The 544542-nt window shown below is 41.2% G+C and overlaps 3 protein-coding genes, 1 long non-coding RNA gene and 2 other non-coding genes across 11 annotated transcripts; 4 read left to right on the forward strand and 2 right to left on the reverse strand.

Moving 5' to 3' along the window:
* Positions 1–19864: 19864 nt before the first annotated feature.
* On the forward strand, positions 19865–42178 carry LOC149324189 (cilia- and flagella-associated protein 53-like). 2 transcript variants are annotated; one of them, XM_089497420.1, is made up of 8 exons: positions 19865–19989; positions 21633–21862; positions 24033–24206; positions 30564–30867; positions 31632–31850; positions 35143–35359; positions 35861–35963; positions 41752–42178. In XM_089497420.1, exons 1-8 carry the CDS (start codon positions 19924–19926, stop codon positions 41978–41980), a joined length of 1542 nt encoding a protein of 513 aa, XP_089353546.1. In that variant the 5' UTR covers positions 19865–19923; the 3' UTR covers positions 41981–42178. The 2 variants fall into 2 exon arrangements, with proteins under 2 accessions (XP_089353546.1, XP_089353554.1); XM_089497428.1 differs by lacking the exon at positions 19865–19989 and adding an exon at positions 23772–23860 and having other exon boundaries at positions 21774–21862.
* A 7507-nt stretch (positions 42179–49685) lies between these two features.
* On the forward strand, positions 49686–424053 carry MYO5B (myosin VB). Of its 2 annotated transcripts, XM_089497439.1 has the most exons (40): positions 49686–49776; positions 162605–162715; positions 175236–175407; positions 176239–176383; positions 240485–240641; positions 251070–251213; positions 253366–253447; positions 258925–259032; positions 262368–262477; positions 267854–268119; positions 284289–284370; positions 287945–288085; positions 294431–294553; positions 299051–299134; positions 312409–312561; positions 312792–312889; positions 318200–318286; positions 348263–348377; positions 349033–349244; positions 353002–353158; positions 355594–355833; positions 364382–364618; positions 368167–368251; positions 369750–369898; positions 373108–373227; positions 374681–374818; positions 383231–383296; positions 386016–386255; positions 389171–389271; positions 395055–395132; positions 401525–401723; positions 407441–407534; positions 412498–412641; positions 413512–413663; positions 414442–414531; positions 416578–416728; positions 418731–419016; positions 420487–420661; positions 421730–421810; positions 423665–424053. In XM_089497439.1, the coding sequence occupies exons 1-40, from the start codon at positions 49750–49752 to the stop codon at positions 423815–423817; spliced, it is 5553 nt and encodes a 1850-aa protein (XP_089353565.1). In that variant the 5' UTR covers positions 49686–49749; the 3' UTR covers positions 423818–424053. The 2 variants fall into 2 exon arrangements, with proteins under 2 accessions (XP_089353565.1, XP_089353573.1); XM_089497447.1 differs by lacking the exon at positions 395055–395132.
* LOC149324191 (U5 spliceosomal RNA) lies at positions 419378–419491 on the forward strand. Its single transcript, XR_016279503.1, has one exon. It is a non-coding gene; the product is annotated as a U5 spliceosomal RNA (small nuclear RNA).
* LOC149324192 (uncharacterized) lies at positions 424048–434107 on the reverse strand. 3 transcript variants are annotated; one of them, XR_016277917.1, is made up of 5 exons: positions 433922–434107; positions 431624–431741; positions 430128–430192; positions 426894–426995; positions 424048–425457 (listed from the first exon to the last, which is right to left on the reverse strand). It is a non-coding gene; the product is annotated as an uncharacterized LOC149324192 (long non-coding RNA). The 3 variants fall into 3 exon arrangements; XR_016277918.1 differs by having other exon boundaries at positions 430067–430192; XR_016277916.1 differs by having other exon boundaries at positions 426894–430192.
* On the reverse strand, positions 432361–432446 carry LOC149324193 (small Cajal body-specific RNA 18). The gene has a single exon (XR_016279586.1).
* A 35-nt stretch (positions 434108–434142) lies between the features above and the next one.
* ACAA2 (acetyl-CoA acyltransferase 2) lies at positions 434143–463107 on the forward strand. Of its 2 annotated transcripts, XM_089497457.1 has the most exons (10): positions 434143–434230; positions 439532–439698; positions 445663–445791; positions 447041–447157; positions 448517–448664; positions 450704–450879; positions 458589–458718; positions 460057–460127; positions 460792–460946; positions 462807–463107. In XM_089497457.1, the coding sequence occupies exons 1-10, from the start codon at positions 434215–434217 to the stop codon at positions 462889–462891; spliced, it is 1194 nt and encodes a 397-aa protein (XP_089353583.1). In that variant the 5' UTR covers positions 434143–434214; the 3' UTR covers positions 462892–463107. The 2 variants fall into 2 exon arrangements, with proteins under 2 accessions (XP_089353583.1, XP_089353589.1); XM_089497463.1 differs by lacking the exons at positions 434143–434230; positions 439532–439698 and adding an exon at positions 444411–444933 and having other exon boundaries at positions 462807–463105.
* Positions 463108–544542: the final 81435 nt, after the last annotated feature.

Consider the following 544542-nt stretch of genomic DNA (forward strand, 5'->3'; position numbering starts at 1 on the left):
CATTTCAGATTCCCTCCTCTTGGTATCCTCTGCTGTCTCCCCTTTTCCCATCCCAGAATGCAATCTCTTCTTCTCTTTTCCTTTGCATCCTCTTGCTTTCTCTCCTTTTCCCATCCCAGAATGCAATCTCCTCTCTTCCTTTGCATTCTCTGCTTTTTCTCCTTTTCCCATCCCAGAATGCAATATCTCCTTCTCTTTTCCTTTGCATCCTCTTGCTTTCCCTCCGTTTCCCACACATATGTAGCACAAGCTTTCACACACTGTATCAATTTGCCAAACTGAAAGAGAAACATTTGTAGCACAAACATTTGCATATTCTGTCACATACACAAAAAAATAATTTTAAAAAATGCTACTTGGAAAGTGACATGCCATGCTGGCAGCAAGCAAACAAAAGGGAAATGTAGCACAAGCAGACATATTCTATCAATATGTATCAACCTGTAGCACAAGCATGCGCATAATCTGTCAAAAATAAAAAATTACAAAAAGAGAGAGAGAGAAAGCTGCTTGCGAGAGGGGAGGCGTATTCCACCCACTGGCCTCCCTCTGACCTATATCCCTCCCCTGAACTTGACCCAATCATGACCGGGGCCAAGTTCACATTTACCGGCAGCAGGGAAGAAACAGGTTTTCCAAAAAGAAATAGGAAATAATCCACTTTTGGAAAATCCATTCTAAGAGGGACTTGCCATTGATCTGGTGTGCAAGACCCTGATCCTGATGTGTTAAAACTGGTGCCGGGGGAAATTCCCACTTTTAATCCGGGCTACAGTTTGGTACAAAAGGTAGTCTGGATGGCCCCTAACAGGTGCTATGACAGCCCTGTTTAAGTATTTGAAGGGGTGCCATAATATTGTTATCGAGTTTGGATTTATATAAATTTTGGGTACCAAGCGATCAAAAATCATGACCCCTGACTGACCCCATCGCAGCCGCCATTATCCCAAAGGTGAGCTGACCATGTAGCCAGGCAACCTTGCAAGGCATGGCTATAGCAAAAGGTAGATTTAAACCTTAAAGAAACCAGTTCTGGGAGTTGCCCTTCCAGTTTCGCCGGCAACCCTAAAGAATGAGGACAAAATAAGTTTGCCTCACCTATTGATGGCATTAAGTACTCAGCCATCTAGATAGTGGTCCTCTCCCAAAGAAGTGGCAGACCCTTTTTGCATATCCATTGTTTAACTTTAGACTTAGTCAATAGATAGCCATCAAGACCTTTGTTCCTCAGGCAGCTATAGCCTGCAGACATGCTTTGCAGTATAAATAAGACCCAGATTCCAGCCCTCCCTTGGGCTTGTGAGCTGAAGTTCCAAACCTCAGACTCTGTTGAGCAACTGCTCCAGAGCTCTCTTGGGCACTGCGCCCTGCTGAAATCACTTGGGCAAGCCAAAGCCCAAAGTCTCTCTCGGGCCTCCTGTTAGTTTAGCCCGCTGGAAATTAGCTCCTAGCCACTGCGGTCGCCGCTTGCTTTCCCCGTTCCCCACGGCCGTGTTTACCTTCCAACATTCCTCACATCCGTCGCTTGGAGAAGACTCCTAAGGTAATTATTTCAACGGTGCCTCTATCCTTTCTCCTTTACTCCCAAACTCTCCCCCTCCCTTGCTTTAGCATTGATTGTGTTTGTGCGTGTATGATCCCTTTTGTTGTGTGGCTTTAATAAACGTTTATATTTTTATTGCAACCCATTGGCATTGGAGTCTCTGTTTCTTGGGGTTGGACTAGATGACCTCTGGTATACACATAGGGACACAATCCGCCCCATGCGTTGTTAGGACACGCCTCTCATAAATTTGAGCTAATTAAATTCCCCTAATTCGATCCTTCCTAACAATATGGATGGAGCAAGCTTGTTTTCTGCTGCTCCAGAGACTAGGACATGAAGATGCACCCACTGTCAGAGAGCTCTGGTGCCACAACAAACTATAAATTCCAGGATTCCATAGGATGGAGCCATGACAGATAGAGAGGTGTCACACTGCTTAACTGATGCAGTACGGGAGCAGCCTGAGTTCAAAACCCCGTAAATTTAGGGAAGGGTATCACAGCCCTCTGAATGTTCTGTGACTGCATATTCCAGCAGCTGGATATGTTTAGCCTCAAGAAAAGAAGATTAAGAGGCACTATAATAGCCCTGTTTAGGTATTTGAAGGGGTGTCATAATATGGATGGAGCAAGCTTGTTTTCTGCTGCTCCAGAAACTAGGACATGGAGCAATGGATGCAAGCTACAGGAAAAGATATTCCACATCAACATTAGGAGAAACTTCCTGACAGTAAGAGCTATTTGACAGTAGAAAACTATGGTGGAGTCTCCTTCTTTGGAGGTCTTTAAACAGAGGCTGGATGGCCATCTGATGGGGGTGCTTTGATTGTGATTTCCTGCATGGCAGAATGGGGTTGGACTGGATGGTCCTTGTGGTCTCTTCCAACTCTAGGAAGTTTATCACACAGGGACTGACTCTGACATTAAAGAGAGATTAAAGTGCATTTAACGCATCCCATAAGCGAAGCAGAAATGGCATACAATTGTGCAAATAAAGTGATACTGGAAATGTATTGTCGCTGATCCCAAAACTAAAAGCTATGTGTTAATGCTGCTGTGTGACGTCATGTGAAATCGTTATGCGTAATTGCACAATTTCCCCAGGATATTCACGGGATAAACTCCCATTATCCTTCATGTGATAAATTCCTAGGATTTTATTTTACCAAATTTTCACCTTAATTACTATGCAAAGACACAGCCACATTAGTCTGCGAAGGCCTTTGAGGCTCACTGAAATAAGAGAAGTTGGTAGCATGAGCTTTCTTTATTTTATATATATAAAACAATTTTATTGATCCAGTATAAAATGATCACATATACACCACTCAGAATGTGAAGGAAACCTACCAGACAATCCATACATATCCATATATAAAATGATATAAATGTAACCAGACCAGAAATAAGCAAAATGGGCACATTATAAATAAAGCCTTTTTTGAATGCAATGCCTATCTTTGCAAGCAGCCATTCAGACAACTCTTTCTCAGTGCAGTCTAAGAACATAAGTACAGGCAAAGGCAACTTGCTACAGAAATTAAAAATTGCCTCACGCTCTTAATAAACTTCCCAGCTGAGTCCAACACAAACAAACTGATCTGAATTGTTGGTAATAAATAGATTGCCTTTGGAGCTGAAAAAATGTTGTTACCGTATTTCCTTCAATGTCCTCCCTGTTATTTTAACATTAGTATTTAAGTGCCTTTTTTTTCTTCTGGAAAGGGCTCCATACTTTTCATCAGATTTTCAAGGTCTCTGTGGCTCCAAAAAGTTTAGGAACAGCTGCAGAGGACTCAATCCAGAAAGGAGCTTTCATGTGCATGACAGTTACACGCTCTGAGAGTTTGACGTATGGCAAAGGATATCCTCAACATACATTTGACAAAGCAGTTGTTTGCTCTTGGGGATCTGAGAACAAAGAGATCTTAATCTAGAAATCCTCAGTACTATCATGCTTTATGATGCTGGTCACTTGAAACTAGCTGAAAGCATGTGGAACTGGATGACCAACTGATCGAAGTAGACTATACCATCTGTTTTATTTTTGAAAAAAAATATTAATTCAAAGTTTCCAATGTAATCACGGACATATTGCTAAAGTATCACTCCTCTAAGTCTCTACAGAATGCATATAGTCAAAGCTAGAAAAAGTGACCTTTCCAGATTATAGCTCCAAGAACCCTCCAGCCAGGACCGTCAACATGTTCACTGGGGGAGTTTTAGTCCAAAGCTTTTTCCAGGTTATCCATATAATACCAAGAAATCAGTAATACACTATCACAATAACAATGGACAGAATCATATATGGGAGAGTCTTTACGTGGCCAGGTGCTATTCCAGGAAGGCCTGCCAGAAGAAATCCGTCTTGACAGCTTTCTTAAAACTAAGTTAGTAATTTGACCGATCTCATTCAGCAGGCCATTCCATAAGGTGGGAGCGGTTGCAGAGAAAGTCCTCTGGGAGGTCGCAGTCAGTCTGGTCTTTAAGGACTGCAATAGATTCCTCCCAGAAGACCTGAGTGCATTGCAAAAACCAAGTCTTGAGGTTACCAGTGCATGTACTACAGTTTTGAGGTCACCCGGTTCCAGGAAAGGGTGCAGCTGGCATATCAGTGGAAGCTGATAACAGGCACTCTTTACCGTCGCCTTCACCTGATTTCTCATGTGAAGCGATAAATTGAGAAGCACCCCCAGACTGTAAACACAGTCCTTTGAGGGGAGCGTGAGCCCCTCTAGGACCAGAGGTTGCAACCCAATACTTGGTTTAGGAGCCCCTACCGTAAGTACCTCCGTTTTGTCAGGATTCAACTTGAGCTTGTTTTCCCTCATCCAATTCATAACTGCCTCTAGACACTGACTGAGGTGAGAAATGCCTTCTGTTGTCATCGCCGATGCCCAAGACATAGAGAGAGAGATTTGGATGTCATCAGCGCACTGATAACCCTTGCATCTACAGCATGGCCGGTCGAGAAAGACTGTTCTAAGAAAGATGTTCACTTAAGTTCAACTACATTGGGCTGAATCAATAGGTTAAAGCAAAGCTATTTCACATAAAGCAAAGTTGTATTAAAACTTTTGAAAATGATCACAATCTTCTTTGGCATTTTGAGAAGAGCAAGCCAACATTTTCTTTGCAAGGCATATTTTCCATGTCCATTTAATTCACGTAAGACCAAAAGGAAAGTCACTCTCCGTCATCCGGTCATGCAAATACTCCTGGATTTAAAGGTTGGAAACCATCACTTTTTCTCTTGCAAACCAGCACACAGACACTAAGCATTCCAAAGAACTGAAATTGAGGGGGGGGGATAATTTTTTAAGCAATGGGTCATAACTGAGTAAAAAATGTACAATTCAAAAATATAAACTTTTTAAAAAATTATACAAACTTTCAAACGATTTCAACAGTTAACCTCTCTGCCTCTGTCTTATTTTTTAAAAAACATCATTAGAGCTAACAAATCCTGTTATCACACTGCAGAATTAATGCTGTTTTACACCGTTTCAACTGTGATGGCTCTATCCTATGGAGTCCTGGGATTTGCAGTTTGTTGTGGCACGAGACCCTTCTGGCAGAGAAGGCTAAATATCTCACAAAACTACTAATTCTGAAATTCCATAGCACTGAGCCATTGCTGTTCAAGCAATATCAAACTGCTCTAGTTGTTCAGTGTAGATGCAGCCTGACAAGTCTTAAATTACCACTGAAGGTAGTTTGTGCACTTATATTTTTGCTTGTCTGAAGATGGCGATGTTGCTTTATTTTGCTATATAGCACTTTCTCATTCACAGCAAACCAGGGAAAGCAGCCAATAGAAGAAATGGAATAAGAAATTAGTCAGCTTCCAAACACATATTTCTATTAAGAACAAGGAGGGGGACCTAAAAAAATGGCCATTTCTCCTATCTGTAGGCTGACCATATTTCCTTGAGACAAAAACGGGACATTGGGATGGTAAAACTGGATGAGGTTATGTAATATTCAATATTCATGAAAAAGTAAGACAATAACAGAAGTTTTATTACATGAAAATACTGAACTAACAATTATTTTTCAGTGACAGAAAAAAAGTTTAACTAGGCACAGAGGGGGGTTATATCTCCAAAATGATCATACCATGAATCTGATGAATTAATTTAACACAGCAAATTTGGGTCTTTCAACACCTTCTCATAAAACCTCTCACACTCCATGACACAATTTTCGTTTGTTGTTTTGGGGTTGTTGTTTTTTATTACAACAATTTCAAACAATGTTCTTCAAATGATTTTCACAACCTGACAGGCCATTTTTCTTGGAAATGGGACAAACCAGACAGCTTTATTAAAGCAATGGCACGGTTTGGAAATATTTTAAAAACTGTCCCGTCCCACTTAAACCAGTAGGTATGGTGAGTCTATCTATGTGGCCTTTGAGCAATACAGCACCAGCACAGTTGAAGTCCAGTTGCTCAGGAGCAGTATGGTCAAGGATAAAACCTCAAAGCTCTGTGGGATAAAATGTGTTCGTCTAACCCCTGTCAATAATGTTTGGTTTGGTTCAGTGCATGGAGAAATAATAAAGGAAGGGTTATTCTTATTAGGTGAGTTCAGAAAGAGAGAGGAAAAGCTGGAGAGGAAAGGAGCTGTAGTTGCCAAGAGTAAGGATTAGGCACTTTTCATTCTGTAGAAGATAGCGAGATTTTTCAATTATGTATTTGGATGGATTCAAAAGGTTTATCACACAAAGGAGATTGGGAGTATATCCTATGAATATCTTGGAAAAATCATGTAATTACTTGAAACCATTTCACACAACATTGCACAAAACTCGCTATTAAAGTGGTCAAAAGAAGCATTAACACACATCTTTTAATTTTCAGAATGTCAGTGACAATCCATTTCTGATATCATTTTATTTGTGCAATTGCGTGTGATAATCATTCACACAATTATTCAACATTTTCGCTTTATTTGCAGGATGCTTTAAGTGCGCTTTAATATCTCTTTAATGCTGAAATTAGCTTCAGTGTGATAAACTCCATAGTCTGTAGGATCAGTATATAGAAAGATCTTGTAGCACCTTTGAGATGAACTGAAAGAAAGTAGTTGGCAGCATGAGCTTTTGTAGACTAAAGTCTACTTCCTCAAATGCATTTGGATTTGGGAGGGGACAACAAAAGAGTAGAAATTTTATAGTGAAATTTCTGTTATGCATTTGCATCTATTGTTGTATCTTTTACTTAGGATGCAGATGGGAACTTACAGCAAAGGGATCTTTGAGACTGAGAGAAAGAAGTTGGTAGAATAAATTTTCATAGAGTAAGTGTACTTCAACATATGTATGGAGCATAGGAGAAAGCATCTATCTAGGCACATCCTGCATCGTTGCGTAAATCTGTCTTAATCTCATAGGCAACCACTCAGATGTTATAAAATTGCATCATTAAGTCAGGGCCTGTGCTGAGTATCAGCATTTAAAAAAAAATTCCTTCCTACTCCTGCTGAAGTTTCACCAACCACCCTGTTAAATGTATATTTAAACTTTGGAAATACCTTCACAATGGCAAAGCTGAGGATGATAACCATAGTATAGATAAGGGCACGCTGTAGAACAGATTTCACTTTGTCTTCACAGCCCTGCAGGGACATAGAAGGAGGGATACAGATACAGCTCACATTCATTCATACCATTTCCTCCAGGACAAATAAAGAAAGAACCTGAGGCAAGTTGTGCAGCCATCATGCATGTGGTCCATTGGGATGTCTCCTTCAGAGACGATCAACAAAAGAGCCAGAAACTCTTACTTCAACCCTAGTGAATTCCCAAACACCTTAATTTCTCAGTTCCAGTTTAACTGGTGTACACAGTCCTTAATTTTAATTGTATTATTATTGCTTTTCATTACATCTAATAAAAACAGGCAGAATAAACCAGACATTACAGAAAAACAAAGATTCACTATAGTCAGATTAAGTCTTTACCCATCTGTATCTTGTTAAACATATTTGTATTGAATCAAATCTTATATTCACTGCAACTGAAGATTAGAAAAATTCTACATATTTAACTTCCTTTGTTGTTGTTATCCATTCAGATGAAGAGATTCTTCATTCATGTATATTCTGCCTACAAATACACAATCTTTAGTATATCAAGTATTTCCCCAACCACCTCGATTTATACATTTATCACATAAAAAAGTAAAAGGTAACATAAAATAAATAAATCAAAATATCCTGATTCAGCCTTGAATTATCATTAATTACAGAACCTAAGCATATATTTTGCTAAATCTTACTTAGATTATATTGTCCAACTCCGACAATAAGGACCTTGAAGCAGTGGTACTTGTACTGCTAATCTCTCGCCTTGATTTCTGTAATGCGCTCTACATGGGGCTACCCTTGTACTAAGTTTGGAAGTTTCAATTAGTACAAAACATGGCAGTGGTCACTGGTTTTTCAAAATATGACCATATAACACCTATTTTGAAAGCTCTTCATTGGCTACCTGTTAGCTTCCGGGCGCAATACAAGGTGTTGGTTATCACCTATAAAGCCCTACATGGCTCAGGCCCAAGTTACTTAAAGGAACGCCTCTCCCTGTATCATCCGCCCCGCATTCTCAGAGCCTCCGGGGAAAATCTGTTGGAAGTACATCCAACCAGACTGGTCTCAACTTCCCAAAGAACCTTTACCTCAGTGGCTTCTAAATTATGGAACAACCTCCCAGAAGAGCTCCGTCTTATTACCTCCTTGGAGGGTTTCAAGAGGGCAGTTAAGATGGATCTCTTCCGGCAAGCCTATCCACCCAATCTTCTGTAATGACATCATTCACTCTTCTATCCAGGATCAGAACATTTTATCTTATCAATGTTGACTGCACTGTTTTTAACTGTTTTAATCATTGAAATTATATGTTTTATTCTTGTATTTTATTGTTACTGTTGGGTTGTAATCCCACCTCGATCCACCTGGGAGAGGAGGGAAAATACAAATAAAATTATTTATTTATTTATTTATTTATTTCAAGTATTTTTATCCTACTTGTCAGTCTGGGCTATGTATTGAAGGATAGTAGCAATAGCAAAAGCAAGTACATTTCTATACTGCTTATGAGTGTGTACTCAAGCATTCCCTAAGCGGTTTACAAAGTGTAAGCCAATTGCCCCCAACAAGCTGGGTACTAATTTTAGATATAAACAGCTATGATTGCATGATCCACTCCCAGTTACATGCTGCCTTATGGACAGTGCAAAACAACACTCACTGCAGCCTCTTATTGCTCTCCAAAACCTCATCATTTATTGTGACTAATACGGCTACCGTAAACCCTCTGGAAGGGCTGCCTAAACAAAAGGTAAGTGCCATATCATTTCTAATAGCAGCTCCAAACTGATGAGACTAGGAAATTCTGGAAACCGAAAAAGCAATTTATTTCCTCCTTCTGAACACTGTTCTCATCTATCTTAAGTATTATTATTATTATTATTATTATTATTATTATTTTCTTATATCCTGTCTTTCTTATTTTACCTAAGAAAACACCTTTCTAGAAATCTCCAGGTCCTCCAGGACATCTGTCAGAAGTTGATCATAGAATAATACTGGAAGACCTACAAATGCCTAGAGAAGTGTTTTCTCTAGGAACTTCTAGGTTCTCCAGCACAACTCTATAGTCAACTTCTGGCAGAATAGCGCCAGAGGACTTTGAGATTCCCAGACTGAACGTATTACTCAAAACTGCAAATAATCAAATCCACAAAAGGCAAAGCCATAAATGTGGAAGGCCAACTATAACGTGGTTCTTGGTTTTTCCTGAACACTGTTCTCATCTATCCTAAGTAGAAAGAAACTGAATCAAAATAAACAGGTGGACTTAGTACAGTAGTTAATTTGTCTAATTATCAACTGAGTGCAGAGGAGAGATAGCAATAGCAAATACATTTCTATACCGCTTATCAGTGTACTTAAGCACTCCTTAAACGGTTTACAAATTGTAATCTAATTGCCCCCAACAATCTGGGTATTCATTTAGTAATCTCCTCAGAAGGATGCAAGCCTGAGTCGAGCTTGAGCCCTTTTGCTGGTATTGAACTCACAACCTTATGGTTTGTGTGTGGGTGGCTACAATACAGGCATTTAACCACTGTGCCACCAGGGCGCCTATCACTGATGAATTTGGGTTTATCATTTGTGCCTAACTCAAAGTATACAGTAATTTATTCCGGACACAAGTGGAATATACGGAGATAAAAATGAATCTAAATATTGTGTACCCATGGTTGAATAAAGATAAAAAAATACATCACTATTCCAGGAGATGGGTCAGATTTCTGGACCTGCAAACTAGAGACAGTTTTGATGACACCAGAGGAGATGAGAGGGGCTTCTCATCAGATAGCTCTACCAGGGATGGGTCAACTTGGGGTTGCTTTCTCAGACCCACCACTAACATTTCATTCCTCCAGAAACTGTGTGGTCCTCGTAGAGCTGTGTTTTTCGGGAGGGCATTTCTGCAGCTGTTCTCTGAAGCGAGGCTTTTATCAGCAGATGTTGGTGATAATGATTATCATGATATATATATTAAATGCTTATTTCTTTAGATTAAATTCCATGACAGATAAAAAAGAGTGGGCTAGGAGTATCCTTTTTCTGGGTTGCTCTTGACTATCAACCTTACTCCTAATCCCGAAACCTCAGAACTCATGGTTATATTAGGATGGAGGCAACAGTAAACGTCCACATATAAAGTGTGTATATCAATTGATCCTTTGCCTGTTTTTCTCACCTGCAAAACCTACTATCAGTGGAGACTGGTTCTGGTAAATGGTTCTGGTTTTGGTGTAGATTGAGGCTGGGGAACATCTGGCCCATGGAAGGGTCCCCATCAAGTCACAAGCATCTTTTGACATCCCAAAATGTATATATAAAGTCTGTTAAAATATTACATGGAACTGAGCTTGCATTATAGCCCAGGTAATTGTTGCATTAGGATTTACTTCTGAGCAGACATAAAAAGAACTGCACTGTGCTTTTCCTGCTTAGTGGGAAAAGGTCCAAACCAGTACGATTTGCTTCTGAGCCCTTCCCATTTCCTTAGCCCCACTCCCTATTGCAAGAGTCTTCCCAGAGTGGAATTTGGCCTCAGGGACTGAATCTGCACTGTAGAATGAAAGCAGTTTGACACCTCTTTAACAGCCTTGGCATAATATGATGGAATGCTGGGATTTGTAGTTTTGTGAGATATTTAGCCTGCTCTGGGTTCATCTACACTGTAGACATAATACAGTCTGACACCATTTTAAGTGCTGTGGCTCCATCCTATGGAATCCTGGGATCTGTAGTTTTAAAAAGTCTGTAGCCTTCTCTGCGAAAGAGTGCTGGTGCCTCACCAAACTACCAATCCCAAGATTCTGTAGGACTCATGGAAGTTAAAGTGATGTCAAACTGCATTATTTCTACAGTGTAGATGTGCCCACTGTCAGAGAGCTCTAATGCCACAGAAAGCTACAAACCCCAGGATTCCATAGGATGGAGCCATGACAAATAGAGTGGCGTCACACTGCATAACTGATGCAGTGCGGGAGCAGCCTAAGTTCAAAACCTAAATTCAAGTTAGGGAAGGATATCACAGCCCTCTGAATGTTCTTTGACTGCATGCAGCTAATGGTGGAGAAAACTGGGGGTTGTGCTCCATCATTTGTAAGGCTGTGTGTTCCCACTCTTGCCTCCAAACTCTGGTGCTTATCACACTATACTCTTATAGTGCTACTATTCCACTTTGACTGCTCTAGCTGCCTCCTGTTGCATTCTGGGATTTGCAGTTTTAATGAGGGGTATTTAGAATTCTCAGGGAGAGAACTTCTCTGCCTGAGAATTCTAAATACCCCTCCTTAAAACTGCCAATACCAGAATGCAACAGGAGGCAGCTAGAGCAGTCAAAGTGGAATAGTAGCACTATAAGAGTATAGTGTGATAAACATCTGTTTTCTGCATGCAGTTATCAGAGGCATTTATCAAACGGAGGTTTACCAGCTCAGATCCGGGGTGACTGCGAATCCAATGATGCGGATTCACGTTATAACATTAATGTATTTTCACACTTGGTTCTTTTCAATGGGAGCTCCTTCCATGGTGCTTCTGTGGTGCTTCCAAAGTGAATCCTTACTGGCTCCTCATTTTGGAGAATTCGCTTAAAAAGTGAGTTGACAGGATTCGCATTGAGGCTCGGTTCGAATTCACTGCTGATGGGTCTGGTGTGGAATGCCAGTTTGCTTGTGCTCTGGAACAGCACCACAAAACCACCGGGTTGCAAATTTCCCCTGATGCCGTGCTGCAATTTTGCCCCATTTGCTTCCGGTGCTCCCCCCTGAATGAATGCATTCACGTTTTAATGTGGACAGGAGACATGCTGGCGAGGAGGGGGGAGAGCGAAAGGGAAAAGAGGGGAGCAAAGAGAGAGAGTCGGGTTATGTAAAGTTTCTAAAGGACTCTTTGGGGGTGGGGGCAGGACGTCCTCCAAAGTGGGGCCAAGGTGGAGGCAGGATTTACTTCCAAGTAGAACTGCAGTTTCTACACTGATTATTTTGCAGTGAAAGAAATTTATTATTGTTATTAATAATAATAATAATAATAATAAAATATTTCACTGCAAAATAATAATAACAATAACAATAATTGTTTTGTCCCAAGAGCGATGCTATGGACTTTGGGTGTAGTAAGGCCTCTGGCTCTCGGGATCACAGCCAGAACAAAAGCCTTGTCCACAAATTTCTTAAGTTTCCAAAAGCTTTACTGGTTATAACACAAAAAACACAAAACCGATCTCCTTTTTTTCAATAGTCCTTCCTAAATACCTTGCTCTCTTCTTGGTGGATTCTATCTTTCTTCTTTTGAGGACTATCTTTATTCTTCTGTGGACTTATCTTTTTTTCAAAGGAAAATACTCTCTCCAGGTCTGACTTGGCTGAAATCTTACTACACACAGAAACTAACTAGAGGGAGACAGCATAAGACCCTGGGATTTCCCACAATCTTGTCTTTCTTAAAGCTGTAGATTTTCCCTTCTAAACTAATACATAGAAAAGCTAATATAATCTCAACTAAATATATGTCTCAAGAGCATCAAAGATGCTCTGGAGGCATGACAATAATTTTGCCGGTGGGTGATACATTCAGATGAAGCAGAGGGAATTTAGAGATAGGTGACATTCCCTATCATTCACATGAGGCTAGGGATGGAGGGTAGATCCAGATGACAGATGTGAAGGGAAAGAAACAGGAGGCTGGAGGGAGAGATGGAACTCCCAGAATTCCATAGCCTCAAGCCAAGGACCCCACAACAAGCTCCAACTCCAATAATAATAATAATAATAATAAATTTTTAAAATAATAATAATAATAATAATAATAATAATAATGTAAGTTATTAGTTTGCTGAGGCACCAGAGCTCTCTGGCAGAGAAGGCTCAATGTCTCAGGACAGTACAATTCCCAGAATTCCATAGCACTGAGCCAGGACAGTTAAAGTGAAGTCAAACTGGATTATTTCCCAGTGCAGATGCAGAAGCTAGCATTCACATGAAACTGGAAAGGGATGGAGGGTAGATTTCAGTCCAGATGACAGATGTGAAGGAAATGAAACAGGAGGCTGGAGGGAGAGATGGTACTCCCAGAATTCCATAGCCTCAAGCCAGGGACCCCACAACAAACTCCAATTCCAATAGTAATAATAATAATAATAATAATAATAATAATAATAATAATAATATTGTGGTAATACAATTTGCACTCACTCCATTTTGCCTGAATCCACATCACGTGACTTGCCTTGGATTCGATACCCCCTCGATTCGGAAGGGCAACCAGGTGTGATAAAACACTCACGTTATAACGTCAGTTTGCATCATTCGACTAACAAAAATTCAAAACACGAAAACAGACAAGTTTGTTTGTTGTAAACTCAAGACGACTGGCGTTCCTTTTTGTGGCACCAAGGGTAAGGTGGGTGGGTGCCGAGAGGAGAGGGCACTGTTGACCTTGAGGTTACATTCAAGGCGCATGTGGAAGGCGGATGATGTACCATGTGACTGTACCATGGACACAGGGGGGCGCACATTTATGTTTTGGCCATTGTACAAAGAAACCGTCATACGGTAGCTTGCTTTTATGTCACTTGCTGTAATGAGTTTTCACTTTAATATTGTTTAATTATGCAAAAAATTATACAAAAAAGCCGCCCCAAAATGTTGCCATCCTAGGCAGCTGCCTAGTTTGCCTATATGGATGAGCCAGCCCTGAACAGGACAGAACTGCGTTCAACTGTTTCAAAGCTTATCTTTGATGAGGAGGCAGGTGAGCACCTTTCAGATCAGAACCGGAGTCTTCTCCAGACCTGAGTATCACACTTCTAAGAAACACTAGCAGAAATAAAATAAGCCCTCCATATCCATAGATTCTGCACGGATTCAAACTAATTTTTCTAAAAAATTCCTTACCAAACCCCAGCAAATACCAAGAGCCTAGTGTACTACTACTACTACTACTACTACTAATAATAGGATTTATTTATATACCGCCCAATCACTGGGAATCCGAGCGATTTACAACAGAGGGGATAATAGACAGTTCCCTGCCCTCAGGCTTACAATCTAAAAGACACGACACAAAAGGAGAAGAGAATGGTGAGGGGGCGAGGGAATCAGGTCCAGCAGTTCTTCTCTCCCTCTGAGGCCTGTACCAAGGCAGATGTACCGGAGGGAGGGCTCTTCTTCTTCAGGCTGGCCCTGATGGAGCTGAGCCAGCCTAGTCTCTCCTTCACAAGCCAAAAGATGACAGTTATGGAGGGAGGGCTCTCTATCTTCAGGCTGGCCCTGATGGAACTGAGCCAGCCTATTCTCTCCCTCACAGGCCAAAAGATGACAGTTATGGAGGAAGGGCTCTCTATCTTCAGGCTGGCCCTGATAGAACTGAGCCAGCCTATTCTCTCCTTCACAGGCCAAAAGATGACAGTTATGGAGGGAGGGCGCTTTATCTTCAGGGTGGCCCTGATAGAACTGAGCCAGCCTAGTCTCTCCTTCACAGGCCAAAAGATGACAGTTATGGAGGGAGGGCTCTCTATCTTCAGGCTGGCCCTGATGGAGCTAAGCCAGCCTATTCTCTCCCTCACAGGCCAAAAGATGACAGTTATGGAGGGAGGGCTCTCTATCTTCAGGCTGGCCCTGATGGAACTGAGCTATTCTCTCCCTCACAGGCCAAAAGATGACAGTTATGGAGGGAGGGCGCTTTATCTTCAGGGTAGCCTTGATGGAACTGAGCCAGCCTATTCTCTCCTTCACAGAAAGCTGACAGTTATGGAGGGAGGGCTCTCTATCTTCAGGCTGGCCCTGATGGAACTGAGCCAGCCTATTCTCTCCCTCACAGGCCAAAAGATGACAGTTATGGAGGGAGGGCTCTCTATCTTCAGGCTGGCCCTGATAGAACTGAGCCAGCCTATTCTCTCCCTCACAGGCCAAAAGATGACAGTTATGGAGGGAGGGCGCTTTATCTTCAGGGTAGCCTTGATGGAACTGAGCCAGCCTATTCTCTCCTTCACAGGTCAAAAGATGACAGTTATGGAGGAAGGGCTCTCTATCTTCAGGCTGGCCCTGATGGAGCTGAGCCAGCCTATTCTCTCCCTCACAGGCCAAAAGATGACAGTTATGGAGGGAGGGCGCTTTATCTTCAGGGTAGCCTTGATGGAACTGAGCCAGCCTATTCTCTCCTTCACAGGCCAAAAGATGACAGTTATGGAGGGAGGGCGCTTTATCTTCAGGGTGGCCCTGATAGAACTGAGCCAGCTTATTCTCTCCTTCACAGGCGAAAAGATGACAGTTATGGAGGGAGGGCTCTCTATCTTCAGGCTGGCCCTGATAGAACTGAGCCAGCCTATTCTCTCCCTCACAGGCCAAAAGATGACAGTTATGGAGGGAGGGCTCTCTACCTTCAGGCTGGCCCTGATGGAGCTGAGCTATTCTCTCCCTCACAGGCCAAAAGATGACAGTTATGGAGGGAGGGCACTTTATCTTCAGGGTAGCCTTGATGGAACTGAGCCAGCCTATTCTCTCCTTCACAGGCCAAAAGATGACAGTTATGGAGGGAGGGCGCTTTATCTTCAGGGTCGCCCTGATAGAACTGAGCCAGTGTATTTTCTCCTTCACAGGCCAAAAGATGACAGTTATGGAGGTAGGGCGCTTTATCTTCAGGGTCGCCCTGATAGAACTGAGCCAGCCTATTCTCTCCCTCACAGGCCAAAAGATGACAGTTATGGAGGGAGGGCTCTCTATCTTCAGGCTGGCCCTGATGGAACTGAGCTTGAAATAGGGGGGGAAACTTAGTTGTCCCTTCTGAATTACCTTACTATTCCTTTTCTTTCCCTCTGTTCTTCTTTCTTTCTCTCATGCATGATACACACACTCTCTCTTTCTTTGATGTTTTTGTCTCTCTTAATTCAGCCTTTCACCTTGCTTTATTGCTTATTCTCTCTCCCTGCTTCCAGATAGCAGCACTCTCTCTTTGCACTATTTGAAAATTTGGCTGGCATGGGCTGCAAAGGATGGTGCCACATAGATCTGTCTAGACTAGGCTCTGTGGATAAAGGTATCTCCCAGTCCTGTGTTTAGCTTTTGTTTTTGCAGGAGGTGCCATCCTGCAAGATATACCACTCCATATCATATGAACTGAGAACAAAAACAGCAAAATGCAGGCCTAGGACTACCATCTTCCATTTCCCCTCTCCTGTATGGGAGCCCCTCCTTGCCTGATGAAGAAGCCAGTGGAGCGTCAAAAGCTTGCAACACGTATACTGTGCATTTTGGTTGGACTATTAAAGCTATCACTCTTTGGTGGATTTATGGTGTTATTGGATCTGTTTTTCCTGGCTAGGGATGTTCTGGCACCTAGTGCCTGTGGTTGGCAATGCATGCTATAGCCAGATTTCAATTAAATAAAATGAATGAATCTGTTTAAAAAATAACCCTAAAGTATATATCTCAAATGTTCCCTTACTATCCATGCCACGGTTCAGGTGTTTAGGTGTTCTGGTTTTAGAAACATGACGCACAGTCTCTTTTTTATTATTATAGATAAGGACAAATCTGAACAAGTTCTGAGGTGGGCAGTGAAGATGGTCAGCACATGGAAAACAAACATTTTAAGCATTGAAGGAAATGGGTATGTTTAGACTGCAGAACATATAACTGAAGTTGATGAGAGCCCTCCAGAGTATTCTTCATATTTGAAAATACATATAAAAGTGTTGTTATTGTTGTTGTGTGCCCTCAAGTTGTTTCCGACTTATTATTATTATTATTAACCTTTATTTATAAAGTGCTGTAAATTTACACAGCGCTGTACATACAATCTTTTTAATTGGACGGTTCCCTGCCCTCAGGCTTACAATCTAAAAAGACACGACACAAAAGGAGAAGGGAGTATGGCAACTCTAATGTAAATCTATCATGGCATTTTCTTGGCAAGTTTCTTTAGAGGTGGTGGGTTTGCCATTGCCATCCTCTGAGGCTGAGAGAGTGTGACTCGCCCAGGGGTCAAGCCGGGATTCGAACTGTGGTCTCCAGTGTCATAGTCCAATGCTCAAACCATTACGCTGGCTCTCAGGTAAGAAATCAAAAGTACTCACCATAAGTTACAGGAGAAGAGGTTCTTCTTGATGTTGGAATAACAGTTAACAATGTGACTATTTGCCGAGATACGGGGTAGGCTTTCTATCTCTTTAAACCGAGTTTATACAGCCTATTGATGGTGTTTGCTTTAGCTTTGGATTTCCTGCCTTGAATTTGGGTAGTAGTGAACTAAATGGAGGAAGAAATCCAACTCTATAATAACTCTGTGACCATAGTTCTCCCACTCTGGACTGCCAAGATTCTTGTTTTCATATGCAGCTTTGTCCATGCACTCTTGCCGCCCCATGCCAAACGCATGCCTATGCATGTCTGCTCAGAAATAAGTCTAATTTAATTAAATGATGAACTCACTGGTAAGTATGTGTAGAATTGCTGGGGAGCCTGTTTTCCTCCATAGGTTGGTGAACTACCACATCTATTATCTCTCGCTATTGACCAGGGGCTGATGGGTTCTGCATTAACTAGAACTAAGAGGAGAGATTCCAATGTGAAGTTGAAGGCTTTCACAGCTGGCATCCATAGCTTTTTGTGGGGGGTTTTGGGCTATGTGGCCATGTTCTAGAAGAGTTTATTCCTGATGTTTCACTGGCATATGAAGATGCCAGCCACAGATGTAGGAATAAACTCTGCTAGAATATGGCCACATAGCCCGAACCCCCCCCCCAAAAAAAAAAACTTAGGAAAGATTCCCTTGCTGCGGCGTATAGGATTACAGCAAGAAAGCTATGTACTCCAAAAGCTTGCATATGACATTGGTTTGAGAACTGGACTCAATGATTCCTTGTTGTTGGGTGCCTTCAAGTGGGGTCCCTTATGGCAATACTAAGGCAAAGCTATCACAGGATTTTATTGGCAAGAGTTGTTCCAAGGTGGAATGACTTTGCCTTCCTTTGAGGCTGAGAGAGTGTAACTTGCCAAAGGTCACCCAGTAGGTTTCTGTGGCCGAGTGGGGATTTGAACCCTGGTCTCCAGAGTAATATTTCAACTTTCAACCCATTAAGCCCATCTCAGGTATTTCTGAGAGAGAGGGTTATGTTCTTTGTCTTTCTTAGTTTACAGTTGTAAACAGTTTAAACACTGTTAGTTCAGTATGAAGCAGTATATAATCAAAGCTGTTTGTTTGTTGTTTTATTGTATACAAGTTAGTATTATTTTAGAGATAGTTTATTATTATTGATTATTTATTGATTATTTATTTATTTTCATCATGTAATGTTGTTGTTTTAGATTGCACGCCACTTGGCAGGTTTTTATTCTCCCCCCCCTTTCTTATTTTATTTGACTCTTACTATATAAAGCGCTGTGCAAACTTTACAGCACTCTATAAATAAATAACAACTTAATAATAATAATAATAATAATAATGTTCTGCATTTTTAGGTATAATTTAAGACATGATATCAACACCAGCTAAGGGTTATTTTTTAATAACCCTAGTCCTTTCAAGAAAAAAGTAGGTAAGAACTGGCTTAAATAAAAACAACAATGAAAAGTATAGCCCCTCACAATGTAACCCATCATCCACAAGATGGCAATAAGGCTCTACCAAAAGGAATTAATAGAGGAGACTGCTGTAAGGTATATTTTGAGCCATGTCTACTTAAAGTCAATGGAACATAATACTTCTCAGCAGACATGCCCAGAATCACAATGAAATCCCAAGTGCCTTTAAGTTTCTTTAACATGGCCAGAGATGATGACAGTGCCTTGCTTCTTCCCATGCCTTCTCACACAGGGGTTCATTTTGCTATCCATTTTCATTAAGTTCATTTGTTAATAATAGCAAAATAAACCCAGTATTTGAAGAAGGCATGGATGGGGAGGAGGAGCAAGGCACTTTCATGTCTTCCAGTGTTACAGAAATGGCAAAGTACACCAACATCCCACATCCACCAAACAGCGACACCTTTGTCGGACCGACCAAAAGGCACAAAAGCGTGCAACGTGGATATTGTGCCATAGTTTTTGGCCGGCCCCATAAAAGTGTTGTGGATTTTGGGTGTTACTGTACTTTCCCTCCAAAGAACAAACACGCCAAAAAACACTTTGAGAAAACGCACGCCTCTGACACTGTCGAACCATTTATTTTTCTTTAGGCATACACTATGTATGTATGATATTTTACACCTTTTGCCTGCTGTGAAGAAGCTTTGTGCACCATGTATTTTGTGAATTTTGGATTGACTAATCAAAGTATCCCTGTTTTGTGGATTCTGGGTGTTGTTGTGCTTGCTACACAGCTACTCCAATAACAGTATCCCTATGTTGTGGATTCTGGGCGTTATTGTACTTTGCTATATGGCCAAGACAGCTATTCCTGAAACAGTTTACAGAAGCTCATTCCAAAGGGCTGCTTCCAAGAGGACTGACACAAAAGGCCCTTCCCTCTTCAGCTCCAGAGAGGCCCAACTTTGTGGTTCACTCCTTCCTTCCTTCCTTCCTTCCTTCCTATGGCCTTTCCCTCCGCGCATGCGCCCTGCTTCCTTTCTCTCTGGGAGCGGCGCTGGAATGTTCAGGGGAAAGAAAAGACAGAGCACCGCTCTTTTAAGAAGCCGTGCGCACGGGGGGCGGGTCTTCTCTCTTGCGTGATGACGTCGCCACGCAGCGGTGCCGCCCACCCGCTCTCGCTCGCTCTCTCTCTGTGTGGTTGCCGTGGCAACGGGTAGCACTCTGAGGCCTGGTGGTAAACAAACAGCTCGGCCTGGAGAAAGATGGCGAAGGAAGGGGGCCGGGTGGTGCGGGAAGTGAAGGGACCCAAGCCGTTTTCGTACGCCGTAGTGAGTTCCAGGGGCCTGGGAATGATCATCCTCATCATCATAATCCTTATTTCTTTGTGTTGCGCTCTGGCTCCATCCCTGTGGAATCCTGGGATTTGTAGTTTTGCAAGGTCTGCCCTATAAAAAGGGGCGCTGGGTGATGCCTCACCAAACTACACATCCCAGGATTTTGTCGGAAGGAGCCGTGGGAGCCGAAAGTGGTGCCGAACTGCGTTATTGGCACAGTGTGGATGCGCCCTTGATGTCAAGATCTGGCATCTCTCTCTGGATCCTGTTACGTTTCGCTCCATGCTCTGAGGACGGCGTGAATATGCTCCAGTTCGAACCCTGGTCTCCAGAAAAATCACAGGGCTAGCTCTTAAACATAGGCCCAAAACACACTGCAGAGATAATCCGGTTTGAGGCCGCTTTAACTGCCCTGGCTCAGTGCTAAGGAATCCTGGGAGCTGTAGTTCATTGCGGCACCAGAGCTCTCTCTTTCTCTGACAGAGAAGGCTAAGTGTCTCACCAAACTACAGTTCCCAGGATTCCCTAGCACTGAGCCAGGGCAGTTAAAGCGCTCTCAAACTGGATTATCTCTGCAGTGTGTTTTGGACCCTTGTTTCCTGTAATGGCCGGCCAAATGATTCTCAAGGCATGAAGGCGATGGTGGCCATCTCTTGCTTCCTCTGGGGGCTAAAGGCCCACTCCTCTGAACAGGGACACTCCCCTTGGCCATGCTGCCATTGATCCCGTCTGCATGAACTGGAAATCATTCTCAGTCAGTCCCCAACCATGCATTCTGTGGCAGTGAATCCTGTCTGGCCAGCTCTGAAGCATGTTTATATGGAGAAGCTGGAGCGTGACCAAAGGAGGGCGGCAAAAATGGTGAAGTGTCCGGAAACCATGTCCTATGAGGAGAGACTTGGGAAGCTGGGGATGTTCAGCCTGGAGAAGAGAAGGCTAAGAGGTGATATCATAGCCCTGTTTAGGCATTTGAAGGGACAATGGATGCAAACTGCAGGAAAAACAGTCCCACCTGACAGTAAGGGCTGCTTGAGGGTGGCACTCTCTCGCCTGGAGAGTGGTGCAGTCTCCTCCTTTGGAGGTTTTTGAACAGAGGCTGGATGGCTATTTGTCGGGGATGCCTTGATTGAGATTTCCTGCATGGCAGAATGGGGTTGGACTGGATGGTCCTTGGGGTCTTCTCCAACTCTGTGATTCTATGACTTGTCTTGAACCTTCAGGGCAGGCTGAGCTATAAACGTAATTATTATTCTTATTAGACATTATCATCCCTGGCTCCACACAAACGGACCCAGCACCATAAATCCTTGTGTGAGAGCTGTGCTGATAAAACTGCTGTGTGTTCGTATATCTGCCTTCATCGCCTGCCACAGCTTTTCTCACCCTTGGTTGTGTTGGTGAGTGCTGTGGGGAATGGCGGTTCAACAGTTTCTCGGTGACTACACAACTCCCACTATTGAATTTTGCTACAGCCTGCTGGTTCTTTCTCAGCAATGAGGTTTCTGATCATTGGCCATAAGTTCCCATTCTTCTTTCTCCTCTTATTATCCTGCATGAGTTCTCCTCTAGAAAAGGAGGCCTGGTGTAAAATCTGAATCTGCTTCCTATGACTAAAGGCATGCTTTCTTCTGTTACAGCGGGCCACATTTCCAAAGCCAAATGTCCTTGGAAAGCAACTTCTTCTTTGGAGGGACGAAGAAATAAAGCGCCATGAAGCTGAGTTGCACGTAAAGGCCCATCTTGTCGGCCGCCAGATCAATGAAAGGGAGGAACTGGATGAACGCAAACGGCTCAATCGTCTTGTCCAGAAGAGGGTTGATGAGGAAATGCAGGCCTACCTGACAGGGGAAGAGGAGAGGAGAGAGAGGTAATCCTCAGTTTTTTGCCCATGTTTAGAGGTGGACAGAATAGTTTTCATCGTTTTTAGAACAAATATGGCCTTCCAGGGGTCATTAGACTCCAATGCCTCTCTCCCCCAGTCCTCTTGGCCAGTTGGGTGAGTTGATGGGAATTGTAGTTTATCAGCATCTGGAGGTCCACAACAATATGATCAAGTGCTACCCACTAGTTTTCAAAGGGTAAAAATATTATACAGTATGTATTGTTAAGTTTCTGGTAACATCATCAGAGTAAGATGCACTTTAAAAGATGGACAAGTTGTTGCCTTGAGATGCTCCTTGTTCAGTGGTAAACGATTTGCATTCAGAAGGTCTCAGGTTCAGTTCCTGGCATCTGAAATTTAAAGGATAAGGGGACACCTGTGTCTGAGACCCTGGAGAATTGTTGCCACTCAATGCAGATCAGACATAAGGAATTTTTTGGTCTGAGTATCAAATTCCAATTAAGGAAATATCTTGGGAGCTGCATTATAGCATGTGAGTGGAGCTAAGTGTAAACGTGGAGTGGGGAAGGAGTAGCAAAGAGAACATTGGCAGGGCCAGATGCAGGTCTTATGAATTTGGACATTTTCTCACTAAGCGTACAAAAGACAGCTCAGTTCTATGTCTGTTCAGAGGTACTCCCCACTTTCACAGCTTCCCTGACTCTTTAACTTCATAAGACAACTTTTCCAATCCCTTGGTTACAGGTGGCAGTTTTTCTGCCTGCAAACTGCAACTTTTACCATTATTATTATTATTATTATTATTATTTAAATTTTAGATAGACTTCTTATCTTTGGGCTCATTCAAACAGTTGAAAAGCCTTAGGATTTGACAGACATTGTACTTGTTCAGTTGGGCTAATATGAAGAAGAGTCCAGTTAAAATTATGATTCATCCATGAGGTTTACTGCATGCTTATGGATTAATTACACTCAGCTTCATCTACCTCAGATTATTTGTGAGGACAAAATGGAGACAGACCATGCATACTATCTCAAACTCCTTAGACAATTTAGAAAAACGTCTAATGGAATAAATAAAGTGGTTATGCCAAGGGATTCACATTTTTCATAAAAGAGTTTTGAGGATTATTATGAATATTCCTGGTTGTCCAGCACATGAAGAGTAGATTGACCCTACAGAGTTTGGCTATTGATGGTTTAGAGGATTGCATTAATTAAGCAAGCCTCACTGCATTAGACATCACAACTTTGTTTCCATGCTTAAAGTGAAAGTGTTTGAAGTGTAATTCATTTGAAATGAGTCCAAAAGTATGATCTGAACCCAGAATTAAAATTTTATCATTTAAAAATATTTTAAAACTTTTTAAAGTCTTAAATTCATCAGTACAGTTATTTGGAGTTTTCATATCTGTCTATTAATCAGTGTTCTTCAAGGGGCTCATACTATGCATAAAATATATCAAAATGTCTGTCTGTCAGTGCATGTGCCTTCAAGTCACCTGTTACCTTATGGTGACCTCGTGAATTTCAAAGGGTTTTCCTAGGCCAGAAATACTTAGATGTAGTTTTGCCATAGATAAGAGCTATAAGAGAAGGGTATAGACATTCCTCACTCCTTAATTTTGGGTGTTCCAGCTGCCACTCTGTTTCTAAATTAGAATAGTTAGATATTAAAGAGGACAGGGCTCTTGAACTTTTATACTAGTTTCTTCTGAAATGGCCAGTTCTGCACAGTTATGAAAAGTGCAAGAGCCCTGACATCTGTTTTATCTGTCTGTTTATTCTGAAATTCTAGTATATGTCAGATTTCAAAGAAAATAACTAGAAATGTCTAGAAATGGCTGCCAGTGCAGCCAAAAGTTAGTCCTTTATGGAGCAGGTTTTCGATATACAGGTTGCTGCTGCTGACTTTTGCAATTTTGGTTTCTAGTGACAGATGCCAGAGGCTCTAGGAAAGCAAAATAATGCCACTTCTAGACAGCTCTTAAATGTTCAGTCACTGGCCACTGAACATTACAGGTACATTTTGCATTGTCAGGTTCTTTTCTCAAAGTAGAGACTTCTTTCTTCTGATTTGTAGTGCTATTCTTCTTTTTCACACAAACTCAGCATTCTGAAGCATTCTCTAAAATATCTTGGTTCACTTTGAAAAGTGTCAACTGTCACTGGATTCTTAATTGACAATATCCAGGCTCAGAAATCTCCTGGAAGAAGAGGAAAAAGGTTACTTTGCTGAAATAGAATTACGAGAAGAAAACATGGAGGACCGGCAGACCAATATGAGAGTAAGAGCAAAACAACTAAGAGAGAAGCGAGAGGAAGCTAGGCGGAAAGTTGTGGCAGAAAAAAAGGAGCAGCAGTTCAGGTATGTTGGTCATAAGCACAGGTGCCCCTGGCAAGAGCCAGGGGAGGTGGTTTCCTCAGCCTTTGAATGTCTGCTATTGAGGGTGGGCAGGTGGAGGGACTCTTCATACCAGTACATGAAAGGAAAGCAAGATCAAGACCACAGGTTTATAGTTGTATACACAGAGCTCTTTATCACTAATAGCCATTGAATAGCTAGTACAGGGGTAGGAATTGTTTGTCCCGTGGGCTGCATGTTGCCCTTGGAGGAGAGGTCCCGTGCAGTCCTTGGGACCCTGACCAAACTCCCAAGGTCCTCAGCACACCACCATTTCATTTTGGCTGAAAAATCATTCACCTTGGCTTTATAATATTTCTCAGAGAGTCCATCTCTAAATAGCAACATCCCCCAAGGGCCAGAAAGGGTACTGGAAGTCCCAGTTTTGGGGAAAGGTTGGAAATAAGTCAGAGGTGGGCATCATGCAGTCTGTGGATCACAGGGAACCTTTGGATTTTACTTTGTGGTACCAGAAACCTCACAACTCTCATTTTTTAAAAATGGCATGATTTGGGGGCAGTGAAAATACCCCTGCTCCACTCCCACAAGCACTCCAAGACCTATGGTGCCCCCAGATACCCCCATTTTCCTCTGCAGACCCTCTCAAAATGGCAAGAAGAAGTGACATTTTGAAAGGGAGTGCAGAGGAAAGTGGAAGTATTTGCACTTGCTGTGAAGAGGAATGCAGCCCAGATGCCCTCTGTAATGTGTACTGTAGAGAAGGGGAAGCTTTTACCCTTCAGAGGTCTGAAACTTCATTACCCTTGCCTGGTATAGGAAATGGTAAGGAGTTTCATGATTGAGGATGTCCCAGACATCTGGAAGACTAAAGGGTCCCTATCCCAGTTGTTTTGCATAGTGCTTTTCTCTTTTGACGTAAACAGATGTATTGTATCCAGAGGTGGGAGTTCTAATTTCTGCTTCCCTGAACAATGCTTATTTTCCTGTGCGGGTGATAGGAGAAATGGCTTTGTGGTTCTCTTAAATACATCACATGAACATTCTGTTTTATTTGCTCTTCCTGTACTACAGAAATTTTCATTTAAAACCTCTCTATTCTAGCCTTTGGGAGCATTTTGTATTTATATGTCTATATTAAAGAAAATTAGAATTAGTTGTAAACTGCCCGGATTGGTTCGCCACAGGGCGGTATATAAATAAAATTTATTATTATTATTATTATTATTATTATTATTATTAGAATTCCCTTTAAAAAGGCATAACAGTATATCATTCTCTCTTTTTTAGTATAACGTTTGTCATTTTTTGCAGAGGAGATGGGAGCCTCAATGATTCTGCTGTGGTCCATAAAAATGGATAAATGTTGGTGAAGGGCACTAATTTGGCTCCTGACTTTAGGAAGCGACATTAAAATTGTCGCTTGCTCTGTAGCAAAGGCGCTTAGGACAGCAAAGTGAGAAAGTCCAACAACCATCTGGGGGAGCAGATGTTTATTGGTGGCTGTAAAAGCTGTTTTGGAGAATTTACTTTGATAGAATTGAGGAGCAATTGCAGAGTTGTTTTGTACAGTAGTAGAAATTCACTGCTTTAGCTAGCTTTTTAATTTAACTTTTATTTTTACTTTTAGATGTCTAATACATTCCTAAATCACTGGAATATTGTACTTCTTGTTACATGGAGAATGTTTTTATTAGGCCCAGCCAAGAGGTCACAGGATAGTGAGCAGAGTTTTTCACTAAAACTCCATGGTGTCTTTTGCATTGTGAGTTTGAGGAAGAGTTCTGGAAAATTTAAATATTTGCTGACTATTTTTTGACATTCCTGTTGGTTCTAATGAGGATACTACACAACTGTAGATTTTACAGATTTTCTTATATGCCAACATAAGTTTATATGCTTAGATTGGTGTATAGTATCTTCATGTGGAACTGGATAACAAAGTTTTATCCAGTCCTCTGCATATTCTTCCTGGGAGTAAACCCCATTGAACACAATGGATCATTTAGGCTGAAAACAGACAGTCCTAAAGGGGCGGCGTCACACTACCTCTTTTAGGTGCTGGATTGGGGCCGCGGCAACTGCATGCCACAGTCCCAATCTGGCCTTTTCCCTGCACAAAAAGGAGTTGTAGAAAGCTGCCTCTTTTTGTGTCAGAAAAAGGGCACCCCTTTTGTCGCTGCTGTGGCTCTTCTCTGCTCCTGCGGCATGCGGCATCTGGTTGCTGCGCCACAGGGCATTCTCACACTGCCGTCGTCTGGTCGGGCAGATAGCGTGAAGCCGGATTGGTGGCGGAGTCAGAGTGTGCAGTGTGCAGTTGCCATGCCCCCACACCACCGCCAAGTTGGCTCTTATTGCTGGTCTATTTTGCCCCTTAGTTTCTGTTAATGGGATTTTGAACCCTTCATACTTTCTTGGAGTACCATGATTTCTAATGTTTTCAAACTGCATAACTGCTTCTAGATTGTGGTAAAATTGGTACAAGTAGGAGAGAAAGCTTAATATTTTCAGCATTCAAATTGTACTAAAGAAGCCAAAATTACAGGTTATTTGAAAATAAATCTTGTATTAGCAACAGCAGATGAATGTAAGAAATTGCCTTATGCTCCAGGGCAAACTGAATGTGTTGTTGTTCACATCTTTTTTTACTTATTCAATAATGACCTTGTGTTACTGTCATTCATTTTAAGCAATAGCCAGAGCAGAACCTAAAATTGATTGCTTGCTCAGTTTGCAGTGTCCATTCCTTTTAGTACATCATAATTATTTATGCCAAAATGGTGTATTTTTTTATGTTGCTTCCTTATGTCATTGTTAAAAACGGCATCCTATTGATCAACAGTGAAGCTCTTGATTTTTATTTGCAGAGTCAAACTCTGGCACCTGCAAATTAAATCTAAACTGAGAACAGATCATAACCATATTCCTGTTTCAGTAGCCTCTAACCCAGAAAACAGCAGTGTAAGGATTTGTAAAAGTGTTCTCCAAATTTGCTCTAGCTGAGTTAGCTGATACACTATTTGATTTGCCAGAATATTTAGTTGAAACATAAATGGGTTCAAAACTTGCAAAGTTAGGCCCGTTACACACGGGCTTAAAAGTACGCGCAGAGCGCGTACTAGGGTTAAGACAGGGTGGTGCTTCTGCACCGCCCTAACCTTAGTGTGCGCTATGCGCGCACAAAATGGCAGCAGCCGTTCCACACGGCCGCCGTCATCGATACGTCACGGCTGCGCCACCTCCAAACGAGATGGCACGGTTGTGACGTATTGGGGTCACGGCAGGGCGCCTAGGGCGCCTCCGTTTCAGAGCTCCTTCCTGGTTTGGTCCGCTGGGTGCAGCCTTCAGACGGCTGCGCCCAGCGGACCAAAGGAGAAAGGGGCCAAGCGGCCCCTTTCTCCTTCTCCTCGCCGCCGCGGGGTGTCCTTGGGGCTTGAAGCCCCAAGGACACCCCTTTCCAGGCTGCGGGGAAGGGGCCTTTTGTCGCTTCCCCGCAGCCCGGAAAGCGGCGGATCGGGGCTTCAGCGGCTGCTGCTCTGGCCGCTGAGGCCCCGATCCGGCGAGGAAAGGTGCGCCTACAGGCTGCCCCAAAGGGGTGGTCTGTAACGCGCCTTAGTTTTTGAATTCCAGCTCCCAGAATCCAGCAAGCATATCCAAGCTCTAGAGATGATAGGTGCAAAACGGTCAATTAAAAAAACTTTCAGATCATTTTGGGTTCCAGATTTTGGAGAACTGGTGGGTAAGACCCTCTCAGTGCAATCTCCTCATCGTTGCCCTTCTCACTGCTACTTCTGTTGTTACTTATTCACTTTTCTTTCCTTTCCTTCTGTGCCCAACCTGCACATCTCCCAGAGGGAGAGGAAATGGTGTAGCATGCTTGCTGGTTTGCTTACTTGTTGGCTTGGAGAGAACAGGTCAAGAGCAAGTAAAAGTACCAGCAGGTGCAAGAGGATGCAGGATTTATGATGAGCCCCCTAGTAGAGAGAGCGAGCATGGTGTAGTGGTTGAGCTTTAGACTATTATTTGAATACAGGGTTCAAATCCCTGCTCAAACATGGAAACCCACTGAATGACCTTAGGCAAATCACACTCTCTCAGCTTCAAAGGAGGGCAAAGGCAAACCTCCTCTGCCAAGAAAACTCCATAATAGGTTCACCTTATGGTTGCCATAACTTGAAAATAACTTGAAGGCACACAACAACAATAACCCCTAGCACAGTGAGGGCCTTAGAAGTATCCTGAAATGCTTACTTGAAACCATCTCTGTGTCAGTTAAGAGGCAGATGTGTTCACTCAACCTTCATATTGCCCACACACGCATGTTGTTCTTCTTGTCCTCGAGTAGCATGCTGTTGATGACCAAAGAGGGCATCTTGCCAGCTCAAGCAAAAGAATCAAGAGTCAGTTAATTTATTAGAATTATTCCTTTAAAATGTTTTTGTGTATTCTCCTAAGGTTAGTAAAATGTGTTAAAGCTGCTGTTTTGGCTTCTCACTTACTTGGGTAATGAAGACTCCAGCACTAAGTTCCTGTTATTGGTTCGAATGACAAGCCTCATTAAATCAACATTGGTGTTGGTGCTTTATGTTTCCTCTTTATTTGCTCAGATGGAGAGAGAGATCGGACGTGTAAGTCCTGAAGGGTTGCCTGGTTTTGAGACACAATCAAGGATGTCCAGAGCAGAAGATACTTAATAGATCAGCCTGTTTGCTGATATTAACCAGCAAACCTAGGACAAGGAATACAGGCAGGGAATTGATATTGGCATCACTGGGTATCAGCTGTAGTTTTCCCCTAAGAGGATCCCCATAACAGACCCCTCCAAACTTGCTTTGTTAATTGTCCCCCTCCAGATGAGTCGGAAGTAACAAGAGTGAAGAGGAGGTGTAGCCTCCTGTCATTTAGCCCTCTTCTTCTGTATGGATTGGGCCCTGATATGTCAACAAAGACAGCCCATTGAAAGCATCTTGCCCTTTGCCTCCCCAAAATCCTAAATCTGCTTTGTGCCGTGGTGAGCAATTTATCACATATAACGCATTCTCGTATTAAAATTTATTCAGTTCATAAAAATGTATGAAAAGTTTTTTCAGTGATATTGCCCAAAGCAATATAAAATGGGAAAGTGAAACAGTAATGAAATATAGACAAGGCAAGAACTAGGAAAAAGTGGAAGAGAAACAAAGAGGCAGTATACTTACTAAACAGAAATTGAGTGGCGATGTGGCTGGTTCTAGAGAGCAAAGTATATGCCCAGGGATAGGGACAAGGGAAAGGCTCTTAGATCAGGGCAACTTCACTGGGTCCAGGAACAAATTTTCTTCTCTAGGATCCTCCAGGGTCCTCACCAGGGACCCTAAAATACCAACAACAGAAAACCCAGATACTTCTGATTTTGAAATCTGGTTGTTGTTTTTTGTTGTTGATTATATTAAATAGGAGAGAGATGGCTTGCAATCTGTTTAAAATATAAAGTGCCTGTCCAGAAGGCTTCCAGGAGATTCAATTCACTCTTGTTGTGGCCAGAAAACAGGTGTTTTGGGGAGTCTGGAAGCATCACTGTTTCCTCATCTCTGGGATAGATCTTAGATGGTATGAGTATCCATAAGTGTGGACTTCTCTGCTCTGAGTCCAAAAAACAAAAGGGCTGTCATGTTGTTCCTTCCTAGTCAGTCAAATACCAGGAGAGACCTATTGCTTATGGGTCTCTTGTCTGGGCAATTCTCTCACTTCCTTAGCTAGCTGCAGGTACTGTCACTTAGGACCACTTCTTGATGTCGAGAAATGAGACCTGGCAAAACAGAATGGATGAATGACTTGTGCTTCTTCTCACTATGCATCTGGGTCACATCCAAAGGGGACTGCATTCTGCACACTTTTCTTTTGTCTAAGGCAAAAGAATGGGACCAAAAACATCAGCATATTTTAGGTTGAAACTCTTACTGCATATAACTAAGCCCTAGGGAAAGTATTTCAATTTTGCAGAATGGAGAAAAAGCATGTACAAAACCTGGGAAAGTACCACATGTTCATGTCTTGGAGAGGTGGGCATGTCCATGTGGGGAACCCAGGAAAGCTGGTTTTGACCTCGGGGTTTCATGTTCCCTACCTAATTTTAAAATCAAAAAAATTGCAGAATACCATTTAGTGAGCTGACTGTTATGATGTCAGAATCTGGACTGCATGCCATTTTCCCCCATTGCACACTATTCATCTATGGAATAACTACTTTTTAGGTCATGTCTTGACATGTATTTTCTAGCCATAGTGTAGGTATGACTTTTATGTATGCAATGCATTTAAAATAAACTAGATACTTATGCATCTAAAGAAATTTATTTACTTTTCTCACTACCCATGGCTTAGAGAAACCTGTGAGCAGTTGCGGACACAGTTGAACAAGAGACACTTGTTGGAGGTGTGTGAAGACCGCCTGGCCCAGCTGGCCCTGAAAGAGGAACTAAAGAAGCAAAAAGAGCGGGAGGAGGCAATCTTTGCAGCTCTCTGGGAAGAGGACAGATTGGCCAAGGAGAAACGGGAAATGCAGGAAGCCCAGAAAAGATCCAGACGGGATGGTGAAATGATTAATATCCTTAACACTCAGCGGGCTATAGTAGAGGCTCAGAGGCAGGAGGAAAAACGACTGAAGGAAGAAGAGGCTAAGCTGATGGTAAAGTAGCCAGTTTTCCTACTGCTATTGTCAGAAGGGATTCTTTTGTATACACATGAGTATACATTACTTCATTTTCTTTATGTGCTTGAAAGCTTTTCCAGTTACTATGTTTTAGGAAATCACTGATAGTACAATTTATATGTCAATGCATCAGGGATCACTGGAAGTGACTACAAGTGACTACAAAGTCATCCCATCCAGGTCAATGCCTGAAAGAAGACCCAACCATTCAACACAAAATATAAGAAAGCAGAAATTGACAGCAAGGTGCCTGTGTAAATCTGGTCTCTGCATGGTTTGAGCTATGTTCCATGCATGAAAAGCCTCCCCACCCCACCCCCATAAGGCTGAGAAAGCCAATCTGAAATGAATTGAAATTCCCTTCTGGCCTCAGCTGTAACAACCCAAATTGTATAAGCATGAGCAATCTCTGACCAGAGAGTTATTCTGCAAGAAGATGAATGGAATGTGGGCAGTATAACTCAATATCCTGTTCAAAGTTGAGATGGTTCCTAATGCTCCAGAAGCAGAAATGGGTGAGGGGATTTTCATGATGTTAGATGGGAGGAAAGAGGTTTCCTAGTCACAGAGTGTCAAAAGGTGAACTTACTTATCACTCTGATCTGAGAAAGGTTTGCTCTGCGCAACAAATTGCACCTTTTTTTACATTACTGTTTTAATAAACTAAATCCATCCCACTGTTCCATTGAAAGGATAAGACAAAAGGTATGAATTAATAGCCCCTCTCAACATTGTTGTAGGAAGAGGAACGGCAGCTCATGAAACTAGAGGATGAACGTGCTGAGATAGAGAGACGGAGGAAATTGAGAGAGTGTAGAGACATGTTGCTGGATTCCATGAAAGAAAAGAGGAAGCGTCTCAATGAAGAAAAGCAAGAGGAGCTGGCTTTAGAAATGAAGATTGTGGATCATGCCCTTCAAGCATCCCTGGAGGACACTGAGAGCCAAAGGCAAAGGAAAGTAAGGCAAATCATTGATTGAGATTGTGTGCTACATGCAAATGATGTGTGTCATGATTGAACTAATACCTTTAGGTCCTAGAGTAGTGAATAGCAAAATATAATGTCATTCTTACACATCCATGTAGCTGCAACTAGCAGAGTGATTTGATTTAATACAGCTACAGCAGCATCCTAGACCAGGCAGCTAAAGGCATATCTGCCCTATAATGTTCCCTGTCAGTCAGAACCCAATTGTAGGCAATCACAAGAATATTTTTGCCTCAGAAGGGTGTGCAGTATAGCCATCCCTTTTGTGGTATGATTGTCATTGTGGTACCTCTAAAGGGCCCTGCTCTTCTTAAATGCCCTGAAAAATCAACTATATGTTGAAAGCAGACATAATGGGCTGGCAGCCTTTCAAACTGCCTGCTTTCCCGTGAGCATTCCCACATAACTTTATCTGCCTAGAAAGAATGTCTCTAGGTCAGCCAAAAAATTCCTTACATTGCACAGGATTGGAGGTGCATAGGAGGTGCCACTCTCCATTCATGTATTGTTTGGGTAAGTTGCTGTCCCACGTGTGTATGTATGTGGCAGACAGTGGACTGTTTGGGTTTTGGCTCTGCCACTGTAAGCCTATTTTTACTGAAGAGCCCTCAGTAAACTTCCAACAAAGCTTAGGCTCATGAGCAAAAAGCATGTTCTAAATTCTGCATACATATTTGAATTTTTTTTTAAAAAAATCATGCTTTTTCACTGACTTGCAAAACTTTTAAAGGAGAGAGCAATATTTAAAATATTGATTAAGCATCCAACCCAATAGCAAAATCTGAATCATCAACAGTATCTTAACAGCAGGGAGAATAAAACAAACCCAGATAGACTCCATCAGGCTTGGACGTTCACAGCTTGCTTAAAAATAAATGCTTTAATTAACAGCTCATCTCAATGAGTAAAACCCTTGGATATGGAAAATGTCATGTAAAGAAAAGAGATTCCCAAGGTAGACCATTTTTTGTGCTATCTCCATAGCATGCCTTCCACCCCTCCACATCACAAGGAATTTCTCAGTGGCTGTTTTATTCTGCAGCCTGCCAGGGCCAGACTGAGATTTTTGCCGCTTTAAGCAAAGGACAAGGGGATTCCTTTTTTAGGTACAAAGGTTGGAAGGTGTTGAGATTAATTCTTATTGCAGCAGTACGATAGCATCCATGACATCCAAGGGCAGCAGGTTAGTTTTGGTAGTACAGCTCAGGACATGAGGCAGGCAGACACAAGTCTCTCCATAAAGAGAAGAAATGGTCGGAGAGCTTCAAAGGAATGGTTCCCCAGCATCTGCTGCCTGATGTGGTTGTCCCATTTTGCCAATTGTAAGATTGGCCCTCCATCCAGCCTGTCTTGTCTTTTCACTCACAATAATAACAGCTGCACTGTTCATTTGCACTCCTGACAATATAGTGCCAATGCGATTTTAGGCTGCATCAATAGAGGTATAGTGTCTAGATCTTGAGGGGGAGAGAGGCCTGGCCTGAAAGACTTAAGAGCCCTTCTTCCGACCACCATCTTGAGGGAGCGTGTCCAAAGGAGGGTGACTAAAATGGTGAAGGGTCTTGAATCATGCCCTATGAGGAACGCCTTAGGGAGCTGGGGATGTTTAGCTTGGAGAAGGTTAAGAGGTGATATGATAGCCCTGTTTAAATACTTGAATGAATGTCATATTGAGGACGGAGCAAGCTTGTTTTCTGCTGCTCCAGAGAACAGGACCTGGAACAATGGATGCAAGCTACAGGAAAAGAGATTCCACCTCAACATTAGGAGGAACTTCCTGACAGTAAGGGCTGTTTGACAGTGGAACACACTTTGTCTCAGAGTGGTGGAGTCTCCCTCCTTGGAGGTCTTTAAACAGAGGCTGGATGGCCTTCCGTCGGGGTGTGCTTTGATTGAGAGTTCCTGCATGGCACGGGGTTGGACTGGATGGCCCTTGTGATCTCTTCCAACTCTATGATTCTGTAATTCTATGCTTGTTTTCTGAAAACAGAATTACTGAGTTAGCATGACTAATTATTTTATCAGGGTCCTTAGTTGCCCCCCTCCAAAAATAAATAAATTAGATAGTATTTAATTCTTCCAGTCCTAATGTACTTTGTCCCTCCAACTTCTGGTCTCCAAAAGGATACTGTCTCCATTATTAGAAGTTTCCTTTAGCTACCAGCAACTGAAAAAAATATAACCCATTAACTTCTCTAATTCTTCCTTAAAGCTATTGAAGGTACTAGTCATGATGTCATGGCAGTGAATTCAAAAAGGTGGTTGTGCATCATATCAAGAAATATTTCTCTCCTTTCTCAACAGCTATTCCATTTCACTAGTTGATCTTCGGTTTGTGAGTTGGGAGAGCAATCAAAAGATTTAGCTCTCTATTTCTGTCACACCAGGCATAACTGCATAAGCCTGTGTCAAGTTCCCTCCAAGTCATATTTTTCTAAATTGATTCCACCCCCAACATTTCAGGGTTTTTTTTTCTTATGGCAAATTTATTTCCATACCTCAAATATTTTAATTGCCTTTTACTGTCTTTTTTCTGGTTTTGTTTTATACTTTTTGAGATGGGGCAATCAAAGTTATACATATACAAAGTTAATACATATGGATGCAGTCATCTAAATATGGCTGAATCATAGATTTGTATGAAACAAGGATGGGGAACATGTGACACTCCAACTTCCGTCACAGCCAATGCTTAAGGATACATTAGAATAATATCTAGAGAGCCACACATCCTCACTTCTGGTATAAAGGCATTAGGTTGCTAACTGACTGCTCTTTTACCTAATAGTATTTACTGCCTCTGCTCATGAGGTTAATGTTTTTCAGGTAGTCGTGTTTTTCACTTGGGCTCAAATATATATGTATATATTTTCTTGGCTAGTTGCAGGCATCTCAGATCCCAACATTGTATATCTTAAGTAAGAATTTCTGCCACAAAGTGATCAAACGTTGATCCAATCAAATCCTGGCAAGATGCAGGGAGTCTGCTGACCTGCCTGTTTACTCCCCTCATGCCCTGATCAACTCACACAATTTGGACTATGCCACAGAAATTAAAACAAGTAGACAGCTAGTGTGGTTTGGCTGATAATATATCATTCCCCAAGGGAATGAGATGCTGATTTGCTAAACTCCATGAATTTTCAAATTAATCAACAGGGATGTTGTCAATAATTCATAACTTTGGAGGCTTTGTGGTTAAAATGCCTTTTCCTTTTCCTTCCTTTTTATCTGACCACTTGTCCCTTGTCTGCATTTTGCAGAAAGAGCTCTTGAAAGAACAGCAGATCTATCAGGCATACCTGGCTCAACAGATGGAAGAGGAGAAGCAACGGGAAAAAGAAATGGACAAGCTGCGGGCAGAGGAGATAGCCAAGATGTGGGCAAAGAGGGCTGCAAAGGAGAAGACAATGAAAGCTGCCAGAGATGCTTTACTGAAAGAGGTCATGGATACAAGGCGGCTTCAAATTGAGGAGAAGAGTAAGGCCCTTACAGAGACACATTATTAACTAGAGCAGTCTTGCTCAACTTGGTGCCTTTCGTTTGTGTTGGACTACAACTCTCATTATCCCCCACCCAGCATGGCATATGTTGTAATACAACACATTGAGAGGGCACCAGGTTGAGCAAGGGTGATGTATCTCATTGCTCTCCTTTTCAGTCCATTCAGAATTGCTGGGTTGTGACAGTGGAAGCAGAACACTACACAGGGCCATGTGTAGGATTAAAATCCTCAGCCACACAGCTCTTTGTATGATCTTTCAGACTGTTCTGCCTCACAGAATTATCTTGAGGTTAAAACTAAGAAGAATATTTTACATGTTGCTTTCTATTCTTTCAAGAAAGAATAGAAAAGAAATAGTAAAATCAATGTAGTAATTAAGCAAATATCTGGAATAGGCCCGAACAGGCTCTTTTGATGTTATTTAATTGACTTTCAGTATTAGCCAATTACTTGTCCTGTTTATGTTAACTTTCTAGTGCAAAGAAATGCCCGTGAACAAGAGAAACTTATTTGGGACAGGGAATTGTTAAATGCAGCCATTCAAGAATACAAGCATCTAGAAGAGGAAAGATATGCAAGGTAATTTCTCCTGAGCTGAATGTATGCTGCCTTTGAAAAGTATCTAGAAGCTTCAGCTGGTTCAGAATCTGGTGGTGAGCCTGTTGATTGGAACTGATCATAGGAAGAGTTGGAAGTAATGGGCAGAGATCCTGTCACTTTAATAGTTGTGTAGAAGAGGGAATTTTAGCAGGTGACCCCCCCCCCCAAAAAAAAAAAACCTGCTGAAGATCCCTCTTCTACACAACAATTAAAGAGCTATGAGTCCTGACTATTACTTCACTTGGCACCCCAGTTATACTGAACATATGGCTCCTTGTTACAAGTGTGTCACTGATTGCCAGTTTATTTCCAGACACTATTGGCAATTCTGGTTAAGAGCTATATAGCCTTATACAGCTTGAGGCAAGGCTGTATGAAAGACTGTATCCTACTGTATCAGCCTCCCTAGGTTTCCAGATGTTCTGTGGAAGCTCTTCTCTTGTTCCTGCCACTATCAGAGGCTACTTTCACATTGTGAAACACCCTGCTAAGATGATCCTTTCTCTGGCCTGTTACAGACTGCCAAAATAAAGCTGCTTCGAGTCTCTTTGGAAGTATGCCATTTAAATAATGCATGGGTTCTAAGAGTCCGGAGGTCACGCCAAAGCCCCACTCCATTCCTAAGCACTGGAGTGCAACTTTTGGTGCAGCTTCCGGATTCTTAGGATGCATGCATCATTTAAACAGCATACCTCCAAAGAGACCCGAAGCAGCTTTATTTTGGCAGTCTGTAACAGGCCTCTGTTACCTTTAGGGCTGTCAGACTGAGAATTAGATAGGGCTCATGTACTTTTAATGGTTGTATAAGAGAGGGAGTTAAAGCAGGTGTTGCTTATTTCCTAGTTGTGTGGCAAGCAACACCTGCTGAAATATTCTTTTCTACACAGCCCTTAAAGCTCCAGGAATCTTCTCTAGTTTTCTCTCTGGTAACCATAAGGATATCAGAGAGGAAAGCAGTTCAGCAGGATTTTTCACAGGGTTCTTCTGCCAGCATGGGAAGATATTTTAGACAGAACTTTTAGTGTTTAAACTGGTCATGCTTGGTGAGGTTTAAACTGGTTGTTAAATATAAATATAAAGTACACAATATAATTTGTGTACTTAAGCAGTTTTATGTTTTACCTTTGTTTCTGCTTTTATCTGAATTATTATTAAGGTTAGGAACCTTGAGAAGGAGGTTTTGGGAATGAAGTCAAAATACTGTTTTAATAAGACCTAAATCCAACTATTAAGTCACAGCAAAAGTAGATTCATTAAATAAATGGAAACATGGTAAAGCAACATTTATGTGAGTTCCATTGATAAAAGCAGATCTATTCTAGACTAGAAATTGGATTTAGACTTCAAACCACACAAAACTAGAGTTCTCTGTGCAGTGTGCAAAATTTTTAGAAGAAGATATAAACATCTATGGTTAGAAAGAGCAATGAAGTATATGGGGCTGAGGGGACTGGGGAACCATAACTTAGGTCCAAAACACACTGCAGAAATAATCCAGTTTGTGGCCGTTTCAACTGCCTTGGCTCAGTGCTAGGAAATCCTGGAAATTGTAGTTTATTGTGCCACCAGAGCTCTCTGACAGAGACTGCTAAATGTCTCACAAAATAGTTCCCCAAATTCCCTAGCATTGAGCCAGAGCAGTTAAAGTGGTCTCAAACTGGATTATTTCTGCAGTGTGTTTTGGACCTTAGCTTCCAGAATCTGTAGGGCTATGCAGTCATCATCTGAAGGTACATTCTGTGAACAACTTTTCTGATCTGGTCAACAGCGGGATGGGAGGTTTCCTTGGACCGTGCCCCACCCAGACCTTACATCTACACTGCTTTGGGTTCATGATAGAAGAAAGTTTGGTATAACTGTAATAAAGATCTTGAGGTTATTTCTGATGTGAAACAAAGACTTGAATTCTATTGGTAGTATCAAGTAGTGTTGGGTTTTGAATCACCACTTCTATAAGCCTCACTTATTCAATGAGTCAAGTCTAATGAGGGTCACAATTCAAATTCAGGTATTAAAATTATTTTTGAAGGCATTATTCTAGGCTCTGTCATTGTATACTACAAATTGGATCTTGCTTGTGGTTTTAGTCATTTTGTCAGTCATGTATCTCTGCCTCATTCTCCTTGTCATGTTCAGATCTGCTACTAACAAAACTGTCGTCAGTTCTCAACTTTGGTGGCAATCACCTGTTAGTTGAATATAAAAGAGGCAAAGTGTGAAATGCATCAATGGGATTTGAGGAATCCCAACTTCAGTATCAGTTGAAAAATAACACTTCTTTGTTGCAATAGTTTGATTTAACTCAAGATTTGTATGGTATCTATATTTTATGGGATAGCTGCTGGGAGCTCTAGTGTGTTTACACTTCTGTGTTGTGTCTGTGTTAATTTCTCCATCAAAATTAGTACCTTCTAAAAGATACCTTCTTTTGCAGTGTTCCTCATTGCAGAAGCAGACATTAATGAGGAACATTTGAAATGACTGGAAAGAAGTGCACACTTGTTATTTAGTAGTATTTATCTTGCACTTGCGGAACTGCCCAGCTTCATAGAGATAAGAAAACCCATAATTTTTACCCAACTGCTCTTCCTCTCCTTCTGTTCTTTATCGTATTTCCTGTTGTTGCTTACTGTCTTCCTTTTTGTTTCTTCCTGGTTTTTGTCTGATGCTTACTCAGTTTTCCTTCTGCTTATTCCGTTCTCCACTTCTATACTTGCTACCAGGATTTTTCTTTCTTTCCCCCTTCTCCCATTTAAATTGTGTGAATTTTTAGGTGTCTGCAAAAGGAAATATTACACAGCATTTGGCAGGGGCCCTCTAAGGAATTCAGTATGGCAGCCCTACTTCTAGGGAAGATTAAGGAATTCTGCCACTTAGTGACTGAAGATGATACTGCAGATTACATGCAAACTGTAATTACTCAACTAATTGTAAAAAAAAAAGACAAAAACTCCAAGGTGCACATTTGAGGGGCTTCATAGTATCCAATTTTCAGGCATCTTAGTTCATTATCTGGAACTTATAACAGAAACAAATACACATATGAGCACATATATAACCAGCCCGCCATATCCATGGATATTTTTATCCACGGAGTCAACCATCCATGGTTTGAAAATATTAAAAATATATATAAAGCCCCTCACTTCTGGAACCTTCTTCCCCCATGAGTACAGGTCTTCACTTCTTTAACTAGTTTTAAAACTAAGTTGAAGACCATCCTGTTCAGGGAAGTGTTCCTAGGCATTGTGTGATTATTTATCTGATATTTGATTTGATGTTTTTAATTGTTGCCTGCTTATTTTATCTAATTCTATCCTGTATTATTACCTATTGTTTTATATGTATTTTGTAGAATGTGTGCCATTGGCTGGTTTCATTTTTATCAATTTTATTATTTCTATGTACAGCGCTGTGCAAATCTACAGTGCTATGTAAATAAACTATAATAATAATAATAATAATAATAATAATAATAATAATAATATGATACACTTCAGTTAACAAAGCTATAACAGTCATGCTTTTTTAAAATGAAGGGTTTTTTATGCCTACCCACTTTTTCCCTCCTCATTGTCTGTGTAGCTGGAGGCTTTCTCTGTTTTGGTTATTGAACATCAAAACAGAGAAAAGAGGGGAGAACAGATAAGCCTGTCCCAACAGCTACCCTAACATTTTAAGAAACCATAGTTTGGCCACCAAAATGGAAGAAGGATTCACATGGCCTCTAAAAGGTTCAAAATGATTTGTTTACTTATATAAGGTTTACTTGACCAGTCCCCCTCCCCCCCCCCCCCAATTTCACATGTACATATTTTTATGTTTAGATAAAAACTTTGCTGAAATGTTTTGACCTGTTCTTTTTTGTTTTTGTGATGTTAGGAACCCATCCCTGTTCTTTCCATGTTATTTCTGTCTCTGGTTTCAATTTTTGTTTTAGAGAAGTCTGAAAGGGCTTGTGGAAAAACAGGACAAGCAAACAAACAACGTAAATGTCATAGTGCTGTATTAATGGGGAGAACTAGGAGAAGGCTGTTGTTGGTTTTTTCTGAAACCACTGCTGGTACAGAAGCCACTATCCCTTATTGCAACATATAGAGAATAATGCTGAAAATATATTCCACTACCCAATTGTTCTCCCACTTGCCTGATCACATGTGAGCCATGGACTCTTGACATAACCTTAGGCCAGCCACTGTTCTCTCAAAGTTCTTGGCACAATATGGGAGCTAACTATTCTGGCCTTCCTTCCAGCTCATTGTAAAGAATACTAAGAAAGTGTCTGCAAGTTGTATTCAAACCTGGCTCCAGAACTGAGGAGGGTCCTGCAGAGGTTTTCCTCATGGTTAGCAATAATGACAGCAAGTAGCAACAGTGCTGCAACCAGTGCCAAGTGGCTATGACCTACCTAATGCTTTAATCATGTGTTTCTGATATCATCATTCCAGGTTGTTGTCCAGCTCTAGCTTGTGATATTATTTATTTATTTATTTATTTAGGTAGGTAGGTAGGTAGGTATTTATATCCTGCCCTTCAGCCCTAATGGCTCTCAGGGCGGCTTACAATTAATATTTTTAATCAGACAGTTCCTTGCCCTCAGGCTTACAATCTAAAAGACACGAAACAAAAGGAGAAGGGAATGATGGAGGGAAAGGGGATGAGGTCCAGTGGTTCTTCTCTCCCTCTGAGGCCTGGACCAAGGCAGATGGATTGGAGGGAGGGCTCTTCCCTGGCATTATGGGTAATTAAAATGTCAGACAAGTGGCAAATCCAGTTGTCTAGAGCTGATGGTAGAGTATTTGGGACACTGCCACTTGCCGAAGGATGCAGGTGTAAGTGCTGACTCTAGGTGTATTGATTTTATTATATGTATTTACATTCCACCTTTCCTAGAGGGAGCTCAAAATGGCATACCTGGGATTACCAGGAGTCTTGTCATCCAGCCAAGGTTGACAGGTTTTCAAAGTCAGACACTCAAAACTTTTGACACACCATGAAGAAGGTTGAGAAGAAAGTAGACCTGGTCCTACAATATCCTTGCAACTCAGCTGCCAGTTCAAGATTCGCTGGGACATGTGAATTAGGTCTGTGTAAGACCAACCTCAGGTCTTACAAGAGGAGGTGCTGGACTCCTAAGACATCTCAAACCTCAGGAAAATCCCAAACCCTGGAAATCTTGTGATGGTAGGCCAGCAAATATGAAGTAAGGAATTTTACTTCTGTGAGTACACCATATGCACTGACAACAGATGGACTTTCCAGCACTTGGTATGTACGTGAAGCCATTTCTGTCTTCCAATGGCAACAGGTCCATCTGTTGTGAGTGCAATTGTCATCTGCTCTTCCTAATCACAGCACAAGTCAAGTGGAATGTGGGATTTGGGGCACTACTAAAATAAAGACTATTTGGACTAATGGTCAGATTTTTGCATGGAAAGACACAAATTTTTTTTGGTAACCAAAATCCTGATCTCAGCATTCTTTAATTCTATGTGTGTTATTTTACTTCAATGGGTACATAAGCTGAAGATCCATATGGAACAGCTTTTGCAGCCCCTAAACATGGGCCATTCTGCATGAAACATGCAAACACTTGGCATTCTTTCATCCAGGTACAGTACTAAGTTAGTCCATACTGGTTTAGCTTCAATCAGGAAACCTGCATTGTTCATCTTCAGACCATATCCGAGAATGTGTTAAGAATGCTTGAAGTACTAGGTGTTCTGCTGTTGGTGATTTATATAACATTTTATTATGTTACCTACAGGTCTATGCAGCAAGCAAAGAAATATCAGGAAGAACTCCAAGCTCAGATCAAACACAACAAGCAGACCCATGAATCTGAAAAGGAGGAGGAGCACCAAGAATATACAAGAGCATTGGAAGCAGAAAGGCTTTTCCAGCAAAGGATAGCAGATGTCCTATCAAGACCTTACATGAGAATGAAAAATCTCCATCCTTTACGGAGGCATCTTGTCTGTAATTCACAGTCTTAGTATCAGTTTAAATCTAGATATATTGTATTTATAACTCACTGCATTTAAAACTGTCACGTGGCTGATCAAGCCTATTTGGGATATGTTTAGTGACTGATGGGAAGATTATTTCCTCAAAGGTTACATGTGTTTTTTCCCCACATGGAATGTGGTTAGAGCTTTTAGAGTTTAAATAAAGAATATGAAACTAACTTTAAACTCTTGAAGATTTTTTTTGAAATAAAATGACACTTGAATGATACATCCTGCCACTCCTGGCATCACATAGAATTACAGAGTTAGAAAGAATTGTGAGGGCCATCTAGTCTAACGTCCTATCAAGCAAAAATACAAAACAAAAACACCCCCAAAAGATGGCCATCTCTGTGGATTGTAATCTGGGGCATGCATTGAAACTCACACTAAAAAAATCAATTTTGCAAGATAACATGTGCTCACAACACTGAGCAACTAGCTGGGGAACATTTTGTCCCATTTCAATCTTTATATTGGTACCCAGCTGAGCAGGTTGCTTTTGTGCATTTTCCTACCAACACTGGATATTTTCACCTCATTAATGCTGTTATGCCCCTTCCCACTCACACCCTTTTATCTCACCCAGTCACAGTAAGATGATTTACTTCCATTATAAGGTTGCCTTGAGTGAGAGATTACTAAATCCTAAACACAGTGATTAATCTGTTTTCCAGTAGCATAACACATTGGCATTAATCATTTTACGCACACACATATATAAAGATACGTACTTAGCATTGCAAAATCCCTTGGCAGATAATCTGCCTCTTCACAATACATAGGGAAATTGGACAAACAAGTATAAAATGACTTAAAATTTAATAAAATGACATAATGTAATACTGTGACCAAAAATACATCTGTGAATATGAGAAGCAAAGATCTCTCTTGCTTGCCCTTTCTGTTTCTGTCTTATATGGTAATACACCAGATCTAAAATTGCTCCAAAACAAGCATGCCCTGAACTCACAAACCCAATAATTATCATAATTAATGGTTGCTAATTTAGCAATGAAGGCTGTATATCCAGTGAGGAGAAGGTAGATCTGGTTCAACTGGCAGATCTTTGAGTGTAAAACAGCAAGTAGTAGAGTAGTAGAACGGCAAGAATTTCTGATTCTCTGATTTAACAGCAGCAGCATCCAAATGTTACATCTCTAAATTATACTGCTAAAATGAAGCATGCTTGGACTAATGGACAGATTTTTTTGTGTAGAAAGGCTTTGAACTCCATTCAGTTTTGATACCCAAAGGAAATTCCTGATCTTAGCAGTCTTTAATTCTAAATGTTTTTATACTTTCTTTATGCAAGCCTTGAGTCTAGCCATCTTGCGATATATTACCAGTGCTGGACTGATGTAGGTGGACATCTGAAATCATCTTATACCAGTACCTCCATCTGAGAATGAGAGAGTGTGACTTGCCCAAGATTGTATGTGTGTCGTGTGCCTTCAAGTCTTTTCCAACTTATGGCAATCCTAAAGCAGATCTATCACAGGGTTTTCTTGACAAGATTTGTTCAGGAGAACTTTGCTGTTGCTTACCCAGTGGGTTTTCATGGCTGAGGTGACTGTCTCCCAGAGTCCTAGGCCAACACTCAAACCACTATATATACCATGTTAGTTTTCCAGTGATGGAGGTGGAAACACCCTTCATTTTCTTTTTTTTAATTAATTTTTATTAAACTTACAAAACAAAAACAAACATAGACAAACATTTCTAATCACAATACATAATACATTTAGTGTTCCTTTCCTTCTTTACATTAAAACCTACTGCCTTTCATATACAAACGTTATAGCGTTGCTACCTTCTCTTCATTCTCTTCCTTCTTTCTCTCCTTTATTTCTTTAATCGATCCACTTCTCTTCTTTACTATTCAAACGTCTTTCACTTACGCTTTCCTTCTTCAGCATACTAAAACATTCTTTCTTCTACGCATTCTACTCAATCAAACTTTCAAAAACAAACTACACTAACTAAACATAAAATCAACTTCTATCTACATGTCCTACACATAACTAACACAATCCTTCCTATCTTGTACATGGAAATAATCTTTAACATTTCATTTGTGATCCTTTTTATCTATTTCTTTATTTACTACATTCTGTATGCTACATCTCAATAAAAGCTTTCAAGAAAGACTCTAGTTTCCTATTAATTCTTCATGGCCATTCTATTAAACTATTGACATGTTCTAATCAATGTTTTAATTCTATTATACTCATTACTATTACTTAAGATTACTTTAATCTTTGAAGCCTTCTATACATAGTTCCTTTTCTTCTTGGTGTAGGAAATTATCACACTTTCCCATTCTTTAAAGAAGTCCTCCATATTTTCGTCGTTTAATAGTCTTGTCAATTTGTCCATTTCGGCCAGTTCGTATATTTTTTCTGTCCATTCTTTTATGTCTGGAGTATTTTCTTCTTTCCATTTTCGTGCCAATACTTTCCACATTTACATGCCACCACTATTGGGTTGCCTTGAATCAAAAGAGACTTCCTTGGATCAAAAGGGGCTTTGTTGTATTTTCTATCTAATAAATGAAAAGGAAGACCATTGCATTTTGCCAAGGAGAAGGCTGTCCTTCATTTGGGAATAGTAAACCAGCCCAAATAAGTTCACAGTTGTTATCTCCCTGCTCTGTTGAATACATACAGTGCCAACTGAGTTTATGTATTTGGGAACATGATTATAGTTCTCAGTAACGTTTTCTATCATTATAACCTAAATCTTCTGGCACCTAAACTATGGCATATATTATTTGGCATAAATGTTTGTAGACTACAGCTGCCAAATAAAAGTTCTTAAGGTGTCACAAGACTTCTCCCCCCCCCCCCCCACCGCAACAGACTAGCAGGGCTACCCACTTAGACTTTGTCCTAATAAATGTGTTGCTATTAATTGTTCCTTCATTTGTTTCTATCCCACCTTTTCTCCAGTCTAGGATTCAAGGCATTAAAAGATCTGGCTAGAAATGCATGTCATACTAAAGTTGAAATATATCCAGTAACATCAAAAACCCACCAAACAGTGACACCTTTCGTGGGCCAACCAAAATGCACAATATTACATGTTTCAAGCTTTGAAAGCTCTGTCTTCTTCATCCGGCAAGTTGTTAAAAATCATACAGCAGAAAAAAGTTAAAGATGTTAGTCATAGGCCTGCATTTTGCTGTTTTTGTTCTCGGTTCACATGGTATGGAGAGGTATTACCTCCTCCTTCTGACCATGTGGCTGCTGGGAGATTCTCAAAGTCCAAGAAATTTAACATCCATTTACAACACAAAGAGATACTTCCTTTGCAATCCAATATGTCTCCATCCTTGTAAGGCCACAGGTCCCTTTGTTAGGCAGAGGACAATGAGTTTCTCAATAAGCCTTCATGCTTTTGCATCAGGAAAACTTTGGATGGTGTTGAGGTAAAACATGCCAATCTAGTCCCAATTTAAGAAAAAAAAAGTTTTACCTTTGTTGGAGGTAGAAGCCTCAAATAGTAAAGTCCCAGCCCACTGGCTCTCTCATTAAGATTCCCTGTTGCGGCTATAATTTGGTATCTTGTAATCAGTTGAAAAGTTGAAATATAAACTAGACAGAATCAAAAACAATTTAAAAGCATACCTATTGAATTTTGTTTTAAAAGTACCAATATGAAAAATGAAGAACATTATTAAAGACTCTTTACCCATGGGTAATCAATCATCCAAGGATCGCCAAAACAAACAAACAAAAAAAAATTACGTTCCTACGGAAGGATAGCAAGTAGCCCCATCCTTGCATCTCTAGGAAGGGAATTCTAGAGCCTCAACCATGGAGAAGGCCCTCTCCTGTATTCCCACAAGATGTACCTGTGTGTGTGGTGGGACAAAAAGAAAGGTCTCCTCTAAAAATCTCAAGATAGGCTCACATGATAGCCTGGACCTGAGCCGTGTGTGGCTATAAACAACACTTTGAATTCATCTTTACTTTTCTATTTACAAATGGTTTTAAAAGAGCCAGCATGAGGTAGTGGTTTGAGAACTACAACTGGAGATCAGGATCCAAATCCCTGCTCAGCCATGGATAAGCCACTGGATGATCTTGGGAAAGCCATACTCTCAGTCTCAGAGGCAGGGGCATTTCTGCAGGGGATGCGGACTACACTGGGTGACATCTCAGAATTTGCCTTCTGGTGTGGGGTGAACTGCTGTGCCTCTGCAGGTAGATCAGGATTTCCAGAGACTGAAGGTCCTGGAAATGAACTGGCCCACCTGACTGAAGGTGGTGAGGAAGCTGGCTGGGACACTGTTGGCATGCCATGGTGAATTCCTGGAGGCCTCTCCCATTGCTGAATGGTACCTGAACCCTGAACGACTTAGGGACCTGGAGATGTTTAGCCTGGAGAAGAGATGGTTAAGAGGTGATATGATAGCCCTGTTTAAATACCTGAAGGGATGTTGTATTGAGGAGGGAGCAAGCTTGTTTGCTGCTGCTCCAGAGAACAGGACCCGGAACAATGGATGCAAGCTCCAGGAAAAGAGATTCCACCTCAACATTAGGAGGAACCTCCTGACAGTAAGGGCTGTCTGACAGTGGAACAAACTCCCTCGGAGTGTAGTGGAGTCTCCTTCTCTGGAGGTCTTTAAGCAGAGCCTGGATGGCCATCTGTCGGGGATGCTTTGATTTGGATTTCCTGCATGGCAGGGGGTTGGACTGGATGGTCCTTGTGGTCTCTTCCAATGCTATGATTCTAACCTCTTTGGTACGTGGAAACAAGGCAGGTAGACCGCAACAACCCGGAATACAGACAGGCCCTTTGAGTACTCCAGTCCACCACATGTTGACAGCAAGTAGACCAGAGTCTTTCTCTTCCATAGCAGCCCGGTCTACTCCTGAGGGATCACTGGCCTGGTGACATCGAGTCTGAGGGTGACAGCATGAGTTATTGCACTGGGAAGTCACCACCACCTAGTAATTCAGCTGTTCAGAGGAAGGCAAAGGCAAAACTCTGAACAAATCTTGCCAAGAAAACCCATGATAGGTTTGTTTTTGGGTTGCCATAAGTTGGAAACTACTAAAAGACACACAGCAACAGCAACAACCATTTTGTAAACTTTATGTACAACATATTAACACATCAAACAGTCCTTATGGTTTGGAGCTTTCTATTTCCCCCCTACTCCAGTTTTTCTCTCAGAGAAATGAGAAGGAAGGAGTCTTCTTCTCTGTTTTGTGAAGACACAGGAAATAGCTCAAATTGCTAAAATGTTCAATGGGTTTTTGGCCCTTTGAATTATTCCGCATTCTTTTCAAACAAAATATTTATATATTGTTTCAAACTGATTTCAGTACTGGAATGACCTATTGTGATACTGGATGGGGTATACATATTTAGATAAATAAGAAAATAATAATAAGTAGTAAAGTCAGAAACGGTGAGAGCTAATATTGTGTAGTAAAGCTATATACCTCAGTTAACAGTGTAGTTGTGTCCCTGGGCTTTACTTCTTTCTTTCTTTACTTCTTTACTTTCTTTTGGTCCTAGAGGTAGAAATAACAGGGAAAGCACTGGGATAGGTTCCAGCACCACCAAAAAGAAGATCAATTCAATAAGTTTCAACAAAGTTTTTATGCAAAAATTAACAATTATGCACATGTGAACAACTAGGGCTTCTGCCACACAGCAGAAATAATGCAGTTTGACACCACTTTAACTACTGTGGCTATTCCATCCTATGGACTTCTGGGATTTGTAGTTTCTTGTGGCGCCAGAGCTCTCTGACAGAACTACAAACCGCACTATTCCATAGCATTGAGCCATGCCAGTTAAAGTGGTGTCAAACTGCCTTATTCCTGCAGTGTGGATGCAGCCTTAGGTGAGAAAAGCCTCTCCAAGGGGCTGGGGTGGGGTTGAGTGGGTGGATTCTGGGAGCTGAGAGCCAGCATGGCCTAGTGGTCTGAGTGTTGGACTATGACTCTGGAGCCCAAGGCTTGATTCTCACTCAGCCATGAATCTCACGGGGTGACCTTGGGCAAGTCATACTCTCACAGCCTCGGGAATGCAAAGGCAAACTCCTCTGAAGAAATCTTGCCAAGAAAACCCCACAATAGGTTTGCCTTAGGGTTGCCATAACTTGGCAAAGCCTTGAAGGCACACAACACAATCCAAAAGAGCAATTTGCAGATGACTCCAAAGTAGGAGGAGCAGCTAATACTCCAGAGGAGAAGATCAAAATTCAAAATGACTTTCATAGATTAGAAAGCTGAGCTAAATCTAACAAAATGAACTTCAACAGGGAGAAATGTAAGGTACTCCACTTAGGACAAAAAAAAAGAAGAAATGCATAGATATAGGATGGCTTGACAACAGTACATGTGAAAAGGATCTAGGAATCCTGGAAGATCATGAGTGAACAGTGTGATGCGGCAGCTAAAAAAGCCAATGCAGTTGTAGGCTGGATCAATAGAAATATTGTAGTAGATATTGTATTAATATTATATTAATATTGTAGTAAATATTATAGTAGATTGAGGGAAGTAATAGTTATGCTCTATTCTATTTTGGCCATGGCTCTCCTAGAATACTGTGTCCGGATCTGGGCCCCACAATTCCAAAAGGATGTTGAGAAGCTGGAGTGTGGCCAAAGGAGGGCCACCAAAATGGTGAAGGGTCTGGAAACCATGCCTTCTGAGGAACAACTTAAGGAGCTGGGGATGTTTCGCCTACAGAGGCCTGTGGCCTCACAGGAATGGAGACTGACTGGACTGCAAAGGAGGAGTCCTGGCTGAGATGCAAATGGACTCCTGAGGCTGGCCAGAAGGAGGAGGAGCCAGCCTCAGGAGATGCCCTCCCTGTGCCATCTTAACTAAGGGCAGAAACAACAAAATGCAGAAGACATTCCGGGGGAGCTGTGTTGGCCTTTTAACACATCCAAACAAAAATCCACAACTGGGCCCCATACAGACAGGCCCAAATAAAGCTGCTTTGGCTCACTTTGGAAGTATGCTGTTTAAATGACACATTTCACCTTGAGTTTCCATTGTTTATAAGGGACACCCTTTTGCTCTGTCATGATATTTAATGGGACTTGAGCATCCACGGATTGTGTTCTCCAGGGGGATCCTGGAACCAAACCCCTGCGGAGAACAAGGGCCCACTGTACTACTTTTTGGCCCCAGGTTGTGGAGGGCTGCTGGATGGGGGGAAATGGGAGCAGGAGGAGGAGGAGGAGGAGGTCAATGGAGGGTGTGTGTCTGTGTCAGGGGGGTGTCCCCGGGGTTTCCTGCCCTGGTGACCCCAGCAGCCCTAGGGATGCCAGGGCTTCAGGTGGCAGGGGGCCAAGCAGGCGGAGGCAGTGGCCAGCAGAGGGCGAGCCCGGCTTCTCCTTTGCCAGCCACTGATCTTCCCAGCTGCAGCTGAGGCACCTGCGAAGAAGAAAGAGAAGGAGGAGGAGCAGACCAAGGCAGCCGCCTTCCCTCCTCCTCCTCCCTTACCTGGGAAGGGAGAGTCCAGCCCGGCCAGCCCTCCTTCTCCTTCCTCCCTTGGAAGAACTTTCCCCCGAAAGCAGGAGGGAGAGGAGGCTGCTCTGCTGCTGCTGCTGTGCCAAAGGTCTCTCCTCCTCCTCTCCTGCCCAGGCAGCAGCCCCCTCAGCCTCCCGGACTTGCCTCCCGCTGCTGCTGCTGCTGCTGCTGCTGCTTCTGCCCGGGCCCTTTGGGGACTTTGGAGCCGGGCTTGGCTTCCCTGGGCTTTCTGCTTCGGATGCGGAGGAGATGTCGGTGGCCGAGCTCTACACCCGGGTAAGGCAGGGCAGGGCAGGGAAAGCCAAGGCCCCCCAAAGACACCCCCCCCCAAGAGGAGCCGGCGCTACTTTGCCACTCCTTCCCTCCTCTTCCTTTCTTTTTTCTCTCTTCCTCTCTCTTTTCTTTCTCTTTCCTTCTTTCTTTTCCTTCCTCCTTTTATCCTCCCTGCCCCGCTTTCCCTCCTTTTCCCTCTGTCTCTCTCCTCTCCTCGGGCTTTTCTGGGGGGCTCTGGGGATAGCGAGGCGGAGGGCAAGCCTTGGGCCGCCTCGGTGGCCCCTGAGGCCGCCGCCTGCCTGGCCTTCCAGCGGCCTCGGCCTGGGCCCCAGAAGGAGCCCCTCTCGGCTGGAGCCCTTGAAGGGGAAGGGGCCCTGAGGCGGAGAGCAGGAGGGAAGGCATGCAGCTGAGGAAGGGGAGGATGCTGGAGGCCAGGCTGGTCCCTTCTTGATCAGCCTCCAGGGCCTTGCGCTTGTTTTTCTTGACTGCGCCTACCTTGCAGGGCTGTGGCGAGGATCCTAGGGCAAACTCCCTCCCTCTCAGTGTAAGGGGAGGAAGCATGCCCTTTGACACCGCTTTTTAAGCACTCTAGCTCCATTTTACAAAGGTCTTTAGCCTTCTTTGCCAAAGAGTGCTGGGGCCTCACAACACTACAGATCCCAGGATTTTGCAGAATGGAGCTGTGACGACTAAAGTGGTGTCGAACTGCATCATTTCCACAGTGTAGATGCACCCTCAGAGATTTGAACCCAGCCTTCTGTCCTGGGGAACTCTGTGTGTGCCGTCTGCCTTCAAGTCATTTCTGACTTATGGGGACCCTAAGGTGAGCCTATTTTCTTGGCAAGATTGGTTCAGAGGAGGTTTGCCATTGCCTTCCCCTGAGGCTGAGAGAGTGTGACATGCAGAGGGTCACCCAGTGGGTTTATATGGCTGAGCATATTAGCAGTCAATGCACCACAACATTCTTGGATTAAAAGCCACATTTGATAGGAAAAGCAACACAGAACAAAACGTCTAAATATGTGACCAGTGGCTTTCCTGGCCAAGCAGGATTCAAACCCTGGTCTCCAGAGTCATAGTCCAACACTCAAACCATTGCAGTTCCCTGCCTTCCACTTTCTGCCTTCAGTCACTGGCCTGCTTGCTGCTATTGAGGGTTGTGTGTCTGTGTCTGTGTTTATGGCAGTCAAAACTTTTTGTTGCTAGGAGGCACCAGAAACTTGCAACTTTCCTCCTCTGGCTGCTGGTTACCTGACTCAATTCAGCTTGCGCTGTTTCCGGAAAGTCCTGTGCCACCCCTGCAGTATGCGGCGGCTTTCCCACTCTGGGAAAATGGCTCACATTGCCCTGCGAAGTATTGTGGGGATGCTGCCATATCTCTCACCTGTCAGTGAGTTTGGCAACAGCGTCTTCATCTGGAAAGGAACACCCCTGGAGTCTGTGCCGTGTTCAGAGCGTTCAGGAGCACTCCTCCTTCAGCGTCAGTTATCCATTTGAGCTTTCAGTGCTCCTTGGTGCCCTGTTGGGGTCAACGAAATGAACATTTCCCTTTGCTCTCTCTGTGTGTGCATGCGTGTGTGTTTTAATTTTTCTTTCTGGTGCAGGGGGTTGCCTCGGATAATACACCAGTTGGCCTTCTTTTCCAGCCCATAGATTCTTTCTTTCAAGCACCCACAACTTTAAAATATTTCCAAAAGCAGTGGCCTCACTAGGGGGGTGCAGGGGGTGCAGAGCGCACCAGGTGACACCCTAAAAGTGGGTCATAGAATTATAGAGTTGGAAAAGATCACAAGGGCCATCCAGTCCAACCCCATTCTGCCATGCAGGAACTCACCATCAATGCATCCCTGAAAGATGGCCATCTAGCCTCTGTTTAAAGAAGGAGACTCCACTACACTCTGAGGGAGTGTGTTCCACTGTCGAACAGCTCTGAATGGGGTGAAGCTCAGTGAGAGGAGAAAGGAGAGCCCCCCACCAAATTTTTAATATTAAAATTGCAAATTTCTAAATTTCTAAAGATTTTTTAAAATTGATTTTTAAAAAAAAATATCTTTTTTTTCTTTTAAAAAAAAATCACATTTTAACCAAATCTTCACTATGTATATGTAAATACATTTAGATCATGCTTATGATATTGTAATTTGAAGGTACAATTTTAATTTGTCTAGTTTATGTCACAACTATTAGCATTACACTCAGTAGTATATGGGAATTATCATTTACGAGTAACATTAGTGCAAAAAAGCATTGCTAAGGATTCTGCATGGTGTGAAATGGGAGATCAATGGGGAGTGTGACACCATGAGAGATTGCGCTGGGTGACACCAACCCTAGGGAAGCCACTGCCCAAAAGATATAAACTCCAAAAAGCAAACCTACATTTTGCCATTTTATATAAAGGTCAGCGTTTTATTATGCCATTAAAAATATTCCCCAAAGATATACATTCTAAAGAGCAAACCTACCTTTTGACATTTTATATAAGGGACTCCATTTTACTATGAGATTATATTTAATGGGACTTGAGCACCCATGGATTTGGGTATCCATGAGGGGTCCTGGGACCAAATTCCAGCAGATACCAAGGGTCCACTGTATGTGGGGCTGTGGGTTTCACCTCTAAAACGTCCATGAGGGAAAATGTGAGAATGGGCTTTCATCCAGGGTGAAAGTCACATTTACAGGTAGGAAGGCACTCCCCTTTACTCCACCTTGTTGTAGTTCTGTGCTTTCAAGTCATTTCAGACTTAAGGCAACCCTATCATGAAGTTTCCTTGACTAGATTCATGAACTTCCCTTGCTTGTGGGGTTCATTTTTTTTTTCTGCTTAGGGGCACTTAGATGGTGAGAACCCACAGAATTAAGTATTTATAAGGCTACAGTAAAGCAGGAGAAAGAGCCAGCATGGTGTAGTGGTTTCGCATTGGACTAGGACTCTGGAGATCAAGGTTTGATTCCCCACTTAGCCATGAAAAGTCACCAGGTGACATTGGGCGAGTCATACTCTCTCAACCCCAGAAAGCCCTGTGATAGGTTTGCCTTAGGGTCGCCGTACGTTGGAAATGATTTGAAAGCACACAACAACAAAAAGTGGGAGAGCCAGTGTAGTGTGGTGGTTGGACTAGAACTGTGTGAAATGACGGTTCAAATCCCAACTCAGCCATGGAAATGCCCTGGATGACCTTGAGCAAGTCTCACTCTCTCAGCCTCAGATGAAGGCCATGGCAATCCCCTTTGGAATAATAAAATGTGTCAAGAAAACCCTGTGATAGGGTTATCGCAAGTCGGAGTTGCCTCAAAGGCACATAAGAGCAACACAAAGCTGGAGAGAAGGCATTCACAGGTTCTGCAGTCTTCTTATTTTTCCCTAGATTGCTGCTCAAAGTAGTGACCATGGATCGGTATTGGTCCATGAGCCGTAACAGCTGGTCCCTGGAGAGTTTCCAGGAAAGAAAGAAACAGCTGGAGCCAATCTAAAATGTGCAAAAGAGTACAATATCACACTTGCTCCATGATAAGTTTGCTAAAAGTTGGAAATGACTTGAAACCACAAAAAATCACAATGGACCATGATTAAACCAAGGATCTGAGCAGCGATTGGACATCATGGTCAAGGTAGGAATGGATGGAGAAATTAGGAAAGGTATTTGGATAATCAAGTACCACCTATGAAATTGGGGAGTACAGACTCTGCCTTATAGCTTCAGCCACCTGGCATCCTCCAAATGTGTTTGACAACAACAACTGTCATTCCCACCCAGTATAATATCGAGAGTAGTGACTGGGGATGATGGGTGTTGTTTTCTGTACACCTGGATGGTGCTGGCCTGGGGAAGGGAGGCTGTTTCCTCAAGTTGAGAAGATGTTCTTTTCTGTGTGAGGACTGTTATTCAATTGTGTGCCTTTGGTGATGATGTCCACAGCAGAACCACGTTTGTGTGATTCTCTAAATGGGGAGTTGTTGTTGTTCTGTGCCTTCAAGTTGCTTCTAACTTATGGCAACCCTATCACCATTTTTTTTTGGGGGGGGGGGGAGATTGGCAGAATTTGTTTAGAGTGGGTTTGCCCTTGGTGTCCTCTGGCTGAGAGAGTATGATTTGCCAAACTTCATCCACTGGGTTTCCATAGCTGAGTGGGGATTCGAACCCTGGTCTTTCAGTGTCCTAGTCCAGTGCTCAAACCACTACACCATTCTGGCTCGAATCTTATTCTCCATACCTTGAAATATCGACTTATTTTGGTGGTTCCTAAATGAAATTAAGTCTTTTGCTTGTTTGCTGCTCAATGAAGCACACAAGGCAGGGTTTTGTTCCACTTGGCAGCTGATTTGCTCGTGTAGGGAAATGTTGACAGTCCCTTGTTTCCTGCTGTTGGTTTTATTTTCATGCAAGGTGGGGCCAGTGAGATCATGAACTTCCTGGGAAACCTGTAGTTACTTACCTCATTGCTATTTATAAGTGAAGAACTGAGAGCAAATGAAACAACCTGTGGCAGAATTGTGATTTACGTATAATGAATGAGAGAAGAAATATAATTTACCAGCAGATAACAAGTAGAACTCCTTACCCGTCCTACTTAACTTTTTAAAGAAGAGATACAACATTTCCTATAATGGATTCATAGATTATGTGAAATAATAAAATGAACATTACCAAACAAAGTAGGTGAGATGTCCATATTTTGATTAATCTGGGCATGCATATAATTTGAGAAGAGCTGCCTTTTACAGTCCTGTAAGAGCCAGCATGGCATAATTGTTTATGTGTTGGACTACGACTATGAAGAAGAGGGGTTGATTTCTGGCTCGGCCATGAAACCCACTGACTCTGGGCAAGTCACACTCTCTCAGCCTCAGAGGATGGCAATGGCAACTCCCTTCTGAAGAAACTTGCCAAGAAAGCCTCATGATAGATTAATCTTAGGGTCGCTGTAAGTCGGAAACAACTTGAAGGCACACAACACACACAACTATGTGTGTGTGTGGCTGATATAGATGCACTGATTGCTATCGTACCCAGTTTTTAATTTGTGTGTGTGTGTGTCCAGCCACTATTATAAATACAGTGCAGCAGGGCCAGTTTCATTTTTAAAAAATGCCTACCACTAATGATTCAATGTTTAAAATTGTATTCTACTGCATGTATCTGCCAGTTTTTGGTCTTTCTGAACACAGGAACACCCGTCTTTCCCCCTCTAGGCTCTTTTTACAATTGCCCATTCTCCCAGCAGTGAGCTAGCTAATCCAAAAGCTTTGCTCCTTATCTTGCTCTAACCTCGAAACACTGAATGTGACTCTATGTGTATGCATGTGTGGCATCTTGATTCAGCAACACCATGCCTGAAGAAGAGTTCTGTGTAAACTGCAAGTCTGTATAATACCTCAGTGATGGAAAATTGGCAGGCTGTGCATTTCTTCTTGTCATGATTAACACTGAAACCTTTCTTAACATGCATTATGTTGTGAAGTCTATGCGTTTGTTTGTAGGAATGCAGTGTATCAAATAATACCCATCCGATAGTGTTTTAGCAACCAGTTTGTGGGGTTTTTGTTGTTGAATATTTTCAAGTTCTGAGTGGTTGAATCTGTGAAAACAGAATCCATCGATAGGATGGCTGACTGTACTGTTTTAATCACAACTTTCTGCATGTTTTTAACCATATGACTTTTTAAAACTGATACTATCCTTTGTTTAGCCGGTTTGAGTCCCAGTTTGGGAAAAAGGTGGGCTGCAAATACAATGATGGGTGGATAGGTGGATGGCTTAGAGCAAACAAAGTTCAACTACTGCATTTTGGTGCTTTTTGATAGTGGCTTGGATGATTTTTACTCAGTTCTTTGAATTAAAAACAAAACTATGAAGGGGTTTCCAGGATTTTTTAAAAAATATCCTGGAGCTTCAAAAATGGAGTTAGGATGACATATGTGCCTCTTTGGCAAAATTTTCCTTACCCCTGCTCTAATGTATCACTTTCTCTGATAGCAGCCTTACTTGGTGAGTGCCAACAGGATTAGAGCAAAAACAGGTCATCTGAGAAACAGGAGGGAAGACATTGCCATGGTTGTGTGGAGACTTTGAAGACATCCAGTGTATTTAGATCAAACAAATAAGTGGATCTAAAGAGGGATAGTCCATTGGAGGCGGAGCGTGCTTAGTAACAGTAGAATGCTGAATGTCATTTAGAGCAGAAAAACATAGGAGCTTCTTGAGAATCCAAAAATGTTGTATGGAAGACAATGTGAATTGAATTTTTGACCCCAAATGCAGTGATTGCAGGACTGTCAGTGGAGAGGATTGAACAGGATGCCTTGATTGCACATTTTGATTGTGGAAGCCAAGCCATCTTGCATACAACCAAGATCTGCTGAAATGATTTTGCTCTTGTGATGAAAATAATATTTTTTTTATTATGTCTCCCAATTCCTATTGCTTGATATCCACAGGCTTGCCTCTGGGCATCTGTTTTGAAGGGAACACAGGGGATGCCTGTCCAGTGGCTAATAGCATAAAATCAAGTGAAACCTGTTTCAGTTCCAAAACATACATGGTCTGAATACTGCTACATTTTCATAGTTATATGAAAGACAATTTATGCATATATCCGTATGCATATCTGTATTCATTGATTGGCCTTCTACAAAAGTTTGTGCAAATCTCACCCACTAAACTGGGATCCAGCTGATGGTATATTAGAGATGCTCGCTTAAATGGTAAAAATGTGTGTGTTGTTTTTTATCAGACTTTAAACACATTACCCTATGATGTCACACATCCTCATAATAAATGTTTACTTTGCCTGTTTAATCTGACTTTGGGTAAAAGGAATTGAGTTTCCGCATGGTTCCACCTTACCCTTTTTGAATGCAAGTAAGGCAATTTTATGAAAATCATTGTTTTAACAAGGTCTAGTTCACTTGATAGGAATTGATTCCTAATTTAAATAACTTATGGGCATTTTAGAAAGAAATGCCCTTTAGGAGTAGGCTGGAATTACCAAGAGACCTGCTGGAATCTTGGAATCTCCCCATAATTATATGACTTTCCACTTGTGTTTACAGATGGCCATCTACCTATGCAAATGTATCTGTTACGCCATTGTTTGGATGTACCATTATTTGTTTTTTTTATAACATGACACTTTCAACTTGTGTCTTAAAGTTCATTTAGTATCTAGTATACTAAGGAGCCATAATATAGGTCATATACAATAGTTACCCAGTTCTTCCAATGATAGATTTGGTGATGATATCCAGTTGGACCATCTTGATTGCGTAAATGAAAAAGTGATTTTCTAAATAGGAAGTTGTTGTACTTTTGTGCCTTCAAGCCATTTCTGACTTATGTTGATCCCAAGATTACCCTATCACAGGATTTTCTTGGCATGATTTGTTCAGAGGAAGTTTACCTTTGCCTTCCTCAGAGGCTGAGAGTATGTGACTTGCCCAGGATCTCCCAGTGGGTTTCCATGGCTGAGCCGTGGTCTCCAGAGTATCCAACACTGAAACCACTACAGCATGCTGGCTCTTCTAAATACTGTAGAAAGTTCTAAGGAATATTTAATCAGTGTGAAGTCGAAGGCTTTCATGGCGGGCATCCATAGTTTTTTGTGTTTTTTTTTCGGGCTATGTGGCCATGTTCTAGCAGAGTTTCTTCCTGATGTTTCACCAGCATCTGTGGCTGGCATCTTCAGAGAATAGTTAATCAGTGTTAGCTGATTTGGGGATGTTTCTAAAACTAAGGTCCAAAATGCAGAAACAATCCACTTTGAGACTGCTTTAACTGTCCTGTCTCGATGCTGGGGAATGCTGGAAATTGTAGCCTTATTGTGGCACCAGAGCTCTCTGACAGAAAAGGCTAAATATCTCACAAAACTACAGTTCCAAGAATTCCCTAGCATTGTGCCAGGGCAGCTAAAGTGTATTTTGGACCTAAGTCTGCCAGGCTTAGTCTTAGTAGGTGGAATTTAATGGCATTCATTGTATCTTGAATACTCTTTTTTCTAATTTTGAATTTTGCATGTTGAAAAATCCTTTGTACAAAACAAGGCCTATTAATCATTGCACTGCTAGCCTCTAGGGTGGTGTCATTAAAAGTGACTGGCAGGAATAGCTGCAGCTTTCAACAGATATTCAACATTTCTTATCAGTCTTAACTATCCTATCTTAGTCATGTACAGTACTGGACTTTTGTGCATTGGATGTAGTATTGGGAAAAAGTATCCTGCTAGGAAAAAAATGTGTTTAAACAGGAACTAGGATCTGATGAAGAGATTTTGAGGACTATTGCTGATCTGAAAGACTAGGCAGAGCTTGGGAAAACTGACTTACTTGGACTACAACTCCCAGACATCCCTACTTGGAAGAGTCTGGAAGTTGTAGTCAGAACATTACGTGTCCATGCGCTGAGCGTATGGGCAGTAACATGACTCACCTCAACTGGACTCTGAGCAGAAACAATCAATAAAACTTTTATTGAACTGTTTTGAGGAAGATGATTGGGAGAGTATGGTGTCTTGTGTATGGATGGAAGAGGAGTCACTTGTGTAGAGGAAATTATTAGCCCGTTGTAGAGAAGGGTAAGTTTGAATTTTCAGAGTTTTTTTAAAATAGTGTAAGAGGTGTTCAGACATGCAAACTCTGCCTCCTCTCTTGTTTTGTACGTTTGCAGGCAGTAAGCTGGATGTCACTTAGTCTTTAAGCATGTTACAGTGGGAATGATGGCTTTGAACCTGTCATCTTGCATTTAAAGGCATCAGTATTCACTATCCTTCACAGCCCTGTTACTGAGATCTTTTGGAAATCCAGAGAATTGATACCTGAACCTTCTGTGTGCCAACGATGAAGCATAGCATAATCATCATCTTTGCAAAGAATTGCTAGCCTTTTCTGCAGATGCAGAGATTTCTCCCTCTCTCCCTCTTAGATGTTCCTTTTGGAGGTATGGGAAACCTGAGAATGCCTGCAGCGGATGTGCTGGATCTCTTCCAGCTCTGATTCCATCCTTTCTTCCCTGCTGAGTTTGCTTTTTCCAAGCACCTCTGAAGGGTGATCATTACTTCATCTGGGCACCACAGGTGCTTCCCAGGAGGAGATGTGATTTGCTCAGCTGCCCTTTGAAAAAAACAGAACAGGGTTCTGCTGAAGAAAAAGTTATAGGTGGAGATGACAGAGAATGGATCTTTATGGTTAGCTTTACAGCATAGAACTCTGCCCTGATACTCTCGCTATTTACAAAACTCAGGACATAATGTTTCCCTCAGTAAGAAAGTGGGGAATACAGAGCAGGTTCCTGTTAGTGGGGTATATGCATGTAAGCGGCAAGCCAGTGTGGTGGATTGATCATTGGACTACAAGTCTGGAGACCAGAGTTCAAATCCCTGCTTGGCCATGGAAACCTACTGGGTTACCTTGGTCAAATCACACTCTTTCAGCCCAAGAGAAATGTAAAGGCAAACCCCCTCTGAACAAATTCTGCCAATAAAACCTCCTGATAGGTTTGCCATATGGTGGCGATAAGTTGGAAACGGCTTGGAGGCACACAACAACAATGCACATAAGTATGGCTTGTGTGTGTGTGTACCTTCAAGTCGCATTCAACTTCTGATGACCCCATTAATTTTATATGGTTTTCTTAGGCAAGGAATAGTCAGAAGTGGTTTTGTCAGTTCCTTCCTCTGAAATATAGCCCACGTACCTGGTATTCAGAGAGCCAGTGTGGTGTAGTTGTTTGAGTGTTGGACTATAATAATAATTTGTTTTATTTATATACCGCTATTCCAAAGATCATAGCGGTGAACAGCAAGTAAGCTAATTTGCCCCCAACAGTCTGGGTACTCATTTTAGTGACCTCGGAAGGATGCAAGCCTGAGTCGAGCTTGGGCCCTTTTGCTGGTCTTGAACTCGCAACCTTGTGGTTTTGAGTGAATGGCTGCAGTACAGGCATTTAACCACTGCGCCACCAGGGCTATGACTCTGTAGACCAGGGTTTGATCCCCTGCTTGGTTATGAAACCCACTGGGTGACCTTGAGCAAGTCACCATAAGTCAAAAATCACTTGGAGGCACACACCAACAACAAACCTGGCATTCACTGTCAGTCTCCCATCCAAGAACTAACCAAAGCTGACCTTGCTTACTTTCCAAGATCAGACGGGATCTGGTGCCTTTCAGCTTACTGCATTGTATGCTCCTTTTTGGATGGAGCTCTTTAGTTCTTTCTGCCCCAGACAAAATCTCCTCCATAGCAGCTGTTAAGCCCCAGGAATTGTCACTGCTGCTGCTGCTTATTTGTGAAGAGGGCAGGGAGGGCAGTCAAGTGAAGCAGGATCTGCTGCCTTTCAGCTTGGTCTGGACTTTGAGGGGAAGTAAAATGAGGATGCATTCCATTCATGAGTGTATAAAGTACTTGTGCTTTCTCCTCTCCAAGCAGAGACCAGTTGCTGCTGTTTCTGTGAATTGTCTCCCACTCCCTTCCCTCCCACCAGTAAGCAGCAGCAGGAGGGACCCTTCCTGGGTTGACCACTATAGGGGCAAAGAGAAGATATACAGCTGTGCAGACTAGGAAGGGTTGCTCTCCACCTGCTTTATGTAGGATCTTGGCCTTTTGTGGTTGTAGTATGCCTTCAAGTTGTTTCTAATTTATGGTGACCCTAAGGTGAACCTGCCATGGGGTTTTCTTGGCAAGGCTTGTTCAGAGGAGATTTCCCATTACCTTCCCCTGAGACTGAGCGCATGCAACTTGCCCAAGGTCACCCAATGAGTTTTATGCCCAAGTGGGGAATTGAACCCTGGTCTCCAGAGTCCTCGTTCAACTCTCAAACCACTGTGTCATGAAGGCTCTCATCTAGGCTAGTAAAAAAAAAAGTATCAAATATGCCAGATGCTGGTTAAAACCAGCCTGCGACTGGTTCAGGAATAATGCTGGCCAGGAAATGAAGCCACTTTGATTGCCAAAGGGTGATGCATTGTAAAAATTACCACCCTCCCTACCTTCCCTAAATGTGGACCTGCTCCTTTTGCTCTTACATAGCAATAAAAAATGTGTTGCTCCCTCCCTCCCAGAAAAGACTCAGGAGGATGCTTGTTTTTTTGTTATTTCTCCCCCCACTCCCCATCTGTAAAGATGTTTTAACATCTCTTTTTCTTTGCAGTTGGAGAGATGATTCTCACTATCCTTGTCCTATTTGGAGCTATCCAGTAATCCCTCTTTCAGTCTCCCTTGCCAGTGCCTGGCTTGATTTGGTGTTCTGGCAACTCATTTTCCGTCTGTTTTAGCAAGTTGATATGACTGATGATGTAATGTGATGGTGTCAGCAATTTGGATGGGTTTGACATTAATTTTCCCCCCTGCTCCAGCATGCCCTATCATGCTAGGTGACTGGCTGTAGCCAGTTTTAATTTCCCATGATGCCCTGGCCTTAACATCCCTGTTGGGAATTGTGGGAGCTTAGAAGGATGGGTAGAAACAGGACACCTGGCAAAACTGCGGCCCCTCATACTACACACTTATAACACTATGATTTAATTTAGCTGTCACTGCTGCATCTTGTTGAATCCTGGGATTTGTAGTTTGGGTAGGCACTGCAGTGTTCTGGCTGTGAATTTTAAATGTCATTGTTGTGTGCCTTCAAGTTGTTTCCAATTTATGGCAGTCCTAAAGTGAACCTTGTTCTTGTTTTGTTTTTTAGTTTCCAGTCTATGGCGACCCTGTCATGGGGTTTTCTTGGCAAGTTTCTTCAGAGGGGGTTTACCATTGCCATCCTTTTAAGGTGGGAGAGTGTGACTTGCTCTTGATCATCCAGTGGATTTACATGGCCAAGCTGGGATTTGAACCCAGGTCTGCAATCCAGTGCTCAAACCACTAGCCCATGCTGGCTCCCCTTCCTCTGAGGCTGGGAGAGTGTGACTTGCCCAGCGGGTTTCATGACCAAACAGGGAATCGAACCCTGGTCTCCAGTGTCATAGTCCAATGCTCAAATCACTCCACCACACTGACTTTGAGAAATACCTCTTCCTAAACTGCTAGGATTTCATAGGATATTGCCATGGCAGTGAAGGTGAAATCATAACACTTTAATACTGTAGTGTGAAAGGGCTTCTAAAGTCAGGCCTGTTGTTGCCCAAAGATGCCTGTTGATTCTGAGTGCTGCTTTACACATCACCTGTCGACACTTTGAAATTATTCGTTCATGTGTATAAGTTGCTTTTCCCTATTTTATACTGAAGAACTTTTTGGATGTAGCACTCACTGTTTTATGACAAGATGACCTTGGATAAACCCACCCTAACACTTATAATTTGGTTTTAAAAATACAGCTTACTTTTTGTTGAGTATAAAATACTGGAGTGCTTTTCAAATACAAAACTGTGTCCAGCAATTTTATGAACAGTTTATTATAGATTTTTATTTTCGGAAGGAGGGAGGGCATCCAGTTATAATATGACCAGAAGTAATGTTGTATTTGAAATATATTCTAGTACTGAATAGCTGGTGAAAAGTAGGTTTGCACAAGTGACCAAACAACAAGGAGAATCTGCTCCTCCTTTTTCTTTACATTGTACAGTTTTAGCAGTATGATTCCACTTTAACTGTCATGGCAGCAATTTATGAAGTCCTGGGATTTGCAGTTTAGGAAGGGATATTTAGAATTCTCTGTTCTAGTGCCTCAACAATTCCAAGATATTGTAGTGCTATAAATGTCTAGTTTTCATATTATTATATGGATGGAGGGAGTTGGATAAAAAGCTGAAAGGGCACCAGATCCCATCTGATCTTGGAAACTAAGCAGGGTCAGCACTGAATAGTATTTGGATGGGAGGTCACCAAAGATTACCAGGTGGTGATCAAAAATTGACCGGCAGCTTGAAGGCCTGTGTGCACACACACTCACACAGTTTAATAAACCAGAAAAATGCCATTTAAAAAGGATTAGTGGAGTTCAGTCCTTATTCTTGTGAATTGTATGTAGGTAGGTGGTAACAAAGCAACTGAAAGTAATCTGTTATTCTGAAAGAAAAAATGTAGCCAACTATTGTTGTTTTGGCAACTGCAGATTTGGTGTTGCATACTGTTCTTACTGGTTGTGCATAGGGCTGCCATAATTGTCCACTTTTACCAGGGACAAAATGTAGGACAAATTCAAGACCAAACTGTAGGGCAACTGCAGGACAAAACTCAGCTCAAAATGTAGGACATTTAAGGTCCACCATTTTTCTTCAATGTCCTACATTTTGGGCTGAGTTTTGTCCTGCAGTTGTCCTACAGTTTGGTCTTGAATTTGTTCCACATTTTGTCCCTGGTAAAAGTGGACAATTATGGCAACCCTAGTTGTGCAGCATGTAATGGCAGTAGGAGTAATTACACCATCTTGGCATGTGTGCATGTATTTTTGTACTGTTTAATCCTTGGAAAAAGAGCAACAAAAAGCTTGCAATACATTAAGCGGCTTTCTAAAAATACAGTGAGTAGTTCTGGATATTTGTGAGTAGTTCTGGATATTTGGCTCTTGTTTCATATGCTTTTCAGATAGCCAAGTTGGCTATCGTTCCCTGCTGGGATTCCAGACAGGTGTGCTTTCCGTGGAGGAAATGTTCTGAAGGCACCTGTATAATACACATAGTGCAAATGTGCGTTCATCACTTCCATTTGTTTGTCAACACTAAATTACCACCACAACACTCTGCCACCTGATCTCATCTGAATTTGGAAATTAAGCAGGACCTGCTGTGGTTGGGATTTGGATGGGAGACCACAAGGCAATACCAGGAATCTATAGGTAGGGTTGTAAAAGCCTGGAGAGGACGGCCAGTTAGAGCTGACATGCTGGCTTAAATGGATCAGTGGTATGACTCAATATAAGGCACCTTCTTACGTTCTTCACTCTTCAAGGATGAATCCATTTAAACACCTCTTAAGTTACATAGGTTTAAGAAGTGGGAGAGACACAAGGCTGCACTTTTGATGACTTAATTTGGACTTTTGTGCTGACACAAACAGGATTGCACAGTTAAATATATGCTGGCAATGTGTCTTTCATTTACCTCTTCCCCTTTAATTTGATTAATTAAAAAAATTAAATGCCCAGCCTGAAGAACTCTATTGAAAAACTATAGGCAGTAGGTGCTGCACGCTATATTTCAGAGGAATGAACAGACAAACTACTACTGAGTATTCCTTGCCTGAGAAATCCTATGAAATTCATGGGGTTGCCATAGTCGACACAGTCAGATGCCTGCCTGGTTATTATTATTTTTTTAAGGAAAAAATTGAAACCTATGAGACTTACAAGTACTTAGCTTTGAGGGGCATGTGTCCAACTGAAAATGTGTGAAGAGACTGATTTGAAATCTCCTGGAATATTAAGAAATCTTTCTCAATCTCTTTTTTGCTAAGTTATTTTAGTGTGCCTAGCAAAAGTTGTTGTAGAAAAGTGGGGTAAACAGGTCCAGAAATCTCTGAATTGAGAATAAAGTCAGAACATAATTTCTTAATGCAAATTATGTTTGTTCATTTACAACATAATTCTGTATCATGTCTTTTTGAAAATAACTCCCATTTTGATTTCAGTTGGACTTTCTGCTTTTTAAAAACCACAAAAGAGACTTGGGCCACCTTTAACACATTTATAAATGTATCCACCCAGGTATTAATCTGTAAAGTGTGACATAATCTCTTTTTGCTGCAGCAGACTATCACACCTGGGTAACTGTCACTCTCCAGTGTGTGCTCAGAATTGCACCTGTAAATGAGAATATTCACAAACTGTGTCTGTTATTGTTTAGGGGCCATTTAGCAACCTTTTTCCATTTGCTCAAACAACACTCTCATCTCAAATATTGCCACGAAATACCTTTAATCTGATCATTGCAATGCTGAGTGCTGAACCAGGGGAAATCAAACATTAATCACAGAAGGTTCCTACCTCCCATTGACTTGGCCTGATTGTTAAACTGCAGTGGATTGATCCAAACAAAGACTGGCTCAGCGGGTCATTCTGAACTGGCTCTGAGCAATGAATCAACAAGAAAATGCTTCACATAATTCACTAAGATGTTGTCTCAGAAATGACCTGCCAAGCGGAAAGCTCTCACTCCATACACATACCCTGGGATGCTGAAGATCATGAAAGGAAACTTGCACCGTTTTAGGCTGCATCAATGGAAGTATAGTGTCTAGATCAAGGGAAGTAATAGTGCCACTCTATTCTGTTCTGGGCATGCCCCACCTGGAACATTGTGTCCAGTTCTGGGCACCACAATTAAAAAAGGATGTTGAAAAACTGGAGCCAAAAGAGGGTGACTAAAATGGTGAAGGGTCTGGAAACCATGCCCTATGAGGAATGACTTAGGGAGCTGGGGATGTTTAGCCTGGAGAAGAGAAGGTTAAAAGGCGATATGATAGCCCTGTTTAAATATTTGAAGGGATATCATGTTGAGGAGGGAGCAAGCTTGTTTTCTGCTGCTCCAGAGACTAGGACCCGGAACAATGGATGCAAGCTCCAGGAAAAGAGATTCCACCTCAACATTAGGAGGAACCTCCTGACAGTAAGGGCTGTTTGACAGTGGAACAAACTCCCTTGGAGTGTAGTGGAGTCTCCATCCTTGGAGGTCTTTAAGCAGAAGCTGGATGGCCATCTGTCATTGGCCATGCTTTGATTGGGATTTCCTGCATGGCAGGGGGTTGGACTGGATGGCCCTTGCAGTCTCTTCCAACTCTATGATTCTATGATAAAGAATCTGTGGATATGGAGGGCCAGCTATACAAGGAAGATGATAAGAGCTGTTTGAACAAAACCTAAAAAGACGATTAGTTATCACTAGAATACTTCTTAAAAAGCCAGGACTTCATTCAACAAATGACAAAAAATAAATTAAAAATAATAATGTAGTACAGTGATGGATGAATTCAAGAGTCTCCAAATAAGGTTTTTAAACCAGAAATGTGTGTCTTTGTGGGCTACAACCAGAGAGTAACTTCTTTTGAAAAAAAAAAGATGCTTTTTAGACTCTCCCCAATGTTGTTCATTGATATGAACTTAATTATAGCTGCCCTATGGATGTCATATTTAAATAACCATTGTATACTCCAGCCACCTTCTGCTGAGCGTTGGCAGTTATAATATTAGAAAGAAATGCTCTTTCTGTTAGCAAAGGATTTGGCTGCCTACTTGCATCTCTTGTTTGTTTACAGGATCAGGACTGTTTCATACACTAGCATCTCTAATTGCTTCCTTGGTTAAGCCCTGAGGCAAAGAAATGTTCATTCCAAGATAGGTTTTTTTAAAATGTCTAAGAGGAACTTCCACTTAAGATAGATTTGTGTTAGGAAAGCAGATCTGCAAACATATGTAAACAAAATAACAGAAGCATCTAAATATATTTGTGTGATCTGTTTTGGTTTTCTGACAAACTCTATTTACCTTATATACTTGACTATAATTTGATCTCATGTATAAGTTGAGGGCAGGTTGTGGGGCCAAAACTATGGATTTTGATCTCATCTTTGGATAAATCAAGGGTAAAATTTAGGGGCATGTAACAAAGGATCTAAAGGATGAAGCAAAAGAAAACAATGCCAAAGAAGTTAAAAAATTCCAGCAAGCATAACTGTTTGTGCTCACATGAAAGGCTGGATGGTGCATCCAGGACAGGTTACACTCTTGCCTTTCACCAAGGAATGGTTCCTTTTTTGATAAGAGTTAAAGGTCCCTGGTTAAAGTACAGTACTTAAATTGACCTGTAGATAAGTCCACTCAGGTTTTTCCCCAATTTTTGGACTAAAATTTCTAGACTTATACATGAGTATATACAGTAAATAACAAGTTTTTGTGCTTCCTTGTCAGGGCTGGTCCTCATATAGGTATAATATATGGGTACAGCATTAGGTTTGGGTCAGATGGAAACATACTGTAGTCAAGCCAAGCCAATGTGGTGTACAGAGGTCTATTCTTTCCACACAATGATATCACTGTATTTCACGTCAACTGCCATGGCTACATCCTATAGAATCCTGGGATTTGTAGTTGAAAGAGGGGCATTTAGGTTGTTACCTCTTTTGGAGCATAAGTGTCTACTCCAGTTCAAATCTGTCCATCAGCTTGAGAGAAGTCCTTTTTCTATTTTTGGGACATGTGAAATTTTTTTATGAATCTCTTTCCAGAATGAACTCTACTTGATACTTTTGCTGCTACTTTCAGACACAAATCCGTCTTAGCCTTGGCGGCTCAGGCTTTTGGTGCATTAACTTTATTGTTTTCTTTTTAATGACACATTGCTTCATTTAGTCTTGCTTTCTATGGATCCGTTTAGAGGTTCTTTTAAGCTGCTCCACTCACTTTGTGTAGATGGTGTAAATTGGGTTTTTTAACAGTTTGTTTTTAGGGTGTCTGCATTATGTGAATTCCTAGGGATGCTAACAATGGCAAAAAGATGGCATATATGTTTTAAAAATAAAACTATTTTCTTTGCGATTGAGCCTTTAGCACTCTGGCTTCGTCTTTTGAGTGTCAAAGAATGGCTGCTGTTACATGCTGTTTCAGTTAGGTGTGTGCCATTAGTCTCCATAGTAGCAAGAGGGTTGCCAGAAAGAGGGAAATCAAGTTCATTCCCTTTTTATGGCAGGTCTTTATTGTTGGCAAATCTGCTACTTTTTTCTGCATGATTTAGTGATTGTTCAGAGTTGTTCTCCTTTCTCAAATCTGTGTTATAATAGACAGAGCTGACATAATGAAAGCAGGCCCATTTGTGTTTTCCCTGGTTGCTTGCTGTTTGCTTTGTGCAAAGCAATCTTCATTTGAACATGGGAGAAATATTTGTAGCTCTGCTGAGCTCATGGAAAGAAGGGCAACAGACAGTGAAGAGAGGCGGCTTGTAAAGGGAAAACAATGGCACTGTCAAGAATCAGGGAAGAGCAGGCTTATTCATTATTTTAAGGAGAAACATCAGAAGGGCTATGGTGGATCTGATTAAAGGCCCATCCAGTCTTAGCTCTTTCTGGGAAGAGTTTATGTTCATGAAGTGGTCGACTAAATGTCTATGAGTTGCCCACAAGTAGGATATGCATGCAGAGGGTATATTATATTTGACATTTGGTGTGGAGCATTTTTAATGACCCCCCTCAACTTTTCAACAGCCTTTCCAGATCTGATGAAGTTGTTGGCTGGGTAGAAGGAGAGGACTCACTTTCCCACCTGGCCAGCAAAGCCATCAGACCTAGAATTTAGGCACCCCTTCTCATCAATGCACCAGATGACACTCCCCTATGAGGTGTCACCAAGTGCAGCCCACACACCCCTACTGATGCCCTTGCTCCATCTCATGTTTCCTGACAACTGATATACAGAGACCATATCTGAAAGACCACATCTCCCAATGTTAGTCTGTCCACGTTTTAAGATCTTCAGGGAAGACTTTCTCTTGGCTCACCACCACTGCAGGCCCATCTGGTGAGTACATGGTAGAGAATCTTCTCAGTGGCTGCTCCCACATTCTGGAATTCCCTACCACAGGGAGCTATTTTAGTCCACTGTCTGCTTTTGCTTCCACCGACATTTGAAGACCTTTCTGTTTATCCAGGCCTTTGAATTATAAGTGGTGCGAAAGGTCTTTTCACAAGGTTGTGCTGGATTAATATTTGTGGGCTGAAATTGTGTCCTGTGGAATCCTGGGGTTTGCAGTTTGCTGATGACCTAGAGGTCCCTGGTTAAAAATTCTTCTTGTAGCTTCCTATGGTAGTCTCTTTTACAACAGGCCTCCTTGGAAACTCAATGCCACAGGTATTGATGGATGGTCAAGGAAGAAAAACATATGACGCTTTCAGAATTTGGAAGCATTGTGACTAGTGCCACACTTGGAAATAATGTAGGCCATACCTCTCATGATGTTATGTGCAGGCAAACATGCATTTACTTAGAAGGTTATGCCAAGTAATATAAAGCTATCTGAATATTCTTGACTAAGCATATTTATATCATTTGAGGCACCTTTGTCCTTTGGAGTTAGCCTCCTGATGGATAACATCCCTGCAGATTATGCTGCAGGTTATCTGCATAAATGGACTGCCACAGTGTTTATCCTGATTTCTCTTATTCCATGCTGTTCATATAGTTTCAGTATGTCTGTGCTATTGAGGTTACCCTACTTTCTACAAGTACGTACCTCCAGCATGTTCTCTGTCTTTTTTCAGCTCACTATAATAAAGAATTTCACCTGTAACTTAGGCCTGTTACAGACTGCCAAAATAAAGCTGCTTCGGGTCTCTTTGGAGGTATGCTGTTTAAATGATGCATGGGTCCTAAGAGTCCGGAGGTCGCGCCAAAGCCACACTCCATTCCTAAGCACTGGAGTGCAGCTTTGGTGCAGCTTCCGGATTCTTAGGATGCATGCATCATTTAAACAGCATATCTCCAAAGAGACCCGAAGCAGCTTTATTTTGGCAGTCTGTAACAGGCCTTAGATAACTTATAATACTGTTTGTCTTTTGAACTTCTGCTGTGCCTCCCTGTCTCTTCTTCTGTCAGTTTCAGGTTTCTTGTCCCATAGTCTTTAATATTTGACTACCAGACAAAATTGTCACTCATTTTTCCTTGGGACAGATGATTACATAGTTATCTAAGGCAAACAATCCTGAGTATTGGTGTTCTTTTTGGTATACAAGTTTAAAGGTGTTTTAAAAAAACTTGCGAAGACCAGGATGTGGTATCTTTCTGTTTTTGTGGTAATTAAAAAAAATTGAGCCTGTTCTAGGGGGTTGACTTTTCCATTCTATAAGGACATGGTGTGCTGTGTGATCCCAGATTATTCAGTCTAGATGTGACAAAATATCTTCCTTTTTATGCATATGTACAGAGGTAAAATAAACGTATAAATCAGATGGGAACCTGGTGTCCAGATATTGTTGCTGGACTCCAGCTCCCATCAGCAGTCATAGTGAGGAATGCTAGGAGATGCAAGCCAGTGACATCTGAAGGGTTGCAGTTCAAACCCATTCTAAAGTTTGATTGTGGGAACTATCCCATCCTGGATAGGCTTGCACTCACACTGGAAGGTCAGGTTCCCAGATAGGGGGTCCTCTTTGACCCAGTGTTGTGCCAAGAAGGCCAGGTCAGTTGTAGAGCTTTGTTCTGCTCCAGCTGATGTACACAGGGAAGGTAGATCTCGCAACTGTGGTTCTTGCTTTAATTACCTCCCAGTTGGACTTTGTTGTTAACTACCCTGGAGTTGACTTCAACTCATGTCAGCTATCTGGATGAGACATCCCCAAGTCCCCCCCCCCTCATCCTCCACTGCTCTGCTTAGTTCTTATAGATTCATGATGGTGACCTCCCTAATTGAGTCTATCCATCAAGTGTAGGGTCTTCCTCTCTTTCTTCTGCCCTCCACATGTCCTAGCATTATTTTCTTTTCTAAGGAGTCGTGCCTTCTCAGGCCAAAGTATGACAGCCTGAATTTATTTTGGCTTCTAGGTATTTCAGGTTTGCTCTGTTCAGTGACCAATTTGTTTGTCTTTTTGGCTGTCCATTGTACAGCAACCCTAGAAAGAAATTTTTAACACGCTTCCTGACAAACAAAAGTGGGAGCTCTACTGTTGATTTGGTCCAATTCCTTTTGAGTGACATCAATGACTGTGTAACACATAGAGTGGCTCTTTTTGTCATGGCTGCAAAAAAGATTAGAAAGAGAGAGTTAAATAAAATTGCCATAAATTGCCAGGTAGACGCCAAGTATTAATTAGATTTTATGATTATATCATATTTGTTTACTAATATCCAGGAAAGATGTCTCTTTTTCCATTTGTCCTTTTTAACAGTTAACTATTTTTAACTGCACATTAAATGTTGGGACATTTTTTGTCCTTTATATTCTGTGCCTTTTGTTTTAAATGTTAAATGTTTTATGCTTTTGATAAGCTCATTTTGTCATGGCCTTTGGCTAGTACAATAAACTTACATATTAATCTGTGTGTTGGTCTGTTGGTGAATGGCCAGTCCTCAGGGTGGGAGGAATATGCGAGAAGGCTTTGTGTGAATCATAGAATAATAGAGTTGGAAGAGACCACAAGGGCCATCCAGTCCGACCCCCCTGCCATGCAGGAAATCTCAATCAAAGCATCCCCGGCAGATGGCCATCCAGCCTCTGTTTAAGGACCTCCAAGGAAGGAGATTCCATTACACTCTGAGGGAGTGTGCTTCCAGGTTTAATTCAAGGTGCTGGTTGTGACTTAGAAAGCCCTAAATGGCTAGACAGCACCTCCTCCCATATGAGTCTTATGCAGAGGTCCAGTTGCATGTGCCAGCACCATGCAATCCATGATGGGTATATGCGACAGAGCCTTTTCCCTGTAGCAGCACTATAACCATGGAACACTTTCTCAAAGGAAATCAGATTGGCTCCATTCCTCAATTTTGGGAGTTTCTAGCAGTCAACTGAGGCTGTGTTTTTTCTCATGTCCCATAAAACCAGGGATGGGTAGGGTACTCTATTCTCACTGTCTGTGATTCTAAAAATATTTTAAAGGATAGTTTAAGTCTGTATATAAATATACTTATTTATGTATTTAATGTTTTAAATTTTTTCATCCATTACCCATCACCTCAGTGAGCCACCTTCATCCATGAAAATTAATTTGAAAGTTAGACTTCTAGGATTTATGCAGCCCCGAAGATATGGAGGGATTGCCACAATATTTTAGAGTGAATTCTCTTCTTCCATGCTGTTCATTAGCTTCAGGAAGCATGTGGTGAGGAGGTTTCTCCACATCCTTATCTCTACATGTATTAAGATGCAGCGCATTACCCTGCCACATCCTAAGGAATGTGTGCATAGTGCATATCTGAAATAGCTGGTAATTATTTCTTTCTATATCGATTCTCACCAACCTGGTACCCTTCAGATATATTGGGATACAAACCAGATTAGCCCCAGCCAACATTGCCAACAGCCATTACTGTCTGGGTATGATATGAAATGTAGTCTGACATATGTAGAAGGCACTTGATTGGAGAAGAATAGAACTGTAGTGTTGGAGGGACCCCTAGGATCATACAATCCAACCCTCTTCTGCCATGCAGGAACACACAATCAAAACACTCCCTCTGACAGATGGCCATCCAACCTCTGTTTTTAAACTTCCAAAGAAGGAGACTCCACCACACTCTGATGCAGTGTATTCCACCATTGAACAGCTCTTACTGTCAAGAAGCTCTTCCTAATGTTTAGGTGGGATCTCTTTTCTGTGTATCTAGACTGTTCTATGTTTGAAGATAGTAAGGGCTTTAGAGGACACTATTTCTCTGTTTACTAATATAAAATAAATCCATTCCCAGCTGCTGTTGGGAGCCTCACATGCATCTGCTGCAGCCTGTGGAAGCTAAACCTTGCATGCCCTGTGCTGGAGTTTTGGTTGCTTATGATGGGGCAAATTTCATATCTTCATTTTTTTTAATAAAGGAGGCAATAATGCCTTTGATAGTTATATTTCTTCTTACAACTACTTAGCCTCCCTTTTTCTTCCCATCGTCTGTCTAGTTGGTAGTTTTTAAGTAGCATCTCGATTGTGAGGATGGTGGAGGAGGGCTGGAGAAACAGAGACGTCCAGTGTCAGGCTGCAGCAGATTGAATGCAGTAAACAATGCAACAAAGATTGACTAGGGAAAGGATGGGTTTCTGATCTAGCTGATCCTATTTCAGCAATGTGTGCCTGCTTACAACAAGCAAGGTAAACAGCAGCTGCCTCCAGAGTTCCTTACTGAGCATGTATGAATACCATAACAGAGAAAAGAAGAGTCAAGATTTCCATACTAACTACCTCTACCACGTTTTTAAAAATCTATAGATTTATAAGGATGGCCACCAGAATGGAAATAATAAAAAATGTGGAGGCTAGTAAAATAAAGTCACCCTTCCATGTAATTTGGAAGAAGCCTTCAAATGGTCTCTAGATTGATTCAGAATGTTTTTGTTTGATTATGGAAGGCTTAGCTGACCTGGTTGTTTCCATTCTCTTGTGTGTATTTAGTTCTGAATAAAAATTTTGCTCAAACATGTTGAATTGCTCTTCCTCATCCTTTGTGGGTTATTTTTTTTTTTTACCCTCTGGTACCAATTTTTTTTTGTTAAAGTAATGCCTAGGAATATGCCTATTTTGTTAACCAAGGTATAGCTGTAAGTTTGTGGTCCTTGCAAGTGAATTATTTGGACCCAAATCTGAATAGAATCATAGAGTTGGAAGAGATCACAGGAGCCATCCAGCCCAACTCCCTGCCATGCAGGAAGACCCAATCATTTCAGTGGACGGTATTTCAGTTTTTATATTACTGTACTTGCCTTTCAGATGTAGAGGGCTCTGCAACACACCCAGTCAAGAAGTCAGTTAGTTTGTTGCCTTAGCAGGAATTCTTGTGCTCAAATCTACATTAGCCTTTCACATGCCTCCAGATATTTTGGATTACAGTTTTTAGCACAGATTACCATTGACCCTCCTGGCTGGGACTGATTGAAGTTATAATCCAAAACATCTGGAAGGCACTAGGTTAAATAAAAGTGCTACTTCATTGGCTTCCCAGGAGGATACAAGTGTTGACTGCCTCTCGTTGGGATGTTTCTTATAATTGCCATTTACAGCATAGAACCAGTTGTAGCAAGGAAGCAGGGCCAGAATATTAATGGTTCAATTGGTGCAATTTCCTCCCCGCTCCTAACTGGCTGTGTGCATAATACTAATGGAAAGGGTTAGCTTGGTTTCCTTTTTTTCCCTTTGTGTATGCATGTTCTTTCTAGTTGCCTGTTGAATTCTGGTGACCACATGAATTTCATAGGGTTTTCTTAAGGAAGGTATACTCAGGGTGGTTTTGCCAGTTCCTTCCTCTGAAATAAAGCTGTTGGTGGTTTTCCCATCCAAGTGCTAACCAAGGCTAACCCTGCTTAGCTTCCAAGTTCAAACAGGATCTGGTGCCTTTGAGGTAAATTTTCCAGTGTTCCCGTTATCAGTATTTTTTGTGTTAGTTTAATGATTGAGTAAAGCTGCTTAGGAGAGCCAGCATGACATAGTGTTTTGAGTGCTGGTCTAGGACATGGAAACCCATTGGGTGACCTTGGGTGAGTCTCACTGTCACAGCCTCAGAGGAAAGGCAATGTCTCTGATACTGCTGGTAGAAAGTACTTCTGACTGTACACTTCAGATTGTGTCATGCAATGCACAGTTCCTTAAGTGAGGAAAGCTGTCCAGTTGAAGCAGCCTTTTTGGCTGGCGGATTCTTGGGTCTGTAGTCCAGGAGAGTAAGAGCCAGTGTCGCTTGAATGCTGGATTAGGAATCTGGGAAACCAAGCTGCAAATCATACTCTCTCAGCCCCTGAGGAAGGCAATGGGAAACACCAATGAACAAATCCTGCCAAGAAAACATCATTTTGTGATTCTATGATAGGTTCTCCTTTGTGTCACCTTAAATTGGAAATGATTTGAAGGCATTCAGCAGCAGCAACAACAAGCCTGCATGATATCAGGCTGTTTGTTAGTCTCTTTGAGGTTTCAGGGCTAGAAATAACTTCACACATTAATATTTTTTGTACTGCTAGTTGTTGTACTTTGTATTTTATTTATTGTTTATTCATTTGTGTGTTTAAATTTGGTGCCACTGCTCATAGAACAGGCTTAACATGTGCATAAAAGAATTATCTTATTGGAAATGCCTCAGGCCCCCAATCACTTTATTCCTGTCTTGATGTGGAACACTTTTATTTCTACATCCATCTAATGATGTGAAGAGTGTGATGGCTTCCTAGTATATATATAAAGTTGCAGCCTTTCAAATCCCATTGCAGAAATATTATTTAAATGATAAAATATTCAACTCAACTAACTGGAAATAAATTTTAGAAACTCGTGGTAACCATCCTGGTGTTGTTCTGTAGGCTCTACAAAGTACTTGCAGTGGGAATTGGAAAAAAAAAATCCCTGTACATGCTGTGGATGCATTTGCAGCTTGTGTGGCATTAATGAAATATGCTGTGACATGAGAGAAGCCTTGCAAGCATTATGGGACTCCAGGGATTAGCTGTATTGCTTCTGCCTTGAATTACTGCTGAGGATTTCCTTCTGTCAGGAAAGTGACAGCTGTAAATAAATAGATCCTGCCTACAGCCAGTCTTGTGCAGAAGGTAGTGTAATGTGGGGAACTCTCTTTGACTTTGTTAGTTCAATTGTTATTCTCTCAAGCAATTTACTCCAGGCTTCCTACTGGGACTACTGTTAGGTGCTGCACATCTGTATCCATGGAGTTTACATTTTCCCTTGTGGGTGGATGGTGTGGATTCATTTTATCTGATAACCTCTTGTTGTTTATTGTGTGTCTTTAATTTGTTTCTTACTTAATGGCAACCCTAAGGCAACTATAATACAGGGTTTTCTTGGCAAGATTTGTTCAGAGGAGGTTTTGCCAGTGCCTTCTTCTGAGCTTGAGAGAATGTGACTTGCCTGTGGGTTTCCATGGCCAAACAGGGATTTGAACCCTGGTCTCCAGAGTCATAGTCCAATGCTTAAATCACTACACCACGCTGGCTTCTATATCCATGGAGTTTATATTTTCCCTTGTGGGGGAGTGGTGTGCATTCATTTTATCTAAAGACCTCTACTTTTAAAAAAAATAAAGCTTTGGGGAAATTAATTCCTAAAATTATTGAAAATGTCAGTTTCCCATAACTTTAAGACATAGTTTATCCAAAACATGGTTTTCTCTTACCTGCCTAAAAGCCACTGTGGTGCATTAAGTTCTCCCATGTAAGTCATGACCAGGGCTAACCCTGCTTAGGGTTTTAAAGCCCAGATAGCAAAACATTTAATCTTTCCCCCCAAAAAAACTGCAATATCGTGTGGTGAAGGGGAGAGAGTTTGGTACTTGGAGAAGTTTCTACATGATGTCACATGCAGCTGGCCTTGGGCACTATGCCATTTGATTTGGGAGAGGGATCTTCACTGTTATGCCCGAAGCAGCAAAATATTGTGTACCAGCTCTGTCTCCTGTCCTATCTGTGTCTTCCAAATTCCTACCCCCCCCCCCCGTTCTAAAACATTTATAGTTGTTTAAGTGGTTGGCTAGCCACCTTGAGCATTTGAAAATGAAATAGGCAGGTGCACAGTAAATATATGAATGGATAGATGGTTGAATGAATGAAGCTGTCTGCTCATTGCTTTGAGATTCTTTATGCTAAATATGGCATACATATTAATCATGGTGTGGAGGAGGAAGGAGATGATAGTACAGAGTTCAGAGAATGTCTCACTTGACCAAGGGTTTCATGTTCCTGAGGAAGGAGAACTGATTACAAATGGAGACTTGGGCAGGTTATAGACCGCCATGAAAGTACGGAGTCAGTCCGTACTAGGGTTAGGAAGGTGCGGTGCTTCCGCACCCCCCTAACCCTAGTACAGAGTCCGTACAAAATGGCGGCTCCCCTTCCACATGGGGGCCGCCATGACGACGTCAGGACCGCGCCGCCTCTATATGGGGCGGCGCGGACGTGACGTTGGTCTGCACCAGGGCGCTTAGTTCGCCCTTTGTGCAGACCAGGAAGGAGCTCCGTTTTGGAGCTCCTTCCTGGTTTGCGGTGCAGCTTTGCGTCGCTGGGCGCAGCCTTCAGATGGCTGCGCCCAGCGAAGCAAGGGAGAAAGGGGCCAAGCGGCCCCTTTCTCCTCCTCCCCACCGCCGCGTGGTGTCCTTGGGGCTTCAAGCCCCAAGGACACCCCTTTTCAGGCTGCGGGGAAGCAGCCTTTTGCTGCTTCCCCGCAGCCTGCAAAGCGGTGGATCGGGGCCTCGTAGGCTGCCGGTCTGGCAGCTGAGGCCCCGATACACCAGGGGAAGGAGCGGGTGCAGCCCGCCCCAAACAGACAGTCTGTAACCTGCCTTGGGCTTAGAAGATTTTGTCAATTCAGCATGTCAGAAAGGGGCATGAGAGAGGATAATTGGGGTAAAGTCCTTTTACAAAGAAGGATCTCAGAGACCAATTCTGTTCTGCTTGGTCTCATCCTGGGATATGACTATTTATGTGTAGGCCTAGAGCCCTTCTCAGAATCATTGATGGAAAATTTCCCAAGGGTGGTGTCGGCTGATGTAGAGCTATCCTCCAAGGCACATTAGCTAAGAAGGATTGAACTTTAATCTTGGGCAATTTAGTTCAAGAATCTCTTTCTCCGGTTCTGGGGTTGTGGACGTCTAATATAAGGACACGAACCTTTTAATGAATTACTTTCTGTGCACTTCCAAGCACCAGGTGTTCAGCTGCAGCCATCTGGGAGCTAGAAAATTGGCTCTGATTTGTCTGTTAACGTAATTTGCCTTTTGAAAGCTGCTGCCAGGTGATCTGTCACATCCTGCCTCACCTGCTGCTGTTTCTTGCTGACTAAGAAGTTCAAAAGTATGATTCAACATCTTGAAATGATGTGAATTGTGATTTTAAATGCTACTCTTTCAATGGGAACTGCGAAGGTATTGAAACTAAATGGGCTTTTTTATAGTGAAAGCTTGAGGTTCAGTGGTGTATGACTGGTTGTAGTAGTAGTAGTAAAAGTTTGCGGAGGAACAAGAAAAAAACAGGCCTTACGTTTCGGAATAAAGAATCTGAAATTAAACCCAAGGGAGACAACAGAGGCAGAGAGGATGAAGACAAAGATAAACTAGAAGAGCAGTATATACATCATTTAATTTCATGACGGTGTAACCATTTAAAGAAAACATATCCAGGGTAAATGTGTTGACCATACAGCAAAATACAATAACATCCAAAATCCACAAAACAGCAATACTTTTATTGGACCAACCAGAAATGCTCAAAATACATCATGCAAGCTTTTGAAGTTCTACTGGCTTCTTCAAGTAAAGGTGTTAAAAATCATGCAGGAAATGAAATGATAGTGTTAGAGTCACAGGACTACATTTTCTGAAGATACTGTTCTTGTTGTTGTCAACTAGGATGGCCTGGAGGAGTATGAGTGCAGGCAGAGGCCACTTCTTTCTTTGGCCATGTGGACTCTGGGAGACAGACAGTTGTAAAATCCAGGCAATAAAATTTAAACTTCATTAGCAGTAGAAAAAGGAACTTCCCTTGAGATCCCAACTTAAAAATGTTAATGTCTGATGAATTCCCTTTGGCTTCAGTTGTTAAAAATAAAAATGAGTTGGTTCCAGGGTAGACAGTTTAGAACTGTCCTGGAGTGCGGCCAGCACACATCCAAACAAACGCAGATAAGGGTGGCTCAACAAGAAAGGAGCTGGGAGACAGTCTACAGACCTTATTGTTAGTCCGAGAGAAGCACACCAGAAACAAAGCCAAGGTCAGGATACTGGAGTTCACGGAAGTCAGGGCAGCCAGGAGGTAACAAGAGTCCAGTTTGTTCCAATGTCAAAGGTCCAAAGCAAACAAGGGTTCAAGGAAGCAAAAAGCCAGTGCTGACAGCAATCACCAAGAAGGATACTGCAATAATTGCTGGCAAAGGGTCAGCGTTCTGCAGCTGGTTTAAATGCAAGACAACCTCCCTTGTGGCAGCTGTGGCTTATCAACACCTTGTTTCTCAGCAAGCCTCCTGGATCGACGCACGCAAGCACTCTCAACTCTCCGCTGCCTAAAGGAAGGAACCTCCAGGCTTGGTTCTTCCCCAGAGTCACCACTAGGCTGCTGAGCCTCAGGAGGAATCCCCATAGTGCTAGGACCTGGCTGAGCTGCAACCCCTGGGGCTGGGAGATCAGGGCTGGGGTCTGGCAGGGCAGGATTAGGACCTGGTAGAGCCTCAATCTCCCCTTGCATCTGAGGAGCCACAGTTTCCTCCTCGTCCTCCTCTTGGCTGGTCATGACAAGAACAGTACTTTGGATGGCTGTTAAGCATCATAGTTTACTTGAAAGGAAACAACTGGATCCATGCAAGATGCAAGTTACTTTAGGCAAGTTTGTTCTGGAGTCTAGAAGGATGCCATTAATAACTGATATTACACATTTTTAATAGCGATTAAGAAGCAGAACTTTATAAATACATTAGCAAAACATTTGGGCTTCTGCTTTCCTTGGTAGATGTTGTCGTCAAAGCAATTAGACAGAAATACTTCCAAATTTCATGACATAAATTAGAATTGGAAACATATTCCTCATCCCCACATTTTATGCAGTCAAGATGAGCTATATGTAAAGAAATTGCATTGAGTTCATATACCCTGCTACAGTTCCCTTTTGAAAAATGGGGTTACTTGGGCAGGATCATTTAAGATTCGTTGCAATGTTCAGCAGGTCTTCCTATCAAGCCCTCTTGCATGAAGATGTAAACACTGCCAAGGACACCTCCATATTCCTCCCCTGGGATCAGGATGTTTAGAAATTTGCTGATCTTTGCAAGTTGAATAGAGTTGATGACTATACGAAGTTGAGCAGCAGATGGCATATCTCAGGACTGTACAGAGGTGCTATAGATTGCCTTATGGTTTCCAGTTCAAGATGCTTGTTGCAGCCTTTAAAGTCTAAACCAGCTTGCACCCAGGCTCTAGGGGCAATCAGTTTAATTGAAACTAAAATTAAGTGGCAATTTTCAGTAAGGTAATTGTTTTGATTGTAATAATAAAATAATAAAAATAACACGGTTGGTATATGTTTATAATGAATTAAAAGAAATGTTAAAATAATTAATTTTTAATTATATAAAGAGCATTCCAAAACTCAGAATGTGGCCCACACTTTTCACACAGTTGCCTGCTCTAGGAAATGTCTCTCTCTCTCCCAGGTAACTTTTTCCTGTCAGGCAAAGAAAACATGTTTTTTTTGTGTGTGTGTGTGTGTGGGGGGGCTGCTTGCCTGAGTTTTTATATCTTCAGGGGAATATTTTTTCTTAGAGCCTTATCACATGAGAAAACAAAGCGGAAATGGAGCCAGAGAGTAGCAACTCTCTCCATGCCTTACCGCACGATGTCATAATACTCCAGTTCGATTCTTGAGACATATGGTTGTAAAAGCATTTCTTTTGTTGAATAGATTTTTCCACCTAGAAAAAATATGCTCTTTTACAGGAAGAGAACTGAAGCACCACCACATCACCATGCAGAGAAATGCCTCATCATTAATAACAAAATAGGCTGTGTTTTGTTTTAATTTATATTGTAAACTGCCTTGAGCCCTGCACCAGGTGAAGATGGGATATAAATTAAACAAACAAATTGTAGGTCTGTTCTAAGAGGTAAAATATCATTGAGATTTTAGTTCCTACACACATTTTGGAGTGAGGGTGGCTATAACTATGTAGAATTGGTTGGCTAGGTGTGTGTTTACATAGCCCCATTGGTATGGCTAAGTCTACTAATAGTCCATATACCTTCACATTCCAACTTTGGAATGCTTGATTCTATGTCAATGAGTGGAAAAGGAACTCATTGTGAATTGACAACACAGCCTCTGGACTTCCTTCCTCTGTTCTTCCCTTTGCCCAGGGAAAGCCCTGCTGCACATCTATGATTGAGCCCTTGAGCATGTATACTTTTTAATGAAATGGATAAACCTCTGATTAATTATGGACACGTTGTTGTTTTGTGCCTTCCAATTGTTTCCAACTTGTGGTCACCCTATAGCAATTCTATCGTATGATTTTCATGGTAAGATTAGCTCAGAGATGGTTTGCACTTGCCTTCCTCCCAGGCTAAGAGAATGTGACTTGAGTTTTCATGGCCAAGTGGGGATTCAAACCTTGGTCTCCCACAGTCCTAGTCAAGCACTCAAACTACAACTCCATGCTGGCTCTCAAGGCCCAAATGTATAGCCAGTCATCACACTTTTAAAGTAGGGGTGCAATGTGCTGTGATACGAAGTGTAGGGACAGATTGGTACCTTTCTTCCTACCTTCATGTTCAACAGAACAATGTAAAAAAACATTTTCCTCCGTGTTTGATTCCCTCTCAGTGGGTGGGTTCCCTCTCAAATGAGTGGGTTAACTCTCTCCAAAGAGAGAGAGAGATGGCTAAAAGAAGGGTGAGGACCAGATTCAATTCCCACCCCTAATTATTCATATTGAACTTTAACATACTCCCTCATCTCACATAGACCTACACATGCACCAATTATAGGAATGTGGAGGCAGACTAGAATGAGATTATCTATCATTTCAACTGTATCATAAAAGGGGGGGGGGGGATGGAGTGAGGCAAGAAGTAATTGAGAGTGAAGGTATTCATCAGAAATCCTTCAGGTGTTGCAAAAGTGGTGTTTAGGGTTATATGTGGCTGGTGGGTCACACTTTCCCAACTCCTGATTTAAGAGATCTTTCTTCACATGACCTTGGACAGCAGTTTTACTCGCAGTCTGGTATGTAGGAGTGCCAGATTACAACTCCCATCATTGGATAGGGATACGCTATCTGGAGATAATGAAGCATGTAACCCATTACTCCTGAGCAGCACATGTTTTTGGAAAAGATGTTACAGATGCTATAAAATATCATTGTTTAAGCAAGCTATTACATGTGTTCAAAGGATGTAATCTTATTTTGAACTCCGTGCACTAAAACGTGTTAGTGTCCCAGAATGACATTTTCTTGCAAAATCCACATGGGAGGAAGTGCTCAGAGTAGGTTATCTGTGACATTGTCACCTAAACAGTAATAATAATGTTTCTAAATTTCAACCACTTCCTGTGTCTTGTTTTTTGTTTTATTTTGTTTGTTTTTTTAACAAAGGAAAAACAGCTGGGACAAAAATGCCTCCATAAATATATTCTGTTTTTTGGCAAAACTTTAATGAAGTCAAGGTTGGTCCGCATTCAGACTAAATTGAAACTTGTGCTATTGCGGTTTTCATTGAGGTCAGGAAATACCCCCATGTTTCAGGGTTTTTTAAAAAGTTCTTGGAGCATGAGATTAAAATAAATTTTACTAGTATTTGTTCAGTATGTGTGATTCTGTTATTTATATGTTGCTGTCAGATTTTTTAAAAAAAGACAAAAAGTGATTCCCTACTTTAAAAGAAATGTTTTACTCAATGATAAAGAGAAAAATTCATTTCCCCCCAAAACAGCTATTGCTATAGCCCTTTTCCTGCTCATACTTTAGGGAATCCCCCATGAGCAAAAGGTGTGCTTTCTCTGTCAGTTCTCTCCAAACAAAACAGCTCAGGCAAAACCTGTTTAGCAGCTTGCATCTTGCCACTCCAGTTCTTGGAGTGCCACCTGCCACTTTGCTTAGTCACATCTTTGAACATGCACAATTAGGTCAACTGTAATTGGCAGCCTTTTAGGTTAGGAATAAGGTTTCCATTGGAATGTGGAATCAAAGTAGAACAATTTCCTCCTTTTCTCTTTTCTTTAAAAACAAGATTTGGAGCTAGTGGAACTGCATATGTGCAGTTATTTGTAGCTGCAAATCCCACAGACAATTCATCTCCCCCCCCCCCAAAAAAAAAAAATTCTCATGTGCCCTTAGTCTTCATGATAAACCAACTCTCCACAGCATCTGAACATTTTCTGTTGATCTGCCTGGTATTTTCAGGCTCTGAAACTGCCACATATTGAATCAGGCCAGTTGTCTCTAGCAAAGTAGTATCTACACCAAGGATGGGCCACATGAGCCCAGGGGTGACACATGGCCCCAAAATATGTTTCTGTGGGCCTCTATACCCACACGCCACAACCCAAGCAAAATCGAACCCTTTCAGTTTCCTAGGGGTTATAATAATAGAATAAAAGAGTTGGAAGAGACCTCAAGGGTCATCCAGTCAAACCCATTGCTATGTGGGAATACACAATCGAAGAACTTCTGACAGATGGCCATCCAGCTTCTGTTTAAAACTTACAAAGAAGGAGACTCCAGCACTCTCCAAGGTAGTACATTTCACTCTCAAAACAGCTCTTACTGTCAGGAAGTTCTTCTTCATGTTGAGGTGGAATCTCTTTTCCTGTATGACTTACAGACTTATGAGACATTTTGGGTCAAAACGGTTTTCCTTGTAAATTTTTCCTTTGGCAGGGGTGAGAGACATGTGGGATATACATGGTTCTCCAAGGTCTCCTGAGGGACCAAGGCAGTTCCCAACCTTTGACAGTTGCTCATCTCTGGTCTACACTGATGTCCTCTGGCTCTTAAGGTTTTCAAGCCAGACTGTTTCACAGCTAAATAAACAAAATAGGCAAGAAAATCCTAACACAATATATACTGGAAATCTCATTAGGGCCAGAAAATACACCACAACTCACACGATACGATACAAGTTGTGGAGTGTTCTGTGCATCGAACCTGGGACCTTCTGCATATTCTCTGCCAGTGAATTATGGCTGTTTCCAGCAGCCAGTTTTTACCTACTACGAAGACATTATTGGGAATCAGGAATCCTCCAGAGTCAGAAATGCAAATGTTTCTTCATATGAGGAAATGGGCTCTTTGCATACTGGCCATTTTTTCAAAAATCTGTTTATGGATCTATTGATTGCATTTTCTAATTCCTATGCAAATTAATTTATGACAAAACAGATTTATGTTGTCTTTTGCATAGTTCTTTCAATAACCTTTCTGGCACTTCAAAACAAGTTTTCAGAAAATACTGCTTGCAATCACTAAAATGAGATCTGGGCCAGATTGTCTTTGGCATGAAATAGCAGAAGCTGGATTGTGTGTGCACTTTCTGAAACACAGGTTGAATCACTGTTATCTCCACTCTGTTTCCCAAGTAAGGAATATTTGCTGATGTTGGAGGCAGAGATTTATAATGGGCTGCTAGAGCATAGCAGGATGGAAATGGAACATTGTAGAATGAAAACTATGTCAGTGTGGATTTTTCTTTTCAGAGAAAACTGGAATTATTTTTTTAAAAGATCTGATAGTCTTATCAGGAGAAAAAAAAGAGAAGAATCTCCCACCCCCACAGCAACAGTACACTAAAGATGGGAAGTAGGTAGTATTTTTGGTGAGCAAGGTCCCATACAGACAGGCCAAAATAAAGCTGGTTTGGGTCACTTTGGAAGTATGCTGTTTAAATTATGTATGCGTCCTAAGAGTCCGGAAGCCGCACCAAAGTCACAATCCAGTCCTAAGGACTGGAGTGCAGCTTTGGCACAGCTTCTGGACTCTTAGGACGCATGCATCATTTAAACAGCATACCTCCAAAGTGACCCGAAGCAGCTTTATTTTGGCAATCTGTATGGGGCCCAAGTTATGAAAAAAGAGATGAATGCATTGATTTTTGAAGGAAAGATGTAAGAAACAATACTGACTCATTGAAAAAGCTTTGAAATGGCAGTTTGATATTTTTATCCATTCTCTTTCTAAAGGGAATTACTGGTACAGAATAAGTAGCTTTTAAAAAAATGAGAACAGTAATACATTTTAAAATGCAATGTGTGATAAAAACAACAGTAACAACAAGGAGTCAATTTCTCAAGGTACATGATAACATTAAGTGTAGCTATTTAAAGAAAACTTAATGAGTAATTTTCAGAGGTATCACAGGGGTTGTGACAGAGTCCCATTTGAAACTCTCTTTCAAGCATATCTGACATTCATTTTCTAAACCAGTAAGATGTAAACATGAACATTAATGTGAATTTTAGTGGCATGGTTTTGGACGCAGTGCTTGTTGAGTTCTTTGTCAATGAAGGTTGAGTGCCAGTGCCTTGTGTTCAATATTAACTTCTTTGTAAAATAATACTGATAGTTTGGGGCTGAGATCCTGTGTTGGAGTTGTGTAGTGTAAATCTGCATGCAGAGTTGCATATTGATTGTGTTGAATGGTAACATTGTGTAACCTGAATCAAAACTGAAGAAGTACAGTATTATCTTCCATTTCAGAAATGGAGATATATAGGCATTGACTGAGAATATGTCTCCACGTGAGCAATGAGTACCATTCACTTCCAAGACGTAAACTTAATGGGCACATTCTGCATCAGACAAAATTGTCCAACTGTTGCCATAGATGTACTTATACACAAATAAGACACCAACAGGATTCCAGCCCAGAAGTTTTGGACTACAACTCCTCTAATTCTTGACCATTGGCCATGTCATCCTTAAACTCCTAGACATTCTGGAGGGAATTACGGCGATTTCTAAGGTACCTGTTCTGTGATTTAAAAAAGGAGAAGTGGTGATCTACAAAGTCATAGCAGGCTGGAAGTGGGAAATATGGGTGGAAATGAGCAACTATTTGTACACTGAATGGACAGTCTGCCAACAATCTACTAGCCTGCAGCTTCGCAGAGAAAAATGAGCTACAAAAGTGTATATGCATGAAAAATGAAAATGCGTATTATTTATTTATTTGATTTATAGCCTTCTTTTCCCCATATAGGATCCAAGGCAGCTTTGTCATGTTGTTGTTTTGTTCAATGAAAGGTTTTATGATGATGTCTACACCTTGATTGTGTTACTAAAAAGATGATTCACTAGATAGGGAGTTGCTGTTGGGTGCCTTCAAGTCATTTCTGACTTATGATGATCCCCAGACAAACTCATTTATCTGCAAAGTGCTATGCAAACTTTAAACAGTGGGCTGTGAGTGATTTATATACTGCTCTTGTGGGGCAGAAAGTAAAAGGCCCCTGGTTTTGGTGCGTGACCAGTTTCCTCCTGGACTTCAGCACATAATCTTTTAATTTCTTCCCTCTTCTGCCTCTCTGGTAGGAGCGTAAATTTGGATGACGGTTATACTTATGGGTTTTCCCTTAAGTCTTAACGATATTATTCAGTCAGGCTTTGCAATATACAGTATCTTGTGACTGCTTTTGCTACATCTCTACAATGCTACCCCATTTCTTCTTGGATTTTCATTTCCTGAGTAAAAACCCTTTGTTATTATCTGACTCAACATGTCCCATTCCTGCCCACTTTTGCTCGTTCAGCCTGGGTATTGCAATGTTTGTAACTCCATTTCTTGTTTTACTCTGTCTTGCTTCCTCTTATTCATGCTTCTCACATTCTATATTTCTGTAACGTGTTGTGCAGCTTCAAGTTGTCCTTTCACTTCTGAACATGTGAATATTTGAATGTCCTTTTGGCTTGAGTCCAGTTGCATCATTAGCCACAGTGCACCTGTAGTTGTCCTCTGCCTTTACCCAGTAACTTGTTGAGTGATTTTTGAGCTGGCATGGCAGTCTCATCTTCTGACACTGTCTCTTATATTATTTTGGGTTGTCTCATTATACAGTTTTCATGGTAAAAGACATTCAGAAGGGCTTTACTGTTCATCTATCTATGCAGTAATAACAAGTGTTAGCTTTGGTGCCACTGCTGTTGTCTCTAGACTCTGAGAGATCCACCATCAGCGTCAACCCTCACTGCTGTTGCTACCCGGTAGCTATTTGGCACATTTAGTCTCTCTCCTCAACAAAAGCCTGTCTGACATGGGCAACCCTACTAGCAAAACTGCTGTCATCAGCATAGCTTCTCGCCTCACAGGAGAACACAAAGCCATCCCCATGGAAAGGAATGTATTACAAAATTTATACATTCTAAGATGATGAACCCCCTTAAATGACTACAAAGTCTGAGGAGAGTTGAGACGGTGTGGAATTGTAAGGGCACTACTCCCCAAATCCCAAGTGCTCTCTGCCCTTGCTAACTAGCTGTCTTGGAATAAAGACGCATACTACCTTGCTCCCTTGTTGTTTTCTTTTCTTGCTAGTGCTGTTTAACTGGTATCCCCTGGCCTGAGCTGTACACCTCCACATTCCTCCTCCTGTACTAGCAACACCAAATTGTTAACATGCTTTCAAATGCAAAGCTGCACCAGTCCTCCTTTGCCTGATCTTCTGCTTTCACCAAGCTCCAGAGCACCAATGTGTTTCCTCATTTGATCACAACAAGAACTTGATGTGAACTCTGTCCAGGACCAAAGATTGAGGCATGGGTTCAGCAAATGTCATGCTACAACAGCAGGCAGGGAGACTGAAAACTCTTCAGGGAAATGTACTTTTTGTAGAGCACAAGTCCTTCCTAAGGTAATTTGAGTTGCATTTTTCAAGCTGAGTCCTAGGCAGGAGCCCATAAATTCAGCCAGTCAGTGACATAACAAATTGGCCCCTTATCAAATAAATCATAAACCCTGAGGAATTACATATCCATATGATTACTTTATGCATTTTCTTTCTGTTTACCTACCTTTCCATTTTGATTAGAACTTTTAACAACATTTCTGTTTGGGTGAAGTGTGATGTGCTCGTCTGAATGCTGTAGAAAATGGGTTGGTTGCCTTGGCTTCTTTTAGGCCCTTTGTAAAATAAAGTCTTGTTATGTAAGATCTTTTGAACAGAAATTGGTTGGGGTCCAATCAGAATCAGCACTCCAGCATGGGTGGGTCCATGTAATTGCAAGGGTGGATCAATGCAATTAAATCATTTCACTTCAGGTATTATGTTTAGAGGCCTAAATACTCTAGAAACTCTGCAGAAACCACCTGATTGTGTGTTTTAGGCAAGTTTTCCTTGCCTTAAAATCCCTATGAAATTCATGGGGTCACTGTAAGTTGACAGGCAACTTGGAGGCTGTTGTGCACATCCTTTTAGTGGGCTCCTTGCCTTTTGGAAACAATCCAAATTCCATTTAGATTGTCAAGGTGACATGGTCTCATAAGTGCGACAGGTTGAGTCTTCTTTACCTGAAATGTATGGGACCAGAGGTGTTTTGAATTTCAGGTTTTTGTTTTTGTAATATCCGTATTTGCATACATGTGCATAATGGATGTCTTGGTGATGGGACCCAAGTCTAAACAGAAAATTCATGTATGTTTCATAGACACCTTATAAGTTTGTGAACACTAAACCATCAGAAAGCAAAGCCACCCATTAAAAAAGTTTCAGTTTCTGGAATATTTCTGATTTTGGAATTCCGAATATGGGAGACTCAACCTGTATATATCTACTCAGTCAAAAGCCATTTCTTAGCATTGCATTAAACTTTCTTCTGAATCTTGTTTATATCATAATTTTGAAGTTTAGACATTTTCAGTGGTGATCTCAGCCAAAAATCTTGGAAATCCTGGCACATCTCTCCAAAACAAAAGTTCCTGAAAGGAGCCCATTTCTCGCTTTCAACCCCCACCGACACACTTCATGCTTTAGCAAATAACTACCAGTGCATCAGTGCCTTTCACACTCACGGCCTCATTATTCTGCAAATTGTGAAAACATCTGTAGAAAAATTAATCGGTGGTAAGAAATGCAATGGCAATTTTGAAATGTGTGCAAGAAAACCAAATTGCTGAGTGGGTTTTAAATGCAGGTTCTCTTGATTACAACATTTTATTTTCAGAACTAGGCATCTGAGCCAAAGATGAATCTTCTCACTGATCTCCTAAGCAGTCCCCCATGAATAATTACTTGTTTATATTTTAGCAATCAACAGTGTTTAGTTGATGTGATGCAGCCAATAGTATCTTTGCCTGAAGCAACATGGATTATGTATGAAGCATTTGCTGGTCTTTTATCCCACTGACATGTTGCATTATAGGAATCTCTTGTGGATGAGCTGTTCTCTTTATTTTCTGTTTAATTTTTTATAGCTCTTGATTAAAATTGTAATTAAGGCCTTTAAAATATGAAGGTGATTTTGATTCAGAGCAAAAGAATAGTTGGGTTGGACCAAACCAAATGTCTACCTGGTTTGGTATTTTCTTTCTCACAATGCTTATGGGAAATCTAAAAGATGACATAAGGACAAGAGCACCTTCCTACAAATATTCTCCAATAACTGGCATTAAGTGTACAAGAGGTATGGCATCATGAATAATAGCTGTTGAGAGCTCTGCCATTATTATGTGTCTGTAAGTCAATTTATGGCAATCCTATAAATGAGAGGTCTCCACATGTCCCTGTTATTATATAAGTCAACCTCATATATAAGTTGAGGGCAGGTTTGGGGGCCAAAAGTATGGATTTTTATATGATCGATGCATAAGTCAAGGGTAAAACTTTGGGGCATGTAATGAAGGATGTAAAGGGTGAAGCAAAAGAAAATGATGCCAAAGAACTTACAAAATTATGGTAGGCATAACTGTTTGCACATCCTAAAGGCTGGATGAATGAGGAGGGAACCACAGTAAAAGGTGGCTGTTTGATGTGTGGAAGAGATGCCCATGTGGAGGTAGGCTAAGAAAACACACACATGACAAAACACTATACATCCAATATACATTCACATAGGATCCTGAGGAGGGGGTTAAATCCCATCTTAGGACCGACTAGAGTAGACTCACATTAATGAATAGCATTTGTTTGTCACTACTTAAATGCAGCATGCCCCATTGATTCCAGTGGATCTGCACTAGTTGAGTCTAAAATTGGATTTAGCTCCAGATGTTTATCTGAATCCTAATGTGCAGTTCCATGTACTATTGAGAGTTGAATGTTGTCACTGGTTTTTCTACAGTCATATACGCCATGCTAAGATTTTATTGTTCTCCCCATGCTAAAAATTAAGCAAAGACATGATCAAAACTGGGAGAACAAGAGTGATATAGTTGTTAAGAGTGCTGAACTGGGGCTTGGGATATTTAGGTTGGTCACTCTCTAACTGTATCAGAAGTTGCTTTTGAAATTGCTGTTTGTGTGGGATTCATGTCAGTGTTGGGAAGTCCATCTCTAAACTCTCTTTATACTTTCTACTTCCCAAGAGTCTCATGTATATTGGCCTGAATCTCACTAGTGGAAAGATGGGATAGAGATGCTGATGATGCTGATGATGAGAAGGATGGTAATAATAGTAGTAGTTGTAGTAGTAGTAATAGAAGTGATATTAATATTTCCTTACCTTAGCTGCAGGTGGTGAAATGGATCCTTTACTGTCCTGGTCTTGTTGGGAGTTTTTCTTCCATTGTTCTGGTTGTTGTTGTTGTTGTTGTGTGCTTCCAAGTCATTTTTAACTTATGGCAACCCTAAGGTGACTCTTATCATAGGGTTTTATTGGTAAATTTCTTCAGAGGGAGTTTGCCATTCCCATCCTTTGAGGCTCAGAGAGTGTGACTTGCACAAGGTCACCAAGTGGTGTTTTTTTTTGTACTGGTTTTTGCAGTCATTGGGTATGTGTGTATGGCTCTAGGGGTATTTGTGAGGGACCATGCTCCAGAATCTGGAGGGCCACATCACCCAATTTCCAGCTGCGTATGATACTATGGCCACTGTTTTAGATGAGAGCTGTCTGTGCCATTCCTGATTGTCTTTTGGGATGATTTCTATTTTCTTTTCTGATGTTTCAGGGTACCTGGGGGGGGGGGAACATTCTTCTGACACTGCTGTTCTTTCCTTAGGTGGGAGAGCAGTTTTTCAGCTGAATTTTTTGGGGTATGTAGGGGCATGGGTGGGATTTGAAGGGCCATACTGGGTCCTGTTGAGGGCCACATGAAGCTTGTATGTCGCACAATTCCCACCTCTGGTTTAAAAGGCAGAAGAAGTTTAGAAAAGAGGCAAGAGTCCAAAGTGTAATTTGCACTGGATTACATCCAAAACTGTGATCAGAGTTCACAGGAACACTGGAGTGTGATTCTGAGGTAGAGAAACCTGGATCTGCCTGTCTAAACTATGGACGTAAACATTTTAATAGTTGTTTCTTTACTTCTGGGAACTATAGTTCTGTAGGGCTGAATTTGGAGTTTACAAATTTTAACTTTTGGATTACTCTTTTCGGAATCTCCCAGCCATTATGGATCTACAGTCCAGAAAACAACTTTTCCAAGCTCTGTGGGTGGGGGATTAGGGCTCCCTAATAGGGAATTCCCAGTGTTTTATAGGCCTGTTACAGACAGCCAAAATAAAGCTGCTTCAAGTCACAGTGGAGGTACAGTGTTTCAATGATGCATGCGTCCTAAGAGTCCAGAAGCCACACCAAAGCCACGCTCCAGTCTGGAGCATGGCTTTGGTGCGACTTCTGGACTCTTAGGACGCATGCATCATTGAAACACCGTACCTCCACTGTGACTCGAAGCAGCTTTATTTTGGCTGTCTGTAACAGGCCATAGTTTGCAAAAATGTTGGGCAATATTTATTTATTTATTGTGTATCTCACCTTTCTTTCAAATTGGACCCAAGGTGGTATACAGTGTAAGATTGCAACAAAATACACTGAAAGGAGTGTATGGTATTCGGGCAAGTTATATGCTCTCAACCTCTGGGAAAGGTAGTGTCTTCTGAACAAATCTTGCCATGAAAACCCCATGGTAGGTTTGTCTTAGAGTTGCCATGAGTCAGAAAGGACTTGAAAGCACACAGCAACAGCAATAGTACAAAGGTTTTAAAAAACTCATTAAATATGCCATTTTATTAATATATTTGATAGGCAGCATAGTGTAGTGGTTTGAGCATTGGACTATGACTCTGAAAACCAGGGGTCGAATCCCCACTTGGCCACGGAAACCCACTGGACAAGTCACACACTCTCAGCCTCAGAGGTTGGCAAAGGCAATCTCCCTCTGAATATATCTTGCCAAGAAAACTGCAATAGGTTTACCTTAGGGACTCCATCATAAGTTAGAAACGACTTCAAGGCACACAGTAGCAACAACAACAAATTAATATCTTTAAAACTGGCTTTTTCTAAATCAACTTTGTTCTTTTCCAGAGAATAGCCATTCATCTAAGGAAGTAGACTATAGTCTATGAAAGCTCATGCCACTACCTTTGTACTTTTTGTTCCTTTTATTTAAAACTCTTTACAATATTACACTTTTATGAAATACATTTTTCTAAAACTGTCATGTTTAGAAGGATGTTTCAGTTTTTCTATGGAGTGGATAATATCCTCCTTTGGCCTAATGGCAGACGGATAAAGGTCATTACTACACAAAATGGCTGAAGGTCGTTACCACATGAAAGAACAGGATGACATGCGAAACAAATACATAGCCAGTTAGTTGTCCCAGTAGTTTTTAATTATCTAAGGCCACACTATCAATTAAGTGTTGCCCTTGTCCCCCAATTAAAGAGGTGGCATCCCATTAGCAATTCTGTCAGATAGCACCCTACTTTATTGCTCATAGTAAAGATTTGCATGAATGAGCCATGGCTATATGTATGGTAATCTAGTGCTTCCAAAATGATAACCACTCCTATTTGTGATTGTAATCATCCCTTATCATTTTTTGCTTTTGCTTCCTTGATTGCTTATATCCTGAATTCAAAATAATACTCTCTTTTCAAAAACAAACAAACAAAAAAACCTAAATGTTTGCTCTCAGTTTGCTGTCATATACTGTAGGAGCCAGATAGTGTCATGGTTTGAGCATTGGACTATGACTCTGGAGAACAGGGTTCAAGTCCGTGCTCAGCTGTGGAAACCCTCTGGATGACCTTGGGCAAGTCACACTCTCTCAGCCTCAGATGAAGGCAAAGGGAATCCTCTCTCTGAACAAATCTTACCAAGAAAACCCCATGATAGATTTGACTTAAGAGTCACCATAGGTCAGAAGCAATCTGAATGCACACAACAACAGCAAACATACCAAATGCTGAAAGCTTTGGACATTATTTTTTGTAAAGCAGTTTGTTCCTATTTGCCTGTTACTTTTTCAGAGTCACAGATATTAGGCATTTTTAAAAAATTAATTTGTTGCTGATGATGTGTTACCTTTTATTCACATTTTAATTCGTTGTTTTCAAAAAAAATATACTTATGAAAACAAAACTGGCTCCAAAATGTCTTGATAAATGCAACATTTTAAGAGTAATGAATATATGTGACAGCATGAACTTAAATCTGCTTCCTCAGATGCATTTAGTGGAGTGGAAAGCCAGGGCCTTAGTTGCAGTGTTCAGTTGCCTGTTGTGGTGACATGGTTTCTCTTTGCAAATATTGTTTCTTATGGCTGATGTCCACAAGTGAATATTCCCCAGTTGAAGCTCAGGCGAACTCCTGAGGCAATCTTGTAAGGCTGTCCAGAGTGTGACCTGGCTTTGTGTAAGTAGCCTGTGTTTGGCATGTTGGTCAGGGGTAGAAAATGATGATCATAAAGAGCATCAGCTTCTACAGGAACAAAATGGTTCCTCTTTTAAAGAATCCCCAGCCTGGGTTTCCAGAACTGGAAGTTATTAAGCCATTGGTCCTTCTGGAAGTATAATAAATAATAAAAAAGGAAATAATACATGTATGCAGCGAGCCATTACAGAAGCAGAAAGCAACAGCGAGATAACAACTATGGATTTAAAACACTTGGCACCCTCACATGCATGCTTGTAATGAGGCACATTAATTGCTATTTGTGAATTACAATGAAGCAGTGTTAACAAATGTGCAGCATTTAAGGCTATTTTCTTTTCTTGAGCTGTTTTTCATTTGTTTCTAATAACACTGCTAGTGGTTTCTGCGTGCTTTGTTAAATGATCAAATTGTTACTTTTGCTGGCTTTTACAAATGAGTGTGACCAGATTCAGAGGAAAAGGGAAAAGCACATTAAACTTTGTAATGGTTTAGTCATATCAGGGTGTCCTTCCGGCTTGCATGCTGCTCTTTTTGTAGAGCACCCCCTTCCAGTATGCTGGAAGCAGGAAAACCTGCAGGCATTTTAGAGATTATTGCTACTTCCAGTCCTCTTCAACCCACACTTCAGTTTGCTGTGAACTTGTTCTTGCTGTTCCTCAAATAAACATTGAGTTGTTAACCCTGGCTAATTGTCCATGAAACTCACAGTTAAAGGATTAGAACATCTACTCCTTGATACTGACACCTACACAGTGCTCTTAGCACAGTAATCCTGCAACACCTTTAAAAAAACAGCAACCAAAAGCTGGATCTTCAAATTGCGCTTTTAGTTTGCTAAATGTTGTACATAGACCAGTTATTAACTGGGTGATGCTTTTAACTCTGCATCTCTATCAGGAGCTTCTTGACGTGCTCTGTTCTTTAATGTCTGTGTTTAATGTCCTTCATGCTGGTACGTAATGCTTCAAGAAGATGACAGGTTTAACTCAGTGTGACTAATTGTTCCTTTTTGTGACACACATGCTTTCTGCCTTTATCTAAAGGACTTGTATATTATTGACAGTGTTCCCAGGCTGTGTACCGCACCCATTGGCCAAGCCCCCAAGCAGTTGCTGTTCTCCCTCATTGATTCCCCTCATGACTATCCATTTTCTCCCCATGGCATGATTGGGATTGGATTAGAAATGGGCAGGAATGGGTAGAAGGATACCTGAGAAGATGTAGCAGGGTACTCTGGTCTACACTGTGCTGGTATGTGCTGTTAATACTCTGGATGACCAGATGTCATAGCTGCAAAGAAGGACAAGACCTTGCAAAATGTAGTACATCAAAAAAATGTAGGACATTAAAAATAAAAGCTAAAAATACTCATATAAATATATAAATGATTTATTTACAGCTATATTACATATACTGCATCTTATTATGTACTCAGCCATATTTTCCTGATGAACATATTTTCATGAAAATGCCTTGGTGGCTTGTAATATACTTGTAGAACTCTAAGCAGGACAAATGCTTAAAATTGTACTTTGTGAGCAACAAGCCCTTCACTGAATCTACATTAAAATTATTCCTTTTGTTTGTCCATTGTGCTGAAATTAAGGAAAAAATCCTTTCAGCATTTGCACTGTATCCTCAAGCAGCCCATTGCCTAACAAGTTTGCTGTCCTTTTCTCCTCCAAGAAACAAATGTGTCCTGAATTCTGCAGGCAAGTCCTGCTTGCTGCTACTCCTAGGAAAAAAGAATTAGAGGCCTCATTCCCACTTACAAATTATTTGGTTTCTGATCCGAATCGATGGATCGGTTCCCTCCCTGCATCTGATCTCGCTTTACCCTCAATGGCAGGGGTGAGACAGGTGACCGCAGAAGACAGCAGCGGCTCGTTGGAGGGGGACCACTGGCCTTTTCAGCAAGAGGGAGGATATCCCTACACCAGACAATTGTCGCCATGCCACCGCCTGTCCCTTGAGGTACCTGGGGATGTTCAGAGGGCTCCTCACTGAGTACGGAGGGGAACTCCTGGGAGGAAGAAATGGTGGTTAGGGAAGTGGCGGCGGCAGCCAAGGCCATTGCAGTAGCTACATATGGGTGGCTAGGGCCCCCGGGAAGTTTGGGAAGAGGGGCAAGCCCACCTCACCCTCACCCACAGTACGCAAGTCAACAATTACATAACAGGGAGCAGATTCAAATGGACACTTTGAATGGCTGAATCGCTTTATCGCTAAAGATGCGGAAAAAATGAACACCAAAATGATGCACATTATATGGGTCTAGCATAGGACCCCCCTCTCCAAACCACTTCAGCGATTTGGATCAAGTGCGAACCAAGGTCATTTAAACTGCTTCAACGAATGTAGTGGGAATGAGGCCTTAGAAGGATGAATTCTATCCCCCAATTAGCAATAAGGACAGCATGCCAAGTAGATGCATTTCTCAAAGGGGTGCAGAAAATGTGGAGCTTCTCAGTCATGCTTAAAATAGAGGGCATTGTGGAATTCCTCCTGGACAAAAGGTAAAATGTAGGCTATGTCCTGGAAAGGTCACAGTAGACCATATTAGTGACTGATGCTGGTCCTGCAGTGGTTTGAAGTTGCTTTCTGGCCACTGCTGCCTTGCAGTTTTGGGCTATGCCAGGGACCAAAGGAGCCATGTTTGTGTTGGTGGAAGAGGAGCATCAGGCTCATTGGAGCCAGGCATGGTAGCCACACCCTTATCAGCATGGGTGTTGCACTTTTTAAAATATCATTACTAATCAGATGATTCTATAGTGATTCATGGATCACATGTAGCAGCCAGAAAGTAGGTAGCCTATTTCATGTTTTTGTGACTTAGGCCTTCTTGCCGTGAGAAATGTCACTGTATTGGCTATGGAATATGAAAAATTGTGAAATCAGTGAGGAACCCAGAGGGTGATATCCGATGATGATGGTGATGACGACGACCTGGAATTCCAAAATCCAAAATATTCCAAAAACCAAAACATTTTTCATGGGTGGCTGAGATAGTGACACATTCACTTTCTGATGGTCCAGTATATGGAGACTTTGTTTCATGCACAAAATTATTAAAACCTATTGTAAGGTAAAACTACCTTAAGGTTATGTGTATAAGGTGTAAATGAATTTTATGTTTAGACTTGGGTCCTATTGCCAAGATATCTTGTTATGTACATATATGCAAACACGGGTATTCCAAAATTTAAAAAATAGTTCCAAAATCCAAAACACTTCTGGTCCCAAGCATTTTGGCATAAGGGAAACTCAACCTGTATTTAGAAGGAGTCTACTGGAGTAAAGATTTACATACGCACTGCATCTAGTTATACAAGTGGAAGTGCAGTTTGGAAATGTTTTGTGCTACTAATGACCAGGATCCCATTTTTATGACCTTATGGGAGTGGTAGTGTAAAGGATGACATTACTAAGCTCTGGGAAGGAGTGGCACATTTCCATCTTTAAATTTCCTCTTTCTCTCCTGTATTACATTTTACACTTGTACTTTCTGAATATGGGGGAATGAAAGAACCTCTGTAAGATTAAACCCAAAAGATGGTAACTGATGGATTTATCAAAAGCTCTGTCTGTCTAGCCTTTGCAGCCCTCCTTGCTTTGAACTTAGTGATTTATGATTCATAAGATTTATGAAAAAAATGTTTTTAGCTATATCAACCTGTCTCCTCCTGAATCAAGTGGGAGGAGTTGGATGCAATATCTGTGCCCGAGTTCCGGCTTCTTTTCTGCCATGTGGAGGGCTGCCTTGGCAAAGAGCAATAATGAAATATTTAGAAGTCTGTTTTGCTGCAGATCGGCAAGAAATAGTAAAAACTAGGCCAAAGCAGGCAGATGGAAGGTTCTCCATTTCCCATTATGGAGGTGGATGTGTAGAAGGATTACCAATTAGCATTCTGTTACAAATGCAATATTTGTAGATGGCAGCTTTTTAAGCTTAATTTGCATGGCACAAGGGAAATCTTTGAAAAATAACATTTGTTATAAATGTATTTAATAAGGCTTGCCAGGGCCATGAGATACTATCTACCAGCTGCACTGTGTATATATGTTGTCCTTATGTACTACAACTCTTACTTTGGTTTCATCCTGTGCTTTAACCCTGCCTTGGAGCTCATAATTCCAGCTTTTCACTATCTGGTTGTTCTCAGATTCAAATATTCCTATAGTAAATCAAAAAGCCCCTGATTCATAATTATTTCAATGTGGATATGTTTGATTTGTTCAAAACTGTACTAAACTCACTGGGTGACCTTGGGCAAGTCATACTCTCTCAGCCTCTGAGGAGGGCAATGGTAAACCATATCTGAATAAATCATGTCAAGAAAATCTTTGAGCTGACATATAACAACATATGTCACTCTTAAAACCCTGATAACATGGAGGTATGCAGCACCAGAAGACCACAGATAGACTTTTATTTTATTTTATTTTATTTGGCATGTATGGATTCCTTCTTTCATTAACCCTTCTCTCTCCTAATAATAATAATAATAATAATAATAATAATAATAATGTATCCCGCCCCTCTGAGAACAATCGGGGCGGCTAACAAAGTTAAAAATACAGAACATATAAAATCCCTGGTACCCTCCCTTCCTTAAAAAAGTATTAAATCCAATGCAGAATTAAAAACAAACAAACAAACAAAAAACATACGAGTTAAAAACTGACTAGAAGGTCAACAACATCACATCAGGAAACGATCAATGGGAGCAGCAGTATCTTATTCCCAGACGTTTTTCTGAGGCCGGGTTCTCTATTCCGGGAAGGCCTGCCGGAAGAGATCCATCTTAACAGCCTTTTTAAAGCTGTCTAAGGAAGTAAGTAGACGGATTTCATCTGGCAGGCCGTTCCACAGTCTGGGGGCGATGATGGAAAATGCCCTCTGGGAGGTAGCTACACAGATTTAAATATTCCTCTGGTAAATCAACAAGTCCCTAATGTCTGATTATTGTTCTAAGGTGGCCATGTAGATGTCAGCACAACTGCTGCGTCCAACAACCACTGTCAGCAACTCAAACGAACCCTGTGGTTAAATCAGACCTTGAGCAGAGCAAGCCGGCAATTTTCAGCAGAAACGTGGTTCCAGAGCCAGATGAGATAACAGCAGCTGGATGTCTTCCAGGAACAGAAGCAATGAAGGAACCTCCGGGGACACACAGCAAAATGATGCCAGACTTCTACTGATAAATGACCAGAGAAGCCAAGTCTCCCAAAGTGCTCTTTATTCACAGTGCTATAACACAAATACAGATCTTCAAAATGCATACCAACTCCTACTACAAACCCACAAGCTATCACTTGAAACCCCTGGGTTTATATAGACTCCAGACCATGTGGTCTCCCAAACGCAGTGAGGTCAGGTGTGTAACCATGACATGTGTCCCCTGTGTAATCCAGACACATTGTTTCATCATCCATGGCTACGTGCACTTAGACACCAAAGTGTTCTTGAGCCTATGAGCACCAGCTGTGCAAATCAGCCTCGTCTTTCTGCTGAATGCTCATGGCCAAACACACACACATCAAGCATTTCCCTGTGTGCTGTTTTACTCCTTAATACTCCAACAGTAGATATGTTTGATTTGTTAGTCAGCTGGAGGAAACTGTTTAAAAGTAGATTATGAATGATTAAAATAAAGATGAGAAGTGCTGTGGCGTAGTGGTTTGAAGTGGGACTAGGACTCCAGGAGACCTGGAATTGGATCATGGCTCAGTCATGGAAATCCACTGAGTGACAGTGGGCAAGGCATATTCTGTCAGCCTCAGAGGAAGGAAATAGCAAATCTCTGAATAATTTTTTTCAAGGAAACTCCATGAAATCCCTTAGGGTTGCCATGAACTGAAAAGAACTTGAAGGTACCTAACATGACAACAATGTCAACAACAATACAATCACTAAAAAGATTGCCTATGTAAAGTGCTCTGTAAGCCTGTCTATCAGCTAGGACACAACTCAGCACACACACACACACACACACACATAAATGGGGAAAGAAGGCAGCAAAAACAAACTTGGGCATCAATTCAAATAAGTAAAATGGGGCAGAACATAGTATACACAGATCCATACAATGCCAATAGGATGGCCACATCTGAGGACAACATTGTGGATGTTTCAATGACTGCTATTGTGCACAGGTAGAGGGAAGACTTGCTTGCACACTTGGGTGGTATTATATTACAAATATATAATCTAAGAATTGAAGACTAATGACATTAAATCTAATTAACTGAAAGTATTTCCATTGGAAATTAGTTTCCCAAGGTGTTAGCCCTTTGGGGGAAAATGTGAAATCTTAAACTGTTGGGAATCAACCTTGCTTTTAGCAGAATGATGGTAAGTATGCTTCAATCTCACGTTGTTTCCCTTAACTGAAACTGATTAAAAATAAACAAGGCAGGCAATCTCAGGTCACAAACTTAGAAAAAACTTTACTGATGGCTTTTTCATTTGCATATGCATGAAGAGCCTACATCCTATCTAGTTCATGAAAATATTGTGGTAGGTAAAAGGAACAACTTCATTTTTAACTGACCATCTTGTTGATGAAGAAACCAAAGGATAGGAGACATGTTTGAAGAAGAGGAAAGGAATTGAAATAGTGGAGATTAAGAAGAAGGGAGTCTTTACATGGCCATTGACCCTAGGAAATTTCCTGGGTCAAACAGTCTGATTTCTTGGATACACAAGGGTATTTATGACCATGCATTTCAATAGATAGAAAGTGCAAATAGGGAGACTTTAGAGGAGAAAGCTGAAACATAGAATCATAGAGTTGGAAGAGACCGCAAGGGCATCCAGTCCAACCCTCGCCATGCAGGAAATCTCAATCAAAGCTTCCCTGACAGATGGCCATCCAGCCTCTGCTTAAAGACCTCCAAGGAAGGAGACGCCACTACACTCCGACGAAGTTGCTGGAGCGGAGGAGGTCACTTCACATACACAGGAGGCAGACAGCTGGAGGAATATCACACAGAGAACTAGACCAAGAAGGGATTGTTCTGGGAGCTTGCAGCTAGAGAATCAATTCGAAGCTCTTTACCTTATCAAGGAGGACAAGGAAGAGCAGCATGGACAGACTTCAGGGACAGAGCAGGGGAGCCTGAGAGTCCCACCCGAGGAACAGTCACTGCTAAGCCTCGGAGGAGGCGTGTGGTCGTAGTGGGGGACTCCTTGCTGAGGGGTACAGAAGCAGTGATTTGTAGGCCTGACAAGATGTCTCAAGAGGTGTGTTGTCTCCCAGGGGCAAAGATCCGTGATGTGACAGAGAGGCTGACAAGACTGGTCAACCCTACTGACCAATACCCCTTCCTTTTGGTCCACGTGGGAACCAATGATACTGTAAGACACAGCCTTCAGAACATCAGAAGAGATTACGAGGCTCTTGGTAGGAAGCTGAAAGGAACGGATGCGCAAGTTGTCATCTCGTCTCTTCTGCCAGTCGAAGGGCATGGTCCAGGAAGGGAGAGGAAAATAGCAGATGTGAACAACTGGCTTCGCAGATGGTGCCGCAGAGAATGATCTGGATTCTTTGATCATGGGCTGCGGTTCCATGAGGAGGGACTTCTTGCAACGGATGGGTTGCATCTCATGCCAGTTGGAAGAGATGTTTTTGCCAACAGTCTCAAGAATTTGATCAGGAGGGCTTTAAACTGAGTTCCAAGGGGAAGGGAGACAATATTAAGGAAGGCGAAAGGGCTGGAGAAAATAGTCAAACTGACATAGAGGAAACAAGACAAATAGTACAAGGACCCAACAGTGGGAGGCAAAAAAACTTGCACAGGCAGCAAGTAAATGGGACCCATGGTCTGCAGTGTCTACACTAGTGCACAGAGCATGGGAAATAAGCAAGATGAACTCGAACTCCTAGTACAACAAAGCAAATATAATATAATAGGCATCACTGAAACCTGGTGGGATAAGTCTCATGATTGGAATGTGGAAATAGAGGGGTATAACTTTTTTAAGAGAAATAGGCCAAACAGGAAAGGAGGAGGAATATGTCAGAGATATTTACACCAGTGAAGAGATCCAGGACATCAATACTGCAAGCCAGGTGGAGAGCCTCTGGATAAAAATTAAAGGGGAGGGAAACAACAGGGATGTTATTGTGGGAGTCTACTAGAGATCCCCCCCCCCCGTCAGATGGAGGAATTTGATGACGCCTTTCTAGAACAGATGACTACACACTCAGAAAGGAGAGATATAGTAGTGATGAGTGACTTCAACTATCTTGATATTTGCTGGAAGTCAAACTCAGCAAAATCCTCAAGGTCTAGCAAATTCCTCATTTGCCTGGAAGACAATTTCATTGTCCAAAAGGTGGAAGAGGGCAACAAGGGGGTCAGCTATTTTAGATCTGATCCTAACCAACAAGGATGACTTGGTTAATGGGGTGCAAGTGGTGGGGTCATTAAGTGGAAGTGACCATGTTCTCCTGGAGTTTGTTATACAGTGGAAAGGAGAAGCCAGGCATAGTCAGACACACATTCTAGACTTTAAGAGAGCGGATTTCAATAAACTTAAGAGAAGTATTGAGGGTGATCCCGTGGTCAGAAATACTAAAAGAGAAGGGAGTTCAGGATGGATGGGAGTTTCTCAAAAGGGAGATACTGAAGGCACAATTTCAGACAGTTCCAATGACACTATACTTCTATTGATGCAGCCTAAAATCGCATTGGGCTTGTTAGCTGCTGCATTGCACTGTTGACTCATGTTCAATTTGTGGTCTACTTGGACTCCTGGATCCCTTTCACATGTAAGTGCAGTACCTTACATTTCTCCGTGTTGAAATTCATTTTGTTAGCTTTGGCCCAGCTTTCTAATCTATTAAGATCATTTTGAATTTTGATCCTGTCCTCTGAGGTATTAGCTACTCCTCCTAATTTGGTGTCATCTGCAAATTTGATAAGTATACCCCCAATTCTGTCATCCAAGAAATTGATAATGATGTTGAATAACACTTGGCCCAGGACAGAGCCCTGTGGGACCCCACTGGTCACTTCTCTCCAGGATGAAAAAGAACCATTGTTGAGCACCCTTTGGGTTCGGTCGGTCAACCAATTACAAATCCATGTAACAGTTACTTTGTCTAGCCCACATTTTACAAGCTTGTTTGCAAGAATGTCATGGGGAACCCTGTCAAAGGCCTTACTGAAATCAAGATATACTATATCCACAGCATTCCCTTCATCTACCAAGCTGAAGGGTTTTTATGCAGGAAATTCTGTCCTATCTAAAGCCCAGTTGCTCTAACAAGAGATTGGGGTGAGAGAGAATGGAACTTAATGCATATTGGGTGTGTTTCATGTCAAGCTATCATCTGAGCCACCTAATTATTGAAAAAGTATGTTGTTTACTATCTGGCTATACATTACTTACAAGAAAAGAATGTGTGGTGTATCTGGTACAGCTGTCATGATAGAACACTGCCTGAGGGAATGCATTATATTAATGCATTTGAGATTATGCTTATTAATTGTTTATCTACATAGGAGGTTCAATTTTGTTTGTTTGTTTACTTATGCAAGGCTGACCTGATGTGGTTGATAAAGTGATCTTGTAGCACCTTTGAGACTAACTGAAAGAAAGGAGTTGTTAGCCTTTCTTTCAGTTAGTCTCAGCGGTGCTACAAGATCCCTTTGCATACTGATTTTCCAGAGTAATACCTTTGATTTCTGATCTGGTTGTTTCATTCCGCATGTGCATATTGTCAGTTTACTGAAATATGTTGTAGTTTGTGTGTGTTTGTGGTGTGGGAACCTGTCCCTTTTCTTTCCATGTTAATTCTGTATCTGGTATCAAATGTTCTGTAAAGAAGCAATGCCCAGGAACACAACTGCTTAGATAATTGAGGTGTGCCAATTCTCTTCTTGGTAATAGAGACCTAATGGATACCATTCTATTGGATTCTCACCCTGGCTTTTGTCTTAACAAAATGTCCCACCAGAAATATGGGAGCAGAGAATAAAGGAAAGAAATGTGTCTGCCTGCTGTTAACTTTTGAGCACAAATGAACGATTGGCAAAAACCAATGTTTCTGCTCTTTCCCGATATTGGGAAGTTATATTAGAACATCGTCTTTTTAAACCAGCCTAGCTGAGAGCATAGGCATTTTTCCTCCTCCGGTATGGGTGTCAAGTCCAGTGTGCTCATGAATTCATAAACAGCCTGGTGAGATCTCAGAAATACATAATTCTCTTTCTTTTCTTGCTTTATACCTAAAAGGATCTGAAGCTAGAAGAGCTTTTGAAACTTTCACCAGTAGATATATTGGGGTTCCTTAGAGAATCATTCTGCATAAGGAACAGAAACAAAGACTTCAGCTTTTCTTTACAGAAACTTCCTTTTCTCTTCAACCCTTTCTGTTTTGTTTTGTTTTTTTCTTTCCCAGTAGGTGCATATTTTGTGCTAGCAATGTTTTGTAGGGGGAAAAACCCTTTCCTTGAGATTTTGTTGTAAAATGATCAGGACAGATGTTTGTTTTGATAATATCACAGTGGTAAATAATACCTTGAAACAATGGTTGCTTTAGACATATGCTATTTTTCAGCACAGTGTAACACATCTGTAGTTGCTGTGGTGTATGTCTTTGTGTGTGTAGGTCTGTATGTGAATGCTATCTCAAATATTATATCATTCACTGCTTTTACAGTAGTACCTTTTCCATAGTTCCTTCACCATTTGTGTATGTGTGTATTTCTGTGTTACGTTTTTGTATCTCAATAAAAAGGAAAGTGTTGGCAAGGAGAGCAATTTAATTATGGTTTTACATATGCATCAGATTTCAACCACTGTATTATGGTACATTTGTGTGTCATGAAAGGCCCACAGGTTGCCACATCAGTGAGCCACAAGCAAATGATGGGAAGCATTGCACAGACTGAAAACCACTGGGTTGAGTGTTTCTTTGAATTTAAGGAAAGGGTTGTAGGAACTGCACGGTTTGAACAACTGCTTTAAATAACAGATAAACGAGTGAAAATGCGAGTGAGAAGGGAAAGAAGCACCTTCTCCTCCTTTCCTTCTCACTCCTTTCTTTGTTCCTCTGTCCCCAGTCAATAGCAGGGGAAATATGAGAGGTGCACGCCAGAGACAAGTGTGCATTTGAACCAAGGGCTACATTCAAATATGACAGGTGGTGGTGGTCAAAGATATGCTGTAGCTATGACTATCCTGCTAGATATTACACCTCCATAGCCTCCAGAAAGTAGAAATTCAAGGAAGCAGTCAAGCAGCTGTGTGTGTGTGTGTGTGTGTGTGTAGGAATATGTGGTAAGAAAGAAACTGGTGAAGGAAGTGTGTGATGAGAATAAGTGGGTGATGGGGAAAGTTGACTGAGGCACGTTACAGACAGGCCCACGAGGCGCTGTCGTTACGTGTGAGGGGCGGTGCTTCCTGACGCGCCTTGCCCCTCGCGTGTAACAAGTGCGTCAAAATGGCGGCACCCTATACAGATGGGTGCCGCCATTTTGACGTCACGGATGCATAGTGTCCGGATGTTGCGCAGCGGAAGTGACGCCACGAGTGCATGCCTCACGCGTTGCGGCGCCACTTCCGGGGCGCAGGACAAAGTGCCATTTTGGCGCTTATTTCTTGCTGTGCCCAGGAACTGCACGGTTTGGCTGCTGCAGTTCCCGGATGCAGCAACCGGCAGCGGCGCGAGACTGCCCATTTTGGGTGGTCTGTAACATGCCTGAGGGTCTGACAAGAGAAATATTACTTATGGGAGACAAGACAGCGTCTTGCACTTCAAGAAGTGTGGGAGGGAAGGAAGGGAAGAAACGTGTGCTCCTGTAGTGCATTGGTAAAGGTAAATCAGTTAACCATGGGCAGTGCTGCTAACTGTACATTTGCTGCTAGGTTACTTTCTTGAATTTCTACTTTCTGGAAGCCATTGTGGTGTAATGACTGAATGACCTAGCAGGAGAGTCATAGCTTGAGCATATCTTCTGGGGCTCTGACCACCAGAAGATATCCCCTAATTTTTCAGCTTGCTTCTTAAAATCTTTTTCTTTTTCCTTGTACTGCATGGCCCCTGTATGTGTCGGATTGCACACAATCAAGAATCTCCCTGACAAGTTGGAGGATGTGACATAATATGGTGACATAACTATGACTGAGAAAAAGAAAGGTTGGATTATGGATGTAACAATTCTGAGGAAATTGCAGAATAAAAGAGTGAACAATTATGAAATATCAAGCCCTAGAAATTGAAATTCAGTGCTTCTGGGAAAAGAAGACAACTGTGGTTCTAGTAGTGATAGATGTTGTGGGGGCAATTCCAATAGGATTGAGAAAAACATCCAAATGATGTCACCATTCATATGTTAAAATACAGTATGATCCCCATATACTTATGGGATACATTCCCAGACTTACCATACAAAAGCATACCATAAAATCGCATGAGAGGACCTAAAAATGCTTAGAGGGAAGACTTTTCTAAGAATCTCTGGGACTTCCAGCATGACACTGTGGTCAACATCTGGTGGAAGCATATCCTAGAATCTTATTTATATCCCACCTCTCTCTACAGAGAATTAGCCTAGCCTTAGGCTTCTATTTAGAAGTCAGCAGTGCACTGTACATGAGGCTGCCTTTGAATATTGGTACAGAAAATTCAGTTAGTACAGAATAATGCTGCAAGAGTTAACTGGGACTGGATAGTACAAGCATGTTATACTGCAGATATATCAGCTTTTCTGGTTTCCAGTTTTTATTGATGGCACCCCTCCACAGAGATAGTAACCTCTGTATAATCTTTCTTTCTATCTGTATGATTTTTATCTGATTTTTTTTAATGCTCTGTCATATTTTATTATTTGCCACTTCATTTTTAATTTTGTTTCATATTATGTTGCCCTTATCTTTTTTTTTTTTGCTAAAGGTAGGCCTATAAATATTTTAAGAGCTGGTGTGATATAGTGGTTTGTGTGCTGGATTAGGGCTCTGGGGGGGGCAGGGTTCAAATCTCTGGTCACCCACAGAAACTCATTGGGTGACCTTGGGGAAGTCACACGCATCCTGAGAGGAAGGCAGTGGCAAATTTCCTCTGAATAAATCTTACCAGGAGGACCCTAGGATAGGGTTGCCATAATGGAGGACCTCGAAACCGGGACAAATGTAGGACAAGGTTTGAAAATGTAGGACATTTTTTTTTTTTAATTTCCTGGCTAGGAAATTAAAAAAAAAAGTCCTAGATTTTTAAACCTTGTCCTCCTCCTCCTCCTCCTGGCCTGGGAGGGAGCCTAGGCTGGCTCCCAGGCCGAGAAGGGCGAGGGGAAGCCTGGCATCGCGGCGATCGCCACGGTGCCAGGATTCCTCCTCCCGGCCTGGGAGGGAGCCTAGGCTGGCTCCCAGGCCAAGAAGGGCGGGGGGAAGCCTGGCATCGCGGCGATCGCCACGGTGCCAGGCTTCCTCCTCCTCCTCCCGGCCTGGGAGGGAGCCTAGGCCGGCTCCCAGGCCGAGAAGGGCGGGGGGAAGCCTGGCATCGCGGCGATCGCCACGGTGCCAGGCTTCCTCCTCCTCCTCTCGGCCTGGGAGGGAGCCTAGGCCGGCTCCCAGGCCGAGAAGGGCGGGGGGAAGCCTGGCATCGCGGCGATCGCCACGGTGCCAGGCTTCCTCCTCCTCCTCCCGGCCTGGGAGGGAGCCTAGGCCGGCTCCCAGGCCGAGAAGGGCGGGGGGAAGCCTGGCATCGCGGCGATCGCCACGGTGCCAGGCTTCCTCCTCCTCCTCCCGGCCTGGGAGGGAGCCTAGGCCGGCTCCCAGGCCGAGAAGGGCGAGGGGAAGCCTGGCATCGCGGCGATCGCCACGGTGCCAGGCTTCCTCCTCCTCCTCCCGGCCTGGGAGGGAGCCTAGGCCGGCTCCCAGGCCGAGAAGGGCGGGGGGAAGCCTGGCATCGCGGCGATCGCCACGGTGCCAGGCTTCCTCCTCCTCCTCTCGGCCTGGGAGGGAGCCTAGGCCGGCTCCCAGGCCGGGAAAGAGGCGGAGGCTGCTCCTCATCGCGGCGATCGCCGCGGTGGGAAGCGGCCTGCTCCTCCTCCCGGCCTGGGAAGAAGCCTCGGCCGGCTCCCAGGCCGGGAAGGAGGCGGGGGCCGTCCCTCATCGCGGCGATCGCCGCGGTGGGAAGCGGCCTCCTCCTCCTCCCTGGCCTCGTGGAGGCCTTGAGGACCCCGCGGCCGGAGCTCCGACCGCGGAGCTGCCTCCAAGGCCTCGCTGGGGCGCGGGAGGGAGCGTCTCCGCGGCTGGAGCTCCAACCGCGGAGAGCCTTCCCAGGCCTCAGCAAGGCCTTGGAGCTGCCGTGGGGCCTGAGGTGGCCGCGGTGGGCGGGGCCGTCCCGGTTTGGGCCCCAAACCGGGCCGGGACCGGGACAGCACCGCCCAAACCGGGATTGTCCCGCCCCCCCGGCGGGATATGGCAACCCTACCCTAGGAGTGGGTCTCCATAAGTGAAGAATTGAGTTGAAGGCACAGAAAAATAGCATAAATATTGTAAAAAGATGTGTTGTGGAAGCTTTAAATATTCAGTTATATTATTCAGTATCACATAGCATTCATTTAGTGAGCAGCTGGTTGGAATCTTGCACACTTTTTCTTACACCTCTGCAAGCCCTAGAGGTTTGAGCTGTAATCCTTTAATTTGTTCCTGGGAATAAGACTCATTGAAAGGGATGGGACTTCAGAGGTATATATAAGACTGCGGTGTTAGTGGATTATTTTTAAATGAGAGCTGCAGGAAAAGAGAAAATTTCTAAGGGTTGTCAAAGGTGTCCATGTGGTAAAGCCCTGCAGGTATGTTTGAAATGAAACAGCTTTCTGCTTTGCTGGTCTTAAGAACTGGCACAGCAAGCCTGAATGGTGTCTCCTTTCTCATGAGCAGAGTTAAAAGCAGCTCAGGAAAGCCTCAGTCCTCGTTATATTTAAAATAAATACATTACTGTTTGGATATATCCTCAAGGCTGTGTTGTCTAATGCAAAGCAATTAAAATCCTGCCACATGGCCATGCAAAATGCAGGACGTAGGTATACGCTGTGTGTGTATATACGGTCATGCAACTTTGACTCATACTCATTTAGCTGCTTCCAAATGCATTGATTTCAATATTAAACTAGACATTAGTGTGAATTAGCAAAAGTGGTTATAGTTACTGTAAGCATTTATTGCCCATATCTTCAAAATATATGCTGCAAACATTCTGGAAGAAATCCATTTTTATATGATTTGTCCCTTTGTCCAAGTTTCAGGAACTGTGCCAAGATGTAGAGACGAATTGACCACTCCTATCCACTCAGCCTGTCCTTCTCTGGCTTTTTAAATAAGCCAAGAAAGGCAAGGATCTAGCATATATGTAGTGGTTGTCGTCTCTCCAAGAACCTTGTTCACATCTTCAATTAATCAATTAAAACTAGACACATGGAGGCCAAAACCACATCTGTTGGGTCTCTATTAAGTATAGCATCCACATCAATATGGATCCAAGTGATTTTATCGGCAGGTTGTCTACAATAGACAAATAACTTGTCAGATCTTCAATACTGTGCACCCTGGCTCAGAGGAAAGGTATTATTTTCCACTATATTTCAGGCATTAGCTTGGCTTGGAGCCTGAATCTCTGGGCTATAGCATCAGCAAAAGAAATATTCAGGATAGAGAATGGTGGTATATCTGCCCGTGTTCTGAGGCTTTGGATGGTGCCATGAGGCAGTTGAGGGATTTTCAGGACAGTTTAAACATCAATGCTATGTAGTGGCTAAGAGTGTGAGTGGGGACCATCCTATGTTTCTATCCTATTTCAGTTTTAAGCTTATCATCTTATCATTTTAAGCTTACTAGGCACTTCCTCTTCCCCAGGTTTATGCTACATGTCCCAGTCACAATATAAGGAGAATGGGACTGCCTTCTTGTTGTTCGTGCTCTTCATAAAGATTATGCAAATAACATCATTTGGCACACAGCATGTAATTTGTACATTGTGTATCCAGTCAGGCTATGTTGTGAAAAATGTAAGAGATTACACTCTCATGTACAATCTACCAATGTAAATTGCAATGCTCGTGATGCTCTACCAGTCCTATAGCTCCTGTTTGTGCGAATTGCTGAGAACTGAATGTTAACTGTGAAATGATGGCATCTGGAAATATATGGTTGGTTCCCTAATTGGAAGAGATTCCCAGTTCCGCTCCTCTCATTGTCTTTGTAAATGGCTTTATTTGAGCCCAGGGACCTGGTGTGCAGCTTGTATAGCTTTTAAATGAATCTATAATTAAATGCTAAGCTTTTATTTTTTAAAGGAGCTACCACTGCTGCTACACAAAACATAGTGATTTCCACCCCTATATTCATCTAAAGAGCTGTCTTTCTTTTTCTCTTTCATCACTGAAACACCTTAATGTCTAATGCCTGATTATGCCTTGTAACACTTCTCCACTGAAAAGCAGGGAGGTATTTGTTGACAAATGAGCAGCAATGTAAATTACATGAAATGGGAGTGAAGTTAAACATTAGAAACAATAAGGTAGATAACCAGTAAGCAATCACATAAGCTTTCTAGGGAGACTTAGGGGCTGGACAGACCACCCCTTTGGAGCGCCACCCCTTTCCTCACTGGATTGGGGCTGTGGCAACTGCACACTGCAAAATGCTTCTCCTTTTAACGCTGGTAAAAAAGCATCCTTGCTGCTGTGGCGATGGCTTTTTGGTGTTCCTTTGGTGTGGCGTGTCTACACGCTGCCCCAACAGAGCGCTGTGACACCCCCTGCTATGAGGTCGTGCACGCGGCATGATGCCAGTGTATCACTGGTGTCAGGATGCGCAGACTCAGTAATAATAATAATAATAATAATAATAATAGGGTTTATTTATATGCTGCCCAATCACTGGGAATCCGGGCACCTTACAACAGAGGGGATAATAGCCAGTTCCCTGCCCTCAGGCTTACAATCTAAAAAGACACGACACAAAAGGAGAAGGGAATGGTGGGGGGGGGGATTAGGTCCAGCATTCTTCTCTCCCCCTGAGGCCTGGACCAAGGCAGATGGACTGGAGGGAGGGCTCTTCTTCTTCAGGCTAGCCATGCCCCCACTCCACCCCAATGCTGGTGTTTAATACCGGTCTGTTTAGCCCCTTTATTTATATTGGAAAGTTATTTCCCCCTGTTTGATTGGAATTATTCTTTGGTGGTTTTCACACAATAGTTTGTATCAGTACAAAAACTGACCCACTCCACTCAAATACTTTTGGTGTCGTTGTGTTCCTTCAAGTTGTTTCCCACATGTGGTGAATATTCATAGGGTTTTCTTGGTAGGTTTCTTCGGAGAGGGTTTTCCATTGCCATCCTCTGAGACTAGAGAGTGTGGCTAGCCCAAGGTCAACCAGAGGGTTTTCATGGCTAAGCAGGAATTCGAACCCTGGCCTCTCAGTGTCCTTATCTGATGCTCAAAACATACAACTGGTGAAATTCACAAAAACAAACACACAGGAGATTATCGCACTGCGTTCTGAGAACGTTCCGTATCATCACGTGATGAGAACGTTCCTGGAACAGATATTACTGCATTAGTAAACTAGAACGTGATCAGAACGTGATCAGAACTGCATTTTACCGCACAGCGATTCCTGAAACCGTTCCGAGAACATATTCCACCAAGGCCGCCTCCGTCTCCTGATTGGCTGAAAGAATGACAGGCAGGGAGGCAGGGAAGCAGGCAGGCGAGAGACTGCAGTGAGGGAAGGGGTGTGTGTGTGAGAGAGAGGGGGGAAAGGAGGAGGGAGGGAAGGGAGGGAAGAAGGAGGGATCGGGAGGAAGGCAGGGAGAAAGAGAAATGGGGAGAGATGAGCCTTGCAAGTTACATCCCAAACCTCCTTTGCAAGGCTGGGAAGAAGGAGGAGCTCCATGCAGGTCTCTTCAAGCCGAAGGAAAGCAAGTTGCCAGGGAGGGACTGGGCCAGTGGCAGAGCCCCGGCAGCCATAGCAGCTCTTTAAACCAGTTAGAAAAGAAGAGTCCTCTGCTGTCATCCCAATTCCCCATTTTGGCTGCTTGCCACCCTTTTGCCTCCTGTGTGTGTGCGTATATAATGTGTGCCTTCATAGAATCATAGAATCATAGAGTTGGAAGAGACCACAAGGGCCATCCAGTCCAACCCCATTCTGCCATGCTGGAAATCACAATCAAAGCATCCCCAACAGATGGCCATCCAGCCTCTGCTTCAAGACCTGCAAGGAAGGAGACTCCACTACACTCTGAGGAAAGAGTGTGTTCCACTGTCGAACAGCCCTTACTCTCAGGAAGTTCCTCCTAATATTGAGGTGGGATCTCTTTTCCTGGAGCTTGCATCCATTGCTCCGGGTCCTAGTCTCTGGAGCAGCAGAAAACAAGCTTGCTCCTTCCTCAACATGACATCCCTTCAAATATTTAAACAGGGCTATCATATCACCTCTTAATCTTCTTTTCTCCAGGCTAAACATCCCCAGCTCCCTGAGTCGTTCCTCATAGGGCAAGGTTTCCAGACCTTTCACCATTTTAGTCGCCCTCCTTTGGACACGCTCCAGTTTCTCAATGTCCTTTTTGAATTGTGGTGCCCAGAACTGGACACAATATTCCAGGTGGGGCCTGTGAGCTTCCCTCCCCGCTTTAATTCTTGTCTGGCTCTTTGCTATGGAATTCTGGGAGTTGTTTGCTTGCTTTTGTGTGTTGCTCCAAACAGAGGAGCTTTTGTGGGTTCCTTCCTGGAGGGAAGAAGGAGAAGGTCCTGGGCATCCCTGCCATCCTTGCCTCCTGCAGGCTGCCAACACAGGAGCGCCGCTGGACATGACACTAGAGGCCCCTGCAGAAGCAGCCAGACCCTCTCCCTCTTGCTCTCTGCTCTGGCCCCCCTTGTTTCCCTCTCTCTTTCTCTCTCTTTCCCTTCTTTCCTCTTCTCTCACTTGTCCCAACTTTCCTCCCTTCCCTCCCTCCTTCTTTCCCCCCTCACACACACACACCTTCCCTCACTGCAGTCGCTCGCCTGCCTGCCTCCCTCCCTGCCTGTCATTCTTTCAGCCAATCAGGAGACGGAGGAATGAGAGAACAGATTTTAGAACGGATAAGAATACCGCACACACCTCTGTTGGAACGTTCTCATCACGTTTCAGCTCTCTGGGAACACATTCAATCTGTACCCTCCTGGAACACATTTGGAACACATTTAAACGTTCTGAGAACCCGATTGGAACACATACGTGTGGTATACTCAAATGCGTTCCGTTCTCATCACGTGATGAGAACGTTCTCAGAACGCAGTGCGATAATCTTCTTAGTCTTCTGACTGATGGATGTGTGTTTTCCCTTGGTTGTGCAGTCCCAGAGTGAAAAATTAAATAAAATTGGGAATCATATGGCCCTTCTGATGTGGTTGGACTGCAACTCCTGCCATTCTTCACAATTTTCTATGCTGGCTAGGACTGCTGGGGCTTGCAGTCCAACATCTGGAGGGCCAAGTGATTCTGAAAACAGAACTTAACCAGAGGCCATGGGAATAGCCAACAACCTATTCAGTATAATACTGTGCCATGCAGTGATCATAAAACTGACCTGTCTTGAGACATCATGGTCTGTTCACTTCTCTACTCAGTTGTGACTCTTGTAACTAAAACAACAATTCTAGGCATATGGAAGCTTTGCATATTTCACATTATTGTTCTTCTTTTTCAAAGAATAAAAAATACTATAGAATGTAAGCCTCAACCAGGAACAAAGGGGGGGGGGGGGGTAAATTAAGTACAATCCTGTTTACTCAGGAGAAAGTCCCACTTGCTCTGAGGTAAGGATGTCTAGGTTGCCCAAAATTTATGATGAAAACTTTGCCAGTTATGTATTTCTGTCGCAATCCCCCCCCCCAAAAAAAGCATCCAGTTTGACTCATCTTTTGCCATCTCACATGAAAGCTGCACATGTATAGAAATTAAGCAGTTTGGTTTCATTAGGATTGCCCTTAACCAGAATGCTGACGAAGATTATGATAAATCTTCTTAGGTGCTTGTTTCATGATGAATTCTTCTTAATGATTAATTTGGTACTTTATCATTTCTTTTAGCTTTGGCTCTTCTTCTGCCAAACTATTCGATCTGTGTGAACAGGGTAGCAGGTTAGGAAATAAAGCGGGCATCACAACAAGTTGTTGACTATTAACTTTTGTACACCTATTGCAAGATTGATATAGGCTGTTGTGTCAAAAAGCAGGGGCTTGGGGCTAGATCATCTGTCAGAAACTTTCCAGGTCTATAATTGTAGGGCAAACAACAAGCTGTGTGATCCTATTTCAGTCTGTGTACACTTCCTGTGCCTGTTAAATTGGAATTGGCTTGCAGTACCAGTCTTTTGCTGGGAGCAGAAATTCCACTTCCCATACAAACAAGAATTGTCTGTGGTAATACATTGAGACTATCGCTAAAATATTGATAAAGGACCATGCTTCAACCTCTTAGTAAGCTCTTTTGGGAAATCTCTTTAACTCTCACTTGTTCTTTTGGTTGCACAAAAGAGGTCACTTTTGATTTGCATGAATAAAAGCTAGTGAGTATAGAGCAGTGGTCCCCAAATTTTGGTCCTCCAGATGTTTTGGACTTCAGCTCCCAGAATTCCTCACTGTTGGCCAATCTGGCTGGGAACTCTGGGAGTTGAAGTCCAAAATACCCGGAGTACCAGAGTTTAGGAACCACAGGTGTAGAGTCTGCCTTGGACTTGAACTACTGATTGACACATCTGTAACATGGGCAAAACTAGTGGTAAGATGGAGTTTTTCTCCACTGTTTTTTATATGAATGAGTTAATTATGTTTCTGTTGTTCAGCATTGGATCTTAAAGAATCCTTATCAGCAATGGTTCCCAGCTTTGGGTCCTCATTTTTTGCTGTTGTTGAAAAAGACATTCTTAAATAAACAAAACAACCAGAATCCCAGAATACATCGGCTATGTTTTATGAAGCCTAATAACATCTGGGGACCCAAGGTTGGGAACCAGTGGTCTGCATGAAGCCATTGGGAGTTGTTGTCAGGAAATTTGGAGAATGGAGCCGTCAGTATGCTGATGACGCTCAATTGTTTTTCCGTTAACATCAGAATCAGGAGTGACTGTGCAGATCCTGGATCAGTGTCTTGATGCATGGTCGGCTAGATCAGTTAACTGAGACTGATCCAGGTAAGATGTAGGTCTAAAGGAGGGAATCCACAGTCCCAAAATTGTGCCTCTTCTTGATGCATTCCTTCTGAAAGAGCAGGTATATAGTTGGGTTGCTTTCATATCATTCACTAGAGGCCCAAGTTGCTGCATTTACTAGGATCACCTTTTACCAGATTTATCTGCTCCAGCAATGGCTATTCCTGGACAGGGACAGCTTAGCAACAGTGACCCATGCATTAATAATCTTATATGTTCACTGTGGTAACTCATTCTGCATATTGGGCTGCCCTTCTGTGTGGTCCAGCAGATACAGCTCATACATGACACAGTCTAGGAAGATTTTCTCACTGGTGCTTACCATGGGTTAAGTGCTGTCAAAGTGCCAGTAAAACGTTCCTGAAGTGCAAGGGTGTGAAAGCTGGTCGTGCTTCTAAAACATCAGTGAAGCGTCCCCTCACCTCTACCATCCTTGAAACATTCACGGAGCAGCCATTTCCTATTAATGCAAAGTCCCTTGCCATGTAACACAATTGGTTAAAGAACAGGATTGGACTACCAGTTTGCTATCCATTCATATTTATGGTCTTGATATTAATGTCCTCTCCTGTGTGGAGGAGCCTAACTGCTGCAGTACTAATGAGAGGTCTGGGGGGAAATGGTAGGGGAGGGGTGAGGGAAAGAGAAACAGCAGAGGCAGCAGTGAGGAGGAACACTCGCCATCCATTGTCCCCTACCTGCCTCGCTGCTCCTGGCCTGGCCTGGCCTGGCATACTACTGCCCACCTTGCCTTTCATTCCCACCTGTTGCCCTTCCCTGGGCCAAGAAATCAAATGGTGGGTTAATTTAAAAAATACCTTTCAACATGTGGCTAAACAAGATTACTTCTGGGGAAGGGGAGAGGTTTGTGACTGCCACGTCCTCCTCCTTTTCCTGGCCCAACCAGCAGCCCTTCCAGATCCAGGGGCTGGCAGATGGCAGCAGCACCCCACCCTCACCAGTGGCTGCAGCAGATGGCTGGCAGAAGTGTCCTGGGCAGCAAAAGGAGTGGTTGAGACGGTAAGCAAATACCCAGTCCTCTGAATCAGGGCTGGGGAGTAGGAGTAAGGACTAAGGAGTAAAGAAGTAAGAGGTTTTTATAGGTTTGGGGTTGGAGTAACATTAAGAAAAAAAAATCTTATTCTGGAGTAGAAGTAAGCCCAAAATCACCACTACTCCCCACCCCTGCTTCTGACAGTGTCACCCAGTGTGGTCCACTTCCTTGCCTGCCCCCAATGATGCCACTGCTGTCTTAATTCCCAAACTAGGGAAGAAGTGGGATATAATAATGATAACAGTAACAATAATGATATGACAACAATAAGAACAATTCTGATCGTGTTTAGCCACATGTTGAAAGCTTTTTTAAATTAACCCACCATTTGATTTATGATGCCTGTCATTTTGATTTGTAGCCTACTACTTTTGCTATTGTTTGTGTATTTCTTGTGGTTTAATTGCTTCACACTGCCTGGATATGCTATGCATGACAGTCAACCTAGAAGCATTTGAAAAGAAATAATGTATTCTCTGTGTCTCATCCTAGTTAAAAGTTAGACCACAGGGTTCTGTGCCTCTTGTAGATTCCAAGTGTCAAAGGATTAAGTATTCTTGTTTGAATTTGATTTAAGTTAGTATCTTTATATATTTGCATATTCTTCCCCCCCCTCCCAACCTTAGCATTGTCCCAGAGGGGAATTTAGGCTTTAATCCAGTCTGCTTTGCTTATAGATATTTCATTTAGATTTATTTCAGAAGGCTCTGAGATTATTTCTAAGTTTCAGAATGATTTTTCTTGTGGTTGCCTCCATGTTTGCTTTTAGTACTTTGCCCTCAAGCAGCGAAAGCGGCTCAAATTCTTTTCCACAGCTAATGGTTTGTCAGCATGAGTAACCACTGGAAAGAGTTTTCTTGCTGAGTAGTTTTTGAAATGGTTTACCAGCCTTCCAAGATGTCAAGAAATTATCCATCTTTTAACTTTAGTGTGCCAGAAACAAATTCCAGCAGGCATTTAATGCTTTTTGAAATTTATCTTTATCACTGGCTTTCAACATCTTTACAGAACTGGCTGCTGTATTTGTTTTGGTTGTGATTGTATTCATTATTCGGAAAGGACATTTCCAAACTGGGCCTTCTATACAATTAATAAATCAATAAGAAGGGATGTTACGATTTCTGTTTGGATTGAGACAAGAGAATGGTTTGGAATGTTGTGAATATACATAATGAGTGGGCAACCTAAAATCCCCTCACTTTTATTGGGGGGGGGGGGGATTAAATATTGAAAATATTTAATCAGGAAGTACTGTTTTCCTTTAAGGCAAAGTGCAAACCACTGGTCAAAGACATAGCCTTGGGTAAAAGGAAGTTCAAAATATGATTATTGTTTTTCCCCCTCAAACAAGATGAACTGGATTAAGACTCCATCATGTTTTGGTGGGAGCTGGGGTTGCAAGAGTGAAAACTGGAGAGGACTCCTGTACCATTAATGGATGTGTAGAAGAGGGAATTTCAGTGTTCCTTGTAACCTGGTTGCATGACAAGCCAACACCTGCTGAAATTCTCTTGTCTACATAACCATTAAAGGTAGAAAAGCTTTCTCTAGTTTTCACTCTGACAAATCCCATGTTGGAGGATAGTGCAGCCTGCAGTGGGTCCTTGTGTGTATGTGTATGTATGCATATGCATATGTATGTATAAAATTGCCCTCTGGATCATCTGAAATTGTCCTCCTTGAAATATACAAAAAGAGGAGCTGCTGGTGGTATATTAACGTTTCTGAGATTTAGCCCCATGTGTGTAGTATACCCTTTGAGTGTCTTTATAGGGGAGAGTTGGGATGTACAGGCTGAGATATTAAGCGTTGTAGATACTTTTCAAAGGCGCGTTCCAGACGGACCCTATGGGGCGCTGGCGTTACGTGCGAGGGGTGGCGCTTCCTGATGCGCCTTGCCCCTCGCGCGTAACGACTATGTCAAAATGGCAGCGCCGCGTACAGATCGGCGCCACCATTTTGACGTCGTGGAGGCGCACCATCCGGACATTGTGCACTGGAAGTGGCACCGCGAGTGTGCACCTCGCGCCTTGCGGTGCCTCTTCCGGGGCGCAGGAAGAAGCGCAATTTTGGCGCTTCTTTGTTGCTGCGCCTGGGAACCGCACGGTTTGGCTGTTGCGGTTCCCAGACGCAGCAATCGGCAGCGGCACGAGACCGCCCATTTTGGGTGGTCTGTAACGCGCCAAAGTATGTTCTAAATGTATTTAATTACACTGAGGCTTCTTGGTTCTTTTTGGTTTTTTTCAGACAACACACAGCAGTCAGGAATTACTTCTTTTGATTTTGCCCTTGCAGTAGGGTTTGGTTTTGTTCTAGTGTCTGAAGCAAGTTCCTATAATTCACGGGGTGGCACTTCAGGTATATTTGGATTGTGACTCCCAGCATCTTCCACCATCTGCTAGGCAGGCTAGCGCTGCTGAGAGTTGTAGTCCAATAACATCTGGTGGGCCAGAATTCCTGCCCCACCCCCATAAGAAGAGAAACTAAAGCCTCTTGAAGCACCAATTTCTCTCTACCCTGCAAACAATGAACATTATGTAAGGGGAGAATTGGGCATTGTTTGTCTATCCCAGTGGTTCCCAACCTTCCTAATGCTGCGACCCTTTAATACAGTTAAATAAATAAATAAATAAAATTTTTATTTATATCCCGCCCTTCTAGAAATCAGGGCGGCTTACAGCATGGATTAAAATACAATCAATATACACATTAAGAGTTAAAATGCAATACAATAATTATACAGAAAAATAACCAACAAAAGCCCCATAGCCCAACCTCTTGGCCGCGGAAGAGGAGGGAGGCCCACAGGATTTTATTCGGGGAATGCCTGTTGGAACAGGAAGGTCTTTAAATCCTTCCTGAATTGGGCCAGGGTGGTAGACGAGCGGAGCTCGGTGGGCAGCGTATTCCAAAGGGCTGGGGCAGCTGTGGAGAATGACCTCCGTGTAGTGGAGGCCAACCTAGCCCCAGGCACCTTCAGTAATTGCTGCCCAGACGTTCTGAGGGTGCGAGGCGGAATGTATGGGGAGAGGCGGTTCTTCAGGTATCCCAGGCCCAAGCCATTTAGGGCTTTATAGGTAATTACCAACGCCTTATATTGGGCTCGGAAGCGAATGGGCAGCCAGTGGAGGTCTTTCAAAACCGGTGTTATGTGGCTGGTCCTGGAAGCACCAGTGACCAGCCGGGCTGCCATATTCTGCACCATTTGCAGCTTCCGAGTTTGGTATAAGGGTTGCCCCATGTAGAGTACATTGCAGAAATCCAGTCTCGAAGTTACCAGAGCATGTACAACAGTTTCTAGGTCCCTCTGGGCCAGGTATGGGCGCAGCTGGCGAATCAGCCGAAGCTGATAACAGGTGCTCTTGACCGTGGCATTCACCTGAGCAGTCAGGTGAAGCGACGAGTCAAGAAGCACCCCCAGACTGCGCACGGAGTCCTTCACAGGGAGCGTGACCCCGTTCAGGACAGGTGGAACCACCGCCATACCTGGACCAGGGGAGCCTATCACTAGTACCTCCGTTTTCTCTGGATTCAATTTGAGTTCCTCATGTTGTGGTGACCCAAACCCATTAAATTATTTTCATTGATACTTCATAACTGTAATTAAATAGGTGTTTTCCAATGGCCTTAGGCGACCCCCATGAAAGGGTCATTCGACCCCCAAAGGGGTCCCGACCCACAGGTTGGGAACCACTGGTCAATCCAGTGGTTACCAAGCCTTCATCTTCCAGATGATTTGAACTTCAGATCTCGTAATTCCTGACTGGACATCTAGGAGATGAAGTCCAAAACAAATGGAGGACCAAAGGTTGTGAATCCCTGCTGTATCCCCATTCTTGCTTGGCTTCATCATCTTCCAGTCTTCCATATGTGGATAGGTGATAGCCTCCCTGAGTGATATGAGTTCAGAAAACATGTGGGGTGTCCACATGAGTAGAGTCCCCACCAGAGCTTGGGGGTGGGGGTGGGAATACTTCTTTTGGATTACAACTCTCAGAATCCTCCTACTGTCATGTTTGGTCTTGCTAGCTAAGGGATTCTTGGAGATATGCTCTCTTCAAAAGTAACTTCTCCAAGCTCTGATCCCCAGTGCCAAAGTTAATATTCCAGTGCCAAAATAACTGGAACAAATATACTAACTCACACTTTATTTGTGCTAATAAATCAACCAAAACTTAAATTGATTGGTCTACAAATCATACTGTTGAAAGCCTATAACCTTAAGTTAAAACTATTGACAGGATAGCATGGTTTTGGGGAGTAAGATTCCAGGCACTAGAAAGAGCAGGACATGTTTTGTGTTTTGCTGTTGTAGTTTATATTTATTGTTTCATACTTTTAAATTTGACTTTTTCTTCCAGACCTTAGTTGGTACTGATTTATTAGTGAATTTATCTACACACATACATGTGGGTATGTCTGGACAGGAGGATGGAGTTTAAAAAACCAGATTATATGGGAAGGACAGAAATTCCCAGGGTATTTGTGATAATTAATATTGAGCGGTGTACACAGCTATTAATCCTGATTGATTGGAACTGAAGGTTCCTCATCCTCTTGTATTCATAAATAAGAGGTCTGAGTCAATACTTGTTTAATTGAATTAAACTCTTTGAAGGTTTGGTTTTGACCTCAGGATTCAAACTGCACTGAATTTTCTTGTGTTTGAACAATTACCAGCAGTATTTCTTTTCTGGTTTGTGGAAATGAAATGCCTCCGTCAAAGGAGTTCTTCTAAATTAATATAGGAATTAGACATTTGCTACTTTGGCTAGGAAGCAAGGCATCCAAATATAGCTTCTAATGATATTCCCACTAATTTCAAGCTGCAGGAAAAAGAGATTCCACCTCAACATTAGGAGGAACTTTCTGACAGTAAGGGCTGTTTGACAGTGGAACAAACTCCCTCGGAGTGTAGTGGAGTCTCCTTCCTTAGAGGTCTTTAAGCAGAAGCTGGATGGCCATCTGTCGGGGATGCTTTGATTGGGAGTTCCTGCATGGTAGGGGTGTGGACTGGATGGCCCTTCTGGTCTCTTCCAACTCTACGATTCTATGATTCATCCCTAAGACTCAGGCTGCTGCCAAACTGTAGAATGAATGCAGTTTGACTTGGTTTAAGTCGTTTCCGACTTATGACAATGGAGTTCTTGGCAAGATTAGTTCAGAAGGGTTTTGCCCTTGCATCCCTCTGAGGCTGAGAGAATGTAACTTGCCCAATGTTACCAGTGCGTTTCCATGGCTGAGTGAGGATTTGAACTCTGGTCTCTAGAGTTATAGTCCAGCACTCAAAGTACTGTACCACACGGGCTCATTTGACCTGGATATGTTTATTTTATTTGAAAGGTGGTCATTTCACTCTAGAATACTCTATGTGTTGTATAGTGCCGATTATGATTTTTTCTTTCTTTATATTGTATAAAGTTGTTAAAAATAAATAAAACCTTTGGGAAAAAGGGGAAAAAAATAAGTCATTGCTTGCCCATGTCCTGGTCAAAAATACCTTTCTTATTTTTCAGTCTATATCCAGCTTTGTTTTCCAACATTTAAAGTAGGAAATCCCAAACTGAATCACCTCTTGGAAATAGTTTCACATTCTTGTAACTGGGCTTTTTATAGACAGAGATGATTATTTTGTAACTATGGAATTTAATAGTAGAGTTTAATTCAATGAATGATTAATGTAACACATGATCTTTCTACCACCACAAACAAATGTGGCAGGGAGAGCTATGGGTACATACTCGCCAGAGTTTGGGAAGGCTATAGCCAGTGGCCATTATGATTGCATGGTTCTCAGAGTTGTAGTCCAAAAAAGTAGCTTTTCCAGTCTATGATGTATTATATCATAATCTTAGCATGGGACATAAAATTATCAATATAGGAGTCTGTCCTCTGCCTGGTGGTACTACTCTGTTTTTATATGCCAGGATTTTTTACTCTGAGTAGAAGTGGTTTTACAGGATCTGAGGCAGAGGTTTTTCTTGTGATCTGCTATCTGATCTTATTAAATCAGAGGTGGGAATCTGTGGGTTGTTAGGGGGCTGCATTAGCTCCCTAGGAAACCTCGAGGGGCCAGCCTCACTGCAAAAAAAAAATCCCCCCAATGCCCTTCAGGAGCTGTGAGGAGGGGATTTCATTATGTTTTTAGGGCCTCATGGTTTTAGGTCCACTGTGTTTTTGTGAGTGAACATAACAGCAATATATTTACTAAACTACAGCCTGTAGGCCAGAAGTGGCCCCCAAGTAGGGTTGCCATAAGTCAAGACCTCCAAACCGGGACAAATGTAGGACAACATTTTCAAATGTAGGACACATATTTTTTTGAAATGGAGGACACACTAAAAAACCCTGAGCTATAAAAGAGTCAGGGCTTGGGTTCTGGTCCCCACAGCACACTCCAGCTCCCAGAATTCCACAGCCTTGGGTCAGAAAAGAGTTAAAGCATTGCCAGCCAAACTGGGTTATTTCTCCAGTGTGGATGCAGCGTGATGGTGCCACTCCCGTCCCTCCCTCCCTCCTGGGCTCCCTTTTGCCTGGTGCCTCCCCCTCAGCTCCCCTCCCCCATGGCCCCCACGAGTCTTGGCTTCCCTCTTGTTGGCAAATGCAGGCCTGGCCAAGGAGGGAGTTGGGCACACACAACAACACAGCAGCAGCAGCAGAGGCAGAAGGGGGGAGGAGGAGAAAAAAGAAAGGAATGAGAAAGAAGGAAAGGAGGAGAAAGAAGAATAGGAAAAAAGGTAAAAAGAGGAGGAGGAAGAGGAGGGGGGGAAGAGGAAGAGGAGAAGAAAAATAATAGGAGGAGAAGGAGAAAGAAGAAGAGAAAGAGGGGAAAAAACGAAGAGGAAGCACCGTGTTGGTAAACCCCTCTCCATGCTGCTCAGCCTTGGGTCCGCACGGGGAGGAAGAGAAGCTCCTCCTCTGGAGGCTGGCTGGCCAATGGGAGAGTGGAGCTGGAACGGCCCTGCCCCCTGCTAGCATTCACAGGCTCCTGCAGCAGGGACGGGCTGTCCAGCTATTGGCCAGCCAGACTGAAGAGCAGGAGCCCCTGCTCAGCTCATGGAACAACTCGGAGGGCAGCCCAGGGAGCAAAATGGAAGTGCCAGAGGGCTGCAAAGGCTGCAGCAGGAGCGGCTGCAAGAATGGCCATGTTGGGGGCAGACTAGCAGTCGGCAGCAATAGCTGCAGAGCGGCGGCTGCTGCTGTTGCTGCTGCTGCTCCTGCTGCTGCTGTTGAGGCAGGGACCAATTCAACCCGAGGCAAACCCGGGGGAGGGGCAAAAACGTGACGTGACCGTGCCAGGGGGCCAAAAAATGGGAAAGTCACGCCCCCAGGAGGGTTATGGCATCCCTACCCCCAAGGCCTGCTTTTGTGGCCCCTTGTTACCCAAAGAATGATGGGGGGAACTGGGGGGGTCCCCACCAACTGTGTCAGCATCTTTCAACTGGGGGGGGGGAATTAAGCTGTGCAAGAGACTGGGAAACATTTAGGACTGTTGGCCCCTGTGTATACTGGCAATAATTGAGGAAAACTACAGGATTGACCAAATTAAGTAGGTTTTATTTAGAAAAATGTTGGCCTGTTACAGACTGCCAAAATAAAGCTGCTTCGGGTCTCTTTGGAGGTATGCTATTTAAATGATGCATGGGTCCTAAGAGTCCGGAGGTTGCACCAAAGCCACACTCCATTCCTAAGCACCGGAGTGCAGCTTTTGGTGCAGCTTCCGGATTCTTAGGATGCATGCATCATTTAAACAGCATACCTCCAAAGAGACCCGAAGCAGCTTTATTTTGGCAGTCTGTAACAGGCCGTAGAATGCAATCACACACACATGATAGGAATTCAAACAGATACAATATTCAGAGCTAACTGAAAATGAGGTTTGGAAGTTGGATGGTGGAGTTTGTGGGGATTAAAGAGGGTGATATTTACCTGTCTGATGAGTAGAGCATGGAAAGCAGGAAGTGGATCAATCCGGGGTCTGAGGGTAACAAAACTCATACATGGAGTACAAACTGTATGCCTATTGTGTGCACAGAGCCTAGGTTTGGGGGATCCATATTTATAGCAGAAACTAGCCTCTGGAGGTGTGCTCTCTCGCAAAGTAACAAATACTTCATGGCTTTTCAAGGACTCGACAGTGGGATTCCGGACTGGTTGATGTTTTTAACTTTAGGGTTCCAAAAACATGGCGTTTATCAGATGAGCTTTCTTCAGCTCAGATCTGGGGCTTTTGCGGATTGGGCCATTCGCATTGACGTTATAACGAGAATGTATTTTCATACCTGGTTGCTTTACATGTGAGCCCTTTCCGCAGACCTTCCAAACTGAATTCTTACTGGCTCCTCATTTTGGCGCGATTTGGCGAGTTCGCTAAATAAGTGGATTGACGCAATTCACATTGGGGCTCTGTTCGATCTCACTGCGAATTGGTCTGGTGTGGAATCCCAATCCTGAACACGATCGCAAGACCCCCAGGTTGCAAATCTCCCATGATGCCCTGATGCAATTTGTCCCATTTACTTCCGGTGGCTCTTTTTGATTTCAGGGCAACCGGGGCTCCATTGGAGCTCTTTCTCTGCTTCCCCCCTCTTCCTCGATGCAACTTCGGCAGAGCAACCAGGCTAGCAGTGCCTTTCTCCCTCTCTGCCTCTTTCTCTCTCACTCACACATATCCCTGGCAGCCAAGTTCAAAGGGATCCTGTATCAGAGCCCCATCCATTTCATCCTCATGTACATCTATCCTCCTGTCAATCTCCGCATCTCTCATACATGCACACACACAGACACAGACACAGACACACACACAGACACAGACACACACACACACATCCGATTGGTTACATTCATTTGCAATCCAGCAGTCATTCCAAAGGAAAAAATATGCGCATAGACGGAGAAAAATAATTTTAAAAAAATTAACATCAAAGGGAAAAGGTCCCTGATGGATAGGAGAGGCTTGTCTTGCTCTGCCCGCCCCCACCTGCACTGAATTGCCATGAACATGCACATTTTTGCCAAAAATAATTTATTATTTTATAATAATAATAATAATAATAATAATAATTTAGGTTACTAGTTGGCCAAGGCACCAGAACTCTCTGGCAGAGAAAGCTCAATGTCTCTGGACACTACAGTTCCCAGAATTCCATAGCACTGAGCCAGGACAGTTAAAGTGGAGTTAAACTGGATTATCTCCCCAGTGTGGATGCAACCTAAGAGAAGGCAACTGAATGATAGGAGGATGGATGTAGATATATAGAGATATAGATATAGCACTTTAACGGCTTTTGGACTTCAGCTCCCAGAATCCCAGGCTATTGGCCAACGTGGCTGAGGCTTCTGGGAGCTGAAGTCCAGGATTCTTTAAAGGGCACAGTTTGGGGACCACTGGGATAGATATAGATGTGGAGGAATTGGATCGGGGCTCTGACACGGAAGACCCCTTGAAATTGGCTGCCAGGGAAGGGAAAGTAGAAGGGAGGAAGAAAAAAGGGGCAGCTGTCATTGACGTGAGGCTAGCATTCGCATGAAAGTGGAGCCAGACTCCCTTCTTCACCCTGGAAGTGCAAAGGTTCAGGATGCCTTCAGAGCCCCACTGAGCATGTGCAAGGGTCCCAATTCGAATCGTTGAATCCCCATGGTATGCAAAGGTGTGGAAATACAATTTGCACTCACTCCACTTTCCCTGATTCCGCATCATGTGACTTCCTTCGATTCGATTTCGCATCAGTTCGGAAGGGTAATGGAAGGGCAACCAGGTATGAAAATACATTCTCGTTATCACGTCAATGCGAATGGCCCAATCCACAAAACCCCCAGATCTGAGCTCGTCTGATAAACACCCATGATTGAAATAGGAGAACTTCATGATAAATGGACAAGGAGGTTGGCTGAAATAATGGCAGCAGGTAGGCAGAAAGAGCTGGCTTATTGTTTTAGTTCAATGAGACCTCCTTTGTCTCTCCAGGCAAGAGGAAATGCAAAAGAGCCCAGGGTGAGGAAGTAGTTAGCACACCCATTTTGTGTTAATTGTAGCATTACCCAGATCATGCACATGCCCTTGAGTCTTCACTCCTTCCTCATGGGAGCTTCACCTAGGGTTCCACAAGGTCACTGTGACCTCTCAAGAACATGCTGGCTCCAGATATGAAATATGAAAATGTGGAGACCCCAAAATATAGTGCTGAAAGTAAAGGCAAAGAATGCTCTTGGCTTGCAAAATACAGTGCATTGACACCAAAACACATTCTGCCCTATTTTTATTTTGCTTTAAAAGACTAGAAAAAGCTTTGCATGTACAGGGGTATGCAGTCTGTGCCACACCCTGAAACCACAGACTAGTCCTCCTAACCCTCAATGCTTAAAAAGCATTTTTAGAGCAATTTTCAGGCAGTTCATTCAACCTATGCAGAAAGCCCCTTAAGCATGTGTAAACATAAAACAGTGCCCTTATTCCATCCCCACATGTACTCTGGAATCTCTGTATTACCTTGAAATAAATCTGTTTTCTTCTGCAATCCCTCCCCAAAACATTTTGCAGAGGAAAACAGGTGTTTAGTCTTTTTTGGGGGTGGGGGGTGGGGAGGCTGGTCATGAGGGAGTTGGAGCAGAATTGGTCCCTGCTGCCCCTACAGTGGCCTACATCTGGACTAATGTTTGTGGTCATGAGAATCAGTTGGTGTTTTCGTGTCCAAAAAGGAAAGGTGAATTCACCTGAACAGAGCCTGATAATATTATCTTTTTGTTTCACACTGACCACAATGCTTTTAGGATTCTGGAAATTATGCCCCCCCCCCCCACACACACACATAAAGGAATATTATCGAGATCACCCTATTCTGTATGTAACATGGCTGGAACAGCTTGAAGGCAACTCAGCACTCCTTAAAAAGTGAACGGAGTCATTAGTTTACACAGGATTTACACAGGAGGTCTTTATCCAGGCCTCCTAACTTGAAATTTTTCATTCCTCCCCTTCTGAAAGGCATCAGATCCTGTTGGATGTTGGAAGCTAAGCAGAGTCAGCCCTGGTTAGTACTTGGATGAGAGACTACCAAAGAATACCAAATGCTGTAGGCTATATTTCAGAGGAAGGAACTGTCAAAACCACCTCTGAGAATTCCTTGCCTAAGAAAGCCCTATGAAATTCATGGGGTTGCCATAAATGCACAGGCAACCTGAAGGCATGTATACCCCCCTCCCATTAGCACTTTCTGTCTTTTTTTTTTTAAAGCATTAGGTATGATTTGATGGGAAATACCTTTTTCTTGCTGTAATCTTGCCAGATGCTTTTAAAGCAATCATACTTTAAACATTATTGGCTATGTCTAGAAATGAATTACAACACCCTAGCTGTGTTAGTGGTGGTTTTTCAAGAATCTCCTCTACTCAGCAGTCTGCTCGACAAGGAGGTTCCTGGAAGGGTGGCTGCTGCTAATTGTCTGAAATCTTCTCTGTAATATGAATGCCACTTCTCTGGCAGGAAGTCTTGTCATTTAACCTGTGTCCCTTGTAGTCTGGCATTCTTGCTTTTGAATCAGATTTTGCTGTCATTAATAAAAGTGTCATAGTGGCCTGGTTCCAAATTAAGTGGGGAGCTATCATTTTGAGCTGAGGTAAGCCCACATGTTGAAATTGTACAGCATGGTCTTCATATGTAGAAGACCCCAGGTTTGATTTCTGACATACTTTTTGAGATCTGCTCCAAGTATTATTATCATTATTATCATCATTATTATTATCATTATTATTATTTTGAGTTGAGGAATATCTTTTCCATACCAACACAGAGCTGACATACCCTCTAATATTTCATAATTGAAGATTGGGACATTGTGTGCAAACTTCACAGCACTCTATAAATAAATGTTAATAATATGTGGCCAAACAAGATTGGAGTGTGGTCGCAAAAGGAAAAAATAATGGTGAAGAAGAAACAGCCTGGGAGACACTGAATCAGTTTTCTTTTAATAATAACTTTATTACGGCCAATTGGCCAGCACGTCAGTTTTCTTTTGCCTGAGTTTTCTGAGAAGGGCAGGATTCAATGTATTTTGCACCTTTTGGTTGGCCTAATAAAGATTTCCCATACCTTGGATCAAACATTGATCAGAGAGACTGTAGTCAAGAAATCAGAAGAATAGGAATGGGAAGGGCAGCTGTGAAAGAGTTAGACAAGATTCTAAAGTACAAACATATACAACTGAACACTAACGTTAGAAGCCATTGTATTCCCCATTGCTATGTATGGATATGAGAACTGGACGGTGAAGAAAGCTGATAAAAGAAAAATCAGCTTATTTGAGAAATGGTGCTGGAGAAAACTGCTGGGGATAAAAAGACAAACAAATGGATCTTAGAACAGATCAAGCCCATACTCTCCCTGAAAGCCATGATGACTAAATTGAGGCTTTTGTACTTTGGACACAGCATGAGTAGGTATGACAGATTAGAAAGGACAATGATGCTGGGAAAGGTAGAAGATAGTAGAAAGAGAGGCCCCATGCCAGATGTCTAGACTCAATAAAGAACGTCAGAGGTCTGAACCTGCAGGACCTGAGCAGAGGCTGAGAATAGGCGGTCAGGGAGATGTCTCATCCACAGGGTTGCCATGAGTTGAGGTCAACTTGAAGGTAATTAACAACAACAATAAATGTATTTATATAATCAGTGGCATCACTAGAGTTGGTGTCTTCTTGTGGGGGTAACTCATGGTACCCTTCCCATTGACTTCCTCCCACACCACACCATACAGAATCCTTAGCAATGTTTTTGTACAAATGTTTCTCATAAATTATATTTCTTTTTTCCCCCCATAATCTTTATTAAATGTATTCAAAATAAGCCACAGCAAAACATAGTTCAATCTATACATCATTAAATCATACTCCACATCCATGTACATTTGTCCATATTCTTCAACAGTTTTCAGAACGATAATCAAATACACTAAAAAAAACCTTCCTTCCGAGCGTTAAAGAAATATCTTTTCATTCTATCTTCTATCCTTGTTTTATCTTGCATATCTCTTTCTTTTTGGTATTAAACCTTACATTGCTACAATTTCTCACATATAAAAATCCCTTTATTTACGGATAATTTTATTTACATATACATCCACTTAACTACAGTTACTTGCCCAAAAAAAACCCACAAACCCTCAATTACTAATATCTACACATACATATAAGTATCCGTACGATCTCCCACTCACTTATATAGACATATATGCTTATACATACATGCAAACCCCTATATATATATATATTATATTGTATAATTTCCTCACAGCTCCACGTCCCATTTTCTTTTCATATAGTTCCGGATAGGGTCCCATTCCTTATCTCTTTTCATTTTCTCCATGGAATTCTCATTGTATGTTGACGTAGCACAATCCATATCTTTAATCTCTAAAACCCTTAACAACCATTCATCTATAGTAGGTACATAGAGTAGTTTCCAATTTTTTGCCAGAAGGATTCTAGCACAAGTAATTAGGTTCAATAATATTCTCCAATATTTTTTTTCATTTACCGTATCCACAAATGAGGTCATGTTCAATAAATAGACTTCTGGTATAAACGGGAAATCAATTTTCAAAATTTGCTTAATGTTTTTATGAATTTTTAACCAATATCTTTTAATTAACGGGCAAGCCCACCACATATGAAAATATGTCCCTTTTTCCTTTCGGCATTTCCAGCATTTGTTATCCCTCAGTTTATATATTTTTGCAATTCTTGCAGGTGTATAGTACCACCTATTAGTGACCTTCATACAGTTTTCTTTTAATTCCTGTGAAATTGTGAATTTATTAGACCTTTCCCAAGCAGTTTCCCAGTGTTCAAGAGGTATTTCATGACCTATTTCAGAGGCCCAGGTTATCATATGGGTGGATACAGTATCCTGCTCCAATTCCCTGGTCAAAAACAAGTTATATAATTTCGCGATTTTCCCTTTTTCCTTTGCTCCTAAAATTTTTTCTAAGTCATTTGGTTCTTTTTCAAATCCTTCTTTTTGAGCGTCTTCCTTGAACCTTTGTCTGATCTGATAATACCCGAACCAACTTATATTTTTTCCTTTGGCAATTAGATCTTCCCTTGAAATAAGATTTATTTTGTTGTTGTAATCCATTTTTATTAAGTCTTTATATCTAACCCAATTAGGGTTCCCCTCCCATCTCCCGAAAAATGCCTCCTGCGTGGATATCCAGTTAGGTATCCCTAAATAAAATTTTCCCTTAATCTTTTCCCATGTTTGAAATAGGGCCTTTCTGATGGAGTGATTATGGAAGTCTTTGTTTATTTTATCTTTGTTGTACCATATGTAAGCATGCCAACCGAATCTTAAGTTAGCGGCTTCTAAGTTTAATAGGTTTCTCTTCTCTAAATTTATCCAATCTTGAATCCAAGTCATACAGCATGCCCTAATAACTTAGGTTTTATTAAGATCTTTTTATGTATTCTTGATCTTTTTCCTCTCCATACAAAATTCAAGATATTCCTTTCCCAGTCCTTAAATATTTTTTCGTTAATAATAACCGGTAAATTTATGAATAAAAACATCAACTTCGGTAGTATTGTCATTTTTACAGTGGCTACCCTGCCCAATATTGATAAGTCATAGTTCTTCCATTTCATCAAATCTTTAGAGATCTTTTGCCATATTGGTTTATAATTATTCTCGAAGAGATTTGTATTCCTATCAGTTAACCATATACCTAAATATCTTATTTTCTTTTCTATTTTCAAACCAGATCTGAGATATAATTCTTTTATTTCTTTATCCTTCATATTTTTTGTTAACATAAATGTTTTATCTTTATTTATCTTAAATCCAGATACTTTCCCGAATTCATTTAATTCTTCCAATAATCAGTTTATAGAAGTGCGTGGGTCCTCTACTATAACACAGATGTCATCCGCGTATGCTCTCAATTTTTGCTCGTTTCCCTTGATTTTTAATCCTTTAATTTTTTTGTTAGCCCTTATTGAGTTATTTAAGACTTCCAGAACAGTAATAAAAAGAAGTGGGGAAAGTGGACCTAAACAACAACCAAAATTAAAAGTATATCTTTAAATTACAGTATCATACACACAGCCTAAATATCTTTACATGTACATAGTTTAATTTTTTTTAATTTTAATTTTAATTAACTTTAAAAAAAACCTGGGACTTCTCCTTTCTCCTTCCACTGACCCTTGCCGACCCACACCATCTCTTCAGTGCTTTAAAGGGAAGCAGAAAATACCACAACCCATTGTCGCGAAAAGGCAGGTGCTTGAGTAGCAGTGGTATCACCTTCCCCCTAGGATGTCACCTGGTGTGGCCAAACCCACCGCACCCCATTGTACCCCTGGACACAGTGGGTATTTTTATTTTGTTTAATGGTCAACATCTCTTCAGGAGTTTACTCTGTGACTGGATTAACTGAAAGGGGGAGGGCAGAGGTTTCTTGGGTAGGTTCACCTAGAATGCAGTCTATGTAAGGGCTTGATTTGAGGTTCACAGATAGAAATTGAGAATTTTTGAAAGATAGACTTTGGGGTTCTGCTACTGGTGTAAAAAAAGACAGTGCTGGAATCTGTGAGAAGGTAGCTGCAGTGTAAATTCATGCAGTACTTAGTGCCAAGTGTAAATAAGGCTATATTCCTTTACATTCACAGTACTGTACATCACATTTACGTTATACTGTGAAAGCCTTAATACACAGCTCTACTATATCACCTGAAGAACAGTAACACTTAATAGTCTCTCAGGGGTGTTGTAAGCACTAATTGAAGCTGGTTAAAAAAAAACTATGAGAAATTTGGACTGAGGGTTTGCGGTGACTGCCAAGTATTTAAAGCACACATTGATATGTTTAAGAAGTCTGTATGTTTACATAGATATTACTAATCTTTCTTTGCACTGATAATGGAAATGGGATGAAATGGCTCTTAGGATGCTCATCTTTTAACTTTACCTCTCGCCCAATATCCCTAGTCTAAATTTTCTGGAGTTCTCAGTTGTTCGTTTAAAAAGCTATGTTGGACTTGTGTTTGGCTCTGTTGTCTTTCAGATGTTTGTACATTTATGGGTGTCTCTTCTAATGTACCCCATGTTATAAAAATACCATATTGTATGGAGTACTGAAACAAAACTCGTTGCCATGAAGTTCTTGCAAAATAATATTATAGTGAGAACATACTGGAAGCTGTAGCTTATAGATAGCTCTGAAAGCATAGACTCTTCAGAATGATTGTGTTGTCTAAGGCTGCATCCGCACTGCAGTAATAATCCAGTTTGACACTAGTTTAATTGCCATGGCTGAATGCTCTGGAATTCTGGGAACTGTAGTTTTAGCCATCTCTGCCAGAGAGCTCTGGTGCCACAGCAAACTACAAATCCCAGGATTATAATTTAAAAAACTGGGTGGAGGAGGTTATCCTTTAAATACTGTATGAATTTAAAACAGTTTAAACACATTTAAAACATAGCAGTAAGAATAAAAGTAAAACACCTCCCATTAGAAGACTTTCTCCAACAAACAGTTAATAGTCAAAAACCTTTCAAAATGGAAAAGCCTTGGCTTGCTGGTGAAAAGAGAGCGGGCTAGGAGTCAACCTGGGTTCCTGTGACAAGGGGTTTCCTAGCTTTGGAGCAGCCACTGAGAAGGCCATGTCCTATGCCCTCATTTCACCAAATATGCTGTGATCATGTTGGGACCAAGAAAAGGCCCTCCTCTGAAGATCATGAAACTTCGACTATAGGGAGGGCCAGTCTTTCATACAGTCTAGACCCAAGTTGTATTGGGTTTTGTAGGTCATAACCAGCACTTGTAAATAGTAAAGTTGTTTCAACCAGGTAGTTTATTTTCCATATCACCATCCCTGGTCAGTGGTCTGGATGCAGTATTTTGAACTCAGTGAAGTTTTGGTAGCCCTATGGAAAGTTTGATCCAAATGAGATGTAATCAAGGCATGTGTCATTGTAGCAAGATCTGACATGTCCAGGAATAGGTACAGTTGGTGCACGTATCTGTGCAAATGTACTCCTGTTCACTACTGGAACCTGCATGTCTAGGCTTGGGGCCGAGTCCAAGACAGGAAATCTCAGGAAGAATATAACATCCTCCAGCCCAAGCTCAGCCTCTATTTCCTGATCTGCCTTTCAGCTGCCCAGAAGCACCTCTTCCTTTTCTGGATCAAGCTTCAGTTTGTTTATCCTAGTTGAATTACTAATTTCAGACATAGGTTTAGTACTGAAAAGCTTTCTTGGAATTGGATGGAAAGGAGAGAGAAGGGACTGTCATTGGCATACTGTTGACATCAAACATCAAATTTCCACACAACTACTTTCAGTGATTTCATGTATATATTAAATTGCATGGTCAACTAAACTCAGCTGTGAGGGACTCTGCAGGCTAACGGCCAATATGTTGAGCAGGAATCCCCCAGCACTAAAACCTGCGCCTGCCCCTCTAAAAAGGACAGGAATCACTGTAGACCAATTTCTCCAAGTTCCATCTCATGGCCGCTGTTAATGAAAGCGACTGTGAGGTCTTGTCAAAACCTGCCCACTCCCTTGGGTTCAGTAAATCAGTTTTCTGTATTCCAACAGTAAAACTTTATTTCAGTAACCAATGAAGTAACAGTGAGACTTTTGTAGACAGAACGAACATAATTCCCAAACATAAGCATAGAATAAGCAATGCCTCACCCTGTAAACTCGTGGTCTTTACCTTGATTTGTTCATAAACCAAAATATTCTTTCATCCCTTCTAGATTACCCATGCCTCCCATATATTTCCACTTTAGGCCCCTACAGGTTTCCCATGAGAGTGGCCTTGATGGAACCCAGTACCAGTATCCTTCCACACACATCTGGACATCCTCTAACCAAGCAATTATTTTTCCCCAGAAGAAACACTACAACTCCCATCAGCTAAACTAATAAGCTTCTGTAATATGTCTTGCCTAATTTAATGTGTCTAATTTTCAATCCAACACTTTTATAGATAATATGTATTACCAATATGGAAAGGAAAAGAATGTCAGTAATTAAAACAACAGCAAACCATTACTTATGACAGAATTTGTCAGAATCCTGACAGGTCTAGCAGAAGTATTAGGGACACGTTCCCACATCCCGGTCGAAGAGTAGGTCATCCACCAAAGTTTTGTCCAAAAACCATGGGTTCTTTCATGCTATACAGTTACAGAAGGCAGTGAAATATGCTGCTTGGAGTGTAGTAGAATTGTAGTAGAAGATTTTTAAACAGAGGCTGGATGGTCATCTTTTGGGGATACTCTGACTGTGTAATCTTGTATGGCAGGAGGTTGGATTTAATGACCCTTGAGGTTTCTTCCAACTCTATGATTCTATGACTCCATGAAATTAGGCACTGTGATTCCACAATAGCTGCCATGGCTGCTTTCTGTGGAATCTTCAGTGAAGCACTGGGATGCTCTAGAAAACAATTATGAATGCTTTATGAAACTGAAGATCCCAGAATTCCATAGGATGGAGCCACGGCAGTTAGAAAGTGCAAAAATTGTGCAGTATGAAAGGGACCAGAGCCAGAGTGAGATGGAGCCCAACTGAGATGATTCTAGATAATCCCTTTTATCCAGGCAAACCTGGAGATGGAAGGCCACCATGAACTGCAGAACTTCGTCCAAAAAAGAGACTGTTTCCCATTGCCTATCTGGGGAATTTCATAGTATGACTTGGTATTTAACCTCATTTTATTGGCGAATATGTGGCCTAATTTATGGTTAAAGTAATACCTCACCATTAGAATAAAGAGTTGTTCTCTTTTCTTCAGTGATTCCTCTTTCCATTGGAAGAGCACTTTAACAAGGTCTGTGGGTTAGATCTCTTTAAAAGTATTGTGCAGTTATTATATTGCAGTCTCATCACAGAGCAGTAACAGTCTGAAAGATTTTTATACTGCAGGAAAGTTTCAAAAATAAGTCAAATGCTGGATAGTGCTGATACATTCTTAACTGTACTGACTTACTGTCTTTCTATCCAGAGACTTGGAAGTCTTTACGCATCCATCATCCAGTTGTTTGATTTTTGAATTTTTCTACTAATGGAGTAAAAGGTGCTGATGCAGTGTTCATATTATCTGAGCTGCTATTATAGAGAGAACTTTCCTTTGTTAACAGTTTCATTTTTAACCATTTCACTGGCCACCTATTATGTGTCTGTCAACCTCAGGAGTTTTCATATGTATCTTTTCCCCAGATCAGGGATGGGCAAGCTCAGAGCTTTGAATGCTGCTTTCAATAGCTAAGGTATTAGCATTGGTATTACTTTTAAAAACAATGTTTTAGTCATTGCTTACACATTAATTCTGGAAGACAAGTGGGGTGCCTTAGCTGTTCAGGATGCCTTGGAAGACCTCAACACCCCCCTGCATGTGCCCCCCAAAAGTAATTCTATTGCCCCCCCAAACCCTCTAAAGGTCATTGTTACGCCCAAAAGATGGAGGGCACAAGGTGGTGGTCCCCACCAACTATGTCAGCATCTTTTAAGTTGGGGGAATTGCTTAGCTCAAAGAATGCTTGTTAGAGACTGGATAATATGAGGATTGTTTCCACCTATATATATATCTGTGGTAACTGATGGAGAACTCAATGTTTGACTAATAAAGATGATTTTTATTTAGAAATAACAAAGCCTTGGTGGTCGTCTTCATGGAATGACAGTGGGATTCTGGAATGACCGATGGATTTAACTTTAAAGTAACAAAAGCAATGATTGGATTATAGGGAAGTTGTCTGGGAACCTGGCAGAGGATTGGTAGGAAGTGTTGGCTTATTTGCTTTCATCTTTGTCTTTAGAGCCGGGGGGCGGGGGGGGGGACTGAGCAATCAGCAAACCCATTCAGCTTTTATTTTGGTGTTACCTGGGCCCTTCACACGTCTTTGGGTCTATGCTCCTTTTCCATAGTAAATTTCTCTGTGTTCCAAAAGTCATCATGATCTCCTAAGAATGTGCCTGGTTCCATATGAAAATGAGTATGTCGCTTATTCTGGTGGTGCAGTGGTTAAATGCCTGTACTGCAGCCACCCACTCACAAACCATAAGGCTGTGAGTTCAATACCAGCCAGGGCTCAAGCTTCACTCAGGCTTTTATCCTTCTGAGGTCACTAAAATGAATACCCAGCTTGTTGGGGGTAATTAGCTTACAGTTGTAAACCACTTAGAGACTGCTTAGGTGGTATGAAGAGGTAGATACATGAAGCTGCTATTGCTAACAGCATGGAGGATGTTTTGCCATGTTTTTAGGTCCTGCTGGGCCTTTTTAGGCTCCAGAGAAGCCTCTTCTCTTTTAGCAACAGAAAATGAGAGAAATAACTTCATGCTCACATCCTTTTTTTAAAAGGGTGTCTCCTAGATCTTGGTTGACCCAGAGCCCCCCAACCTAAAATGTGTCCCCCTCCCACTGTCTAGAGGAAATTTGGGGACATTTTGGACTAAAACATATTTTTAGATTTTTTTTTATCCCCGAGGGCCTTGCTGGACACAAAAATGGCCCTGTCGGCCTCATGCAGCCCACACACCAAACTTTACTCACACTTGGATGATAATGATATTAGAATTATTACTTCTTATTTGTTTATCTTCAGTTTAAAAAACAAAAAGTGCCCCCCTCCCAAGGTTTTTGAGTAATGAATACATAGAGTAATGGACTACAGACATTACTTATGTTGAAACATTAGCACTATAGATTAATACATTATGTCTAAAATTATGTTATGCCTGCATTACTTCAGAATGTGTTGCAAACAGCATTATTTTTAACATACAATGTAGATTTTGGTCTTGTGGGATTTTAAAATTTATTTATTTTACTGGAACTTTGAGGCCCACTAACTGGAGTCAAGTCCAAAAGACATATAGTGTAGTTAGAATAAAAGAAAACCTGTCTAGGAACTTTATTATGAGTTTCCACATTCTTTCCCCAGAAAATTCCATTTGCGGTTGCCCCCTTCTTAATTTCAACAGTTAATTTACATGTCTGTGTGTCATTTTTACTCTACAGTGTGCCCTTCCCTTATTCAGGGGATCTGTTCCGGACTCCCCCCCCCCCCCCGCATAAGGAAAATACTGCATATGGTGGAGCCCCATTGAAAACAGTGGGCTCGTGCCTGTAATGCAGTGCCACACAGCGTGCATGCCATGGGCATGCACGCCATTGCCTTTTTCAGCTTGTGGCTTTCAGCGTAAGTTGAAAGCCATATATGGCGCACCTGCATATGATGCATATGACGCAGACGCACTATAGTTAAATAAACGAGAGGCCAAAATCCTTTCAGTTCAGCCAAATATCTACCAGCAAGCAGATCCCAACTACCTTGTGCCTACCTCTGCCCCAGAAGAAAGACACATTTATGGCTGGCTACTTTCGTTTAAGACATTTTAAAATGTAGATATATCATCATCATCATCATCATCACCATCATCATCATCATCATGACAGATTATTTACATAACTTTAAAGTAGATGATGAAGACATTGAAATACTTCAAGATTTCCCGAACCTTGGCTCAGTCATTAATCAGAATGGAGACTGGAGTGAAGAAATCAAAAGAAGAGTAGTGTTTGGAAGGACAGCTCTGAAGGAACTAGACAAAATCTTCTCATTCATGGTATTGCCATAAGTCAACCGTCACTTGACGGCAGTAAACTACAATAGCATGTGTAGAGACCCCATGTGGTGTAGTGGTTTGAGAGTTAGACTAGGGCTCCAGGAGACTAGGGTTTGAATTCTTGCTGTTATGAAAATCTACTTTATGACTTTAGGCAAGTCACACTCTCTCAACCTCAGCAAAAGGCAATGGCAAACCCCCTTGAACAATAATTCTCAAAATCCCCTGCCAATCACCAGGCTGACTGAGGAGGGAGTTCCCAGAGTTGTAGTAAATTTTTCAAGACATGTTTCTGCTTTAATGCTTGGAATGGCACATGGGAGTGGGAGGAATACTTCAGAATTTTGTACTCAGTGACAGCAAACTGTCCAGCAAATGCTAACTGTCAATCTTTATGAAATATTGGGCTTTCAGCATTATTTGGATGGAAGTATATAACCTGACTATATACATGTCTCATCTCCATTTTCCCAGGGTTTGAAAGCTGTGGCTTCATAAGGGAATCTGTGAAAAAATGAGTTTTGGTCACTCATAATGAATCACTTTCTGCACTTGCCCACCTTTCCTGCATGCCAATATTCATAATATTATTCTGTAACACATGGCATAATTAATGAATTCCTTTTGGATGCTTTAGCATTATGTATAAGTTGGTAATCAGTCATTTTAGGGGTGACCTGCAAAATGGTAAAACATAGTAGACAGTGGTTAGCTGTTTCAGTTTCCCCCAGCCTGATCCCTCCATAATGTATTGGAACTAAAATGCTTACCCTCTTGAGTCAGATGTGGGAAGACAACGGTGAAGTCCAGCACATTTTGAAGATATAGTAAAGATCAAGATAGCAGCAATCACACTTTTATTTGACCCAGTCAAAGTCAAAGAGTTGGGCTAACTTTTCTGTTTCGCAGAACTCTTCCTCTGGTTAGTTGTTAAATAGAAAAGTTTGGCAGAGATACAGAGAAGGACATGAGGAAAAAGAAGTGTTTTAAAGGTATGACTCCTCTGAAATACCAGCATTTTTTTAAAAAAAGAAAAAAGACCTTGTTGTCTGTTTACAGACTAATTAAATTAGTATATATACCAAACAGTGATCATAGCCGAAGTGTCTCTCCCCATTTGGCTTTTAAAAGAATATCATGGCTCTTCCTTAAATTGCCAGTGGAAAACATTATTGAGAAATGCTCAAAGGCTGCTGTAGAAGAACGTGCCATTTCTTAATAAGACTGCAATATTGATTATTTAACTTCCTGTGAGAAAAAGAAATTGCATTACAAACAAGGAAAGTAGAGCAGGAATTCACCTGAGAACCCCAAAATGTATCTTATGACTTTTTTGTGTGCCGCCATTCCCAGGAAATATAGCATTGAACAAAATTAATGACATTTACGCAGAGTGTATGGGTGACTTTCCCTCCTCCCATTGAGATAAGTAAGCTCCAGAAGACCAAGAGAATTGTTATAGATAATACACTCATGGTGAAACAATTTTAGTTATAATTTATTGAGAGATTTGGTGATAGATGAGAAGTAACTCTTGGCAAGGGCTGCTTGTGCTGCTTGTGTGTCATAAGGAAATGATGCAAGTTGAAAGTCATTGTCTGCCATTGATGCTATAGAAGGAAACTACAAGCAGAAGGCTCCATAGTTGGAGAAGCAGAAGATGCTGTTGTGTGGGAACCTATTAGGCCAAGACAGAGAGGGGATGACAAAACCCTTTTTTGTCACGGAATGTAAACAGGATGTGATTTCTACTCCTTATTGTTTAAAAAAAATATCTTTCCTGGGCCTTAAATGGTGAGTTTTCATGGCTCCTGGGACTTAAATGGCCCGGGAAGCGGGTTGTAGGAGGTATAATCCAAAATGTTACTTTTCTAAGCTCTTGTGAAAAAGGACCACACAGTGCTTAAGGCCCCATTCATACTGACCTTTTTGCGCTGGAAGGAACTGGGAAGATTCGTGCTCCCCCCCTCCCCGAATCCCTCCGGAAGCAAGTGCCCACTACCTTGATCAGGGTATTTTAACCCTGAATGCTGTTGTAGCTCCTGTGGAGAAATCAGTTTAAAATGAAGGCGCCTTTGCTGTCAATCAAATTCAGTTCCGCTTTCGTCATAGGTGATGTTTCCTGCACCCATTGGACAATCGGAAGTATGCTTCCACCTCCTTTTTAAAAAAAACAAAAACAAACAGGCACCAGTATGCACATATTGTGTCAAATTTAAAAACCTCCTCTGTGTGTGTGTGTGTGTTGTGGGTATTTAATAATAATATAATAATAATAATATTTATTTGTATACTGCCCTATGGCAAACCAATTTGGGTCACTGCAGGTTATGGATCTTCTCTTGGCCCCATTTTCAACCCCAAAATGCAATCTAATGCCATCTCTGCATCCTGCATCCTCCCTCCTTGCCACCCCAGAGTGCCTCATACACATGTAATAATAATAATAATTATTATTATTACTATTATTATTAATTCTTCACCTCGGAATGCCAGAAAAGGATGCCATGCAGCCTTTGCTTTCCCTCAGCTACCCCTGAATTCCTTACAGACAGTAGCAAAAGCATTCTGTATCAATTTGCCAAATTGGAAACAGAAATGTTTGTAACATTCGCATTGTAGCATTTGCAAAGAAAAAAAAGCCTCCTGCAAAGTGCCTTGCTGCTGGAAGCAAGGAAATGAAAGGGAAGGTGAACAGGCAGGCAGCCACATTCTATCTATATATCTATCTACCTGTAGCAAAAAACATACGCATAGTCTGTCAAAAATAATTTAAAAAAAATAAAAAGAGAGAGAGAAAGCTGCCTGGTGCGAGAGGGAAGCTTGTTCCATTCTGTGCCCTCCCTCTGACCTAATTCCCTTCCCTGAACTTGACCCTTCGTCCTTCTCCTTCCTTCTCCTCCTCCTGCTCCATTACCCAGATTGCTCTCCATGGCCCCCTTCTTCCCTCTGGCTCCTTCATCCTCTTCCTCCTCCTGCTCCTTCTCTGTCACCGATTCTCTTGGCACCCTTTGGCTCCTTCCTTCTCCGCCTGCTCCTGTTCCGTTAACCTGATTGCCCTCCATGGCCCCCTTCTTCCCCCCTGGCTCCTTCATCCTCCTCCTCCTCCTCCTCCTCCTTCATCACTCTTGCCACCCTTTCTCCAGTTCCGCCCTCTGACCTCCCTCTGACCTAAATCCCTCCCCTGAACTTGCCCTGATCATGATCGGGGACAAGTTCATATTCACCGAACCCGTTTTTTAAAAAACCATACAGCTTATACTCCGCTTCCAGATGACCCACGCTAAGGGGCATTTGCCCTGAAACTGTTGTGGAAGCCTTGGATTCACTTGTGGGAGATTCAGGGCAAATATGAACTTCACATTCAAGATTCGTTTCCTGATCCGGGGTAAAAGGTAGTCTGAATGGCCCCTAAGTGAATGCAGCATAGTGCTAATGTGCACAGATTAGCTTTCACCTGCTTGCACAGCTGCCAGTATGTCAGTAGGTTTGGTTAACTGAAAGTTAAACACCTGTCTCAGTGTCGTCTTCTCAAGAGCAAACAAATGAGGCAGAATAGAAGAATCAGTTGGACAGGCAGAAAAGCTGAAGGAGGAGTTGCCATCTGATGCCCAGACTTCAGTCATGTTGCAGCTGCCACAAACCATTCTAAGATGAGGAAGAAACACTCAAAGAACTGAAATTAAGTTATTGATTTCATTTTCAGAAACCCAGGAAGGCCATTGAGAGCACTTCATAAATCACATCTGAGCGCTTTTAAAAGGCAAGCCTTCCTGAATGTCAGTCTTGGCAGCCCTCCTGATGCCATTGAGCCCCCCCCCCCCAAAAAAAAACCTCTTTCCTGGGTTTCTTTTTGTAGCCATTTTGGCTTACTAAAATTGCATATAAAACAATAGATTTCCTTTCTCTTTAGCGTTTTTGGTCTTGCATATCCATGCTGTTCTCCAGTCCTACTGGATCTGAAAGAAGGATGAAAATGACTTTGGTTGTTGCTACACTGCCAAATGAATGCACTTTGACAATGATCCATGGTTTCATCCTGTAGAATCCTGAGATTTGTAGTTTGTTGTGATACCAGAGCTCTCTGACAGAGAAGGCTAAATAGCTCACAAAACTAGAAATCCCAGAATTCCATAGCATTCAGCCATTGGAATTAAAATGGTATCAAACTGCATTAATTCTACAGTATACAGTAGATGCAGCCTCTGCTGGCTGAGATGAGAGCCATTCTTCCAGGGTTGTTATGGGATTCCACTCAAAAATTCACCATCTAACTCTGATGGCTTAACGTGCATGCTAGATCAGCCAGTGAAAAGATGATGACTATCCATAACCTCCTTCAGGAAGAATGTGCTCACCTGCTGTGTATAACTGAAACCCGTGAATAAATCAGAAGGTTGTAATAAAAACTCAGGATGTGGCCACCTAGTTTCCAGGCTTGACTTCAGGTAGTGAAGGATCAGAATGACCTTTTCCTATAGCAGGGGTGAGCAACCATTGGGATTTGGAGTCCATACTGCCTTCTTCCCCAGAATGCACTGGGGGGTGGGTACACCCTTGCACTGTTGCCAAAGGGTCAGTGCCATTTCTCTGACTGCTCAAACCCACTGATTGTACTAGAAAAAAGGATCTGTGAGATGCATGGCCTTTTGTTTGTCAAATTGCTTTAACTAATCCTAGGAAATGCATATTCTCTGTTTTCTGAGATTACTGTTTTCTGGAGATCCATCATTTTGGTGGCTGTGGATTTGAGGGGCCAAAGCCTTTCCTAGCTCCCATTGATCCCATTTCCAAGATCTCTGTTTTCTCACTGGCGTTAACAGTGGAGAAACATGTACTATGATTATGACTGCTAGGGGATGGGCAAAGCTTTGATTTCCACCATCCTCAGCAATCCCTATACATTTAAATTGTGTGCAAGTGTTGGAGAGGAGCAGTTGCTTGGTACTTGTATGTTGTGAATGCATGCACAGTGCTCCTTCCTCCAGCTAGCAAGTTTAGTTATCTTGGGTTTTAGGGAGTTTTCAGGCCTGATTTGCTCTCGGCCCATTTGTTTGGTTTTTGTTAGTCTGTATTTGTACAAGTCTCATCTGACAGCACATTTCAAATGAGTTGATCTTCCTATCTGCTTTCTTCAACTATCCAGTCACTAGAATTAATGGCTTGGATGATTCTGACTTTGGTATTTACACTTAAGGATCTTATGTAGTTCCTTCATAACTGCCCTTCCAGGTCTTATTCTTCTTCATATCCAGCCAAAAATCCTGGTTTAATAAAGCAAGTGACGTGAACTTGCATTAAGTCCTTTTCCTACTGCTTCCCTTTCTTTCTCTGTGAGAGCTAACAGACTGGTTTTTGACAGAGCATATTATGGTTTGTAATTTGCATACTGTGGTTAAGTGCTTGTAAACAAGCCAGAACGTGGAAACCTAGTTTAAACCAAGGTTTAATTCTGGCTGGTTTGGGAGCATATAACCACACTCTTGCTCTTGTTAATCACAGGAAGCTCTGCTTAAGTGCAAAGTCCTGACTTCTTTACCTGTATATTGTAATCGTAGAGTGAAACAGTATGGAAGAGGCTGAATGCAGGTGCCCCAAAATGTTTGTTTACTATAGTGGTTTACTGTGACATCTAAACACAGCTATTTTGTTAACATCCTGAATGCTGCTTGAAACATCAAGCTGTGTTAGGGCATTGCACATCATGAATAGTCCAGTCTTGTCTGATCAGTAATGCACACAAAGCTGGATTTTACATATAGCTACAGATGGCCCTGGGTAAGTAGTGATTAACACATTCTAAATTGGTCATGTATTTGCATCCTGCAACTATGCATGTTTATTTGGGGACTGCTTGCATTGATATGTGATAGGAGACTAGAAATATTTGAACATTTTTCCTCAGAGAAATATAAGAGATGCAATGATTGGGAATCACAGTAATAAAAACAGAGAGTTAAAAGAAAAGAAATCCCATATAGCCAGAATAATGATTTTCTTTGCTACCTAGTAAATTGTAATTTTTTTGTAAAGTGATAAAACAGTGGTTATTACCAAGTGTCTGTAAGCATCTTGAGATTTATAGAACCATAAAACATGTGGATGATAACTGTATGAAGATTAGCCTGATTTAACTGCTTTATATTATGGATCATATAACTGTTGTTATAAAGGTCTGATGGAGTTGCAGTTTTAGCTTTGATAAATACATTCACGATCAGCCACTTTATAGAAAAGGTGCAAGGAAAGACCATGCAAAACTTCATTATTTAAAATAATAATAATAATTACTCCCACCGTCCCCGGTTAGCTTGCCTGATCCCATAGGCTAAGCAGCTACCATCACATTAAAAGATCTGCTTTATAAAACTGCTAATTAAAATTGGTATGATAGAATAGAACAAATATTGACATAACACACTTTCCATCCTCTGAAAACCTTTAATTAAGAAGCAGCTAGGTGAATCTTAAAATGCTTTTGAAAAATGCTCTGGCACGTTCCTAAGAAACAATGCTGCACTGACCATTCAGTCTATCAAGGTGTAGTTATCTGCAACTTTCCATTGAAATGTATGGAAAATTTAAAGGAGTGGGTACACACTTAAGTTGCATCCATATCCAGAGCTGGCCAGTGCATCCTTCCAACCTCTGCACCATAAAAGAAAGTGGAGCAGACTCTATCAGGTGACAGGATTTAGGGGACAGCTGAGGACAGGGATTGATAGTTGAACTGTGCAGCAAGATTCATGCCCCAGCATGTAGAAGAGAGCTATTTAATGCTCCCTCTTAATAAAACATCTTGGACCTCTGCTGCCCAAAATGAAATTCAAAGTGCAAAGAGTTTTGAGGGACTTCTTCCAGTGATGACAGAAGATTTTCAAAGGAGCATCTGTTCTGAGAGAGCCAGCATGGTGTAGTGGTTTGAGTGTTAGACTATGACTCTGGAGAGCAGGATTCAAATCCCTGCTCGGACATGGAAACGTATTGAGTGAACTTAGTCCAATCATGTTCTCACAGCTTCAGAGTGTGGCAATGACAACCCTGCTGTGAAGAAACTTGCAAAGAAAACCCCATGCTAAGTTCATCTTAGGGTCACCATAAGTCAGAAATGACTTAAAGGCAAACAACAACAGCAACAAAGCTGTCCTGTGTGGGTGAAAATAAGTACTACCTGTACGGTCATTTCTAATAGGAGTCTAGCAGTGCTGGCATAATTTTATAGGGTTGTTGTAAGATAGGGGTCAGAATCCTGTCCATACGTTTCATATGTGTAAGCTCCCCTATGGAAACAATTGGACATTTTTCTCCAATTCACAATGGTCACAATGGTCAGACCAAGGATGTGGAAGCTTAGTTGTGCATGTGGCACCATTACACATGGTTGCCTGTTGCCCATGGATGTGCATGTGCATTTGGCTACACATTTGGTATCCTGGTTCAGTTACGTAACATTGCCATGGTACCCAAGGGTTGCATAGTGCAGTTAAGCATAACTTACTATGTAACCCCAATGTAGAATATGTTGAAGTCCTCTCCTGTCTTCTCCTGATGTTGACAGTGGTGATCATAGCTGAATCTTTGGAGGAAAATGCTTTGTACACAGTGGGAACAGTGCTTCTGCAAAGTTTTTCTTATAGGGCAAGTTATTCTTAAAGATGCACTGGGGCAGAGTCTCTCTTAAAGTTGTCAGAGTTCTGTATGCTTCTAATGTGCAACAAATGGGCAACATTTTCAGTAACTGGATGTAGGTGTGCTTCGCCCTTTTCTAGTATTGTATTTTATGAGAGAAGATTAAATAGGAAGCTGTATTTATTCCCTGTTTTGGCATTCCACAAGCCCCATTGATATTCCCGGATTAAGTTTTACTTGCAACAGTGGCTTTTCTGCCCCTTGTCATCTGTGTGTCCCATCTGTGAGACAAATGCTGATAGTAATTAGGTCAATCTCCTCAATGCTAGTAGCAAAACCTCATTCCAGAGAACCCACCATCTCATTTCTGGCTAAATGATCTCTCCACTTGCTTTTCAAATGTTTTTGTATGCTGGTGACTGGCTGTGTAGTCTTTCACAACTCAGTACATTATGAATAAACCAGCAAAACTGTAAGAAACTTTAACCTCAGGATGCAATGAACTCTCTCTCTGATTCATTCATTCTTATCCATTCTCTCTCTCTCTCTCTCCCCCCCCCCCCCCGGTGGCAGTGGGGTGTTAATGGTGTTGATGATAGGAGAAAAAAGACAGCTTAAATAAAATTGTCTTAGATTTCAGCCCAGCATTGTCATTAAATGGAAGAGGGTTTGGGTTGTTTTATGTGCCAGATTTCATCTATCAAACAAATTCCACTAGTGAAGTATTCCTTGGACATGAAAATTTGAAGTCCTTGGACATGATTTTTTTTTAATTTCAAGGAAAATTTGGAAGCTATTCTTGATGTCATTCCATTATCCCAGCATTCACTTTGTGTGAAGAGGTGTTTTGGTGATGGCAGATCTCAGCTGTTTGAATCACCCTGAAGGTGATAAAATGACAACTGTGTGTTGGCTTTCACACTGACTTGGTTTACAGCTGCCATCATGGAGAGGTTCCATTTTGAAGTGGAAAGGCCAAAATCCTGTCACATATACAAACTGCCAACGTTTTTTCTGTGAGATACATGCATTTCTGAATGCAAAAATAATAGTTCAGTAAGCCAATGTAATGTTTGAGTTTTGGACTGACTCTGGAGACCAGGATTTGAATCAGCCATGGAAACCCACTTGGGCAAGTCACTGCCAGTCAGTGTTGACAGCCCTAAATTAAATGGACCAATCCTCTGATGGGAAAACTACTGTTTTAAAAGGAGATAGTTCAAGTGTGGTTGGAGTGTTGTGCTATGACTCTGGAGACCAGGGTCTGCATCCCTGCTCAGATAGGAAAACTAATCAGGTGAAAGTTACATTCTCTCAGCCTCAGAGGAAGGCAGTGGCAAATCTCTGAACAAATCTTGCCAAGAATACCCCATGATAGGCTCACCTTAGGGTCACCATAAGTTGGAAATGAGCTGAAGGCACACAAAAACAAGTTCAAGGCACACAAAAACAAGTTCAAGTGTAACAATATATCAGTAGATACAAAAATCAGAATCATTCATACCATAGTGTTTCTGATTTCTATGTATCGTTGAGAAGGTTGGCCGGTGAAGAAAGCTGGCAGGAAGATAATCAACACTTCTGAAGTGTGGTGTTGGATGAGAGTTCTGCAGATACTATGGATTGCTAAAAGGACAAATGAATGAGTCTTAGAGCAAATGAAGCCCAAGCTCTCCTTAGAAGCTAAAATAACTGAACTGAGACTGTTGTACTTTGTCCATATCATGAGGAGACATGATTCACTAGAAAAGCCCTTGTGAACCTCAGAACAGTGGTCCTTGACCAAAAAACCCACCAAGGAAGTTTGGAAAGAGAAACAGCAGGATTGGAATATATCCACAAACAGTAGTCCATCAAAAATGGGCTGAAGATAACGGTTTCCTGGCACACTCCACATGTTATAATGCTAGCTAACCCCCCAGATTCATGGAGGTTTTCTTGGCCAGTTCATCACATTATCTTTTTGGTTCTCACACTACATCCCGATTCATATGGTTATCAACTCAACTTTTCTTTAAGCAATATTCACTTGCCTTGTCCCTCAAAAACCATAGTTAAAACTAAACTTGTTACTTCATCTCCACATCCACAAAGTTTTGCATTCCTATGGATATTCTCACACAGAGACTGCTATAAAGGTCTGTCCTTGGGCTTTCCACTCCACTACGTGCATATGAAGAAGTAGATGCAAATCTATGAAAGCTCATGCTACCAGCTTCTTTCAGTTAATCTCAAAGGTGCTACAAAATCCCTTTGCATAGAAAAGACAGTATTACTTGGTAAAGTAGAAGGCAGTGGGAGAAGAAGACTGTATTACAGATGAATAGATTCAGTAAAGGAAGCTTCAGTCCTGAGTATGGAAAACCGGAACAGAGCAGTTCGTGTCTCAGGGTCTTGGAAGTCTCTCATTTGTAGGGTTGCCATGAGTCAAAGCTGACTTGGCGGGAAATAACAACACAGTTACAGATATACACGTGTCCCTCCGTATTCGCTAGGGTTAGGGGCACAAGACCCCCGTGAATATGGAAAAACTGCAAATAACAAAACCATCATGTTTTTACCTGAGAGGACACCTCTCCAGAAATCTCTAGGGTCCTCCGGTGCAACTCTGTGGTCAACGTCCGACAGAAATTGATCATAGAACTGCACTGGAGGAGCTACAGATGCCTAGTACAGTATTCTCTCTAGGTCTTTCAGTGCAACATTTAGTTAAAGTTGATGATAGAGTTGCCCTAGAGGACCTAGATATTGCTAGAGAGAACACATTACTTAAATCCGTGAATAATCAAATCCGCAAATATGGAGGGATGAGTGTAGTTCCAAGGACCCTGGAAGATGGTGACTTGGACTGTGCAAAGTAAGTGTTTAGACTGTGTGCTGATACACATGCTTGATCAGCAGACTATTGATAATAGGCCAGAGTTGGCCTGGTATAACTCATCATCCCAATATAAGCCTTATTTTGCTTATGGGTAGAAACAAATAGGACCTATGTGTTTTGGTGGATATTTGTTCCCTTCCTGTGGCTGAGACTGTATCTACACTGCATGGTTATAGAAGTTTGATATCATTTCAGTCATTCTGGATCCATCCTGCAGAGTCCAGGGATTTGTACTTTGGCTGAGTTCCTTAGAATTCTCCAGTAAAAATATTGATCCATTAAATTACACTGGAGTTCTCCAGAAGAGAATTCTGAAAAACACACCAAACTATGAGTCCCAGGAACAAATACAGCTTTCATGGCCTCAAGGGATCAAGTACAAATATGTATTAACTTCAAAAAGTGTGTGTGTGTGTGTGTGTGTGTGTGTGCATGCACATGCCAAGAAGGAACAACCTCATTGATATTCAGCGGTAGACAAATGCAATCTTCTGTGGAATGTTGTGCAAAATACTCCTTCTATTCACTGCCTTTTTGGGAAGAACTCTAATCCATTCTTCTCTCCCTAGTTGTCAGCCAGCAATCTCTGTCTATTGACCATGCCTGTCCCTCAATGACCTGTTTTCCAGACCACCAATTTCTCCTCCTAAACCCCTACTCCCTTTTGGGTCCTTCTGGTCTGCTTTAATCCACATCCAAACAATAAGTTCATTGTTCATGTAGAGGATGGACTTTCTGGACAAAATAATTGCTAAGCAATGTATGAATCATTTTTATCTTTCTGTTTTTTTTGCTAATGTTGACTAATCTCTCCCCCAAGAATGTGAAACCTGTTCCGGTTTGTTTTGATTGCTCTCTGTGCTCCTTGACCTTGTTTGATGCTCTCCCATGTAGTGACATCCTGATATTTTTGCATGCCCAAGGCCTTTCAGGCTTAACATCAGAGAATAGGATTGCTCCTGTTATTACTGGGCCTTAGCAGCAGCCAACATGCCTCTGCATGTAGGATTAAACATGTGACTTTTCCTAATAATGAGCAAACAGGGGGAGAGTGAAAATTGTGTTTCATTAGCTGATGTCATCTGTGGCTTGGAAAATGAACTAGTGACCCAAATAACTTGTTCAACTTTTCCTGTTAAGGAAAAGTGCTTGACTGAACTGAAGACTAATCCAGCTTTAGCTGAGACTCCTAAAACTCAAAATCTTTAATATTTTAAATGAAGGCATGGGATACGGATGACCACAAAAGAACTGGATTGTAGAGTCCACTCTTCGACTATTTCATATATCAAAGACATTTATTTTATTTATTAAAATGTTTCTTGCCATCCTTGACTCTGGGCAGGATTTAATCAATACAACAGTCAGAATTAACAATTAGGAAATACTTTTTAAAGCTAAACCAACGTGGCAGAAAAACTTCAAGCTTCCAAGTGCTCTAAAAATCTTTCTTAGGCTTGACAGTACAAAAAATAAAGCGAGCTTGTATACTTTTATGGTGTTTGGTTCCTAATAAATGTATCGTCTTACTGTTGATTTTTAAAAAAATATCCTTCTGACCAGTGTGGTCATAGTTTTTTTTAATAAATGAAATTAGTGGGGTAGCTAATATCACAGAGGACAGGATCAGAATTCAAAATGACTTTAAGAGATTAGAAAGCTGGACTAAAGCTATCAAAATGAATTTCAGCAGGAAGAAATGTAGGATACTACATGTAGGCAGTAAAAATGAAATGTGCAGATACAGGATGAGTGACACCTGGCTTGATGGCAGTAATGTGAAAAGGGTCTAGGAGTCTTAGTGGACCATAGGCTGTACATGAGTCAGTAATGTGATGCAGCAGCTAAGAAAGCCAGTGCAATTCTAGGCTGCATCATTAGGAGTACAATGTTTAGATCGAAGAAGGTAATAGAACAATTCTATTCTGGTGTGTGGAAAAATGGATTTTTTTTTTAATTCTTGATAACAGATGATGGATATTTGCAGTGTTGATGTCTTCCATTTTTTGGGTCTGTGTTTAAGCAATTGTTAAGCAACTTGTTTTCTGTAGAAACAGTGTAGAAGAAGTATGCAGTGCTTTATAGCTCTTCTGTGAAATGCACTTGGGAGGAGGCTTGGATGTGGTTTCTAACACGATTCCCTTCCTTTTGGTTGGAGCATAACTCTCATCATCCCTAATCCACATGGCCAGCTTTCTGGACTTTGGAACCCCCAGAATTGCCCATCTTTGTTAAGTCTGAGTACAAAGCAAAGTCAGAACACTATATCATACAGAAGAACAGCAAGAAACCTCCTGTTTGTTTGGGTGGGTGGTTTGCATTCACAGATAACCTCTGACAAGTAGCTTAATGTATTTCTATTGGCATACCTCTGTGTTCCAGCACATAGTTTGTGAATTAACTGTTATTAGCATGAGAATTGAGATGGCAGGGTGCACTATGGTACAGCAAACCTTGCTATCCACTTGAACAGTTCCTGAACTTTATATGTTAGCTCTTAAAGAGTAACTTTAAATCCTTTTTAGAGACGGATTTAGTGCCAGGAACTGTCTCTGGGTACGGCCTGCTCTTTCAGATTCCTCTTGAGGCTTGTGCTCACACAACTGCACTTCTTTCAAGAAAAGGTCTTTATGCATTAACTGCTTCTCACTCATCCTATTTAAAATGGTTAACATCAGAGGCACAGATTATGTGCTCATCCTTAAGTGTTTTGTTTTTGTGTCAAAGTCCTGGTACTCCAGTCTGTTATCCAGAAGCCAGTGGGAACATTTATTAATGTGGGTGTTCTTCAAAATACTCATTAGGTCATCTTTTATGAAGTGTGATTCATAACAAATTGCTCTGACAACACTCTGTGCAGGCAGTTTGCTCTTCTGTTGATACAAATAATAGAAGTGGAAATGAATGCAAAATGGCAAGGATTTGGCATGTTGTTGTTTTTTTAAGAGAGATGGGGCAGCTTGAGAAACATGGCACTGTACTGTCAAGCCTGTGGGCTTGGTGATATTGTTAGCATGTATATTGTGAGGTTACCATGGGATTCTGCGAAGGTTCTGTTAGTCTGGAAAATTAGTATGCAAAGGTATCTTGTAGCACCTTTGAGACTAACTGAAAATTGGTCAGTTAGTCTCAAAGGTGCTACAAGATCCTTGTGCTTACCAAAAATTGGAAGGTTTACTTTTTTTGAACTAAAGCTCTCAGAATCCAACAGACAACATCATCACTGGTCATGGAAGCTGGAGGTTTGTGGTTCAAAAAAGTAGCTTTTTGAAGTTCTGGGACAAATGTCCATTTTGGGAAGGCAGAACTGTTATAGCACAGGTTGAATCTACCTTATGCAAAATTCTGAAATTGGAAATACTCCAAAACCAAAACATTTTTGATGAGTGGCTGAGATAGTGACACCTTTGCTTTCTGATGGTTCAGTGCACACAGACTTGGTTTCATGCACAAAATTATTTAAAATATTGTAAAAAAAAATTGTAAAAAACACAAATGCTATGTGTATAAATTGTATACAAAACATAAAGGAAATTTGTGTTTAAACTTGAGTCCCATCTCCAAGATACCTCTTTATGTACGTATATGGAAATACAGGTATTACCAAATCTAAAAAAAATTTTTTTTTAAAAAATCCCCAATCCAAAAACACTTCTGGTCCCAATTTCAGAGGAGGGAGACTCAACCTGTATTAAAGCACATAGTAAAGACTGTTTTATGAAGCTGTGAATGCATTACAGAAAGTAAGAATATGGAGAACAGCATGATATAAATCAAAATATTTTTCAAGGATTTATATCACACCTTTCTCCCACAATGGGATTCATTTAATATATGAATATATGAATGAGTTTAGTTTGCCCAGTTATTAACCAAAGTTGCAGGGCTCAGCTTCCCTTGGTTTTAATTGCCCTTTCCCTTCTATTTCTTTGATTGGTATATGCAGAGGTGTTGCAAAGGTACTATAGTTTTCCAGGGGTCTTCATCTGTTTATGTGAAGTTGGGTCAGATGAAGACTCTCACCTTTATGGCAAGTGTGATGAACTTTATAAGCCTTTTTGAAATTCCTCTCTTACTTTTGATTTGTCACTCTCACCCAGAGCTGCTTTCCCTGTGCATTGATTTCAGCACGCCATTTGTTCTGCAGTTTTCATGTTAGTAGTATATGACACATCTTGTGCTCTTTTATGAAATTGCCATTTATCAAAGAGCGTAAAACATATAACATTTGCTAAAACATTAGGAAGGGGGCTTCATGGTGAAGGCAAAATAATATGTGCACCCATACATACCCATTAGTTACAAACTCTCATATGTGGAGCTATTTTGAAAAGAATAAGGGGAAAATGAGTATTAACAGGCAAACATATTTTAGCTTCCCTCTCCAAGAATTCCCTGCTGTCCAATTCCACTAACACAGAATTTGGATTTTTTTACACACACATACACACAGTATTTGAGAATAATTTATTCCTGTTACCCATTATAGTGTTTGAAAAGTAATTCATTATTACACCTTATAGTGTTCAAAAAAGGAGCTCATTGTAGTGATTGATGTGTTTCACATTACATTTTCATCATTTTGTGTAATGTACTTTTTTAAAAAAAGAACTCTTCGGCTTATCTGAAAATGGCATAAAACCTTATCTCAAAATGCCTCGTAACAAACCCTTTATTAGTAATTTCTAAAAGAGACAATGAAACATAGCATTCTTTTTTTTTTTAAACTTTATTAAAACAACTACCGGTACTTATTGTATTTGCATAACAAGACTAATAAAGCAAAGACAAACAAAAAAAAAAATTCTTTCAGTCTCCATTATTACCACATTGTCTATTACTCTTATCTTTCCATAATTCAAATACCTTTTCCCATTTTTTGATGTATTTTTTAGTTAAACTTGTACGCCGCTTTGATCAAAATTGGAAAAGCAGGATATAAATAAACTATTTATTATTATTATTATTATTATTATTATCATCATATTGCTGTGAAATTCTATCATTTTTAGACATTGAAATCATATCTAATATAGCTAAACACTCCACTCATTTGATGTTGGGACAGTTTTGGATCTCCAATACTTCGCATATAACAATCGGGCAGTTGTAATCATGTATAGCAAAACACTCACTTCATCGTGGACCAAATTATCAGGTATTACATCACTTATATTCAACAAAAATAATTCAGGTTTCAATGGAAAAATTTTTTAGTGTGTTTTATGTATCTGTTTCCAATTTTTTTTGTGTGTTTTACTTTACTGCACTGCCACCAAAGATGATACAAAGAACCACTTTTCTGATTGCACTTCCAACAATTTGTATTACCATGTTTGCCTATTTGGGCAAGTCTAGTTGGAGTCATATACCATCTAAAGAGCAATTTATCATAGTTTTCTTTTAAGTTATTAAATTTGGTAAAGCATTCTCAGTAAAGTTACATCATCCTCACTCATAGCATTAATTTTGAAATGTAACTTTATTTTTCCTTCATGACTAAACTGAGTAACTTCCTACAGGCAACAACCTTACTTCTGCAGCTTGTGACACTTGGTTGGCAACTGGAGCCCTTTCACACCACACAATTATAGCACTATGATTCCACTTGAACTTCCATAGTTCATGGAATTACCAATTTAGAGAGGGGTATTAAGAATTCTCCTCCAAAGAAGAACCAGTGTGCTATTGTGATTGTAGTGTTGGATTCGGTCTCTGGGAGACCAGGGTTCAGATCCCTCTTTAACCTTGGAAACGTACTGGGTGATCTTGGGTAAGTCTTAGCCTCTGAGGAAGGCAATGGCAAACCTCTGAAGAAATCAGCTTCGCCTTAGGGTTGCTATAAGTTGGAAACAACTTGGAGGCACGCCAGAACAACAAGGCGAACCTCTCACAGGGTTTGCCATTGCCTTCTTCTGAGGCTGAGAGAGTATGACTTGTCCAAAGCCACCCACTGGATGACCAGAGATTCAAACTTTGGTCTCCAAAACTGTAGTTCAGTGCTTAGACCACTACAACATTCTGGCAATACAGGTTTAGAGTTGCCAGAAGACAGAATTGACTTGAAGGCACACAACAGTAAACTAGAAGACTCTAGTGCCTCACTAGACTACAAACCCCAAGATACCGTATTGCAGTGGCTGTTTAAATAGAATGGTAGCACTATAATTGTATAGTGTGAATGAATACCTGGTGAGAGGAGGAAGTTTCTGATGGATTGCATCTACTAACAATGAGATTGTAGTACAGTATTTCTGTCCAACCAAAATTGTTTCTTACTTCCCTTTGTCACAATTTATTCTCCCCTCTCACAACTGATGGATGATACACTTTAAGAATAATTCCTTGAAGCATGGGGGGTGGGGCATGACAAAATACAGTGATGTGGCTCTGAACATCTGGCATACAAATCTAAAGCATTTGCTCTTAATCTAGACTAATTCCCTATTCAAGGCTGAGGCACGAGGAAATGGGATGTGTCATTGGGGGGAAGTGGAAATAAATAATTGCAGGAGGTCAGGCTAGGCTGCTTACCTTCTTTAAAACAAAACCTTAATGTGAAGTTGAAGGCTTTCAAGGCTGGCATTCATAGTTTTTTGTAGGTTTTTTGGGCGATGAAACCGTGTTCTAGAAGAGTTTATTCCTGACGCTTCGCCAGCAGTTGTGGCTGGCATCTTCAGAGAATGCTGGCATGGAAGAGAGTGGGGTGTATATACTGTTGGTTGAGAGGTAGCGATTTGCATGTTAATCTGTGTATTGGTCTCTTGTTGAATGGCAAAGTCTCAGGGTGTCTATTTAATTAATGATCCATTGTCTGCTGGGAATCCCCCTCACCCTGGGTGGTTTTCATTTGTATTTGCTGAGTCTTTTTTTTTGTGTTTTTCAGGACTGGTAGCCAAACTTTGTTTACTTTAAGGATTTCTTCTTTCCTGTTGAAGTTGTCCAGGTGTTTATGGATTTCAATGGCTTCCCTGTGTGTTCTGACCTGATAGATGGCATGAAGGACAGGAAAGATCCTCTCATGTGTTCCACCTTTTTTCTAGTCTGGAGCTGCTGCCAGACTACAGAATTAATGCAATTAGAGACCACTTTAACTGTCATTCATGGCTACATCCGATGGAATCCTGGGATTTGTGGTTTGCTGTGGCACCAGAGCTCTCTGACAGAGAAGGCTAAATATCTCATGAAATGACAAATCCTAGATTTCCATAGCATGGAGCCATGGCAGTTAAAACGGTGTCAAGCTACATTAATTCTATAGTGTAGATGCAGCCTGAGACTCAAGGCAGCTTTAAAAAGTAACAGATTTCAAATGCATCTGAGTAAGTAGACTGAAGTCTATGAAAGCTCATGCTGCCAATTTCTTTCTTTCAGTTAGTCTCAAAGGTGCTACAAGACCACCTCAGTCCTAATTGGAGTAGGCGGGTTACAAATAAAGTTGTTGTTATTATTATCATCTCTCTATGTACTGATTCTACAAACTAACATGGCTATATCTTTAGATTTCAAATGAGTATCATAGAAAAATTAAACTAAAAGTATTCTTGAAAGGGCCTGGGTTGTCAGCTATTGAAGTCCTGCTGAAGCAAAATGGTGTTCCCCTGCCTACAAAAGGTTAGCAGGGAGAGCACTAGTCCAGCCTCTCTAGGAAGGAAGTTCAAATACAGATAAGGGTACTGCTACTGACCATACCCCGACCCAAGGTTCCTTGAGTTGTCTGGGAAGATTTCTAAAACCCTCCTTAACAGAGATTTTCTAAGTATTTCTAATGTTCAGGGACTAATCCTGGAGAACATTGAAACTTCTGTGGATTCACCACATTGCCCACGTATTGCAGAACTCTCCTTTTGAGCACCGGGGACTAGAAAGTTGTGTATGTGTGTTTTTCTGTTGTTTTGTAATTGAATCAGGGTGGTGGTTTTTTTGGATGGGGGGAATGGCTGGCCAGCCTCCAATTTTGGCTCAGGACTCACAGAAGGAAAACAGCCTAGCACTGTGATTAAATGGACCCACTGTGAACAATAAATGTCAACATGCTTAGAGGCAAATTTTCGATGGCAATTAAAAGTAGGAACCCTGACAGCATCTGCAGAGCTTGGAGGTGCTGAGAGGTACAGAATGAGGTGTAGTAGCACTGTGGAGTTGCATGCACATCCTTCCTCCACTCCTTTTTTCCCCCTTTCCCCTCCCCTCTGCCTTTACAATGGGAAAACTGCTGCTCTGGCAATACATTTGGATAGCTTCATTAACAGGTTCCTGCTGCTCTAGCTATTGTGCAACCGTAAAAATAATTACACATCATACTTGTAAAGAATCCATTGCCATTGAGTTGCAATTTTTAAAAAAATCCACCATTGCTATTTCATTAAGGCTTGATGACATTTCAGTTACCATTGCATGTTACCCCTGTTTTGTTGTTCAAGTGGGTTAGTGCCTAGTTTAATGTTCAAAGCAGCTGCCTCTGCATTCAGAACCCAGTGTGGTGTTTAGCGTTTTGGTGGGGGGGAATGACACCGTGGAAATCTCTGGGGTTGCTCAGTAGCATACTTAACAAATGTGGCACTGAACTTTGCAGGCTCCAGAACCCCATAGAAATCGTCTTATAGATTCCTGGATCTCCCCATACCTCCAAATACTCCAGTTCCCTGAAGCAGGCCCAATCTTCTATTTTTATCAGCTGATTTTGAAATGTCCCAGTTTCTCTTTCTTCCTACTTCTTTCCCCCTTTGTCTTCAGCTTACTTCAGTTGCTGCAAACTGAGTTCAACATAGAAAAGTAGTTTGTCCACAAGTAACTCAGGGAAGAGGAGAGGAGGAGGCAGAATCTTGTCCTTTGCACTAGGTTCAGAAAAGAACAAACTGATACAGCCACTCTGGCTTATCTGTTCTTCATTAGTAACACATGTCCCAGTTGTCATCTGTGAAATAAAGGAAAGTATGGCTGCATCCACACTGCAGAAATAGTCTGGTCTGACACTGCTTTAACTTGCATGGTTCAGTGTTATGGAATCCTGGGAATGGTAGTTTGCTTGGCACTTAAAGTGGTGTCATACTGGATTATTTCTGCAGTGTGGAGGACTCCGTGGTGTTTATCACATGAAGGAGACCAGGAGTTTATCCTGTGAATATCCCAGAAAAATAGCATAATTACATGAAATGATTTCACACAATGTTGCACAAGACCAGCCATTAAAGTGGTCACAAAAAAAAACATTAACACGCATCTTTTTACTTTTTGTATTCTAGCAACAATGCATTTCTGCTATCACTTTATTTGTGCAATTGCGTGTGATCATCATTCACTCAATTACTCGCCATTTTTGCTTTATTTGCGGGATGCTTTAAATGTGCTTTAATCTCTCTTTAATGCCGAAATTACCCCCAGTGTGATAAAATCCTGTCTCCTTTAGATCCTTACTCCAAAATTGTGGTGATATTGGCCACTCTTCAGTCTTCTGGTACAGAAGGTGATCTTGGGGTCATATATATTTTACTTAGAAGATCAGAAATTTTACTTTTCAGGTCTTGAAGAACTCTGGAGGGAGTATCTTCTAAACCTATTATTTTCTTTGTTAATAAGTTAATGAGGTCTTAGAGTTTCTCCTTTGGCACTCCTATTTGCCCCAGCTCCTTCCCTCCTGGATACTTTAGTTCAGAGCATGGATGTTTTCCCTACATCATCAGCACCAAACACTGATGAAAAGAATTTATTCAATTTCTCTTTAATATCTTTCAGGATCCCTTTAATCTTTGTTCCTGCTTCTAATGTATTTAAAGAATTCTTTATTGTCAGTGTTGATGTTATTTGTTATGCTCATCACCCCCCCCTTTTTTTTGCATCCATAATTTTCTGCTTGTATTTCCTTTGTGCAAATTAGTGTCTGTTTTTTTTAAAGTTTACCTCATTTGACAAGACTTTCAGTTTCTGAAAGATGCCTTTTTATCTCTAATAGCTTTCTTCACTCGGCTTGTTAATCATGCTAAACCTCTTAGACTTTGTATTTTCCTTTCTGAACTTTGGCATGCTTTATATTATTTATTTATTTATTTTAGCAAAACCTCCATTAAACATCATCCCCCTCCAATTTCTTTTTTTCTTTTTCTTTTTTGCCAGTTCCCTGATTTTACATAAGTTACCACTTTTGAAGTGAAATATGACTGTGTTGGAATTTCATGGCACTTTCCCATTAAATTTGATATTGTTGTGGTTAATGTTTCCAAGCGATCCAACGAGATGAATACTCAGCAATGGTATCTGTGTGTTCATTCCCTTTGTCTGAATCCTTGACAGATCCTGTCTCAAAATATATTGCTGTTTGTTTTTCCCTCTGTTTGTCATTGAGTTGTTGTCTTTGCGTATACAGTTGGCCTGCTGTATCCACAGATTCTTTATCCACAGATTCAACCATCTATGGCTTGAACACACACACACACACACCCCACCTTGATTTTGCTATTTTAGAAGGGAGGCCATTTTACTATGTCAGTGGGACTTGAGCATCCACAGATTTTGTTATCCATGGTGGGGTGGTCTTAGAACCAAACCCCAGTGGATACCAAAGGCGCACTGTAGTATACTTAAGCACTACTATAGTGGCACATATATAAAGTATGAGGAATTAGGTCGTAGTGTATGATGGGATATGTGGTGTCTGTATAGGTGAAAAGAAATACCTGAATGGATAAATAGCAGGTGTGTGGAGGAGAGCTCTGGTACTAGCTTCCACCAAGTCTCATGGTTGATCAGGGAAGAGAAGGATCACCAAGGCCTGAGTCAAGGAAGGAAGAAAGCATGAGTGGGCATTTTGGAAAATGAGCAAAATTTTGTAGAATTTTTTGGAAACTTCTGGAGAATAAGCAAATGGGTAGAAGACCATGAAATGCTGAGAGGGTGCACTATTTTCTATATGCTGAGGATTATGGTAATTTGGTCTGCAGAAGTCAAGTTGTTAATTCCTTTTGGTTACTATGTTAGGATTGGTCAACCTTGCCATGTTTTAATGGGTGTCATGGGTTGGTTTGTTTAAATGAATAGGATGACTACTAGCATTAATGTGTTGTCTGATATCTGTGTCTATGATCAGGCAAGCTTATTGGCTGTAACCTCACTGACTTTTATTGCCAAATCTAGAGAGGTTATGCTTTTGCTGTTAATAGTATATTAAGATGCCTGGTACACATATAAAGCCAAGTTATGTATTTTTCTTTATATGTTAAGTAGTATACTCTTTGCTTATGTGCTTTGAAGATGATTGGCTTTATTGTTCTTAACTGTGTGGTGAGAAAGCTAAGGCCGGCTATCCCTGCAGAGGACCAGAAGGTTGGAATGCCAGCTGTGCGTGGGAGGAATTTTTCTACTGTGAGCTTTTATCTTTCAGCTAGCAGCAAGCAAAGGGGGAAAGAACTGGCAAAATCGAAAGAGGCTTTAATGTTATGGCAATGGGGAAATCAGCTTAGCTTGCCAAAATTATGGGAAGTGATAGTAGACACTTTAGGTAGTAGACATTTTAATGTTTCATGTGTGGGGCGGTACTCATTTCTGTGCAAGATGTTTTTCCTAGTAACATCACTGCAGCTTCTGAAATAAAGCTTTGCTGTTTAACCTAAAGTTGATTGGTTCACTGATCTGTGTGGGGAGTTTACACAGTTTTTGACATACAGAAATGAAGTTTTGCTGTTAGTGCACAGAAGAAGAGTTTTAACTGGACTGAAGGGAGTGGGCTGGGTATGACACCCTTCTTTGATTTGTACAACTCTCCTTTGATATGACATCAACATGTCAGGAAAAGAGATTCCACCTCAACATTAGGAAGAACTTCCTGACTTTAAGGGCTGTTCGACAGTGGAACAAACTCCCTTGGAGTGTAGTGGAATCTCCCTTCTTGGAGGTCTTTAAACAGAGGCTGGATGGCCGTCTGTTGGGGATACTTTGATTTGGATTTCCTGCATGGCAGGGGGTTGGACTGGATGGCCCTTGTGGTCTCTTCCAACTCTACAATTCTATGATTCTAACATCTGGAAAAGTGTGACTGTCCTCCACAGGATGAAACCCACTTCACACTCTTGGTTTTGGTCACTAGTTTAGATCCAGACAGTGGTGTCCCAGCCCGGGGTGTAACCCGATGTGGGGGAAAGGGCTTTGAGGGGGGGCTCCAGGGGGCAGTGCCAAAATGGTGCGTGCTCTTCCTCCCTGCCCGGCACCATGTTACTTGTGAGCAAAACAGCACCGGGCAGAGAGCTGGGTGGGCACCCTCTTCTGGAGTGTCACCCAGTGTGGTCCGCACTGCCCTAGTGATGCCATTGGATCCAGACTAAGGTTGTTCTGTTTATTTATAGCAATAGCGTTTACATTTCTATACCACTTCATAAAGAACTCAGCATTCTCTAAGCAGTTTACAATCTGTAAGCCAATTGCCCTCAACAAGCCGGGTGTCCATTTTACTGACCTCCGAAAGGATGGAAGGCTGAGTCAACCTTGGAGCCCTGGGATTTAACTCACAAAGTTGTGGCTGCAATACCAGTATTTAACCACTGTGCCACTATGGCACCTTATAAATATTAAAATATTTATATCTTGCTCTACATCATGAGATCTCATAGAGGTATACACAAAAGGTCAATTTAACCAATTTAAAATAATAGCAATACTTTAAATAGAAAAGAAATTCTGCATAAACATTAAGAAGAATTTCATTACTGTAAGAATGGTTTGACAGGGGAATAGACTGCCTTGTGGGGTGGGCTTTACTTTTTTAAAGGTCTTTAAAGAGTGGTTGGATGATGACCTTTCAGGAGCACTTTAGTTGTGTATTCCTGCATGGCAAGGGGTTGCACAAGGTGGTCTCTGTGGTCCCTTCCAACACTATGATTGTGTGATTCTAGACTGAAAGCATATTAAACAATTTAACCAGTGAAACTGTGCTTTAAAAGAGCCCCTGTCTTGGTGAGGGCAAGAAAGCAAAAAATGTTGATTCTTCATTTTGAAAATGCAAGGAATTCTGCGTAAGGGTGAACATGCAAAACCTCTGGTTAATTTATCATAAGTTATACATAAGACACTTTCTAACAAGAGCCTTTTGGATGAGAGATAACCCTGTAATAGGTTGTGCTTTGGTTTGTAAAAATCTTATTTTTTCTGTCTGTCTGATCAGAAATAAGAGCCTGCAAGGCCATATATCTTCCTGACAATGCTGCAAAGAGCACAGATGTAATTCTAATTGAGTAAAATCCGATTAGTAAAGTATGAATGTGGTTGGTTTGGAAGTATATTTCTAGTTTTCTCACTGCTCTGTAAGAATGTTGCTGAGTAAACCCTTGTTCTTTTGAACACACCTCCCCTCTGGCATACAGTTCTTTGTATGGATTCAGTATGTCCCGATATCTCCGTTTCTGTGAAGTTTGAACCCAAAGAGGTTTGGGTTGGGATAGCAATGCGATAATAGTTATGACTGTACTTTCTGCATTTAATTTACTGCTTTATGTACATACTGAATGTATTTGAAAAGCTGTAGAACCCTTCATGCATCACATTAAATAGGATATAGTCCATGAAATTTCATGCTGTAATAAATGTGTTAGCCATTAAGGTGTCACAGGGCTCTGATGTTTGGCTTGGAAGTAAATAATAAAATAAACAAATAATTTATATTTTCCTGCCTCTCCCAGGGTGGATCAAAGCGGGATTACAGCCAATAAAATGTATACAAAACACAGCAATAAAATGTAGTAACAATAATTTTTCCATCAAAAGCTAACTCGTCATCTGTGGCAATAACAGTAAGATTATATTATGGTCAAGAAGTGGAGCAATATCTCCTACATAAGGTCAGGTGGGTAAGGTCACCGGAAGAGATCCATCTTAAGTGCCTTCTTTAATACCTCCAAGGAGGTAGTAAGGCGGATCTCTTCCAGGAGACTTCTGGGAGGCAGATCTCTTCCTGGAGAAGTAGTTCATGGTGCTTCTAGAACTCCCTTCCTAAGATGTTAGGTTAGCACCCTCCTTGCTATGTGCTTCCATGAGCTTGCAAAGTCCTTTTTTGTTCTGGCAAGCCTTTGTGGGCTGATTACACAGCGGGAAATTGATATTCATTATGTGCTATACTGTTTACATTAATTGTTTTCTTTTTAATTGCCATATTTTAACTACTTTTAATTTTGCTAGTAGTTTAATTCTATTTATAATTTTTGTGTGATGTGAATTTTTTAAACTGCATCTTTTAAAACCTTCTAAGTGGGTCTTGAATCCTTGACTGGGAAAATAATGCACTATTAATATTAATATTAGTAATAATTTCTACATAATTATCCCAGCTTGGCCATGATGAAACCCACTGGGTGATTTTGGGCAAGTCACAAGAATCATCCAGTGGGTTTCAAGGCCGAGTGGGGAATCAATACTACAACTACTACACCACAAATGATTCCCTTATTTCTCCACCTGAGGCCATATCTACATGGCAAAGTACATGCAAAGGAGACCCAGGAGGATAGCTGCCATCTCTAGGAAAGACTGGGAATGATGCCTTCCTGAAATACTGGAGAGTCACTATTAATTAGTGTTGCCCTAGGGTGGGAATTGTGTATTTCTCCAGATGTTGTTGAACTGTACTGAAGTAGCAGAGCCAGTGGTGAAGTCCAGCAATCCCTGGAGGATCACACAGTTCCTGCCCCTGTATAGACCAATGGTTCACAATTTTTGGTTTTCCAGATGTTTGGGACCTCTTCTCCTAAAGTCCATTATAATTGGCCAAGATGGCTGGAAAATCTGGAGGACCAGAGTTTGAGAATTAGCTTACAGTTGTAAACCACTTAGACACTGCTTAGGTGATATGAAGCGGTATATAAATGAAGCCTGTTTGTTTTGTTTGTTTTTTGAGAACTCTTCCTATATATAGATACATGACCAGTTTTGTAAGGAATATACTGTTGAATGACAAGTGCTGAGTGAAATCCTGATAGGATGGTGGAAATAATATTTATTTAATTAATTAATTTATATCCTGTCTTTCTCTCAGCACAGGATACATTTGCTGGCTTTATGCCATGCACATCAACTTCCCATAGGGAAGGTGCAGAATTTGGGTTGCAGAATTGAGCGGAATGCAAGTTGCAGAATTCAAGCTTGGTTAGCTAACAAGGGTGGAAGCAAGATACCGGACTAAGATCACAGGGACGTAGCCAGGATTTTAGGAAGGGGTCCAGACTAAGTGCCACCATTATAATGGGGCTTGGGTGCGGCGGTGTAGCCGCACGCACCATTCATTTTTCTAATGGAAGGGGGGGTCCGGACCCCAAGAACCCCCCCCCCCCCTTGGCTACGTTCCTGAAGATCAGAGTGAAGGACCTTTTGCCTTCTAGACAGTTTTAAAGTTACCATTGGCCATAAGAGTGGTAGGGACATGGAAAGACAGAGCTTTCCCCACTCAAGACTTGATGACCCTTTGATCTGACTGAGCCTATGTCGATATTCTTAATAGTTGCCTTTATTTACCTCCTTCTTCTTTTTTGCAGTATACAAGAGTATGGATTCCTGATCCAGAGGAAGTTTGGAAATCAGCAGAAATAATCAAAGATTACAAAGAAGGAGATAAAACACTACACCTGAAACTTGAAGATGAAACGGTGTGCTCTCCCGTTATTTTCTCTCCTTTTTCTTCAACTTCTCTGTTTTTTTGTCTGTCTTGTGCTTTTTTGGGTGAAGGAATGCTAGAAAAGCATTTTGAAGTCCAGCTTCAAAGTTTTTAGATGATTTCTTTTATATTGGAAGATATTCCTGGAAGAGATGTTTAACACATTATGCCATGCAGACATATACTCTGAATAAGAACTGGAGTTTGGAAATGTTACCCTTTTTTGGGTAGCGGCTTCAAAAATCTAGTTAGCATAGCCAATAGCTATGTTAACTAGGGGACTTTCCTTCAAGCTGTGAGGAAAGCCCAGTATATGATGCAGCCCTGACGTTGAAGGTTAATATAGGAATGGAAGGGAGGCTTGATTACATAACCTTTGAAATCTCTCCCAGCTTTAAAATTTTGAGTAGATAAACTCATGTTTGCTTAATATAATAAATTATATAGGTTAAAGGATTCAATGGCATGCTATCCCACCTCTAGAAGGGAATGTGTATCAGTTGCTAAGAGCCTTTTCACACTGTAGTTATAGCACTGTGATTCCAATGTAACTACCAAGATTCCATTTTACACAATTCTGGGATTTGCAATTTTGTTGTTACCCACCATCAAGTTATTTCCAACTTCTGGCAACCCTATGACAAACACATTACAGGGTTTTCTTTGCAAGATTTGTTCAGAGAGTGTTTGCCTTCTCCTGAGGCTGAAGGAGTGTGACTTGCCTAAGGTCAATCAGGAATTTCCATAGTCAAGTGGGGATTAGCATCCTGGTATCTGGAATTGTAGTCCTGTGCTGACACCACTACACCCTGCTATCTGTCTGCAGTTTGTCAGATTGCTCTGGTGCCTCAGCAAATCTCAAACCCCAGGATTCCATAAGATGCAGCAGTCATGACAGTTAAATAGGAATCATGATATTATAATTTCACAGTGTGAAAAGACTCCTAGTATCTCACCAAAGCACAAACCCCAGAATTCCATGGGATGCAGCCATGGCAATTAAAGTGAGATCATAGTATTATATTTATGAAATATGGAAAGGCTCCTAGTATTGTAGGGTTAAAATTATCATGTTGAACTGTTACTGGATTTGCTATATGGCTAATGTGGCTACCCCTGGATGTTTACTGTTGCCCTACCAATGCACATACCTTACTGCAGAAGTCCAGTATCTTTTGAAAATAGCATATATGTACTGTTATAGCTCTGCATGTCCAAGTTTTCATATATATAAACTATTTGCAAAGCATAGTGTATATAGTGTATATACTCATGTATGAGTTCTAGTAATTTAGATCAAAACATTGATCTAAAAAACCTGAGTTGATTTATCCACAGGTCAATGTAAGTACTGTACTATAACTCGCATTTAAAAAGGAACCATCCCCTGGTGAAAGGCAAGAGTGTAATCTGGCCTGGAAGCACTAACCCATCACTGCTCTTTCCAGCCTTTAATATGACCACAAACAGTTCTGCCTGCTGGAATTTTGTAAGTCATTTGGCATTGTTTTCCTTTGCTTAATCCTTTGTTATGTGCCCCTAAGTTTTGCCCTAAACTTAACCACAGATCATGTCAAAATCCATAATTTTGGTCCCAAAACTTGCCCTTCTCTTATACATGAGGTTGACTTGTAGTTGAGGATATATGATACTCAGAATCTTTGGCAGTGGTATATAGCAAACAGATATTTACTGATAGTGATGCTCCACAAGCTCTTCAAAAATACTCCCCCCGGCCCCAAATGCTTGATGCCATAGGAGTTGGGAAGGACCTAATATATTTGCATTGTTTCATCCTCAAGAACATTTGTAATGACAAGCACTGAATCAATTACAATGACAAGTAGTTTTGTCCTGCATCATTATGGACTTGTGAAGAAAGAGTGTGTTTAACTTACTTGGCCAGCATAAAGGGCAACAGAAAATATAATTTTTAATTTAATCAGTAGCAAATCTGCTGTGTTACTAAACCAGTTAGCAGATGCAGCTTTTACGAACTGATGATCCTCCAGGGACATTGTAAATAATTAACGAGGCCTGCCAAAAAACAAAAACAAAAAGCCCATGTTATTAATAGGGAGGCTGAACTTCAGGAGTGAGAGTAAAATCTTGTGGATGGAATGCTAACAGTGGTTATAAGAAGCCAGAAGTGATCAAGACTTTGTGACCCTGGGAAGGTTTTTTTTTAAAAAAAGCAGATATTCAAAGTGCACAAATTTCCCCATACTAAAAGGAGGAGGAGGCAGAGGAGAGGTGGTAGTAGTGGCGGCAGCTAAATGAACACGAAGCCTGCTTCACTCCTTCGGTGGATCTTATTAGATATAGACAGCAATCACATCCACTGGGGTTTGGTTCTAGGACCAGCTGTGGATAGCAAAATCTGTGGATGCTCAAGTCCCATTACATACATTGGGGTAGTAAAATGGTGTCCCTTGTGTAAAATGGCAAAATCAAGGCTTCCTTTTGGGACTTTTTTTAAAAAAATCTGTGGATGATTGGATTTGCAGATAGGGCCAGTTGTATTTCCTTAGCTCAGAAGAGGACAATCCAATGGCTTGTTGTTGTTGTGTTCCTTCAAGTAGTTTCTGGCTTACAGTGACCTGAAGGCCAACCTGTCATGAGGTTTCCTGAAAAGTTTGGTCTGAGGGGACTGCTGTTGCCTTTCTGAGTCTGAGAGAGTGTGACTTGTCCAGAGTCACCTGGTAGATTTCTAGGGCTGAGCAGGGATTCAAGCCCTCGGTATCAGGAGTTGTAGCCTAACACACAAACTACTGTTCCAAGCCATTCTTACTCCTTCATCCAATTTGTGCTGGCAAAACTTGTACCCTCACTTTAGATTTCTCTTGTTTCCACCATGATGTTCTGAGAAACACTGTCACTTAAGTGCTTGGTAGACACTTAGGCCCCATTCAGACTCACCTATGCGCTGGATGGAACTGGGTAGATCTGGATCCCCTTCCCCCGAATCCCTCCGGAGGCAAGGGCCAATATTTACCTCTGGGTAATTTAACCCTGAATGCCATGCAGGTCTGACGGAGAGTTCTCATTTGCTGAACTGGTTTAAAAAAAAGGCTCCTTTGCTGTCAATCAAATTTATTTCCACTTTCATCGAGGTGACGTTTCCTACAGCGATTGGGCCACCGGATGTGTGCTTCCCCCCTCCTTTAAAAAAAACAAAAACCAGGCGCCAGTATGTGCAGATGCTGTCAAATTTCAAAACCTCCAGGGGTGTGTGTGTGTGTGTGTGTGTGTGTGTTGTGTGTATTTGGTTCACTACAGATTATGGGTCTCCCCTGCCTCCGTTTTCAACCCCAAAATTCAATGTAATGCATCTGCATCCTTCCTCCTTGTGGCCCCAAAGCCTCATAACCTAATTAATTAATTAATTAATTAATTAATTAATTCCTCACCTTGGAATACCATCTCTGCCTCCTTTGCTTTCCCTCAGCCAGCCCAGTTCCTTACAGACAGTAGCAAAAGCATTCTGTATCAATTTGCCAAATTGAGAGAGAAACATTTCTAGCATTCGCATATAAAAAATAATTTAGAAAAATAGCCTTTTGCAAAGTGCGTGCTGCTGGGAGCAAGCAAATGAAAGGGAAAGTAGCACAAGCAGACACATTCTATCTATATATGTATCTACCTGTAGAACTATGCACATAGATGGTCAAATATATAAAAAATAAAAAGAGAGCTGCCTGGTGCGAGAGGGAGGCTTGTTCCATTCTGTGCCCTCCCTCTGACCTACCCTGAACTTGACCCTTTCTCAGGCACCCTGACTGACCTTTGCATCCTTCCTCTGGCTCCTTGGCTCCGTCAGTCACCCTGATTGCCTGGCATCCCTTCTTTCCCCCGACTCCTCCTTCCTCCTCCTCCTCCTTGGCCCCGATGAAGGGGAGGGACTGCCCTCCCTCTGACCTAAATCCCTCCCCTGAACTTGCCCCAATCATGATCGGGGACAAGTTCATATTTGCTGAACCTGTTTTTTAAAAAACGATACAGCTTTTACTCCGCTTCCAAATGACCCGCGATAAGGGGCATTTGCCCCTCAACGGGTATGCAAGCCTAGGATTCGCTTGTGAGAGATTTGAGGCGAATATGATCTTCACGTGCATAATTCAGTTCCTGATCCGGGGTAAAAGGTAGTCTGAATGGCCCCTTAATGTGACCAGTTTCCTTTTCATTTTTCCAACCTTACATTATCAGTTTTGAAAGTGCACTATTTTCTCCAATACCACATTTTGTGTGATAAGGTGGATGGAAAGAGAATGTATCTTGTACCACAGATGAATGTCTTCAATGTTAGATTTTTTAAAAGAAACTAAGTAACTATTTTAATAATTTTTATGAGATGGGAAGGAGTTTTTAAAAAAGTTGGTAACTGCTCTAGTTAAGTTTGGAACAATAACAGTAAATTATTACTTTTTAAAAGTAACTTTCCAAGCCTCTCCAGATCCCAAAGTTTTAACTCCCTTCTCAGAATCTCCAGGACAAAGACTTAAATCCCCTATTCAGCCTGAAGGAGGCATATAGCCATCATGACTAGTTGCCACTGATCACTTTTATTCTCCATGAATGTGTCAAATTCCCATCCAAGTTGGTGGTCACTTGAACTTCTTACGTCAATTGGATCCTCAGGTTAACTACACACCCTTTTGTCCATTCTTAATTTAACCCAGGATGTCCTTCCATTTCTGCAATGCATTCTGTCTCTCTTTGGACACCAAGAGTGGCACAATAAATATATTTTGAAAACACAAAAGAAAGAAGGGTGTGAAGATCAGCTACAAGGAGTGGCTTGACCTCTCTCAAACTCTTTCAACTCATGTGGTGATGTCACTCTGGGTACTCCTCTTTGCTCCAGTGCCTGAGTGTCAGAAAACATGTGGCAAAGTATTTATGACTATTGCAGAGCAGTGTTCATGGATATTTCTTTGGTGCTATCGCTGCAAATCTCCCTGACCTCAAATGAGCTGTTTCATTCCGGGAACCAAAGTACAAGAAGGGTATCAACAAGCTGGAATGTGTCCAAAGAAGGCCAACCAAGATGATCCAAAGATCTGGAAAACCAAGCCTGGCGAAGAAAAACTTAGGGCATTGGGTATGTTTAGCTCAAAGAAGAGGACTAAGAGATGATATGATATCTACCTTTAAATATCTGAAGGAAGGTCATGTAGAAGACAGAGCCAGATTCTCTGAAGATGCCAGCCACAGATGCTGGCGAAGTGTCAGGAAGAACATGGCCACATAGCCCGAAAAACCCACAAAAAACTACAGAACCAGCATGTTTTCTGCTGCTCCAGAGAACAGAACATAAACCAATGGATTAGAAAAGATGTGCCGTCTAAACATTACAAAGAACTCCTTGACTGTAAGATCTGTTTGGCAGTGGAATTGACTGCCCGGGAGGATGAGAGTTTCTCTTTGTCTAGAGGTCTTTAAACAGAGGCTGGATGGATATCTTTCTGGAGGGCTTTAATTGTGAGTTTCTCCATGGCAGGGGGTTGAACTAGATGGCCCTTGTGATCCCTTGCAACTCTTGATTCTATAATTCTATGAAAATGGAAAAAAGAAAGTGGTTTCAGATACTTTTAAGACAATCAGTAACACTAGGGAATTTGCTTGATGTTTTTTACCCCTTTAGCCTCTGTAGTCATGGAATTTTGTCCAGTATTTCCCTGAGCTTGTTAAAATCAGTCTTCCTGAAACCCAAGGTTTCTTTTTGGCCTGTCCTACAATTATGAATTCTAGCACTGCATGGTCACTCCCTACTAAAGTACCAACTGCAATGATTCAAATAGCCACCTCCTTGTTGTTTAGGATCAAGTCCAGGATCGGTGACCTTGTTGCTTCCTTTACCTTTTGAAAGAGGAAAGGCTTCTTGGTCGCTGCTTAACTGGCTGCTCAGTTGCTGAATGGTGGGGATAAGTAACCAGATGATATTGGTGTCCAGCTGTCATGCCCTGTTTGTTTGTTTGGGCGGGATCTTTGATAGCAGCTGATGACTCCTGACACACTGGGATGATTGGTTTGCCTTGAATCTTCAGAGCTGTGCAAGATGTGAAACCAGCTGTGGGAATTGGGTTCAACACCTTGGAAAATTCCAATTAGAGTGCAGGAATGGTCAAAATGTGGTTCTCTTGATGTTGTTGGACTGCAGCTCCCATCATCCCTAAATCACCATTGCCAATGTTGAGGCAGGCTTGGAAAGAAACAGTTTTTAAAAAATACCACCACCAAAACAGGGTGGTTTTGTTTGTTTGTTTGTTTGTTTAAACCTGCTTTTAAAAATTAATTTGTAAGAATACAATATAGGACTAAATCAGAAAATGCAGTTAAAATGTTTATGGCCATTAACTTAAATAACAAATGTCCCTTTAAAAGTGCACTTTTAAAGCAAGTGCACTTACGTTGAACTTACGTTAATGGAATAATTTGTTTCTGAATGGCATTTCTTGCATTATAAAATAAAGTGATTAAAAGGAAGCAATTGACTCTGGATTCTAGTCTAACAGTGAACAACTGCCCGGTTCAAGTTAAGATGTTTAAATTCAAACAATCCTTGTTGTTTCAGTAAGATGGCTGGAAAATAGTAATAATAGCTTGATTTTAAAAATACATATGAATAATCAATTAAAAAAACCAAGGGTGTTTTTTTTAAAAGTCATTTGGTTTAAACCATGGTTAAACCAACCTGGTTTAAACCAGCCAACCCTATGTTGAAGAATGCTGGGCTGCAGTTCAACACCTTCTGGAGGACAATACAGTTGTTATCCATGCCGGATCAAATTCACTACCTCATCAACATGGAAGCCATCAGCTACCCCTGTGGTGGTGCATTTTGGAGAATCAATACTGGTTTGAGAATTAATTCTATTTCATTGTGCACTTTGTATGTTTTTAATTGTACTGTTTCAATTTGCAAGCCGTTTTTTGTTCTCTTATTATTGTTATTGTTGTTGCCTCCAACTCCACAAAGCATTTCTTGCCACCTTGTTATTATTATCATTATTATTATTAAAGTTTATTTATAAACACTATAAATTTGCACAACGTTGTACAGAATAATGTTGCCAAAGCTGCCTGTTTACCTTCTGCTAGCAAAGCGCATCAGCAGGAGAGTGTTTCCTTTTCTATGTAATGACCTCACATGTGTTACTTTGCTTTGCAAATGAACCATACCAAAGTTTCCCCGGGTGATCAAAGAGCCCAGGGTTCATGCTTTGGTTAAAAAAATAAATAAAATCTCATGTGATCTTTTCTGAAACAAGGTGGTGCTTGCGACCTGCTGGGTAGATCTCAGCTGGTGCTAATTGAGTCCCTTGTGGCTGGCTGGTTTCAGCAGCACATATCAATAGCCATAGGGAAGATGCTGGGGTTGTGACTTCTGCTGTTCCCAAAGGATTTTCAATGGAGGTGGCAGAGGGGAAGGAGAGGGCACAGCTGCTGACACAGCTCTAGATGCAGAAGAAACAAAAATCAGTCTAGATATACCCATAGTTTAATTCCTAGATATGGATAGTTTTTTTAAAAAAACAAAACAAAGTGCGAAACTCCATGTAAGTAGGAGAGGGAACATTGTTATACAGATTGAGTTTGACATTCTTTTTCTTTTGCCAGTTTTGATAACAGATCAGTCCTATTGTATTTTTAAAAAACAAAGCAGGGCCTTTGTCTGAGATGTGTCTAAGTGTTTCTCCAGTGTTGCAATACAGGTACAGAATAGGATATTTTACTCAAATCAGAATTAGACACTGGGATTTTTCAGTTTCCATTTTTTTTAAAACAAACAAACAAACAGTTAGCTCATAAAAATGCACACTTTAATTTCTAGGTGGTAGGACTACTCATTGTATTCATTTAAATTTTAAATAAGACCATGACACTAAAAACGACCACAGCATATTTCTTTTGAAAGTTTAATTTTCAGCAGCACAAATCCTAGATAAATTTCTCAGTTTTGTTGTTAAGTAGACAAATATTGTGAGCCAGCATGATGTAGTGGTTTCAACATTGGACTACTAGTCTGAGCAATTCATGTCAGGTTTGTTTTGGTGTTTTCCTCATAGTTTGGAGACAGTTTTTCAATTCACAAGTTTAAAGATGCCCATCTCCTGCTGAGTCCACTTGATATAGCAAGGACAAATGTTTTTGTCCTGAAGTAGATCTAGAAGGAATTCCCATAAGTGTTATTAACTCATGTTATCCTGCCCCTGGTTCCGACCTAGGCATGGGGATGAAGTGTGTGTTTACATCCACTGTCACAGCCCTTCAGGGAAGACGTAAGGGTGGCAGCAGGTAAGCAGTGTTAAGGGGCTGTGTGGTGCACCAGCTCTCTCCACAGAGTTTTTGAGAATTTCCATGGCAAACAACTGGTCTTTTTGCTCTCTGCTAATGCCCCTTTGGGTCAGGATCAGTCTGGGACTGCCAGATTGGTGTCCAGACTGGTCGATCCTGGCCTGGGCTATTGGTCTGCATTGTCCATACAAGACAACACAAGGCCAGAGGGAACACGGGCCTTTTGGCCCAAGTGTACAAGCCCTATGACTCTGGAGATCAGGGATCGATCCTTGCTTGGCCATGAAAAGTAACTGGATGACCATGGGCAAGTCACATACTCTGAGCCCTAGAAAACCCCATGATAGGTTAGCCTTAGGGTTGCTTTAAGTTACAAACCACTTGAAGGCACACGACGACAACAACAGCAGCAACAGCAACAACAACAGACAAGTTTTTAGGATTTTACAGCTGAAGATTCAGCTTCAAAAAATGTGCTGCCATCTTCTCATTGCCATATTGTGGTTTTAAATTGAAATGATTAGGATCAGTTTTTCTGCTTTCCAAGACAAGCGAAAATGGCTTGTGTGCAGTGTCCGGTGAATTTCTGTGTATCAATATTCTTTTAAAGCAGGATCCGAGAAGAACATTGCATTCTCCTAGTGGGTGGGGTACCTTTTCTCTGTTGAAGTCTACAATCCAACTGGGACAGGTTATAACCCTTCTTTTCACTCTTTCTCCAGGCCCCTTCCAGGGCACATGTGTTTGGGTGGAGAGGAGAACTGCTGTCTCTTTATATCTGAACTGATAGTTTGCAGAGACTTTGACATTAGAACATAGACCACAAGTTGCTCATTTTTGCTTATGGGAACCCACCACATAACGTGATAGGAGAGGAGCTTTGTCCACTGTTTTCCATTAATAGACCGTTTCATTGCTCTATTCACAAGCAGTGAAAGTGGAGATTGAACCTAGGGAGGCAAAACAGTTTATAGAGAGAACATTTGTGGAAGGAGTGGATGCCTTTTTTTGTCATTCTCCCGCTTATGCTTTTGTTGTAATGTTGATCTGGATTACCGAAATCAGCTTTTAAAAAGAAAATCCCATTGGCAGTAGAAATCACCCCTTCCTACTGTAAACATTCATACCTTTAGGTATGAAATTTATTGCCAGTAGTTAAGATGACAGTTCTAAGAAGATGCATAGTTTTATAGACTGCCCTCTGTTAGTGCAAGAGAGAATTTAAAGCACGGAAGATACCAGCCTTTGCCAACTTGGAAGCCTTTCAGATGGGTTGATTGACAAATTCTATAATATATGTGTCAAAGTTAGTTCCCTTCTTGCTGGAATAACAACAATTTTAAAATGTATATCTCACCTTCCTCTCAACATAGGGACTCAAGGCAGACAAATTTAAAACAGTATGAACTAAAAATAACACAAAAGCATTAAAAGCATAAATATTAAGTTTTTTTTAAAAAAAAATTAAACAATTTATAAAGTTAAAACATTACACATTAAAATATTAAAATTTATTAAAAACCATACAAACTTTGGCCTATGAATTGTACAATGTTTATAATAGCTAAGCCTTCATCAGTTTGAAAAGCCTTGTAGCCTCTTTAGGAAGGGATTTTCAGAGTCTGGAGTAGCTACCGAGAAGGCCCTCTCTCTTGTTCCCACTAAACCATCCTGAGAAGGTGGTGGGAGAGAGAGAAGGGCCTCTCCATATGATGTTAGCACTCTGATGGGCTCATAAAGGGATATATGGTAGACCCAAGCCATATAGAGCTTCTATAGGTCAAAACCAGCACTTTGAATTGTCCTTGGAGACTGACCAGCAGCCGAGAAGCTGTTGCAACAAGGGAGTTATGCTGAGTGCATTTATAAATACATAATGTATAACCATAATCTCCAACACAGTATTAGTCTACTTGAGTTCTTCTAATTATTAGGTTTTGTTTGTTTGTTTAAATGAGTTCCCCACCTCTTCGTGCTCAAAAACTAGAGCAAGAAATTTTTCACTCAAATTCAGATTAAAGAGGATTAAAAAATATTGATAGGTTTTTCCTTTGTGAGATCATTAGCCAACACTCCTCATTCAATGAGAAATAAATTGGTGTAGGTGTAACCAGACCAATAGCCAGAAATGGTTTAGCATGGGTTTTTTGCTTAAGGAATCAATGCAAAACCTTTTTAGCAAGGATTTGCCATTAACATCCTGTGAGGCTGAGTATGTGACATGCTCAAGCTCACCTAGTATGTTTCCATGGATGAGCAGTTTTTGAACCCTGGTCTCCTAGAGTTCTAGTCTGACAATCCAGCTGCTATATCACACTAGCTGTCACAACATACTGTATTATTCTTTCTAAATACCTGCAGGTGTTGTGCTATTTTAAAGTGTATGGTTTTAATGTGCTTTTATCTTTTTTAATTGTATTTTTAACAAATAATCTGTTTTAATATTGTAATAGTTTAATTTTATATCCCGCTTCGATCCACTGGGAGAGGTGGGAAAACATAAATAAAACTTTTTATTATTATTATTATTATTTATATGTTTTTAATTATACTGTTCTTTTAAATTATAAGCCACTTTGGGTACCAATTTTGAGAAAAAAGTGGGATGATGATGATGATTGTAAGACAGTCAGGATGGTGGAGTGGTTTGAGTGTTGAACTATGACTCTGGTGGCCAGAGTTCAAATCCTCACTCAGTCATGGAAATCCATTGTGTAACCTTAGGCATGTCACACTCTCTCAGCCTCATAGGAAGGCCAAGAAAACCATGTGATAGGTGTCTTAGGATTACCATAAATAGGAAGTCACTTGAAAGCACACAGCAGGATCAACAACGATCGCAAGAAGATCACAGAAGTAGTTTTGAGGTAGTTTAATTGGAGAAACATAGAATCTCAGGCTGATTTTGTTGTCTGGAAATCATGAATGTACCTGTGAGCAATGCCTCTTTATAAAATAATTTATTTATTTTGAGTTTTGAATAGCATAATTCATCTTCTCCTATGTAACTGTCAAATCTAGTGAGTTTTCCTCCCTTGCCAGGGCTTATCAATTTTACCCTTCCTTTAGAGAAGGCAAGATAAAATCTAGAATTGTCATATATCTTTTGATGGCTTTGATTCTTGCTACATTATGCTAACAAGATGCCAGCTCTATGCTTGTGACCTACATGTCATATTTCGTCTGTGCCCATTCTGAGGCAGGACATGATTGGTGCTAAACCACAGTCTCTAACTGTGGTTTTTAAATGGCATTGCAACTGTGGTTTAAAGGTAAACAGAGTCAGTAGTGATCCTTGTGCAAATGCAGAGATGGATAGTCCAGAAAATGGAAGCTAGCAGTAATTTGAAAATGAGAAAGTAATGTGGGAGGTAGCAAGCACTTGTGGCTTTTTCCTGATGTGCTATCGATGGCCAATAAATAAGTAAACCTTACTTTCAGTGTACTGGGGCTCTAGCTGAATTTTAAATCAGTAATGATCTGTGGAAAACAGAAGAACCATTTTTATCTTTGACAATAGAGGAGAGTTACCAAAATGGTGAAAGATCTAGAAACCATGTCCTATGAAGAACAGCTTAGGGAGCTGGGTATGTTTAGTCTGGAGAAAAGAAGGTTAAGGGGTGACATAATAGCCATGTCTGAATATTTGAAGGGGTATTGTATTGAGGATGGAGCAAACTTGTTTTCTGCTGCTCCAGAGACCAGACCCCAGAGCAATGGATTCAAACTGCAGGAAAAGAGATTCCACTTCAGCATTAGGAAGAACCTCCTGACAGTAAGAGCTGTTTGATAGTGGAATACACTGCCTTGGAAAATGATGGAGATTCTTTCTTTGGATGTTTTTCGGGAGTGCTTTGACTTTGTATTCCTGCACGGCAGGGTTTGGACTGGGTGGCTTTGTGGGCTCTTCCAACTCTATGATTATATGATTCTATAATCAATAATTTATTATAATCCAGTTCAAAATAACAAAGATTAAATCTCTTGCAGCCAAGACATGCAGCTATTTTGTTTTAAATCTCCAGTTTATGAGCTCACCTGCTCATTGGCTTCATTTGCCATTTTGTGTCCTAGTACCATAACTGTGGGCCTTTTCACACTACACAGTTACAGTACAGTGCTATTATTCCACTTCATTGACTTGTCGAAGCAGGGAAATAATTCCATCTATATGTGCAGCAATTTTTGACCATGCATTTTCTTTGTCATTTCAGATCCAGGAATATCCTATTGATCCTAAAGCCAATAAGCTTCCCTTCTTGCGTAACCCAGACATTTTGGTTGGAGAAAATGACCTGACAGCTTTAAGTTACCTCCATGAACCTGCAGTCTTGCACAACTTAAAAATCCGATTCTTGGAATCAAATCACATCTACACATACTGTGGTGAGTGTTGTGGTATACTGTCGCTTGCAATATTTGAGTTTAAGGGGTTAGGAAGCAGCAGCAGCATTAAATGTAAGATAAGTTCTGGTGGCCCTGCTTGCTCATAATGATAAGCATCTGAGGAAGTAGACCAAGTCTATTTAAGGTTATGCTACAACTTCTTTCACATGGTTAGTCTCAAAAGTGCTTCAAGAGCCCTTTGCATAATGATAAGCTAGAAATTCTAATTCTTTGAACCATTGTTTTCATGAGCAGAGTGCTGAATGGGCAGCGTCCCATTCACTTCCATAGTACTCCTCTGACTTTTGTGAGAAGATAAATAAAACAGTTGTGGAGAGATTTTTATTTTGTCTGAACCTTTAAACTTTTGTATTTCTCTATTGTGTTGGTTCTTACATTTTGGAATAGGGACAAGCACTGATCCCTGTTATGTTTCTGAAACAACACTGAAAATAATAAGGGAAGAAGCTGGAGTACCTTAAAAAGAAAGATTTCCACCACATGTTGATGAAACAGTCCACTCCTGCTTACATTTAAACTGAAACCAACTTGCATTTTCAGCACTTTGAGCAGATACAGTAAAGAGCTTCAAAGTGTGCATTTCTCCCTGACATGTGTGGCTTTCTTGGAATGTAATTGTAGAAAGTTTATTTGGTAACAAGTGATTTTAATATAGCCATACATTGGGGGGGGGGGGGGGGGGAACTGGAGAAAAAGCAGCTGTCAATGTGAGAGAATTATTTTGGGGTGATGGGGATGTCAGTTCTAAGTTATCAGTTCTGTGTCTCTTAATTAAGTACATATCAGGTTTTGACTCTTATGTTTTTGAAGGTATTGTCCTGGTTGCCATTAATCCCTATGAACAGTTGCCAATCTATGGACAAGATGTCATCTATGCTTACAGTGGCCAAAACATGGGAGACATGGACCCTCATATCTTTGCAGTTGCGGAGGAAGCATACAAGCAAATGGCCAGGTAAGCAGAAGACTTTTTTCCCTATTCTATAGATAGACTTGGACAAGGCTGATGCTGACACAAGCTATAGGAAAAATAGATCTGAATTCTGCTGACAAGGTGACCAGGATTCAAGAAATCTTAATGATTTGCATTGTGTCATGAGGTAAGCAGCTTGAGGCTGAATGCAGAATTCAGTAACTTGTACAGAATCCCAAGATTTATTTATGCGTCTTTCTGTCTGAATGTCTGTCTTTCTTTTCTTCCTTTCTTTTCCTTTAAAAAAAAAAATCAATGTCTTAGTTTTCATGGTTCTACAGGGAGAAAATATGAAGATGCACTTACATTGTTGTCCTGCAGGCCATTGTGCTTATCCTTGAAAACTTATCATGAGAGTAGTTAGAAAGAGGCAAGTGATCTAATGATGATTTACTTAAAGGAAGGCTTTTGCTCTGTGGTAAAGCAGATGTTTTACATGTTGAAGGTCCAAGATTCAAATCCCCAACAACTGTAGTAGGGCTGGGAAGGACCATTGTCTGAAACCCTTAAGATCTTTGTCCAGTCAGAGTAAACAGAACTGAGCTAGATAGACTAATAGCCTGACTGCTTCCTTTGTAGCCTATGCATACTTTATGGTTTCTATCTTGTTTTTGTGTTCTTGGAGTTCTGCCTCCTTTGTATGGCTGCTCTCTGTTGTCAGAATTTTGAAAAGTTGTGTTGTCAGAACTTGGAAAAGTTAATTTTTCAGGTGGCCATATGGAAATTCAGGGAATTTCAAGCTTTCCCTCTGAGATACATATATGTTAATATGTGTGTGCACATACATGCACAAAGCTACAGGACTTGAAATGGGAACTTCATGATCTGGGACTAGGGACTAACCTGGCAGACCAACCCAGAACTGGAAAGTATCCATCTGTAGAAAGGAATACACAGATACAATATCATATAATTGCTCTGAATGCATACTTTATGGGGGGGAAATCATGTGGTTTTCTTGGCAAGATTTGCTCAGAGAGGGTTTGCCTTTGCCTTTCTTTGATGATGAGAGTGTGTGTCTTGCCCAAAGTCATCCAATGGGTTTCCCTGGCTGAATGGGAAATTAATTAATTAATTTAATTTGTTTTCTTTATATACCGCTATTCCAAAGATCATAGCGGTGAACAGCAAGTAAGCTAATTTGCCCCCAACAGTCTGGGTACTCATTTTAGCGACCTCGGAAGGATGCAAGCCTGAGTCGAGCTTGGGCCCTTTTGCTGGTCTTGAACTCGCAACCTTGTGGTTTTGAGTGTGGCTGCAGTACAGGCATTTAACCACTGCGCCACCAGGGCAATCGAACCCTGGTGTAATTCAAACCACTACACCACATTAACTCTCTTAGATTACTGGTAAATTTAGTCCAACAGTTGGTCCTCCATATCCATGGATTCTTTATCCATGAATTCAGCCATCTACAGCTTTATTTTGTTAAACTTTGATTTTGTTATTTTATTTAAGGGACACTATTTCATTACTCCATTTTATTTACTGGAACATGAGCATCCAGGGATTTTGATATCCACAGGGGAGTCTGGAACCAAACCCCAGCAGATGTCAAGGGTCTACTATAGTAAAGTTGTGGAAGGTGGGATCTTTAAAAAAATGAGGTTATCTGAGTTGCCTCTGATTCCCTCTGGGCCAAGGTAAAATTCTGAAGAGCCTTGAAGTAGAATGCGATATAACAGTTACAATGTTAGTTTCAGACTTGCAGGATCCTAAAAATAAATAAATAAATAAATAAATAAATAAATAAATATCATAAAAGCATTTTATGTAACCATATAACATGCTGTAGGTGATGTTGCTTTTTGGAAGGTTTTCAGAAACTTCAACTGTTCTAAGGCAGCTGCAGCCATATTGTTAATCAGGGCTGGATGCACAGTTCCACTGGTTGCAGGTCTATTTCTGGGCACAATGCTAGTTGTGACCTATATAGTGCTATATTGCTTAGGTTCAGGTTATTTGAGAGACTGTATTCCTCCATATGAACCAGCCCAAGATGGGAATGTGGCAGCAAATCTTCTTGGTGGCTGCTCCCAAGGTCTAGAACTCCTTCTCTAGAATGGCTTGCCTTGTGCCCTCTTTGGTTTGGTGTAAGCAGGTGAAGGCCTTTTTTTGTTTTGGCAGCCTTTTTAGGAGGAAAAGGCCTTTCATAATGTACTGTATAGTGTATTTGTTTTCTTTTTAAGGCCCATGCTTTTAACTGTTTTTAACTCTATCGCTAGTTTAATTTTTAATTTTTGTATGATAATGCTTTTGAATGTTGTTACGTGTTTTAACCTCTGTAAGCCTCCTGGAGTCGGTGCAGGGAAAATGGTGGAACAACAATAATAACCTCTTATCCACATAAAATGGTTCAAGGACAGTCTTGTTTTGCAGAGTGTGGCAGGGGAAAATGAGGAAGAAGTCCAAAGGAAGATTTTTACTTTTGTGTGAGGTAAATGGCATAGTGCTTTGAGTGCTGGACTATGACTTTGGAGACCAGGGTTCAATTCCCAGCTCTGCCATGAAACCTTCTGGGTGATCTTGGCCAAATCACACTCTCTCAGCTTCAGGGGAAGGCAATAGCAAACCTGCTCTGAACAAACCTTGCCAAGAAAACCCCATGATAAGGTTGCCCCATGATAGGGTCACCATAAGTTGGAAACTACTTGAAGGCACATAATAACAGCAATACATTTTGGATTGGGCCCGTTTTACTTTTGTGTAGGGCAATTTTTTTAGCTGCATCTGTTTTTTAATCTTTGTAATGTGCCTCGAATCTTGGACTTGAAAAATGGTGGTGACGAAGATGAGATCAGCAACATCAACCTCATACATTTATGCAAGTCCAGCAGCTTTCATCTAAAAGTTCAAAATTTTCATGTGTCAGTTCTAGTTGTAGAATTTGGATTCGTGTGGTTTTAGGGTGTGTAGTTGCAAAACTTAGCCCCAATCTCCACAGTCTGTGGCGGTATCTGAACTTACGTTCACCTTCAGTATTCAGAAAGACCATTTTTCTCTCCTTTTAAGCATTCTCGATTAGTAGCAGGAGATGATGGTGCATCGGCAGATTCCAGGAACTCGGTACTAGGAAATTTTAAATAGGCACTTTATTTCTCTTGCCGTCTGGAAACAAAAACATTTAGTGCACCTCCCTCCTTGTTCTTATTACTTTTTATTACTGTTACTTCTGGTATGACTTTATCATTATGACAACAGTGCTTGAGCCAAGTTCAGGGCTGCTGTGAGCAGGGGCTGTTCTCAGGGTTTAATTGGGAGCTTCATCTGCCTACTCCTGTTCAGAAATTGTCCCAGGAAACAGTCAGATGTTGCTGACAAGCTGACTTGACCAGAGACCCTTGAGAAATGAGAATCTCTGCAGCAGTTTTTAAATCTTTCAAGGAAATTTAAGAATAGGACCAAACCTGCACAGTTAGGATCTTTTTCAACTCCCTGGTTGGAACCATTAATCCAGAAAAGGACTGCATCTTATGTCAATACAGAAAAATATGATAAGGATGCAAAAATCATAGGGCATACCTTAGCAAAGAGCTAAAACCCTGATTCTTCTGTCGGTATACTAGAGCTAGAGATAAGTGATAGCTCTGGGGAATATTTAAAAAAAGCTGTGCTACTTATGGCAAATGCTTGCTTACAGTTTTTCCTCTCTAGCGATCCATTTTTGCAGATTTGTATATTGTTTCCAGCCCTTTAAACAAAGTGGTGAGAGAAACATCTCAATATGTGCCAGCTATGAAAGAAATATCTGTAGTTAGCCTGAGACATTGTTATGTGCCTTCAAGACCATTCTGAATTATGGTGAACCTGGGGTTTTCTTGGTCGGGTTAATTATTCAGAAGATGTTTGCTATTCCCTTCCCCTTAGGCTGAGAGTGTGTTGCTTGACTAAGCTCACCTGGGTTTCCATGGCTAAGTCAGGATTGGAACCCTGGTCTTCTGGAGTCCTACAAAACAAAACAAAGTCCCTGTAACCAAAAAAACCCCAAGATATAACCAAACACAAGAACCAAAGGGTTCTGGTAAAAACTAAAAAAGAATAACAACACCCTGGAGCAAAAAACAAAAACAAAACAATGTAATATCTCAAAGGGTAAAATTACCCCACTGGAAGATCTAAAATGCTAAGGGTGAATAAAATATCCAAAATACTTGGCAATTATAGACAATATTATTTATAAAACAAAAGGCCAGACGCGTTTTGACCTACGTCTTCTTCAGTGGCCTGTCAAAATATAAAAAGTATAATAGCACCTTAGCAAACAATGTGACTTTGCTGAATTCAAAAGCTGCAGGGTCACATTGTTTGCTAAGGTGCTATTATACTTTTTATATTTTGACAGGCCACTGAAGAAGACATAGGTCGAAACGCGTCTGGCCTTTTGTTTTATAAATAATATTGTCTATAATTGCCAAGTAGTTTGGATATTTTATTCACCCTTAGCATTTTAGATCTTCCAGTGGGGTAATTTTACCCTTTTAGATATTACATTGTGTTTTTGCTCCAGGGTGTTGTTGTTATTTTTTTAGTTTTTACCAGAACCTTCTGGAGTCCTACTCCAACACTCCAACCACTTTCTTGCATGAGATGAGTACTGCTTAAATGCAACTAGATGTAGGAGAACCCTGTAGCCATTGCCTTTGACACCACCACCCTGAAAAGTAGAAGGAATTAGAAGCAAAGAAGTACTTTCCTTTTAACTTATTCCACTTCTCTGTCCCCCTCTTCCTATCATTGTCCCCAAGACCCAAATGTCAGATCCCCTCTGACCAGGATAAGTGTCCATAGACACAGAGACATGGCCATGTTAGTTTGGAATATCAGTAGGCAAAGGGATTTTGTAGCATCTTTGAGACTAACTGTGTGAAATAAGTTGCAGCATGAGCTTTTGTAGACTTGGTAAAATTCAAAGATATAGTTGTGTTAGTTTGTAAAATCAGTAGGTAAAGAGATCTTTGAGACCTTTGAGACTAACTGAAAGAAAGACATTGACAGCATGATCTTTCCTAGACTTAAGTCTACTTTCTCAGATGCATCTGAGGTCACCATGGGCAAGTAAGCTTAAGTCTCCAAAAGCTCTTGCTGCCAACTTCTTTCTTTCAGTTAGTATCAAAGGTGCTACAAGATCTCTTTACCTACTTCTTCAGATGCATAGTGTGAAGTGTTGCCCAAGGCAGATATTTATAATCAGACTATATGAATAGCCATAGATATGCATAGTCATAGAATTACTCACAAGTTTTGCAGTTTCTGGGAAAGACTTCACTCTATGCATCTGAGGAAGTAGACCAAGTCTATGAAAATTTATGCTACAATTTCTTTCGCACCGTTAGTCTCAAAGGTGCTACAAGATCCCTTTGTCTAGGCCTAGTATGAGAAAGGCTAGGTAAAGGAATCATCTCCATAACAAACCCCAGAGCAACCAAAGTTCATAAAAGTGAATTTTGAGGGACTACATTTTCCATGCCGGGAGGTAAAGTCCAAAAAGGTAACATTGCAACACTTTGAAAGAATCCACTCTGCAAAAGACTTATGTGAGAGGAAAAACCCTGGTGTTATTTCATCCTACAGAGGAGGTTGTTCTGCCCCCTTCCTCAGACTCCACCTCTGACCCTTTGGCACAGTAGAAGCCCCCCCCCCCAAAAAAAAAAAAAAAAAAAAAGCAGGGATGTGGGTTTTCTGGAAAAAGTAGAACTGGAACAATTTCCAAAATAATGCACTGTCCTAAATAATACTATCTGATTTAGCATGTTTGGTTGAAATATTATATTCTGACACATTGAAAGCTTTATGCGGAAATTATTTTCTTGGAATATTTGTAAAAAGGTAAAGAGAAAAACCTATTTTAGTTATAGTTAGCAAAAATGACTACACTTGAAAAACAGTTTTTTAAAAATCACTTACCTAAAGGTGATATTTTATATCAACAGTTTAACTTTCTTTTGTCGACACATAACTAGCACCTTCAGCTTCCTTCCCTCCCTCTCTGCATTACTTACCATTTTCATTTCAAGTTGGGAAAAACTGATTCAGTTCAACTTGTGTAACGTATTATTTCACTAAAGGATGAATGTGAGTCAGTGGGTACGGGCAACAACTGATCAAATTTTGTCTTGACTACTTGGGCTTGTGACTGAGAAGCAAGAGATTTTGTGAAATAGAAAGAAGCTTAACAGTACATCAGTTTGTTAGTCTGTTCCTCCTGAGTGTGAGAATAACCATGTGCTCCTCTCCTTAGAATAACCAGAACTTTATATCCTATATTTAGACCATGTAACATGATCAATTGCTTTACAACAGCCCAGACAACTGTAGGCACATACACATAGTCAACACTGGAAATTTTTCCATCTCACATCCCTGGTCCTCAGCTGTATTGGAGCCAGTGGCAAAGAATAAAGTGCAAAACTTTTAAGCACTAATAGCTGCTTTAATGACATGTGTGCACCTGGTGTGTGCCTTCAAGTTGTTTCCCAGCTTATCTAAACCCCCTGGCATCTTCTTCTTTTCTTCTGAACTGTCTTCAGATCAACTTCATATTCCACCTGGATTTTTCCCAGCTCCACTTGGTGCTGTCCATGGTTCCATTTTCTGGTTCTCTCGGCACAGTTTCACCTGGGACATTTTTCCCTCCTCTCCATTTGCAGAATTCAAAAGATTAGTTTGCCTCCAGTATCTCATGTTGGGATTGTTGTGACAGATAAAACTGCTTGCAGGAGAATGTTGAATGTAAAAGATGCATGGGAGGAAGGGGTTATGCACATCCTGCCCAGTTGCTTCATCATTTGGATTTAAACAAACAACAACCCAGAAAGCCCTGCCATTGAAGCTCACTTACATGCATAAGATGTTAGTTAGGTATATTTTGAATGCTCTCAGAGGACAGGAGTGTTGTCTTGTGTTTATTCTGACTTGCCCTGCAGTGTTGGGAGTGTTCACTGATATCTGTTAAATGCCTCCATCTTCCTTGAGTAGAGTTGCTTTGAGTACACATGGAGGAAGAAAGACAGAATATAAATTACATAGACAAATAAACATTGGTTCCATGATTGGCAGATATGATGAAGCCCTTCTATTTGGGCCAATAACTTCTCTTGCCTATAGTTCTGTAAATAAAAAGAATAGAGAGTGGGAAAACAGAGAAGGAAACCAAGGCTGGGTGTAATATAGATTGAGTCTCCTTTATCTGAAATGCTTGGGACCAGAAGTGTTTTGGATTTCAGATATTTTGGGATTTTGGAATAGTTGCACATACATAGTGAGAGATCTTAGAGATGGGACTCAAGTCTAAACATGAAATTCATTTACGTTTCATATGCACCTTATACACATAGCCTGAAGGTCATTTTACAGACAATATTGTGGGCAGGGCTACAGTTCAGGGGAAGGACACCTGCTTTCCACACAGAAACACCCTGGTTCTTTAAATTTATAAATTCAGAATCATCCCTGCCTTAGCATTTCTAGTTTCTCCATATGATTGTGGAAGCTGGGCATTGAATATGTTTCCTGAATTTAAAAATACCAAATATTGCCACAACAGGAGAAATTTTTAATAAGAGAGAGCTAATGGACTGTGACTGAGATTCTTACCTTTACTAAAGGTAATACTCTTTCATTTGGAATATATGTGGCAAGTTTTACCTATACAGAACCTAAACATTTTTCCAGCTGTAATGGTATACAAGGACATCTTGAGAAATTTCATTTTTCTCTGGCCAAGAAAGGGAAGTCAGCTTCACACAGGACAGAGGCAGCCTGGATTACAAGAGAAGTTACTTTTCTGTTCCTAATGAGTTGCAATGTTATTGTTGTTGCTGCTGCTGCTGCTGCTGCTGCTGTGTGCCTTCAAGTTGTTTCTGACTTACAGTGACCCTAAAATGAACTTATCATGGGGTTTTCTTGAGCTGAGAGCATGTGACTTGCCCAAGGTCACCCAGTAGGTTTACATGGCTGTGCCAGGATTCAAACTGTGCTCTCCAAACAAAGTCCAGCACTCAAATCATTACAACATCCTGCCTCTTATGATTTTATTACCTGTCTTTTGTTGTCCCTATATAGCCAAGAAAGGGAATAGCCTCTGCCTGCATTGATATCCCATTTTAGACCATCTTATCTGACAATAGAAATAATATCTGAGACCAAATGTAGGCATGCGACTGTAATATTGTCACTTTTCTTTTCCTGTATGGTTTTTAGCATCTTCCCCTGTTGAAGCCAGTGAAGCTTCAAAAGCTTGCATGATGTATTTTGTGCATTTTTGGTTGGCTCTATATAGGTACTGCTATTTTGTGGATTTTGTATTTTGTTATATTTTGCTGTATGGTTGACATGGCTCTCCCTGAGTACATTTCCTGGATAAAGGTTACAAGGGGGGGAAATCAATGCAATTGAAATATGGTGGTTGAGGAGAGTTCTGCATATGCTAGGACTGCTAAGAAGACAAATGATTGGCATTTTAGAGCAAATCAGGCCTGAACTCTCAGTAGAAGCCAAGATGACTAAACTGACATTGTTCAAGTTTAGATATATCATCTGATGGTGTGACTCATTGGAAAAGATGACAATGCTTAGTAAAGTGGCAGTCAAGAGGAAAAGAGGAAGATTGCAGTACAAGTGTAATGATTTATTCATGAAGCCACAGAACTGTGTTTGCAAGGCCTACGCAGAGCAGTTGATGACCAGGGATCTTGGAGGTCTCTCATTCATAGGGTTACCATATGCTGGAGTCAATGTGACTGCCATTAACCCTAGCAATTTAGAATTCTCAGCTGGAGAGCTCTAGTGCTTCAACAAACTACAAGACCTAGAATTCCTTAGTATACAGATATGGCAGTTAAAATGGAATTATAGTGACATAATTGTGTAGTGTGAAAGGGTCCCTGGTAATCCAGGGTCTCAGCATAAAGTGGTTTGGACCTTGATCATTGTAACTGATGATGCCAGGGACTGAGCCTGGGACTTTCTGCTCGCAAAACAGATGCACTGCCACTAAACTGTGGCCTGTCTCCATGCAAAACACAGTTCTTCATACATAAATGACTGTGTCATTGTACAGACTCATAGCTCTTCAGGGAATACACCTGATGTGCAATTAGGGTTGCCATTAGTCAGGACCTCCAAACCGGGGCAAATGTAGGACAAAATTTTCAAATGTAGGACATTTGGGGGGGGGGCTACATTTGAAAAAGAGCCTCACTGAGGGGAGGATTCCTTCTGCGCTTGGGCTCCGTTCACGGAGCCCAAGCGGAGAAGGAATCCGCTCCCTTTCCTGGCCTCTGTGGAGGCTTGGCCTTCACAGAGGCCTGGAAAGAGGGAGGAGAGCGCCCGCGATCGCGGTGATTGCGGGCGGCCCCCTCCCTTTCCCGGCCTCTGTGGAGGCTTGGCCTTCACAGAGGCCAGGAAAGAAGGAGGAGAGCGATCGCGGCGATCCCCCTCCCTTTCCCGGCCTCTGTGGAGACTTGGCCTTCACAGAGGCCTGGAAAGAGGGAGCAGAGCCAGGCCGCCTCCCTCGGCAGAGGAGGCCAAGCAGGGAACGGGCCTCGCTCATGCGAGGCTCCTTTCCCTGCCTGGTGTCCGTCGCAGGGGGAGGTGTCCCAGGGGTGGGGCCAAACCGGAGCGGGACCGTGCGGACCCGCCCCAAACCGGGAAAGTCCCGCCCCCAGGCAGGATATGGCATCCCTATGTGCAATCTGATCACTTTGTGTAGATATTTGTGTATATGTGTATAAATAATATTGCTTTATAATTAAATATGCTTAGTAAAAGTTTTCAGAATAGAGACATTCATTCATATGTGTACTTTGACATAAACGTGAACATAAACAACAACAAAAATTCATAACACCTAATGACTTATATTACATCTCCTACTCCCTAACCCATTAAAAATGCATCCCTCTTTTCTCTAAACTCCACTTAACTGTATATTCTAATTTCTCCTCCATTCATTATAACATTGCTTTATATACCATAAGTGTTTCCTAGCTCATATGTTCTAAGTGCACTACACCCAAAAGCTTTTGATATTAAAATATAATTTCTTACATTTTAGAACAGGCCACCTGCTTGGTGCTTTTCAATCCAACTGCCAGCTAAGCTCCTGCAATCCATTTTTAAAATGACACAGTTGCTCTGGGTACTGTTCTTTGGCCCTAAACTTATAATTAGTTTAATATTGTGTGTGTGTGTGTGTGTGCGCGCGCACACACAGGGGGATATGTGCATGTGCCTTCAAGTTGCCTGCCGATTTATGATGACCCCATTGATTTCATAAGGTTTTCTTAGGTAACAATTACACAGACATGGTTTTTCCAGTTCCCTCCTCTGACATATAGCCTACAGTACATGGTATAGGTGGCAGCCTCCCATCCAATTACTTACCAGGACTGACCCTGCTGACCTTTCAAAACCAGGTGGGATCTAGCACCTTTAGGGTATTTAGACCCTGCAGTGTAATACTAGCTCAAGGTTAAACAATATGTGAAGATACCCTCAAAAGAACACACACACCCCTCAAAAATTAGAACCAGAGCTTGGGTGTAAATATTTATTTATTTACTGCCTTTCTCCCAATATGGGACTCAAGTTGGTTTACAAAAAAATGCTAAAATGATGAAAAAGCTAACAAACAGATGAAAAAGAAGTTGAATGGCAGTTAAGTAAGTTTTTGTATTAAAATGCCATTCAGTTTTTTACTGTATGATAGTCCTATTTAAATATTTGAAGGGATGTCATATTGAGGAGGGAGCAAGCTTGTTTTCTGCTGCTTAAGAGGCGGACCAATGGATGCAAGCTACAGGAAAAGAGATTCCAGCTCAACATTAGGAAGAACTTCCTGACAGTAAGGGCTGTTCGACAGTGGAACAGACTCCCTCGGAGTGTAGTGGAGTCTCCTTCTTTGGAGGTCTTTAAGCAGAGGCTGAATGGCCATCTGTCGGTGATGCTTTGAGTGAGAGTTCCTGCATGGCAGGGGGTTGGACTGGATGGCACTTGTGGTCTCTTCCAACTCTATGATTCTATGTTGAATTCCTCTTTTTTTTTTGATATATAGGAACCTATCCCTATGCTTTCTCTTTGTTATTTCTTCCCTGATTCCAAATTATATATTAAAGGAGTGGGCCCTTGACATCCTCTGAGGTTTGGTTCCAGGACCCCCCGTGGATGCCAAAATCAGTGGATATTCAAGTCCCAATTAATACAATGGCACAGTAAAATGGTGTCTCGTACATAAAGTGGCAAAATCAAGGGAAGTTTTGGGAACAGATATTTTTGGTGAATATTTTAAAGCCATGGATGCTTGAATCTGTGGATAAAGAATCTGTGGATACAGAGGGCTGATTGTTATGTCCTAGAACACATTTACTTCATCAAATGATAACATTAAAATTAGCAGTGGTTAAACCACTGCTAAAAAAAACCCTCTCTAGACCCCCTGACTTACAACAACTATCGGCCTGTATCACTGCTGCCATTTTTGGGGAAGGTGATTGAGAGAGCGGTCGCCTTCCAGCTTCAATTGATCTTGGATGAAACGGATTTTCTGGACTCATTTCAAACCGGCTTCCGGGCGGGTTATGGAGTTGAGACTGCCATGGTCACCTTAGTTGATGATCTCCGTCTGGGCATGGACAGGGGAAGCGTGTCCCTGTTAGTGCTTTTGGACATCTCAGCGGCTTTCGATACCATTGACCATGGTATCCTTCTGGAACGCCTGAGGGAGTTGGGTATCGGGGGCACTGCGCTCCAGTGGTTCCGCTCCTACCTCTCGGGTAGATTCCAGATGGTGCAGCTGGGGGACGTCTGCTCCGATAAGAGAGAACTGACATCTGGTGTCCCTCAAGGAGCCATTCTGTCTCCCATGCTATTTAACATTTACATGAAACCGTTGGGAGAGATCATCCGGAGACACGGGGCGCGGTGTTATCAGTATGCTGATGACACCCAAATATATTTCTCTGTGTCCCCAACTGATGCAGTAACTAGGGATGGCATCTCTCCTCTAAATGCCTGCTTGGAGTCGGTAATGGGCTGGATGAGGGAAAACAAATTCAGTGTGAATCCAGAGAAAACGGAAGTACTGGCGATAGGTTCCTCAGGTCTGGGCGGTGAGATCTGTCACCTGGTCCTGAACGGGGTCACGCTCCCCTTGAAGGACTCGGTTCGCAGCTTGGGAGTGCTCCTGGACTCGTTGCTCCAGCTAACATCTCAGGTGGATGCGACGGTCAGGAGCGCTTGTTACCAACTTTGGCTGATACGCCAGCTGCATCCCTACCTGGACCGGAGAGACCTTGAAACTGTAGTACATGCTCTCAATTGGATTTCTGCAATGCGCTCTACATGGGGCAACCCTTGTACCAAACCCGGAAGCTACAGTTAGTGCAGAATATGGCAGCGAGACTGGTCGCCGGTTGTTCCAGGTCTGACCATATAACACCCATCTTGAAAGATCTTCATTGGCTGCCTATTCGCTTCCGGGCTCAGTACAAGGTGTTGGTAATGACCTATAAAGCTCTAAATGGCTTGGGCCCAGGGTACTTGGAGGACCGCCTCTCCCCATATAATCCGCCCCGCACACTCAGATCAACAGGGAAGAAATTGTTCGAGGTCCCAGCGACACGCTATGCGAGGACCTCACAGAGGGCATTCTCTATCGTGGCCCCTAGATCTTGGAATAGTGTCCCAGATGAGCTCCGCTCCACCACATCCTTAGCTCTTTTTAAAAGAATCTGAAGACGTATTTTTTCTCCCAAGCTTTCCCACCGTGAAAAATCTTTTCCTCTTACCCCTTTTCAGTGATGACCCTGGAATGTATATATCGACTTCCCCTTCTATCTGGCCCTTTCGTTGTTGTTATTATTATTATGCTGGTTTTAATGCTGTTTTTAATTGATTTTATTGAAATGTTCTTATACATAACTGTTTGCCGCTTTGATCAAATTTTGGAAAAGCGGGTTACAAATAAACTATATTATTATTATTATTATTATTATTATTATTATTATTATTATTTTACTATGCCACTGTATTTAATGGGACTTGAGCATCCATGGATTTCGATATTCATGGATGGTCCTGGAAGCAAACCTCAGTGGATACCAGGTATCCACATTACTGATTGTCAGTCCTGTTGAAGCCGGCATAACATTATAGGATTGCATTTTAATTCCATTTTTGGATAATGTAATTGAAATTGTGGAGTCAGTTTCATCAAACTATCCACAACGAAAGGAATATAAAGCTTCTGTAGTTACAAAACAATGAGCAGTGATGTTCCCTACACATTGCATTCATTACTTTACAATTCAAGGAACAATTCTAGTATAGTAAAGGAATTTTCCCTAGGTCTCCAACCCATTTAGAATATGTATCATTTAAGTCTTCACTGCATATAAATTATATGTTGGGCGGTCTCTTTTTTTATCTCTTAGTTGTATCATCTGGCTCTTTCGCCTTGTTGAGAGAAGATTTAGATGAACCAGCAGTCTAATATGGTGTGACACATCCTTTGTGTGCTGTTTCAGAATCACTGGGCAGACCAAAATTGCTCTGTTCAGACTGCTGGCCCACATGAGACCTGATTAAGTTGTGATTTGCACAACAGTGTTCTGAAGGAAAAGGAAAATGGAAACACAGAGAAGGAAAAAGTCCTGTGACTTGCTTTGTGGTTTGATTTCTTTTTTCTTGCACAAAATTAATGAAATTGTCGCATGGTGTGTGTGTGTGGGGGGGGGGGGAATGAATGCTGTCTAAACATTAAGGTGGGGAGAAAGTACCACTTGGCAATGATTAGACCTTTCAGTCACTTTTAAAAAAAATGTAATCAGGCTAGATTAAAGGCAAAGTAAATTCACCATTAACAAAATATTAATCTTAAGCTTTTTAGCAGCAGAGACAGGTTAAAGCATTGCTGCCAAGACCAGTCAGATAAAAAGCAGAGCTGATACCCAAGGCTTTGGGTTTCTGGGGGAATCAAGCAAAATTGTGGGTTTAAACAGCAATTATCTCATGCAAAATGCAATATCACAATTAGGATTTTCACACAACAATAACTAGGCAATAAACAGCAAAAAATCATTCATGGGGAAATCCTGAAAATGATTTGTTGCTGTTTATTGCCTGTTTAATAGTGATATGTGTGAAAATCTTAATTGCAATATCGCATTTTGCACAGGATAATTGCTGTTTAAACCCCCGATTTTCCCCATGTGATAAGGTCCCTAGAAAGGAACCGAGTCTCTAGCGCTTATATTGATACTTGGAACTTTGGCATCTAGTCTGGTCTCCTTTGAAGCCCTTGATTTTTATTTTTATTTTTAAGTAGGTGATACAAATGAAACAGTGTGTAAAAGGATGAAAAAGAGGAAATGGATAACTTGGGCTCTGGCACATTTTGTGAAGCATCTGCGGTAGAGAGTAATTAATGCTCAGACTCAGTTTATAGCCTACATTTTGGATTAACTACATATTTGAAGAGCCAGCGTGGAGCAGTGGTTTGAGTGTTAGAGATCAGAGTTTGATTCCTCAGTCAGCCATGGAAACCCACTAGGTGATCTTGAGCAAGTCACATAATCTCAGCCCCAGAAAATCCTGTGATAGGTTTGCCTTAGGGGGTCATCATAGAATCATAGAACCATGTCAGAAATGACTAAAAGGGACACCACCACCACAACAACAACAACAACAACCAGATTCTGAAGTGTCTGGAGAGGTACCACTACATATAACGCACTACAGTAGTCAAATGCAAAAGCAACCAAATTCCTTGGAAAGTACTCCAGAATGACATTGGAAGCCTGACTATACATGAACCTAGATGATACATGGTACAAGGAATAGGAATGGGCTGCATCTATAGGAGTATAGTGTCATGACTGAGGGAAGTATTAGTGCCACTTGGACAGATACCACCTAGAGTACTGTGTCCAACATTATATCCCTTTGTGGTTAACAAGCAGATGGAAAGGAGTTGATCTTTTCTTGAAAAGACCCAAGATCACTCTCCTGGGAACTCTAGCTGAAGAAGAAAGGAAGGAAAGAGGACTTTATGGGAACAGGGAAGGAAGATAATGTTTTGCTTTTGTAACAAAGGTAGCCCGCCAAAGATTTGTAATTATACGTGCTTTAATTATGTTTTGCTAATGCTTGCTGTTTGGGTCTGACAACAACCGTTTCTGGTGTACATCTCTTGTTGCTGTATAAAGGTTTTCTGAGTTTTACTACTGAAGCCTGGATTTATGAACAGGAACAGAGAGGGAAGATAATGTTTAGCTTTTGTAACGAAGGTAGCACTCCAATGATTTGAAATTATATGTGCTATGTTTCGATAACACTTGCTGTTTAGTTTTGACAACAACCATTTCTGGTGTAAATCTCTTGTTGCTCTATAAAGGTTTTCCAAGTTTTACTATTGAAGTCTGGACTTCTGAACTAAAGGGTTACTGGATCCATATAAGTTCCTGTGCACATCTAGCATGGCATATCTTTATGCCCCTGAGAAGTTGGAGTCACAACCCTATCCAGGAAGTTATTGTGCCAGTTAAATGCTTCAAGAACGGTTTCTTGTCCCGGCAGATAGAAGTACCCATGGTGAGGCTAGATATCTCTTTTCCAAGTGGCCCAACAGTGGCATAGTGTATTCTACAGGGTGAGGGTACATGGGGTTCTGAAAGGGAGAGAAGTAAATGGTGGTTTTTTTAAAGGAATAATGCGGGTACTTCCAGTTCTTATTTTTAATCCTCATGCACCACAGTTAAAAAACCAAAAACACCTTGGCTTTGAATAAATTGTGCTGTATTTCTGATCCCAGCGTGAATTCTAGTCTGTTACACATTAGGGCTGCAGTTAGAATATAATGTACACTTCTTGTTTTTCTTCTTCTCAATGATAATTTTAATGCTCCTCCACCATGGAAGAAATTTCAATCTCCTCTAAATGGGTCAACTTACTGACAAACCAGCACATGTCACTTCTGCTCAACTGCCTCATGATTTGTTCAGAATTGGGATGGGTCATTTTTTGTGTCAATACATCACACTGACTTAGACCAAAAAGATACCTCTAGGGCAAAAAAGCAGTGGATTTGTTGGCACATTTTTTTTGTCCTGGCTGGTTTTTGTTTGTATAAAACAACAAAAATCCATACATGGAAAATAACTAAAATTTGAAGGCACTGTTTACAACAGTGCAAGTAGCAACGTCTTATAATGCCTACATTCTAAATCTAGCTCTTGGTAGATTTTGTATCAGAATGTTAGTCTTGGGGACTATAATGCACACTCATGTTGCATGAGGGCTAAAACAAAATGCAGTAGCATATTGATTTTCTAGGAAAATAGATCCTCATTAAAGAGAGAATGGACAGGACAAAGAGTTGGAAACTTATTCTGTGAGTTAAAATTGCTGCAAGAAAATCAGGAAGCCTGCAAAAATAAACTATTATCTTGAGGGTCCAATGCAACACAGAGAAAAGAACCCAATTTCTGTTATTGAAATGACTGGAAGGTTGAAGTCGAATCAGGATATTTGCAGACTGGATTGGATGGGGCCTAGGAGTAGTTTGAGTATCCATTGGCGACACAGGTTGGCCTCGGCTCATCTGATGTTGATAGGTTTTATAACAAAATGCAGTCAGCTCCTGCTGCACATAGAGAAGGAGAAAACCATATATAAGACAAGATGCAAATATAATTGGTGTCTGTAATGGGATACAGTGCTTGGCTCTGTATTCAAAGTGGAATTATTGAAATGAAGGTGAGAAGAGAATCTTATTTGGCTGCTATTCAGGCTCCCCCCCCCCCTTTTAAATGTGCCATTGATTCATGTGATTTAAAATAAATAAGCAGAATTAACACATGGGGTGCTAGTATCTGCTTCCTCAACAAGGATAAGGAATGGAGGAAAGCAACACTAGCTTGAAGGGAAGGGTGTGTGTGAATGGCTGAAACCTGGAATTGAATAGCCAATGCCTCCCTCCATTTTTCTGTGTAAATAGGGTTGCCATAAGCGAAGAACCGGGACAAATGTAGGACAACATATCAAAAAGTAGGACTTTTTTTAAAAAAGGCCTACATTTTGATATGTAGGCCTCACCGGGGCCCGGGGGGGGGGAGCACCTCCGTGGCTGGAACTCGGACCGTGGAGAGCCCTCCCAGGCCTCGGTGAAGCCTTGGAGGACCCCGCGGCTGGAGCTCCGACTGTGGAGCCGCCTCCAAGGCCTTGCCGGGGCTCGGGAAGGAGCGTCTCCGCGGCCGGAGCTCAGACCGCGGAGAGCCCTCCCAGGCCTCAGCGAGGCCTTGGAGGACCCCGCGGCCACAAAGAAGGTGCGCACGGGGGCAGAGGTGGCCGCGGGCAGGGCAGTCCCGGTTTTGGCGCGAAACCGGGCCGGGACCGGACTGGCACCGCCAAAAGCAGGATTGCCCCGCCTACAGGGATATGTAAACAAGTGACTGAGGTGGCCAGTTTGTGGTCCTTCAGATATTGCTGGAGTACAGCTCCCATCATCCTTAACCAATGAGAATGATAATAACAGTGATGATTGATCATCACCATCATCATCATCTTGCTTTTCACCTAAAACTGGAGCTCAAAGAACAATTCAGTTTTTAAAAATGAAAAAGTGAGCATTAAAATACAATTAAACTATTACAATATTTAAACACATCACACATTAAAAATATAAAATGTGTTTTTTTTAAAAAAAGTTCTTAAAACAGTACAGCTAAAAAAGTAAAGCACCTTCTAGCCTGTTCTTTAAAATGATGAGGGATTTGCTGGCAATTATAGAATTTGCTGGGAAATAGTGTGTGGAGCAGTGGTGCCTCTAGGGTTAGTGATTCTAGGGTTAGTGACACTCCAGTATGGTAACTAATGCTGTCATTCCCAGGTTTGGAACTGCCAGGCCAATGGTCCCACAGGAATAGATTGGGCCATTATGGAATAAAATAAAGTCTAATGGCCTCCGATAGCTGGTGGATCAGGGCACCCTAAGGGACTGTATGTCTTAGCTTGTCCTGGTCTACTCATCTTGTCCTGAGTGGCCATTTGGCTAAGGGAGACACCTCCAGGAGTTTGCTGTAGGGTGCCGCAAACCAGTGGCATCACTAAGGTTAGTGCTACCCAATGTTATAATGCATGGTGTCATCCCCATGGACCACCTCCCACATCAGAGCATATAAAATCTTTAGTAATTTTTTTCACGGGGTGGCTATGAACCCAACCCTCCAAATGAAGGACTGCCTCCCATGAAGATGATCTCTCTCTCTCCCTCTAAAATGTATTGACATTGGGGTTACTTCCCCACTCTGTGCATATCCCTGAAGAGGTTTGACTGTTCTGCTCCCTCAGCTTCTGCTTTCTGAAGTTCACTGGTTATAAGACAGTCATTTTGGTGTCACCCTTTCTGATAGTGTCACCTGCTGTGATCCACACTTCCTACACTCCCATCCTGGCTGGCCTTCTTGCTACCTCTTGGTGGGTGGACCTGGTCCTTCCCAGGATGTTTGGTCTCCAGGAGTCCAAGTGTATCTGCAGAGAGTCATGGCAATAAACTTCACACCAAAAAATCAGGCATCTCCCTCTGAAGTGTCACTCGATGGGTTCCACACACCCCACCTTCCCTAGGAATGCCCCTGATCTGAAGTGCCATAAATTGCCCTATAGATAGGGAACATAATGTCAGATCTAAGTTTGATACCAAAAGTAGAAGGGAAGGGGACAAAATTATTTTGGATTGAATTGAAGTCTTCTGACATTTTAATGACTAACAAATGTATTAGGCCATGGAGCAGCCTCTCCCAATCTAGCATGCTGTTATATTAAGACTACTACTATCTTCAACCAGCAGGCCAATGGATGTTGTGGATTAAGATTTTTGGAGTTCTGAGAGACACCTGCACTTCAGAATTAATGCGGTTTGACACCACATGGATCAATGCTATGGAATTCTCAGATTTGTAGTTTTGTGAGATAGGAGTCCTGGTGGTGCATTGCTTAAATGACTGTACTGCAGCCACTTACTCACTAACCACAAGGTTGTGAGTTCAGTCCCAGCCAGGAGTTCAGGGTCAACTTAGCCTGGCATCCTTCCAAGGTCTCTAAAATTAGTACCCAGCTTGTTGGGGGCAATTAGTTTACAAATTGTAAATTGGTTAGGGAGTGCTTAAGTGCACTGATTAATGGTATAGAAATGTATTTGCCATTGCTATATATTTAGCTTTCTCTGTCAGAAAGCTCTGGTGCCACAAGAAATTACAAATCCCATGATTCCATAGGATGGAGCCATGGCAAAGCAATGTCAAACTGCATTAATTCTGCAGTGTGGCAGCAGCCATAGTTCAATATATGGGTAGGGAGTCCAGCTTGGGAAAAATTAAGCATTTGTGGATCAGAAGGGAAGGGAAGAAATAGAGATGATGATGTATAAGTTGAAATAATGATAGTGGTGGTTCACTCAAGATTGTTGGTAAATCTCTTGACACTGGTAAATTAATTATATGGGTGATAGAAATCCATGTTCTCAGTTGAGGCCAAACATGGTTGAAATGAACATCTTGATGAATGTTGATTTAACTATTTTGTACTGAATCCTTTATATTACCTTTGTTTAATATGGAGGTCCGATGCTGAAGCCATGCTCCTATGCTGACTTAATTGTAGATCTAGTGAAATGAATCAGTGTGCTTTGGCATGCCAAATTCCTGCCTGGTTTCTGGCCAGAGAGTTCTAGGAAAACAATATGTGCCAGAAATTGATTATATGCCCTCAACCCTGCTACTTCCATTTAGCACATGATGTTGATAACATAGAGCATGATGCTGGCAAAGGTTCACAAATTTTAAGGCCCATTGATTTCAGGAGGAAGAGAATTAAGTGAATCCCATTTAAATGTGAGGAATTTAAGTATTTTGGCTGGATTTATTCTGCAGTAAATAATAAAAATAAATCACATTGAACTCCTGGATCATAAAATCTGTGATGTGATACTATAAAAAACCAGCTGAACAGATGGGCAGTGCACATACTTGTGGGGGTGGGGACTTGTCGTCCTCTAGCTAGCAGGGCTAGCGGATGAGGATAATAGGAGTTGTAGTCTTAACATCTGAACAGTTTACTGTTCAGAAATGTCATGAGACTTTCTTTCCCCTCTTTCTGTTTTTTCTTCAGTATTTTGTACTTTTATTTCCTTTTTAGCAGAAAAAGCATCTAAACTGACTGCATAACTTTGCAGCATACTGTAGATTAAGTTGGTGGCATATATGTATTAAAAGTTGTGGTGAAAATTAATTGCTAAAGAGGAAAAAATAATGCATGTATTGATATGATGTGGAGCACACGTTTACTTCTTTTTAAAGTTCATCTTCTATAATTTACCTGAATCCAAGGTAAATGAGACATACATTTCAGTAGGCATGTAAAAGAAAAAAGAGGGTTACATTGGTAAGAAAATAAGAGACCTGCTGGATCAGACCAAATTCCTGGTTAGTCCAGAATCTCTTGTCATGTCTCCCATTACCCACCTTTTTGTCTAAGCTAACCTTAGTCTCTTTGACTCTGTACAATTATAGTGCCTTGATATTTTATTGCCGTGGCTGGATCTTGTGGAATCCTAGGATTTGTTTGGTGAGGCTCTCTTGCAGAAAGTTTTAATTATCTCACAAATCAACAAATCCCTGAAATCTATAAGATGCTGCCATGGTAGTTAAAGTAGAATCATAGTTCTATAACCGTGTCATGTGAAAGGCCTCCAAGTTCAGTATTCAAACGGTTGTACTGAACAGTATTTAGAATAGTCATAACGCCATCATGGAACTCATTATTTAGTGTGCTGCGGCCAAGATAAACAAATAACACATTAAGATCGGACTCTCCCTAGAAGCCAGGATGATTGAATTGAAACTGTCATACTTTGGCCACATCATGAGAAGGCATAAATCATTGGAATAGACAATGTTGCTAGGAAAGGTGAAGGGCAGTAGAAAGAGACGAAGACTGCATGCAAGATGGTTGGACTCAATCAGAGAAGACATATGTATGAGACTGCAGGACCTGAGCAAAACAGGTCTTGGAGATGCTTCAGCCATAAAGTCGCCATGAGTTGAGGTCATGAGGACAGTTAACAATAACAGTGATGCTCTGTGGGGAGCCCTGATGTGTTGGGGGGTGTTTAAAATAGCAGGCCCATGCACTGCACATACTCCTGCGCGAGACTGGCATTTCTAAACTGTATCTCCTGCTCCAGCAAGCAGAAGAAAAGAATATTGGTGGGACTGTTGGTCTTCTTGGAGGGCTCAAGACTTTGCAAATGCCTGAGCAAGCTGCTGGCCTTGGATTGTCCCCAAAGGATGTTCTTTTTGCAAAAGATCACTGTGTTAATCTTAAGAAGAGGTGTTTAAACGTGTAAGGATGGGACTTTGCTGCTGAGAAGAGAGGCGGGAGTAACAACCCGAGACTGAGCTGGCATTTTACCAAACCTCTTGTAATCTTGGATGTTGAAATGTTATCAACTGAGAGTCACTGACATTTCAGCCTCTGTGGTAAAGACTGAAGGCATTTGCACATTCCTAATGTGTACAAGAAATGTGTGAGACGCTTCTCTGGCTCTGTCTGAGTCTTCTTTATAAGGGTTTTAAACTGAACATTTGAAGCACAGTAGGAGCATATAATGATCTGGAATACAGGTCGAGTCTCTCTTACCTTAAATGCTTAGGACCATAAACATTTTAGATTTCAGATTTTTTAAGATTTTGGAATATTTTCATATACTTAATGAGATACCTTGGAGATGAGACTCAAGTCTAAGCACAAAATTCATTTATGTTTCATGTATACCTTATACACATAGCCTGAAGATAATTTTATACATAATATTTTTTTAAAAAATGTGTGCATGAAACAAAGTTTGTTTACATTAAACTATCAGAAAGCAAAGTTATCACTATCTTAGCCACCCATGAGAAAGGTTTTGGACTTTGGAGTGTTGAGGATTTCAGAATTCCAGATAATATGTTCATATATCCACTACGTAAGAGAATTGATATTGTGTCTACTTTATGGTAAAGGATGGCAGGTCTTTGAGGAAAGCCTTGTTGACAAACTAATTGAAATCTGCATGTAGTGGAACATCAAGTTCAACACAGTGTGCTTCTGTTATGTTGTGTATTGGTTGGTATGTGAAACAGACTTTACAATTTTTTTTAAAAAGTAAAAAAGTAAACAGTTTTTTAAAAACTCAAAAAATACGAAATCATACACAGCAAAAATCTCACACAACAATAATCTTCAGAGACCTAACTGTGTGTCTGGAATATCAGTATGCAAAGGGATCTTATAGCACCTTCGAGAGTACCGTATATATTCAACTTAGGTCAACCTCATTTATAAGTCAAGGGCAGATTTTGGGGCCAAAGTTATGGATTTTGATCTGACCTGTGAATAAGTCGAGGGTGAAACCTAGGAGCATGTAACAAAGGATGTAAAGGATGAAGCAAAGGAAAACAATGCCAAAGAACTTACAAAATTCTAGCAGGCATAACTGTTTATGTTCACCCTAAAAACTGGATGGATGAGAGAATAAAGGGGATTGGTGCTTCCATGACGGATGACAATCTTGCCTTTCACTAGTTCCTTTTCTAATATAAGAGTTAGAATACATTGCTTACATTGACTCATGGATAAGTCGACTCAGGTTTTTTGGGTCAGTTTTTTGACTAAAATTTCTAGACTTATACACGAGTGTATACAGTAATTGTGTGAAAGAACTTGTAGCATAAACTTTTGTAGACTTGCTCTACTTCCTCTGATGCATGTGTGCATTGGAGGAAGTAGACCAAGGTCCAAAACACACTGTATTAATAATCCAGTTTGGGGCTGCTTTAACTGCCTTGGCTCAGTGCTAGGGAACCCTGAGAATTGTAGTATATTGTGGCACCAGAGTTCTCTGACAGAGAAGGCTAAATGTTTCACAAAAGTACTGTTTCTAGAATTTGCTAAAATTGAGCCAAGGCTGTTAAAGCGGTTTCAAACTAGATTATTTCTGCAATGTGTTTTGGACCGAAGTCTGTGAAAGCTTATGCTACAGCATCTTTTGCACAGTTACTCTCAAAGGTGCCACAGGACCCTTTTGAATAATAATCTTGTGCACAAACCAGGAAGCTTGTACCAAAAGAAACACATGTGCCTTCTTTATGTGTGAGAATGCTTGGTTTTATTATAGTTGAGAAGCATATGATAGAGCTGTCCAGCAAGGATTTCTAAGGGTATCTTAGAAGAATGTGTGAATGGCATTACAGGTTTTTTTATTTGTTTTTTGTTCCTTTCCACCCATTTTTAATATCAGATGTCACAATGTCTGACAGCACAATCAGATAGAGACTATGGTTTCTGATAATACCGCAGCAGAAAATAGTGTCAACTGGCTATAGTAGCAGAACTAAGAGAACTGGTTCTCCACTTTTTAAAGCTGATTTCCAGCATCAAAAGCTGAATATTAAAGGCATGGCCTTGTTGATCCACAGTAAAATTCACAGCATGGTAAAACAGAACCTTTATTATGCCTTATTCTTTAGACTGTCATTGGGCCTATTAAAGACCTTTCAGTCTGTGAGGCCTTTAAAACCCAGATATTCTTTGCTAATTTGTAAGGCATCAATGTAGAAAGTTGGGCCTAGAGTCCGAAAGGCAATTAGTGAAGTGGTTAAAAAAATCTGCTGACTGGAAAGCCATAAATATTGAGAGGCAGAGTGAAATAAAATCAACTTCCAGAGAGAGTTTTTTTAAAATATTGCTGAGTAGGAAGTTGCTTGGGGAAGGTCCATGTGGATAATCAGAGATGTACAATGAAACAATTCTGTATAAAAGAATCATGTAGCACTTTTGAGAGTAACTGAGGAAAAGAAATTTTTAGCATAAGTTTTTATGGACAGCAGTCCACTTCACCAGATGCAGTGAAGTAGACACAAGTGACAGCACTATGCCAACAATAAATCATAGGCAAGATCCCAGAGAGCCAATTTGGTGTTGTGGTTTAAGCATTGGACTGACACCCTGGAGACCAAGGTTTTAATTCCCATTTGGTCATGGAAACCTACTGAGTGTGACCTTGGACATGTGACACTCTCTCAGTTTCAGAGAGAGGCGAAGGGCAAAAACCCATCTGAACAAATCTTTTTTGAGAGTCTGTGGTGTAGTAGTTTGAGCACTGGACTACAGCTCCGGACACAAGCATTTGATTCCCCCTCGGCCATGGAAACCCATTGGGTGACCTTGGACAATCACACATTCTCAGCCCCAGAAAACCCCATGATAGGGTCCCCTTGTTGTTGTCATAAGGACTTGAAGGCACACAGCAACAACAACAACACCTCACATTGTTCTTACCTTGTGTGAGTCTACATTTATATAATTAAGTGGTAGTTTTGGTATACCACCTGTTTGCTCAATACTGGCATTGTGCAACCAACAGCACATTTGCCAGTGTGCTTGGAAATTTACAAGGTGAAACAGTTTAGCTAATAACCAATATATATATAACATAACTATAAGAGAATTCCCTAACTTCTCACCATAGAATTTGACTGGAATGGAGCAGAGACATAACAAGTAGCATCATTCCTAGATGGTTATTTTTTAGTCTAAAGGAAACCTTTACTGGCCTGCTAGTAATTCTCTTATAGCACACCCTTACAACAGTTATAAATGTGATTATTCAGATAGCTTAGGAGGCATTGCAACACTAATTATCTGTGCTTTTGGTGACTTCTGGTGTAAGGATGCTCTCTGCATGTAAAATCTACTGCAGAGGAACAAGGATCACATTAGGTTTGACTCTCTGAATATCTCTCATACTTGGGATTTGATTCTGTGTTGAGGCAAAACTACTGAGCCCCACAAAGTCATTGGAGCAAGGCCAGAAGACAACAGGATTGTGTGTAAGGTCTGCGGTTCATTGGACGAAGCTATATACCAAGACAGGCAATTTGTACATCTACCCAATGTTGTATACTGCAGCTGACAGCTACTCTCAAGAGTCTGAAACAGAGAAGAGTCTTTGCAAGCCCTGTTACCTGATATATTTTTCACCTGGGTATGCGATGGACTGAATGAAGAACCTCTCCCATGCAAAACATGAGCAGTGAGCTGTGGTTATAAAGTAATAACACTTGGGAATGCAACCACAGTTTTACAAATAGGGCAGTAACTCAGAAAGAGACACAACTGCCCCATGGGATGAAGACATCAGGATCCATCTATTGTTGACCAGACAATGGGCCCAGTTGAAGGACTTTGGTTCTGCAAACCATTATACACAAGCAGGCCAGTCAAGGTTTCTTTTAGACTAAAAAATAACCATCTAGGAATAATGGTTATATCTCTGCAGGATGTGACTTGCTCAACTTCTAAGGTGAGAAGTTAGGGAATTCTCTTATATTTATGTATTTGTAGGTGTTAGGATAGATCATTCAGTTGATCCCAGTGCAGAAGGACAGCAATACATGTTCCCAATATGTGTTCTGATGCTTCTCTGCTTGAATTGTTGCTCTGAGCTGGTCTCTTTCTTGCCAAAGGGTTTGTCCAGATCAGTGATTCATACAAGGATACATATAATATGCTACTTCAAGGATGGCTGATTTTTGCCCTTCTCCACATACTAAAAGCAACCATTCTCAGCTGTAGGAATTATATGTACTTCCTAATTTTTATTTCTTTTTTAAAAAAGAACAAATGTGCTTCGGTTATTTTGTTTGGAGGGACAATTGAGCTACCTAATTGTTTTGAACTGGAGTGGATAGTCTTGATTTGGTGCAGTGAAGGGCAACTAGGAGGGAAAGCTGAGTTTTAAAACTGTTTCTGTATCTGAAAGGTGAGCACTGTGGAATTGCTGATTGGGTTTTTATGACTGCCACTGATCTGTGTCTTCCATCTCAATAATGCAAATACACAGAGTGGCATAAATTCAGCATGAGAAGGTCACAGTACCTTTACTTTACTTAAGGTATTGCTACATTCAAAGAGGAAGGAGCACTAGTTTGCATGCAACCCATGTGTGGGAATAATAAACACTGAAGAATTTCCCCATTGCTTATAAAAAATAAGGCATTTCCATCCTGTGTGTGAAGAAGGAAAGGCTGCCAAAAATTTGGGAGATACATACTTTGGCTTGATAACCTCTCCCCACAAGAATGCTTTAACCACTTTACAATTACCTCTCCCTGAATCAAAAATTTTCATACTCACATTCAGAATACCTATTCCATGTTGTCTTCTCTGTCAAGGAACCAGAGCTGAGAATATTTGACTTGCATTATTTCTTTTAAAATAACTTATTATTGTTATAGCTTTAAGCCCTTCCAGTGGGTCTGCCATATTGGCAGGCTAGCTATCTGTGGGTTAAGCACCCTTCTTTTTTAGGAAACTTATTTGTTACTCTGTCAGGTGTGTTACAAAGTATCAGCTGAACTTTTGGCAGTCACTGTCTTGATATTTTATTTATTCAATGAATTTATACTGTGTCTTTCTCCCAGCATTGGATTCAAGGCAGTTTACAACCATTTAAAACCACAATGCAACTAAAAACCTCCAACCTTTTAATACAGAAGCTTTTTTGTATCTTCTTCTTACCAGACTATCTTTGTACCATGATGTACCAACTGCAGCCTTGACTAGTATTTTGCTTTGCCTTGTTCTTTCTTAAGGGGCCATATTCACCTTCACATAGTTTGCAGTAGGATGGCATGGCTGGAACAGGAGTTTCTAAGGAATCCCTTTGAACATGGGTAGGCCTGACTGAGGGCCAAACTACAAAGTTTGAGTGGGACAGCAGCAATTGTGACTGGGAATATAGCACACTAGAGTTTTGCTGTTGTTGTGTGCCTTCAAGTCGTTACTGATTTATGGAGACACTAAGGCAACTCTAAGGCAACAAAGGGATGCAATAGCTTGGTGGTTAAGATGCCATTTCTGATGAACAGAAAATTGGAAGGTTGGCAGTTCCAGGCCCGAGTGCCGCATGAAGGGGTAAGCTCCTATCACTGGTCCTGGCTTCTCCCAACCTAGCAGTTCGGAAGCATACGAATACAAGTAGATAGATAGGTACCACTTCTCAGTGGGAAGGTAAAAGTGTTTGGTACAGTCATGCTGGCCATATGATCACCAGAGCAGTCCTTGGACAACACTGGCTCTTCAGCTCAGACATGGAGATGAGCACTGCCCCCTACAGTTGGACATGAGTAGACATTTCAGGCAACTCTTATCATGGGGTTTTCTTCACAAGATTTGTTCAGAAAGGTTTGCCATTGCCTTCCTCTGAAGCTGAGAGTATGTGACTTGCAAAGGTCACTCAGTGGGTTTCATGACTGAGGTGATAATCGAACCTTGGTCTCCAGGGTTGTAGTCCTATGCTCAAACATTACATTACACTGGCTTTTTACATTAGGGACAGTTTAATCCTTTCCCCACTATGCAGCAGCTCCTAAAAACTCTCCTCTTAGAGGTTAAATAGGTGGTCTTCAATGGTAACATTGCATTTGAAAAAACTGAATCCCTCTTTTGGCCCAGAGCTTCTCTTCCTGCACTATGAGGCTGCTTTAAAAACATGTCAAACACCAGGAATATTAAACATGGTTGTGCATTTAACATTACTTCAGTAAGGCCCTGAGGTAGAACAGTCATTCTCAAACCATTCTTCTTATCATGGACACTTTGAAACTTGCTGGCAGCCTAGGTGGATCACTTAAGATATTTCTTTAATTCTATAGATCAAAGCATGTACCTAACTCTTATTTTAATAACTACAATATGACCATCCTTTTCAGAAATTAGGAGTGTGCTTGTTTTTGTGAGAAAATGTTGTGATATCAGGTGAGATGTTTCTCAGCTTCAGTCTTAGGCCAGGTTTGGCATTCATCCTGTGTTTGTATTTTGATCTGAGGGGAGGTGAAGTGATGGGCTGAAAAGTGATCCCTGGTCAGAAGTGACTTCTTAAAGTCAGAAAAATAAATCAAGTGCAGAACCCAGTACAGATATTCTTGACTTGATGACTTCAAAAATAGGCTAGACAGCTACCAACGATGTTTTGGACTCAATGGTCCATGAGGCCCCTTCTAACTCTATGATTCTATGACTGTTCTTCAGCTTCTTCACAAATCTCCCAATGAAGGAATGAGCAATTGCAGAAGTTCCAGAGTCAAGTACCCACCACATTTGTACAAAGTGGATATGACCAGAAATCACTTCTGTTTCTTAAATGGAATTTGTGGCCTTGAAATATGCTCCCTTGGAAAAGTTTGAAATGAGAAAATCTAAGCCTCTGGATGTTACTAGGGACATAACTGTCCATTTTATGCCCAATTTGGAAGTACACAAAAGGTCTTGGCAGCCTGTTTACAGTGCTTGGGCCATACAGTCCCTACCCTTGACCTTAAACAATCCACAGATTACTGCTCCCTTGCACCAGTAATTTTCTGGAGCACGCTTGGAGTGGCAGTTAATTGTCACTGACAATTACTTTTTCTCTGCTGCTGTTATTCTCATTGTAGAACTATTTGCCAAGCTGTGAGGAAACTCAACATTCCCTGGAATTCAGTGTGAAAATTAGTTCTCTGAGTAATCAGATATACTAGCAGTTCTCAAACTGTGGGGGTGTGATTCTTGCAGAGGGGATGGGATAGTTGTTCGGGGGGAGGGGGCACAAGGTTCATTGTGTCATTGCTGGTCACTCCTGATGATTCTGTGCCATCACACCAACCTACAGCTGGCCAGTGCAGAATGCAGGGTTGGCGTGGCTGGGGAATGCATCCCAGAGGGTGGTATGCTTGCTCTGGATTCTTGTGGAGGACTTGGTCATAATGACAGGGCTGGTGCAGGGACGTAGCTAGGATTTTGGGAAGGGGGGGGTCCAGACTAAGTGCCAGCATTATAATGGGGCTTGAGTGTGGCGGCGCAGCAGCACACACCATTCATTTTTCTAATGGAAGGGGGGGTCCGGACCCCAAGAACCCCCCCTTGGCTACATCCCTGGCTGGTGACCCACTTTGTGTCCAGACTGAACTACACCAGTATCCTGCCATGTACCCACTTGCATGTGCTGATCCCCTCCAAGTGTGCCATGCAGTCTAGGGCCATGGAACAACTCAACACTACCTTGGCTTTGATTTGCTAGCAGTACCAGCACTTTAAATCCCCGGAGCATGCCTGTCCAGGCCTGCTCTAAGCCTCTCCCTGTTTAAGGCTCACTTGGGTATATCTACCCAACTCTAGCAGTCAGGAAAGGCCTCATACAAGTTGAGTTAGAGCCCTTAATTCCCTTGCAACTCAAGTCAAAAGGAAATAATGTGGGACCATACTTAGAGGTCTCAGTGGCTTTTTGTTGCCACACTTTGCCCTTACCTAACCTAGAAGGGGCCAAGAAACAAGCCCTTCCATTTTTGTAAAGGGAAAGCCAGGCCAGTTGGCAAGGTATTTGAAACACTGGAGTGGTTGATCTTCTCACTTTCTCAGACACCATCTCTTTGTTTGTTTGTGTTTTGCATTCTCCTTGGGACTCTAAATCTCTCAGTCTATCCCTTCTGCAACTCCTCATCCTGCAACTCCCCTGCCAAAGTCCTTATCCTTAGGCTACTTACCTGTGTGCCACAGAAGCTCATCTTACAGCTGCTTTCATTGGTTTGTTGCCCAGTTAACTATTTGAGAAGACTTTAAAACTAAAAACTCTTCTTCCTACATGAGTGGGTCTGGGCTTGTTTGAGAGGGCATGAAAGCTGTGAGCTTTGACATATCCCTTCCTGTGAAGGATACATCTCATGCAACATAGTGCTTGAATAAAGGTATAAACAGATACAAGAAGTAGCAAATAGGAAAAAGCAAATGATAAAGTTGTGGGGATTTATTTATTTTTTATCAGCACCGTGCATCAACATCAGACTTTCAGAACAATTTACAATCATTCTCCTTTAAAAACCGCTGGCAAAGTTCTTGAAGAAAATATGCCCTTTTAATTTTTAAGAGGTGCAAGATTTCACAGAATTGATTTACTTCCTCTTTTTGTAGTTCTAGGAATAAGCACCAATAAAAGAGTCTTTGAATTCTTTTTTTTTTAATCTTATTTTACATGAGTGTGAGATAAGCCTTTACTAGCCTGGATGGCTTTGCAGAAGATGACTCTCAGCTGAAGGATCACAAATCACAGGGCACCATAAATTGCAGGCCTTCTCCAAGCATGGTAAAGGAGGCATCCAAGGGAAATTTCCCTAAAATATTCACTGCACTTGGAAAGTTACATTCTGTGCAGTTGGCTGAAGAGCAGCTGAGGACAAAGAGCTGGCAGAGCACATTCTCCAGTAACTTTTCATTGGCTGTACTGAAACACCTTTCTACATGGTGCCTCTAGAGCTGTCAAGTCACATTAACATTCATATACCTAATGCGGTGCCAATAGTATGTGTTGGGAAAGCTGACTATAGAGAGTGGATCTATTGAATGAATAGATGGAGCTATGCGTGCAGAACACTAATTTATTCACATTATGGTTTTCAGGCTAGCAGTTAGGCTAGCCCTGTTACTGTCTCTTGAAGACATAATTATGTGGAGTGAAAAACTACATGCAACAGCATTCATAGTATCATAGAGTGGGAAGGGACCACAACTCCCTGCCTTGCAGGAAAACACAATTAAAGCACACCTAACAGACGCCCATCCGACTTCTCTTTGAAAACCTCCAAAGAAGGAGACTTTACCGCACTCTGGGACAATGTATCCCACTGTCAGAAAGCTCTTATGATTAGGACAGTCTTCCTAAAGTTTAGGTGGAATTTCTTTTCCCGTAGTTTGAATCCATTGCTCCATGTGAAGCAACCGAAAACAAGCTTGCTCCAACCTAATGTTGCTGCAACCTCAATATGAGATCCCTTCAAATATTTAAACATGGCTATTATATCACCTCTTAACCTTCTTTTCCTCAGGCTAAATATACAGAGATCCCTAAGCTATTCCTCAAAGGGTGTGGTGTCCAGATCTTTCACTATTTTGCACTATCATCCTTAGCCATCATAACCATGCTGTCTTGGGATGATGAGAGCTGAGGTACAATACATTTAGAGGATACACAAGTATGGGAAGTCTGATGTAGAACTGGTCTACTTAACTCAATCATGTTGCCACCAGTAGTGGATCTCCAGGGGTTCATAGCAGGGATGATTTTCAGCCTTGCCTGAAAATGCTGTGAATTGTACCTGGGGTCTTCTATATGTAGACCATGTGCTCTGCTGTTAAGTTACAGAACTATTCCTGTGTTGACCTGTTTGCACAAATAGCTCAGACCCTTTTAGCTGGTCAGTTTTGGGCATAGGAGCATTGTCTCTCATCATTATGCCAAAGTCTTTTAGGTTAGTGGTGGCTCACAGTAGTTCATTTAATAGTGAAGATTCATATAAAACATTGGCCAATCTCACTGAAGCTTGAAGAATATGGAATTAACCAGACTTTATGGCTAATGCTAATGTCTTACTGGTGGCTGAGTTAATGGTAGCTGAAGTGCAGTGCATCTAGAAACAGTCAGGTTGGGAAGGCTGTCCTAACACATGGTATCTAGCAACTTGTTTAACTAATAATTTTTGTCACTTATCTGCTTATTTCTTCTCTTCATCACTATACCCATCAACCAACACCAATTTGTACATTTTTCATTTACCTTCCAAATATCATTGACTGGAAAGGTGAATAAAGACTAATATGTTCATCCCATTCAGAATCATGGCCATGTTAGTCTGGAATATCAGTATGCAAAGAAATCTTATAGCACAGGGGTAGGCCACCTTTTTGAGCCGGGGGCCGGGTTGCTGTCCCTCAGACAACTGGGGGGCCGAAGCCAAAAAATAAATAATTAAATAACTTTTAAAAACTTAAATATATATAAAAAACCAGGACAAATGTAGGACAACATTTTCAAATGGAAGACGCTTTTTTAAAAAAAATGGAGGATACGCAAAAAGATTTGCTGATTTTTAAAAAAATGTTAATATAAATGCATGTTTCTGAGGCTTCTATAGACAATTGCCCCCCAAAGGCCCTGGTGGCAATCGGCGGCAGGACCAGGCTGGGGCCGGTCCCAAGGCCTCACCGGGCCGCATCCGGCCCATGGGCCGCAGGTTGCCTACCCCTGTTATAGCATCTTAGAGATCTGATGCATCTGAAAAAGCAGACCAAGTCTATAGCTGCATCCACACTGCAGAAATAATCTGGTCTGACACCACTTTAAATGCCATGGCTCATTGATATGGAATTCTGGGAAGTGTAATTTATTGTAACACCACAGCTCCGATGTTGGTGTCAAACCGGATTATTTCTACAGTGCGGATGTAGCCTATGAAATCTTATGCTACAACATCTTTCACTCAGTCTCAAAGGTGCTACATGATTTCTTTGCATACATGTGTTCCAGTTAGAGAACACTACTCAACTATAATAGATGTATATTTATAAGTGGCTATTATTATTATTATTATTATTATTATTATAGTTTATTTCTATAGCGCTGTACATGTTGGTGAATCAAGGGCAGAGGGTTCCTTTTCAGAAATGTATTTAGTGCTTTTGAGAATATGTTGCTTCAAAAACATTTTACTGTGCTGTTGAAGAACTGCATCTTTTTCCTGTCCGCTCACTTGAATCAAGAAGCATTGTCTGTCAGTATCAATAGTAGATTCCATGATTTTCATATAGTGACCAAAGTTCCAAATTCAATCCATGCCACCTCCACTTTCTAACAAACCCATTGCTTTCCAACCATGCTCCTCTTGATATCACTCCCAGCAATAAATGACAGAGAAAGATTATTTTATTGAACCACAGAAATCTTGAATGCTGTTAACCAGCAATTTTTCTTGTAACTTTTCTTTTGACAGTATTTATTTTCAAAAGAACCAACCTATAAAACAGCAAAATGCATGAAATGGTATGATCATCAGCATGACATTTTATGCACTGATTCATACATTCAGTCTCTTCTCAAGTTAAGAATTAATAATGTCAAGTGAGCAGACAGGAAAAAGATGGACGTGCACAAGGAACTAGCTGTCCAGAAATGGTTTCAGCCAAGAGTCTGCTTCTGACAGTGACAAAGACGTATAGAATCTCACAAATCAGGAAGGATCATAAATTTGGAAGTGTCTTCTGGCCATCTGCAAATTGAATAAGGATTTGCCCAGCTCTTCATGTAAGTCATTGATAGAAATGTTGAAGAAGAGTACCCAATACACTGTACTGTGGCACATCACTTGACAAGTTTTTCCAGTTTTATGAGGAAGGAAGAAAAACTCTTAAGTTTTCCTTCCAGGAGTGAATCCATCTCGTAGTGATATCACTTACACTACATTTGACCAGTTTGCCAAGTAAGATAGCTTGGAGAACTTGCTTTCCTGAAATGCTTTTAGATGCTTTCCTAAGAATCAGGATAAATTATGTCTGCAGCATTGCCACATTCCACTAAGATAATAATCTTATGCAGACCAAAATGATGAATGGTTTGATAGGTTTCATCCTCAGAAAATCCATATTGGTTTCTGCAATCACTACAGCTTTGGGGATGCTAACAAGTTGCCTTCTTTAAAACTGCTTACAGTGTAGTAGTTCCGCAAATCCTTCCTGCCTTCTTTTCTAAGATTGTGAGAACGCTGGCTGTTTTCCAGGGGTTCTAAAATACATCTTGAAATTCCTTTGCTGCTGTAGAATGCTGTTTATCTAGGCCTGAAGATAGGAACTTAACCTAGACACATTCACTAGGGTTAGGGTTGCAGGACCTCTGTGAAAATGAAAAAACAGAAATAAAAATAACACTACAGTATTTTTTACCTGAAATTACACCTCTCTAGAAATCTCTAGGTCCTCCAGCACAGCTCTGTGATCAACATTCACTGGATGTTGGCCATAGAATAGTACTGGAAGACTTACAAATGCCTGGAGAAGTGTTTTCTCTAGGAATTTCTAGGTCCTTCAGCATAACTCTATGATCAATGCCTGGCAAAGTCATGCTGGAGAATTCCTGGTGAGAATATGTTAATCAAATCTGCGAATGATAAAATCCATTAAAATCAGCTGCAGATGTGGAGAGCTGAATGTGTTTTCTGAACCAGCTCTTCATTCACCTTGAACTCCAGTCCTAATTCGCCACCTGTCACACTGCTTAGGCAAGGTTGCACACAGTTCCTCTTTTGGGGAAAAACTGAGGCAAAATAGGAGACGAGCATTTTCACCTTCTCAGTGTGGCCTGTTAACATTTCACTGAGCAGAAGGTCTACCTTTTCCTTCCTCTGCCATCAGTCATACCTGAAACAAGCCCTCATGTCACTCTTAGAAACCCTTGCCAGCCTCAGTTTGTTCTGACCTTTTGCTTTCCTGACATTTGTAGTTTTCTGAACTACTTGGCTGTGCTCTTTAGTGATTGACTGATATGTATGTATGTATGTATGTATGTATGTATGTATGTCTATTTTCTCCCCTTTTCACCTCCCTACTAATCTGTTTCTGCAGCCACCATCAGCATTTTTTGACATCTTATCGATATTACTTGTGATTTGTGCCTTCTCTAATTCTTTCTTTATGGATCCCAAAAGATTATGGACTCTTTTCCTCATGAGAATATCTACCCATGATGAGAATATCTACCAAGCATCCTTCTATGTTTATTTAGATAATCTTTCCTGATATCCAGGTGCACATGTTTGATTATGTCTATCTTTAGTTTTTCTACAAATTCCAACACTGCATGGTTCCTGGTACTTCAATTTATAGATTTATTGGTATAAGTATTTGTTTATCACCAGTCAGCCCATCAGGGCCCCTGTGGCTTTTTTCTTTCTTTTTTTTTTTAATAATATTTATTAAAGTTTCAGCAATTAAAAACAACTAAAGAAAACTATTTATAACCAATGCTTATAATATTCAACAGTTCACACCATACAAACCTTGTCCTTAGTACTTCCTAACCTTCAGTTCTTTTCTGCTTATTTATACATAAATCCATCCTTGCTTAATATAACCCAACTATAGTTCAAAGTCATTATTATGTACATGCTTATCCCCTTCTCTTTATCCTACCTAGCCATGGTCTCTGGCTGCTTCGCCGGTAGGGGCTCTGCCTTAAAAATAAATTGAAATGGCCTTGCGAGCAACCTAGCATTTGTCCCATTAAATTTCCTAGGTCATTAAGCCAATAATAACAAATATAAAATATACAATAGAGAGGGCATATATCATCTATAATATTCCTACTCCCACTACTACATTTCTTCCCCATTGTTCTTGAAGAGATTTTATAACAACGGTCCAGTCCTCTCTGTACTTGCTTTGTGATTCATTATGAAGAGCCTCTGACAGTTTATCCATTTCCATCATATCAAGTAATTTATAGGTCCAATCTTCTTTGCGAGGTATCATTTTGGATTTCCAGTTGCGTGCATATATTATTCTTGCTGCCGACAACATATAAAAAATTATTTTGCCACATTTCTTTTCCAAGCTAAAGTCTATTATGTTCAACAAGAATACATCAGGTGAAAACTTGAGTCTTACATCTATAAGTTTTTTAATTTCGAAATATATCATTTTCCAGAAATTAACTGCATGCTCACATGTCCACCACATGTGATAAAGAGTTCCCTGGATTTTCCCACATTTCCAACATAAATTATTACTACAATTGTACATTTTACTTATTTTTACTGGGGTTAAATACCAACGGTAAAAGATTTTGTAGTAACTTTCTCTAATGCTTTGACTACAAGTATATCTAATTCTTTTTTTCCAGGAATATTCCCATTGATCTAAAGGGATCACCACATCAAAATTTCTCGCCCATTTAATCATATTATATTTGATTAACTCATCTTCCATTTGATAGGCCAAGATACATTTATACAGTCTTGATATTGGTGCCCTCTTATCTGATAGCAATTTTACCTCCAGATTTGAGTCAGTATTGCCTATCCCCCCTTGTTTCTGATCCATAGTGAAGCGTTCCCGCAGCTGTCTATAGAAAAACCATGAAATATCAAGGCCTTGATTTAAAAGACTTTCCTGAGTTTTAATCTGGTATTTCCCATTCCGCAGAACTAATAAGTCTTTATAATAGATCCATTCATCCTTTTTACTACTATATTTGAAAAAGGCTTCCTGTGGAGATGCCCACATTGGGATTTTATCACAAATTAGCCTTTTATACTTTTTCCATATCCTTAGTAGAGGTCCTCTTACAAAATGGTTACTGACATCCCTATTTGCTCTTTCTTTATCATAGAAAAGGAACGCGTGCCAACCAAACCTCAAGTTAGTGTGTTCCAGGCTTAATAAATCTTCATCCGTTAAACTTATCCATTCTTTCAACCACAATAGGCATGATGCCTCAAAATAGATTCTCAGGTTAGGCATAGCGAGTCCTTCCCTTTCACCTACATCTTGTAGGTATTTCATCTTTATTCTAGGTTTTTTACCTTTCCATACAAACTTTGAGAGACCCTTTTCCCACTCTCTAAATGGTTTCTCATTTCTGATTACTGGTATTGTTTGAAACAAAAATAGAAACTTAGGGAGAATATTCATCTTTATAACTGATATCCTTCCCAGTAATGATAAGCTCAGATCTTTCCATCTTTTTAAATCTTTTTTAACACAATCCCATAACTTCTCATAGTTATTAGCAAATAATTCTGAATTTTTATTTGTGATCCAAATTCCTAAATATTTGGTTTTTTTATGCACTTTTATCCCAGTAATTGTTTCCAATTTTTGAGTCTCGCTTAATGTCATATTTTTCACTATAATTGCCGTTTTGTTCTTGTTAATTTTTAAACCAGATATCAATTCAAATTTCTTAAGTTCCCTCATCAATTCCAAAGAATCATTTAAAGGATCACTTAAAGTCACCATAAGATCATCAGCAAAGGCCTTCAGCTTATATTCTTTTCTTTGAACTTGGACCCCTTTAATATTTGAATTTCTTCTTAAGGTTTGCAGCAAAGCCTCAAACACCAACACGAAGAGAAGGGGTGAAAGAGGACACCCTTGCCTTGTACCCTTCGTTATGCGCAGAGCCTCAGTTCTTTCTCCATTTATCCATAACCTTGCTCCTTGGTCTTGGTATATTGCTCCAACCCATCTCATATAGTTATCCCCCAAGTCAAATTTTCCCATTACACATTTTAGCAGAGACCATGAAACATTATCAAAAGCCTTCTCTAAATCAAAAAAGAAGGCTGCAAATTTCTTATTAATAAACACTTCATGATAGTCAACTAAATTTAAATAGTGCCTAGTATTGTCTCTAATGTATCTTTTTGGTACAAAGCCTCTTTGATCTTTATGAATAATTGAAGTGATATTTTTTTTCAGCCTTTCTGCTAAAATACTCGCAAAGATCTTGTAATCGTTATTTAAAAGTGATATAGGTCTATAATTTATCACTTGGGTCAGGTCTTTTCCCTCTTTTGGGATAAGGGATATAGTTGCTTCTTTCCAAGTTGTGGGAAAATATCCTTCCTTCAGATTATTCATCATATTTTTCAGTGGTTCTACTAATTCTAGTTGAAAAGTCTTATAGTATAAGGCTGAAAAGCCATCTGGACCAGGAGCAGAGCCAGATTTACTATCCTTAATGGCATGAAGTACTTCTGCTATGGTAATTGGCTGATTCATCTGAGCCTTTTGTTCTGGTGTTATTTGAGGAAGGTTACTATTATTTACATATTGATTTATTTCCTTTACATCTTCTTCATGTTGATTGTATAAGTTCTTGTAATAGTTATAAAAAATCTGTTTGATTTTATTTCGATCCGTAACAATTTGTTGGCCTTGCTGGATCTTAATTATCAACTTTTTCTCTTTTTTTTCTTTCAGTTTACTGGCCAACCATTTACCCGACTTGTTTGAATCTTGAAAGTTCTTTAATCTTAAATATTTAAGCTTTTTTTCTATCTCTTCTGTAAGCAAGATAGACATTTGTTTTTGTAGTATTTTAAACTCCGAATTAATCTTTGAATTTGTAGGATTTTTATGCAGTTCTTCTTCTTTTACTCTCAATTTATCTGTTATCTCTTTCAATTTTTCTTGGTGTTTTCTTTTCATTTCCGCATTTTTCTTTATGAAAAACCTCTTAGGACTGCTTTCGATGCTTCCCAAACAATCGTATCTTTAGTGCCTTTCCCCATATTTTCTTGAAAGTAATATTTAAGTATTTCTTTGGCATCTTCTACTATTTTGGGGGATTTCAAAAGTTTTTCATTTAATCTCCAGTTATACACTGCTTTTTTAGCTTTGATTTTTAGAGAGATGGGATTATGGTCTGATAGAGATCGTGGCAGAATGTCCATCTTAGTCACTTGAGTAGAGAGACCTTTAGAAACTAAATAAAAATCTATTCTTGAGCAAGATTTATGCCTGCTGGAAAAAAAGGTATAATCTCTCGCATTTCCATATAAGTGTCTCCAAACATCTATTAAAATCTGAGATTCCATAAGTTTAAAAAAGGAAGCCGGTAATTTCCCTTGTCTCTTCTTCTTCCCTTTACTTTGAGATCTATCTATTTCCGGGTTTATTACCGCATTCCAGTCGCCCATCATAATCACATTCGAGTAATCCCAGTTCAACATCAGTTTATATAAGGAGTGATAGAATTTGTCCTTTCTTTCTTGAGGCCCATACACTCCTACCAGAAGAATTTTCTGGTTTCCTGTCTCAATTTCAACACCTATATAATGTCCCTCCTTGTCATTGAAAACCTCTTTAGCACTAATGTTGTGTTCAACATAAATAACAATACCTTTTCTCCTTTTTTTGGAGGATGAGATAAATTCTTTTCCTAATTTCTTATTATACAATAGCCTTTCGTCTCCTTGTTTTATATGCGTCTCTAATAAACAAATCACATCCTTTTTAAGTTTAGTTATATAGTGGAATACCTTTTTCCTCTTAATCGGTTGGTTAAGTCCTTTTATATTCCAAGATAAACAATCCATCAATTCTAATTAGATTTAATGCAAAACTACTTTCCCTTTATTTTTATTTTTTATTTTTCCCCCTTGAAATGTCATTTTATCATTAAAAGTTTTTTGGATTACCTTTTCATCTGAATCCGATGGTTCTTTCTCATCCAAGGAGTCGTCTTTGTTTTCATCCTTTCTATCGTCGTCATCTTCTCCTTCCTCGGAAGCTTCTTCTTCTCCTCCTAGATCTTCAGTAAGGCTATCTTTGTTATTATAATCATGATTATCCGAAGTATTTATGATTTTTTTCCCAAATTTTTTCCAAAATTCTTTTGCTTTTGAAACTGAATTTAATTTAAACCATTTTTGATTCCATTTCACCGAGATGCCTTCTAGTTTCTCCCATTCTCCCTGTGGCTTTTTTCAACAGAGAAGCCATTATTGAAACGATTAAATACAGGCAGGTGAAACATACAAAAACATTATAAACTGACCGAAACCATTTATTGTAGAAGATTCTTTAAAATCATCACTGTTTTCAAAAGCCGGATAAGCCACTCCTAGTTTTAAGGAACAAAGACCACACAAAACAGTTCATCCTTCAGTGCCAGAAGCTCAGCAGGTGCAACAACACAGAAAGATCTCCCATGTGTGCTTGCCAAACTAAGCTTTTGCAATGGCAGTGGGACATGCAAGATGGCCTCTGTGGTTCTGCCCCTACCAACAGGAAGCAAGGGCTGCCTCTGGCTTGTGCATTCATGTCAGTTTAAAGACAAGTAGGTGTTGGAATGCACGTGAAGTCTGTTTATTTCAGTACTCCCAATTGTAGTTTTAAAGCTTTCTGTGGACTTACCCTCAAACCTTAAAGAAACACCCCCTGCCTGGGCATAACCAAGAAACCTCAGGGTTCTAATATACTCCAACTCCTTCTTTAGATCCTTCTCTTGCCTTTCTTACTTTGCCTTCTCCTTTTCCTTCCTACCTTACCTGTTGGACCACCTCTGGCTCTGTCCTGCTCCCTTGTGGGTCTCACTCCAGTTCTGGTCTCCTTTCTCAACTCCTTCAACCTCTCTGTCCTGATACCTCCCTGAGGCCTCTGCCTCTGTCCCCTACCATTCTCTAGGTAAGATCTCCCAACTTATATCACTTTTACCCTCCATCCAATATCTCCTACTCTTTTCCCACTGCCTGTATCGCTGGCTATCACATTACTGGCATAGGTATTGTTCCCTTCCCTCATCAGCCCGTGATACCTTCCCTCCCTTAGGCTCACCTTACTTATGGCTGTCTCTGCTGTTCCTTCACATCCCTTCTCCCACTAGCTGCTTACCCCAACCACCTCACCTGGCATCTTCATCAGCCCTCCTTTCCTATGTCTCTCCTTGCTGTCCTCCAGCCCTTTGCTCCTAACCTACATCCCAATGCATCTCTTGCTTCCTTTTTGGGCATCTCACCAGCCCCTGGGCTCTGCCCTCCCCGTCTCTGCCCACCACCATTGCCCTTGTCATTCTTGTCTCCTCTGGGCATCTGTGGGTCTCCAACAGTGACTCCCTGAGTTTGTTGTTGGCTTTATGGACCTGGAACTTTCATTGGGGGTGGGCAGATGATTCCTAGCACTCCAACAGCCCCATACTTCATCAGAGCCTCTACTGAGGATCATAAATTTTTGTTGGGCTCCTATGGGAGAAAGCAGTCCTTCAGATCACCTTGATTTCTTTGATCAGTTGTTCCCTATTGGTTAAGATCAAGTTGAGAATAGCCAATCCCCTCATTCTTCCCTCTGGCTTGCAAGAAATTTGTTGGAGATTCCATACTTAGTGTTTGTTTGCCTGGCTAATGGTTTAACATGATCACTTGCAACTCTTTTGTACTGCCTTGAGAGGTGATTTTTCAAGCAGCTGACTGTCCGTCCTATATCAGGAATGCTTTAGTGGTGATTTTCTTTTTCAGCGGTGCATTAGATTAGATGAGCTTCAAGGTCCCTTTCACCTGTTACTAAATTCCCCATTGCTACAAGCTCTTGCTTCCATGCAGCATTAATTTATTCCAGGAGAACATCATCTACATCTCTTCTTGGGATGGCAATTTGTGGGAAACTTTGACTGCAAAGTTGTGCTACACTTCTTTCTCCCATTTATTCTTCCCCAGATGTTCTCCACAAGTCCACCTCAAATTTCTGAGCAAGCATAGTTAATTTTGAAATGATGGCAGTGGGTCTCCCTTCCATGTTCTGTTGTCCCAACTGTCTCACATTCAGTGGTGCATGGCTGCCTCTTGGTATGGTGATCTTATTTATCCAGCATGACTAATGACTGTCATTACACCAATTCTGATTGTATTTTGGGGTTGGTTTTTTTAATGCCTTAAGTAAAATCAGGCAGCTTGAACTGAAATAAATTTCTCCATTAAGTTTCACACATGACTAATTGGAATGCTCTCCTTGGAGAGGGTTCTTTCTAATCATAAAGAGGGCATTTGGTGTCATTCTTTTCACCTGCCGTTTTGATTTTGCATTGGTTATGTCCATTGCTTTTAATCTCCTGGAAATTATCTGCAGAGGTGCTCTTGTGCAAGATGAATGATCCACATAAAATAGGTCTCGTCTTGCCATCTTCCAGCACAGATGGCTCCAAATGTCAGGCCTCGAAAGTGTAAGGCCCTTTAAAAAGGTTCTGTACATAATTCTGAGCAGCAAATGGCTTCTCCTCATATGGAAAGGACCCTTGATAGCTATTCATTAATTGTTTGAAAATAAGTGTAGAAAGTAATCCCCAGTTTTTATGATCAGAGTAGTATTACAGCAGCAGAAGTGACTGAACAGTAGCAAGGAATGTACATCAAGATAAAGCCACTATTTTGGGGGTTGTAGTCTAAAAAGTATATTTTCCAAATGCTGGAGGACATTGCAGTGCTTCTCGCTTGGTTCCTACATTTGCCATAACTTATAAAGAGGATTTTTCAAGATGGTCAGTTTGGTTTGAGTGTAGGACTGTGACTCTAGGAGCTTCAGGTTTGGATCCCCACTCAGCCATAGAAAACCAGTAAGTGATATTGAGCAGTCACACACTTCCAGTGTCTGACGCACTGACACAGCCATGTCAAAGAATCATAGAGATTATGTAGTCCCAGCACCCCCCAACCTCTATGCTATCTAGTCTGGACTTCTAATACAGGATGTCACAGAGCAGGGGTGGGCATTGGCAACTGAGACACTGCAGATGTTTTGGAGTGCAAATCCTATCATCCTGCACTTTTGACTGCTGCTTATGGCTAATAGGATTTGAAGTCTGATGGCATCTGGAAAGCCGCTTGCTTATGTCTGTATTAGAGCATCTTTGCCAAATGGCTGTGCAGCTTCTGATAAAATGCATGCAACAAATGAAAGCCCAGCTGCCTAGGCAGTTTGCTCTGCTCTGAATCACAGCTGAGAATGTTTCTTTGGGAATGAGTGTGTGACTATTGACCAAAGTCTCCTTCCTTGCATTTTGCAGCCATTGGTTCTAATTGTGCCCCTGGATCAATAGAACACTGTTCTGTCTTCCACATGGCAACCCTCCCAATAGTTGAAGATCACTATCATTTGTCCCCATAATCTTCTAAACATACTCAGCTCTTTGTTGTGTTGTTTTTAAATCTATGGTAGGCTTTTGAAATAGATGGTATTAAGCAAAGCGAATCAGACTCCCCAAAGAAAAGTGCATGGAGATACAGCTTGGATGAAATTTTGGACAAATTCTAACTCAGGACTCTGTCACACTACACAGTTATACTGCTATGATTGCGCTTTAAGCATCATAGCAATATTCTACAGAAATATAGTTTGCTGAAGCATGAGAGCTGTCCATCTGCGATTTCTAAGGCTGCATCTGCACTGTATTGGGTTTTGTGAGACATTTCGCCTTCTCTGTCATAGCTCTGGTGCCACAACAAGCTGCATTTCCCAGAATTTCATAGTATTGAGTCATGCCAGTTAAAGTGGGTCAAATTGCATTATTTTTGCAGTGCAGATACAGCCTAAATTCCACTCCCTAAACTACAAACCCCAGGATTTCACAGCATGTTGCCATAGCAGTTAAAATGAATCATAGTGCTATCATTGTGTAGTGTGACATTGTGCAGTGTGCCCCATGGACCATTTCTCATGTTTCAGATTGTCTCTTCCTTTGGTGTTGCTTATACACTCGTCCCTCAACATTCGCTGGGGTTAGGGGCACAGGACTCCTGTGAATGCGGAGAAACCACAAATAACAAAAACACTATGTTTTTACCTGAGAGAACATCTCTGTAGGAATCTCTAGGTCCTCCACTGCAACTCTGTGGTCAACACCTGCCAGACATTGACCAGGGAATTGTGCAGGAGGAGCTACAAATGCCTAATGGAGTGTTCTCTCTAGGAATCTCTAGGTCCTTCAATGTGACTTTTGGTAAAAGTTGACTATAGAGTTGCACTGGAGGACCTAGATAGTCCTAGAGAGAACATAATTAATAACATCCATGAATAATCAAATCTCCAAAAGTCAAAGCCACAAATGTGGAGGGATGAGTGTACTTCCAGGCTTATTTGTAGCCACAAGGACTAGCACCTTGATTTTAAAACAGACAAAGAAAGGAGAGACAATCAACAATGCTGACTTCTTTACACTGTGTTAGATTTTGACCTCATTTGTACATAATTGCACAATAACACAAGCCCTCACTGGTAAATTAAGTCTTTATAGTAACCCCTACTTGGTTCACATAAAACACATGCAGAAGTTTTTTGTCCCAACTATGGAATACTTTCAGCTGCCATGAAGGATTCAAACTCTAGGAGTCATGGTGTTTTAAAAAGAAATGTTAATCCTTAAGTCAGTTCCAGGAGATAAGTGAGGTAAATGCCTGGCTTGGTTCGGTAAAATGCCTTGGAATATCTGCTGATATTCTTTGTAACACTTCAGAATACACCATTCAGATAAAGCACAGTTCTCAAAGTAATGGTGTAATCATTGCTTCAGTGTAATCTTCCACTGAAAGATAAGAGAGGCTTCCAAGAGCACACATTAAGCGATCGTATTGGGAATAGTCTGTTGCACCTTTTCTGTGTACTTCTTTCTGGGTTCTGTGAAGCCAACAGTAACTGAATACTAGAAACACATTCACACTATAGGTACATGCACACACACGTAAGTATATATAAATTAACAATAATACAGGTTGAGTCTTCCTTAACTGAAATCCTTGAGACCAGAAGTGTTTTAGATTTTTGAATTTCTTTGGATTTTGGAATATTTGTATTTCCATATACAAAAATAAAAAGATATCTTGGAGATGGGGCCCAAGTCTAAACAACACAATTCATTTATGGTTTGTATACACCTTATATGCAGAGCCTGATTGTACTTCTATACATAATATTTTTAATGATTTTGTGCATGAAATAAAGCTTGTCAATATTGAACCCTCAGAAAGCAAAGGTGCCACTGTCTCAGCCACCTATGAAAAAGTTTTAGTTTTTGGAATATTTGGAGGTTTCAGAATTAAAGATAAGGGAAATTCAACCTGCACAACAAATTATATATTAGCTTTGACACATATCAACTGTACCAAAAGTTCCGTACATCCAGTCAGATGCTGGTGCAGGACTTGATTGCAAGATGGTTCTCCCTGTGCTGCTCAGTTGTGTTGCAACACGTGGGTGAAAATCCTAAAGCTCTGAATGAAAAAGCAAACAAACAAAACAGAAGCAATGTGAAGTCGAAGGCTTTCGTGGCCGGCATCCATAGTTTTTTGTGGGTTTTTCGGGCTATATGGCCATGTTCTATAAGATTTTCTTCCTGACGTTTCCCCTGCATCTGTGGCTGGCATCTTCACATAGCCTGAAAACCCCACAAAAAACTATAAAAACAGAAGCAAATGCAACATAGAAATCCCACCACAAAGAATTTACCCTTTTGATCCTGCCAAAATACATAACTGAAAACACCACTACCATATTCAAAATGAAAAGGACCTGCCCTGGCAACTGCATCTCCTCTCCTGCTCCAGCTGTCTCTCTCCTTCTGATCTCAACCAGCAAAGTATAGCAGCTATTATACTATACTATAGCCCTGTGATGGTAAATCTATCGCACGTGTGCAAGAAGTGGCACACAATGCCATTTCGCCCAGCACCAGGCCAGGAGGAGGAGGAACAGGCACACACATCCCTGTTGCTCCACTTCTGGAGACAGCTGGGGGCTGGGAAAAGCACGAAGGGAGAAGGAGCCACAGACACACGCCTCTGGCTCCTTCTTCCAAAACCTTCCCGTCCTTCAGCTGTCTCTTCAGAGATAACTGGAGGCCAGAAAAGGCATGGGGAGAGAAGTCCTGCCCTGGAAGTCCCATCCCAAAGGGCAGAAGTCCTGTCCCAGCACCAGGTAACACCCGGTGCCAGAAAAATTCTTAGTTGGGGAGCAAAGCCCCAAGAAGGTTTAGCATCACTGCTATAGCCCCTTCCTTAGGGATTCCCCACGCACTGGGCCAAACCAATACTCATATGGATTACACCTGCACAAGCCTATTAATTCACTAGATCAAGGTGGGCAAATTGCTGTCTGCAGGCCTCATGTAGTTCCCCAGGGTCATTTTTGTGGCCCTTGGGCTTCCCAATTTTTCAATTTTACTTTTCATTGCTTTTTTTTTTTTTTAAAGCCATTGTAACGCTGCATGTAGTACAAAATGCAGTCTCCTCCTGTGCCATCATGTGTTATGTGAGAGGTACATTGACAAAGGATTCTGACTCCCAGTTACTTAGCAATAACAGTGAGGAAAAAATTCTTTCCAACTGTAAGATCTTGAGGCCACCAATTTGTAGCAGCTTCTAGATATAGATTGTGAGGCTGTTTGCAGATTAGTGTGGGCCCTCGGGTGCAAGAAGTAATTAATATTTGATTCCCCTCATGCCAGAATTTTTCATCTAACTACCTCTGGTTCAAGCCAAAAACAAAAGGCAGTGCCACACACTTGGACATCCCTCATGTAAGTACTAAATGAAGTAGCATCTTTATAATGTTGCGGTCAAGATAACCTGGTTACGTATTAGTAGTAGTAAAATAATAATAATATAATGAAAACAACAGCAACAGTTTCTGAGGCACTAAGTGCATTTCTGATGGCTTTGAGTTCTAATTATCACACTCTAAATGATTCATTGTTTTACAGTCTCATTATGATGCTACTAATCATCATTAAATATAGCCATCAGATTCATAATGAACTGTTGGGCATCTTTTAAAAAAACACATCTTGATGAATGTGGGAGATGCTTTATTGTTGTTTGTTTAAAAGGGGAACATGTACAAATAAATCATACATGCACATAGTTATGATTACTATATGTTTGGCTTGAAGCAATGCTTCTCTTTTGAACATTAACCTTTATTTTATGTAATTATTTACTCTTCCCTCATTGCTTCCATTTCTTACAGCCACTGGCTATGAAATGCCCTGACATCTTGTTTTTGAATGTCAGCTAGCAGGAAAGCAAGAGGAGCTGCACTAATAAGAGTGCAGGACTGTTGTTCAGTTGCCACTTCTTCCTTGCCTCCAAGAGATAACGTGGCTTTAGTCAAGTAGATCAAGTGTAAACATGCATGGCTTAAGGCAAATGGTTTCTCTACTGTCAGTCTGTACATTTTTCCAGTCATTTATTGATAATTTTGCCACCATTGTCACAATGCCTCTTGGCTCATTTGTGCATCCATCTTGTGTTCACTTTTTTTGGAATAAGTCCAAGTGGATTCAATAGCACTTCTTGCTGAATAAATGTAGTTGATTGCACATCTATTAGCAACCCATTGTTTACGGAGTTCAGGGCAGGCTGCAGAATTCTGTCATCTTTCTCTTCTCCATCTGAGTTTTGTTATAACAACCACCCTTGTGAAACAGGTTGAGCAGAGAGATAACAACTGGTCCTCTGTTTATGGTTAAACCTCATGGGTAAACATGGAATTAAACATGGGTTTTCATAATCTTAGCCTGAAAGTGTTAATACATGCTGGCTGGAAATGATGGGAGTTCCACATACCTGGAGAATACCAGATTGGAGAAGACTAGTTAAAAATGTGAATATTGGCCCTGCTTCAAAAACAATAACAGACTTTTTTCTTTGCCAGTAGTATTTTGGAGAAGAAAAGGAAAGTGTCTGGCTTGGGGTGTGTGTGTGTGTGTGTGTGTATTCTCATGTTGTAAATTGTCAGACACTGGAGATTTGTCATTTTAATTGTGCAAACAGTTCTAATTGTTGTTTTTTACTTTTTGTTTGTTTGTTTTGTAACAGCCATTGTCTAAAGTATGTACATAAACACACACATATACATACATACATCCGGTTGGCATTAGATGCTAGTTCTGCAATAGTCAGATGTTGCAGTGGCATTTTGATGTTCTATCTCCCCTTTCTAGAAGAAAGAAAACCTTAAACTTAAATCCTCTCTGTCTAAAGGAGAGAGTTCTGCAACAACCTGCTATTTCATAGAATCTTAAGAATCTTAGAATTGGAATAGACTTTTTGGCCTGAATGAATACACAGCTAAAGCACTTCAGAAAGATGTCCAGCTGGCCTCTGTTTAAAGACCTCTGAAACAAGGAGAGTCCACCATGCTCAAAGGCAGACTATTCCACTGTCACAGTTCTTACAGTAAAGAAGTTCTTCCTGTGGGTTAGGTGGAATCTCTCTCTTTCTGCCTTTCTCTCAAGCTTTTTGTTGGTAGTTTGAATCCACATGTAAATCCATTTAAGACAGTTGGAGAACACAGTATGCAGTATCTCCCTTTGTTATATCAAAGTGGTTGCATCTGAAAACCTCTTTTTGCACTTGAAGACCTCTCTAATGTGAATGATCAGACTTCCAGGTCCTTCCTCCATAGGCATCGTTCCAGCTTCATCCTCACACAATGAGGATTAACTGTATGACCTATGCTGGAATTGCTAAAAATATTATCAGCACTTTCTTGCTGATAAACTGCTTTCTCTCCCCCCCCCCCCCCCCAAACATCAGTAGGCATCACCTTCAGTGGTTGAGTTCTATTCTATGCCCCCCTCCCCCCCCCCGCCATGTAGAATGGAGTTGTTCTGTCCTATGAGCGCATCTACAAATTCTGATCATATAATTCACAGTTAGATATGTCAGTCCTATGTGGTATGCTTGAGAGGTGATGCTCCCAGTCCAAAGTGGACATAGTCTAGCAAGTCTCAGGGGATGGCTGAAGAGTTTCCAAACCTGTGGTGCATTGAAGGTAGTATTGAATTTGGATGTGTGCAGCCCACACTAGAATCCTTGCTCCACAAAGTCTTGCTGGTTTTCCCTACAAGTAGCCTGAGAGCATTATGATTGGGATAACTTGAAATAAGAATTTAAAAGCGCTTTATGTAATAATGAAAAGCACTGTAGTTAATCGTAACAGTAGCCTACACTGGTTTCTCAACAGTTGGAATCACCAGCCTATGCATCCTGGCAACAGAACCCATGAGCCACTATGGCCGCTTTCTCATTGCCCTGAAAAAGTGGTAGTGCAGTAAAGTAATTGATCGTAAACCTTATTGTGGCAAATTTTAGATGGACTTACAGCTTGAGTTCCTTATACCACAGTAAGGAATCCCCTGTGTGTATGAATCTTTAGAATTGATGAGCTCTATTTTCTCTATGTTGTGCAAAGCATTTAGGGCTGACATAGACAAATGGTAAATACACACTTCCTTAATGCAGAGCAAAGTAATTAACCGTGATCCATTTAGAAACGGCAAAGGTAGCTGTTTATGAAACATAGCTTCACTTGCTAAAGCTAATACAATAAATGTGAGTTTTTTTCTTTGCCTTGTGTATTAGTCCAAGAACCGAGTGGCAAGAAATTGAGATGTCAGGCAAGGAAGCACACAGTTAACATGGATGTGGGGAAACAGAAGGCCATGTTTTGACTAGAATTGGGTACCAACAACACTGTGTACTATTACTCTACAGCAGGGGTAGGCAACCTTTTTGAGCCAGGGGCCGGGTTGCTGTCCCTCAGACAACTGGTGGGCCGAAGCCAAAAAATAAATAATTAAATAAGGAGGGAGGAGGCCGCCGGCTCCTTCAACCTCCACAGAGGCTGAGAAGGAGGAAGGAGGAAGGAGGCTGCCGGCGATCGTGCGCGCTCCTTCTTGGCCTCTGCAGAGGCTTCAGCCTCCACAGAGGCCGAGAAGGAGAGAGGAGGCCGCCGGCAGCAGCCCCGCGGGCTCCTTCTCGGCCTCTGCGAAGGCTTCGGCCATGCGCGGTGGAGGAGGAGGAGGGCAGCGAGGCCCCACAGGTGCCCAAAGTGGCACAGAAGCTGCGGCAGGGGCGGCAATCGGCGGCAAGACCAGGCTGGCGCCGGTCCAAAGGCCTCTGCGGGCTGGATTCAGCCCACGGGCTGTAGTTTGCCAACCCCTGCTCTACAGTACCACCTGAGACAGAGATTGGATAATATTCCTTGTTTTGGGGTACAGTATTTTGCTTTGAATAATATTAGTCTAGTGGAGTGTAATACAGTCAGTCCTTCTTATACACGGATTTATTATACATGGATTCAAGCATCCACAGTTTGAAAATGTTCAAAAAAAGTATACATTTCAAATATCAAACCTTGATTTTTCATTTTTTATAAGGGACACCATTTTGCTATGTCATTATATTTAATGGGACTTGAGCTTCCACAGATTTTGTTATCCACAGGAGATCTTGGAACCAAACCCCAGTGTATAACAAGGGTCCACTGTACCATGTAATCAAAATTTTTTTGTTGGGCACACAACCGTTAAAAAAACCCATTTAAAACCAATATCAGAACTGATAAGACTGTATAGTTAGCCTTTCATTTTTGCAGGAATGCATTCTGGACCCCCCACAAAATGGAGACGCATGCATATTCAAGCCCCATAGGCTTGAATGGTGTGTGCACCCGTGTATGTGCCCTGGGTGTGGTGGCGTGGAGGTGTTTGGGTATATATACTCTGTGACCCTTGGTTGGGGGAAGTGATTTACATATTAATCTATGTGTTGGTCTCTTGGTGAATGGCACGGCCTCAGAGTGGGAGGATATGCAAGGAGGATTTGTGTCTATTTAATTAGTGATCCGTTGTCTGCTGGAAACCTCCTGACCCTGGGTGATGTTCATTTGCATGTACTGAGTCTTGATTTTGGTGTTTTTCAACACTAGTAGCCAAACTTTATTTACTTTCAGAGTTTCCTCTTTTCTGTTGAAGTTGTCCAGGTGTTTGTGGATTTCAGTGTCTTCCCTGTGCATTCTGACCTGATAGTTGTTGGCTTACTGCATGCCACCATTCTCTGAAGATATCAGCCACAGATACAGGTCAAACGTCAGGATTAATTTCTTCCAGACACAGCCACATAGCCTGAAAAACCTGCAAAAAAGTATGGATGCCAGCAATGAAAGCCTTTGACTTCACTCAATAAATGGTTTATAACATGTAAGCCAATTGCCCTCAACAAGCTGGGTACTCATTTTACCAACCTATGAAAGGATGGAAGGCTGAGTCAACCTTGAGACTTCTGGGAAGGAACTCACAACCTTGTGGCAGCTGTACCAGCATTTAACCACTGTGCCAGTAGGCCTCCCTATGATTTTATGATTCTCTTTGTATACACACAGATACATATTTAGCAAGAAAATACATGCATTTCAGGTATACATCTGTTCTCAAATAAGATGTCAGATGTTTTCTGCATGGACCCATCTTAGCCATTTGCAGCTTTGGGTGATAGATAATTAACAAACAAAATACTCTTCTGTTGTATACCTGAAGTCCATTTTTTCCACCATAGTTCAGTCGATTCCCCCTTCCCCCCATTTTCAGTAGGAGTGAGGCTGTGCTGGATGATATGATCATACCTTTTGTGAACATGGATGAGGCTGATATGTTATAGGTCATGAAATGTTTGCAAAATCTACCTTGCAAAACTGGAAATGGACTGCTCGAGGTCCAAGGGATGGGGCCTTTGCTCTTCTTGAAACTTGTGGGTATAACAGGGTTGGAATACAAAAAAGTATCATTAACCTTTGTAATTAACCTATCCATGGGCTTGTGACACTAATTAAACTACAGACTTTTCATAAAATTCTCTTCTGTATTGAAGATTAGCATTAGGAAAAGGAATCCTCTTCACTCCTATAGAACAGCAGGAATTGAAACTATTACCAGTGAGTAGACATTTGATTTCCTCTGTCCTGAGAAGGTTCCATGGAACAGCTGCTACTAACATGGAAGCTTCATTGCTATTAATATTATTGCTGACAAAAATTAAAAACCAGAATTCTCATTTATCTTGACTACTTTGTGGGCTGGGTGTGAGCGCAGGTCAAAATTTTGCAGCTCATTTCTGTGTAGCTTGTTTGCATCATGTAAATTTTAAATATTTGCATGGTTTCTCTTGTTTTTGTGCTTTCTTTTTTTCCTGAAGACTGGGAGAGGAGCCATGAAACGTACTGAAGCCCAATCTTTTCCCCCCTGGAATTCATATCCAACAACTGAGCTGCCTTCTCACAAAGTATTAGGCACAAATGACAAATGGGAATACAGTCCTAGTGCTGTTTGTTCATGTCTTGCACTTTTCATATTAGGTCTTCCTTAAATGATAATGAGCCAAAGCTAGGAAAAGTTACTTTTATGGTCTGCAACTCCTCAAATAGTCCCAGTTAGCATTGTAACTGGACAGACTGGCAGTGGGAGTCTGGGAGTTGTCATATAAAAAATAACTGTTCCAAGTTGTACCACACATCTACAAGTACAGTGGGGCCAGTGTGCCCACTGTGGTTTGGTTCCAGGACCCCCTGTAGATACCAAAATCCATGGATGCCCAAGTTCTGTTATATGAAGTAGCGTAGTAAAATGGTATCCCTCATATAAAATGGCAAATTCAAGCTTTGCTTTTTGGAATTTGTAACAAAATATTTTTCAGACATAGGTGGTTAAATCAGTGGTTGCAGAATCCGTAGATATAGAGGGTAGACTGTAACAATACAATAGCTATCTACTCTAAGCTCATATGATAAAGTCCTTAATACTCAGAAATAAAAGACTAAATACTCGATATAGTTTTGCACCTAACAGTGGGATTCAGGGAGGGTTTTTCAGTTAATGGTCAATGTTAGTTCTTTCCTGCTGATATTTGATCTTCCCTCTACACTTCTATGAGTCTGTGGTTTAATCTGCATTGCCGAAATAATGCAGCCTGACACCAGTTTAACTGAGGAGATACTGAGGCTCATGTGATAAAAGTTCTTAGTTTGATTTTGGATTTAAAGGGCTTTCCATGGTACTGAACTCTACAGCTTTTAGTGGCAAGAAGGGAAGGACAAAATGCTGATGACCAGCATATTATTTTCTGTGATTGTTTTCTGAAAGTCTGTGTTTCCAATTTAGATTGTAAATTTAGCTGTGTCTGAAGCCCCTGACTGAGTGCTTCTGAATAAAGGGGTCAGTGGTTGAGACAAATCTTTTGTGAAACTTAAGGGGGTGAGGGAATAAGTCCTGGCAGGCTGGTAGCATTAGCAGCAAATGTTGTTTGCTGTGACTTTTTATCACTTCTGTTCCCCACTGGGATGCTTGGTGCATGCGTGTGCGCCATAGCAGGAGTGCACTTAAAGACGAGGGAGAAGAGTGATAACTACTTCAGAATATTTCAGGATCTTTTGTAACCACACTGCTATCTTCTTGGAATTGTATGGTCTGTTGCAGCATAGAGGTTTCAAAACAGAGAGGTAGACTTTTGAGTATAGTTACAATCTGAAACTCCATTTCAGTGAGAGGGGTTGTTTGGTTGAGCAGAGGATTATAGGATTGAAAACTCTTTTTGGGTCACTTTCACAAGAGAACATTAGCTTGGATGTTGCATTTTTTATGTGGTGATTCAACAAATGTCAACATGTTTATACTATTAAGAAGAGTCAATCTAGTGTTCTGCTACCCAAAGGTGGAAAGCTCACAAGTGAAGTAGGAAGGTGATTAAAAACTTTTGTTTGCCTTCAGCATCAAGCATTCACAAGTATACAGTCTTTGTATATGTATGTTTTATTGTCACTACTTGCAATTGCTAACATGGGTAATGAATGCAGATAAGATGGCTACCAGAACAGGACAGCTGAAAATAAAAAGTAAGAAATCCACCATGGTTGGGGAATTCCAGAAGTTCAGAAGTACAAAAAGTAAAAAGGGGGGTGGTGGTGGTGGTGGTGGTTAAAAAACCAATTGTCCCTGTCCCCATGAAAACTGATCATGCTCAGTGGCCATGGACCATTGAGCATCATGGAGTGGGACAAGGAAGAAAATCTCAGAAGGGAGTGTAATGATGCATCCTTGGAAAGGGCCTTGAGCAGGAGTGCTCCCTTAATGTGTGAATGCTTTCCGATATTTTGTGCCACTTGGCACAGTTTAATACACATTAATAAATGTATCTTCTTTGAAATTATTTCAATGACATTTAAAGCCCAGCTTATGGCAGTGAATTCCACATGTTCTTTATTGAGTGAATGGAGATCATTTTGCCGGTTTTGAACATATTATTAATCAACTGCATTGGCTAACCCCAAATTCTATTACAAGTTGAGTATTCCTTACCTGGAATTCTGAAATCCAAAATACTCACAAATCCAAAACTTTTTTTCATGGGTTTCTGAGATAGTGACACTTTTGCTTCCTGATGGTTCAGTGTACACAAACTGTTTCATGCACAGATATATTAAAAATATTATGGCTATGTGTGTAAGGTAGATATGGAATGAATTTTGTGTTTAGTAGACTTGAGTCCCCTCTACAAAGTACAGTATCTCATTATGTATATTCAAATATATCAAAATCCAAAAAATCCAAAATTCAAAACACTTCTGGTCCCAAGCATTTTGGATAAGGGAAACTCAAGCTTTAGCAAGAAGAAGGGAAGAGGAGGAAAAAAACCTTTCCATTCCGTTTTTTGAAAGCTGGTAGTCCTCACACCCCTTGACCTATGACAAATTGCCACTACTCAGAAAGCATTCTTCTACTTAGAACTTTTAGACATGACCTTTCCCTTTGAGCTGTGCTCCAATAGCTTTATGGATAACTGTTGTGTTGTTAGACTTGGTCACTCTGTATGTGTAATTAATCACTCAAAGTTGGAACTTTTTATTACCAGGGGAGATAAGTGAGTTGTCTGTGCTCTGATTTGTGTTAGCCATTTGGGGCAGAGTTATAGGGTTTGGAACCCACTGAGCATTCTCCTTCCTGTATAATTTAAAGCCTAAGAATGTGGTTGTCAAAGAGTTTTTTGTATGTGTTTCTGGGATTCATGGTCCATAACCTATAACATGCTCAGCAATCCTTTTCAAAATTCCAATAATGAGTAAAGTTCCTTCGTATTTTCATTCTTTTCTGGGAGTTGTGAAACAATAGCCCAGGTTTGCAACTCATTTTTATGCGGAACCAACCTAACTCCTCTCAGTCAGGAGGACACTATCAAAGGGCTCCTTAAAATCCTCTTGGTCAACTGTGGTCACCAAAACATTCAGTGGCAACTAGATTTATTTAATTCATGCGCCACCTTTGAACAGTTGTCAGGGGTAGCTTACAAAAAGAAAGAAAACAAATGAAAAGAAAAACCTTAAACACACCAAGGGTTACACAGTATATATACCCCACTCACTTCCATGCCAGGATTCTAGGAATAAACTCTTCCAGAGCATGGCCACATAGGCCCAAACCCCCACAAAAAACTATTAAACACACGATTAAAAAGAACAGGATGAAAGCAGCTGGCAGAATTGAAAGCACGCATAATGAAAGCAGCATATTATTTAAACAGTTGATGAAGAAAAAGAGGAAGGAAAGAGTTTTGCCTGGCATGTGAATGTCATAAGAGCATGGATGAGTCACCTATCTGAATCCTATTGCTAGTTCCAACAAGAATAGATCCATTGGACCATCTGTTGAATGGTGGGTCAACATGCATAAAAATCTAATGGATTCAATGAGTCTATGTAAGTTTGGACTAATGATAGTATTAAAACCATTGACCAAACATAGAAGGGTTCCCCCACCTACCACACATTTCAGGGAGGCACCCTTCATGAGTTCAGTGAGGCATCACTACATGAAGGTATGTGGATGTGGGGAAGATGCTCCACCTTAGGGGTGTCACCACTGAGCAAACCCTTCTCAGCCTCTGTGAGATTATCTGTAGAAGCACCTCTGCTGAACATCTTAATGTGCACACAGTCAAGTTCTTCTGATATCTGGGTCTCTTGGTCCCAGCTGATAGGGAAGGAGCAGAGGGGGTGAAGGAGCCTTTTACTTGCATCTTGGCCTGTGTAAGAGAAAGCAATGTGCAAGAGAGGCTTTAGGAGCCAGTTGACCCTGTGGATTAAGCTGTGAGTTATTTCTCGCTACATTAACCTTTGGCCTGTGCTGTGGCTATTCAGCAAAAACAGGTCAAGTAATCCTTTCATCCATAGTAGTGGAGAGGTTCATCAAGGCCATGAAATCAAAATAAACATGTCAAGTGAGTACAGATGTGTTTTTATATTTTCTCATTCTTAGGTATCTCAGCATGTTGGAACACTCTTTAAGGAAGCTAGCAACTTCTGCAAGATTTTTTGCTCCTGTGTAAGAGTTAAAAGGTTGACATGTTGTGGTGTGTGAGAGAGAGTGAAATAACCCATTGTAGTGTGCACAAAATACAATCAATTTGTGCACACAACATTTACTTTTTGTGGGGAAGAATATTGTTTTTAAGGCAAGATTAGGGGGGAAAATTCAAAGATGTCCCAAAATAGCAAAAATTATTAAAGATGTGCAGAAATATCTCATCGTCCCTCCTTGCAGGGAGAAAACTTTTATTTTGTGTACCTGAACAAAATAGGAGAAGATTCCTGCTCTTAGAAATGACTTATAAGAGGTTGATAAATTTTTTATCATGTTAGCAACCCTTTGAATCATCTTAACTCTTTTGAGATTTGATGCTATTTGTTGCTGCTGCTGTTATTTTGCTGCTGCCAACTGCAGTTTACAGTAATCCTATGAATGAGAGAGACACGCACTCCTCTCGATCAACAGCTGTCCTGCTCAAGTCTTCCAAATTCAGGGCTTTGTCTTCCATGATTGAATCAATCCACCTGTAATGCCCTCTACCTCTTCCCTACTGCTTTCCATTTTACCAAGCATTATCCATTTTCCAGTGATCCACACTGTCTCATTCTATATCCAAAGTACATCAGCCTCACAATTCAGTCATCTTAGATTCTTGGAAGAGTTTAGGCTTCATTTGCTCTAGCACTCATTCAAAACAAACATACGGCTTTATACTGAACTAACAATGTCTAAGCAGTTTACAAAGTGTAAACTAATTGCCCCCAACAATCTGGGTACTCATTTTAGCGACCTTGGAAGGATGCAAGCTTGAGTTGAGACTGAGCCCTGGCTACTATTGAACTCACAACCTTATGGTTTTGAGTGAGTGGCTGCAGTACAGGCATTTAACCACTGCGCAATCAGGGCTCTTCATTTGTGTTTTGGTATCTGCTGAACTTTCCTCCAGTATCACAGTTTTGCTTTGATTTTCTTTCTATCTTCATTCTTCAAGGTTCAGCTTTCACGCGCATACATAGAAATTGGAAATATGATGGCATGGGTTATTCTGATTTTGGTGTCTACTGATACCTCTTTATACTTGGGAGGGGCCTGTTTAGTTCCATTGTAGCTGCCATTCCAAATCTTAGGTGCAAAACACACTGCAGAAATATTGCTGTTTGAAGACCACTTTAACTCCACTTGCTAAATGCAAGGGAACTCTGGGAGCTGTAGTTTTGTGAGACATTTAACCATCTCTCTCAGAGAGGTCTGGTGCCACAATAAACTATAATTCCCAAGATTTCCTAGCACTGAGTCAGGGCAGTTAAAGTGGTCCCAAACTAGATTATTTCTGCAGTGTGTTTTGGACCTTACTCATCTTCTGATTACTTGTGTACAGTCTACATTTTGATTAATAACTGAGCCTAGATATACAAAATCTTGAACTATTTTAATGTCTCCATTACCCACATTAAAGTTAGGTAAATAATTTGTGGTCATTATTTTTGTTTTCTTAATATTAAGATATAGCCCTGCTTTTTGCACTTTCTTCCCTCACATTCCTCAGTAGTTCTTCCAAGTGCTAAACTATGCAGAAGAGCATTTGCTGTCCTTTCGCTTTTGAAATATTGTACAGATTTGGCAGTTGCCCTTTGGTCCTCACCTCTTTGTTTGCTGCCTGCCTGCAGGATTAGTCTAGGGCCTTTTTGCCATATGAGTAAAATTGATGGCTAGATTTCACCCCGTCTAATGTCTTTTCTTTCTTTCCCTCTGAGGCAGAGGGGGAACCTTTCCAGTCCCATAAGGGACTTGTAACTTGTTTAGATTAAAATCTAAATGAGAATACTGTAAAACAATTGATTTCATCTGAAGCTGTCAAAGATATTTTTAAAAATATATTCACCAAAAAGTCCCAACTAGAAATAGTGGGTGGAGTATCAAATGTCAGTGGATGTTGGTTTGTTATGGACAGCAGACAGTGACTTACATATTTGGGATTCCCCATGATTCAAAGGAGTGCATGGTGACTCTGGAAATGGCAAAGTTTTTTTTAATTCACCATGCATGTGTGATGGTTACAAAAATTAGAAAATTAGAAAGCAAGTGTGTAACTTATCCAAGGACATCTTGAAACATTAGTTACAAGGATGCCATCTGTTAGCAAAACTGTTTCCTTTTCTATGATTTGTTGTTAGTAGCTGTTGAATTGACTTCAACTCATGGCGACCCTATGGATGAGACATCTCCAAGTCTCCCAAGTCCTCTAATGCTCTGATTTTTTCCTACAGACTTACGCATGTGCCCTCCTTAATTGAGCCTAGCCATCCTTCTTCTACCCTCAGTCTTTCTCAGCATTATTGTCTTTTCCATTGAATCATGCCTTCTCATGATATGGCAAAAGTACAACAGCCTCAATTTAAACATCTTGTCCTCCAGGAGTATTTCTGTCCTGATTCACTCAAGGACCCATTTGTTCGTCTTTCTCACTGCCCATAGTATTCTCAGCACTCTTTTCCAACACCACATCTCAGATGAGTTGATTTTCTTTTTATCTGCCTTTTCCACAATCCAGCTCTCACATCCATACATAATGTTTGGGAATACTATGGATGGTTCTAATTTTAGTTCTCAGTTGTATATCTTTACTCTTTAGGTCAGCGGTTCTCAACCTGTGGGTTGCGACCCCTTTGGGGGTCGAAGGACCCTTTCACAGGGGTAGCCTAAGGCCATCGAAAAACACCACTCCTCTATCCGTCTCCAGGCGGATCTGCCTACATGGGGGTCATCACAGCATGAGGAACTGTATTAAAGGGCTGCGGCATTAGGAAGGTTGAGAACCACTGCTTTAGGTTCTTCTCTAGCTTTTTCATGGCTGCTTGACTGCAGTCTCCATTCTGGGCAATGTTTGATCCTAGGTACAATAATTTTTTGACTATTTCAATTTCCACATTGTCTAATTTGAATTTATATAGGTCGTCTGTGGTCATTACTTTTGTTTTCTTTATGTTCAGCAGCAAGCCTGCCTTTGTACTTTGTTCCTTGACCTTCCTTGATGTGTACTGAGTGTTTCCGGTCTGTTGGCCAGTGTTTTTTTTCCCATATTTGTTGGCAGATTTTAGTTAATATTGGAATTGATTCTGTGTGTGTGGACTGCAGCAGTTTGATTGGTATATTATCTGTTCCTGGTGATTTATTTTTCCCAATTTCTCTTAATGCTGCTTCCAACTCACTTACTAGAATTTGGGGTTCATCTTCATATGATTCTTCATTCCATCTATCTTTCATATTTTCATCTCTTTTATATAACTCTTCTGTGTACTTCATCCAGTGGGTTTTTTTTTTATATTGTCTTGGTCCTGTAGTGTGTTCCTGTATTTACCATATATCATTGTAGTTTTTTTTGTTTGAACTGCCCTTTAATTTCCCTTATCTTGCTGAAGAGATTTCTTCTTCTTTATCCTAGCACTCTGGTCTTTGAACAGTTGCATTCATGGTTCTGATTTTGTTCCTGTCTCTCTTTTCCTTTGCTTGCTTTCTTTTTCTAATTGTTTCATATGTTATCCATTGTGTCTTGTCTTTCTTTTTGGCCTCACTAAGTGTCTTGCTGCATTCTTCCTTTATTATGTCCCTGACTTCTGATCATAATTCTTCTGGTTCCCTGTCAATTATGATCTATCTATCTATCTATCTATCTATCTATCTATCTATCTATCTATACACATATATTCAGAGCAGAAGATCACTTTGTTCCATTTCCACATCTGTTTGTCTTTGTTTTTATTTTTAAAACATTTGCCTAGAAATGTATAGGCAAGATGCTTTTATGCGTTTTTTCAACACTTCACCCTAACATGTGCTTTTTTGTTTGCAATTTTCCCTGTGTACACATTTTTTAAATTTAAGTAAGCTGTGTATAAGTCAACCTCATGTATAAATTGAGGTCAGGTTCTGAGGACAAAATTCTGGATTTTGATATGGTCCATGGATAAGTTCAGGGTAAAATTTTGGGGCATGTAACAAAAGATGTAAAGGATCAAGCAAAGGAAAACAATGCCAAAGGCTTACAAAATTCTGGCAAACATAACTGTCCTCAACCTAATGGATAGATGAATGGCATAAGGAGGCTGCGAAATATGTGGAGGGGAAAAAGGGCAACTACATTGGCAGTGATGATATCTTTTAACTTTAATGTGCCTTATTTGGACCCAGAAGACTAATAGAAATACTAGAAATGTCTTACTCAAATCCTTCAAAGCCCAGTTTCTCATTGTTAGAATAACATCACTAGAATTCCCTTCTTTGAGTAGAGTGGTGAAAGGCGAGAGCTTAGTCCATCCCAGGAGAACATAAAAGAAGCAATGATTCCCTGTACTCTCTTGGTGTTCCTTTAAGGGAAAACACCAAAGAGACACTGTCACCAATCTCCCACCCAGGCATTCAAATAGGCCAGACGTGGTGCCACAGTGGAGAGAGTTGAGGAAGTTGGTGCTTCTTTTACGTTCTCCTGCACAGACTGAGCTCTTGCCTGTCACCATGCTACTCAGAGAAGCGATGGTTCCTTTTTTATAGAAGAGTTATGGTACAGTATGTGCATTGATCAGTGGATAAGTCAACCATTGAATGTCCTGGCAAAATTGGGATTGAAGTTTGGGACAGGTCCATTGAGAGATGAATTGACAGGCAGAGGCAACTGCAAGACAGAGTCTTCACTGTTGGGACAAGGCAGGCAGGTAGAATAGCAAGCAATATGAAAAGGTAGGGTTGAGCAACTTGTAGCCATGTAGATGTTGTCAGAGTTCTACTTTCATCAGCTGGAGGGTCACACATTTGTCACTGCTGTATTGGGCACAGAGGAGAGTAGGGGGGAAGGGCAGCAATGGAGGGAACTAGCAAGCTGACTGGAAGCTGGAACAAAGCTAGGAGGTGGTCAACCGAACAGAGCCAGTGTCTTCATGATTCTGCACCTCCCCAAGATATAAAATACCTGTAAATTGCATACAGAGTCCCTTGGTGTCTGCTGGAGTTTGTTTCCAGGACACCTGTGGATATCAAAATCCATAGATGTTCAGGTTCCATTCAATACCATGCATAGTAAAATGGTATCCTGTATATAAAATGGAGGTCTCAATGTTTGCTTTTTGTAATTTATATATTTTTGTTTGTTTGTTTGTTTTATTTGTATTTTTATTTGTATTTATTTATTTATTTATTTATATTTGAAGCCATGGGTGGCTACATCTGTGGATAGGGTTGACTGTATTTTCAAATGTTCATCTTCTGGTTTGTTGTGCCTGTTGTTGTTTTTTCTTTCCCCACTTCATTTCCCAGTTGTTGGTACTTCTTTGATTTTCCAGGGGCATATTATTTGAAAAGAAGCACAAAAATAGGAATAAATAATGTGGGTGATTTTTACGCCATCAGGAATCACACAGTGAATGGGACATCACAGAAAAGAAGCCCAGTTAATCTTTTTCTCTGTGGGAAAGTGAGAGAAGTGTAAATAAGTGAAGATTCCCCCAAGGAGTGCTGTAAAATAACTGGATGGCATTTTATGGCATCAATGAAAACATTTGCAAATCTTTTCCGCTTGAACACTGAATTCCTTCACACCATTCTCTGATTTAGGGCTAATTCTGTTTGAAGAGGCTCAAGAAACCAAAGATACACACACACCCACACACACACACACTGAACTAAAAGTACAATAATTCTCTACTGCCTGTTTGAGCTGTCGATTTCAGGATCAGGATTAAGGTATCAGAAAAGAATAAAACCTTAATGATATCATAATATGTTTATTAAATGGTTGCACATGATGGGGCTATGTGGTAGGTCATAAATCTTGAATGAATATGATACCACAGACTGAGCTGAATAAATCCTGAGAATGAAATACTGTAGACTGTTGGGTTAGTTGTTCTGAAATTGTGAAGACTTTCAGTGCTGTGAGTTCCCAAACTATGAAAACTGTGAGCAGTTATTGTGGCGAGTGAGTCTTTATGGTAAAAAAACAAAACATGAAGACTTTAGATTGTTACTTTCTAATCCTGTTTTTTTTAAAAAAACTGTTTTCCCCCCAACTCTGAGTGCAAAGCGATAGCAGTAGCAAGTACATTTCTATATCGCTTATCAGTGCGCTTAAGCACTCCTTAAGTGGTTTACAATGTGTAAGCTAATTGCCCCCAACAAGCTGGGTACTCATTTTAGTGACCTATGGAAGGATGCAAGGCTGAGTTGATCCTGGAGCCCTGCCTGGGATCGAGCTCACAACCTTGTGGCTGTGAATGGCTGCAATACAGGCATTTAGCCACTGCACCACAAGGGCTCCCTAAAAACTTGTTTTTTCCCCAACCCTGGTGGCAAAGCTGCTACTACAGACTTTTGCATATTATTATTATTATTATTATTATTATTATTATTATTATTATTATTAACCTTATAAAGTGCTGTAAATTTACTGTAAATTTATTGATCCAAACTAACACATTTACTGTATGTATTTGAACTCTAGCATACAATAACAATGAGCAAGAGTCCTATCATCAGCAGACAGACAGCTGTTACAAATAAGGTTGTGATGCTTGTGCATTTGTCTGCAGTTTTTAGTGCGAAACCATGTGCTATCAGTTGTAGGGCTGGCATTGCTTAATGGTTGTAAATGAGGAACTTTATTTTTAGCATAGTTTTTAAAAGCAGTTTTAAGCATTTAAATAGAGATAGCTACCATCAGAGAAACAATAAATTGAACTTTAAAATAAACTGGAAGCTGAGATCCCGAGGAAGCTAAGTGTTGTTCTGTTCTTGCAAGGAATTATTATTATGATGATTTAAGTAATCATTGCCCCATTCCATGAAAAGACAACTGGAATGAATGGCAGGCTATATGAAGCTATGCAGATGAATGAATCAGTAAATGTGTCACATGGCTGTTTGGTGCATACACAGGAGAAGCATTTTTGGTGACGGCTCCCAGGCTGTGGAACTCCCTTGCCTCCTCTGCTCTTCCATTGCAAGGAGGTATAAAGACCTTTCTTAAAAAACTCATTTAAACAGGTATTTGATGATTAATAGGTTGTGCAAAAGGATCTTTTTTGGTGTATGTGCGTTGTGATTTTGTCTTTATTGTTCTGTACTTTCTAATGATTTTGCATATTTAAAAATGAATGCTGTTTTAATATGATAGCTTTAATGTGTTTTAACTTCTCTATAATGAGATGTTGAGGTCTGTCATATTTTAGTCTCATTGGCCCAAAACACATGGGCCAAATAAAGTGGTTCAAATGACACATGCCCCCAAAGCAGCCGGAAGCTGCTCCGACACCACAATCTGGATCTTTGAACTGGATCAAGAAGAAGCTGGAATAATCCAGCTACTGATGGCAGCTGGCTTTGACCACAGTGGTGGGCCGCTTTCAGAGCAAGCCGTGCGTTTACTATAATCTCGGCACAATCATGGCCCGAGCGCCCAGAGGCTGCTCTTTATTGGCCATGTGCTTTACCCCATTGTAAACTGGCATATCAGGAGAAAGCTGGGGTGTAAGTTATATAAACAATAATTGCATAGCTCCATTAACAAAGCCTCTGTTAAAGAAGGTTCTTTTTGCAAAGACTTTTTATGCCTGCTCAGCCCCCCTTTTCCTTCTTCTCTTCTATCTACACAGAGGTTTTTTTAACAGCATCAGTGTTGGGAAGATGGTAAAGGAGAGCTGGAAAAACAAAGTCTTTGGTGCCAAGCTGCAGCACTGTGTCTGCAGTAAACAACACAGTAAAACCTCTATTGGGAAAGAGCAGAGTTCACTTCTAGCTGATCCTACTGTAGCCCTGTGTGTTTTCCTTCTACAAACATTTGACCCCAGGACAACTTAGTGAGCATACAAAAACAGAGAGAAAAGAGGAAAAGAGACAAATTTCCTTGTCATCTGTTCTCCTGGTCTAAATATGCTAAAGGCACTAGATCCCGTTTGATCTTGGAAGCGAAGGAGGGTCAGCCCTGGTCAGTACTTGGATGGGAGACCACCAACAAATATCAGGTGCTGTAGGCTACGTTTGAGAGGGAAGAACTGCTTGTGTGTGTGTATTCATGCACATCCACTCACCCACCGACACAATCTGTCCTCAGCATGATAAAGAAGCATAGATCTGTAAGGCTGGCTACCTAAATGGAAATCACAAGAAAAGAGGGTGCTGGTGGAAGAAAAAATAAGCCATGGATGCATTTTGGAAGGAGTCTCCATGTGGTCTCTACTCTCTACAGATTCAAAATCCTTTTCTATATTTATGCAAGGCTTACCTGACCATGTTGTTTCGTTTCCCATGTTCACCTTGCTAGCTTCAGATAAAAAGTTACTGAAACAATTTGAACTCCTCTTCTTTTTTTGCAGTGTAGGAACCCGTCCCTATTCTTTTCATGTCCTTTCCACTTCTGGTACTAAATTTTCCATTAAATAAGTCATGCCCAGGAACACATCTACTTAGTCCACTGAAGTATACCTATAGTTGTAACATCTTCCTCTTTCTTTATCTTGTAGGGATGAAAAGAACCAGTCTATTATTGTTAGTGGCGAGTCTGGTGCTGGCAAGACAGTCTCTGCCAAATACGCCATGCGCTTCTTTGCATCAGTCGGAGGTTCTTCCAGTGAAACCAACATTGAAGAGAAGGTCTTGGCTTCCAGTCCTATCATGGAGGTATGTGCTGTAATGTGGATTTTTGTGGTTTCATTTTCAATTGTTATGTGCACCTTTGTACTAATTTTTAAAAGTCAGATGTGGTACACAGGGTTGTTGAATTACTACACCAACCTTTTGGATCTGATTTCATTATTTTCTTCCACCTGAATTTAATTCTGACTCCTTCATAAATGGCAAATGTATATTAATTAGAAATAACAAATTTACTGTAAAAAAATTGGTAGCACAAGGTGTTTCATCACCCTCACATGAATCAACAGTTTACTTACATAGAACATAAAATATATTTATTTGATTAAAAGTTCTGGAAAATAAAGCTTTTCTGAATTCCAAATACATTAGTAAAAAGGTGTTCTTCCATAGCTACTATGTTTGTCCTGCATTATAAGTTCATTTAGGATAGGATTTTGCTTTCCACATTGTCCAGTTAATGATGGTGACTGTGATGATTTTATTCATTTAAATTCCATCTTCCTCTCTGCTCTAGAACTCAAATTAAAATAGATACAGATTTAAGCTCACATCAACAAACACATACAAAAAATACAATATAATTAAGTTTTCAGAGACTCATAAAGGCATATCATAGAGTCATAGTGCTGGAAGAGACCACAAGGGTCATCCAGTCCAACCTGTCTGCTATGCAGAAAGACACAGTCAAAGCACCCCCAACAGATAGCCATCCAGCCTCTGCTTAAAATCCTCCAAATAAGGAGAATCCACTAAACTACAAGCCAGCATATTCAGGAAGTTCTACCTAATGTTTAGGTAGAATCACTTTTCCTATAGTTTGAATCCATTGCTCTGTGTCCTAGTATCTGGAACAGTAGTAAACAAGCTTTCTCCATCCTCAATATTACATCCCTTCAAATATTTAATCATGACTTTTATGTCACTTCTTAACCTTCTCTTTCCCAGGCTAAGTAAAGCCAGCTCCTTAGCTGCTCTTCATAGGGCATGGTTTTCAGACTTCATCAATTTTGTCAATAGAATTTAAAACAGTTTAAAAGCAACAGTTTAAAAGCATAGCAAGAATAGTACAGAATACTGCCATAAACCCTTTTACCATTGGGCTTTTAATAGTGGCTTCTGAGCAACCACATATCTCTGGAAATCTTCCAAGCAGGGCTCACAGGCAATGGTTGCCTCCTATTTCCAAGCAATCAGTATGCAGCAACATACTGGATCTGCACATGGAGATTTTTCTGTAACTTTCATAGTCATTATTAGAGTTGTTCTTTATGAATTTTCCCCTCTAAAGCCATTTGAGGTAATGGTTCTCCCTCCTGGTGACAGTGAATTCCATACATTAATTATGCATTGCATGAAAAAATATTTTCTTTTGCTTTTCCTGAATACCCTGCCAATTTACCTGGGTGACTTTGATTTCTATTATTTTATGGGAAGCAGACAAGCTTCTCTGTGTCTGCTCTCTCCATATTTTTATATAATCATCTATCATGTCTGCCCTTAGTTGTTCTCCCCACACCCTAGACTGAAAAGCCTAAAATTTTGTTGCATAAGGTGATCTTGTTATGTGCATTTTGAAGCTTGAGCAGTAAAGGGAGATGAGATATTGTTAGTCACTGAATTTAAACTGTGAAATTTGGCCATTTCAAACCATCTGTTGGGTTTCTCAGGCTTACAGCTTTGTGTACCACTAGTGCTTCACAGGATACTTTAGGGTAGATAAAAGCAGGGTGAGATGTAAAGTCCTTGGGATGACTGGACATGGACAGACAATGTGAGTTAAAGGAAATAAAACATGTGATGGATTTATATGTGGGAATTTTGGCATTCCTTGGGTTCCAGTTGTGTAGCAAAAACAATTACATTTTGTGTTTAGATTGAGCATATGTGGATAAATGCAATAAGAGCTGTAAAACAGGTTGAAAATTAGGTATATGAAGAACTCCCCTGAATTTTTAGTTCTTGCCCAAATCTTTTGGCTTCAACATCTCTCAGAGGTTTGCCTGAAATTAATTTCAGATGCTCTATTTAACTGAAAATTTAGCTGAATACTCCTGTAAGATCACTTGTTACTTTCACTCCATTGTGGGTAGCTTGCATTCTTCAATCAGAGCTTGCAGAAGAGACTGTTTTGTATCCCACTTGGTATCCCAGAATCCACAGCCCACATGGCTAGTTGTACCTTAAAAATAAGTTTCTCCAAAATCAGCCTCAACCCAGTCCATTGACCTAAATTCAGTTCCCCTTGGGTTTCAGTTCCTCTTGAATTAATGGGAACGCCCTAAGTCAACACATACAAAGGTTCAGCTGATTCATTTGGTTTATACTGTAATCGGTGAGAGAGCCAGTGTGGTGCAGCTGTTTGAATGCTGGACTCCAGGAGACCAGGGCTGGAATCCCTGCTCAGCCATGGAAACCCACTGGGTGACCTTGGACAAGGCACACCCTTTCAGTCTCAGAGGAAGGCAGTGTCAAGCCCCTTCTGACTAAATCTTGTCTAGAAATGAGAAGGTTGCAATAAGTTGAAGTCACCTAATAAGACACATAACAACAGCACCAATTTTAATTTAAAGGAACAATTGGAATTAGGGTTAAATAGACCTTGACCTGATCACAAAAGGCTTTCTGCAAACCAATAAATTCTGGTAAAAATAATATGTTCCTACGGTAGCATCTCATTGGATGAGGAAGATGAAGAGTGGTTGGCTGTGTGGAAGACAGAAAAAGAAATGATTATACTTCTGGGTCTTTGACTTTGCCCTCTCCTGGCTTCTTCATCACTCATTGCTTGAATGTAGCCAACAGATTATCTCAAAAGGAATGTCACCCTCAACTTTAAGGATGGGTGCCTGCTTTAGCTCCTCTGGAGCAATAAGAGGCTATGGAAGGTTAATGGCTGCCTGCCCTGTCCAGTGTTTGTTATTATTTCTTATCAAGTTAGCTTCAGCTTTTTCCTTTCAAAGAGAAACCATCAAGAGACATTAGCTTCCCTGCTCATGTCCTGCAAGCTCAGGGTAGTGGCTTCTTTGATTGAGTCCATCCACCTGTAGTACTGGTACCCTCAAATTATTTCCAATTTATGGCAACCCTATTATGGGGTTGTCTTGGAAAGAGCTATCCAAATGGGGTTTGCCATTGCCATTCTCTAAGGGAGAATGTAACTTGCCCAAGGTATGTGGATTTCCATGGCTGAGTAAGGATTTGAACCCTGGTCTTCAGAGTCATAGTCCACCATTCCAAACCACTACACAAAGCTAACTCTTTCCTGATTCCAGTGGCTCTAAAGCTTTTTGAGTAGTGAGATTTGGCTAGTCTTAAACATTTTTTAGAGCTGTAATCAAGCCATTGTCCTTCTGAGGGCCAGGGTCATTGCTTTATTGCTTCCCCCTGCATCTGGAACCTTGTCCTTAATGTCCCTTTGCAATGAACTCCAAGTAAATTAAAAATATATATTGATGAATGACTTGAATTTATTGCAAGACTGTCAGCAATGCAGACAAAGTCCATATCAGTCTGGGAGAGCTGCCAAAATTACATAATTATTTACCTTGGGTGTAAAGGTCTTTCCCCAGTGAAAGTTGCACATGACTCTTGGGCGCAAACCTAGGGAATATACATGGCATTTTGACAGAATGAGTAGGCTGGAAAGTTGCTTTAATAGTTAAATGTTAATACAAGTTTGTTTTATGTCCCATTCTGTCAGTTTTTTTTCCTGACAGCAACCTATAACTTAAGAAAACATGCTGAGGGTCATTGTTTACCATTACTGAGTTCACATGTTTCAAGATAGTCTGTTTATAAGGACTTTTGAAGATTGAATGCAAATTGGAACTCCCCTTGTGCTCTTTTTTGGCTTTGTAACTTCAGGCTAATCGGTTCCAGCAAATCTGACTTTGTGTCAACACTGTTCCACTTTATTTTCCTGAAGTATTCAGGTCCCTAAGTCAATAACAAGCTGAGGAAGTCAAGCCTACATTAGCACTGTCCCCAAATAGAATCAATACTCCTGTCGAGAGATGCTCTTTTGTCCTCCTTTGTTTTAGTTTTCACATGTCATCAGATTTATTTTAGCAAGCCCTTGCCTCCTGGGCTTCTGTTGCCTGCACTCCAGAGAAAGTTCAGCAGCCCTTCAGCAAAAGAAAGTCTTGCCAGTAACAAGGAGGTATTCAGCTGGTGAGTGTTCCCCTTCATTCTGCACTGGCAATGAAGGGGGAATAAGAAGGATGGGATTTTTCAGTAGCTATGTGTTGCTGGTACAGTCTCAGCCTCAGGCCAGTTACCTGCCATATTGCACTAGGAAACCAAAATGAAATTGAGAAGAGTGGATTTTGAAGAGAGGTAGCCTGGGCATTGGGATTGTTCCATTTGAGTTTCCCTTTATATTCTATGGATGTGTCCTCAGATGGCCTGTCGACTTATGGCAACCTCATGAATTTCATAGGGTTTTCCCAGTCGAGGAATATTTGGTAGTGGTTTTGTTGGTTCCTTCCTCTAAACTAGAGCCTGTAACACCTAGTACTCTCTTTTGTGTTGGATTACACATCATGAGAAGGCATAACTCATTAGATAAGACAATAATGCTTGAAAAGGTTGAGGACAGAAGAAAGAGAGGAAGTTCACCAAGTGGCTGGACTCAGTTGTGGGGAGGCCATGGGCCTGAATCTGCAGGACTTCAGCAGAGCAGTGAAGGACAGGGAGACTTGGAGAGGTCTCATCCACAGGGTCACCATGAGTTTAGGATGACTCAAGGGCATCTAACAACAACAACAACAAACAGTGAGAGTATGGTCCTCTATGGTCTCCTGGGGATCCTGCCCTTAGACAGTTGCCCACCCTGTTTGTAAGTGAATGGTTGCCATCCTTGCTCCTATAGGGAAATGTTGGTGTTGAGTTATAGTCTGTTGCTTTATTTATACCCCAGCTTTCCTCAAAGCTGGGATTCAAAGCGGTTGGTGCTGAACATGGAGATAATACTGCGTACTTCTCAACTACCATGACTTGGAAGGGACAGTCCCGGTAAATCTCAGTCATCTTACTTTTTCAGATGCTTTTAAAATGTTCCAGTTTCCCTGTCTTCTTCCCAGTTTTTCCTCAATTTACAGTGCACCCATGCCATATAAAATCCGTGAATAATCAGATCTGCAAAAGTCAAAGCTGCAATGTGGAGGGACGAGTGTACACTCCTTTCTTGCATGGGCCATCTGTTTAACAAGGACAATTTGGAAGAAATGCTAATAATAGTTTTGTTGATGCGTAGGACCCAGTACTGAACAAGATGATTAAAAAAGAAGGCCTTGCCAGTGTTGAATACAAATGTGCTTCTGTTTTTCCAAGTTCGTGCATAAAATGATTTCAGACATGTAATTGTTTTTTTAAAAAGGAAATTTCAATTGCATTTCTTAAATTTTCCACTGTTGTATCATAATACAAGTAAAATATGTATGCATTGATTACGCTGTGGGATTCTACTTGCCTGTTACAGTACCGAGACTTAAAGAAATTAACGGAGCTGTTAATCTGCCCCTTGGCCTTTTCACTTTCTCATTTCTGGGTGTTGTTTGCTCCTTGCCACTCTCCTGTGCCATTTGATGGTCTTTACAGAAGATCAGCCTGGCTTTGTAGCAACCTTATGATCAATCTCTTTCTTCCCTTGTTCTGTTAGCATAGCTGATCAAGTCCAAACCACAGTAATTGAAATTCTGTGTGATGGTTAATATAAATCTCTGATCTCTGAGGGATTGTGTTCTAATGACAGATTTTTTAATTTAGGAGAGTGTTGATGAGAGGATGAAATTAGCAAGCCCAGATACTGTAATTCAAATGTGAGAATCCCTTGGTGAATAAACTTGCACAAAATGCTATGTTGTTTGTATTATGCCTTCAACCAAGGCTTTCTAGGGCTATTCCATAAATGTTTACCATCATTTGTGTTTGTGAAAGCCAAAAAGTGACTTCTGATACTCTTTGAGCAAATTTTGCATATTTTCCAGGTTCTTTCAACACTTTGCTCTTGGAACCAGCTATCTTCACCACATTGATTCCCACTGTCCTTTGCCCATTTAATTATTTTATTTAATTTAAATCCCACTTTTCTCCCCACTCAGGAATCAAGGCAGCTCACAGTATGTTAAAATAAAGTACAACGATCCTGTTAATACAAAAGTTAAACACAATTAAACAACAATTCTCTCTTGCCCTTACCAAATGTGCCTGGGGTGAAGATGGAATTGACAGAAGGCATTCTCTGAAGATCTTAAAATTCAATCTGGTTTATATAGGGAGAAACAGTCTTTCAGATAGTCTGGTCCCAAGCTATAAAGGGTTTTAAAGATCATAACCAACAAATTGAATTCTGCCCGGAAACGGACCAGTATCCAGTGGAGCTGTTTCACCAAGGAGTTATATGCTCCCTGCAACCAGATTAGAACGTGGTGTAGCCTCCTTCTTTGGATAATTTTAAACAGAGGCCAGAAGGCCATCTGTCAGGAGTCTTTTGATTGTGTATTCCTGCATGGCAGGGGGTTGGGCTAGATGGCCCTTGTGGTCTCTAGCTCTATTATTCTATGATTCTGCAACATTATGTTTAATTCAAAGGTGCCACAAACCATTCTCAATTCCCATTAGCGTATATTTTGCCCCTACATTTTGTGCTGTTCGTGAAGGGAATTCTATCAGTGGCTTGCTAACTACCATGGTGGCTAGATGCCTCCTCTGGGTCAGAGTCTACTTGCCTCTGAAAATCAGTTATTAGGAGCATGTCAGAAAAATGGAACTGCATCTCTGGCATTTGCCTGATATGCTCCCAGCTTGAACACTTGGCAACCTTGCTCCTCTTTGTGTATGTCTCTGTGTGTGTGTCATTTGAACTGTTTCAGCATCACTCCTTCAAGGTTGCTATATACATTTAGATGTTTATTAAGAAGCTTGTTCATATTTAACAAGCTACAGTGAGGCAGAGAAAGAGAAATTACTTTCATAAATTTCATACCATTATCATAGTCTTCCCCATAGATTTTTCTGTTTAGCTTAAATTACGAGTAGGAGCAATAAACTTTTCCCTAAAGCACTCAAGGGTTTCATTGGCCCATCCTGTGCTACTATTGATTCTTTGATCGCTCAGCATTTTAACTTTACAGAATTGAGCTTTAGGTGAAATTGGGAGGATGGGATAGCAGCAGTGACAAGTAGATTGCCTGAATGTGGCAAAGGTCTTCGTTTCTCAGGGCTAGAAACTTTATTTAAAAGAAAGCTAAGATTTTCAGGAAGCTGAAGCTAAGAAGAGCCCTGAGACTACAATGACTGTTATCCAATGGATTGACTGAGGATGGGTAGAAAAGTTAAAAGTTAATTATTTTTGTCTATATTTCCCACAAGCTACCTGCCAGCATGGGGATTCTGCTATTGGACATGCTGGGAGAGGGATTCAGTCAATTGCAGTCCAAAAAAGTAACTTCTCCCAGCTCTGAAGATGGAAGGGGAGATGAGACTTTTCCATCAGCCCACTGGACTGGTTGTGGAGGGAAATTTTTGCTTCCTTTCTTTATGACTAGCATGGAAGACAAATCCACTGGTGAAGGGAGGACAGTCTTTTCCCCCAACCAGTTCACTCACCTGCATGAGATTTATGGTCACCTGTGACTACCAGTCAATTGATAAATAAAAGGCTGGCCAGAAATGGTGAAATGGTAGAGCATACTTTTGTTGAATAAGTGCCTCTTTGATGTGTCTGTGCTCTTTCACAAAGGTCCTTGGGTAGATGGATTTGTGGGCACCTAGAAAGTGGATGAACATTCTTTGGAGAAGATGTTAGCCATTCTTGTTCGCTTGATGCAGGTGGTTCACCTCTGAAATGAAATTGAGTTTCCATGTTTTATGCATGGAGGTAAACTGGGGTAGCTGCTGTGTCTCTGTTCTGTTCATTGTTTTGGTTTTAAGGTGTCCTTCCTTTGCACAGAGAGGTAAAGAAAAAAGAATTAGCATCTCTTTCTCTTGGAAATGCTTGAGGCTTTTTGCCCAATTTGTAAACACAACGGATTCCTTTGCCTGTGCAGTCTGAGCTCTCTTGCTGTCAGATGGCATAAAGTCTTACCTCTCTTCTTCTTCTGCAGCATGGATTTTTGTGAAATCATACCATGTTTTGAATATTGGACCAGGGAGGCCTTAGTTCAAATCCTGGGGCAGCCAGCAAGCTCAACTTGATGCAATTGTTACTTTTCTCCTAATCTACCTCACAGGCTTGTTGTGAGAGTAACAGGGTAACGCCTGGGGAAATATCTCATTTTGTGTCACCCTGGAATTCTTAGAAGTAGGGCAGTGTATAAATGTTACTAATAATAACGCATACTCTTCACAGATTTGTTGTGGTGTGCCTCCAAGTCATTTTTGAATTACAGTGATCTTAAGGAGAACCTATCACAGAGGTTTTTGGGCAAGTTTCTTCAGAGGGGGTTTACCATTGCCATCCTCTGAGGCTGAGAGAGTGTGACTTACCAAAGATCACCCAGTGGTTTTTTATGCTCAAAAACTATTTTAAACAATAACTAGAAAAGAAATGGGTGACACAAAAGGGGAGAATATTTTCCCCCCATTGGATCCATTTTTTTGTGGTTAGCTCAGTTGTGGTTTGAGTGTTGGATTGTGACTCTGGAGACCAGGGTTTGATTCCCAGCTCAGCCATGAAACCCACTGAATGACCTGGAATAAGTCACATGTTCTCAGCCTCAGGGGAAGGCAGTGGCAAACCTCTTCTTAATAAATCTTGCTAATTAAACACCATGATAGGGTCACCATAACAACAACAACTCATTCTGAAATTGTCTAGACTGAACATTAATTGTGAGTTTGAAGTCAACTAGACTCTTTTCTTATATTTTAACAATAAAAATGGCTGTCAGTTTGCACATAAGAGACCTGGGAGTTTTTTTTAGTTCTTTAGAAAGTTTAGTTTAGTTTCACATCATTTGTTTTCTCCATTGTTACTGCATTCCAAATTATAAAATATCAAGACATTGGTGCTAGAGTACCAGCATTTTCCAGGTTGCTACCAAGCCGTGTCTATTAAAGAACAGGTAACAGTTTGGGTTTCTTGCAGCAAGTCAATAAACTATGCTGGGGACTTACTGTTAATGTTTACTTCACTTCTCCAAGTGATGAGATGTTCCAGGGATATAATGGTTACCTAGCTTTTATTTTTGTCTGAAAGAAAGTCTCCAGAGGCTTATTGATATTTTACAGTATTTTGAGTTTGTTTGCAAAGGTACAAATATAGGTGGAGGTACAGCTTACATACTGCAATGGATAGTTAAATCTATTGCTCCACATAAGGTCTACAAAGAGAGGTAGCCAGCAACCCAAAATACTGTTACTTTACAACACACAAACATTCAAGTTTCTCAATGTCACTGGTAAACTGCAGACTATTACAATTTCATACTGGTTTGTGTTAGGGTTAGGGCTGGGGGGAAAATCAGTTAAAAAGACAAAACAAAAAAAGACTGTGGGCTTTTTGGTGTAATTGTTTAAACCTTTTTCTTTGTTTGTTTAAACCTGGATTTGTTTGTTTTTTGCATTAATGCCTTAATGGAAAAAAAATGAAACCTTATTATATTGTTACTGTGAAACATTTTGTGTACTATATTAGAAAGATTAATCAAGCACATTTTAATGGTTTCTATCATTACCAATCCAAAGTTATTAGGTTGTACAGTCTCATGTTTAAGACTCTGACCACACAGTGGCATCACTAACTATGGTATCAGCTGGTGCAGGAAGAGTGCACATGCGCCCCTCATCTCCCCCATTCCCGGGCTTTCTCCCCTGGGAGGAAGCCCAGGATGGAGCAGTGGCAAAGGTATGTGTTTGCCCCTTCTGCTCCTATGTCTCCAGGCTTTCTCCCCTGGGAGGAAGCCCATGGATGAAGCAGCTGGCAAGAGTGGGCATGCACTCCTACCCCCAAAAGGGAAGAGGACAGAACCAGGTGTCACCCCTCTTCTGGGTGTCACTCAGTGCAGTCCGCACCCCTGCATACTCTTAGTGATGCCTCTTTGACCACAGTCATAGTCATACAGACAGCAGAATTCATCCCCATACAGAACCTATTAATCTAAATCCAATTGCTAGACCCTTTGAATCAGTTGCAACTTTTAAGTACATCCAGTTGATTCAGTATTTCTACTCTAGTTGGGCCTAAAAATTGGATCAGTCATGTAAAATAGATTGCTTCTGTTCCCATTTCACATCTGGAAGTACCTCCAAAGCTAAAGGAGTGTGTCTATAATCTTATGTGCTCATCTTACTGTGCAAGACCCTTGTCTGACTTTTTTCTTTCTCTCTTTTGTATTTTAATGTAACATTGTTTTATTTATTTATAGGCAACTGTAAGTTTATAAAGTGGACTTGATGGACAGCTGTGCAAAAAGGACCTCTGTTTCTAATACTTTATTCCATTTCATAAAGGCAATCGGGAATGCAAAAACAACTCGAAATGACAACAGCAGTCGTTTTGGGAAATACATTCAGATCGGCTTTGATAAAAGATACCGTATCATTGGTGCTAACATGAGGACATACCTGCTGGAGAAATCAAGAGTTGTATTTCAGGTTTGTTTATTTATCATTTTGGATAATTCCCCCCACCCATACTTCAGAGGCCGAAATATATGTTACAACTGATATTGTGATATGACTCGAAATAATAAGTAACCTTGTTTTGACTGCATTTATCCAGAATTTCCAGGCTTGTTCATGTTATCATTATGTGAGCTGGATGGCCTTCCAGTTATGATGAATGACAAAATTTGGGACTCAGTGAAAAAGACAACTTGATTTTTTTCAGTTTAAGTTTTTTTATCTTTTTGCAAAATGAACATTTATTTATTTATTCATTAAACATCCTGACAATAAGTAGGGTTGTTCCCCAGTGATCAACATCTTATTTTTTACTTAGTACATTTATATATTTACTTCATTATTAGTTAAACATCATGCAACAGACTACTGCCAAAGCAATGTGCCTCTTGGCAGAGAAATAATCTGTTCTAATTATTGCCATACCAATCTCCCCCCCCCCCTCCCCCCCCATAGCTGTAATAAAGCAAAGCTGGGCTGGTGTCCTCTTTCTTTCTTCTTCAAAAGTTTTACTTTCATGGTTTTTCTTCCTCTCAAGTTTAAAGCTTCAAGAGTTTTATAAAAAAAAAACAAACACTTGGGATCTTGGGATTGAAGCCTTTGATGCCTGACTTTGTAGATGGTAGGATAAAATGTTTTTGCCTTAAAGTTACCTTAATTTATCCAGACTGCAACTACTTATTTAATTAATTAATTTTCACTTTTCAGATGATTGGCACACCTTACATGAACAGCTAAAGTCAAGAATCATCCTTTACATTAACAAAGCTTAGTCTTATGACGCAAAAACTGGATCATTTGTACCCAAAGGGGAACTATCTGCAATCTTAAGGAAACCTCAAAACTTGCAGATGTAATGAAAACAAAAATTCCTAAAGCCCAAAACAACTAAGCGAAAAACTAGGGAACCTCAAAACAGCAAAGCAAAAAACTAGGTGTGCTGAATGAGCATGAATGTTGAGTGATCGCCTGAGAAAGGGAATGGAAACTTGCCAAGGAATACAACAGAATGGTATACCTTGAAAGAAGGCACATTTAGCTGGCTAGAATTCTAATCAGATGCACTGCAGAACTTTTTCTCATAAGCCCTATTAGTCATAACCAAAAAAGGAATTTGTTCTTCAAATCATTTCCAAATTATGGCTACCCTAAGGCAAAGCTATCATTTAATGTGCGTTTCATAGCAAAGCTGGGAATCAAACCCTGGTCTCCAGAATCATAGCTTGCTTTCTCTTACCCAAAATACTTGGGACCAGAAGTGTATTATTATTATTATTATTATTAGGATTTTGGAATATTTGTATTTACATATATACACATAATGAGATATCTTGGAGATGGGACCCAAGTCTAAGCACAAAATTAATTTAGGTTTCATTTACACCTTATATACATAGCCTGAAGGTAATTTTATACAACATTTTAAAAGAATTTTGTCTATCAAACAAAGTTTATGTATGTTGAACCACCAGAAAGGAAAAATGGCATTATCTCAGCCACTTGTGAAAAAAGTTTTGGTTTTTTGAGTATTTCAGTTTTTGGATTCCAGATAAGGATAATGCAGTTTGACATCACTTGATTGCCATGACTCATTGCTATGGATTTCTGGGATTTGTAGTTTTGTGAGATAATTGTCCTTCTTTGTCAGAGACTTCTGGTGCCTCAACAGGTGCATCTGAAGAAGAGTTGAAAGTAGTATCCTTTAAAGTCAACATTGGAATGACTGTTGAGCTTCAATGCAGAGTCTGAGATTAAAATCTCAGCTCAGCCATAGATCTGTGCATGTTTTATGAAAATCCCATATCCCAGCCTCAGTTCTGTTATGATACACTGAGAGTATCAACAGTATTCATTATAGGTCCTTAAGAACAGTGGTTTTGGCTGTTTCCAGTCTTTTATTAATGATGATCAGAACTTCCTCCCTCTCATTTAAAAATAATTGCATGTGGCTAACTGTAGCTAACACAAATACCTATACAATAAAAGCCATACTTAGCTAGCATTCTGGGGACGGCAGGGGTAAAATCTGTAATTTATGTAGAAATGAAAGACGACAAAAGCAATGCTCCAAATTATCCTTGATGGCAGTCTTTATCTCTATAACCAAATTTGTTTTACTCCTCAGGCAGAAGATGAGCGAAACTATCACATTTTCTATCAGCTATGTGCCTCTGCTGGTCTTCCAGAATTTAAAGATCTCTCACTAAGTGAGTATGATATCCTTGTATAGTCACACTTTCCATTGAAAGGTATTTGCCATGCACTTTTCTGTTCCTTGCACCATCAAACTGGAGAGATAGATACTTGGCTTGGATTGCCAAGATACTTGGCTTGGATTCACTTGGATTGTAACCTTGAATTGGAATGTAGGGGTGAGCTGTAAGCAAGGAAGGGGTAAGGCTATGCAAATATCAGTAGACTTGGCTGCATGCCTCCCATTCAGTTCTTTGGGACAAAATAAAGATGTTGCAATATGGAGCACATTTCTGGGGTTTAAAAACGGTCCCTTATACCCACAGACTGTTTTACAATAGGTTCAAAAGGTACACTTCCTCTCTCCATTCTCCCAGCACAATGAGAATTGTGTAACCTCAATCACAGTGGAAAAATTGTTAACATATACAAAGAGAACATCAAGTGTGATATGCTTCACAAAGTGTTTTTTCCCCCTCATTATAACTGAATACTGGGCAGGTTTGAAGGATTTCTGGTACATAAAATAGGATTCTAAGTAGTGTAGAACAATACATTTCAGGGAAGGCAAGTGCTCTCGATCCTGTGATGCTTAGATTATGGGAATGTGAGAGCAGGATTTATACTGTTGGTGGGAGAGAAGGAAACCAGAGCTGTCTGGCTGACAATGTTAGGTACTCCTCTGCAGCTTGCCAGTCCCAGGATTCTGTAGGATGTTGCCATAGCAATTAAAGTAGAATCATAACTCAGTAACTGCACTGTAAAAGAGCCCCTGATTTTATTTGTTCCTGTCATACTCTGAGCAAGACAGAATGGTAGTGGCACTACAGAGGGCCCTTGGTATCAGCTAGGGTTGGGTTCTAGAACCCACTGTGGATACCAAAATCCGTGGATAATAATAATAATAATAATATAATATAGTTTATTTGTATCCCGCTTTTCAAAAACCTGATCAAAGCGGCGAACAAGAGCATATAAAAACATTCCAATAAAATCAGTTTAAAAACAGTATTAAAAACAATACAACAATACTAACAGCAAAGGGCCAGAGAAAAGGGGGATGCTCAAGTCCTATTAAATAATGGCATAGTAAAATAGTGTCCCTTATATAAAATGGCAAAATCAAACTTTCCTTTTTGAAACTGATATATATTTTAAAATATTATCAAGCTAAGGATGCTTGAATCAGTGGATAAGGAACCTGTGGATACAGAGGACCAACTGTTCTACTTCACTTGATCTGAATACTGTACTCCTTTTGATGTAGCCGTAATCTCTGAAAAAGCTTTCCACAAATGCCCTAACCAAATACTGCTGTGAAAATTGTGTAGTGAGGAAATAAGTGGGTATGATGTTCTTAACGAGAGGAAGCCAAAAACAAGAAATCGTTTCATCAAAATCCTTTACTCCAAATATAAGGTACTTACTATTCAAACCATAGTTTCAAACCTAGAAGGTCTTGTGGTGGCCCACAGTTCCTATGAACAGCACTGCGCACTGATGATGCACACTAATTCTGCAGACATCAGAGCACCCTTTTTATGCCTCCTCTCAAAAGGATGAATTACCTCTCTTGGAAACTTCTAAGAATGGCACTTTGCTTTTTAAATATATTGCAGGGCTATCCTGAACTTATTAGCCTTTAAAAATACCCATACTTCAAGCCAGGGGTCTTTTTAAACTACACAATTATAGCACTGTGATTCCACTTTAACTGCCATGATTTCATTTTATGAATTTGGAGTTTAGGGAGAGATATTGTTAATCAGAAAGAGTGAGAGCAATACTATAGCTCCTGTCCAAAACTACAAGCTCCAAGATTCCATAAGATACAACCATGTCAGTTAAAATGGAGTCACGGTTATAACTGTGTGATGGGAAAGGATCCCAGAAGTGGACTCTCAGCCACTTCTAGCTGTTTTGGGGTTGTTTTTTTCTTGCAGTTGCCACCCCCCCCCCCAAACAAAAGATGTCCTGTGATAGACAGTGGGTCCTTGGATCCACTCCAGTTGCTCACCTCTGTATTACACGAACATTGGACTTTTTGGGAAGTTTCCTCTGTGTATATTATGAAGATGCAAGATTACTCTCAGTGGGAAATTGTCCTTTATAATAAAAAAAGGGAAAAAAAAACTTAGAACAACACAGATCCTATCAGGTGGCACTGTGGGGAGCCAGAGAAAAGGAATTGAGAAAAGCCTCTTCCAGGCATAGGAGGAAAAGACTCTTTCATTCTATTAAGGCAGTGACTTTCAACTCAAGTGGCTGGAAGGAAAACTTTTGATGGAAAAAGCCAGCAATGATAGGAAGGTGAGAGCATGGGGAGGTTGTCCCTGCGAGGTATTTAATTGGATGGGAAATATTTGTGTTTTCTCTTTTCGCTCTGATGGCTTTTGAGAAGCTAGAGCATCTATGCCCTCCAGCTGGGCTTGTCTCTTGGTGGGTGTTTTTGTGTTTATTTTAGTGTGAAATCTCCTCTGTTCCACTTTGACCAAACATTCTGTGGTTTAGTCTGGAACAGATTTTTTTTTCCTTTCAAAAAGCAGGGAGAATGTGTTGAAACCAAACTTATGCTTTATTTCTTCACTGAAAGTTTCATATATAGTGCCTTGCAGAAGAATGAATCCCTAACTGTTGTTGTGTTACAGCCTGCAGTAAAAAGGGTTTAATTGGCATTGTTACTACTTGATGTGTTCAAGGTACTCAAATCTATAGAAGTGCAAAATATTTTTATTGGAACATAGAAGTCAGATAAAAAAAAAAAGCAAATGCTAGCACTAAGGAAACTTGGCCTTCCATTTGTTTTGGAGTTCAGCTCACAGAGGTCTGTGCCATCATAGTAAGGGATTATGGGTTCAAAACATCTGGAAAACCAAACCCCTGAAGGATAGAGTCCTTGTTCACATGTGTATGACAACTCTTAACAGCAAGCAATGGCTCACATGTGCGAACCATTCGTCCAATACTGAATCACCAGATAGAATTTTCTTTTAACGCTGTATCAGCTCAAACACAAATCGTCTTCAGTTACATCTTTTCTCAGATCCTGCAGACTGGCTGTCTTCATAAATCAGGTGGTGTTGGTGCATTTATTGACTTCTCCCAGATTTAGAGACATAACTCTTTTTTTGTCCAGAATCTCCCAGCCAGCGTGGCCAGTGGTCTCCCCAACTGTGGATTCTGTGAGCTGTAGTCCCAAAAAGTGACATTTCCAAACTCTGACCTTAGCTTTTTCAGGTAAAAGTTGTTTCAGCTCAGGGATGCTCAACTTTTGCTGGCAGTTCTCTCATCTGCCCTTGAGGGTTCTCAACTACTTGACCCAAAAATCATCATGAAACATATCTTGCAATGGTTGCTGAAATCCTTGTGAAAGTTTCAAAGAAAGCTATGCCATTTTGATTAAGGAAAGATGAAGCAGAAACTTGTGAAGAAAAGGGCTTTGCTTGCTGTCCTCAGGAAGGGTTCACTGGATGCAAAGTTAATCATGCAGAATCGCTGAACTAATCATGAACAGAAAACTTTAGGTCTCTTTTATATGTATAATCGGGTAGAAAATACTCATTTTAAAGCAGAGATGTAATCCCATAAGCAATCAGTAGAATATAAACCGTGTTATGGGTTGGGTTTTTTTTTTTGGTTAAATGTTCCATGACAAGAATAATGTATTTTCTTTCCCCTGTGCAGAACTATTTTAAACTATTTCTTTGGCTACACCCATTTACAGTCCTTGAGGCAAGCAGGCAGCAACCCCTAAATAGGTACATCAGCATATCATCTGAAATGACAAATGGCCAACTGTCCTTTTGAGCAAATTTACTTTAGGGAAAATACAGCAAGGTGCCATTTTGAAGTCCTTTAGTAGAGAACTGGGTTGCCTCAAGTAAAATGCCTCTGAAAGGGAAGCACAGAGATTTGAAATACTGAAAAAGTACCTCTTCCAAAGGCTGAGAACGCCAATGGAAATTCATAGCACTTTAATGGGTTAATAACTTTCCAATAAAGTAATTCTGAAGAGAAGCACCGATTAGGTATGTAATGAGCTGAGATGCCAGATGCTCCTGCTCTTTGTGGTATGTTCTGAGATGCAAGGCCACTGAGAGAAATTTTGCAATGTAAAATAAGACTAATTTCGGGTCCCAAGGAGGCTCTTCTCAAAAATGAGGATTTAAGGTCCAAATGGACTTTAAATCTTCAATGAAGTTTTTTTCAGTATAATAATGAAATTTTAAAGATGTAGTTTTCCCTTCTTTCCAGAAAAATATGGTTACGATAAAATGCGGACAAAGAAGAAAGCTTTTGGTGTACAATTGTGAAAGCATAGTCACAGGGTGAAATGATCCATTTGTTTCATAGGAAAAATAGAAGGTATCAGTTAAAAAACTAAGAAAACACCTGAAAATAAATGTTTGCTATCCTTTGCAAAATAATACAGTGGACATATTTTTAAAGGTTTTAGGGAGTTTTTGATAGTTTTTTTTTTTTTTTTTAGGGAAGGGGATGTCAGAAATTAATGGGCCTCTCTTTAACTCTCTGGGACCCTGACCAATGAAGCCCCTTGCCTGGGATGTATTATGTAGAAAGGAAGATATATAGTGCAATCTGCCATAAGTTAGTAACTTTATTTTCATTCTGCAAAACATTAGGAACACATACTTGTTGAAATAGCAGCTTCAGAACAATTATAGGTTAAAAAGATACAAAGTGGTGATTTAAAAATTTTATTTTTTTAACTCCCCATATAAAAACCTAAAGTGTCAACTTCAATTTGGCCAGATATATAACAAATACATATTTCTTTCTAATTTTATGAGGTAAAAAACTAAAAATAGCCACTTGATAAATAGCATGCAGGAATGTATCGGTCAGTAAATAGTTAAAACATTCCTCATTGGACCAAGAATCTTACAATAAGCTGGCCCAGAAATCTGCCTCTTATGTTACTATGAAAAGAGCAACATAAGACATGTTTAATACCTAAGACATGTTTAATATCTTCCACTTCACCCAACTTAAATGGACAAAGATGTGATTTCCCACGAACCTTACAAAATTTGTCCTCAAGATATCCAGAGGACATACTTTGGAAATGTAAATTTGTAAATGCCTTCTGTAAGGGGGCACTAGTAAATTCACTAAAGTAAGGAAAAATACACTTGTTCTTCTTAAAATGAAGGTACCACATAGAAAGTTTTGAGTGATGGACCAAACTGACATATTGATTTGCATCTGACAAAATAGCCATTTGTGAACTTTGTAATATATATGGGTATAATAAATATATATGTTTATATGTCCCAGAGCATAGTGACTTCTAGTGAAGGCAAGGAATAAGTTTGTAAAACAGGTAACACCATACTAGCCCCTTATCCCCTTCCCAAAGGTGCATTAAAATAGTACACCAAAGTAGTCACATTAAAATTATGCTAACTTAGATGTATGTTAGCAGTTGACTTGGATGCTTTTAACCACTTGTGATCTCTTCTTTCTTTAGCATGTGCTGAAGACTTTTTCTACACATCCCTGGGAGGAGACACATCTATTGAGGGAGTAGATGATGCAGAAGATTTTGAGAGAACCAGGAATGCTTTCACTCTGCTTGGTAGGAAGTCATTTTAAAGAGGAGCTGGCCAGTTTCCCAGTAGAACATTTGGCTGAAACCATTGTCTTTCACAAATAATCTGAATAACCCTGCAGAAGCTTTAATGTGATACAAATGATCCTTTGAATTTGTGTTTGCTGTAACCTTTGTCTTGCTTAATTTGAAATTGCAGGTTGGAGCTTTTCATCAACATAAGTTAGGTTTGCTACATTGGTCAGGCAAGTAGGCTAGATCTCTATGAAGTATTTTCTTCATCAGCCAGTCTCAACATAGGCCAAGATCGTGCACCAAACACATAGCCATGATGTCATTACTACACTTTACCTCCCATCTGAACCCTGAAACCCACCTTAAAGCCAGCTATCTGTCCTGAACAATAGAGCTAGTGAGTAACTGTGGGAGGGGGCTGGTTGCATCATTGTGCAACACCCCAGTTACAAGCAGCACAGTCCTCCACTGGATGACTAACCAGTTTTAAGGTAGGTTTCAAGTCCATTTGTGGATGTGGCAATAGTACCACAATCAGAAATGAGAATATGAAGCAGTTCCGGAGTCCTATGCCCAACTTATGACATTATAACAGACAAACAGGATGCCAGCCATAATTTTTAGTTTAAGTACTTGTAAAATCACAAGTGGTTGGTATTAGCAGAGACAAGGCATCCTCCGTTCCCTCACAAGCAGAAAGGAATGCTTGTTTTAAGATCAGGAATGGGAATTTTGGAGACTTCCAGATGTTCTTAAACAAGAACATCTTGTTCAGGGAAGTAATAGTACAGTGGTCCCTTCCCTTACGCAAGGGATCCGTTCTGGATCCCCTGCGTAAGGAAAATAACACATTTGCCCGAACCCTATTAAAGCTAATGGGGCTTGTGCCTGCAGTGATGCGTGCCATGGATGCATGCAACATTACTCGTTCCGGCACATGGTGCCGCTTCTTCTGGCATGACTTTCAGCATATGCTGAAAGCCGCGTATATCATGCCCGTGTATGACACGGGCGTACCGTACCACTCTGTTCTGGTTTGGTCTGGTATACTATGTCCAATTCAAGAAAGATTTTGACAGGATGGGGTGTGTCCAGAGAGGTGCGACCATAATGCCCTATGAGACATGACTTTGGGAACTGGGTATGTTTATCCTGAGCAAGAGAGTGTTAAGAGGTAACAGATAGCCATGTTTAAATATTTGAAAGGATGTCATGTTGAGGATGTTGAGCAAGCTTGTTTTCTGCTGTTCTGGAGACAAGGACATGGAGCAGTGGATTCAAGCTACAGGAGAAGGTATCCACCTAAATATTATGAAGAGCCTCCTGATGGTAGGAGTAGTTGGACAGTGGAAAATGCTGCCTCAGAGAGTGGTGGCGTCTCCTCCTTTGGAGGTTTTTAAACAGAGGCTGGATGGCCATCTATTGGGAGTGCTTTGGTTGTGTATTCCTGCATGGCAGGGGGTTGAACTGGATGGGCCTTGTGGGTTCTTCCAGTTTTATGATTTTATTATTATAACAGCTTCCAATGTTTCTCGCCATTGGCTGTGCTGGCCAGGATTGCTGGGAGTTACAGTCCAAAAAATTGGACGGTCACACAATTCCAACTCCTGTTTTGAAATGTTTCCTCCTGGAATGTATGTGGATATGTTTTTTAAAAAATCATGTATGTATTTTTTCTTAGAAATTCTTTCTTTGTATGTGAATTAGTATAGATTAAGTGATAGATTACATTTTAAAAAATTGTCCACTGAAAAACCATCTGTTTTAGGATGCAATGTAACTTGCTTAGTGTATGCTGCAAGTTGTTATATTTCCAGATACTATGAAAGCAACTTTCTGTTTTCCATTTTATAACCTCTGTGTGAGTCATTTGGTCAGTCACCTCATCTAGAGAGGAGTTTCCTCCATTATCAGCTGACCACATGTGTACTAAAATGGGAGTTCCAAGGAAGCAAAAGGAGCGTGCCTTTTCTGTGAATTTGTGTAATGATATCTACTGTGTAGGCTACATCACTGCTCCGTTTTGTTAATTGCATTGCTGTTTCTCCATGTAAGACAGAGACGAATATGGGTGAGATATCAAGGTTCAGGTGCAGATGGCCCATAAAATATCTAAGCTGTAGAAATAGGGTAAGCAGAAATGCAATGTGTGTCTTTCCAGAAGGTACCTTTTCACATAACAGATTGTTTTTAAGAGTGGTAGATTCAGATAATAGAACCCAAGGATTCATAGTCTAGAACATACTTTCTCTGCACTATAATGGTTGCCAGCGGGGCCCATTCACACATTATAACACAATTATTGCATGCTAACTGCCATGGTTCAATCCTATGGAATCCTGGGATTTGTGGTTTTGTGAGGAGCTCTCTGACTGAGAATTTTAAATGCCTCTCCATAAATGGCCAGTCACAGGATTCCCTAGGATGAAACCATGGCAGTTAAAGTGCAATAACAGTGCTATAATTCTGTAGTGTGAATAGACCCCAGATTTCTGGACCCAAATGAAAGTGTTGCTGACTCTCTTTAAAGCTGCATAGAGACCAAAACCAGAGGCTTCTCTTTCAGTCTTGCTTCCTGTGTACATACATTGATGGAGATGTGACAAAGTTGTTGAATTCCCCCTTGAGGGAAACTAGCTTGGCTCTTTCCTTTTCACTAAAAAGGCAACAGATCCTGTCTGATCTTGGAAGTCCTAGTTAGTTCTTGGATGGCAGATTGCCAATGAATACCAGGTGTTGTAGGCTCTGTTTCAGAGGAGGGAACTGGCAGAACTACGTCTAAGTGAAATTCATGAGGTCAACATACATTGACAGGTGGCTCAAATACACACAAACACCAGAGAGCCTGACTCCTTCCATGTTTTGTTCTCACTACAAAATGGTTATATTGTATTTGTTTGATAAAATGTTGGTTTAAGCTGTCTTGAATCTCATTTTTGGCAGGAAGTCAGGGTATAAATGCAATAAAGAAGTGAATGCATGAAGGACTACCTGCACCAATGCAAATTTATCCAAGCCCTATGAATCTCCCACAGTGGCCTAGATTACAGCCACTAGTAAGGTCTGTTAGCATTGCAGGCACAAGAGTTGCTGTGATGGTTTATCTTTAGGAAACAGTTATGGTTTTTGCATGCCATATGTGTGAAAACTGGAAAATCTAAATATCCCTACTGCCCAGTATTATTTCAGTTGTTTCTATGATATACAAGATTTGAACAGACATTGTTCCCAGAAGTACCAAATATATGTTTGCAGTCCATGAGCACTGGGGTTGATGTTGTTGTAAAAGAAGGCTGATGGGGATGGAAATGTCCTGGTGAAACTTGAATATCAGTTGTTCCTTTCAGGAGTGAAGGACTCGCATCAGATGACAATTTTTAAGATACTTGCTGCCATCCTACACCTAGGAAATGTGGGACTTCAGGCGGAACGTGATGGAGAATCATGCAGTTTATCAGTAAGTTCTTTGTAAGAATGGGAAACCACATTTATACCATTTCATTTGCTCCTAAATCCAAATGGATACCTTAGGGTTCCTTCAATATTGTGTCAGGGCATGAACCAAGATAGCTGCAAAAATCTAAGATTCCGATCTTCATCGCCAATTTAACATGAAAGATCACCTATAAAAAAGAGATTACTGGCTGTGAGTAAAATTAAACAAGAGAGGAATTAATCAGGGTCCTTCTGGCTATAAAGATAACAGCATAAAAGCCATGTTTACAGAAAACCACAAGCTTTAAAAAGGGGTCTTTCCCAGCAGACAGTACTGTAATGGGAAAGAGAATGTATATGAAAGAAGGCAAAGATGACTCAGACCCTCCATAGGAAATGACTGGTCAAAGAAAATTAATGTGTCAAGAAACGTCTGACATGATTAGTCCATTAAAAACTAAACTAAAATAAAATCTCTAATGAATTGTCAGACATAGCAAGAACTGCAGATAAAGTCTTGGAACTAGGCCTAATATGTCAAAAGGTAGTTTTTTCACTGGTCACTGATACAGTGTATGTGGAAAACATATTAGAGCTGATTGAAAATCAAAACCAAACATCCAGTTCATGAGTGAGTGGAGTGAACTCTTCTGACCCATTATTACTCTCCCAACACTTCTGATATTTTAGCTTAACTGGTGGAAATTTCTATGGCAGCTTCTTACATAGTCATTCCCCTTGTGATCTGAGAGTACTGGAGACTCTGGAGATTTTATGTGATTTGTTGCTGCAATGTGCCTTCAAGTCAACTCTGACTTAAAGTGACCCTATCTTAAGCTTTTATTGGCAAGATTGGTTCAGATGTGATTTTTCATTGCCATCCTCTTAGACTAAGAGAATGTGGTTTGCCTAGGTTTGTGTACCGGGTTTCCATTGCTGAGTGGGGATTGGAAATCTGGTCTCACTAGTCCAACAATCACCAATACACCACACTTTTGCTTTTTGTGGTACCACATCACAAAATTGGAGGAACAAGCAGGTTTCTGGGATATAATGGTCTTTATTTGAAATGTGGTGCTGGAGAAGAGTACTTAAGATACTGTGGACAGCCAAAACGACAAACAAATGGGTCCTAGAACAGATCAACCTGAAATCTCCCTGGAAGCCAAGATGATAAAGTTGAGTTTGTAACACTTTGGGCATGTCATGAGAAGGCATGAATCATTGGAAAATACTATGATGCTAGGAAAGGTGAAAGGATGTAGAAAGAGAGGAAGACTGCATGCTAAATGGATGGACTCTATTAAGGAGGTCACAGGCATGAATTTGCAAGATCTAAGCAGAGCAGTGGAGGATAGGGAATCTTGGAGATGTCCCATCCATGGGATTGCCATGAGTCAGGATCAACTTGAAGGCAGTTAACAACAGTAACAACTAAGCAGAATCAGTTCTCCAAGTCTGCCTCTTGCAAATCATCTCCAAAACTCAGACATCTGTCTCAGTTCCTGTCAGAATTCAAACTACAAAACTGTTTTGGTAGTGGGATGAATTCACTGAGCAGCATTTTAAAAAAAAATCTTTATTTCATTAAACTTTTTTTATATCCAGATGTCCAAGGTGTCAGCTTACCAGCAAAAATGGAAGGCAAACACACAAAAAACAAAATTTTATACGCTGATGCTATTATAAGCTGTCCCTCATCCCTGGCTCTGTTTGCTGGGGTTGGTAGGAATTGTGATTTGGTGCCATCTGGGAACCCAGGGGTAGAAATGACAGACACCATCAAAGCTTCATAGGTGGGTTTTGAGCTTTTTTTTTTTTTTTTTTTTTGAAAATGAGAGCCAAACCCATATTGGTGTTCCTTGAAAGAACCAGGGAGAATTGGCATTCTTGCAAACAAGCTTGTAAAATGTGGGCTAGACAAGGCAACTGTTACATGGGTTCGTAATTGGTTGACTGGCCGAACCCAAAGAGTGCTCAACAATGTCTCCTTTTCATCCTGGAGAGAAGTGACCAGTGGGGTCCCACAGGGCTCTGTTCTGGGCCCAGTGCTATTCAACATCTTTATCAATGACTTGGATGAAAGAACTGGGGGCATACTTATCAAATTTGCAGATGACACCAAATTAGGAGGAATAGCTAACACCTCAGAGAACAGGATCAAAATTCAAAATGACCTGAATAGACTAGAAAGCTGGGCCACAGCTAACAAAATGAACTTCAACAGGGAGAAATGTAAGGTACTGCACTTAGGGCGGAAAAATGAAATGCACAGATATAGGATGGGGGACACCTGGCTGAATGAAACTACATGTGAAAGGGATCTGGGAGTCCAAGTAGACCACAAGTTGAACATGAGTCAACAGTGTGATGCGCCAGCTAAAAAGGCCAATGCAATTTTAGGCTGCATCAATAGAAGTATAGTGTCTACATCAAGGGAAGTAATAGTGCCACTATATTCTGCTCTGGTCAGGCCCCACCTGGAATATTGTGTCCAGTTCTGGGCGCCACAGTTCAAAAAGGACATTGAGAAACTGGAGCGTGTCCAAAGGAGGAGGACTAAAATGGTGAAGGATCTGGAAACCATGTCCTATGAGGAACGCCTTAGGGAGCTGGGGATGTTTAGCCTGGAGAAAAGAAGGTTAAGAGGTGATATGATAGCCCTGTTTAAATATTTGAAGGGATGTCATATTGAGGAGGGAGCAAGTTTGTTTTCTGCTGCTCCAGAGAACAGGACCCAGAACAATGGATGCAAGCTCCAGGAAAAGAGATTCCACCTCAACATTAGGAGGAACTTCCTGACAGTAAGGGCTGTTCGACAGTGGAACAAACTTTCACGGAGTGTAGTAGAGTCTTCCTTCTTGGAGGTCTTCAAACGGAGGCTGGATTGCCATCAGTCGGGGATGCTTTGATTTGGATTTCCTGCATGGCGGGGGATTGGACTGGATGGCCCTTGTGGTCTCTTCCAACTCCAGTATTCTATGATTCTATGATTCTTTAAGGGACCATAAGACCTAGGCTTAACTGAAGCTTCTGCATGCAGATTTCAGCTGCAAATTGTGTCCCAAAGATCAGATCTGTTTCATTTCCAGCATATTGTCAGCTTTGATGAGGAACCAAAATTTACACTCTGAAGAAGATGCTTTTGTGGTAGGTTGAAATGTGGTAGTTCAGGAAAAATAATGACACAGAAATGTAAACAGAATACCAGTTTATAAATAAGAAAAATATCTCTAAAGCTGCATTAACAGTGCCTCTTTCTTCTTTATACATGTGTTTATTATTCTGAGATTACAAAGGAAATAATATTAATATGATCATAGCATTTGGAATAAACCTGTGGGCATTCGTCATGCCCAGATTCCCAGAGGTTTTCCTTTTTTAGGAATTAAAATATAACTGCATGCTTCGCAGTGCTGTTGTCATTACCCAAGAGATGGTGCAATGAATTATTTAATTTGGGGGCTTTGACAAATGGCGTACATAAATGATTCCTCTATTATAGTGTTATCTCCCCTTAATGATAACTGTTGTTACTTAATTAAAATGTAAGTGCAACTGTGTGGTGCTAGATCTGCCTGTTAACTTGTTTAAATAGTGATAGAACAACTCAATTGCAGCAAGAGATGATGGTGCAGAGAAGAGCATGGCTTTGCATGGCCCTTGCTCACAACTCACTTGGGCCTTTCTTTACCAGTTTGCTTTCTTCCTGAGTTGCAGGCAGGGTGACTATATGAAACCTCCATGTCCAGAAGCCAACCATCTCTGATATTTCAGTATACCTTTGAAATATCCAAAGCTTTGAAGTAATTGGTTGCAAGTAAATAGTAAATTATAATTAGTTCATTTAATCCTTTTATGATTATAACTTACAAAGAGTGGAATCAAGAGAAATGCCAGTGTGGTGTAGTGGCTTGAGCATCGGACGATGACTCTGGAGACCAGGGTTTGAATCCTCGCTCAGCTATGGAAACCTCCAGGTGATCTTGGGCAGGTCACACTTTCTCAACCTCTGAGGAAGGCAAAGACAAACACAAATCTCTTTGGAACAAATCATGACAAGAAAAAACCGTTATATGTTCACATTAGGCTTACCACAAGTCGGAAACAACTTGAAGACAAAACAACAAGAATCATGGAATCTTAGAGTTGGAAGGGACTGCAAAAGGAACATTTAGTTCTGCTCCTATCATGCAGGAACACACAGCTAAAGCACTCCTGAAAGATGCCCATGCAACCTCAGTTTAAAGACCTTTACTCTTTTTTCATAATTATGAGATTGGCACCTCAGTGAAGGTGAAGGAATATCACACGGTTCAAAAGTTGATTCATGCTGTGCTGCTGTCTGGTGCTCTCTTGTAGATGGTGAAGCAATGAGGTTGATGGGAGGAGATTGCAGGCCAGTGTGGTTCCTCAGCCCTGTACTAAATCATGTGGCTAAGGAATGTGGCATTTAACACTGGCAGACTTAAAATAGTTTACAATTGACCCTTAGTACCCATTGAGGTTTGGTTCAAGCACCACTGTGGATACCAAATACCTGGATGCTCAAGTTCCATTGTATACAATTGGGTAGTAAAGTGATGTCTCTTATATAAAAATGACAAAAATAAGGTTTACTCCTTTTTTGGGAGGGGGGATATTTTCAAGCTGTGGATTTTTGAATCTATGGGTACAAAATTTGTGGATACAGTGGGCCAACTGTATTCCAATTATTTTACTTAAGATGTTGTATCCTGTTTGTAGCAGGATATAGACTTTGTGGAATCTACTTTGCATTTTTGTCCAAACCCCTGCATCCAAATCAATTGGAAACAATGCAGAGTAGGAAATTTGTAAGTGAGGAACAAAGTACCAAAAATTATATTTTCAGAACTGAATTTATAGTCCTTCCACCTTCCCTGAGCATCTGCTTCTGGTTTCCTGCCTAAACTTGATTTGTTTCAGCTATCTGATTTAGAAGGAAGAGGGGTGTTTTTGTTGTTCATAAACAATAGAATGTAGAAAAAATCTTACTGCAAATGATCAAAGAGATAAATTGTTATGTATCATCTACACAACCACCAGCATACAGAAGTGGTAAATTAGCAGCCTATGAGAAAACTCTGATTGCTTAAAATATCAATACTTCAAATACTTAAAAATATGGCTCTTGATGTATCTATAGTGCAATATATTATAAACTGAATTTGAGCAGCACCAAAAATTAAAAATCAGTTAAGCTGAGAGCAGCAAATCTGGAAATGAATCTCATTACCAAAAGAAAAAAAATCCCAAACGTTTCTGCCCCTTCCTTTCCCTCTCAAGTTGAATGAGGGGAAGTGGGTGGATCCTTGTCATCAGGTCATGGCTGCCGTTGCATGCTTTGCTGAATTGGATGTCTTTCTTTATATCCTAGAGACAGGATGAACACCTGCATAATTTTTGCAGATTGCTGGGAGTGGAGCACAGCCAGATGGAGCACTGGCTCTGCCATCGGAAGCTGGTCACCACTTCAGAGACCTACATCAAGAACATGTCCGTCCAGCAGGTTGTGAATGCCAGGAATGCGCTAGCCAAACACATTTATGCCCAGCTGTTCAACTGGATTGTGCAGCACATCAACAAGGCTCTGTACACCACGGTCAAGCAGCATTCCTTTATTGGGGTCCTAGACATTTATGGGTAAATGAAAAGCTAGTTATTTACTTGGTTTCTATTGCTTATTCTATTTACCTGTATTTGGTTTCTGTTGCAATTGTCTAAAGCTTTTGCTTTTGTTTGCCAGGGTGATTCTACCTTTGTTCACTGGGGATTATTTACACCATGGATGACTTGTGTTATGTGTGCTCATGATGTAGTTGTGTGCTCTTTGCTTGGAGGAATGTAATATTTAACACTTAGACCTACAAAAACAAAACAAAAACAAAACCCAACAACATGTGGGCCTAAGTCTTCAACTAAAATAGATCCATTAGTCCAGTATGACTTTCCTATGTATTGTTTCAACATTCAGCAATTGATTTGATAGGCCTACTGTAATTGGGATTAACAAATAGGAATCAGGTCTTAGTGTTTATGCAGTGCTTTCAAAGAGGGTTTTCTGAAATGAGAGTTGTGGAGAATGTTTTTGGAAGCTACATAAGCAACAATTTGGTAAGCATGTTGGAAGAGAGAGAACTGTGTTTTGGCCAGGAGTGTAGTTAACTGCATTTTCTGTATCCTCAGTTCTGGCCAAAGCTAAATGCTGGTTTAAGAGTGCTTCCGTGTATTCAGAGCACGTTACATGTGTACTTTCAGCATTCCTTAAAACAACCCTGTGTAGTAGGCCAGCATTGTAATTCCACTCTTTTGGTTCAGAACTTCATAATGACAGAAATGTTCTTTGAAGGAACAGAAAAATTTAAATTGGGACTGCCAGCACAAGTTCAATGAATGGTTAAGCCTATGCTGGACTCTTCTGCATAAGCTCAAGAGAAATTGTATGGACTGAAGTTTAAAATGATTACATAATGTGTAGTACCATTTTTCAGATACTAAAGCATAAGAGTTGCCTTATTGGATCCAACTCAAATGTCCAATTTGTTCAGCTCCCTCTTTCCCACTGTAGCCAGCCATGCACCTCTTTCAGGCTTTCAGGCACAATATGGTATACTGTTTCATGGTCTGCTGATTGCTTCAGTATCTACCCATCAGTGAAAGAGGCTCTATTCATGGGTTTTGTGGGTTTTTCGGGCTATGAGGCCGTGTTGTAGAAGTGTTTATTCCTGACGTTTCACCAGCAGCTGTGGCTGGCATCTTCAGAGACTAGCATTATTTTTTGTGTACACAGTTCATCAGCTGCATGAAATGATTTCCACAGAGGTTTCATTCTATGCATCTGGTGACTGGATTGCAGATGGTGCAGCTGGGAGACGTGTGCTCCGATGAGAGGGCCCTTAAAACTGGGGTCCCTCAAGGAGCCATTCTGTCTCCCATGCTATTTAACATTTACATGAAACCGCTGGGAGAGATCATCCGGAGACATGGAGCGCGGGGTTATCAGTACGCTGATGACACCCAGATAGTCTTCTCTATGTCTCCAACTGATGCAGTGACCGAGGATGGCGTCTCTCCTCTCGTGGCCTGTCTGGAGTCAGTAATGGGCTGGATGAGGGAAAACCGACTCAAGCTGAATCCAGAGAAAACGGAGGTACTCGTGATAGGTTCCCCTGGTCCAGGAATGACGGTGGTTCCACCTGTCCTGAACGGGGTCACGCTCCCTGTGAAGGACTCCGTGCGCAGTCTGGGGGTGCTTCTTGACTCGTCCCTTCGCCTGACTGCTCAGGTGAATGCGACGGTCAAGAGCACCTGCCATCAGCTTCGGCTTATTCGCCAGCTGCGCCCATACCTGGCCCAGAGGGACCTTGAAACTGTGGTACATGCCCTGGTAACCTCGAGACTGGATTTCTGCAATGGACTCTACATGGGACAGCCCTTATACCAAACCCGGAAGCTTCAAATGGTGCAGAATATGGCAGCTAGGCTGGTCACTGGCACGTCCAGGGCCAGCCATATAACACCGGTTTTAAAAAACCTCCATTGGCTGCCCATTCGCTTCCGGGCGCAATATAAGGTGCTGGTGATGACCTATAAAGTCCTAAATGGCTTGGGCCCAGGATACCTGAAGGACCGCCTCTCCCCGTACATTCCGCCTCGCACCCTCAGAACATCTGGGCAGCAACTCCTTAGGGTTCCCGGGGCAAGACTATCCTCCACTTCTAGGAGGTCCTATTCCATCGCCGCCCCGGCCCTTTGGAATACGCTGCCCATAGAGCTCCGCTCAGTTACCTCCCTGGCCCAATTCAAACGGGACTTAAAGACCTACCTGTTCCAAATTGCATTCCCCGATTAAGTCCCTATAGGCCCCCCCGCCGCACAGGCCGCACAGGCAATGGTTTGGCTAACCCGGGGGCTTTGGTTTTTGGTTTTTGTTCTGTTTTGCTTTTGTCTTGCTTTGTGATTTATGTAATTTTTGATTTGGTTTTTAGCCTGTATATTGTGTGTTTTTAAATGCTGTAAACCGCCCTGATCTTACGGAAGGGCGGTATACAAATAAAATGTTTATTATTATTATCCTGGAAAGTTCATCCTAAAATCGTTTTCTTAGTACTGGACTCCTTTGTATCTTTTCATACCATTATTGTGGTAATGAGTTCTATAGGTTATTTGTTTTATAAGGAAATGATGCGCCTGTTGTGACGTTGCTGCCAGTCCACTTCATTGTTTCTACCTTTATTATCAATCGTGTGCCTTTTTGGTTGAGGAAGAAATATGATAAAAGTATTAGAGGGGTCTAATACTTTTATCGTATTTCCTCCTCAACCAAAAATCCTTCTTTAGGATTGAGTTACACAGGAGTGACTCCAACACCTTGGTTAACAGTAGAAAAAAAGGGGAGGGGGTTGATGTTGCTTTTTTAAAAAAGGACTTTCTAAATCCCTGCAAGTTCCCTTGATTTCAGAGAGAATTCTTTCTGTCAAGGGCAGCAATCTGACATGCCAAAAGTGAACCGGGGAGGGGGGTGAATAAAAGAAAGGCGTACGTCCAATATAGAAAAGAGTGTCTGTGCCAGTCAGAGAGATCAGAGCTGAGAAGGCAAATGTGAATTTGAGAATAATACCCATGAAAGATTAAATTAGACATGGGAATGTCTATTAGTGTGAATGTCTCTTGACCTACGAAATGGAGCTTACGCTTATTTGTCAAAGAGAAATTTGGGGCGGGAGTGAGATCATGGCCCTAAAAATAAAATAAAATAAATACTGGGCTAAAGTGGATTTGTTTAATTGATCAAAGGGATATTTTATTGCAAGGAGCTTTTCCAGCAGAGGTGTCGGGGATATGATAGTTTTAGCAAAAGAGCTTTATCTGTTAGGAATACTGGTAGAAATTACCTCCTACCTTCTGTCTCCTGTTCCTGTCGCTTCTTCTGTGATAATATTGGCCTAAATCCAATTGTTATTCCTAGTAGAATAGCTCCTTTAAATTAACAGGATTTTAGGAAGTCGACATTTGTGTAACTTCCATTAATGTAAGGGGTCTACTTTACTTGGGATTAACATTAGGTTTTAGGCCATTATCCACAAAGACCAAACCTGTGGAATCAAAGTAGTAGCACCCATCTGGTCCTACCCATCCCCAAGAGTTTCATTTGAAGTCCTGCCACCTCGGTTTCCTAAAAAATAAATATGTTCCTATAACATAAAACCATACATATGCATTGATGGGGAAACTGGTGCCTTGCAGAAATGTTTCCTATGAACAGCTTCAGATGTTGTAGAGGAAGTGGCAAGAGAAGAAACCCATCTGATTCATAGTTGACTTTGTCATGTTTCTTTTTGTTTCAAAGGGAGGAGGAAGATTATTATTTGCAAAGCAGTTAGAAGTAAAGTAGAAGCTGTGCAGTATATAAAAGGTAGTTGCTGCCCTAGGATTACAGTACTAGGGATGCATTTTAGTGCCTTGTGCTGCTAAGCAGAATTAATAATTACCCACAGAAAAAAAATGGATGTATTTGTATATTTTCCCCCAAAGAAAACATTTTGACCTCTGATGCAGAAAATCCAAGTTATGTGCTTTTCAGTAGTTCTCTTAAATGAACAACCATAGTAGAAAAAGGACCCTAATCCCCCTCTGCCCTGCAACTTTTTTTTGGTAGTGCGATCAACTTCACTACACTAGAAGAGTCTGTGCCTGCAACCACATGACATTGCTTTCCTCTGTAGGATTGGCTTCAGATGACTGTAGCTGTGTACTACACAGGCAGTTTTTTTTTAATGCCTTCAAAATTGCACATTGGACCCATGTCTGTTTAATGCCTAAACATCAGTATAATCAACTTGAGAGGCATAAGAACTATTCCAACAAGCTGTAAATGAGAATTTAAACTAAAATAAGAAGAGTTTTTGTGACAGCTTTAAAAAGTTGTGAATTGATGCCAGATGGTAGGTATTCCAAAGTTGGGGCACCGGTATAAAGAAGGCAGTCTCTTTTGCAGATGGAAAACGTTCTTCTCTTGTTATAGTTTGGATGCTCCTCTGATTATCTTAATATGGAAGCATGTTGATTTGGGAGGAGGTGGTGATGGTTTCATTTTTCAGCTCTCTCAGTCCCTTGCCAATTAGACTGGAAGAATATTACCTACCCAACATGAACAAGTCAACTAGACCTAAATCTCCAGTCATCGTAATAAGATGATAGTTGGTCCTAACCATCCTAATAAGATGATCATGGGTCCTCATTATATATGCAACCTGTGCACAGGGAAAAGAATGCTAGATCCACTTACATTCCCCCATCCTCTAAATACTGTCTTTTTATCCTCTAAACATGGAGAACAATAGTTTTTGGAGGATCGCTGATTCCTCCCCTGCCCATTGAGGTCCTTCCTAAGACTTGAACCTAAAGTTCCAGAGCTCTAAATCATGTAGAGAGCCTTCATAGATAGAGAAGGCTCTGCAGACAGCTACCTTTTACATGTGGAGTGGGATGAGAACATCAACAAATTGGCTCATTCCTCCTCCTTTGGTGTAGAGCTGACTGCAGTTTGAACATCTAAAGAGTGCTTGAACATTTTCCAGATGTGCAAAGCTAGCTTCAGGCTAGCTACCTGCTCACCTGCTCAATGCTCAGCCAAGTCATTAGGCCTCTTTTGTGTTCCGTTGAGTTGAGTACAATGTTCACTGCAGTGAAACATAAAGATGGAGGCACAGAAGCAGGGTGACCAGATGTCTTAACCGCAAAGGAGGACACGGCATTGCAAAATGTAGGACATTCAAAAATGTAGGGCATTACAAAATAGAACCTAAAAACACTAATATATATATGATACCTCCAGTGGCTGGACTTTTTGAAATAAATCTTGATAATCTGACTGAGGTTATATGTCCCCTCTGTTGTAAACCACTTGGATTCCCAGTGATTGGGCGGTATATAAATAAATCCTATTATTGGGAGCATACTTATCAGATTTGCAGATGACACCAAATTAGGAGGAATAGCTAATACCCCAGAGGACAGGATCAACATTCAAAATGATCTGAATAGACTATAAAGCTGGGCCAAAGCTAACAAAATGAAATTCAACACAGAGAAATGTAAGGTACTGCACTTAGGGCAGAAAAATGAAATGCACAGATATAGGATGGGAGACACATGGCTGAATGAAACTACATGTGAAAGGGATCTGGGAGTCCAAGTAGACCACAAGTTGAACATGAGTCAACAGTGCGATGCGGCAGCTAAAAAGGCCAATGCAATTTTAGGCTGCATCAATAAAAGTATAGTGTCTAGATCAAGAGAAGTAATTGTGCCATTGTATTCTGCTCTGGTCAGGCCCCACCTGGAATATTGTGTCCAGTTCTGGGCACCACAATTCAAAAAGGACATTGAGAAACTGGAGTGTGTCCAGAGGAGGGCAACTAAAATAGTGAAAGGTCTGGAAACCTTGTCCTATGAGGAACGACTCAGGGAGCTGGGGATGTTTAGCCTGGAGAAGAGAAGGTTAAGAGGTGATATGATAGCCCTGTTTAAATATTTGAAGGGATGTCATATTGAGGAGGGAACAAGCTTGTTTTCTGCTGCTCCATAGAACAGGACCAGGAACAATGGATGCAAGCTCCAGGAAAAGAGATTCCACCTGAACATTAGGAGGAACTTCCTGACAGTAAGGGCTGTTCGACAGTGGAACACACTCTCTCGGAGTGTAGTGGAGTCTCCCTCCTTGGAGGTCTTTAAGCAGAGGCTGGCCATCTGTCGGGGATGCTTTGATTTGGATTTCCTGCATGGCAGGGGGTTGGACTGGATGGCCCTTGCGGTCTCTTCCAACTCTATGATTCTATTATTATTATTATTATTATTATTATTATGCTTATGAAAAATACTATTTTATCTTGGGAAAGAAAACTAATGCTACTGTATATTCTAGCATGGTTATCGTTTTAGTTAGACCTAAAACTACTAAAAATCTATTATTGGCCTTTTTAAAAAATGATAGAAATGTTCAGATTTGAAAATAGAAAGAATGGAAAGTGGTTTCCCTCTAAACCTGAGGTGAGGAATTTGTGGCCTTCTAGATGTTATGGGGCTGCAGTTTTCATAATCCCTTACCTTTGGTTATGCTTAGAACTTCTGGAAGACTGCATGCTGCCAACCACAGTAAAAGGAAAATCACCTACCATTCATTCTGTTTTTAACTCTAGTGATTTCTAAACTAAATCCTGCTCTAAACTCTTGGGATGCATGGAATACCTCTGACTCTATACTTAAGACTCTTGTTGTAGCTTTAAGAGCTTTTTTATTGAAAAATCTTCTGAAATCTAGCAAGAACCAGTATTCCATTCAGAAGGTCCCAGAGAGGTTCTTACAACCTAACAGACTAAGTTGCCCTCACCTTATTTTATAGTTTGGATGAGATCATGGTGTGTCTGAGAAGCCAAGCAGTCTGTTGGGTTAGGGAAGGGCCTTGAAATAATTTGCTCTAGTTTTTCATGAGCAGTTTTCCCAGCTTTGAAATTATAACCCTCAACCCCCCTGACAGGTTAATTATTAATGTTGTTCATGCTTCTAATTGGTTTGAATGATGGAAATTAAAGCAATCTGTATACAGAAACTTGCAGAGGGTGGTGGAATCTTTTTGGAATTCCTTTGTAGGGGTTATAGTGGTTACATGTTGGACTAGGACTTTGGGAGACAAAGGTCCAAATCCTTGCTTGGCCATGAGAGGCCCATAGAGCGACTTTGGGCGAGTCACACACTCTTGGCCCCAGAGGAAGGCAATGAGAATCTTCCTCTGAAGAAATCTTGCTATGAAAACTAGGGTTGCCATAACTTAGAAATGACTTGAAGGCACACACCTGCAACAAAGCTAATCCTCATCTTGTAGGTGTAGCGACAAACAGAGCTGCTCAGAAGTGAGGGAACTTGCCTAGGTGCTCCACAAAGCAAAAACTCCCTTCAGTTTCTTCTGTACCATTGGCCCCAGCCCCAACACTACCATTACTGTTTGTCAGAGTCCCATGTCTGCATGTATGTGTCCTGGGCCCTCTAAGAAGACCTGTTGACAAAATCATCCTAATTGTTATTGAATGTATTATGCAATTTTCTGTAAATCACAAAAGTTTGTTCTTGTTGTTTCTGACTTATGGCGACCCTAAGGCAAACCTACTATGGGGTTTTCTTGGCAAGATTTGTTCAGAAGAGGTTTCCCCTGAGGCTGAAAGCATATGACTTGCCCAAGGTGACACAGTTGGTTTCATGGCCGAACTGGGAAACAAACCCTGGTCTCTAGAGTTGTAGTCCAACATTCAGACCACTACACCACAAATTTACCTATTATTTATTTATTTAGCGCTGTAGATTTGCACAGCACTGTACATAAAAACAACAGATATAAAAGAGTAAACCTGCCTATGGTGTACAATCTAAGGAAATGATAGGATAATACAAACAAAATACATAGCAATACAGGAAATGGTTCAATAAAACAGGCAACAAAAAGAACATCAGATAGCAAGTGACAATCACGCAATGTCTGGAAACGCTTCTCTGAACAGGATGGTCTTCAACTTCAACCTGCCATATAAATGTTTCCTGTTGTAAAATACAAACATATCTACTATAAAAGAAACACAATTAGAATAGAACATCTGTTAAGAACAAAATAGTATTGCAGGATCCAGTGATATCGTTATTCTACCCAGCATGTTATTGAAGATCCATCAATATTGTTACTAAACAACCCTCATAGCTAAAAACAAAAAGGGAAGGACAATGTGGTAACTTTCTGAAAGTCTGGCCATTGTTGACGCAGAGGGGGAAATTTGCTCCTTCTATGCATACAGCAAAAGCAGCAGCATCCATGCTTGGGGCACAGCGGAGTCCCAAGATCTGTTGAAATATGAAAAAGTTTGGGAGGAATTCTGAAAATACTTCTGTGAGAACTGACTGTGTGTACAGGTTATAAAACATGTACTGTTGCTGGAGGGAGGGAAACAGAATCAGGATTAGTATTATCTATATTAGTTAATTTAATACCCTGTCTTTCTCCCAGGATGCAATGCAAGGCAATTTACAATGATGGAAAAACAAGATTTTAAAATCTTCTTTTACCAAAGCTAAAGAGAAAACCAGAGAGGAGGAATGGAATGCAGTGACCAGTGTGTTGATCAAAGGGCACGCTATCCTGCCCCCGTTTTGTTCCAGCTTCAAGTCTTACTTGTTTTCATCTTTCTTATTATTATCATCCAACATCTCAGTCTCCCTTAAGGAATCAGGATGGATAATTTTTTTCTGGGTGGTCTGATAATCCCTTTTCCCCGGTCCTGAAAGTAAAATAGATTTGGGTGCTTTTTGGGGAAGAACTGGCCATCCTGACAAATTGATCATCCTGGGCTGGAGTTACTGTAGTTCTGTGCCAACAACAACTGTGTCAACAAAGCCTCTATGAAAGCATTGACGTCTCTTCTTCTTTCAGTTTGTGAAATGTTAGTGCAAATGCATGCAAAGCTGTTAAATTACCATAGGAAGGCTTGGGATGTGCCTGATGTTTCCATGTGGATTTTGGTTATTACCTTTGTAATAAGAAGTTGCCTGTGTTCATTATGAACACATTTAAAAAGCACTATGTGTAACTGGATTGTGGGTACTTTTCTTTTTATGAAGCATTGGTAAATTTAAAATAGAGATTGCAGTGAGATTTGGGTGAACCTATGCTTGTAAGATGAAAAAAAATATCAAAATTTAGTGGTTGTATTTTGTTTTCTTCTCATTTTAAAACCTCTATGGCTTTACATTTTTCATGAAAAGCAGTTCTTCTTTCTGACTAGCACTACTGTTTGCCTAGCAGAATGTTATGGTTCCCTCCGGAGGACGTAATTGCAGCTTCACATTTTTAAGCAAAAAGTATCTGTACCCAGCTAGTATAATGCAGTTCTTACAGAGCTGGTGAGACTATGGATTCAAGTGCACGCTTACCTATGAAGTTTCCAAGATCAGTTATCATATTTCAGCCTAACCTACATAACAGGAGTATAGTAAGGATTAAGTTTGAACATATTTCGGTTCATTCCTTTGTGCTATATGAGAAGATGCCAGTGTATAACAAGGAGGAAAAGGCGGTACAGGTGTGGTTTAATTTCTAAACTGGAGATACACTGGCCTGGGCCACCACTAGGGATGAGATACACCTTTTAAGCCACCCAAGGGAGAATGAATAAATTAATCAGTTTTCTCCCTGTTGCCAGAGGTCCGTCCCATGGTTAGAAAAAATCTCCAGCAGCAGGGCAGGGGCAGGTATGCCCCCAGCTTGTCCCTACCCAAAGTTTGGGAGGATTGGAGAGAAGACAACAGGGATCAGGAGGCTATATCTTTCCATAATTGTTTCCTGATATCCTCCTGCTCACTTTCCACATGGCATGAGAAGGATAGGGCAGAAACAAAGTGAGCATCTGGAGGCTTTAGTCTTGCTACCTGTGGTCTGTTAGCTGGTTCATGTTGGTGTGGTTGAGATTGTCGTGTCTTGGTGATTGGAACGCAGCCTGTGATGATGCTCCTTCTCTCTTGGCTGCCTCTTCCACCCTCCCAACTTGTGGGAGATAGAAAATAGATGGGTCTGGTTTGATGGAGAAATGTGAGTAGTCCACAAGTCTATTTTGGACTTGGGCAAAAAACATCTGCAAAAAGGGTTTGAGGAGGATTTTCCTGATTGACATTTTGGACAATTGAAAAGCCCCCTTCTTGTTTTTTCCCCTTGAGCATTTTCCAAATTATGGCAACTCTAAGGTGAACTTATCACAGCGTTTTCTGAAGCTGAGAGTATGTCACTTGCCTAGGATCACCCAGTGGGTTTTCATGGCTGAGTGGGGAATTGAAACCTGGTCTCCAGCATCATAGTCTGATGTTCAAACCACACGCTATGTTGGCTCTTATTCTTACTATATCTAGCCACCACTGCAAAAGAGGTCAAGCTGAGACAATGCCACAGGTGCCAAAGATTAATTGGCATTTTATGGATACAGCAGGTGGTCTACAGCAAAGAAAGTCCATCCTTTGCTCTTTCGCTGCAGAGGAGCACCCTGGAACATGCCATATCCCCTGAGCATGTGTGTGAACTCCCTTGCACAGCCAGAGGTGGGATTGAAAGCAAGGGTTTATATAGTGTGACCCAAAAAGTTAAATCAAGAAACCTCTTTTGTACTAGAGCAACTTATAGCGGGTCCCCCCGAGACATGCTTTTGGAAATTCTGAAAATGGAGATTATAGTCTGCATTCCCGATCCCTGACCTCTCATGGATTTGTTCCAACAGGAAAGCATGGCCTCATTTTCTTATCTACTGGTATATTTAGTTCAACATCCAATGTCCCATACCTACTTTTAGTAATTTGAGGCAGAGGAATTGGAGGACATCCACCTACAAATAATAGGCACATTTAATAAACTGTAGTGATTTGAGCATTGGACTGTGATTCTGGAGGCCAGGTTTTGAATCCTCGCTCAGCCATGGAAACCTACTGAGTGACCTTGGGCAAGTCACATTCTCTCAGCCTCATGGGAAAGTAATGGCAAACCTCCTCTGGACAAATCTTGTAGGAAAACTCTGTGATAGGGTCAGCATATGTCAGAAATAACTTGAAAACCTGTCAAATGGCTGAGACAGTGTGGTCCTACTTCCTCCAGGAAGTGACATCTTTCCAGATAATGGGAGTTTATCTCAATACTTTTTTTTAAACCTGCCTTCCACAACCTTCTGGCCTCCAGAGGGTTTGAACTAGAGCTCCTATCATGCTTGACCATCTGCCCAACTGGCTTTTGGAATCATAAAATCAAAGATCCACTTAAAAAAGAACAACCCAAATTCACATTTTTTATGAGAAGATTAGTAGTCATGCATATTAAAGTGGCTCTAAAGGAAGATATTCCCTTAATTGACGTCAAAAAGTGGGGGATTGGATTTCCATTGGATCAACACCTTTGCAGACTTTGGAAGCTAATGGTATTATCTTAAGCCTTAGTCCTCTCGGTCTGTTACAGTTTAAGCAATTCAGTTTGACAATAGAGAGGCTCTTAATCTGATAAAATCGAAAAAATTGGCAGACATTTTTAACTGAGTGTGCCTGTACTAAATAACAAGATTGTAGGGCATGAAGAGTTACAAATGTAGCCCCTAAAAATGACAAAGAAAATATATTTTAAACCCTTTATCTTTATGTTCCAGTGAAACTATCCTGCCTCATTGTGCCTTAATCATCTCAAACGCTTTATTAATGGGATGAAAAGATGCTCTTATTTCTTCATTTTCCTCATATTATACTGAATATACATCCATACATACAGTGGTGGGCTCTTGATATCAGCTGGGGTTTGTTCCAGGACCCCCCATGGATACCAAAAATCTTCAAGCCCTATTATATACAATCATGTAGTAAAATGATTTCCCTTATATAATAATAATAATAATAATAATAATAATAATAATAATAATAATATATTTATTTGTATACCGCCCTGTGGCGAATCAATCCGGGCGGTTGACAACAGTAAATATCACAGAGTAAAATATAAAATTAAAAACATTATAATCCCTCCCCTCCTTATGAAAGTATTAAAAAATATGACAGATTAAAAACACAATATCAAAACATAAAGCATAATTAAAACAAACTAAAAACCCTGGTGTCCCTCTGGAGATCCTCAACCATCACTAAAGATGGGGCCACGAGAGGAAAGAGGGGATCAGGGAGCCCGGGCCGGGATGGTTAATCTGGAAAGGCCTGCCGGAAGAGATCCATCTTGACCGCTTTTTTAAAGCTGTCTAATGATGTCAACTGACGGATCTCATCCGGCAGGTTGTTCCAGAGTTTGGGGGCGACAGCAGAGAACGCCCTCTGGGAGGTCGCCGCAAGCCTAGATTTTAAAGGCTGTAGTAAGTTCCTCCCAGAGGAGCGGAGAGCATGGGGAGGATTGTATGGGAGGAGGCGGTCCCTGAGATAGCTTGGACCCAAGCCATTTAGGGCTTTAAAGGTGATAACCAACACCTTGTACTGGGCCCGGAAGCTGATAGGCAGCCAGTGGAGGGACCTCAAAACCGGAGTAATGTGGTCCCTCCTAGATGTACCAGAAATAAGCCTGGCTGCCATATTTTGTACCAGCTGAAGCTTCCGAACCAAGCACAAGGGTAGCCCCAAGTAGAGTGCATTACAAGTCCAGGCGTGAGGTTACCAGTGCGTGCACTACAGTTTCAAGGTCCCTTACTTCCAGAAAAGGGCGCAGCTGGCGTATCAGCCGAAGCTGATAGCAGGCGCTCCTGACCGTCGCATTAACCTGATTTGTCATCAGGAGCGACGAGTCAAGGAGCACCCCCAGACTGCGAACACAGTCACTGGAGGAGAGTGTGACCCCATCCAGGACTGGAGGTTGCAACCCAATTCTTGGTTTCGGGGCCGCTACCGTGAGCACCTCCGTCTTATCTGGATTCAGTTTCAATCTGTTTTTCCTCATCCAGCCCATTACCGCCTGAAGACATTCATTGAGAGAAGAGATGCCATTGGAATTTGAGGCCGACAAACGAGACATGGAGAAATAGATTTGGGTTTTAGATTTAGATTTATATAAAATGGCAAAATCAAGGTTTCCTTTTTGAATATATTTTTATTATTTTTTTCAAGCCATAGATGGTTGAATCCGTGGATGCAGAATCCGTAGATATTGGATATATTTTAAATATAGTTACAGTATTAGTTATCTCTGGATCTTTAACTTGGCTTTTTCTTTTAACCTTGCATTTCCCTGAAAAGAATGGCAAAGGGATTTATTCATGAATAGCTTAGCTAATAGATATTTTGCACCAGGGAATAACAAATGCTGGGAACCATTATCATCATGCCAGCAAAAAAATAATAGAATTATTGCCTCATGAGAGGACATGGTATAGTGGTTTGAGTGCTGAGCTTCAAGCAGAGTCAGCATGGTATAGTGGTTTGAGTGTTGAACTAGGACTTTGACTCAGCCATGGAAGCCAACTAGGTGGCCTAAGGCAGTTTATACCCTCTAGCTTAAGCAGAAGGCAATAGCAAACCTCTTTGGCACCAGTCTTGCTTGTGCCTATGGCCACCATAGCTGGTTCAGTCTTGGAGACACACAACAACAGTGGCTTGTAAGACCTAGTCACACATCACCGAGTGCTTTCTCTTGGTCCCACCACCATCAAAGGCAGGTTTTGGGAGGATAAAGGAGAGAACCTTCTTTTCAGTGGTTACTCCCAGTCTCTGGAACTCCTTCCCATTGGAAACTAAGCTGGTCCTTTCTCTGTTCTTTCTGCCAGACGGCAAAAGCCCTTTTATTTATTTTATTTAGGTAGACCTTTGACTGTTACTTGGTTGTAGAAAAAGTGTCTTTTAATAGGGTATGTATGTATATGTGCCTTGAAGTTGCCTGTCCACATATGACCATCCCATGAATTTCATAGGGTTTCCTTAGATAAGGCATCGTCAGAGGTGGTTTTGCCAATTCCTTCCTCTGAAATACAGCCCACAGTACCTGGTATTCATTAACAGTCTCCCATCCACTTGCTAACTAGTGCTGACCCTGCTTAGCTTCCAAAATGAGATGAGACCTGGTGCTTTTAGGATATGCTGTATGTCTATGTTGTTTATTATGCTTAAATGTGTTTTACATGGTTTTGAATTAGTATAGAAAGATATAAAGGAACCCAGTACCACATTTGAGATTGGCTGGGAAGGAGAGATTTCTAGGATAAGCTTTCATGAACATAGTGCATCAACTGCATCAAGTAAAACTTTGCATCTGATGCATATGATGAAATGAACTGTGCCCACAAAAGCTTATACTAGAAATGTCTTTTTCCCAGTTAATCCCAAAGGTGCTACTGGATTCCTTTATGTGTTTTTATGCTAAAAGAGACTATCTTTTTGGATACTGTTTTAAATTAATGTTTTTAATACAAGTGCTCAAGGATTGCATGAAAAGGGCACAGGTTTGTTTTCTACTTCCCTAGAGGATAAGAACAGGTCTAATGGTTTTAAGTTACAGGAGGGCAGATTTTGCTTGAACATTAGAAGGAGCCTCTTGATGGTAAAAGAGGTTCATCAATGGAACCAATTGCCCCAGGAGATGATGGAGTCTCCTTCTCTGGATGTCTGCAGAAAGAGTGGACAGCTACCCCACTGGAGATACTTTAGCTGGAGATCATTCACTGAGCAGGAAGTTGGACTTGAGGCCTCTTCAGACTCTGATTCTGTGTTCATTTATTTTATTTACATTTTTTGTTATTAGCCTTTTAGCTGTATATCAGGGAAGAGACAGTTTATGAAGTCTTTTGAGGAGTTCTTCCTGTAAATATCTGTTGCTAGCGAACATAGACAGGAAAAGGTGATACTATGCTCTTGTCCTGCTTTTGGGCTTCCTTGAAATATCTGTTGATTTTTTGCACTATATAGTTTATAGCACTATGATTCCATAACAACATTCTGTGGATTCCCAACATTTGCAGTTTTGTTGAAACTAGAGCTTTCTGGCTGAGAATTTGAAATACCTCACAAAACTGATCCCATAGGATGCAGACATGGCAGTTAAAGTGGAATCATGTTGCTATAATTGTGTAATGTGAAAGAACACCTGTTTAGCCAGAACATCAGATTGGTTGGCTGTTAATCTCATCCATTGGGGATCTTCTTATGTTCTTGAGATGGTAAAGTGGAATTATGTAGTTGTTATGAGAGATCCAGACATAGAAGGGGCAGTGGGAATAATAGAAAGTCTCTGAGAAAGGGCAGAGGAAAACAAGATTACATGTAAAGCCTGTAGTACATAAGGCAACATGACAGTACACACTGTGTATCTACGTGTCTCACAATTGTCTGCTGACTGGCACCTGCTCTGTGGGGACCCTGAAAAGGGCCTTTATTCTCACCTGCTTTGTGTTCCACTGAAATGGTAATGGCAGGGATTGAATTTGGATTCTTTTGCTTACCCCACCAAAGGCACACATACTTAAACAAAGAGGCACTTTTTCACCTCTGAAAGCTTCCCATGCCCTAATACTCCATCAACATTTTAAAAGATGAGCTGAAAATTGCCCCCAAACTGATCAGAAGTTAGATGGCATCATTTCCAGTCTTGTTGGACACACCAGTGCAGCCCACCAAGGAGGAGTGTGGTGCTCCCCAACTCCATAGTTGCTTACACTTCTTGGGTGATAACTATCATCAAAGGGATGGTGATGGGTTGCTGTTGGTTGAGTGGATTTTTGGTTGTCAGAGAAAGCAACCAGAACAGTTTAAGGGAGCAAAACACACCCAAGTACATGTAGAATAGACCCAGTGTATCAGTTGCCGGTCAGTCGAAACTCCCTTAAATGCTATTGATTCAATAGGTCTACTTTAATTTTCACCTGTCAACCAATCAGAATCACACCAAGGTGCCAGATCTATAGGATCTGGATACCGTAAGCCAAAGCTGCGGAATGAGGGTGATTCCTGGATGTTTTTGGACTTCACCTCCCGTCATTCCTTACAATTGCCTATATCTACAATGGTCAATGGGATTTGCAATTCTATAACACACATTGTCCTTCAGCCCTGACTTAGGCTCCTGCTGATGTTCTTCAGTAAATGGGTGAATGACATCAGAATAAAATGAATTTTTATTTATGTATGTATTATAAGTATTTTTATAACACCATTCAATCATATTACCAAGCAATTTTACAAAAAGAATGAAACTATTATAATGTAAATTGAAATGAATGTGGTTGTTAGAAACAGGGTTTACTTAAAATGATTGTTTTACTCTGCAGGTTTGAAACCTTTGAAGTGAACAGCTTTGAACAATTCTGCATCAACTATGCCAACGAAAAGTTACAACAGCAGTTCAACTTGGTAATTTGGGCTTCAAAATGTCCTTAATAATTTTCTCTGAGGTTAGGCTGAGGTACAGTGTGAAGTTAAAAATCTTGGCTTTCCATTTCAATAGGAAGTGTGGGGGGGGGGGACTCCCAATATTTTACAATTGCAGCATTGTTGTTGTGACCTGCTGTCAAGTTGGCTTTGGCTTTGGATATCTCAATGGATGAGAGACCTCCAAGAGCCTTGGTCATCAGCTGCCCTGCTCAGGTCTTGCAAGCTCAGGGTTGTGCCTCCCCTAATTGAATCCATCTATTTGTAATAAATCCTTTCTCTTTTCCTACTGACGTTCACTTTACTAAGCATTATTGTCTTTTCCAGTGAGTCATATTGTCAGTATGTCCAAAGTTAGCAGCTTCTGTTTAGTCATCTTAGGGCCCTTACAGACAGGCCAAAATAAAGCTGCTTCGGGTCACTTTGGAGGTATGCTGTTTAAATGACACATGCATCTTAAGAGGCCAGAAGTGGCACCAAAGCTGTACACTGGTCCTTAGGACTGGAGTGTGGCTTTGGTGTGACTTCTAGCCTCGTAGGATGCATGCATCATTTAAACAGCATTCCTCCAAAGTGACCCGAAGCAGCTTTATTTTGGCCTGTCTGTACGGGCCCATAGCTTCTAGTAAGAGTCCAGGCCTGAATGGACCCATTGATTAGTCTTTTTAGTCATTCACTGTATCTATACATTTTGGAAAATTTATGTACTGCATTCTCCTTTTCCTCCTTAGATAGACAGGGACTTCCCTCTATCTCATTCTATCTAAACATGCGACTTTGGCCACTCATTCTTGGAGGCTGTTTAACAGACTCTCAAGATTTGAACAGTCTCCTCTCAGTCTCAGTCACAGTAACAGCCTCTTCTCTGCAGTAGCAGTAGGGTTTTTCTCTTCTTCCTGCTATATTAAAGATGGTGAGATTTCATCTTTATATCTAATACACCAGTTAGGATAGGATTTAATTTGTTATGTATTTATTTCTTAAAGTCATTATTATTTGTTTTTAACCTTCAAACAGCATGCTTTTTTGTTTTTTGGAGTAAGTCTTTATTCTTTAGGAAGGCAGATTTAGAATAAATAGTCTGATCCACACTTTTGCTGTTCTGCTAATGAAAGATGAACTCTAACTTTACCTTTCATCCTTGCATATTTTTGTATCAATTTAAAAGGGTCAACACTACCATATTGTCACAAACCTCTGCAATGTGTTTCCAGGTGTCCTAGATCCTCCCCCTTCTATTTCTCCAATAATTCTTCCTACTTTTAATTTTGGAAGAACTTGAAGTAGAAAACTAAATTTTGACAGGGTCATTGTTTTAATGACTGCTACTTTACCCAGCCAAGGCAAATTCTGTATTTTTCTCTATCATTCTTCTAGATCTTTTGTCATTTGTTCAGTCATTTCTGTGTTTGACCAGTCCAGCTATTTAAGGAATACTAATCCTTGAACATTTAAAATATTTATTTATATTTTAAATAAGGGATTGCTTTGACTTATTTATTTTTTGTGTGTAATCCTTTTACTTTCTAGTATTGGTCAAAATGTTAACAATTCAAAAATAATGTCGTTTGGATTTTGAATCACTGATATAATCAGTAAGTAGATTAATGATAACTGAACACCCTTTAATTAATGGATGTCTCACTAATTGCCTAGTTCTAATTGCATTCACAAGTGGTTCTAAAGAAATCACAGACACACAGACATGTTTGCTTAATGCATTTTGTTAATTCTATACAACTGAAGATTCATATATCTTGATACAAATTGGAGTATAAAGTGCCTGATAAATTTAGTTAATCACACATGTAAATTCCAGATCTATTCGCATCTATAATTGTCATCCAAAAAGGCCATTCCCTCTTGTCAAAGTCTTTTTTGAACTCTGGCAATTTTCCAGGACCCCTGATATCAGATGACTTTGGAGTGCCTAAGGCAGTGTTCCCACTTAGGGTTTAAAGCAACTTATAATGCAGCGACTTAAAATGCCGCAACTTAAAATGCAGCGATTCTCAATTCACTTTCTTAATAGTTTTTTTTTATCGTTCCCATTTGTGTTGGTGAGGGTAAACATTCAGGGTTAATCTACCTCTCTTTCGTTCCCATTTCATTTACATGGATGTATATTTAAACCGGTTTTTGTTCCCATTGGCTGTCAATCAATGTGACATCATCATGTTGTCATTAAAATGCGAATCAAATTTATTCGATTTATCCTTGCCCACCGTTCCCATTTCTTGTCAGTGTGTGACAGTTCATACAAACTAGAGAAGATAAACGGAGAGATCATCCAAATATGCGCTTGGGAAACCTTTTTAATAAGCGCATATGCGATTATACACATTTTTTAAAAAAAATTAAATGGACTTACTTACCTGCCTCACAACAACCCCCGTGGAATAGGGAGAATGATAGGAAAAAGATGGCGGCGGCGAGGGAGAAAATGAACAAAGAAAAGGTTACACCCACAAACCAGCCCCTCGGCAGCTGCTCCTCCCATTGCCGGGATCTTGAATCAGACACCAATTTGTTCCCATTCTGTTACAGTGAACCGTATCCCGGTTCCGCAAATAACCCGCATTATAACCTACTATTTTTTACACCGATTTATAGACGTATAAATCGAACTAAACAGTTTAATTCGATTCAGATTCGAATCTCTATGGGAATGATTCCGGGGCAATGCAGGTTTAATTCAGGCTTCAATGGAAATGCTACCCCCTAAATTTGCATCATGATCCATGTTATAGGTGAATGGGAATACCCCCTAAGTGGATCAGGATCACTCCTGATCCATCTGGGCACTCCTAATTCACCTGATGTCAGAGATCCTGAAAAATTGCTAGAGTTCAAAAAAGACTTTTCTCTAGTGGTTACACCAGTGACTGTCAGAGGACCCTAAACAGCCAATTGGTGACCTTAATACTTGAATGTGCCATCCCATCCTTTCTTTTCTTTGTTTTCCTTCTGCTCCTATCACCAGAATTCTTGCTTCGTATACAGTCTAGGATCCTTTCCTTTCTTGTTTCCTCACACTATTCAGCCTTATGGAGGTCTTAACTCTTTGGGGGTAAGGGGATTTCTTGTGAAATAAAACAGGTAAGACTAGCAATAGTACAAGATGGATTTTAAAATGATGAGCCCCATATGCCTATAGCTGTACAGTGGCCTATTACTTACGGAAACATCATAGTTCAAAAGATGTGGAGTTTCATCCTTAGAAAATAATTATACTCTGCCATATATCATGGTTCAATAAATTAAATTCAGAGTGATGCCATTTCATTTACTCATATCTTTGGCTTGGTTCACATTTAGAGCCTGTGTTAGACAGCATGTCATATTTTTATGACAACAAATACAGACAAAAGGAGTGAGAATTCCAAGGAGTGTTTTAACAAGAAACATGTTGAATCTAAAGACTCCTTAAGGAGTTACTTGTAAGGCAGTCTAGGCTTTTAAAAAATCTACAGGACTCATGAGAATGTTTCTAGTTTATCATTCAATTAGTCATTCTTAAATACAGGAGGATTTTTACTCTCTGTTTCTGTTTCAGCATGTGTTTAAATTGGAGCAAGAGGAATACATGAAGGAGCAAATCCCTTGGACACTCATAGATTTTTATGACAACCAGCCATGCATAGACCTTATAGAAGCTAAACTGGGTATTTTCGATTTACTGGATGAAGAATGTAAGGTAAAAAGAATAAAATGTCTTGTTTGGTACACAGTGGTGGATCAGGGAGTGTAGTCTTTTAGGTGTAGCAGCATAATTAGTAATCTTAAAAGCTTTCTAAAAATTCTGGCTTTGTTGTTTCTGTAATTCTGCAGAGATTATGCTGTTTTAAATTTCATTCTGTAATATAATAATAATAATAATAATAATAATAATAATGTATTTTTATCCCGCTTGTCTGGAAGGATCGTAGCAGCTTACATCTCTAAAAACATATAACATAATAATACAATAACATAATAACATAAAAGTAACCCCCTATCCTTTATCCCAACAAATCCTCATAATTATAATATAACATAAACTAATATAGATTTATATAATATAGACAGATTATGAAATTGCCTATTGGAAGAGATCTGTCTTGACAGCTTTTTGAAAGCTGTCAAGGTTAGTAATATGCCTGATCTCTTCCGACAGGCAATTTCATAATCTATCTTCCCACATACCTTTAATGTAGATTTCTGCCCTACACTTGGTTTAAATTATCTCTTTTACCCCCATTTCTTTGAACTTTGTTTGAGCTTCAGATACAACAAAGAATGTAAATAAGTTATATAATTACATTAAGGGGTAAATGCTAGAATAAACTTCTTAAAATGAACAGGACTTCCTAGGTGGTGTCCACACATATGAAAAGAAATGTTCTCACCCTGTTCCCACACTGTCCTGTTTAGATGATGCACAGTGCCAAAACAGGTGAAACACGGATCCAATCTGTGTTCCAAGGCAATTCTCCAGAGTAAAAGGAGTCCCCATTTGCTCTGAATCGGGACAGAAACTCCAGATGATCCCTTGAGTGTGTTGACTGCATGACGATGTGGAGGTACCGATGCAGGTGGGCAAGCTACTCCCTGCCATAGCACTTTCCCTTTCAAGTTCCTGTGGTTCCTCCTCATTCTTTTTGCAGATGTGCAAATTGATCTCACAAGCACACGTTAGCACAATACCATCAGTGCAACGTATTGATGGTCAGTAGGATGGCTGTTACCCCCACGAGCCATGGGAGTAGAGGGAGAGGGAGTGCGCAGACAGTACTGCCAGATTGGCCTTTTGTGGGTTTTGGTTGTGCAGACAGCTTGTCCTCCCTGTAGATCCAGATGTCCTGATGGTAAACTGGGTTTTCCCGTCAGTGCAGACATGGACCTAGTTATAACTAACACAAGTCCCATTGATTTCAGCAAGTCTACTTTTGGTAACAGGTTGTAGGCCACAGTGAATAGAACCTATTAAAAAAGGAGTGCTCAAAATACAGTGGAACCTCGCCATACGCGCGCTCGCCATACGCGGCCTTGAGCATACGCGCTCAAGCCGCGGCGCGCACGCGGGGCGGAAGGGGCAGCGCGTCCCATTCAATTGAATGGGCGCGCGCGCCTGTTGCACCCGCACCGCCACGCCCGAGCCCCATTGTTTACAATGGGGCTCGAGCATAGGCGGAAATCGCCATACGCGGCGGGATCCGGAACAGATCCCCCGCGTATGGCGAGGTTCCACTGTACCAGCAATTTAGCACGGAATATCCAAAGGGCAGTGAAAAAATGAAACCTTTTGAATGCCATGCCTAATGACAACAGCAAGCAGAATCTCCATGAAGAGGTGGTTTCAGGGCTGCTGGCAAGTAGTACTGGCCCCAGGATGACCAAGTCCCCATTCCTGAACAGAGATACATAGATGTTTTAGCCATTTTAGTAGATTACCTTAGGTAGTAGATGTTTTAGCCATTTTCTGGTCTCCTCAGATAACCAACTGATTTTGTAATGTACAGAGATTCCTCATCACCACTGTCCAGGCTTGGGCCCTCTAGAGTCTAGATACACACACCCCCTCATAAGCCCTGCATTAGTGTGATCTCCATAAATGCCTTGTTTTCAGACAACACCCACCTTCTATCATTTGGCAAGAGAACCTGGGGCTGCCACTGATGGCCTTGCTCCTGCTCTATTGCCTTCCCTGCCTTCTTACTATTATTCCCACATTAGCCTCTTTCTACTCCTCTTTAACGCTAGAGTAATATACGCTTCTCTCTGTGTTCATTGAGTCTCAGGGGCCATTTTATTTTTTGATGTTATTACGTTCCTTCAAATTGAGTCTCACTTATGGCAACCCCATCCTATGGCCAGATTTTCAGAGAAGGTTTTCTATTGCCTTCCTCTAAGACTGAGAAAGTGTGATTTGTCCAAGGTTACTCTCTGGGTTTCCACAGTTTAGAGGGGATTTTAACCCTGGTTACCTGGGGTCCTAATGTTCAATCCACAACTCAGTTGTTTCTCAAAGTATGGGACCCACACTGGGGGCACAAGTCTTGATCAGTAGGGGTGCAAGACTTGAAGGTCCTTATTCTTCCTCCTCCTCTTCATCTTCACAAACCTTTTCTGTCCTGGAGGGGAAAGAGAAAGACGAGGAGGGATCTTGGAGCAGCCACCTCTACCTGAAGGCGGAGTATAAGCTCATTGGATCATGGCATCTGGCGGGATGCATCTTGAGCTGCTGCTGCTGCTTCCCCCATCCTTCCCATCATTGCCATGATTCTTGGGATGAGACACTGCTACATGAATATATATATATATATATATATATATATATATATATAATGAGAGAGAGAGAGATTATTAATGTACTTCATTAAGCGGAAAGGGCATGGTGTCTGCATATAGATGTGAAGGGGCTCACAAGGGTAAAAAGTTTGAGAAGCACTGCACTACACCATGTTGTCTCCCTGTTATTTTTATTTCACTGTTTTGTAATAAATGTGTGCGGTGTAGGGATTTAATTGCTTAAGGAAGGGACAAATTCAAAGATGGAAGGGTGCAAAGTTTGGTGAGATGTTGATTTAGAACAGAAGATGTTGTTACATATCTGAGATTTCTGTCATTTTTTTGTGAAAAAAGGGGCAGGCAAAATTTACCAAGTTACCAAAATTACCAAGACAGGAGAGAGCTCTAGGTATGAACAGTTTTCAAAGGCCACATTAACACTACAGGATTAATTCAATTTGACACGACTTTAACTTCCATGGCTCAGTGCTATGGAATTTTGGGAATCTGTGAGATATTTAGCCATCTTTGTCAATCTCAAGATTTAATAGGATGGAGTCATGGTTAAAGCCATGTCAAATTACATTATTTCTGCAGTATTGCAGCAGCCAAAATCTCTCTCTCTCTCTCTCTCTCTCTCTCTCTCTCTCTCTCTCTCTCCCTCTCTCTCTCTATCTATCTATCTCTCTCTGTCTGAGATGCTAGAAATTTGGGCACTACAGGAAAATATTATGGAGGGGCAGAATTATAAATGGGGTTACAACCCCCATTACTAAATCCCAGAGTAATCTCTGCATCTTGAAATTGGTGGATGAGAGACAGAATTTTGCAGCAAAGTATTTCAGGTTGAACCAGATGTTTTATGAACTCCTTTTATTATTGTTGAAAACTGAGAGTACATTGTAGGATGATGCTGGGAGATGTTTTCTTCTGAGAACTTTGAAAGCTGAAGGGCAGTACTCCTTGTGTTTTGTCAGTAGACATCAGGGAGAAAGTACAGCTTTTGTTTTAGTGAATGCTGAAGGAATAAACTAGTTTAGCACTGTAATAAATCATGCAGTCCTGTCAGATCCTTGCATTATAAAAGTACTTGAGTAAGTAAATAACCATAGGTAGCATATCCTGATGACACAGTGATATTGCATGAAAAGCCATTTTAAAAATATTCTGTTCAGTGTAATAATTAAATAGAAAACTAGAGGGGCCTTTGAATGTTCTGTGAGGTTATGAAGCTAAGAAAAAATGCTTGTCAGGTTGCTGTTGAAAGATGTGTTTTCTACATCTGTGTGTTTCTGCTTTGGGCAATTAAGATACTTTTTTTTAAAGTGTTTTTAAACCTGGGAAAGCTATTATTGTTTACCACAAAAGCTGAGCCTACTTATTTGGGCGGAAGAAAATATTCAACCTGAATAAATCAATTTTGAACTTAATTTCTGTAGGAAATGTTTGTTTATAGTTTGCTTTTGCATCAGTGACCCTGTTCCAAAAAGTTCTAATGTCTAATAAGAGTTGTAAGAGAAAATGTAAATATAAAACAAAAAAGACCCAACTTGCTTTTTTCTCAGCCCACTGAAATTGTGACCAATAAAAATGTCCCAGTTTTCCTTGGCCATCACACATGTTGCTATGCAGGGCAACAATTCACTAGAGTGATATTCAAACTAATGGTGTTTGGTGCAATGCCAGTCCATACACAGTGCCAGAAGTTGGTTGTCAGTCCACTGTGAGTTTCCAGGAAAAAAAGAAGAATGATTGTAGTAAAATAGGCACAAATATGATGCCAATCTCTAGCACACTGTGGGGGGGGGGGGGGGAACCTTGCCAATTCTCCATATCAGATAGCCTAAGAAGCACTGTTATAGTACAGTTGATCCTCCATATCCACAGATTCAAGCACCCACATCTTGAAAATATCTAAAAAAAATACACACATTCCAAAAAGCAAACCTTGATGTTGCCCTTTTCTATAAAGGACACCATTTTATTATCCATTGTATTTAATGAGTCTTGAACATCCATGGATTTTGGTATCCATGGGGAGTCCTGGAATGGTAGTTTTGATGATATGGTTTTGAAGAGTTTGAGACCATAGCTACCTCCATCTTTATTGTTGGGTCAAATATCTGAATAAGCAATCTAGAATCCTTTTCTGGCTATGGTACATTGTGTAGGACCTTTGTTCAGTGAAACAGTGGAATTACCCTATGTTTATATGTTAATGTCAGATTAGAACTGAATAATTCTTACTCCTGAAACATACAGAGAGGAGAATTTTTATCTCATTGGCAATAGATTGTACTATGTGCACACCTTGACAACATCTAACCATCAGATACACTCAATAGTTACGTGGTAGCATGCAACTCATTCTCACTGTTCATATGTTCTGATCAGTTCAACTTCTTCTGCAAAGGGGTGAACATATGTTACCAAGTAATACACTAAACAAATAATTAAATAAAGGTGGCAATAATAATAATAATAATAATAATAATTATTATTATTATTATTATTATTATTATTAACCTTTATTTATGAAGCACTGTAAATTTACACAGCGCTGTACATGCAATCTTTTTAGTTAGGTAGTGCGGGGGTACTAAGACTTCTGGTGAGACTAATAGTGGCATCACATTTGATACGTGTGGTCAGACACATGATTACAAAATACATATGTTTTATTAGATTGTATGCCATGGGCAGGTTTACTTTATCTATTTTGTATCTACAGCGCTGTGTAAATCTACAGCGCTCTATAAATAAAACATAATAATAATAATAATAATAATAATAATATCTACCATGTGAGTTGCAAAGTGTGGGTGTTGTTTAATTTCACAATAGCAGTGACCAGAGAGTCATAGTTGTTTCTACATAAATATGCAGACAACTCCCTTATAAAACCCTATATGGCTCAAGTCCAGGTTGTACACCTGGTGGGAACACAGAGAAAGATTTCTCCATGGCTGCTCCCAAGCTCTGGAACTGCCTTCATGGAAAGCCTAGGCTGGCACTGTCCTTGTGAAGCAGGTGAAAAACAGTTTACTGCCTGCAGGTCTTTGAGAAATGATTTTTTGGGGCCTTTTATAATGAAATGGATTTTTGTTTGATTTTTTTAAATGGTTTCTGATTTGTTTTTAATTTTAATTTTTTGTGTAGTTTAATTTCTTTTTAGCTTTTGCACACTGAATGTTTAGCTATGTTTTGTATGTAAATGTTTAATTATAGCGCAGTACATACCGCCATAAAGCGGCATACCAGTGCCGATTCTAGGGTTAGGGACCGCGTGGCAACCACACTATTCCTAACCCTAGAACGTACGGGCAGCACACTTGTTACACCGGCCCTGTGGCTTAAAAAGAACCCGCTTTTCCTGGGTTCTTTTTCCTCCCAAGGGAAGCCACGCGGTTTGGCAGCTGTGGCTTCTCTCCGGAGGAAAGTAGGCCGCCGGCAGGCCACCCTTTTTGGGCAGTCTGTCCCAGGCCTATGTTTTAACTTTTGGAAGCAGCCTTGATTCGTGAACTGGGGAAAAGTTGGGATATTAACAGAAGAATAAGAAGATATATAATTAAATCCTTGAGCAAATTTAAAAGAAAACTGTGCTAGGTAATCTTTTTGTTGATGTCTAATGAATTGGCAGTGCAGATCTTCATTGGGAGCTATGTTAAAATGAACAGTTCGTAAACTCAGGGTAAGGACTGTGTTTTCCCTCAATACCCATGTTCCCCTGTTAATAACCTTTCCATTATCTTCCCTTTCTTTTTAAAATTAGGTCCCCAAAGGAACAGACCAGAACTGGGCTCAGAAACTATACGATCGCCATGGCAGCAGCCAGCATTTTCAAAAGCCTCGGATGTCAAACACCTCCTTTATTGTTGTCCATTTTGCAGATAAGGTAATGAGAATGAGGAGTGTGCTGTGTAGGTGACATCTCATGCCGCTTGTTGAAGCTATTGAGTGTGTGTGTACACCGTCCTTTTATCTCTGGACACTTAGGACAGGTGAAAGCTTGAGATAGTTATGAATAACTAGAAAACCTGTGTTTAGAGTATAATGGGAAGCTAAATCTTGCCTTCAATAGCATATACTGTATTACTTGTCAGTAGCAGCAACTTGGAAAATATTATTTCTTTAAGCTAAACCTACTATTGATCTGGGAGTTGTAGTGTGAAAAGAGTAATATTTCCAAGCTCTGGTTGTAAGTAATGCTGGATTTGCACCGGGAGGTTAGATTAGAAACTTCTTCCTCCCTCTTCTTTTATCCTGCATCTTTTGTAGTGGCCTGAATACCAAGGTTCAGCTGTTTATTTTTCTTGGTAGTTATTCCAAGCTGCTATTAAAAGGTTCAGAAGTAAGGCCAGCAAAAAACTTTCTGTCCTGCCTGTCAGACCTGCCTTGAATTCTCATTCAACTCTGAAGTTGTCTTTGTGGTCTCAGGCAACCTGCCTGTCTTAACTGCTCTTGTTATCTTCCTTTAACTGTCTTGTGACTCCTGCAAATTATAAGAACGCAACTCTTCAGAATATGACTTGTGAGGCTGTACCCCTGTGGTCATTTTTGGTATTTCTCAATGCTCTGCTCAGTGAAATCAGCCATTACATAATAGATGAAGTAGGAAAGAGAGGGAAAAGCATAGGTGGGACTGTGGCTGCTCCTCAGCTAAAGCCACAGGCTCACTTCTACTGAGATGTATACCTATATACACAGTCATAATTATAAGTTAATTGACTGGAGAGATCAATACAAATTGGGAGCAAAGACTTCCAATTTAAAAATTACTATTAACATATTTTGCCTGCTGAAGAATTCAGTGGAGCTTTGTAAGTCTGCACAAAGTATTTGCTGCATATTGGATGGCCAATGAAGGTATCACTCTTATGAATTTTGTTCTTAGAGAATATCCCATGTGGATGTTTTAGTGTTTTTCTGAGCTCTGTCTCCAGTGGCCAAGATTCCACATGATGGCAGCAGAAATGTTTAATTCTCTACAGAAGACTATGGAGTCTATAATCTCCCACATCCTGCTGTCATTCCAAATATGTTTTTCCTAGGTCTAGTAGTAGAAATGAGACTGTCTGGAAAGGAGAAGTGACTGAGGGAAGGGAAGAGCTATGGGGATGTGGGGAGAAGGTATGGAATTCAACTCTGCATCTTTATGTCCTTCTTGGGTCCTCTACTGCCCCTTTCTACTTGTGACATGGCAGATCTGAGGACACTGATTTGCTGCTGTCACATGCTTAAGCTTCTAAGTAGTTTGAGAAGGGCTGTGGAATGATTGCTGGGTGAACAAAGTATGGTTCTTTTTCATAATCTCTGACTCACACAAATAAGTTATCCTTTGCCTGCAATAATCCATTTGTGTGAGTTCACAGGTGATCACTCAGTGACTTACTTGTATACAACCTGTCTTTCCCTAGTACTATCTCTTAGATTGAAGGATTGAGGATCCTTGCCACTTGTTAGCTAATTCTGGATGCTATCTGGGGTCACCTTTATCAACTTCTGATCACCTAACATATGATAATGGTAACATCAGGCAGCTCAGATGGACATCAACACTCTGTGTAAATATTTTGGTGGAGTTTTGAAGGAGTTCCAAAATATTTATATGGGATCCGACAAACTTTTTCACAGTATTTATTGTAAAGAGATAGATAGACAGACAAACAGACAGACAGACAGATAGATAGATTCATTCCAGTCAGGGAAAAACACAGACATATCAATATCTAGGTACTTCATCTTTGTTATATTCCATAACATTAGACATAAGCCAATTTATATTGAGTCAAATATCCATTATGATATATTCATCAGAACATTCATAAGAACTTTCTCTCTCTGTTCAGCTCTTTGTTTTATTGTTTACTGTTTTATTTGTTTTGTTCTGTTTTGTTTTTTTTCTTGTAATAATGTGTATGTGTTAATGTTGTTTAATTAGTTGGTTTTAATTATAATTGATTTAATAATTTTTTAAGGGGGGGGAGGGAATTTTGATCTACAATGTATTGTATTTTATCGTTGTTAGCTGCCCCGATTGACCTCAAGGGGTGGGATATAAATAAACTTTTATTATTATTATTATTATTATTTAACAGGCTTGGCAATAAGTAATACTGTACATGTACGAACATCAGCTTTCTAAACCAATTAACATATAAAACTCTCCTTGTAATATCCTTATCACGTTCTATCTGTTCACATAGTTTTCCAAAGTCTGTGCTAAGTAATTGTATAGATAGTTCCTAAAGGTTTTTACATATTCTCAGTCTTGTCTTATCATATTCCTAGCCATTTTCATCTCTTTGAGGAATTTTACAAGTCTGACAGGCTTCTGTGTAACATAGGCATTCAAGGGTTACATCTTCAGCACTTCTTAAGCAAGTGTTAACTACATTAATTACATGTAAGCATATATCTCTTAACCTTACCAGAATCAGCATTTTAGGGCAACCTGTCAAGTCTTATCAGGAACAGGTCATCATAGAAAACGGTCTTCTGCAGTGGAGATATGCCAGCATATCTCATTTCCCAACTCTGTCTTGGCTCTTTTATTCCCTCCTGATGCCCACTCAGTGCATGAGTTATCTGTTCCAAGGTTTACATTTCATCTTTTTATTCCTGTACACTTGCATTTAGTATACACCCTACTTTTAGAATACACCATGCTACCTGTCCTCAGGTGTCTTTAGTGTATTAACTCAAAGGGTGACCTGGGATCACTTTTGTAGTTTTTGCTTATATTCTTTAAAGGAACATCTGGCATTCTTCTGAGACTTCAACTCTAAACAAGATTTACCTTTCTTTTTATTACAAGACAGAAAATGAGCACACTGTCTTGAATCTTGGGTTCTATATTCTGCTATCTATAGGTTTTACCAGGTTATATGCCTTTTTAAAATGCTATATAAATATTTCAATGGTATATGCACAGGCTGAGGAGTTGCCAGCTCAAATGTGTTTGGTCAGTTACATGCAGAGGCATGTATTTGAAAAAATGTAACATGGAATGAAAATAAATTATGACAAGAAAGATCCTTGAGCAGAAATATTGGGTCCTCATGGCAGATGTTTTATGAGCTTCCTTTGTTATTGCTTGCACAGTGAAAGTGAATTCAGGGTTGCTTTCAGAAAATGTTTTTTAGCTCGAGAACTTTGGAGGCTGAAGGTTTGAAATCCATTATATGATAAAAGTAGGTTGGCTGCTTAAAATCTAGTTTGGACAGATCATGATCAGAGCAAATGAGCAGTGTGTGTGTGTGTGTGTGTGTGTGTGTGTGTGTTTAAGAGTCCATATTATGTCCCCCATCCTGTTGTTGAGTTTCCCATAGGCAGCTGGTTGGCTTTTTTTGAGAACAGAATACTATGCTAGATTGTACTTTGAGTTGATCCAGCATGGCTGTTCTTACAATCTCATGTGCCACCTTCACTAGATGTCATTGATTCTCCTTTTAGTTAATTCTCAATTACATGGAGAGTCTTCTTTTGTTTTCTTGCTCTCCTGGTGCCAACCCAAGAGAGAAATAAATACTTTCTTCATTTCAGATGTACTTTCTACTACACTCTTCAGAGGGTGAGATAGACAAAAATTGTTCATTGAATAAGAAACAACAATTTGACTGCAGTGTTTTTCCGGAATGATTTTTAATGTCTTTTATCTTAAATTAAAGCAATGAGCTATTATTTGGGGAATGTAGATATTTCCTCTGAAGGTTTACTTTTATTCATTTTATTTATTTTTATTTATTTATTGGACTTTTATTTATTTATTGGACTTATATCCCGACTTTCTCCCAAAATGTGACTCAAGGCAGCCTTGCCATTGAAGGGCATGTTTGGCTTAATGCAAGAACCCTGGACTTCATACAGCTCTTAAGACATGTTCATACATTCCTTAGGTCCATATTGAAATCCCAGTTTTACATTTTCATAATTGCTAAGATTCAGGGGAAAAAAGAAGACAAATTAAAAACAATCCAACTGAGTAACCCAACTAGAGAAGGCCCATTGAATCAGTGGGATTTATGTAACAGTTAACCTGCCATTTAGCAGCTGATTCAGTGGGTTTATTTTGGTTGGGACTAGCAATTGGATTTAGGCCAGATACTCAATTCTATAAGCTTTTTTCTTTATTCACTGAGATTCAATTTGGGGGGACAACAACATAAAATCCTAGTCATTTCAGCTTCCCATCATGGGGGCAGATTCTAATTTAGAATGCCAAGAAGAATAGTATTTTTTCAAACTTGTTTTCTGAATGCAGAGGAAAATAACACAGCAATTATATGGATGATTCCTGTAGCTGAAGAATGTCTAGACATATTAGCTAGAGTAATATGTACTGAGAGTTTTAACTTTCCACACTCTCCCTTTCCTTTCCAATTTGTCCTAGGTGGAATACCAATGTGATGGATTTCTGGAGAAAAACAGAGATACTGTGCATGAAGAGCAGATCAACATACTGAAGGCCAGCAAGGTAACATTTGTTGTAATAGGGATAGGGGAGAGAACACAGTAGATTAAAATCTGGCTGTGTAAAACAACAATTATGAATTGTCATTTCTTAAACGCCTCCTCTTTCTCCTCATCTTTCATGATTCACTTAAGGTTGAACTTTTGGAGGCAAACTTTTCATCCTGGCTTACTCAAAATAAGTGTCAACTCCCATCACAATATTTCCATACATTTTATAAGAGGTGACAGTAGAAAGGGATGGGCAAGGGCACAGTTGTCTCTTAACTGTGGGGAGGATTGTAGCTCAGTACTAGAACAAATGTTTTGTTTTCAGAAGTTTACTGTTTCAATCATCAGCATGTCCAGGTAGGGTTGGGAAAATAATTCTGCCTGAAGCCTTGGGGAGATGCTTCCAGTCAGGATCAACAATATGCAACTGGGCAAACCAGTGGTCTCATTCAGTAAAACAACTTGCTGTTTGTTCCTGTGTTCCACTGGACTCTGCCACAAATCTTTAGATTATCTTGTTTGTGTGGACTGTATCTCCCTTAGTCTCTTACCATAGGACATGCTGGTTGGAGCTTCTGGAAGATGAGGTCCAAACATCAGGAGGGCCAAAGGTTCTCACACATGCTGTGTCAGAGATACATTATGTCTCACAAGAACCAAAAAGGAGATTAATTGTCCTTCAGGGTGTTGCTTTAAGATCCCTTGATGCTGGAGATGCTTCCTCTGCATAATCCTTTCTGGATGATGTTAATCTACTTTATAGGATGTTTCTTAGGAACATAGGAAGATGCCACCTACCAAATCACATCATTGGCCCATCTAGCCGAGTAATCTTAACTCTGATTGGCAGAAGTGATTCTCCAATTTTTCTGGCAAGATTCTTTCCTAACCCTACAAGTTATAGTGGACCCGCTGCATTGGCAGGTTAGCAATTTGCAGATTGGAGTGTCTGTGGCTTTCCCAACCCCATATTATTCAATGACATGCTTTTTTCCACCTGTGAGGCCTCCAGTAGTGAACCCTCAGTGATGGGAAGGGTCCACTAAATTCCCTGGTGATCCTGCATTCAAATAGAGTGGGCCGTTAGTATCCACAGGACCCCAAATGAATACCAAAATCTGATGATGTACGTACATGACAGCTATACTATATGTCATTACTTTTCAGCAGAACAGAAATGGGTGTCAGACTGTTACTCATTACTGGGTTTATGCATTGACTAAACAACAAGCATTAGTGAAGTCTAATTAAACAACACACAATTTCAAATAATTGGTGGACTGTTTCCTAATTTGTTACAAAGCAAAACAGCCTTATAACTCATTTCTCATACCACCGCCTCCTTACTTCTGCATGCTTTCCCAGGGAATTGACCTTGGATAGTCTCGAGCCATGTATAACTCCATTCTCTCTGTTATTTCATCACAAAGGAATGTGATCAGCAACCCCTCATTATAAACACCTCACTGGATATCCCATTATATTTCTTCAGTATGCCAATATCCATTAACCCTATATTTCACAAATCTATATCAGCACTAAACCCATGCCAGGCAAGGTGCATTATGCAGTTCTTGACATGGAGCAAGAAGGGAAATGCTAGCTGCTTCATGCAACAACTGAGAAGTATTTGTAATGTCTTCTGTATTCTTCTGAGAATTTTCAAGGGGAAATATCAGAATTGACCAACTAGGGGAAACAGAGAGTATTGTCTTATATTTCCCAGCGGCATTATAGTAACTACTATGGTACCTTGTTAATAACAAGTACCTCTGCTATCTTTTTGGACTGTTGTAACCGTAACAAGTAATGAGTTTTTGGGTGATCAGAGTAATGAGTGGAGTAACAAGTTCTTTTTAAAAAGTAACCTTCCAAGCTTTGCATGCAACATGGCAGTGCTGTGTCAGCACCAAAGCCAAGGTACAGCCATTCATTTAATTTTATTCAATTTCTTGCATTGCTAATAAGTGCCAAACTGCAGTCTTCCTGACAGCACTATATTTTAAAATTTCCTCTTGAGCAGTGTTCAAACTTTCTACCTTGTAATTACAATCAGATTGTCTTGTGCGTTCGCACCCATGAAACTGCAGAGCTCAGCAGTTCCAAGCAAGGTTGCCACTGAACACCAGGGTGATCTGCAGATACCACGAAACTCATTTCATGTTGTAAATAGTTTTAAAGAGTAATCCAATTTAAGACTAATGCTTATTCCCCAGAGCTGCATGTTCACCTCTCTCCTTGTTTATCTCCTGATTGTTGTTTTTACTGGGAGAAACTTGAGGACTTCCTACAAGAACTCCTGGGAAATCAAACAGAACTAAGAGGGAGCAGGCAGGTGGAGAGAGATGAGGCAGCAAGAGGTTTTCTCCAAAGAAGCAAATGTCAAACTGCAGAGGGCCATAACACTGTTATCTGCAGCAGGTTAATTTCATTGCATTGTTAGGGTACAGGTTCACTGGAGGTGTGGGAAAGAGGAGGAACAAGAAGCAAACAGACAAAAAGAGCCCAAGGCTGAATAAAGAAAACAAAGGTGTGTTTGTGGTATTCTGAGAAAGATTCTATTTTGGTAACTGCAGCATGTGAGTTAAGCAAACGCTTTCTGCCATCTGGGAGACTCATTGTGTGGGCTGGACTGTGTACCATAGTGAATGGCTTTCTCCCAAACTAGGGTTGAGGAACCTGTGGCCCTTCATGTTGTTACATTACAGCTTCCAAAGGCCCTGGCAACTGTTCATGTTGGCTGGAGGAGTGCAACCACTTCTGGATCAGTATCCTCACAGTACTCTTAGGCTGCTGCCATGTTGCAGAACTGATGCAGTTTGTCACCACTTCAAGTGTCAGGCTCCATACTATGAAATACTGAGATTTATAGTTTGTTATGGCTCCAGGGCTCTCTGATAGAGAAGGCCAAATATCTCACAAAACTGCAGAATTCCATAGCATTGAACCATGCAGCTAAAGCAGTATCAAACTGGATTACTTTTGCAGTGCAGATGCAGCCCATGTGGTTCTCCATTTAATCCTTCTCATGTGTCTGCAAACAACAGAAACAGACGGAAGAAGAGGTGAGACCACTGGATTAGAGTTAACTTAGCCTGCAGATAAAAAAAATCAATTTCCTCTTTTACAGAAGCATCTCGTGTGAAACCATCCTGTCAGTGTTGTCAGTTGTGGAGCATTGTCATTGTAAGACCAAGTGGACACAGTGTAGTTCTGGAGCAATATGCCACCACTACCCTGGGCTGGGTTTTTAGCCCTTGATCTATCCAGACTCTCCTGGCCACCATTTTTCTGTCTCCACCCCCCAGGGTGAGTTGCCTCTCCTGGAAGTCTCAAGGAACAACAAAAACAAAAACAAACTGCTTCATTTATATACTACTTCATACTGAACTAACAGTGTCTAAGCAGTTTACAAAAGTAAGCTAACTGCCCCCAACAATCTGAGTACTCATTTTAGCAACCTTGGAAGGATGCAAGCCTGAGTCACACTTGAGTCCTTTTGCTGGTATTGAACTCGCAACCTTATGGTTTTGAGTGAGTGGCTGCAGTACAGGCATTTAACCACTGCGCTATCAGGGCAATTCACCCTTTAAATAAGTTACAGCCCACCTGCCTCACCCATTCAGTATTAAAAAATACCAGTATTAATTGTTTTTTAACGTCTTATTTTTTAAGTCTGTACTTTACAGAGGGCTCTTGGTATCAGTTGAGGTTTAATTCCAGAACCCCCCATGGATACCAAAATCTATGTAGTAAAATTTTGCCCCTTATATAAAATGGCAAAATCAAGTTTTGCTTCTTGGATTTTTTAAAAAATATCTTGAAGTTGTGGATGATTGAATCCATGGATACAGAATCTGAGGATATCGAGGGCTGACTGTACATGGTTTTAATATGCCAATAATTTTATTCTATTTTAAGGTTGACCTATTGTTTCTTTTTAACTGTGTTGCACTCATATCAATTTTAGGGCACCTTGAGATCAGTTTGAGGGGGGAAAGTACAGATCATGGTGATGGCTGGCCATGTTTCACAATTCCTTGTCTCATCTCTTTTTGGCTTTGGATAGCTGGACCACTGGTTTTATGGAATGACCTCTGAACTGGCTGACTCTTAGCCCCTGCACCTGCCTTCATCTTCTTGGATTATCAGTGTATAATTTGGACTGTTTTGATTTCTCTGTAGTTGTTCCACTTAACTGAATCAGCACCTCTGAATACTTGCTACCTGTATGCATAGGGCAGTTAACATAAGCAGAGATGGAGAAGCTGGCTTTAAGCTATGGTTTCTGATTGTGCTTTGGAAGCCACAGTAGGTTCTGATGTGCAAACTACAGTTAAGAGAAGCAAACCATGCTTCAATTGCTTGTCTGAATGCAGATTCTCTGAAATTCCACTAAAGCGTTTGTGCAGAAGCTCTTCTCGCTTCTTTATAGCCTTCACTTTCACTAGCATGTAGCATGTTTTCATAGCACATGAGGTATCGAATGGCTGTTTACATTGGTAATATCATATTTCCAGGATTAAAAATAGTATGAGTCTGGGTGGCATTCACTGGGAAACATAAAGGGGAAGGCATTGTTGTACTCAGTCCTGTTTTTGACTTTCCCATTGGCATTTGGTTGGTTATTGTGTATTAGATGGGCTCTTGGTGTGATCCAGCTCAACTCATGTTGTTGTTGTTATTTGCAGTCAAGTCAACTTTGATTTAAGACAGTCCTATGAATGAGAGACCTCCAAAAACTGTGGTCATCAACTGTCCTAGTGAGGTCTTGCAGACTCAGAGCTGTGGCTACCTTGATTGGATCAATCCTCCTGTGGTGTCATTCCCCTCTTTTCTTACTGCCTTCCACTCTGTTGTTGGTGCTGTTGGTGTTGGTGGCGGTGTTGGTGTGTGTCTTCAAGTAATTATGACTTAGTGTATGGCTAATAATAATAAAATCTTTATTTATATTTCCTGCCTCTCAGCATTACAACAATCAGCATTACAACAAGCACAAATTATCTAAAATTAAATCAATTAATGAACAAGACAAATTCATAAAATTAATACAGTCCATACCTATATAAAATTAGTGGAAGATAGGATATTACCGAGGTTCCATTGTAGTGGATCAAATGGATAGGTCTGCTGGAAGATATCTGTCTTAAGTGCTTTCTTAAAAGCATCTAGGGCAGGGGTAGGCAACCTTTTTGAGCCGGGGGCCGGGTTGCTGTCCCTCAGACACCCCCCAAAGCCGGGGGTGGAGCTTCCACCCTCTTGGCCGGAGCCGCACGCTGAGTGCGGAGCTTCCACCGAAGCCCTGAGAGGAGGAGGAGGAGGCATGTGCTGACTGATATCATCATCATCATCATCACCACTATCATTGTTACAGCAGACCTTTCAGCAATAAATGCACCAAAAATACACAGAAATGCACTTTGAAAAGTCAGTGTCTCACCTTCAGAAAGAGTGAGTGCATGTCTCAGAAACTGACTGATATCATCATCATCATCACCACCACCACTATCATTGTTACAGCAGACCTTTGTTACAGCACTTTGGAAAGTCACACTGTCTCACCTTCAGAAATAATAAAAATAATGAAATAAAATAAAAAGCAATAATAAAAATAATGAAATAAAATAAAAAGCAATAATGAAAATAATGAAATGAAATAAAAACCAATAATGAAAATAATGAAATAAAAAAAACAAAAATAAGTATTGCATATTTTTTTCTTTTTATTCAGAAACAGTTGTTTTTGTCAAATTGATTATAATAAGTATAAAAAAATTGAGAATGTAAATAAGATTAAGATGTGAAATGAGCAAATCGAAATTTAAAAATATTTTAAAAAATTAATTTAAAAAAACCAAGGCAGACCTGAAATGACTCACCTTTCCACCTCCTCCTCCTCTTTTTCATCCTCCTCCTCCTCCTCCTTCTCTTTCTCATCCTCCTCCTCCTTCTCTTTTTCATCCTCCTCCTCATCCTCTTTCTCATCCTCCTCCTCATCCTCAAATAAGGGAGAGGCCTGGGGCCGCTAGAACCCTGGGGGTAGCCCGCGGAGGCAGCAGGCCGCCTCTTCGCCTCCCCTGCGTGCTTCTCCTCAGCCTGGGCCCCACGGAGGCTGGGGAGGAAGCCAGTGGCCCCGTGTGCTTCTCCTCGGCCTCTGTGGAGGGCGGGGGGAGGGAGCAGGCCGCCAGCGGCAATCGGCGGCAGGGCCGGCCTGGGGCCGGTTCCACGGTCTCCGCAGGCCAGACACGGCCTGCAGGCCGTAGGTTGCCGACTCCTGATCTAGGGTGTTGATGCAACGGATCTCCTCCGGAAGGTTGTTCCAAAGTCTAGGGGCAGCAGCAGTAAATGTCCTGTCATAGGTCGATTTCAGTCTGGTTTTTGGGTACTCTAGTAATATCTTTCCAGATGTTCTGAGTGTGCGGGGCGGATTGTGTAGGGAGAGGCGTTCCTTCAAGTAATTTGGGCCTGAGCCATGTAGGGCTTTAAAGGTAATAACCAACACTTTGTATTGGGCCCAGAAGCTGATCAGTAGCCAATGTAAAGATTTTAATATTGGTGTGATATGTTCTGATCTAGATGTTTTAGTGATCAGTCTGGCCGCAGCATTTTAAATCATTTGAAGCTTCTGGGTTTGGTACAAAGGTAGCCCCATGTAGAGCGCATTGCAGAAATCTAAACGAGACATTACCAGTGCATGTACCACTGTTTCAAGGTCCTCCTGGGCCAGGTAGGGATGCAGCTGGCGTATCAATCGAAGTTGGTGCCAAGCACTCCTGGATATCGCCTCCACCTGAGATGACAACTGTAAACACAAATCCAGAAACATGCCTAAACTGTGAACCTCGTCCTTCAGGGGAAGTGTGATCCCATCCAAGACTGTATGGCAGATCTCCTTCCCTGGGCCAGGGATACCTATTACTAGTACCTCTGTTTTCTCTGGATTAAACTTGAGTTTGTTTTCCCTCATCCAGCCCATTACTGACCCAAGGCAGGCATTCAGAGGCGAAATGCCATCCTTGGTCACTGCTTCAGTCGGAGACATGGAGAGATAGATTTGGGTGTCATCAGCGTACTGATAACACCAAGCCCCAAGTCTCCGGATGACCTCACCCAGCGGCTTCGTGTAAATGTTAAAAAGCATGGGGGACAGGATGGCGCTTTGAGGGACGCCAGATGTCAGCTCTCTCTTACGAGAGCAACTTAGGCTACCCTAAGGTGACCCTATCACAGAGTTTTCTTAGCAGAATTTGCTCAAAGGAGGTTTGCTCTTGGATGAGACTGAGAGTGTGTGACTTGCCCAAAGTTACCCAGATGGATAACATGACTGAGCAGGGATTTGAACCTTAATCTTCTAGTTTCCCAGTCCAGCACTCAAACTACTACTCCACAATGGCTCAGAAGTGCCTTCTACTTTATCAAGTGTTATCATTTTTCCCAATGAGTCATTTTGTCTCATGATATTTTCATAGTACTTCTAGTACTTTGTATTTTCAGTTTACTCTTCTTCGAGTCTAGTGAGAGAATTCAGGCTTGATTTTCTCCAAGACCCATTTCTTTGTCTTTATGGCAGTCCATAGAATGCATAGAACTTTTCCAGCACCACATTTCAAACAATAATAATAATAATAATGACTTGATTTTCTTTCTATCTTCCTTTCTTCACTGCACAGCTTTCACAATCATATGTAGAAATCAGAAATCCAATGCCCTGGATGATTCTGGATTTGGTATTTAGTTATATGCCTTTACGTTTGGGGTTCTTATCTAGTTCCTTTGTGGCTGCTCTTCCAAGTCATATCCTTCTGATTTTTGACGATAGTCTTTATCTTAGTTAATGACTGAGCAGGAACTCATCTTATACCTATCAACTCCTCTGATATTCTAAGCATATAACATACCCTGAGCATATAACAAAGCAAATGCAATATCCCATCCATGTTTTTTTTAAATCCCAGCAGTACTAGGGTACAAATTCAAGAGAAAGTGAATTGTTCATTATTAGGTCTGAATGAGATATCTGAGAGCTGCTATCTGGCATTATATTTTTCTGCTCTTGGAAAGGCTTGAAACATGTTGAACATTTTTTTTCCTTGTCCAAATGGCACATTCAGCTATCGAGATACACATCTTGCAGAGCTCCTGGGGAAATGCTTTGCTTTTACGTGCTTTAGATTTGCACCTAACTCTTTTGGCATTCTGAAAAAACTTTTTGTCACTTCCACAGTTTTATGGCTGCAGCCCAATATGTGTCACTCCAAAAGTGAGAAAGGAAATTGAATGTCAGAGCCTGCAACTTACTGCACAAATCATTAAGCTTCTTACGCAAAGGGGTGCCTATGGGAAACAAGTGCCTATGGGAAGCCCACCAGCAGGAAAGGGGTATAACAACTTCCTGCAGTGCTCCCCCAGCAATAGCTTTATAGGTATAACACCAATGATACTAGTGGTAATATATAGCCAGTGTGGTTACCATATGTAGAAAACAATTTGAAAGCACACATTAATAAAAAAGTGGCTAGTAACTAGATAGATGAGTTATATATAGCCAGTGTGGTGTAGTGATTGGACTAGGACTCTAGAGACCAGTGTTCTAATCCCTGTTCAGCCATGGAAATCCACTGGGTGACCTTGGGCAAGTCACATACTCTCAGCCGCAGGAAAACCCAATGGTATGTTTTGCTTAGTGTCACCATAAGTCAGAAATTACTTGAAGACACACAACAAGAACAAGTGGCTAGTAACCACTGACAGCCTTTTCCTCAGCTAATTTATAATAGACTTTTAAAGCAATCTAAACTTTAGATTTCACCCTCTTTAACAGAAAAAGTATTTTCTCAGTAACTCAAGTGGATTCACCAGGGTGAATATAGAATATAGAATGAATGGCAAAGGGAGGATTTGTGCAAGAGAGTCAAGGCAAGAAGAGCATATAATTCCTTGATATTTGTCCAGTCTCTTAATTACATTGGTTCAAAGCCTTCATCTTTCAGATTGCACAAAATAACTTAATTGTATAAATCTTAATTGGTTTTATTTATTTTCTACTGCTGTGTCTGACTGCTTTTGTTTAAGGATTGAAAGGGAGAAATAGTCATGCTTAACCATACTGAACCTACTGATCAATATAGCCACTTGTCCAGAATAGCAGCAACTTCAAGTCCTAAGTAGGAGCTTAGGAAGGAGCTTAAATGTAGTGATTGTAGCCCAAGGGTGGGAACTGTGGGGTCAACCTGGATATGGGTTTCATCGCACCCATTTACCTGAAGGAGACCATCCAACAATGGTGCCTTGTACTTACCTGAAGTGTATCTTGCAATAACCTACAGTGAGAATGTAGTAAATTTTATTGCACCATCTCATTCTTCTACCAAAATACATGTTGCAAGCTTTCAGTGATCCATTGGCTGATGATCGCTGATCACTGATGGTAGTTAGTCTTTATTTTAAAAGTTGCCTATTACAAAACTGCTACAACTGCATATTTCTAAGAATTTTTTTGTAAAAAAATTACTGTAAAAAATACAGAATTGTCCCATCCCATTCCCTCCCCCCCCCCCATTCCCCACATGATATCCCCAAAGCCATGGTACAGGAACAGTGAGTCAACATTACTTGTTACGCTTAGTTGCAATACTGATAGTTCTGTTGTTGTTGTTGTTGTTGTTGTTGTTGTTGTTATGCCTTCAAGTCATTTCAGACATGGTGTTCCTAAGGCTAACCTCTAACAGGGTTTGATTTTGGTTTTGGCAAGATTTGTTTAGAGGGCATTTGCTTTGCCTTCCTGAGGCTGAGAGAGTGAGATTTTCCCAAGATCATCCAGTGGGTGTCCGTGGCTAAATGGGATTCAGATCCTGGTCACCAGAGTCATACCAACCTGGCTCTCAACTGTTATATTGTTCCAAAAAAGGCCCATCACTGTGTCCTCTTTACTTCAAAAAGTTACCTTCCAAAGTAGTGCTGTTATTTGCAAGGCATTACTTGCAAGCTCTGCTGAAAGTGAGAGGGTAAGAATCTCTGGCTGGAGACAAGAGATAGACAGACAAAAGAGTTATGTGGGCAGTTAAGATTAAAATAACACCCAGCAAGCATAAAACAAATATACCATCATGTGCCTGGCCAGATGATAATACAATGCAAACAAATTTTTTCCTCTGTGGGATTTTGGCAGATATGCAAACAAGGTTAGACCAATTAATCTGCTGGAGCAACTGATGAGAAATCACAAATCCACTCTTCATAAAGGCAGGACTGGGGAGATGCTGCTTTATTTGTGTATAGTTCTAGTGTGTATCTTGGGGAAGAGATTTAAAATTGAACTATCCACAGTTTCTTTCATGACAGAAGTGCTGTGAAGTAGAGAATATGCAAGAGGCATGCTGTGATAGCAGAGCTGTTTTTTACAGCCTAGCCTTACTTAGTTAACATTTTTTTCCTTGATATGTCTAGAAACTTTCAGAGGTTTTTGTCAGAACTCTTTTATCAAGCACATTTTTAAAAAAGTAAAATCAGATAAAATGCTATTAGCATATATACTAATAAGATATAACTTTTTTGGACTTTTCCAATCCCCCTTGCTGGCTAGCATCCTGGTAGGGGCCTATGCACATGTAACTTTCCCTTACATATACATATATCCATGTTGGGATGCTATGGAAGATGATGTTCCTTTCTGTGGTTTATGTTAAATTGACATGATTGGAGAAGCATCTGGCCGTATCCAGACACAAAATTATTGTACCAGTGCTGAGACCTCTGGAGGATCCTAGCAGATTCCATTGCTGATATAATCATTTTTCATCTGGCTACAGGGACATAGCCAGATGCTTCTCCAATCCTGCCTGTTCTCCACGAGGCACAGAATGGCCTTGTGACTTGACTTGTGAGTCAGTTTACCAAGCCCTTTTCCTTGTGTAGCCAAAAATATTACCAGTCCCAAACTCTAGGGCATCATCAGCAGGCCTTGGAGAACCTTGCAGAAATCCCCACCACAAATTCTTAGAGACAATGAAGTATTGAAATATCCTGGAAAACTATATGATTGCACAAGAACACTGTATATTTTTAAACTTCTGTTGCAGATTCCACTTATTTTCTTAGATATTTCTACTTGTAAATTTGCTTTATAGTCCTTACTGTATTTCATCTGCACAGCTGTGATGTGGAATGGGCTACCTATATTCTAGTACAGGTTACCTGAAGAAGATCTACCCACTACTTTTCAGATCATGATGAAATTGGCCTTTAATTCTAGGTCTCCCAGACCCAAACCATGTAAAAACACTATTTATTGTCATCTTCTTTCTTGGAAATTATTCTGCAGTTTAGAATGTGCTTACACAACATAACATTTTTCTCCTTAGTCAGCTAGCAAATAAAAGAATGAGCTTGAAACCAGACCCAGTGCAAGATGAGAATGTAAATAATATTTTTAAAAAACCTTAACTACTAATAATGGATAACAGACTTCTAATTGTATAAGTGGGTCCTGAAGAAAATTGCGATCCTGAAGAAAAATCCACTCTGCATCTGGTGTTAGAAGTGAAGTGAAGTGAAGTGAAGTGAAATGAAATATGGTAGACTTCAGTTAACAAAGTAGATGTGTTGATGGGAATTACTTCTTTAACATAAAATTTGGTACTAGAAGTAGAAGTAACATGGAAAGAATAGGGCTAAGTTCTTACACCAGAAAAAAAAGAGCCATTCAATAGGTTTTAGCAAACTTTTTATTTAAAATTAATGATATGCATGGGTGAAATGAAGCAGCCAGGTTAGAAAGCCTTGCCCATTTTGAACCTTGTAGGATTCTTCCAAAATGCATCCAGGGACTTTTTCTTTTCCCCCTTACCTGCTGATTTCCAGTTTGGTTTTTAAGATACTGGATTTAGCTGATAAGGCAAGATAATATCTCTCTGTTTTCCTCTTTATGCATGCTCAAAAGGGATTCTGGAAGCAGCTGTTGTTTACCCTTCTTGTTATAGCCAGGCATGGACAGTGATAGTAGAATTGTCTTGAGTGGAGTCCGATTCTTTCACATCTCCAGCTGTATTGCATTCCTTATTGCAGGAATTTTGCTGCAACAGATCCTGAAAGACTGTGTTTCTCCAATACTTCTTTACCATCCAATGGTGCTAAAAATCGTCCAGCTAGACAGAAGAAAGAGTGAACTGGACAGGAGTAAAAAGACTTTGGAAAAAGTGTTAAAAGACTTTGAAAAAAGGAGCTTCTTTGTCAGAGGCTTTGTCAACTGAGGCACATGGTTATTGTGTGCCTTCAAATCACTGACTTAGGGAAACTTAAAGGTGACCCTATCATGAAGTTTCTTTGGCAAGATTTGTTCAGAGGGGTTTTGCTTTTGCCTTCCCCGGAGGCTTAGAGAATGTGACTTGCCCAAGGGCCCCCCAGTGAGTTTCCATAGCTGATCAGGGATTCGAACCCTGATCTCCAGAGTCCAGCACTCATACCACTGCATCATGCTAACTCTTACTGGAGCTATGCCCATATAAGAAATAACAAATTTCAGGTGATGTGTTTAGCATCACAGCTAGTTTGGCTCCAAGAGATAACAAGAATATAACTGACATTTTAGCATGGACTACTTTAAACACCTTCACTGCAAGCACAATAAGTCTGAATTTGCTGACAAGAAAGGAATGTTTCTATGGTTTGATTGCTTGTAATGAGAAGACATATCCAAAGGTATATAGCAAAATACAATAGCATCCAGAGTCCATATAAGAGTGGTACCTTTATTGGGCCAACCAAAATGCACAAAATACATGTTGCAAGCTTTTGAAGCTCCACTGGCTTCTTCATCAGGCAGAACTGTTAAAAATCATAGAGGAGAAACAAAAATATAGTGATGTTAGTCACAGACCTGCATTTTGTCAAGCCATTGCTATTTAGTTCAATGTTTTCTGTCTAACAAAGGGGCTGGTAGCCTCACAAGGATGGAGGCAACCTGGATCTTGAAGTATCTTTTTTAGTGCCGGTAATGGATTTTATTTCCTGGACTTTATGACTCTTTGTCTCCCAGAACCCCGAAGGAGAAATAGCCTACCTGCATAGATCACCCTCCATACCATCTTAACTAACATCATCATATTTTTTTCTCCTGTATGATTTTTAATACGTTTGCCTCATGAAGAAACCCAGTAGTACTTCAAAAACTTGCAACATGTATTTTGTGTATTTGGTTGGCATCAATAAAGACATCACTATTTGTGGATTTGGCTGTTCTTGTAGTGAGAAAAACACTAAATTCTAACTGTCTTTCTCTCCTTCTTTTAGTACCCAATGGTAGCTGATTTGTTTCATGATGAAAAAGATCCTGTACCCATCGCTCCAGCTGGAAAGGGAACTTCCTTGAAAATCAATATTCGTTCTGCCCGTCCAGTTGTGAAAGCCGCCAATAAAGAGCACAAGAAAACAGTGGGGCATCAGGTAGAGAGAAATCTCTTTCAGTTCAACATCCACACTAACATGCTCCTTTAGAGTTCCACTAAAAATTCACTATTAAGTCAGTGAGGAATTGATGTGGATATGGAGTAGAAGGAAGATGCTTTTAAAGAAATTCTGATGACATGGCAAAATGAATGGGCATTGTGTTGAAGATCCCATTGATTTGACGTTTAATTTCAGGACTGCATTGTGTTTTTGTTTGTCTCTTCTAGTTCCGTAACTCCTTACATTTGCTTATGGAGACCCTGAATGCCACCACTCCACATTATGTGCGTTGCATCAAGCCAAATGATGAGAAGCTTCCTTTTAGGTATGTATTGCATTCTGACTAGGCAAAAGCATCAGAAGATCCAGAGCAAAATGTGCCATATAATATTTGCCATTTAACTTGATGTATGAACATATGAAAACTGTCCTATCCCAAGGCCAAACCATTGGTCCAGCTAGCCCAGACCATATACTCTTGACTGTCATCTGCTCTCCAAGATCTCAGGTGAAAGTCTTCTCCTGATTTGTTCACATGTATTAGATGATCTCTGCCTTTAAATAAAACCTCAAGGGCCACCCAGTCCAAACCCTTGTCATGCAAGAAGCCACAGTCAAAGCACTCCTGACAGATAGCCATCCAACCTGTTTAAAAATCTCCCAAGAAAGGAGACTCCACCGCTGTCCAAAGCAGCATGTTCCACTGTGGGACACCTCTTACTACCAGAAAGTTGAAGGCTTTCATGGCTGGCATCCACAGTTTTTTGTGGGTTTTTTGGGCTATGTGGCCATGTTCTAGAAGAGATTATTCCTGATGAAATGTCAGGAATAAATTCTTCTAGAACAGTGCCACATAGCCTGAAAACCCCACAAAAAACTATCAGAAAGTTTTTCCTAATCTTTCAGTGGAATCTCTTTTCCAGTAGCTTCAATCACTTTCTCCAGGTCCTAGTCTCCGGAGCAGTAGAAAACAAACTTGCTCAAGCTTCAGTATGATATCCCTTCAAATATTTAAACATGTTGATTATTTCACCTGTTAATCTTCTCTTATCCAGGCTAACCATACCCAGGTCCCTAAACCATTCTTCATAGGCCATGGTTTCCAGTCATTTCCCCATTTTGGTCACCCTCCTCTGGACATGTTCCAGCTTGTCAATACCCTTGAATTGTAACCTGATCACTGTCATAGCATAGAATCTACAGCAATCTGTTATATTTCTCATTATTCTCAATACACAACATGAAGCTGAGGGGAGAATAGTAATGAGTCTATTGCTGTTGATTCTACAGCGCCTTCCCATTGGTTTATGTTCCAACACTATGATTCTTTATCATTTTAATGAGAGACACCAAGAGATTAAACCTAGCAAATGAACCTTCTTGGGGACAGCTCCCCAACTTTGAAACTCCCTTTTTAAGGAGGCTAGAACAGCTGCCTCCTTACTATCCTTCCACTGGAAAGTGAAAACTGTTTAATTCTAACAGGCATTTAGGAATTAATTACAAAGGCGTTTTAATGATGTGCTGTCTTTGCTGATTTTTATCTTCTTTTTTATAATGGATTTTAAAACACTTTTAATTCTGTAGCATGTCTAATTGCATTTTAACATAACTTTGGTACAACTGCATTGATATTTTTTTCAGCATTAGTTTTAAAATGTTGTAAGCTGCCCTAAGCCCCAGCATTGGGGGAAAAAGAGATATACAGTGGGAGGCCCTGTATCCTTTGGGGTTTGGTTGCAGGATCCCCTATGGATGCCAAAATCTGTAGATGTTTAAGTTCCATTAAATACAATGGATAGTAAAATGATGTCCCTTATAAAATGGCAAAATCAGGGTTTGCTTTTTGGAATATATAAATGCTTTCAAGCCATGAATGCTTGAATCTGTGGATTCAGAATCTGTGGATATGGAGGACTGACTGTACACGTGTGTGTGTGTGTGTGCGCGCGCGTGTGTGCATTTATGAGTATTAACAACTGGAACAGTAAATTGTCATAGGTAAGATCACAGCAGCACATTTACAAAAAGTGACAGTGCCTGGAACTTACCACTTTATCCAACAATACATCATTGATTCTTATGGTCTTGAATGGAATCCAAATCACTGATGATCCAGAGCTCCAGTTGGTAGCACGTGTTAGACTGTGAAACTATCATCACCATCATATTTCATTAACAACAAAAAGAACAACAATAATATGCCTGCTAGTGAGCTAAGACCCTCCCTTATGCAATCAGCATCTTCAGGCTGAAACAATGCTAAATTATACTGGGCAACATCAAAGGAGAATATCATTCAGAACAGAAGTGGGGAACATGTGGTTCTCCAAATGTTGCTGGGCTACAACTACCTTTGACCACATTGGCTTGGACTGATGGGAGCTGCAGTCCAACATTTGGAGGGCTGCAAGTTGCTCATCCCTGATTTTGGAAAATTAGTGATCTGAATCATGTGTGGAATATTCTTAATTACAAAAAAGCAAGTTCCCCTGCTTTTAGAAGTTCAGATATCATGGGGTGGGGGCTATAGAACAATAGACTTACAATGTATCTCTTCCCTCCCTTAACATGATAGTAGTCACATGGGGAAAGAACACTTAAATAGGGCTACTGAGGCAGGGAGAAAGTATTCTATTTACTTTTCATGATGCAGAGCAGAATTATTTTTAAAAATCAACAGTCTTTTGTTGTCTTAAAGGCTGGCAGAAAGGTGCCAAAAGGCTCGTACTCGTTTTTGCTGCAACAGACTAACAAATACAGCTATAGTTGTGAAAATAATAATGTTTATTACTGAGACTGGTATTCCTTTCGTAGTGTTGTGATTCACTTTTCCCCCCTCCATGTTATCTTAAACATGTTGTTTATATGGAGGTGTTTTTGGCTTTTATTTTAGCTTCTTCCTATCAGTGCAGATTTATAGAAACAAACACCAGATCAGTAGCAGAAACCAATAAAACAAGTGTGGTGTGGAATATAATGGAAAAGAAGCAGGACTATTATGTGTGTTGTGAAAGAGACATTCAGTGGGAATATTACAGAAATGAGACCATTATTCCTAACTGGTGATACAACAACACAATTTTAATGAATATGTGGATCACCTCACTTGCTGACATTTGATAATACATTGCTTTTTATTACATATACATTATTTAGTGCACCTCCAGTTAGAAGATCTTTGGCACTAATCTTGAACTCCTTTATAGTCACTAGCTGCTTTAAGGAAATGAATGTTGCAAAAGGATATAATAGCAAACATAATTTTACATGCAATATCTATTATCGCTGAAACAATACATACACTGAGTTGTAATTCTGAGGTTATTTCTGCATTGCTGTTTCTTGAATAAATCAGACAAGACTCGACCCCCGGATGTCCCTATCTGGAGAGTCATGTGTTCCCCACCCCTGCTTTAAAGGAATGAATACTGCAATTCCTTGATTCTTTTTAGTGGCCACTAAATAGGCCCATGGCTTGAAAAAGCACCATTTAATTGGTTGGGCCTAGAGCTTATTGACACAGCTGCCATTCTTTGGGTTGTTGTTCTTAACTCAAGTTAGAGTTGAATCTGTTTTGTAACCAAGAGGAAGCATGACCACAACCAGGCTCTTTCAAGGAAAAGGTATTTGCAGGTCTCCTGAGATTCTTATGCACATCAGAGTGTCTCACATCTTTGAATGATGAGGTTAGAATAGGTTTCTGGACCATGGTGATGCACTGTCTCCTTGTCTTGTCCTGATAAAAAAGATTAAAATGATTAAATCTTAATAGCTGTGGAGTGTCTGGTAGACTATGGAATCCCAACTGTCTGCTCAGTGTTAGAAAACTAGAACTAGAGGAGCCCCAATATGTTAATTTGGACCACGTTTCAGTGTCCCAAATCCTGTAAAACCAATTTGACAGAGGTAGAGCAGTAGGTTATCTAGCTTTTGCTTGAAGATCTGCAGAAAAGCAGAGTGCCCCATCCTCCAGGCAATTGGTTCCATTCTCGAATCCAGAAATTTCTCCTAACGTGCAACTTGAATCTACCCTTCTGAACCTTAATCTCATGGGGAACAAAGGTCAAGTCTTTCTCCTCTTCAGTGTCACAGACCTTCAGGTGGTATTATATGCCCCGTTGGTATTCCTGCACACTGTTATATTCCTCCAAGATCTCCAACTCACTTATGTGATACACTTTGTTATACATTTTGCCATTTGCTACACATACTGCTAAGTAACTACTGTATTCTGTCCCCAAGGCAGCTATAGTTCGATAGTAACAGCAGCATTTCAGAGAAGTCTTGTTTGTTACAGCTGGTGGAAAGAATTGCTGGGGGGTTTGCATGATGAAAGATGTTCAGACAAAATAAAATTGCTAGTGTTATTTATTAGTATAGAAATGGCATGACTGTGTACATGTAAGCAGAGTTCTGGAACGATGTACTAAATGCCAACTCATACGTTTTTCACTTGGTGATTATATAATGGATTTCTTGCTTTGAGCCTGAAAGCTCTAATGGAATTTGTAACACAGCACACACCGGAAAGAGACACATTTCTTACTCTGTTGTCATGCATGCAGGCTAAGTCAAAACTACTCATTGATTCTGGCTCTACATGTTTTAAATGCCCAGGATCAAATAGTACATTGGTGAGACTTTCTGTTCCTCATGTTGACCTGTGTTTTGGGGATCCAAACCGTAGAAGCAGAGTTTTTCATGAATAAAGATCCAGGTTCAGCTAATATCTTCATCTTAAACAGTCTCAGATATCAGAACTACAGAAACTTCTCTACCTGAGACCATGGAGAGATACCACATATCACTGTGGAATGAGGAAAGTGCAGCCTACAAGTTCTGTGCAGCCTTCAGAGCAGTTTTTTCTGTCTCCAAGGGTCCACACATTGCATTTTAAAAGTTTGGGAGGTTAAAACTCAACTAAAATAGCCAGCAATTCTACCACCAACCGTAGCCTTTGGGAAGTTGCTGGTGACCACTTCTGGGATTTTTTTTGAGCAAACCCCCCCCCCCCCCGGTCCCCAAATCTCCCATATTCTTCCTGGTCTTAAAATCAGAAAATAATTATCTGCCACTTCTCCTCTGTGATCAGTGAATGGAGATGGAGTATGTTGTACATGCAGTTTTAAGAATGCTTTAGCCAGATAATTCCTCTGTGATAACAGAAAGAGGTTCTCAAAACCCGGGAACTGCATTTGAAAGATCTTAATAGCGCTGCTTTGGTTGCAGTGTTGTTAATACTTGATTGCCATCTCCCCTCACAGCTTCTAATTAGTTTAAATTGTTTTTAACATAAATCTCTCCTTCGAAGAGCATTGAGCCTTCTCTACTAAGACAAATTGCTGTGATAGTTCCAGCAGTAACTCTCCAGTAAAGCACAAATACACAAATGCTGACCCTGTGCAGCAGGGCTGGGGAGCTGGACTTCCCAACATCCCTTGCCATTGGCTGTGTTTTGGAAGGGTAGTGGGAGATGCAATCTAACAAAATATGGAGTACCATGTGTTTTCTGCCCTACTATAAAGGTTAGTCTTATGAACAGTCACACTGCCATCTTTAAAGTACATTTGTTAGGACATTTGGACTTCTTGTATTGATACATTCATACATGATATAAATTGTATCTTTGCAGTTTTGATCCAAAGAGAGCAGTCCAGCAACTGAGAGCTTGTGGTGTGTTGGAGACCATCCGAATCAGTGCAGCTGGCTACCCCTCAAGGTACTATACCTTCCAGTCTATCTTGCATTATTCAAATTTTTGTATTTTATTTCTTTTGGTGAAATTATCAAACACAAAAGCAAATACAGTTGTTAGTTCACACCGGAAAACATGAATCTCCACGTAATATTCAGAATGTTATGTTGATAGAGGAACAAAGACTTGAGAACGTAAGTAATTAGGAAAAGGTTTAAATATGCACCATCACAGTAACCATTAAGCATTCAAAGCCTTTAATTGTTGGATTATTGACCTGTTATGACAAAAAGGCCTGGAATTCTTTAGGTTCAAGGCTTCTCTTTGGGACCAGTAATGATGGGCAAGGGTGCTTCTCTTGTAACTAAAATCGCAAGACAGAGCTAGGCACAGTGAAATTGTTGGCTCAGATAGCAAAGTGTCAAGATCAGAAAATTCACTGTTTCCCCTACTACAGTGCACCCACTACATATGTGAGCACACCATACGTAGCTTCTGGTTTATGCGGAAGCCGTGCGGAAATTAAATGAATGGCGCACATGAACCGCCACAAGCACAAGCCCCATTATACTGAATGGGACTCGAGCATACGCGTTATTCACCTTATGTGGGGGGTCCGGAATGGATCCCCTGTGTATGGCAAGGCTCCACTATATTATGAAAGACTGTTGCTGCTTTATGCAGGTCTTCAGAGCTAGTTGCATCCCAAATGCTTGGCTCGAAGGAGTCACCAGAGCTGGGCATTATAGGTGGAATGCGCTGGCAGGTTGTCCATACTGAAAAAGTGAAATAGAGGATGCTAATATTTTACCTCCCATCTCAAGCCAAGGCTCTCCTTGCCCACAGAAGTGGGATATATACGGGAATGTATTCCTAAGTCTAAGTGTGCACACTGGAATATGCCCTGAATTCTCTACATTGCCCTCCATGGCAAACACCAAATGATTCTTCAGCACGTAAGTCAATGCAGAATAGCTGAGAACTTAGAAAGCTCACTTTTTAACTATTTGTGCATATATAACATCGATTGTTTCCAGATCTCTGATTATTCATCAATATATTTTTCCTTAGAGAGAGAGAAAAAATGCATTTCAAGGAGAAATCCAATTTGTATGTATTTCTCCCTCTGCTGCAATATAGTGTGACATTTCTTTAATATTTTTGCACATAGAAATTTACACTGTCTGAATATATTGAGCAATAAGTTGATAGTATTTTAGGTAAGGACTTGAGAGATACAAGATTTTTGGCTTTCTGCCACACTTGGCATACTCTGTGAAATTCTTCAAACCTAATTGTCCCAAGATGCATTGCATTTAATATGTTTTGTAGCACTGGCCTTCAGACCAAGCAAGGATGGAGAACCCGTGTTTGGAATTTGCATTTTATTGTTTCATTCTTACTAAAGAAATTTTTTCAGTCATGTTGAAATTTGCACATCCCAGGTATAAAATCAAGGATAAAGATGACAAGGGCAAATAATCTTTGGAAAAATGTATCTAGCTTTATTGCTGAGCAGTTCCATTTTTGTTTTTTTACTGCCAACATAATAATCAGTTTTACCATCGGCACCAATGGGATTATAAATGTAAAGTTATTCTAATGGTACGAATCTCTGCTACCCTCCTTGTTGTTCTTTTAAGTTCAGCCTCAGAATGTTAATACACGTTAGCAAGAAAAAAGGGAGTAATGTAGAGTGTTCCCTGTGAGCCTCTAGAGAGACAAACAATCCTGCTAGTTCTCCCTGGTCTTCCTGCTTCTCACAGTGTGCTCCCATTAGTGACATTTCATGTATTGACCAATTGGCTTAGTGAAGACAGCTTTTTCACATTATTTTTGATAGATAAAAATAGGGCCAGAATCAAAAGTTGGTATTGCTGGGCATCTTCCAAAGACTCAACGGTTAATCTTTTTGGACTGCATCTCCCTGAATCTCCCTGAATCTCCAAACCAACATGGCCATTGGCCTTGCTGGCTGTAGATATTCTGGGAGATTCAGCCAAATAAAAGTCACTCTTAGAAGCTCTAGCATGTATGGGCATAGAACAGGCCACATGAAGCTCCTGGACCCCACTATTTCTTTATTAATTAAAATATTTATACCCTATCCTATATCATAAATCATAAAGTCATAGAATTGGAAGAGACCCCAAGGGCCATCCAGTCCAACTTCCTACCATGCAGGAATACAGAATCAAAGCACCCCCAACACATGGACCTCCAACCTCTGTTTAAAGATCTCCAAAGGAGACTCTCCGAGGGAGTATGTGTACGAAAGTTCCTCCTAATGATGAGGTGGAATCTCTTTTCCTGTAGTTTGAATCTATTGTTCCATGTCCTAGTCTGTGGAGCAACAGAAAATAAGCTTTGTCCATCTTCAATATGACATCCCTTCAAATATTTACAGGGCTATTATATCACCTCTTAATCTTTTCTCCAGGCTAAATTTACCCAGCTCCCTAAATAGGGCATGGTTTCCAGACCCTTCAGTATTTTGGTTGCCCCCCTCTGGACACGCTCCACCTTCTCAACATCCCTTCTGAATTCTGGTGCCGAGCTGGACACAATATTCTAGGTGAGGTCAGACCAAGGAAGAATAGCCTGGTACTATTACTTCCCTCAGTCTGGATATTATACTTCCACTGATGCAGCTGAGAATCACATTGGCTTTTTAGCTCCTTCATCACACTGCTGACTCATGTTCAACTTGTGGTCTACTAGGACTCCTAGATCCCTTTCATAGGTACTATTGTCAACCCATCTTATATCTGCACATTTCATTTTTTCTGCCCAAGTGTTGAACCTCATATTTCTCTCTGTTCAAATGCATTTTGTTAGTTTTGGCATTCTATTTCATTAAGGCCATTTTGAATTTTCATCCTGTCCTCTGGGGTATTAGCTATTCCTCCTAATTTGGTGTCATCTCCATCAAAAGATCTCAGGTAGGCTTATGTATAAAATAACAAGGCCTCCATGTCCCAAAACCTCACACCCCTTCCTCCCAATTATTACTGTGGTTTGGGGGGATTTTTTGTAGAATGCCCTAAACTTGTTAAAACATGCAAAAATAAACAAGCAAACCTGTCCACCATTAGAGGCATCCCCCAGAACCCCACAGTATCTCTGGGTTTTTTTTCCTGCAGTCTCAAAATGGTGACAGCTAATGACACAATATCACTTCCTGTTGCCATATTGCTAGAGAAAATTTAAATATTTGAGCTTGCTTGGGGGGGGGGGGGTAGCCCGCAGCAGGGGTTTTGAGGGGGATCTGGCCTCTGTATCGCATGTAGTTGCCCACCTGAGTCCATATTTGGTTGCCATTATTCACTCTTGGGTCCAGATCCTCTTGTCACTTACTCCATGTTCACCTCCTCTCCACAACCAAGCAAGTACAGGTTGAGTATACCTTATCCAAAATACTTGGGACCAGATTTGTTTTGGATTTTTGAGTTTTTTCAGATTCTGGAATATTTGCATATACATCATGAGATATCTTGGAGAAGGGATCCAAGTCTAAATACAAAATTCATATATGTTTTCATTTGCACCTTCTACACGTAGCCCGACAGTAATTTTATCCACAATATTTTTAAATAATGATGTGCATGAAATAAAGTTTGTGTACATCAAACCATCAAAAAACAAATGTGTCACTATCTCACCCACCTATTTGGAGAATTTTGGATTTTGGAGTATTTCATATCTTGGAATTCCAGATAAGGGCTACTCAACCTGTAATGGCAAATAAGGAGACAGAGCACTCCACTAGTCTTGGATACCCCTCTGCAAAATTGTGCAGATTGAGTCCAAAGAGAGTATGTTGAGTAGGAATGGCTTAGACTGTGGTTCATAGCCCAAGGGTTCCCGAGAGCCTAGAACTGCCACTGGTCTAAAGATGTATGAAGGTGCCCTCACTCCCAGTAGGCTTTAAAAATCTTACCTACTTCCTTAATGCTTGAACATATTTTTTATATTATGACTCCAAGAATTCCCAAGCCAGTGGACATGCTTCCTGGGAACTTCTAAGAGCACAGTCCCCCAAAAACAAGCTTACCAAGTTCTGCAGATCCTGCCTTGGAAAGGCGGTGGGGAGAGAGAGATATGAATTCCTGAAAGACAAATAAACAACTCCTAGTGCAAATGAAGACTAGAATTGGGAAGGGCAGCCATGAAAGTAGTGATCATGAATAATAATAATAATAATAATAATAATAATAATAATAATAATATCCCACCTCTTCCAATTGAGGATCAAGGCGGGTAACAACAAAGAAAATACAATATACAACAATAAAAACAACAAGCCCCACAAAACTCCGACCCAACACTCCCTCCCAACTATAAAATTAAACAATAAAAATGTTTTAAAAATACATAACAATATGTACATCAAAGTTAAAAACAAATCACAAGTAAGAAAAATAATAAAAGGGGGATTCAATTGGTTCTGGAATCAATCGGGGAAGGCCTGCCGAAAGAGAAAGGTTTTTGTTGCCTTTTTAAAAGCCTCAAGTGAGGATAATTGACAAGTCTGTTCCGGCAAGTCATTCCAAGTTTTTGGAGCGGTGGCAGAGAAGGATCTCCGGGAGGTCACCGCCAGTCTGGTCTTTCTAGATTGTAAAAGGTTTTTCCCGGAGGATCGGAGTGTAAGGGAAGCATTGTATGGGAGGAGGCATTCCTTCAAATAGACTGGACCCAGGCCATGTAGGGCTTTATAGGTGATAACCAACACCTTGTATTGTGCCTGGAAGCTAATAGGCAGCCAAAGTAGTGATTTTAAACTTGGATTTTCCGGCGACCAATCTGGCTGCCATGTTTTGAATCAATTGGAGCTTCCGGACGTGGCACAAAGGTTGCCCCATGTAGAGTGCATTGCAGAAATCAAGGTGAGAGGTTACTAGAGCATGTACAACCGTTTCTAGGTCCCGCTGCTCCAGGTAGGGGCACAACTGGCGTATCAGCCGAAGGTGATAACAGGCACTCCTGGCTGTCGCATCAATCTGAGAAGACAGTTGAAGCGACGAATCCAGGAGCACCCCCAAGCTGCGGACACAGTCTTTCAGGGGAATTGTGACCCCATCTAGAACTGGCAAACTTATCTCCATACCCGGATTGGGGTTACCTATCATGAGTACCTCTGTTTTATTTGGATTCAGCTTAAGTCTATTTTCCCTCATCCAATCCATTACCGACTTCAGGCATTCATTCAGGGGGGAGATGCCCTCCTTGGTCACTGAAGCAGCCTGAGACATAGAGAAATAAATTTGGGTGTCATCATCATACTGATAACACCCTGCCCATGTCTCCGGATGATCTCACCCAGCGGCTTCATGTAAATGTTAAACAGCATGGGGGACAGAATGGCGCCCTGAGGCACACCAGATGTCAGCTCTCTCGTAGAGGAGCAGCTGTCCCCCAGCATCACCATCTGGCATCTGCCCGAGAGGTAGGAACGTAGCCACTTCAAAGCAGAGCCAGCGATTCCCAACTCTCTCAGGCATTCCAGAAGGATACCATGGTCTATGGTATCGAAAGCCACTGAGAGACATAACTCTGAACACTAAAGTGAGAATTGTCTAATCTGTTGTAGTCCCCAGCATTATATATGGATGTGAGAGCAGAAGAGTAAAAAAAAAGTCAATAGGAAGAAAATAAATTTGTTTGAGATGTGGTGTTGGAGAAAAGAACTGAGAATACCATGGATGGCCAAGAAGACAAATGGGTTCTAGAACAGATGGAATCTGAACGCTGGAAGCTAAGATGACTGAATTATGGTTGTCATGCTTTGGCCACATGAGGAAAAATGAATCATTAGAAAAGATGATGCTAGAAAAGGTGGAAGGCAATAGAAGGAGAGAAAGACCATATGCCAGATGGTTAGACTCAGTCAGGGAGGACACAGGCCTGGCCTGCAGGACCTGAGCAGAGAGTCTGAGGACAAGGGTCTAGGAGGTGTCTGGGAGCAATAATTCAGAAAAGGAACTTTTCCAAATTCTTGCCATCTTTCCCCAACCTGTCACCATCCCAGAGGTACTGGACTACAAGTACCATCATCCCACAAATGTTGGCTGGGGATAATGGAGGGCGCTAGATTGGGGAAAGCTATGTTAGGGTATAGAAGCAAAAGTATAAAAGACTAGAGGGATCGGGGGGGGGGGATGCTTGGCTGGTACATGGTCTTGTATGTCTTGGCCACTAAAAGTGGCCTTTAAATTGATCCCACAAAAGTGACTGATTCATTAGCCTGCTGGTTCTCTCATAAGAAAGGATGGTAAAGGAAGGATTCCTTTGAGTAAAAAGTGAGGACATAAAAGGCTTTTCAGGCTTACTTTCTATGCTAAACATAGATTGCTTTACTTGAATCTGCGATTCATAAGGAATTCCTGTCCCACCACTGGGTTAACAGAATGGAAGGCTGTTAATCACACTTTGGGCTGTGCAGATAAGCCATTGTGATAAAGTTCAGCAGACCTTACTAGGAAATGATATTTCCCCCCATAATGTAGGGTTTTATTAATTTTTTTTTACAGCCTTGCCATTACTATATAAAACCTTCCTAAAGCAATGAAAAAACAGTATGACAAATTTATGATAGTCTGTCAAAACTATCCATAAAAAATTTACACCACTTTAAATTGTATTCTATTTATCTGATTTATATCCAGCCCTTTCTCAGAAAACAGCCAGAGAGGGCCCATGGGAGGGGGGAAGATCTAGTTTGATCACCAGAGTAGTCTTAACACAGGCAAGTTCTCTGCCAGTTTACCTTTGGGCAAGATTTACCTGTAACTCTGTTTATCATCAGAACCCATGAAGGGCCTTCTCAGTGGCTGCTTCCAGGATGTGCATCTCCCTGCCAAGTGAGACTGATTATCGCACCGGAGTTAAAACGTTCCCTGGTGCGTTCTAACGTGCATGCGTGGGGGCGCGCACGGAGCGTAATGGGAACCTGATGGGGCCCAGAATGCTAGTTTACTGCACACAGGAACGCCGCCGCCAAGCGTTCCCATCGAGTTCCAGGGGACGTCATTTCTGGAGACGCTTTGAAACAGTTCCCAGAAATGGTGTCCCCTGGAACTCGATGGGAACACTCGGTGGCGGTGTTCCTGTGTGCCATAAACTAGCATTCTGGGCCCCATCGAGTTCCCATCATGCTCTGTTCGCACCCTCGTGCGTGCACATTACAACGCACGGGGGACGTTTTAACCCCGGTGCGATAATCTTCTAAGATGTGTTCAGTTTCCACCAGCAGCCATAGAAGCTTTTATTCTATGAGTAGCCTATTTTTGGCAATGGACTGAGTGCTTTTAATAGTTTGTTGCTGGATGTCCATGCATGGAAAGGGGTTGGACTGCATGGTCTTTGTGGTCTCTTTCAGTTCTGTGGTTTATTTGTTTTTAAATAATGGCCAGCATTCACTAGGACAGAATTCAAAGATACAGCTGTGTTAGTCTGTGGAGTCAGTATGTAGAGAGATCTTGTAGCACCTTTACGACAAAGTGAAAGAAAGAAGTTGGGAGCATGAGCTTTTGTAGACTTAAACTCATGCTGCCAACTTCTTTCTTTCAGTGAATCTCAAAGATACTACAAGATCTCTCTACATACTGATTCACTAGGACGGTTAGGAATGATTATCTAGAACAGTGATTCCCAAACTTTGGCCTTCCAGGTGTTTTGGGCTTTCAGCTGCAGCCATTTTGGGCAATAGTCAGTAATTTTGAGAGTGAAGTCCAAAACACCTGGAAGGCCAGAGTTTGTGAATCACTCACCTAGAGACATGCATTTGTGACTAGTTCTTATTTACAACCTCTACTTATTCACTAGTTTAGGAAGTATGAAGGGACTGTGAAAGTCCTCTAATTCCTACTTACTAGGCACCAGCTACTGCAAGCAATGGGAATCTGTTTCCATTTTGATCAGAAAGCATATAACTGATGTTTCTAGCTACTCATGTGAGCAATCTTCTGAGGGGGAATTGTGACAGGGACCCTGCTTCTGGCTGTCACACTGGATATTGCTTGTGGGACAGGACAGGAAATGTTAGTCATCTGCTTCCGATTTGATGGGGGGCAGATCTCTGTTGCTCGCAAAAGCTGCTGCTCAGAATGCGGAGATTGAAGGCAGGGTGGATCTAGGACTACAGTAGGTCTTTAAGGGTTTGATTCCAAACCGCTAACCCCCGCCTCCATTGATGTCAAAATGCATGGATGCTCAAGTCTTATTACATACAGTTGCATAGTAAAATGGTATCCCTTATATAAAATGGCAAAATCTAGGTTTGCTTTTTGAAATTCTCTAAAAAAAATATTATCAAGCCATGAATTGTTGAATCTGTGGGTGCAGAATCCATGGATATGAAGGGCCAACTGTACTTAGCTACATAAGTGTAGTGGTTACTTAGCTTTGTAGGTGATACAGAATCATAGCCAATGCTTTTACCTATTTTTTATCTTTACTGGCTTTTTAAACTTGTCATAGATTGTCTTTGAGTCTCAATTCTGAGAGAAAGGTTAGATACAAGTCAAACAAATAATAAATGCTATAGTGATGAAGGATCCTTCCTGGACTGCACCATCTTGGTGTTGAGGCTGCCTGCTTGAAGGCTCCATTATGAAAGAAAAGCCTCCTTTCAGATATAAAATATGTATTCCATAGATAGATCCAAATTCCTTCCCATTTGTCTCAGCAGCAGGTATGATAACCAAGTGACTCATGACCTTTCCCACTTTTCTCTAGAATCCTTTTCATTTGACTAACATTGCTTTCATTGGGTTTATTTATACTCCATCTTACGATCAAAAAGGCATGCCTAACAATGATAACACAGAGATTAATAAATAAATTACTGACTGAAACATTGAAACAAATTAAGGACATTCAGGCATATGTAAGGACACAGTGACAAAAAACATAGGCTGAACTATTTATTTATTTAGTCCATTTCTATGCTGCCTTTCTCCCAGAAAGGGACTCTAGGCAGCTTACAGATAAAACGGTTAAAAGGATTTTGCAATAAAAAAATTTAAAATGATTAAAATCAATAATAATAATAATAATAATAATAATAATAAAACTTTTATTTGTGTCCCACTTTTTGTCAAGACAACCAAAGTGGTGTACAAAGATTAATATGCCTCAATATATACATAATACCTCCCTCCCTTAAAAAAGGATTAAACAGTATAAGGGTAAAATTCAACAATTAAAAACAAAAACGATAACCAATACCAATAACCGATAACCATGGGCTCATCACATGTGTGGGGGAATCATGTGTGGCCGGGGTTTTTTTTATTATGGGAAGGCCTGCTGGAAGAGATCTGTTTAAACGGCTTTCTTAAAGCTGTCTAAATTAGTAATTTGATGGATCTCATCTGGCAGGCAGTTCCATAAGTTGGAAGCGGTTGCAGAAAATGGCCTTTCTGTATTGTTCTGTTGTTGATGGCAGGGCCTCAGGGTGGGAGGATATGCAAAAGAGGATTAGGTCTGCTAATTGGTGATCATTGTCTGCTAGGAAAGCCCCTGACCCTTATCTAAAGCACACACACTCCGTATAAAAGTCTCCCTGACACAATTAATATATTAAGCCTGTTTGAATAAAAATGCCGTTGCCTGCCATCAAAAGAAAAGCAGGGAAGGGGGCAGTCTAGCTTCCCATGGGAAAGAGTTGCAAAGGTGGGAGCAGCCACTGAAAAGGTTCTCTCTCAAGTTCTCACCAAGAAAGCCTCTTATAGTGGTGGGACTCCATAGATCTTAGGAGCCTAGCAGGTTTGCATGAAGAGAGAACAGTATTTCAGATCGTCTGGACCTAAGTCATGGAAGGCTTTATAGGGCGTGACCATCACTTTGAACTGCGCCCAGAAATGAACTGGTAGCCAGTGGAGTTGTTTCAACAAGCAAGTTATATGCTCCCTATTTCTGGCCCCCATGGTTGCCAGATGTTCCTTATTATGAGAGATGTCTCTTATTTGAGGTTCAGAAAGTGTGTCCTTTATCAGACTGGTACGTATCCCTTGTTATAAGTGGTGTCTTCTATTTGAGGCTTGAAAAGCTTTTCAAGATGCACCAAATCAGTGCATGGTGTAATTTATGAATGTGGACAATATGTTAATTTTACAGAAAAAAATACATGTCTAAATTAATTGAAATCAATACTTTCATTTGCTATTTAGGCAGGACACAAACTTGTCAATAGCTACTTTCTGATTATCACTTCCAAATGTCACAAATTTCAGCTGTTCCTTATTGCTGTTTCGAAAACCTAGCAACACTAGTTGGCACCCAACCTCTTAGACCCCACCAACTTCAGTGCATAGATCAAACTACAAACCTAGCCACCTTTGTTAGGAAACTTGAGCTGAAAATGGCCACCAGGAAACTTAGAACCTGCAAATGTCTCTGTTTTGACCTACAATTCCCAGAATCTTCCCGTTAGCATGGTCACTGGCCATGTTGGCAATGGGATTCTGGAAATTGTAGCCCATAATGGTAAATTTCTCATGTTCTCAAGAAAGCCCATTTGTTCTAAATGTTCTTTTTAAAATTACTTCATTCCAGACGAGGGTTTACTAGTGTTCAAGTGAACCATCCATCCTTTTATTGACTTACATTTGTTAACCACTTAACCCATGAAGCCTTTTTTGTTTTTCACGAATTTGTTTATTTATTTGAAACATGATAACATCAAGGAGCAGGAGTCCAGGGATCAAATCCTTCCTCACTTGGCCCTAGAAACCCACTGCGTAGCTTTGGGTGAGTCATGCTCTCTCAGCCTCAGAAGCAGGCCACCCAGACCACCCAATTTGGGCGCCCCTGGGGATGAAGCCAGACAGGCGGGGTTCCGGCTGAGGCTGGCCATGCTCGTCAGGAGGTGCCCCGCATCGCCACTCTAGGAGCCCCCTGTCTCACTGCCTGGCTCCCACAACACAACCTGCACCCCAGACTGGCCACCTCCTCCTCCTCCTAGTGGGGAAGACAACATCCCCCAAAAAGTAGCAATCACACTATTTCATAGTGGGAACAAGGAGTCTTTTTGATTCGATCCCCAACACGGAGCGAGGGCGAATCTGCACGCAAATTAAATCATAAGTGGAAATGGGCCCTTAGAATTCTCTGCCAGAGAGCTCTTTATGCTTCATCAGATGACAAGTCCCAGGACTCCACAGAATGCAGCAACAGCAAATAAAGTGGAATCATAGTGATCTGATATGTCTTAAGTGATTCAGGACACCAGCATTTTGAATTATGCCCAGAAGCAAATTACTCCATATATTCTCCTGGAAATGCTTGATCTCATCTGATCTCAGGATCTATGCAGGGTTGGGCCTGGTTAGTACTTGCATGGGAGACCATCTGGGAATTCCGGGTGCTGTATAGGCTTGAGAGCCAGTGTGGTTTGAGTGTTGGACTAGGACTTTGAAAATCAGGCTTTGTTTGCCCGATTGACCATTGAAACCCACTGAGTGACCTTGGGTGAGTGCCACAATCCCAGCCCCAGAAAATCATGTGATAGGGTTGCCTTAGGGTGGCCATAAATCAGAAATGACTTGAAGGCACACAACAACAATACTCCCTTCAGGCTCTCATCTTAAGGCATTTTGCTTTTTGTATGAGAGGCTAGGCTTCATACAGGAAATGTATGGAGATTTCCATAGCTTTTTAAAACTGAAAATGAGCCATGAGAGGCTGTCAGTTTTAGCGGGGAAACAAAGGAGGGCTTTTTCACCGTGCCTGCTCAAAGTAACCCTTACCTAGAGATAAGGAAAGTGTCAGAAAGTTCTGAGGAATCTGAGGACCAATTCTTTGTCCTCCCAGACCCACAACAGGATGCATCCTACTACAAAACCAAAGGTGGCAAGATGTCCACTTCCAGATTCCTAGCCCACTCATATTGGTTGATTCACTGAAGCATTCATGTTTTGTATACACCTTATACACATAGCTTAAAAGGTAATTTTATACACAATATTTTAAATAATTTTGTTTATGAAACAGAATTTGTTCACAATAAACCCACAGAAAGCAAAGGTGTTACTATCCCAGCCACTCATGCATAGAGTTTCAGATTTTGGAGTATCTTAGATTTTGGAATTCTGGATAAGAGACACAACCTGTAATTGTATACAGTATTGACTATTCAAAGACATAGCTGTGTTAGTCTGGAAAATCAATATGCAAAGTGATTTTGCAGCACCTTTGAGACTAACTGAAAGAAAGAAGTTGGTAACATGAGCTTTTGTAGATGCCTTTGAAAGGAAGTAGGCTCAAGTCTACGAAAAGCTCATGCTAGCAAGTTCTATCTTTCAGTTAATCTCAAAGGTGCTGCAAGATCCTTTTGTGTATGAATATTTACTAGTTATTTAACTAGACCTGTAATAAAAATGCAGCTTCTCCATAGTTGTAGTCTCTCTGGCAGACCATGAAAGGTAGGCTTTTGTTGTGACTTCTCCACATAACACTAAACTATGGTTTAACATTAGAATCAGACCAAAGATTTTATACTTAACATAAGGCCAGAAAATCTTTAGTCCCACCTGAGAAGATGACTTGAGTTAACCAGCTGGGCTACAGATTCTGTCCACAGCTGTCTGTCTGTGTAAAAACCCATGTACTTCAGCTTGACTTGTTTCACTCTGTTTGACCGCTGGTGAACTGCATAGTGGGATGAGAGGCAAACTGGTTCTGTTTCTATTGTTCTTCTGATATATGTCATCTTAGAGATGAAGATTGTTTTTACATCCTCCACAATCTTGTTGGAATATTTTGTCTGTTCAAATATTCCCTGTTCTTTCTTTAAGAGATAGGTTTTGGTTTTGTGAGCATTTTAATCATTCAAAATAGCAGAACTACAAGACTAGTTGGTTTTATATCATTCCAAAAAATGTTCAGGAACTGACTGATCTTCACGCTAGAGTAAAATTTCCTTGTATAAGCTAATTTGGTAGATAGTGCTTAAAGTCAGAATATGATTCCACTGTGAAAGGAAATAAATAAATGGATTTATTCACTTCCCTTCCCACACTCTTTTGAAGTCATGAGGTATTGTGTGGAGCTTGTTTCACATAGAAAAGCATTGCTCACTATGTTGGATGGATGCAGAAGAAACCAGTGAACACATATTTGAGAGCGTGCATAATTTCTTCTACTAAAGCATTGATATCTGAACTCTGAAATATACACGTAGAGCTTGAAACTCTTCATATTTGCCTCTTTTGTGCTCTCTGTTCTTTATGAACTGTTATAATGGGCTTGATTCAAATAGATAAGGAATGGGAAATGTGTGCCCCCTGATGGTTTTGAACTACATATCCACCAGGGACGAAGGGAAGGGGGGGTTGGGGGTCCAGACCTCCCCCCTTCAGGCCCTGGGGGCCTTCAAGCTCCTTCCTCCCCCCTCCTCCCCTCCATCAAAACCACGGAGAAAGCTCAGAGAGAGAGAGAGAGAGAGAGAGAGAGAGAGGAGGGGGAGGGAGGGAGGGGGTCCTTGTAATTTCTTTCTCTTTCGTTTCCATCGGAGTTCGGCTTCCTCTCCTCCCCCCTCCTCCCTTGTGCTTTTGCCAGAATAAAAGTCTCTTCAGAAGAAGGGAAGGAAGGGGGAAAAGGAAGGAAGAATGATAGGGAGGGAGGGAGGGAGGGACAACTGAAGAAAAGAAGGAAAAGAAAGGGAGGAAGAGGAAGGGGAGAAAGGAAGAAAGAAAGAAAAAGGAAGGAAGGAAGCTTCTAAAGGGAAATATAAAAGAAAGAAAAGGTGACTTTTAACTTTCCTTTCAGCAGTTATATCCATATACAATATAGTAAAATAATAATAATAATAATAATAATAATAATAATAATATCCCTTACCCAAAATGCTGAGGACTAGATGTATTTTGGATTTTGGAGTTTTTCAGAGTTTGCTATATTTATATATGTCTAATGGGATATAATGGGAGATGGGATCCATGTATGTCTCATATGCATCTCATAGACATAGACTGAAGGTAATTTAATGCACAATACTTTTAAAATAATGTTGTGCTTCTGTACACTGAGCTTCAGCAAAACCCTGAGACCACTATTCCTTGCATAATTCAATAATTCAGTAATTGATCTAAACCTTCAGGATTCCCAGGTATCCTTGAGTTGGGGTCAGACTAGATGCTCTCAGGGTCAGTTTTGGGTTTTGGAATAATTTAGGTTTCAGAAGTCCAGAGAAAGGAGACTCAGACTCTACTCTGGACATTTCTCCTGAGAATGGACTCATGTTTTCAAAAACAGTCATTTCTGGATTTTTGCAACAACAAAAAAGAGGAGGGTCTGTGATGCAAAAAAGCAAGATGCTTCCTTCCAGCCTTGTTTTTTCTCTTTTTTAAAAGACAAAGAGAATAAAATACAGTTAGCTGGCCCCTTTTCAGCATGTCAATGGGGATGCTTTGATGGAGAGTTCCTGCATGGCAGAATGGCGTTGGACTAGATGGCCCTTCTTGGGGTCTCTTCCAACTCTATGATTTTATGATTAATTAATTAATATATGGAATCAATCTAAGATCGGGGCTGAGGAGTCCTATGGCCCTGCTCCAGGCAATGCTAGACTGCAGGCCCCATCATCCAGCAGCACCACAGACTGCTGGGAACTGCAGTCTAATAAGGCTGCACACTGCAGAAATAATCCAGTTCGACACCACTTTAATGCTGTGGAAAATCCTGGGATTTGTAGTATGTTGTGCCACCAGAGCTCTCTGACAAAGAATGCTAAATGTCTCACAAAACTACAATACCCAGATATTGTTGTTGTTGTTGTTGTTGTTGTTGTTATTTTCTTATATCCCGCCTTTCTCCCAATATACGGACTCAAGGTGGTGATTTTCCATAGCATTAATCTATAGTATATCTTTCTGCAGTGTAGATGGACACCTCCATTACATAATTTGTTGGGGATGCTTTGACTGGGAGCTCCTGCATGGCAGAATGGGGTTGGACTGGATGGCCATTCTTGGAGTCTCTTCCAACTCTATGATTCCATGATTCTATAGCACTCTGAGCCTACTGTGATTTTAATTGTTTTTAAATGTATAAAGGTATAAAGTCTTATAATGCAAGCCATGCACTGATGGACTATTGCACTATAATTTTTTATTGATTGATTTTATACCCTGCCTTTCTCCCAAAATAGGATTCTCTTAAAGGGGTTTGTTTTTCATAAAAAGAAAGGAAGGTATAATGTCTTGGAATTTAAAATTATGATAGATGGATGGATAGATAGATAGATAGATAGATAGATAGATGAGTCTTGGAATTAAAAATCGTGTGTGTGTGTGTGTGTGTGTGTGTGTGTGTGTGTCTTGGAATTTAAAATCCCTCTTGGAAGTGGGAATGAAATGTTGTGTGGATGCAGCCTGGGTTCTTAGCTCAGCTCAGAAGTTGGAATGCAGTGTCTCAAAGCATGAGCAGAGTGTCTCTGAGCATGAACAGAGTGGCTGCCGCTCATTGCGTGAGCAGCTGCACTTTGCTTTATTGAGCTGAATTTATCTGATGTAAACACCTTTAGAGAAAGGACTCAGTTTGCATCTGCACTGAAAAAATAATCCAGTTTGATGCCACTTTAACTGCCCTTGGCTCCATGTTGTGAAATGCTGGAATTTGTAGTTTGTTGTGGCACCTGACAGATGACTCGACAGGTCCTCAAAACTACAGATCCCAAGATTCCATAGCACAAAGCCATAACGGAAGTTAAAGTGGTGCCATCGAGGTGTCGAGGGTAAACGCTCGACCCTCTTTTTGTGTCTTGGGAGGGGCTCTTAGCCTCTCAAAATGGTGGCACTTAGTCTTGACCCCCCCCTCCTTCCCAAAAACCTGGCTATGTCCCTGTATCCACCATCCACTATATTTGTCTTTTTCACCTAGGAATAATAGGAACTGCAGTCCAATGACATTTGGAGGTCCACACATTGTTGTTCAGTGTTCAGTGCCTTCATGTCATTTCTGACTTACGATGACCCTAAGGCAAACCTATCACAAGGTTTTCTTGGCATGATTTGTTCAATGAGGATTTACCGTTGTCTTCCTCTGAGGCTGAAAGAGTGTGACTTGCCCAAGGTCACTCAGTGGGTTTCTGTGGCCGAGTGGAAATTCAAACCCTGGTCTCCCAGAGTCCTAGTCCAGTACTTAAACAACTACATCATGCTGGTGCACACTCACATTTTCTACCCCTGGTATACACATTCTTTTCCCCAGTATGAATTATTTCCTACTTGCCAAAGGATTATTGGATTTATTCAGTGAATGCAGTATGTGTAATCCTTGTATTATTGGACAATTTGCCACATTTTCAAAGGCATAGTCAAATAACTAACATTTGTGATTTGGGGGGAGAAGGGCATGGAATTTTGTTTTTGCATCTTCAGGTAACTACCCTGAAAAACAACAAATTTTCAACAAGTATGTTTCACAATTTGCCAGTTCCATATTATGAAGGAGAAAACGTTATCCATTCTTTTGAGCAACACATTGCTGAGGCAAGTTGTTAGGGCCAGTCATAAGAGTGGAGAACTACCTTGCTACACCAGACTTATGTTCATTATTATAATTTTGGAGTTGGCCAGATGGATGCATTCTAGGAGCCTTAATTGCACAGTGTAAAGGTTATGGCCTTTCTTCTTGCTTCTCCCAGTATGTAGTATTTAGAAATATGCTTACGATTGTAAGAATTGGCATCTCAACCACTAAGCCACTGTGTCACTACATTTTTAAAAACCTCCACATAATAAAACCTAAATATTATTTTGCAGTTGTTTTGGGGAATGAAACATGGAAACTTTTGGTTTTCAAAAAGGAGCCCATGGATATTACAGAAATACACTGCTGATCATCTGTCACAAGTGCATATAGATTTTGTTGCCTTAAGTACTAAACAGTTGCTAGTACAGTCAGCCTTCACATTTGTGGCTTTGACTTTTGCAGACTTTATTAATATGTTCTCTCTAGGAATCTCTCCAGCATGATTCTGTTATAAGTTGACCATAGAGTCACACTGGAGGACCTAGAGATTATTAGAGAAATGCTTCTCAATGCATTTGTAGGCCATTGTATGGTCAACTTCCATAAAGAAACTAGAATTCCCCAGAGGGGTGTTCTCTTAGGGAATGAATGAATGAATGAGTGTGTGTGTGTGTGTGTGTATATAGATATAGATATAGAGTGTGTGTGTGTGTGTGTGTGTGTGTGTGTGTATGGTTTTTATTATTTTTTCACTTTCACAGGGGCCCTGCACCTAGGGTTGCCATAAGTCAGGACCTCCAAACCAGGACAAATGTAGGATACTTTTTTAAATGGAGGACAATGGCAGGGCCCCACCCCGCGCTCCTTCCTGGCCTCTGAGGGGGCCAAGGCCTCCTTACAGGCTGGCAAGGGGCGCGGGGGCCACCTGCGATCGTGGCAATCGCGGGCAGCTTCCTCCCTCCTTCCTGGCCTCTGAGGGGGCCGAGGCCTCCTTACAGGCCAGGAAGGGGCGCAGGGGCCGCCTGCGATTGCGGCAATCGCGGGCAGCTTCCTCCCTGCTTCCTGGCCTCTGAGGGGGCTGAGGCCTCCTTAGAGGCCGGGAAGGGGCGCGGGGGCCGCCGGCGTTCACGGGCGGCTCCCTCCCTCCTTCCCAGCCTCTGAGGGGGCTGAGGCCTCCTTACAGGCCGGAAAGGGGCGCGGGGGCCGCCTGCGATAGCGGCGATCACGAGCGGCTTCCTCCCTCCTTCCCGGCCTCTGAGGCCAGGAAAGAGGGAGGAGGAGGCGGGGAGGGTGGCGGAGGGTGGTGCCACCTCCACCTTTGCCTCCTCCGCCCCAGGCCTCGCCGCTCTCCTCTTACTCCGCCTCCTCCGTATGGCCATACACGGGGAGGAGGAGGAAGGCAGCAAGGTCCTGCAGGTTGCAACGCAACCCGGCTGCAACCGGGGTTGTCCTGGTTTTTGGCGGCACCCGGGACGGGAGGGGCCCGGTTGTGACAAAACCGGGAAAATCCTGGTTGCAGCCATGTTATGGCAACCCTACCTGCAACCCTAACACCAGTGAATGTGGAGGGTCCACTGAAGTTTAACACAACCAAGGACAGGGCAGTTTTCCCTGTTTCTGAGTATGCCTTGTGTGTGTGTGTGTAAATACATTTAGTTTAGTTTATCCCTTTGTTTAACTTCATTCTGTCAAAGGAGCATAGCTTGGAAAAGTCATTATTAAACTACAACTTCCAGTATCTGGGAGCTGTAGTCAAAAACGTTTGAGAGCCAGTGTGGTTGTAGTGTTGCACTAGGACCAGGAAATCAGCACTGGAAACCCACGGAGTACCCTTGAACAAGTCATATACTCTCAGTCTCAGTGGAGGGCAATGGCCACCTTCTCTGAATCAGTCTTGCAAACAAACCCCAATAAACTACACCCTAGGATCAGTTCACTATATGTAGGGATGCCATATCCCGGCTGCTCCTGGGACTGTAATGCTTTTGCAGGAACCGGCCTGTCCCGGCCCGGTTCCCCCCAAATCCCAGCTTTGGGTCCAGCCTCTGGGCCGGGCCCGCTCATGCGGCCATTGCCGCGGCCGCTAATGCAGCTGGCCGGCCACCCACCTCCTCCTCCTCGGCTGCGCCGCCCTCCTCCTCGGCCGCACCACCCTCCTCCTCCCCGGCAGCGTGCGGCACTGCCTGGGTCAGCAGAGCGCACGCTCGTCCCGCTTGCGCGCCAGCACGCGGGGCTAGGAAGCAGGAGCTCGTCCCCTTTGGCCAGCCAGCCAAAGGGAACAAGCTCCTGTTTTGTAGCCCTGTGCGGCTGCGCTGTGCTGCCCATGCCACGGCACTGGCCTGGGCCAGTGGCAGCGCGCGCTTGCCAGCCCACCCGCGGGCGCGCTGGGCCAGGAGAGAGGAGCTTTTCCCCTTTGGCCAACTGGCCAAAGGGGACGGGCTCCTCTTTCATTGCACGCCCGTGCGCGGGGCCAGGGGTGCAACGAAAGATGAGCCCATGCCCTTTGGCTGGCTGGCCAATGGCAGAAGAGCGGGGGCGGGGCTACCCAGGAGCGCCAAGGATGAGGATGAGGAGGTGGGAAGGTGAGTCAGTGGCCATTTCAGGTCTGCCTTGGGGCTTATTTTGTTTTTTATTTTTTAAATTATTTTTTTAAATATACAAATCCTTTAAAATATATACAACCTTGCCTTGTTTTTTATCTTATTTCATTATGTTTAATATTAAATATATACAGCCTTGCCTTGTTTTTTTATTTTATTTATTTTTGTTATTAAATATATCCAACCCAGCCTTGGTTTTTTATTTGTTTATTTATTTATTTATTTTAAATATATGCAACCCAGCCTTGGTTTTTTATTTTATTTCATTTTTATTATTAAATATATCCAACTCAGCCTTGGTTTTTTATTTTATTTTATTTTTATTTTTAAATATATCCAACCCAGCCTTGGTTTTTTATTTTATTTTTATTATTAAATATATACAACCCAGCCTTCTGGTGGTGATGTTGATATTGATGGCGATATTGATATCAATCAGCTTCTGAGGCCTGCCCTCACTCTGAAGCTGAGATGGTGTGACTATCCAAAATGCATTTGGGTGCTTTGAATGCTAACAAGCCTGGCTTGCTTGGACAGTGATAGTGATGATGATGAGGATGGTGATATTGATATCAATCAGCTTCTGAGGCATGTGCTCACTCTTTCTGAAGCTGAGACAGTGTCACCTTCCAAGGTATGTTTTTGGTGTATTTTTTGTGCTTTCCCTTGACCAAGTAGACACTTCTGAGAAGTACAGTTGGTGGAAGAAATCTGAAATGGCAAATCCACTTCTTGTTAAACCACCTTGACATCATGTTCAATATGCATAGCCGTGTAAAACCATGCTAAGTGTTAAACCCAAGGGGTTTGGTTATGGAATAAGCCTCTGAAATATGCAAGAGGCAATGTTAAGTAAAGCCATGTGAAATGCCCAAATGTGTGTCATGTGTGTTTTGGAATGGGGGGAGGGGTGTTTGGCCAAAAAGGGAAGTACATTTCTGCCATCTGTCTAGGAATAATGCCCAAATGTCCTCCATTTTGATCATGCCTAAGCAACATGCCTTTATATTAACATTTTTAAAAAATCATCAAATTTTTTGCATTTCCTCCATTTTTAAAAACGTGTCCTACAATTGAAAATCTTATCCTACATTTGTCCTACATTGTCCCGGTTTGGAGGTCCTGACTTATGGCAACCCTAACTATATGGCATAACAAATGCAGAAATGTATATTTTTCCCAAGCTGTGCATAAGAGTTAACATTCTAAAGGACTACAATAACAAGATCCCCCTCCCACCAGCCCTTCTTTAAACCCAGATATATTCAGATGCAATCAGACCATTTTTCAGAAGGAATTTGAGGTCCTACTTTCTGTCTTTACTCTCAGTACCTCAATTAAACTTATTTCTCACCAAATGGAAGCAAGTTTCAGTCTCTGGTACAGGCAGTTTATTTTGTCTCTTCCCATCTCCCCAACCAACATGAGCTTGCTTGTCTTGCACTTTGTCTTTTTGACAACAGGAAGCTGGAAGCATTTTGGTATCAAATGGTTTAAGATGGATTAGTTCCTGTCTGTTCAGTGGTAAAATAGGCTTGATGGGAATGTGAAGTATTGAGGAAGTTGTGGAACCAAGCAGTAAATGGATTAGCTTGAGACAACTGGAAAATCAGAATAAATTGTGTGTCCCTGTGTCTGTTCCTTTTGGTTTGAATTCACCACTTAAAAAACTTAACACCTCATATATATATATTTTCAGTGCTGATATGACAGTTTCTGAAAGAATTAAGTTTGGACTTGAAAGACTGAGTATGTGGGGGTAATTCAAGTACTTAGAAGTTCCTTTTTGCAACATGGGAAATCCTGGCAGTTATTGTCAAAAAGTAACTTTCCTGAGCTCTGGACCTTTCAAGAAAGGTCTCCACTTGCTCTCCTAATGGCTTCTTTTGTCTAATCTTATGATCCTTCAAGTAACAGCCATCACAGTCTTTCTCCTACTTGTATATACCATTTTCTTTTTCTTCTTAAAAACTGTTTGTGCATCCAGTCTGAACACCCCAGTGGCAAAGAAAAAAAAAAGGGGGGGGGACTGCTGTGGAATTCCTACAAACACTTACCCAGCTATGTTGAGTGGCACGATCTGGGAGTTGTATTTCAAAAAGTAACTTTTCCAAGCTGTGCTTCACACAGTGACTTCCCTTTACATGTGAGCAGCTATGGCTTGCTGTTATCAGTGTTTATATATGCAAGATGACGGGTAGCATCTATGTGAATTAGAATCCCCATGTTGCTATTGTTGTTAACTGCCTTCAAGTCGATCTTGTCTCATGGAGACCCTAGAGATGAGACATCTCCAAGACCACTTAATTCCTGCAACCCCATGCCTGTAACCTCCCTAATAAAGTCCATCTATCTGGCATGTGGCCTTCCTTTCTTCCTACCTTCTTCCATCTTTCCCAGCATTATTGTCTTTTTCAATGAGTCCTCCCTTCTTATAATGTGTCCGAACTACAACAGCCTCAGTTTGGTCATCTGGGCTTTCAAGGAGGTTTTCAGCTTGATCTGCTCTAGCACCCATTTGTTTGTTATTTTGGCTGCCCATGGGATCCTCAGCACTCTTATCCATCATCACATCTCAAATGAATGGATTTTCTTCAATCATCTTTCTTAACTGTCCAGCTCTCACATCCATACATGGTAATAGGGAATACAATGGCTTGTATAATTCTAATTTTTCTGCTCAGTTGTATATCTTTGCATTTTAGGATCTTTTCTAGTTCTTTCATAGCCACCCTCCCCATTCTTAATCTTCTTCTGATTTCCTGACTGCAGTCCCCATTTCTATCAATGGCACATTACAGACCGCCTGAAAACGGTGGTCTTCCGCCACCGCCAGTTGCTGCATCCAGGAACTGCAGCGGTCAAACCGCGCGGTTTCCGGACGCACCAAAAAGAAGTTGCAAAAAGCGGCTTCTTTTTGGGCCCCGGAAGTGGCGCCACAAGTGGTCAATGGCGCACTCGCGACATCACTTCCGTCACATGATGTGTGGACGCTATGTGTCCGCGATGTCAAGATGGTTGTGCCCGTGTAGAACGGGCGCCACCATTTTGTACGTCCCCAGGACATACTAGGGTTAGGGGCATGCGTAAAGCACGCCCTTTCCTAACCCTAGTACGTCCTGGGGACGTACTTTACGCCCATGCGGAACGGGCCAGTGTTTGATCCCAGGTATGGGAATTCTTTTACTATTTCTGTTTCTTCATTGAGCTTGTGAAGGTCCTCAGTGGTCATTATTTTTGTTTTCTTTATGCTCAACATTAAGCCTGCCTTTGCACTTTCTTCTTTGATCTTCCTTAGTAGGTGTTCCAGGTCAGTGCATCTAGTTCACTGCAGAATAAATTCCCTTAATGAAGACAGTCAAAACATTGGGTGTCACTCATTAAATGAGTATTGGGCCTTATCAGGCTTGCCTGTTGTATCTTTTCAAGCTGCAGTTCCTCAGAAGTGAAGTGGAAAATGTATGCAGATTTCTGATTTCTGCTTCCTGAGAAACTCTGGATTCATTTTTTTTCCTTTCAAAAGCATATGTCTAACCTTTATGCCTTGGAGGATGTGTGGACAATGTCGGTTAAAATCTCCAAAACTGAAGCTCAGTTGGATTTCTAATATGCAGTATGGGACTGTGCATTTGTGCAGTAACTGCTCAATCAGCTGAGCAAAGTTAAGTAATGTAGACTAGCAAACATTGCAAAAGGCACACTAGGTTATGGATTTGTTTGTTTGTTTGTTTATTGGTTAATAATTTTTCATTGGCTTGTGGCCTACCTGTCAGAGAAATGCTTAAGGGAAAAAAACTTTGATTTTATTTATTATTTAAAAATGCATTAGTATTTGTTTAGGAAACTGCAAATAAATGCTGTTTTTGTACAAAAAGCAAATGATGAGTATGACAAACCCACTGTTTTATGGCCCATGAAAATGTATTAAAATATTTCTTGATTTTTTCTTTAATTCTATATCAGAAATATCTTTGATGGCTCACTTATCCTCATCAGTTGCATGCTCACCTCAGCCAATATATATAACCCCATCTAGCCAGGAGCAGTTTGCGTTGTCGCTTGAATGTTCCAGACTTCTCACTCATGCCTCTTTCGTTCATCTGAGCTGTCTGTCGAAAGCTACAGCCTTGTACCAGTTTGGCGTAAAAATCACAGCTGCTAAACTTTTACAGACATTGCACATGCATAATTGAAATATTTTCCACTGGCACCCCTCTCCACAGAATGCTTTTTCGTAATGTGTCATCAGCTGCCTTGTGATCGCTTCTAGAAAAACAGGGTCCATAAATTAATGTAGCTACCAATCAAGCTTTATTTATCACTTTTAAAAATGGTTTTATTTAAGAGCCTTGGGTTTTGTAAATACTTTGCCGTGTTCTGTGCCAATTTTGCTGCAGAAACATTCTTGAGCAGTATTCTTACAGCTGGTTATAGTAGCCAGTTCACAGTGTGTTGTCATACATTAAAGTAACCAAGAAACATAACTCGGGATGGAGCAGTCAGGGCAATTGATGGACCCCTCCAGCTAAAAGCTAGGTTAATTGTTGATGGCTGAAGTAATTGCATTCATTTTGGAATTGAGCTCTGTCCCTTAGCTCACCTTTTTACTTTCCCCTTTGTAATTGAATGTTCACTGCACTGTCAACCCCATATGTTTTCTCTGAAGTGAGTTCAACTGAGTTCAGTTCCATTCAGCTGAGTTCAATGTTAAAGAAGCCCTGCTGAACCCAACATTCAGTGACCATCCAGATGTTTATGGAAAGTCAACAAGCAGAGTATAGATGGTGTAGCAATATGGCTATGATGTTCCACCTAGCATAGTGTGTTGTTGTTGTTAACTGCCCTTCAGTCATCCCCGACTCATAGCAACCTTGTGGATGAGACATCTCCAAGAACCCCTGTCCTCCACTTCTTTGCTTCAGTCCTGCAAATTTAAGACTGTGAGCAATTTGATTGAGTCTATCCATCTGGCATGCAGTCTTCCTCTCTTTCTACTACCCTCTACTTTTCTTAACATTGGGAAGAAATAGACTGGCAAAAGGGGCAGCTTGAAGCCACCCCTTCCTAAACCGGATTGTACGCCTTGGCTCCAATCTGCCTTGCAGCTGCCTGAAAAAGGAGCGCAAATAGCTGCTCCTTTTTCAGGCAGCAAAAAATCTTTTCATCTGCACCATGGCTGGAAGCCAGCTTCATGATGCTCTGGCGGCAAGGGGTGTGTAAATGCCATGCCATCAGAGCGTCATGAAGCTGCCACCGTGTAAATGGCTGGGCAGTTTCCGGTTGGCTTGGGAGCATTCAGCGTGTAAACGCCACGCTTCCAAGCTGCCCAGAAGGGGGTGCAAAGGGGTAGTCTGTTTCACCCCATTATGTCTTTTCTAATGAATCGTGTCATCTCATAATGTGGCCAAAGTACAATAGCCTCATTTTGATCATCCTGGCTTCCAGGGAGATTTCAAGTTTGATCTTGGCTTTCCACAATATCATCAGCACTCTTCTCCAGCACCACATTTCAAATGAGTTTATTTTCTTCTTACCAGCTTTCTTCACTGTCCAGCTGTTGGATCTGCACATAGTGATGGGGAATACTATGTTCTGGACAATTCTAACTTTTGTGATCAGTTGTATATCTTTACTCTTTAGGATCTCATCTAGTTCTTTCATCGCTTTAGCATGTTATACTACCACTGAAACTGGAAGTTCTGTTTAGTTGTCATGGGTAAGAGCTGGCGTTAGAAGATCATCATCTTCTGTCTGCAGATTCCATAACAGCTTGGAAAAGGATGATTCACAGCTCTAGCTGAGGAATTCTGGGAGTTGTACTCAAAAGAATTAACATTCCCAAGCTCTACATAAAGCAGTCATTTGTTGTGTAGTGAAGTAATTGTTCTTACAAATGGTAGTCAGTCATGTGAAACACTTCTTACTAGTCAGCAAAGAGCCAGGCTCTGTGTTTTTGGAGTGAGTGTGTGTTTTGTTTTGTTTTGCATTCACCACCAGTACTTAGCTGTGGATGGGAAAAGCCCATTACAGAAAGCCTTGGTCCTTCTCTTTTAAAAAAATCTTTATTCTACAACTCCCATTCACATGAGATAACAGCAAATATTTTGATAGAAAACCCCCCTCCTTTAGATAGTTTGAAACCGCTTATTTTGAAAGAATGTATTTGCTCACTTTAGTGCTCTTATTTTTTCTAAGGTTAGTGCCTCTGGTTTTCATCTTGGCACATTTTCAGCAGAATAACAACAATGAACAGAACTTGCTGTATGTGGTACATATAATTTAACTGTAGTTATCTAATCTGCCCTCCTCCTTAAATACCTCCAAGGCCTAGTCCTGTTCTCCAGTCTTCACTGTCTGTGTATTTCTGTAGCTTCCTTTCTTCCTTTTTAAAAATGAATATTTAAACTGCAAGATTTGCAAATGGGATTACTAGACATAAATTATTTTAATTGCAGATATCTAGGTTTTGAGTGCAAAAATATAGTTACCATACATGCTCCTTTTCCCTGACATGACCTCCTTTTCAGAGCTAAAATTTCTGTCTCTGCAGATTTTTAGAAATGTCTGCTACTGTTTTCCCCGCTGCCTGCCAACACTGCCTCCTCAATGCCTTCTCCCCAGCTCCATCAAGAACTCCACTAGGTAAAGGGATAGAGTTCAGGAAGAGAAGGCAAAGTTCTTGTTATTTAAATCACAAGAATTTTGGATTATTTCTAGGAATATTTCTAATAGCAATTATCAAAGCAGGGGTATTTAAAGTGAGAGTGGTCAAAGTGATTGGTGTTTTGAAGCTCAGTCAGCCCTCCTTATCCACAGAATCTGCATCCATGGATTCAACCAAACATCATTCAAAAATAGTTACCCCCACAAAATTCAAAAAGCAAAGCTTAATTTTGCTGTTTTATATAAACAGCCCTATTTAACTACACCAATGTATATGTTGGGACTTGAGTGTCTGTGGATTCTGGTATCTACAGAGGGTCCTAGAACCAAACCCCAGTATATACCAAGGGCCCTTTGTAGTGAATTGGTAAACTTTACTTGCTTTTCAAAATGTACCATAGCAAAAACAACACAAAACCTTCCTATACAGTTTATCACATGAACGGGATCCCATGCAAAAACGGGATTTAAACTGGAAAAAAAACAGCAAAAGCGGATTGATTTGCAGGTGACGCCTGACATTAAACAGGAGAGAAAGTGGGAAAAAACCTGCAAAAGAGGGGGTTGTTTTTAGACGACATCGGGGTTAATGAGCATTAACACGACATTAACCCGAATTGAAAGTCGATCAAACGCACTGCTTTTTACTTTCGGAAAAATCCCAAAAGTAAAAAGTGGCATGTTTTGTCGACTTTAAAGTCATGTTAATGCTCACTAACCCCTATGTCCCTGAAAAACAACCTGCTTTTGCTGTTTTTTTCTGGGTTTTAAAACTCATTTCTGCACAGGATTTGGGCAGTTTGCCTCCGTATAATAAACTCCAAGGTTTGTCCACAGGGCTTGCCTTAATGAAGCATAATATGGAAAATGGAAACTAGTTTGCAAAGCTGCTGCAGTTGACCAGATCAGATAGATGGGACACTCTTACCCCTCTGCACTCTCACAGCTGCACACGAGGAGAAGCGAGTTTGTGCATTTTTGAAGAAACAACTAGTAGCCATACTTCTGCTGTGCACTTTCAGCCACGTGGTTCACAACATGTAATAATAATAATAATAATAATAATAATAATAAATATTTATTTATATCTTGCCTCTTCTGCTTTGAGGATCGAGGCAGGTAACAGCAAAGTTAATACAAAATACAACAATAAAAACAACAAGCCATACAAGACCCCGACCCAACCCTCCCTCCCAACTATAAAATTAAACAGTAAAAGATGGTTAAAAAGTACATAACAATACATCAAAATTAAAAAACAAACCACAAATAAGAAAAAGAATAAAAAGAGGGGGATTCAATTGGTTCTGGATATTATCAATTGGGGAAGGCCTGCCGGAAGAGAAAGTTTTTTGTCGCTTTTTTAAAAGCCTCGAGTGAGGATAATTGGCGAATCTCTTCCGGCAGGTCATTCCAAGTTTTTGGAGCAGTGACGGAGAAGGACCTCCGGGAGGTCACCACCAGTCTGGTCTTTCTAGATTGTAAGAGATCATCAACCAAGGCGACCAGGGCAGTCTCCACTCCGTATCCCAACCTAAAGCCAGTTTGAAATGGATCGAGATAATCGGTGTCATCCAAGACTGCTTGGAGCTGGTTTGCAACGGCCCTCTCGATCACCTTACCCAAGAAGGGAAGAAGAGATACTGGCCAATAATTGTTTTTGTCCAGGGGATCAAGGGAAGGTTTCTTTAGAATGGGTTTCACCACTGCAAATTTCAGACTCAATGGAAAACAACCTTCCCTGAGGGAGGCATTGATTATGGATTGTAGCAACCTGAAAGGTGCCTCACCTCCTTGGATGGCCAGCTAAGATGGCCAGGGATCAAGAGGGCAGGTGGTCTTTTTTACCTTACCAAGCAGCTTGTCTACGTCATCACCTCTCTCGTACTAATGCCGGCGTCTAAGTTGGCCCTTATCTGAGAGATTTTATCTGCAAAGTGGTCGTTAAAAGCATCACAGCAGGCTCTCATAGATTGAAAAAGAGGATTCAAGGTGGAAGGAGTTTGAGTCTTCTTAACCACCTTGAATAGCTCTGCTGGACGGGACTTTGCAGACACAATTGATGCAGAGTAGAAGGACTTCTTCGCTGCAGCTATTGCCACTCGATAGGCTTTGAGAAAAGTCCTATGACGTGTCTTGTCAGATAAACGTTGAGTCTTCCACCAGTGACACTCTAGTCGTTGTCCAGCCTGCTTCATCCTTCTGAGATCTAATTGGTTGCAGCTTTCAGATAAGATCTAGCCAACACAGCCAAATTGTGAGGGATTGTGGGATTCAGAGTCTTAATCTGGAGAGCAACATGTTTTTCATCCCTGTTCTACAAAGACCACCAGAAAGTAGCTAAATTTTGTATGAAGTAGGGAAAATTATAGGAGCCTTAAGCCCAGTGTTGTTGCTGAAGGTTGCTGGACTCACACTTATTTTTTTACCAAGCTCCCTTTGTGTTATTGGCATTTAAGAAGAGAAAAGCTCAAAGTCTGTGGAGTATACTTTATTAAAGAGAGCAAACCATGATTAATTTTGTTTTGGCTTTTGCTGGAGAATGACTTTCAGCTGCTACAGAAAACTATAGGCAAAAGGCATTCCTTATCTAATTCGTACCCATGCTGCAGGGTTTTGAGGTTATCTCTTCCCTTTCAGGTTTTTCATTTTTTTGACACTTGCATGTATTTAATTATGGCATCAATTGGCAGGTCCAGAATCTCCAACCAGTCCTATTTAAAAGGCTTGTTTTGAGGGGTCCATAACTCAGCAGTTTTAATTTGCTTTGGGCTGAAACTTGGCAGACAATGAGCCAATTTCCAAATCCACTCTGGGCTCTAAATCTAAACATGATAGCAGGAGAGGCCTCTTCCAAGCAGTAAAATATAGTGTTCAAGCTCTTTGAATTAGAGCTTTGCCACAGTCTGATGGTTGCAAAGCACTGCCCCCAAATCTGTACCCAAAATTTTAATTTAAAGATTTAATCAGCGATTAAAGATTTAACAAAGGCCACAGCAGCAACCACATTTTGTGTTTCAGAAGCATTGCTTGCAAAAGGCCTACATTCTCTCAACTGGAGAATGATTATGAACCTAGATTGTCCTGATTTACACATATGGAGTCTGAGAAATTCACAGCAGCTGCATTAGGTTCACTACATTTCACATCGTTTACTAGTATTTTCTGCCTAATGGCTGTATAAATCAGAAATCCACTTTCCCACTGACTGTTTATACATGCAGCCTGAAATCGCTACTGCATATACTCATGAATAAGTCTAGAAATTTTTGTCAAAAAGTAGACCCCAAAACCCTGAGTCAACTATTATCGGGGGGGATATCAAGAGCCTTAATTTCATCATTAGATGGACAAAGGTTCAGATTAGGGTTGCTAACTTTGTGTTTCTAAAACATTGAGCAGACCCAGAGGATGCATTCCCTTTTTTGGACCACAATTCCCAGAATCCCTGAGCTAACGTGGGAGATTTTTACATGAGCTGGAATCAGGTACAAAACCTGGCAGATGAGTGTTATAGATGGATCCTAGTAGAACCTGGTGGGCAATCATATAATAATTGCTTGTTGCAAGACATGGGATGGTGCAGCCCATAGACTGCGTGCAGCTCCTAAAGCCATTTTTGTTGCACATTTTGTTTTGTCCCAAAATGTCCTCATTGTTCATCCCCCCCCCCCCCAAATCCAGGACAACTTAAGCCTGTTTTGAAAACACAAGGCAATAGGAAGTTACTTCTGCTCACTTGTTAGAAAAAAGGCTTTTCCTTGGCCTAAAATGGCTGGAGTAGGCCTGAAACCATGGAATAATGCCACCCCAATGTCTTCTGGGGTATTTGTGGCAAAAAAAGTATTGCCAGGGAGGATGTGCAGTCCTCCAAGGTCTCCTGGGGTGCTAGTGTGGCCCCCTGGGTTTTCACAACCTTGATATAGGACTTGCCCAAACTGGATATAGAACTTGAATGCATCTGGCAGTAATGGAAGGAGCTTGAGAGATCTGGCATTTTTATTTTATTTATTTTATTTTCAGCCACCAATCCAGGTTGCCTTACATCTTTTGTGGCAGGAATTTAAAACACTCTAACACTCTTGGTTGGCAGCTTTACTCACTGTTCTTCAAATGCCTGCTCTAATCCCACTGTGTATTTTAAGGAGCCACTATGTGTTTTTGTACCCTGCAGTGGTTTTCATCTGAGATCTTTCTTGTTCTACCTTTCCCAGACTGTTCTCTCATTATTCATTTAAATCCTTTCATGCTTCCTTTCCAGGTGGACCTACCATGACTTTTTGAACAGGTATCGAGTTCTTATGAAAAAACGGGATGTCTCAAAAAAGGAAGACAAAAAGTTGGCATGTAAAACACTGCTTGAAAGCCTAGTTAAGGTGAGTGTTAACCAAGGTTAAGAGGCTACCTGTTCTCACCTTCATGCAGCTTTGGCACTCTAAAGTCACTGTTTCTATCTTCCTACTTAACCCCCCCCCCCAAAAAAAAAAAAAAAAATCCCAGTTGACCAGACACTGATATAGCCTGATGGACCTGGGAGTCTTTTCCAAAAAGAAGGGAAGACTTGGAGGAAAATAGCGCAGGCTGCATGCAAAGCAATAGAAATGTTGAGTTCTTAAGTTCCTTCAGAGATGATCTGTCTCATTTTCCTGACATATGTATTTGAATTATGCACATAGTGTGCACAGAGATATATCTTTTCCTGGTGTGTTTATATTAAATAATCATGCATAAAGTGGCAGCTCCTTCCCTCTCTTTCATCAGCAACACCCACGGAGTACACCACTTTGTTTATACCATGTAGTTCACCAAAACACACTGAATCTGAGTACTTGATGATGATGATGGTTCTACCTTTTTTCCAATATAAATAAAATAAGTAATAAATATGTCATTTTGGGGGTACCTGTGATTGGTAGAGATATGATATTTTTGCCTCATTTCACTGTAAAATGTCATACAGAACCCTATGTGCTGATGAAAAAAATGAATGTTACTTTCCTTAATCCATTTGCCTATTATGTTTTTCGAAAGGATCCTGACAAATTCCAGTTTGGGCGTACCAAGATCTTCTTCCGTGCTGGCCAGGTGGCGTACTTGGAGAAACTACGGGCAGACAAGTTCCGTGCTGCTACCATCATGATACAGAAGACAGTCCGTGGCTGGTTGCAGAGACTGAAGTACAAAAGGATGAGAGAGGCAGCGATAATAATCCAGAGACACACTCGAGGGCACCTGGCACGCAGGTGAGCATAAAGTGTGATTTCCCCAAAATAATTGGTTCCTATTTCCATAATGGCATAACAATATTTTGTGACATTGATAACTCTGAAAATCAAGTACTTTGATGTTTTAGTTTGTAATCCAGCTCTCAGGGCCACATAAAGACCAGTTTTAATAATCCAAAAACCCTCAGAAATACCTGAATTAAAATACAGTAACAGGTTGCTTTAGGGCCTGTACTACAGAGATTTATAACAGCAATTAATGCATGAGAAGAAATAGTGAAAATATCTACTAAAATACAGACTTCAAATCAATATAGACAGATTTAGTCTGTATCTTAATATTGGTATTTTTAAGGTTTTTAATACTATTAAAACTGGTCTGTTTATCAGTGACCAGCTTATTAGATATATCCCAGCTTTTTATGATTTGACTATTTTGTTGTTGAGATTTATTTCCTTTGTTTCCTGTTTATTTTATGATTGTATCATCTGTGAAGTTGAAGGCTTTCATTGCCGGCATCTATAGTTTTTTGTGGGTTTTTTGGGCTATGTGGCCATGTTCTAGCAGAGTTTCTTCCTGGCGTTTCGCCTGTGGCTGGCATCTTCTGAGAATGTTTGCCTGGAAAGGACTTGGCTATATATATTGTGTGATCTGGAAAGGCAGGAGTGATCATCTGTTTGCAATGGCAGGAGTGAGACTTGCTTACTCCAAAACACTGCAGCAGGCTTGGAAATTCTAGCAGCATTTCCTCCTGGCCACCTTCAAGTATCTCCAAACAAAACTAAGGGTGCATCTACACTGTAGAAATAATGCAGTTTGACTCCACTTTGAGTGCTGTAGCTTCATCCTATAGAATCCTGGAATTTTCAGTTTTACAAGATCTTTAGTCTTCTCTGCCAAAGGGTGCTGGTGCCTCACAGAACTACAGATCCCAGGATTCTGTAGGATGGAGCCATGGCAGTTAAAGTGGTGTCAAACTGCAATATTTCTACAGTGTAAGATGCTCCCTGCGGCTTTACTATAATCTTTCTCCACAGCCCTTTTCACAATCATCTTCACAGGCTGTGAAGCAAGATGACCATTTCTGGGCAGAAGGACAATTGGGAGGCAGAAGAGCTGAAACCTAGACTCGTCCTTCTGAGCTCATCTGTTATGCCGCCAATGTGTTTAAATCCACAGAATGTCCCAGAAAAAGTTGTGATAAAAGTATCTTACCATGGAGGCATTCTGCGGAGAATATGGTGGCCATCATTAACTGTAATTGCATCTCAGGACTGACACATTTAATCTGTTAAAAGGAAATGATATGAAGAGTTATTTTCTTTCTATCCACTTAATAACTACTTCTATATTAATTAATCTGTTATTTTAAAAAAAGTCTCTCCTTCTTACTGGAGTAAATTTGAGGCCTATTATTTTGAGAGTTAGGTGTGACTGAAAGTGTCCAAATGCCATGTTTGCTCATTTGGTACTTACATCCTTTCTGTATAATAGACTCTTCTTCCATCATATGGAAGTCAGTCCTGCTTCATAAGAAATTGGATTAGCCGCCTCCACTTTCATAAGTTGGTTTCTTTAAAAAAAAAAAATTGCTGAAAGCAAAGAACAAGTTATAAAATCCAAGCAAGCATTCTGGCATGGCAGGGGATTGAACTACATGGCCCCTACGATCCCTTCCAATACCATGATCCTCTGATATTTGACCCATGGGATTCCTGGTTTATAGTCCAGGCATAATCAATAAAACATATGCAACAATGGTGGGGTACAGACTTCCAGAAAGAGGTGGCCGGGAGCCGCCTCTCTTTTCCACATAGCCGCGCCACAGCAACCACATTGCACGGTGCGGCTACACAGAAAGCAAAGGAGTGCTGAAAAGCGGCTCCTTTTATTATTGCTACAAACTGCCTGCAGTGGTGCGAGCACATCGCTGCTGCGCGCGCCCATTTGCGCAGCGATTATATCCTGGTGACATCTGGAAATGGCACTCCGAGGCAACCCTAGCACGTCACCAGGACGTGCTAAAGGGCCCGTCTGTCCAGGGCCTAAAATAAGTAACTTGTCTTTTAAAATGTGTGCTTTTTAATAAATATTTACTGCATTGTGGAGATGTGATAATGAGCTGGTTGTAAATTTTTCAAGTAAAATTTCTCAGCTTTGATGGTGCACAAGGATACTAAGTGAATCCCAAATTAAGCACCTTGTTGGAATCGCTCGGCGTCATGTTCCTCAGTGTTGCCAAACCAGGGCACATTGCTTGAAATGTCAAATCAATTTGCTGGCATTGTGCTAGATTTCTTGTAACCAGTAGTTATGCAGTGCTACACTTTCTCTTGGTGCTGTGGGACTGGAACAGCTAACCTTCACGAGGATGTCTTTTGAGTTTTAAAATTTAAGGCCAAAACATGAAAACCAAACAGAAATGAAAATATATAGATGTGTGTGCTACTTTTTTATACGTCCTGAAAGAGCATTAAAGAACTTTTCAGATATTGCAGCCAAGTACTTTAAAAAAAAAAAAGCTACCAGTAGCAGTAGTTAATTTGTTCCTGGACAAGACTTCTGACCCATGTACACAGGTTAAAAGGGTGCCCAGTAGCCAATTTCTACATGCCACTGATGTTTTCCTGGGAGCTTGCACCAGTGAGCATTACAGTAGACACAACAGGTGGGAGATTACATGGAGAATCGGATGTGTAGGGAAAGATAATTGCTGTTTTAGTGATTAAGACTGAACTGTGAGACAGAAATCTCATGGGTCAAATATCATAGGATCATAGTGTTGGAAGGAACTGCACGGCTATGTAGTTCAATTCCCTGCCATGGCAGAATACACTGCTAAACCACTCCTGGAAATGGCCATTCGACTGGTGTTTAAACACCTTCTAAGAAGAAAACTCTGTCACCAACTCAGTCAGGCTATTCCACTGTCAAGTCAGAACTTACCATCAAGTGGTTCTTCCTAAAGTTAGGGTGGAATCTCTTTTCTTGTAATTTGATTCCATTGGTTCATGTCCTGATTTCTGGAAAAGCAGAAAACAAGTTCACTCCATCTGCAATTGCAGAGAACTCACCTGATGCCTTGGGCAATCCACTGCAATGCCAAATATAATAAGAGCTTCAGGGACTTATAATGTTCACCTTCCTTCAGATCCTATAATCAGCAGAAGATTCTCACAATTAGCCGTCGGCCAAGCCATCCACCCCCAGGCAGTTCCCCTTTTGCAAAATGGGAGAAACTAGTGTGAAAATTGTAAAACGTCTTGGTTAATCTGTTGTTAATCTGTAAAGAATCATGACAACTCCCTGTTTGGAAATACATTTTTATATAACCATATTTTATATGGTTGTATTCTTGATTTTAATTGGGGTTGCTCTTCTTGATAGAACTCCAAGGCTAATTCACACTACAGAATCTGTCATGTGAATGGGCAACTAGTAGTTAGTGCCAACAAAAGCTGAACCAACATGGGTCCAGAAAGAAATAAGGGGAAGCTAGCCCCATTATCAAGAGAATTAGGAAAGGGCAGCTCACCAAATAAACAACAAGCCAATGAAGAGTAGACATGCTCAACAGCTAGCAAATGTTCAGTGTTGGTTGGAAAAGAGGAACAAAAGCAATGGAGTGAAATATCATGGAGGAAAACATGACTGACTAGTTGGAATCCTGATTAGGAGCATCTGTTAGAGTCTAATGTTACACAGCAACATTTTTATTTCGTTTTCAGACGTCATTTGTAGTTGCTAAGCCTTGTCCTCCTTGCCCTTTTACAGACTAGCTGATCGTCTGAGGAAAACGAGAGCTGCCATTGTTTTCCAGAAGCAATATCGAATGTTGAGGATCCGCCATGCGTACCAAACAATCCGTAAATCTGCCATCACTATCCAAGCCTTCACCCGAGGAATGTTTGTGAGAAGGACCTATCAAAAGGTGTGTTTACTGTTTTGAAAATGCCTTTAAAAGACAGGGGTCTCACAGTTTTGTGTGTCAGCATCCTGATTGAAGCTTGTTTTTTAATACTAGGGATTCAACCAAATTTTCAGCTTCTAAGGATTTTGGCCATCTCTCTCCTCCCCCCCCCCCCTTTCTCTTTTGCTGGGCCACTCCCTCCTTCACCCCCTATTTTGCTCTTTTTCTTAAGCTGGATGCCTGGGCATTTTCAGCTTCCAAAGGCATTAAGAGCAAATCATTTGAGTGTTGAAGGTGTACAGGCAGAAGCAATTGTTCTGCAGCCCCTCAGAAAGCTAGCTTAATGAAGCTGTTCACACTGAGAGATGCCCAAGGCAGAGTGGAAATCTGGAAATGTCATATAGTATCAGCCTCTCAGCTGAAGAGCTTACCTGATGGAACAGTGTTTATCTGAGTCATACTTGGAAGCACATTTGTCGGTCTTACAGCTGATATTAATGATCTTTCTACCTGCAGTGGCCAGCCTTTCCTTCATGGTGGCTGCTCTCTACTTGTGACAAGTGGGGCATCATTAGACCCATTTGCAAGAGCAGGATCTGTAACTTTATATTTCTAATTCCCTTTTTTGCCCTTTGTAATAAAAACTGGCAGGTTCTGGTGAGGTCAGACAAGTCAGAAGATCCAATGTAGTTATAAAGGTGGGGGTGGGGCCCTCAGCTTGGCCCTCAGATTAGTTTTTTGTTCAGTGTCCAAATTTCTAGCATTACCTTGCCTTGCAACTTTGTTGGGGCTGCATTCACACTGCAGCAATAATCCAGGTTAACACCACTTCAACAGGCATGGCTCAATGCTATGGGATTCTGGAGATGGTAGTTTGTTGTGGCACCAGAGCTCTCTGACAGTGAAGGCTAAATGTCTCACAAAACTACTATAGCATTGAGTTAAAGTGCTGTCAGACTGGATTATTTCTGCAGTGCAGGTTTAGCCTTAGAAATACAGTTTAGACATCCAAAGGAAAGGGGAAGACAAAGTTAGCAAGGGAATGCAAAACAGCAAATACACTAGGTGTAAACAATTTTCAATCTATTTCTCTCTCTCTCTCTCTCTTTTTGCAATGCTAGAAATTTGGGGGCTGAAGGAAAATTTCATTCGGGGGATACAATTCTTATTTGAGATGCAAGATCCTCAATTTGGATTCCCCTGTAGTTAGATTTCATCTTTTTTGTAGGTTTTAACATAAATTGTTTAATTTGGAAAGAATAATCTAGTTTTGAAAATCAGAAGTAGAGTTCCAACCACTACCATTTGTTGTGGTGTTGAAGGTTGTTTGGGGTTGTTTTGTTTTGTGGCATTTTTGGCAGTCCCATAAAGGATTCCCGTTAGCCACTGCATCCATTGCAGCTGTCTACCCCTGAACTAGAACCTGGAATCTCTCCATCTTAGGCCATCATTTCAACTATAACACTACACTGACTGTCAGTTATCTGAGGTTCTTGTGGAATAAAATGTATGCCTTAGTGTCCTGATGAAAGACCTGTTAAATAGTTAATGAATGCTGTTCATATCAAAAAGAAGAATGTAGCAGCAGCAATGATATCGGTAGTGCTATGTTATATCACTCTACAGGGATCCTTGGTTAGCAAAGCCTCTGACAAAGAAACTACTTTTTAGAAAGTCTTTTTTATTCCTGCTCGCTTATCCTCCCTGTCCTCTGTCAAACTGGAAGGTTTTTTTTAGCTGCATCAGGATTGGAAGGGTGTTGAGGAAGGCCAGAAAAATACAGACTTTTGGTACTAAATTACAGCAGTGTATCCATAGTAAATGTAATAAAACTTGAGCTGGGAAAGAATGGGATTCTATAGTAGCTGTGTAGCTGTGCCTACCTGCCTATAACAGGCAAGGTAAACAACAGTTGTTTTCAAAATCACTTTCTGAGCATTATGAACAGCAAAGCAGAGAGAAAGGGGGAAAGCAAAAAAGCCTGACTCCCGTTCTATCCCCAGCATGTTAAAAAAGCATGGATCTTTATTCTGGCCCATCAAAATGGAAATCTGAAGAGAAGTGGAGACTGGTGAAAGAAAGAAAGAAAGAAAGAAAGAAAGAAAGAAAGAAAGAATCCCTAGACACATTTTGTAAGAAGCTTTCAAGAGGTCTTTAGAAGGTTCAAAATGTTTTTGTTTACTTATACAACACTTATCTGACCTTGTTGTCTCATTTCATATGGGCATATTGTAGTTCTGCATTAAAGGTTTGCTGGAACATGCTGAACCATTGCTTGTGTGTGTGTGTGGTGCAGGGACCTATATGATTTCTGGTACCAAAAGTTTTTTTTATTAAAGAAGTAATGCTCAGTAACACATCTACATTGTTCACTGTGGCATATTTGTATTGTTTGAAGTTCCCCTCTTCTGTCTCCTAACTTCTCCTGAGGGTCATTTTATCCCTTTGTCTTGTAGATGCTAATGGAGCACAAAGCCACTATCATCCAGAAGCACGCCCGGGCTTGGCTGGCTCGGAAGCATTTTGTCCAATTCCGAAGTGCTGCTGTGGTCGTCCAGTGCTACTTCAGGCGCATGAAGGCCAAGCAAGAGCTGAAAGCCCTGAAAATAGAGGCACGGTCAGCAGAGCACTTGAAGAGGCTCAACATCGGCATGGAGAACAAGGTTGTTCAGCTGCAGAGGAAGATAGATGAACAGGTAAATCCTCTGCATCTTCTTGTGTTCTGTAGAGCCAGACTTCTCAGCTCCTCTGAATTTTAGGGGCTGTTCTCATCCATGGAATGTATTTCTCATTCCATAAATGAGGTAGGAATTGTGTTATGTGCAGAACTTACTGGTAAATCATACTGGAGGTTCACAGTGGCCAACAATTCTCCCGGGCCATACACACACCGATCCAATTTCAAAAACAGTTTTAGAAAGGTTTATACTGTTTTCAGTTCTCATGATTATGGAAGTCACTTGGAAACTCATGATCTGACTACAGTGATTTCTTGTATCCCAGTCACTATTTATAGTCTAGTAATTATGTACTTCTTTCTTCCAGGCTTAGTATTTGCAGTAACCTTTCAGGGCTCCCTAAGAGAACTTGCCAGACATTCCCAGTAAAATTTAAACCAGGAGTCCACCACATGTATTTGACTACAGTTCTTATCACTGTTGACCATTGGCTTTGCTGGCATGGTTTGCTGGCTGTTTCAGTCCAGCAATATCTGGAGAGCTGTGTGCTCCTCATTCCAGACTGATACAGTGAACTGGGCTTTGGCATCTGATTTATTTCTATAACTTAATTTATTTCAACATTTATATCACACTTTCTTTATTAAAAGTTGCCAAAAGGTTACAGTAAAACAGTTTGAAGAGATACAAGTCCACAGAAATTCTCAAGGTAAGGAGCCAATGTGGTTTGAGCATTGGAACATGACTCTGGAGACCAGGGTTGGAATCCCCATTCGGCCATGGAAACTCACTGAGTGACCCTGGCCAAGTCACATTCTCTCAGCTTCAGAGGAGGCAAAGGGAATCCCCCTCTGAACAAATTCAAACCCTGATTTACCAGAATTCTAGTCCAACACTCAAAACACTATACCACACTGGTTCTGTTGAAAAATTCCTGTCTCCATTTTCTACTGATGGCAGAGGCATCTGGATTTCAGATCAGTATCTCAAGGAATGGACAGTTTCATATATGTCATGCTCGGTATGACAATATGGGAGGAAGTGGCTATTGTACATAGGACTGAATATATCACCAGTCTCAAGATTCAGTGAACCTATTGGGGAGTGGAGAGACATAAAAATAAAAATTACTGCTTTGAGCTTCCCGGAGATAGTTGGCTCTGAGGTTGAGAAGAAACGAAAGTCTGGATAAATTGGGATGAAAACTGCTTGCTGAAGTGAACACCTATTATTAGTTTAGTGGTTAACCCACTTAGTAGTTCTTTGCAGTTTGGCCATAAAATTGGGATGTCTGATACCCTCCCTGTTATTGCCAAATTGATTTCCATCTCACCAAAAAGCAGGACTGCATGTCCAAAATATGTATTAGCAAAGGAAGAGATGCAATTTTTGCAAATGCTAGGGCTTTTTCTAACATTTTAATTACACCCAAGCAATTGCACATTGTGCCCTCTTCAGACAAAGTGTTGCTTATCCTTGTTTCCTTTAGATGCTGGGTAATTAGTTCCTGTAGTAGGCTGCTACTCAAAAAGCTCAGTCTTTTTCTCATTTCTTGAAAGTGCAAATATAATTTGCAATGTCACTGGTTTCTCTTGTTTGTGTGTATCTATTTGTTTGCTGTAAAATAAATTGTTTCTTTCTTCAGGGCATAACTATCTGTAGCTACTGTCAAATACTATAGCTATTGCAGTTATTGTCAAATACCTGTTTACATAGCAAGTTCTTTACTTGCAGGTTAAGGGAGGTAAGAGAGAGGGCCAGGAATCCCAAGGTCTGGTAGTAGCCATTGAGAAGGCTCTGTCCTGTGTCCCCACCAGATGAGCCTGTGATGGTGACAGGACCTAGAGAAAGCTCTCCCTGAAGAATCTTAAAACATGTATAGATTTATTTTAGGAAGATACAAGTCAAAAACACACTACAGAAATAATCCAGTTTGAGACTGCTTTAACTACCCTGGTTAATGCTAGGGAATTCTGGGAACTGTAGTGTTGTATGACATTTAGCCTTCTCTGTAAGAGAACTCTGGTGCCCCATAAACTACAATTCCCAGGATTCCCTAGCACTTTAACAAGCAGTCTCAAACTGGGTTATTTCTGCAGTGTGTTTTGGACTACAGTCTTCCCCAGAAGGGCCTTTTGTCCTATGAGGCCCTCTATCTTGATATCACTGTTGGAAATGCAAATTGTATAAAAGCAGAATTTGGCAAAGTTCCTATTTTGGACGGTAGCTACCAGAATTCCCCCAAAAGTTTGAGGATTCTGGGAGCTGTAGTCCAGAATAGGAACATTTCAAAGCTTTGGGTAAAGGACTCTCAGAAATAACCCAAGAAAACCATTCTGAAGGTCATAGATGCCAAAGAAAAAAAAGAAAGAGCAATTGACAGCTTGAGTGAGCATTTAACAACAACAACAAAATCGAAAGCATAGCCTTGCTTAACCTTGGCTCAGACTGTATTAAATAAGACAATTGTAAGTCCTGAAGAGAAATCCCTCTAGTGTGCCGATTTTGCTGTGGTGTTGAAAGGAAACTGCTGCCAAGCCAAGCTTTCTCACTAAGACTTCATTGTGCTGTTCTTCCATCACTTATCTCTATTGAATGCTGGAAAAGCCATGCTAAGATAGATAACAATGTAAGAGATAACAATCTTTCTCTTCTTTCGCTTTCGTTGATCATGGACTAGAAAGAGAAGCACCAAGTTTGTTTTGGCAGAAAAGACACATATATTAGAGAGTCTTTTTTAGATTATAGAGATATATAGATGATGGAGATATGGCTTCTATCATCTGAGGTCTCCATTGGCCTTGGTTGTGGCATTTTGTAGCTAAACAATTTAAGTAATCATTTTAAATAAGATGGATAATCCCTTAACTTCATTTATTCTGTATTCTATCTCTCCTTCCTAATATTCTGAGAGGACCATCTGTTGCTAAAACTTAGCAAGTAATTATTTTTCCTCATTTGCAGCACAGAATAATGTTATGTTTTGTATTTGAGGTTTGGAGGTGGAAAGAATATTATCATGTCCCTACAGGAGCAACTTCTTCACCCAGCTATAAAATAATTGGAAACATTGGTCATATCAGCACATTTTAGATGTGATTTCTAGAACTTGTTTGCAGTGGGTCCTTGGTATCCATTGGGAATTGGTTCCAGGACTGCCTACTCCCTGCCATGTGGATACCAAGATTTGTGGATGCTCACATACCATTATACAGTGCTCCCGTGTTATATGCAGGTGCGCCATATGCAGGTGCACCAGAAGAATCCTTGGCGGCCCGGAAGAAGTAATGGGGTTTTCAAGCTGTGGATAATTGAATTCGTGGATGCCAAATTTATGGATACAGAGGACCAGCTGTAGTAATACACAAAAGATCATGCAGTATACATTTTTTGTTAATATTAATATATAGTTGATACATATCAGAGTAATACAGTCAGCCCTCCTTATCCATTGATTCTTTATCCACAGATTCAACCATCCACGGCTTAAAAATATTCAAAACAAATATAAATTCCAAAAAACAAAACTTGATTTTGCCATTTTGTATAGGTGACACCATTTTACTATGCCATTGTATCTCATGGTACTTAAGCATCCATGAATTTTGGTATCCATGGGGGATCCTGAAACAAAACCCCAGTGGGCCCACTGTATTTGTTAGCCATTGATTCTTCCAAATAGAGAACCCTAACAATGCCATTCAAAAGACATTGTGTAAACTATTCCATCTTTCCCTTGGGTATCTTTTTCAAGCATAACAGGTTTCTGTTACTTCTGTTGTTAATTAAGAAGAGAGATGGGGAAAGTGATGGGAAAAGACAGGAAGTTTATAAATAGGTTACAGCAATATCAGGTCCCTAAATTCCAGGAAAGAAACAAAGTGATTGAATAATAAAACTTTCACCTGGAAGCACCTATCAGAGATTTGTATCTGTGTTCTCATTTATGGTTGTTTCTAACTTCTGTTTCTCTAGTTTGCACATGAACTAATGTCATACGGATTTGACAAATATTTTGCAATAGAGGTGTACCAGACCTTAGGACCTGCTGCTTGTATGTTAATAGGTTTTTCTCCTTAAATAAAAACATTGCTATGTTTTTTGCACAAATTAATGGTGAATATTTGGGGTTGTTTTTGGTGATATGATAGCCATGTTTAGGTATCTGTCACCGAAATTTATATTTTTTGCTACACCAGAGACCAGGACACAAACAAATGGTTCAAATTACAAGAAAGGTTTCATCTAAACATTTGGTAGAACTTTCTTGGGCTAAGAGCTGTTTCACAGTAAAACAGCATACCTCAGAAGGTGTTGTGGTGGCTTTTAAAAAGAGATTAGATGGCCACCCATCAAAAATGTTTTAGCAGTGGGTTGCTGCATGGCAAGCCATAGGATTAGATGGACCTTGAGATTCTTTCTGTGGTGTGATAGTCTTAACATTCGAAGTTTTAAAAATCTTTTGCAGAAAAATCATAAATGCATCTGTAATGTCTATAGGAGCTGTTGATGCATTGAAATAATAATAATAATAATAATAATAATAATAATAATACAGTTTATTTATAGATCGCTTTTCCAAAATAGATCAAAGCGGTGTACAACAGAACAAAACAAATCAATTCAAAATAAAACATAACATATTACAATCATAATCAAATGATAAAACTACTAAAATTACAATTAAAAACTATTAAAACCATACAACTATTAAAACCCAATACAAACTAGCTGGATAAAACAATGTGCATGTCATGGGAAAACAATATCAGGATACATGGGGGAAAGCTTGTTGAAAAAGAAAAGTCTTGAGTTTTTTTCTATAAAGGTCTAGGGAGGTGACGGAACGGAGCTCGTCGGGGAGGGTGTTCCAAATCTGCGGGGCTGAGATGGAGAATGCCCTTTGTGAGATCGATGTATATCTCATCATCGAGACCCTCAACAAATGTTTCCCGACCAACCTGAGAGTGCGGGGCGGGTTGTACGGGGAGAGGCGGTCCTCCAAGTACCCTGGGCCCAAGCCATTTAGGGCTTTATAGGTAATAACCAACACCTTGTATTGTGCTCGGAAGCAAATGGGCAGCCAGTGTAGATCTTGCACATTAGGTGTTATATGGTTAGCCCTGGAACATCCAGTGACCAGCCTTGCTGCCATATTCTTTACTAATTGAAGCTTCCTGGTTTGGTGCAAGGGTTGCCCCATGTAGAGAGCATTACAGAAATCCAATCGAGAGGTTACCAGAGCATGTACCACCGTTTCAAGGTCCCTGTGGCCTAGGTAGGGTCACAGCTGGTGTATCAGCCGAAGCTGATAACAGGCGCTTCTGACCGTCGCATCCACCTGAGAAGTCAGGCGGAGCGACGAGTCCAAAAGCACCTCCAGACTGCGAACTGAGTCCTTCAGGGGGAGCGTTACCCCATTCAGGACAGGTGGACAAATTTCCTTTCCCGGGCCAGGAGAACCTATCACAAGTACTTCCGTTTTCTCTGGATTCAGACTGAGTCCATTACCGACTCCAAGCAGGCATTTAGAGGAGAAATGCCATCCCTAGTCACTGCATCAGTCGGAGACACAGAGAAGCATATTTGGGTGTCATCAGCATACTGATAACACCGCACCCCTTGTCTCCGGATGATCTCTCCCAGTGGTTTCATGTAAATGTTAAATAGCATGGGGGACAGAATAGCTCCTTGAGGGACACCAGATGTAAGCGCCCTCTTATCGGAGCAAACGTCCCCCAGCTGCACCATCTGGAATCTACCCGAGAGGTAGGAACGGAACCACTGGAGTGTAGTGCCCCCGATACCCAACTCCCTCAGGCATTCCAGAAGGATACCATGGTCGATGGTATCGAAAGCCGCTGAGATGTCCAAAAGCACTAACAGGGACACGCTTCCCCTGTCCATGCCCAGACAGAGATCATCGACTAAGGCGACCATGGCAGTCTCAACTCCATGGCCTGCCTGGAAGCCAGTTTGAAATGGGTCTAGAAAATCTGTTTCATCCAAGATCCCTTGAAGCTGAAAAGCAACTGCTCTCTTGATCATCTTCCCCAAAAAAGGCAGCAGCGAAACTGGCCGATAATTATTCCGAATTAGGGGGTCTAGGGAGGGCTTTTTTAGCAGCGGTTTTACTACTGCAGATTTTAGGCTAGATGGAAAGTGCCCTACCCCGAAAGATGAATTAATTATACGGCGTAACATCACAGTTACCGCCATCCCCCCCTGAGCCGCCAGCCATGAGGGGCAGGGATCGAGGGAGCATATGTCCTCTACAGGTCTTGGTCAAAAACATTACTTCTTCTTTCTGTTCATCTGTGTCTTGATCTCTCCCACCCCGACCTTCCATGCATTCATTTGGATTTCTCTGAGGCAGTCAGTTATTGCTGTCTTAAAGATAATGAGATTCCCAAACCTCCTTTCAGTCTTATCTCATTTCTGAGCCTGTCTGATAGTTATTGGCTCTTGTTCATTTTGATGGCAGACCTATTACAGTGGATCCTTGTTATACGCTGGGATTTGGTTCCTAGATCCCCCGTGGATAACAAAATCTGTGTATGCTCAAGTCCTATTAAATACAGTGGCATAGCAAAATGGTGTCCCTTATATAAAATGGAAAAATCAAGGTTTGATACTTGAAATTTATACTTTTTTTGAATATTTTCAAGCTGTGGATGCTTGAATATGTGTATAAAAAAATCTGTGTATAAGGAGGGCCAACTGTATATGGTATTCTCCTAAGCAGTCCCTTCTCATTGCTTAAAACTGAAAAAAGAAAGAACTTGCTTGTGATTAGGAATGTAATTATTCACTAAGTTTTTTTCCAAAGGAAGCAAGTAACAATTTTAACCATTTTCTTCCCTCTGTAAGAAAGTCTTCAAAAGCCACACATATTCGAAGCTTATTCATAATTCAAGAGTTACTCTGTGCAAAATTTGTACATGGTTTTCTTTTGCAGAAGAAAAGTGTTTTCTGTGCAAGGAGCAGCATTTTCTACATGGAAAATAATATTTCTATGCCGAAGTATTATTTCTTGCACAGAAAATGTTTTCTATGTAAAGCAATTGTGTGTGGGGTTTGTGCAGTGTAAATCCCCGGTTACAGCATTTCCTGTACAAGAAACAGCTTTTTCCATTGAGGAAATAATATTTCTATATAGAAATATTATGTGCTATGCTGGAAATGGTTTCTTTTTCCTGCACAAAACAAGAATTTTGCATGGAATATGTTCCAAGACATCAGTCCAAGATTCTTTTAATTATAGTTTCTCAACACTCAAACCATTTTTTCAATGTTTTTTAAAAAATATTCTTTCCATCTGTATTTCAAATGAAGCGTTCTGGCCTATAGTATGACGCAGATGTCTTGGGACTATGAGCGCTTGTCAGTTCTTTTTCTATCTGATCCAGTAGGTCCTGCTTTCTTTAGTTTCAGTTATATACCATCCTTCCTCCAGTGATCTCAAGACAGTATACATAGCTTCAATAAATCAGTAAACAAAGGGACCTTGGAGCACCTTTTAAGATTAACTGAAAGAGAAGAGTTGGTAGCATGGGCTTTTGTAGACTTGAGTCATGCATCTGAGAAAGTAGGCTCAAGAAGACTACGGAACCTCATGCTACCAACTTCTCTCTTTCAGTTAGTCTCTAAGGTGGTACAAGATCCCTTTGCATCGTTAAATCCCTTGAAGGTTGGAGGTGAAACAAAAACACTTAAATAAATAAAAACTAAATACTACTGCACCATAAGATAGACCCATGACAGTCTGTTTGATATGATACATGAATGAGGGTATTGGACACTTAGAAATGTGTATTATATAGGGATAATCATTTAAGAGGTTCTTTCCAAATGTGCAAACCAAGACGTGTGGAAATGTGATTTGTAGCCTAGGTCCACCTAGGCTGCATTTACATTGCAGAATAAATGCAGTTTAACACTACTTTAACTGCAATAGCTTAATGCTGTGGAATTTATTCATCTGATGAAGTGGGCTTTATGTATATGTATATCATAACCATTGTATTAGTCTTAATGGTGCAACAGAGTAATAGTGGGAGAGTATCAAAATTTCTGTACTGAGAACACCCAGGCTTTTCGGGCTATGTGGCCATGTTCTAAAAGAGTTTATTCCTGATGTTTCACCAGTATCTGTGGCTGGCATCTTCAGAGAATACAGGAGATGGTACATCACAGTAAAAAACCTATCAGGAAAAGAATATTCAATTATTTTAATAATAGTAGTAGATGTATAATGCTAATATAATTAATATAATAATTATATAATTACATTTTTGTGTTTTATACATTTATCAAATATATTTAAAGTAAATAAATAAAATTATATTTTATAACAGTATTTTAATTATATAATATATAATAAAATAGAATAATAGAATGATATGATACAATATCAATATTAGTAATAATATACATTTACAATAATATAAAATACCAAACAGGCGGTTATTTTTAAAGTACCTTTGAATGTTCTTTTGTAGTGTGTTACTACTTCTATGGAGTTCTGGGGTGGTTTTATATGCTCCTTTTTCTCCCCTCATTTCAGAACAAAGAATACAAGCTCCTAACGGAGCAGTTATCCTCAACCACCTCCACTTATTCCACTGAGATGGACAAGCTAAAGAAGGAACTGGAACGCTATCAGCAGAAGAAGGGAGATGGGAACCAGATTACAAGTTTGCAAGAAGAGATCGACTCTCTCCGGTTGGCTCTGGAGAAGGCACATGGGGAGAGAAAGATTGTGGAAGACACCTACACAAAGGAGAAAGACATGCTCCGAAGGGTAATGCACTCCAGATTTTCAGCATCATAGAATCATGACCAAGGCTTGGAAAAGTTATCTTTTTGGATTCCAGAATCTCCTAGCCAGTATGGTCAAGGGCTTGTATTTGTCGTCCAAAAAATAACTTTTACAAGCTTTTTTCTGACAATGTGCAAGGTATATGAATGCATCTGAACTAGGAATTGAAAGAATATTCTGTGTTATTCCCCCCCCCCCAACCAAAAGAAAAGGGGAAGTGGGTTCCTGGCTTTTGAGAAGTCCTGTCTGGAAGAATAGCCCAGCAGTGAGACTTTTTTAGTAGTTTTAAATTTTTTCTGATATCCTGAAATATGCCCCCCCCCAAAAAAAAACCTCACCTGATTTTGCAGAGAAAACATGTTTGTGGTGCAGCAAAACCATGTATATTTTATGCAGAACAATTTCTTGGAATGGTTTGAGATATACAAATATGAGGAGAATAATGTCCAGAATTATTCACTGCAAGTATACTTTTTTTCTAACAACAACAAAACCCCCAAGGTTTTTGTGTAAACTAATCTGTTGGGGAGAGGAAGCCCATTGATGCGAAATATCAAAAAATGCACGAAACTGCTTGTAATCTCACCCAGGTTGCTTTTAAAATGATTAAAAGAAAAGTTTTACATGATTTGTCTTTACATGCTTGAATAAAATTAGTGAAGAGCTATATTCTAATTGATAACTGAATCCTTGGAGGGAGAATAGCAGATTGGGGATTTTGGTGTTACCACGCTGAAACATTCATTGCTTCCCAGAGGCTGGGCTGTGAAACCTTATTCATTGGCAGTTTATAATTTAAACTGGGTCATTTTCAGTCTTGTAGTACTTGAACTTCACACTAGTTTCTATAATCCTGCTGTGATGAACTGCATGGATTAATGGATTGTTCTGACAACTTCCCTATTTTATTTTGGATTAGCAAAACACTTAATTAAAAATAGCAAAGTCCACATAGTACTAAAGCTACCAGATTTAAAAACATTGATTGAGGAAAATCAAATGCAGGAGTGTGTGTACAATGGGTCATAAAAAGGAAAAGAAAAAAATATGATTTTCTCCCCCCTCCAAAAAAAAAAAAAATCTGAACCTATTCTGCAATCTATATTGATCGAGTCATTTCCAACTTATAGTCACCCTATGATGATCCTATCATGGGGTTTGCTTGGCAAAAATTTGTTCATGGGGGTTTGCCTTTGCTTTCCTTTAAGACTGAGGGAATGTGACTGGCCCCACCTCACCTAGTGGATTTCCATGGCTGAACCCTGATCTCCAGAGTCATATTGCAACATTCAAACCACTACACCATTCTGCCTCTCTATAGTGTATACAGTTTTATGCTAATTTGGTGATTTTAGAAAGTATAGTGACATGGGAAATTTTGGGTCAGTCATGTGGAAAAGCAATGGAGAGGAACCCTGAACAAGGGGAAATATTTTTCAGCCACCTCTGCCCCAAACTCTGAGGTTCAACACCAATTGCTATATTACTTTCAAGTCTTATTGTTGCAACCATAAGGACTAGAAACTAGCTTTTCATCAAAAAACACTTTCTCCATGGCTTTTTAGCTTGCAGCAGCATGTACAAGGTTAGGCTAATAGCTGTGTTCATATCTTAGGGGAAACAAATGCACCAGGATGTTTCAGGGAGATCATTTAATGAAAGTGCTGCTCTATTTTTGTTGCTTTGGGATTTTTCTTATTCTTTTTCTTGGTCTTTCTGTCATTTTTCAAGCACACAGAGTAACTCCTTCTAACACAGTTAGAACCTTTTGTAATAAATGGTTTGTTCCCTACTGACTCCTGCTTTCCATTTAAGTTTTTTTTAATGCAGTATGCAATTATTGATAAAATACCTCTGCAAATTCTGCCTGCGAAGAAAACCAAGGAATGGTGTATGAACATAGATAAAAATTAGGTTACTGTAGAAATGTATAAGGCTTTCCGGCATGTAGGACAGCAGAAAAAAAATCATGATTATACTGACATAACAAAGCTTTCATTCTCTAGCAACTCAGAATCTATGTGTACTCTGCGTAGCAATTCTCCAAATTATAGTTGTTCTGCTCTGAACTGCAATTGTATTGACTGGGAGGAACACCACAGTGAAATTCAGGGTTTGAGAGAAGCTTTGTACATGCGCAGCACAACAAAGCAGTATCGCATACACAAAAATGGTTTCTCCAAAACATTTTCTTGAAGTAAGACTGCTACTGGGCCTGGTGTGTTTGGAATAGATTTATTTTGCCAGTTTGGGCTCTAAAATTCAAATACATTCCAAGTTACACTGAGCTTTTTTTTTTTTACTCTCAGAGAAAATGAAGTTACTGTATATACTCATGTATAAGTCTAGAAATTTTAGTCAGAAATATGATCCATTCCGGACGCCCCATGAAAACGGAAATCCGCTTATATTCAAGCAGCATTGGCTTGAATGGTGGAGTGCGCCTGCTTTTGTGTGCCCCATTTTTGCCCCCCTGCATTTGCCGCCTGCGAACAGGTGAGGGGCGCGTACTTCAAGCCCACAAAAACAGATTACACTTCTTTTAGTATCAGTTGTCTAGATATGCTATGGCCGTTGTTCAGAGAGCTTTCACAGTCTATTAGACAAAGGCATTCTGCAAAAACAGCAATACAGAGGTTGCCAAGATGAGGCTAGGTTAGGTTTTCTGGACAAATGATTCTCAAGGGGAAAAGTTGCTTTGAGAGGGAGATTAAAGATTTTGTTGTTGTTGTTAATGTGGAGGTATGCCAACTCCTCAGTTCTGCAGGAAACTTCATTTAAGCATACCTCTGTGAAAGTTTGCTTACTTCTAAATCAGTAAAATGTTCCTCTAGTAAGATGTAACCAGCTTGTTCTCTGATGATGTTTTATATAGTGCTCATAAGTCAACATGATGCATAACAATTGAATAGTTTTCAAGCTTTCTGACATAAGATAATTTTTTGCCATATTGACTCGCTACTGAGTAAAATCTTTAAATGCTTTCTAGGGGATCCCATTCTATTATGGATGACTCAAAGGTTTTGACTTAGTTGCAGCATCCTCAGTCCATACTGAGCCTGTTACATGGGGAGATTGAAGGGAATTGACCAGCTGTCCTTCAAGGGCCACTGTCCACTGTCATGGACCTTCTCATCTGAAGTGGCAGAAATAGTGGAGAGAGTAGAGGGGATTGATGCTTCTTTTAGGTTCTCCACTAAGCTCTCATTTTTTACCATTCTGCTCAGAGAAAGGGATGGTTCCTTTTTTTATGAAAGTTAAGTACAATACTTACATTGATCAAAGCATATACATGAGTATTTTTTTAATTTAAAAAACCCCTCATATTACTCAAAGCAGCTCTTCAGACTAAGGTGTTAAGGTAACACTTTCATGGTTGTGTATAGTTATTCCAGCAACTGAAGGGAGAACAAGAAACCGGTTTAGCTATAAAAGCCAGCCAGGTGAAACCCAATCGCTTTATGAAGCTGGGTGACCTTGCCTTGGCCTCCATTGCAGATGGTAATATTGCTCCCTTATTTTCTCCTTAGCGGATATCAGACTTGGAGGAAGAAAATGTGCTATTAAAGCAGGAAAAAGAAGAGCTTAACAACAAAATCTTGTGTCAGTCGGAAGGTAAGGAGGAGCAGCATATGGCTTAATTAATATTGTAAATGAATTGAAGGATTTCCAATATTCTTTGTTGCAGTTTTTTTCTTTATATGCATATGGAATATCCTTCACCTTTAGATGCAGCTGTGATTCAAGCAACACTCTTTTTCCCCTCTCCCAAAAATATTTCTTGAAATTGCTCCTTCTCTGAGATGGGATAGAGACTGATTTTAATCACTGGAGGGGAGATTTAAGGAAGGGATAAAGCATCTCCTGCAAAGGTTTGCAAATTGTGCCCCTACAGTGTGGTTGGACTGCAGTTCCCATCTCCCTAGCTGTTGGCTGTGCTTTTTGGGGCTGATGGGAATTGCAATTCAACACCATCTGGATGGCTTCAAGTTGCCCACCCCTGATTTAAAGAACATCCCTCTCTTCAATTTCATTTCAAGACTCACTGAGAGCAATTCCAACTATTTTGAAATGCCACAATGGAAATTTAAGTACAGAGGGGTACAAACGGCAGCAATTGTATCCTCCAAAGGACCTGTTTAAAATGGCATGTCACAGAGAGCCAGTAGTTTGACAAGTTGATTTAAACATTGTGAATGTGAGAAAACAGCTGAGAAACTCTGTGTGAGGAATACAAGCACTTGATTCATACCGTTGTTATATATTTTACTGTAAAAGCACATAACTCTCAACAAAGAATTTTCTTTCAATATTGGGCTCTCACCAGAAAAGAACACTTTTATTTGATTGCTACATGAGGTTTAATTGACCAATCAAGTAAATCTGTATATGTCTAAAGCAATAATTTTGAAGACATTTTCCCTTATTTTTAAATGGCATATAGAAGAGACATTAGATGTATAAAGGAGATATTTCACTCAGTTTGGGAGTAAATAACAAATAGATCTAAAATGACGTTTGTCATGCCGGTGCAGGATTTTGAGTGTTGTAGCACAAAAGCCTTGTGGAATATAATCCAAAACCTAGCTTTCCAAAGCCCTCGGCTGATTAAATATTGCAGCCTTTTTCACAGTAGGTAGAACAGAGGTCATGCATATTTTTGAAACTAGCAGGACAAGCCAGGATGAATTAAAATAAAGACTAACAGACTGTTTTAAGAGTGCTATCAACAGGTCCCCCCACCTCAATTCTGTGAACTTGAATTGATAGTGTATGTAGAGAGATCTTGTAGCGCCTTTGAGACTAACTAAAGAAAGAAGTTGGCAGCATGAGCTTTAGTAGACTTAAGTCTACAAAAGTTTGTGCTGCCAGTGTCTTTTGTTAATTAGTCACAAAGGTGCTACAAGATCTCTCTACATACTGATTCTATGACTAACACAGCTATATCTTTGAACTGAATTGACAATGAGTGTAACCTGCATAGACACCAGGTAGCTGAAAACAGAATTGTAAGATGTTGTTGTTGTTATTATATCAACTGTCACAGTGCCCTTTTATAGCAATCCAAGAATTAAAACATGTCAAAAAAATTTCCCTGCATTTTTTTCATAAGATGAATTTGCACAAAATGCCATTGAGGAAAATCTCCTTATGAAGAAGGAGCTGGATGAGGAGAGAACTCGCTATCAGAATCTTGTGAAGGAGTATTCAAGGCTAGAGCAGAGATACGACAACTTGAGGGATGAGATGACTATCATAAAGGTAATGGGAAACTATTTTTACTTCGATACTAGACTGAGATATTTGTAAATAGCATTCTGTGGACTTCAGTAATATCTGACAATGTTTTGTAACTGTTTCTTGCTGCAACAGATTTGGAAATAATTTTGAAGGGTATTTAGGGCTAACTATTTAGTTCCAAGCAATTTCCTATAAATATAATGGATTTATATTTATATATTCAGTGGTTTCACTGAGTTACAGACAAGGGTGCTTACAGCGCAAATCTCATTTCAGACATAAATTCTCTGTGTGCCTCCAGGTCAGTCTTTCAAGCCCCCTTCGTCATTTGTAATAGAAAGAAAATAATAACTATACTATAGGGTTGTTGTAAGCTCAGTGAATATTGAACATTCAGCTTGCTTTTCACTTAGCAGACATGTCTACACACACACACACACACACACACACACACACACACACAAATACTGACCCAATGGGTCTACAAAGCCACTTTCCATTTGAACATTTTGCCTACTAATGTCTTAAAGGCTATTCTTGGGATTCCCCAACCATGGTATTTTTTAAAATATGTTTTTCTTCATATGAAAAGATTGCCATTATCTAGTTCTTGTGCATCTGTAGTGATATTTTTGCTACATAAGCAACAGCATTCACAACCTGAACAAACCAAGAGGAACGATAGACGCAGTACAGCATTGTATGAGCTACATAGAGGAGCGATCACAAAAGCCACTACTTTCCCAATTGCACAAATCTAAGGAGTAAAACAAACCTTACAGTGAAGAAAGCTAGTAGGAAGAAAAATAACTCATTTGAAATATGGTGCTGGAGGAGAGTTCTACAGATACCATGAACTGCCAAAAAGACAAATACATGGGTCCTAGAGCAAATCAGAGCTGACCTCCCCCTAGAAGTCAAGATGACTAAACAGAGACTTCCATACTTTGATCATGCCATGAGAAGCCATGATTTAATGGAAAAGGTGATAATGCTTGGGAAGATGGTAGGAAAAGAGGAAGACTGCATTACAGGTGGAGAGACTCAGTCAATAATGCCATAGCTCTCAGTATACAAGGCCTTAGCAGGACACTCCTGGTTTTTCATTCACAGGCTACCATGAGTTGAAGTTGATTTGACAACCATTAATAACAACAATGAAACAAACCTTCCCTGAGAGTAACTTTGACATCACTGCTCCAGAAAGCCCTGTTTCCAGGGTATCTTTCATACTAGACAGTTATGGCACTTCGATATCACTTTAATTTCCATGGTTCCATCCTAGGGCATTTTGTTACTTTTAGTTTCATGAATGATTTAATCCTGTGCCAAAAAGCTCACCAAACTACAAATCCCAAGATTTTGTAGAGTGCAGCCATGGCAAATGGAATTAAAAGGCCCAGGTTGTCATCCACTTTGCTTCAGATGTTGAAGGAACCTAGACCAAGAATCCCATGGGATATCTCGAAATACTGGGTGGTTTCTTGTGAGAGAAGGCTGGAAGAGGAGCTGGAATGCATTCAGATACAGTCCAAGTTGCCTTTTCTCCCATATGGAGACAAGCAGCTTGTGGGACAGGACAGTGATGGCTTTTAATAGGCAAATAAAAATCTATTAAAGAGTTTACATGTCACTGATCATGTCTGGAGAACCTCACCCACCAAGCTTCAACAAAATAAGAAGAGGGACACTTGACAGGCACTCCATTTATTTTTTGTATCACATCAGCCTTTAGGTGTGATGTAAAACACTCAGCCTACTGGAGAGTTTGTTGCTCACAGACCTCAGGGGTCCATTGACACTACAGAATTATAATGCTGTTATTCCACTTTAACTGCCAGGGTTCTGTCTTAAATCTCTGGGATTTGCATTTTAGGGAGGAGTATTTAAAATGATCAGCCACACATCTCTAGTACTTCAGCAAACTACAAAACCTAGCATTCCATAGGAAGAAACCATGATAGTTAAAGTAGAATAATGCTGCTATAATTCTATTGTGTGAATAGGCTGATCTAGTATGATATTGGGATGGTGATAGGAAACTAAAGTAGACTTGAAAATCAGGCTGTCCCTGTGGAAAAAAATGGGCCCTTGGTATTCACTGGGGTTTGGTTCAAAGGCATCCCTTGGATACATAATCCATACATGCTCAAGTCCCATTATATACAAAGGCATAGATAGTAAAATGGTGTCTCTTTATAAAATGAGAAAATCAGGGTTTCCTTTTTGGAATTTTTTAAAAAATATTTTCAATCTGTGGATAATTGTATACATGGATACCAAGGGCCAACTATATTGACATTTTTGAACCCTTTCAAATCTTCTCCTCCCAGTGACAACTGGTGGTTTCCAAGTCAATGGGGCTGTGAGTTTGCACTTGAATTTAATCTGTGTGTGTGTGTTTTAAAAAAGCTATCCAAGGTGCTGAAACTGTTTAAAAATATAGTTTAGCACTATGGATAGCTCTTTTAGAGTTTGACCTAAAACATGGGGTAGATTCACAACCCCACTGACACAAAAGCCAAGAGTCACAACTGCCTGTTCAAGACTTTGTGGAGCAAGAATGTCGAAGCCCTAAGAGAAAAGCCTAATCATTGCAGCTGATAATGCACATCTTCTAACACCTGATAAAATAGACTGGCTTCTTGAATGTTCATGCCATAATTAATCTTTAAGATGACACAGGTTTCTTTGTTGTTTTTGATGCAACCATCTCATATGTACAGCCATCTATAAATCCTCAAAGGTGGCTGGTTCTGTTTCGATTATCCAGGGACATTTTTTGTTGCCAGAAGAATCCTCTGAATGTGTAGTATTATATTGTTTCTATTTATTCTATTCTATCCTTTCCCCTCAAATTAGGACTCACAGCAGCTTTCAGTTACCCCCCCCCCCAAAAAAAAAGTACAGCTAAAAATATACCCAAAAAATGAACATTAAATTTAATTCAAACTACTCTTAAGTAGTCCAATTAACCATCTAATTAAAATAATAATTGTAAGCTGCTCTGATAGCCTTTAGGGCAGAAGGGCGGGGTATAAATACCATAAATAAATAAATAAAGTAGTTGGACAGCCTTGATGGATGACCCACTCCAACAAAACCATTGGTTTTTCTGTGTATATGCGCCCCTAGGAATTGTTCCTAGCAAGCAATCTGCATTATGTCACAACTGGCCAGGGTCTCTCTTAATACTCAGCAACTTTAATGTGGTCTCTCTCTTTGGACAGCAAACCCCAGGACACAGAAGAAACCCATCCAACCAAAGCAGTCTGGAATCAGACTCCAATTACCCATCAATTTCTACGTCTGAGATTGGAGATACAGAGGATGCAATACAACAAGTGGAGGTATGGAAAGGGAATTGGAACAGACATTGGTGTGAGAAGGATCCCAGCCAACAAACTGCCTTTGGTGTCATGGTTTGTTCTCTAAGTAGTCTAAATGAAGTAGATTGTGTAGAGACATGCTTCGAAAATGGAACTAATACATCTTTGTTCTACTATTGGAAACCAATACCGACTAATTTATTAGGAGAAGCAAATATCAAAACCTTAGGCTTGCACTGAGAAAATTGTACTGTTTATTTAGTTTGTTTAGCCAATTAGAGAGGATTAATTTTTAAATGCATGCTTTTAGTAATCACTTAGCCCTGTACATAGAGAGCATTAAGTAATGATGATTAAAAGTGGTTTGTAGTACATTTATACATAACAGACTCTCTTTTTAGAAAGGAAGCAAGCTCTCAAGGACTGGTTTTAATCCAGTTGTGCTTTCAGAAAGTTGCCCCGTGCTTACATGCAAATGTAAACTCCAGCCACCATTTTAAAATACGTTAAAGGAAAAGATGTTGACGTATTGGTCCATGTAGCATATTGGTTAACAACAGAAAGAAAAGTCCAACTTTTTCTTCATTCTTTGTAGGACTTGTAAGAATGTGTTGTGAGAATGTGTCGGATTTAAGTTATGAGCACCAGGAATAAAACTGACATTTTCAGCTTCTTAAACAAGATAGTTTGTTCAGCCTCCATGGCCAGTCTTAGAAGACCTCACTGTAGTATTTTTGTTATGATTTAAGGACTCAGCAAGTGGTTATTAGAGTGAAAAAGAAAGTGAATTGTGATATAGGGACTGAGATTAGAGGTACAGGCAATAGAGCAAAGTGGAGGTATGGTTTGGCCATTCCTTCTTCTATTGTGGTCTTTCTGGTCTTTAATCACTTTACTACTCATTGTTTCAGTTTCTTCCTCTGTTAGGGATGGGGTTAAGGTTGCTAGTTCCTGGTCTTGAGAACAAGAAAGATAAAGATGGATTTTTGAAATACTGACTTTCTTTGGTTGGATTCTGTTTCTGTTGTCCCAAGAAAATACGCTAAGCTTCTTAAACCACCCAAACACACACATTAAAGAGTTTATGCATGCAGTGTGAATGGTGGTTTTTTTTTTAAAGACACTGATACCGCCAAACACCTTTTGGGCATGGTATGCCAGAGGCATTGTGGAAGTGAGTACTGTTTCATGCACCACATACTGGAAACGTTCTCTGCAAAATCTGCATTCTCTTTCCACTTTAGAGTGTGTGCGTGGGGGCGGTAATAAATGATTCTTAGATTCTCCATTTAGGAAGAGTTTTTAACCAGCCATGCTCCAAGTTCCCTTTCAACAGTTGAAAGCATGTAGGTGTTGTAGAGTGGTTCTCTGTGCCATCTTATGTTCTGCATGTTTTCAAGGCAGCTTGTAGCTTTCTCCTATGCTTTAAGGTAACTGTTCAGACTCATCTCTTCCTTTAACTCTTCCACCACAGGAAGTTGGTTTGGAGAAGGCAGCCATGGACATGACCCTCTTCTTAAAGCTTCAGAAGCGGGTGCGAGAGTTGGAACAGGAAAGAAAGAAACTGCAAAGTCAGTTGGAGAAGAAAGAGAACGATAGCAAAAAAACTCAGGTACGAAGTGGTATATTGCTGCTATCCCTGTTGATTACATATCTATAGCTGGCATTTCCATTAAACTTTTAAAAGATACATTGTAGATTCAGAAATTGATTTATTGTGGTTTGTTGTTATGTGCCTTCAAGTCAGCATACTGTAGATGTATGAATGAGAGCTCTCCAAGAAACCTTTTATTAAAACCCCTGCTCAAGTCTTGCAGATTCAGGGCTGTAACTTCCTTGATTGATTTCCTGATGATGATGATGATGATGATGATGATGATGATGATGATGATATTTATTTGTATCCCGCCTCTCCCTGTATTGGATCAAGGTGGGTAACAACAAACATAAGAACAATAAAAATAGAACACAACAAACCACAAGTAAAAACATAGCAAAGCATATAAAATCCAATTCCCTATCTCCCTCCCACTTTAAAATAGCATTAAAAACAATAATTTCTAACTGGATAGTGAACATTCTGAGGAGGTCAATTTGGGAATGCCTGCTGGAAGAGATCCATTAGTCTTGATGTGGTCTTCTTTTTTCCTACTGTCTTCAACTTTACTAAGTTTTTGTTTTTGTCCAGTAAGTCACATAATCGCACTGATGAGGCAGTGAAATAGACATTGCATCACCTGTGTTGCTGCCACACATTACTAATGACACCCCATGTAACATGTAGTGAAACAGTGGGGCCCTAAAGGTGATAGGAGGCCAGGGCTAATTCCACACACAGAACCAAAAGCAACAGAGATACACCTTTTATCTTTCCAAAACCTTTTTTTCTTATGCTCACTATTTCCACAGCTTCTTCCTTATCTAGCTGGCTGTAGGGAAAGGGAGGAACAGATCATTGATGCCAAAGGTGGGGACTGATTTCTAGCAGGGGACCTAGTGGTGCCTACAACATCAATGGAGTGGTAAATCCATTATGGGTTATAATCCAGACTTCAAAAGGAACTCTCCAAGATACTAAACTCCATTAACAAAATGTATTCAAGGCTTTGGATAACTCTTTTAAAGTTCAAACTAAACCCCTGAGTAGCCTCTCTCTCTCTCTCTCTCTCTCTCTCTCTCTCTCTCTCTCTCTCTCTCTCTCACACACACACACACACACACACACACACACACTGACATCAGCACCACTAAAGAGACTTGTGAAATCAGGCTGATGGGCAAATTGCTTTCAGTCCAGAGTGTCCGGAGGCCATAGGTATGTAGTTTGTGAGAAGACCAATACTCCTAGTTTATTTCCTTGTAACTTTTGTCAAAAAAGATGTGGAGAATTGAAGTGCACAGTGATAACTCTGCCATCACCATGCCACTTGCATCAACTTCCTGCTGTAGTTTTGTGCAGTGATGAATGAATGAATGAATGAAGGTTTATTTATATACCGCCGTTCCAATGATCACGGCGGTTAACAATAATAACAAAAACAATAACAATACATTATATAACATAGGAACCCCCCAAGATAAAACCATACAACATGAATGAATGAAGGTTTGAATGAATGAATGAATGATGCTTTTCAATGAAAACCCAAAATTTGAGGCCCATATGAATTTCATGGTACAATATTCAAAGTGAAGGATCACTTCTTTGAATGTTTCTCCTAACAGAATTTATTTGCCAACAGACTTCTAGTTTGTGAAGAGGCCTACTCTTTTCTCTGCTATATCAGTTTTCTATATGTAAGGAAAAATCTATTAAAAATAAATTTAAAAAGACACTCATTCTACAGTGTGAAATAGCTTAGTCCTACAACTGCTTTTTCATGAGACAGATTTAAAATAGATCAACTCAAAGATAACTATCAAAGCAGATTTGCAATATGTTTTGCTCTGGTAGTCTATTCGAATTTTGTTCTTTATGAGAAATACTTGATAGATTCCACCTTCCAGCTCAGTAAGCCACAAAAAAATGCCCTGAGGGCCACATGAGGCCCCAGGGCAGGATTTCATTCACCCCTGACCCAAGTCTAATGAATTCACCAATTTTTGTGTTTTTCCCCATTCAGAAAGTCTGCAAACTGAGATAGACAACACCTTGGTCATCCTACGCTTAGTTAGAAAGCTGTGTGTAATTCTGTTGCTTTATTCTCTTGCTGCCAGCTTCTGCCTAAGGATAGGCACTGCAATCACTGGAATGCACAATCAGTGTTGGAATGATGCATCTCATGGTAGGGTTAATTGGCCAGGCAATGACTTTGTTCCTGAGCTGTCATGAATGCAAAATCGAATTGATTCGATTTCCCAGGCAGATAGGAAATTTGTGTCTTGAACGTAATCCAGATATTTTGAAGCCAGGTAGTGAAAAAGCAGCATGGAAAAGGACATCCAAGCATTTTCATTTAAGTACAATAGGGTTTGATGCTGACACGTTTGTTAATGAAAAGAAATACCCTGCTTTTCTGGTGGGACAATGATGGAAATGCCTCAAATCCTTCAGCCAGTACAGCCAGTGGACATTCTGACTGGGGATTCTGGGATTTGTGTACCCTCCAACTGTCCCAATTTGGCAGGAAAAGTCCTGATTTATCTTCTGTTGTCCCACCTTTCCAGCTGATTTTAAAATGTCATAGTTTCTTTCTCCTCCTCTCTGTTTCCCACTTAGTCCTCAGCCTACTTCAGTCACTTCAAACTGAGTTCAAAGGTGCAAAGTACTTTGAATTCAAGTCACATGGGGGCGAGGAATGGACAGGCAGAACCTGTAGATTCAGGCAAAAGCAAATTGCAGCTTCTCCCTGCTTAGTAACTTTTGCTGTCTTGACCACACTTTGATGTTGCTTGGCCACACATGTCTCAGTTTCCATCTGTGAAGTGCTGGAGGGTATGGAATTGTAGTCCACCAAACACAGTTTTTCCAGGCTCTGCCAAAACATGATAAGGCCTCAGCAACTTCAGCTGAATGATGATAGACAGTTTTGTCCTGCTAAATGTAGAACTTGGGAAGTTCACAGGTTCAATTCCTGGTATCTCCAGTTTTAAGAAAGGTTCAACTTTCTTAAACTGAAAATAGTAGTATTTGAACTCAACAATTTATCCTTGGAAGGAAAGATGGGCTGGCACGAGAAGTGGCGGCTTGTTCTGCTCCTGTCAAGTTTCCCACAGATGGGTAAAATGGCTGTTTGTAATAGTGCTAAGCTTTCATTTTATCTTCTTCATTCTGCTGTGCTTCTGTACTTCTTGTGAGGGCTACAGCTCAGTGGTAGAGCACATGTTTTGCATACAAAGGATTGCAGGTTCAGCCTCTCACATCTCCATTTAAAAGGTTCTGGAGCAGAAGTGCTGGAAGAGGTACAAGGTTCTAAAGGTGCCAGGCTAGATTAAGTAAGGATTGATCTGATATAAGGCACCTCCTGAGCTTGGAAGAAGTTGCTTCCCTACTACCAACCACAAATGTGGCCACTGGCATTTCCAAACTCTGGGCAACTTCATCTGTTCAAGGCTACTAGGTTATCTCTATGGTGGTGGCCTGTAAAATAACAAATTGCTAGAAATATTTATTGAGGGAATATAACTTCACTTCAGCAGAGGTAAGGGGCCTGGAAAGTGTTATGCCTTTCCACCTGAGACTAAAAAGGTCGTAACTTTTAACCAGAGCAAAGAAGTTACTTTTAGAGTGTTTATCTAGGCAATTGCCTAGGTGATGTTTTATGAATCTTGGCATTTCTATTCTACTTCTATCCACCAGTTTGTCAGTTTCTTGTTCAGTGACCAGTAAGTCCATTTGAGAGAGAAGGAGTTTCCCTTTTTATATATTCTGCTTGTCATGTAAAAGAGCACATTCGGCTTGTTTGGGATTTTTCTGGGACAAAAAGGATAATTCATTTAAAAGAATGCTCATCACAACCAGGGTCCATGTAGAACAACACATCTATTTCTCTTTGCAATTCATTTTTATTAATTTTTATAAAAACAAAAACAGCAAGTCAAACCAGAAAGCAGAAAGAAAAACAGTATATGTTCTTTACCTGAATTAATGCAGGATATCAACAGGACCAAGCTTGTTGGACTCCATCACCTCTTGTCCCTAGCCATTAGCCCCATGCTGGCTAGGAGTCCAACAGCTTCATCTGGACCATATGGATGTAGTTCCACCATTGCTATTGTTGTGTGCCTTTGAATCAATTCCTACTTATGGTGGCCCTAAGGCGAACCTATTATGTGGTTTTCTTGGCAAGATTTGTTCAGAGGGGGGTTTGCCTTTGCAGAGAGAATGTGATTTTCTCAAAGTCATCCAGTGGGTTTCCATGACCCAGGAGGGACTCAAACCCTGGTATCCAGAGGCATAGTCCATTTCTCAGAACATAGCACCATGCTAGCTCTGGTTCCACTATACACGGCTTTTACTCATACTCCACTATTATGTGACCATGCAAGCATGAGAATGCGTAAAAGGCAAATTTTCCAAATTGTATTTCCTGCATTTCTCATTCAAGTGAAGCTCTACTTGGTTTCCATTTGGGATGGGCAAGTGTTAAGAGTTAGAGGGCCACATAAGCTTCCCAGGAGACCTTGGAGGGCTTGTAAAAATCTTGAAAACAAAGTATTTGCACCACTTTCTAGGGTCATGTTTTCAGCCCTCTCTGGGCTATTTTAGGCCAGAGAGAGACCATTCCCCCCCCTAAAAAAAATGAAGTGACCCAAATGCTTGGGCTGCACATGACCCACACATTCCCTGCTCCAGTCCACATGATTTAACACCCAACCTTTTATTCTCAAAGTGTCCTTATGAGGTAGAGTAGGCTGAAAAGAGGTAATATCTGCCCATGGTCACCCAGTGAGCTTCATGACTTGAACAGCAAAAGCAACTAAATGGCTTGGGCCCAGGCTACCTGAAGGACCGCCTCTCCCCATACATTCCGCCTCGCACCCTCAGAACATCTGGGCAGCAACTCCTTAGGGTTCCCGGGGCGAGGTTATCCTCCACTTCCAGGAGGTCTTTCTCCATCGCCGCCCCGGCCCTTTGGAACACGCTGCCCATAGAGCTCCGCTCAGTCACCTCCCTGGCCCAATTCAAACGGGAGTTGAAGACCCACCTGTTTGGCATCGCATTCCCCGATTAGTCCTTATAGGCCCCCCCCGCCATAAGGCCGCACAGGCAATGGGTTCTAACCCGGGGGCATTTCTCGTTGTTTTCTTCAGTGTTGTTTGTATTTTAATATTGTATATTGAAACTTTTTATGTAATTTTTAATCTGCTGTGAACCGCCCTGATCTTCGGAAGGGCGGTATATAAATAAACCATTTATTTATTATTTAACTATGGCCTTCCAGTGGTTGTTGCATGTCCCATCATTCCTAGATAGCATAGCCAGTGATGACGGATGCTGGAGTTGCAGTTCAGCATCTCAAAGGCCAGAAGTCATTGAACCCTGACTTGAGAGGATTTGAACTCAAGTTTCTCTGATTCTGGTCCATCATTCTTGGTATGCCAGTCCAGCTCTCGTATTTCCTAAATGAAATCCACACATTCAGTGAACCATAATACAAAAGAACATACCTTTATAAACATGCACATTACTCCAGTGCCAATGCCCATGTTGCCATGGTTCCTCCTTCCCCACCACCACCTTTGTAAGCAAGGGGATTGTCAGTGTAGGCTCACCTACACCTACAATCCCTTTTAAGGTTGCCAAATTGAAAACTAGAGAGGGCTCTTGTGCCTCTAATGTAGAGAAGTGAATTTCAGTAGATATTGTTCACAATGCAACTTGGTAACAAGCAGCACATGCTGAAATTCTCTCTTCTGCACAGCTGTTAAAGCTGCAGGAGTACTGTCCAGTTTTCATTATGGCAACCCTTCTCCCATTTAATTCAGTTGTCTGCCTTAGGCAGCATGCTTTTGTCAGGGGGTCGGTCATGGATGCTGCAACCAAAATAATGGTGGTGCCATGGGCACACATAAACAAAACTGCATGGTTTCACACAAACTGGATTAAGGGGGAAAGAGGACCTATGAGGGAGCAAAATATGGACGGGAGAAATGGTCCTGAGAGAAATAGCATCAAAACTGTAAGGATTATGTTCATAATAGGTGTTGAAATTGACAAAACAGCAAGTGCTTTCGCACACAAGAACTTAAATGTTGAGTCGCTAAGGGTGCATCCATACTACAGAAATAATCTAGGTTGACACCACTCTAACTGCCATTATCCAATACTATGGACCTCTGGGAACTGCAGTTTTGTGAGACATTTAGCTTTCTGTGTCGAAGAACTCTGGTGCCACAACAAACTACAGTTTGCAGAATTCCATACCACTGAGCCATAGCAGTTAAAGTGGTGTCAACCTGGATTATTTCTGCAGTGTGGATGCAGCTTCAATGTATAATTTTAAACTATAATTATATAGTATTTCCTACACCCCCGTGGAAGTCCCTTTGCATCTGCAGGATCTCCTTCTATAGTTCACAGAATGGACTCCTCAGAGTAAATGGCTGCATAGTGCTCTTCAGAGACCAGTATTCATTTGCAGTATATTTTTTTATCCTGTTTTTTATGATACTTTCAAGGCAGTTTGCTACAAAACAATTAAAAAACACTGTGAAATGTGAAAACACAGAGGCCAGGATAAAAGAGTTTTTAAAGCAGCTAAGAGAAAACAACCCCAATAAAAACAACAGGTCAGGCAATTAAAAGGTGTCACACATTACAGGAAGCTATTTAAATGCCTAAGAAAACAAAGTTAGGATTTGCCTGGTGCCTTTTTAAAGGCACAGAAAAGAATTCCCTAATTTGCTCACTGCCAGAGCTGGGAGAAAGGCACTTATTATACTACAGCTCCTAGAATCCCCACAAACTTCACCAGTGACCATGCTAGTCGGGTGATTCTGAAAAATGTGGCTGAAAAGTAACTTTCCTGAGCTCCCCCCCCCCTCCACACACACACACACCACAAAATCCCTTTTTTCTGACTACTGAGGGTGAGAGATATTTGGAGAAGAACCTGTGAAATTAATCTTGGTAGGTGCATCAGTTTATGACGAGAAAACAGTTCTTTAGATTAGCCATGTCCTGGTGAGCCATTTAATACTACTGACCCATTTAATACTACTGTGTAATATTTGAAGTACTTTGACAACATGCATCACATATTCATTGAATGTATGGGCTGAACTGCTTTGCATGAAACAGCCACATATTTGGCAGAAATGTGGGTGGGCCTTTCACATTGGCATTCTTGTATGCCCCATCCCCTTGAAAGAGGACTTTTACCAGTCAGATTTTCCCTTTGCTTGGAAGGGGACTATATGTTCAGCCATATTTTGTCTCTTCAGGCTTCTGTGACAGAGATAGGAATCCATCAACCCACCAGACATTGTTGGACTGCAGCTGTAAATGTTCCTCACCGTTGGCTATGTTGGTTAGGGCTGCTGGAATTTGCTGCATGCTCTACAGATGATACATGTTCTACAGCAGCATTTCACAATCTGGGAACCCCTGTTCTACAGATACTAATAGTTTACCTTTGGAGCAAGTATGGTATAGGAGTCTGGGTGATTAACTAGGAGTTTGGGTTGCCAGGGTTGAAATCCCTGCTTCCTAGTGAGTCAACCGCTGAGTGACCTTGAGCAAGTTACTCTTTCTCAGCCTTAGAGGAAAACAAAATGGCAAATGTCCTCAGAATAAATCTTGCCAAGAAAACCCTATAATAGGGGTCCATCTATACTGTGCAAATAATACACTTTGACACCCCCTGAACTGCCATGACCCCATCCTACAGAATCTTGGGTTTTGTAGTTTTGTGACGCACCAGCACTCTGGCAGAGAAAGCTGAAGACCTTGTAAAATTACAATCCCAGGATTCCATGGAGCTACATCATTTAAAGTGGTATCAGATTGCATTATTTCTAGAGCGTAGATGGACCCAAGGCCACCATAATTCAGAACTGATATGAAGATACATAACAAAATTTAACTTTAGTGCTGATGCCATTCTTTAGACAGCTTGAGCTGGATGTGTTGTGTTGTTTCGTGTTGGGTGTCCTCTCCCCTCAGGCTGTTTTAATTTGGGGGAGAAGCAGAGGATCACTTTGTCCCTCTCAATTATTTTTCTGAAAGCTCAACAATCTCTGCTGTCTATGGTGATCTATTATGCCCCTTCCAACATCATCCACATATGGAAAAACAGAGCGTGCAAATAGGTTGCCGATAAAATAGTACAAATGCTAGGGAGAGAAAATGGATTTCCTCTGCTTGTGCCCCAGTTGTATCAGACACATTGTTTATCTTACCTCCCATCAGTTTGATGTTTGCTAAAGACCCTTTGCTCCCCCAGCCCTTCCTTTTATGGCCCAGCCGTTCTCCAACAAACAACAGATTTTGTAAGGTGACCCCAGAAGCAATGAGAAACCCAGCTGTAGTAGTATGTTGTCAAATCAAATCTCTCTCGTTCTGTCTTCTTATTCCATCCAGGTAATTGAAATGAAGAACGAAATGGATTTGGACCGTGATACAGATCTAGCATACAACAGTCTGAAGGTAAAATCAATTGCTAGGCTAAGGATATATATATTTTTTTTTCCACCCCAAGTGTCAGGTGCTAATAACCTGAAAGAGTATTTGCTGATATCAGCATCCAGAAATCTATATGACCAAAGCATACAAAAATAAACATTAACTCTTTACAGCCTGATTTCCTCCCTTTACATAAGTTATGGGGCAGCTATTCAGCTTTCTTTCTCCCTGATTTTAATTTGATTGTGAAACAAGGCAGTTGTTTACTGAGTGAGTTTGCCATCTTGCTACAGAATCATCCTTATTAGTTATAAACATGATATTCCCCAACTTGGATGTTCAGGTGAGCATTGTTAGAACTGCCTGTTTCTTAGACTCCTACAGGAGCTAAGGTGGTGAAACAGTTCTCCAACAAACAGGCTGGCTTTTGGTGAGTTGAAAGTACCACTTTGAAACACCAGTTTTTACCTGAATGGTTGGAATGGTCAGGGATATCTGAAAGTCCATTGGCAGCAAGGATGGTAGGCATCACTGGGCACCAGTAAAGGCCCACATTCCTGCATGATCTCCAGCACTATGCCAAATTGCTCCTGATGCTGATACTTGATACTACGACATGTTCACATGTACTTTGTGAACAGTGACAAGGGGCTTCCTTCACTTGTCTTGTACTCTGAGAAGTAGCACAGGTTGGATCAATGAGGAAGAGTGTGAAGCCTCTTTCACACTATAAATTTATAGCACTTTGATACCACTTTATCTTTCACAGCTCCAACTGATGGTATCCTGAGATACCTGGTTTTGTGAGTGCTTTAGAATTCTCTGCTAGTGACTTACCAAACTACCAATCCCAGGATTCCTTAGGATGCAGTCATGGTAATTAAAGTGATTTCAAAATGCCCTGTAGTGTGAAAGATACCTAAATAAACAGGCAGTGGGGGAAAGGAGGATGTGAGCCCACTTAGAGAGAGGCCCCACTGAAGTCATCTTGCTTCTGGATTTTCCCCCAAAACCTGGGGCAATTACTGTGAGGGACACAACGTCTCCTGTTACGTTGTTTCTAACGCATCTAGAGACCCTCTCTCATTGGTGACCCTGTTTTCTGAAGTATCACAGACCAGTTGCTTTCTCTTCAATGGTGCTGGCTGTATGGGGCACCTTGAAGAAGATGGCTGCCATACTGCTGGCATCTCTCCCCAATATTCTAGAGTTTTACGATTTTCATTTTTGTTTATCTATTTAGTTGGTTAGATGTTTTGGCTTTTGGGGGGGGGGGCTGAGCCAGCGTGGCACAGTGATTTGAGTGTTGGACTACAACTCTGGAGAACAGCGTTCAATTCCCAGCTCAGCCATGGAACCCACTGCCCATCCTTAGGCAAGTCAAACTCTCTCTCAGCCTAAGGGAAAGGTGATGGCATACCTCCTCTGAAGAAATATTGCCAAAAAACAAAAAAAAAACAACAACTCCACAATAGGTTTGCCTTAGGGTTGCCATAAGTTGGAAACGACTTGAAGGCACACAACAACAAACAAACAAACAAACAAATCTAATTCTGCTGCACCTGATATTCCCAGGTGGTCTCCCTATATAGCTTCAGAAACCAGACAAAACTGGGTTTGTTTAGCCATAGGCAAGTTAGTTAATTAATATCCCACTTATCTCCCATTGTGGCACCCAGGACAGCATTCAACAAGGCTAAAACAAGATACTGTATATACCCCATGTATAAGTCTAAAAATTTTATTCAAAAAATGACCCAAAAAACCTGGGTCGACTTTTCCACAACTTACTGTAAGTATTGTATTTTAACTCTTATATAAAATGAGCCATCCTCTTTCTCTGAATAGAGTGGTAAAAAGAACCCATCTTGGGAGCACTAAAAAGAAGCATGGATCCCCTCTACTCTCTCATCCATCCAGTGTTTAGGATGAGCACAAACAGTTATGCCTACTAGAATTTTAGAAGTTCTTTGACATCATTTCCCTTTTCATCATCCTTTACATCCTTTGTTACATGTCCCTAAGTTTTACCCTCGACTTATCTATGGGTCGTATCAAAATCCATAATTTTGGCCCCAAAACCTGCCCTCCTACGTGAGGTCGACCTATAATAATAAATAACAATTTTTATTTATATTTCCTGCCTCTCCCTACAGATCGAGGCAGGATTACATCGATAAAAATACAATAGTCGAGTATATACAGTTAAATGAAAAACTGATGATGGAAAAGTTAAAACATAATTAAACAAGATATTATATTAAAATTCTATTACTTTGGAAAGGTTTAGAAGCATATAAAACATATATTCAAGATAGAAATACATCTCACACACATAGAGACCCTTAAAAGACTTCCTGCCACCACATAACCATCAAATACCTGCTTAAATTAAAGGTCTCTGCTTGCCAGTAAAAGATGAGTAGAAAGGGGGCTAGCCGAGCCTCCTATGAAAGGGAATTCACTAGCACCCACCAAGAAGGCTCACTCTGTTCAGTGAACAAAACTTTCTCTTCTCAGTGGTTTGGATGCCTTTCTATATTTCTGAGCTATTGTTAAAATCTAGATTTGTTTTAATATGGTGCTCCCCCCTCCCAATGATTCAGACTGCAACAGCAACCCAGGTTTTATCATTGGCAAAGCTGACTAGGGCTGATGGGAGATGCAGTCCAACAACAATATAGAAGGACATGTGTAAAAATGTACTGAGCTGGGATCACTTTTCAAATATCATTTTTAATAGAGGCAAGAGTTAGAATCAGAGAACAAGAAACTGAAAAATGACCTTAATGAGCTGAGGAAGGCTATAGTGGATCGGGTGGCACAGAACAACTCTTCCAATGATGTCCACGACAGTTACAGCCTCCTCCTGAATCAGCTCAAGTCAGCTAATGAAGAACTGGAAGTACGGAAGGAAGAGGTGCTTATTCTAAGGACACAGATTATAACGGCAGCTCAGCAAAAAGATGCAGGCAGAAATATGGTAATGGAAAAAAGAAAAGAAGAAATCCTCCAACCTGTCCATGTGTTTGTGTGTTCTTTTCATCATGTTCTCATCTGCTACTGTTTCTGCATGGTTGGGCAAACTGGTTTGTGGATCACTATTGTAGAGAAGTTGGACCAGATTACTAGCAGAGGGCTTTTTAAAATTAGGCCAAGAGCCATATTTAGCATTAGAACCCAAGATTTCCTACATGGTTTACAGCCAGTCCCAAATCAGAATTGCCAAGTGGGTTGTTTTGAAATAAACTTTTAAAAAAATGAACAGTTTTTTTAAATTTGTAAGCTGTGAAAGTCAAACTCTGCAAGTCCAATGTACACAATCGTTCTTGCAAATTTTGTCATCGTTTAATTGTTTGGCACAAAAAATATCGGTCCAGCTGGCTGTATCACCTGCCTTACAAATACAAACTCAGTTCAGCTTCAGCAGATGAAGAAGGAATATGTTTACAGCTGCTAAACTGGTTGGTATACCTTAAGTTTAAAAACTATGCATTAATGCAAGGTATTGGTCAGATGCTATATGCAGCAAGGACATTATGGAGAGTTGATACTGTTAGCTCCACTGAGACTAAGATTGGGGTAGAACATTGTATAGAAAGTTCTAGCCTGAGTCTAAGGTCACATCCATTCCTGGCCTTCCCAGTTCCTATTTTGCTGCCAGTCCAGTGAGATTGGTCAAGTCCAAAGCTAGGCATCTAGCCAGAGTACTGAGAAACAGATCCTCTCTCCCATGTTGCTAGGGGCATTATGAAGAGACAGAGAACCAAGGGCTGAAACACAACAAGAGTATTCCGTGAGGTTGCTAGAACTAGAAACTAGGAGCTGGTCCATGGAGCTGTTCCATTAGCAGCTTCCAAGCAGCAAGATGTGATTTTTATAGTTATCCTGGTTGCTTCCACTATTTCTGGCCCTGATGTTGGCCATATGTGTGGTTCTTCATTGCAAGCAGTGCTATGAAATGGGTAACTCATGTTGCCAGTCAGGAGTTGTCCCTCCTTGTGTTTGCTTAAGCACATTGCCTTTTGTGCACTTGATTTCTCAGATGATCACAGGGTTAATAAGTTTGCATGTATCTAGCCACAAACACACATACTTACCAACATCTTTGGGCTCCCTGGGTGAGGTGTTTTCCTGCAGGATATCTGGTCTTGCAGTGGAACCCTCCTTCATTGAGGTGGCATTGTCTGGTCCTAGTGGCAATACTCTAACCTGTGTAGTCCAGCCAAAGGGGGCTGGAGCAAACATTTGGAGAAACAGCATATTTGGTGGCTTGGCAGGCAGATTAAGGAAGATGGCAGATTTAGATAAGTTACACAGGAAGACCAGCTGATGGACACAGAGATCTAAGGGCAAGGTTAGATTCTTGCTCCTTTCTAAGCAAAGTCTGATGCCAGGCAAAATGAAGAAGACCCAGTGGGTTCCACTGGGAGTTAACCCATGCTAGCATACTGTGAACAATTGCTTCAAAGTGAAGTCGAAGGCTTTCATGGCTGGCATCCATAGTTTTTTGTGGGTTTTTCAGGCTGTGTGGCCATGTTCTGGAAGAGTTTATTCCTGATGTTTTGCCAGCATCTGTGGCTGGCATCTTCAGAGAATGCTTGCCTGGAAAAGAGTTGCTTGCTTGCAAACTCTGAAGATGCCAACCACAGATGCTGGCGAAATATCAGGAATAAATTCTTCTAGAACATGGCCACAGAGCCTGGAAAACCCACAAAAAACAATTGCTTCAAAATTTATCCTTTAGTGGCTTACCACAGGAAGCATGATTAAGGGATTGATGTTTGAGGCTCAACTGATTTTTCACAAAGGTAGATTAGGTGTTAGTCATTAGTATAAGTAAAACCTAGCTTCCATCTTTTCTTGAGGAATTTGGTTGCCACCTTCTCACCCAGTCAGTGGTGCTCTTCCCTTCTGAATAGAGAATGGACACATTACCAGTATGACTTGGGACAATTTAAGGTAAAGATATGGACCTTGGTGTGATCCCTAGAATGGGATTACTCTATGGTTACAAGAATCACCTTCCTCCAAAGTGCCTTCACTGAATATTGTCTAAAGCTTTAAATGAGAGCGGAGAGATTGTCCCCTCTCTCTAGAAAGCTGGCATTCTCAGAATGTGATGATTTAGATTCTAGGTTATTTTCTAGAGCCACAAGTTCTCCAATTTGAGGCAGTATTATAGTGACCTTTGGATTTGAAACTCTGAGGAGTTTCTAGAAGTAGGATAACAAAGAGAGCTGTAGAAGCCACATTGCTCCAGATTTCATTTCCACCTGCACTGAACTGATGCAAAAACAGATTGAAGAATAAAAAGATTTGGGTTGATGTATCTGATATCCCCCAACCAGTCCCCTACCCTGTCTCGGGTTCATTATGAAAAACATGAGTTTCCCCACATCAGTTTCAACCCTTCCAGCTTCTAGCATAGCTGTGCCACCAGTCTCCAGTCTTCATATGCTATCATGTTGCTTTTGTTGCTCTCTCAGAACATGTCTGCACTCACAGACTTTAAGCTGGTTTAACCTCTTTCCATGGAACTCTAGGAATAGTAGTTCTGGAGGAGGAAATGGAGGGATCTCTAACAGGGAGTTCTCACTTTTCTCATTAAACTGCAATTCCAATTAGAGTTAAACCAGCTTATCATTGCAATAGGTTTCTGTTGTAGAACTTCATATCTCCTCTTAACTTTTCTTTAGGCTGCATCCCACTGTGCCCTGCCTGTTTTGTTTTTAACCCCTGTCTGTTTTCAAGCATTGAATTTACCTTATGGCAAATGCAATTGTGATTGTAACTGCTTTTGCAGGTCAGTGCAATGTGATGCATGAGTGATCTAGAGCACAAAGAAATAGAAATAATTTATGAGACAAAACATTTAATGGTTGGCTTTTTTTTAAGGAGTCAAACATCAACATGCAAACCAGCTGGCCGAACAGTGACAAACATGTGGATCCAGAAGATGCAATAGAAGCCTATCATGGAGTATGTCAGACAAACCGGTAAGCCTGTCTTTGTTTATTTACCATGAAGGGTCAGATCAAATGGAATTAAGACTTTGGTTTTGAGTTCATTTGCAAGTAATATAGGAAAACACCCCCAGGAGCAAGTAGCAAACAGTGGCAAAACAATTATAAAACCACATCATGTTATAAACTGTTCAGTGTATATTATTCTTGGTTGTGGGGTTATCACACAAGTGCAGAATCTGATTTTGGGGATTTTGTAATTTGGCAATTTATACCAGAATCCTGGTTTCCTTTATTCATAAATATATGTTTCTAGATCTCATGGGCTGGGAACACCTTGGAGGTCTTTCAGTGGCATCTGGCAAATTTTCTAGAAATGAAGGGGAAAGGAACTAAAAACATTTAAATAGCTCTTTCAGATTTTGTGCAGAAAAAAAATATAAAACTTTTCAACTTCTTTTAAAGATTTTGGGACCAATTTGCATGAACAGAAGAGTACATTGAGAACTGGATAAAATAGCCATACAAAGCACTTCTGTGACTTCTTTGATGTGTATCCAGATTACAAACAAGACTGGTGAAATGAAAGGGTATCTCCCTGTAACCATTTTTTCACCATGGTTGCACTAGTGAGAGTTGAATTGCAAATTAGGTACATTATGAGTTAATCGTATTAATAATAATAATAATAATTTTTATTTCTATCTTCCCACCTCTCCCAATGGATCGAAGCGGGATCACAACAAGTTTAAAATTACAGTACCATTAAAACCACAGTAAAAAAATAAAAATATAAGAATCTAAAAACAGTAACATCGATCAATCAAGGGGTCAGCTGGTCTCGTTCCATACTAGTGATCTTCATAGGAGGTCAGGAGGATAAGCGCAGTGGGAGAGCTCTGTCTTTACCACCTTCTTAAAGATTTCTAAAGATGTAACAAGGCGGATCTCCTCTGGGAGTCCATTCCAAAGTCTGGGGGCAGCTATGCTAAATGCCTTTAGGGAAGTAGAAACATGTTTGGATGATGGTATCTCCAATAAATTCTTCCCACTTGTTCTAAGAGTGCGGGGTGGATTGTATAGGGAGATGCAGTGAGTAACCCAGACCCAAGCCATGTAGGGCTTTAAAGGTAATGACCAACACCTTTTATTGTGCCCAGAAGCTAATTGGGAGCCAGTGTAGATCTTTCAAAATGGGTGTTAGATGGTCAAGTCTCGAAGATCTAGTGACAAACCTGGCTGCCGCGTTTTGCGCTAGTTGAAGCTTCCGAACTTGATACAAGGGTAGCCCCATGTAGAGCACATTGCAGAAGTCGAGACGAAAGATTACCAGACCGTGCACTACAGCTTCCAGGTCCTTTTGGTTGAGGTAGGGTCGCAGTTGGCGTATCAACCGAAGTTGGTACCAAGCACTTCTGGCCGTCGCATCCACTTGAGATGACAAACGTAGAGACGGATGCAGAAGTACTCCCAAACTGCGAACGTCATCCTTCAGGGGAAGTGTGACCCCCATCAAGGAGTGGTGGACAAATTTCCCTCCCCGGATCTAAGGAACCTATGGCAAGTACCTCCGTTTTCTCTGGATTCAGCTTGAGTTTGTTTTTCCTCATCCAGCCCATTACTGACTCAAGGCAGGGATTCAGAGGGGAGAAGTCATCCTTAGTCACTGTAGCAGTTGGGGACAAAGAGAAGTATATTTGGGTGTCATCAGTATTGCATTGGGCTGTAACACAAAACTACTCTTCTTGCTTCTTCTACATATCAAATTGGTTATATGAATTTATTCTAAAGAATGAAAGAGATCTCTGCAGGGAAGGGGGAGGAAACTTGCTAAAGGCAGGCATAACATTTCCTGCTTCTCAGTTCCTTCCCACTAGCTGCCATTCTCTTGCTTCCACTCCTGGGGCCTTTTCACACCACCCATTTATAATATTGTGATTCCACTTTAGCTGCCATGGCAACATCCTGTGAAAATCCTGGGATTTGCAGTTCAGGGAGAGGCATTTAGAATTCTCTGCTAGAGAACTCGAGTGCCTCACAGCAGTACAAATAGGATGTAGCCATGGCAGTAAATGTCTGCCAGAAGACCTGAGTGTATGGGCGGATTATATGGGAGGAGGAGATTCTGTAGGTAACCTAGATCCAAACCATGTAGAACAATGATGGTGAACCTTTTAGAGATTGAGCGCCCAAACTCAGTGGCATTCCTGCACCAAGTATGATCTGGTGCTGGGGGGGGGGGGATTCTAGGGAGTGGGACTTCCGGGACAAGTCACACTCAAATAATGGCAATGGCAAAAATTCCCCCTGAACAAATTTCTTCTGCACAGAGGACCAATCCATTGAGGTAAATAGATAATAAATAGGCAAGCCACACTCTCTCAGCCTCAGAGGAGGACCATGGCAAACTCCCTTCAGATCCCCTGCCCCTGTTGAAAGGGGGAAATAACCCACCATTAGGCAAAAAAAACCATCATCCAGGAGTGGAGCAGCAGGAAGCACTTTGTCACCAGGGCTCGGCTTCCCTCCTCTTACTCCTCCAAGGTCAGGTGCTGTGGCTGCATTCATCAGTGGCAGAGGAACTGGTGACCCTTCTCCTTCTCCAGTGAGGCAGTGCCTTTCTTTGGCTGCCTTCAGGGCTCTGGCGGGAGGCTCCCAGAAGCCATGCAACGTGGCCCAGTGCCCTCGACAACTTCCAGCTCCCAGCACTTCTCCTTCAGCAAATGCTCCCTCTCTTCCATGAATGAGGCACCCCAAGACTGGGAGCAAAGGAGGAAGAGGTGATGGCAGCTTAGCAAAGCCCAAGAGGTGGCAGAGCCTGGGTCAGAAGGTGTACCCACAGAGAGGGCTCTGCATGCCAGAGAGGGCACACGTGCCATGGGTTTGCCATGGCTGATGTAGAGCTTTAAAGGTAATAACCAATGCTTTGTACCTTTTGTACCTGAAACTAATTGGCAGACAGTGGAGTGATTTTAATATTGGTATAATATTGGTGTATCCTGGATGTCCCAGTAACCAATTTGGCTGCCATGTTCTGAACTAACTGAAGTTTCCAAACTTGGTACAGAGGTAACCTAATGTACAGCACATTGCACAAGTCCAGCCTTGAGGTTTTCAGCACATGCACGAACATCTTTAGGTCCTCCAGCTATAGGCAGGGGTAATAGCAGAAGCATATAAACTGCCTTGAATCCCAGTATTGGGGAGAAAAGTGGACTGTAAATGAATAAAATAAGAATAGTATCAAGCCTTGAGAGTTCCCTAGCTCTGCCCACATTGAATGATTTATGAAACAGCCCTGACACCAAAGTCATAGGGGAATATGGCTTCTGGAGTGGTGGAAGGATATTATGAGAGTGACTCACATAACGCATGTATTAAGCAAGGTTAGAGACATTTAATGGAAGTACTGCCAACCCATTTCTTTTGTGGCTGCAAAAGCATTTTTGAAAAATGTCCCTGACAAACCACTAGTTTTAGAATGGTGAAATGACCTAAGATATACACATCTTCTTTTCTTGGCATCTGATCACCAACATTAGCTGCTAAATTTGTATCTTAATTCTCTGCTCTAATTCTTCTTTTATTACAGGTTTCCCAAAATTTAAAAAGGGAGAGCAAGATGTTTATGTTGCTCCCATGAATATCCTCCCATCCATTTATCTAGTCAAACACCAGAAAAGAAACTTTAGAGAGAGAAGGGAACAGCTAGGGAAAGGTAAAATGGAACATTAACAAGATTACCGCAAGCAAGTTGGATGGATATTCATTTATATGGTCATATATTTGACTGTAATTAGCCTCTGTTTAATAGTGCTCTGCAATTCTCATCACCTTTTCTACTTTTAGTTGTCTTAAGCCAGGTAGTGTGGAAAACCTTTGGACCAGAAAATGTTTTGGACTTCAGCTTCCATAAATCTTTACCATTAGGTCATGGTATCTGGGACCTGTGAGAATTGAAATCAAAAACATCTCAAAAGCAAAATATTTCCTCACCCTCTGAACTTGCCTGATAAGAGCTTGGAAAAGTTACTTGGACTGCAATTCCCAGACTTCAGCAGCCATCGCAGACATGCTGGCTGCAGATTTTGAGTTTTCTTTCCCAAGCTTTACAGCGAGCTTTGGTTTGGATTGGACATGAGATTCTATGAGAATTAATTTAATTATTTTCCATGGTAGCAACTTCTTGGAGAGGAGAGAAGAAATGTATGCCTAGGGCTGTCCCAAGCTGCTTTTCCTCTGCAGACTGTAAGGCTGCTAATCTCTTCCATACCCTTCAACATTTCACAGGAGAAAACCAGGACACATATGACCAAGCAACATCAGAGTCTGGTTAAGATGGTAAAACTAATTAATGTGGAAGAATAGATAAGCTAAGAAAGGCTGCAGTAGTTTGCTTTTTCCTGATCTTATTGGGAAGAACCAGAATCTGCTTCCTCTCCCCCCCCCCCCCCCCCCCCAGTTGAGTGCACACTATTTCTACAATTTCAATGCTGTTTGCAGCAGTTGGAATAAAATGAGGACAAAGGAAGAGAGAGAAACTTGGGCATTTTAAAAGCAGCTGAAACAGTGGGATGGCAGGGGATTAATTAGGATTTCCCATGCCAAATTGGCACAATTGCAGGGTATGGTCTCCTTTGTTGATTCAGGAGACACCCCATCATCACCAAATTTTTGTTGTTATTGTTGTGTGCCTCCAAGTCATTTCTGAGTTATGGCTACTCTAAGGAGAACATGGGTTTTTCATGGCACATTTCTACAGAGGAAGTGTGCCATTGCCATCCTGTGAGGCTGAAAGAGTGTGACTTGCCCAAGGTCACCCAGTGGGTTTACATGGCTGAGCCGGAATATGAACCCTAGTCTTGAGTCTTGGACCAATGCTCAAACCACTACTCCACTCTCTCCACCATCAAATTTATTTCTTCACTAAAGCATTTCCACCCTTTTTACCAGGATTCACAGGGCTAACTTTTCAACTGCCCTGACATTTTTGTTTAAATAATGTGAGGAACCATAAGGAAAGATACCCTGTAAAATGGTTGTGGTTACAAAGTTCAATGTACTTCTAAGCATGTACTGCAGTTCTTATTATCCCTTAGCATGGGCTCTGCTGTCTTCACTGTGTGGCAGTTGAGTTCTGGAAAGTCAAAGGTCCCCAGCCTATTTAACCAAGTGTTTCTTTGTCAACTCACAGCCTTTAGGAATCAAGCTAGCCAGCCACACTTGGGGAAGATATAGCTGAGAGGATTGAAGGGTATGCTCTCCTTTGTAGTGCTCATATGCCCTACTTAAATGTCTAGGGCCCAACAAGCGTGGATGCGGGTCCATTTAGGCATTGCTGGACTAGCACTCTGCACTCCATTGCAACAATCCATTATTATTATTATTATTATTATTATTATTATTATTAACCTTTATTTATAAAGCACTGTAAATTTACACAGCGCTGTACATACAATCTTTTAATTAGACAGTTCCCAGCCCTCAGACTTACAATCTAAAAAGACACAACACAAAAAGTCCAGCCTCTTGTCTTTTCCCAGCATAATTTCTTGAAACCAGTTAGGCCCTGCTTAGGAAAATCCAATTGGAGCATTGCTCCCAGAGCAATTACAGGCTATAGAAAATAATTCAAAAGACACCAAATCCTGCTCCTAGTTTTCTAATAGAAGGAGGTGTGTCCCCTGGGCTTGTGTGCTTGTCCACCTGAATGCAACAAAGGCCTCCTTACTCTTCCCATTTCTCATATCTGACTCTTCTTTTCTTGTTCTTTCCTGTCTACTTTTGTTTCCCTTTCCTCTGTCCCTTCTTTCTAGCAAGACTGAGGACTGGGGGTATCTAAATGAAGATGGAGAGCTCGGTTTGGCCTATCAGGGTCTAAAGCAAGTTGCCAGGTCAATCACTTTTACTTCTTTTTTCTTCTCCTTTGGCTTTTTTATCCCGCTTTCCCTCTCGCTCATGTGGAACTGTAAAATGGGTTTAATTGAAAAACATCCAAACTAGATTGCCTCGTAGTACTTCTGATCTCAGGTCCAGCCTGCTCCATGAGTAGTGACTGCTACCAATGCTTGCACATTTTATTTTTGTATATAATTTTGCATATGATTTTGTGGACTACAGCCCACTACATCAAAAGATGGGCTAATCCAATGGGCTCTCATCAATGGCAAAACTAATGGATGTTTTTTTGCACAGCAAGAAACAGAGTGTTGCTAGAACAATTAGGTTGACAGTCGTTGATGTTGGATATTCTATAGAGTTAATTTTCCCAGGGATCACCATGTTATTTTGTCACAGGAAGAACAAAAGAATCAAACGGCATCATAAACACTTGCACATTTTATTTGGTATAATTTTTGCATACCACTTCATCAAATGTGTAGAATATTACATTAGTTAGCAGACAGTGTTTAGGTCAGTGGAAGAACTGAAATGTAAATGTGCAAGCATTGATCATTATAGCAGTGGCCCTTAGCTGGGTGGTAACGCAACACTGGTAGCTGGGTGGTAACGCAGCAGTGATAAGCAGATCAGTGCACATGTTGTGATAAAAAGTCTTTGTCCTATCCAGGTCACAAAACAGCATTTGATGTGTTCATGAACTCTGGTGGATAGAGGTTTGTATCAGTAGGGTCACAGAGAATGCAAATGCAAAAAATGTAAGCAGAGATAACTGCCTAATCAATGGCCATTGACAAGCAGTAGTTGGATGGTAGTACTGAAGTTCCTTCAGAGATGAGCTGATCTGGAGCTTGCACTGATTCACTGCAGTTCAACTAGATTTCATCAGGGATGAACACTTTTAGAAATCTCACTGCATCTGTTTGTAGTGAGATTTTTAAAAGCCTTCCTCCTTGTCCAAGTCATTGGGGGTAGAACTTAGCCTTTTGATGAAATCTAGTTGTGCTGCAGTGCATCAGGGCAGGCTCCAGGCAACATGCCCTCTGGAGTCTCCCTCTGGTGTTATTGGGCTTTGGTGGACTTAGCAACAGGAGGAAGCAGTCATCAGTGGCTTGGCATGGTCATTTTAATTTCCCACAATGTTCTGACTTGATGCTACACAAGGGGCAGTATGGGAAATTAAAGTCTAGGAAAATGCAGAAAGGCATTGGGAGGTCTTGCAGGAGCCAGAACAACTTCCTGAGGATTTTGGGTGCTGATTCTGGACCTCTCACCTGCCCACCTTTTATTGATTAGCTGTTCTTCTAGTAGAATATAGAAAGACATTATTATTGTGCCTGCTATAGGAACAGTTTTATGTTATTATCTATAAAAACAAGTTTGCCACCAAACCTGCACACACAGAGAGACAAACACACAACACCTAGACAATTTTGGCCTGTTTCTGAGTATGTGGTCTATAACACACGTGAGCCAGCATGATGTAGTGCTTTGAGTGTTGGACTACAAGTCTGAAAATCCTGCTTGGCCATAGAAGGGTGACCCTGGGCAAGTCACACTCTCTCAGACTCAGAGGAAGGCAAAGGCAAATCCCCTCTGAACACACCTTGCCAAGAAACCTTCCTCTGAAATATAGCCTACAGCACCTGGCATTCATTGGTGGTCTCCCATCCAAGTACTAACCAGCTTTAATCTAAAATATACTGGTATTTTTCATCCCATGCTTTTGCCTTTGGCGCTACCCCTCAGTAGCAAATTCCTCCCCCCCCCCAAAAAAAAAAAAATTACTAAAAATTAAATTTAGTTCTTGTTTCCCCATCTTGCCAAAATGTGTCAAGAATAGAGCTTAGGTTTTGGACTACAGTTCCCAATATTCCCCAAGCAACATTGCCAGTAGCACCAAGTGATTTACATACGTTATATCTACATAGCTGTTCAATCAAGAAGGACATCACTAAAGATGGGGTCATATGTGTGCACGTGTGAAATAAATAAATCCAAATGTAGCAGACAAACAGGTTTTTCCATTAAGACGAAAAATTCTATTTAAAGGTATCTGTGCACAGTTGCCTAATTTATTATTATTTTTAAAGTTTTAAAGCTTTCCTTGGCCTCTGACCTCTAATACACAGACAATTCAGTATGTATGTGTGTTGCAATTTATCATCAGGTCTAACTAATATAAATGGGCATCATTTCTGTTCAGTGCTTAGTCATCTTTGATTTGACATGGCAGTGAAATAAAAGAATAATTTCAGCTATTTATCTTCCCAAAGCCTCCATCTTTGCAGAGACAACTTGTCACTTGTTCCAGTAATAACAAATGTTATTTCATACACTACTGAATTGTAGATGCAGACACCTCAAATCAATTTTTAAGAGATTGAATATGTTTCTAGTTGATTCAGCTCCAAGAGGAGCTTTTTTAATTGATTCTAGCTCCATGAGTGGCATCTATCTCTCTGTGTATCTGACTGTGTATTGGAAAGGAAGGCATGATGGAAGAGGAGGAGGCATAAAAGAAAAAAAAATGTAAAAGCTTCTTCAAGCCTTTTCCCCTCATACTCACTAGTTCTAGAAAGCTTACTCTCACATTTAAAATTGTGTGCCTTCAAGTTACTTCTGAATTTTGGGTACCCTAAGATTAAACTATTTTATGACATTCTTTCTTGGCAAGATTTCTTCAGAGGAAGCTTGCCTTTGCTTTCCTCTGAGGCTGAAAGAGTGTGACTTGCCCAAGGTCACCTGGTCAGTTTCCATGTGTGAGTAAGGATTCAAACCCTGGTCTTAGGCTGCTTCTACACTGAAGAATTAATGCAGCTTGACACTACTTTAACTACAATGGCTCAATGCTATAGAATTCTGAGATTTGTAGTTTTGTGAGATATTTAGCTTTCTTTTTCAGAGTGCTCTGATTCTACAACAAACTACAGATCCCAGGATACCATAGGATGGAGCCATGACAGTTAAAGCAGCATCCAACTGCATTAATTCTGCAATGTGGCAGCAGCCTCATCCAACACTCAAACCATTGCACCATGCTGGCTTTCATACCTTGTGTGTAACTGAGGATTTATTTATGAAGTAACTGCCAAGGTGCTTTTTAGGTCCATGCCCTCCCAAAGCAACAGATATTAGCATGAATGATAAGATATGACAGTACAGTAATGTGTGGGTGATAACAAGTGAAGGAAGCTGATATAGACAGTTGATCTTCAGCATATGAGACACTGGCAGAGTAGTCAAACGTAGCCTTCACACAAATTGCCAAACAAGACAAAGCTGATTTTTAAAAAAGCATCTCATGGCTGCTGTTGTCACCAGGAGTTCTTCAAAAAGAAACCAATCCAGAAGTACCCTCAAGCAGGGACCAGTACCTTCTGTTACCAATCCTCTGGGAAGGACTGGTATCTCTAAAGCAGAGGTCGGCAACCTACAGCCCGTGGGCCAGATCTGGCCCGGCCTTGGGACCGGCCCCAGTCCGGTCCTGCTGCCGATTGCCGCCCCCGCTGCAGCTTCCATGCCTCTCCGGGCGCCATTTTGAGTTCGGCCCCCCCAGTTGTCTGAGGGACAGCAACCCAGCCCCCGGCTCAAAAAGATTGCCTACCCCTGCTCTAAAGAGAACACTGTGTCCCACCTTAACTTATTTTAGACATTTGTAAGAAAAAGTTGCCATGGTTAGTTGTATTGAATGCAGAAACAGGAGGACTGTATGTCTCACAGTTCACCTCTTAGTACAAGTCGTCTGCTAAGGCGAGCAAGCCCATTTCAGTCCTGAAGCTACATCTGAATCCAAGCAGGGATGAACTTAAAGCATCGATTTCTTCCAAAATCACCATAGTTTCCAACATCTCGCCCAGAAAGAGAAGATATGAAACTGGGAAGCAGTTGTTTCAGAGAGTTTGAGAGGCTTTAGATCCGGTTTCTTTTGTAAAGACCCACAAAACTGCTTCTTTTTCTCAAGAAGACTTATGCCTACATAATGTGTAAGAAGTGAAATCTGGCAGTCTTGGAATTATGCATTCCACACTAAGAAGCAGATGCCACATTTGCTCAGGCATGTGAAATGATCCCAAACTCCAGCTGTGATGAAGAGAACTAACTCCAGGATTTTGTAGACCTTCAGCAATAGACATATCATATCTACTTGCCATCTTCCACCTTAAGGTGGAATCCATAATCTAGCACAGATTACCTAGCATGAAAACTGGCATAAAACATGTTGTCATGTGCCTTCAAGTCATTTCAGACTTATGGCACCCCTAAGGCAAACCTATCATGGAGTTTTCTTGGCATATTTCTTCAGACGTAGCATGCCATTGCCATCCTCTGAGGTGAGATTTGCCCAAAGTTACCCAGTGGGTTTCCATGGCCAAGTGGGGATTCAAACCCTGGTCTCCAGATTAATAATCCAATGCTCAAACCACTACATCACACTGTGCTGTGATATTATTGGCATGGCTTCTACCTGAAATTGTCTGACCTTCCAGTGAGAGGTTGTTCAGTCCACTCTCATGATCTCATTGTACTCCTTGTGTAGACCAGGTCTGAGGCTCCATGGGAACATGTTGATGGATCGTTGTGGCCTTGTTTTAGAGTCTCTTGGAAAAGCTTTGAAATGGGAGAAGTACCCTCAAGGAGAGAGATTTTGTTTTAGCAGACTGTAATTGGTACCTTTAAGAATCAGTTTTGTTTGTTAAGCTTATAAAGTGGTGCAGTCACATACAGGAGGGCCGTAACCTTTTCAGAGATGAATCACACTCATTGGAGTGGGTGGGAAAGGAGTCAAAAATGTAAAGAAATGTTCCACATAGCCCCTCTTATGGAAAGCGCAGCTTGGTCCTTAATTTGTCATTTATGCAGAACAACACAGTATGAACCCATTTCAAAAAGAGTTCTTGTTGTGATTTAAAGCCTCCCCTTCACTTTGCTATAGAAAACCATGGTTTTAATTTCCCCTTGGTTTGATCTCGGTGGGTTTTCTTTTGCTCTTTTAACCTCCCTTCTTCAAGCCATCTGATTTTAAAATAAAACATTTTTTAAAAAATTAATCCAGTACTTTTCACACTTGAACCGAGTGGGACAGCAGGATACAAAAGAGTTCATAAAGAAAGACTTAGGATTTCAAAATGATTGATGGGCTTTTGACCTTTAGCTACAGAGTTCTTAAGGAGTCCTAAAAACCAATGTGTGCCGCATCTTCCAAATAAGAGTTTTCTTAAGATAAAATAATGTCTTGGAATAAACTGTTGCTGAGAGCTTAGAATATTAGGCTTGAAAAATGAGTTCATTAATGTTGATCATTGCAAAAGAGGAAGTTTAATTCACTACTGTTCATGTTGAAAAGGCAGAATTTTAATTAGTTGCATTAACTGTAAATTAATTAATTCATTAAATCATTCCTTTTTAAAGCGATTGGGGAATGTACTGAGAATGGCATGCCTCACTGCCATTTTTGTAGCTTCTAAGTTCATAGAATCATAGAACCTTACAAGTTGGAAGGGACCATAGCGGTCATCTCATCTGCCCCCCCCCACCATGCAGTAATACACAACTAAAGCACTCCTGAAAGATGCCCACCCATTTCTGTTAAAGACCTCCAAAGATGGAGAGCCCACCACCCTCCAAGGTAGACCATTCCACCATTGAACAGCTCTTATGAGGAAGAAATTCTTCCTAATACTTAGGTGGAATTTCTTTTCCTGTTATTTGAGTCCATTGGTTTGTGTTCTATTCTATGGAGCAGCAAAAAAACAAGTTGCCTAAGGTGTCAACATTTTACATTGGACCACTGATTTACATTGGACAACTGATCCCACAACCTAACTGATGGCTGGGCATGATAGCATTTGCAGAACAATTTGTGTTGCCTCTAGAAACTGCCTGGTTGTGTTAGACTTTGTATGCCATTACTTTATCCTTGTTGGGGAGAGGACAAAATTAATTATCACATAATTAGTTAAATTTAACTAATTCTTCCCAAGTTCTGTTTGAGTGCTGTTAACCAGACTACCCATCTTCGAGTCCTGTCCATAATGGTTGAATGCATCATGTCTGATCATATTGAACCAAAATCCACAAGGTTCATGTCTACATTTTCTGTTAACCATACATTATATCCTTTGATATCTCAATGAGTCACATGATGGCCATGGAGCTGTGCCAGTCCCCTGAGAATTTCTCTAGAGATGTGTGCTATCCAATACTTCTTCAGAGTATTTCCTTTTGTATTCTTTACAAGGTCAGTAATAGAACCTGCACCATTGAACTGCATAGCAAGCCACAGCTGGCCATCATGTCCTGACGTTTCTATGCATCTTGGGCTCAGTGGTTCAAATGACCAAGTTTGCTTTCTCTCTGCCTTCCCCATTTTACCTCCCACCAGGCTTCTTGAGGCCCAGCTCCAGGAACAGAGGAGAGAACATGAAGAGGAGGTGGAAACACTGAAGGACCAAATGGAAACCCTGAGAGAGGAAATGGAGAAACAGCAGGAAGTCTTTTTCCAGACCTTCCAACTCTCACCAGAAGCCCAAGTGGAGTTTGGTATACAGCAAGAAATCACACGGCTGACGAATGAAAACCTGGTATGATTAACAAAAGTGCCTATTTCTTCATGCTGTAGTTTGCTACAAAAGCTGCCAGTTGGGAAATAATTATTCAGCCGCACAAGGCTTCCTGAGTCATTTACAAAGATCAATACAGATTGAGTATCCCTTATCTGGAAAACCAAAATCCAAAATTGTCCATGTGTGTGGCTGAGATAGTGACACCTTTGCTTTTTGATGGTTCAGGGTATACAAAACTTTTTTTCATGCACAAAATTATTTAAAATATCATGTATAAAATTTCCTTCAATCTGTGTGTAAAAGGTATACATGTAATCTGCAAAAGATAGGATTTTTTTTAGTAGTGGCACCTCACTTATGAATTAGCCTTCCCAGCAGGGCTCACGTTGCGTCATTTTTCCCCCATATTTTTGGTATTGAGGAAGCTCTTTTTGTTCACCCTAGCCTTTCCAGTTGTTCCAGTTTTATAGTCTTACCCTCCAATTTTTACATTTGTTTTTCAAGTGTTCCTTTTATCACTTTTCATTGTTCTGGCCACCAAGAGAGCCTGTGTCATGAGGAGGCTATACAGATTTATTGAGTAAAAAATGAACAAAATGAGAGCCAGTGTGGCATAGTAGTGTTGAGTGTTGGACAGGGCCATGGAACCCACTGGGTGACCTCAGGCAAATCACATGTTCTCAGCCTCAGGGGAAGGCAATGGCAAACCTCCTCTGAACAGATCTTGCCAAGAAAATTGCATGATAGGTTTGCCTTGGGGTTGCCGTAAGATGGAAAAGACTTGAAAGCACACAACAACAACAACAAAAAATAACCAGTTTGTGTGCATAGCGAAAAATACTGACACTAACCCTGTTGGTCCCATACTATTTATTGTTGTTGATTTTTGCAGATTCCACAGTTTTAAATAGACATCTTTACCATTCATCCTTGATTTTGTTTTGTTTTTTTTAAATTGGGTTTCCTACATTCAAAACATATCCCACCCCACTACTGCAGAGGAGGGCACAGTACATTTGATAGAACAGGAGCACTGAAAAGTACAAGAATGTCACAAGCTGGTAAATTTGAGTCGCCCGCAGCTTGCACTTCTGTTCCTCTGTGGCATCTTATTAGAAAGACTTTATCACATTCAAACAGATCTGTCAGAATCGTTTAAATATGAATGTCAAGAACTGCAGCAAAAGCACTCGGGTGGCAAATTGTAAATTATTGCATGCAGTGTATTACTTTCATTGGAAGTCAGGAGTTGGTGACCTTAGCTCATTCCCCTGGTGGGACAGAGGGCATCATAGATAGATTCCTCCTCTCTGACTGACAATAAGTGATAATTGGGAAAAGGAAGTCCTGTCAGACAAACCACTAATTCCTTTATTGATGTTAATGTAATTATTTGTGTTAGGAGACATGGGTTATGGCATGCCACACAGAGCATTGCTCCTTGGTGAACCTATTATCTATTGCTCCTGCAGTCTAGTTCCGTCAAAGAAGAAAATGCTTGCCAGTTTTGTGTCAAGATGGGTCTCCTTTATAGGCATGGTAATTTTTATTGCAGTACTTATATAAGACATCTCCAAATTCTGGTGTCTTGTCCAAAATAAAAGGTCAGGAATAGTTGATTTCCTGTATAGCTCAAAATAGTTTAATGCTTCCTCTCACAAGGTATTCACCAGCACCTTAAATGAAATTACACCATATGAAGAGCTGATAAGAAGTGAGCAGGATCTTCAGTATCAAAGATCCCCTTGGGAACCTATCATAAATTTGTACAGCCATGTCTAATCTTCACTTTCAGTATGTACCTACCCTAGGAATGGATAGATCAACCTATTTCCATACTGCACCACTTTTACATGTATTTATTCCTTTCTTTTACATGTGTTTAGTCATTTCTTTTTTGCTTTCTTGTCCATCTGTGATTTTTTTTTAAATGCAAAAATAATCCATAATTTTAAATAGCTGCACATTGTTCTAAATGTTATATCTACATCCCATATCTCAAAATGTGGCTTTTTCTATGGAATTGGGTATCCTTTTGAACTAAGAACAGTATTTCAAAATTCATAGCAGTGCGAAAATCAAAAAGTAAGTGTGTTCTTATCTAGCATATTAGTCTGGGAAGTGCAAATCAAGTCAGTTTGCATAAAAATGCAGGCCAAATTAAATCCACAAGCATTCCTAGCCTACATGAAGATTTTTTTTATTAGGTTGGCTTTCCCATGGCAGAACAATGGATCAAAAGGTCAATTATAATCAAAGCTTGATTGTAGAGCACATGTTTTGCATGCCAAGGTTTACAGGTTCGTTTACAGGTACAGTTGGGAAAGACTGTATATGGAGAATATATCTACACTAGAGTCGTAGCAGCTTGATACCACTTTAAATGGCATGTCTCCATTCTATAGGATCCTGGGATTTATTGTGTGGTGAAGCAGTTAGAATTTACTGTTAAAGCACTCCAGTCTGTTCTCCTGAACTTCAGCACTTCTCTAGCAGAGAAGTCTAAATGCTTAAGTAAACTACAGTTGCCAGTGGAACTATGATTATTTAAGTGGTGTCCAGTTGATAATGTATTTTACTATATGTTCTACAATACTTTGTTCTATGATACAATACAATGTGTTCTACAATACCTACACTACAGTGTAGTACTTACTACTCGACTACATATGATAATTAGACAAACATTGGTTCTGCTCTTTTGCTGTATGCTTTTTGGAAAGGCTGATTCTACAACTGATATTAGTGATGTCATATAGGACAAGAATTATAAGAATCAAATGGCAAATCTTTTTCCTGAACAGTGCCATTTTACAGTATGGGTGGCAGGACTGGTGGCTTACTACCCAAAGTAACTTTACTGTATCCTGAAAAAATGTGGAAAACTAACCTTAGTATTCTTCCTAACTGTGCTTACAGTGTCCATGAAAGGCACTGTTTTCATGACATGGCCTTGAAATATACTGTCTTCTTTTTTTCCCTCCTCCTCCTCCTCCTCCTCATTATTATTATTATTATAATAGTTTATTTTATAGTGCTGTAAATGTACACAGCGCTGTACATACAAATGATCAAATCAATAAAAATGAAACCTGCCAATGGTGTACAATCTACAAAATATGTATAAAACAATAGATAATAATATAAAATAGAATTGGTTAAAATAAGCAGGCAACAATTAAAAACAACAACATCAACTATCCAATCAAAAATCAGATAGATAATCACACCTCTTGTATTCCTAGGAACCTGAAGGATTACAGTGCAGGAAAAAAGTTTATTGTTTCAAATGCTGCTTTCTAGTGAACCATACCATCTCCATTTTCTTTGCAGAGTAAAGTTTTTATGTTGTTTTTATGTTATTGCCATGAGATCAGGCAGTGAGCCAAGCAGGGAGGGAAAAGAGAGCATGTCAACTAGCTCTTTAAAATAATTCAGCCTCACCCTGAGCAACTTGACAAATTACTCGCCTCACTGCTATGTGAAATGCTCACAATGCATGATTGATTGGTCTAGGGCAGGCTGAAATAGATCCTGAAAGAGAAATCAATGTATAGCTTTAAAAAGGTGGTAGTCTGCTGAGGGTCAGCCTTTCTTGCTTTTTAAAAAAAGAACTTTTAGTATTTTGAAGGGAGAGAATAAAACATCTTTCATCTGGAAAAAGAAATAAATTGCATAGACACTTCTGATATTTTTGTTTAATTTGACATATATATTTCTTTCTCCTTCATTTTCAAAAATACCCAGGCGAGCATAAACTGGGTTTTCTTGTTTTATCCTCACAACAATCCTATGAAGTAAGCTGGGCTGTGGCTGAGTGACTTGATACCCAGTAGACCTTCTGTCTAAGCAAATATAATCCAAGACTTTTTGGTGCAAGTGTCCAAAACTGTAGTTGCAGTTCATTGCAGGTTTCTATATAGGCCTGCATCAGCAATGTGCTTCCTAAAAGTGATCATGCAGCTTTTATGTATGAGCATGCACAAGCAATGATGGAAAGTAGTACAGTTTTGACATGTTTTTTTCCAAACTGAGACCAGATTGTCTGAATAGTACAGTGATGGCTCGTTCCTGTTTTTCTGATTTCCAGCCCTTTTTGTGTCTTTCATATATTAAAATTTGCAAGCTCTGGAAAGGAGTGTACAGATCTCTGCATAAACTTTGGAACAGTATAAATCATCAGTCAGACAACCACAGTGGGGCCTAAATACCTTAAAGCAATGATTCTCAAAGTGGGTAATACTCCCCCCCCAGGGCAATAGCAAGATCCAAGAGGACAGTGAGGGAAAAGGGGGTGGGAAGTGGGCAATTGAGAGAAAAAGGTACAGCAGGGAGGCCTTCAGTCAAAGTATTGGTGCAAAAGAAAGAAAAAGGGAAACAGCAGTCTTTAGGACCATGGTGGGGATGAGGGTTGCATGAAACCTGTGTTTTCAAGGTCTCTTAAAACCACCACACAGCTTTGTTGATGGCCTGCATGAGCTCACTCCTGTGATACCATTTTGGAACAGACTGACTGACTGGAGCAAAGAGTTAGGGCATGGTGTGGGGGAATTTCACATTTGGGAAAACTGCTTATGCTTTGTAAGCTTTGCCAGGACTTGGCTGACAGGTTGGGGCTTAAAAATGAGTCCTTCGCCTCTCTCAAATTGGGTGTCCATCCCCAGGAGGGAGAAAAGTGGGAAGCCGGCTACACCTCTCTCTGCCCAGGCAAGGAAGGATTGAGAGTCCTTCCTCACAGGGAGAAGCTTCCCCCTTTGCATTATACATTTGTATGTACAGCACTGTGTACATTTACAGCACTATAGAAATAAACTATAATAATAATAATAATAATAATAATAATAATAATAATAATAAATGCATCAGGTCACCTTGGGAGCAGCAACTGAGCAGCTGGCTGAGCAGTGACCAGGAAGCCTCTTGCCCATGCTGGCCTTTACCACAAAGGCTGGCACAGGGAAGAAGCTTCTTGGTTGTGGCTCAGACAGCTGCTCGGTTGCTGCTCCCAGGATGACTGGGTGCAAAGGGAGCAGCAACTGAGCAGTTGGTCAAGCAGTAACCAAGAAGCCTTTTGCTCCTGTCAGCCTTGCAGTATAAGGTCGCTGCTTAGCCTGCTATTTGGTTGCTATTCCAAGGATGGCCAGGTGCAATGGGAAAAAGTGAGTGAGATTAGTTACTGTGAATTTGCAGTAGAACAGTTGACCTGATATCAAGAAATAGGAGGAAAAGAGGTGGCAACTCAAAAAGGTTTAGCGACCACTACCCTAAATACACCAGAACCTGATCTTGGAAGCTAAGCAGACCCAGCCCTGTTTAGTACTTGTATGGGAGACTGTCAATGAATGCCAAGGTATCATAAGCTATATTTCAGAGGAAGGAACTGGCAAAGCCATCTCTGGGGATTCCTTGCCTAAGAAAACTCCTATGAAATTCATGGAGAATTCATAAGTCAGTGGATAACTTGAATACACGCACACAACCACAGTGACATTTTTCTTACTATTGTAGAGCCTTTTTAAATGTACATTTTCAGATATCCTTTTCAACACGAGAATACCCTTCCTAGTGAATGGAGCTGTTGTTTATGTCTCAGTACAGCAAAGCATTTTCCTTCCATTTAGTAGTTGATTTTGTATTTGTATGGTTCTGGCAATGTGTTTGGGTGCAGTGCCCACTTTTGCTACATTACCCAAGCAAAGCACTTTAACTTTATAAAAATGTTGTTTATTTTTCAGGATCTCAAGGAGCTGCTAGAAAAGTTAGAAAAGAATGAAAGGAAGCTGAAAAAACAGCTCAGGATTTACATGAAGAAAGTCCAAGATTATGAAGGTAGGTTTTTTCACATGCTTGTGCTGTATTTGAGCATTGAGCGATATGCCAGTCTGTTCTGTGTGATTTAATTTCACACCACACAGCCTCAGACAGGACACAGATATCCAAAGGGGGTACTTTGTAGCTACAAATGTAGAAGGAAAATGTACAGCTTTTCTTTTATTGCATTTGTTTCCCGACACCTCACAGGCACTGGAAATATAGCCTAACCTTTATGTCTACACATATCCTTCCTTTCTGCCACCTCAAGCAAAATGCAAACCTGTGGCTCTAATACTGTCGCTCTTCCTTTCCTGCATGATTTTTTTAACTTCCAATGAAGAACCCATTGGGCTTTTCAAAACTAGCATGCTGAATGTTTCATTTTTTAGAATCATAGAGTTGGAAGAGACCACAAGCGCCATCCAGTCCCTGCCATACAGGAACACACAATCAAAGTATCCCCAACAGATGACCATCCATCCTCTGTTTAAGAACCTCCAAAGAAGGAGATTCCACCACTCTTTGAGACAGCATATTCTGCTGTAGAACAGCTCTTACTGTCAGGAAATTCCTCCTAATGTTGAGGTGGAATTTCTTTTCATGTTGTTTCAATCCATTTCTCCAGGTCCTGTTCTCTGGAGCAGCAGAAAAAAAGGTTGCTCCATCTTCAGTCTGACTTCCCTTCAACTATTTAAACAGGGTCATCATATCATCTCTTAATCTTCTCTTCTCCAGGTCAAACATATGCAGTTCCCTAAGTCTCTCCTCACAGGGCATTATTTCCAGACCCTTCACCATTTTAGTCACCCTCCTCTGAATTTTAGTGGGCTCAATTTCAAAGCACACTCCCACTTTTAACTAGATAGCATGGAAAACAGACAACGATTTGGTCATTTTTAATGATTGGTAGCCTGAGATTCTTTGCCATAGTATTGCTGTCTGTTTTATTGATTGTATTTTAGATAATTGCATTTTGTATCTTGTATTGTTGATTTTATTTTTGTTTTAATCCCGTCTCGATCCGTAGGGAGAGGTGGGAAATATAAATAAAATGTATTATTATTATTATTATTATTATTATTATTATTATTATTGAAGTTATCACAACAAACTCATGGTAGCATAAATTGGGATTTCCCACCTTTATCCTCAGAATAGTCTTGTGAGGTAGCTGGGATGAGATCTAATAACTTGCTACTCCATAGAGCTTGTGTCTTAATAGAAAATTGACCCAGGCATTTTCTGGTGCAACTGCTCAAAACTGTCCTTCTAGCTCACTGCAGCAATTTCTGCAGTTTTTTTATAAAGAGTCCAATGTAACTGAAAAGCTGGCATTACTTTTACACCACCAAAAAGCAAAATTCTGCGAGGCTGCAGCGGTTCATCTAATTTTGAAGATGTAGATCAGGGACTAGACTGAAAGTAGAAGGAGAGCTGTGTATAAGGAGGAAGCCCTGTCAGGAGCCATAAGGGTCAAAGTCATCTTTAATTACCCATTTGGTATCTCAGAAGAGACGTTCCAGGAATACAGGGGTACGTGACTGCAGTCAGTCATCTCGCTGCATCCCCCACCTTCAGCTATTTTGATACCACTGGTGTTCAGTTCTGCCATCCTGCCCCTAAGAAAGGACAGTGGCTGGAATTCTCTAAAAATAATTCTTTTTGTGCCTCCTTGTGGTCTCCCTCTGCCCCAGGACCATATTCCTTTTAGTTTTTGCAATGCCAGTATCAAAAGGGAAAATGCTCCACCTGCTGGTACTTTTGCTGAGGTACCTTATATATTTGCAGTGAGGAGGTGAAACAGCTCAACAAGCAAGGTGCATGGAAAGAAAACATGTATGGAGCCCCGTAATTCTTTTATCTTGGTGGCTTGACAGAATGATTAGCCATGGCAGGCTTTGATCCTCTAGACTGGTTTTGGAAAGCTGGTCATTGAACGAAATTAAGCTGAATGAATAGGAGATTCTGTATCCCGACAGCAGGCACAGATGGTTCTTGTCAATATAATTTACATGCATCAAACTGACACTGCATTGTTTAAATTGTGTCTTACTATCCATTGTCTGAATAAATGTCACTACAGCAGCACATGCCAATGGGTGCCACAGAGGTTATCCTCCCCTATAAGACGATTACAGAATGCTAGTAATGATCTTCATATAATATAGTCTGGCTACTGTTTTCTTATGTGGTCAAAGTTGTGGTTTGAGGCATTTTTTTCCAATGTAGCAGGTTGATCTAAAGATTACAGCTGAGTATTTGTCCCTTGGGGACAAAGCAAATCAGATGGATATTGAGACTGTGGGATAGTTGGCATATGAGACATAGTGACTATGGCCAGGACATGTTTCCAAACTACAAGTCACACAATTAGATCAGGAATGTGAGTCACAATAAAGGTGAATGGGGGAAAGACCCAACTATCATACTTCCTTGGCACTCAGCAATGTACTTTGGGGTGTGTTTACATTCATTCATTTATTACTTACCCCTTTATTTAGAATTCTGTCTCATTTTGTTGGAGTGCATAACATGTGGTCCTCCAAAAATTATTGATATTGTGACTCCCATCAGCCATAGCCACCACACCCAACATCAAGGAGTTATGGTCTTAGCATCTGGAGGGTCACAAGTTGCCAATCTTTCTTTTAAAAATACAAAAATAACACAGAGATGAGGCAGAAAACAAATTACAACTAAGGAAGCAAAGAGCACTGAAGCAAGGGAAATAATAATGTAGACAGTCTTGTTGGCCATTGTTTAAGGAGGTCAGCATGTACATTAGTATATGTAGCCCAGGTGTTCAAATAAGTATCTGGACCTTTTCCTGATAGTATCAGTAAAGAAGATTGTGAGGCAATATAATAATCATTTTTAAATATTTGAAGGGATGTCATGTAAAAGATGGAGCGAGTTTGTTTTCTGCTGCACCAGAGACTAAGGCACAAACCAATTATAAAGAAAAAACAAAAAATCCATTTAATTATTGGAAAGAAGTGTTTGACTGTAAGAACTGTTTGACAGTGGAATAGTGTAGAGTGGTGGGTGTCCTTCTTTGGAGGCCTTTAAGCAGAGTTTGGATGTCCATCTTTCACTGGTGTTTTAACTGTGTATTCCTGCATGGCAACGGTTGGATTAGATGGTGCTTGGGGTACCTTCCAATCCAAGCTTCTAAGCTGCATGTTCAAGAAATATTCAAAGCACATTCAAATGTAGAAAGGGCAGCAGGTTGCATTGCCCACTGAAGGACTGATGGGACAGATTTGCTCTTCCAGAGCTGGAAATATAGGTCCTTTTCCAACACCAAGAGTTTCCAACTTCCTTTTTTGTCAGCAGGTGTTTATATGCAAGTGATTCTCACTTAATTCAGTAAATGTGCTGAGGAAAGTATCTGGAAAGGGTGCTTTCATACAAGCATGGGAGAAAAAGACAGGGGAAGGAACCTCTGTGACAGAACTTGCAGCTGTTTATAGCACTAGTGTTAACATCTCTAATGATTTAGGTTGACCTAGATTGTACTATAGTGCAGGTTCATACGGTTACATTAATGGGCAGCACCCCAAACACAATTAAATAACCAGGATCTCTAGGTCGAGCTAAGAAAGAATTCTGCCTGAAACCTGAAAAGGCCATGGCTGCCAGTCATGCAGACAACAGAGACTACATGGCCAAAGATTTGACTCACTACAAGTCAGCTTCCTATGTTCCTGGTTGAATTCTCCTTTGTACTTCTCAAAATAAGAAAGCCAGTGGGTGTAGTAGTTTAAGCATTGGACAACTCTGGAGACCAGGATTTGAATCCCCGTTCAGGGAAACCTATCAGGTGACATTGGGCAAGTCACACTCTTTCAGCCTCAGAGGAAGACAAAGGTAATCCCCCTCTACACAAATCTTGCCAAGACTACCCCCATTATAGGGTTGCCTTAGGGTCACCACAATCTGGAAACACTTGAACGCACATGGCAACCCCCCCCCCCCCCCCCGAATTAGCTAGCATTACCTGTGCTAGTTTTCTGTTGTTCATATGTAGCCTGCTGAAGTTACAATCAGCTTTAACACTCTGTTATTTGTCCGAAATTGACAAAGCCAAAGTTAGCTTTTCTTTTTCAATGTAATGCTGAAATCCAGTTGCAGTGGGTGAACTCACATTGAGAAGGACTGAGAGGACAAGATACCATTCCATGGCCCATTCCTTGTCTCTTGATCACAGTTAGAAATTTTCCCATGTAACATTTGCAGGATCCCACTGGCAAAAATAATTAAAGCCAGCCAAATGTTTTAGTGGACTTCAAAAAGTGGGATGCCTCTATAGTCTGTCTGTCAAGTGGCTTGGTGGTATTGTATTTAGCAATTTCTGTCATTTGGCATCAGTCTGTTACAACTTAACTGATGTTGTGAATTTTTGAATGTACAAATGAAAATTTAATACATAAAGATCTACTCACAATACCCTTCAGTGCAGCCAGAACTGAAATTGCAAATGCCTGGAAGAATCTGCAGAGCCTTTCATTTTGCAGATTGTTAGACAAAATCTGAAGCTGGTTCTATGGAAAAACCAATTTTTAAACTTTTAAGACAAAAGGAGAGATTATGGAAGATAATTTTGAAAGTATATTTGTTGTGGTGGTTTGCCTCCAAGTTGTTTCCAACTTATGATGACCCTAAAGTGAACCTATCACAGGTTTTCTGGGACAGAGAGTGTGTGACCTTCCCATGGTCACCAAATGGATCTCCATGGCCGAGTGGGGAGTGAACCCTGATCTCCACTCATATGGTACCTGTTTATTATGTTTGCTTCAGAAATGAATTTCACCCCTGGACCCCCACCTAAATATATATTGTTTAGCACTGTCATGTAATCTGGGTTTGTTGGGAGGTTTTTTTAATTAGATTCTCATTGTAACTATATTTGTATTGATAACAGTGCCAGCTTATGATATGAAAAATTAAAACCAATCACCATGTTTGCTTTTCACAGCTGATCAAGCCATCATTCAAACTGAAAAGCGGCAGCATGAACTCAACAGGCAGGTCACTGTTCAAAGGAAGGAGAAAGACTTCCAGGGAATGTTGGAATACTGTAAAGATGATGAACCCCTACTCATAAGAAATCTCATTACAGGTCACTGCTCTTGTTTTTCTGGCTAACCCTAGTTATATCACAAAGCTGAGCATTTTTCAAACTCTTCTGAAATTCCCTGGCAGTTTCTCAGAGGTTCCTCTGGTGATACAGGCTTGTGAATAACCACTTTCCTGACAGTAATACATACCATTGTTTAAGAAATCTGGGTGATTCCCAGATGTTACCTTAAAATGTTTTGAATTTTAATCAGCACAGCCATGCTTAGGAATGCCAGGAGTAACAGTTCAGCTTCTGGAGGGCCACGATTCTGACTCATGCCTTAATCTACAGAAATTAGATCTTAACCACCCCAAATCTGTACAAGATTTCAGCCCATTTCTTCTGTGTAGAATAGATTCATTTGCTCAGTAATTTCAAGGACATCCATGCTGTATACATTTCAAAAGTGGGAGGGTTCTTTGTAAAGATTCAATAGTAGAGGAATGAGATCAGATAATGTAAATACTTCTCTGATTTGATTCTGGCTTAGAACAGTGCGTCTCAAACTGAGCTGAGAGACTGGCAACCCTTTCCCCCAGTGGGCTGGAGTCTACAAGCCCATAATTTGGGGAACAACATTTGTCCATAGACAACCTTTTTGAATAGCACTGGTTTAGGCAACAAGTGTTCCTTATATGCCTGTGATAGGAACATAAGAGCCATGAGAAAAAAGCCAAAGGATGATCAAGTCCATCGGTCTGTTCACAGTAGTCAATCTGGTGGCTGTCAGAAGTCCCCAACAATTTAAATATAGCCTATACTACCTCTGCTACTGTATATATGTACTGTGTCTATGTATGTAATAATATACTATGTTAAATGTACTGCAAGGAAGCCAGGGCATTTAAAGTTTCTCTCTCATGTTCACAGATCTGAAGCCTCAAACAGTCTCTGCCACAGTACCTTGTCTTCCAGCCTATATCCTCTACATGTGCATCAGACATGCAGATTACATTAACGATGATCATAAAGTGCATTCCTTGCTTACCTCTACCATCAATGGCATTAAAAAAGTATTAAAGGTAAAAGGAGGGGTGGCTTTGTTCTGAGTCTTTTAGCAGAATGTTCTAAAAATAAAGGGTGCAGAGGTTATATAGGACACGAACAGTAATTGACACACACACAATACCCAGTATTCTCTTTATGGGTAAGAAAAAGGATCTTTGGGATTTAAAAAATTAGTCTACATCTGCACTGCAGAATTAATGCAGTTTGATACTGCTTTAGCTGCCATGGCTTAATAATATGGAATCTTGACATATGTCGTTTTGTGAGATATTTAGCCTTGTCTGCCAGAGAGCTCTGGTGTCACAATAAACTACAAATCTCAGGATTGCATAGGATGGAGCAACGACAGTTAACATGGTGTCAAACTGCATTAATTCTGCAGTGTGGCAACAGCCTAAGGCCACCAGAAGCACCCAATGTTGTTTTTAAAGATGGTATCAGCTAGGCTGTCTCAACTCACAGTCTTGGCCTTAAATCTCAAAAGTGTTAGACTTCACAAGACTGAGAACTGGAACCAATCTGTGCAAGGGATATCCATGTAAAAAATGTTAAGTTCTCTTGCCAAACATATGAATCAATTTGATCTGAAGGAAGCCATTATGACTACCCCTGGCCTTCTCCTCTGTCCTTACACTATTACTTTTATTTCCTCTGTTTTGCTTCCTGTCCTGAGATAGCCCTTGAGAACCATCACTCCTTCCCAAATGGTTCAGCTCAAACATAGCACAACAAATAAATACATGTAGAGGTTTCAAAGCGATGTTTCATGTTATTTCTTTGGGTTCTTCACAGAAACATAATGATGATTTTGAGATGACGTCTTTTTGGCTGGCTAACACCTGTCGCCTTCTGCACTGCCTGAAGCAATACAGTGGAGATACGGTAAGAGAGCTGTAGTAGCAAGAAGTAATGTCTGTTTTCTTAAAACATCTGGAGCCTCCATGCTGAATTAAACAGTACCACTGTTTGTTTCAGTTGGATTTGCTCCTGGGATGCTTCTGCTGTACAAGTCTGCCTGTTACCCATGCAGTCCTGCGCTGTGTTTCTAATGCAGCCATACGACTTGAGGCAGGCGTAATTTCTATCAAGGATAGGGCTTGGATTCTTATGTCAGTCATTGGTTGATGCTTATGTTTATACCCTGGGGGTTAGGTCTGTTGGCAATCATAGATAACTGTCTCTCTCCTTGGAAAAAGATGGTAAACAATATATATTGCCATATATATTCTTATGCTGTTTCTCACAAAATGGCATATTACAAATGGTATATATATATAAGGGCCTAACCAGCTCTGAGGCAGCATATATGGAAAATGATACACAAAGTTGTTGTTGTTGTTGTTTAGTTAGAAACATTTCTATGCTGAGTAATACAGAGGTATCATTTGACCTTCACATATATTTTACCAATTTAGTAAACCCCAAATTTAGATACATATTTACTGTAGTACAACATGCTGCCATCAACCATTTTAAAAGGCAAATATTTAAAAAACAAACCATAAGACCAGCTCATCCACCCATCTTTAAATCTAGCATTAGAATCAATTGATCATGTTCTCTTTTATTGCCCATTTTATTAGGTTACTCGCTCTAGACTAATCACTCCAGTTTTACAAAATTTTCCAGGAAGAATGGAAAGAGTTTATCTTTCTCTCCTGCTTAGGGACTCAGACTCTCAAATTACAGAGAAGGTTGCTAGGTTCTGTGCTTGTGCTATTACTATTTGCAGACAAATGTTAGGGGGGGAATTTTAATACGGAAACCCCAGTTATATATTTAACTGTAAGTCTTTGTTATAATATTTTATCATTTGATCTTCCTCAGCTTATAATTTTGGGTTAATAGGTAGAAACTGTTAGAAATTAGTATTTAGCGCAGGTTTTATTTATTTTATTTTTATATCTGATTATGATTGTAAATAAAGAAATGAAATGAAAGCCTGTCTGCCTGCCTACTTGTTATGAAGCACAGAATGACAATGTGGGACAGTGTTAGGGACGCATATGGCACAGCATAGTATAAGTCCACATGTAGTTGCTTGCGCTACACTGAGGAGATGTTGAGAGTTTAGAAGTAACAAGTAGTAAAGCTATCAGTAACACATGTTTTCTGTGTAACAGCATCATCAAAATTATTATTTGAACAATGACTAAGCCTGGCGTAATGGTTTGAGTGTTGGACTATGACTCTGGAGACCAGGGTTTGATTCCCCATTTAGCCATGAAACCCACTGAGTGACCTCAAGGAAAGGCAATGGCAAACCTCCTCTGAACAGATCTTGCCAAGAAAACTCCATGATGGATTGCCATAAGTCAGAAATGACTTGAAGGCACAGAAGAAGATGACGAAGTAGTTGTAGTAGTAGTAATGTTATTACTTTATAATGTTTGTTTATTGTTCCTAAAGCATTGGGGTCTGCTCATTTTGGCCATTTTTGTTTTAAAGGTACAGAAGTCTATTAATTTTTTTTTAATGAAAACATAACCAGCTAGTTGGTAACAAATAATTGTAGCCAGTTTGTTGTTGTTTTACCTTCAAATCATTTCCAACCTTGGGTGACCCTAAGGCGAACCTATAACAGGGTTTTCTGGCGTTGCATGACTCACTCAAGGTCACTCAGTGGGTTTTCATGGCCAAGCAGGGAATCAGACCCTGGTCTCCCATCTTAATAATGAACAGCAAAATCCACAAACTACTATTAAATTATAACACTACACACTCTGGTCTATTTACCCAAGTTCCTCTACAGCTAGCATAAAAGTGAGTGTCAATATGTGATTTAACCTAACATCTGGTCAGAAAGGATCAGTTGTTCCCAAAGATGGGGGGTTGGTTTCTTTCTCGTTACATGCCAATGTTAAGGTGCATGGTGTTTTTACCAAGATAAACTCAAATTAATTTCAACTTCCTTGTCTCTCACTTTAGGGCTTTATGACCCAAAACACTGCAAAACAAAATGAACATTGCCTGAAGAATTTCGACCTTACCGAGTATCGCCAAGTCTTAAGTGATCTCTCTATTCAGATCTACCAGCAGCTCATTAAAATTGCGGAAGGTGTATTGCAGCCCATGATAGGTGAGATACCAACATCTGTATCTCAGCCCAATGGTTCACTTGATAATGATTCATGTTCTCCATATTGCCTGGGGGAAAATAGCTGAAATGGAATCCAGCAGAAACAGGTATCCCTAAAGCAGTGCTTCTCAATTATTTTCTGTCATGCCCCCCCAGGAAGAAGAAAACATTTCGCGCCCCCCGCGCGACTGTAAATAGTATCATTTGTCTATAAAATTGTTATAAGTACACCTCTGCATAACAGAGCCTCGCGCCCCCCCTGGGGGGCCCGCCCCACTATTTGAGAAAGGCTGCCCTAAAGTTTTAGGTGCCATCCACCAAAGTGTACAATGGCCCAAATGGTACACTTGCATTTCTACATGATTTACAAAGAAAGCTGCTCCTGGGGCTTTGTGGCCATTGTAAGTCAGTTTGGATGTAATTTTTCTTATTTTGAGCTATTTCTGTAGAGGAATTTTTTTTTACCATATATATTTGACGGTAAGTTGACATCATGTATAAGTCAAGGTCAACTTTTTGGGGCCTGAATTGATTTTCATATGATGCATGGATAAGTCAAGGGTTATACTTAAGGAGGCAGCCCAGCTGGGAAGAGGCTCAGAGGATGACCATACTGACCTGTGCATAAGTCAACCCAGGTTATTTTGGGGTCAATTTTTTACCTAAATTTTTTGACTTATACATGAGTTTATATGGTATTAACTTTATTTATACCCCACTTTTATCTCCAAGATGGGCTTCAAGGTGGCTAACAAAATAACTAAAAACAAGTTCTAATAAAAGCACAATATTATAAATATTAAAAGACAATTAAACTAGTTGTACCATGAAAAAACAAACAAATTAAAATCGTTTTAAATGCCTCAGTGATAATTATGAATGTTTTAAAAATGCAAAAGTTCAGTACCGCCATTAAAACTGCTGGGTCTAGAAGGCAATCAGAGGAATCTCTCACTGGAAATGAAAGTGCATGTGGATTTTAAAAGATGAATCTGTGATAAATGCTGCCAGGCATCTGATATGGATTTAGTGACCGTGAAACTTCGGTATGTGACTTCTTATATTTTGTTAGGTTTATGAGTCTTCTTAGTAATAAGATCTAGGAGTCCTTAAATACTGAGATTTTCATGGTTCAGAGGCCTATGTCTAATAATTCTACATGTGTGCAACACGCTAATATAATTCTATGCTTGCCAGTATAGGTATATTCTGAGCCCAGAGAAAGATATATGTGCTTTTTCAGATATTATTGGAGTGCCACATCAAACCTAGCCAGCCTAGCCAATGGTGAGGGTTGACGAGATTTGCAGGCTCACAACACCTGGAAGAGGCTTCCCATTCCCTCTTACATCTCTCTTAGCTACGGGTCACTTCTTCTATTGGTCACCTTTTTTTTCAGACTCTCGGTTGTAACTATTTTTTATCTTTCCCCATTTCTCTTTTTCCCTTGTGGTTTTTAATTGCTTAAAATATGGAACTCATTCAAACTGTATACTGAGCCTATGATATAAATTTATGACACCTCCCTGCAGAGCTATTAGTAATTTTTACAGTATGTTAATTGAGTTCTAACCCATCCAATTACCTATAGTATTTCAAGGCTTTATAGCCATTAGCCAATTAATCCTTCCCAACACACCAATGGAAGAGGAATACTAAGTAAAATTATCTTCCCTGTGCCTACAGCAGGGAAATTAACCTGGCAAAACAAGTCTTTCTTGTTAGATGAAGTCCCAAGTGTGTCACTTCTCATGTGTATTGCTTCCTCTGAGCCACATATATACTGTTTATGTCCAATCAGGACTGCTTGAGCCCTTCACTATTCATTTATGAGACTGGCATGTAAATCCTGTATAGTTTAAAGAGTGACATGTAGAGATACAGTATATGGACAACAAACTGTTGCAGTTGGTATGATGTCTTAAGCAGAACAGAAATGCTGACACTGGAACTTCCTTAAGACATCTACTTTGCTTTATAGAATAATTTCTTTTCCTCCCAGTGACTGCTGTGTTAGAAAATGAAAGCATCCAGGGCCTGTCAGGCGTGAAGCCAATGGGCTACCGGAAACGAAGCTCCAGCATGGGGGACAGTGACAACTCATACACTTTGGAAGCAATCATCCATCAGCTGAACACATTTCACAGCGTCATGTACGACCAGGGCCTTGACCCCGAGATCATCCAGCAGGCTGTCAAGCAGCTCTTCTATATGATCAATGCTGTGGCTCTCAACAACCTGCTGCTCAGGAAAGACGTCTGCTCTTGGAGCACCGGGGTGCAACTCAGGTAAGCTTCAGGTTGCAGAGATTGTTTATGCTCAGCCCCACAACTGATATGCATACACCTCCCCCTCACCCATCCATTTTGAAGGAATGAAAGTGGCATTTTATTATATATACCAGGAAAGGAAGACTGGTATGATGCAGCAGAACATAAGCCATTGCAACTTCGTCTGCAATATAGCAGCAGCACAGCCCTGCCAATTCACTTGCTGACCCTTCAGCCATAGTCTCTGCATAGGAATCTCAGGCTATAAGGAGCATTAAAAAACAGAAAAAGAGAAATAACTAAATACAGTGGGCCCTTGGTATCCGCTGTTGTTTGGTTCCAGGACCTCCCATGGATACCAAAATCTGCAGATCCTCAAGTACTCTGGTTTCTCTTCAGATCTTATAAATCTTTCGTCTTTTACTAAAGATTTTTGTGGAGAGGAACATTTATGAGTTTGTAACCAATTTTAGGAGTGCTGGTGGCACAGTGGTTAAATGCCTGTACTGCAGCCACTCACTCAAAACCAAAAGATTGTGAGTTCAATACCAGCGAAAGGGCTCAAGCTTGACTCAGGCTTGAATCCTTCCGAGGTCGCTAAAATGAGTACCCAGATTGTTGGGGGCAACTAGCTTACAGTTGTAAACCATTTAGACACTGTTAGTTCAGTATGAAGCAGTATATAAATGGGAAAAAAGTATTGTTAAATGTTATGGTATAGTAAAATGGTGTCCCTTATACAGAACAGCAAAATTAAGATTTGCATTTTGGATTTTTTTTTTTTTTAATATTTTCAAGCTATGAATGACAACTGTGGATAAAGAATCCATAGATACTGAGGGCCAAATGTATAATGGGCTGAACTATGGGGCTGATTTGTGGTTTTGTATCTGCATGTGTATCCCCATTATTGTCTATATGATCCTGTTATTTGGAGATAGCAAGGATCAAACCTGGAATATTTTGCATACAAAGCTTGCTCTGTAACTAAGCCATGATTCTTTCCCATCAAAATTTCAGATATGAATCAGTCTGTGTTGCTCAAGCCACATACCTTTTGACGCTTAATAGAATTAGGATTTTACCCTAGTCCTAATTGTAGGGTTTTTGATGTTGTTGTTGTGCCATTGGTTCAGGGTAGGCAACCTTTCTGAGCCGGGGGCCGGGTTGCTGTCCCTCAGACAACTGGGGGGCCAAACTCAAAATGGCGCCCAGAGCGGCGCGGAAGCTGCGGCGGGGGCGGCAATCGGCGGCAGGACCGGACTGGGGCCGGCCCCAAGGCCTCGCCGGGCCGGATCCGGCCCATGGGCCGTAGGTTGCCAATCTCTGGTTCACATTGTATTTAGGAGCATCTTAGGGAAGAAATCACTGTTTCTTCTCTAACAGAACTAGTATTTTTCCAACTGCTTTCAGAAACAAATTATCTCTTTGAAAGAATATTTATTTATTTGTTTGTTTGTAATTCGTGGCTGCCTCGTGTGTGTCCAGGTTTAACATAAGTCAGCTGGAGGAATGGTTGAGAGGAAAGAACCTGCACCAAAGTGGGGCTGCCAAGACTCTAGAGCCTCTGATCCAGGCAGCACAACTCCTGCAGCTGAAAAAGAAAACCTCAGAAGATGCTGAAGCAATTTGCTCCTTGTGCACGTCCCTCACCACACAGCAAGTAAGATGCAAGAAGAGTGTGTTTACTCCTCTGTTATGAACTCAAAGGGGCTAACAAAAGATAGCATTGTTTTAATTGTTAACTCTTATGTATTTTATTGTTGTACCTTTACTGTATATTTATACTAGGTTGTAATCCTGCCTCGGTCCACCTGAGAGGCAGGAAAATATAAATTGATTGATTGATTGATTGTTCATGCCAAGAGCAAAAGAGCCAACAAGTCCCCCTACCTGTTAACCTTGCATCAATCCTATGTCAGGTTGGCAGAAACTTAACTGCTTTGAGATTACTACTGAGCTTTTTTGCTAAATGGGGATTTGAACCTGGACTCTTCTGCTTTCGGTCCAGCACTCAAACCTGGTTGGCAATCCTGAGGATTTTCCCTTGAGCCAGAACTTGGCTGTTGGGGGAAGATAATACTCTGAATTACGTTTGTGTGTGTACAATGAATAATCACTGTTTGAGTGTTGGACTAGCATTCTGGAGACCAGGATTCAATTTTTAGCTCTGCCTTGAAACCACTGATTGACCTTGGGCAAATAACCTGCTCTCAGCTTCAGGCAAATCTCCTCTGAACAGGCCTTGCCATGAAAACCCCATGACCCCAACCTCAGGGTTGCCATAAAACAGAAAAGATTTGAAGACACACATTTAAGTCCCCTTTTCACCTGACAGTTCTTTTTCACAATTGCCTAATGCATACCCTCCCCCAAGTATGCTATGACACAAAGTTACACCCTTGGTTTCTAAGTTTGCTGCCTCCCATCCAGAGAGAAAAATACAGCTTTGCAGATGTGATTTTTTTTTTCTATAAAACAGTGCTGCGGGGTGCACAGCATTCATTCATCTACTGTGTCACAGAATTATAAAGCTGAAAGGCACCACAAGGATCATCTAATCCAACCTCCTGCCAGTGCAGGAATCCACAGCCTGAAGGATCCCTGACCACATTTAGCCTCTATGTCAAAAGACCCAGTGAAGGGGAGTCTCCGATCTGACAGTCTGTTCCACTGGCAAGCCACTCTTACTGCCTTCACTATTAATCCCCATCCTATTTTCCCTCCACAGATTGTAAAAATACTCAACCTCTACACTCCTGTGAATGAATTTGAAGAGCGGGTGACAGTAGCCTTCATAAGAAATGTCCAGGTGAGTTCTGCAATGAAGAAAGGTGAAAGGTTCTACATCTGCCACACAGAATAGGAGCAAGTGTCTGCATTCTAAAAAAAAAGCAGTTTCAACAACCGGGTCTCAGCTCCAAAACACATCCAGTGGATAGAAAAAGATTTAGACTGGCTGTCTTGGGTGAAAAGAAGGCACAGTAGGCCCTTGGTATCCACTGTGGCTTGCTTCCAGGACCCCTTGTGGATACTCAGTATGGTTGAGCATTTGACCAAAGCTTGCTCCCAAAGTGATTGACTGCTCAATAAAATATTATCAAATAATGGTTAAATATGTTTAAACTCCATTAAATTGCAAAAAAAAAAAAAAAAAAAAAACACCAACAACCTTTAATCATCAGCAGATTCAGCACTTACATGAATAAGAAAACTGAATTAGTTACCAAATAGTTTGTTGAGAAATAATGAAGTAAAAAGATGTCATCAATTATAACATCTATAGCAATTCTGTGTTGGGTTTTTTTAGGGGGCATTCACACTAGTTTTTTGTCCTAAGGAGATATGGCTTTCTCCTTCCAAGCCACTTAGTTCCTAGGGTGCATCTACATTGTAGAAATAATGCAATTTGACACCATTTTATCAGCCATGGCTCCATCCTACAGAAACTTGGATTTTGTAGTTTTGTGAGGCACTAGCACTCTTTGCCAAAGACATCTAAAGCCACAGTAAAATGATATATCCCAGGATTCCAACGGATAGAGCTACAGCACTTAAAGTGGTGTCAAACTGCATTATTTTTACAGTGTATTTACATCCCTAGTCTTGTTTGGAGATGCTTGTAGGTGGCCAGTAGGAAATGCTGCTAAGATTTCCTTCTCTGCTGCAGTGTTTTGGAGTAAACAATTCTCACTTCTACCATTGCAAACAGATGATACAATCATGAAATAAACAGGAAAAAGAAGTAAATCCCAGTGCCAAAATAGTCAAATCAACATAAAAAGCTGGGCTACATCTTGTAAACTGGCCACTGATAAACAGATCAATTTTAATAGAATTAAAAATACCTTAAAATGCCAATATTAACATACAGTCTATGTCTGTCTGTATTCATCGGAAGTCTGTATTTTATTAGATATTTTCACTATTTCTTCTCATGTATTCATTGCTGTTATAAATGTGTGTAGTACAGGCCCTAGAGCAACCTGTTACTGTATTTTAATTCTGGTTTTCTGAGGGTTTTTAGACTTAAACTGGTCTACTTAAGAAGCGGTGGTTCAGTGGTTAAGACGCTGATTGTGATGATAGCAAGATTGGCATGCTGGCTGTTTAAGGCCCAAGTGCTGCATGATGGAGTAAGCTCTGGTCACTAGTCCCAGCTTCTGCCAACCTAGCAGTTCAAAAGCATGTAAAAGTGCAAGTAAAAAAATAGGTACCACTTCGGTGGGAAGGTAACAATGTTCCATGCAGTCTTTGCCAATGCTGGCTCTTTAGCTTAGTAATGGGCACGACTTGACAACCTTGTCAAAGGAGAAACCTTTACCTTTTTACTTTTATTTAAGTTCACGAGCTATATTTCAATTTTGTATACTGATTTGACTAAAACGAAATATGCAAGGTAAGGACAGTGTCACTCTTCCTGGAATAAACAATAATAATAAACAAACAAACAGCAGTAATAACTGAAAGGTGACAAGTATTTGACTAGTCCAGTGTATGGAATGCTAATCAAATGGGGGGGGGGGGGTTGGCAGGGGGGATGCCACCTTCACCTCAGCTATGAAAAAGCACTTGCACAAATTGTTCCAAATTGGGCTGCTATGTATTTTGTGCCTCTTCTGATGAGTTTGTGTTTGTTCCCCACTCCCATTTCTGTGTCTCTTAGGCACATCTGCAAGAGCGGAATGACCCTCCACAGCTGCTGCTAGACTTCAAGTTCATGTTTCCTGTTTTGTTTCCATTCAATCCTTCTTCTCTAACCATGGACTCTATTCATATCCCGGCTTCTCTTGGCCTAGAATTCCTTAACAAAGTTTGAAGACACAATTTTGACTCCCAGCCAAGAATTTTCCAAGAGTTCAAGCAAAATAAGGAAGGGGAAAAAAACTGAATGAAAGGATCTCTTCAAATGTGGACCAAACTAATGGTTAAAGGAACCAATACACTTTAGGCAACCAATGCTCAATTGTACAGCCTAAAAATCTAACTTTATATTTTCATTGGATGCATTTTGATTTGTATGGGGAGTTTTGTTTTGTTTTGTTTTGTTTTTTGGAGGGGACTAAATCTTTCAGTTAATACTTGAAACAAAAAAGGGGATTTGTACTGCTTAACATCATGCTAACATATTGCCTCCCGGCTGTCACTAAAATTCTGGCATTCATAACTGGGACATTATTTTGATTTTCATAAATTATGGCTATCCGGAAATGTTTCATTGAAATAACAAAAAAAGCACATTAGATGGCCAAGCACCTTTATACTTTACTATGAGGTTTGCTTGTACATACCAGAAGCAGACTTCAATTGGTGCTGCCAGCCACCATTTTAAAACTATCATTTCAGGCAATAAAGTTGCTCTAGGCAAAACTATGAATTTGTGACACACTTAGAAAAGTGGAGGAGAAAACTACTTGTTACCTGTTCTCTGAAGCTTGGGAAGGTGATAAGTTATGCTCTCTGTTCCATTCAAATGCCACTTTGTATGTATTATAAGGCAGACTGGTAACCAAAACAGTATCAGTCCACCCTTAACATATTACAAGGCCATAAATATTGCTTCTATATGAAACACTGAGACTGAAGAATGCCTACAATTGTCCATATTAACTGAATGCCATGATTGTGATACCCCCATAGCTGCTATTTTTTTTCCTCGGACTAATCTAGAACCAAGTATGGCAGCATTTCATGCTTTATACCTCTTTAATCTCAGTAACATTTGAGGGTGATCTTGATTTACTGTGAAAAAAGGCATAATCATATTTGAAGGCAAGAAAGAAAAAAAGAGGACAACTCATGGCCAATAGAAATGAAGAGCACTTACATATCAAACAGCAACTGTGCTGATCTGTGTACAGATGCCTTGGTCCAGTTGTGTATTACTATGGAGTCAATACTCCCATAAACCCACAATCTGATATTCCTAGTATAGGTCTGGCTAAGCCATAAGCATGGACACACATTTCCAAGGAATCTAATGAGGCTGGCAAGACTCCCAACTAGAGACAGTGAGTACTGTTTCATTCCACAGAAACAGTTGTGTGAGAACAATCAGATTTGGTGGCAAATACCAGTTGAGAGGGAAGCCTTTGGAGAGAAGTACTAGCACTTACAGTCTCATGTCTTTCTCAGCATTTAAAGCAAACAAGAATATGTAAGGAAATTAATTTCCAACAGATACAAAGGCAGTAATATTTGAGTAAATGACATCACTTATCATTGAGTAACAGACCCGCATTCCCATCAGCAGAAAGAACAGAAACTGCTTCACTGGATAAGCATTTAATGATTTTTAAACATTTTCTAACTTAAAGGAAAGGTTCAAAATCCTGTTAATATAAAACATTTTCCCAATCGTCTTTTACTATCTGCTTCCAACAATTCTTCAACTTCTGTCCAAACAACTGAAGTCTCCAAAGGCATAGAGGAGCGGCGTTAGCAGCAAGTTGCAAGAACCTGTAAGGAAATAAATACAGAATTCATTATTTTGCAACTCTAACCTGCTGTTAACAACTATTCAGTTCCACAAGGGAGTCTTCTTGCTTGTGTTGGATCAAGACACAAACGTGATAGGTGGTGTTTTTCACACCTTGTAAAAGCTGTTCACCCTTGCATCTCTGGTTGTACATCTTTGGTAGAAGTGCTTTTAAGCCACATAAATACTGTCCTTTTCGAACTTACATTACTGTATTTATATAAATCAAAGGCCCAGCTAGAAGGTATATTCCCTACTATTGAATGCAGCTTCAAAAGCAGATTGATTTGAAAACATTCTGACCTGATTCAAGAACTGGAGTACTTGCCCATTTTTAGAAAATAATTAATCCCAAGGGCCCTTTCTCTCACTAACAGTTCAGCAGTCTGCATATTCAGTTATTGCTGATACAGGCTATGTTCCTCAATATATTGTATTACCAAGGCCTTGGATGCACAGTTGGAAACAGAAATCCCCAAAGTCACCTTGTAAGCAAAAAAGCACCTCTTGTTCAGTAGATCTCATTTGTGTTCACACAAATGCTGCTCCAGCATTTCAGTGTATGGATATTGCTGTAAAGCAGATATGGGGATCCAAAAGGTATACTAGAAAAGACTTGGGGTACATCTTTTCATACTCTTAAATGGAATCATAGTAGAAGGGTAAACCCATAACTTGGGCAAAATGATTGTTTTACTAGCACTACCTTTGAACATGTCTCATTCTGCTCAATTTGTTTCAATTCTATAGTGCCTTCACCTTCCGCCATGTCATTTTTTTGACTATGCCAAAGGTGCTTAGCCTGATGGCACCAGCTGTGTAGCCTGAACCAGTAATATTTCAATGAAGAAAATGTTCCCTTGATGTCACTCAGACACATAACCCCTTAAGTGTGGAAAGTAGGAAATTCTCATAGTAAAATTTGCTTCTTTCTCTCTCGATTTTTGAGACAAAGCAAAAAATTGTCAGGCAAGACAAGACAATACCCAAGAGTTGGAAGACTTGCCCTGTAAGCTAAATAAGTGAGAATAATCCTCTGTGTTTAGGTATGCCAATGTTGTGGGTCCTGTGGTTGACAGACTAAGGAACCATAACTAGCTTCTTGCCTCCAGCTGAACAAATCCATTGCTCTGTCATTGCCAAACAATGTGCTTCTTATTGCAGCATAATATACAAAGGTTTTCACTCAAGTTTTTAAATGAATACTGCAATTCCAGCCAATGTGGTGCCATGGTTAATAAATATATTTATAAAAGCATGGCTCAGTTTTGTTTAACAACCTTCAAACTCATGGGCATTACTGCAACAGTCAGAGAACTTTCTACATTATGGTGGCTTCCTCCCCAAGACTGAATCTTCTGTCTCGCAAACAATTAGCCTATGGCTGGCACATTCTTGTTAACTGAAATGGACTGACCTGGATGAACACTCCCAGTTTCTCCTGTCGTCCTGCATTCTAGACCAAGCAGAAACTATACATTCACATAGTTGCCTCATATTGAAACAGGAGCACCGGCTTCTGGGAATCCAAATATGTAAAATGCGAAAGTGACCCTAGCTGCAGTTTCCAAGTGTATCACCGAATGTGATTCCACTGAGTCAAGTTAAATGAAAGGGAGCTGCAGGATGCACTTTTGCAAGAATCTTAGAAAATATATTTATAAGATGTGGTTAATGCTCTTCCAGAGGACAATAGTATTTCACCATGCAAGTGCAAGTAAATTAATTTATACTATGTATTATATCTGTGTATATTTTAATCTATTGGTATAAAAAGAGGTAGAAACTGAGTACATATCTGTAATATTTAATTTTATCTGCAAACTTGGGGGTTTTCAGAACAATCTCATGTTAAATAATTTTGATGTATGTAACTTTTTGTTATCTGTTTTTAAGATATCTTGAAGCTTTTTAAAAGCCTGTTCACTGGTATTGTCATGCACAAATATGCCTTCTCTTTAATCAGCCATATTGATTTAAAACACTTTAGCACAGTACAAAGAAGTGGTTGGTGTCATTTGTTGCATTCTTTTTTAAAAATGGATTGAATACTTCCCACCGTGTGCCTTTTCACTAGTGGTTTCAATCATAGTTTATTGGAACTGAGAGTTTTAATTGTGAGAAAATTGCCTTTGGGTTTGTATGTAACCAGTCGAAGCTGGAAATGGAGGTGGGCATGTTTAAGAAGTCTGTCAGTGCATCCACATTGAAGAAATAAAGCAGTTCGACACCTCAGTTTTATAATTTGGTGAGGCAGCAAATCTCGTGGACATAGCAAACTACAAATCCCAGGATTCCACAGGATGGAGCCTTGACAGTGAAAGTGGCATCAAGCTGCTTTATTTCTGCAGCATGGAAGAGCTGTGTAAGAGAAGTTCAGTATTCATTTAAATGATTTTAGACTGATTGCAACCCAGCAATCAGTCCAAAGTCATACATTGATGCAACATTTGATTGGCTTTTCCTCAGCCTTTTAGATTCTCGAAAGCCTAACGACAACTTTTCAAAGTTCAGTGAACTCAGAGGGAAAACTATGATACATATGCACACCAGCATTTGTGCAGTCTCTCTAACTCACATGCAATTTCCTGTGTTAAAATACTGCTTAGCAAGAATACATGTCCATTATATCATATTAAAAGCAAAATTCTTCACCCAGACTTCTGCTTGTTGAAAGATGGGACTTGCACACATACTACTAAAAATATCCACCACTGTTGTTTGCCACCAAGTCGTTTCTGACTTATGATGACCCTAAGACAAACCAATCACAGGTGAAGTTTTTTGGCATGTTTCTTCATTGCCGTTCTCTGAAACTGCCTCATCAGGAACCACTGAATGCCCATGACATTCAATAACATTACTGGAACTCATAATTATGGCCTTGCATGTAACCTCTTCATACATGTACTGCAGTTTGTATGAAAGGAAGTCCTCATCAGTGACTGAAAATAGTTTTTTTAAAAATAGCTTCTGGAATAGTTCACAGAAGGCAATTTATGTGCACAATGCTTAACAAGACCCTACAAAAGAAAAGGATATGACTAAATAATCAGCTAAAGCTATCTTCATCCACTTTGGTTGCTACCTATTGTCCACCTGCAAGGCCACTGGAGAAAGAGAAATTGCAAACTATTTGCTGATTAGAAGTAGGGAGACTATTTTATATGATGGATTGCCCTTAAACGGGAGAAAGCTACTACCACTAGAAGAACAGACATCCCCCACTCCGTTCCTGTTCTGATCCATCGAGATTAATATATGTCCTAACAGAGGGAATGTTGCCATTTTCTAGAGTTGGTACAGTTTTAGTAATTTCTATTTTCAATCTGTTGTTGCTGTTGTTGTTTTTGGTGTCTCTCGAATTAATTTGTTATGATCTGGGCTCGCAGTATCTAGCTCACAAGGTTTTATTCCATGTGTAGTCAACAACTGACACCTAACCAATAATGGCCAGTGAGATCATATATTAAACACACCTGATGGAATAGGATCTTGCTGATGAAAGTCCATATGTTTGTACCATAACAACATCAGACTTGTGACAGGACAGAAATGACAATCCTGATCTGCTAGCCAAGATTAAGACATTGGCAGCAGAGCACTGGATTGTGTATTCACCCCTCTTCCATCTCCCATTAACCATATTTAACTGTATTGGCATCACTGTTACAGTTAATGCTAATCACCTTACTCCTTAACCAGGGATAGGTAACCTCTGATTATGAAGGATTTAGATTAACTAAGTGCTGATGTAATATTTCAGGTTAACTACAAGAAATCCACACTTGAGGGGTGTACATGTTAAGATGTGTTAATACTTAATTACGTTTCTCTCCATTCCAGCATGACACCATCTATATATGACTTATTTCATATTGTAAGACTGGTAGGCAGTAACAGTCTAATGTAAGTGTTCACAACTAACTGGAATTATAGGTTTCTTGTAGCTGACTATCCATAATTGTGCCAATCAAAATAAACTGAACAGAACATGTTATGCCCATCTCTCCAGCCACTGGATTTTTATATACAGGTATTTAAAAGTATGGCAATTTTTTTCTGTTTCTTCATTAAGGTTACATGAATTAAAAACAGCTAATAGTGTCCTCCATAAAGGATTTACCATTATGTAAAAATGGTGATAAAAATGATTCTGATAAAGAAATGGTGGGCAACATGCTGCCCCTGCCAATTTTTGCATTCTCCAAGGGTCCCTGCTATGCTGCTTGAAATCTCCCAGAAGTACAAGTCAACTCATAAGCCAAATACAGGGAGCAAATGTGTTTTTTAAAGCAATGCATCTTAAAACATATGATGTAGAGAGCTGACAATTGTTTTTCCCAGGTGCCAGGGATGGGTACCATGTTTATGCCAATTGGTTACAACTCTTTCCTTCCTATAGATTGCAGGAACCAGCAGCTAATGGCATATAGACCAGGACTGCTCCATGGTCCACAACCTTTGACTATCATGGGCTTAAAGGAAAAGCAGTACTTTTTACTATTGCCATAACAATTTAAACAGAAGTAAGAGTCTGGTCCTCCTGTAGGTTTGGGGTGTGTGCCAGTGTAGCCAGAAATTGCCCACCCCAGTGCTAAAGAGAATATGTCCCCAGCTATCATGAGTCCAAGATCAGCTGTGCACACACCAACTCAAACTCCCCTGGTGGAGTACGGCTGCTCTGAAGGTGCTTGGATGACCTGAGGGTAAATCCTAAAAGAGAAGATGAAATATCACTACTGATAAAATATTTTTCCACTTTGAACAAATCTGTAAACTACACTTTCTGTTTATAGGAAAATGACTGTAATAGTCACTGTCATTCAACTGTGCATAAAATATTGTGAAATAAATACTTTGAAATAACCGAGAGTGGCCTGGATTTTTCTGGTATATGTGTGTGTATTACATTGAAAATGTTTTTCTGCAACATTAGCAATGCGCCTTGTTTAACTATACTATCTGGGTTCCTGGCCCTAAATCCACGTAACTTTATGTTTATTTACTGGTATATCCCAGTGTATCTTTCGTACGTCTAATGAAGGTACAATCATGTTATCTATCATGTTCTGTGAAGAGACATTTTTTTAAAATAAGTTATTAAATATTTCAATAAATAACTTCAGATTGGTCTGCAAGTTGAGACCAACAGCCAGTCAAACCCAAATAGCTGCAGTGGGGGCAGGAGACGTGGAAAGAAGGTAAGGTAGAACAATATCTCATTCTATACACATCTACGGTTCATCTGCTTTTCACAAAAGACAAGCAACCCAAAAGCATTTTTGAGATGTTATCCTTGGTATTTTGCTGCACATAAGAAAAAACTGCATCTTTAGGCTTCCATGCAAACCATAGGATCTTAGCCTGCATCTGGCAGAATCTAACAGGAAAGTATGAGCAGGGGAAAATGTATACAATTCTGTGTATGATGTGCCCCAATAGTTCACAATGTATTGCATACTGGTTTTCTTTAACCATTTTACATGAAAAATATTCTTTCGCAAGAAGTACAACAGAAATCCCACAAACCATCCTATAAAGAAATGGAATACCACAATCCTAGGGAGCAAGCCTAGCTGAATTCACTGTGACTTGCCCCTTAAATATCCTTGTCACATATCCTTTCATGAGTTTGTCACCAAGAGAACTAGCAGCTCCTTCCTCCTTAGTGTGAAACTGATATTCTCTGGCATCATCATGTAACTACTCTATGAAAACAACAACAACAACACCCATGTATTGGGGTGGGGAACAACAACAATTAACAATTATTAGTGGGCTTAATTTTTGGAACCCTATTGCACAAGAATTGTAGGCCCCACTACAAAGCTAATCCCATTTCAGGTTTCTTTTTGTGTTGCTAATGGAATTTAAATGTTATTTCTTGGCCTTTGTGATTTTTTGGTCTACCAGAGCCCACATGGCCAAAGGGGAGAAATGGCCTCTTCCTACATGAATATCCCTCTGCACTGACATAGCTGAGAACAATAACAACATCAAAGTGTAGGCCTATGACTCCAACATCGTCATTTTCCCCCTTTCTCCTGTATGATATTTTACACTTTTTATTGAAAAAGATGCCAGTAGAGCTCCAAAAATTTGCATCATGTATTTTGTGCATTCGGGTTGTTCCAATAAACGTACCATTGTTTTGTGAATTTTGGATGAAACCTCTGGCTTTAGCTCTTCCTTGAGTTGCATTCGTCAATCACAGTAGTCATCATGAAGGAGTTCTGTGCCCAGAATACTTTATCCTAACATTCTAGAACCAGAAAATGAATTCATTTTTGTCAAATACAATTCAGACTTAAATCAGAATAGACATTTGGAATGGAAGTGGTGCAGGGTAAAAACTGGTAAAATTTACAGCCTTCATCCAAAGAACGAAGGTACACGATTCTCCCCCCAACAATCCTATGTGGTAGAATAGGCTCAGCATGGCGCAGTGGTTTGAGAGACTAGGGTTCGAATCCCAGCTCAGCCATGTAAACCCAATGGGTGACCTTGGACAAACCACATTCTCTGAACCTCGGAGGACAGCAGTGGCAAGCCCTCTCTGAAGAAACTTGCCAAGAAAACTCCATGAAAGGGTTGCCTTAGGGTCGTTATAAATCGGAAACAACTTGAAGGCACACAACTACAACCAAAAGAATAGGATGAAAAAGATTGGCTCAGATTATCAAGTAAACTTTATGGCGGTCTCACCAAGTCACACTCCCAACATGCTAACTACTGCATCATACTGTCACAGTATGGAATGAATAGTTTTAATCCCTTTGCACTTTTAATACAGTGAGTTCTATGCCTGTATCCCCCCCCCCCATTAGTTTTTGAATATCATTGCCCAAGCACACCAATGTGGGCTCAGTAGTTACTTTTCTTGGTCTCAGATGCCTTGGTCAGCACAAATTCCATCATTCAGTTCTACAGAACTCAGATTGCGCAGTGGGCTATTCATCACAGACCAGTCCTTGCAACAAGGGGAAATACCTCTCAAAATGGAGCCTCTGAAGAGCTGAAAGTCAGTTCACAAAAAAAAATCTCTCCCTCATGCTCTTCTCCGCCTGTCAGTTGTACTCTGAGATGGGATAAACTTTCAAATACGCATTTTTATAGAAATATGTGTCTCTGTTCTGTGGAGTCATGGGAACAGGGAGGAGAAAAGGAGTTGAGAGCCACCTTTTAAAAAAAAGGTTGAGTCTGGCCATCCTTAAGCCTTTCTTACATTTACAGACGCAGACAAGAAAAGGGACCTAAAGAACCAAAAGGGAAGGCCAAAAATAAATCACCAGGGACTGATGGATCCCAGTAGAACTGCTTCAAGTTACAGAGAAAGAATCTACTTTAGTTCCAAGGAAAATCTGTTAACAAATGTGGAAAGTAAAATAATGGCCCATGGATTGGAAACTCTCAATCTACATCCCATTCCCCACGAAAGAGGGCCCCAGCGATCACAGGGCCACTGCATTAATCTCCCATGCAAACAAAGCGATGCTAAAAATTCTACAACAAAGCCTTTTTTTTACCATATGCAGCACAAGAAATGGCAGATGTCCAAGCAGGGTTCAGGAAAGAAAGAGGCACTAGGGATCATATTGCAAACATACACTGGATATTGGATTGCACTAAAGAACGTCAAAAGAAACTCAACCTGTGGTTTATCATTATAGCAGCGCCTTTAATTGTGCAGATCGTGTAAAATGATGGGTTGCTCTTAAATGGGTTGCTGTAATATATTTTATTGTCCTGAAATAAAATGGTGTGCTGTACAGTAATATACTTTATCGCCCTGAAGTGTAATCTGTACTCAGGACAAGAAGCTACTGTTAGAACACAATGTGGAAAAAACAGAATGCTTTCCAATTATTATTATTATTATTATTATGAGTGGCCCTTATCCTTATTCTTAAAGCAGGTGGCCCTTATTATTATTATTGTTATCATCATCATCATCATGATTCTTAGAGCATGTTGTCTTTATTATTATTCTTAGAGCAAATGGCCCTTCTTCTTCTTCTTCGAGTGGCCCTTATTATTATTATTAGAACAAGTGGCTATTATTATTATTATTATTATTATTATGAGGAGGAGGAGGAGGAGGAGGAGGAAGAGAAAGATGAGTGGCCTTTATCCTTATTGTTAGAGCAGGTGGCCCTTATTATTATTCTTATAGTGAGTGGTATTATTATTATTATTATTGTTATCATCATCATCATCAGAGTGGGTGGCCCTTATTATTATTGTTAGAGTGAGTGGCCCTTCTTCTGGTTATTAATATATTATTATTATTATTATTATCATCATTCTGAGAGCGAGGGGCCCTTCCTTCCTCCAGAGCGATCCCTCGCCGCCCATAGTCCAGGCCTCCCCTGGCGAGGCTGCCGGGAGCCTTGCATTCTGCCTCCCCGCAGTTCCCCTCAGGCTCCCGGGCGCCCTCTCTACCTGAGCCCGGGGCTTCTCCGCGGCCTCCGCGCGGCCGCCGGGCCTCCTTCAGAATGTCTCGGGGGCGGAGGGTCGCAGCCATTATGTTGCATAGGGGCTCATAATAATGTCAGGGGTGCGGCCATGTTCGCCCCCCACCCTCTCCTTGGCCCTCCTCCCACCCAGAGCCGGGGAAGAGGGGCGTGGAGCCTGGCACCACCTCCCCAGCCCCAGCCCCAGCCCCAGCCCCAGCCCCAGGCAGACTTCCAGGACAGGACTAGGAAGGAGGAGGAGGAGGAGGGAGCAGAGCAGCCATGGCCATGCTCCGAGGTAGGGAAATAATAATGCCCCACATTTATGTGAATATGGGAAACAACTTGGGCTACATCCACACTGGAGAGATAACCCGGTTTGGTCCCGCTTTATGTCTTTGTCTGGCTCAAGTGCTATGGAATTCTGGGAGTTGGAGTTTGTTGTCGCTCCGCTCTGGGCCCACAACAAACTCCAACTCCCAGAATTCCATAGCAAAGAGCTAGAGTTAAAGCGGACCAAACTGGGTTATCTCTCCAGTGTGGATGCAGCCAAACCCCCAAAGTGGACTTTCCCACTTCCTTGCCTTCCTGCCCCTTGGCCAGCTTCTCCCTCCCTTAAAAAGGCAGCTTGGATAAACACAGTTATAATAATAAAAACAAGAAGGAGAGAGAGAGAGAAACTGCCTCTTTTTTCCTTCTTCTTTTATTATTTTGGTCAGCTTTATGATATTTGCTCAAGGCTCCTCTTTTTTATTGTGTTGGTGCTTGTGTTGCCTGCTGCCTTCAAAGTCCCCGGCTTCAAAAGGGCTTTCTGGGGCTGGGAGAGAAGGAGGAGGAGGAGGAGGACGACAACACCCAGAATCCCCCAAAGCAGGGGTGCTTGTTTTCTATGGGGAGAGCTACACCAAAAGGCACACGAAGTCCCATGTGGCTAAGCCTTGGGAGCTCCACTGGCCTCTTCGTCAGGGAAAAGTGTTAGGAATCATACAGGGGAGGGGGAAATGTTGTTATTGTTGTTGTTGTTGTTGTTGTTGTTGTTGTTATATCCCGACTTTCTCCCAGGACTGAGACTCAGGGCGGCTTACACCATTAAAAAACAATACAATATATATCTTATATATTATATTATATATAGTGATGGTTTTGCAGGCTTGTCTTTCTTCTCAAGGTGTTGTTGTTGTGTTGTTCTTTGGAGGGATATCTGGGCCATGGGTCACTAGGAACAAGGGTCCAAAACACACTGCAGAATTAAACCAGTTTGAGACCGCTTTAACTGCCCTGGCTCAATGCTAGGGAATTCTAGGGGGAAAGACAGTTTTGTGAGACATTTTAGCCTCCTCTATCAGAGAGGTCTGGTGCCACAATAAACTACAATTCCCAGGATTCCTTAGCGCTGATCCAAGGGGGAGTTAAAGCAGCCTCAAACTGGATTATTTCTGCAGTGTGTTTTTGGACCAAAGCCTTCCAAAATCCAGAATATAAAAATTGAAATCGATTAGCAGTACAAAAAAAGGTTACTTCTTCTTGTCTTGTCCTTATTATTATTATTACTGGCATTTATTTATAGAGCGCTGTAAAGTTTGTCATGCTAGAGAAAAAGGACATGTCAGATGAAAGGAAAAACGGAAGAGGTTTGGCAGCTGTTTTAAGAAATTGCTGGAAAGATACCATTGTTTTACAGTGAAGTCTCCAAAGCTTGCATAATGGATTTTATGCATTGAATCCAATAACATCAAAAATCCACCCAACAGTGATATCTTTCCTGGGCCAACCAAAATGCACAATGTACGGGTTGCAAGCTTTCGAAGCTCACTGGGAGCACCCAGGTCTTATTTCTAAGACAACAATTGCATATGTTACAGACTGAAAATACCTCTTAGCCCTCATCTGCATTGCAGAAATAATGCAATTTGACACCACTTTTAACTGCCATGGCTCTGTTATGGAATTCTGGGAACTGTAGTTTTGTGAGATATTTAGCCTTCTCTTTCAGAGAGATTGGGTGCCACAACAAACTGCGGATCTCAGGATTTTGCAGCATGGAGCCATAGTAGTTAAAGCGGTGTCAAACTGCATTATTTCTGCAGTGCAAATGAGACCAGAATTTTTGAATTCTAGGTAGGCTTCAAGGCTCCAGTGCCTCATTCATTCCTTTATTTATTTAAAGCAATAATCCTACTATGTTTACAAGTATAAAACATTACTGTACTTATAACACTGGTATTTATAAAGGTCTTCCATTGAGAAATTTGAAGACTATAATATGAAAGAACAGGGGATTTACCATTAAATTCCTCCTAGCTGTGATTGCTTGTTAGTTGTGACTGTTGGACAGAATCCAGCGGACACACACCAATTGCAACAATAACAACAAAAGCAGAAGTAGTGCCAAAGCAAGTTCACAATTGAAAACCTGTTTGCTTCCAAAGGTTAATTGAAGAGATGATTAGATTGTGACAGAGGTCCAAAGTCTGAGGATCATATGACTTTGCTTTTTGAACAGTTATTGTGAGAGGAGAAAAAAGAAAAAGAAACATTTCCACATAGCCATTACAAGGATTTTTTCCTCTCTCTCCATAGACCTTAAGAAGCCTCATATTGTATCAACACTAAGACCTATCTACTCCAACATTGTTTCCCCAAACAGAACTGTCCAGCGACTCTGTTAATGAGATTCATTTGGATCACTTTCAGTTTCTGAGTACTGATGACGTTGACAAGCTGTTTACTAAGGTCAAAAAGACCACCTGCCCTCTTGACCCCTGCCCTTCATGGCTGGCCGTCCAGGGAGGGGAGGCAACTATGAGTTCGTTAAGATCTATAATTAATGCCTCCCTCAGCGAAGGCAATTTTCCAGCCAGTTTAAAACTGGCTGTGGTTAAACCTATTCTTTAAAAGCCTTCCCTTGATCCCCTGGAGAAATCTAACTATCGGCCCGTATCTCTCCTTCCATTTTTGGGCAAGCTGATCGAGAGGGCAGTTGCCAACCAACTCCAAGCAGTCTTGGATGACACCAATTATCTTGGTCCATTTCAAACTGGCTTCAGGTTGGGATACAGAGTCAAGACCGCTGTGGTCGCCTTGGTCGATGATCTCCATCTGTGCATTGTCAGGGGAAGTGTGGCCCTGTTGGTGCTCTTGGACCTCTCAGCGACCTTTGATACCATAGACCATAGTATCCTTCTGGAACGCTTGAGAGGGTTAGGAATTGGGGTAACTGCTTTGCAGTGGTTCCGGTCCTATCTCTTGGGTAGGTTCCAGATGGTGTTGCTTGGGGACAGTTGTTCGGCCAAGAGGGAGCTCAGATCAGGTGTCCCTCAAGGCGCGATACTGTCTCCAATGCTATTCAACATTTACATGAAGCCGCTGGGTGAGATCATCCAGAGACATGGGGTGGGGTGTTATCAGTACACTGATGACACCCAACTTTGCTTTTCCTGCTTCGGTGACCAAGAATGGCATCTCCCCTCTGAATGACTATCTGAGGTCAGTAATGGATTGGATGGGGGAAAATAGACTTAAACTGAATCCAAATAAAACGGAGGTACTCGCTATAGGCAAGCCTAATCTGGGAATGGTGATAAGCTCTCCAGTTCTGGACGAGGTCACACTTCCCCTAAAGGATTGTGTTCATAGCTTGGGGGTACTCCTGGACTCGTCGCTTCAGCTGTCATCTCAGGTGGATGCAACAGCCAGGAGTGCCTCTTATCAGCTTTGGCTGATACGCCAGCTACGACCCTTCCTGGAATGGGAAAACCTAGAAACGGTTGTACATTCACTGGTAACCTCTTGTCTCGATTTCTGCAATGCGCTCTACATGGGGCACCCCTCATGTCTCGTTCAGAAGCTGCAACTGGTCCAAAATATGGCAGCCAGATTGGTTGCATGGAGTTCTAAATTTGATTCTATTACACCTATTTTAAAATCCCTACACTGGCTGCCTATTAGCTTCCGGGCACAGTATAAGGTGTTGGTCATTACCTATAAAGCCCTTCATGGCTTGGGTCCAGCTTACCTGAGGGAACGCCTCCTCCCATACAATCCTTCCCGCACTCTTGGGTCCTCTGGGAAGAATCTCTTGCAGTCTAAGAAAACCAGACTGGTAACAACTTCCCAGAGGACGTTTTCTGTTGCCGTTCTAAAAGTCTGGAATGACCTGCCAGAGGAGATCCGCCATATAACATCTTTGGAGGCCTTTAAAGAAGGCAATAAAAACGGATCTCTTCCGGCAGGCATTCCCAAATTGACCTCCTCGGAATGTTCACTCTCCAGTTGGGAATTCTCGTTTTTAATGGTATTTTAAGGTGGGAGGGAGATTGGGAATTGGATTTTATATTTTTTCCTATGCTTTTACTTGTAGTTTCTTGTGTTTTATTATTATTGTTCTTATGTTTGTTGTTACCCGCCTTGATCCAATACAGGGAGAGGCGAGATACAAATAAATATTATTATTATTATTATTAACTTTATGGAGGGGGAGACAAATAGTCAGAGGCAATATCAGCTACTGATAGCCTTATCCACTCTGGATTTGTCTCATCCTCTAGAAAGCCACTGAATTTTAGAGCTATTTTCTGCATCTTTTCTAGCGCTACAATATTCAATTTGAAGTGCACTGATCTGAACTTGCACAATAGATTTGTATCAAGGCATTCTGATCCTGTATAATCCTAAAGTGAATGTCCCCCAGCTCTTTTTGGCTTTTCCATCACTATCTATTTAAGAATCTTTTTGGCTGTAGCAAATTCTACCCCATGAAATCCATTCGGTGACCGTACTCCCCTCACCTCTCATCTGATTAAAAAAATTATGTTCTGGGCAGATGTGACACACCATCATTTTAGACTTTTTTATCTACCAAACCTGGTTCCTTTTTATGTGTCTTTTATTTCTTATTTATTTATTTGTTGGATTTTAAATTAATGTAAGCCATGCTGACCCATTAACATGCACCAAGAATAGCAGAGCACAGGTTTTCAGGGGGGGGGGGGGATATTAACCTTTTTGGTGCTTCTCTTTCTTTGTCCTGACTGAAGCCAATTGCTTTAATAATATAAACTTTGAATACTTGCATGTTGAGGTAATCTACGAAAACTGTTCTAGCCATGTGGACTTGTATTGTTAAGTAGAGGTTTATGTATATGAAACATAAATGAATGTTGTATTAGGTATTAGATCCCATCCCCAAGATATCTCATTATGTGCATACAAATACAAGTATTCCAGAACCTAAAAATATCTGAAATGCAAAATGATTCTGGTCCCAAGCATTTTGGATAAAGGAAACTCAACATGCCTACACAATTGTATCACCCCTTGTGTGAATTCTGTATTTCCCCCTAATTGTTACATTATGTTTGTTCTTTTCATGATCTTAGTGGAAAGGTGTTGGGTCACCATTCTTGGTGAAGAGGTTATAGCTTGCTGGTTGTGTTTTCTGGACTTCTCTAGGTAGGACTGGGAAAGATACCTACCTGAAACCCAGTAGAACCCCTAACTCTCAGTGAAGAGTGGACAATAAAGCCAGATGGACCAATGGCCAGATTCAGTACAAGGAATCTTCATATGTTTATTTTGATTCCCATGTTTTGTTTTCCAGGTGTTTTCATTGTATCTGCCAAGAGGACCCCATTTGGGGCTTATGGAGGCTTGCTCAAAGACTTCACAGCCACTGACCTCACAGAGATTGCAGCACGCTCAGCCCTGTCTGCTGGCAAAGTATCCCCTGAAATTGTTGACAGTGTGGTTGTGGGAAATGTCATGCAGGTGGGTGGAAACCAGCAGTTGCTGGCAGACATTGTTTTTATTGAAATATGTGGCAATCTTTTTTCTGTGGCTGCACTTGCTCAGTTCCTCCTCAGAAATAAACTAGAGCATATGTAGATCCGCTATGTCATTTGCAAAGCAATTTCGTTTGTAAATTTTTCTACCATTATATTTCTTTGCCTTGACTATGTTGGAGGAGAAGTGGCTAAATATATTCTCAACCACTCCAAAAATCATTTTGGTTTCTTTAGAATTTAGGATGAGATCCTGCATCAGGGGACATAGATTTGTCTCTTTCTTTGTTTGTTAATTATTGGATTTGTAGCCCGCCTTTCTTCCAAAATGGAATTCAGGGAGCTCTGTCTTCATAGCTACATCTTCCAAACCAACCTTAGAAACCAGGCAATGTCAGCAACATAGGAATGTCCAAGGTAATGGGGGGGGGGGGGTGGAGGTAAGTGAAGAAGCATCGTCCACCTTACTCCTGCCAGTGAGGGGCTTTCCAACAGGCATCCGCAAGGTTCTCTTAGAAATGCTTGTTGCAAAGTATCTTGACTCTAGTAGAAGGGTGGGTGCATCTTCATTCACCACCTTGCTACCCAGCACTTCAAAAATCCTTGGGTTGGTGCTGCTGCCTGACTTCTAAGGTGAGTTTGGGAGAGGGCATTCTAAATCATTGCCCCTGGTTCAATGACCATAAAGATGAATTCGAATATTCAAAACGTTATAAGTCTTGCTGATGACATCATTAATATGGAGCAGGATGCCAGCCTTAGTTTTTATTTATTTTTCTACATGCAGTTCACAAGAACAGATATATCTCAGTTAATGAAGTAAATATGTTCCTGGGCTTTAGTTCTTCTACAAAAAAAATGGGTACCAGAGGCAGAAATAATCGGGAAAGAATAAAGATAGTTTCCTACATCACAAAAAAGAAGAGCAAGTTTCAGCAAACTTTATTTAAAACTAGCAATATGTATATGTGAAATGAAATACAGTAGTCTGGTCAAGTAAGCATTGTATAATTAAGCAAAAACATTTTGATTCTTCTAGAGACCACTTGACGACTTCTTCCAAAATACATCCTTGGATGACTTTTTCTTTCACCAGCCTCCTTTTTTATGATTTCATTTTGGAGGCTAAACTACAGAATTATAAGGTGTTTTTTTAACATGCTGGTTGTACTAGTGAGGCAGATTATATGTTCTTCCTATTTCCTTTCTTTCTTTCTTTTTTCTGTTTGTAGTTGTGTGCCTTTAAATCATTTCTGACCAATGGACACCCTAAGGTGAACCTATCATGGGGTTTTCTTGCCAAGAGTTGTTCTAAGGGGGTTTGCCATGGCCTTCTCCTGAGGCTGAGAGCATGGGACTTGTCCAAGGTCACCCACTGGGTTCCATGGGAAATTGAACCCTGGTCTCTAGAGTCCTAGCCTGTACTCAAACCATTACACCATGCTGGCTCTCTTTTTGGTGTTTATTACATGCTAAATTCAGGGACCTTTGAAGTGGCTGCTATTTACCTTGCCAGTTGTGGGCAGCCACACAGAGCTATAGTAGAATCCCATTCTTTCCCAGTCCTAACTTTGTTTATTACACTGTATACTGCACATTGCTGCAACCTAACACTGAATGTCTGTATTTTTTTTTAAATTTTATTTATATACCGCCCTGTGGCGAACCAATCTGGGCGGTTTACAACCAATCCGGGCGGTTTCTCCAGTCTTCCTTTACCATCCTTCCCAGTGCCAAATGCTGCACAGTAGTTCGGGGCAGGGGGAGATATAGCGGTAACAGGGTGGGCATGCGGTATAAAGAAAGATGAGATCGATGTCTAATATCTATCTCACCTTCCTCTCGCCCTGTTAACCCAAGAGAACCGAGGGTCATCCCAACCATACCACAATCCCTTTCTCTACTCCTATGTAATGCCAGGTCGGTCAAGAATAAAGCCCACATAATCTATGATCTTTTGGAGGAAGAAAAGGCCAACCTGGCCTGTATCATAGAAACTTGGCTGGGGGGCGAGAGTAACGCAGTTTGGGCCCAGGCCCTTCCAGCCAGTTATACTGTTAAGGAGCAGGTTAGGGAAAGTGGGCGAGGGGGAGAGATTGCCTTAGTCCATAAGAACATCTATACCCTGACCAGAAAACCTGTCCGGAAAATGAACCACAGCGAGTGTATTTACCTGATCCTGAAGGCTAGGGACAGTCTGGGGATCCTGTTGGCCTACCGTCCACCCCGTGGCCTAACAGACTCCCTAGCCGAGCTGACACAGCTGGTCTTGGAGCTGGTGCTGGAGTCCCCCAGACTTCTTGTTCTGCGGGACCTCAACATCCCCTTCGAGGCTGGCATAACAGATCTATCAGGTGCAGCTTGGGAGTTCATGGCTTCCATGACAGCCATGGGCTTGTCCCAATTAGTCTCGGGTCCGACACATTGTGCTGGTAATACACTCGATGTGGTTTTTAGTACAGAGCAGGAGCATCCGTGGGCAGAGGTAACTCAAATCTCTGCTGTGTCATGGACGGACCATTTTCTGGTCAAGGTGGGACTGAAGGCGACTACCCAGATCCCCCTCGGGGGTGAAGGACCTATTAAGATGGTCCGCCCTCGAAAGCTGATGGAACCCAAAAGGTTCCAGGAAGCTCTAGAGGGACTTATGATTGGGACTGACGGTGATTCTGTCGAAGCCTTGGTCGATACCTGGAACAACCATTACCAGGGCTATAGACATTACCAGGGCTATAGACAGTATCGCTCCCGAGCGTCCTTTCCGACCCGCTTCGAATAAAAAAATCTTGGTATACAGAAGATCTTCGAAGGATGAAGCAGGCCATGCAACGACTAGAGCGCTGCTGGCGGAAACATCAGCACTTATCCAACAAGACACTCCTTGAGAACTGACTGAAGTTTTATGGAGTGGCGATAGGTGCAGCAGAGAATTCTTCCTATGCTGCACGTATCGCGTCTGCAGAGTCCCGTCCAGCAGAGCTGTTCAGGGTGGTTAGAGAGCTGGCGCAACCACCTCCCACCCTGAACCCTTTGCTTCAACGAACTGTAGCCTGCTTTGACACTTTCAATGACTTTTTTGCAGATAAAATTTCCCGGATAAGGGCTGATCTTGATGCCAGCTTTCTTACAGAATCAGTAAAAGAGGTGTCCAGAGACTCTGTGGACCATGTTAGACTGGATCACCTTGAGTTTATGAGTACTGATGAAGTGGACAAGCTCCTTGGAAGTGTAAGGAAGACGACATGCGCTCTCGATCCTTGCCCATCGTGGTTGACCACCCAGGGAGGGGATGCTATGAGTACGCTATTACGATTAATAATTAATGCATCCTTTAGGGAGGACAAATTTCCATCACAGATAAAATTAGCAGTGGTAAAACCACTTTTAAAAAAGCCCTCCCTAGATCCCCTGGAGAGAAACAACTACAGACCGGTCTCCCTATTACCTTTTTTGGGCAAGGTGATCGAGAGAGCAGTAGACTTCCAACTCCAGGCTGTCTTGGTCGAAACGGATTATCTGAACCCATTTCAAACTGGCTTTAGGGCGGGATGTGGAGTGGAGACGGCCATAGTCGCCTTAATCGATGACCTCCATCTGGGCACAGACAGGGGAAGTGTGACCCTGTTAGTGCTCTTGGACATCTCAGCGGCTTTCGATACCATCGACCATGGTATCTTTCTGGAACGCTTGAGGGAGTTGGGTATTGGGGGCTCTGCACTCCAGTGGCTCCGATCCTACCTCTTGGGCAGGTTCCAGATGGTGAGGCTGGAGGACAGTTGCTCTTCTAGAAAAGAGCTGACATCTGGTATCCCTCAAGGCGCCATTCTGTCCCGCATGCTATTTAACATTTACATGAAACCACTGGGAGAGATCATCCAGAGACATGGAGCGCGGGGTTATCAGCACGCTGATGACACCCAAATCTGCTTCTCTATGCCCCCAACTGCTACAGTGACTAAGGATGACTTCTCCCCTCTGAATCCCTGCCTTGAGTCAGTAATGGGCTGGATGAGGAAACAAACTCAAGCTGAATCCAGAGAAAACGGAGGTACTTGCCATAGGTTCCTTAGGTCCAGGGAGAGAAATTTGTCCACCACTCCTTGATGGGATCACACTTCCCTTGAAGGATGAAGTTCGCAGTTTGGGAGTACTTCTGCATCCGTCTTTACGTTTGTCATCTCAAGTGGATGTGACGGCCAGAAGTGCTTGGTACCAACTTCGGTTGATACGCCAACTGCGACCCTACCTCGACCGAAAGGACCTGGAAGGTGTAGTACACGCTCTGGTAATCTCTCGTCTCGATTTCTGCAATGCGCTCTACATGGGGCTACTCTTGTATCAAGTTAGGAAGCTTCAATTAGTGCAAAACGCGGCAGCTAGGCTGGTCACTAACTCTTCGAGATTTTACCATATAACACCTATCTTGAAAGATCTACACTGGCTCCCAATTAGCTTCTGGGCACAGTACAAGGTGTTGGTCATTACCTTTAAAGCCCTACATGGCTTGGGTCCGGGTTACTTACAGAAACGCATCTCCCTATATAATCCACCCCACACTCTTAGAACAAGTGGGAAGAATTTGTTGGAAATACCATCATCCAAACATGTTTCTACTTCCCTGAAGACATTTAGTATAGCGGCCCCCAGACTTTGGAATGGACTCTACCCGCTTTATTACATCTCTAGAAATCTTTAAGAAGGCGGTAAAGACAGAACTCTTTCACCGTGCTTACCCTCCTGACCCTCTATGAAGATCATTAGTATGGAATGAGTCCAGCTGACCCCTTGATTTATGGATGCTATTGTTTTTAGATTTGATGTTTTTTAGGTTTTATGTTTTTATTTTATTGTGGTTTTAATGTTGTAATTTTAACTTTGTGATTTTAACCTTGTTGTGATCCCGCTTCGATCCATGGGGAGAGGCGGGAAGATAGAAATAAAAATTATTATTATTATTATTATTATTATTATTATTATTTTAAAAACTTCCATCAAGACAAAGGATAAGGAGGAAAAGAGGAGGTGTTAACCGAACATAAAAAGATGTTTGCCTGCTGGTGGAAAGAGAACAGGGAGGGGGCTAAATTGACCTCCCATAGAAAGGAGTACCACAACCTGGGAGAAGCCACTGAGAAGGCTCTCTCCCTTGTCCTCATCAAAAGAACATGTGATGGTGGTGTGGATGACAAAAGACCCTCTCCTAAGGATCTTAGAACATACGGTAGGTTGGCTCATATAGCCATGTAGAATTTTAAAGGTCATAACCAGCACTTTGAATTCTGCCTGGAAAAGGATCAACCTTCTCAGCCTTCTGCCCAGAATTAGATCAGCTTTCCAGTCTTCTCAGGCAGGCAAGTAAGCAGCAGTTCTCAAAGGAAGATGCCACAGCAAGCTGATAGGGGTAGCTATAGACCACTACTCTGTGAGGTTGTGGAGACACTGTTGGTAGTTTTTCTCATTGGTGTGCAGATAGATGACAGGACTTCCCTGACTTTCTGTCACTTCTGGTTTTGTTTTTGGCAGTCGATTCAGAGCAGTCCCTTGCAGGCTCTCAGGGTAAAAAAAAAACCAATCTCTCCCCCCCCCCCCCCCCCCGAGCTACTGAAGTTGCCAACTTCTAATCTAGTTCAGGAATTTTTGCATGTACTTACATAAGTTTTACATCCACCAGAAATTAATCAGTGAAATGTTGGGTTGCCAGGTTTTCTGGGAATTAGTGCAGGATACATGAGACTGGGCTATAAACCTTTTTAAAATTGCTTTAGGCATACATGTAGATCCTCTGCATGGGTAAATTAGTCCCAGTTTGATCAGTGGAACATCTGAGATTGCAGTGTAATTCTAGGCATTTCTATTCACTTCAGAGTCTGGATTATATATTCGCCTGTATTTCAGCTAACACGATTTGAGCAGAATTAGCCCTGGTGACTTGTCTTTTCTCTTCTTGCAGAGCTCTTCAGATGCTGCTTATCTTGCACGCCATGTTGGCCTGCGTATTGGAGTGCCAATCTCAGTTCCTGCCCTAACAGTCAACAGGTTGTGTGGGTCAGGCTTCCAGTCAATTGTCAATGGATGTCAGGTACTAGATTTGCTCTTTTGGCAATCTTTCATTTTAATGTGTTATTCTGGTTCTCCATCAACCCCCATGTCCAGTTTGGGTCAGACTGGAACACACATGTTTACTGTTACTCTGTGCTAATCTTGCACAGAAATTGCATGGAATACACCTCCTGTTTTTAATCTCTCACTCTTTAAATGTTTGCTTTGCCCCCCTAGTTTAGGGTAGTGAATCAAAAAGAAAAAAAAACAGAAAAAACTTCCCTTCAGGTTCACTCCTCCTCCATCTTTCCTTGTATAAGTCTGAGCACCAAAGGCTAGCACAAAACAGACAAATATTACAGGTTGAGTCCATCTTACCCAGAATTCTGAAATCCAATATATTCCAAATTCGGATGGTTGAGATAGTTACACCTTTGCTTTCTGACGGTTCATTGTACACCAACTTGGTTCCATGCACAAAACTATTAAAAATATTGTATCGTGTGCCTGCGTCATACGCCAGGGTGTCTTACCCGGCTTTCAGCATACACTGAAAGCCACGCTGGGAAAAGGGGCAGTGCGCCCCACAAGGGGTAATGGCATGTGTGTCCGTGGTGCATGCGCGCCACCGTGTGCACAAGTCCCATTCGTTTAAATGGGGGTTGAGCATACATGGAATTCCCTTTACGCGGGGGGGATCCGGAACTGTATACAAAATTACCTTTAGGCTGTGTGTGTAAGGCTTTTGGTCCCAAGTAGCAGTTTTCAAAGTGAGGACAAGAGGAAACCATGGGAAGTCAACAACCTTTTGAAGACCTTGCAAACAGCTCATTGAGCGCATGGAAAAGTGAAACACTTTTTCCCTTTCCTGTACTGCTATGCAGTCCCTCTAAAACTGAAAGTAAATTAATATCAAATTCTTCTAGGGCTGCATCTACACTGCAGAATGAATGAAGTTTGATGCCGCTTTAATTGTCATGGCTCCATCCTATGGAATCCTGGTATTTGTAGATTGTTCAGACATCAGAGCTCTTCGACAAAGAAGGCTAAATATCTTTTTTAAAAACCCTACAAATTCCAGAATTCCATAGCATTGAGCTATAGCAATTAAAGCAGTGTTAAACCGCATTATTTCTATAATGCAGTTACAAGCTAAATCTGTGGGTGTTTTACACATATACTTTCTGAAGCAACCGGGTTCTTTTCTCTTTGTTTACTATTTAGATTACTAAATGGAATGGGGAATTATAATGGATTGCTAATGTGCCGCTTTCCTCTACTCAAAACAGGAAATTTGCCTTAAGGAATCAGAGGTAGTGCTATGTGGTGGAACAGAAAATATGAGTCAGTCTCCATATGCTGTTCGAAATGTGCGCTTTGGAACGAAACTTGGAGTTGATCTCAAGGTATGGTCCCTGGTTGCTTTGCCTTGAATTGCCTCTTGTGTATATGTAAACTTCTTATTATTCTGTGACTGCCATCTAATTGAAATAGATTGGGTATCCCTACTCTTTATTAAATATTCACACAGAGAGATTATAAACATATGCTGCTGTTTTGTGTGTGTATGTATATCTTTGTCTGCATAGACAATACAGAGACAGATAAGGTAACTGTACAGCACAGGTTTCTGAATGTTAGACTCTTTTTGAGGCTGCTGTTGTAAGGCCTGTCATGATAACTACCTACAGTTCAAAATTTACCACTATACCCTTATACATATCCATATCTGGCTTTGATAGGAAATACTGATTAAGTCTCCCTTAGCTAGAATTCCAGAATCTAAAATACTCTGAAATCCAAAGTTGTCCACCTGGTGCCTGAGATAGTGACATCTTTGCTTTCTGATGCAAAACTTTGTTTCATGCACAAAATTATTTAAAATATTATTTAAAACATTTTCCACAGGCTTTGTATCTAAGGTATACAAAACATAAATGAATTTCATTTTTAGATTAGAATCCCATCTCCAAGATATCTCATTATGTGTATCGAATATTCCAAAAGTAAAAAAATAATAATTTTTAAAAAATCAAAAATCTAAAACACTTTTGGTCCCAAGCATTTTTGATAAGGGAGACTCAACCCATAAAAAGTCTGTCACCACAGAAGAGGAAAGAGTCTTTTTGGATATTAAGAAAAGCTATTTCACAATGATTGCATAGAACAAGTGTAGAATCTAATCCCTAGTATAGAATTCACCATTCTGAAATTTCAGTTTTTTATTAGAAATAAACATGAAATTACTGGGCAGTCCCAGCAGAAATGGCTAAACAGCTTCTCTGCACAGAACTCCCAGTGCTCTTGTCCCTCTGGATATACTCTTACACCCCCACTCTTAGGATCTAAAGATCTTGCCCAAATCTATATAGCTGTATGGTTTTATTTTAAATTGTTTAAATTCTTTGACATGTTTTAAGATTGTTTTAGTTGTTAAATTACTTCTAACTGTTTTAATTGGGTTTGATTAGTTTTAAATTGAACTTGTTTATATGCCACCCCGAGATCATGTGTGGGTGAGATATATATTTTGTGATTAATTAATTAATTAATTAATTAATTAAAGATGGATGCACAAAAAGTTGGGCTATGAGAACCCTAGCACTAACAATGAAGAAATATGTTGTGTCTATATGCTGCTTTTTGGATTCCATCCCATCCTTCCCTGAAAAGTTGGAATGTTTGTTGCATTGCATTGGAATTATATAGTGTTATTGTTTCTGCTGACATCCAATTGAATTATTTCTTCTCAATTCCTCCTAAAGATGGAAGACACTCTGTGGGCAGGACTAACAGATCTGCATATTAAGACTCCTATGGGCATTACAGCTGAAAATCTTGCTGCAAAACATAGCATCACAAGGGAGGACTGTGACCGCTATGCACAGAAGACACAGCAGAGGTGGAAAGCTGGTCAGTAAATTGCAACTATCAAAAACTTAGAAGAGTACCATCTCTTTCAAAGACAGGCCTAATTATCACAAGTGGCAGAATGGGTGTTGCATCTGTGGCTGCATTTGCATTGGAGAAATAATCCAGTTTGACACCACTTCAACTGCCATGTGGCTCAGTGCTATGGAATTTTGGAAATAGAAGTTTTGTGAGACATTTAGCTTTCTCTGTCAGAGAGTTCAGGTGCCACTACAAACTACAGTTCCCAAAATTCCATAGCACTGGACCATGGCAGTTAAAGTGATGTCAAACTGGATTGTTTCTGCAGTGCACATGTAGCCTGTGTCTAAAAATCAGGAGTGGGCAACATGTTGAATTGAAACTGCCATCAGTCCTAGCAAGCATAGTCAAGTGTGATGGGAGATGCAGTCCAGCATTTGGAGGGATGCACATATGTTGCCCACCCATCATCTGAATGGTACCATGTGAAGCTATAGGTGGGGTCTGGCATGATGAATTTGCTCTTCCATGAAGATGGGGAAGGGAATAGGAATCTCCCTCAAGTGGGGATGAAAACATGGTGCTGCCTAAAATATTGATTATTTTAGGCTGCATGCATTCTTAACCAATTTCGGTGCCCAGCTTTTTCAGATTTCATAAAAACACAGTGAAGTGGAACTGAGCTCCTTCCTGCAGTTTGCTGAAGTGAATGGGCCATAGAACAAGAGGATACTTGTTTAGCATCTACTTTGTTTTTTAGTCAAATCAGAGCATTCAAGAAGTTCATTTTTGGAATACAATTCCCAGAATTCACCAGCTAGTATGGCCACTGGGAGAATTCAGCAATTATACTCCAAAAAAAAAAAAATAACCTTTCCTTGTTCTAATTAGAACCTGAAGTTTTTAAAATTTGAAACCAGGGGTGTATTTTAAAAACCAGAACTGAACTGAGCTCACAGCCCCTTCAGCCACCCCAACCCCACTCTTCATTAACTTAAACTTTCTGCATTTCAGCAATATAAAAGGCTAGGAAATGTTCTGTAACTGCTGTGGTTTAAAAAAAATGGAGAACCTCCAGTGCTTACAAGAATTATAGCTCACCTTAACATTTTTCTTCAGATCTGGGTTTGCAACAAAATGGCTGCCATCTTTGGTACATTTGCTAAAACATAATTCCTGTGGCAACATTTACAGCTATTCTGCTTGCTCTCCACCATCTCCCATAGTCTGCCCCAGCCTGGTTTTCCTCTGATGTCTCAAACTACAAATCCCAGAATCCCTCAGTCAGTCTCAGAATTGTAGATCAGCACATCTGAATGGAGCCCTGGTGGCGCAGTGGTTAAATGCCTGTACTGCAGCCATTCACTCAAAACCAGAAGGTTGCGTTCAAGACCAGCAAAAGAGCCCAAGCTCGACTCAGGCTTGCATCCTTCCGAGGTCGCTAAAAATGAGTACCCAGACTGTTGGGGGCAAATTAGCTTACTTGCTAATTAGCTTACTTGCTGTTCACCGCTATGATCTTTGGAATAGCGGTATATAAATAAAACATATTATTATTATTATTATTATTATTATTATTATTATTATCTGGATTGTCCTAGGGTGGGGAAGTCTCTTCTAAAAGAGGAGAACTGTGGGGTCCTGCAGATATTGTTAGACCACAACTCCCATCATCCCTTGCAATGATTGTGCTGACTAGGAATGATGGGTGTTGAGATCCAACAACATCTAGAGAACCAGAGGAAGTTGACTCAAGTCTACAAAAGCTCATACTACCAGCTTATTTCTTTTGTTTAGTCTCTAAGGTGATACAAGATCAACTTTGCATATTGATTTTACAGACTAACATGGCTATGTCTTCGAATTCTAACATCTAGAGAGCAACACATTTTCTGAGACAGTCCCACACATTTGTGCAAACAGACCTACTGTGACAGTTGGTGGGAGGAGAGACTGTGAGGTCAATTCCTATGCATGTGGGCTTCTGTTATTAATCAGCTAATAGTAACTTTCAGCTCTTCTTTAGTGACACTTTGGTGTTGACCGTCATATGTTTACAGCTCATGACGCTGGATATTTTAAGGCTGAGATGGCACCCATTGAAGTGAAAACTAAGAAAGGCAAACAGAGTATGGAGCAGGATGAGCATCCTCGACCTGACGTGACAATGGAACAACTGGCAAAGCTCCCTTTAGTTTTCAAGAAGGATGGAACTGTCACAGCTGGGAATGCTTCGGTGAGTCATGTGGTTTGAGATCTTATTTTACAGCAAGAGTGGGAATCGTGGGACCTACATACTGCCTGCTGCCCCAAGGTTTTTTTTCCAGCCACCTGCAGACTGGTCTTTAGAAGGTCTTTAGCCTTCTCTGCCAGAGAGTCCTGCTGCCTCACAGTGATACAAATCTCAGGATTCTAATGGATGGTGCTCTGGTACCTAAAGTGGTGTAAGACTAAGGGGGGTGGTAGCCCACTGGGGAGATCTTGGGGTTTGAGGAATTGGCAATTGAATTGGATAGCCTTTGTGGTCTCTTCCAACTTATATGGTTCTGTGGTATTCTAGACCTGGTGGGGTTTCTTTTCTTCCAGTTTCACTTTATGGCACACTTGCTTGTTGCAACACATATCCACTGATCTTTTGAGGGCTGAATGAATAGGAATGATCCACATCCAAGGGTATTAAAAACTGGCAAATGTAATATCGGAGCCATTGACAATAATCTTTGAGAACTCCTGGAGAACAGGAGAAGCCCCAGCAGACTGGAGGAGGGCAAACGTTGTTCCCATCTTGAAAAAGGGAAAAAAAGAGGATCCCAACAATTATTGTCCAGTTAGTCTGACATCTATACCAGGAAAGATTCTAGAGCAGATCATTAAAACAGAGAGTCTGTGAACATCTAGCAAGCAATGCCATAATCACAAAAAGTCAACATGGGTTTCAGAGAAACAAGTCATGCCAGACGAACCTGATCTCTTTTTTTGATAAAATTAACAGCTTGTTAGATGAAGGGAAAGCTGTGGATATAGTATATCTTGATTTCAGTAAGGCCTTTGACAGAGTTCCCCATGACACTCTTGCAAACAAGCTTATAAAATGTGGGCTAGACAAGGCAACTGTTACATGGATTTGTAATTGGTTGACTGACCGAAGCCAAAGGGTGCTCAACAATGGCTCTTTTTCATCCTGGAGGGAAGTGACCAGTGGGGTCCCACAGGGCTCTGTCCTGGGCCCAGTGCTATTCAACATCTTTATCAATGACTTGGAGGACAAAATTGGGGGCATACTTATGAAATTTGCAGATGACACCAAACTAGGGGAGTAGCTAATACCTCAGAAGACAGGATCAAAATTCAAGATGACCTGAATAGACTAGAAAGCTGGGCCAAAGCTAACAAAAGGTACTGCACTTAGGGTGGGAAAATGAAATGCATAGATATAGGATGGGGGACACCTGGCTGAATGAAACTACATGTGAAAGGGATCTGGGAGTCCAAGTAGACCACAAGTTGAACATGAGTCAGCAGTGTGATGCGGCAGCTAAAAAGGCCAATGCAATTTTAGGCTGCATCAATAAAAGTATAGTGTCTAGATCAAGTGAAGTAATAGTGCCACTGTATTCTGCTCTGGTCAGGCCCCACTTGGAATATTGTGTCCAGTTCTGGGCACCACAATTTAAAAAGAATGTGGAGAAACTGGAGCATGTCCAAAGGAGAGCGACTAAAATGGTGAAGGGTCTGGAACCATGCCCTACGAGGAACGACTTAGGGAGCTGGGGATGTTTAGCCTGGTGTGGGCGGGGTCGGCGCGGCTGGTTGCATGCTGGGAAATGTAGCCCACGGGAACACGTGCGTAACAAACTTTCCACTTCAGGGTTTGCAAGAACTGTGGCCTTTATTGGCAACTTATAACTCTAACACTGTGTAACAAACCTCCACACCCAACCCAACGAAACAGTGTCCCAGGCCTTTCTGGCTTCGCTATAGGGATTGCTCCTCGACCTCTTCTCACGGCGTCCCCCGTTCGGTAACACGACCGCCCGCGTGCTTCTCGAGGGGCTCCCTTTCAGCCTTCTCCTTCTCCGGTGGTGGGGGTCCCTGTTCCCAGTAACCACCTTTACTGTCCCACCATTCACTCCCTAGACCTCCTGACTCTCGCTTCCTCCATACCTCCTCGTCGGGAAAGGGGAAGTCGCCTTCTTCACGGGGGTCCCGCAACTGCCAAGCTTCGTGTGGCCCCGGTGGTCTTGGCGTGGACTTGGTTTGAAGGGATACGGGCCGGCCGGCCCTCTGGGGGCTATGTGTCACTCTTTCCCTTCCCCACTCGACCGCCTCGCCGCGTCCCCCTCTTCCGCGTCTGTTCCCTCTCCCGCGGCACGCCTCTCCCTCCTCTCTTATACCTCTCCTTGACTCCTCCTTCTCCTCCTCCAGCCCCTCCTCTGGGCTCTTCCTCTTTAATTCCTCCACCTGGTCGCTCGCTCCTCCCCCAACTCTCCCTCCAGGTACCTCTAGTTTGCTACATAACCCCCCCGCTAAGAGAGTTGGCGGTGATGGAGCGGTCCAGGTGGCCTGTCGGGGAAAAAAATCTGCATTAGTATGTAACAGACCTTGCCTATGTTGTACTGAGAACGCGTATGGTTGTAGAGCCATATACCATCTTGTTATGCGCGCATTAGTGTCCTTCATAGAGGCTAACCAGGTGAGAGGCGCATGATCCGTGACTAAGAGAAAGGGTGCCCCCCACAAATAATACCTAAGCTCTGTAACCGCCCACTTAATTGCCAAGGCTTCCCGTTCAATTGCCGCATACTTCTTTTCTGCTTCCTTCAATTTTTTACTGAGGTATAACACAGGGTGCTCCCCATCCTCCCATATCTGGGAAAGCACCGCTCCTAACCCCACCTCCGAGGCGTCAGTTTGCAAAATAAAAGGTTTGGAAAAATCTGGAGTTCTTAAAACGGGGTAGCTATATAAATAGGCCTTTAACTTATCCAAGGCCATTTGTTCTTCCCGTCCCCATCTAACCCTTCGCGGTTGCCCCTTTTTCGTCAAATTTGTTAAGGGGCAAGCTATATGGGCAAAATGGGGTATAAATCTACGATAATACCCTACTAGCCCCAAGAACTGCCGCACCTGATTCTTGGTCTGGGGAACCCCCCAATCCTGTACCTTTATCACCTTATCAATCAGGGGTTTCACGTTTCCCTGTCCTACCAGATGCCCCAAGTATTTCACCTCCTTACAGGCTACTGCACATTTTTTTGGATTAACGGTTAGCCCTGCTTCCCTTAGCACCTGTAGCACCCTTCGCAAATGCTCCACATGAGCATCCCAAGAGTCACTGAAAATAATGATGTCATCTATATATGCCGCCGCACAGTCAGACAAGTCTCTCAGGACCCAATCCATCAACCGCTGAAAAGTAGCCGCGGCCCCGTGCAGGCCAAAAGGCATTCTCGTAAATTGAAACAGTCCCTTAGGAGTAGCAAAGGCCGTCTTCTCTTTATCTTCCGGCCGTAATTTAATTTGCCAGTAGCCTTTGGTCAAATCTATGGAGGACAGATATCGGGCCTGACCTAAACGTTCCAATAAATTGAGGGCCCCGGGCATGGGATAAGCATCGAATTTAGAGACCTTGTTCAACTGTCTAAAGTCAACACAAAACCGTACCGACCCATCCGGTTTGGGGACCAAAACTGGCAGGCTTCTCCAGGGACTGGTGGAGGGTTCAATTACCCCCAAAGCTAACATAGCCTCTACCTCCTTATTAATTACTTCTTGCAGCCTCCATGGCCAGGGTCTAATGGGTAACCTCACCATGACTTTTGGGTCGGTGTAGATGGCATGTTGTATTACCTCCGTACAACCAGGTTTACCCTTAAACACATCCCCAAATTGCTGTTGTAAAGCCCTCACCTGTTCCTGTTGTTGTTCAGTGAGTGGGGACCTGATAGCCACTTCCCCTGCCTCCAAGAATTCCTCGGTCTGAGGTCCTATGAGCCACTCTTCCTCCTCAGACTCATAGGCCACCTCAGCACACATGGCCTCTCGTACCTTCCAAGCCTTTAGGAGATTAATATGAAAGATTTGCTTTTTAGGGGGTTCAGCGTTTAATTGCACCTCATAATCAACCGGCCCCACCCTTCTCACAACTTCAAAGGGTCCCTGCCACTGTGCAAACAATTTAGCCTTCTGTGAGGGTAACAATACCAGTACTCTCTGTCCTACCTGTAGTTCCCTTTCCTTTACCTTACTATCGTATACCCGCTTCTGTTCCTCTTGGGCGCGGGCCGGATTCTCGGTAGCCACTTTCCCAATGTCTTTCAACCTCTGCCTCATCTGTAAGACGAACTGGAGTTCCGATTGGTGAGGAGTTTGTTCCTCCTCCCACCCCTCCTTCACAATGTCCAGTATTCCCCTGGGCTTCCTTCCATAAAGCAACTCAAAAGGCGAAAACCCTAAGGAGGATTGTGGTACCTCTCTAAAGGCAAATAATAATGGTTCCACTAATTGAGGCCACTGCTTAGGATGCTCTGAAATGAATTTCCTCAGCATTGTCTTTAAGGTCCTATTAAATCTCTCGACCATCCCATTGGCCTGTGGGTGGTAAACCGAGGTTTTAAAGGGCCTAACTCTTAACATCTTCCAGATACTGGCCAGCGTTTGACTCATGAAGTTAGTCCCTTGATCCGTCAAAATTGCCCTAGGGAATCCTACTCGGGAAAAGAGCTTAATTAACTCTTGGGCTATTCGGGAAGCGTGAATAGATCGTAATGGGAAAGCCTCCGGGTATCTCGTAGCACAGTCCACCACCACTAACAGATACTTATATCCTCCCGCCGCCCGCTCTATAGGTCCCACTATGTCTAATGCTATTCTGGAGAAGGGTTCCTCAATTATAGGTAAAGGAATCAACTTTCCCCCGGGAGGTCCTTTTCCTTGAACTAACTGGCACTCTGGACAAGATTGACAAAACGCTTTCACCTCCGCAAAGACCCCAGGCCAATAGAAACGCTGGGTCACCCTTTGCACTGTTTTGTCTATCCCCAAATGTCCCGCCATTGGTATCTCGTGAGCCAGCTTTAGCACCCCTCCTCTCAAGGCTTTAGGAATCACCAACTGCTCCTCTGGGCTGCCTGGTCCTCCTGCTAAAGGGATTCGGTATAACAATCCTCCCCTCATTTCGAATCGGGGCCTCTGTAATCCCCCTCCGGCTTGCGCCTGCCTTAGCACCTCCTGGAGACTAGAATCATCTTGTTGCCAAGCCACCACCTGCTCTCTAGTCACCCCGGCTATATCTAGCTCCCACTTTTGTGTACTTTCTCCGGCCAAACCCTCCGCCTCCTTTAAGAGACGCTGCCAGTTGGGCCAGTCCCTCCCCAATAACGCCTCCCTCCTTAAGGAAGGAACTACGCCCACCTTTAATCTTTTCCGTTGCCCTTCTACTTCTACTAGGGCCCATACCGTATTATAGGCTTTTAGGTCCCCATGAATGCATCTCACATTAACCTTGTGGGAAGGGGTCCCCCCGGGATCTTGTCTCACTAGCGTCTGATTGCATCCAGAATCCACCATGGCTAGTACTTCTTTACCATTAACTTTGATCTTCACAAACTTGCCCTTTAAACTTTTGGCCCTTACCTGCGCTGCCTCCCAGGTGTCTCCCCACGAACATTCCATCATGGGGCAGTCCCGGCGTATGTGTCCCTCCACACCGCACGTATAACATACCACCGGCCTTTTGTGACTTTCCGCGGACCCTGGGTCTCCCGTAGCCTTCGTCCCCTCCTTCACCTTCTGAGGACTACTTTCCTCCGCTTGTACGGCCTGCGTCACTAACTCCCTCATCTTGGCTCTTCCAACACCCGCCAGGCTTTTTCCGCCTCTCAGGGGCACTCCTTCCAGGCCCCTCCACAGATGACCTCCCTCGCTTTCTTCCGCCGCGGTGAAAGCTTCCATTAAAGCAATGGCCTTCTCTAAATCCTGGGGTCGGTGGCACCTCACCCAGTTACGTGCTTGCGGGGGCAGCCCCCCTACAAACTGCTCCACCATCACCAACTCCGCTACTTCGAAGGCGGTGCATTCCGTGGGCTTTAACCACCTCAGGCCACTGGCTCGAATCTTCTGCCCCAACGTCCGGGGGTGCATTCCCGGTCTCCAACGCAGGTCTCTCAACCTCAACCTATACGTCTCCTCCGAGATGTTGAGGGTTTGTAGAATCGTTGCTTTGACCTTCGTGTAGTCCCGCGCCTCCTCGGGTCCCAATGTGTCGACCGCTTCTTGTGCAGGTCCCGTCAAGCATGGGGTCAAAATAAGGGCCCACTGTTCTTGGGGCCATTGGGCTGCCGCTGCTACTCTCTCAAAGGTATTAAGGAAGGCCTCAACATCATCCTGCGGCCCCATTTTCATGAGTTTGAGGGGATTCAAACCCACCGTCCATGTCAAGCCCCGTTCTTCTCCCTCTGTCCCCCTCGGCGACTTCCATAAATTTGTCAACTGGGCTACTAGCTGGGCCTGGGCACTCTGTTGTGCGGCACAGACTTGCTCCAGTACACGAGTTTGTTGGGCGGACACGTGTTGCAACATCACTTGCTGTTGTTCAGCAAACCAAGCAAATAATTGCTCCTGGGCCGGTCTCTGCCCCGCCCTAGGGGCGGTGCCCGCATTCTCCACCAATGTGGGCGGGGTCGGCGCGGCTGGTTGCATGCTGGGAAATGTAGTCCACGGGAACACGTGCGTAACAAACTTTCCACTTCAGGGTTTGCAAGAACTGTGGCCTTTATTGGCAACTTATAACTCTAACACTGTGTAACAAACCTCCACACCCAACCCAACGAAACAGTGTCCCAGGCCTTTCTGGCTTCGCTATAGGGATTGCTCCTCGACCTCTTCTCACGGCGTCCCCCGTTCGGTAACACGACCGCCCGCGTGCTTCTCGAGGGGCTCCCTTTCAGCCTTCTCCTTCTCCGGTGGTGGGGGTCCCTGTTCCCAGTAACCACCTTTACTGTCCCACCATTCACTCCCTAGACCTCCTGACTCTCGCTTCCTCCATACCTCCTCGTCGGGAAAGGGGAAGTCGCCTTCTTCACGGGGGTCCCGCAACTGCCAAGCTTCGTGTGGCCCCGGTGGTCTTGGCGTGGACTTGGTTTGAAGGGATACGGGCCGGCCGGCCCTCTGGGGGCTATGTGTCACTCTTTCCCTTCCCCACTCGACCGCCTCGCCGCGTCCCCCTCTTCCGCGTCTGTTCCCTCTCCCGCGGCACGCCTCTCCCTCCTCTCTTATACCTCTCCTTGACTCCTCCTTCTCCTCCTCCAGCCCCTCCTCTGGGCTCTTCCTCTTTAATTCCTCCACCTGGTCGCTCGCTCCTCCCCCAACTCTCCCTCCAGGTACCTCTACTTTGCTACACCTGGAGAAGAGAAGGTTAAGAGGTGATATGATAGCCCTGTTTAAATATTTGAAGGGATGTCATATTGAGGAGGTAACAAGCTTGTTTTCTGCTACTCCAGACAATGGATGCAAGCTACAGCAAAAGAGATTCCACCTCAACGTTAGGAAGAACTTCCTGACAGCAAGGGCTGTCCGACAGTGGAACACACTCCCTCGGAGTGTGGTGGAATCTCCCCCCTTGAAGACCTTTAAACAGAGGCTGGATGGCCATCTGTCGGGGATGCTTTGATTTGGATTTCCTGCATGGCAGGGGGTTGGACTGGATGGCCCTTGCAGTCTCTTCCAACTCTATGATTCTATGAGTCTATCCAGATTTAACTGGGTCACATAATTTTTTCATCACTGATCACTTTAACATAGGGTGATGCTACTACCCCAGGGGGCCACTTGAAAGCATAAGCTACCCTCTTCAGTCAGCAAAGCATTGTGATATTTTTTTACATCTAAGGATGCTCTGTCAGTGTTTTCTTACAAAGCTTCTGGCTGTTCTGTTTTGGTTGTTAGGGAGTATGTGATGGAGCTGGAGCACTGATCTTAGCAAGTGAAGATGCTGTAAAAAAGCACAGTCTCACTCCCTTGGCTAGAATAGTGGCCTATCACGCAGCTGGTTGTGACCCCAACATCATGGGCATTGGTAAGTTACTGCAATAATATTTTCAACTAAATTGCACCCAACCTGTACAGGACATCACAGAATGTCCCAGGCTACAGTCACTAGCATGAATCTAATCCATGGCCAAGATCCTAAATTGGAGTCACACAATGTAAATCTCTGCATGCAGAATTATGCATTAATAGTGCTATACAACCCTTGTCTTAGATGGCAATGTCACCCAACTGAGGCACAACACAAAATGTGCAGCTGAGTACACAACTAAATGCACATGTACATCTCTGTGCAGTGCTCAGTACATACCCATGCACAATGTCAGAGCATGCCCAATTTGACTTTAGCATCCTTGAACCAAATGCAGACATTTTACATTGAACAAAATTGTCCAGCTGCTTACATAAGGGAACATATGTGTATATAGGACACCAATAGGATTCCATCCCACAGAGAGAGGGGAGACTTAAAAGTTGCATCTTAATTATTTTTTTCCTTTTTATATGGCAGGGAGGGGTGTTCCCAGCACTGTCTTCAAAAAGGGATTATTATTCAAAAGAATTAAGCAAAATAAGAACCAGGAGAAAATTGAATGAATTGACAGGACATTGCTGTGCCTTACCGGTTTTGGTGTCTTTAATGTGGCTACATGAATAACCATGCTCTGATGAAAATAAAATTCTTGTCCTCTAAAATAACAGTTAAAATGAAGAGTTTAAAGGGTACAAGGTATCAAACTCATGAATTTGTCATTTGCTGATGAAGACATCACAGGCACTGCCCAGTGTAGTCATGGCACCCTTTTCCACATGGTGTTTGCAATATATAGAAATATTGTTCTTAAATTAAAAAGATATCCCTCTACTGTATCAGAGTTGTTTGCCTGAGGGAAGATATCTAAGTTCTGCCAAATGTGGCCAGCTAGTGATATCCTCTCTGTTCTTTCCTTTGCAATCTCTCAGCTTCATCATTCCACGCAGTCAATGCAATGTATGTGTATTCGCTGAGGGGCATGTATACATAGCAAAGTACATGTGTGCACAATCTCAACATTTAGGCTTTTTTCCCCCTTGGGGCAGATATTTTTACATTGGGCATGGTGCCTGTGCTTTCAGATTCTAGGCTTTAGCAACCAAGGTCTTCTTAAAAGAGGTTTTTGGAGAAAGAGATTCTAAGCAGCCTCTCTAGGAGCAGCTCTAGATGGGACAGAAGGATGTCAAGAGCACTCCTTTCAGAAGGGAAAAGCTGGGAGTTAAGGAGAGAAATCTGTGTTGAATGCAGGTTGTGTATTGCTCATCTGTATAGGAGGCACTGTAAAATATTCCTCTTTTAATTGGTTGCGTGCCTGTGTGTGTTTTAACATAGGCCCAGTGCCTGCCATCACAGAAGCTCTGAAGAAAGCCGGCCTTTCTCTGAAAGACATGGATTTGGTTGAGGTAAGGACAACCTTGTAGAAAGCAAAATATACAAACTATAGCCTTATTTGTCACTCAAAATAGTGAACAATATGACCAGGTGTGCTACAGTTCAGTGTAATGTTACTTTTGGTGTTTTTTTGAACCCATCATCTCAGGAGAACTCTCCCTATAAGCATTTTGCCATCTTTGGAAAAAATCTCTTTGATGAGGATGGTTTTGACTGTTGGATATCATTTTGTTGGCTCTCTTCAGTTCCTGGGTGATACTGTTATTTTGTTTGCTGCTTTGCTACTAAATTTGTTTTCTACATATTTAGTACACAGGTGGGCAGCCATAGAGGGGACGGAGACTATTTCCCTTCTGGACCAAACCTGTGTTCCCAGTACAGTCAAATGTGATATGACATCACATTTTTTTAAGTATAAAATAGTAAAAAAAATAGTATATATTTTGAAAACGCCAACAGCATTTTATCAGTTCCACAAAGTCATATGTTAATTAACTGGATTGTTCAGTGTATAGTTTTAACCAGTGGTTTTTTATACTCTCCCCATGCCAGGCTGCACTTGATGGCAGTCTTAGGCCATGAGAACTGTTTCCAAGGATACCTCCTAATATAATGTATTCTAGCAGTCCTACCTCATTTGTTTCCAACTTTTCTTTCTCTTTATTTTTTTTCAAGGTCAATGAGGCTTTTGCTCCACAGTACTTGGCCGTGGAGAAAGTTTTGGGTTTGGACCCAGAAAAAACAAATGTCAATGGCGGAGCCATTGCCTTGGGTCACCCACTGGGGGCATCAGGTTCAAGAATCACAGCTCATCTAGTTCATGAACTAAGGTGTGTGAATAGCTGAAGGAACTCTATGAATCCCTTCTAAATTTTGTTGTTCTTGGTTTCAGTATTGTGGAATATATGTTTTAGAAATGCCATAACTCAGGGGCATGCAGAATGTCCCAGCTATCTCCATTTCAGAATGATATAGTAGCAGATGACCAGTGGCTTGAAACCTTGGAGACCAGCTACTAGTCAATATAGACAGCTGTGGGCTAAGTGAATGTCTGGCTAGGTATATGTCAGTTTCTATTAGAAGGTCAGTCCAGGAAACATATCACTTTGAAGTCAATTTAGGTATGGAAACATACCATTTTGATTTTGTGATGGGCATCTGAATGTGTTGACTAATCCCTTTACAAGGCCTTCCTTTTGAACTTATGTGAGGAGCTGAAAGTTATTTCTGCAGCTAACCAGGGCTGCTTCTGCTCGGTGCTTGGATGGGAGTGTATCTCAGAACTATATGTGTCACCTTGAGCTGTGGAGAGGGCAAGCAATATAAAAACAAAATGCAGCTTGCTTATTGAAGCTTGGCATAGATCCACTGAGTCACAAGAAAGTCCAGGTGATCACTGGTTGTGTTCCTTTTCTCCAGCAAGCATGTGAGGCTGCTTAGCTATGTTCAGCAACATCATGAAGCTGTAATTGGGTATAACTGGGAGTTCTTTGACTTTGTCATTCATATATTTGAGTTCCTTGAGAGAGTAATAACAACAACAACAGTAAACCGCTGTGGTTCTAGTTATTTGAAAGTGACAGTGCCACCTTATCCAACAACAGCTCGCTGATTCCTATGTTCCTGGGTTGAATCTAAATCACTGATCAGAACTCCAGTCAGTAACACCAAGTAGCCTGTGAAACTGAGATAAATAATGTTCATTCTATTCTCTAATAAAATTGTATATTATTATTATTGTTATCATTTTCATCATCTATTTATACCCCACTTTTTCTCCAAACCTGGGACTCAAAGCAAGTTGATATTAAATATCAGCTTCGGTTGATACGCCAACTGCGTCCCTACCTGGACCGAAAGGACCTTGAAGCAGTAGTACTTGCACTGGTAATCTCTCAGTTAGATTTCTGCAATGCACTCTACTTGGGGCTACCCTTGTACCAAATTCGGAAGCTTCAATTGGTTCAAAATGCAGCAGCCAGATTGGTCACCGGAACCTCTAGGTTTGACCATATAACACCAATACTGAAATCTCTTCACTGGCTGCCAATTAGCTTCCGGGTGCAATACAAGGTGTTGGTTATTACCTTTAAAGCCCTACATGGCTTGGGCCCGAGTTACTTGCGGGAGCACTTCTCCCTACATAATCCGCCCCACACTCAGAACATCTGGGAAGTTCTTACTAGAATATTATAATACCAGGTTAATGACAACTTCATACAAGGCATTCACTGCCGCAGCCCCAAGATTATGGAATGACCTACTGGAAGAGATCCATCTCCTTACTACCTTAGAGGCCTTTAAGAAGGCACTCAAAATGGATCTCTTCCGGTGGGCTTATCCACTGAATTCCATATAAAAAGGTTATGACGACTGCTCTTCCTTGACCTTGATTGTTGGCTAATGGACGAATTATAATTTGTAGACAACTAATAGGAATTCTTGGTAAATTCAGTGTTAGTATTTTATTGTTGTATTGATTGTAAATTGTACTGTCTTTTAAGGTTGTAATCCCGCCTCGCTCCATGGGAAAGGTGGGAGGTATAAATAAACTATATTATTATTACTATTGTATAACAAAATAATTGGGCCCAGATTCTTCAGGAGACCGAACAAATTAACTCTGGGAGGCATTGCTATGGTGTCAAGAAATCTTTTTTAAAAAAGGTTCTCTCTCTTGTTTCTTTTAGGCGTCGTGGAGGTAAATATGCAGTTGGTTCTGCTTGCATTGGAGGTGGCCAAGGTATAGCTGTCGTAATTCAGAATACAGCCTAAAAGACAATCTAGGTTCTTCACAGTTTAACCCAGAAATCTCACCAGTTGTTAACATAATGACAATAAAGATTTAGAAGTGTGCAAGTTCAGAAATTATCCAGTATTAATTATCTGGAAAAGGGAAAAAAAGAGTGCAAAAACTTATTTAAAAAATACAGTAACTAAGGCCTGTTACAGACAGGCCAAAATAAAGCTGCTTCGAGTCACTTTGGAGGTATGGTATTTCAATGATGCATGAGTCCTAAGAGTCCAAAATCCACACCAAAGCTGCACTCCAGCCCTTAGGACTGGAGCATGGCTTTGGTGTGGGTTTTGGACTCTTAGGACGCATGCATCATTGAAATACCATACCTCCAAAGTGACTCGAAGCAGCTTTATTTTGGCCTGTCTGTAACAGGCCTATGTAATCTCTAATTTGTGTGAATCCAGCCATAATAATCATTGATCTACTACCTCTTGCTGGTTAAATTTTAATCTCTGAAGATGCCAAGTGAGCCTTATAGCAAGGATGTATCTTATCTGTTGATACTTTATCAACATTGTCTTCCAAGCTGTTGGGTATTTTTGATTACTTTTTTTCTGTAAAATGTACCTTCAAGAGGAATTTTGCATTGCCAGAAAATGCATGTTTTTATTAAATGGATTTTGCATGTCTCCGCACAATAAATTTTGTATGAAGATCTAAAAGGAAAAATGTGACAAAGCCAGTGTGCCTCTCTGTAGAAGAAATAAAATGATATTGAATTAAACCAAAGAATTTCAGTCTTGTTTTGAATTCCATTGAGACTGAACATTTACATGTGCAATTATATGGGTTCAGAGAGGACAATCAAGGAGCTATATGATACTGTGGACCTCCTCTTCCAAAGATGGAGAAGAAGGTCTGCACATGATGGGATGTGAGCAGAGGATCCATACCATATTGTGAATATCAGAGCCATCAAACTAATTCCTTAGCAACAATAGTCCTCTGATATTTATTCAATATTTTTTATGTTGCTGAAGCACAAGATAGGGTTCAGGCTGGTGCTGGGCTTCAGGTTTCTCTGTGTCCCCGACTGATGCAGTAACTAGGGATGGCATCTCTCCTCTAAATGCCTGCTTGGAGTCGGTAATGGGCTGGATGAGGGGAAACAAACTCAGTGTGAATCCAGAGAAAACGGAAGTACTGGTGATAGGTTCCCCGGGTCTGGGTGGTGAGATTTGCCACCCGGTCCTGAATGGGGTCACGCTCCCCTTGAAGGACTCGGTTCACAGCTTGGGAGTGCTCCTGGACTCGTCACTCCAGCTAACATCTCAGGTGGATGCGACGGTCAGGAGCGCTTGTTATCAACTTCGGCTGATACGCCAGCTGCGTCCCTATCTGGACCAGAGAGACCTTGAAACTGTAGTACATGCTCTGGTAACTTCTCGATTGGATTTCTGCAATGCGCTCTACATGGGACAACCCTTGTACCAAACCCGGAAGCTACAGTTAGTGCAGAATATGGCAGCGAGACTGGTCGCCGGTTGTTCCAGGTCTGACCATATAACACCCATCTTGAAAGATCTTCATTGGCTGCCTATTCGCTTCCGGGCTCAGTACAAGGTGTTGGTAATGACCTATAAAGCTCTAAATGGCTTGGGCCCAGGGTACTTGGAGGACCGCCTCTCCCCATATAATCCGCCCCGCACACTCAGATCAGCAGGGAAGAAATTGTTGGAGGTCCCAGCGACACGCTATGCGAGGACCTCACAGAGGGCATTCTCTATCGTGGCCCCTAGATCTTGGAATAGTCTCCCAGATGAGCTCCGCTCCACCACATCCTTAGCTCTTTTTAAAAGAATCTGAAGACGTATTTTTTCTCCCAAGCTTTCCCACCGTGAAAAATCTTTTCCTCTTACCCCTTTTCAGTGATGACCCTGGAATGTATATATCGACTTCCCCTTCTATCTGGCCCTTTTGTTGTTGTTATTATTATGCTGTTTTTAATGCTGTTTTTAATTGATTTTATTGGAATGTTCTTATACATAACTGTTCGCTGCTTTGATCAAATTTTGGAAAAGCGGGTTACAAATAAACTATATTATTATTATTATTATTATTATTATTATTCTCAGTTCCTTTGTAGTTTACCTCTAGATGTGGTACAAACAAGGGAGACTGTCTAGCATTTGTGGGTTTATCAGAGAGGTTCTTAAATATACCAAGCTTTTATATCAGAGTGAAAAATATGCCAACCTTGGAGGTGGCACATTCCCCTCCCCCTCACATTGGAACCAAAAAGGCACACCAGCAAGTACAAGGGATGCAGGATGAGAGGGAAGAAAAATGACTCACTCCTACACACTTTCTGTTTTGGTCAGTGCAAGCCTGGCAACGCTTCAGATGTAGCTGTGTTCCTGAACAGATCTTGCCCTGTTCCCACAACCTATGGCTTGAATAGGGGTATAGCTATGGGGGGAGCAAAGTGAAGGCATTGTCCTCCAAATGTCTAGCATCATAGGAACTTAAAACCTTAGTTGAACATTTAAACTGCAGTTTTGACATCCAAAGAAAAGGAGTAGAGAAGTTTACCAAGGGGAATGCAAACACTACAAATATAAGAGTTCTAGGTAGGAACAATTTTCAATCCATCACTGCAATGGTAGAAATTTGGGAACTGAAGGAAAATTTCATGGGGGGGGGGGGGGGCAAAATTTTCATTGAGAGTAATGTCCTTTCTTCCCCTCCTGCACTAACTAAATGATTCTGCCCACTAAGTATTTTACACGCAGAACATGAGGCTCTTATTTTTTAAGTATAAGAGTTTGCTGCTAATTAGGAGTTGGATCAATCAATGTTGTGCCAGAGAGGGATGCTTAACATGGCTCTCTAGTCCAAAAAGTATCTACTAGTAATAGCCTTTTAACAATGTTGCTTCTCAGAGTGTTATTCTAGCCGTGGGGTATGCAAAAGCCAAAGAGAACATTAGCCAGCGCATACAGGACATCGAACTACAGAATCATATAAGTGCAGCCTTTTTACACTCAACTTTTAAAGACAGTGGGAGAGGCTTTGTCCTTGCTGCATATTTGAACAATCTAACAAATTAGGAAATATAGGAAAGCCTTTACCCTGGCCAAATTTAATGTACGTCCATCTGCCTTACTTGCAAGAATATATAATAACAAATCATTCTGTGAACTTGTGGGTCTGGGGAGGTAGAAACAGTGCGGCATGTTTTGTATTGCACCTTTTACCAGCATCTGCAGTCTTGTTTTATAGCACCAGTTTTACAAAAAATACCAGATAAACCTGATATATTACATTGATTACCTTCTGGCCGGCCAGCAGACAGGGATTACAACCAAGGTGGCAAGTTTTTGCGTTGCTGCAATAGCTTGTAGACAAAAAATGGTGTCTAAATTTAAATTCTTTATTCTATCGATCTTATCTAGTATTTGAAGGTATTTCACTCTATATTATGGCCCGGTGCAGACTACCCAAGAGCGCCGGTCTGCAGGCGTCCATTTTGGCTCCAGAGGGACGCCGCAGCCGCTAGACCACACAATGTCCCTCCGGAGTTAAAGGAACCTGGTTTTTCCAGGTTCTTTTACCGACACCCAGGTTGCATTGCAGGTGCGCCAATGGCATACTCATGACTTAACAGACACACTGCAATGTGCGGATGCTATACGTCCATTACGTTAAAATGGCAGTGGCCATGCCGACAGGACACCACCACCAGACCGCCGCCATTATATACTAGGGTTCTGGACCATGCGGTTGCTGCGCGGTCTGGAACCCAAGTATCGCCGCCACAACGTCCCTTTCGGCCCATCTGTCTCAGGCCATAGTTACTTGAATTTACCTAGGCTTTGATCTATTGATAAAATTGAGTAAATCTGAAGTATAATTTTACCCCTCCTAACATGCTGCTTCCCCGCCCCCCCGCCTCATTGTCTTATAGCATCAATCTTATGAACAATATCAGGTAAACCTTGTGCTGACTCCCTGTCAAGGTTTATAGCCTGTTTATAGTCTCCAAGCTGTATTCCTATTGTATTTGCATTGTACCGTTTGCATTGTTTTTTCTATTGGGTATTGTATAATATTGTACTGTTTTATATTGTTTTATGCTGGTCATAGAGTGTAATAATAAAATTTAAAAAGTGATATTTAGCCACCAGATGGTAATCTGAAATGTCCAGAACTAATAGTGTTTTGGATTTCAGATTTTTTCAGATTTTGGAATATTTGCATATACAAACTGAGATATCTCAGAGATGGGACCCAAGCCGAACCATGACATTTGTTTATGTTTCATATACACATTATATACATAGCCTGAAAGTAATTTTATACAAAATATTTTTTAATAATTTTGTTCATGAAACAAAATTTGTGTACACTGAATTATCAGAAGCTGTAGGTATCACTATTTTAGCCATCCATGCAGTCAAGTTTGGATTTTGGAGTATTTCTGACCTCAGTATTCCAGATAGATACTCAACCTGTGCTTATTTGATCTCTTCTTTTGGAAATTAATATTCCACACACACACCCTCCATACAAAACATTTTCCTTTTCCTATTTACACGAGGCATCAGACTGCCAAAAAAATACTGATCAAAATTGGACTCAATCTAATCTAATTTTATTGGGGGGTTACGCACCTCTGAATATACTTTGGTACAATTCAAATTCTGACATGTTTAGGGTCAGGAAGATATTTTTATTTTCACTCAAATCCCAGCCACTGTATATGGAGGATCTACTTATTCGTGTGACATATTCATTTGCTTGAGACACCAGGTATTCTCATTTATGTTTCTTCTGTCATGTCATATGGTGGGCAACCTGCTTCACATATAAGCTAGTATCCTGTTAGTGCCTTATGGATGTGTAAGTTTTCCTTGGCCTGCATATGTCCTTTTTGGGGTGCTGTTGTGGCTGGCGTTCCTTTCCTCCTTCCATGCCATGCCAGTTGTACAGCCTCTGAAGCCACACACACACACATGACATGCCAATTCTGTGTCTCATGGGAGTGGGCAAAATTGGAAGAACTTCTAGCTATGTCTAGTCAGATGCAGAATGATGGTATCAGCTGCTGAGACCTTTGGAGGGCCCCAATGGACATCAGCGTAGGATGTCATCACTTTGCATCTGGCTATAGGGACATAGCCAGATGGTTTTCCAATCCTGGCCATTCCTCGTGAGATATTGAATGGCCATGTGGGAAGATCTTCAGAGGCACTACAGCAAGCTCAGGGTGGAGGCTATATGGCTCAGCCTAGTGTCAGCTCAGCCATAGAAACCCACTGGATGAACCTGGACAAGTCATACTCTTTTAGCCTCAGTGGCAAACCCCCTCTACACAAATTCTGCAAATAAAACCCTGTGATAGTGTCACTATAAGTCAGAAACAACTTGAAGGCACACAACAAGCGTAGGATTGCTTGCAGAACTACTATGCTATGTTTAACCATACAGGATTGCAGCCTTCCTAATATATCTGAAAATTTTAACTCAGCCCTTGTCAGCCTCCCAAGGTTTCATGTAAAGGAGCCTCCCTATATGTTCGGTGTACTCTACCTGGCTTTGCACAAGAGAGGGGCAACCTGGGAAGTTACTTTTCTGTTGCTAGAGGAGTTGAAATTTTATTACCTGTCTTTTATAACCCTTTGTCCCTAGTCCTCACATGCCTAAGAAGGGGAATGGCCTATGCCTGCACTGCTTTCCCTAGTGTGATTCTGAGTCTAGACCATCTTAACTGACTGAAGAAATAACATCTGAGATGAAATGTAAGCCTTTGACTCTACCATTGTCACTTATCTTCTCTGTATGATTTTATACATCTTTGCCTAATGAAGAAGCCAGTAAAGCTTTGGGAGCTTGTATGGTGTGTTTTCTGCATTTTGATTTGCCAATAATAGTATCACTGTTTTGTGGAAATTGGATTTTGTTGTATTTTTGCTGCATGACCAACACAGCTATCCCTGAATATGTTCCCTAGATGCTGTGACCACTTTCAACTTGCAACCAGTAGATGGCAATGCAAAATTTTGCATCTTGGGCACACTTTGGTACTGTGCTTTGAGACTAGTGAATAGTCAACTGGTGGCTTATCCCATGCCCTGATGCCTTGCTATCTAGCCTGCCCCACTGCCAGTAATATATTTTAGTCTTTGGGAATACATGATTGAAATTATACAATTGTTTACACCATGAAGCAGGCAGAAAAATAATAGTTAAGGGCTGATAGCAAGTTTGAGTTCAACAGAGCTTGGAGATTACTACTGAGCATCTCTTGTGATGATGCAAAAGCTCACGTTCTCTCACAAAATGGCCAACAAACCAATGGAGATCAAGTTTCTTGAATTTAATATCCACATACACTCCTCTGCAGCCCCTTTTTCTATGCTGCATAGAAACAATTAGGCTGCCACTGAAAAAGTAACCCTTTCTTGCATAAATAACATGCATCCAAGCAAGAGGACTGAAGTCTACGAAAGCTTATGCTACCACCTTCTTTCATTCACTTAGTCTCAAAGGTGCTACAAGATCCCTTTGCACTTTGGTTAAAATTAAAGAGAGAACATTCAGATAAATAGACGAATGAGATAATGAAAGAGGAGATCCAAATCGTGTTCATATGATGAGGACATGATGGGAGACAATGCCAGAGGACCTGGGATTTGTTGTTTTGTATCCACCGCTTTCTAACTGCCATTAAATTGTCATAGAGTGGAAAGGCACTGAAGGAGGAAGGTGGGCCCAAGGGATTGGATTGGTCCTTGCATTAGTGACTTCCTCCTTCCACATGGTCCAAAAAGTTTCAATACACATAACTTTCAGTTACGTATGGGCCTGAACAGACAGGCCAAAATAAAGCTGCTTCGGGTCACTTTAGAGGTATGCTGTTTAAATGATACATGCATCTTCAGAGGCAAGAAGCTGCGCCAAAGCTGCGCTTCAATTTTTAGAACTGGAGTATGGCTTTTGTGTGGTTTCCAGCCTCTTAGAATGCATGTGTCATTTAAACAACACACTTCCAAAGTGACCCGAAGCAGCTTTATTTTGGCTCATATGTTACTAATAGGATGCCAGCCAAATATTTTACACGGGTAACATGAAGCTAGCTAAATTATAATGATCTTATTAACTCCTATTCTGTCTTTCTGTGTGTGAGATTATTGCTTTCAGAAAGTTTATTCAAATGATGAAAATAATCCAGGCAGAATCTGGGTTGAATCTTTGTTGTTCACATGCATTTTGAATGCATCCAATTAAGTTTTTTGGGGGGCTGCCAAAAAAACCATGTAATGCAAGATACGTGATATCAGGGTCCCCCCCCCAGTTTTTCTAAAAGATTCACTTTCACAGCCACATGAATAACTGATGTGAATAGACCTGGGGTAAAACTCTGCATGCCTTGAATGTGTTTCGAATACATTTGCATCATCCACTCCATCTTTATTTAGGTGCTGATAAGTGTGAGCAACCAAACTTGCAGAGATGTGTATAGATGTGGTTCCATAGTGTGAACAACAAATCTGGAATGCATGAGTGAAGTTATTTGCATAGTTGCACTAAAAACAACAGCAGGTGAATGACCCCCTCAGTTTTCCCTTTTGTGCAATTTTTTGTTTAATCTGGACACTGGGTGGCATAGTTTTCAAAGGAGATTTCTCACTTTAAAAATATTGGGGAGGTGACACATCACAGGTTTCTCTGTCTGCAAGATTGTGTGTGGTTATAAAAGCACCTCCTTGTATTCTTTGGAGTTGCACAAGTATTCTGGCATGTTCTGTGTTTCTCAACTTTGAGAAAATAACTCCACAATGTCTTCATTTTACCTTTTTTTCTATCACTGGGTTGGAGAGAGGATTCCCTGGTATAAATTGCTCAGATCTTCCCCAGGTTAGACTAACTAGGATATTTGGGTAAGGATTTGCCTCTGCGGGTAGCAGCTGGTCAGTAATTATTTAGAACAGGGATTATTAAAGAAGTTGGAAAAGAATCTTTCCCCCAACCGTCCAGGTCTATTAAGAGCAACCTTTATAGAAAATGAACTGGTAATTTTCCACAGCTAAACTTCTTCTAAGACACTTGTTTCTACCTCACTGAATCCAAACAAGCATTTCATTAGTGTCAATTTGACACAGTTTTTATCATCCCACCTATTTTGTCTGGATCTTCAGAACAGCTTTGTTCAGCAGCTTTGCCAGCTGTATCACAGTCTCTCTCTCTCTCTCTCTCTCTCTCACTCTCACTCTCTTTCTCTTTCTCTCTCTCTCATTTATTTGCCCCTGATAAACCATCAGAAATCTCCACAAGCAATTCTTTCTTACTGAAATTTTATATATATATATTCTTTAAAGGGCTGTTCCAATTCCAATGTTTCTTCTGCTTTGTATAATATTGTCACAGCTTGGGAAGGGAGCCTACCAGTCCCTTTTACATGTTTGAAAGAGGCAGATGACCTAGGGGAAAAAACCCTCTCCAGACAATGGAGATTAAAAGAGATTAAGGAGAGAGATAATAATTTGAGAAGCATACACCATCACCCAGATGCTAGACAACAAATTTTAGGGCATTTTTCCATTCAAGAACAAAAACACTCTGTAACAGCCTTTTTTAGCTCACATCACTCCAGAGACTTCTGTCTTAGGCTCCTAAGACTGCCTAAGACTCCTAAGACCCAAGAGCCCTCCCAAATTTTTGGACTGTAAGTCTCATAAACCCCAGTCATGTAACCACTGTGCAATCTGATGGGTGATGGTGGGCACTGTTGGCATAGATGGTGAGGACTGTCAAAACCAAACTGAAACCACCTGCAAGGAAGTAGTACTCTGCACTAATAGCAATAGCAAGTACATTTCTATACCACTTATCAGTGCAAGTAAGCATTCCCTAAGTGGTTTACAAAGTGTAATGCATAGCCAGGAGGGATCTCACAAACCTGCCACCACCGAATCAGTAGCTGATTTTACAAAAACCTGTTTCTGGGTACATATCCCTTCAAGGTATATAAATTCATCCATTTGTATCACCGAAGAAAATACCAGGGCCAGTACTGTTACCTTTATTCAACAGAGTTACACAAAACCCATTCTGCAAATGGAGCCACCTGTCTCAAAGGTGCAACACAATCCTTCTGTGTACAAAAATATAGTTTTGATTCCACATTACATAGCATGCACCCATCCATCCACTCCCTCAGCTGCATCTTAAAAATCCTTTTTGTTGTTATGGCTGTTGTTGTGGTGGTCCAGTGAGCAATGTAGAATGTGAGATTAGCTTTAGCCTGGACACACACACACACACAAAGAGAGAGAGAGAGAGAGAGAGTGACCTTTGTTTGAGGGGGGTTAACTTTTGCTTAGTTTCTATTGTATTTAGAGGTCCAATCTAAGCTACAAATAACCACTGTGTGATGCATCCACATTCAAGGAACGATACTTAGAGCATGTACAGAGTGCACCGCCCTCTCTCCTGAGAATCTAAATGGTAGCCTGACAGGGTTAGAATATTACCAGTGGAATACTTTTTTGTAAGAGCACTGAAAAACAGGCTTCTGATGACAATCATGTAGCAATTTTTCTATTACAATCTGTCTTCTACATATTCCAGACTATCCAATTGTGTCAGGAAGTGGCGGGTTTTCATAGCTGTATTTACTGGAGGAGGAGTGAAGACTGTTTTGCTAATCGTGTTATTTTTCAGGCTAATTCAACTCTGCAGGCCAGGGTTTAAAATGCCAAGTCACCATTAGTCAGAAATGACTTAGGCTCAGACATTAGTAAAAATGGAGACTGTAATTAAGAAACCAGAAGAAGACTAAGGAGTTTATCACACAGGGGACATCCTGTGCAAAAACAGGATTTAATAGCTGGAAAAAAACTCACAAAAGTGGGTTGATTTTCAGGATTTTCCAAAAGTAAAAAGAAGTGGCTTTTGTCTACTTTCTGTCTTCTTTCTGTTTGGGTAGATACCACTTTAACACTTTCTGATTTAAACCCCCGTTTCTGCACAGGATTTCCCCCATGTGATAAACTCTTGAGTCTTGGAAGGACAGCTATGAAGGAATTAAGATAAGATCCTCAAGTTAAAGGATGTATCAGTAGATACCAAAGACAGAAAGTACAGGTGTGAGAACTGAGCAACAAAGAAAGTAGACATGAAGAGAATAAACTAATTTGAAAAGTTGGGCTGAAGGAGACTTCTACAGATACCACTGAATACCAAAAAGACAAATGAATGAGTCGAAAAGCAAAAATGACTAAACAGAGGCTCAGTATGCAAAGAGGTCTTGTAGCACCTGTGAGACCAACTGAAAGAAAGAAGCTGGTAGCACAGGCTTTCACAGACTTCAGCCAACTTCCTCAGATGCACAAAAACACATGCTACCAGTTTCTTTCTTTCAGTTCTTCATCAGGCAGCCTGATGAAGAAGCCAGTGGAGCTCCAAATGCTTGCATCATGTATTTAATGCCTTTTAGTTGGCCCGATAAAGGCATCACCATTTTGTGGATTTTGGGTGTCACTGTACTTTGCTGTACGGCCAACACAGCTACCCGTAGATATGTTTTCTCTATTTCTAGATGTTATGTAGCTGTGCTCTCAACAAAGCTCTCTAAACTCCTGAGAAAGAGAATGCGGCAATGTCATCATTCTCTGGCTTGTTATCATAGAATGGGAAGAAGAATTGACAGAAGTCAGTCTCATTGGCCGACTGCCTGGCCAGGCCTTGGAAGGAAGCCATCCAAATTATGAAGCAATGGGCTGTACTGAACCATTGTCTCATAGCTTTGAGTGGGCTTGGCTCATATCAATCCATCTTTCCCTTCCACATTTCCAATCTGGGAAGCTATCTAAGTAAGAGTAGTAAAGATCCTAACGCCCAATGAGGCCTGTTAGTGCAAACCGTGCACAATTCAAGCACAGATAATTAAAAACTTTACAAAGGGATCTTGCAGCACCTTTGCGGTTAACTATGTGAAAGAAGTTGTAGTATAAACTTTGTAGACTTGATCTACCGTCTCAGTTGCATGCATCTGAGGAAGTACACCGAGGCTGCATCCACAATGCAGAAATAATCGATTTTGACACCTCTTTAAATGTCATGGCCCAATGCTATGTAATTCTGGAAACTGTACTTTGTTTTGGCACAAGTGCTCATTGACAGAGAAGGGTAAATGTCTCACAAAACTACAATCTCCAGAATCCCATAGCATGGACCCATGGCAATTAAAGTGGTGTCAAAATCGATTATTTCTGCATTGTGGATGCAGCCTTAGTCTATAAAAGCTTATGTGACAACTTATTTTGCCCAGTTAGTCTCAGAGGTACTACAAGGTCCCTTTGCATACTGATAACACTGGACTAACACGGCAATGGAGATTATTACATTGTTTTTGAACTTTCTTATCCCCAACAGGATAAAGGTGCATTTAATTTTTAAACTGGGTGTTATACTCACCAGTGGTGGGGTGAATGCAACCCACACACAGCCCAGATCCCAGCCATGCTTATCCAGCAGCTTTAGAAAAACAAGATTTTGCTGTTTTTGAAAAGTCACTGGATAAGCACAGCTGGGATCCAGGCTGCATACGGGTTGCATTTGGCCCACCACTGGTGAGTACAACATCCTGTTTTAAAATTAAATGTGCCTTTTTCTGGTCAGGGATAAGGCACTTTAAAAGCAATGCGATAATATCCTATGACTCTGAATTCTACCCCATGTAAAGACTGTGATAGAAACAGCAGTCAGTGGAAATAAATGGGGAAAGATCTGTGGTTATCATACTACTGGGGCTGCCATATGATAAGATAGTTTAGTTTAGTTTCTATTCTGCTTTTTCAGAAGATGCTGAAAGTAGTCTCTTCCTTGGCTTAGTTTCCAATATATTTGGGATATATTTTCAGTAGGGTATTGAAGGGCTGGGGATATTGGATCTTTAGGTTGGATCTGTTGTTGCTCTTTGTTTAGTGATTGATTTGTTGGTTGGTCGTTGGTGTGGCTGATGTGATTTCTTATTTTAAGATGGTGGGAGCCAGTATATGAAGGAAAGGAAGGCAGGGTCATGCCTTCATCTCTGCTGAGAGACCTGGGATGTATCCACACTACAGAAATAAAGCAGTCTATCACTTCAACTGCCATGACTCTATCCTACAGAATCCTGGGATTTCTAGTTTGGTGAGGCCCCAGTGATCTCAGACAGATCAGGTTGAATACCTCACAAAACTACAAATTTCAGAATTCCACCACCATGGAAATATTACTTACCGGTAGTACATACACATTCAGTTGCACAGTGCTGAATTCCCTAATGAATGATCATTGCATAATGATCATCACTTGATGGAGTATCTTGACCAATGTTTTTATAGGTAATCATGCCATTAATTGTAATGCATGCTTTCCAGTTTCTGGAAATCAGAGTGCATTCCCCATTACACAATTATAGCACCATGATTCCATTTCACCCAACCAGTATAACCAACATTTCCTCACCTACACATCTTGCATTTATCATGTTGGTGCTTTTCTGTTGTTGGTCACTGGAAGAGAAATATGGGCTTCATTTTCAGTGGATTACTTGCAAGGAATATGCATTCCCTGCAACATCTAGTCTGACAATCTGGCCCTTGATCTGTTCCCAGATGTTCTTTCCCCACAAGGCTGGCCCTATGCCAGCTTCGGGATTCTGAGAGTTGTAGTGTAAAAGCAATAACAAGCTCTGCAACCAACTACTAAATCCCCATAGCCATTGTTGGGGAATGGTAGGATCAGTCCATTCACATGTGATGGACCATGCATTCCCCAGCCATGCTCTACATAAATCTCAGTCTTGGGTGAGGTAGAAGAGGGCCACTGCTCTGATATCTCATCTAAAGAAGAGGGAAAGCCCTTCTGTGATCATCTGGGCCCCGAGTTGGCAGTGTCTGCCATTCTTCTTAAATCTTATCCCCCATGAGAAACCAAGGTGATTAGCCAACGCATAGTTTGGCAGTAAACGCCTTGTTAAGCAGCAGGGGGTTATGCTCAGTGTTGGCTTAGTGTTAATGAGAGTTTGAGCTTTAGTAGGCACCAGGGAGGATCTACCTCTCAAATAAATCTTGTGGTGTTTGCCAAATTGCAAGCCATTAGCAAGTGAGGAGAGCGAGAGCAAGAGGTCGCTACTGAAATAATTCTTGAAAATGTTTTTGCAGCAGGGAAAAAATGGCAAAACTCTGCAGAGGTAGACTTGATTTCAGAAGCAATGAGAGAACTTGAGAAGATTAATGTGCTGGTGATGGTTTCTTGCAGAAACTCATTTCTTCATGTTGGGTTGCCTGTGCGCTGTTTAATTCTCCAGCTCTCAGGCAGTTGGGCTGCTAAATGAAGTTAGTATTTAATTGAATACTAAAGGTAGGATTGTCCATGCCATCCTAATTCCTATTGCTATGCTTGGTCATGAAAACCGGACGCTGAAGAGGATTTGATGAGAATGGACTTATTTGAAACATGGTGCTTGGAGAGGAGTTTTATGGATACCATGGACTGCTAAAAAGATCAAGCAATGGGTCTTAGAGCAAATCATATCTGAACTCTCCCTAGAAGCCAGAATGACTAAACTGGGGCTATTATACATTTCATTTGTTGTTGTTGTTGTTGTTGTTGTTGTTATGTTTACTTATACTCCTCCTTCCCCCCAGTACAGGGACTCGGCTAAGGTGATATGATTTGTTTGAAAAATATGATAATGCTCAGTAAAGTGGTAGCCAGTGGGGAAAAAAGAAGGCACAGTCCTGACTTTGGAAGAAGCGAGGAGGGCTGTTAATTTCTCACTGAGGTTTCTCATTCATAACATTGCCATAAGTCAAAGCTGGCTTGATGGAAAATTGTAACAACAATAACAAGTCCAATAACATCTGGAAGTACACCTTCAGCCATGATACTCACTCATCATCAAGGAATATGAACCAGTCATTTTGACTCCTAACAGCACAATTCAAGCCCAATACAAGCAATGCTAGACTAGGCTTTGAGAGATCCAGGTTCCAAAACAGGGAGAGGCGGGATACAAATAAATAAATAAATAAATATTATTATTATTTGCTGCAATTCACTGGGTTACTTTGGGCCAAGGCTTATTCTGTGTGGGGTTGTTCTCACTGGCTTATACTCCGGTTTTCAAATCGAATTCAAGGTGTTGCGTTCCTACTGAAACCCGATTTAACTCTAGAACAGTTCTAGATTAACCCGCAATCGTTTCCACTACAATTCGTATCTGTATCGGTGTATTTTATTTAATCTGGGTTAGAGGCTTATAAACTGGAGTAAAAAAATAGAAGGGTCGACCCTTCTATTTTTCTTTGATTCAGGATAGGAATCGGAGTATTTAAATAGGAACGATTCAGCCTCTGAATCGGGTTAACTGGATGGGAGGAGCGGAGCACGATGGGCTGGCTCGGGGGAGTCGCCCTTTCTTTGTCCCCAACCGTCATCCATCATCATTTTTGCCTCCCTCACCCCTTTGTCCACGGAGGTCTTTTTTGCGATAAGAGGTAAGGATAATAATTTCTTTTATTTTTAATGGTTTACAGGTGCTTAATCTTTTCAGGGATTATTACCGCTCTCCATTATTTCCAGGTTGTTCAATTCCTGGTTTGCATATACCGCCTGAATGACTTCAAAAGTGCAATGGAGGTAATGCACAGCAGAACATGAGTTTCCCAAAAAAACCCTATGTCTCCCAGTCCATAAAAAGAAACATGAACTTTCAAGGGAGAGATGTAGTTAGCGTTTCCATGCAAACGTATGCAATCAATATCAAAGGTAAGGCACGTTTACAGGAGCAGAACAAAAGACAGCAGATACTTTAAGAAGAAAGATATTTATTGGAATGAAATTTTAATGATTAGAAGAAATCATTCATGGAAAGCCTCCCCGCTTTTCAAGTACAGAAACAGAGTTACAAAGAGTTCATGTCAGGCAAGCTATTAAATAAACATAACAAAACATAAACGCGGTACCTAAGAAGTTTTTCCTAGCAATTCACGTTCTGATGGAATGTACAGTTCCCAGATTTACATAGACATTTTTAAATTTCAAATTAAAAATGAGGAGCAATGATTTCAACTACATGTATTAAGATACAAATGCAAAACGGGGGGAAAGCACACATTGCAAAAAGCAAAGCAGTGTTACTTCGATTGCATGCACAGATTTTTATAATTCAACGAATTCTGGAATTGAAATACTCCACAAAGGCATCTCTTATCTCCTCCCCCATTTGTTTTTCTGCTTCGTCACTGATATAAGTGGTAGGATCAATCACATATGTTTCAGGAGAGTCATTGCGTCCTTTCAGTACTTCGCCATTGCTTTCTATAATGTTATGCAGAATGCCACAGGTTAAAATAACAGAGGGGATGTTTTCAACAGCAAGATCGAGACCGCATTGTAGGGCATGAAATCTACTTTTCAATCTCCCGAACGAACGTTCCACGACACATCTCGCTTTCGACAATCTTTTATTATAAACCCCCTCCCTCTTACGATGCCCCACCTAAAAAGGAATAAGCAGGTAAGGCTTTATTGGGTAGCCACCGTCACCAAGCAGAATTGGCCCAACCTGCTTCCCTGCTATTGTCAATGTTGGAGAACCAGGGACATAAATTCCAGCCTTAAGTGCATGGAAGATTGGTGAATCTTTAATGACAAACATGTCATGGTTGCTTCCAGCATACCCAGTGAATAAATCAATAAATCTTCCATTGTGATCACATGTTCCCTGGAGAATCATGGAGTGCTCCTGTTTCCGATTTATGTACTGTGCACCTTCATGAGCAGGTGCAATTATCTTGATGTGGCACCCATCAATTGCTCCAACCACCTGAGGAAATCCTAGCTCCTCAAAACAGGACATGACCTAGGGATTAAGCATAGAAATCATTCGTAAGCGTTTATTGTTAAACTTAATTTAATATCACTTTTCAGAAACAACCACATCACAGCTGTGTTTAAAACAAAGTGATTTCATCAGCATCAGAAAGAGTAGTAAATAAATTAGCACGAGTAATATAAACATTGCCAATGCGATTTGCAATAGGAACTAAATTATCAAAACTTTTCTAATGCAGAATTATGTATGTATGAACAATGCATCATATCGCCATCCACAGAGCCTGAGAGTGAGACTAGCCAAAGGTTTCCAGATCTACAGACATGATGCTATGGAAGACAGACAAACGGACAGACAGACAGACAGACAGAGATAGAGAGAGACAGAGAGAGAGAGAGAAAGAGAGAGAGAGAAAAACACTGCATAGAGACTTTGAATATTAAAAGGGATGGATATGAAAGGATGGATAGATATATAGATAGATGGATATGATAGAAAAATTGGATAGATAGACAGGAATAGAGACAAAGCAACCCACCTTACTGTAGTCTCCATGGTAGACCGCCCTCCGGAGTAGCACCATCTCCATACATAGGATCACTTGAATTATTGCCTTGTACACTGTTGACTTGCCAACTCTGAAAAAAGTTGCAACTGTGGCATAGGAACCTTTATGGGCCAGGTACATTATGGCCATGGCAATTTGCTTTTCTACAGGAACTGCCTTATGCAGCCTTGTGTCTTTCCGGGTTAGATGAGGATGCAGCTCCTCCACAATCATATTAAATACCGCATGCGGCATTCTGAAGTGCATTTTCCACTTCCAGTCCGACCAGACAGTTTTGGAAAAAACGTTCCAGTGAACATCAGTCTTGGGGTATATCCACCACCTTCTAGGCATTGGTTGAAAGCTCATCTGAGCGGCTTGCACATAGAAAGAAAGCATGCCATCCAGAATATCAAGATATGCATTCATTTCTGCATCATGCTCACCGCCATCAAACAGCTCCATCACTGTTGTGCAACGATGCATCAAGTTCTCTATAAGCATGCATATTAACACAAACATCTGCTCCAGGTGCAGGTGAGGGTCCATGATTGTTGGTAAGGAAAGCAGTAATGGCAAAAGAAGGAGGGAACAGACAACCGGAGGACTCTTAAAAGCTTGGGCGCTTATGACGCATAATAGCTTAAGCGCCTTCTTATTGGTCCTTTTTTAAAAAGCGCCAAATTAAAAACGAATTACAAACGGTCAATAAATGGAAACGCAGGAAACAGCTAAACCGGTTTATGTTATTCCGGTTTATTGTGACGTCACGATGACGTCGCTTTGATTGACAGCCGAAAAAGGTGAGTGCGAATGAAATAATGCTAAAACCAGTTTATATATACAGTTTGAATAGGAACGAAAGCGGATCATTTACAGCGAATCAGTTGGTACATGAGAACGAAGGGAAAAAAGCGATTTGGAACGCGGGATAACACCCATGTTATTTTGAATTGGTTTTACCGAAACCGGTGTATTTTAAATCGTTGTAAATCGTAAGTGAGAACACCCCCTGTGTGTTTCTCCCTCTTCTCTCCTTGCCTCTCTTTCTCTCTCACCCTTTCCTACTTCATTGGGTTGTTGTGAGGTTAAAGCCAGGAGGACAGCAATGTTTGCAACCTTCAGTTCATTAGATGAAAATTGGGATGCAGATGCAACCCATCAACAGTAATAGATAAGTTTTTATTCGGCGGCCCTGTTTACATTGTAGGAAGTAAAAAAGACATAATGAGAAACTGTGTGTTTTTTTAAAGAAGAAGAAGAAAAGGAGAGATGAGGAAGAAACCAGCTTAAAAAAGAAAAGAAGTAATGTAGCAAGATATTATGAGGGGAATAACATGTGACAGTCCTGCAAGGGAATGCCTGTAGCATCTCATTTGAGAGTTGTTGTTGGTGGTGGTGTGTGCCTTCAAGTTGTTTGTGACTTATGGTGATCCTAAGGTAAATCTATCATGCAGTTTCTTCAGAGGGGGTTGGCCATTGCCTTCCTCTGAGGCTGAGAGAGTATGACTTACCCATGGGCAACCAGTGGGTTCACATGGCTGAGCGGGGGTTCGACCCCTGGTCTCCAGAGTCATAATCCAACACTCAAACCACTACACCATGCTGGCTCTCCTGTTTGAATTTTAATTAAATTACTTGTTAATTAATTTTGCTCAGAGGTTGGGGAATCCTAAAGCAAAAGCCTGAGTGCCTAAAACTTTGTTTTAGAATGAGGGGGAAAAATTGCTCTGGTGAGTAACAGAGCTGCTGTTGCCTATGGAGCAGCAATTGGACCTGTAATTAGGTTGATTTAGAATAATGGATTTCATGTGGGGGGGATGGTTCTTGTGTTGTGGATTAGTTTCAATCTTAGTATTTTATTTTAAGGCTTTGAGATTTTACCTGCTGGAATTGCTTTCAGAGAGTTACCCACATTGGTCTAAAGAAGTGTGAGCTCTCATGGTTCAGGTCCGAGGGATTCACCACCTCTGCAGCCCCTTGTTCCATCCTTTGTGGGGTTGTTTGTAGTGATTTCTTGGATCTTCGCTGTGACTCTTTCAAAGTTTTTTTAAAACCAGGACATGGGCAGCATGGCATTTTGTTAGTCACGTCGTCACATGGGGTGAATTATTCACCATGGCACAATAAGAATATTCTCCTGACAGTGGCAGAGGTATAGTTGCACAAGTTGTGCATTGCAGTTGTGCATTACAGTTGTGCATTGTGGTTGCACATTGCCATTCTATGTTGCATCAAACCACCCTATGATTGTCATGCAATGTTGCAGTGTTGATCTATGGACAAATGTTCCCCCAATTTTTTTAAAAGAAAATCTTACAGTTTTGTAGTGCATGAGTGCCATTTCATTGCCACACTAATGCACTATAGAACTATGATGCTAAAAAATATTTTAAAAAAGACAGAACAGAGAAGAAAAGGGAATGTATTGTTCCTATAAGACGTGGAATTAAAAAGATACCCAGTCAAGCATAGGAATTAAATGCTGCAGCTGATTCCAAGACTTTCCAGAAAGTAACCCAAGACAACAGAAACATCATTTGCATATATTGCCTTAAACAACAAGAATTATTGCAACATATGCTGAAACCTCATGGCACTTTGTTCTGTCTGGAGATGTCTTCAATCTGTTTCAATATAAAAATAAGAGAAGAAAAGAAAGAGGGGGAAGGAGATTCAAGCAACCATGGCTTGAAAATATTCCCCAAAAATATAAATTCCCAAAAGCAAGCCTTGGTTTTGCCATTTTATGTAAGGGCCACCACTTTACTGTGCCACTGTATTTAATGAGACTTGAATATCCATGGATTTTGGTATCCACGGGGAATACCAAGGACCCAATGTACTCTTAAACATTTTAATAAATGACTTCGATGACAGGGTGAAGGGATCCTTATCAAGTTTGCAGATGACAAAAAGGGTGGCTAATAACATAAAAAGATAGGAACAGAATTCAAGAGGATCTTGATAAACTAGAAAACTGGGCAGAAATTAATAAAATGAAAAGAAATGGAGACAAATGCAAAAGAAAATCCACATTTAGGCTACAGAAACCAAGTGCACTGTTACTGGATGGAGGACACATTGCTCAGCAATACTACATGTGAAAACGTTTTGTTGATGTGTGTCTTCATGTTGTTTCCACCCTATGGGAACCCAAAGGTGAACCTATACTGGGCTTTTCTTGGCAAGATTTGTTCAGAGGAGGTTTGCCATTGCTGTTTCCTGAGGCTGAGAACATGTGACTTGCTCAAGGTCATCCAGTGGGTTTCATGGCGGAGTTGGGAATCGAACACTGGTATCCAGAGTTTTAGTCCAGCACTTAAACCACATGTGAAAAAGACCTTGAGATTATTGTCGATCATAAACTGAACATGAGTCAGTAGTGTGATGCTGCAGCAAAGAAGGTGAATGGTATTCTAAAGTCCATTAATAGAAGCAGAGTTTCCAAGTCAAGGGAAGTAATAGTCCCACTATGTTCTGCACTGTTTGGGCTGTTGTGGGCACCTCATTTTAAGAAGGATATAGATAAATTGGAGCAGGTTCAGAGAAGGGCAATGAGGATGATAAGAGATATGAAGAACAAAACATAACAGGAAAGGCTGAAGGAGCTGGGCATGTTTAGCTCTGTGAAGAAATACTGAGGAATGACATGATCACACTCTTTAAATACGTCAACTCTTGTTCTCTGCTGACCCAGAGGGTAGGACCAGGTCTAATGGTTTGAAATTACAAGGGATTAGATTTTGATTGAATGTTTGAAGGAACGTCTTGACAGTAAGAGTGTTTCGGCAATGGAACCAATTGCTTGGAGAGGTGGTGGGGTCTCTTTTTCTGGTCATCTTCAAAAAGAGGCTGAACACTACCTACTGGAGATGCTTTAGCTGGAGATCCTGATTCAGTAGGGGGTTGCACAAAATGACCCATGAGTTCCATTCCAGCTCTTTGATTCTATGATTCTATATGACTATATAAGTAAAACTCTCCAAAAGAGAGTAATTTACTACCTGGCTTTGGAGCAGAGGAAATCTGTGAACCTTTTGGTAAGCATCTTCTTCACAGGAACGTTGTTCATTCATGGCACTCCAACTTATGGTGATCCTCAGACAAATTTATCACTGGGTTTTCTGAGGCTGAGAGTATGCAACTCACCTAAGGTCACCCAGTGGGTTTCCATGGCTGAGCAGGGAATCATAGACCAACGCTCAAACTACTATACCATGCTGGCATATATCTGGAGGTGAATGTGTGTTTCTGTGTAGTACTCAGTGCAGGCTACATTTATATTTGTGGTTTTTGTTACCTGTTTTTTTGAAAAGTGCAAATGCTTGCAAAATTTCCTATTGTATCTCTGGTATTCATTCCAGTGTTATCCCCATTGAACCCAAAGGAGTGGTGCACTCCCACACTATGCATCAAAGCTTGCCAGGCATTCTTGCAACTCACATACACAACTCGCCCCTCCCACTCCCTACATGCAGACACTCTGTGAGTCTTGCTCTAATCTACAAACTCCATTGGTTCCCAGAGAGTCAGGCCATATCTCACTAGCAGGAAATATGAAACCCACCAAGAAGACCAAATGTCAGATGCCTCATTTGCTGGGTTAGTAAGAGAACAGAGCAGACAGCTTTGCTCTTTTGTGTTGATGTGAAACAGCAATATGCAACAGCAGTATGCAAACGTGCCTTCCTTTTTCTTGAGTACTGCTGTCTAAAAAATCTAGATTCATGACACTATATTGCCCATTTCAGACTTGGCTCCTATGTGAGCAAACACTACTGTGGGACTTGGAATGTTTTGCCAAATCATATGTTTCTGTAGAGTCAGGAATAGGTGAACATCCAGCAGGCAGTAGAATGCTGATCTAAAGTAGCATCATCTCTTCTTCAATCCAGACACAATGCTATTTGGCAGAGCTTTTTAAAAACTATAACAGTCTGTAATATTTCACAGATGCCAACCAGGATATGGAGCCAGTGTGACATAGTGGTCTGACATAGTGTGACATAGTGGACTGTGAGCTGGATTCCCAGCCCACCATGAAACCCACCATGAAACCCAGCCTTGGGCTTGCCATAAGCCAGAAATGATTTGAAGGCACACAACAACAACAGCAACCAGGACACATGTGGCCAAGCGACATCAGAGTGTGTCCAAGATAGCAAAACCTATGAATGAGGAAGAACACACATGCTAGAAGAGGCTGCAGCAGTTTGCTTTTGCCTGTGCCTAGTGGGAAGGGCAAGGGTCCACCTCACCTCTCCTTCCCTGCCACCACCACCCTGCTGACTTAACCGAGTCTAAATTGCATTTGCATTTTGAATTTATATTGGCATCAGTTTGCACTAATGAAAGCAAGTGGAGGACAACAAGGGAAAAGGAGGAGGAGGAGAGAGAAACTGGGAGCGTTTAAAAGCAGATAAAAAAGTGGAAGGATTAATTGAGAAGCTTATCACACACATTTTCTCCACCATTATGGGCACTGAAAGGGGACACTTGGGACCGCGCGAGACTGAGAAAAAATGGATTTTACAGCACAGCAAATCATCCTCAAAATAGCCCTGTTCTGTCCCCCGGCTCCAAGCAGTCCCCATTCAGTGATTGGTCCTTTTGCTCGGCCAGAAGTCTTCTGACCTGAAAATTTGACACGTCTCAGCACTGAATGGAGACAGCTTGGCACTGGGGGATGGAATGGGGCCATTTTGAGGATGGTTTGCTGTGCGGTAAAATCTGTTTTTTCCTGGTCATGCACGGCCCCAAGCGGCCCCTTCCAGTGCCCATAATGGGGTGGGGGGGAGGAGGATGTGTGCAATAAGCTTCTGAGACTATCTCTGCACAAAAAGGGCACTTGGTCGGTATGTCATTATAGCTCCATTTAGGACAGCTCAGAAAACATTCTACAGTGGGCCCTTGGTATCTGCTAGGGTTTGGTTCCAGGACCACCACCACCCTACCAGATATCAAAATCCATAGATGCTCAAATCCCATTAAATACAATATCCCTTATATAAAATGGTAAAATTAAGGTTTGCTTTTGAGAATTTATATATTTTTTGAATATTTAAAAGGAGGACATCTGGTCATCCTGTTCTAGGGTGTAAAATTACTGAAATGTTCTGGGATATGCTCAGTCTACCCATACATCCCACTTTACCTTCTGCCCTCTCCCTTTCCTGGGCACACTAGCCAGCCTGTTGATTCTTATGGGTGAAATGCAAGCCAGCTCACAGTAGAGGTTTTCTATTCCTGTGAAGAGGTCGGCTATTGCAAAGAATGGTAACCAAAATGATGGAACATTTTCTGTACTATGAAACGCTGAAGAGTGCTTTTCACTTTAGGTGGGGAAAGACTGCTTGATGGAAATAGGAAAAAGATTAATGAAGAGTATGCATGGAAAAAGAGAACCACTTCTTTCTTCATTGCTCTTCCCACAATTACACTTGTAATTGTGAGTCATTCTTTACAAGTAAAAGTGTTTAACAAATGATTCAAGACAGACAAGAGAGTATTTTGACACATACAAGTGATGCAATGCCATCAGATGCCCTTCTGCCCTATATAATAACTACTTGGCACACATAGGCTAGAGCTTTTCAGGGCTATTTCAAAGATCTTTCAGCAAGAAAGGAAATGTTGCCAATCAAACACTTTCCTATGATGGCTGCATGCATGCATGCTTTACCTTTTTAAGTGTGTGCAAAATAAATCTTAGATATTCACATTCATTTAGTTCTACTGTTTATCAACTGCCTCTCTGCCAAACATATAATATACAGTGATGAAACATGCACAGCTCTTAAACCGCCATTACAGTTGGAAAACAACACCTTTGGAAATACTTATCCCACAGTGTCGTCTCCATCTCATTGCTGCCTTACTCTCAAAGCAATGTTAGAAAGCATCTTGTCATTGATGGGGAAAACCAGTCAATAGGCTCCCTAACATACTGCAGTAGAGTTATTCCTCAAGTGCAAAACATTGCTTCTGCAACCATTCCGGTTTTGGGCAGTCTTGTGGTGTCTCCCCCTCCCTCCCTTTCCATCTATACTCCCAGGCAGGATGTTTTCCTTTTTTTTTTTTTTAATTTTTACTTTATTTTTTTACTTTATTCTATTTTAAAATATTATTAGCATACCCCTGGAATTCATAGAATCATAGAATCATATAATCGTAGAGTTGGAAGAGACCACTAGGGCCATCCAGTCCAACCCCCTGCCATGCAGGAAATCCAAATCAAAGCATCCCTGACAGATGGCCATCCAGCCTCTGTTTAAAGACCTCCAAGGAAGGAGACTCTATCACCCTCCGAGGGAGTGCATTCCACTGTCGAACAGCCCTTACTGTCAGGAAGTTCTTCCTAATGTTGAGGTGGAATCTCTTTTCCTGTAGCTTGCATCCATTGTTCCGGGTCCTGTTCTCTGGAGCAGCAGAAAACAAGCTTGCTCCCTCTTCAATATGACATCCTTTCAAATATTTAAACAGGGCTATCATATCACCTCTTAACCTTCTTTTCTCCAGGCTAAACATCCCCAGCTCCCTAAGTCGTTCCTCATAGGGCATGGTTTCCAGACCTTTCACCATTTTTGTCGCCCTCCTTTGGACACGCTCCAGTTTCTCAATGTCCTTTCTGAATTGTGGCGCCCAGAACTGGACACAATATTCTAGGTGGGGCCTGACCAAAGCAGAATAGAGTGGCACTATTACTTCTCTTGATCTAGACACTATACTTTTATTGATGCAGCCTAAAATTGCATTGGCCTTTTTAGCTGCCGCATCACACTGTTCACTCATGTTCAACTTGTGGTCTACTTGGACTCCTAGATCCCTTTCACACGTAGTTTCATTCAGCCAGGTGTCACCCATCCTATGTCTGTGCATTTCATTGTTCCGCCCTAAGTGCAATACCTTACATTTCTCTGTGTTGAATTTCATTTTGTTAGCTTTGGCCCAGCTTTCTAGTCTATTCAGGTCATTTTGAATCTTGATCCTGTCCTCTGGGGTATTAGCTATTCCTCCTAATTTGGTGTCATCTGCAAATTTGATAAGTATGCTCCCAATTCTGTCATCCAGGTCATTGATAAAGATGTTGAATAGCACTGGGCCCAAGACAGAGCCCTGTGGGACTCCACTGGTCACTTCTCTCCAGGCTGAAAAAGAGCCATTGTTGAGCACCCTTTGGGTTCGGCCGGTCAACCAGTTACAGATCCATTTAACAGTTACTTTGTCTAGCCCACATTTTACAAGCTTGTTTGCAAGAATGTCATGGGAAACCTTGTCAAAGGCCTTAGTGAAATCAAGATATACTATATCCACAGCATTCCCTTCATCTACCAAGCTGGTAATTTTGTCAAAGAAAGAGATCAGATTTGTCTGGCAGGACTTGTTTCTCTGAAACCCATGTTGACTTTTAGTGATTATGGCATTGCCTTCCAGATGTTCACAGACTCTCTGTTTAATGATCTGCTCCAGAATCTTTCCTGGTATTGATGTCAGACTAACTGGACAATAATTGTTGGGATCCTCTTTTTCCCCCTTTTTGAAGATGGGGACAACGTTTGCCCTCCTCCAGTCTGCTGGGATCTCTCCTGTTTTCCAGGAGTTTTCAAATATGATTGCCAATGGCTCCGATATTACATTTGCCAGTTCTTTTAATACCTTTGGATGGAGTTCATCTGGTCCCAGAGACTTAAATTCATTTAGATTAATAAGGTGTTCCTCTACTATCTCTTTACTTATTCTGTGCTGAAATTCCCCTATTCTGTCCTCTGCTCCATTATCCTCAGGTTGAGCACCCTTTGCCTTTTCTGAGAAGACTGAGGCAAAGAAGGTGTTGAGTAATTCTGCCTTTTCTCTGTCTTCTGTTAGCATTTTGCCATCTTCTCCACGCAGTGGCCCTACCATTTCCTTCTTCTTCCTTTTGCTGCGGACATATCCAAAAAAGCCCTTTTTATTGTTCTTAACCTCTCTAGCAAGCCTGAGTTCATTCTGTGCTTTAGCTTTTCTGACTTTACCGCTACACATGCCTGCTATTTCTTTGAATTCCTTTTTCGTGATTCCCCCCTTTTTCCATTTCTTATACATGTTCCGTTTCAAACTTAGCTCGGTTGAAAGTTCCTTAGTCATCCATCCTGGTTTCTTGAGACACCTCCCATTTTTCTTTTTCACTGGAACTGTTTGAAATTGTGCCTTCAGTATCTCCCTTTTGAGAAAGTCCCATCCGTCCTGAACTCCTTTATCTTTTAGTATTTCTGACCATGGAATCGCCCTCAATATTTCTCTAAGTTTACTGAAATCCGCTCTCCTAAAGTCTAGAATGTGTGTCTGACTATGCCTGGCTTCTCCTTTCCATTGTATAACAAACTCCAGGAGAACATGGTCACTTCCACCTAATGATCCCACCACTTGCACCCCATTAACCAAGTCATCCTTGTTGGTTAGAATCAGATCTAAAATAGCTGATCCCCTTGTTGCCTCTTCCACCTTTTGGACCATGAAATTGTCTTCCAGGCAAGTGAGGAATTTGCTAGACCTTGAGGATTTGGCTGAGTTTGACTTCCAGCAAATATCAGGCTAGTTGAAGTCGCCCATCACTACTACATCTCTCCTTTCTGACTGTGTGGTCATCTGTTCTAGAAAGATATCATCCCATTCCTCAGACTGACTTGGGGGTCTGTAGTAGACTCCCACCGTAACATCCCTGTTGTTTCCCTCCCCTTTAATTTTTATCCAGATGCTCTCCACCTGGCTTCCATGATTGATGTCCTGGATCTCTTCACTGGTGTAAATATCTCTGACATATAGTGCTATTCCTCCTCCTTTCTTGTTTGGCCTATTTCTCTTAAAAAGGTTATACCCCTCTATTTCCACATTCTAATCATGAGACTCATCCCACCAGGTTTCAGTGATGCCCATTATATCATATCTGCTTTGTTGTACTAGGAGTTCAAGTTCATCTTGCTTATTTCCCATGCTCTGCGCATTAGTGTAAAGACATCACAGACCACGGGTCCCATTTACTCGCTGCCTGTGCAAGTTTTTTTGCCTCCCACTGTTGGGTCCTTGCACTTTTTTTATTGTTTCCTCTATTTCAGTTTGACTATTTTCTCCAGCCCTTTCGCCTTCCTTAATATTGTCTCCCTTCCCCACGGAACTCAGTTTAAAGCCCTCCTGATCAAGTTCTTGAGACTGTTGGCAAAAACATTTCTTCCAACTGGCGTGAGATGCAACCCATCTGTTGCAAGAAGTCCCTCCTCATGGAAGAGCAGCCCATGATCGAAGAATCCAAATCCTTCTCGGCGGCACCATCTGCGAAGCCAGTTGTTCACATCCGCTATTTTCCTCTCCCATTGTATGAATGGTGTTAAATATTTGTTTGTTTGTTTGTTTGCTGATTTTTTCCCAGGTCAGGACCCAATGTGGCTTCCTTAACAACAAATTAAAAATGTTTACAAAAAACACCATGTTAAAGCATTATAAAACTAAATTTAAAAATAAAATCATACAAAAGTTAAAAACAGATAAAACATACATCTTTATTAAGAACTTTCCCTGTTCAAACATTAAAAGCTTCCTTAAATAAATAACACTCCACTCTCGAAAGGCATGCTGCGTAGGGCATAGGGCAGAAAAATAAAGTTAGGGGGAGTGTGGAAGATAGTACAATTGTCCCGTTACACTGTTGAAGAGCTTTGCAGTACAGAATGTTTCCAAACTGATATGCATCTGATTCTTTTCATTAATACAGTTGTGGAGAGACTGGGGCTCATGTGATAAACTCCTACATTAACAATGGAGATCCTGTGACCCTCCAGATACTGTTGGGCTGCAACTCTCATCAGCCTTAGATAGCAAATTCAATGGTGAGGTATGCTGGGAGATGCAGTCCAACAACACCAAGAGAGTAACATGATTCCCATCCTTTGCCCCAAACCCATTGTCAATCTTAACTAGAGTTGGCACTTTAATTGATGGAATTTACATAAATATAACTTTCCATGCCTTCATTGATTTAATGGGTCTAAAGACAGCTAGTGTGGTGTAGTGGTTTGAGTGTTGGACTATGTGGGCATCTACAGTGTAGAAAAAATGCAATTTGGCATCACTTTAACTGCCATGGCTCCAATCTAGAGAATCCTGAGATGTATAGTTTTGTGGGAAATCAGCACTCTTTGGCAGAGAAGGCAAAAGGCATTGTAAAATTACAAATTCCAAGATTCCATAGAAAGGAGCTACAGCATTTAAAGTGGTGTTAAACTGCATTATTTCTGCAGTATAGATGCATCCTTGACTCCAGGAAATAGGGGTTCAAAACCCTGCTTAGCCATGGAAATCCACTGGGTGACCTTGGGCAAGTCACACTTTCTCAGCCTCAATGGAAAGGCAATAGAAAACCACTCTGAAAAAATCTTGCCAAGAAATGTCCTTAGGAAAAGTTCATATATCAGAAACGACTTGATGCCACATAACAACGATACTTTTAAGCTTATTTCACAGCACTTGAAGGAATGGAAACGGAATGGAATGGAATGTGGGGGGAAACGTGTGTTATCACATAGGAAAACGCTGCCGATGTTGCCGGGAATCCCCAAACTGTTCCCCAGACATTCCTGGCAGCCGATTTTGAAGGACAATTTTGTACCATTCTTTAAAATTGACTGCCATGGAACGGCTGGGGATTGGCATCAGCAGCATTCTTCCATGTGGTAACACATGTTTTCCCTTGTTCTTTTCCATTCCGTTCCATTCCATTCCATTTGATTCCTCCAAGTGCTGTGCGATAAGCTTATTTGTTGAGCCAAATCACAATAAAATGATATAATCACTATAAAATGATATAATCCACATAAATCACTCAACAAAGCCATGAAGCCAGCAAGCATCTCTCTTTATTTTTCTTTAAATGGCTGTATACAGCATGGGTGTAACAATGATGGTGCAATATCAGGACTTAAACTTAATGGTGAGAGAATGCTGGAGGAAGAGAAGTCAACTGGGAAAACAGAACAATCAGAAGATAAATCTTCAGCAATGATAAGGCAATGAAAGGCATCTTGCTAGAAGCAGTAATCTGGTAGTACAAGAGACTCTCCTATAGCTGCAAAGGGAAAAGTTCATAGTTGCAAAATGTTTTGCAGAAGAAAAGTGATGAGTGGATGGGAGAATGTGGTGTGGCAACCCTTTATGTCTAGTATAGTTTCCTAATCTGGAGCAGATGAGCATGGACATGAATGATGTAGCAACAAATTTATATGTGGAAGAGCAATGTGTTGGAGATGAAAGAGCAATGCTGTATAAGGGAAACTCTTCTCATTGTTTTACAGATGAGTTGTGCCAGGCTTGGAAACATTACAAGAAAGTGATGCAATTGCAGATTTATGTAAAGGATCTCTTTCTTACCATAGAGATGGTTCTCTAGAACTGATGATAAACCTTTTTGCACCATCCCTGGTCCTTCTCATTAACAAGCTACCATGTTTTGACTTTGAGACTCCTCTCAATTGAAAATCCAATAAAGCACTAGATGTTTTAGAACAGCAATCTAGGCCACTAGGAATACTAAAAAAGTTTCCGTACCTTGAATCAAATGTTGATCAGGAAGGAGATGTCAAGAAATCAGAAGACTAGGAATGGGAAAGGGCAGCCATGAATCACCTAGACAAGATGCTAAAGTGTAAAGATATACAGCTGAGCACAAAAGCTACAATTATCCAAGCCATTGTACTCCCCATCACTGTGTACAGATGTGAGAGGAGGACAGTGAAAAAAGCCAATAGGAAGAAAATCAACTAATTTGAGATGTGCTGCTGGAGAAGAGTGCTAAGGATACCTTGGATGGCCAAAAAGACGAACAAATGTGTCCTAGAGCAGATCAAGCCAGAAATCTCCCTGGAAGCCAAGATGATCAAACTGAAGCTGTCATACTTCAGACACATCATGAGGAGACAATGGAAAGGACAATAATGCTAGGAGAGGTAGAAGGATGTAGAAAGAAAGGAAGACCAAACGCTAGATGGATGGGCTGTATTAAGGAGGTCACAGGCATGTGGAGGATAAGGAGTCTTGGGGAAGTCTTATCCACAGGGTGGATTCGAGAACAGTTGACAACAACAATGTAACTTTGGAGTTTAAGTTTCACAGCTGTAATAAGGAGACCTTGGTCTGGGGAATTTATCATTAGCTCCAATAGAGGAACAGTCTCTGCCCAGTGTATACGAAGGTAGCCAAGATAATATGTCAACAGAGATAAGTTTTATATAAACTGAATACTGTTTATTATTCATACACACATAAGACAAGCATTCACTCACACAATCACCCAAGAACTCAAGAATATAGTAAGTTAGCATTGGATAGATAACACAAGGCTTTCTAATGGCAATATTCACCTGTTTTGGTGGTGCTGCTGGTCCAGATTGATGAAGACTCAGCAACACAGAAAGAAAAAAAAGGGGGGGGGACAGCTAAGAGAGTGGAACTATATGAGAATTCAGACACACAGGGAGTGTGTCTGGACTCTGACATAGAACAGTGACAAGAGATTTGAGGGACCTTAAATAAGGCAAAATCTTGCCTCAGGCAAAGAGTTGGTCTCCACATTTCAAAGCAAAACCAAATCCACATATTAAAGATTGCTTGATCTATAGACAGTCTCCAAGGTGGGAATGGTCATCCAAGGTGAGAATGGTTCTGGCCTGGCAAAACATCCTGGCCATATATCTGCCCCAAAGGTGTGAATGACACTTTTCTGTTGGCAACTCCTACCTGAGCCCTTTGATCTAATAATAATAATAATAATAATAATAATAATAATAATAATAATAATTTGTTTTATTTATATACCGCTATTCCAAAGATCATAGCGGTGAACAGCAAGTAAGCTAATTAGCAAGTAAGCTAATTAGCCCCCAACAGTCTGGGTACTCATTTTAGCGACCTCGGAAGGATGCAAGCCTGAGTTGAGCTTGGGCCCTTTTGCTGGTCTTGAACTCACAGCCTTGTGGTTTTGAGTGAATGGCTGCAGTACAGGCATTTAACCACTGCGCCACCAGGGTTCCACTATGTTTCAATAGTGTACATGAACTGCCCGCCTTGCAGTCATGGAGAACTCTATGTCATGCATCCCATCAGGCACTCTGCATAGGGTCATCAGAAGAAAAGTCATCCACATTTAGGATTTTAAGGCTCCAATGCTGGTAACACAGCATTCAGTGAAATTTACTCTTAAGGTCATGAGCACAGTGTTGCAGCCTTATATGCAAAGTATATACCAGAAGTGTTGTGGTTAGATCATAGAATCATAGGGTTGGAAGAGACCACAAGGGTCATCCATTCCAACCCCCTGCCATGCAGAAACTCACCATCAAAGCACCCTCGACAGATGGCTATCCAGCCTCTGTTTAAAGACCTCTAAGCAAGGAGATTCCACCACTCTCCAAGGGAGTGTGTTCCATGGACAAACAGCCCTTACTGTCAGGAAGTTCCTCTTGATATTGAGCTGGAATCTCTTTTCCTGTAGCTTGCATCCATTGTTCCGGGTCCTATTCTCTGCAGCAGCAGAAAACAAGCTTGCTCCATCCTCAATATGATTCCCCTTCAAATACTTAAACAGGGCTATCATATCACCTCTTCTTCTTATTATTATTATTATTATTATTATTATTATTATTATTATTTATATAGCGCTGTATATTTACACAGTATGTTACATACAAACAATAAAAAGGATAAAGTAAACCTGCCTATGGCATACAATCTAAGAATCCCCCCTCCCCCCAAAACACTTTGAAATCCAAAATACTTCTGGTCACAAGTATTTGGGATAAGGAAGACTCAACCGGTACAACTAATTGAGCATGGTATAAAATACAAATTAAGATCCTCCATCGTGCTTGCATTTTCAAAATCTAGACTCACATACATAACTGGGGTTACACCATCCCACCCTTCTCTCAAACATACCCAGCTCCTAAGTCGTTCCTCATAGGGCATGGTTTCCAGACCCTTCACCATTTTGGTCACCCTCCTTTGGAGATCATGTTATGTCTTTCCTTTTTGCTAAAAGGAAGGTTGCTGAGAGGGTCAATATAGGCCATCACTGTGGCCCTGTGGAAAGCAGGTAGGAAAAGCTATCTCATATAATTCTCCTTATTTAGCCATTGCCCAAACAGGGACTCAAGCACAAATATGTATTGTTATGTCTTATTGCACCTTAAAGACTAATGTTGTTGTTTTTTCTCTAAAGAAATATTGAACTTCTGTAGGACTTTTCATATGAGCAAAACGGGTTTGTGCAGCTGCTGTGAAACCCACTGTTGGCCAGCCTGGCCTCCTTCAGAGGCAGGGACTGATGGCAGTTATAGTCCAGCAGATCCAGAGGACACTAGTTTTTAAAAATATAGCATAATTATTAGTTCTATTTAAATCTAGTGGAGAAATATTTGGGTGATTTTGTTTGCTCTGTTTAAATAAGGCTCTCCCTCAGCCCATAGTTTACAAAAACAAATTGTTTATCCTTAACCTATACAAGCAACTTCAGCAGATTGAAAAGAACAAGTTAATTGTAGAAAATTCCCTTCCTCTTTTCTCCCAGTGCTCACTATAAATATTTCTCAGGCCTGAGGGTCATTCAAGGTTTCTGAACAAGGCTACAAAGAAGGTTTTTTGGTTTCTAATAGTGCAGTGGTATAGTTGATCAATCATGCTCTTTTTCAGAAAAGGAACAAATGTGTGCTAGTTGTGCATTAATACAAGGTGATCATTAGCAGCGATAGGATATTGCACATGTTAAATGCATCAACAGGTTGCATCTCCCTTTTCCAAATTCCAAAATCTGAAATGCTCCAAAATCCAAAGCTTTTTCATGGGTGGCTGAGATAGTGACACCTTTGCTTTCTGATGGTTCAATGTACACAAATTTTGTTTGATGCACAAAATTATTTTTAAAAATATAGTGTATAAAATTACCTTCAGGCTATATGTATAAGGTGTATATGAAGCATATCCAAGATATCGCATTATATATTTGCAAATATTCCAAAATCACCCCTCCCCACAAAACCCTCTGAAATCCAAAATATTTCTGGTCATAAGTATTTGGGATAAGGAAGACTCAACCTGAAGAACTAATTGAGCATGGTATCAAGTGCAAATTAAGATCCTCCATCGTGCTTGCATTTTCAAAATCTAGACTCGCATATTTAACTGGGGGTTACACTATCCCACTCTTCTGCTGAATATTAGTTGCAGAATTGTGCAACCAATTGTATATCTGCCAATGTAATTTTGGAATCCCATTGAATGAAGATATTGAAAATACTGATTGATAGTTATGCATCATCCAAAAATGCACAACTGCATGCACAATAGTTAAGTTGATCGTTTCTCATGCTGACCCTGTGAGTGAGACATCTCCATAACCCCCACTGCTCTGCTCAGATCCTGCAAACTCAGTCTTGTTTCTTCCCTGATTGAGTCGATCCATCTGATGTATCACTTTTCTCTCTTTCTGTTACCCTCTACCTTCCCTAGCATTGTTGTCTTTTTAAATGAGTCTTTTCTTCTCATGATGTGGCTGAAGTACAACAACCTCAAGTTAATCATCTTGACCTCCAGGTAGAATTCCTGCTTGATCTGTTCCATGACCCATTTATTTGTCTTTTTGACCGCCATGGTATCCTAAGCACTCTTCTCCAGCACCATATCTCAAATATGTTGTTTTTCTTTCTGTTGGCTTTCTTCATGGTAATGGGGAAAACAATGGACTGGATGATTCTAACTTTAGTGGGCAGTTATGTATCTTTAGGATCTTTTCTAGTTCTTTCATAGCCACCCTTCCCAGTCCTAGTCTTCTTATTGCTTGGCTGCAGTAACCATTCTGATCAATGTTTGATCCTACATATGGGAACTCTAACCATTTCAATTTTCTCATTGTCTAGATTGTCTAGGTTGTCTCATTGTCTAAATTTATGTATACTTATGAATAGTTTATGAATAATTTATGAATAATTATATGTGCAGTCATCTCCTTACCCAAGTGTATTCTGAATATGGATGACATGCAATGGTCAAAAAAGTAAAGCTGCAAGCAGAAGGGAACTTACATGTGTATAAACCACCAACAGGATATCAGCTGCAGCTGATACAAGACTGAGTTCGCAGGACCTGAACAGAGCAGTGGGGGTTATGGAGATGTCTCACTCACAGGATCAGCATGAGATACGACCAACTCAACTATTGATGGTGCACTTTTTAAATAAAGGCATAAAAGTTACACCTATATTAATATACAGAAGTCATTTTCATACATGCAGGCTCAGGGTGCAGGGCATGCATGTGCATTCAGATACTATTGATTGAAAAAATGTTCATAATTGAGCATGTACACACTTAATGGCCTAAATCTAAATGTTAGTGCATATGATATTGTAATTTAAAGGTATAACTTTAATTTTACTAGGACTGCCATAGTAAAAAGTGGAGAGGATTCCTCTATCTTTAATGGTTGTTATTTGGCTGTGTGACAAACAACTCCTGCTGAAATTCCCTCTTCTAAACAACCATTAAAGATGCAGAAGCCCTCTCCAGTTTTCACTCTGCCACCCCTAGCCTCACATGACCAGGTCGAGTGGTGGAATTATGTCACAGACCTTTTTGCAGTATCCACATTCTGGTCTTTAAACTGGGTAAAGTTCCAAATTCCAGAAGACAACCCAGAGCACCAACTTCCCAGCAAGCCAAACTCATCTAAATTCTCAGGTCCTGGCATTGCTACAATGAATGAATGAATGAGTCTTTATTTACATACCGCCGTTCCTTCAATCATGGCGGTTTACAGAATAATAAAATACAAGTTACATTAGCAAAAGTCCCCCATATTAAACAGTACAATACATCAATTAAAATGCATCATTCAATCATTAAAACCAGTTAAAAAACAATCAGACAATTCAATCAATACAATGCACACAATACACAGGAGAAAAATAGTGATTAGGACATGTGGGGGAAAGCTTGGCGGAAGAGGTAGATCTTGAGATTTTTCTGAAAAGACTCGAGGGAGGGGGCCGAGCGGAGCTCGTCAGGGAGAGAGTTCCAAGTCCGCGGGGCCGAAACAGAAAAAGCCCTATGCGCAGACGCTGTATATTTCACCTTAGGATCTCTCAAAAGTTGTCTCCCACCCAACCTGAGAGTGCGGGGTGGATTATATGGGGAGAGGCGGTCCTCCAAGTACTCTGGGCCCAAGCCAGATATAGCATTATATATTATATTATATATTATATATTATACATTGATATAGCATTAACAGCAATGCACTAAATGTGCATTTCCAGCACAGATTGTTCTAGGGGAAAAAACCATATTCTGGATTACAATGGTAATTTCTTAGAATTATAGGATCATAGAGCTGGAAGAGACCACAGAGGTGTTGAGGAAGTGAAAGCAACCACACAATATTCTGAGAAAAATGGTACAAACTTTGCAAAGTTCTGATGAAAATGCCCAGATTGCAAAATTTGGAGTGAGCGAACTGTGTAACCCTCCAGATACTGTTAATCTGTAGCTCCCAGAGTTTCTTACAACTGCTTATGCTGGATAAGGGCAGTTGGGTCACTAGGGGTATGTGGGGGTCTGGATTACACTGGGTGAAATCCCAGAAAAGGGGTGACACCTGGCTGAGCACACACACACACTCCCTGCCATGCACCGGTTTACTCAGGAGTAAAATGGTGTGTGGCAACAAGGTGAGGGGCGTGCCCTTTTGGCTCTGCCTCCCACAAGCTCTGTTCCCTGCACCTGGTGACACCCAGTACAGGGATGTCACAGGCTAAGGGTACTGGGACTTGCAGTCCAACATCTGGAGAGCTGCATAATTCGTACCTTTGGACTAGACAGAATGGAAATGATGCAATGAATCATTAAACATTCAGCAAATACACAGGGGAGATCTGCAAAGGCTTCTTCCAAATTTTAAGAGAGGTGTGGTATATGCTGTAATGCTAACAGTGGCAAGTGTTGCCAGGCTCTTAACGTAATAAGGGATGTCCCTTACCTGAGGGCCAGAAAGCTTTTAGGGGTCTGGCAACACGGCCATCACTAGGGGGAAGTGGTGGGGGTACAGGCCAGTACCAGGTGACACCCTAAGGTGGGGTGACACCAAACATCAAAGTAAGCTCTTTGGCTTCAATGGAACATACCCAAGAAAGTACATATAGGTTTGCAGCATTAATATTTTAAAGAATGTACTGTATTTTTAAAGCATGTATTATATGAATGTATTTTAATGATTTTATAGTGTTGTATTTTAACTGTTAGTTTTATGTGTTTTCTTTTAAAATTGTGTTTTGCATTTTAACATGTTGTACCTCACTTTGAGCCTTGAGGAGAAGATGGAAAGAGATGATGATGATGATGATGATGATGATGATGATGATGATTCTCTCCAGAGACTTAAAAGTACTTGGCTGTGCTCGCATCACAGTCTTACAATTTTCAGATCACCTGTTTGTGAAGTTAATGATTTTCACTGTGCAAAGGAGGAAAAAAAATAACTTTCCACTATATACAGGGAAGCAATTTACTTCAGGTTTATAGCTCAGTTATATTTACTATGAAGACAATTAGCATTCCAATTATGAATGAATGAAACACCAGACGCAGAGTAGAATTACAAAATCACATGATAAGGCCCACATTTTTCCCACCGTGGAGGTTACTCCGAGTCACTGAACTTCCGTTACATGAAAAGTGACTCCCCAGACCAATAGAAAATTAACCAAGTTCTGCGAGAGGCATCAGGCGAGTTTGGCAACCAATGGAAGCAGCTCCTTGACTGCCTCACGCCACCCAGTCTTAAGTATGTGGTTTGGCAAGAGGAACTTGTTTCCAAGGTATGATTAATCTCATGCGAAACAATATTAATATTGTACTGCACCTACAGTCTTGTGCCCGGCTTTTGTTCAAATACATGCAAAACGACAAGACTGCAAGGGAGATGGGGAAAATTGCAAGAAGGAAGGAAGAAGAAAATAATTTGACCATCTTACACTGGAGTTAAGAATGAAGCTACTGCGCATGGCAAGCAGGTTGATTTTGTGCATGGGTGACCCTCATTCTTATTTGGCTACGGAGGGGAGGAAAGGCCATCTTTGTGAGCCTTCAAGTCGTTTCCAATTTATGCCAATCCTATTATGGGGTTTGCTTGGCAAGATTTGTTCAGAGGTGATTTGCCATGGATTTCCCTGAGGCTGAGAGACTGTGACTTGCCCAAGGTTACCCAGTGGGTTTTATGGCCAAAGGAATCTCCAGAGTTGTAATCCAGTGCTCAAACCACTATGCCACATTGGCTCTCTGGAAAGGCCAGAGGGGGAGTAAAAAATAAAACACCTGACAGGCCTCATCTGAACTGCAGAATTAATGTAGTTTGACACCACTTCAACTGCCATGGTTCAATGCTAAGGAATCTTGGGATTGTGGTTTGTGGTGGCACCAGAGCTCTCTGACAGAATGCTAAATGTCTCACAAAACTACAAATCCCACAATTCCACAGCTTTGAGCCATGACAGTTCAAGTGGTGTCAAACTGCATTATTTCTGCAGTGCAGATGCAGATATAGAGGATGTGCAGACCGCCCCTAAGTGGCGGCCTGCAGCCACCTCCATCTGCACCAGATTGAGACCATGGCAGCCGTACACCGCGGTTCTGATCTGGTCTTTCCAGGGTGCAAAAAGGAAACACAAAAAGTGGTTCCTTTTTGTGCCCTGGAATGGTGCTGTGTCATGTAAACGCAACAGCAGAGGAGCACCATGACACTGCGCACCATGTGGAGTGGCACATGGTGTCATGCCACTATGGGAGCGGAGTCTGGACGTACATTGTATGGACACCATACCCTGACTCCACCCCCAGGCCGGCCTTAATGGCTGGTCTGCACAGCCCCTTAAACAGAATGAAAAAGTCTCAAGTGGTCAAATCTAGGGAAAACAATTTTTGGATTACAAATGTGGCTATGGGGGAATCTGAGAGTTATAGTCTAAAACAGTAAATTCTCAAAGCTTGACAAATGGTCTAATTCCACTGAAATATGCTAAATCCCTATGTATTTTTAATTGAAATGTCTATTACAGTTTTCCAGACTAGTTAACTAGGAGTTACAAGTCACTCAGCAAGTGCAAGATGAGGAGATTCTATAAAGCAATTCTACGTCCTCTCCCTGCCTTAGATAAGGCAGCCAAATGGAAAACAAACAGTCTGGTAACCCAAAAGATTGGAGGCCTAGCTCTATAGTTAGGAAGGGTGAGGCAACTACCTCTGGTAGCAAATGTTGGCTGAGAGGTAGGATGAAGCAGACAACGGCCAAGTTCCCATGTCTTCTGAGTATCTCGATTTGGTAGGGACAGTCCCAATAAATCCGTCATTCCACTTTTTTTCACTGCCTTTAAAATGTTTCTGTTTCTTTCTTCTCCTCCCACCTTCCCCCTTGGTCCTTACTTCAATTGCTGTAAACTGGGTCCAAAACGCAAACATCATTTGCACTGAATTAACTTACCATATGGAAAGGGAAAGGTAGTGGCGAAATCTTGCACTTCCCTATAGGCTCAGGCACAGGCAAACTGCTGCAGCCCTTTCTAGAGCATGTGATCTTCCTTATTAATAAATTTTGCTGTATTGACCACCCACTGATGTTGCCTGGCCACATGTGTCCCAGTTTTCATTTGTGAAATATTGAAAGACCTGAGCAGGGCTGTTGATGATGGAGTGACCTTGAGTCTCTTATTCACAGGGTTGCCATCAGTTGACGTCTGCTTGACAGCAATTAGCAACAACTAGGAAAGGCAAAGTTCTACCGGGTCTTCTCCTCTCTCCCCTGTTGATTTGATTCAGTGCAAATATTTTGTATTCATTATGCAGCAAATGAAGTAAGCTGAGGGTAAAGGGGGAATTTGGGAAAAGTAGACAGAAACTAGAACATTTCATCAACAGCTGAAATAGTGGGATGACTAGGGTCGATGGTGTCCTTGCAGCGCGTGTCACCTCGTGTGTGGAGGGCTGCTGGGAAGGGCTTCAGGGGTCGTGCTTTGGGAGTTGAGCTTTCTGAGGTGGCGTACGCTCCCTCCCTCTGTGTCATTCTGTGCCATCCCATCCCATCACATCCCATTCTTCTCCTCATAAGGAAACAGATGGGGTGGGGTGGCACGAGTATATGACTTGATGACACCAAGGGGGTCCCAACTGGGTGTCACCCCTCTTCTGGGGTGTCACCTTGTGTGGGCTGGATTACCACACACTCCTAGTGACGCCACTGACACTGTGGTGTCACCGCAGTGTGGTAACTCATGCTGTCATCCTCAGGCTGCCTAGCACCTCACAAACCACCTACCCTCCACCAACCAGGCCACTTCTGCCAAGGTGAGACACAGTTGCCACCTGACCATCCCTTCTTGGTTTGGTTGGGCTGTTGGCCAAGCAAGAAAGTGAGTGACCTTCCTTTCCTGCTCAGATGGCAGCCCCATCAGTTCCAGAAGGAGCTGCCTAGCCCACCAAGACCAGCAGCCACTGCCACAGCCACTTGATGTCAGATCCCCCTGGCTGGCAGGGGTTTGGCTGGAAGGCTCTTCTGGCAGACCCACCAGGTGTTCACCCCCCTCTGAAGTGTCATCCAGTGCAGTCCACACTCCCCCCATCCTCCTAGTAATACCCCTGGGGATGACAGATTACGTGGAACAGTCCATACCAAACCATTACAGTTGGGGACAATGAAGGTTACTGCACTGGGGATAAAACATTCCCCGATGCATTACAACGGGCACAAGAGGGGCCGCGCATAGAGCGTGATGGGAACCTGATGGGGCCCAGAACGCTAGTTTACCGCACAGGGAACGCCACTGCCGTCGCCACGCATTCCCATTGCGTTCCCATCGGGTTCCCATCACGCTCCATGTGCGGCCCCGCTCGTGCCCGTTGTAACGTATCAGGGAACGTTTTATCCCCGGTGCGGTAACCTTCTATGCAAGCTTAATAAAGGAAATTCACTAAGTGTTTGGGTGGTTGTGGGTTTTCATTGAAGTTTTAGGACAGAATCCTCTTGCAAAATTCTCTTACACATTCAGTTGTACTTTTTGGGTTGTTGTGCAATGGATGTAATACAGTTCATGGTTGCATAAGCAGAATTCTACTGGTGTGATCATTTCATAGGGGCAAAAATCCTGCTGCTAGTCCTGACTAGATTATAGCCATTGGATCAATTGGAATCAATGGCTATAATGGCCATTAAATGGCTAATAGCCATTGAATCAATTGGCTTTACCTATGAGTTGACTCACTATTCAATAATGAATGTTGGTAAGTGTTCTACTTACATTGGGACTAATCAAATGGATTCCAGTCATGAATTTATGCGTTCTTGAACGGTGTGAAACCATTTCTCACTGCTTTCAGCATATGACTTTATTAACTGGAATTGCAGAAACAGCCACTGTGTGTTCTCTGTTGCACAATGAGACAATAAGAAGACACATTGGCATATATGCAGACAGTTACACAACATACACAATTAGTATTCAGCAGAAGGGATGTAATGCAACCATAGTGCATCTATGTGAGGGCATAGTAGTAAGATATAGGAACTTGGCCTTAAAATGGGAGTTGGATACCCTCCAACATTTCATACATCAAAACTGGGACACATGTGGCTATGTCTTCCTTGACTGATTCTACCCACCTCTGTTGCGGTCTTCCTTTTTCCCTATTGCTTTCTACCTTGTCAAGTATTATCTTTTCTAGTGAAATATGTCTTATGATATGTCCAAAGTCTCAGTTGAGTCATCTTGGCTTCCAGGGAGTGCTCAAACCTGATTTGCTCTAGGAACCATTTCTTTGTCCTTTTGGCAGCCCAGCATATCCATAGAACCCTTCTCCAGCACCACATTTCAAATGAATTGATTCTCTTTCTATCAGCTTTCTTCACTGTCCAGCTTTCACAGCCATACACAGAAACTGGAAATACAGTGGCATGAAAAATCTTGACTTTGGTTTTCAGTGATACATGTTTACACTTGAGGATCTTGCCTAATTCTTTCCTAGTGGCCCTTACAAGTCCTATTCTTCTTCTGATTTCTTGTCCCTGCCAAATCAAGACATTTGCATGGTGTGGGATTTACAGATTTATAACTCAGAAGTAATATTCCTTGGAATTTTACTTCCTGAAGAGGAACATAAAAGCATGGAAAGGTGTTGTTGTTTTTTTCTCCTTTGCCTCTTGTTTCCTCTGTGTACCTAGTTTACCACTGAGCAGAGCTGCAGGAGAGATACCTGGGAAGGAAAAACATGAAGGTAGTAAGCAGGCGTGTAGCCATAGTGGGAAGACAGAGAGTCCTGACCAGGCCACAACAAAAGTATTTCCCAGAGGAGAGTCCCCTTGCCCTACATGCGGACATATTTTGCTTTTGGTACAGGTTGTAGAGCCTATTAAAATATACAGCGAACTCTTGGTAACCACTGGGATTTGGTTTCAGGACCCCCTGTGGATACCAAAATCCATGGATGCTCAAGTTTCATTATACACACTGGCATACTAAAATGGTATCCCTTATAGAAAATGACAAAATCAAGGCTTCCTTTTTGGATTTAATATTTTAAAAAATATTTTCAAGCCATGAATGCTTGAATGCAGAATCTTTGAATAAGGAGGGCTAACTGTAATTATTATTATTATTATTATTATTATTATTATTATTATTTATAAACCGCTTTTCCAAATTTGATCAAAGCGGTGTACAACACAAAACAAAAATGTGAGACAATAAAACAAATCAATAACACATATCATCAATTAAAATTATATAAAAAAGTTTACAAATATTAAAACCCAGAAAAACAAAGTAGCTGGATCACCCAATTGCATATCAAGGGGAGAACAGAATGGAATCAAGACACATGGGGGAAAGCTTGTCGAAAAAGAAAGGTCTTAAGATTCTTCTTAAACATGTCAAGGGAGGAGACAGAGCGGAGCTCGTCAGGAAGGGAGTTCCAGATCTGCGGGGCCAAGGTAGAAAATGCCCTATGTGAAGATGAGGGGTATCTTGTCTTTGGAACCCTAAACAAATGCTTCCCGACCGATCTGAGAGTGCGGGGCAGATTATATGGGGACAGGCAGTCCTCTAAGTACCCTGGGCCCAAGCCATTTAGGGCTTTATAGGTAATAACCGACACCTTGTATTGCGCCCAGAAGCGAACAGGCAGCCAATGCAGGTCTTGTAAAATAGGTGTTATATGGCTAGTCCTGGAGCATCCAGTAACCAACCTTGCTGCCATATTCTGTACTAACTGAAGCTTCCGGGTTTGGTACAAGGGTTGCCCCATGTAGAGCACATTACAGAAATCCAACCGAGAGGTTACCAGAGCATGTACAACCGTTTCAAGGTCCCTCTGGCCCAGATAGGGTCGCAGCTGGTGTATCAGCTGAAGCTGGTAACAGGCGCCTCTGACCGTCGCATCCATCTGAAATGTCAGGCGGAGCGATGAGTCCAGAAGCACCCCCAGACTGCGAACTGAGTCCTTCAGGGGAAGCGTGACCCCATTCAGGACAGGTGGACAAATTTCCTTCCCCGGGCCAGGGGAACCAATCACGAGTACTTCCGTTTTCTCTGGATTCACACTGAGTTTGTTTTCCCTCATCCAGCCCATTACCGACTCCAGACAGGCATTTAGAGGAGAGATGCCATCCCTAGTCACTGCATTAGTCGGGGACACAGAAAAGCATATTTGGGTGTCATCAGCGTACTGATAACACCACGCCCCGTGTCTCCGGATGATCTCGCCCAGCGGTTCCATGTAAATGTTAAATAGCATGGGAGACAAAATCGCTCCTTGAGGAACACCAGATGTTAGTTCCCTCTTATCGGAACGACAGTCCCCCAGCTGCACCATCTGGAATCTACCCAAGAGGTAGGAACGGAACCACTGAAGAACAGTGCCCCCAATTCCCAACTCTCTCAGGCGTTCCAGAAGGATACCATGGTCGATGGTATCGAAAGCCATTGAGATGTCTAAAAGCACTAACAGGGACACGCTACCCTGTCCATGCTTAGATGGAGATCATCGGCCAGGGCGACCATGGCAGTCTCAACTCCATAGCCCGCCCGGAAGCCAGTTTGAAATGGGTCTAGAAAATCCGTTTCGTCCAAGATCACTTGAAGCTGGAAAGCAACCGCTCTCTCGATCTCCTTCTGTATATATATTAATAGCTCATCTATTTTTCATTTAACTATGTTGGCCACTTCAACAAAAAGGCTAAGCTCCTGCATCAAGGAGGGTTGCGCAGTATACATCTCCACATGTGGAGTTACACAATAACTGTGCTATACGACCCTTATAATGAATGGCATATTATATATTGTTATCTGGTCATTCTGGTACACAGGAAATAAATCATTTACAAATGTTTACCAGTGGTCATATTAAGATAGTCTGAGATTAGCTATCATGTTAAATTATGCTTTCACAATCATACACCAAAAGGAATGAGTATAGCATACTGGTTTGAGCACTGGACTGTGACTCTGGAACTAAGGTTTGAATCTCCATTTGAACATGGAAACCTACTGGGTGACTTTGGGCACATCACACTCTCTCAGCCTTAGGGTCACAGTTGGAAATGGTGTGGAGTTACAACAACAAACGACACACCAAAAGTTGTCTACTTTGTTCATATTTTATCATAACCATATTTTTCTATAAAAAATGAAAAACTACAACATTATTATTTTTCCCATTATCTTTATTGAAAAAACTTGAGTATTTAAGGTCTTTTTGGTCCATTAAATTCTCAATTTTGAGAGGAGCCTCCACATCTCAGGGCCCAAAAGTAGTCTTGTTCCAGCTTGCAAAATTTCTTTCAGAGGCCCTGGGTACATTGCTGGCTCTGTTATGTAGGGATGTAACAACAGCCTCCTATTGGATATAGATGCTATAAAACTGCATAATTCTAATTCCTGCAAAGATAAGACCACTTACAAAGACTTACCAGTAAGTCCCCAGGTCAATGAGCAATGGCACGCACTGTTCTCTAATTGTTTTCACTATACTACTATAACCCCATTAAAACCAATGGAAGAATAAGAATGTGGAAGTGTCTCCTAAATTATTTGGAATGCTACTGGTTTAATCAATCAATCAATTAATATATAAATCTTGTGATTTTTTAATATAAAAATCATTGTGATTTTTTCAACTGATGAGTCTGCTTCTATGAAAACTATCTGATTTTTGACTGTTCGTTTATCACAGCAACATGCAAGTGGAGAAACAGGAAACCACAAAACAATGATTCTGTAATTCCAAAGCCGTTCTGGAATGTTTCAAGTTTATGTGGTTATTTGAAACACAAGAAATATGATGGTGTAATGTGGAAAACAGCAGATATAGCATTAGATGCAAGGGCTAGCTAGATGACAACTCCAAGCTCAAGGGTGCTTCAAAAAAGAACTGTGTCTTATGAATCTTCTCTGTCAGTAGTCTGCGTTGGCATCATTTATTTGCCTGGCAATAGCATTGTGTCAGAGCCCACATCTATATTTCACACAAAGCTATGGTGTGATTCCCACTTGGGGGCATGATAAGAATGGCAGCTCCTAGACCCATCCATCCAATTGGGTTAGAGTGCCCATTAAAGAGAGGGATGAGATCAGTGCATTCTGGAGGCTTTCACACTGCAGATATAATGTTGTGGCACCAGGGCTCTCTGACAGAGAAAGCTAAATATCTGATAGGCTAACTTTAAGATGGCCATTGTTGGAAATGACTTGAAGGAACAACAACAAAAACAACTTTGACTTATGGTTACTCCATGAATGAGAGATCTCCAAATCAGCCTGCCATCAACAGCCTTGCTCCAGCCTCAGCCATGGCTTTTTGATAGAGACTATTCACTGGAATGGGATCTCCCTCTTTTCCTGCTCCCCTCTACCTTACCAAGCATTATTGTCTTTTCTAATGAGTCATGTCTTCTCATTATGTCATTTAGAAAAGAAAATCAAACATGGCATTGCCTTTCTGGGGTGGTAAGGATTGCACACTCCTAAGGCAAGAAGCTTTGCTGATCCCATGATATCAGGGGTGATATCCCATGATGTCCCATGAAAAGCTGGAGTGTGTTCAGAGGAGAATGAAAAAATTGGTGAAAGGTCTGGAAACCATGCCCTATGAGGATCGCCTTAGGGAGCTCAGTTTAGCCTGGAGAAGAGACGGTTAATCCTGTTTAAATATTTGAAATATTTGAAAGGGTGTCATATTGAGTGTGGAGAAAGCTTGTTTTCTGCTGCTCCAGAGAACAGAACCTGGAACAATGGATTCAAGCTACAGGAAAAGAGATTCCACCTCAACATTAGGAAGAACTTCCTAACAGTAAAAGCTATTCAACAGTGGAGTGTGATAGAGTCTCCTTCTTTGGAAGTTTTAAACAGAGATTGAATGGCCATTTATTGAGGGTGCTTTGATTATGTATTCCTATATGGTAGGGGTTTGGAATGGATGGCCTTGTGGTCTCTTCCAACTCTATCATTCTATGATTCTATATCAGGCTTTTTGCTGAGGAGCCATATGAAATGTGTAGAACAGCTACTGGGTGACATTGGTAGAAGATCTCACAAAGAAATAGTGGTGACACCATAGCTGGGTATCACTTCACTCCATGCCTCTGAGGAAGTAGACCAAGTCTACAAAAGCTTATGCTACTAGCTTCTTTCTCTCGGTTAAAGTAATATCAAACCACAGTGTTATAGCACTCTTATTCCACTTTAACTGCTATGGCTGCCTCCTGTGGAATCCTGAGATTTACAGTTTAGGGAGGGACATTTAGAATTCTCAGCCGGAGGGCTCTTAGGCCTCCCTAAACTACAAACCTCAGAATTCCACAAGAGTCAGACATAGCAGTAAAAGTGGAATACGAATGGTGTAACAATGCAGTGTGATGTCTCAAAGGTGCTACAAGATCACTTTCCTTTTTAGTACTTGTAGAAGGAGGCACTGCTAAACCAGTGGCTTTTTCCAGTAAAGCCTTATGATTAGACAATACAAGATGATGATGATGATGATGATGATGATGATGATGATGATGATGTGCAAAAGGTTATTTTTAAACTGTAACTATAAGCTACTTATGAAATTAAAAATGTTTAAAACTTCCTTTTTTGTAAAACAAATGTTGTTGTGTATCTTCAAGTCATTTCTGACTTATGGCGACCCTAAGGCGAACTTTGCATGGGGTTTTCTTGGCAAGGTTTGTTCAGAGGGGATTTGCCATTGCCTTCCTCTGAGGCTGAGAGAATGTGACTTGCCCAAGGCCACCCAGTCAGTTGTTATGGCTGAGCAAGGATTTGAACCCTAGTCTCCAGAGTCATAGTCCAACACTCAAGCCACTACATCACACTGGCTCACTTTAAGAACAATATGTTGCAATAAAAATAGCCAGTTAGTTCTCTGGCAGATTGCTAAGGATATCATACCCTCTGCTGTTTCTGGGCCTTACATAGGAGCATGAGGCTATTGTCAACCCATGTATCTTCCATGTAGCTTCTGCATTAAGAAAAACTGCAAAATTATTCATGAGGAGGAACATGGTCTACTGATAACATTAGTGTCCCCATAATTTAATGCAACATTGCATTAAATAAGCAAGATAAAAGATGTCATACCAACTGTTCAACACTTCAAAGAGACTGAAATAACAACTAAGGCAATAAAATTCTAATCTGCAACGGTTCTAAACAGATCTGCTCACCTGAGACCCATTTACATACATAATTATAGAGCTGTTATTTTACTTTAACTGCCATGGTTCCATCCTATGGAATCATGAGATATGTAGTTTCTTGCAGCCCTGGAACACTGATTGTTACCCTTCGCTAAAATGCCATAGGATGGAACCATGGCATTGAAAGTGGAATCATAGCACTGTTAAGAATGGGGCCCTGATAAAATATTTGTTAATTACCAACATCTGTGTAGAAAAACCTGACTCTGGCAGTCATATTTCAATGGCGAACACCAGTGCAGCTGATGTGAATGGTTCCCCTTCATACAAAAAGGAGGAAAAATGTACTTTCTGCCAGTCTCATGAAGGTCTTGCCCTTCCCAGTTGGTTCAGGCCTTTTTTAAATTCTGCTTCTAAACACACTGTACTTTGCGGGCTGTTGTGAAGATAAAAATGGGATGACCTTAAAAGTACACTGCCTTGAAAGGTTCCTCCTGGAAGACCAATGTACAAACTAACCAAAATAGAATGGTGCATGAAGCAACTACATTGTCACCAGCCTCTTTAAATAAAACACTCAAATCTGTGAGCTGTAAAATCATGCATACTTTCCATCAGTTCTGATTAATCCTCTGCCATCCCACTTCTTTCATCTGCTTTTAAAATGTCCCAGTTTTTCTGTCCTCTCTCCCACTTTTCCCTTTATCCTTGGCCTACTTCAGTTGCTGCAAACCAACTTCAACGTGCGAAAGTAGTTTGCAATCCATTAACTCAGTAGGGAGGAGATAAGTCTTGCCCTTCCCAGTTGGTTCAGGCAACACAAACTGCTCCAGCCTCTCCAAGTTGTGTGTTCCTCCTCATCAATACCTCTTGATGCCTTGTTGAGGAGTATGCAGATATAGAGTGTTAACATTAACTGTTTAATTTTCACAAACACCAGAATTTCAAAAGGAGGTTGGTATTTATAGTTCAAATTCAGGAAGAGCCAACTATGCATCTAAATTGATGTAAATGGCTGACTCCCAGGTTTCTACAGAATTGCAGCCACAGACAATGATCCAAACATGTTAACCATTACTAAACTTCATTGGATGCAGTGCCACTTTTCTTGGAACCAGCCTGTCCCACTCGCTTTACAGCACATAGTCATGAGCTGTCACAGGACCACAACACTTTGTTGTTGTTGTTGTTGTTGTTGCTAACTGCCCTCATGTTGACTCTGACTCATGACAACCCTGTGGATGAGACATATCTAAGACCCCAGGCCCCCACTTCTCCGCTTAGATCCTACAAACTGAGTCCATCCATCTGGCATGTGGTCATCTTCTCTTTCTTCTACCTTCTACCTTTCCCAGCATTATTGGTTTTTTTCTAATGATTTATGCCTTCTCATGATGCGAACAAAGTATGAAACCTTAGTTTGATCATCTTGACTTCCAGGGAGAGTTCTGGCTTGATCTGTTCAAGGACCCATTTGTTTGTCTTTTTGGCTGTCCAAAGGTATCCTCAGTTCTCTACTCCAGTACCACATCTCAAATGAACTGATTTTCTTCACTTTCCTCTCTGTCCTATTCTCACATCCATACATAGTGATGGGGAATATGATGGACTGGACAATTCTAACTTTAGTTAGTGCTCATTTGTATATCTTTATTCTTTAGGACTTTATCATATAGGATGGGTGACACCTGGCTGAATGAAACTACATGTGAAAGGGATCTAGGAGTCCAAGTAGACCACAAGTTGAACATGAGTGAACAGTGTGATGCGGCAGCTAAAAAGGCCAATGCAATTTTAGGCTGAATCAATAAAAGTATAGTGTCTAGATCAAGAGAAGTAATAGTGCCACTGTATTCTGCTTTGGTCAGGCCCCACCTGGAATATTGTGTCCAGTTCTGGGCACCACAATTTAAAAAGGACATTGAGAAACTGGAGCGTGTCCAGAGGAGGGCGACTAAAATGGTGAAAGGTCTGGAAACCTTGCCCTACGAGGAACGACTTAGGGAGCTGGGGATGTTTAGCCTGGAGAAGAGAAGGTTAAGAGGTGATATGATAGCCCTGTTTAAATATTTGAAAGGACGTCATATTGAGGAGGGAGCAAGCTTGTTTTCTGCTGCTCTAGAGAACAGGACCCAGAACAATGGATGCAAGCTACAGGAAAAGAGATTCCAGCTCAACATTAGGAAGAACTTCCTGACAGTAAGGGCTGTTCGACAGTGGAACACACTCCCTCGGAGTGTAGTGGAGTCTCCTTCCTTGGAGGTCTTTAAACAGAGGCTGGATGGCCATCTGTCAGGGATGCTTTGATTTGGATTTCCTGCATGGCAGGGGGTTGGACTGGATGGCCCTAGTGGTCTCTTCCAACTCTACGATTCTATGATTCTAAGATTCTAAGTTCTTTCATTGTTGCCCTGCTGATTCGTAGTCTTCTTCTGATTTCTTGGCTGCCGTCTTTATTCTGATCAATGTTTGATCCAACGTATCGATTTCCTCATTATCTAGGCTGAATTTATGTAGATCCTCCATGGTCATTATTTTTATTTTATGTTCAGTAACAAGCCTGCATTTGCACTTTCACTTACACAAACTTACAAAGGTCATATTTAAAGACATAGCCATGTTAGTCTACATTAAAGGGATCTTGTAGTACCTTTGAGGTTGAAAGAAAGATGTTTGTAGTATAAGCTTTAACAAAGTGGTGCTGCACCCGCATTGCAGAAATAATCAAATTCAGCACCATTTTAACTGACATGGTTCAATTGTATGGAATTATTGGAATTGCAGTTTTGTGAGACATCTAGCCTTCTATGTCAGAGAGTTCCAGTGCCACAACAAACTATAAACCCCAGAATTCCATAGCACTGAGCCATGGCAGTTAAAGCAGTCTCAAACTGGATTATTTCTGCAGTGCAAATGCAGCCTGGGTCTACTTTGTCAGATGCATTTTTTTTTATCAGTTAGCCTCAAAGGTGCTACAAGATCCCTCTGAACATGTAAAACAGTTTTTGTTTCATGTTAATGGTGAAGCATACAGTACTTCATAATTTTTATGTTACATTTCTCACATAGGGAATCTGGATGTAAAATCAAGGATACACCTTATTATTATTATTATTATTATTATTATTTATATAGCGCTGTAGATTTGCACAGCGCTGTACATAAAAACAATAAATATAAAAGAGTAAACCTGCCTATGGCATACAATCTAAGAAATAATAGGATAATACATATAAAATACATAGCAATACAAGAAATGATTCTATAAAACACACACATGTGATTTCCAAGGATAATATCTCAGGTTTGCTAATGTAACTGTCTCATTACTTCTGTTTTGAAATAATCGAGGAATTAATGAGTTTTGCCCTATGATGCAAATAGTCTTAAGTAATAACAGATTGTTATGTTGTTGTTTTTAAAATGGGGAACCAACTATGGATTGCTGTTATTGTGTGCCTTCAAATCGTTTCTGACTTATGGTGACCCTTGGCAAGATTTGTTCAGAGGAGTTTTGCCACTGCCTTCCTCTGAGGCTGAGAGAATGTGACTTGCCTAAGGCCACCCTGTGGGTTTCATGGCTGAGCGAGGAAACAAACTCTAGTTTCTTTCTTATTTCCAGCAGTCCTAGAAGCCATTTCAAGTGCAAACTGTAATTATCTCATTGCTAATAAGATTAGAATGTCTGCAAACCCCTACCTATGCCTTTATTTAGACTCATCATCATAAGATTAATTTATTCAGGCTCTATGACTTCAGTATCAAGTCATCCTCCTGCCCCATTTCTCTTCCTTCAGCTCCTTGTGTTGGGGTTTTTGTAACATCTTGCCTGATAAGGACATCTGGATATCTCAAACATTTGCCCATTTTTGGTGACCACTGAGTTAGTTCAACTAAATTTGTTGTTATTATTTGCCTTCAAATTATTTCTAATTTATGGTGACCCTAAGGTGAATTTATCATGGGATTTTCTGGGGCTGAGAGTATGTGACTTACCCAAGGTCAACCAGTGGGTTTCCATGGCCAAGCAGGGAATCAAATCCTAATCCCCTGAGTTGTAGCCCAATACTCAAACCACTACACCATGCACTATTGCAAAAATATGGATTTTAACTTAACTCCTTTCTAATTTCTCTCACTACATCAAACATTATTCACAGATCCCTTTGCACACACATGAAAAATACAAATGTGCTTTAAATGCAACATGGGGTGAGGAATAATAATAGAAAATTCATTTTGTTCTTGCAGTAAATTTGCAATGGCTACGTCTGTGGTTCATCAGATTTTTATTTGGTCTAAATGTTCTCAAGATGCACATTTTTCTTATCTATCACAAGGTCTTTAATTCGTCACAACATTGCCTATCACCAGCACCCCATGGTCTTGCTGCTGTACTCTGATGCTATTCAGAAAAGGCCTCTCTGGTACCTTATAGCTGCTTTGTATTTTCTTTTTTAAAATGGCAATATTGCAGACAGCATTGTAATCACAAGAAACTGCTGGAACATGGATGATAGCAGCAGTAAAATCTCTGTCCTCCAGGAGGTGTTCTAGCAATTAATTCTTTTTTCAGTGATGAAGGAATAGGAGCAAAAGGAGACCATGCTAGATTAGATTGAAGAGCCATTTAGTCCAACATTTTGTTCAGAGAGCAGCCAACCCAAAGCAGGATCAGATGATGCTTGTCTTCTCATCTCACTTTCCTGAGCAACCAATGCACAAAGTCATGCTCTGATACTGGAATTGGTAGCTGAGATTGTAGTACATCATGCTTCTGTAGCATTAATCTACACTCATGAAGTTAACTGGTAGTTACAGCATGGTGTAGTGGTTTGAGTATTGGACTGTGAATCTGGAAATCAGGGTTCGAATTGTGACTCAGCCATGGAAACCCCGTACGGTGATTTTGGGCAAGTCATTGTGGCGTTTATCAAACAGAGTTTTACCAGCTCAGATCCAGGGTGAGTGTGAATCAGGCGATGCGAATTCACGTCATAACGTTAATGTATTTTCAGACCTGGTTCCTTTCAGTGGGAGCTGTTTGTGTGGTGCTTCCGCAGGGCTTCTGAACTGAATCCTTACTGGCTCCTCATTTTGGGGAGTTCGCTAAATAAGTGTATTGACAGAATTCGCATTGAGGCTCGGTTCGAATTCACTGCAGATTGGTCTGGTGTGGAATTCCAATTTGCTTGTGCTCTTGAACACCACCACAAAAACCCCGGGTAAATTTCCCATGATGCGGCGCTGCAAATTTCCCCCATTTCCTTTCAGTGGGGGAAGGTAATATTAGGATAAAAAAAAGAGGGGGAATGTTGAGGAAGCAGTAACACCCACGTTATAATGCTAAACTAACGTGAGTCAGCTAGCTTTCACTTAGGATCAACAAAAGTCAGAAACAACTTGAAGGCACACAACAACAACAACAACAACAACAACAACAACAACAACAACGTAGCATCATAAACTACACTTTTTGCCAAGTATCTTAATATGTAGCATTCCACAAATCACAGACGGCAGAGGTTAAGAGAACCATTACTTGATGCACAAGTATTATGTGCCTTCAAGTTGTTTATGACTTGGGGTTTTCTTGACAAGATTTGTTCAGAGATGGTTTGTCATTGCCTTTCCTTGAATTTGAGAGAATGTGTCACCATGCTAATTGTCACCAAAGTCGTCCGATGGGTTTCATGGCCGTGCTGGGAATCGAACCCTGGTCTCAAGATTCATAATCCAACATTCAAACTGCCACATTGGCTCACGAAGATCTCCCTTTTTTGAGCTCCTGGCTGACTGATAACAGTGATGGATTCAGAAGAATATTCAGAACCTTCAGTCTGAATTCTCTGTCTGAATTCTTCTCTTATCAAAAGCCATTGATCATAATCTTTTGATGACCTACTGGTAATTCCTCTCTAAAACTGGTCTAATATACTGTCAGGGTTGGGCCAAGATAATTTGCTGCCTGAGGCAAAGGACAACACAGAGGTCAATGGGGAAAATGGCAATAGGATAGGATCCTTTACCATACCTGAGGCTAACAGGCTAGTTTATGAAGTGCAGGACAGAACAGAAGGACACATCTCTGTCCTTCTCCAATAGAGGAGCATAGTTCAGAAGTTCTGGAGAAATGGGTGAAGGAGTGCTGTCAGGATCATTCAGGGGCATCTACACTGTAGGATTTTATCACATGGAGCCAAATTGTTTAAATCCCGTGCAGAAACAGGATTTTAAAATTTGAAAAACACCCAGAAATGTGGGGTGTTTTCAGATGCGTTTGCTTGAAAGAGAAATTTCCCAAAAGTAACAAGGAGTCATTTTTGTCAATTTGGGTTATTTTCGCATCACTTCTCTTTCAGACAAATGTCATCTGAAAAACATCCCACATTTGTAGGTTTTTCCTACTTGTAAATCTAGTTTTTGCCCGGGATTCATCCAATGTGATAAAGTCCGTAGAAATAATGCAGTTTGACACCACTTTCCGTGCTGTCGCTCCATCCTACAGAATCCTGGTATTTGTAGCTTTGTGAGGCACCAGCCCTCTTTAGCAGAGAAGGCTAAAGACCTTGTAAAATTACAAATCCCAAGATTCCATAGGATAGAGCTATAGCACTTAAAGTGGAGTCAAACTGCATTATTTCTACAGTGTAGATGTATCCTATGCATCAGGTGGCTGCCTCCCTCTGCCTAGTGTTAGGAGCAGCTCCGTGCACTGTACAAAAAAAACATTTTTGTTGTATAGCTAAAACAACTGAACGTTGAAACCATCTTATTTCTTTGCTCCACAGCATAATAGAGTGGAAAATGAAGAACAAATACCATTTCTGCTGGTAATATTATAGCACTGGAAGAAGCAGCTTCTTTAGAATACAGTCCCCATAATTGCTGCCAAGGAATCAGCTATTGTTGACTTTGGATGCAAACAGGATGAACATTTTGCTACAGTATATTTCCCCAAAGATGCTTGCTCAGCTGCCAGTTGGAAGAGTGTTGATGAGGAAGATAGGGATGGAAATCAGAGGTTTTTGTTAAAGCAAAATACACGGGGGTGGGAAGAGGCACCTTTGCCAACACTGACTCAGACTTCATATATCATCTGCATCGATCCCTTCCTCAAACCTGTACACTCTGGATGTTTGGATTACACTTTATGTTGTCCCCAACCCACACAGGCAACACATCTGGAGGGTATTGGGTTGGGGAAAGCCTGAACTAATGCAAGGGTCAATAGTCTCAAAAATTTGATCAGGAGGGCTTTAAACTGAGATATACGGGGGAGGGAGACAGTATTCTGGAAGGCAAAAGGGCTGGAGAAAATAGCCAAACTGTCATAGAGGGAACAAGACAAACAGTGCAAGGACCCAACAGTGGTAGGCAAAAATGTTTGCACAGGCAGCATGTAAAGGGAACACATGGTCTTAAATGTCTCTACACTAATGCACAGAGCATGGGAAATAAGCAAGATGAACTTGAACTCCTAGTACAACAAGGCAAATATGATATAATAGGCATCACTGAAACCTGGTGGGATGAGTCTCATACTTGGAATGTGGAAATAGAGGGGTATAACCTTTTTAAGAGAAATAGGCCAAACAGGAAAGGAGGAGGAATAGCACTATATGTCAGAGATATTTACACCAGTGAAGAGATCCAGGACATCAATCATGGAAGCCAGGTGGAGAGCATCTGGATAAAAATTAAAGGGGAGGGAAACAACAGGGATGTTATTGTGGTAATCTACTACAGACCCCTGAGTCAGATGGAGGAATTGGATGATGCCTTTCTAGAACAGATGACCACCCACTCAGAAAGGAAAGATGTAGTAGTGATGGGTGACTTCAACTATCCTGATATTTGCTGGAAGTCAAACTCAGCAAAATCCTCAAGGTCTAGCAAATTCCTCACTTGCCTCAAAGACAATTTCATTGTCCAAAAGGTGGAAGAAGCAACAAGGGGGTCAGCTATTTTAGATCTGATCCTAACCAACAAGGATGACTTGGTTAATGGGGTGCAAGTGGTGGGATCCTTAGGTGGAAGCGACCATGTTCTCCTGGAGTTTGTAATACAGTAGAAAGGAGAAGCCAGGCAGAGTCAGACACGCATCCTAGACTTTAGGAGAGCGGATTTCAGTAAACTTAGAGAAGTATTGAGGGCGATTCCATGGTCAGAAATACTAAAAGATAAAGGAGTTCAGGACGGATGGGAGTTTCTCAAAAGGGAGGTACTGAAGGCACAATTTCAAACAGTTCCAGTGAAAAAGAAAAATGGGAGGTGTCTCAAGAAACCAGGATGGATGACTAAGGAACTTTCAACCGAGCTAAGTTTGAAACGGAACATGTATAAGAAATGGAAAAAGGGGGAAATCACGAAAAAGGAATTCAAAGAAATAGCAGGCATGTGTAGGGGTAAAGTCAGAAAAGCTAAAGCGCAGAATGAACTCAGGCTTGCTAGAGAGGTTAAGAACAATAAAAAGGGCTTTTTTGGATATGTCCGCAGCAAAAGGAAGAAGAAGGAAATGGGAGGGCCACTGAGTGGAGAAGATGACAAAATGGTAAAAGAAGACAGAAAAGGCAGAATTACTCAACACCTTCTTTGCCTCAGTCTTCTCAGAAAAGGAAAAGCGTGCTCAACCTGAGGATAATGGAACAGAGGACAGAATAGGGGAAACTCAGCACAGAATAAGCAAAGAGATAGTAAAGGAATACCTGGTTAATCTAAATGAATATAAGTCTCCAGGCAATTCCATAATCACAAAAAGTCAACATGGGTTTCAGAGAAAGAAGTCATGCCAGACAAATCTGATCTCTTTGATAAAATTACCAGCTTGGTAGATGAAGGGAATGCTATGGATATAGTATATCTTGATTTCAATAAGGCCTTTGACAAGTTTTCCCATGACATTCTTGTAAACAAGCTAATGAAATGTGGGCTAGACAAGGCAACTGTTACATGGATTTGTAATTGATTGGCTGAACCCAAAGAGTGCTCAACAATGTCTCCTTTTCATCCTGGAGAGAAGTGACCAGTGGGGTTCCACAGGGCTCTGTCCTGGGCCCAGTGCTATTCAACATCTTTATCAATAATAATAATAATAATAATAATAATAATAATAATAATAATAATTTATATCCCCCCTCTCTACAAAATGCAATCGAGGCGGCTTTATCAATGACTTGGATGACAAAATTGGGAGCATACTTATCAAATTTGCAGATGACACCAAATCAGGAGGAGAAGCTAACACACCAGAGGACAGGATTAAAATTCAAAATGACCTGAATAGACTAGAAAGCTGGGCCTCAGCTAACGAAATGAACTTCAGCAGGGAGAAATGTAAGGTACTGCACTTAGGACAGAAAAATGAAATGCACAGATATAGGATGGGGGACACCTGGATGAATGAAACTACGTGTGAAAGGGATCTAGGAGTCCAAGTAGACCACAGGTTGAACATAAGTCAACAGTGCAATGCAGCAGCTAACAAGGCCAATGCGATTTTAGGCTGCATCAATAGAAGTATAGTGTCTAGATCAAGGGAAGTAATAGTGCCACTATATTCTGCTCTGGTCAGGCCCCACCTGGAATATTGTGTCCAGTTCTGGGCACCACAATTCCAAAAGGACGTTGAGAAACTGGAGCGTGTCCAAAGGAGGGCGACTAAAATGGTGAAGGCTCTGGAAGCCATGCCCTACGAGGAACGACTTAGGGAGCTGGGGATGTTTAGCCTGGAGAAGAGAAGTTTAAGAGGTGATATGATAGCCCTGTTTAAATATTTGAAGGGATGTCATGTTGAGGAGGGAGCAAGCTTATTTTCTGCTGCTCCAGAGACTAGGACCCAGAGCAACGGATGCAAGCTACAGGAAAAGAGATTCCAGCTCAACATTAGGAAGAACTTCCTGACAGTAAGGGCTGTTCGACAGTGGAACGCACTCCCTTGGAGTGTAGTGGAGTCTCCTTCTTTGGGGGTCTTTAAACAGAGGCTGGATGGCCATCTGTCAGGGATGCTTTGATTTGGATTTCCTGCATGGCAGGGGGTTGGACTGGATGGCCCTTGTGGTCTCTTCCAACTCTATGATTCTATGATTCTATAAGGGTGGGGAAAGTGCATGCAGCCCCCTGAAGATCTCAGCCCCCCACTTTTTAAATTTTAAAATAATGCAACTGAAGAGGGTATGAGGGCAGCTTCACCTTGTTAGTTGCCCCCCTGAACAGTTTTAAGTTCATGAGAAACATTTTCATACTCTCCAACTGACAGGGACAATCCCGATTAATCCTCTGTATCATCTGGAAACTATGCCCTATGAAGAGTGATTTAGGGAGCTGGGTATGTTGATACTGTGGAAGAGAAAAGTTACAAGGTGACATGATAGCCATATTTAAATATTTTAAGGGATGTAATGTTGAAGGAGGAGAGCAAGCTTGTTTTCTGCCACTCCAGAGACTAGGAGCAATGGATTCAAACTGCGGGAAATGAGATTCCACCTAATTCTCAGCTTCCTGATGGTAAGAGCTGTTTGACAGTGGAACACACTCCCTTGGAGAGTGGTGGAGTCTTCTCCACAAGCAATGTGTAATGGTCAGAAAACCTCAACAATTATGCTTTGTCTGAGAATACACATGTTACAGGCATGCCACCATTTTCATCTGTCAAACTTTGAAGAATATGGATAAGTGGAATTCAGATAAGTGGAATTAGGCACTGTGGTGGGGAAGGAGGACATTTATCATGGAAGGGCTACCATTTTTGGTAATAGTTCCACCTGTTATGAGCCCCAACTCTCTAAGTATGTGTGACCAAAAAAAAAAAAAACATTACAAACCACAGGGGCTGTCCTTCAAAGTCTAAAAGCAGACATGGGGAGATGAGATAGCATGATACATTTTTACTGACAAATTTAATGCCATGTGTAGTTTGGCCCTGTGACTTTATCTAGGACCAGGTCCAAACCACATCATATATTTATATTTATCTTGGAACAGATCATCCTAGGACAAGACAACTGGTACAAGTGCACACTTAAGATATTCCAGTGCGTGCTTCCAAGCGATAGACTTGTCTTATGAGTTTATCAAACAGGAGGAATTTCTCTTAAATTCAAATGAAAAGAAAGTGGGGCCAAAACACATTCACTTAAAGTCGCTAGTTTCGTGCAATTACATGAATACGCATTGCATTCGAACTGGCTCCCTATTGCCCGAAAATAGCATGCCATTGCCCGAATTTGCATGTGGCAGTCTATCACGCAATAACATGAAACCACATGATTGCATTCGGACTGACTTCCCATTGCCCAGATTTGTGTGTAGTGGGTTATCACACAATAACGTTAAACCACATGAGTGCGGTCAGATTGCCATCAGATTATACTTCCAATTCCTCTTGTCTGATAAACCCCTTATTGTATGCACACAGCACATGGCTTTCCAAGGCAGCTTTTGATTAAGACACAATACAGCAAATCAACTGCCCTCATTGTTAGGCGTGCATTTCCAGCTCTGATCTGGAACAAGTTAACACACATCTGCATGCTTAACTTTTGTCTCTTGCATTGGGGATGGGTTTTTTGTTTGCTCTGGGAAAGGTTCTTTGTTGTGCTGTTTTCAGATCACCCCCCTCCCCAGCCCCTCCAACCAAGGGTAACTTTGAGACAAGTTGCTGCCATTCAAAATCCTTAAGAGGTCATGGGAATGTATCTTTAAAGTTGTTCTAAAGGCCTATTCTCAATGGTTATCAGAGCCTTCAGCAGTTTGAAGGGAATACTTTGTAAGCAGTTTTAGAGGCATTCCAGTCTCACTATTCCCATCATCTCCTCCCCCAAATGTGCATACTGGAGGGGGAGTGCTTTTGTCACATCATATGGGCTGGGTACTTGCTCACCAGATTTCTACATCATAATGGCATGATCCTTTAAAAAAAAAATAGCGAACTCACACTAAGCAGATTGTTTTGAGTGGAGAGATAACGGGTAGGAGAACTGTTACATTTGGACCAATTTATTGTAGAATAAGCTATCACGAGAGCATCACAGGGTCAGCCAGCAAGGAGAGAAATGCCATAACAAACTCTCTGTCATCCCATACTAAACTGTAGAAGACTATCTATAAAAGTAATAACAATAATTTAAAAAGAAGTACAGTAGGCCCTTGGTCTCCACTGGGGTTTGGTTCCAGGAACCCCTGTGGATATCAAAATCCATGATGCTCAAGTGTCAATAAATACAGTGGCATAGTAAAATGGTGTCCCATATGTAAAATAGCAAAATCAAGATTTGCTTTTTGAAATGTATATATTTATATTTTTTTAAATATATAATTTTTAAAAATATTTTTAAGCCATGGATGGTTAAATCCAGGAATAAAGAATCTGGGGATAATGGAAGACTAACTGTACAGCAGCAACCTCTGCCATCAGAAATGCAGAGCATGTAATGTAAGTGAGTATTTACCATAGGCTTTACTTACAGTTTTCTCAGGGTCTTTCATGCACTGTAAGCTTTACTCAATAGACAGTTATGCATAGATCACTTTGTACAGTTCACCCTTTTTTTATGTGGGGGATCCATTCCGGACTCCCCCATGTAAAACAAATACTGCCTATGCTCGAACCCCATTTAAATGAATGGGGCTTGTGCACGTGGTGGCACGGCAGCACACGCGTGCCAGGGGCACACACCCCATTCGTCCCAATGGGATGCGCCGCCCCTCCTCCCCACGCGGCTTTCAGCATATGCTGAAAGCCGCATAAAGCACACCCACGTATGTCACGGGTGCGCTGTATAGCCTAGGGAAAGAGAAATGTTCTATAAGCTGCTATGCCTTTTTCCTCCCTCCATTTTCTTACACACAAATTCTGCCCTATGTTTCCAAGTTGCTACAGCCATTATTTGCTGTAACATTGAACTCAGGCAACCATGGTTAGCTCCAATCTCCCAAACACAGTTTATACTCTCCTGTTTCAAATTATGATTTGCTGTACAATCTGTAGCTAACCCCACATTTGTCCAGTTCAAGAAAACAAAGGTTGCTTAAACCAATCTGAAAATGGAAGAGAGAGTAGTGTACAGGAGAGTGGAAGAGAAGAGTGCACACAAACCTACACCACATTCCCAGTGCTACAAATCATAGTTTGGGCTAGGATGGTTAAACTGACAGTAAACCAGCATAAAATAGTGTCCAATTTAAAACTGTAGTCAAAGTACTTTTTTAAAAAGGGTTTTGTTTTTCCCCCAAAACCAATCTTATGTATTTGACCTACCAAGAAGCCTAAGCATTTTCTCTGTTGGTTTTGGAAATCCTTGTATAATACTTCATAAAAGTGCTCACAGTGTCCATGGCGTTTTGTGACATTTTGGAATCAACAGTGGCCTAGAGGCTTGAGATTTTAAAGAAAAGTCAGAATAGGAAGTAAAGAGTGGTAGTAAAACTTTGTATAAGGTTTCACTATAATCCTTTAACTATATAAAAGTAATTTTAGACATCTTCTTGGCAACAAACGTTATAATGTAATCTCCTTGATCTGCTTTCCTCCCACCTGAGATCTCCACTTCTTTTGCCTGCTTCTTTCACTAATTCAGAACTGTCATACTGAACTGTCTAATTAAAAAGATTGTATGTACAGCGCTGTGTAAATTTACAGCACTTTATAAATAAAGGTTAATAATAATAATAATGTGGACCCCAGATCCACATATAGTAACTCACAACACTTGCTTCTCCCCTCCTAATTGATTCCATCTGGGTTCCAGCCCTAGGAAAGCTTTCTCCAGTATTGTCTGGCCTAGTCCTAACAGTAAGGCCCGTTACAAACGGCCATAAGGGATGTCCTCAGGACGTCCTACTTTTAAAAAGGGGCATCACTTCTTGACGTCCCCAAGCCTAATACGTCCTGAGGACGTACAAGATGGCGGCACCCCATCTACATGGGGGCCGCCATGATGGCGTCATGAACGCGCCGCCTCCAAACGAGGCGGCGTGGATGTGACGCCAGCGCGCTGCGCGAGGGCGCTTAGAGCGCCTTTTACGCAGCGCAAGAAGGAGCTCTGTTTTGGAGCTCCTTCTTGGCTTTGCGTTGCTGGGCGCAGCCTTCAGACGGCTGTGCCAGCGATGCAGAGGAGAAAGGGGCCAAGCGGCCCCTTTCTCCTCCTCCCCGCCGCCGCAGGGTGTCCTTGGGGCTTTGGAGAGATATTTGGCCTTTTCTGTCAGAAAGCTCTGATGCTGCAATAAACTACAACAACTGTTGGATTCTAGAATTTAACAAATCCCAGGATTTCATAGGATGAAGCCATGGCAGTTAAACCAATGTCAAACTGCATTAATTCAGAAGTGTGGATGCAGCCCAACTCTGACTTGTTTTAAAACTATGCTTTGTCTGACACCCAGGTATACAACTGTAGCTTGTATACTTGCCATTGGCCATGTTGACGGGGGGATTCTGGGAGTTGCAGTCCCAAAAATGATGTTTCCAACTTCTTCATAAACCATACCACAGGTTGAATTGTTATGGAGGGTAGATAAAGATTGACAGCCATACTTCTCCACTAATGGCTAGTTTGGTTCTGACTAGCAGCCTCCCAACAGTTTGACTGCCAAATCTAAATAAATACACTCAGCATGGTAAAATATTTTATTTCATCTTTTGTAGCATGACATTCCAGTTTAATTTTACAGCTCAAGCATGGGAGCGGCCCTCCTAAATATTAACAATGGTAAGTTTTGTTCCTGTTCTGGCGGTTGGAATTCTAAAAGGCGCCTTGTTCCATTCCAAAGGTATTGAGAATTCAGGAACTTTTAAAGAGGCCTGCAGGAGCAAACATGGGAGGAAAGGCTGCTGTATAATGCTCAAGGAATCAGCATAAAGTCATTAATGCTTAACATTAATGCATCAGGCCTACCATTCTTCAGTAATATGATTATGGAAGACCACATGACTGTTGAGCAACAACTTTGCTGCTGGCAGCAGGTTGCATGAGCTGTAATTAGCTGAAGCTACAGGAAAAAAGACAGATTATCTGCACAGGTTGCTTCTTTCAAGGGCAAATGCAGACAAGGCTTATCACTTTGATTCTGGAAAAATGCAACCCAGCTGTATTTTCTCCCTCTTTCCAAAGGAAGGAAGAATAAGGATGCATATGGTAATATATCTATTCCAGAAAGGAGAGGGTATAGATATTTTAGGGAGTCAGCTGTTCACATCCCTGGGATTAAATCCACCACTCCCGACTAGCAGGGCTGGTCCCTAATCTTTCATTGTATGAGACAAGAGCAGCAAATGGTTATTTCTCTACTCACACAAGTCAAGGTGCATTGTATCCAAACCCAGGCATGTTGGTTTTGATATAAGAAGCAAAAATATCCCAGAAACACTTCTCCCTCCCTTATCAGTAAACATACAAGAATACCCTCCAGGTGTCCTGATTTAGTAGGGACAATCCTATTTAATTCTCTTCCATTCCACTTTTTCAGCTACTCCAGTTGCCTCCTCCCACTCTCTCCCTTTGTCCCCACTTCACTTCAATTGCTGCAAAAGTACAAAAGTAGTTTTGCACCCAACTCATCAGGAGAGAAAGGAAAGGAAGACGCAGAATCCTGCCCTTCCCAGTGGGCTTGGGCAAGAGCAAACTGCTGTAGTCTCTCCTAGCTTGTGTTTTCTTCCTTGTTAATTGATTTTACCATAATAACTGTGATGCTGTTATTATGTGTCCTGGTTTTCATCTCTGAAATGTTGGAGGATTTGAAAACATCAAAGTGAATAAGTGACCATTTGAAGAAAGGCAAAATCTGCTGCCTGAGGCAGTCACCTCACTGTAGTTAAGGGCAGAGTGAACTCTGTTTACAAAGGTTCACCTGCCCCCTCTCTGAAAAAAAAATGGAGATATAGAAATAATTTCTATGGCAATTTGATAAAAAGCAATTAAAAGTGGGTACTGAGGCATTGACAATGCCACCCTATACAGAACTTCTGTGAAATATCCCTCTTACAAAAATAAAATCAAGAGTACAAATTAAGGGGAAGTGTCTTGCTGTACTGGTTTGTGTGTAGAACAAATAAAATGGACTATGAAAATTATATGTTACAAAAAAAATGGATGCCATTAGGATGGGTGAGAATTATATTTAATTCATTTTTGAAATAAGATTAAATTTCTTTGTACAGGTGATAGAAAAATAACAGATTTTTTTAAAAAAAAATTCTGAAGATGGAAAGCAAAAACAAAACAAAAAGTGACAGAACTGCCTAACAAGATGAAGTTTTTAAAAATCTAGCTTATAGTCTCTCTTTTCAACTACATTCATGATATTGAAATTAAGGTTGCCACTTCTTTTTAGCAAGCTCCCCTTATTATTTTTTTTTATTAAATCCATGGAAGGTAGGTTCAACATGATCTGAGAACAGCTACGGCTGTTGAATTTTGCTCATGCTGAGAGTGAGAATTGCTGCTTTTTTTAAAAAAATAAGAACTTTCCAAACCATCTCCAAAATCTGAAAATCTGAAGATGCCAGCCACAGATGCTGACGAAACATCAGGAATAAACTCTTCCCAAACACGGCCACATAGCCTGAAAAAAATCCACCAAAAAAAATCACCAAATGTCTTCATAAACTGAACGGGGGAAATATTTGAGATTAGAAATATCTGAATGTGGGAGAAAGCAAACTGGATGGATTCATACATTGCTAGATGCCACTATCGTTCCCCTTTACTCAGCATCCTCTCAGTACCATTTAATAAAAGAAAAGCACATGGCTTTTGCACTCTGAATTTCTCCACCTTGTTTTATTACATGAATGCAGTGATGTAACACAATACAGCTTTTTGTTATTGATGAGACACAAGGTTGGAGACACAGGGCTCCTGCTTTTGCTGGCAACCATATAAAACCTTCAGTTTTATTGGGAGGTTACCTTTCCATCAAAACAGAGTAAAACATCCTTATCTTTTATCGCAGTGATCTTCCTCCCAGAAGAGAGATATCCTTGGCTATACTGTACTTTGTTATCTCGTCTTTGTTTAAAATCTCCTGAATTACACGCTGTCTTTTTTATCCCAGCTTTGCTTTTGACTATTATTGCTACCACACTGATTATGAGCCTGAATACAGCTAATCTAAGGACCAAAGTATGGTTTTATAGTTTTACATATGGTTCAAAAGGTTGTAAATTCTGTTTTTCTTTCTTACAAATCCTCTTAACTCTCTTAGAGGTTTGGTGGAGTGGGAGCCGAAAATAAGCTCCAACTTGATCAAACATACTTTCAGAATACTAGGTTTTTTGTTTTTTAAAAAAAATGTATCTAAAATCTGTTTTTAAATGAAGGACAGGCAACTTGTATCTTTCCAGATGTTTACCAAGCTGCAATTACTATCAGTTTTAGAAAGCTGACAATACTTGAAAGGTTACCTGGTTTCCATCCTTTATTTAAATTATCCCCCATTTGGGCAGCATCGCTACTTAACCATGTTTATGCAGTATGGCAGAGAATGAACAACAGCAAAGTACCATGGTCTCTTCTACTTATAGTTTGTGGCTTGACTCACAGGAGGCCCTACTATTAGGCAGAAAGATGCAGCTACCACAGGCAGCCAATAATGGCCAGCATCCTGTTAGTGACTTACATACACATAGGTGAGGTGTATGCACACTTTAAGTCACTTGTTGTACCAGGCACAGAGGGCTATCCCCTTACTCTTTTGCTCTAGCCGAAACCTACCATGCTAGGCAGTGTTAAGCCTTGGGAGAGAATATTGCTGATCCTTCTTACCAAAGGGAAGAAGAAAAAGGGGCGAGGCAATTCAGATCACAAAGGAGTTGTCTACACCAGTGGGAAACCCAGTACTCACCCCACAACTACAGTGCAATTTCCCGGCTAGTAATGATTTCAGTGTAGAACCAGCATGGTGTAGTGGTTTGAGTGCTGGACTAGGACTCTGGAGTCCAGGCTTTGAAGATGACACTTTGGGTGACCTTGGGCAAGTCACACTCTCTCATCCTCAGAGGATAGCAGTGGGAAACCCCCTCTGAAGAAACCTGCCAAGAAAACCCTACGATAGGGTCACCATAAGTTGGAAACGACTTGAAGGCACACAACACACACACACAGATAGATCAAGGTCATGGTGTGTGTTAAAGTACATTTAGGAGCATTAAAGTTCATACTGGTTGGGAGATGACAGGAGTTGTAGTTGTACCAGGTTGAGGAAAACTGATCCAGAGCACTAAAGCTTAAAAAAAAAGACTGTATTTGAGTAACCCTGGGAGAACAGTAGAATCAGGTACTACTACCAGTAACATCCTTTAACTGTCTGTGGTCACCATCTACCAAATTTTATAAGGTTGATATCCATGGCCCTTGTATTCTGGCAGATTCAGAGAGTGATACTTGTCATCTCCCACACCTTTGAACAAAAATTCTGCCTCAGTTGAGCCTTCAAGTTGTTTCCGACTTATGGCAACCCTAAGGTGACTCTATTTTCTTGGCAAGTTTTCTTCAGAAGAGGTTTGCCATTGCCTTCCCCTGAAGATGAGACAGTGTGACTTGCCCAAGGTCACCCAGTGGGTTTCCATGACCGAGCAGGAATCCAACCCTGGTCTCCCAGTGTCCAACACTCAAACCACTACACCATGCTGGTCATCTTCTACACAACTATCAAAGATATGGTAAGAGTTTAAATCTGAGCAGTAATTTTGAGAGCCAGTGTGGTGTAGTGTTTTAAGTGTTGGACTACGACTCTGGAGATCAGGGCTCAATTTGTTGCTCGAGCATAAAAACTCATTTGGTGACTTTGGGCAAGTCCCACTCGCTCAGCCTCAGAGGATTGCAATGGGAACCCCCTGTGAAAAAAGACCTATGGTAGGTTTGCCTTAGGGTCGCCATAAGTCAAAAATGACTTGGAGGCACCCAACAGCAACAAACCCTTTCCAGTTTTCATTCTGTCAGCCCTAAGCCACCATACAGATCATGTGTGGAGCAGCCTTCAGCATCTCACTGGAATGGAAACAACAAAGAGTTGGGTGGCAAATTTATTGACTAGCAGCCTCTTCATCAAAAGCTGTCTCTTCACAGCATCCCCTGGTAACAAATCCTTAGTTCTGGGTGGCCTCTGATCACAAAAGTTAGGAGATTTAACTAATTTGCTTCCAGGAACAGCAGCCCAGCGGCCGCTTTCCTACTAAACAGACTCATTAGCACCTCATTAGCATTCTCAATCATTGTGTAGAGAAGACCACGCCACAGTGGCTCATCAACAGGGACCTCCCACACTCATCGTGGTAAACACACTAGTGTGACAATACCTTAGTGGTCTGCCTGTATTCATCTTGTGAAGCAAGGTCAAATTTTGTACAGTCAGCCCTCAGCATCCACGGATTCTTAATTCAAGGGCCCAACCATCCACAGCTTGGAAATATTCAAAACATACATAAATTCCAAAAATTATACCCTGATTTTGTCATTTTATATAAGAGACACCATGTTGTTATGTCACTGTTGTGGTTTGAATGTTGGACTAAGACCAAGGTTTGATTCCCTGCCCGACTATGAAACCCACTGGGCAAGTTACATGCTCTCAGCCTCAGGGGAAGGCAATGGCAAACCTCCTCTGAACAATCTTGCCAGGAAAACCCCATGATAGGTTCACCTAAAGGTTGCCATTAGTCGGAAACGACTTGAATGCACACAACAACAAATACAATCGTACCTGAGCATTCACGAATTTTAGTATTTATGCAGGAGATTGTAGTCCTGACACCACCCCAGTAGATACTACAGGCCCACTATATACAGTGGATATGCCACCCAACTCAAACCCTGCTTGAGGTATAGTTACAATTTACATTTACCATCATCTTCTTAATATTTTATCCTTTTATAATTTTTTTAAAACTCAGATGTTTGCACCTTAATTTGATTCCCCATTGATGAAAAGAGGCATGTTCACCAACTCCTAGAACCTTCTTCCCCTGCGAGCAAGGGCCATCACTTCTTTAACCAGCTTCAAAACAGAGTTGAAGACCATCCTGTTCAGAGAATCATTCCCAGGCATTGCATAATTGTCGCTTGCTATTTGATATTCTTTTGATGCCTGTTTTATTGAACCATTTTCTGTATTGCTATGTACTTTATATGTATTAGCTTACTACCCCCACCACCTTTCCCTTCTCCTTTTATGTCATGTCTTTTTAGATTGTAAGCCTGGGGGCAGGGAACTGTCTAATTAAAAAGATTGTATGTACAGCGCTGTGTAAATTTACAGCGCTTTATAAATAAAGGTTAATAATAATAATAATAATAATAATAATAACAATTTGGTGGGAATGGCCCTCATGCATCCTCTGTTGTTGCTGCTGCTGCTACTGCTGTTGTTGTTAACTGCCCTCAAGTTGATCCCAAATCATGGCAACCCTGTGGATGAGACAGCTCAGAGACCGCCTGTCCTCCACTGTTCTGCTCAGGTCTTGCAAATACATACTTATGACCCCCCTCCCCCTTAATTGAGTCTATCCATCTAGCTTGCATTCTTCCTCTCTTTTGATTTCCCTCCACCTTTCCTAACATTATTGTCTTTTCCAATGATTCATGCCTTTTCATGATGTGGCCAAAGTATGACAGCTTCAATTTCAACATCTTGGCTTCCAAGGAGATTTCTGGCTTGATCTGTTCTAGAATCAGTTTGTCTTTTTGGCTGTCCAGCATGGTACACTCAGCATTCTTCTTCAGCTCATTTCAAATGACTTGACTTTCTTGCTATCCGCTTTCTTCACTGTCCTACTCTTGCATCTGTACATGGTGCATGGGGAATACAGTGGCTTGGACACTTCTAACTTTAGTGCTAATTGTATATCTTTGCTCCTTATGATCTTTTCTAGTTCTTTCATGGCTGCCCTTCTCTTTAAGTGTATGCAACCTATTTATTCAGCTGCTTTTTAAATGGTCTTATTTCTCCCTCCTTCTCCTACTTTCCTCCATTCACTCTCTTCTTGCTTCATTTGCAGCAAAGTTGAGGAGTGTCTACACAGCAGAACTAAGGCAATTTGATACCATTTTAACTGCCATGACTCAAAACTATGGAATTCTGGGATTTGTCATTTTGTGAGATATTTTGATTTTCCTGTCAAAGAGCTCTGGCAGGGACGTAGCCAAGGGGGGAGGGGTTCTTGGGGTCTGGACCCCCCCCTTCCATTAGAAAAATGAATGGTGTGTGCTGCTGCGCTGCCGCACTCAAGCCCCATTATAATGGAGGCACTTAGTCTGGACCCCCCCCCCCTTCCTAAAATCCTAGCTACATCCCTGGCTCTGGTTTGCCCCATCAAATTAGTATTGGCAGTGGTCAATTGGTGTGGTCAAGATGTTCAAAGTTATATGAGAGGAAAAGCACACAAGCTAGCAGAGGCTGCAGCAGTTTGGTTTTGCCTCAGTCTACTGGGAGGAGGTAGAGTCAACACCTCCTCTCCTCTCTCCGCTGCTGAATCAGTTCAGTGCACATTACTTTTGCATATTGAACTCAGTTTGCAGCAACTGATTTAAGCTGAGGATGAATGGGGAAAGTGGGAGGGAGAGGGAGAAACAGAGACATTTTAAAACATCAGAAAGAATGAAAAAGGAGGATTAATTGGAACTGTCCTTGCCAAATCAGGACAGTTGGAGGATGTGGTTTTTTGAAAGCCCATGTGGCGCAGTGATTTGAGTGTTGGACTAAGACTCTAGAGAGAGCTCAGCCTCAGAAGAAGACAATGGCAAACCTGCCCTGAACCAATCTTGCCAAGAAAACCCTGTGATAGGATTGCCTTAGGGTCGCTATAAGTTGGAATGACTTGAAGACACACAACACACACACACACACACACACACACACTTGAAAAAACGTTAGGGTCCATGTTGTTGGGGGTGTGGTGAAAATCTGACCTCTTTAGGAATGGAGTTCCAGAGTCTGGAAGCAGCCACCAAGAAGGCTCTCTCTTGTGTTACACCCAGAAGTACCTATAAAGGGCTCCTTCACACTGGCGGCATTGCTCCGGAAGGAACTGGGCAAATTCAGGGGGCCCTCTCCCGAATCTCTCCAGAAGCAAGTGCTGACTACCAATCAGGGGCATTTTAACACGAATGCCCTCTTGGGGAATTCGAGTTTAAGGTGAAGGGGCCTGGCTGTCAATCAAAGTTAGTTCTGCGATGGTCATAGGTGACGTTTCCAGCACTCATTGGGGCATCAGAAGTGTGCTTTCCACCCCTCCTTTTTTTTTTAAAGGACCAGGCACCACTTGTCAAATTTAAAAACCTCTGGTGTGTGTGTGTGTGTGTGTTGTGGGCATTTGGTCAGTGTTGTAGGTTATGATCTGCCCTTGGCTCCATTTTCAACCCCAAAATGCAAGCTAATGCATCCAGTATCCCCCACTCCTTGCCACCCCAGAATGCCTCATACACAGGTAATAATAACAACAACAACAACAACAACAACAATAATGTTAATTCTTCACCTCAGAATGCCAGAAAAGGATGCATTTTTTTTGCTCTCCCTAGGCTACCCCTGAATTCCTAGCAAAAGCTGTATCAATTTGTCAATTTACATAATTGGAAAGAGAAGCATTACATTTGATTGGTAACATTCATTCACAATCCAGCAGTCATTCCAAAGGAAATAATAGGCTGCCCTAGCAAAAGCTGTATCAATTTGCCAAGTTGCAACATTACATTCAATTTGTAACATTCATTCGCAATCCAGCAGTCATTCAAAAGGAAAGAATATGCGCATAGACAGAGAAAAATAATTTTTAAAAAATACACATCAAAGGGAAAAGGTCCCTGATGGATAGGAGAGGCTTATCTTGCTCTGCCCCCCCCAACCGGTCCTGAATTGACCCCGTCAGTCACCCCCTTTTTGCCTCCTCTCACCCTTTGCCTCCAGATCCCCCTTTTTCCTTCATCTCTTTCCTCCTCCCCTTGGATGAGGGGAGGGAATGCTCTGACCTCTGCCCGCCCTCTGACCTTAATCCCTCCCTGAATTTGCCCCAATCATGATCAAGGGCAAGTTCAGATTTAGCAGAACCCACGTCTTTTGAGAAAAGACAGTTTTTAGCCCGATTCTGGATACCCCGGGGTAAGGAGCATTTCCTTGTGCAAGCCTTGACATGGATTGTGACAAAATCGGGCCCAATATGAACTTCACATGGAAGATTCGATTTCAAAACCGGTGTAAAGGGTAATGTGAATGGCCCCAAAGATAGCCAGAGAGAAGGCATTATTTGGTAGCTTGGCAACTATAAGTGTCATAAAACTAGGGGCCTGTCTACACTGCAGAAATAATCCATGTTTGCCTTGCACTTGCCCCTGGCTGTACACATACTTTTGCTGTGTGTGTTTCCCATCAACCAGTGAGAGTGCTGGAACTTATGACAACACAATCAGAAATATATATGTGCACAACCTTGATGAACACATGGGGGAAATGGGCATGCAGGTATGGCCGGAAATAATGTGAAGAAATTGGGCTGCCATCTTTCTTTGAGGCAACTTCAGAAGCATCAAGTTTGTGGCCACTTACTCCAAAGTGATTGCAATGTTGTGTAGACAACAAGAATTTGCTGCGCATTGGGGAAAAAATAGGAATGGGAACACTCCAGATATTCCAGTAAGTGAAGGGAAGCCCTAGGATATGTTTTTAAACACACATATATATTAATAGCAATTCTTTAGGATGAAAGATTAGCTGATGAAGAAGCCCCCACCAATGCAATAAGATTTATCTGTTCTCCTGCATGTTACTGACTGATTCAGTGTTGCTGCAACATTTGGAACAGAGGTCTTTACTGCCTTTGCTTTACCAGAGTCTCATGAGCAACCAAATGCCAGGGGCTGTTGCTATGGTAAAAGGGGATTTACATGGATTCAATAGCTCGTATTTAAAACTTGCCTGAAATGAATGGACCTCCCTGTACATGGAGATTGTGGGTTGGGGGTGGGGAGGAAGAGTGGGTGCTTTTAACCATCTCCTGGTTATTGCCCATTATTATTAAGCTTCAGCCTTTTGATGCAAACTCAATATTTGCACTTCTTTGACCCACCCCTTCAAAAGTGTGAGCATAAAACTGAAAAAATAAATTTCTCAGCAGTGAAAATTATCTCAGTTTTGCTTCCCCCTTGTTGCTTGTCTGCTGTTCCTCTTCCTCCTCCTCCCTCCCCTGAGTTTGTTTGCCTCTGCTGTGGATGGGACTTAAATATCCAACTCCTCCACACCCCCATCCTTCCCATTCAGATAGTTCGTTTTGTCCTGGCCAGTCTTGGATCCATTTGTGCTTTTCAAAATTTCTCCTTCTTTCTGCAAAAGCAGGCTGGAAAAAATGGCAAGGGCACTGAACAGAAGGAGAGAAAAACACTGCAGAAGAGCCTTAAAACATTGGTTCTTTACCTGTGGACCATGGACCCCCAAGGTCCACAAAATCCTCACAGGGGGTCCATGAAGGCTTGAAGGCTGCTCAACCAGGGCATCACTAGGAGGAGGCAGGGGGTTTGGGCCACACCAGGTGACACCCAAAGGAGGGTGATACCACTGCTCCCCATTTTGGTAGATACCAGTAGTGGCGTTCTACTGTAAAATGCTGAAGAGGTGGTGTGTGTAAGCTGAGGCACAGTAGGAGGAGAAAGTAGAGGCCCCAGGTTTTCTTTAAAAAATCAAATTGCTCCAGATCCAGTGGCGTCACTAGGGGGGTGTGGTGATACTGCCTGCACTGGGTGACACACCACAAGAGGTGTGACACCTGGTCAGGTCCTCCTCCTCGACTGTCCCCTATGTGCAATCCTTCTCCTGCACCATCCCCCTGTGCACTCTTCTGTCGCCACGCAAGCTTCTCTGTCCCTGTACTCTGTCTCTTTACTACACTCTTTTACTTGAGTACATAGGAGGTACTATTTGCGGCTTTGTCTCAAGCAGCAAAATAGCTTGGGATTGCCCTTCCTTAGTTCTTCTGAAGTTATGCTGCTAATGGGAGCTATGGACATCTCCTGAACTGGTTGGTTGAAAAAGATTTTAAAATTACAGACTAGTATCTCACTGACACACTTGCACACTTGAAGTATGAAAGTGCAGTCATACTACCATGATGGGAGGAAATGAAGGCTGGTGCCCAAGTGCAAAAAATAAAGTTCCTTAGATTAGCTCCACTAGAATCCCTGAGTCTTTCTACTGGTAGCCATGCTGCTGAGGGATTACAGAAGGGCTGTCTAGAGAAGTAATTATTCCAGGCTCTGGTATAGGAACTCTTCAAATCTATAGCCAGACGAAACTGCCAAACTACTCTAAACTGACAGTACATTCCTCCTTGAGAGGAAGGGCAGAAGAGAAAAAGACACAGTGCTGGAGAGCAGATAGTTTCCTATCAGTTTAGAAGTCAGGATGACTTCTTGTAATATTCGTTTCCAGCACACTATGACCTGCTCCCCTTTGCATTTCCCTTGTCTTGTTGAATTAAAAGCAGAGCAGTAACAAAGATAGCAGTCTCCCTAGTATGGAGACACAGAGATGAGGCATTCCAAAATGTTGAGTTACAGCGGACAATAAAGTCCTTCACCTTGACTAACGCATATACCACTCAGCACATAGCAATGTTCTTTGCTATAGGACTGGCACTGCTGAGCCTACAATGGTTCACAGCCCCTCTCTTGTTCATCAAAATGGGGGTAGGGAATGACTGTACTGTTCTGACCATTGATTCACCCTTAGCTTTATTGGCCAACCAAAATACACAAATTACATCATGCAGGCTTTTGAAGTTTCACTGGCTTCTTCATCAAGCAAAGATGTTTTTAAAAACCATACAGAAGAAACATGATGATGTTAGAGTCACAGGCCTACATTTTGTCTCAGATGATACTTCTGTTGTCATTTAAGATAGTCTGAAAAGATCTCTGTGAAGACAGAGGGAACTTCCCTCTTGTCCATGTGGAGACTAGGGACAAAAATGCTAAAAGATAGGTAATAAAATGTCAAACAATTGTTTTACCTGTACAGCACCTAAAAGTTTTTTCCAGATGTAGCAGTACAGGAACTTCTTGAGAAATTCAACGTTCTTTGCCTGAGAAAAGGGCAGTTAGCTTTGCATAAGACAGGGACAGCTTGAATGTCGTGGGAAGTTACTTTTCTGTTGCAAATGGAGTAGAAATTTTATTACCTGTCTTTTATTGCCCTTTGTCCCAAGTCCCTTTCTGGGGGAAAAACAGGATTCTATTCTGGCCAACCACATGTGCCTGTCTACAGCAGGCAAGGTAAACAGCAGCTGCCTTGAGAATCCATTAGCATCTATTAACCATGAACATGCACGAACAACCAAGCCGAGAGAAAAGGAGAGAGCATATAAGCCTGTCTCATCAGCTACCCACAGCATATTTTTTTAAAAAACCATAGATCTATTAGTTTGGCCATTGAAATGGAAAGTATATAAAAAAGCAGAGACTACCAAAAAAAAATCATCCCTGGATGCACTTTGGAAAAAACTTTAATGTGATCTCTATAAATTCAAATGTTTTTCTTTAGTTGTGCAAGGCTTACTTGATCTGGTTGTTTCATTTCATGTGTACATATTGCTAGTTTTGAATAAAACATTTGTTCAGACATGATGGCTCATAACTTATCTTCATTCTTTCCTTGTTATTTCTTTCTCTGGTACCAAATTTTCTGTTATGAAGTAATGTCCAGGAATTCATCTACTTTTGCTGATTGAACTATAATTATACATACATTTCTGCCTTTTCAAGGGGCTCACACTCCAAAATACTGGACTGTTTAAGGTTCATTTCAGGCCAGAGAGCTCTCCTTGTAAAACCTGAATTTTGGCACTGTTCAGAGCTTATCCAAAATGAGTAAATATTTTCTTTTCCATCACAATATTTGTCACAGGTGGAAGGACTAAGTGCCCATAGCAGCAGCAGTGTGCCTGTAGAACAGATTCAGAAATAAAGAAAGCTTTGGATATTTCCAGAAACTGCAGTGTACACATTCAAATGGTTCAGTTATTATAGAATCAGCCACATAAAACTGAACCAGAGAGAAATTTCATTAGGGGAATTACTCTTAACCACCATTCTAACCATCTGTGGCTTTCCAATTGTCATGGATGTTTCATTATTACAAAGCTATTGCAAACATCAGGTTATATTTGGGAAAATAACTTCTTCAGCCTGAGAACCACATCTCTTAATAGTTAGCCTTCTGCCAGTGAGCAGGGCCATAGCTCTTTATGGTAAAGATGATTTATTTTATTCCCTTTGAGTGCTGTTATAGGTGTTGTCTCAGGAAGCAGACTGCAAGAATGGTGAGATGCCCATCCATGGGGCTTTCCTGGCATGTTCCTCTGTGGCCTCCTGCTCTAAAATTCAAAGTGTAACAGATGAAATGTGAAAACTGTATAGGTCAAAACCAAAGAAGGCAGTGGTGGAGGGGGGCAGTCAAAGCTGAAGAAGACAAGAAGAAGCTGAAGAAGAAGTCAAAGCTGAACAATAAATCAGAGCCAAGACTTTTGCTATTCAGATATATTGACTGCCCAAAGAAGTCCTTCAGAGCCATTCCTACCCAGAAGTGCAAGATGGTCACCCTGGATCATTAGAAGTAGTCCAAAGCCTGAGAGTATTTCATTTTCTTAGGAAATGGACCCAAAGTAAAATCGTTTTGGTTCATCAAATGGAAACAAATGCAAGCAGATCCAGAGTAGCTTTTTCTTTTCCCTTGAATTGTCTCAGGTGGGCAAGGACACACCCAATTAATCCTCTCTCAATCCACTTTTTCAGCTGCTTTTAAAATGTCCCAGTTTCTTTTTCCTCCTTTCACTTCCTCCCTTTGTCCTTAGTTTACATCAGTTGCTGCAGACTGAGTTCAAAGGACTCAGTTTATACTATGGAGCGAAAACAGGAGGGGGCACAATCTTGCCTTTCTCTGCCAACTCAGGCAAAAGCAAACTGCTGCAGCTTCTCCTGGCTTGTGTTTTTCTTCCTCGTTAATAACTTTTACCATCTTCACCACACTCTGATGTTGCTTGTCTGTAAGTGTCCCAGTTTTTTTTCTATGAAATGTTGAGCGGTGTGTTTTTCAGCTAAAATGGTAGCTGTGCACACCAGCGAATCAAATGCAGGCTCGGTGTTAAACTTGACTTTCCCATAGACTTGCAGTTTATTGATAGTTTTGTCTTATTCAGATATGGAGGGGCAACCACTGCAGATTGCTAGCTGTTTTGGGCTGACATGCCAATAATTCCTCACCATTGGCTATGCTAGATTGGGCTAATGGAAGCTGTAGGTAGATAACATCAGAAGGGTCACAGTTTGCATCGAGGTGCAGGCACCAGCGGTGGAGAGGGGGCCGAAGAGGCCCCAGGCGCTCGGCCTCCTCCTCCTCCTCTCTGCGGCGCCGCCACCACTGCCAGGAGAAAGGCCGGGTGCTGTTCCTGGAGGCCTCCAGGAGCAGCACCAGGCCTCTCCCCCAGCAGCGATGGCGGCAGAGAGGGGGCCTCTGGCACTGGTCCTCCAGCGCCAGAGGCCTCCCCTCCGCGGCTACAGCCAGGGGAAAGGCCAGGCGCTACTCCTGGAGGTCTCCAGGAGCAGCGCCCGGCCTTTCCACCGTCAGCCGTGGCGACGGAGAGGAGGCCTCTGGAGCTCGTCCTCCAGCGCCAGAGGCCTCCCCTCCGTGGCTACAGCCAGGGGAAAGGCCTGGTGCTGCTCCTGGAGGCCTCCAGGAACAGCACCCGGCCTTTCTCCTGGCAGCGGTGGCGGCGCCGCGGAGAGGAGAAGGAGGAGGCCGAGCGCCTGGGGCCTCTTCAGCCCCCTCTCCGCCGCCGGCGCCTGCACTTCGATGCAGGGGCCGAGTGGCGGACTGGAGGCCAAGAGGCCTCCAGCCCGCCACCCGGCCCTTGCACAGTGGTGCTGGCGGCGGCGGTGGCGGAGTGGGGGCCGAAGAGGCCTCTGGCGCTGGTGCTCCGCTGCCGCCGCCGCCACCACCACAGAAGAGCCAGGTGGCAGGCTGGAGGCTTCTTGGCCTCCAAAACCCCCACCCGGCCTTCCCCCCGGCTCCGGTTGAGGCGGCGGTGGCGGCAGCAGCGACGCGGCACCGGCAAGGAAAAAGTAAGTAAGGAGGGAGGGAGGGAGGGAAGGAAAGAGTTGGGGGGAGGAGAGGGGAGGGAGGGACGTTGTCCCCAATGGTGGCGCGCGTGCACGAGCGCCGCCATTGGGGACAACGTCCGGATTTGCCATGCGCGTATACTCAAATCCGCGCATGGCAAATCCGCGTATAAGGAAGACCGACTGTACCCCTCTATTTCCACATTCCAATCATGAGACTTATCCCACCAGGTTTCAGTGATGCCTATTATATCATATTTGCTTTGTTGTACTAGGAGTTCAAGTTCATCTTGCTTATTTCCCATGCTCTGTGCATTAGTGTAGAGACATCGCAGACCACGGGTCCCATTTACTTGCTGCTTGTGCAAGTTTTTTTGCCTCTCACTGTTGGGTCCTTGCACTTTTTTTCTTGTTTCCTCTATGTCTGTTTGACTATTTTCTCCAGCCCTTTCGCCTTCCTTAATATTGCCTCCCTTCCCCACGGAACTCAGTTTAAAGCCCTCCTGATCAAGTTCTTGAGACTGTTGGCAAAAACATTTCTTCCAACTGGTGTGAGATGCAACCCGCCCATTGCAAGAAGTCCCTCCTCATGGAACCACAGCCCATGATCAAGAATCCAAATCGTTCTTGGCGGCACCATCTGCGAAGCCAGTTGTTCACATCCACTATTTTCCTCTCCCTTCCTGGACTGTGCCCTTCAACTGGCAGAAGAGACGAGATGACAACATGTACATCCATTCCTTTCAGCTTCCTACCAAGCGCCTCGTAATCCCTTTTGATGTTCTGCAGGCTGTGTCTTGCAGTATCATTAGTTCCCACGTGGACCAAGAGGAAGGGGTATTGGTCAGTAGGCTTGACCAGTCTTGTCAGCCTCTCTGTCACATCACGGATCTTTGCCCCTGGGAGACAACACACATCTCGAGACATCTTGTCAGGCCTACAAATCACTGCTTCTGTACCCCTCAGCAAGGAGTCCCCCACTACGACCACATGCCTCCTACGAGGTTTAGCAGTGGCTGTTCCCTTGGGTGGGACTCTCAGGCTTGCCTGCTCTGTCCCTGAAGTCTGTCCATGCTGCTCTTCTTCATCCTCCTTGATAAGGGAAAGAGCTTTGAATCAATTCTCTAGCTGCAAGCTCCCCGAACAATCCCTTCTTGGCCTACTTCTCTGCGTGACATTCCTCCAGCTGTCTGCCTCCTGTGTATGTGAAGTGACCTCCTCAGCTCCAGTATCTTCCTCTGCATGGTATTCGTCCAGGATTGTTAGTTCTGTTGTGTCCAGGAAATCCTCCTGCTCCCTAATATGCTGAAGTGTAGCTACTCTGGACTCCAACTGCTGCACTTTCTCCTCCAAGAGGGCTACCAACTTGCACTTGGGGCATGTGAAGTTCTCCACTTCTGTAGGCAAGAAGACAAACATCCCACAAGTGTTGCAGGTGACTGCCGTGGTTCTGTCAGTGTCCATACTGAAAAGTCTTAGGAAATTACTGGAACAGGACTGTGGGCTTCCTCCTGAAAAAAAGAATCCTCCAGAAAACACCAACATTAAAGCTCCTGATGTTTCAACAATTTGTGGCAGTGAGCTCAATCAACTCTGCCTCTGCTGTAGATTTCAATAGCTGCCCAGCTACCTCTCTCCTCCTCCTCTCTGTAGCAGGAACTGACTTCCACAATTGAGTCTAACCATCTGGTATGCAATCTTCCTCTCTTTCTACTACCCTCAGCCTTCCTCAGCATTATTGTCTTTTTAATGAGTCCTGCCTTTTCATGATGTGGCCAAAGTACAATAGTCTCATTTAGTAATCTTGGCTTCCAGGGACATTTCAGACTTGATCTGTTCAAACAGCCATTTGTTTGTCTCTTTGGCCATTCACTGTATTCTCAGCACTCTCTTCTAGCACCACATCTCAAATGAGTTGATTTTCTTTTCACTGCTTTCTGCACTGTCCAGCTCTCACATTCATCCATATGAATGGGAAATACAATGCCTTGGGCAATTCTAACTTTAGTGTTCAGTTGTATATCTTAGGATCATAGTTGCCCTTCCCATTCCTAGTCTTCTGAGTTCTTGACTGCAGTCTGCATTCTGATCAATGTTTGATCCAAGGTAAGGGTATGTTCAGGATGAAGGATTGTGCCATCAGTTAGAATTTTGCTGTACATCACAAACCTCTGATGTTAGCAGTTTACCCCTGTAATATCTCTTCAAAATATAGGCACACTTCAATTAACAAAGCCTCTGACAAAGAAATTCAATTTACAGTCTTTTTATGCTCATCCAGCCCATCCTTTTCCCCCTTGACCTCTGCTTAAATGGATTTTTTAGCAGACACAGCATTGTTAGGATGGTAAAAGGGGACTTTCAGTGTTAAGCTGCAGCAGCATGTCTGCAGTAAACACTGCAATAAAAGCTTGAGTTGGGAAAGAATGTGATTGTACTCTAGTCAATCCTGTCATAGCTGTTTGACCTGTTTACAAGAGGCAAAGCAAACAGCAGCTGCCTCCAGAACTTGCATGAACACCAAAACAGAGAGAAAAAGGTAAAACAGATAAGCCTGCCTCACCAACTACCTCCAGCATGTTAGAAAAGCACAGATCTATAAGTCTGGCCACCAACATGAAAATCAAAAGAAAAGTGAGGACTAATGGTGGTGGGAAAATCATCCCTTGAATTAACTTTGGAAGGAGCTGTGGTCTCTAGAAGTTCAATATTGTTTTGTTTATTTATGCAAGGCTTACCTGACCTGCTGATTTCATTTCACATGTGCATAATTTTAGTTTTGAATAAAACGTTTGCTGAAACATGTCAAACTGCTCTCTTCTTTCATGTTGTAGGAACTCATCCTATTTTTTCCATGTTATTTCTGCCTCTGGTACTAAATTTTCTGTTAAAGATATAATACCCAGGAATATTTATTTTATTAAATGAAGTATACCTGTTTTGTTGGTATTATGTTTCTTCAATTCATTTCTGACTAATGACAATTCATGGGGGTCTTGTGCCCCTAACCCCAGAGAATGTGGAGTGACAAGTGTGTGTGTGTAATTTTTATTCATCTTACTAGATTACACTTCTTAAGTATATACCTTAATTTTTTCCATTACATCTTTATCAAAAAACAAATCCACAAGAAACATCAAGCAAGGAAAATACAATACAATGCATTAGTACATTATTTGTTCGTTTCAATCTTGTTATCAACATTGTATTCACTTTTAACAAAGAATAAATTCAAAATAGCTAAATTACTTCCTTCTTGTTTTTGTTGTTATTTTCCTGAATAACTTTTGGTAGTGCTATAATAAAATGTATAATTTAGGATTGCTTATGATGAACCTGTCATACTTATTTGAATAGGTATAAATAGAAATGGTCAAGGAAATAAATTTGTATATTGAAAAATGGTTATTTATAGGTAGCATATGCAAGTACTGTAACAGACTTAAGAATTTATATAATGGAGAATCTTTGGGTGATATGGACTTGTTGATTATGATGATGATGTTATTTACCTTCAAGTCAATTCGAACTTACAACAGTGATCCTTTCATGTTAGGGTTTTTTGAGGGGGCAAAATTGGTTCAGAGGAGGCCCAGCATTCAAATCACTACACAATGCTGGCTCTCATGTTATAGCTACAGCAGTTTTTAAAAACAATTTTATCACTCTATTGTGGAGTTCTTTAAACCTTCTTCCTTTTATCCACCTAGCTGCTACCTTGTTGCATACAGAATGTGAAGTCTGGGGTTTTAATGGTGGGTATGTATGGTTTTTAAAATTGATTTAATCACAAACATATTGGAAGCAGAAAGGTGTTTTCTTAGCAACTGGAGCTCGTGCAACTTTACCTCTGACTTTTTCATTTTTTTAAAAAGTGTTCCACCTGCCACTTCTAGAGAAGACCACTAAGCTTTATAACTCCAAATAAGAGTGAAGAACAATGTTATGTTTGAAATAAAATATGACAACCTATCTGAACTTTCCACTGCTTTGGATATTGTGGTTAAAGCAAATTACTTTTACCCAAATGGGTAAATGGAGCAGAAGTATGAGGTCCTTGTTCAGAATTGTCTGCATGCAGCTTGAAGAATCCCAAGGAACACAATGCCTACAGAAAAAACATCCAGATTTCGAAAAGATCTAGAAACCAAGCCTTATGAGGAATGACTTGGGAAGCTGTTTAGCTTGGAGAAATGAAGACTGAGAGGGCACAAGATAGCCATCTTTAAACATCTGAAGGGGTGTCATGTAGAAGATGGAGTGATCTTATTTTCTGCTGTTCCAGAGACTTAAAACATGAGCCAGTTGATTCAAATTGCAAGAAAAGAGATTCCACCTAAACATTAGGCAGAACTTCCTGGTGTTGTTCAACAGTAGAATAGACTGCCTCTGAAGGTGGCCCCTCCTTCATTAGAGGTCTTTAAAACAAAGGTTGGATGCCCTTCTGTCAGGAATGCTTGAGAGCCCCAACAGACAGGCCAAAATAAAGCTGCTTTGGGCCACTTTGGAAGTGTGCTGTTTAAATGAAGCATGTGTCCTAAGAGGGTGGAAGCCGCACCAAAGCCACACTCCAGTCCTAAGAACAGGAGCGCAGCTTTGACGCAGCTTTTGGCCTCTTAAGATGCGTGTGTCATTTAAACAGCATACCTCCAAAGTGACCCGAAGCAACTTTATTTTGGCCTGTCCATTCGGGCCCTTAGTCATAGCATCCTGCATGGCTGGGGTTGGAGAAAATGCCCTTCCACTTGCTTCCAAACATATGATTCTATGGTTCATAGAAAGGTATTACTGAAGAAATACAGAAGCTGGCTTACCAGCAAGCAGGTGTACAACTGCTACTTGCTTAATAGAAGCATCCTACATGGCCTTGCTAACATCAGTGTCAAAGGGATGGGGGGGACTAATAACTCTCACCAAGACAAACAGAAAATAGCCTGTACTATTTTGTGAATTAAGCCAGTGTGGTATAGTGATTTGAGTGTTGGACTATCGACTCCATATCTTTGGATTCTGCAGACCAGGATTCAATTCCCTGCTTGACCATGGAAACCAACTAAGTGACTTTGGGTAAGTCACTCTCAGCCGCAGAAAACCTTGTGAGGTTTGTGACTTATGGTGGCTTCAGGTCACCATAAGTCACAAATGGCTTGAAGGCACACAGCAGAAATATATTTTGAGCTATCTGCAGAACACTACTGATTAATTCAGGCTCAGCACAGATACTAGGAACTGAAATGGCTTATTAGAAAGGCTATACATGCATAGATGCAAGCATATATGCAAGATTGTTTTCTCCTAAGAAATGAGTGAGCAACCTCTGAACTTCTGTGCTGCATTTTCTAAATTACATGTACTTGCAATGGCTGGTTATATACATGGCAATTACTGTATAAAATGTTAGGTCTTTTTGCAACACAGTCTTCAATGGGACTGCATATCCTCCAACATTTCACTGATGAAAAAGAGGCATGAGAGGCCAAGCAATATCAGAGTATACTCTAGCTAACAGAAACTAGGTGAGGCTGCAACAGTTTGCTTTTGCCTGAGCCTACTGGGAAGGGCAATATTTCACCTCATCTCTCCCTTCTGCCAAGTTAACAGGGTGGAAACTAGTTTTACACTTTGAACTCATTTTGCAGCAACTGAAGTACAAAGAGGACAAAGAGGATAAGTGGGAGGAAGAGAGAAAAAATGAGGCATTTTAAAAGCAGCTGGAAAAGCAGGATGACAGAAGATTCATCGGGATTGTCCTGGACAAATTTGGACAGTTGGACGGCATGGAATTGGGGGCACAGAGTATAATCCACTATGCACTTTGTACATATTCCTTCCAGGTTTTGATGTCCCTTTGAAAAATTCAGTTTTCTCTCCAGGAATGTGTAAGGAGGAAGAGAATTAAAAGGGAGAGACCTTACCAAGGTGCTTATTATATGTTGGTGCAAATCAACTGGAGAACAAGATTTACATGGCAGTCTAAAAATAAGCAATGAAGCCTGGTAATCTGCAAAGCCACTTCAGAGATGGATACTTGCATTTTGTTAACAACTGGGACTTCTGTGCCAAATCCAATGTTACACTGATGTTCCATCTAGTCTTGTGCCCAGCAAGGAGCCAAAGAAATGACCACAACAGCCCAGCTGTTGGATTTCACTTAGGTACTTTTTAACCCATGTCTCGAAATGGGTTTAACCCATGTCTACGAAATATGGGGATCTCAAAATACAACATGGGATATGAGGAGTGTGGCAACATGGGTGGCTGGATGTAGGGAGAAAAGGATTATCTAGATTGGTGGGAAGAGAAGAGCACAGGGGGGACTGGGGAGTTTCTATACTATGTGAAGCTGTAAGATTCTGCTTACCTTTTAATGCTTCCAAGGGCTGGACTCTATCTCACTTTCTAATT

This window comes from Sceloporus occidentalis, unplaced genomic scaffold (genome assembly GCF_023333645.1).
Source record: "Sceloporus occidentalis isolate IW3139 unplaced genomic scaffold, rSceOcc1.0.p SCAF_1, whole genome shotgun sequence".
Classification (NCBI taxonomy): Eukaryota; Metazoa; Chordata; class Lepidosauria; order Squamata; family Phrynosomatidae; genus Sceloporus; species Sceloporus occidentalis.

Coding starts and splice junctions, on each gene's coding strand:
- LOC149324189 (XM_089497420.1), top strand. CDS start 19,924: ATGGCGAAGGAAGGGGGCCGGGTGGTGCGGGAAGTGAAGGGACCCAAG. Junction 21,863..24,032: donor GAAGAGGAGAGGAGAGAGAG/GTAATCCTCAGT, acceptor GACAATATCCAG/GCTCAGAAATCTCCTGGAAG. Junction 30,868..31,631: donor AAGAAGAGGCTAAGCTGATG/GTAAAGTAGCCA, acceptor ACATTGTTGTAG/GAAGAGGAACGGCAGCTCAT.
- MYO5B (XM_089497439.1), top strand. CDS start 49,750: ATGTCGGTGGCCGAGCTCTACACCCGG. Junction 251,214..253,365: donor AATCAAGAGTTGTATTTCAG/GTTTGTTTATTT, acceptor TTTACTCCTCAG/GCAGAAGATGAGCGAAACTA. Junction 368,252..369,749: donor AATCTTGTGTCAGTCGGAAG/GTAAGGAGGAGC, acceptor TTTTTTCATAAG/ATGAATTTGCACAAAATGCC.
- ACAA2 (XM_089497457.1), top strand. Junction 439,699..445,662: donor TTGTGGGAAATGTCATGCAG/GTGGGTGGAAAC, acceptor CTCTTCTTGCAG/AGCTCTTCAGATGCTGCTTA. Junction 448,665..450,703: donor ACAGCAGAGGTGGAAAGCTG/GTCAGTAAATTG, acceptor ATATGTTTACAG/CTCATGACGCTGGATATTTT.